The sequence below is a fragment of the Pseudorca crassidens genome, chromosome 5, assembly GCF_039906515.1.
Source record: "Pseudorca crassidens isolate mPseCra1 chromosome 5, mPseCra1.hap1, whole genome shotgun sequence".
In the NCBI taxonomy this organism is placed as follows: Eukaryota; Metazoa; Chordata; class Mammalia; order Artiodactyla; family Delphinidae; genus Pseudorca; species Pseudorca crassidens.
Window position 1 is genome coordinate 139,017,742 of NC_090300.1, and position 576,716 is coordinate 139,594,457.

Below are 576,716 nucleotides of genomic sequence, written 5' to 3' on the forward strand. Positions count from 1 at the left end.
GTAGGTGTGTTTGAAAATATCAACCCTGATAATCTGTCCTGCAGATCAACAAGTTGACTGTTATTATTATTATTTTTTAATAGCTGTTCTTTGAACTCAATTGAGGAGTATTCATTATTTTACAATTAGTTGGGAGTGTGTTTGTGTGTGTGCATCACCTCAAAACCCACATTACACAGGAAATTTGAAGTGGTCCAAGCTCCAGAGAGCTGTGAAAGTTGCTCATCCGGAGAAGCTGGAAGGATAGAGACCTCGGTCATTTAACCGCATTTGCCGCCTTCTCACATTGATACAAGCCTTAATTGTTCCCTTTATGTGGAGCTGAAACCTCCAGAACCACAAATCTTTGACTCAGAGGAGGCTTAGACTCTAGCTGCATGTTGGTACCACCTGGAATCTTCTAGAAATCCTGAGGGTCAGGTCACATGTAAATTGGAATCTTTGGAAGTGCCAGTAGGTATCGGTATTTTGTGCAGCTCCCCAAGTGATTCTGGTGCAGCCAAGATTAAGAACTGCTTTCACGGGACCTAAGGAGCAGATCTCCAGACCCTCCGGGGGCATCGAGCAGGCCTGCCTTCTGTAGACTGGCTGCACGGGTAGATGCAGAGGTGGGGATAGGGAAAGGTGTGGGGTGATTCAAGACTCCATGGCATAAAAAAGAATGGAATAATGCCTTTTGCAACAACATGGATGGACCTAGAAATAATCATATTAAGTGAAGTAAGTCAGACAGAGAAAGACAAATATGATATGATAACACTTATATTGGAATCTAAAAAAATGATGCAAATGAACTTATTTACAAAACAGAAATAGACTCACAGACATGGAAAAAAATCTTATGGTTACAAAGGGGATAGTGGCAGGGCAGGGGGCGGGGAGATAAATTAGGAGTTTGGGATTAACAGATACACACTACTATATATAAAATAAACAACCCACTGTATAGCACAGGAGAGAAGACTCAATATCTTTTGTTTTTGGCTGTGTTGGGTCTTTGTTGCTGTGCGTGGGCTTTCTCTAGTTGTGGCGAGCGGGGGCTACTCTTCCTTGCGGTGTGCAGGCTTCTCATTGTGGTGGCTTGTTGTTGTGGAGCATGGGCTCTAGGCACGCGGGCTTCAGTAGTTGTGGCTCGCGGGCTCAGTAGTTGTGGCTCGTGGGCTCTGGAGCACAGGCTCAGTAGTTGTGGTGCACGGGCTTAGTTGCTCTGCGGCATGTGGGATCTTCCCGGACCAGGGCTCGAACCCGTGTCCTCTGCATTGGCAGGCAGGCTCTCAACTACTGCGCCACCAGGGAAGTCCCGAGAATACTCAATATCTTGTAATAACCTATAAGGGAAAAGGATCTGAAAAAGAATATATTTATTTGAATCACTTTGCTATACACTTGAAATTAACACAACATTGTAAATTAACTATACTTCAATTTTAAAAAATGACTCCATGGCAAAGGTCTTACATGGTGTACCAAGTATTAATTAAGCCTGTATTAACATTTGCAATAAAACTAAGATGCCTTGGGAAGCGGTTCCAACAACTGCCTTACCCATATCAGCATCCGACCACGATGGTCTTCAGTTCTCAATCCTTAGCACAGGGCTTGGTGCTGATGGAAACCTGTGGACAGGCAGCGCTCGCAGAGGTCAAAGTCTCGGAGAGGTTCAAGGTGGATTGACAACTTCCAAGCGGGTCAGCCTCATCCCTCCTCGGTTGCTGCCTTATCCTCCTTGGTGACAGGGGCCCCACCTGTCTCCTCACTTCTCTGCTTCATAGGGTTGTGAGAGATCAGAGGATGAAAGTCATACATGGGAGAGCAATGCTTTGGACACTCAGACGTCTGTGGAATGAATGAACAGCCCAATGTGGGAATGGAATATCTGTTGGTGTTATCCTTTCTGCCCATAGGGGATCATGGGGAAATAACTGAGTCCAGGGGTGGTTCTTCCTTCTAAAGTAATTGTCAAAAGAAATCTCATAGATTTTTTGAAATTTTATTTATTTATTTTTCTCTGTGTTGGGTCTTCATTGCTGTGTGCGGCCTTTCTCTAGTTGCGGTGAGCCGGGGCTACTCTTCGTTGCGGTGTGCGGGCTGCTCATTGCGGTGGCTTCTCTTGTTGCAGAGCATGGGCTCTAGGTGCACGGGCTTCGGTAGTTGTGGTGCGCGGGCTCAGTAGTTGTGGCACACGGGCTTAGTTGCCCAGCGGCATGCGGGATCTTCCTGGAACAGGGCTCCAACCTGTGTCCCCTGCATTGGCAGGCAGATTCTTAACCACTGCACCACCAGGGACGTCCCTCAAAAGAAATCTAGCTGTAAAATTCTACTTTGCTTGTATAAATAAACCGGAACCTCATAACCCTGAGCCACTGGAAAGTTGGAAAGTTCTCTCCGTAAAAATTTGTAGGGACCAGGAGCTTTTAAAGAACTAGAATTTCTCATGTACCAGTCACTGATACAACAGTAACGTCATTAATTTGGATCCTGCAAATTTGGAATCTGCAATAATATATACTTGTCCAACTAATTCTCCTTGAAAAAATGTTCAAAATAATTTGTTCCCTTATGGAAAAACCTTGTACTTACCAGCTAAACTTTTGACTGAGTCCGAAGTTTGAAAGCCTAGGGTCAAATCTCAGATTGGCGATTTATTAGCTAAGCGATGCTGGAAGAGTAGCAGCCTCTGTGACTCTGTTCTGTAAAACCAATAATAAACCCCAGTTTGCTGTAAGCTTAAACGTGATGAAACCATATGGCAAACTGTAGAGTGCTTTATCTAGTCTTTTTTTATCATCTAAATCTAGTTGTTCATGAGTAGCTTTCTTAAACTCAAGAGATATCAGATTCCTTCATGGGGCTTCTGCCCGTAGACCTCTCTGACCTGGACTTATGGGCTCCTGCCTTGCCGGGGCTGAGCCTCAAGGTCTCGTGTGTGCAGACAGCACTGATGACCAGAACAAGCCGCATTTGGTGCAGGTCCTGGGTGCTTCATGGTACAGCCAGGAAACAACGACTTATTGATTGATCACTCATTATCCTTGTCAAGTTTGCAGCCCTCTCCTCATCTTCCATGTGAGCGACAGGCTGGTTCACGGTTGGCACTGAGAATGAGAGGCTTACATTTTAATCAGGTTCAGGTAACAGGTAAGGACTGGTTCCCCAGCAAGGGGAAAAGCACAACAAGTATTTTAGATTCAGCTATGTGTGCCGTATCCTGCTGGAGCTTGCAGGCCCTTTGGAGGCTCTCAGACGGCTCTTAATTAATGGCTGGAGCCCAGTGGGGCAATCTTGTGAGGGCCGTTGCTTTTACTAATCTGATCCAGCGAGCACTTGGGAGGGGGGCGGGGCTGGCCTTGGACTGGGGGGAATGAGTGGGGCGTTGGGAGGATCTCGCCCTAGGTGGTTGGGACAAAGCTTGAATGGCCAATCTGTTGGTCAAGCAAAGGAACAGACTTTCCCTTCTAGGCTTAGTTCCCTGGCTTGGAGATAAGGGACCTGGAATTGAATCCCGGCTCTGCCACTACGTATCCCTGAGACCGTGGGCCAATTAACTCCTCTGAGCTTCAGTGTCTCATCCGTACAGTGAATACAGAACGACAACCTCGCAGATTTTTGTGGGAATCAAATGAGATGAGAATGAGGCCATGTAACATAAGCCCGGGGTCTGGTCCTGCAAGGCTGCTGAGCAGCTGGGCATACGCCTGCAGCTAGAAGCTGTGCTGACCCTGCGGATGCGGATAGCGGAAGAGATCTGGGTGCGCACATTTCCACGGGGTGTCAAGGATTGGAGATTCTGCGGGTGGGAGCCTGCAGGTGCCAGGGACCATCTCCCTAACTCCTCTGCAGCAGGGCCGGCAGCTCCCAGGGAGCCTGGCAGAGCTGCACTTGGAGGGAGAGGTTCCTGCCTACCTGGTCTAGGCTCCCACTGGGTGCAAGGGGACCTTTCCCTTGGCCCTGGTCCTGGTAGAGCTCTGTTTTTGCTTTCACCACCTCTGACATAGCCTGTGCCTTGGTCACCGAGGTTGAGGATTCCTTCTATACGCTCCCGCGGAGGGCCACAGCCTCCTGGAGAATCAGTGGGCTGGCCCTCAGGAAGGACACAGGTATAGCTGCACCTGCCACTCCTCCTGGACCCACGCTGTCACTTTAGTAATCCGTGCTGCTCCCCCACTCCTCTCTTTGTCTGGGACACCTTGCCCCATCACCCTTCTCCTGCAGGAAGTCTTCCCTGACCACACGAGAGAGGGACAAACTTTTTCCAGGCCCAAGAGCTCCCTGGAGATGTCTCTGCCATGATCTCTGACACATTCTGTCGCTCTTGTCCTTGTCTTAGCTGTCTCGTTCAGCCAGTCTGAAAGACTCCTGAGGGCAGGCTCTGGATCTCACACAGCTTTGAGTCTCCAGGATGGGAGCCACCTGCCAATATATATTTACGGAACTGAACTAATTCCTTTCTTTCTAGCGTAAGAATTGAAGCCACAAGAGGGATGGGGACCTCCCTAAAGTCTTGTGCTCATCAGCTTCTCAGGCAGGGTCAGGCATAGCCTAGATTCTCATCGCATTCTTATTTGATTGAAGAATGCTATATTCATGACTCAATAGATCAGAATTAGTCAATCAGAAAACACTCCTTGAGTATCACAATGTGGAGGATACAGGTAGAGCAGGTAGTAATTTTTTACAAGTCTCGAACTCAGGTATGCAGAAATGCAACTTTATTTTTTTCTTATTTTTCGATAGATCATATTACATATAAGCAAAAAATATTAAAAAGCTATAACTTAATGTCTTTTTTTCTATTTTACTAGTTGCTTGTGAATCTTTTGAAGGTTGAACCAAATGTAAATATTCTTTTTTTTTTTTGACCATGCTGTGGTTTGTGGGATCTTAGTTCCCTGACCAGGGATTGAACCTGGGCCCCTGGCAGTGAAAGCACTGAGTTCTAACCACTGGACCACTAGGGAATTCCCCAAATATAGATATTCTTATTCCTCCCTTTTTACATAAAAATGTAGCATATTGGTTGCACCTTGCTTTCTTCATTACCTTTCCATATCATTATTATTTCATAGCTATAGAATATTCCATTATTGATTTAAAAGGTCTCTTGTTGATGTTAGCTGTTTCCTATTTTTCTTTATTATAAACGAAACTGCAGTGAGTGACTATATGTATATGTCAATTTGAACAGGTAGGTCAAGAGGAGAAATTCCTAGAAGTGGAATCACTGGAATAGAGGGAAAATGCTTTTGTAAGACTTATAGACATTTCCAAACTCCCCTGCGCAGGGTTGTGTCAATTCAGCCAGCCCTGGAGAGAGCACCTGTTGGCCACAACTGCACCAACAGAGCATCATCAACTCAGTCCATGCTGGAGATCCTCTTTCTACCTAGTGATAGTGCCGTGGATTGAATTGTGTTGCCCCGAGTTCATATGTTGAAATGCTACCCTCACCCACTGTGACTGCATTTGGAGACAGAACCTTTAGGAGGTAATTAAGGTTAAGTGGGGTCATAAGGTTGAGGCCCTGATCCAATAGGATTGGTGGTCTTATAAGAAGAGAAAGAGAGAGACTACTCTCTCCCCACATGAGCACAAAGAAGAGGTTATGTGAGGACGAAGTGGCCACCCACAAGTCAGGAAGACAGCCCTTATCAGAAACTGAACCCTGATGGGCTTTGATCTGGGACTTCCAGCCTCCAGAACTGTGAGTAATAAATATCTGTTTTTTAAGCCACCCAGTCTGTGATGTTTTGTCATGGCAGCCCAAGCAGACTAATGTAGGTAGAAAAATCTTAGTTACTTCAGGGTAAACTCATTCATTTTTGTGTTTTTCTTAATTGCTTTGGGATCACGGTTGGGAGTTTAGGAGTCTCTGCCTTCCCCTTGCTTCCAGGGTAGCATCTGACTGAAATCATGGCATTTTGTCACTAACTTTCTCTGCCCTCCTTGGCTTCCACTGAGAGGTCTGTGATCCCAACATTCCTGCCTCCAGGACATGGTATGTCTTTATCAGCCTGCTTCTTTTTCTTTTTCTGGGTCTCTGATGTGCAGATTGGATTAATCATAACCCTTAGTTCATGCCATACTATCATTATGGTCCACTTTTTTGTTAGTTATTTCTAATAATGATTAAAATAATTAGTCATTTTATGAGATTCCTGTGGTCCCACCAAGGTCTCTAGTTATCAGCCCATGACTCTGTTTCCTTTTAGTCCTGACTATGACCCCTTTGCACTCTCCTCTGTTGCTCTCTGAGCCTCTCTGGTGCTATCTCAGGCCCTCCCGTCTGGCTCTGCTGCCTCTTGCACTCAACTGCTTTGGAGGGTGGAGGAGCGACTCTGTGAGGTCCTAAGCTCAGCTGTGCTGTTAAGTGTCTAATACCTGGCTCTGATGTGGGGGGAGGGGTGCAGAGAGGGCCCAATCTGTAGCGTTTACTGTTTTCAGGGGTGTGAAAACCCACACCCTGACCAATTTCAAGCTGCTAATCCCAACCAGTTCACAAAATTCCTGAAAATTTAACAGTTGGCTGCTGGAATGAGTTGGTTCCAGGTTCACCACTGGGATAAGGCACAGGGGCCTTCTCTAGACACCCACAACTTTCTCCTTTTCAGTTTGCATTCCCTAGCTGGGGCAGCCCTTCTCCAATCTCTAGGGAAATGGTAATCTATCTCCTATTTGTGCTCTTTTCAACCCATTACTTGACTGGGGCTTGGCATCCTTTGGGGATTACCTTAGACAATTTTACTCTGGTCTCTGTCTTCTGTGTAACCCCTCTCATTTGTGTCTACAGGAACAAGGGAAGAGAGTTGTGGGGAGACCAAGGCAGCAAGGGGGGAGAGTGCACCCACTGCAGAAGGGATTTTGGTCTGTTTGTCTCAGTTGTCTTTTTGATTGGCATATTGTTGATATGCCAACAATACATATCTAAAAATTAGTACATGTCTAAAAATCTTATCATGCTACTCAAAGACATAGAAGACATAGTCTTTGCCTTCATGGAGCTTACACTTGGTATAAGATACGGGATGAACAAAGATATGGAATGGCAAGTGCCAAATTATGGTCCAGACCATGAGTTTTGGTGGTTGTCTGGAGGATGGAGAAATTGCTCTGAACCAGGATGCTCAAAGAGTGCTCTGTGGAGAAGTTGGGATTTGTACTGAGTCTTGAAGGATGCTGTTTCTGGAATAAGCTTAATACCTAATTGAAAGCACATAATTCAACTTTGACAGTATGTCAAGGTGTCTCATAGAAAGCCAGCAGAATTCTTCCTGCTTGGCCAAGAGATATGTACCCTGTCACCAGGAAGCAGGTTTGATGGGCGCACTCTTGAGACTTTAGCTCTCCCAAGCAATGGCCCAAATTTGAGAACAGTCACATTGAGTCAGGACCTGCAAGTATTGGAGGCATGGTCCTTATTCTCTAAGAGCTCCTAGTCTGATTAGGAACATTCTGACACGCTCAGTTGACAGGGACATGTGCAATGCCAGAGAACTATGATTTCCCTTCTTTTCCATCTGCATGGATTGCAAACTTAGGAAGGGGAGGTATGTAAGAAGACCATTATGAGGAGCTTCCCAGGTGGCCCTCCACACAGCCAGGACTCAACCTAACACCTTCCTTCCAGGTTGACCAGATGCTCAACCTGTTGTGTTCTTTATCTCAGGGTCTGAGGGTAACATCTACCTGGATGTGAAAGTGAGAAAACTTAGCAGTACCCTAGCTTGCTGCAAGGCATGAAGTACGTCCCTGATCCATAGTCCATTTCATTCACTTATTCATTTAACTGTTCATTAATTAATTCAGCAAACAAGAGCTTACTCTGTGGGGAGGTAGTATAATGTATGGACCAAGGGCATGGGCTCTGGACAAAGATAATTTGGGTTGGAACCGTGGCTTTGCCACTTACTAGCTGTGTGATTGTGAGCAAACTGCTTAAAGCCTCTAAGGCTCGGGTGCTTTTATCTGTGATGTGAAAATAATAGCATGCTTTTCATATGGTCATTTTAAAGATTAAATGAGATAATCCATGAAGGGTGCTTCATAAGCATTAGACACGGAGTTAATACTCAACACATGTTTGCTAGTTATTATAAAGATTGCTAGCAGCACTACAGTTGTGTTCTTGTACTTTAGGAGGAGTATGGATGAATATGACCCTGCCCTAGCGCCAGAGAAATTCTGTTGCCTCTTTTCTGAAGAGTGTACATTCCCCTTACCAAAAATGTGTGTGTGTGTGTGTGTGTGTATGTGTGTGTGTGCTCCTTTTAATTAAATCACCCATTGGAGGTAGTGTCCACCGGGTGAACTTGACTTAAAGGGAAAATGTGAGCCCTACTTATCCCTTCCCTATAGATCCATGTGTGGAAGGCCTCTATCTGCATCCTTCCCAATGCAGGGAATGGAGCTTCAAGTCCTACTTCAAATGGCGCTGTGACCGTGGGCTGCCGAACCCATGGCTGGATGGACTTCAGCTGCTTTTGTGCCTCAGCAGGTGCCCCCAGCCTCATTCCCAACAGTAGGGTGCCAAAAGAGGGTCCCAGATGCCCTCTAAAACATCCACCTCTTGCTGAAGGGAAAGGATGCAGACACGCGCAAAAGGACAAAGACGTAATCATGAAGCCCAGTACCAGCCAGGATCAAGCCGATTACTCAACCCCAGGCTCTGTGGCAGAGGTATGATCCATGACACGGTATGATCTGGCTTTTAAAAGCAATGGAAAAATGGAATCTGGGTAGCCATGTTCATGAATTTCATTAAATAAGCTTTGTGAAATTAGACTCCAAGGGGAAAATATGGTCAATCCTGGATTGCTCTGTTGTTATTAGATGACTTAGCATTGTGATAGTAGCTGTATCATCTTGGATGAGTCACTGAAATTTTCGTTAAAATGTTTCTTCATCTGTACTTGGGATAATAATAATATCGTAATGCCCTATGCTACCTTTGCTGACTGAAGTGAAGAGCAAGTAAATATAAATGCATGTTTTTAAATCGTAAAGTTATGCAATTTTGATTTGCTCTTACTTGGTTTACTAGGTCTCAGGTGTCCAAATGTCAACTTTTGGTTCTGATATTCAAATCCATTTATATTTTTTTATATTGACCTATAAATAGGTACAGAAAAATACACAAATCATAATTTGTGAATTAGCTTGATGAATTTTTACAAAATGAAGCACTTTTACGTAACTACCCATATCAGAGAGTGAACATTATCGGTACTCAAGACACCCCTCTTATGCCCCCTCCCAATTACTATGCCCTTCTTTCTTCCTAGAGGTAGTCACTACAAAACAGATCAGGACCCTACGGTCCTCCCCCACTCCCCCCAAGTGTCCTCAGCCTATCTTTTGTCTGTAGAAAAACTTTAGGCAAAGAATAAGTTTCATCAGAGAAGTGAGAAAATGCAGAAGCAAAGGAAAGCAGTCAAGCAGGACAAAATAATTATAGTTTAGTCATTAAGCAAAGTCAAGGACCTTTAGTTCCTCTTCAAGGGCTATTGATAATATTCTGAGCCATATCCCTTGTGCTGTTTGGTAGATACTGAAACCTTCACCAGGTGGAAAAAGTTAACTACGTAATGACCAGACTGTAGCCATCACATAAGCTGCCACAATTCTGAGAACTGGCTTCAAAGGAATGGGAACAAATTGACCCTGGAACTGAAGACTAACTGTACTGAAAACAATCAAGATGATGCTGATCAGACCACTAATGACCAATTTCAGGATGACTGTCAGAGCTGACTGTGCTCTTTCTGCATGTAGCCCCTCCCTCCACCTGTGCACCCCTGAAACTCCCCTTTAAAAGATCTTGCCCACGGATTATCAGGGGAGAGTTGTCGGTCTTTGGACATGAGTCCACTCCCCACCCCTTCGCCGGGCTGCAAAATAAAGCAAACTTTCCTTTTCACCAACTTTGCCTCTTTATTGGCTTTTGAGCAGTGAGCAGCCGGACCCCACTTTCAGTAACCACTATCCTGACCTAACCTTAGATTCATTTTGCCTAGTTTTGAACTTTACGTAGATGGAATCATACAATATGTATTTTTTTTGTTTCTTTAGCTTCTTAATTCAACCTTATGTTTGTGAGAAATAAGCAGGTGTTTATTAATTTTCACTACTGCCTAGTAAACTATTGCCTAAATAGATCACACTGTATACTAATCTAATAGATTGACTGTTGAATAGTAAACCAGTTTGAATTCTTGGAATAAACCCAACTTGATCTGATGTATTATTCTTTTTTATATAGCTGAATTCCATTTGATAGTATTTGCTCAACCTTTTTGCATCTGTGCTTGTGAGTGAAACTGGTTCGTACTTTTCCTTTTTTGTTTTACAGTGTTCTTGTCAGGTTTTGGTGTCAAGGTCATTCTGGCTTCATAAAAAGAGGTAGGAAATGTCTTTTCCTTTTTCCTCTGAAAAAGTTTGTGTACAATTGGTACTATTAATCTTAAGGAATTAATAGCACCATTGTACACAAACTTTTTACCAATGAAAGACATGGGTTTGGAGTTTTGTTTATGGGAAGGTTGTTTTTTTTTTTTTTTTCGGCACGTGGGCCTCTCACTGCTGTGTCCTCTCCCGTTGCGGAGCACAGGCTCCGGACGCACAGGCTCAGCGGCCATGGCTCACGGGCCCAGCCACTCCGCGGCATGTAGGGATCCTCCCGTACTGGGGCACGAACCCGTGTCCCCTGCATCGGCAGGCGGACTCTGAACCACTGCGCCACCAGGGAAGCCCCCTATGGGAAGGTTTTAAATCATGGATTCAATCACTTAAATTGACATGAGATCCATTTAGAGTTTTTATTACTTCTTATGTCAGTTTTGGTAGGCTATATATTTTTAGGAATTTTTTCATCCATTTAAATTTTCAAACTGGTGTAGACTTGTTCTTAATATCTTTTATCTATTTAATATCTGTCGTATACTTCTTGGAGGATAAACCCTTTTACTACAAAATGTCATTATCATTATAAAATGTTCCTCTTTAGTAAGTCTTCTTGGCTTCAAAGTTATTTTGTTTGATATTAATATGGTTACATGCACTTCCTTTTGGTTAGTGTTTGCATGGAGGTATATCTATTTCCATCCTTTTATCTTAAATCTCTCTGTACACTTATATTTAAGGTATGCCTCAAAAAAGCAGCATATTTTTCTGTCTGGTCTGTTAATCTTTGTTATTTAATTGAAATATTTAATCTTTATACTTAAGAGTTTCTGATATATGTAGTTTTCAATCTGCTTTTTAAAAATGTTTTGTTGCCTATTTGTCTCACCTTCTATGATTTTTTTTCTCATGTTTTTCATGGTATTAAAATGTGTCCACAGGTTCTTTGATATGTCATCTTTCAAGAGGTGGATCTTGAAAGTCAAGATCTTCTGAGATCTTGACTTTCAAGGTCGCATTTCCCTGAGTGTGACTTAATGGTTCAATTCTATCAAATAGAATAAGGCATAAATGACAGTGAGTGATTTAAAAAACTAGATCATGGGTGTAGCAGCCATGTTCTGAGGACACTAGAACAACCACTCACATGTAGTGAAGCACTGAGACCTCCTGCCAATAGCCTTAGGAACGAGTCATCTTGAAAGTAGGTTCTTCACTCAGTCACGCCTTCACATGACTGCAGCTCTGGCTGACATCCTGGTGGCAAGCTCATGAGATGCTCTGAGTTAGAGCCACCTAGCTACACTGCTTCCAAATTCCTGACCCACAGAAACTGTGAAGCATCAAATGTTCTGTTGTTTTAAGCTGCTAAGTTTTCTTTAAGCTACTACGTTTCTTACTTTATTTGGAATACTTATCTCATATTATTCTTTTATTCTGTTAGACATCTGTTGGTCACACATTCTTTCACGTTTCTTACTCTGGGTTTTGTACACCTGTCTCAGCTAATGGATAGTGAAACTATCAGCTAGAAATGCCTAGGGACACTCACCTGGGTCTATGTCGAGCCCCCACCCCCACCCCGCCCCGACAGACATCTTCCCTTTCAGAACCAATGTTGTAGCTGGACCAGCCCTTCTTATTATGATTGCAAAATGCCCTTAGCAACAACTCCTTGGAAACTTTGAAAAAAAAGAGACAAGGTTTATCACTCCCAGGTCTTGGAGGGTAGACAGCATGCCTGGGGCCACACAGTGAGGTGGGTGTGAGGGAAGAGAGAGAGTGAGGAAGCAGGCCTGGGGTTCTGCTTTTATTGGGGTCGAGAAGGGGGGCCTAGGGTTTGGCCGGTTCATTCTTTATTGGTGAATTGAAAACCTAAGAGTGAGAATTAAAGCGCGGGAAATAATGAACAAATAGCCCAAATAGTTATCTACGCCAACCAGAGATCTTTAAAACAAAGGAAACTTCAGCGGTGGGGTGGCCTGGCTCTTTGTCTAGTCTCTGGCTGGCGATCTGTTTATTTGAGATAGCTTCTTTGAAGTAGATGTCTCAGCAATCAAAAGCTTAAGTAGGACACTCGCATTACAATAATAATAAAAAACCCCAACTGTCAGACACTTATATTCATGGGTACTCTAGCTTACAACATGCATCTTTGACATTACAATCTACTATGAATTAGTATTTTTTATCACTCATGAATAATGCAAGGATCGTAAGACACCTTAACTTTTCTTTTTGCCTTTAGTGTTATTATCAGGACATATTTTAAATTTCTCTATATAGTTTAAACCTCACAAGACATTATTATCACAAATTTATACCCAGGTGTTTTACCATTTCCATTACTCTTCATTCCATTGTATACTTCCATATGGAATCATTTTCCTTCTACCCAAAGAATTCTGTTTGTACTTGCTCTGTGCTGCAGTCCTATTTGGTGACAAATTGTTTGTTTTTGTCAGTTTGTCTAAAACTGTCTTTACTCCATCACTTTAAAATATATTTTGACTGAGTTCTAAGATTGCATATTTTCTTTCAGCACTTGGAAGACACCGTTATTCTCTAGGTTTTGCTTTTTCTGTTTAAAAATTATCTGTCAGCTGTATGGTTGCTCTTTTTTTTTTTTTTTTTTGGTTGCTCTTTTGAAGGTAATATGTCTTTATTTCTCTCTCTGGCTAATTGTAAGAGTTTTTTGCCCTTTGTTTTTGGTTTTCAACAATTTTACTATTATGTACCTAAGGATAGTTTTCTTAGTATTTATACTGCTGGCTTTTTTTGTTTTTAATTTTTTTTAACAGTTTAAAATCTGTGGCTTGATGCCATTGGTTGTGGACATTTTTGGTTGTCATCTCTTTGAACATTGTATCTCTCTATTTTCTTTTTCTTCTCCTGGAATTTTGATTACATGTGTATCAGACCTTTCACCATGTACCATATGTTTCTTGTGCTGTGTTCTGTACATACTTTTTTTTTTTTAACTCTGGATATTACTTTTGACCTGTTTTCCAGTTCACTAATCCTCTCTTCAGCTGTCTCTCATTTACTATTAAATTCATTGATTAAGTTCTGAATTTCAGTACAAGTACTTTTCAGTTGTAGAATGTCTACTTTTTCTTTTGCTGAGGATCAACACCATAGCCATCTAACTTTCTTGCATTTATTAATCACATATATTTTGAAGTCCATATCTAATAATACCTGTGGGACTATTTCTTTAATCTGTGATTTCTCTCGGTTTTCAGTTATTTGTTCACGTCTTTTGGTGCACCAAATAATATCCAATTGAACGCTAAGCATTGTGTATAAACATTTTTTGAGGTAATTTGAGGCTCTATATGGTTTTAGTATATTGGTTCCTTAAGTCCATGCTCCCTTGGCTTGATGTTCTCAAACATACACACACACACGGAAGATTATTTTTTTAGTTCTTATCTCTGGGAGTGTTGATTTGCAACACACTAGTCCATCATTACTGGAGGCAGGGATCTTTCAAAATCTACTTTTCACCTACCACATGCATAAATCTTTTAACTTCAAGATAGGCAGCCTGGTATACTTCTGAGAACCAAGTCTTTGAAAACCGAAATTATATTTATGATGTCAGGAAAGGCATAAATTAAAACTGAAAGCTTCTGGCATTTATTAATCCTCCAGTTTTGTCCATCATCTCTTTGTCTGTGTAAGAAATACTTCAGCTGTCCCAAAGTTCAGATTTGAACTCAGCGTTGAATGTAAAGATGTTGCAAAGACCACACAAGGTAAACATGTAGGGACCACGACTGGTAAACAATGTGACCTGGTCCCCAGGCTGTACATGGCTTTGGAACCATTCTTTACACTTCAAGTTCTGGCAGCACCAGGCGAACTGGTGTTTTATAAGCTCTTATCTTTTTCCTGACTTTGTGATGGTTTCTTTTGTCAATGTGACCAACCAATTTTTAACCAGAGTTATGGCATCTTCAGAATGATATTACCTATGGAGGTTCTGACCTGCACCCTTTAAAATTCAGTTTCATTAAAGGGAGGCTGGGCCTTTTAACATGTTGGAAATAGTGTTGAATCCTCCATTAAAGACATTTCTTTACACAAACTGTAGGACTCAGTGTTAAGACAAGATGGGAAGAGCCTAATGGGCCATTCTGAAAGAACTACCTGTTAAAAGGTAAAGTACAGCATGTTTTAAGTGACAAGCCCAAGAGCTGAACATGACTCTTTGATCTTAAAAGGCTCATAAACAGGGGCAGTGCACTTGCAGACCTGTATTTATGTATTCAAATACTGGGAGAAAATCCAATCAGAGTCTCAGGACTGCAGGAGTTTGCAGTTTAGACAAAAAGAGGCTGTGGGGGAGGGCAATTACATCAAACTTTTTACAGCATGGAGCAAGCTTTCTTCCTTCCTTGTTAACCAATGAACTGGAATCTTGCTAAGAGCTTGTTTTTTAAGTGAGGTTTGAACCAATCATTACACAGACGTGAGGTATTTGTGAAGAAAGAAAGAGACAATGGAAACCAAAAGAAGGGATGTTTTGTTTCTGAATTAAATCTGTGGTCGTTACCACCTTCTTTTACTTCAGTGAAGGGTGTCCAACTATCTCCTATCCATCAGTGCTATATATATATAGATAGATAGATAGATAGATAGATAGATATAGATATAGATATAGATACAGATATAGATATAGATAGATAGATAGATAGATAGATACCCCTTCTTTGGTATTGAAATCATTAACCACATATGGATGGAGAGTTAATCTATGGACAACATGCCTACTTCCTCTGTTTCATGGAGCAACTAGAGAGGGCTCATAAATAAGTGCAGGGCCCCTGTCAGGGCTTTGAAGGTGGTGGTTGTTAGGAGACATTCAAAGGAAGTCAAATAGCTATGCAACTTACACTCATGGCTACTTTCAGTCTCAATAGCATGTTGGCGTTTTCTCTTCCCCTGACCCAGATAGTCCATCCTTGAGAAGAAGTAAATTCTACCTTGCATAGAAGAACCACAGGCACTGGAATAGGGAATCTGAGTTGTGGTTCCAACAGCAGCCATTTACTCTTTTACCTGGTTCCCATGGTGACCACAGGTATGTATTTGTCACATGAGAGTTTGGTTCTAGGGATCCAAGGAAACCTTGGGCCAGAGCAAACTCTATTGAGTGAGTTCTGATCTCATTAGCTGTCTACTTAAACTAAGTTCTATGAATAATAAAATAAATACACATATTTACCACCTAAGCAAAGAAACAGAACATAACAGCATCCCAGAATCTCCTCAGTGTCCCTCCCCTTACTCACCAAATGTAACTGAGTATCCTGAATTTGGTATTAATCACTCCCCAATTTTCTTACGACACCTATGTATGAATCTCTAAAAACTAATTATTTCGCTTTGCTTGCTTTTGAAGTTTACATAAATGGAATTATACTCTATATAGTCTTCTGTTTTTTTCCCCTATAGTTTATCTTGTTACATACAATGGTAGTTCATTCACTTTCACATATACAAATACTATCCCAGTTTAAGAATAAAACACAACTTATTTATTCATTCTTCTGTAGTGGACACTGGTGTTTCCAGGTTTTGCTATCACCATTGGTGCTGCTATTCGCATTTGTACACATCTCTTGGTGTGTATGAAGAGAATTTATGGAGTATGTTTTTACTGGTAGAAATGTTGGGACTTCGGGTAAGTAGGCATTCCGGTGTTTTGAGAGTAGCGTCAACTTGTTTTCCAAACGTGGTTAAACTAATTTATTTTCCCAACTGCGAAGTTTGGGAGCTATAGTGCTCTTCATCCACTCCGATGTGTTCCATTGTCCTCCTTTTCATTTTTTTTTGCCAAATATATTTATTATTCAAAATGGTTAAATGGTGCTTCCCTGGTGGCGCAGTGGTTGAGAGTCCGCCTGCCAATGCAGGGGACACGGTTTCGTGTCCTGGTCCGGGAAGATCCCACATGCCGAGGAGCGGCTGGGCCCGTGAGCCATGGCCACTGAGCCTGCGCGTCCGGAGCCTGTGCTCCGCAATGGGAGAGGCCACAGAAGTGAGAGGCCCGCGTACCGCAAAAAAAAAAAAAAAAAAAAAAAAAAAACCCAAAATGATTAAATGGACATTTTTATTTGTACCTTAACCGTGTGGATGCTGAAGCTTGTAGGTTTCAAGTCATTTGATTAGGTTTAAGGAACATAGATTCTGGGAATGTGTTATCTGTAGGAAGGCGATCATATTACCCAAAACCAATCCATAGAAAGCCTGCCTAATGATCAATCAGCTAATGGTCAGTTCTCTTCAAATTCACCTCTTTGAAAGTTTTGCATCTGTTTGGAAGCCCTTCATGTGAAACGAAATACAAAGCACCATTACTAAGTAAAATTAAACTAAAATATAAAAACCAATATAGCTTAACATTTGAGAAAAGGAGCTTTAGAATAAAAGCTTAAAAGGCCCACATTTATTCACAAGGGGAACAAAGGACACTCAATTAAAAAAAAAATATTATCCATAAAACACTTCAAGCTTGCTGACTGCTTGTCAAAGATTAAAAAAAGAAAGTCAGAATTGCCCTTAGACATATTCAACAGTTTAAAAACCAGGATGGAAAGTGAGGATGAGACATGGGGAAAAAATGCCAAAACCTTTGAAGCTGGATTGAATTTTAGGGTGACTTGACTCTCTCAGGCAAATGGATCGCAGGCCAAGTAGTTTGCAACAAGATGACCTAGACACTTTTGAGTTGTCACAAACCCTAGGGCCGAGTTAGGGATGAGCCCTCCGTGAGGGCACTAGGCTGTTCATCACGGTAGTTTCTGGAGCCACCCTAGTACCCCCTCCCACGTCCTCATTACTTTGTAGTCCCTGAACACCCTGAAAGACCCTTGGTAACCTGGGAGGGACTAGAGTTTGGGAGAAAAGAAATCACTTTTTCCCCTAGCCACTGCTTCTGCTGGAGGTGACCCAACAGAAACCATTTATGTATGTGTGTCAATTAGGATTGTCTGTCTGCGGTGACAGGAAATGCCACAGATGAGTGGCTTAAGTGAGAGAGAAATATTTAGTGTTCTTGGGTGTAGATGGATCCAGATGCAGGCAGCCCAGGGCTGGGATGAGGGCTCCACAAAGGCACTGGGCCAGGCTCCTTCTAATGCCGGCTGCCCTTCTTGGGCTGTGGCCCTCTCCCTCTAACCATCACCTCCCCATTCTAGGCAGCAAGGCTGGGGAAGGGATGAAGAAGATATGCATTTAAGATTTTCCAGAAGCTGCCACACCACACCTTCACTTAGATAACATTGGCCATAAATTTGTCACATGGGACACCAAACTGCAAGGGAGCCTGGGAGATGTGGTCTTTCTTCCAGGCAGTCATGTGCCCAAGGGAATCTCTTACTAAGGAAAATAGAGATTGGGATAAGCAACTAGCAGGTTTTCACTCTCTTAAATTCGTTAATGGAAGGGAGATACAGGTATTTCAGCTCTGTGAATCCTATCGTTTTTGCAGGTTTTAACATGCAGGCCATTCTGTTTGGCAATCAAAATCAAGGTGCACAGAAACTTTGTGAAATTCTCCCTCCATCCTTGGGTGCCAGCTGGTTGGCATAAGAGGAAGATGAGCTAACACTTAGGACACTGCTGTGGGGCTGCCTGCCTGTGGGCAGTAAGGCCAAAGGAAGAGGAAATCCCTCACTTATCAAAGTAGACCATGAGGACATGCAGAGGAGAGTTCAAGGGTCCCCCTTGTTTTGCAAAGAGTCAGCTCTAGATCATGGAGTACATGTCAGAAAATGGAATACAGCTTTCTTATCAAACCTATGCGTGTGGCTCTCAAGCAGCATTCCTAACAAGCAAGGTAGATCAACTTTTTTCATAGCTTCTCTTTCCACCTGGATGGATCCTTCATTGTTGGAAGAAATCTTGAAGAGCATATACAGTCCAGTCTCTCCTTCCCCTGCCCCACCATGAGACTGGGGTCCCTTGACAAACTCAATCTTCCCCACATTTCCATCTCAGAGAATGGCTACATCATTCTTCTGGTTTCTCAGGCCCAAATCCTTGAAGGTGTCCTCAGATCCTTTCTTTCTCACACACCAGATCTAACCCATCAGCATACCCTGTGGATTCTACTTTGAAAATGGATTCAGAATCCAAACGACCCTTGCTACCTCTACTGTCACATCTCTTACCTACCTGGAGAGCCTAGCTGAGCAGGTGAACAGGAGCGGAAACCCAACCCTGCCTCACTCACTGAATCATGTGCTTTGCTCCAAGGCTGTCCATTTGGACAAGGGGCACCCTTTTCTATTTGCACCAAGATGCCCTGTAGACAGGCAACTGCCTCATATGTTAGCTCATGTCACTCATCTGCTCAAAACCCTCTCACTAAGAAGAAAGTCAAAATCCCACAATAATGGCTGTGTGTGACCTGGTCCTGCTCCCTCTGTGACATCATCTCCTTTTACTTTGGTCACACTGGGCTTCTCAATCGATCTCAGATATACCACGCAAGGTCCTGCCTTGGGGCCTTCGCACTTCCTGTCCCCTTTGCTTAAAGTCCCTAAAATGGCTCACTCCCCCTTTCATCCTTCAAGACATCTAATGTTCCGTCTTTGGAGCGCACCATCTTCCTTACCCTCCATAGCTGTACCCCCATCTGCTGTGGGCTGAAAAGATGTGTTCAAGTTTTAACCCCCGGTACCGTACCTGTGAATGTGATCTTATTTGGAAATAGGATCTTCGTAGATGTGGTCAAGATAAGATGAGGTGATACTAGATTAGAGTGGATTTTAATCCAGCGACTGGAGTCCTTATAAGAAGAGGGAACTTTGCACACAGAAACACACAGGGAAGAACGTCTAATGAAAGAGGCAGAGATTCCAGCACTACATGTACAAGGCAAGGAACACCAAGGATTGGGGTAAGCATCAGGTTCTCCCTCAGAGTCTACAAATGGAGTCAACCTTGCCAACGTCTTGATCTTGGACTTCTGGCTTCCAGAATTGTGAGACTAAATATCTGTTGTTTGAAGCCATCTAGTTTGTGGTACTTTGTTACAGCAATCCCAGGGAATGATTATGCCCTCTGACATACAGTGTATTACTTGTTCATTGGTTTGGGGTCTGCCTCCCCTTTAGGAGGGAAAGGACTCTGTGCTTCACTGCCATAGGATACATTTTTGATGAAGGTAGCGATTCTGTAAGAGAGACACTGCAGCTTTTAACTACCTGCAGAAACCCTCATGTAATCAAGGAAGAAAGTGGTCTCATACAGTTATTTGTAATAACAAATAATCGTACTTTGTATGTGTGTAAGATTTTTCATCCTCAAAGCCCTTTCAAAACATTAATTAATCCTTACAACAGCATCAGTGAAATGGAAACGAGGGAGAATTTAAAGTATGCAAAATTTAATTTCTAATGTTAAAATTTGGCCCACGACTAATACTTCTCCTGCCTGGGCAGTAAACACATTCCATGCCATCTCCTCTCCCTTTGTAAAAGTGAGCTGGGAACTTAGTTCTGTAATATGTCAAGAAGGAGGCACACCTATTCCTGAGAAACCCCCAGGGGTGGGGACAGGTATTTGTGTATCAGAGAGAGGGGTGGATTCAAAGTTCCCTTAGGATGCTGGGATCTAGGATGCTGAGACCCTTCCTAAGGTAAGTCGTGGACACAAGGTTTTGAACAAATATGTGGAGAATTCTGTCAGGGCATAAGACAAAGCTCAGCCAATGGTGCCAAACTGAAAAAGAAAAGAAAAGAAAGGAAAGAAAGGAAAGAAAGGAAAGAAAGAAAGAAAGAAAGAAAGAAAGAAAGAAAGAAAGAAAGAAAGAAAGAAAAGAAAGAAGGAAAGAAAGGAAGAAAGAAAGAAGGAAAGAAAGAAAGAAGAAAAGAAGAAAGGAAGAAAGAAAGGAAGAAAGGAAAGGAAGAAAGAAAGAAAGAGAGAGAAAGAAAGAAAGAAAAGAAAGAAAGGAAGAAACAGAAAGAGAAAGAAAGGAAGGAAGGAAGAAAGAAAAAAGAAAGGAAGGAAGAAAGAAAAAGAAAGAGAAAGAAGGAAGGAAAGAAAGAGAAAGAGAGGAAGAAAGGAAAGGAAGAAAGAAAGAGAGAGAAAGAAAAGAAAGAAAGAAAGGAACAGAAAGAAAGGAAGAAAGAGAAAGAAAGAAAAGGAAAGAAAGAAGGAAGGAAAGAAAGGAAAAAAGAAAAAGAAAGAAAGAAAGAAGGAAGGAAAGAAAGAAAGAAGGAAGGAAGGAAGGAGAGGGAGGGAGGGAAGAAGGAAGGAAGGAAGGAAAAACAAAAGAAAAAGAAAAAGAAAAATTGGTGGTGACCTCTTGCAGTCATAGGCCACATTTGGATACTTTGGTGAGGATTTTATCAGCATCCTCTGGTTGCCGGGGAGTGGGGGGAACTTGGCTTTGTCCAAAGTGGGCCCAAAGTGACAGGCAACAGGGAGATGCTTCTAGAGCCCTGAACCTTTGGATTCTCTAGGCTGGAGGGGTGAAGGGGGGGTGCACAAACACTCAGAAGAAAGGGGAGCTGCCCATCCCCTACGGAGCAAAGAGAGTGCTTCATGCTGGGAGCATCTGGCCCTTGCATCCCACAGGGCTTGCCGCCTGCTGGTAGAGCTGCTCCAGCCAACGGAGGGAGAGCATCATTTTCCATTTCTTAAATGTGGCCTGTGTGTAGGGAGTTCCTTCCAAAGAGTACAGTACAGAAAGGGGGAAGTAAAGGGTGACTTTGCAGAGGAGAATCTGCCAAACACCACTCCCCACCAGCTGATCAAGGTCAATGTCAACAGTCATAAGTCATGTTGATCATACATACACTTCGTATGATATGGTAAGAATAGCATGGTACCTCTGTGATCATCTTCCCCAAACCCATAACCCCAGTCAAGTCACAAGAGAAAACAGCAGAAAATTCTGATAGAGGGGCATCCTACGATACACCTGACTAGTACTCTTCAAAAGTATCGTGACCCTCCTAAACAAGGGAAGTCTGAGAAAATGTCCCTGCCCAGAGGAGCCTAAGAAGCCCTGACAATGAAATGTAATGCTGGACCCTGGAACAGAAAAAGGACATTAGGTGAATCCTAAGAACATCTGAATAAACTATGGACTTCAGTTAATAATGAGGTATCAATATTGGCTCACTCGTTGTTGCAAATGTACCACCTTAATGTTTAAGATGTTAATAACCCGGGAAATTGTGTGCTGGTGTCAGGAGGTATGTGTAGGGGTCGGGGAGATGGGAACTCTCCTACTATCTGCTCAGTTTCTCTGTAATCCTAAAACTGTCCTAAAAATCGAATTTATTAATTAAAGATAAATAGATAAATGGAGGGCAGACTCGGGAAGGTGTGGAGGACTCCTGCAGAAGCTTCCCCTCAGAATTCATGGGGTCTGCCTGACATGCTCGGTCCTGCAGGGAAGGAGACTTTAATCTGGAACCCCTCCCCGGTCTCGAGCGCTGAGCAGGGTTGAACCATTTCCATGGAAGCCCTGTGGGCTCCAAGCCCTGCCCCCCTTTACCAGAAACCCTCCCACAATCATCTCTCCCTTCTGTTTTTCAGACTAGCAAGAAGCAGCATTATTTGAAGAGCCCGGCCACCCTTGAAGGTTTAGACAACTCTTTTGTCATCAAGGAATGTCTAGCGTCTCTCAGAGCTTCAGTACAGAAGAGTGATTAAGAGCAGGGGGTCCCGGGCTGGACTGCTGCTCCTCCAATAGCCGTGGGACCATGTGCATTACTTAACCTCATGGACCTCAGTCTCCTTATTTGCAAAATGGAGACAACAACAGGATCTCTCCCATGGGGCCAGTGTCAGAATTGAAGAAGCTAGCCTACGTGAAGCGCTTAAACCAGAGCCCGGTTTGTAGTAGGCACTTGAAAAATGTTTGTTGTAATTCTTTTCTTCAGGCCGACACTCCTCCTCTGGAACGCTTTGAGCGCTTCTTCAGAAGATTCAAAATCTCTCTGACACTAAGGTCTGGATTAAACGCCTGCTACAGACAGCCATCAAGCATCTACCTGGCAAGTTTCCGTTTTCTTCTTCCTAGTACAGGGCCCCGACCCTAGAAATCTAATTCAATAAAACCTTCCGAAACAGGTATCTGGAGGTACCTGTCAAAATGTAAAACTGTTTTGAACCAGCAGTTGCTTTTAAACGTACAAAAATTCTAGCACAAGGTGCTAAGATATATACAGAGAACGGTTGTCATAGCAAGATGTTGGGAGCAACCTAGATGTCCAGCAATAAATGAAGGGGTAAATGGATTAGTACAACCATGAAATGCTATGCAGTGCAGTCGTTAAAAAGAATGATGGAGATCTAAGCTGACCGATGTGGAAGGATGCACGCTGTATACATATTAAGTGAAAAATCTATGCAATGATATGTATCATCTGATGCCTTTTTGCTTAGGTGTAGATTAAATACATGGTGTATGTTACGGTTATAGAAAAGAGTCTGGAATGGTGAACACGGAACAGTGACTAGCAACAGCAAGGCAGGGATTGGGCAAAGTGGAAGTTATTTAAACTTGCTATTTGATATTGTTTACATGTTTAATAACGTGTGGTATCACTTCGTGTATTTAACATTTATTGAGCATGTATTATGTGCCAAGGACTTTTTAAAGTGTTTGATATGTATTAACTTATTTAAATTTCATAACTTAAAACAGTATCATCTCTATTTTACAGGTGAGAAAAACTAGGTCACTAGTTTAACTTGTTCCCTTGTGTGAGACAGAACTAGAACTCAGACCCTGAGTCCATGCTTCCAGCAGCTCCCCTAGGCTCCCTTTCGGAATGTATATAACCCAGTCCTTCCACCCATTTCCTGCCCCTGCTCATTAGCCATTAACTCCTACGTCTGGGATTTCTTTTCTTTTTTTTAAGTTTTTTTTTTTTTTTGATGAGGACCATTTTTAAAGTCTTTATTGAATTTGTTACAATATTGGTTCTGTTTTACGTTTTGGTTTTTTGTCCACAAGGCATGTGGGATCTTAGCTCCCTGACCAGAGACTGAACCCGCACCCCCTACATTGGAAGGCAAAGTCTTAACCACTGGACCGCCAGGGAAGTCCCTGTGATTCCTTTTTTTTTGGCGTTACGCGGGCCTCTCACTGCTGTGGCCTCTCCCGTTGCAGAGCACAGGCTCCAGACGCGCAGGTTCAGCAGCCATGGCTCACGGGACCAGCCGCTCCGTGGCATGTGGGATCTTCCCGGACTGGGGCACGAACCTGCATCCCCTGCGTCGGCAGGCGGACTCTCAACCACTGCGCCACCAGGGAAGCCCCGTGATTTCTTTTGATCGCACTTGCTTAGGTTCCTGACATTCTGTGTGGCCATCCTGTAGGTCACTTCGGACCATGAGGTGGCAACGGCAAGACCTGGGAAGCAGCTTTAGCCCAGTCCTCGGCTGAGAGGTACATTGGGTCACACAGAGCCTTGAGACTGAAGTACTAATACTCCTCTGCACAGGGCTGGTGGTGAGGGAAGCCCGTATAAACAACTTCCCATCACAGGCACCAAATTTACAGAAATGGAGGCGGGTAAGGGTGTCCGGCCTCAGGTTCAACATACACCCTTTCCACCTTGTGTTTGAAAATCCCACTTAATTCCTTTCTTTTGTAAGACAGGCATTTATGCCGTTTATGCATGTTTCGGTGTTCCTTCATACCCACAGCAGCAACCCCAGGAGCCTGGGCTGTGCCTAGGCCGTGGTGCTGTCGGCAGCAGGAGGCCCTGGGAGGTAGAGGCACAGACTTCAGCTTGCAGACTATAAACTGCCCGTTGAAGGCGGTTTCCCGTGTGCTGCATGGGGCTTCAGTTGGCTTCCCAGCCCTCCATCTCAGAGAAAGACAAAACCAATGTGATATGGTGTACGTACTTGCCAAACTGTTTATTTGCCATTCACTAGTTATAATACTGGATTTACACAAGAAACTGTGGTACAAAGAAAGTAAGGCCCCGTGGTTCCTGGGCAGCAGCAGTCCAGCTGCCCTGCACAGGCTGGGCCCGGTGGATGCTCCTGGCAGAGGGGGCAGCCACTGTGACTACGTGCGGTGAGTGGAATCACGCACAGTGGAGCGTCTGCTCTCCTGCGCTATCTAGAAACACCTCGGAGAGGGGCTTCTGGGGTGTCCTCTCACAATGTATCTGGTTTAAAACTCAAGATTGGCAGTTCCCTTGCAGAAAATGTTCACTAGGTTAGTACGAGGGAGAAAGAAACCACACACAAATTTCCAGGATGCTTTGGGAACAGATCCAGTAAGTGCTACACAAATAGACACGAAGTGGAACCTAGTCAAGTAGTGTGCATTTCCCATCGTTACTTTTTCAATAGATGTGTTATACTGTCATTTCAATTTGGAAGTTTATTTTTTTCCATTGATTTTTATACATCCAGAATAGCACAAATAACCAACAGGTTTTTTTTTTTTTTGCACATTCATTTCCCCAGAACAAAAAGTGAACTTCTTAAAAAAAAAATTAGAACCATGCTATTAGCTCTTTACAAAAGTGAATAAAAAGTAGCTCGTTTTTAAGTCTAAAATAAACAAAGTAGAAAGAAGCAGTTTTTTTTTTGTCTACAGTATTTAGCAAACATAAGAAATGTCCTTAGAAACACACACAAAAAATTGAAAAAAAAATTATTACAGGTATTAACAATATTTTATAATGAAGCTTAAAATCTATTTACATACATAAATACAATTAACTTTGTTGATGCAACTCTTCTGGAAGGAAAAAACAAGGCCAAATGATCAGCCTTATCCATACTGATCTGGCTAAAGGGTGGGGGAAACTCCAAACAAAGAAACAGACAAACAAAGACTGTATACTGCGGGTAAACAAAAAGGCATTTTGTTCAGATGTAAAAAATGTTTTCTGATATCATTGTTAAACTGACTTTTCATGTATAAAAGACCCCAAACATGTCATCCCCCAGAAAACAAAAAAACACCAGAACCAAAAATCACCAGGACAGAATGTCCCAAGGAAACAGGTATTTCAAGACAGAAATCCGCAGTCCTAAATTGCAGTACATTTGAGTGAAACCATTCATTTCCTTTCTAATCAGAGCATTTCTGTTTATCTGCACAGAAACCCTAGGCAGCAGAAAGGCTGTCTGTTAAGTCACTGATTGTAATTTGCCCAGGAAGGCTTCTATTGCTGCATTTGGACAGCAAGCAGATCCAAAAGGGTTGGCAATGTCTCCATTCTGCTGGAAGAAACCCATAGGCAGGAGAAAGGCTGACTCACTCTGTTCCTTTATGTAAAGGGAGGAAACGTGTTTGGTGTCGGGATGGGTGTGCGTGCTATCTCCTTACACAAAACTGGAGAATGGAGGAGGGAAGAGGTGGGATTTGGAGGAGGGACGGGGAGAGACAAAGAGGGAGATAATTGCGGGGGGCAGAGAAAGAGAAAAATAGAAGTATTTTTAGATAGTGAGAAAAACAAAAATAACTGAAATATGTCTATGTTGAAATGATAAATAAGGGCATGAACGAGCAGTAAAGATGGCTATTTAATCTTTCTTCTCCTGGACCAGTGCTCCCAGATACATCCAGTTATTACTTAATTGGCTTAAGGATCTACTTCATAAAAGGACCACCTTAATTTAACCTGAAGGCAATAGAATGGAATTCCTCAGGGGAAAAATGCATTAAGTATGAGACCTATCTCCGAAACAACTAAGGTTTGACTTTTTTTTTTTTTCTGGAAAGATTAAATACTATACATGCTGGTAAGGGTCTGTGAAACTCTGAATGGCCAAACCTGTGGGTCCACGACAAAGTGACAAGCTCTCCTCACACATGGCTTTGAGAGTGAAGATTCAATGTGAGAGATTATCTGATTTCCCTTGTAGGGCATTGGGCTGATTTTGAGTTGGAATATCTTCAGGTACCAGAACTAAACTGAAAAGTATACATTTTTTTCCTTCATTTTTTTTAACCAACATTTTGTCAGGTCAGATAAGGCAACGTGCTGAAAAGAACGTTGATCATGAAAAGAAGGCTGATCATGAAAAGAAAGTTGAATTTGGGGCCAATGGGCTAATGGTCCTTTTCAGAAATAAAAAGTTTTAAATTTACTGACATTTAAGGGTCATTTTGCTGTAAAAATGTAACATAGAATAAAACATGAAAATGTGTCATGGAGGGAGAATTATGCCTAAAATGAAAATAAATATATTCTGAGTTTCTCCAAGATCGGCTTTAGCTCTTTTCTAGATAAGAACGACCTGACTGACAACACAAACTGCTTTACTCTTACCAAAGTGCTACTGCATCTGTGTATAACAAATAATATATATATATATATAAGAAAACTCAAAAACAAGTTGTTTTAAATAAGACCAGCTGTTTTGCTGCCTGCAGCCAAAGATCTTTCTAATTTGAATCCTTAAATTTATAAAATAAAAATCGAACACTGTTCTGAAGTCCTGCTTTCAAATACTCTTCAGAGTTGACCTGAAATCGTTTCAACTAATTTAAGAGGTACATTAAATAACAACCAGATCATTTTTGAGCACACATATGTCAAAATCAGCAGTTAGTATTTATGAGTTGTACAACAACTGCATTCTGACCAAATCCTCCAATAAAAATAGTGCCATAAAATTTACAGTGACATTGGGTATGTTTGGATTGTAGCCATGGGCAGCAGTGACATGAATCTTTCCTGTCATGCTAATGCACGGGTAAAAGTGCACACACCCTACGGGGTAGGGTCTCAGCCTAGTGAGAACAACACCAAGATGGGTGGTCAGTGAGCAGCATGGGACGGGGTCCTGCACAGGTGGGACGATGCTCTCCCATATGACTCCACTGAGGCACACGGAGGGGATTTGGCTTGTTCAGGCCTGCTTCTGGGCCCACCCTATGAAAACTGAGCTGGAGACCTTCAGCTGTCAAAGGCATCCGGTCTAGTCCCTTCCACTCCCAGCCTTGGGGGACAGCCACAAGTTTCGTTCTGCATCAATGAACACGTACTCTATCAAAGAGGAATATTTTCTTGGAGCTAAAAAAACCTGAACTCTAGATTCAGATGATCTCCTCTCTTGATCTCCAGAATCAAGCAGTTAAGGAACCCCTGAATTCATCCACTCAGTTTCCATGGGGATACCGCTCCTCCACACAGCTTACTTCAGATTCATTCTGTTACAAAGCATGTCTGACATTAACAAGAGGCCATGGAGTGAGAAAACCCCTAGGCAGAAAATAGATCCTCTCCAGAGGTGCAATCATGGCATCTGCGTGAACCCTCTGGAACCAGATTTGACCTTCTCCGTTTGAAGGGAGGGAGTCAGATATGAGACCCTTTGTCGAGCTTGGCAGAAAATTCCATACTTTAGATCTTTGGAGTGACCCTCAGTATCTAAAAAGCCTACTGAAAACATTGCTGCGTTAGCTACCAACTCGTTTGATTAACATTAAAGGGAGTTTAATGTAAACAATATTTAGATAACCAAGTGATCACATTACCCATCCTTTTTTTCCAACTTTCTTCAATGTGATACAATTAACTTTGGCTACTATCAAAAACAAAAACTGTAGTACTTGATATTTTTCTTCTTAATATAAGTACATTTAAATAATAAAAAAAGTATCAACACATTAAGTAAGTGTCTAAACATCAAGATACATAAATATCTAGGGATTCCTTGTGGGAATACAGTAGTTGAAAATGACCCAAAGCTGTAGCCGTTTCTCAAAAAACAACTACAAAAAAAGTCCAAAAAAAAGTTAAATAAAACTTACAGAAAAAGGAATCATATTTCTTTCATTTGTCAAAGCAAGAAAGAAGCAAGCTCAAATTTATGTATATATAAAAATAAAAATCACCCCAAATGCAAATACGCATTTTGCAATTTATAAGGTGCTGCAAAAGAAAATTAAAAATATGAATTTGATGCCAAACAGAATGAGTTGCATCTCCCCACCCCCCCCCAAAAAAAACCCCGAAAAACCCGAATTCCATACTCTTTGGAATAAACAACTTGGTTAAAAAGTGAAGTCAAGGGTATAAAATCTTTCTTTTATTCACAGCATTGCTAAATCAGAAGCATTCACAGTTTCCCTCTGGGAATCTTTCTGTTTGCCTTACAGCGTGTCCACGGGGTGGTGAAGCGGACACCCTCAAGTTGCATCAGGTTAGAAAAATCTGAGATGGGCCAACGGCAATTGCCGGACTTGAGAAGCACAGGTGGCCCCGAGGCCCCGCCCGGAGCGACATCACCATGGCAGTTGGCAGCGGCGCGCTCCCCAGGGCCGGCGGCCGGGCCCTCGCGGGTTTCCCAAGCACACGAGGCCGGAGCCCGAAGGAGGCGCTTCCGGGACGACGCCCGGCCGCACGGAGAGCGCGTGCGCAGCCTCAGTAGGGTCGCCACACGGCCTCCTCGAGGCGCGCGGCGGGCGCCATGTTGGTTGGGGAGTTGCTGTGGCTGCCCTCGGCCTCCACCACGTCGTTCTGGTTCGGGAGGCTGGGGTTGAGCAGCGCTGAGCCGGTGGAGGCGTTGGTGCAGGGCGGCAGAATGCGCGGCGGCGAGCGCTCGCCGCCCACCATGGAGAACTGGTAGGAGCCGGCTGACGCGCCGTAGTACAGGTGGTAGGACGGCGAGCTGGCCTGGAACGGGCCGCCCTGCGCCTGCGACGAGCCAGGGTAGGGCGGCGGCAGGTACGTGTGGTAGCGTGTGGCCGAGCTCATGGCCGACATGCCGATGCCGATGCCCGACGTGACGGGTGTCGGGGAGTAGGTGAAGGCGCCGGGGTAGTGCATGCGGGGGTCGGAGATGGAGGGCAGCGCGGAAAACTGGCGCGGGTCGCCGAAGGCTGTTAGGTCGGGCGCGGCTGCAGGGAGGGAGAGAAAAATATCGTGAGACAGGGGTTCAAGGAGGCCACGCCCCTTCCCCCGCCGGCCCGCTCGCGAGAGGATTACCCAGAACGTTGCTGCCCAGACAGCTGATACGATGATGATGGTAATATACGATCTCATGCAACGTAATACGGTATATGATATAATACTTGCGTAATATAACCATATTTCTGTAACTCTGGGGTTGGCAAACCCACCTGCCAGATCCACCAGCTACCAATTTTTGTAAGCGCACAGGCTTACAATGAGTTTCACTTTTCTAAATGGTTGAAAAAGAAAAAAAAAAAATCAAAAGATGATGTCCTGACATGAAAATGATACGGCATTTAAATTTCAGTGTTCATACATGAAGTACTATTGGAAGGAGCCTGACTCATTCTTTTATGTATTATCTATGGCTGCTTTTTTTTTTTTTTTTTTTTTTGCGGTACGCGGGCCTCTCACTGTTGTGGCCTCTCCCGTTGTGGAGCACAGGCTCTGGACGTGCAGGCTCAGCGGCCATGGCTCACAGGCCTAGCCACTCCACGGCATGTGGGATCTTCCCGGACCGGGGCACGAACCCGTGTCCTCTGCATCGGCAGGTGGATTCTGAACCACTGCGCCACCAGGGAAGCCCTCTATGGCTGCTTTTAAATCACCGCCGCAGAGTTGAGTGGTCATGGCAGAGACTGGAGGGCCGGACTGTAGGGCTCAGAAAGTCTAAAATATTTAGAATCTGGCCCTTTGCAGAAAAGTTTGCCACCTCTCTATATAATCAACATATTAATATATCAATAGTAATGTACATTTAATCGGTGATATTAATATAACAATATATAACAAAACAATGTAACACTAGAACTACTAATATAATGGATGCATTAATAGATTAATATTAATAGAATATATATACGTAATACGGTATTGTCATAACAATATTAATATGTAATAACATTTTAATACGTTATAATACGTTTAAAACTGCTGTTTCGGTAGGCCCGGAATAGTTAAAAATTGGCCGTTTCCTATGGTTGAAGCTGATGCCCGCCATAGTAGTGACTGGGAGTGGGTGTCCGTGAACCGTCACATCACTCTTTCTCTCCCATATCTACCTTCAGACTAGTTCCACAGTTTTAGAAACAGTACAGCGTCGGTTTCACGTGCTTTTCTCTAAGATGCATCACCGGTTTGTTAAGAGGAGTGGCTGCAGGACCTTGACTTATCTGCTCCGTTTTTGTACATGTTGAAATTCTACCAGAAATGGCAGAGCTTTGTCTATACAACTCATTTGGTTAGGATGATGCATTTACCATTTCGCGGACTGGCTTTGGCTGTCCTTTGTGGCATCTCTTTGCATTTTCCTTAACCGCAGGCTGCCCTTGGGAACCACTCGTGGGTTTGGGTACTAGGATGGTTTCCTGTGTCCTGTAGATCAGAGTTTCCCAACAGTGGCATTACTGACATTTGGGGCCAGCTTTGTTGGGGTGATGTGGGTCTGGGATGGGTGTTTGGCAGCATCCTTGGCCTCTGCCCAGCAGATGTCAGTAATGAGCCCCACTCCCCCCATTGTGACAGCCAACAATGTCTCCCGACCTTTCAAATGCCCTGGGGGTAGGGGTGAGGGGGGCAAAAGTCCCCCGCCCCCGCTGAGAACCACCACTGTGCATGTAGGATGGTGTCCTGGGGTAGTTTCTGTTCCTCAGAATTATGCGTTAAATGACCAGACCGTAGTCTTTACGTCAGCAAACCCAAAAGACAGCAACAAAACAGCAGAGGCAAGAACTGAATGTTTTAAAATTTATCAGTTCTCAAATGAACATATGAAATAACTCCAAGCCCAAGATGGCATGTGGCCTGTGTCCTTTTGTGTTCAGGCCCACAGAGAAACCTGACTGAGCCAAAAGCTTGCTCTGAAAGGAAAGCCATCGGGTGGGTTCATCTGCTTTTGGACGGCATGGGCTGTTGATCAGCTTCCTCATATTTCAAGCCTGTTATTCCAGCAGGGAGAGCTAGTGTTCTCGTTCTCGCACGCTCTCTCTCTCTTTCTCTCTCCCCCTCCCCTTCCCTCCCTCCAAGTGAACTCCTGTAAATTTGGGGTGCCTCTGGTGAGGGGATATACTCTTCATCAGAGAGGTAATTATAGAAACAACAGAAGTCCGCAGCAAATCCCTCCACTGACGAGGAAACCAGGAGTCTGACTTTGAAATAAACACTCCTGTTAACCTTTTCAACGCGTCAGACGTGTGGGCAGGGAAAAAGTTGCAAACTGACAGTGGTTCTAGGGCAGCCCTTCCACGGACACTCTCTAGCTCGTCCTGAAGCCAGGCCGCACCTCATTCCACAGGGTTTGTCCCTGCCCTGTGGGGCCTTCTGTGAGCAAGCCCTGTGTCACTTGTTTGTGTTCACACAGAGAGCTGTGACATACTTGAGAGTTAACAGGAAGCTTTACTCCATTTTTCCAGTGAGATTTCTATAGTCCAGGGAGCAGCATTAGGCAAATACAGTCCATTTGTTGTCATCTGATGCAATACTCTGGACACAAATAAATGATTCCACCCATTATTCCTCTTGCTTCATTTGCCATGAGACAAAAAGGTGAATCCACTGGAAAATGAATGAAAGGTCACCCTGTTTCATGACTGTGTCTGGACATGCTCTGCCAGTCTGTTCCAACTGCTGTGTGGTAACCTGGTGATGACAGCAAGTTACTGGAATCCCAAGTGAGCCCGTGATTTGTCACGGACATAAGTAATGGAATGATGTTATGGTCTCAGCTGTCAGGAGAAAATAGTTCTTTCACTTGTGGGCAGAATATCTGGAAGATCTTAGATGTTGCCTGTGACTCTTCTTCTGGCCACATAGTACCAGTGTCACACTACAGAAGACCATCCGTTTGGCCAAATTGTCCTTTACACACACATTGTGATAACAAAACAACTTCGGCCCACTAGGTGGGCTCAGAGTCAAGTGACCTATTAAAATATTTGTTTTCATTTCTATGTCCGGTCTGACACCCGCTACCAAGCACGCCCCACCAGTGACGCACGGTTCACCCCCCCGGCCTTAGCTCATTTGTCCTTTTGGCTGGGCTTGTGCCCCCTTATTCGGTAGCAGTGTGGGCAGAGGTGGGGACCCCTGATATTCACAGGGAGCTTTTAAACAGTAGGAAATCTGGGGATTAGGCGGCGCAGGTATTTTAGTTGGAAATGTTGCCCCACCGATGGAGCTGAATATTTGCCATGACAGCTCAAGTCTTCATTCTGCAGCTTGTTGTGGATGAAAGCGGCCCTGCTCTGGGCCCCTCCCACTGCCCCCGAAGGATTAAACAGCCTGAGCAGATAATGGCTGCCTTAAAAGGATCTCGCATGACTCAGATTAATGCATGCTGTCTGTCGCCCAGGTTGGCAGCTAAACATTATTTTAAAAAAAAGAAAAGAAAACCTCCAGATGACAACTCTTTTCAGACAAGGTGTGGAGTCTGTCTGCAAAGGTAAGAGACAGACACAGAGCACAGGTCTCACCGGCCAGAGGAAGCCCAGGTGGCGCTAGGGGTGGGGAGAGGGGCAGAGCACAGAGCTGAGCTGGGGGGCGGGATTCAAGGAAAGCAGGCTCTCAAAGCAGCCACTTTTCTTTTAAGTATCCCAGACCCCTCCTGCCCACAGGTAGATGACAACACTTTTCAGGCCTGGGCTCCAGGCTCGATTTCTCAGAGGGAGACCTGCCAAGGTGGAGAGCAGTCTCCCATGCTATGCTCTGCCACCGGTGAAAGCTCCTCTGGCATTGTCCTGGGTCCACCGTCCAAGACAGCGCAGGGTCATGCTTGGGTGCTGAAATGGGATGCGGCTTTTATCTCCTTCATACCCTCATGCCATGAAACGCCCTTCCATTGCTCCTTGGCTAACTGAAGTCCAGGCTATTCAGAAGTGTAACTGTGAGACGGGATTGGGGAGGGCACGTGTTACTCATTCCTATAAAAAAAGAAGTCACCCTTCCATCTGCACTGGTCAGCCAGAACAGCTGGCCCCTAGGGTTCTTGGACTCGAAGGTGCCGATGATCTTGGGTGCTGACCAAGTCAAAAGACTTATGAAATAAATTCCAAGGGACAGACCCACAGCAGGGACATTTCCAAGAAAAACAGTAATTGCTTCAGATGTAGACCACAGCCAGTGGGCAGAGCAGTGCCAACAAGAAGAAGAAACAATGAAAGATGACAAGTGCCTTTGGAAGCAGACCAGTCCTGAGGGGACAGAGCGTTTGCAACAACAACAAGCTGAATGGACTTCACAACTCCTACGCTAGTCCCTTAACTCCTTAGCCCGGCAGGTGCCATGAAGTTCTTGGCAACAGTGGCTGAAAATAATGTGGGAACTGGGCAACAAAGTTGGCTTTCTTATCCCACTGCCTCGCCCAAGAGGACAGCTCTGAGCTGTGGGGCAGTGTGGCCCCCAGGACATTTGGCAACGTCTGTGATTTTTGGTTGCCGCGACTGGGGGTGCTGCTGGCATCTAGAGGCCAGAGACACTGATGAAGGCCCTGCAGTGCACAGGACTGCCCCCCCCCAGTGAACAATCATCTGGCCGCAGGTGTCAGCACTGCTGCTGCTGAGAAGCTGACAGGGATTCTGTGAAGCTCTGAGAAGAAGCTGAAGCATCTGGGGAAATCTCAACTAATCACCATCGTCCACAAAACACGACATTACACCACACGTAAAATGGCAGACGCAATGCCTTTGCCCCTTCGCCTGCCCCTAATCTGCTATAATCTGATTCCAGGAGCTGAAAAGCAAAAACAGCCACCCTTCCACAGAAGTGTGTTCTCAGGCTTCCTACTGCTGAAGTCCTCTGAAGTATTTTCACAGTCTGGTCCAGCTCCAATTTCAAAGCCCCAAACAGGGAGTCGCTCCTTTTTGCTTTCAACAAAGGAATTTTTCTCTGTAACTCTGATTTCCCTGCCCACAAGCAAAGGTGAGTGCCAAGCCCAAAGGTCTCATAGGTTAAATGACTAGGTTTAATGAGCACGTATTAACAACAATCATGCCAGCCATGACACCTGAGCTTTCCAGTCTGTTCCTCAAACCTGATATAAGCGGCTCTTAGTTGAGAGTGTCCCGTTGGGGTAGATGTGTGTCCCACTCCATGTGTGCCCCAGTGTGCTGTTCACGTGGCCTGTGAAAGCTCGCCACCGCAAGATGGATCAGTCCCATCTGAGGCCCAGAAGCTGACTACTTTGGCCTTTTCTGTCACTGACCCTTCAGCTGCCACCCGTGCCTGCCGAATTGAGCACCCCCAAACGCCCAAGGAATCCACTTTCTCCAAGCCACTTCTCCCTTCACATCTGTACGTAATCTCTGCCTCTGAGTGTCAAGGAAAATCAGCGTGTGGGCGGGGGACTTAGAGATAGACAGCCTTGTCTTTAAACCGTACTGCATCCAATCAAAAATGACTGCCACCCCGTTCGTGCATCCCTTCTGGTCTCCAGAACCTTCCACTGCAACCGGACTTCAAAGAGTGTATTTTCAAGCAGCTTACTTGAGAGTCGACTGGAAAGCTCTGCAGAGAGGGTTGTCATGCCGCTGGCCCGTCCCGGCGAGATGGGTGTTGCTGGGTGGACAGAAGGAGAGGCAATGGGTCCCAGGTATTGGTAGGACTGCTCGTAGGACCATGGTGGGGACGGCTGGATCTGCCTTGTATCTGCAGAGAATCAGGGAGGTCACTTACATGTAGAGTGGGTCAGGATTTAGAAAAATAAAATCTTTTAATAAAAAACCAGCTACCTTTGTTTAAATCTAATACATGTTTGTGGCCTGTTTACCAGTGTTTAATAAGCCTCCTTAAGTCCCAATATTTGCTTTTGTCTGATGATTTCCCCCCAAAACGATACTGAAATATAATTTATGTTTGACTCTTGAAGATTTTCCTCCGCTAACTGTTCCTTCCAAAGGTTTTCTTTAATCACACTACTGATGAGAGAGGCTGATTTATGCTTTCCAGGTAGAAGTGTTAACATTCGGACCGTTGACTGCATGTATTGACTGCCCAGCTTTACGAGTAATCGTGGTTATCATTATCAGGCGATCACCCGTCTCTCTGTACTCAGTAAGTGCAAAAGAATGCAAGGGTTTGGGTCTTCTTTTTGTACCTTTGGCAAAAATATTCTGTGGCTTTTAAATGTTTTCTGTTCAGGTGAACTCTCTCCCAAGGATAACTGAAAAGAAAGTCTGGCTAGGAAACTGGCAACAAGGCCTGATGACTAGTTCACAAACCCGGCAGTGCAGGGCTGCCTCTATCAACCCAGACTAACAGAGATGTCTTCCACTTTTTCTCAAGACCTCAAGTTTGCAACTTTTAAAGGGCAGAATGTTGAGCAAGTATTTTACAGATTGCCATTGAAAAAAGAGGCCTGGTTTGTAGTGAGGTGAATGGACCTAGAGTCTGTCATACAGAGAGAAGTAAGTCAGAAAGAGAAAGACAAATACCGTATGCTAACACATATATGTATGAAATCTAAAAAAAATGGTTCTGAAGAACCTGGGGCAGGACAGGAATAAAGACGCAGACGTAGAGAATGGACTTGAGGACACAGGGAGGGGGAATGGTAAGCTGGGACGAAGTGAGAGAGTGGCATGGACATATATACACTACCAAACGTAAAACAGATAGCTAGTGGGAAGCAGCTGCATAGCACGGGGAGATCGGCTCGGTGCTTTGTGACCACCTAGAGGGGTGGGATAGGGAGGGTGGGAAGGAGACACAAGAGGGAGGAGATATGGGGATATATGTATATGTATATGTATAGCTGATTCATTTTGTTATAAAGCAGGAACTAACACACCATTGTAAAGCAATTATACTCCAATAAAGATGTTAACCAAAAAAAAAAAAAAAAAAGAGAGAGGCCTGGGCGAGAGAAGAGACAAAGATCTGACTTCAGAAGATTTAGGTAAAAAGCATTTTGTAAATTTGACTCCAGCATTCATAGGAGTCTTAGTTTTCAAAAGCATCATACTGTTTGCAGAAGAGGAAAAAAAAACCCAACACCTTCTATTCTTAGGCAAAATGTGTAAGAAAATGTAAAAATCAACCACTGTCTCACCATAAGATAGCTTTACATTTCTGTCTTAGAATTAAATGTTAATTTTCTCTTTGTGTTCCACCTTCTTTGTAGACAAAGGTGACAGCAAACTACACTAACTCCAAAGGGTCTTCATAGCCAGGGGTTCATGATGCTGGGAGTAAATACAGAAAGAGCAGCAAAGTTCCTTAGGAAAACAACAGGTGTCAGTTTTCTGCGTGTCGTGACATAAAGAAATGAGTTATTCCTACTCGTTATACATTGTCCACACCTCCTCCCTCTGGGGCTTTGCACTTCCAGTTAAAGTGTCCCTTGTCTATTATGCCTTTGAAGCTGTCACCGTGGAGAACAGAATCAAGTAAATGGAGAGCCAGGTCTGCCTTCCTACTCTTCTCCCGAGATCTTCTACCCGGCTTCCCTCATACTGATATACTTCTTTCTTTTCTTTAAAATAACTGACATTTTAATTCTGAATTTTGAAGAACCTGGGGGAATATTTTAACTCAGAATCTTTGAAATCTACTATTAAAGAAAGGTCTTCATTTTCTTCTGAATTTTAGAGAATTGACGGGATGGCAAGGAATAAAGAGCCAGTCCATTCCAGACTCAGTGGAAAATAAGTGTTCAACTATAGTCAGAGATCCTGCATAATCTTACAGCTAACAGTGTTTCCAGCAACTGAAAGCAAATAGCAATAGCAGATTGTTTAACATTCCCATACTGCTACAAGTATTTTGCTCCAAGTGAAAATAAAATTATATACTCAGATATTTTCCGTAAGACATGCACATGTCCTGGATACACGTATTTACAAAGTGAATATATATAGTATTCAAATATGTTAATCATTTAAAAAGCAAACAGAAGAGGTTTTATAATTGCCATAAAGCCCTTTGGGTGTGAATTGCGGTACAGTAATTCATGCGTTGTTGTGTAGACAGCCCAGCACCCCTAACCCCATGTCTAAAACTACAGTAAGCATAAAGTATTATGCCATGATTCATGCTCTGTCATGTTTTACTGTAGTGAAAAAGTTGTGCTAGGCTTTTCTAAACTCATAATTAAACCATGCAAATGTTGCATAATGTTTCACAGCCTTTTAAAAATATGCTTTGGTAAAATGATCTTTATGATTAAAGTCCAGGTTCTATGATTTTTTTTTAACACAGGGTTTCAAATTCAACATCTTCTTTCTTCACACCACAACTCAGCCTTTCAGTGCTAGTTGGGGGACAGCACTAAAAACTCAATGACCCTTGATCATTTTTCATATCTGTGACCACAGTGAACTGTGTTCGGCTTCATTGGCAGAAGTGGGCCAGAAGGTGGTGATGGCGAGCTTCTCATGTCGGAGTTTGACCGTGTTTTCTTCTACTACATGGATTATTCATTAAAACGAAAACAAAACAAAACAAAAAACGAAGGGCCAGTAATATGGTTTGCTGAGTTTACTATTGAGTTACCATGCTTGCCATGATGGGGCCAACGTGAACACACGAAGGCAAGTGTGGAAGTGACAGTGCTGTGGGCCACACGAGCACTGGACTGAGAGGCAGGAGACATGGCCTCTGGCCTGTATGTGTGATGACCCTGGGTTACTTGCTTACCCTTTCTTATTCTCATTTCTGAAAGGAGATGATCTCTGAGCCCCTTTCAGTGGTGACAGTGCAGGATCCTAATTCAAATAGGTCCCAAACAGTACTTCTCTGCTTAACTCGTATATTAAACAGAGTTAGGGAAGAATCAGGTGGGTGTTTGAGGTGAAGAACGGTGCTTGCAATAGTAAATACATGTATTCTGGGAAGAGGAAGTAGGACAGGGATAAGATGGGGGTTATCAAGAAAAAAGTCATAGGCTGAGGAAGAGAACCACTGTCCGTCATTCTTCAGAGGAGGGCTGCTTGTTCTTGAAGGGAATGCCTCTGATAGGTCAATCCACCAAAAAGAACAAGTTTATTGAAACTTACTATGTGCCAGGCATGTGCTAATTTATGAGTAAGAACAATATGGTCCCTGTCCCATTGGAACTTAGTGAAGATCCCAGGACTGTATGATGCTTGGAAAGGCTTTTTCCTATTGCATTCATCATCATGCTGAGTTACTTCATTCATTCACTCTTAGGCTCATGAAGTTATTTACTTCCTCATTCATTCATCTTGCCAATGGACTTTTTGCTTTATTAGGGCCACTGTTTTGGGAACTCAGTAGTGAGTGGATTATAGTCCTTGCCTTCTGGAGTTGTGGCTAGTGGGGGCTGTATCCACGTGAACAGCTGGATTACCTCCCTAAACGGGACTTGGCAAACAGCCCTTCCCAAGTTAGAGATAAGAACCCTAGTGGTATTTATTACATGCTATGTTATACCTCTGAGAGGAACAGACAAGGGAAAGCACCTAATTTAAGTGATAAACAGATTTCGGTTTGCATTCTCCCTTCACCATAAACTAGCTGTATGACCTTGGGCAAGTCACTGATTTCCTCGGATACATAGTTTTCCTATTTCAGAGGGTAATAGGGATAAGTGAGATAAACTGTATATAAAGTGGGTGTCACCGTTTTTGGCCATATGAAATGCTCAGTGAGTCTGGCTAATTTTTATGATTATATTATTAAAAAGGAAAAGAAATCCGTGCCGAGGGACTTATCTGATATTTATTGGTAAGGCCACACACACCTGCTCCAGGATGAGACTCAGGTAACGCTGTTCTGTTCACTGAAAGAAGGCTGATGACACACAGAGTCTTCAGCACCGGAGAAGAACTGGACTCAGGAGATTAAGTGGTAAATGGGCAAGAAAACTGGAGAGTTGAGGTGAGGACGGAGAAGGTGAGGATCCAATCTCAACCAGCTCATGTTTCCGTTAAAAAAACTACTGGATTAGAAAATTTAAGTTTTAGTCTGTCTGCGTCCTGTTTTTTCCAGGGTACATAATGTTTTGATGTAGCTGCTTTACTGAGGCCGTTTTATGATGGGTTATTTTTAGCTTTTTGATCCATCAAGTAGTGGATAAAACAGCCCCCTTCCTCTGAGATCCTGAGCCCCACTCCTTTCCATTTGAGATGAGGTCAAAGAAGGGGGGGAGTTAGGAATAAGGGGGGTTGAGTCTAGTGGTGAGCTCAGAAGTATCCATAGCATACGTAAGAGTTAAGAGGGTAGAGTGCTTTTACCTCTGATGCAGCAATATCAAAATGTCTTCAGAGTAAAAAATGACTCTATCAGATAATTCAAGTCAAAATGTTCTGCTGGTTCCAAGTTCAGCTCTGAAATGTCAAGAGCTTAGAAGTTATCACTCCCATCTTTACAACATGAAAAAAAACCTAAAACTGATAATCCACGATTTTTCTCAGATCTAGTAGAGAATTGAGGTCATAGGGCAAACTGCCACCCTGAAATCTTGAGAGAGGTGAATACAGAAAATTACGCTGAGGTGTGCTTGCTGGGAACAGAAGCCACTGGAGCCATGAGCTGGTAGGAACATATAAATGGTAATTTTGACAAATTGTTGGAGGCTGAGTATAGACTAGTGTGAGAGTAAGAAACTCGTGAGGGCTGCATTCTTGTCTGTGTGTATGGGGCTGGGGTGGGGACACTTTCATGGGTTTTTCATTTAGGGACTTCTCCAGCTCTTCATGGGATCCTGTATAATAGCAGTGGGTTACAGCTGAAGGAGCTGCAAGACAGACTATTTAAGGAAGGGTTCTTAGGGCAGCCCAAAGACAGAAACAAAAACAAGGACATTAGTGGAATTTAAAGCCTCTGGCACCTTCAGCTACAGCAAACATTAAACACAGCCCAACTCCTAGTTAGATGAACATAAAATCTCACACCAAAGGCCTATTTACTTCAGTTCCTGTTACCTGATACATCATATCCAGCTTCCAAATCAGAAATAAGGCACGACAGAAGGCAAGAAAAAAATCTGAAGAGAGAAAACAAGCGTCAGGACCAGACACAGATGTGACGTAAATTTTGGAGTTATCAGGAAATTTAACTGATCAATATGTTAAGGGTTCTAGCGTGCCACAACTACTGAAGCCTGCATGCCTAGAGTCCGTGCTCCACACAAGAGAAGCCACCGCAATGAAAAGCCCGCGCACCGCAACAAAAGAGTAGCCCCTGCTCTCTGCAAGTAGAGAAAGCCTGTGCAAGGCAACGAAGACCGAACTCAGCCGGAAAAAAAAAAAAAAAATGTTAAGGGCTCTAATGGAAAAAGAAAACAGCATGGAAGAACAGATGGGTAATGTAAGCAGGGAGAGAGAGACTCTTAAGACTCAGAAGGAAATTCTGGAAATGAAAAACACTCTAACAGATATGAGAAATACCTTTGATGGGCTCATCAACAGACTGGACATGAGTGAGGAAAGAATCAATGAAATATGAAAGAATTTCAATGAAATTGAAAATATGTCAATAGAAACTTCCCAAACTATAAGGTAAAGAGAAAAAAGAAAAAAACAGAAACAAAAAGTCAGAACATCCATGAACTTCGGGACAATTTCAAAAGTGTAATATATGTGTAGTAGAAATATCAGAAGGAAAAGGAGAAAACAGAGTGGAAGAAATATTTGAAGCATTAATAGCTGAGAACTTGACAAAATTAATGACAGACACGAAACCACAGAGCCAAGAAACTCAGGGACCACCAAGCAAAATAAATATCAAATAATCTACATCTAGGCATATCATATTGAAACTGCAGAAAACCTAAAGACAGAGAAAATCTTGAAAGAAACCAGAAAGGAAAGGTGTGAGGCAGATACCTTGCCCAGACAGGAGCAATGATAAGAATTACTTCAGACTTCTCTTCGGAAACCATGCAAGCAGAAGTAGAGTGTAGTAAATAAAGTGTTGAAAGGAAAAAGCTAGCAACCTAGAATTCTATATTCAGCAAAATCATTCTTCAAAGGTGAAGGAGAAATAAAGCCATTCTCTGACAAACAAAAACTGAGCTAATTTATCCAGCAGACCTGTCCTGCAGGAAATGTTAAAAAAAAGTTCTTCAGGGAAAAGGCAAATAATATACGTCAGAAACTTGGATCTACATAAAGAAAGGAAGAGCATAATAGAAAGAATAAATGAAGGTAAAGTCTTATTTTTCCTATTCTTAATTGATCCAAAAGATAACTGTTTAAAGTCATAATAGTAACGTATTGGGTGGTTGTAAGCGATGGATAAGTGAAGTGAATGACAGTACTGACAGAAATGGGAAGGAAGAAGTGGTCTCGTGTTATCTGACAGTGACTTACATTCATTACACAGTATTTTGCAAACTCTAGGACAACCACTAAAAACATTTTTTAAAGTATAACTGATACACCAAGAACAGAGATAAAATGGAATGGAATCAAATAAAATGCTCAGTTAAAACCAGAGAAGGCAGAAAAAGAGGAGAAAAGAAGAATAGGTGCGACGAATATAAAACAGTTACAAACATGGTAGGTGTTAATCCAGCTATATCAGTAATCGTTTTAAATATGAACGGTCTAATACATGTACCAACTGAAAGAGATTGTCAGAGTGAATTAAAAACAAAACTATGTGTTGTCTACAAGGAACCTACTTTAAAGTGTCAGGTTGAAAGTAAAGGGGTAGAGAAAGACTGGGCTAACAGTAATCAAAAGAAAGCCAGAGCAGCTATATTAATTTTATACAAAACTGACTTCAGAAGAAGGAAAAATTTCAGGGAAAAAGAGGGGAATTACATGAAAAAGACTATATATGTAATATATAGTCTTTATATAACTGAATCACTTTTCTGTACAGCAGAAATTAACGCTGTAAATCAACTATACTTCAATAAAATACATTAAAAAAAAGAGTGGACTTACATGATGAAAAATGTTATGTCTAAGAAAACATAACAATCCTTAACACGTATGCACTTAACAGAGTGTCAAAAGACATGAGGCATAAACTGATAAGACGACAGGGAGAAAGAGAAAAATACACAGGTATAGCTGAAGCCTTCACAGGCCTCTTTCAGTAATTGATACATCAAGCAGGCAGAAAATGAGGGCACAGTTCATCTGAACAGTGCTACCAACCAGCTTGACCCAATGAACATCTTTGGAAAATTCCATCCAACAACAGCAGAGTACACGTTCTTTTCAAGCTCACAGGGAACATCCACCAAGATAGACCATAAAACACACCTTAAAATGAAAAGAACAGAAATCATACGAAGTATACTCTCAGGCCACATGGATTTAAACTAAAAAGCCAATGACAGAAAGACAGCTGGAACATCCCTGAATATTTGGAGCTTCAACAACACACTTCTGAATAACCCACGGGTCAAATAAGAAGTCTCAAGAGAAATTAAAATGTCTTTTGAACTGAATGAAAATCCAACACCACAATTTGTGGGATGCAGCGGAAAGCAGTGCTTAGAGGGAAATTTATAGCATCTTAGTGCATATATTAGAAAAGAGGAATGATTCAGAATCGATGAGTTTCCACCTTAGGAAACTAGAGAAAAAACGAGCAAAATAAACCTAACGCAAGCGGAAGGAAAGAAATAATAAAAATTAGAGTAGAAATCAAAGAAATCGAATACAAGAAAGCAACAGAAAGTGAACAAAACCAAAAGCTGCTCTTTGAAAAGTTTAAAATGTCCTACTTTGTCCTCATGTTCCCGCAGGGCCATAGAAGAGGATGGCCAGAGACGCCTGCTGGTTCTCTGAGCACCTACGTCTGTGGGCTTTTTAACACCCACCCTCAAAACCTGGGTCCCCTAAGGCGCACAGGTACACACATGCTGGTGACCCCCTCAGCCTGGGTCCAGAAGATTGATGGCTTCTGTTGTTGGTTAGAGTTCGAGGGCCCTTTCCTTTGGCTATTTAGCTGATATCTCTAAAGACCTGATTTTTCAGACACCTTTCAGAGCCACTTAAAAACAAAGACCAGACAAGTTACGTATGCGTCAGGGCCCCAGTGTCTGTTTTTAAGAGCCAAACCTAAGTGGTGAACATATAAACCCTCTAGGCGGCTCTGGTTTTTCCCTAGAGGGTTTTTTTCCCGCCTTTCAGCTTGGAAGGTGGCAGGGCAGTTCCCAGGGTGCCCTCCAAGTTCACCTCAGTCGTGGGCAGCTGGTGTAATGCCCTCTCGGTTGCTTGAGAACACACAACAGGATGTGACTCAGGACTCAGATGTGAGTCAGTTTCCAGGGCGATGTGTCAGGGTGAGCCCCGGCGGTGGTTTGCATCTCCCTGTCTGGGACCTCTGGAAGAAAGATCCAGGCTCCCCTGTGAACAAAAAGGGTGCCCCCCGATGCTCTGCTGCTACCTTCAGAACCATGTGATATCAGCTTTCACGGCCCCAGGGCCTGTGTCCTGTGCTGCGAAAGAGGCATTTCCCTGAAAGTCCCCCCATCTGTCAGAAGCGCTGTTTCCTCCGGCCTGTGCAGTACCAGTGTAGCACAGAACAAGAAGTAGGAACAGTGGTGCACCCAGGCAGAGACACTAACGAGCCTGGTGTTGCTATCAGTGAAACACCCTGCTAACGTGAGTCAGTTCCCACCAGCTCTGGATCCTGGAAAAAGAAGTTGTGAAAGAGCTCCGGTATCTGCCAACCGTTTGTCTCTGCTGGCCGAAGACAGCTTGGTTAGTCATGTACAGCTAGGATGCGTTCCTTGTTCCGGCAATTACTCTGAAGGGGAGCATCCAGGACCGAGCCGGGGCAGAGGCCTGCCTCGGGCTGCTGCGTGTTAAAGGCCGTTGGGGTCTTGAGGGATCCCGTCCTCATAGCTGACCGGTGGGCCTGGGAGGTGACAGGCTACCTGCGGGAGGGCAGAAGGGAGCTGTGTGGCCACGTCCCTACCCCTCACTGCCTTGGGGACCCTTCCCTTTACCCGACCGGGAGAGGTCCCTGGCTTTGTGGTCGGGGTGCTGGTTCCTAACACGAGACCCACCGCCAACTCCGGCGGCTTACCACAGCCCTTTCCCTCTCAGACCTTTGTTTCTTCATCTCTAAAAATGGGGGTAACCAGACTCACCTGCCTCGCAGGTGTGAGAGTTAATTACTGTTTGTGGAGCAGCTTTGAGAGCCGCAGATGAAAGGCGCTCTGTAAATTCAAAGAGCTATTCCTCGTTAGACGTGCCAGACAGTTCCCAGGGGAAACAGTCCAATCCAGCCATGAGGCCTCTCGCCTCGGCCAGATGAGTCTGAGCCGCGTCTGGAAAGAGGCTCTGGACTCAGGCACAGTTGTCTCCGAGGCAGGGTTTGGGGACAAGTCACTGGCTTCTAGAAAGGATGGGGGTCTGGATAACACCTCTGATTCTCTGCCAGTGCTGACTCCCTAAGACTGGGGGAGAGTGGCCTTCAGGTCACACGGGGTGCAGGGATCTTGGTTCCAAGAGAAAGGAAGGCACCTTCTGGTCTCTGCTGTGTCCTCCCTCGCAGACACGTTATTTCCCTGGCCTTTGTCAGACAGACATCCATTGCAAACATCTTCCCGTAAAGATTTTCTGCACCCTCACTTTCTGAACCTCTGTCCCCCCGCCCCCATACACACTTTCCAGGCCTGAACTGATTGTACAGATGGGCTGGGTAGGTTCCTGTAAGGCCAGGCCATCACGGGCATGTTCAAATTATTCCACGACTGCCCTGCTAATTTCTGTCCATTCCTCCATGTCTGTCTCCTCCAACAAAAAATCTCAAAACGTGGAGGAGGGTAAAAATGGCTCTCTGCTCCCAACTGCTTATTCTTCAGCACCCTCGCCCCCTCTGCTAGTTCCCGAAAGGGATGAGCCAGAGATACCTGTCGAGGGCTGGGAAATCTCAGGCAGCTTCTAGCTTGGGACTGAGCCCCCAGTGCAGCAATGAGGACCCTCACTCATAGGAACCAAATTGCTGACGCCTCAAAGTGGGACGCTACCAGCGGGAGAGGCACGGCACCCCTAGGACTGCCCATAGCTAAAGAAACTTAATTTGATGAAGGAACATCCCACCGAGGGCAGCACGTGCTCTAAAGAGGACGGTGCAGGCTTGAGAGCCTTGTTCCGTGGCCCAGGGCGAGAGACTGTCAGAGCCAAGCTACAGTCCCTACTGAGCACCGAAGGCCATGTGCCGATGGGGTGGGAGGGGAGCCTACGGGACTCCCCGGGGGGTGGGCGGGGGAGCAGCCATCTCTCCGACTAAGTAGATACAATAACAGCCGTCCCTTGGGCAGATCCTATCAAGTAACGTGGCTGAAGCTTTGCCAGGGTCCTTGAAATGCCTCAGGGTGGCAGCAGGCAAGAAAAAAAGAGTGATGTTATCACTGGGACCTCAGGGGCCATAAGATGAGTGCCCCTGCCCCGCCTCTGCCCTGTGAGTTGTCGGTATTGGAGGATGCTCTTAAGGCCGCCGCATAAGGACGTCTGACGCACAGCAGGTGCTGGTGAGGCCATCCTGCAGCCTGGCTGCCTCTGAGTGCCGCCCACCCGCTCCGGCTCTGTGCTAAACTTTTTACTTCAGCACTTCTGCGGGTTTGGAAAAAGTTAGGACCTTTTGACAAATTCTGTTGTATTATTACTATGAGATTTGTTTATTTGTTGTAAAGTTATGCAAATCCATTGCACCGTACTTTTCGAGCTCCAGGCTGTAGCCTACACACAGATTTCAGAGTGGCTCGAAGCCCGGCCAAGCAGCCTCTGTGTCTTGCGCTCTCGTGTGGCATGTGCCCCAGCGCACCCGTACTGCATGTTACACCAGCTACTCTGATTTTAAGCAGCAAACTCGGAAACATGGCGTTCTAATAAAACCAGAAGAAGAACTCTCATGAAGGGGGAAGAAGGGAGTGCAATAAATACCGTCTAGAGAACGCTGAGAGAGAACACAAGACACTGAACTCGTCCTTTGGTTTGTGTTGGCTCCAAACATTTCCGAGTTTTGGGAACCTCGTCCCTGAGCTGCCCCGCAGGGAGAAAGGGCCTGGACAAGGGCACGAGGGCAGGGTTTGGGAGTCTGAGAGATGAGGACTGAGCCCCCGCTCGCCCCTCACTCACCCTGTGCTGAGGCCAGCAGCTGAAGCCCTCGGAGACTCAGTTTCCCCACCTGTGAGGGGCTTGGGGGGGGGGGTGAAACGGCATCCGGACTCCAGCGTCGTTAATGCACCACCTGGCTCCTAGTAAGGCTCCTCTCCCCTGTCCCCTCAGAGAAAGGGTCCGTGTCCCGAGAGGGCCTGCTCCATGCCCCTCAGGCCCGAGTGCCCCATACGAGGGAGGAGGGCGGGCACAGCCCACGGAGTCGCCAGGATGAGGCCTGCCTCGGCCTCGGCCGAGGTGCAAAACGCCCTCAGCCCCTCACCTGGGGAAACATGGTTTCACCATCGACGTGTACACCATTTCCGCGGCACCTGCACAGACTGCCAAACCGAATACAAGCCCTTTTCTGCCCGCCGAGCACCAGCCTCGCTCAGCGGGAGCACCCCGGCACCCTGCCCTGCGGAAGGCGCCCGCCAGCTGCTGCTCGGAAACCGGAGAGCCGAGCCTTGGAAACCGAGGATGCGCGGCTCTTCACCTTCGGGGCTGGGATTCAGGTTGAGCAACCACTCGCTCTCTAATAAGAGCTTCCATCCACACGCCCAGCCTGAAGAACGTTCTGCCAAGAGAAGTGCAGTGACGCCCACGCTGGGGCGCCACCCCCTAACACGTGCGCGCCAGCCAAGGCAGCGGCTGCCTCTGGTTGTCCAGTCCTCCCCGCCTGTCCCCACCGGCCTGTCCCAGCTTTCCCTTCCCGACCCACAAGCTCCTGGTTTTCCTTTCCTACACATCAGGCCCGGGCTCCCGGGATTCCCAGCAGCAGGACCAGGAGGCCAGACCCCGCGGGGGCATCACCCACCCGCATCCCTCTAGCACCCTTCCTCGGGGGGCATGAACACACTGCGCCTGCCTCGAGGGGGCAGCCAGCACTGCCTGGTTCCTGGCCGTCCCTTCATCTCCAACACTGTGCACGTCCACGACGCTCCGGGAAGGTCTCTGGATGTACTGAGCAATGGATTTCTCCCTCTTAAAGGGCGCTGCCATCCCAGCTGGCCCCGACCCTTTTCTCCTCCCACTCTGCTGTGCCTGAAGTAATGACACAGTGAGACAGCCTGTTCTCTCCACATAAGGAGGGCCCTCACCCCCGACGCTGGAGACAGAAGACGCTGCAATTCGCGGACTCCCATCTTTTCGGTTGGGAGATGGCGGGACCGGCAGTCCTGAGCCCAGTGTCCTGCTTCACTCCTAGAACGTGACACCCTACAGCGCCGCCAGCTCTGGTTCACTTTTTGTAAACATCTTTTTTGGAGTAGTTTACGTCTTAAACGCAAGGCTTCTCCACACATAAAAAGACCCCAAGGAATAGCTCCGTTACGCTTCTCTGTTTTTTGAAAATCGGTAACCACTTGGATATTTGCTGTCGGAGCAGCTGGGAGGAAGAGGCGGAGCTGCCTGGCCGCTCGGTGGCGGGTTCCTGTGCCAGGATCACTGGGTGTCTCTGGCTTGCGAGCTGGGGTGGGGGGAGGGGATCACGATCGGCTTCCTCTGTGCCTCCTGCCCCTCCTGCGGTCTCCCCCCCCCCACCTCCCTGCGAAATCCGCACAAGAGGAATCGGCTCACCTAAGTCTGCAGCCATTTCGCACACCCCGAAGAACTGACCTTGACGTGAACTAATTGGGACGGCGACAGATTAACAGCACAGGTTGCTGAGGTGGAGTTTTGCGGCATCAAGGAGGCCTTTGAAGATAAGAGCCGCGTGTACTTTCATAAGCTCATCCCTGGTGCTCTGAACAAAGAACGCAAACTAATAAAGTCAGATGCGTCTGTGGGCGATCTACACTCACAGGGGAACATCGCCCCAAACTCTGATTCAGAAAGGCAAATGGAAATCTGCCGGAATTCTTTTAAACTCCAACACAGACCTCGGTTTTAAAACTGACACACACACACACACACACACACACACACGAAACTCTTGGTAATAAGCAGACTTCTGATGATCTGAAGGTCCACAGCTTCATGTACTGACTCAGAGAAAGTAAACGGCATTTCAAATACAACCTTCGTCCTTTAATAGATGAGGTCACTCTGAGAAAGATGATACTGTGAGCCCAGCAGTGGGAAACCTCCCTCCAGAGAACCGCTTTGATTTACAAGGTCAAGGAAGGCTTTCTCAGAGAAGCAGTAGGTTTTTAGTGACTTGGACTAAAATGGAGACTTTTTAAAAATTAAAAGCTGAGTTTGAGAGAGCAGACAATTAGAAACTCCTGCTCAGCAATAGGGACGACCCCGGAGAACAGGGATCCTGGCGGCCTGCAGAAGCCAGGAGTCAGCACTGATTTGCTGATGAGGATAGAGGCCCAAGGGGCTGCCGTTTGTGGCCGACACTGACATCCTGTGTGGACCGACTGAACCCTTGTGAATTTCCCAGATGGGTCTCAACAAGGGCGGTTTCTCCTTCAGGGGACGCTGGACAATGTCTGGAGGTGTTTTTGCTTGTTGCCACTGGGGTAAGGGGATGCTACTGGCATCTCGTGGGTGGAGGCCAGGGGTGGGGTGCTATTAAACATCACCCAGTGCACAGGATGGCCCCCCAACAGCAGGGGATGATCCGGCCACAAATGCCAGTGGTGCCTTAGGGAAACCCAGCCCAGGGTAGGCATGCACAACCCCAGTGTCAAACCATGATGACAAAGCCGGACGCCGTGACTACCAGAGGTGCCCCCAGACTCAGAGAAATTTAATGCAGCACGTGGCCTGGGCCGAGCACAAGTGAAACTGAGGAGTGTTAAGAGATAAGGAGTGTGGCGGGCACCTTCTGGAGCCCTTCTGGGAACCAGGGGTGGCCATCCGTCTGCCGTCATGCTGCGGCCAGGGCTCTATCCCCATGGCAGGGTTTGGGACGGCCGCTTTCTCACAGCCTCATGGCCTGGCACCCAGTCTCGGAGCTGGCATGCTGAGCCCCGGGCGAGCCGCAGGTGTAAACGACCGACAAGATCGCTCCTGAGCTGACCGCCGGCTTTGCCACCTGGGAAGGGACAGGCTAGCGCTTGCCTCTCCTGAGCTACCTGGGCATGAGTCACACGTAACCAGATAATGATGCAACTCACTGTCAACATTTCTAAGGTTTCATTCCAACATCTCGTGGAATGATAGAGCAGAAAGCAACCTCGGAGGCTATTCGAGCCAGCCCCACGTCGGAGCAAGCTGAAGTGTGGCGAGGTGAGAGGACTGCCTCTTGTTCCCCACGGCAGGTTAGTGACAGGGCAGGGACAGACCTTCTGGTTGCTCGTAGAGTGCTGCTCTTACTATATGATGATCGAAGCCATTTCCCCCTCGAACCTAGTTACCGTATGCTGACAAAACGAAGAAACTGGTCTACATTTCAAAAAAGAAAAAAAAACACGTGCGCGCACGCAGGTAAGTAATCTCCAAGTACAGTGCCGTTTGGAGGCTGGGAGGGGTACCTTTTCCTGCTAACAGACCTGGGATTCTGAGCTTCGTGGGGCTGGCGGGAAGCCCTGACCCCATTTACGTCTCCTTTCCATCCTGAAACTGAGCCCAAACAACCCCAAATCTCAAATAAAAGTTGATACCTATTGCTGTGAATTCATGAATAATGCAACTCGAAATTAGGGAGGGAGGGAGGAGACCATTCCCGTGCCCCCCAGCCCCCGGCTGTGTTTTCGGGTGGGGGTCGCAAGAGGTGGGAGCCAGGGTCACACTGCCACCCTGGTTCTGCCTTTTCTTCTAATAGCCTTCAACTGCCAAGTGGCTGCAACCAACATGCCGATTTTAAACCCTTTTATGGAAAGTACCATACCCTCTTCTGCTCACATCACTTAAAATAATGAGTTAGGCGCAGTTGTATTAGTCTGTCTTTCAAGTGGATTAAATTCACGGGCTCGTTCTCCTGCAGTCTCGCAAGCTTTGGCCTGGCTGTCTGAACGTCCAGATTAGACAGACAAGCACATGCCAGACGGCAATGAAACGCAATTACCTAGGCAAACTTTTGAAGGATTTGAGCCCTGGGGCACAGGCTGTTTACGACAGACTAAAAGCACCGTTTGTACTGAGCAAGACCAGTTGCCTCCGTCTTTTCGAGTTCTTGGTCCTGCCTCTGCCACTGGACTCCAGGCAGGATTTCTAGGGGCCTGATAACATCAGGCTTCTGTCCACACCTCAGCACCTCGGTGTCTTTACCGTGTTTTTCAACAAGAAAATGCAAGTACCAACAAAAGCCTATTATAACATCTCCCTTTGTGTTCACTGACTCTCCCCCGTTGGTTTATTTTTTGGTATTGTGTACCACCCCCAAAAAAGGCAGCGAGAAATCAACCTATAGCTAGTTGCTTGGCTCCGTATACGGCGTCTTTGGAAACGAACAACCTTTCCAATAAACAAGAACTTCCTGCCATCCTTGAAAAAAAGAGCAAACCAGCCTCAACAACACGTTCAAAGTACTTTCCCCTCTATTGGAACTGAGGGACCAAGGGAGAGGAGACAAAAGTGGAAGGAAGATTGATAAGGAGGGTAGCAAATGGCTTTTCTGCTGCTGGCCCACATTCCAGCACTTTTTTCAGTTGGAGACCAGCGGGGCCAACACAGATGGGTTGGCGTGGCCCTTCGTCCACCAGCTGAAAACTATCATGTGACCACGAGAAGGGGTCTGGGGGAAGGGGGTTAACTGGATTTCTGTCGTCCTGTTAGGCACAGAGTGAAGCCGTCAAGGTGGTGGCAGGGAAAGGTTTCAGTGTTTGGGGACCCGAGGCCCTGAGGCCGGTCAGTGGGTCAGTTTGGGCAAGAGGCTGTGAGCACGGGTGGGAAGATAAGACGGGCTAGCAAGATAAAGAGTGAACTTGGAAGGATGGATTTGAAAAGTGCTGGAACCCAGAGGAACCTAGGGACGCTTCTGGGGAAGGAGGTGACACAGGGACACCTGAACACGGCGGGGGAGAGGGCAGAACACAGGCACCGGGGAGATGGCAGGGAGGTGGGGGCATGGCCTTAGGAGGAAGCAGTGGACAAACAGCCTAGTCCAACTTTGGGGTTCAAATCTGTAATTAAACACGTGAACCCAGGTTCAGGCGTTTGAATGACAGGCCCGGGTGAGCTGTGTCAGGAGCTGAACGATGGCAAGGAAGGCAGGAGAGAGTTTGGCTTGCATGGGGCAGGGACAGCAAAAGGGAAAGGGTGGCTCTCTAGTTAACGGAAGCCGTAGAAGGTAACGAACGGGGGCAGAAGATTAAGAAGCGTAGAGACTTCCCAATTTCCTCTTTGTCGCAAAAGTGGAGAGAAAGGCCCCAGGGAGGGGTAGGTGTGCTGTCACCCCGGTAGGCCCAGCTGGGCTCCCTCCCCCAGGCTCCCAGCCAGGCTCTGGGAAGCGGAGAAAGGGCAAATGACGAAAGCAAGAAGCGAAAGTACCGAGGCTTGGTGCCTGCAAATCCTGCAAATCCTGAAAGCAGGGAACATGCTTCCTCAATGACTCCCCCTGAGCCCTTTCCCTGGAGATCCAGGCCAGGGTCGTGAGGTCTGGAGACGTCGGGGAGAGCGTTCCTGCCTGCCTGGAACTTCTAGGAGAACTTGTCATCCTTGGAAAACTGTGATTGCAGATGGGGAGGAGAGGGGCAGGTCGGTGGGGTGCTGTGTTGACCATCTGAGAGTCATCCCTCTGGTGGGTTTTGAGGTTTCGATGATCGCACCGCACAGAGGGAAACCTTAGGTGCTCGCTCCTGGGAGCCCATGATGGTTGGAGAAGCAGCAAACCTTCACCCTATCCAGTAACAATGGACAACGTATAGGGAGGGGAGAAGGCAAAGTGAGAGGTCCCGGGGCTTCCCTGGTGGCACAGTGGTTGAGAGTCTGCCTGCCGATGCAGGGGACACGGGTTCGTGCCCCGGTCCGGGAAGATCCCACATGCCACAGAGTGGCTGGGCCCGTGAGTCATGGCCGCTGAGCCTGCGCGTCTGGAGCCTGTGCTCCACAACGGGAGAGGCCACAGCAGTGAGAGGCCCACGTACCGCAAAAAAAAAAAAAAAAAAAAAAAGTGAGAGGACCCGATAGACGGGTCCAGGAGTAGAGAAGGGGGGTCCGTTTGGTCCTTGGTGGGGACGAAGATGTCCTGAAGGAGATGGGGCAGGATTGGGGAGGTGGAGGGGGTTAGGGGTAGGAGCTTTCTGGGTGGGCCACCGGCATGGACCAAAGCAGGTGGGCAGGGCTGGCCACAGGTGCTCAGAGCCCAGAAGAAAAGGCAGGTAAAAAGACAGCTGCTCACAGCGTCGGGGCCCCAGCTTCCCTTCGGCTCGTCTGCTTGCCTTTCGGTCATTTCAGAGCACGGCGGGCTCAGGGAGGAACATCTCATGACCCAGAGAAGGCAGGGCCTCGGCTGGAGGGGAAGCTAGGAAATCAGTGGCGAAGGTGCTCTTTTATTTCTGGACCAGGCCCCCTGTGGCTATCAGACATGGCAACATCTGCTTCCTCCGCCACGTTCCTCCACAGGTGACGTGCTTAGACAGGATGGGTTTTAGGAGGAGCCTGAGGGGAGGCTGGCCGTGCGATCCCGGCCTCCCTGAAGGCCAAGGTCTCAGCAGTGATGCCACCTCCCACTGCACAGGATCCAAACCCAGGTTGGAGGGGAGCCAGACATCCCCACATTTTCTGTCACTCATTGCTGTTTACATGCCTCACTCCGCTGCCCCTGAAAAGTTGTCCTTTGGTCCCTCTGGGGACATCGGCTGATACATATATAGGCACCAGTTAAAAGTGATTTATGCTAAGAAAGTGGCCGGGGCACACACTGCCCCTCGGCTAAGTCCTAGGTCTCAGATCTCCCCTGCTGTGTCTCCGAGGCTGAGGTAACGAGACAGCGGTGGGCCTTAGTGCTGACACAGTAGTTTGCAGGTTAGGAGGATGGGGCTGTCTGTTTCTTGTTGGCGAACAAGCCGAACAGAGGGACCACTGGTGCCCAAATGCCTCCCAGCTCAGGTAAGAGCCTTGCTTACTGAGAGGTGTTGGCCACCGGAGCCCCCTAGACACGACAGCTCCACAGGAGAGGAATCACGAGGTGCTCCTGCATGGGCTCCCCACTGGCAGTGCTTGCGGGAAGGGGTGGATTATATAACTCTGGGAAACTCCTTTCTGGGCCGTTCTCCTATGGACCTCCACATCATGCATTCCTATGAAAAGCAAGTCATTTCAGGATGGCTTTGACCAACTAATGAGCACTCAGAGCCGCTGGCCTTGAGGGGTGCCAACCTGGACCCAGAAGAGGTCCTGCCCAGTGGTCGCCTCGAGTCAGGGTCTCGGGAGAACTGGATTTGCAAAGGTCCGCAGACTTAGTGCTGGTGGCTGGCTCTGTCCTCTCTGTTGACGACAAGGGATGGGGGGGGGGCTGAATTGGGACAGAACAGTTTGCTGTTTCACCAGTGGATAAGGACAGAGCTAAAGGCGAAGTCCCCTTCTGCTTTTTGCTCCAGTCACTGACACGTCAGCAATGGAAGGGAAAACCAGGAAGAGGAGACCCCATCGGTGTGGGAAGAGTTCAAGTGTCAGCCCCATTTGCAGGAGCCGTACACCTAGCCCTAGGCACCCGGCTTCCCACTGCCTCGCTTAACCCGCCCGATGACTGAATTCATTCTCCAGCAGGCCCCGAGCTCCTTGTTTTGCAGTAGGAAATTCTCTTTCGTAAGAGGGCTACTGTTGGTATTGTTTATTTGTGTTTTTAAATTTCCAAAAATAAGGAAAGATTTATAAGATGGGGGGGGAGGGGAGGAGGGAGGAGAGGGCAAGGGAGGCAGCGACCCCAGCTTGTCCCAGCCCCAGCACGTCCCAGGTTCGCCACGGCTTCTCCTGGGCCCCCAGACCCCCCCCACCCCTTCCCGTTCTGAATGTGAAAAGTAAGCAGCGTGAGCTGCCTGGGCTGGAGATGCGTCTAACAAGGCCCTCATTGTCTCAGACAGGTGTGAGATTGGACTTGATTCGGGGCCAACACCTCCAGTCCCGGAGCCAGGTCTGTGAGCCGAAAACATGCACCAACCCTCCAGTAATACCACTGCAGCCAGCCACAGTCTCAACAATTTAAGACTTAACACACACAGCATAAATCAGAGGAGGATGGACCAGCCGACCGGCAGGTTCTTGGGTGGATGCCTTCAGACTGTCTGCAGATCAGACCCTGCCTGTTTGGGTTATTTGAGACTTTTTTTTTTTTTTTTTGGAATATAAAAATGAGAAACTGGGTGGAGCGGCGTGCAGAGGCATACTGGTGTTTGCCCTATCTTGTTCCAACGGCCCCTTTTTCTCCCTAAGTGCTGTTTTGCAGGGACGGCTCGGGAAGCTTCGCTTTGCTCTATCCAAATACTAAGAATGTGTTCAAGCTGGGCAGAACGGGCAGAGGGAAGCCGAGCCCTCCAATACGGGTGCCGTCTGTGTGACCTTCAGCAAGTCACTTAACCTCTCTGGGCTTCCCACTTATCCATCTAAATGAGGTGGCTGGCCATCCCATTCTGGCCTGTCTCTGATTCACTCATCTCCAGTGGTCAGAAGTTCAGAGTCATTGTAAGAACTGCCTAACTCAGAGGAAATCATCACCCTTGGGAGAAAATGTACGACTGCACTGAATGCTCTGTGTCTGAGTGGATCAGTTTCTTGGAGCAAGAAAAGGCCCGTCATTGGTCTCCTCTTATCTGTTCCTTAGGAGTGTGTGATCCTCAAAACCCGGAGCTCCAGGCCTCGGGGCAGTGGTCAGGATGCTCCGAGAGCCCAGCACCGCCCGTGTCTCCTGTCGACCCTGAACTAAGTTTCATTTAGGAGAGGCCGCTATGGAGTCATGGGATCTCGGCCAAAGAAGGGAGCCCGGAAGCCACCCGTCAGTGCAGCACCTCAGGGAGAAAGGCATCTGGTCTCCGCTCATGGGATTCCTGCCACCGTCCTGGGTGGCTCTGGCCCGGGCATTCGTGCCCTTGACCCTGAGTTCACCAGCAAGGGCGTGGCCACCGCAGGGATGCTGGGGTCTGGCCAGGTGCCCTGGCTCTCACTGCCCTGCACCGTTCAGGGAGTGAATGACATGGACTTGGCAGCATCCTGACCTGGGACGGGGAGGACTGTCACTCAGCCCCAGGCCCTGACACCCCGCGCCTCGCTCCCGCAGCTGCGGCTGTGGCCCTGGCCCATCTCACCCCACACCTGTTTGCTGGCCTGCTTCTGCCCCACGGCCTAGTCTGCAAGCAGGCTTTCAAGGCCTGGGCCTGGGGGTGGAATCAGCATGGGAGGCACTTACTTCAGATCACACAGGAGGGTGAAACGTGGTTCAAAGAACTCCTTTTGTAGATGGTTTGTACAAAATGCCTTAGAGGCTGACCTTCCACATCCTCTGAATGTGTCTGATTCATGCAAGTAAGGGGACAGGGCAGGGGTCACCCCTGGCTGCTGCCCACGTGGGCCCTGTGGACAGGGAGTGTCCTGTCAGCCTCCCTGCTGCCGTCTTCCCCCTCCCCACCCCGGAGTAGGGTTGGGGACGCTTGGCGGGGCTGAGAAGGACAGAGGGTGGCCTTGGGACAGGTGTTCTATCCTTGCCTTTAAAAAAAAAAAATCCCTACCGCTTCAGTATGAAATTCAACGTTGAAAGGATGGAGACACAAGCACGTGATACCCAATCGAAACATGGGGATCCACCATCTCATCGAGAAAGACAGGGAGAGGCAGAGCCGGCGTAAACGTCCTAATGCGCCCTCTGTACTCACAGCAGAGCCCACATTCTGTGCCCCCCCACGCCCCACCCCAGGCAGAGAGACAGCAAGCCAGTGGGCCAATCACTGATGCTCCCCGGGCCTCAGCGCCTCATGAGTGAAATAAAGGGCTTCTAGAAAGACATTTAAGGTCCCTTTCAACTATAAGAGTTTTCCATTTGCATTTGACCCTGTGGAGAAGTGGGTATGTGCTCTCCTGTTAATTTACCCAAGGAAACTGAACTTGAACAGAGACGACACTAAGACCACCCTGCCCTTGTCTGCCCCAGGGCTATCATCACTCCCGGAAGAAAGGGGACACGGAAGAAGGTCATGATCACAGAGCAGCTGTGTGGCTCACAGGAGAGGACGGAAGTGCACCTCCCTGGTGAGGCACCAACGCCACCAACAAGAGCACGACAATAGCGATAACCGTAAAAAGCATAACACTGACCACTTACTGAGTGTTTAAAGTGCACCGGGCTCTACGTAAATACCTGACGAAAGCATATCTCAATCTCTGTGATGAGTTCGTGAGGCCGTGAGGGTAAATACCGCACGCCAGGCATCCAGTGCTTTGTGCATATGAACTCATTTCATCCTCGCACTCTCCCGTGAGCTGGGTACCGTCATTACCGTGCCTGTTTTACAGACGGGGAACAGCGGTGCAGAGGACTGAAGTAATTCTTGCAAGGTCACCTAATTGGGAAGTGGCCAGCCGGGGATTTGAATTCCCATCATTTATATCCACATAGATCTTAGCGTTAATCCGTGGATCCAGGTTCTGCTCTCCTCATGTACTGCACTCTGGGGGTTCCCATGTTTTTTCTGATTCCCTTATGACGATAAGGTGGGAGGAACAGCTCCATCCCGACTGATGGGGTGGATGGACAGAAGAACTGGCGTTCCGCTTTGACTTCTGCAGACCACTGAGCACTCCCGTGAACGACCAGGGAGAAAGTTTGAAAAATAAGAGAAATTCCTTATAGATTCTCTAAGGCGTCTCCGCCCACGGCCCTCCCCGCAAGGCGTGAAAGTATCAAATGAGGAAATCGGGAAGGGATTCTGGAATAAGAATAACAAGATTTCCTCTCCCTTCCACCTGAACTGGCCACCCGTAATTTTGCACTCATTCCATTTTAAAGTCATGCCTTGTAATTTGTGGAAAATCATATTAAACAGAGCCACGTCTGGGCAATGGCTTCTCCCATTTAGCAATACGTGGTGGCTCAGAAAGTCCAATCACACAGCAGAAATATTACCACAAAAAGAAAGGGGGGCCTCTTAATCAGGGGGCAGAGTGGGAGGCTCTGGGACATCTCTACTGGCTCCCTGAGAATGTTAGGCGTTAATCCCTGAGAGCCGCGGAATTACAGCCTATTAGAGTTAGGGCCACCTTGTTAATGACTTTCATGATCGGTGAGGGCCTGGGACTCACGGGCCTGCCAGCACCTGAGTGAGCACAGCAGGCAGGACCCTCAGGACCATGCCACGCACCTCGTGGGTGGCTAGTGGTGGGGGTTAAATGAACCAACAATATCAGTCATTCCAGAAACGTGAGCCATAATTATTTTGTTTCTGCCTTTAGTAAACGTGAGAACTAGGCAATGTCCTCGTCATTCTGCGGTGGCCCCGGCTCCAATAACAACCCAGGTATAGACCCGATCACAGACATACGCTGCAGTTTCAAACCTGGGCGGGGGAAAGATCTGCACATTTCAAAAGCTTCTGCATTCATCCCAAAGATCCCAGCCCCGCTGGATGACCAACAGAAGCACGGCTTAAAACTCAGGCAACGATGGTTGTTCCACATAGCAGGCAATTGACAACAAAGTACGGATGAAGATTAACAGACCCTGAGAGGAACAATGCAAATAAACTACTTAATGGGTAGAAATGCCAAGTCGAGCCCTTGAGCTTGTGCTGACTTTTACAGATATTTTAATAACTTTATCGTTATATAATTTGCCATCTGACATGGACAGAGAGATGCACTAATGGAGCATGCATGAGTGGCCGCAACAGTGAGATAACCCCCAGGAGATGTAATAAGACAATCACGTTCTCTTCCTTGTATGACCTACAACTCCAAGAAGCGCAATCACTAGTCGGATTATTCCTTCCTCCCTTTTTACCCCGAGATATTCTTTTGAAACCTCCCAAGCAAGTGTATGTGTGTAGCCCTTCCCAAGATGCATAGCATAAGCTCTCTCGGTCTTGATCTGGCCTTGGGATGATCAGGTTGAGCACATAAAGCTGGAGGGCAAAGAGGACTTCTTCTGCAGCAGGAACCAGCAAGTTACGGATCTGGGAAACTTCACTGCCCCAGATGGGTGAGCTGCTGACACCCAGAGTAGTGCTGACTCACCTGGGCCCCTCAGTTCCTCACACGCCTTCCCTAGGGACGCTCTGCTCTTTCGACACCTGGGTGGTCACCCCCAGATGCCAAGGCAGAAGGACCATAGCGCATCCTCCTTCACGCTCCCAGAAGGACCCAGATCTTGTTAGCCAGACTTGATAACATCGACTTGTGGAGGCTCAGATCCAGTGACACTGGGTGGAAGGACCCGTGGTGTGCAGAAATAAGCCCTATTTCAGTCCGTGCTGGCGAGTGTTTTAATGCTCAGGTTTCCCGAGCTGTTAAGTGACCTGAGATGCACAGATCAGAGTCCCCCACTACCTCCTCCACCCTCTTGTTCACGCTTCCTCCAGGTGGGAAAGCAGGGGGTCCCATCTTAAGAAGGAGAATCAACTTTACAAAAGGGACAGTTAACTCTTGCTACTGATTGCAACTGGAGGATGTTTTGACAATCTTGAAATGCTTGGAATGTTCTTATCCCCAAACCTGACCCTTAGGTGGTGTGAAATCACGGTGGGCCCTTGAGCCTGAGTCTGGAGGAAAGCACTGTCTTTTCTGCCCAATGATTCTCTCTCCTACCCATGGCTCATTCGGGGGCTTGGTGCCGTGGTTCTGTTTTCCCTGGAAACATGCTCATTTCTTTTAAACAAGAAATGTTATATTCCATGCCATTTGGGAGAGGCTGAATTAGCTAACACTCCATCTGAAGACTTTCCATAGCTTGATACTCAACAATCAACTGGATAAGAAGTGGTACATTCCTTTTTTCCTCCCCCCTATCAATTGTCAGGAGTGCCCAAAGAAACAGAAAATAAACATGATTGGCCAATGTTTGTTTTTAGGGTGCGTTCTATACTGGGTTTTTTTTTTAATTATTATTATTTTGTTTTATTTACTGTGGCTGGTAACTGAATCTCTAGTATCAAAACATCAAATGTTCTGCCAGAAGGAGATTATGGAAGAAAAGTCTATGCTAGGAAACTGGGTTTGTCAGTGAAGACTTTATTTACAGGAGTTTTGCAATCCAGATCTTTAATCTCCATAACAATTGAGCTGTTCTAGGGCTTTGAAAGCAATTGTTCAATAATAAGAAGGCTCAGGTAGGGCTCTGTAGAGAATGGGCTTGAGGACAAGGGGAGGTTAAGCTGGGACGAAGTGAGAGAGTGGCATGGACATACATACAGTACCAAATGTAAAATAGATAGCTAGTGGGAAGCAGCCACGTAGCACAGGGAGATCAGCTCGGTGCTTTGTGACCACCTAGAGGGGTGGGATAGGGAGGGTGGGAGGGAGACGCAAGAGGGAGGAGATATGGGGATATATGTATATGCATAGCTGATTCACTTTGTTATAAAGCAGAAACTAACACACCACTGTAAAGCAATTATACTCCAATAAAGATGTTAAAAAAAAAAAAAAGGAAAGCTCACGTAGGGCTAAAGCTTTGCAAATAAAATGTGAAAATATAATACAAATACACACTGAGGTGTCTCTGAACAGTTGATAACCCCCCTGCCTCCCTACATTTTCCCCCTAAAAGTCAGGCTGCAGTGCTCCGAGGGTCAGAGGGAAGTAAGGGAAGATAGACGTAATTACAGTTCCTCAGCATTATTTAAATCATATGTGTTGAATTTTAAAGAGCCCTAAAATAACTGAATTACAGTGGGCCTGCATTTCTGTTCCATGATGTGAGGAAAAATAATGCAAATGAGGAAAACCAGCTCCGTTTGGAGAACTACAACCGACAAGAAAACACAATGGGTCGTTTTCTCACCAGAGCCTTTTTTTTTCCCCTTATCGGCGTATATTGTTTGCCCCTCTCTTGGTACAAACTTTTGGTAAACTTTGATACTACTTCACGGCCGCAGTCAAAGTTTTGTTTTTAAATATCCAAATGTGAAAGGCTATCTTCGGGTGATTTGTAAATGTGGGATTATGAGATATGCAAAGTGAATCACCAGCCTTTAGCAATGGGTTTCTGGTCAACAGCACCTCGCAATAAAGCCATTTTTAACAAGGCAGCTTGTTCAAAACAACAGTGATATGCTGAGCTCCAGGCGACCACATTCTTGAGTCCCTCCCAACTGGCTGGCTGTGGTCCCCGTGTCATCTTCTGTCCCTATGCTTACTCCCAGCTGCGATGTCGTGAGCTTTTGGGGGCCAGGGCCAGAGGCACCCAAGCCTCCTGCTTTTCACGGCTCCCATGACACAGGGGAGAATCCCTTTTCTCTATCACTGCTGGGCCCTCTGATTCCATCAGCATAGGTGTCTAGAAAATGTTAAATATCTGATCTCATGTAGAAAAAAAACATACATTCTCGTGGCTGGAAAATAAAAGTACCATGATACTGAGTTCCAGTAAATGATGGCCTGAAGTGAGAGTAGCTGGAAGATGTGCTTGATTATGCGTGGCAGAAGACACTTGAGTTCACAGTTACCTGCCCATCATATCTGTTCTGGGGGAGTGGACAAGGGAAAGTGATCTCTGGACTCACCTGATGCCCTGTATCCGTTCCACCTTGGTGTAATGGGTAGAATGGTGGCCCTGCAAAGGTATGTCCATGCTCCGACCCACGGAACTGTGAACGTGACCTGATTTGGAAAACGGGTCTTTGCGGATGTAATTAAGTGAAGGATCTCGAGATGAGATCATCTGGGTTATCTAGAGGGCGCCTAATTCCAATCACAAGTGTCTTTAGAGAAGGAGCGGGAGGTGACACAGAGAAAGAGGCCATGTGAAGATGGAGGCGAAGATTGGAGTGATGCGGCCACAAGCCAAGGGACACTAGGAGCCCCCAGAGGTTGCAAGAGACAAGAAAGGATCCTTCCCTGGGAACTTCAAAGGGAGTAGGGCACCTTGATTTTGGATCCCGGCCTCCAGAACTGGAAGAGAATAAATGTCTGTTGTTTTAGGCCACCGAGTTTGTGGCAACTTGTTACAGCAATCACAGGAAACTAATAGACATGGTGTGGTGCTGCTGATGATAAAAGCCCACAGTTACTAAGTGTTACCCATGGGCTGGCTCTCATGCCCACTGCTTCACCTTTCACAGTGGTTCTAGGATCTCCAAGTACAATTATTACTCCCATTCTGCAGATAGGGAAAGTGAGGCTTTAAGAGGTTAAGTAACTTGCCAAAAGTCCTACGGTAATACGTGGTGGAGGCCAGTTTTGGGCCAAGGTGGCCTGCCTGTTGAGCCCTCATTCTTAGCCACCAGACTCTGCTATCTTTCTTGGACGAGAGATTTTCAGCTTAACCTTCCTGCTGTTGTACCACTGATGACAGATAAGTGCTCCAACCACAGCTTTGTTAAACACTTATTCTTTTGAACAAAACCTTTGTGCATTTGTGAGTGTGCGTGTGAGTGTGCGTGTGTCTATTATCATTAGGTGTTGATAATAATAACTGAGTGTGTGCTGGCCCACAGATCACAAGAAGAAGGGAACATTTCAGAAGGTATCAAATCCATGGAAGGAATATTTTATCATTAGGATCAAACCCTAAAATGAACCCTTCATTCCTCTAGTTAGAAAAGATGTCCACAGGCATTAACAACATGCTCTGGAAAGCGTGGTCTGATCACCTTGAGTGACATCCATGAAAACACTTGGTCTGAAAACGCGGTCCCACTAAAATGTGGTTTATGATTACTAGGGTGCTGACAGCTCACGAGGTTGGCGGCTCCTTTGAAGGGCTGGTTTATTAAGTACTTAGCTGAGGGGTGCTTGTAAAGACATCACAGGCATCAGAGCAGTGCTGTTCAAGGGAGTTCTGTGTTGGTGACCGTTCCGTCCATAAATAGAGCACGGAGGAAACGTAAGGCTGGTCACCACTCTGAGCACCGCTCCGTAAGTCACTCCAGGCAGCGGATGGGAAGCAAGGGCAGCTGACACGCTGCAGCCACATCAGACTCAACAAAGGCCACAGGCGGATTAGGAAGCCAAGGCCCGAGGGCCTTTTTTAAAGGAAAAAAATGAAGACTTAGCTTTCTCCCCATCCTTCATCCCCATTTTTTAAATGCCTACGATGCAATTGATTAGCAGGGGCTTTTCAAGCTTTCCTTAAACTTTGTTTATGTGGCATCAGCCCAGAAGACGGAAAACAGTAACTGAGTTCTCAGTTCCTCTAGTTCTAGTAACTTGTAACCTCTCTGCCTGCTGGTGAGGAAGAAGGGGGATGCGGCTGCAGCGCCCACCAACCCGCTTACACCCCACGCGAAAGCTCTTCATTTTGAGTTCATTCCACTGTTTTTCCTCTCTTCCCTGCCCCCCTTCCTTCTTACATTTATTTATTTTTATTTATTCATGGGAACACCCGATTCAGGCTTGTTTTCCGTGTAAGATTCTGGTGTTGTAGACCTTGAAAGGCTCTCAAACTCTACTATACCTAGATAAGAGTTATTTTTAGATCACTCCCTTTTCATGTTCACAGCATGTCTTGTAAGCTGATTTCTAGCACCCTGAATATTTTGCTTTGTGTAACCATGACCATTTGCAGATTTTACGCAGAAGAACGTCCGGTGTTTGACTGAGGGTAGCCTCTACCTCCAAGGTATTCCAACAGCTCCCGCCCCTGCCCTCCCACCCACTTTGTTTTTGAGCTTCCAGAATTGCTAGAAGAGAGAGGAAGGAGAGAGAGAGACAGAGAAAGAGGAAAGGGGAGGGAAGAGACGTTGTGCATTTTGATATTTTACCCCTGAGGCTGGAAAGGGCATTTATCTCTCCTCCTACAGAAAAGTGAAAAGGTTCTTTTTTTGTTTTTTGTTTTCTTTCGTCAATCCAGCTGATAAAGATTGACATAAGTAACCTGGTACAGCTGAGATTCAGTATCTCAAAAAGCTACACAGACAACAGGCACCAGAAAATGGTGTATCCAAAGTAACTTTAACTTGTAGGGTAACTCACTAGCAAAACAAAATCATTCGGAATACTAAAATTCAGGAGGTGATTTAAGAGGTCAAGGCCCCTCTGGACATACAGAAGTCTTAGAGCAAGGCACCCACACTCCTGCAGGCTGATCAGATGTTGCCGGAGTCTGGAGGTTAAGAAGGCCTCGGTCCCAATGGACCCCACAAGCGAGACTCTTTCATGCAAGAAGGCCAGGCAGTTACCCCAATAAAGTAAACAGAGTGGCTGGGAAGCTCTCTCGCTGCCCCCGCATCCTTCCTTCACTCATGCTTAGAGAGTCATTATTCTGCGTTCAGTTTTCTTTTCTCCCCATCTTTAAAAACAAATGTACACATCTCCAAAGGAGGGAATTTATTCAGATGCCCACCACAGAGTCCAGCCCTAAAGTTATTATTATCAACACCTAGTGATAATAGAACACAGTCTTTACAGGCCTGCCGGGTGAGTGGCCAGCCTAGCACTGCTCCTGTCTCCCCTTTGGTGATTGGGATTTTACTTGACACTGGTCAGCCCTGTGTCTAATTGATCCTTGATCCAAGAGTGAGAGCCGGGGAGAAACTGCCACCCACCGGGACTGGCTTTGGAGCCAGAAAGGTCTGCGTCTGAGTCCAAGTCCTTCACTTCCAACCTTGGAGATCTGGGCAGTTGTTAACCTCTGAGGTTCAGTTTCTCTGTCTGTGAACCACACCACAGGATTGTAGGTATAACACAATGTACACAAAAGGTCTGACTTGTTTCAAAATATGTCATAACTGTTCCAATTAAAGAGTTAAACCTCGTGTCTCGATGTTGATGGCAACACACACAAGAACAAAACTCGGCCTCTTAGTTTCTCTGGTTTTGACGGTTTTCTGCACCAGTAGATTTTACCCCGTCTCCATTTTCCCAGAAAGGAGGGACTTATGTAGCTTAAATGTGGTTCATCATTTTTGGTAAATCAGGAGTCAGAGTCTTAAAATGACGTGCTCGGGTTGCCTGAAGCCATCTCTAGGGGGTAGGTGTGGCCGCATCGGCAGCAGTGCCCTGTGGGTCTAGATTCTGCCCTGGTCCATCTTGGAAAGGGACATGTGTCAGTTTTCTTTCCCGTGACTGTAAAAGAATTCTAAAACTCGGCTGTAGAAGTTCATGATGATGTCCTGACTTACTTAAACGCGTAGCCACGACAAAATGGCTTTCTGTTCAATTTTAAAGACCTGGTAAAGTAGGAAGTTGAAATTAACCTCAGCCCTTTTATAGCTGAAACCTCAACAAATAAACAGTGGTTTGGTGGCATGGCAACCTGGCCCCCTTTCCCATCTGCACCCTGCTTCAGATCATTTGAGATGGCTATTTTGGGTGATTCTCAAGCACATCTCCTTCTAGATACATAGAGGCATTATTCTATATCTGTGATTTCGTACTGAAGGAGTTAAAGGGCCAGGCATGACCCTCTGATGAAATCCTAGCAAGACAGGGTGTAGCAGCCTATCAACTCGTGATCTCTCCGAGCCCGTAACTGTCGACAACTCCGCCGGGCTGAATACATCCACACATTGGTACGGCACTGCTGTAAAACTGCTCTGACTACTTTGGGGAGGTTTTGCTTCCAACTACTGCTGCCATTTCAAAGCGAGCCATAAACACATGCTGAATTTTTATATAAAGCATCTTCTTAAATATAATACAGAAGCTCTAGCGCTAAGCTGGGAAAATAACCATTTTCCTGTCCATCAAGAACAAAATGAAGGTTCTGGCTGAAAGAGACTTTACTGTTATCCTTGTTAACTTTCTAACTTCAGGGAGAAAAAACTCCCAAGGGTCTACTCAAAACAGGACGAAGGTAAAAAAGCATTTCCTTATGGAAAAAAGAAAGAAAGAATAAGGAAAAGTAGATTTACATGAAAATCTCCCAGATACTTATTTTTTAAAAGTTGTTCCTACAATTTTACAAGTGACACCCTGAACGGCAAATCATGTTTTGGAAGGAAAGAACGTCAGCGATGTAGTTAACACATTCTCTCGAGTAGCAGCTAAGCCTCCAAGGCACTCTAAAAGCAAGTTATTATTACTTAGATGTTGCAGAAGTACAAAGTTTTTAAAAGGAACAAGAAACGGGGTTAAACCTGATACTCTGCTAAGCGTACAGTATTCCAAAGAGCTGAGGAATGCCCGTCCGTGGCAGTGCCTCCGCCTGAGAGATGCTGGCTGCTGAGGACAAGAATTCAACACCCCACCCTGCCGTTTTCTTCTTGGTAAAGAGAGTGTATCTGACCAGGAGGGAAATCAGATCTGATTCACTCTTCACCAAAACTGAAACCAAGCCGAATTCACGGTGACGATTTCCACTTGCCCCCATGTGGTTACATTTTCCATTGCCTTTCAAAATGCTTACTATTTTTAGTTCCAATAGCAGTAGAAAAAGGCAAATCCCTTTATCAACCTAGTAGTAGAAATGGTCAGTTATGTCATGAGAGAATAAGAGAACAGAAGTCTCCTCTTAGATGTTACAGATGGAATCCTGAAGATGACATAAATGAATGTAAATGGCCCTAAACACAAGATCCAGCCATCCCCTGGAGAATTTTATTCTATTTAGAAGAAAAGTGGCATTTTCCCCTCAAGCCCATCTCTCTCACTTAATGTGCCGTTTCATCTAATTTCTCATACACACTTGCATTTTGGAATTAAAAAAAAATCTATATGCATATTTTGAATAAGTATGCAATGATTGAGCACCAGGACACCAATGGTTTCATGGGACCTCTTCTTAAATACACCTAAGATGAAACTGTAGATGAGAGGCAGCCCCCCAAAATCAAGCTGAGGTTTCTGTGGTCCACAAAAGGGCGACTCTACAGAGAGGCCACTTAACAGCTGTCTGCATAGTATCTTATGGGAGGAGTTCTCTGGGAATTTCCCCCGCAAATAAAAATAACTTCCCCCAGAATCATGACTGTGAGAGTGAATGGCATGGACCATCGGGCTCTGAGAAAGAGGGTGGGTGTGCCTTTAAGAGCCCCACATGTGCTAATCCCAAAAGAAACCCACGGGCTGGAAACCCTAAAGGACTTAGGATGCTTGCACATCTCACAATACAACTCAAACAGAGAAAACACCCGGGAAAGCTAATTTCTGCTGTCCCAGAAGGGCAAGGAGCATTCCCCTTGCTGGCCACCTGCCCTTTCCCCCAGATGTGTTGCTTATCTCTTCCTTCGAGTTAAACAAGCCTGACCCTTTGAGAAAGGAATCTTACTGTGACCCTACCATACACAGCTGTGTCCTGCACAGCACCGAGAAAACGACTGCCTTTCGGAAATTTGACATGGTATCACAGAGCAAATAATCATTGACGTCAGTGCTTTCTACAGTGTAAATGAACTCTGTGTATTATCTAATTTGGCACAGTGGGTTTTATGCAATTACTGTATTTTACAGTGTTTTTGCAATTGCCAGCTAACCCCACGGTGGGAGGGGGGATAACCCGCCTTCTTTATTGATTGCAGGCTTACGAATTGCAATGAATACCCTTGATGGGGTGGCGTCCAGACACTCCTCCTATTTCTTTATATTTGCCAAAGAACGTATAGTAAATACAAACCCCTCAAGTAATCAGTAAGAACTTGAAACATCCTGACCTTCACCTGGCCTGATGTATGTGTGTGTGTGTGTGTGTGTGTGTGTGTGTGTGTGTGTGTGTGTGTGTGTGTGTGTGTGTGTGTCTTCAAGCTGAGGAGGTAAGAAAATAACCTAGCCAAAGCTAAGCTTAAAAAATTCGAGATCTGATCTACACAGCGATACATATCTGTCCATATCCTCTCTATACCCTCTGTAGCAGTGCCTTTCAATCTGGGGATCTTGTTACCACGCAGATCAGACTCAGTGGGTCTGGGGCGGGCCGAAGACTCTGCTGTTAACAAGCTGCCAGGCTGCTGGTCCGGGGACCAGCCGTTTCTGAGTGCGGACGAGGAGCCACAACCGGCCCGGGTGGGTTCCGCCCAAGGGTGAGGCGGGAAGCGGGCTCTGTCCGTCCGGGTACTTACCCTGCATCTGACTCTGAGGCTGAGGGTTAAAGGCAGTGGAGTGGTTCAAGGAGGCCCGAGGGTTGGGTGTAGGGGCCGGATGGTGTGGGCTGACCCTCATGGCCGTGCGCCGCAGCTGCTCCAGTTCACTGAGCCGCTCGGAAAAGGACAAGCTCCCGGGCTTGGTCTGATCATCTAGTTTCTGACGATGTCCTATTGCGGGGAGGGGGTGGGGAGGGGAGAGGGAGGCAAGAGATCAGAAGAGGTACCGTGGATTTGCTAAAACTCGGGCTTTTCTCGTCTTTCCCCTCCCTCTCCCCTCACCCCCAGCGTGGATCTGCTGGAGATCTGCACAGTTAGCTGCTCCCGGGGTCGGGGGGGGGGGGGATTCGGGGCCGCTGTCCCCACGGCAGACTGGGGCCCCTTCTGTCACACTGGCCGCTGGGCGCTCTGCCCAAACTGGGCCCCGGCACCCAGCTCAACCCTCTGTGCCCATCTCCCCTGGGCGGGATGCGGTGGGCACGTGGGGCTTGGTGGCGGTGGCGGCATGGAGAGAAGGGGCATTCGCTGTTGGCACTTGGCCAGGAAAGGAGGCCTGCCAGTGGCATCGGAACAGCTGCCCCAGCTGCACACCCAACCCCGGGCAGGTTTCAGAGGCAGCAATGTGGGCCCTGGAGCTTAGAGGCGCGCCCCTTCTAACAGGAAGCGAGGTGTGGCTGCAAGCCCACAGCCCTGGGAGGTCAGATTTCCTGTTAAGTGCAGGGCACGGGTGGCCCCTCTCCTCTGCTAGCAAGCTTTGCATGAGCATCCTTTCTTCCCTGAAGCCGACTTCCCCAGCTTCGGCCTTGTCCAGTCCAAGACTCCCAGCAGGCCGGGCCCACTGGAGCCCAAAGGGAGCCGCCAGCAGGTTGGCCGGGCTTCCCCAGGGGGCTCAGGGATCCGGGGTGGGGAGTCGGGCCCCTCAGCATCTGTAGACACAGCAAGTATCCTCGCCTCGCTCCTGGTCTAAATTGCTATCACGGTGATAGCAGCGGGCAGAGGCCATTCACTCAAGAAGGGCCAGGGGGGTTGGGCCTTAATCCTTCATCAAAATGTCTTTACACCAGAGACTCAGGCTTGTCGAGCAGAGCTGAGGCTCCCAGGTACTGATGTAGCCACGGGGGGCGGGGGGGGTGGTGGTGGCGGTGGATTCATTCCTCTTTCAGAGAGGCTGCCCTCCTCCTTACGTTGAACCAGGATGGTTCGAAGAGTCACTGACCAACTTCACAAAACCCTCGCCGGACTGTCAACTGGCCTCAAACCAAGATTGGAGAAGCAGCCTCCTTGCTGCCACGCTCAAGTGCCCTTTCGCACACCCGACCCAGTCCTCAGTGAGGAAGAAGATCCCTTGATTCCATGCCCCCCAGCCCGGCGTGGGAGTCGGGGTGGGAGACGTATATTTTAGCCCAGCTCCTGCTGCTACGATTATAAAATTAAAATTTATAACTTGTATTATGGTTCCAAATCTCCGTGGTTTGCCGTTTCTTCCTGCTGCCAGGCCCCATGGCACAGTTGACACTGTCTCAAATTCCAGACCAGAAAAAGGACGCACTATATTGCAGTGATTTTATCATGAACAAGACCTGTTTTGGCTCCGAGATGAGGAAAAATACTTAAGCATAATATTTGTGTAGTTCAAATGCAACGCTCCCTCTTTTCATGTGTCACCAAGGCAAATCTGGACTCTGATTCAGCCGCACAGCCCACAGTACTCGGTCTGAACACAAGGCAGCCTGAGTCACATGGGCCCAGCACACATGTGAGAGGCCTCTTACCCGCTGAGTATTTTAAGCACCGGCCTTGTGGGCGAAAGGCCATGGGGCCAGGTCCCGGAACAACCCCTGTCGTCCCTTTCCCTCAGAAGTACGAAAACATCTTTTTCTAGAACATTCTATTTCGGTCCACCATGGACTCATCTGTGGTCCCTGGATGGAGCTTCCCTTGACTCCTCCTTCCTCTTATCTCTGTGATACATTCTCGGCTTCCCGATGGTCAGACTGAAAAATCTGAAGTTTTCTCGTAGAAGAGCAAACAATGCCAACTCAAAAGCCATCCCAGGCGTAGTAATTCAGCCCTTTAAATGCCTACCATGACCTGGTGTTAGGGGTCAAGCAGGGAAGAAGGCAGGACAAATGATTCTGGAAAGTTCTACCTCCTCAGAAAGAATGCCGGTTGGCAAAGCTTTGGAGTCTCCGGCCAGCCTTTGAAGAGAGGCCTTCCATTGTGTCTGCCTCAGTCACCAATCTTGAGTGCCATCACACACCACCAAGAAACCAAACGGGAATAAGTCATTGCAGGTGACAGCCACTACTGCGGCCAGGAGCGACGTGAGATTACTTTTTCTTTATGAGACCCCTCTCATTGCCCTATGCTTAAAAAACAAAATAAAAGAAAGCTTTCAACACGTGAGCAACTTCTGCACCAGCTGACACCTGCCAAAGCCGTAGTCATTTACAGAGATTAACTGATGACTGTCTGCTCTACTAGGAACGTTCGGGCATAGCTCTCAGAGAAAACAATTCTTCACTCTAAGCTATTTCTTAAGCCCTGAGAGTTGCAGGGCTGAGTTTAATGCTGGAGGAGGGGATGAGAGTTCATCTCACACCCTCCCCGTGCTGTGATCCACAGAGTAAGTAAGAGCGTTACTGCCCTCCCAAGGAACCCTGGGCCCCTTCCTCACTACTAGTGCTAGAGAGCTATAACACCAAGGCACGGGGGAAATAAAAAGCATTATCATATTAAAGGTGTGGTTCTGATGTGTTTATAAGCTAGATCAAAGGAAGACCTAATTCCTCTTTTCTGAAACCATCAGATTTCGTGTGCCAAAGAGCAATGTTTTGCGTGAAACGTAGAAGCTTCTGATATAAACTTTCAAGCTGGGGGAAATGAGTGCGTTATGTCTCCAGTTTCCTGTATCTGTGTGCAATTAGCCCCCTGAATTTTAAATACAGGAGTATGGAAAATGTCCACGATCAAATTCACTTTTCTTCTTTCTTACTGACTACTGGGCCTCAGAGGGCAATAGGGAATTCAACCCCGGTGGTAGAATTACGCAATGAAGCCTCAAACACGTGCATGCTGGCAGCCTGGCTTTTTGAACACGTTGGAAGTCAGCTGTGTATGTCTACGTGGTGGTCCTGAAAATAGTGGCTACCTCAAGATTTCATACTGGGACATCTTACTGAATCTTTAGCAGAGTTGAAAGAGACCCTAAACTACGTTTCTCTATTACTATTTTCACATTTTCCAAAAAGTACTTGATTAGAATTTTATATATATGCAAAACTATACGAAGCCAAAAGAACAAAAAAAGAATAAAAACAAACTAATCCCATCTGCTCAATTTTACGTCTTCATTCCAAAGACATATGTCCTGCCGTCTTCTGGAATGGGTGCCCAACGGGTATCCCTAAATGTTAGGATATTTGTGATGGATAATGAGACCAGCTTTCAGTTTTCTGCTATAAGAACTATAGGCTGAGTAGGTATATGCATATTTCACTGACAAACAAAGTGCTTTTTCAAAGAAACATTGTTGATCTGTGGCTGTAGGTAACTGCAATACAACACAGATCATCCTTGAATTACAATTGGGTAATGTCCCAATAAATCCATCCTCAACTGAAAATATCATAGGCTGAAAATACATTTAAAATACTTAACCCACCGAACAAATTAGCTTAGCCTAGCCTACCTTAAACGTTCTCAGCACATTTACATTAGCCTACAGTTGGGCAAAATCATCTAACACAAAGCCCATTTTGTAATCAAGTGTTGACCGTCTCAAGTCATTTATTGAATACTGTACTGAAAGTGAAAAACAGAATTGTCGTCTGAGCACAGAATGGTTAAGTGTATCAGTGTTGATCCTTGAGATGGCATGGCTGATCACACAAGCATCACACCACACATCAACGGCCCGGGAAAAGAGCAAAGTTCACAATTTGAAGTGTGGTTTCCACCGAATATGTGTCGCTTTCACACCATCGTAAAGTCGAAAAATTGTAAGTAGAACCATCCTAAGTCAGGGACTATCTGTATATGATTTTCTATGAAAGAAAACAGATGAGGCTAAGTTGTTACCTTTTCTTGGCAAGTTCTGGGTAGAGAGAATCATTTCCTGACAATCAAAGTGCTTGTCCATGTTTCTGATATGAGTTTAGTAGTTTTCTTGAAAGATTCTCCGCAGAAATATTAGAAAAGGCATATACTCAAAGCAGTGTCATGATGAGCAGTTGAAAAAAATTGATGCAAAATGATGAGACCAAAAGGATATCTGTCTATATGTGTGTGTATATAGATCTCTATCTCCTTCCTTCCATCCATCTGTCTCACTGTGATTCTTCCAAAAGGATATAGGTTTTTCAAAAGATGTTTGCCAATCAATCTGATACTAACGACATATATCCGGGTATAAGAACATTGACATTTCCTTCTTTAATTTGCTATTCTTTATGACTAGGGAAAAGAAACCAAAACGTGTAGAGAACAGCTCATTTTTCCTGGTTTAACACTCTACCCAGGGTTAGAGTGCTCTGGGGTCATCAAAGTCATTAGGACTTTAAAGCACTGGTACTGAACATGGATGTGATCCTTCCTCAAAGTACCTTGCAGGCGGTGAAATAAAGCTTCCTAGGACTTCCCTGGTGGCGCAGTGGTTAAGAATCTGCCTGCCAATGGAGGGGACACGGGTTCGAGCCCTGATCCGGGAAGATCCCACATGCTGTGGAGCAACTAAGCCCGTGTGACGCAACTACTGAGCCTGTGCTCTACAGCCCGCGAGCCACAGCTACTGAGCCCACGTGCCACAAGTAGTTAAGCCCACGCGACTTGAGCCCATGCGCCGCAGCAAGAGAAGCCACCGCAGTGAGAAGCCTGTGCACCGCTATGAAGAGTAGCCCCCACTCGCCGCAACTAGAGAAAGCCTGCACGCAGCAACGAAGACCCAACACAGCCAAAAATAAATTTAAAATAAATAAATTTATTTTAAAAAAAACCCTTCCTAACTGCAAACCTATCCATCTGCTGGCTAATTAAATGTTGGGAAATACGGTCTCATATTATATATTGTGTATAGATGATATCTACATAGATTTATACATATAATTGTATACATAGATTATATATAGATTGTATATACCTTATATACACAATATATAATGTGATATAAAATATATACTGATATATGTAACTATATTAGAATACATATTATAATACATGTTTATATATCATCCAACTTTACATGTACACAGGTAGCCTAACTTTCCCCCCCTCTATCTCCTCCCATATCGTTAAGCTTAGAAAACAGCGCAAGGCTGGAGTCCTTCTGAACTGAAGAAGGGCTGGAGAAATTAGCCTCGTTTTTTTTTTTTCTTTTTTTTTTTTTTGCGGTACCCGAGCCTCTCACTGTTGTGGCCTCTCCCATTGCAGAGCACAGGCTCCGGACGCGCAGGCTCAGCGGCCATGGCTCACGGGCCCAGCCGCTCTGCGGCATGTGGGATCTTCCCGGACTGGGGCACGAACCCGCGTCCCCTGCAACGGCAGGCGGACTCTCAACCACTGCGCCACCAGGGAAGCCCTAGCCTCGTTTTTTAACCCATACGTGGGAGTGAAGGTCAGAGAAGTTATGTCATTTTCCCAATCTCACACAGTCAACTCGAGAGAGAGGGCAGGTCTGAAAACACACCCACTCCCTCAACCTTCCCCCCCCACCTCATGCTCCGTGCACCTAGAAATACCCATTTCCACGACTCCCATGTAACAGAGAGGAGAGGCGCACAATGTCCCATGGTTGTCCATCACAGGGACCCCGGGCACTTGCATGATTTGCACACTCTGCCTTTACAGTCCCACTTCTGCTCCCGGCTCGTCCTTAGAACAGAAGAGAGCCAGAGTCGTGGGGTGACCCCTGGCAGAGAGCTGGGTCTCACACGTCTGCAAGGGCATCCGAATCACCCGGACGTCCTGGCAGGGCTGGGATGGGGCCAGTGAGTTCAGAATAAGGTCCCAGTGATGCTGAGGCTGCTGGTCCAGGCACCACCCTGGGAGCATGGGTGTGAGCGCCAGCGATTCGTCCCTGTGGTGCACATACTTCCAACATGCTTCTCATCTGCCGGGTTTGGAAATTAAAACACCAAATATACCAGAACTGTGTTTAGACTAAGTGCCCATGGACGCTGAGTGATGGCCTTGTTTTGGTGATAACTATTTTGTGGCCTTTAAAAAAAGTTTTTAAATTCTTCAGTGTGCTGTACAGAGTGGCTGAAAATGCCAAAACTCTGCCCGCAGAGAGGTGGGTTGTGACCGTCTCTCTCCCACCATCCCTGAGATGACTCCCTGAGTCGCTGTTGCAATAATCAGGTGGGGCTGCAAGGGGAAGCCAGCATTCTCAGGCAGGAAGCAACTTCTGCCCTGCCGTCTAAGGAAAGACTTTGGGGAACAGCAGAAAAGGGTTACTTGGACGCTATGAGTCCATTCCAGAAATGCAGCGGCTGAGACCTCTGAGCCCCCGCAAGGCTGGGGGTGCTAATGCGGATGCTGTAATCCTTCTCTCCCTGAGAGATACAGCATGGCACCAGGGAAATGGGGCTGCCAGTCTGGATGTTAATAACTCTCCATCGTAAATCTGCTTTTCCACCCAACTTTCCTGCGGACAAGAGCAAGTCTCTTCAGCCTCCTTATCTGCAAGCCTGGAATTAAAGGACTAAGACGGATTACTGTGCGGGCCTCTAAAAGCATTCGCGGCAATTACATCTGCAGCGATTCGACTCAACTGGTTCCTGTCAGACGACTCTAAGCGGGGGCTTTCTTGAACAACTTCATGTGACATTAGGACTTTCAGAGTTCTCTTTCTTTTTTTTAGGCAAATACCTGACCTTTGGGAGCCATGAGACTGGTCTTCAGAGCTCTGTCTTGAACCCGGGATTCTCCCTGGCCTGCCCGACCCTTGGGTGTGCTGGTGGCTGGCAGCTTTGTACAAGGTATCCTGAGAATTCACTCTCCCTCTGCCCCCTGCTCTTTCATCCGTGGCCCTTTGAACAGTTACTAGTGACCTTGGACATCAGTTTTCCCAGATCCTTCCCTCTCAAGCTTCCCCTGAGCCTTTCCTGGTACCCACTGAGCATCCCATTCTGTTTTTGCCCCTTCCCCATAATGGCCCAAAGGCTGTATCCAGAGGGAGTGGGCCATTAAACTCAGCTTCAAGCCTGCTAGCAGGTTGTCAGGGGCTGCAGCTGGGAAGAAAACCACTCTGCTGAATCTTAATCCAGGGTCTCATTTTCCTGCATGTCTTATTGGTTAGAAAATAATGATACTCTTTGGTTCCCTGCCCACCCCTTCCCATCAGCGGCCAGAGGAATGTAAGGCTGAGATTAATGCTTATCAACCTACCCGTGCAATTGTCCACCCGTCCTCACCCATGCGCCCTGTGCAGGGCTTCTGTTCCCCTCGCTCATGCTCCTTCTAAACCACACCAAGCCAGTGGGGAAAATCCACTAGGACGCACCACTTCCTAGGCCATACATTTCTACTGACTGAGGGATTCCGCAGCTGTGATGCCTTACCCCAGAAGAATCACCAGCAGGGATGGCGATGCCTTTGGCTGAGAAGAGCTTTGGTTCTCTTGCAGGTGGCAACAGGGAAGTGAGTGACCCCTGAGTCTACCTGTGCACGGGGCTTCCCTATCCTCGGTCTTCCCAAACCGTGGTCCTGCACTGCCCCCTCACATGGCATGAAGCGCATGTTTTAGGGGTCAGGCTGGCGTTTTGCTAAGCGTGCTTTCTAGACTAGAAGGCAGACAGTTTGAATTCCCCACTTTGCTCCAGGCACACCGGCCATCTTGCTGCTGCTCCCATATGCCTGCCTCAGGGCCTTTGCGCTTGCTGTTTCCTCGGCCCAGAACACTTATTCTCCAGATACCTGTGGACCAGATCTCTCCTATTTTTTTCCAGTCTTCGCTTAAATTTCATCTTCTCCCTGAGAAATTCCTGAACACCCTAGTTTAAGTTGCAAACCCTCTCCAACCTGGCCAACCCCTGACCCTTTACCTTGGGTTTTCTCCATACCATTTATTAATGTTACTTACAGTCTGTCTAGGCCCACTGGGCTGCAAGCTCCATGAAGGTGGGATGTTGTCTCTTTTCTCCACAGCTGTATCCCCAGTGCATAGGAGAGTACCCCGCACACCGTAGGCTCACTAAATGTTCACTGAATGACCGACCGACTGGCTGAACACTGGTGCCAACCAATTGTCCTCCATTAGATTGTAGGAAAGTAGAACTTATTTGGGGCAAAGGAAATGTGAACTAAAGTTTCCAGCTGAAATGGAACTGTAGAGGGCTCAGGAAAACTACTTGGGGAGGAAAAATATCATAACTGAACATAGAGAGTTTCACGGAGAATTGACTCATGAGACGTTAAACCGTCCATAAAACTTGTCTTCTCTATTTTTTTCCCCTTTATTACACAAAAAGATAAAAAAGAATGGATACAATAGTGTTAGTATTTATAGTAATGCTATATTTACAATAAATTGCAACGTATTTTTCATAGAACGCATATGATCTTGTGGGTTAATTTACTGTTTAGAGTTTCAAAATTAAAAGTAGTGATTATAATAATAAACGTATCAGCAAGAACTTAAAATAAAAAAAGAATGGATAAAAGGCCTTTCGTGCAGAGCTGAGTGTAGCACCCCTGTATAAGCAAGGCACTGCTACAGCTTCCTTGTGTTTCTGGAGAGAGTATCCCCATACACACACACACACACACACATATGCGCGTGCGCGCGCACGTCCCTCTAGACGTGGGCTAAGCGTCCCATGTCCCTCTAGACGTGGGCTAAGACGTAACTGCTAGAGCAAAGCACGAAAGGAATGGTGTAGAAAGCCAACGTGGAGAGCAAAGCGGCGGGCTGGGGCTAGAGCGAGAACAACAACTAACCCAGACTTCAGGCCAACACAGGGCCCGCCCCCTCCATCCCTCCCCGAACCTTGCCCTCAAAATTCATGGGACAAAAACAGAAACAAAACTGAATTTCCTGAAGTTCCAGGCTCACAGTAACAGGCAGTGGAGTTTTTAGCTCATATGCATGAGCTCTTGGAGACCTGGGCCTCCCTAAAAGCAGAGGAGTCAGGATCTGTGGTCATCGGTCGCCACGGGTTACCTCCTGTTTCTGTCTGGTGACTAAGGAGGTCACGGTAGCTTAGAGCGGAGAACCCTCCTGGTTTCTTTTGCTCCTGACCAGAGGCAGCCCTCTGGGGGGCGGCGGAGGCAACCTCCGTGGAAGGGTGCAGACAACTCACAAGTTCCGGATTCATTCTCCTCTACAAGCTTGTGATTCCAGGGACTGTCAGCCCGTCCTCGGTGGAGAGACTGTCTCAAGAAAACCCTGGTAGAGGGTAACAGAAAGTAACCCAGAGTGGTAACTGTTGGTCATGTGATCCACTTATCCGAATGGTCCCTGCTCCCCAAGGACAGGCTCTGTGAATGGGAGGTGACTTCGGAAGGGTACGTTCTGGTGGTGAGGCAGGGGTCAAAGTGAGAGGAAGTACTCCCCGAGGCTTTGACCTGGCTTTGGAGTCCAGGTCCCCAGCAGTGCTAGCTCTGGGAGGACAGGCGAGGCCCGGGGGAAGAGTCCACAGGCTGCGCCTCCTGCATCAGGCTGCCTGGGCGTTCCTGGTCTCCCCACCAGGCGTTCTGACACCCCTGCGGGTCTCCACTCCCCTCCTGTACCCGCACACACCACGCATAAAAGCCAGGGGCCCCGAGCCTGTTCAGAGAGGGCTGCGGTAAACCGAGGGCCCTCTGGAGGTTGGGTGGTGCCCCAGTCAATGCTGGGTGAATGAACGAGTGACGAATGAATGCGTAAGTGAATGAACACCCCCTCTGAGCTAGGCTTACTCTGGGATGCACATCTAGCAGTGGGCAGCATGCCATTTCTCTTTGTTTTTAACAAAGGGTAAGGAAAGTTCCCTCCCATTCCTAAAAGCCCTCCTGTTGGTCCCTGGGGGAGCAGTATCTGATTCCCATCTCCTCTCATGTCACAAATGCCCACTGAATTCTGGGCTGGCCTCATGGCAGCAGGAGACCAAGGGGCCAGCCGAAGTCCTAACCCAAGTCCTTTAATAGATGGCTAAGCAGGCTTTGGCTGGTACAAGAGGACAGTGGCCCTCTGGCCGCTCACAGCTCTTGAGCACTTGCTAGTAAGAAAGCCAAGAGTGACTAGTGGTTGTTTTTAACAGGCCATTATCCCTACCTCACACCATCCAGAGAAGAAGCGGGCAGATTGTTTTAGGGATGATAGTCTCACTCAGGCTAACTTTTATCCACTGTCCACAGCTGAGTAGGAGCATTTGTGGGGCAGGGGTCCTCCCCCCTCAGTTACTTGAAGGGGCAGTGGCTCTTTGTCTGGGACTCCTGAAGAGTCACAGCACGGTGATGAAAATGTTGGTCCCAACGCTTGCCACGTAACGTTGGGAGGGAAAGTTCCATTTATTCCAAGACACAAGTGCCCCCTATTCACCCTGATGAGCGCATCTGAGTCTGGAGTGAAGGACAAAAAGGCTGTCAGAACTTCCCTCCAAAACACTGGCACCATTCTGCCATCCCAATCCTTTCCAGATTGGAAAGCAACAGGCCTTCCTCCTTCTGTCTTTACCTTGGGACTCTGCCTCTGGAAGGCTGGCACGGTAGGCCCAGCCTCCCTGCTCTGCTATGAATGCAACAGGACCAGTGTTTTGAACTTTCTCTCCTTTTCACACCGTCAACAGTCCCTCTTCTGTACGAACACTCTGCTGTGTGAAAGTATAACCTCCACTGGGTGAGGGCGCCCTTGTAAACTGCAGGTCATCATGCTTTGTCTTTTCCCAGCCCGAGGGCCACCCCCACTCCCTTCCCTGTCTCTTCCCCACCCCACCCCCACTTTTATTTTTTTTTTAAACCACTTCTGCTTCCTTCATTTTCTTTGCAGCTGCGGCCCGAAGATATAGGAAAGCTACTGTATAGGATTTTGAAAGCAGGGCCTCTGAGAGCTTTCCAAGCTCCGTACAAGCCGGTTATTCTCTGGCTTGTTTTCTTTGGCTTCAGGTTAGTAACACAGAATGAGTCAAACAGTATTAACTTTCAATAGGGAAGTGGTGTGGTCAACCCAAGCTGTTTGCGGCTAGATTGTGAAGATAGGTAAGTGAGGCAGGTAGTGAAGAACTGCTCATAGCCTGCGAGGAGGCAAAGGGGAGAGGCAGCCTCACTCAGAAACATCCAGCAATGAGGTCAACAGGACTCAACCCATCTTTCTTAAGTTGGCTGAGGAATAACACTGAGGTCTCCGGCTGGCCAGCTTCCGGAATTTGGCCAGGTTGGGGCTCTGTAGCTTGCACAACTGAGCACTTTGTGGGTAAAAGGATGACTTTTTTCCCCCGTCCTTTCTTTCCCTTCCTTCCTTCCTTCCTCTCCTCCCTCCCTTCCTTCCCTCTTTCTTTCAAATGGTGCCAAAGTCATGGGAAATCTAGTTAGGATAATTTGCTCTCCTTATGGCATGTCACTCCGGGTGGACCTTTATCCATTTCTTTCCCCTGTTTGGGGTGTGAGTAACTGCGCCTTCCCCCGTCCCTCCACCTGGCCCTTGCCCATCTTCTTAGCCCTAGATCTGGTTCCCCAGGTGGATGGGCTGGCTGCAAAGCCAGGGCTCTCCTCCAGGTTGGGTGATGCACTTGGCGGGGGTGGGGTGGTGGTGGAGGTGATGCAGTCACTCCTACAGACATCGAACCTTACTTTTAGAAGCTGATAAGGATCTTAAAACCATCAAATCCTCTCTCTCTCTTGTTCTGCGGAGGAGGAAACGGAGGCTGCTGAGCTTTGCAGAACCAGCCGGGGCCAGGATCTAGGGCTCCCAGCAGTCTTTCCATGCGGCTGCCTCTCCCTTGCCCAGGGCTCAGGATTCCTCTTACAGCTCAACAGAGTGGCTCCGAGAACAGCTCAGCACTCGAGACTCAAATTTCAGCAGTTTCCAGTTCTTTCTCCCTGCACTTGGCTACTTATTTATTTTGAGACTGGCTGAATCACCCACGGAATAGAACGAGTTTCTCCTCCCAACCTGCTCTGAGCAGCACGTCCGCGAATGAACAGGACAGAAAGCCGGCCTCCGGAGCCTTGCAAGTTTCCCACCTTGGAGCAGCTGCAGGTTTTGACTCCTCCTGGGAAACTGGCACGAAGGCTCAAGGGTGTAATATTTCACCTCCTTGCAATCTAATCCAGAAATCTCAGGCGAGCAGCATATATAAAAAGCCACGGGTGGAAAAAAAAAGAAAGAAAGAAGGACTCAGCAAGCTGCCCTGCAATCTCTGCAATTCTCCCTAAGCCTTTCATGGAAAGAAAATGAAATAATACAGCTGGAGAGGAAAAACTGTATTTGGTTTTGGAAAAGAAATAGATCTTAAAATAAAACTCAGTTCTCTTAACTGTCAAGGTTGCCTTTTGTCTGTTTCCAAAATGCCTGAAGGGTGTATAACGGTAGGAAAGAAAATATTAAGATATGTTAATGGCAAAAAGTAAACTTTCTAAAAGTATGGATTCACAGTGGGGCTGATTAAAATGTCTCTGTTTTTCTCTATGGTTTTCTTCTCATCAATCCTGGAAGAAAGTATGAGATGAAATGTACCTTCAAGAAACAAATAATTATTTTATTTAAGATCCTTGAGATTTTTGTACAATATAATATACATATCAAGAGTAAAATTTCCTGATTGTTTTTCTGTTCACCTAATTTCATATCTCTATATTTCTATTATTTGATAGACTATTTACAAAGCACCTTGATATCTATTATCTCAATTCATCCAAAGCAATCCTATGCATTAAAGCTCATATAATTATCCCCACCTTATAGATGACTCAGTGGAAGCTTCTAGATGCTAAGAATCCTAGCAGATCACCCAGCAGCGTGTTCAGTTAAGAAACAACTACCTTTTGATAAAATCTTTGCTTGGGAAAAGAGACAAAGAAGCAGGACCATATGGTGAACTTGGTTTTGCTTCAGTGAGGAGAATATTGGTGAAGTTGGCTCCGGAATTCAGTATTTGGGGTTAATCATAGGTAGCGTGGAAGGAAAAAAGAGAAAAAAGCCCTCCCTGTATTGTATCCTGAGAGTTCCATCTGCAATGATTAAAAAAAAAAAAAAATTAGGGAGTATGGGATCAACATGTACACACTGCTATATTTAAAGTGGATCACCAGCAAGGACCTACTGTACAGTACAGGGAACTCTGCTCAATGTTATGCAGCAGCCCGGATGGGACGGGAGTCTGGGGGAGAATGGCTACATGTATATGTATGGCTGAGTCGCTTTGCTGTGCACCTGGAACATCACAACATTGTTCATCGGCTATCCTCCAGCATAAAATAAAAAGTTTAAGAAAAAAATAACTTGGCAATGGCAAGTATGTGGCCTCCCACTTGGGCAGCATTCCAATTGCTTCTGCAGTGAGGACTATGGGATGTGGGAAGGGGGCCCACATGTGTCCAGGGCATGTGCTTTAATAATAACAGCTAATACTTAAGAGGTACCTCTGTGCCAGACACTAAGTATCATCACATGTGTTACTTAACTCAGTTAGCACAAGAATCCCCCAAGATGGGGACATCTTCCTGGTGTTACACCTGAGGAGACTGAGCTTGGGGAAGCTAATCTGATCACAGTGGAGATGTGACCTTGAATCAGGCAGTCAGCTCTCTAGCTGGGCTTCTAACCACCGCTCCAGCCTGCCCCTCAGGCTGTCTCATTTAATCCTCACATCCCCCAGCAAGGTAGGTGTCCCAAGCCCATTCTACAGATGGGGAAATTACACAGTTAGTAAGTAGCAGGGCTCAGACGTGAGGCCAGGTTGGTCCAGCTCCAAACTCCTCTTTCACTCCCTCAAGCTCAGAACTCTCTGCTTCATTTCTGAAACTTGGGGCTATGCCCTGTTAGCAACGCCAGAAATGAACAAAAAGATGTGACTGTGGACGTTTCTCCTTAGCTCTTTAACATGAGTGAACTGGAAATATCATACATCCACTTCAGAGGTAGGGAAAAACAAGGTGATACGAGGAACAAATCCAAAGAGGGCCATAAACGTATATAGTTCTTAAGAGCTTAGTTATTTCAAATATTTACTTTTTATCTCAAATGACCAGAAGGCTGACTTCTAAGCCATGGTGAACAAAAACAAAAACAGAAACAAACAAATGGGATCTCAAATGCTCAACATTTCAGTGTATGAAAGTACCCTGAAAGATTCAATAACAGGCTGAGTTTTAGTCAATACTTGCTTTAATGAACCCTGAGTATATGTAAATCATGGAGGTACCAAAGTAATGTATTGCCACTAACTTACTTTATAGGGGTCTAGGGAGTTGGCAGATTAATTCAACTGTGTTCCTTAAAAAAAGGCAAACAGAAAAGAACTTTGCTTTGGGTACTGAAGTGTCTTTTACCTTAGCTTTCATCTACAAATGTATAGCCAGAATATTTCGCTTGGCTATTGGGAATTTTCCCAGTGACGATGCATAACTTACTTGCAGAAGGAACTCACTGCAAATATACCACGTGTAACTCAGAATATGAAAAAGGCATTTCACATCCACTGTCAGTGTTTGTGGTGTGTCTGATAATACAGCTGTAATGTTCAGTAATAGATTATACCTAATTTACCCCTTCTTTATGGTCAGCTTTTCATAGCAAAAAAGCAAACCTCTAAAACAAATTGTTTATAAAGGAAAAGAACATGGAAAAAATGGGAGAACACAGAAATGGCAAGCTAGCTCAAATGAACTTAAACACAGATCTAGGGCAAGGGGGTAGTTTTACTTAACTTACTTAAACTTAACCTGCGTTTTTTTTTTTTTTCTTTTTGGTCGTGGTGGAGTTCTATCAGACCTACTGGATCCAATTCTTACTAATGCCTTTCTTAGCTACATGCCTTACAGGAAAAAAATACAAGCCTTTGCAAAAGCTCAAGTAGAGTTTTTTTTGAAAAATAAAAACTAGAACGTGGTTAGAGTATAAAAAATATTCTAAGTCCATCCCAAAGCCGACAAGCAGACGCATTATAATGTGCTGTGCCAACAGCAATCCATCTGCAAACTGTGGGTCCACCCCCCGCCAGGAGAGTTTCGCACACAGAGATGGGGCCCATCTGGCTGCGCAGCGCCCAGGGTTCCAACACGCTTAGGCGCTTCCCAAAGTGCAACTAGATGGCAGCACGGACCTCAGCGGAGCTGTTCCCCAACCATCCCAGGTCAGAGGCCACTCCATCAGGTCACAAGGTGCGCAGGCCACGAACGAGGCGGTGCGCAGGCCACGAACGAGGCGGTGCGCAGGCCACGAACGAGGCCCTGCGCATGCCCAGAAGGGTTTCCGATGGTGAAAGGTGGAAGCGCCGTCATTGAAATGTGAGTGTCTTTGGGGAAAGAGAAGAAAAGGCCTAGCAAACACATACCAAAAAAGAAAAATCCGAAAATCCCAAGGCGAATCTAGAAAGACACATTGGTTTAGGAAACTCAGAGTGGCCGAGTGTTTCCTATGCCCGCAAAGCTGGGCTGCGGCTAACGGGTCCAGGCACCACCGCCCCCGAGGTGAGTTGCATGCATCTGACGCGAGAATTCAGACACCAAGAGACTCTGGCACATTTCATGTCAGTTTTCTAGATCAGTGTGGAAGAGCCTCTCCCAAGCTGTGTCATGCATGTATCTGAAAGGACCCAGACGTTAGACCTCAAATACTTTCGATGTTACTCAGGCAGGATTCTTCCCCCTGAGTTTGTGAAAACAAAGTTCAACTTTTGGGGGCAAAGCCATTTGCCCGTGAGGGACTTAGGAACGGTGCCCGGAGTGTTTCAAGGGTCCATAAAAATGCCAGAAAAGAAATTTTACCTTGTCTAAATACAAAAGGAAAACTGAAAAAAAAAAAATCAAAATTTATAAATGTTTAATTGTGTCTAAAAAAATGAAACATTATGGCAACTTCATGAATTTTTAAACTTAGGAATCACAACTGTTTTTTGTTTAGCGTTTTCTCATTTCCAAAGGATTCTAAGACTCAAGGTAAATAAGTGTTCCATCTCCTGAACACCGACTGTGTGCCAGACATTGGTTCAAAATGTTCTACCAAGACTGTCGCGTTCAGGCTCCCTGCCCTGGGAGGCGCGTTCAGGCTCCCTGCCCTGGGTGGCGCGTACAGCCCCTGTCCTTGTTCTGCGAAGGCTCAGCCAGGCCAGCATGCACCCCAGGTATGGTCACCCACATAGTAAGCAAGTGCCGAAGTGGGGATCTCAACCCGATGGCAATCACTGTGTTGACGGCAGCGAGATCAGGGCTGCAGGAAATTGAATGAGTTACTCATAGCCAGATAATTTCAACACCAAATGATAACAGCCGTTCAAAAACGTAGAGCAAAAAAATATCTAACGTAGGAGCTGAGTGTATATGGATATGTCTGACGTATGAAGGATACACCCCTGGGGACGGCGGCCCACGGGGGTCAGCCTCTGAGGGGCACTGTTTGTGGGGCAACCCGTGGCTTCTGTTTTTCTGATGATATTTTGTTACTCCTTCAGTGCAGACTAATTTAGATATTATCTCGTCCCATTGCCTGGTTGGACAGAAGAGGGAAGTGAGGACAAAGTACTTAAGAACTGCCTGAGTTCACACCCACTGGCCTGGTGGCGCCAGTCTGAAACGCAGGTCCCCCCAGTTCAGGATCTAGAAAACTTTATACATTTTTAAAAAAAAATAAATTTATTTATCTTTGGCTGTGTTGGGTCTTCGTTAACGTGCGTGGTTTTCTCTAGTTGCAGTGAGTGGGGGCTACTCTTTGTTGCGGTGCGCGGGCTTCTCATTGCGGTGGCTTCTCTTGTTGCGGAGAATGGGCTCTAGGCCCGCGGGCTCAGTAATTGTGGCTCGTGGGCTCTAGAGCGTAGGCTCAGTAGTTGTGGTGCACGGGCTTACTTGCTCCGCGGCATGTGGGATCTTCCTGGACCAGGGCTCAAACCCATGTCCCCTGCATTGGCAGGCAGATTCTTAATCACTGTGCCACCAGGGAAGCCTTATACATGTTTTAAGATTAAGAGATGGAAGCCTAAATGCAGACAAGATTTTTTTTTCTTTTAGCACTTCGTATACTAAATTCTAACAAGGACTGTGATATGTTAGCTTAGATCTTGACTTCACTGGTGTGGCATTTAAAATACTGATATGGGTTTGCAATGGTCTGGATGGAAGGAGATATTCAACGTCATGGTTTAAGATTCATTCCATGTTTCTTCTCTCCCCCATGCCCGCTATGTTAGACTGAGAAGGTACCTAGATCATTTCATTGGGTTCTCACTGGTACCTGGAAGGAACTATTTCCTTCCTTTCTGTAGCAATACAAATGCCACCTAAACATCTTGGTGACTTCTGTATAAGACAGCGCTAGTTACCAAGAGGTCACAGGTCTGCCCAGGTCTCGGGCGAGCTACTGAAGGGGATTATGACTGCTTCCAGAGGCAGAACCCTACTCCCTCCAGGGTCCTTTTACACCCCCCTCACCCAAGGGACCCTTTCAGACCTCAGCCTGGATAAGTCCACTAAAAGCTCTATGAAGTCCACTAAAAGCTCAAGGGTCATGGAAGTCTTTATGTATATAAAATTCTTCTTTGATATAAAATTCTAGTTTGATGTTACTAAGCATAAAAACCAGAAAGACATTCTAAACTTCCTTGGAAATATTTAGGCAGGATAATCAGCGCTTTAAAAACTGCTTTTGCCAAGTCATCAGATAGTTGGGGAGTTCAGCACAGTGGGGATTATAGCACCAGTGGAAGTCACCCCAGAATGTCTATCTTAGCAATGAATTGCCTTTCACAGTGGGAGGAGGAATATAAGTAGAACATTCTACCTCTTTGACCCTCTGTCTCCTACTTTATATTTGGGTGAGAGGGAAGAAGGAATTATTTCCTTTTCTTTCGGGGATCGCAATTTCATCTAGAAAGAATGAAAATCCAAATCCGACATTGGAAGGATCCAAGGAAAGGGGGATTACGTAGATCATCGTTCATTACTTAGAGGACATGCTTGAAGCAATTCCCAGCGAACCAAGTAATCGGGGATTGACAATTACGATCCTGAGGTTACAGATCCAGAAAACCGCCTGGCATTCCACTAACAAGTCAGGAGCAAAGAATGACACGAACTTGCATCCTCCTAACAGGCTCCACAACAGTGTACGTGGGCCCTCTAGGAAGCTCTTTGCTGAAGGGGGAAACGGACTCGGACGGTTCACCTGGGGGTCATCTTTGTCACATGACTCATCTTTCCTGCCTGCCCGCACTGGAGGGAGAGGTTTATGTTGGGCGGCATCCCTGCTTCAGGCCCCCACTGATGCCAGGTCCCCAAGCAGACCCTGGTGAAAGATGTGGAACCAGAAGTTGGCACATGTGACAGCATGGCCGTACATTTCACTGCAGCACCGCCCCAGGGAAAACACTGATTCCATCCCATCGGTACAAAAATGACGACTGCCGAGGCTATGAGGCTCTGCTTTCTCCAAGAAAACTGTATTTGAACCAGAATTTTATTGATAAACTCTCCTAAAAATACAATTTCTGCACAGAAATTTCAACACAGTAAAGCTCAAGTAGCAGTTGGTGTAGTTCTTAAAACAGACTTTGGCGTCTGTGGCCTGCAGTGTCTGGACTGCTTCGTTTCAGTTCTGGCTGACTAACTGTGTGACCCTGGGCAAGGGAATGGATTTCTCTTTGTGTCAATTTCCTTACCTGATCTTGCAAAAATTATGTCAATGAAGGTATGCGCAGCACTTTGAACAGTGTTGGGCAAACAATTAGCGCTGTCTGAGTGTTAGATATTATTATTATTTTTAGGTATTTTTATTATTAAGAGAAAATAACATTTTAAAAGAGAACTGTATGTCAGTCAATCACCAGAGCAAATCCATAAACATTTCTGCTCATCCCACACTTTTCTGGACAAACTTGATTTCAAACATTTTTAGGTCCATTAGCACCATAAGTTTATGGGTGCCTGTCATGCATTCCTCTTTTTCACTTGAAACATGACTGTCATAAACAAAGATCCTGTTTCTTCTCTCTCTATATATATTATAGGTTTGCAATTTACATTCAATATCATAGAAGAAAGTTATAGTTGTGTGATGTACTCTCAACAAAGTCCTTAACAAAGCAATTGAGTGATGGGGAATTAAGCGTATTTTAAATCGACCTATTTTAACTGTAACTCCCCATAAAAATAGTATTATAGTTAGTTGGCAAAAAGGCTAATGTCCCAGAAAGTAGCATATTCCGAAGTTTTAAAGTAACGGCTCCACCTGGCTATCCGTTATTCTGCATCTCAAGGGCTCAGACACAACCGTTACCGTGAAGGGCTCCCTTAACCTGAGGGTAGAAGTTGTCCCAGAAATGGCCAATATTTGTTTTAAGAACCTTTTCAATTTTTAATTAGTTACTCAGTGTTCCAGATGTAACGGATACCTGGCCAGCCAGATGATGGCTTGTGCCATCAGAATGTCCAATCCACGATCCACACTACTGGGACATCTCCCCCACTCCCCGGCCCCCCATCACTGGGTCAGTCATTGGGGTCCCAACTACTCTTCAACCCCTCATCAGCCAAATATCCTCCTCTATAGCACCGAATTAATTCACGCATTCAAATTATTTAGTGAAATATCTACAGAGAATATGCTTCGGTATCTCAATATTGTCATATTACAGACACATGGGCTAAATTACAGGCACATGGGTTGAGAGCTAGAGTTTTCCATTAGATCCCCTGAAATAGTAAAAAAAAAAACAGAAATCAAAAACATAAAAACAATCTCAAATATCCTTTTCTTGAAAACTCCTTTCACTCTATCTTTCATGCTTAAAGAGAAGACTATCTTTTAATAGGTTGACAAGCTTCTAAATGTTCTACCTACAAACTGAAAACAGACCCCACATTGCTGCTTGCAAGAAGTATCCCAGCAGGAGATAGCTTCTGACGGTGTTCTTTCTCCGTAATAAATTTAATTTTTCAACAATTCATAATTTCTCTATTAATCTGAGATGTAAAAATAATCCTGTGGAATGTGGGAAAAACAAGTCTTGACTCACTAAGAGGCAGGTCAGCTACTGTCAAAGGGCAAGTAACCATCCGAAATGAAAAATATTTTCAATTCTCTTTGGAAGACTCTTTTTGCTACAACTTCACCACTGAAAACCAGGAAGATGGCTGGGAAACATCAAGTTATCCCATCGGCCCAGCCAGCAGACTAGCTGTGGCATGTTTCTTAATTCTTTGTCCTGTTCTTATTGACCTGACTGGCAGGTTGAATGAGATAAGCTTTCCTTCTGGTTTTGCACAAATGGTTTACGTTGAAGGCGCCGTGCCTGCAATCCAGCGCCAACAATTGCCCTTTCTAGACAATCTTAGAGCCGGGACACATGTGAGAAGTCCTATAAGCCGACACCTCGTTTAGAAAATGAGGATACCGAGGTTGGGTCAGAGAGCCTAGAATAGATGAGGTGTCGACGGTGTGGTATGGACGGGGAGGTGAATGCATGAACGGACAGACAGACGGATGGATATGAGCACAGGATGAGGCATCAGGAGCTCCTCATTTCTAATCCTGGCTTCATCACCAACTATTTCTCCCAACCTAAGCAGATCATGTCATTTCTCTGGGCCTGCTTTCCCTTATCGAGGAGGCCGTTAGCCCTGAAGCCTCTTTCAGGTCCCTTTTAGCTCTCAAAGTCATTGATTTCATGAAACAAAAGAACTTTTCAAAACTATTCAACTTGGTGATGCTGGGACCATTTTGCCAGAATCACCCAGAATTCATAGCACCATAATAATGATAGAAGGGACTTGGGAGGTGTTATTCATCCATAGATTTGACACCGCCTGGGCGTACTAATTTCTGTGCAATGACCTCTCTTAAAATTGCATTAGAAAGAATAAGTCACAATAGTAAAGACATAGTAACAACCAAAGTATCTATCAACAGACAATGAATAAAGAAAACGTGACACACACACACACACACGCGTGCACATGCACACACACACACATACAGGAATATCATTCAGGCATAAAAAAGAAATCCTGACATTTACCATTTGCAACAACATGGATGGCCCTTGAGGGCATTATGTTAAGTGAAATAAGCCAAGCAGAGAAGGCAAATACCGTATGATCTCACTTACATGTGGAATCTAAACCAAAACAAACTCACAGAAACAGAGAGGAGATTGGTGGTTGCCAGGGGGTGGGGGTGGGGAAATGGGTCAAAGGGTACAAACTTCCAGTTATAAGATGAAAAAGTTCTGGGGACCTAATGTTCAGCATGGACTCTAGTCAACACATTTTTGACCAGAGACGTGTATTATGGCCACAGGAGTTAGTTTCTGCAAAAATCCCCCGGTCAATAATGTGTTAACAACAAAACTGCCAAGAAGGTAGATCTTAAAAGTTCTCAACACACACAAACAAACTGTCACCATACGATGTGATGGATGTGTTAACTAATCTTACTGAGGTAATCATTTCGCAATATATGCATATATCAAATAATCATGTTGTAAACCTTAAACTTATACAGTGTTATAAGTCAATGATATCTCAGTAAAGCCAGGGGAAAATTCTGTTAACTTTCTCTTAAAAACACAGAACAAAACTGGCTGTGAGCAGAGTTTCATCAAAAGAAGTAGTTCCCACCTTGAATCAAGACATTCAAGTAACCGTAAGAAAACAGCATGCCTTTAGGCCTGCCTTGCTTCAGAGAGTGAATAGAAAAGTGAGCATTACCTAAGTCACCCTGGGAGACTGTGTGCATCTGACTTTTGTGTAGAATTCCCTTGTGAAATGGAGACTACCCACCTAGGCCTCTAACACCTCTTTATAGCAGACGTATACGTATTCATTTAACTTAATTTGGTTTTTAAGTTAAATTTTCCCTAGACCCCAAATGCCATTTGGCAGGAAAGACTCTGTAAAAATGGGTGTCTTCTTGGAGCAAATCCCTTCTGCCTGCTCAAAGAGCCCTTCCCAATAATGACTGTTTTCTTAAGTCAACTGTATATACAGGCGGGCCATTACAATCACATGTTTTTCCCTTCTGACTGCCAGTTCTCAAAAATCCAAGCGGCCATCATTTGTTTTCCAAAGCTCAGCCACCATTAGTTCTTTGAATGTTACAGGAAATACTGCCTGTGGGGCAAAAACTGCCCTTCATTATGCCTGAGAGAAGAGGGGCAGCGGAAGGTATAGGGAGGGGTCTCCTGGTTTAAGCTTCCTCCTCCAGGCAGGTCTACCTTTGAACTGTCCCAGAGGTGGCTATTGCTCCTATTTTTATTTTTTTTAATGTTTTTATTGAGGTGTAGTTGATGTACAATATTATATAAGGTTCAGGTGTGTAACATAGTGATCCACAACTTTTAAAGGTTAGATTCCACTTATAGTTACTATAAAATATTGGTTATATCCCTATGGTACCATATATCTTTGTATCTTATTTATTTTATACATAGTAGTTTGTACCTCTTAATCTCCTACCTCTATCTTGCCCCTCCCCACTTCCCTGCTTCTGTTTTTAAAGATAGGGAACCTACAGCCTCCTGAGTGAGCCTTTCTGGAAGTTTAATGACCCTCAAGGTCAATTGCCTTACACCTCACAACTGCCGGCTCCCCAACCCCATGCCTGCTGTAATCTGAGCCTGCTTCCTCTTCGGTCCTCTGCAAGCACCAAGGTACCTGTGTGGTGTGTCTGTTATGTCTAATGCAGGGTCACTAGGAGTCTTCAATTTGCCATTCCTACTTTGGAAACCTCCCAAGTTGGGTTTGGTTGGAACTGTGTGTTTCTGAGCCTGTGGTTTGCTTTTCACACAGAAATTGGAATCAGGGGATGCTACCAAGTCCCAGAGTTTCCTGAGCCCGGATATGGCCAGAACATCTCCAGGCGCTTAAAGAGAAAAATCTGCCAGGGGGAAATGAGGTCAGAAATAACGCGAGTCATGGAGCAGGCAAATGGCACGAAGGAGATGGTGAACGGACACCATGTCCTGGGGGGCAGGGGGGTGTCCCTGGTGGATGTGGTGGTTCTCTGCTGGGTTCTGCCCACTCTGGGGTATGGGGAAGGTTGAGGCAGCACCCAGGATGTTTCTAGCGGGTGATCAAGATGCCATGAGACTGTGGCCAGGACTGTAGGAAAGACTGCCATGAGCTGCAGTGCTCACAGGATGACCTGCAGAGAGCCACGCCCCAGGGGCGACCTTAGAGCCCCCAGAGGCACCAGGCAGGTCCTCTGGAGGAATAGTCCTGGGGTAGGGGGTGCAGAGCAGCAGTCAGAGATGCAGGCAGGGAGGCTCTGCTGACATTTCCTGAGTTCATTCTCTGTGCCGGGCATATACAGCATTGTCTCATTCAAGCTGATAGAGAAGCTCCCATTATTATCCCCATTTTACAGATGAGGAAACTGAGGTTCAGAGAGGCTCCGTAACTTCCTGAAGGCTTAAGAGCCTCAACCGGAACTCCACTTGTTTGCCCCAGAACCCAAATTCTTAACTACTTCATTTTACGACCTGTCATCCCTGTATCTCAACTTGCTGGCATGGTAGGAAGCCCTGTTTCTGACACCCTCAACCCCACCCTTTATAAAAATTAATAGAGAATATTAATTTTCCACCGGGGGCATGACATGGTTAGGAGGCATGCAGATGCTGGGCGGGGGCTCCAGTCAGCTCCACAGATCTGGAACTGGAACCCAGCCTCCATCCCAGGGAAGGGTGTGGTTCTGGAAAAGTGTTACTGTGTGTTTACTCAAAGATAGTCATTAAGTCACCGTGAAGACATTTTTCTGCAGACTAAACAACCCCACTCCTTTTATAAAAAAGCTTTCCTCACAGGAACTATTTTTTTTGTACCCTCTTTCTATATTTACTGGTTTTCTCTCAGGTACTCTTCTCCCCTCCCATTCTCTATTTTAAACAATCCTGTAATAAGATTTTGATCTGTGGCACAGAAAGGAAAGGGTCATTTTCATAGATTTCATCTCCAGCCTCCAAGTGAATAAAAGGCCAGCATGGATGGTGATCAGCCCCTTGTGGTCCACTCTGACCCTCTGGCCTCTTTTGACCACCTCTGCCCCTGGCCAATCTTCCTTGAACTTTACCACGTATTCGGTCCTTAGGCCCATGCAGTCCTGAAATGATTCTGACATGCACTTGAGTCAGCCTGATTTCCTTTTGCCCTCCAAGAAGATGCTTCAAAACAAGAGCCCAGCGCTCAGAGACAACTTTGAGGAGCGAGAGTGTCAAAAGGAAAATTCTCCCTCCCTGCAGGGGTCTGACATTTCCCTGTGGCAGAAGTTTTAGCCACATCTGAGTGATGCTGATGGAACACAAGGGTTCTGGTGCCTGAGCGTACCAGCTGGGAGGGAAGGTGCCAGCCCCGGGGGGCGGCCCACTTACTTCGAGGTTCTCGGGGTCCGTCCACTGTGATTTTGATGGCTCTGTGGTAGGTGGCGACTTGTGGTGGGTTTGTGAAGACGGTGATGGTCAGAGTGAAGCTCTTTCCTGTTGGAACACAAAAGGGAGCAACGAAGAATGAGGCAATGGCCTGAATATATCTGCTGGGTAATTCAAAATTAATTTATGATTTCCAGCCCTCACGCTGGAAAGGTGGCAGGACTTCAGCACGCATTACTGGTTTTTCCAATACTCCTTTGAGTTTGGCTTTGCTTAAATTTTGGAAGGTACATCTACGTTGTCTAGATGTGACACTTCCCTTGGTCACGTGGCTTTTGTTTAGTCATGAATAACACAGGATCAAGAGAGATTCAGATGTGCTTTCTTTCATGTCGGGACCCCAGGGACATAGGAGCAGATTGGCAGCCGTCCACTCCTTGCCCCCAGGTCCTCCCTTTTAATAAGCTCAGAGCAAAAGAAACCATTTCTGTCTTTGCCCTCTAAACTTGTTTGTACCTCCAAGGATTAGGAAAGAGAATTCCTAAGTTTGAGGCTAGGCTAAATTGGAATGATTCTCTCTGTGTTAAAAATACTATTTGCTGGTTGATTCTAAATATTGTTTTGAAAGGCCAGATGTTATTATAGGCACTCATGGGGTTGGCCAGACAAAATTTATATTCAATAAATGGATTTAAGGACATGTAGCTGACAGATTGAGATTCAATGACAACTGTTAGCATAAATACGCAGATGGATTTCCATCTAAGCATTTTATACATGCTTAAGAAATGCAAGCATGTCTTCATTGCATAGGTCGAATGCAATGCTTTTAATAATTTTTAAAAATTGTTTTGAAATATATAATTTATAATAAAAGTATTAATATATAAATACGTTAGTTACTTAAAAGCATTTCTTCTTTGCTAAGCAGTTCAGAGAATGCCCTCTGGTTTTGAATTCTGGCTAGCTGACCTTTGACAAGTCACTAGCCCTCCCTGTGCCTCAGTGTCCTTACATGGAAGATGGGTACATATAACTTCTCCTACCTTATCGAATTTGGGGAGAGGTTAAATGAATTAATATGAGTAAAATCATTAAAATAGCATCTGGCACATGGTATTCAAAGGTGTGTGTGTGTGTATGTGTGTGTGTGTGTGTGTATGGGGGAGGAGAGAGAGAGAGAGAGAGAGAGAGAGAGAGAGAGAGGCACAGCTCTTCCTGCAAAAGAGTTAGAAGACTTAGGTTCCTGTACCAATATTTGACCTCTCCAGATCTCAGCTTCCTGGTTTGCAAAATGAAGGCGTTCCTGGGATACATACAGTGTCACCTTTAACTCTGATTTTATCTTCTTTTTTCTTTTTAAGATTTTTTTTTTTTGACGTGGACCATTTTTAAAGTCTTTACTGAATTTGTTACAATAGTGCTTCTGTTTTATGTTTTGGTTTTTTGGCCCCAAGGCATGTGGGATCTTAGCTCCCTGACCAGGGATGGAACCTGCACCCCCTGCATTGGAAGGCGAAGTCTTAACCACGGGACCGCCAGGGAAGTCCCTGGTTTTATCTTCTAGATGAAATCCCAGTGCCCATCTCCGTGTGTAGGCGTGTGCCTGTGCCAGGGGTGTTTCCCCGGCTGCCTGCAACTTCAGCATTTCAGAGATTCCATGAAAACACTATATTTCCGTCCTAGGGCTGCTGTAACAAATTACCACAAACTGGGTGGCTTAAAACAACTGAAATTTACTGTCTCCTAGTTCCGGCGTCCAGCGCTAGGAGACCATAAGCTGAGGTGTTGACGCAATTGCGGCGTCGACAGGGCCGTACTCCCTCTGGGGAAGAATCCATCCCGGCCTTGTCTGGCTTCTGGCGGTTCCCAGCAATCCCTGGCATTCTTTGGCTTGTGGCAGCATCGCTTCACTCCCAGCCTCCTTCCTCATGTGGCCTCCCTCCCTCTCTGTCCTCTGTCTCCAAACCTCCCTCTCCTTACAGGGACACCAGTCACTGGATTTAGGGCTTACCCTACTCTAGTATGACTTTATCTTAACTTGATTACATCTGCAAAGCCCCTATTTCTAAATAAGGTCACATTCTGAGGTCACCCACGGACATGACTTTTCAGGGAATGCTATTCAACTCAGTCCAGACACCAAATGTCATAGAGTTCCAGTCTTGGCACTACAAGTGACAACTACTCTCTCTGTACCTGTGGGTTTTACCCCCAAAACAGTCCCACTCCTGTGGCGGCCCTCCTACAACCATCCTATTCTTGTTTTCTTAATTTTTAAAAACTTTTTATTAGAGTATAGTTGATTTACAATGTTGTGTTAGTTTCAGGTGTACAGAAAAGTGATCCGTTACATATATATATACTTTTTCATATATATTCTTTTTCAGTTCTTATCCATGATAGGTTATTACAGGATATTGAATATAGTTCCCTGTGCTATACAGTAGGTCCTTGTTGTTTATCTATTTTATATATAGTAGTATGTATCTGTGAATCCCAAACTCTTAATTTGTCCCTCCCTGTCCCTTTCCCCTTTGGTAACCATAAGTTTACAACCATCCTACTCTTGATTTCCTAAATGGCAACAGAGAATCACTGTCTTCCTAATGTTGGCCTTTTCAGGTCTGTGTAAAACTTACAAGTTCTCAAGCACTTTCCCATATACTATTTTATTTGGTTCTCACAACACGCTCATGAAATAAACAAGAAAGATTTTATTGTCCTTGGTTAACAGGTAGCAAAGCTAAGGCTCAGAAAGGGTGAGTGGTTTGTCCAAAGTCACACAGCTTGGATACATGGAAAACCCAGATTTCCAGCTTTGTGCTTCACATTATTGTCATGAGGTCCTAAATCTCTACCTTCAAACTCAGTGGTACCAGCACCAGTAATCCAGACTCGTGGTACCTTTTCCATGCTCTTCCCCTTGCCCCCAAAAGCGAAAACAGTCCTGGTGACACTAATGTACCCAAACTGTACTCAACAGCTAATTGAAAGCCTGGGTTATAGTTCAAAAGCAGTTTCTAACTGAGCTGAATTTGGGCTCCTGGCGCTTACCCTGGTTAACCACAGACTGGCCTACTGAATCGGGAAGGAAATTCAACCAAAGTGAATATTTGTGAAATCGTTGCTTGTAATTATAATTCTACTATTTTATGCCCATCATTTTACGTGCAGTCAAGAAGTGTCTGTCCAGTAAAAGCTACTAGGTGGGGCATTTGGGCCACAGTAACTGTGGCTCACGAAGGTGGGGTATTCCGGTTCGCGTCCTGCACAACGGACTATTGTTTACAGCCTTGAGCACCAGGACATCTGCTTATGACCTCATAGACAGAGGCAATAAGAGATGTCATTTTGCTCATAGGTGTGTGTGACATTTTTCCACTTCAGGAGAACTCTGTCATCTGCTTCCTTGTATTCTTCCGAGCAGACCTGGCACCAGACTTGACACCTGGGGACAGCCACCCAGTGGGCACACTGAACCCTCGGAACTATGCCCTCTGTCCTCTTCTCTCCGCCCTGGCCACGCCCCACCACGCCCCGGCTTGCCCCTGCCGAGATGCAGCCCTTCTTAGCCAGCACCTGCAGCAGTGGTAGCTGCACTTAGAGCATGCGTGTTATTAACCAGATTCCGTCATCAAAATGACCTCTGGGCCTGGTATTTTAAGTGTGTGGGTGTGGAGAGCAAAAGCCTCTCAAGTGTTTTTCTCAGCAAGCTGTGGCCAGGCTAGTAAGAAGGTAGGGGAGAGCAAAGGAGGACGGATCGTCTAAATAACCAGCGAAATCGGCTTTTTGGGACTAACTCCAGGGTTGGGAGATGGGGCTGCCGTAGAGAGAGCTGATGTTCCCATTTGTAGCCTGAGCGGGTCCTTGCCTGGAGAGGCCGGAAGGCTCCTTGCCGCCCTGGATTTGGCCCATGGGGTGAGCAGAGGTGCCCCTGGCTGTGCTGCTGAAAGACTGCAGCCCTGGGCTCCCCAGGGGGCAAGCTGCAGGGTCACAGGTGCTCTGCGTGGGGATTCACAGCGGAGGGAGCTAAGGAAAGGGGGTCCCTGAGACCTTCCTTCTCCTGCTCACGGAAACCTCACCCAAACAGCACCATGAGTTCTGGCAGGTGGTGTGCAGGAGGAATGCTGTTTAGAAGCACAAACAGCAGGACTGAATAAGAAGGCGGGAAGAAACAGTGAAGGAGAGAAGGGCTGTCTTGACTTAAGCCTGGAAGCAGCAAAAGACAAGAACTTGATTATACAACCCTGTGGAGGTGCCAAGGCATGGGGTGCTTGCTAGTTAACAGTGAGGACCGCCTGGGCTCAAACCTCAGCTCTGCACCTTGCTAGCTGTGTGACCTTGGGCAAGTTACTTAACCTCTCTGGGGGCCTCATCATCTGTAAAATAGGGGTGATAACAGTCCTTCCATCTCATACTGCTGTTATGTAAATTAACTGAAATAATGCATCAGCAAATATCAGTTTAATTATCACTAAAGATGTGACAAACATGATTCCACAAAGACCAGAGCTGCGGGCAATCCTGTGAGGTGCAGCTGGTGGTGAATCGACGTTGAGGTCTGACGGTGGGAGGTGAGGTGAGCCTCAGCGTGCAGTAGGTGGAACCGATTGAGCCCCTCCAGGCCGATCCTCTCTTCTTTAGGAACTTCAGCAAACGCAGGCAGCAGAATGGGGCCTAAAGACCCATCGGGGAAAACTGCACGTTCCCCTGGAACTTCCACTTCAACGTCAGTCCTACTCCCACAAGCTGGCGACCTTTGTAAGGCACAATTGCAACTGGCTGGTCCACTTTACAAACAAGCCGGGTCAAACGCTCCCCTCAGAGCCTGTGTGGTCCCCCTCGATGCCAGTGTGTTCATCCAAATGCCAGTGCAAAATCCTGAGTGCTTTATTTAGTTGGGAGGAAGGTCACGGGGCGAGCCTTCCTGGGTATTTGCTGCCATAACAGACTCTCCAGGGTGAGGCAGTGACAGAGCCCCAGGTCTGTGCTTTCTTAGGTCCCACATTTACAGGCCCCGGGGCTGCTGGACTCTGGCAGCTGGCTGTGGTCTCATAAAGCCACGGCGGGATGCTGCAGTTCCGCAAGGGCCCAGGGCACCACGCCACTTCCTCACCACATCTGGGAAGTGGCGAAACCTCAGGATTGCTGCAAATGGGCACCTGTTCCCCAAGGGCGAGGGTGGGGAGAGGAGCAGAAGGTGAAAAGGCGATTCAAGATCATCTCACGCCCTTAGAAGCTCGTGCCCTGTCACGTCGCGGCCACGTCTTCCTATGGCGATGGGTGTCTCCCTCCGTCCTCTTGTGATCGCCCCTCCCTAAGTTTGGTTCACGGGTAGCCAAGCCACTTGCGGTGGCTCCTCAGCCATTGGGTTCTGGTTCAGTCACTCTCCTTGGTGAAGGTTTGGACCCATGAGTCATCTTCTCCTTTTTGGGCCAGTTTCGACGGGGTGTGAAACTTGCCCTTTTTCACGCAAGGGCAGGCTGTACACACGGAGGACCGTGTGCTGAGGGGGTCGCAGAGCTTAGGAAACGAAATCACGACAGTTTCCACTCATTTGTGCATCTCTGCGGGGAAACCGGTCATGCTCACACACTTTAAACACCCAAGAGAGGGAGAAAGGGAAAGTCAGAAAAAAAAAATAAAAATGCAGCTTTTGAAAACCAAGAAAGCCAGGGAAGGCTCAAGTTTTGCTCTTTGCAAATTCTGGAAATCCCAAAAGATTCTGCGATGTTGCAGGAAGATTTCTCCTCTTACCATGTAGTTTGTGCCAGGTCTAATTTTAATCACAGATAACTAAGTATTATAATGAACAAACCCTCAGATTCCAGGAGAAACCTGAATCAGGGGTATTTTTCACAAAGTACCTTTAATTTATGTTTCTCGCTTTTCCGCTGGAACAACCTAACGGCCAAAGTGCACGTTTTTCTGCTCATCCATTTCCTTACCCAAACACTTCCCACTATTTTTGACAGTGGGGCTGTATAATTATTTATTGGGGGATTTCTGAATAGAGGACAGATTCTTTAAGTTGTGCAGAATCTCCCGGTTTCTCTGCATTGAATTGAGGCGGCGATGTCGGTGGGTGTCCACTTGGGTGTAAAGCGCCGGTGTTTACGATGTCCTTACCGATGGCACCCGCAGCCACGCAGGCGAAATGTACGGGGGAGGCCCCAGCTATTGGTACAAGGATAACCCCGCGAAGTTGCCTGAGAGTCAGGGGCTGAAAATACAGAACTAAGCTTTCCGTAAAAAACAGCATGCGTTGAGTATGATGCAACACTTGAAACATAGCAGTTTTACTTAGAGAAAACCAAAAACATGCCAAGTGTTTTCTCTGGAGCTGGTCTACAAAAATGAGTTGTGCGAGGACAGCAATGGTGTTTGATTAATCTTTGCATTTTCTGTTCTGAGGCAGTAAGAAAAAAATGTGTGATAAATGGATCAATGGATTATTCTGTAAACTTCGTTTGACAGCTGGTTCTTTATGAGGTCTGACTTCACTTGGAAGGCTCAGTTCTCCCTTTTGGTGGCATGGGTGTGAGCCCAGCTTTACTAAAGGGTTGGATGGGCAAGGCTTTCTCTTCATGAGGCGCACTACCGAACCCCAAAGAAGCATGATGCTCTCACGCTATTTCTGCACTTCCTTTCCCCAGATGTCATGGCCCCTTTCCGATCTTCCTTTTTTCTTTCGGTGTCCCAGTGCCTGAGCGTCTCGGATGAGGAACCAAGTTTTAATCCTTTTAGCCCAAACACCTCCAAGACCCTGAATTCACAGCCTCTTTAGGTCAAGGCCACGCCTGCTGCCCTGTACTTCCATCCTGGAGAACCCTTTGGTTGGCACACCCCAATTCCACAGTTTCCACCCAACGGGCCAAATGCCACACAGGACAGGTGACCAAAGTGACCTCCTGGGGCTGGCCTCGTCCTAGCCCTGACCTGCTGGTGCCCATAGCCCAGTGCCTCAAACACACAGCCCAAGGCCACATGCCACCACGGCAGAGAGGCCCGGTGGGGGATGGGGGGGTAGGGGGGCATTTTGGAGGGAAGGTAGCGTCAGGGTCCTCAGTGCCTGCCTGCCAGGCTGTTCGCACCCATAGCTCTACTGCAGGAAGCTGGGAGGGCAGGTGGGGATGGAGGCCAAGTAGGAAGAAGAAGGAAGGTCTAGGCAAGGCTGCAGGGTGTGGTAGGCGGGGCCTGGAGGGAGCTGATTTCTAGACATGGTGACATTTAGAAATGGTGGGTTTGCAAACTGGATATACAGTGACCCCTCCGTGTCCACGGGTTTGGCATCCATGAATTCAACTAACCTTGGATCCCGTCTCTCAGGTCCCAAGCACCTCCAAAAAGCCCTGTCTGCTCTTCAGTCTGCAATCCCAGCATCTTCGTACCATTTGTATCTGGTGATGTCAATTCCCTGCTTAAAACCTGCTGGGGGGCCAGACCAAATTCCCAATGTGGATGTCAAGGCCCTTACCAGCTCTCTTGGCCAGCTCGGTGTTCCTCCCCAACCCTGTTTTCTGTGCTTGGACACTCGTCCTGATGCCTTCAGCTGGTAGCCCCCTCGTCACCCTGAAACATCTCCACTGAGATGACAAGCTGTCCAGAGAGACCCCTAAGCTTGCAGTGGGCTATGCACCCAGCTGTGCCTTTTGCTCCCGTCACTCCTTTCACTATGGTGCGGGCCCCTCACCGGCCCCGGCATGCTGTGGCTTCTCTTTAGCTGGCCTTTGTATCTCCAGTGCTAGCCCCGTGCCTTGCAAGCAGCAGGTACACAGTGCACATCTGATGAATGAAAGAAAGACCCCCAGGAAATGACCTCTGTGGGTGGGGGACAGTTCTGATAAAGTAGCCATGGGCACTATGCTTCCCTGATCGAACAGGGTCCAAAGCCTGTGAGCAACTCACTAATGAAAACGGAGAACACAAGGTCCATCACCAGGCTGCTGCCCGGCAAACGCCTGGGATGATTATATTATTATTATTCCTTCATTTATTTATGAATATTTATGAAATTCCTGCTGTGTCTCAGGCACTCTAATTTTACAAAGTTCCTCGGAGGATAAAGGAATATAAATTCCTTGCCAACAAGGAGTGGACAATGGAAATAGCATTGTTCCTGACTTTCTGACTCAGGGACACACGGGCTACCTCCTGCCCACTCTCTTCCCTCCTGCCTCAGTGACTCTCCCACAGAAGGAAGAACGATGCGGCGGTGAGTCATAGCTCTTTCTTCCTGTTTTGTTACACACACCTTCTCATTTTAATCACCCTAATAACCTTTTGAGGTACATATGAAGAGCACTGTCATACCTATTGTACAGATGCGGAGACTGAGGCCGGCACATCTAAGTGAGTCCGGCAAGCACACCACCTTCTCATACTTTGTCACACTACCTTCCAAAGACCCGCAGAATCGTCACAAATAGATGCGTGTGTTTCTATGTTGTTATCATGAATCAGAGGACTATTAAATGGGACACAATGGCCTTAGTGGACTCCATAGCCCATGGATTTGGGCAGAATGCAAGATACCTCTCCAAGCAACAGCCAGATGGATCGATTCTCTGTTGACATGTGGCCAGAAAAGAAAACCATGTGTGGATGTTGGCTTGCGGTTTCTGAAAATGCTGAGATACAACCTTCAAAGGCTTCCAGGTGAACAGCCAGGATGCCCTGAAGGGTGGTCCAAGGCGAGCTGCCGCGGCACCACTATAACACTCCCCTCAACCTGGGTGGAGTCAGCAACTATGGTGCAGGAAGAATGTGATGCTGCTGGGTGCCAGCCTGCGGAGCCCGGCAACAGGACAAAGGCATTATTCTGCTTCATTGTGAAAATGCCGTGTTTATTGTAAAAATACGATTGGGAATTAAAGGGGCATGTATGAATCATAAATATTTGCATGCTGTTAATGTTTGGGCAAAAAAGAGTTGGAAGGACTAAGTTGGGAGAGCTTCTTTTCCCATGAAAAACAGTGCCTCAGATTACAGTACATATTTAATTTCATCTCTTCCATTGCTGATCTGAAATCGCAGTGCCCGCTGCGCATAAATAACCCTTCCGTGTCCTGAGAGCTGGCTCTATGGGGCCGAGGGATCAGGATAAGGGTTGATGTTCCCTCTCAGAAAAGTCATTCATTTAGACAAACAAAAAAGCAGGTCCCGGTTGTATTGTTTGTTAGGAGCTCACAGAGCTGCCGTCAGCTTCCCTGCAGAGTCAGTCACAGCAACTGATCTTACCACGAAAAGTAGTAACCCCTAAAGTCTGTGTTACTTCAGGTAATCCTCACTGTACCCCGCCCCCTTTGGACAAAGGCTGAATCGGGCTCAGACAGGTCAAGTGACTTGCCCACAGACACACAACTCTGAGCCAGTGTTCTCAATCAGTGTTTCTTCCCCCCACCTCTCCCCCAGGAAGCGACATTTGGCAAAGTCTGCAGACACTTCTTGTTGTCACCACCCATGAATGACATGGAAGGAATGCTCCTGGCTACTGGGTAGAGGCCAGGGATGCCACTAACCATCCCAAAATGCAGAGGATGGCTCCCACGACAAAGAATAAACAGCCCTAAACGTTGATGGTGCCCAGGGTGAGACACTGTCCTCCCAGGAAGAATTCAGTAATATCCATGTGCTAACCACTACGCTCTACTGCCTAGAGTAAGGCAGAGTCCTGGGGTAGTCACTCATCTGGAGATATTTAATGAGTCCCCACTCTGTATCAGGCACTGGTCTAGTGACTGGTGATACCACACAGTGCTGTTCTAGTTAAAGGCGGGATCTCTTGTGTTTTGAAAATTCTTGGAAGGCCACCTCCTGGGGAGTCCCACGTCCATCTTCATCCTTTCCCTGGCACTGGGGTCCCAGCAACGCAGTGCACCAGTGCGCGCCTGCCTGCCACAGCTGTTCCCAAGCTCCTTCCCCAGTGACCTTCACTTCCCAGAACGTGGGCAGCGTGTGGGCTCCGTATAGCCCAGCTCAGACGCCGCCTGGGAATTCCCAGGAGGATAGCTAACTCTTACAGGTCTCAAATGATTTGACACACAATTGATCTCCACGCCGAACCTGGGAGCTGGTTGCTTTACTGAGGAAAACTTACAGGAAATAGAAGGGGCAGGAAAGTTCGGAGTAAGGGCCCCTGCAGAGTAAATGCAAACAAACAACTAGAGACCGCAGTCACAGCAAAATGTATTCAAGAAATTCCACCTGTAGCAGACACCACTGTGATTCAATGAGAACACCTAGAGGACTCTTTTTTGCAGACTTTTTTCAAGTCATCTTCCCCTGAGTCTTCTTGTATTATAGAAAATAGGTGATAGCAGAACCAACACGTAAGGGCAGGTGGGAGAAAGCTCCAGAAGAAACCAGCCCTCTGTCTGTCCGTGGTCCCTGCACACCTAACACGTGGGCAGCAAACCAGGGCTTCCTAGGGATGGACAGCAAATCAGCCTCTGTCCCGTCCCTACTCCTTCCATGCATTGCCCTTGGGTGTGCAAACTGACTCCTTTTCGGAGTCTGTAAGGTATTGGTCAGTGATGCATACCAGGACCTTGCTTTTAGCCCTTTTTAGTTCAAGGGGACACTGTCCACTCACATCAATTCATGTTCCTGGATTAGTGGATCTGTGGCCCCTGACTGAAGCCTGATGGGGAGGAGGATGGCAACGAGAAGCCAGCGTGCACTTTCACTGTTTCTGATGGTCCCTGTGGACCTGCACCTGTGTGGTATTCCTGAGGGAGCAGCTGTAAGTGGGGGGAGTCCTCGAGGGAGAGCTTTCCCTGCCGGGTGGCCCCCTCCACCTGCAGCCTCTACTTCTGGCTGCCACACATCCTCCAACCCAGGAGATGCCAAGATGGTGCGATCCTATGCACACAGAACTCTAGTATATTTTCATATTTAGAAAAAGACTAATGTGCAGTGATGCTCTCTCGTTTTTTTTTTTTTTTTTTTTATTCTGTGTGAACTGAAGTTTTTCATAAGTTTGGTAAAGAGGAAGAAAGCGTTAGGGAAGAGAGGAGACATTTTATGACTTCTCACGATCATTCGTGTGAGGCCAGCCCAGGGTTTCTCAGTCTCAGCGTGATTGACGCTTTGCAGGGGTAGGGCTGTCCTACGTGCTGCGGGAGTCACTCTACCCACTAGAGGCTAGGAGCACGCCTCACCCCAGGGGTGACAACCAAAACTGTCTTCAGATATTGCCAAATGTTGGGACCCGCCGAGGGAGACCAAATTGATAGGCAGATTGATAGATAAGATCTACCAACTATGACCTGCCCTGAGGTTTCAAGCAGGACGGGGAAGGCAGAACATCTGGACAGACCCAACTGCCATAGGTACTGGAAACACACCATGTAAAGAGGCCAAAGCTGTACTAGGATATGAGTTTAGACTGTTTCTCATTAATTACAGATAGATGGATAGATAGATAGATAGTGACTACTCCATACAATGGTTTCAAATAGAATGAAGGAAAAACATCTCTACAAACCCAAAACCAATGCCTAGAGCAAACTGGAGTGTCTCCACCTACAAACAGGCCCATCCCTCCTTGCCTTCTCTGCTGAGATCTGATAAGCACACAGTTCACCAACTGTGCTCAAATGCCTGTATTCCTGTGTATAGCCTTTGTTTGAGCCAAGGAGAGTTTCCTTTGTTTGCATAAGGTGACTCAGTTAAGGCCACACACCGCCCACGAGGGTGCTGGCCAGACCTCCCGTTCACCAGACCCAGAAGCATCCTTGGATCCGGAAGCTGCGGGGAGGGTGCAGCTCTGCAGACCGGGCTGCCCCTACCTCCTTAATGACGCTCTTAAATCCCAAGGTAAAAGCAGGGATTCATCTAAGTTGAGAAACAGACAGGAAATTTACTTACATCTTTGAGAAAAACACAGTTTAAGTGGCTCCTACATGAATGTTTCTTCACCAAGGAAACCAGGGGAAACGCATTTTGAATCCAGTGGCAGGATGGCCACCGGGCCTCTCGAAGGAGGTTGTGGGGATCACCTTCTGATTTATGGGTCCTTCAACTACCTGAAACCCTCGTTGGAGGAAGTTCAGTGACATAAAATGGAGTTCCTAAGTGGGATACGCTGCTCGATATAGCCTAATAGAGACTGGAATGGGCTGGAATCCCAAATCGGCACCAGCAACAGGAATGCCATGGCAAGCTCGGTTCTTAACATGGACCGAAATACATCTCTGTTGAAAGTGGGACTCACATCAGGACCAATGACAGAGGGTGGGCTTTGCCTGAAGTCCACTAACGCATGCTTATAAACATAAAATCTTGAATGCCCCAAGAGTGAACTGATAAAACTGGCACCTTTGAAAGTATTCACAGGCAGCTCATTAAGTCCACACTGCTCACGTATTAATTCCTGTTAATTGCTTTACTGGGGCTTCAGATGAGAAGACCTTGTTAGTATGGATTTAGTCCTCAAAGATAATTTGGTCCAGGAAGTCTTCTCAGTGGTAGTATGGACAAACACACACACACACACACACACACACACACTTCTGGCTGAAAGTCCACGAAATCCTTCAAAACCACATAACCTCTCCATTTTGACAGTACATGGTTATTCATCAACATCCCCTTTCTCATCTGAACATGTTTTATAATCACCAACAGAAAGAAAACAATCATCAGACAATATACCATCTCTCCTTTCAACAAGTCATTTTTCTTTACAAATAATAAAGAAAAAGAAACAGAATATGTTCTTCCATAACCAGTCTTCTCCATCCTCTCTTGCCCCTCGCCAACCAGCACAAAAGAAAATACAAAACTGATTCATTAGAACCAGAGCAGCAGTGCAGCCGTTGGCCGGATCACTGTTTATGTCTATAATGCTCGCTGCTAAAACAGGAAGCTCTAAAAATCACTCAACCATTATTTCTCTCGGAGGCACTTTCAGATTGATAGTCTTCTGTCCCCACCAAAAAGGGCTGCCTCAATCCAAAGCAAGCCGGCTGGCAAGGAAGGGGTTTGGGGGAGGGGTGGTGGAGAGAAGTCCAGCTTCTGCCCATCAGTTCTTAAATACTGTTCGTATAAATAACATCAATTTTAAAAAGCTGCCCAACACCATCAGCAATGCCTGGCACTTCGTTAAATCAGCAAGAAAACCATGAAGAGATCAATTGCAAAGCTGCGTGTTCCAGGCACAAGCAGTTTTCCAGAAAGCTCTCCTCTTTGCCATGACACCAAGCGGGACAGGGACTGCTGGGTGGTGGTTTGGGGGAGGCGTGGAAAGCAACTTGCTTTGAGAAAGTGTTTTTACTCTTTTACGGGCAAGTTGAAACAGAATGAGAAAGCTGATCTCTAGAGATGAATTTACATCAGATCATGGGCACTAGCTTTCACCCTGCCATCGAAAGGCATTATTTGCTAGGGCTGCCAGAGACCGCGGGTATCAGAGACTGGGTCTTTTCCCATCCATATTTGCCCACACCGAAGTCTGAAAACAGATTTCAGTACATATATAATTTTAAAATGTAGATCAATAGCAACCCAAAGGAGGGGGAAAATGGGAGAGTTGATTTTAACACAACTCTCCTCTTTTCTTTGTATTCTCTCCAGGAGACCTGACTGCCAGCTCATTATCTTGAATGTTATCCATGAAACAACACTGAGATTGTCAGATGAATTTTCCTCCCCCTATGACTTGGATCCTGTGATAATACTGTGAGTCATTCAGACCATTTCTCAGTAGTGACCACTCCATACAGACACGTCTCTGCTTAGAATACCGGTACACCCTATCCTTTTCTACATGTACCTTTCTTTCAACCATAGTCTATCACTCATCTGAGAGGCAGCCTCCCCACACTGTTCCCCGAATAACATAAAATACCTTAAGAATGAAAATGCCTTACGTAACAAACATTACACAAATATGCAATAACCCCGATTGTGACAGCGTAAATATTATGTCTGGGAAGACATCCACAGCAAGAACATAAGGAAGGAATTTCATTTTATAAAAGAGTTGGGAAGGGTACTTGTTTGAAAGTGGGCAAGATTAAAGTTGCCAGGGAGATCAGCATAAATACAAATGTCCACCAAGAAATTAACCCCAGTCCTAACGGATGGGGGAGCACGTGCCCTCTCTGGGCTGGTTGTGGAATTCGAGGTGCAGGTCTGCAGCTGGGGGGCCAGGCAGTCACTAGAGAGGAGGCTGCCCCTTTGATGACAAGACAAGCCCTTCTCCTTTGCAAGGGACCATATGCATGCACACCTGATGGCCTCTCAAAGGTCTGGACCAGGGGTTTGACTGGGATCTGTTTTCCTAATTATACACACCAGGTCCTGGCTATAATAAAAGCAGGTGTAACCAAAACAGCACAGGGTGCAAGAAGAATGTCTAACTCATTTGTTCGTGTATTTCCTCATTTTCCAGTTATCTACAATGTGCAGCACGGCGCTAGGCGGGCCCTCCATAGTCAAGGCAAAGATCCAGATTCAGAGATTCTTGGCTTGGCGGGTCCATGGATCCCCAGAAGGTCCATAAACAAGCTTCAGCGGCCCTGAAAACTGAAATTGTACAAGAAACTGTGTGTGTAAGTGCACGTGTGCATTTTTTTCCCCCTGGGGAGAAGACTTCCAAGGATTTTCAAAATTATTCATGACGTTCCCAAAGATTAAAAATCATAGTCTTAGGAAAATCAGAAGGACATTTGCAGTGCATTCTCTTCCCCCATTTACTATGCGGTAGATAATACGGTCTGGTAGATTTCCTCTTTGGTTCTAAAATGAATTAACTAAGGCCATAATCCCTGATTGATCGATTCCTTTACAGCTGATTAAGTACTCCAATAGCGACGGGAGCTCGCACAGATTTCACTGCTAAAGTTTCTTCAACGTCTCTCGGCTGCAGCCATGATACACTTTCTTGTAACTGAAAATACCCGTAGCACCTGCCCCAATGACAGATGTCAGCTGATGTCAGCTGCTGCTAACAATCTCACCTCTTGATCCTGAACTGTGATTTTCTGGAGGTAAGGGATAGTCCCAGGACGTGTGTTTAAGTGTGAATTATTTTGAACAAGAACCAGTGTGCTCCGCGTCAGCTCCCCTCTTCTGGGAGCTGCTATCTCTTCTTCCATTGTAAAGGAACGGTTGATCTATATGGAGACACTGAATCAAAGGGAGAAAATTCCCAGGGGGAGATAGCCCTGAAGGAGAGATTTAAATTGTCAGGGCTAGAAAGGAGGGAAGGAAAGGAAAGGAAGGAGGAAGGTTCAGACTGCTGAAGGCTTCACCAATACTTTTTAGGGGCCAGTGTTGTCAGCAAGGCCGTAAAAGCCGGATGGGCAGGTTTTCCCACTTGCAGGCTGAACCCGAGGTTAGGAGCTGTGGTCCTGGACATCAGCCAGCACCCAGACAGATTGGTTTTGTCGAACAGAGAAAAACCCTTCCATGTTCAACCTCTGGCAATTTCTACGAGGTTTTACAATCCCCAGGGACTGGCAGCTGAGACAAGAAAAGGGAGTTTCTTTTTCTACTCTTTATTTGGAACTGAGCAACAGGCCCCTTTGAGAATCCATCAGACCAGTGGCTTTTGACAGAATGGGAAATTGGCACTGAAATGTTCGGTGAGCCAACAGCCAGGACCTTCTCGGCCCCTGGGTGGTGTGTTGATGCCAATGTCATATTTTCAGACACATTTTCAAAACCAGAAAACAAACTAGTGGATAGTCTTAAGATCACTTAATAAAACGTTATGAAACTTTTAAAGGACAAGATTCAGTGAGGCAGATTAAGACTAATTGTTAAAATGAGTGAGAGTCATCTGCTGTCTTCGTAATGGGAAGGAAATTGCAAAAAAAAAAAAAAAAAAAACCAAAACAAAACAAAACAAAAAACCTGGCAGGCTTTGATATTGACACTTAGACTTGAAAGCGTGAAATCAAGTTGTATTCTACCACTATGGGGAGAAATTATGAGAGAGTCAGACTGGGCCTTTTGATGGCTCGTTTTTTCTTGTAGTCCTAACCAGAAAAAAGAGAATCATTCAAGACTGACAATATACACAGCAACTGTAATCGGGCAAAACATTCATTTCGGGGTTCCTCTGTTTTGGATCGCTTATTATCATGCGTGGGAAGCAGAGACTGCTCAAAACAGATATTGTCCATATATGGAGTGTTTCAATTAATTTTCTCATTCCAGGTTATCAGAAGACAGCCCAGCCTTGGGTGCAGTTATTTCACTCTGCAAACTCAAGGGCATCCTGGCACGAATCAGGCAGCCAAAGGCAAACACTCCACACCTTGGGGAAACAGTTCCTTGTTACCCAAGTAAACACGAGCTTCTCTTAGTCACCCACTTGAAACAGACATGGCCAGTGAGGGGCGAGAAACGCCAGAAAAGAAAGCAGGCTGCTTTCAAAATTTCACTCTTTATCATCACCGACCTCCTGGGCCTTGCCAAAAAGCCACTACCGCACTTCTTATGGGAAAATGGCATGGGTCATTAAAGAGCTTCCAAAACTTCCATAACCAAAACCTGACCCGTAGACCCACATAGATGCATATGATGATAATATAACTTCCTCTGGAAATGCAACTAAATGATACTCAGCTGTGGCTTCCTAAGAACAGAAATCCACAGGAATTGACCTGAGATGGTTACGAGGCTGGAAGGCACGGACCAGGCAGTAGGGCCTTTGTTTTTTATTGGCTTCTACTCATCTGAAGCCTTCAAGACGTTTTCTAAACACACATCTCTGAATCATAATGGGAATTCCATTTACTGAAAGGTGGGGACTTTTAATATAACAAGTGAACCCATAGAATGACTTGTGCCTTTATACCTTATAGCACCATTCATGCTTTCAATAAGTGGGTGTAATTTTCTTGGTATTACCCTATTATTAACATAGTGCTATGAACAAATATTTTCAATCACGTTATAAGTTTTTTACAATTTTCTCTACCTTTGATTCTATTTCGAAAATTCCCCGGACAGCTAGGATAGCACAAAAACAATAGCGCAAAGAAGCAGCATGCCTTTGCCCCCATTCCTCTTTGACTAATCAAATTCCCCCAAAACACAGACTTTCTTATATTTTTAAATGCCTTTATACAGACTAATGATTACTCTTATGTTCAAATGTCCACTGGTTGTACTTTTACTTTTTTTAATACAAGAGTCAGCTACTGTTATCTAGGTTACCACGTCTTTTCTATTATACTCAAAATAACTTTTATTCCTAAGCTTATTCAATACTATATTACAAAAATGAGATTTTCAAAACAAACTATATTACCTCCTTCAGTTAAACTACTACTACTTATTGCTATTTGTAAAATAGGACTAAGGTTCTTACAATACAAAGAAAACACAATATTTGAAAATAACTGGAAACCAGAGGAGATTACAATATGCCAAGATTCCTCTTTCTGCTCTAATACTTTGATAACGGGCACAGAAAAAGAAAACTACACATAGAACTTCACTGATGCAATCATTCCTCTGGAGAATCCAGTCTTTAATATTATTAGTACCTAAAATACTAATAAGGCATCCAAATTACATACAGGAAGGTCAGTCACATTGCCATCAAATTCACCAAGCCAGAATGTTACTATTTCTTCATATTTTACCATAAAAAATGCTTCCTTGAAACACATTTCAATCATCATCCACTATACAGCCCTTAAAATTATTAGAAGTGATCATTTGAAACTCTGTCACTTGTCAAAGGTAACACATGGACCCTAAGTTAAAGGTTTCCAGTAAAGAGATATCTGAAAATTATCAAAGAGAACCCCAGTTGTATGATCTTAGTTTCCATGACGGTAAGTTTTATATTTTTACATTTTAGAAAAGATCTGAGAGGTTTCCTTGAAATTCACAATTCATGTTTTGCCTGCTCCAAATCAGTCTTAAACCAATTCCATAATAGAAAGCAATAGCGTAAAGCCAGACTCTGTTAAAAACATTAAATTTTAAATAAAAAGCTGATGTAGCAATAATAACGGGAAGAAATGACTGTGTTTCTAGGGAATCCCATCACAGAAACTTCTAGATGTTTTGAAATCTGGGTTTGTTGCTATGTAAATACTGGGTATTTCAAGTTCAGTTCTGACAGATACATACCTCTTCCACTCCGACCGACAAACCTGAGGTCATTGAATCTCGCGACTTGGTTTTTCATGGCCGCTGTTGCATTTCTCAGTTCGGCTGAGTAGTTTTCATCATTGCCTGCCATCACAGTGACCAGAGTGCCATCTGGAACGTCCCCCAGTGCCACCACCTAGACACCAGACATCAGGCATGTTAGAAACTTTGATGTCATTTGCATAATTATTCTAAAATTGAATGTATATTAAGTGATGCTTTTTAGTTTGCGAAGGAATAACAGTCATAAATTAAGCAAAACAACAGAAAAGTTCTTAATGGGAAGATTTACTTTAAATTCCACTATGCAAAATTATAAATGTTTAAAGAATAAAACATTCACCTAGTGAAGCCACATAAGGTCACAGAGCAGAGTTGGAATAACACTCACTATAGCAAGGACTTTGAAAAGCTATGCCTTCTCACGAATACAATCATCTCTTAATTCTTCATATTTGAGAAACAGAATGTCTTGCTTTTTATAAGTTTATAACCTAACCCATCTTTCATTTGTCTAGACCTCCACCGACAGGCCGAATAGGGCGGGTTTTGCCTTTCAGGTGTTTAAACTTACTTCTGCTAAAATTAAATTTGATTGCTACCACTGAATTGCTGACGATTCTTGAATGACTTAAACTCTCCCTTCACAATTAGTGCATCCTTGTTGCCCCTACTCGCTTCTACTATCTTGATTCTCACTAGCAGTGAATTCTGGTACGCAAGAGAAAAAAATCAGAAACGTGCCCTTCGCTTAACACTAACTACAAAATCAACAGACCTCAGAGAAGAGGGCTGCTCACTTTGATGCGCTCCTCTGAATTCAGGAGCGGAACTATGTCGCATTTTTATATCTGTGAGTCCCAGAGATGTGTTAACTTGGGACCTTATAGATGACTGAGGTTTTCTCCAAACCCAGTTGATCTTGAAGAAGAATTCCTTCAATGTAACTGAATGGGAATGGATTTCCATCAGGACTACTAAAGTAAATCAGTAAATACATATTTTTTGACACTTAGGTTAAAAAAAAAAAAAAAGCAGCAATTTCAAGGTAAAATGCTTTAAAGAGCATGGCCTGAAGATGCTTCATGCAGTAGTATCCATTTCTTGATCATCATTTGACCTTTCTAGAAACTATTTTCTTGATCAAAACATTTATTCTTAGCTATAGTTCCATTGTTTCTGTTTTTTAAGGTAGTTGTAGAATTTCAAATCGAGATGCCCCAAGTTCTACTTATTCCTATCACTTGTGATACCCCTTATGGTACTTTCTCAGTCACTAGTGAAATGTGGGCTCATCATTCCAATTATATAATCGTTTTGGGGGTTTTAGTTTTGAGCTGTGATAAGAAAGCATTCTACAGTGATTAGTCCTCCTTCTGTTTTCCACCTCCCCATTTTTACCTAATATTTGCTACATAATTTGGGGGGGTAACACCTATACTTCAGTCCTCTTTTTCTGTCTGTAAATAAGGCTGCCATAGGCTCCCTTGTATGATACAAAAGCCACGTTTCTCTAAATTCCCATCTTCATTGCCTGCTTAGTCATCACCCTTTCTCTGTGTCATCCAGATGACCATCTAGTGTTTTTATTCCCGAGGAGGCTGTGGCTCTTGGATTCTAAGGAGTACGATGGGGAAAATGAACCAACTCACTATAAGGGGTGGACGTACTTCCAACCCCAGGAGTACACCAGGAGAATCAATTCTCACAGCAATAGGTAGGCATGTTCTTCATCTATTTTATCCAACTTGCACTCTTATCTTTCTTTCCATCCAAATGGCCATGTTTTCTATAAAGGAAATTTAAAAACACAGCTATTTCTTCCCCAAGCACCCTCTAATTAGGTATTTAGAGCCCATTATTAGTACGTTTGTTGCTGTTTAGTTAAGAGCAGTAATATGACAATTCCCTTTTGTTTCAAAAACATTACTGAAATAAATCTCCTTGATCAGTTACTTAGTTACTGTTACCGGTTTTTCTATTCCCATAAAATATACTTACTTTATTCTGCTTTTCTCAGTCTCTTAAAAATCCCCCCTCCTTTTTTTCCCCACTGTTTTCACTTCCCTCTGTAAAATTAGCTCACAATGTTGAAATGTCCTCCTTGAAAACATATTTTTACTCCCTTTTCCCCATCTCCCTGTGATGATCTGGCATCTCTATTTTAATTCCACATTCAGTAAGCATACAGGGACCGGATCAACCACATGGTTTTCCAACTGAATAAGTCATTGTTGGTTAAATAGGTTAAAATAAATAAATCTTGTTTTATAACTACCAAATGTTTTCTAAATCACCTTCATCCTACTGGCCCCTCTCACAGGCTCCATGACTGTGCCTCACTCATCTTTCCAAACGATCCTCGTCAGTAATACGGCAAATTCATGAGGCCAACACGAAATAGAAACAAATAGTAAAATAATCATGGTGGCTAAACAAGAAAATGCTGTTGATGTTGGAATTTAAGACTAAACAAATCAGGAGTTTAACTCCTTCTTTTCCCTTTTTTTAAACTGTAGCAGGAGTCAAAGGTATTTCGGGGCTCAAAGATCATTTACTTGGCCTTTTATCGATTTTTCATGGTGGGGGAAGGGAAAGAATATTAAATCCAGGAATATTACATTAATAAAGTATATCATCTAATTATTAGCAAGCATTCTTAGACTAGGAAAAAAGAATTTAAATTTAAAACTAACGTGTCTATTAATTTGATACAGATTTGATCTTTGATAGGCAATATGCAGAGATTTTTGAAAAAAAATCTAACTTCAAACAGAGAAAAAGAAGCAACTGGAATGAAAAGCTATAAACAATAGGTAAGGAAACACAAACATTTACATTTTAACACAGACCAAACAGACAAGAAGGGACTTGCTGGCCAAAGGATATCTCATTTTTTTTTTTTACTTCTCTGTTTTTAAAGTATCAGGAAGTTGGGCAAAATATCAAGCGTTGTCTATGTTACAGAACCTTCCCACACTGCTCTTGGTCGGCCTGTCCACAGTTCAAACTGGCATTTTAAACTAACTCTAATTAGGTTGAAATTACAGTCACAATTCATTTATTTCAAATCCCTTAATTTTCCAGTGTTATAAAGAAAGCTGTGGGGTGGAACTTAACATTCAGCTGAGATGATATTTAATGCATAGCTAGGGGACCACGATCTTGCTGACACAAACGTTACTTATTTCTTTCCTATGAAAAGAATATTACTATCAGTGCTCAAGGCCTCTGAACTGGCTGAAGGCGTGTTTATGCCTTTGGACTCTGGTGTACCAGGGCCTAAATGAACTTTAATATTATAGTCTTACAAAATATATCCTAAGTCATCCAAACAGCCTTTTTGGCTGCTTCTGTAAATAACGGGTAACAGTAGCAAATTTAAGATTTTCTCGGTAGCAAAATAATGGATCTCTTCTAGGCTGAAAAATAAAGGTGTTTCTTGGGAGAAGGTGGGGGGCACTCTGGGGTCCAGGATAAGCAATTAGGATGACTGTAATCTATTTTAAGGAAAATTCATAACTTGAAATCTCCCTTTAGTTTCAAAGATTAAAGCTGGGGATTTACACGTATTCAGAAGACTCTTAAAGAATCACTTCAATGCTCTTTTCATCAATATCATCAGACTTTATCACTGTTTTTCATTTTCTCCTCCTTAATACAGGGAATGTAATAATTCTTTACTGATTAACTTCTTAAAGAGATTGTCTGAGGCTTATATAAGATCAAAATTTTAAAGTAATAATTTCTATAGAAACTGCTTGGGAGGTAGGTGGTGGCAGATGAGTACAGACTGGATTCAGGGACACACAGTGAATGAATCAAGCCGGATACAGTCACTTTTTTCAAGTTTAGCTTGCTTTATCCCTAATCTGCGCCTGTTGCCTCCCTGGAAATTTTGCCTGCCTCCTTCCGTTATGCAAAGAGCAGGTCTCCTTCCGAAAAAGGTCCCTCTTTATGGGGACGGGAGTGGTGACAGATTATTCATCGAGTGGTCTGATTCCTGTCCTTGCCTTTGCCCCAAATGTTCTCAAGACCCACTTGAACTTTTCTCAAGAGATCTATACCTTGATCTTTAACCTAGAAACTATCACTCAGTAAAACAGATTTTTTTTTAAAGTGAATTGTCAAAAGTCATTTTAAAACGGAAACTTCTATGGTTATTAAGATTTCCGCTAAAAGGAATTCCCTGATGGCTCATGAAAACAATTTATATGATTTTTTTTTTCATTCTTTTAGAAGAAAATAAATACTTTCATGTGGTGGCTTGAGAAACGACATCGCTTTAACTTCTGAAGATTCTCGCTTAATCACTTAGTGCTTGGGGTGTGGGTCCCTAGTAGAGGAGGAGAGATACAGAAGAGACTTGATTTATCCCAAAGGAAGCCACAGATCCCTAAGAACCCACACCCTTGGCGTGTCCAGAGCACCTGGTCTTAAAGGACCCTTTAGTTGATTATCAGCTTGTCTCCTCCCCTCTGTACTTATCTGAAAGTGACCCCAGGGCCCATCCCTGTCAGGTCCTCTGGAACTGAGGGAGAGCTGAGGAGGTCTGCCTGCTGAGTCTGTTTATGTAAAGGGATTAGAGTGATTTCAAATTGAAATGGGCTCCTAACCCAAACCTACAGAGCTGGAGGAAGGAACAGGAAAGCATCGAGTGGCTGCTCAAACTTATCCTCATTTTCATCCCCCTCAAAAACTCCTGCTTTCAGAAAACGGAGGCAATTCTACAGACACAGACAATTGCACTTTTGTTTTGTTGTTGTTTGTTTTAGAAATCATAATCTAAGTTTGGAAGGTATGTAAAGCTTAAAAATAAAGAACTCTGACAGTACTTTTTTAAAAAAGTGAACATTATTCATTGTAACTAACTCAAGATCCAGCGCAGGCTTGGAACCATAAAAAGCTTATATTAAATTAATCGCCCCTTAAGGGGACAATTATTTAAGCAGATTTTTTTTTTTTTAAGAAAAAAGAGTAGCTGATCTTTACAGCTTCCCCCCCCCCCACCTGCTTTCCTTAGTCCCTGCAATGAACCGGAAATGACTGCACTGATTGTATTTAAAAGCCTGTCCCTTCTTCAACTCACCCAAGGCAGAAGAACTGAATCCCCACCGCCGAAATGCAATGTCTACTGTTTGCTGCCAGGGTGGCGGTGGTTGTCCAAAAACGCCCGGGGTTGTTTATGTATCCCCTTTGAAGGCCAAGGTTTTTATAGGGAGCTCAAAGCTAGGGCAAGATCAAGGGTGAAAAGTGAACGGGGACCTCTCAAGCTGCTCGGCTGAAGTCACCCGGTCCACACCGCCCCTCCTCAAACAGCAAAGCAGGCGGATTAGACGGCCGTCTCACGCCAGACAGCCTTGCCTCCTTCCGCTGCCCCGGGCTTAAGCTAGGTGAACCGGCGATAACGTTCAGTAGGGTACCAGGCAAAGAAAGAGCATTCGCTACTTGCGGCTTCTGGCAGGAGCAGCCTAGAAGCTCGAAAAAATTCTTCAGAAAACTTTTGCAAACTTAACTACTCCCGCCGTGGACTTTGAACCTGCTAATTCCTACAGGGCTGTTAAAGAGGGGGTGGAAGTGGAAAGCCTTGACAGTTTTCCTTGTCAGTTTATTTACATTGACCCGAAGGTATAAAAGTATCTCTATTTTATTTCCTGACGTCTCCCTCAGAATGATTTGGGTGTCAAGCCAGAGGCGGGGAGAGAAGCAGAGGAGCCGACAGACAGGCTTGTCCCTGCTGGGTTATAACTTTTCCTACTTTAGATCAAAGCTAAGGACCCCTGCCGGGGAGAGGTCCGGCCGGCCCTCAGTGGACGTCTTTGGGGGCATCCTGAGTTTTTCGGCCATCCTTGGAGGCCGCCGCGGCCGGCTAAGGCGGGCCCCTCGAGGGTCGCCACGGCAACGCAGCATCCCCTGTCTCCCGAGCGCAGGAGGATGGACCACAGGCCTCAGCGCCGGCCCCTTTCTAGAACCCGGCCCCGCCTGCCTGGCCGCTGCCCTCCTCGATCTCCCTGGCCTCGACCGGCCTCTGCCTGTCCTCCCTCCACCCGCTCCGGCCCGAGTACCTTGAAAGCGATGGGCAGGGTCTTGTTGCAACGCCAGTGCGTGGGCAGCACAGAGCACAGGAAGTTGGGGCTGTCGGTGCGCACCAGCTCGCCCGGGTGGTCGGCCAGCACCTCCACCATGCTGCGGTCGCCGCTCCTCAGCTTGCCGGCCAGGGCGGCGCCGGCGTCCGGGGCGCCCAGCGGCAGCGCCTCGCTCATCTTGCCCGGGCTCAGCGCGGTGGAAGGCGGCGTGAAGCGGCGGCTCGTGCTGGCATCTACGGGGATACGCATCACAACAAGCCGATTGAGTTAGGACCCTGCAAACAGCTCCTACCAGACGGCGACAGGGGCGCGGATCTTCAGCAAGCAGCTCCCGGGAGACCAACATACAAGTTCAGGGAGCTTTATTGCTGTGGGGTGGCTGGGGAAGGGGGCAGACTAAGTTACTAAGAGTCCAGGAGGGGGAAAATTCTAGTTTTGCCGATCGGCCTCAGACCCACGCAGGACTCTTTAGCAACCGACCGCTCAGTGCTTTAAAAAGTGGGCGACCAGAATCCAAAGTCAAGTGCCAAGGGAGACTATCTTCTTCTGAGTCTTGCTTTGAGAGTTTTAAGTTCAGTCTTTGGCTGTTACCAAAGTTCCCAGAGGCAAAATTCCCATACACTTCCTAAAATATTTACGCGGAGAGCAAAAGGACCAGCAAATACATAATTTGGAAGTTCCAGTAGTCAATTGCCTGTCAGATTTTTCCCAGGTGAGTTTTGTCTAAAGTCCAACACAACAGAAAATACACGAGGAGTGTCTTCCAAATACGGCGCCACTTTTTATCATGCAACACTGGCTTCGGTCCTCAAAAGCAAGAGCTGAGACTTCCAAAGGTCCTGCTTCTAATGTATGTGCACATATATATATATAAATATATACATATGCTCTACTTCATAACATATTTACAATACAATCTGTAGAGAATTTAAACACAACAGAAATCCATTAATGTTCGCTGCAGGTTTTTTTTTTTTTTTTCTTTTTAAGTAGCCTTGAAACTCAGCTTCAGTAGTTGGAGAAGGGCTGGGCGAGAAGTACTTGTCATGTTCTCAATAAATTCTGGCAAAATGCTCAGTTCGGAAAATTCAGCTTTTCAAAGAAAAGCTAATCTTAAAAAAAAAAAAAAAAAGTCCAAGTCAATGACACCTAGAGTTCAGCTCTCCACATCTGAGAACTCGGGTTTGGGGATGTTGGTCAAGTTTGCGGCTGGTCCTGTGGTTTGGTGGGAGGTGAACAGCAGCCGAGTCACACGCACGCAGGCACGCACTCTTCGGAAGCCAGCCGCTGTCTGCATCGACTGCGGTGAGTCAGCCCCGACTTGGGCAGTAGCGAGATGATCTTCCTCCAACGTCGCCCCAGCGTCGGCCGGTTAACTACTCAGACGCGCCAATACCCACGATCACAGCGTAACCGCAGCAGGTGGAGCGGGCCTTGTGAGGAGGCTCCGCAGCGCAGATCGAAACACACGGGGCGGCTCGAGTTACACAAGCACGCACACACTGCCACGCACACGCAACTTCACCACTCGCCTCGAAGCACAGCGCACTTTCTCCAGCAGTTGCCAAAGGAAACAACCGGGTGAAAGTTCACACCCAGGAAAGAAGTTGAACCATCCAGCCAAGAAACCAGTTCATTCAAAAGTAAGAAAGAAAGAAGAAAAATAAAAATCGAAGCTCCGACGCGGGTCAAGGAGAAACGGCAAAGACTGACTTTCTTCTCGTGTCCCCAGGAGCCCCGGGAAGAGGTGCCTGCCGGCGCAGGGCCGGGCAGCGTGGTGCCCTGGCTGGGTCAGGCCGCGGGGCGCCCGTCCTGCCTGCGCCCGCTGGCTCTATGAATGAGAGTGCCTGGAAATGAACGTGCTTTTACTGTAAGCCCGGCCCGAGGAATTCCATTCCCTCAGCTCGTTTGCATAGGGGCGGCCGCTGGCCAATCACAGGCCTTTCCGGTATCAGCCAGGGCGCGGCTCGCGGCCGCGGGCTCCTGGAATTGGCCCGCGCGCCCCCGCTGCCGCCGCGCGCTACTGTACGCAGCCGGGGTGGAGAGTCCACCGCCGCTGCTGCCACCCGGCGTTCCCCGCGCATCCGCATCCACGCACACACACGAACACACGCACACGCTCCCACGCTCGCCCCCAGGCCCCGCCCCGGTGCGGACCGCGGCCCTACGGCTTTGCGCACACGGGGGGTTGTGTGGCCGCCTGCTTTGGGGCTGCAGTGAACGGCCTCGCCAGGGGCGGCCGCGGTCCAGGGACCGAGGAGGTGGAGAAGAGGAGGCCTGCCGGCCTGGGGAGGACTCGGGCAGCTTTCTGAGCCCCGAGCAGCCCGGGACCGGAGACCTGCCGGAGGGAGGCGCCCCGCGAGCCATCGAGATGAATCGGCCGCCGCGAGGCTCCGGAGACAGGGGCCGGATCGGCCAGGCGACCCCAGGCCCTGCACGGCCGCCCGCGGCCGAGACTCTGCTTTCCCGGCGTGGATGGGATTCGGCCGCGAGGGGGCCGGAGGGCCGAGGGCCCGGCCGGGGAGCCGTTCAGCGCGCCCACACGGCCCCGTTGGCAGCTGCGGCGAAGTGGCGCTGATTCACTTAACGAGGCCAGACGGTTGTCGGTCTCCACAACATGGTTTTTGTGTTTTTAGTTTTCTCTCTTGGTTTGTTTTCTTTAATTGGTGTTTTATCGCCGCGGCTGGGCTGCGGATTAATTACGCAGCGCGCCTTACTCAGGTTGATTGAGTTTAGCGGCGAGCAAAGGAGTTTCGTAGTTAGAAAAGACCCCAAAGAACAAGCGACTGGAAAGAAAGTTGAAAGCATCCGCTCGGCTCGCTCCCCATCCTCGGAGCGTCGGCTCCCTCGCTAGGCCCAGGTCGCCCGCGCCCCCCACCCACCTCCGGCTCCCCGGAAACGGGCCCGGCTCCGCTCCCTGCCCGCGCGCGCGAGCCGCCGCGGGTGTTAAACCCACCCCGGCTTTGCGCGCTGGCGGGAACTTCCCCCGCTCCAGTCCCCGCGGCGCCGCGGGCATTTTCGCGGAGCTTAGAGGGGCCACGCCCCCGCCCGGCCGCGGGGCTCCCCCCCTCCGCGCGGAGCCCACCCGCTCCCTCCCTCAGGGAAGGCGCTCACCCACTCCCCCCCGTCGACTACCCGGGCGGGAGTCTCTGGCCCTCCCCCCGTGGGTCCCCTCCCTGCCGCCGGTTCGGACTCTCCTCGGGCTCTGGCGCTGTGGCCTGCCGGAGGCAGGGGCCGTGGCGAGCCAGTCGCGGAGGCCTTTCCGGGCGCCCAGGCAGCTTCCCTCGCCCCACGCCCAAAGAGGCCGGGAGGTGCTGCGAGCCGCGGGCTCAGGGAGGACGCTAGGGGGCAGCAGCCGCCCTCGCTCGCCGCCCCGGGCGCCCAGTGGCCTTGCAGCGCGCCGGGGAACGCCCCCGACGGCGCGGGGCTCTGCCGGCCTTCTCGCGGCCTTTGGGTCTCCTGTACGAACTTCAGTTAGGGAAGAAACGACAGGAAATGACCGCCCAAGCCAGCCTGCACGGCATTCTCGCCCACACATCACCCGCTATACCGGCAGCGCAGCTGGCGGCCAGGGAACCCTCGGACGGGGGTCCTGGCTGTCCCGGCCGGCGCGCGTTAGGGTCTCTTCTCGAAACCCGTTTGCCCGAACCCCGCCGTCGGCCGGTCCCAGGCCGTCGGTGCTGCAGGCGTCCCGGGCGCCCTCCATCCTGCCCGGCTTCTCCCCACGTGGGCCGGTCCCCTCGCGCCCCTCGCTCCGGAAAACCCGGGACGTCTGGGAGCTCCCAGGACCCAGCTGCATTTTGTTTTCATGGGTCTGGGGTCTCAGAAAACGCCTTTGTATTTTTCTTTAAAAGTAATTTTGAAGAAGCCGCATTTCAGGTGTAAAGACCCCAAACGTCCTCTCTCCACCTGGGCCGAGGGATTCCAAATACTGCGCAGTCCCAAACCTCCCTGTCTGCCGCCCCTCCTGCCCGGGGCCACAGTCGCTCTGCGTCCGGGCTCGACGCTGCCCGCTCTAGAGGCGAGTTCGGGCGGAGTGAAATCTTTTTGCTTCAGCTCAAGTGCATTTCCCTAAGAGCCGATCAAGCGCTCCTGGGGGCCGCCTCCAAGTGCATCCCCGTAGACCCCCACGGACGGGGGCTGTGACTCTGGAGATGTAGCGGTCTGGGGTATGCCGCCGCTCGGAAAGGTCAGAGAAGGCTCCTCTGGGGCTGCGACCGTTTGCCTGAAACCCTAAACCCTGCGAGGGGCTGCGGGGCGCACCCCGCGCTGCGGTCTCCCGGGCGGGGATTAAGTTCCCTTAGTAAGGTACAGCGGTAGATGCATCAGGTTTAGCCTTTCAAGGGCAGCGCGCTGCTCCGCTCAGAGTCTCAACCAGTAAATCCCGAGTTCGAACGCAGACACGGATGATAATAGCAAGGAAAGCTTTTGCTGATTTATTCTGAATCGGGCCACCGGGCGTTTGGGGCTCCCCAGACTTTGCGCAGGTTATAACTGCGTTGCGCGGTGCACGCTTGAAAACCAGAAACAAACAACACTGCCCCTCCTTATCGAGGGACTAAAATGAATGCAAAGCAGGCAGCATGGGGCTCAACTAAAGGGTACCCGGAACCCTTTAGTCTGAAGGGCTTTTTACATAGTTTATGAAGTTGAGTAACCATGTACGAAATGAAGAATTCATTTCCACCAGGAGCGCTCATTTAAGGGGCGATATAGAATTTCCCTTCCCCTGCCTCTCTTAAGAGAAAAGGAAAGGAAACATTACAGTATACACTCCTGGTGTTCCCCTGGAATAATACTAAAACCTACTTTTGTCATAATACAATACAAAAAATATAACGAAGTAGTATGTTGGGCGAATGCTATGTGACAGATTCTTCCAAATTTGCTGCATGGGGGAAATTTCAAAAAGGCTCATCAACTGATTGAATGAAATGTAAGTTTTCACAGTGAATTTAAAAAGCAGTATTTGGTTAGTTGGAAGAAAAAAAAAAACAATTTCACCAGAAAACAACAGCTTATTGACATTTTTTTCTACAACTTTAGGTAAATATATAACTATGGGGAGGTCTCAGAAAATATCTAAATATTTCACATTTTTTGCTCTTTCAAAACCCTCTCAAAAATAAATAAGACTCAACCATTCTCTTAAAATCCCCCTCTGTAATATGATATTTCTAAAATTACTTTTCTAAAAATGTAATATTTCTAAAAGAATTACTTCTGCTTTCAGTGACTATTTTAATGAAAATAAAAATACAGAGAACGTATTTTGCTAGTGGTTCTGGACCAAACTGCTTCAGTTTGTACTAATGTCACAGGGAGGGAGAACAATTTTGTTGAAGACTAACATACATGTTAATGTATGTACAATACACACTGTCCAGTTTTCAACATTGGAATTTAATTAAACATCCCCTTCCCCCAGTGGATTTGAGATTATCTCACTTTTGAAGTCTAATAACTTTGCGGACAAGATCCCTTAGTTCTTCCATTATGTCCTTCCTCTATGTGATGACTTCCATGGGATCCTGCAATTGATATGTGACTATTTCACTAACTTTGTAAATCAATTTACAACTCACAAGTAGCAAACTGAGAAAAAAAAAATTTAAATCTTTAAAAACATTATGGATGCTTAGTAAACATTTTACTCTCACAAAAATTTTGCATTAGCACTGCTATAGCAAAAGTAATAAACTAGGTAATAACACACAGAAGCCAAGCTCTATTTTTTTTTTGTAGAGTCATATAGAGTCGTTTAATAATAAACAACAGAATGCACCTGTGGTAAATACTGTAGAACCGAGGGTATCTTTGAAGGTTTCATTGGAACATTTTATATGTTTGACATTTACCATATAGAAAACAGCTTTTAAGTATTTTTGAATCAGCAAAAAAAGTTTTGATTATTTGGTTAATTTATATCGTGAGTTATTTATAGCGATACATGGATAAAATGTCATATATGCATATATGAGTGTGCATATTTTGTTAAAAATATAATTTGGAATCTAACATACCATGAACGTCTCTAGATGGATTCATTCCATGTACACATTCTGAAAAAGTAGAAAGTGGGAAAATAAAAATAATTGTATGAATATACTGACAGCAAACACCACATTTACCAAAGTGGATTAATTTAATTGTAATTGGAATCAGTGCCAGTGTAAAAACTAAATCCCCCCTCTCATTTTTTTTGGTAGCTTGTTGCCTCTCACACTCTATTAGCACTGGAGATTTTTATTGCATATTGTCTAGCTTTGGCTCAAAAATAACTTAAAACAGTAAATCATTATATAAAAAATGAACTGTTACCTAGGCATATGATTTCTACGTACCTTTGACCAATGTTTTTCATTGCTAGGTAATACTGAATCTTTATCTTTCATAGCATCACCTCTTTCAAGCTCTATATGTGATGCAAATGTGATTATTTAATGAACATTAAAAATCCATTTGGAGAATGTAGGGATGGATCACAATTCATAGTGAAATTAAAACCAAACCCTAACTTAATACAAGAACATTTAAAAATCTGTAACATGCTAGAAGCTAAATGCAAGAAGTAAAAATATGAATAGTTTTCAAAGTGATAAAAATAAACAATTTGGAATACACCTTCTAAAAGAAACAAACTAGTAGATAAATGTTATGATCATTTACTTCCAATGATAGGACATTTTAGAAATATTCCCTCTTTGCTTGATTTCCTTTCCCTTTGCTAGGAGGGCAGATTATTTATATGGAAAGCTTTCATTCTTAAAGTAACAGATGATATCAACCATTTTTGAAAATATTTGTCATATGATAATTTCCATATATGAATCACTATATACCGCTGCATGTCCAGTTACAGGTAAAGTCACAGGTAGATCCATTAAGCAAAGCCATATGAAGCTATTTCTCTTTCCCTTGAATATCTATGTATAATGTTCTGAATGTGAAATTATTCCATCAGCCTTGTATATTGATAATGGTCAGCACTGAATGATTAATGTGGAGGAAATAGCCTTTTTCAAAGCCTTAGGATTTGAGCATTTCAAATACTGCAGACCTAAAGCTTTCAACTCCACTGCACAATATTAGTATAACATAGCTTAAATAAAACCTTTAAAACTAAGAAAGGAGGTAATTATTTCAGATTTCTGGATGCTGTTTGAATAGGCAGGAGAACAAGATTTTCAGCTCCTTAGTCTTATATTTTTGCCAAAGCAAAAAGGGCAACTAAAATGATAAGGGGTTCTGAAGGACTGCCCTATGATAAAAAATTAAAGGAATTCAGTATGTGTAGTCTTAAAGGAGCATCCTTAAAACACACACATACACACACACATACACACACAAGATTGTGGTTTACAAGTACATAAAGTGACTCCATAAAGATTTTTAAAAAACAGAGCAGGGAAAGAATTATTTGCACTAATAATGAATGATGAGGCAAAAAATAACAAATGTACCCGGAAGTTAGTAAGTTTAGTTTTAATAGGCATGGGGGTCGGGGGAAATCCACAACAGTAAGATTGACCAGGCAGCTGAGTTTATACTAAAGAGACCCAACAAAACTAACCACTCTGGAAATTCTCTCTTGAGACCGCGAGGAGCCTTTCCATGTCTGAGCCTGAGAAATATGAGAAGCAGAGTGGAAAGGCAAGTGTTTTGTCTACACACCTAATATTTCAGTGATTCTGAGAGAAGAGCCAAGATTTTTTTTCTAAACCTAAAAGCAAAGGCAGAAGTAGTGGATTTTGAAAGGTGTGCATGCGGTCTGTTGAAAGCTTTCTTAGTTTGCCCTGTGTCAGTAGCTTTGAGGACACGCCATTAAGCTGGGGGGTGTTGGAGGGAAGAGAGAAGGGATGGGTGTCTGTACATGAAGTCATACCTGTAAAGATTTGTAATGATTTGCCCAAGGAGTTGTTAAAGGTGCTAGAACCTGAACTGTAAGAGAGGGAAGGTCTTGGATGTTCATGACGGTGAGAGCTGACTCCGGCGAGCACATCCTTCCACTCTCTCCATTGAATGCTGCTGTATGCCAGGCCATGGCCAAAATGCTTTCGCATACCTCGTCCAGTTGATTCCTTGCAACAATGCCATTACCACCCCATTTTACAGACCAGGAACCTTACACTTGGAGAGTTTAGGAAACCTGCCCAAAGTTGCTTCACGCTTGATCTCTGTGTACACACACACACACACACACACACACATCCCCACATATGGGTCCACGCACATCCCCACATATGGGTCCACACACATGATGAGCTGTTTCTTTTAGACCACAACTATGTATTTTTATCGGTGTCCTTTGTAGCCTTCTGAAAAATTAACTCTGATCTCATCTTTCACTTTTATCCCCTGGTCTCAAGGTCTCCATCAGAAAATAGCCCTGAAATTCTTTACCCTGCAAAATCTCAAATATTTAGGAGTCATATCTGAGGTTATTTCTGGCCATCTACAAAGTTTGAGGAGCAGGTCAGGGTCCCTTTGGCCAATAAGTGAGAGCGATGGAGTGTCAGACTGCTGATGGACACGTGTGTAGGGTGCAGGGAGCTGATGGGAGGAGGCACAGGGCTTGGCACCACCTGGTGGGCTCTGGGAAGACTTCTCTCCTGGTTAGAGGTGATATTTGATTTGACCCTTGGAGGTCGTGTAGATTTTCACCAGGTGCTTGGCAGGGTGGGAGGAAAGGCTTAGGGTGGGGAGTGGGGAGAGAAGCCTTTCCAGGCAGAAGGATGAGCCTGAGAAAGGCATGGATGAAGTTATGACACAAACCCACAGTACAGCTGGAGCATAGGCTGGGGATCAGTTTGGGGAGTGGCAGCTCGTAAATGACACGACGCCGGCAGACGTGAACGCAGGTCAGAGGCAGCTTACACAGCCTAAAGAAATCTGAACTTCAACATGAGGGCAGTGGGCTCTATCAGAGCCTTGAAATCTGGGAAATAACATAACGAATACATATTTTAGGAAAATAAATCTGTCGGAGGTGGATAGGTGAATTAGAGAGGGCAGAGAAGGAGTAGGAAAGCTACAGCCTTGCCAGGCAAGGACTCATGAGCATTAAGGTGGAAACAATGGAGACAGAAAAGGGGGGACTGAGGTGAGGGACGGAGAGGGGTCTTCCCCCATTTCCGGCCCAGGTGCCATTAGTAGCAGTCAAGACCAGAGAGGATGGGTTTGGGGGTAGACATCAGGAATCAGCTTGGAATGGACAGAACAAAATTATAGATGCTGGTGGAAAAAACAGGAGGAATGGGTGTTGTGTAAGCTGCTAAGTTTGTAATCATTTGCTAGTTTGGCAGCAACAGAAAACTAGCACACCGAGCATGCCTTCCCCTCCTCTTATTGTTTTAGGGAGACGCTGCCTGTGTGCTTATAAATCTCTGTTTCTGGGGTTCAGTGGCAGGAAGCCACACACCCAAGTCACTGTTCTCCAAAAGTCCTGTCAGTGATAAAGCTGATAGTTTGGTCTCCATCTGCTCGACTTCGCCTGTCTCACAGGTGCTTCTGGATCATTGGGGAGAAAGGGTGTCTTTTATTGGCCCTCCTCAAGCCAACTCTGTACCTGTGTCATTCTCTTCTGATTCACCCTCACCTCACGCAAACACATAACCACTAGAGTTTGGATACCTTACCAGTGAGGCTCCCTCCTCTTCAAATACTAGACAGTACTGGATAAGCAAGGTGTATCCCAAGCCCCCGGGAATCTGGTTAAGTGCAGATTCTGATTCAGCAGGTTTGGGGAGGGGCCTGAGTTGCTGCATTCCCAGCAAGCTCCCTTTGATGCCACTGCTGCTGGTTCAAGGACCCCACTCAGAGTTGGCAAGGCCAACTGCTCAGTACCCAGCAAACATTGTGCCTAGCACACACTGGACTGCAGTCTCTGAAAGGTTTCTGTGGCTTCCCTGGTGGCACAGTGGTTAAGAATCCACCTGCCAATGCAGGGGACACAGGTTCGAGCCCTGGTCCAGGAAGATCCCACATGCCGCAGAGCAACTATGCCCGTGTGTCACAACTACTGAGCCCTCGTGCCACAACTACTGAAGCCCACACACCTAGAGCCCGTGCTCTGCAACAAGAGAAGACATCGCAGTGAGAAGCCCGTGCACCACAAGGAAGAGCAGCCCCCGCTCGCTGCAACTAGAGAAAGGCTGCACACAGCAACGAAGACCCAACTCAGCCAAAAATAAATAAATAAAATAAATTTATTCAAAAAATTTTTAAAATTGAAAAAAAATGTTTTTGTAAACAACATTGCAAATTGACATGAACTCTATCTCTGATTGGACTTTTAAAACTAATGGGATGGACTGAATGTTTGCATCCCTCCCCCAGCCAAACTCATACGTTGAAGCCCTAAACCCTAATGTGATAGTATTAGGAGGTGAGGCCTTTAGGAGGTCATTGGGTTTAAATGAGGTCATGTGGGTGGGGTTTTCATGGGATTAGTGCCCTTGTAAGAAGAGACTGGAGCCGTTCTCTCTCTCTCTCTCTCTCTCTCTCTCTCTCTCTCTCTCTCTCTCATCATGTGAGCACATAGGAAGAAGGCAGCCAACTACAAGCCGGGAAGAGGGCTCTCATGAGACCCCAACCATGCTGGCATCCTGATCACAGACTTCCAGTTAACAGAACTATGAGAAATAAATTTCTGTTGCGTAAGCCACCCAGTCTATGGTATTTTGTTATAGCAGCCCTGAGTTGACCAAGACAACCATGATAATAGAAGCTCCCTTTTATCAGTGCGTCAGACCTCACACTAATGACTTTACATGCCTTATTCCATTTAACCCGCTAGCAGCAAAGAGTCCATAATTTTTCCCTTCACTTTACAGATGAAGAAACTGAGCTTCAGTAATTGGCCCAATCTGAACCCATTCAATTTGCCCCTGGAGTGCCAGTTGTAGTCAGCACGCTAAACCAACCTTGCAAGATTCATATCATTATGCTATTATCAAATTTCTTTACTAGTTCTTGACAAGTTGCCTTTAAACCGTGTGGGCATTCTTTCTTATTTTGAGCAGCTTTGTCCACTAGAAATGTAATATGAGCCATATATGTAATTAAAATTTTTCTAATAACTGCATTAAAAAAGTAAAGAGAAATAGGTGAAATTAATTTTAATAATATATTTTATTTAACTTAGTATAGCCAAAACATTTTCATTCCAACATGTAATCAATATAAAATTGTTAATAAGATATTTTACATTCTTTTTCTTTTTTTTTAGTAAGTTTTCAAATTCCTGCATGTATTTTACATTCACAGTGCATCTCAGTTCGGTCTAGCCATGTTTCAGGTCCCCAAATGTCACCCGTGGCTAGTGGCTACTCTACTAGGCAGTGCAGTTCAAGGGCAACCACTCAAAACGCAATTTCCTCTGAAGAGCAGTTTTGTTGCTATTCTGCTTGTGCTCAAGTGAGCCTTGTTTTTAACCTGCTATTAGCAAAGGCCATTAAGTAATTCATCTTCCTTGACTCATTTTCCCTCTGAGCTGTCCTGAAGCGAAGTTCAGGATTTTATTACAGCATCACTTGATTGGCTTGTAGTCATAAGGAAACACACACACGGTGAAAACAACTAAGTTGCAAAGGCCTACTGACCACTGTCGTTGCCACTAAAGCATTTTCACAGCCACGGATAAGCTACAAGGCCACCTCACGCAGTGTTCATTTCCATTTAATGTTTACCAGCTGCCGATGCCTCAGCCCATACAATATGCTTTGGTTTCTTTGACTCTGAAAGAATACTACCAAAGTATCTCTTGACCCTTTCTTTTCCAATACACTTGTTTTTCTGTGAAATTCATATAGGCAACACGGGTTAGAACAAGAAGTTTTACTAGCTCATGACTTCAAAACGATTGCAAAGTGATTCAGTGATATTCTCAAATAGCAATTTCTATAAACAGGTTTATTTAGAAATATAGCATATAGATTTTTCAAACAAAAAAAAAAACACTCAATATGTCAATTTGCTAGCAATCTTCCAGGTTAAAAAATGAGTTCGGATCAAAGGTGAGGTAGCTCCTGGCCTCAGTTATGGAGTGGGTCCACCTGTCTTTCTTTCAGTCCTCAGAAGAAACAACCAATAAACATGGAGTCAGGTCTGTAACAGAAACCACAGGCCCTACCTCACTACATTTGTTCCTCTGGGGCTGCTGGAACCTTCAAAGGTCTGAGCATCTCTCTCTTTCTCTCTCTCTTTTTATTTTGACTTTTATTTTAATTTTATTTTTTTATTAATTTTGATTAGAGTATAGTTCCTTTACAATGTTGTGTTAGTTTCTACTGTATGGCAAAGTGAATCAGCTCTACATATACCTATATCCCCTCTTTTCTGGATTTCCTTCCCATTTAGGTCACCACAGAGCACTGAGTAGAGTTCCCTGTGCTATACAGTAGGTTCTCATTAGTTATCTATTCTGTACATAGTATCAGTAGTGTATATATGTTGTAGAGATGTGGATGGACCTAGAGACTGTCATACACAATGAAGTAAGTCAGGAAGAGAAAAACAAATATCGTATATTAACGCATATATGTGGAATCCAGCAAAATAGTACGGATGATCTTATTTGCAAAGCAGAAATAGAGACATAGACGTAGAGAACAAATGTATGGACGCCAAGGGGGGAGGGGGGTGGGAGGAATTGGGAGATTGGGTCCAAGCATCTCTTAAGAGCAAGCATACCTGGTTTCCACCCCTTAGTGTTTTGGGTTGGGTACAGAGGTCAAGGGGCTGATGCGCGGACCCTAGAAGGGGTCTGGATCTTCCCCACATTGTCTTTGGCCCCATTTAAATGACAGGCTGAGAAACCACTTGCTGTGCATGAAACTGTTCTCTTTTTGAGTGCTTTCCCCTATGCAAGCACTATGGAAAGTACCCAAGTGTCAAGGAGTGTCTCAAAGTCTACTACACTTGAGGAACAGGGAGGTGAATTTACATATTTTTCTATGGCTTTGAGTTCCTTAATTGGGGAATGTTACAGCAGTCAAGTTTTCTGGTGAATGATAGAAGTAGCATCTATTAAAAAAGTTACTTTTAGAGTCTGCTTTACTTTAGACATTTTAATTAGTATATTTAAAACAATTTCTGCTGCTATGAATTAGAAACAAAACACAAGTTTTCTAAGTTGAGGAAAAAAATAAATGAATGAATGTCTGAATGAATAAACAGGAGTCTTGGTCCACATTTCCCATGGGTCCTTCCACAGGGAGCTCTCCCCAAATCAAGCGCTTTTGTTTTATTCCTTGCGTTTATAGTTTATCTTTACTCTCTCACTGGGGCAATTATGACCTGGGATGGTCTAACTATTTTCCTTCTGCAACATTTATGTTTAAAAATAATCAGGTGAGTCAGTTACTGCTAGACATAGGGAGGAGGGTTGGGGGTTAATTGTGGGTCTGTTTGATTAGTCACTTACTTTGTACCGGTCTCATTTTCCTCACCTACAAAATGGGAGCCTTGGGCAAGAAGGCTTTCCAGCTCCGTGAACTTTATATATAAACGTCACTTGGAACTGTGAGAAATTGACCTGGTCTGGTGCTGACTGAAGTCAGCACATGGCTGGGGTGAACTTGGATTTTGAGTGAGGAGGGGAAAGGAAAGAAAAAGGGGAACATAGAATCAACTCAAGATAATATATTCTAAGGGTGTTACCCATTTACATAGGGTTCCTCTAACTGCACATATGTAATTTCTATTCATTCAAGCAGGCCTGAGGATCTGTGATTTAAACAACCACACAAATAATTTTGAGATTCTACATCTTCTAGAAAATAACAGAAATATAGTGCTGTTCTGTACTTATAATTTACAGAGGATTGAGATTAGAGAGAAACACATATCTATTCATAAATATTACTTATAATTTATTACTACAGTTATTTTAAAATATTAAAATTATCCTTTTCACTACTTCTGTTTTCTCCATGTCAACCCAACTAGCGAGGTTTCACTATATACTGTATTATATAATAACTAAAACATAATATGGGTATACAACATAGTTTAATTCCTTTACAATAAAAAGTTTAAGGCTCTTTGCCATTATTATTACAGCTGTTAGTACATCAAACTGGAGTTCCCCCCACCACTGAAATAAAAAAATTTCTATCTATGATCCCATACAGACGGTAGAGAAATTTCCCCAAATATAGCAGAGCTTTCTAGAGCTTGAGATAAATCTTGGGTGCTGACTTCCCAGTCTGTCCTAGACATGGGAAGTCTACCTAAGAATCAAGTATAAGAAGTATATTTATCTGTGAAGGACTTGCTGAGATATCTATATTGATCAATTAAATAATAAATTTCCAACTGTTGGTCTCAGAGGGTTTTTACAGGCATTCAGACAAGATGAATCCTTTTGTATTAATCCTTTTGTATTAATCCTTCTATCTTCAGGTTTGGAAAACAGAATTTTATATGGAATAATGGGCTAAGACTATCATTATCCTGCTTTCTGTGAGGTCATGGAATTATACTCCATAAAAGCTTTAAAATTTCATGTTGTAGTATGAAATTAAAAAGAGCTTAAAAAAATCAGCAACAATGGAAGCAATCATTCTATGTAATTGAAGAATTACATTTTCTAAGTTTCATAAAAATCCTAAGATCTGCATTGTAATTACAAATTTTCAGATTACAGTAATAATATCAGAAAATTAAATATTATATATTTGATGTTCCAATAACAATCACATTTTCATGGATAAGGTTCCAGACACTGAAGTGGAATATTAACAATTTTGTTAACAACTAACAAGTATATATTGTACGACACAGGAAATATAGTCAATATTTTATAATAACTATTGAGTTGGCCAAAAAGTGAGTTCAGGTTTTTCCTGAACTGGTTCTCAAACTGCTAGACATAGGGAGGAGGGTTGGGGGTTAATTGTAGGTCTGTCTGATTAGTCACTTACTTTGTGCGGGTCTCAGTTTCCTCACCTACATCTTATGGAAAAACCCGAGCGCACTTTTTGGCCAACCCAATATAAATGAAATATAACTTTAACAATTGTGAATAACTGTATTGTACACCTGGGACTTATATAATATTGTACAGCAACTATATGTCAATAAAAAATGTCTGTTTTAATTAGAACATTTTTTTGGAGATTTCTTATGAAACATTATTGCCTATTTCTCAATCAAGCAATGGTCAAGTCAGATTTAAACTTTCGGATAGGATTGTCTTGGACTTGCTTAGAAAAACGCTATAATTTAAACCTACTCAAAAAATGAAACAACTTTTGCTGCCTTTTTTGAATGAATAATGGTGCTAATTCTAGAGAGTTCACCTCTTCTTAAAAGGTAGAAGGGAAGAGTGAAATAATTTTTAACAAAATTAAAAGCAGCTGAAAAATAGATATTATCTGTTAGCTAATTGCCAATTTATACTTATATGTACAATGAAAGCAATATACAGAGATGATCCAAAACTTATTAAAAATGGTTAAACACATAAGCTCAAAGATTTTTGTCATATATTTTTGCAAAGCTGGTAGTTTTTTTAATAGCAAGAGCAAAGCAATAGATGACTGACTGGCCAAATATGATGACAAATAAGCCCTCAAATGAACTCCAGTTCTTTTCTAGTTGAACTACTGATCTGGAAATTCACCGATGTTTAGCAACTACAAGCGACTCCCATAATTCTTGTTTCTCTTGTCACCTTAAAAATTCCATTGTCCATGAAGATACCCATCCCAGGAGAATTTCACAAGCATTATTGGGAAATACAGTACTCTAGGGTAAGTTTTGAAAAGGGGCATGAAGTAAGTATTTATATAAATGTGGATTTGAATAATTTTTAAAAAGCATTCAATTACAAGAAGTTCTGTAATTGTCACGTTCTCCATTTAAGGGGACATCTCACTTTTTCTTCAGAGAAAAATATCCCGGATCAAGCCTATTCACTTCTGAATTAGGAAATATTTATTTAGCTAAGAACTCTCTTTTGCCGAAGACACCAGATAGTGAAATGGACTTCTAAGGACGAAAGAAGAAAACTTTACTCAGTGTGCCATTGGGGGATCCCCTCTGTGTCTGTAAACACCACGCTGAGTTGTCAAACTGAGCCGACTCCAGGTTTAGCAGAATGAGGGAGAGTGTCCAGAAATTTCCCTGTGACCTCAGCCTAAGAGACCTGGGCAGGGGCTTCCCTGGTGGCGCAGTGGTTGAGAGTCCGCCTGCCGATGCAGGGGACACGGGTTCGTGCCCCGGGCCGGGAAGATCCCACATGCCAGGGAGCGGCTAGGCCCGTGAGCCATGGCCGCTGAGCCTGCATGTCCGGAGCCTGTGCTACGCAATGGGAGAGGCCACAACAATGAGAGGCCCACATACCATAAAAAAAAAAAAAAAGAGAGACCTGGGCAGACAGGCCCCTTCTCTTGATCCACACACTGCTTTGGAGATCATTATTTAACACCGGCACACTGAACAATGACATGAAGTCAGGGGCAAGATGGAGATTTCCTTCCTCCTCACTAACCAAGCTCACAGGAGAATTCATTTCTTTTCTTTTTGCCTCCGGCATCTATAGGCTAGCAATTTTCATTCTGTTACTGAAATGATTTTCCACCCATCCTTCCCAATTAGAGTGGAAATGGGTTAAGACTTCAGGTTAACCCCTTGCTTACCAGGAATGAGAAGGAAACTTACATGGAAGCTTTATTTTCACTTTTGTATATGATTTATTTTTCTGATTATGATAAATGACAGTTTGATTTATCATAGTCTCTCCCAAAGACACTCCTTTAGCGAAAATGTGATAATGCCTTAAGGTAAAGCACGAAAAAAAAAAAAACAACCCAGCACAAAAAACAAAAACAAAAGAAAAAGATCCCAAAACAAAAAACAAAACTTCTTTTATGAGAATGTTACGGCTACTGCTCTTTGTCAACTTTATAAGTGTTCTAGAATTCTTATGAGTAAAATTAGATACAAATTCAGATATACCCTAAGAAGTTATGGCATTCAATGCACACTGCCTCCCCATATTATAGAGAATGGATACAGTAGAAGTGGAATTTTTTTCTTTTCTGTTTGGTTTTTCCTAAGCTTGAAATATCTGGAGCTGAAAAAGAAAAGTGTGGATAAATATCTAGAAAATGCTGGATCACCTGAAACTTATCAAGTAGCTCTCCCCTCCTTGAATCTAAGAATAAAAACTTCTAGAGAAAAATATCTTCCCTTTACTGATCTTTCAGATTTTGGTGTGTTGCAATCCAAAGTGCACAGACCTCAGATAACTCCTTGGTAGCGACCTGTGAAACAAGAATCTTCTCTCTTCTGAAGGTCTGTTTGTTTCACTTTGAACAGAAGGGAAAGGAGCATTTCTGACTTGTGTTATAAATCGGCATTCCCCCCAAAAGCAAAACTCCTCTCTGGGACACATTTTTGGATCTTTAAAAGTAAATATAAATTTTTTTCTATTTTTTAAAAGAAAACTAATATATAATTGTTTATATTGACTTAGTATGTCAAGGAAATAATTGATCATATCAGGGGCAGCCTGGACAGCATTACAGCAGCTCGATGCACGACGGCATTGGATTTTGGCTATGCTAGGTTTTAACAGGTTTGGGGCGTTCATTTACCTGAAGACAAGAGACTAGGTCACTTGACCTCTGGGGGTCCATCAAGTGTTTCTTGTCTCTGAGAATAGAGAAAGCTGTAGAATTGATTTATCCAAAGTGAAAGTTTTATTTATGCTAAGAGGGTTATGATGACTGAGAGAATTTTAGTGGACAAATAAGAATGATCGCTAGGGCTTCCCTGGTGGCGCAGTGGTTGAGAGTCTGCGTGCCGATGCAGGGGACGCGGGTGCGTGCTCCGGTCTGGAAAGATCCCACGTGCCGCGGAGCGGTGGGCCTGTGAGCCATGGCCGCTGAGCCTGCGCATCCGGAGCCTGTGCTCCGCAACAGGAGAGGCCACAACAGTGAGAGGCCTGCGTACCGCAAAAAAAAAAAAAAAAAGAATGATAGCTAACATTCATTCAGAGGCTGAGCTTCTTTGAGCCCCAGGCATTGTGGCAAGGGCTGTCCATGCATTATCTCATTTAATCCTCTCCATAATCCTATTAAGTTTGGAACTCTTATCCCCTTAAGTTTAAAGAGGTTAAAGAGCTTGCCCTTGGCCATGTACAGATGGAGAAGTGAAAGCAAGAACTTGACCAGCTGCACGGAGAAATCAATCTTTGTGTTGAGTGTATTTTTAATAACAATGTTGTCCTTCATATTTCTCATTTAAGAAGTTTCATAGACAATGACTTTCCAGAGGGACTGCCTTTGCTTCTGACAGGGAGCCCATCCCCAGCTCATGGGGATGTGTAAAGCAGGTCCACTCTAGGAATGTGACACAAGGAAGTGAGCTGCTTCAGAATCACTGAGCCCAGATTGATGGATAAATATTTCAAAGGTTTTTCCAGAATGGTACTTAAGTATTAGAGCCCATCTCAATTTGGGTTTGAGCCCAGGGCCTTATGATTTAAATATAAAATGCATTAAAGTCCTTTATTTAGAGAGCCATGTGCCATTTTTAGGGAGCAGCCCTGGTTCTCCCTCTGACTTTATTGGGAGTACAAAGCAAACAGGTGTCTCAATGTTGTCATTGGTATTCATTATTTTTTAGGACTTGATGGTGTATTCATAGCCAGGAGGGTCATGAACCACCTACAGTGGAAGGCTTGACCCTAAGGACAGTGCTTCCCTAGCGTACAGCCTTGTGGGTTGGGGGCTCTTGACAGAGAGAGAAAACCATAAGAGGAGAACCACTCTCAGTATCACCTGTGGGGGGCTCTGGAACTCAGATGTATGTCCCTGATTTAGAAAACAGTGAGACACTGCCATGTGAAAAGTTTCTGAACAGTGACTTCAAAATCATAGATTTTGACCATTCATTGGTTTCAAATTAAACAATAATGATTATTATTATTATTATACAAATACAAGAAAGGGAAGAAAAAGAAATAGAAGGAAATAAATGGAAAACAGAGTGCCTCACATGCAGTAAGAACAAGTATTGCTTCCTGAAACCCTTTTTTTGATTGATAGAGCCATCTCCTGAGTCATGCATGCAACTCACTTCCTACTGTCGCTTGCAATTCAGAAAAGTTTGAAAGCCTCTGGCCTAAAATGTCTTTTTCTTCTTGGTACTTATTTTATTAAGGGGACTCTGTGTATAAGCCTTTGTGACACTCTTCAGGTCCCCTAACCTTGCTGTGCCTCTGTTTCCTCACTGGCCAAGTCTAGAGCCGCTGCTACTGTCATCAGGTTTATCAAGAAGATCACATTCAACCAACGCTGCTGAAGCACTTGGAAAAGCCAGACACGATCATCAAAGTTCAAGGATTATTATAAAACAAATCAGGGTGAAACTGGTTCGAAGGCCACCCTTCTGTGGAATGGCATCTGATCATTTTGAGAGATGAAAAGAACCTGAGCAAAGACTGAGAAGAACCAAAGACTTTGTGCGATCCATTCATCTTATAGAGAGAAAGAGAGGCTCTGAAAATGAGTGGTTTCTCCCAGGTCCCGAAACAGTGGCCGATCTGGGACTCCTGGGCCCGTGAATTAATGTCCTGTTCCCAAACCTGCTACTGTTGTCGACAGCCGTGTTGTGACTCCTTTTAAGAAAGAGATAGTCTTGTGAAATTTTTTTACAGAAAATTTACAACTCATGAAAAACTAAATTGATTTCTTCCCTTTCAAAGTGGTTTCCTGATTGCAATCACATCAATTAAAGTCCAGCCCCGAAGAAACTGCAGGGACTGCGTAATAAATCTCCAAGAACAGATACCAAGAATCCTTTGGAAATCTCGAGAAATAATGCAATAAGATGCAAAGAGTGAATATGACTCATCTCCTATTTGAAATGTCAATCGGAAAGGGATTTTTAAAATTGTATTAGAAAGGAAGAAGGGAGAATGTCTCTTTTCTCTCTTTGATCATTTAAATTGAAAGTAATGAACCAAAAACTGTCAGCCAAAATTGCCCATTTGTCTCTCCAGCGGGGGGGAAAAAGTGCTATAAAACAAAGACTTGGATGATATACCAAGGTCGTTGCTCAATGCTGTGTTGTAACACTATTTAACTGTCACTGAAGTCCAGGATGGCAAACATTGCATCAACTCCTCTGCAAGGTGTTTCCTGGGCTTTGCAGACAGTGTAGTTCAGGGCCGGTGCAATCTCTATTCTTGTGGAGGCCAGATAAAGCCTTCTGCTCTGGGCCACTATCTTCAGTGCTGAAGCTGTAGATAACACAGTTTCACACCCGCTGCCCAAGTCCTGCTTTCCCAATTTGTAAGTCTTTATTGCTAAAGTCTTCTGTGTGTGTTTTATCAGACACATTTTATCATCCCTCTCCAAATGCCCTTTGTCAAAGTCAGCCTTTGAACTTCTTTTGCATATACACTGAATGTGACCAATGATTCAGGATATGTAAAAGACTTATAATTCTAAAGAAAGAGGAAGGAGTCATTGATCTTCCTGATATAATAGATCTTTTTGGGGCCAGTGTGTGTGTGTGTGTGTGTGTGTGCGCGCGCGCGCGCGCGCGCGTGTGCACGAGTATGTACGGATGCCGAGGAGACAGGAGGTATAATCTTGTTATTTATCTTTAAGATATTACGCAACTGATTACTCTAAGCAAATAGTTTATGCCTTTTGTTTTCCTGCACAAATTAAACCTGAATCCTGGGGCAGCGTAAAAAATGCTAACAGCCAGCCTCTCTTGGCTGGCACTAAAGGCTACTGAGGGTGGGGCTGACTTTGGGGTCTTGTTCACAGGACCCCCTGCGTGGACTGCACACCAGGCCAACTCCATGTTCTTTTTTTTGTGCAGTTTGTGGTCAGACAGCCAGGGTCTTAATTAGACTCCTGCTTTCCTCTCATTTGATATGGGCGCTCTCTGGAACTGAGCGCCCACCCTCACAAGAGGAATTGATGCTCGCTCGTGTTATTTATAGCTCCTTTATTCGACAAGCAGATGGAATCCATTTGGATCACATCAGATAGGTTTATAACTTCATCCCTCGCTTCTCATTTTTTGCAGGTCTCACATCAAACCCAACGCTGCGTCTGTGAAAATCAACTAGAAAAGGAGAGATGGGGACAGATGAAGGTGGCACTGTTGCCTTCTGGGGCACAGAGGCAAATTCTCAATTCAGCTCACGCACTGCCCCCAACACAGAGAATGTTGAGCTCTATGGGGACCACGTTATACTTCTTAAAAAAAAAAAAGAAAAATAGATGATCTTCTGTCTCATGTCCTGCCCGTCCCCAGAGGGACATGCAGAGGGTGGTGAGCTGCTGAAATGGTTCAGGAGGGTTCCCCGTGGCTTTCTGGCTCCAGCCCAGCCATCCTTCACTAGAGCTAAAATGAGCTTCTCTCATGGTTGGAAAGTACAGAGGAGCAGATACATCTCTGCAAGATACAAACCTACTCTCTGGGGTTCTGAGTCCTCTCTCCAAATTTCCTCGCTTCACATCACATCTTTCTCTTTTTCTTCCTCCTCCTTTTTGAAACTCTTCCCTGCCAGGTTGTGCTTGGGCCACCCTGCAGTGTTTTATGGTGTGAAGGACACCCGCAGGCCAGCATGGACAGTGAAACAAGCCAACGGATTCAGTTTCTTTTTTTTAAAATAATTTTTAAAAAGTCTTTATTGAATTTTCTTCAATATTGCTTCTGTTTTATGTTTTGTTTTTTTTGCGAGGCATGTGGGATCTTAGCTCCCCGACCAGGGATCGAATCTGTACCCCCTGCATTGGAAGGCGAAGTCTTAACCACTGGACCGCCAGGGAAGTCCGCGGATTCAGTTTTAAGCAAATCAAGATTTACATCAACTGACCCTGAAATCAGCTTCCGCCAACCAGCTGTATTCCTGGCTTAGCTGTCTCTTCCCCAGGGGCTCACAGACTTCTCTCCCCCTCGGTCTGCCGTCTTGGAAAACCAAAGCTGCCGTGTGGGTGTGCTTGAGTCATACCGCGTGCCTCCCCGGTGTCTGGCAAGTGAGCAAAGGGCTCTGCTTCTCTTGCACCCTCACCTCCCCAACTAGCTGGAGGCTCGAGACCCTCCCAGATCCTAGTTTTCTCCCTTTTGTAATTTCCTGATCGAATCATCAGTGATCATTTTCACAACATATTTATTTTTTCTGGTGGGGAATTCATTTAGGCTTCTGGGAACTAAGAACAAATGAACTGCCTTTCTGAAGTCAAGCACCGCATAACGAAAGTGACACGCAGAGACAGAAGTCTCTCTTGCATATCATCCTCTCCATCGCTAGCCCTAGACGCGACAGTAAACTCCCCCTCTCCCACTGGAACCCAGCACCGGATAGAGCTCCCTGCATATTGGACAGAGTCTAGACGCTGCCCTCTGAGTGGGCTCCATCCTCACCCAGCCAATACCGGGCACTACAGGTGGGCTTGTGTGTGAATCACACAGCAGTCAGGACTCCTGCCATGCATGTTGCACGTCGGTTCAATATTGCGTAATACTTCAATACAAGACCTGTGAGGAGGGTACAGAAAGCCTTTGTTGGAGTTTCCTGGGGGAAGTAGGAGCTATCAGATTTGGGGGGAAAGGGATGCTTCCTGATTCTGGATCATAAAACTGCTCCTGTGGTGGTACAGGACCCAGGTGATAAAGAGTAGGTGCTCCGTAAATGTTTGCTGAAAAAAGTTGGTAAAAATCATCTTCAGAAATGCACTCATGGGGATAACGTAGGGAATGAAGTTGAAATTAACAACGGCAGCAACCAGGGTCTATGAAATGAGAAGCCGAATACCAGATGTCTTGCAGACAGCAGCCCTGGGAGGGGATCTTATTCTTGATCAGATATTGAGGCACAGAGAGATGGGGGAATCTGACAAGGTTATGTACCTAGCGGTCACCTTTGAAGCCAAGCTCCCATAGAGGAAGAGCTGTGGTCTGCTTGGCGCTGAGTTTGTGGTGGGGAGAAAGGACAGCAGCCCTTCCAGCCAGCCTTGTTGTAATCTCACAGCCAGAGACCGATGTCAATCCGATCCTGTGTCTCCTCTACCCAGACTCTGTGAGGGCTTTCCAGGGTACAGAGAATGCCAGGTCCTGGGCCACCTCTCTGACGTCACAGAGACCCTGTATCCCTCAGCTTGCTCTGTCTCAGCCTCCATTCTGTTCCTCAAATACACCAAGCTCTTCCCGGATCTTTTCATGTGCCTGGACCAATTGTTCCCCCCACCTTGCCCCCAGTTTTTCCCAACGCTGCCCAAATGTCATCTATTAGAGTAACAGCTAGAGATACCCCACTTCCTCCCCCTGTATGGTCACTGTATCATATGACAACACTGATTTATTTTTGACATTGCATTGGTCTTATTTAACTTCTGTGTTCACTTATTTGTTGCCTGCCTCCATCTTCCAAGTGATGGATGGAGTGGATGTGAGAGAGAGACTTTATCTTGTTCATTGCTGGAGAGCACCCAGGATAAAAAAAAAAAGTGTTTGGAACTGAGTTGATTCTCATTGAATACTTTTTATGAATAAATGAGGGAATGAATGAATGATAAGGAACTGTAGCAGCCGCCTCCTCTCCAGCCTTTCCTGCCCTGAGGCAGCCCAAGTCTCAGAGCAAGAGGGTAACTGCTTGCAGGTGTTGAGTGGTGAAAAAATATCCCCTTTTATGACTTGCCCTTTTAATCTCTGGGTCTCAGTCTCGGAGCCCGGGGAAACACTTCTCTGTTTCTGACCTTTGGTGCCTTGAGGGTTTTGGAGGTTGACATGGCCACCACCCTGCAGAACCACTTAAGATGGCATCTGAGTTTGAGACACAGTGATAACCACAGCTGGCCAGCAGTTGGAGGAGGCTTCTTCCTAACAGGAGCTGCGGACGCTTTGGTTATGCAAATGTATGGTTTTTCTCACTCCGATGCTATACGTTTCTGGTTAAATCAAAACCAAAGAAACACAGCAAGGGAGACTCATCTGTCTAGGCCCCAGCCTGGGCCCTCATCTTACAGCTACAGACCATTGTTTCCCCTGCTTCCCCTGTCTTTGGGGTGCAGGCTAAGTTGAGGTGGGAAGGGATTCTCTCTACGTTTGGGGAATCCGCGTCTGATGCCTATCTGAAGCGCCAGGTCAGTCTTAGCATTGTTCCCAGAAAAATAGGACATGGATGGATGAGTGTGATTGGATCTGAGCTAAACATTCCTTGGTGACACAAACTGGGGCATGGGAGAAGCTCCGACCTCCCACCCAGGGAGCTCTACTGGCCCAGGCCAGGCTGGAGACAGGCCTAGAACTGCAGGAGTCGGGGGAGTGGTGGGTTTTGCAGGAGCTTGTCTCTGGGATGAGTAGGGCTCCGGGAGAGAAAGAAGTCTGTAGGGCTGTGCACAGGGCCTCCCATCTACCAATGAATGGAGATGAGCAGATGGGGGTGTATTTTCTGCTGCCTTGTCTGAAGACATAGGGGCACATGCTGGAAAACCCAGAGATGGGTAGCGTCATGGGGCAGCCTCTAGCAGCCTCAGCGAACGCCTACTTCTGCTCCACACCTCCTACGCCTAGTCATTTTTTCTCTCTCTCTCTCTCTCTCTCTCTCTCTCTTCTTTTTTTTGGCCCCCTCAGCTTTGTATGATTTTCATTTAGGATTCAGGGACTCTTTTGAACACGGGGAGGGGGCTGTTACATTATATTCTTTAATAATTCATATGGCAGCTTTGTAGGGATACTCTTAACTGCTTCTTAAAAGTAATTAATTGATTTTCTGACAGATCAGTTAACAATGTATGCCACTGACACACAATTGCGCTGAGGCTCTAGATTGGGCCAGAGAACTGCATGCATTAAATTCAGCCCAGAGTTTAGCTTTGGAGACTCTAAAAATATGCCTCTATAAAAGGAAAGCCTTTTTTACATGGAGTGTTGTCTAAAAATCTAAACCATATGTCCTTTCCGGGCCTGTCAATGGGGTAAAATATAGGTTCAAGTGTGTGTAGCTGTTCAGACGTTGAACATTCAAGAGGCATGAAATAACCTACTGTCACTCAATATGGTCAACACTCTGGATGACACTCGCCTGGGTTCTGCGGAGGGACTTCTCTCTCTCTCTGTCGGTGTCTGGCAGGAGGAACGCCATCAAAACATGGTTTGCTCAGGACTCTTGGAAGAAGGCAGACGAGCCCTGTACTGGGTGGGAGTGGTCGCCTGTCTCGTGGCAGGCTGGCTCTTTTTGTAGCTGAGTTTGCAGGATCCCTTTACTGCTGCCCGTGATGGAGGAATTCTCTATAGAGAGGATTCCCGTCCACAATGCAGACTTTATTAATGGGGACATTAAGACACTGACTAATTAAGTGGCTTGCCCTGGGTCATACAGTGAGTCAGTGAAGCCCTGGAAACAGGGACTTCTGACATCTTGGCCTCTGTAGGCCAAGATTCGTGTGACAGACTTCTGCAGGAGGGATAGTGGACTATTAAAGGGTTATACCTGCCAGGAAGTCACCGTGTATATTTAAACACCAATGGTGCCCGTGATGTAAAACTCCTTAGAGTAAACTTTGAGGGAACGAGTATTTCTTCCCCATTCCCGATGCTGGCTGCCACATGGGGGGCCGCCCTGGCAGGTATGGCTCCTGGCTTCTCTCTTCCTCTCACTTGCTGGGTTGGTGGGTCTGGGAGAAGGAAGTGATGGATCTGGGAACTTGGTCCCCTCCCTTTCTCCTCGGGTCTGGTAGCTGCAGGAGCCACGCGTTCTGGTCTGTGTCTTCATGTGGTGTGTTTTGCAGGCCCAGCACTGGTTCAAGGTGCCTGAGACAGAGAGTGAGCCTATTGAATTTTGAGTGCAGTGTTGGGGAGGCCATTGGCACCGCATGGCTAAGCTTCGTTCTGCAGTCTGGCTCTGAGCGGCAGTACCGCTGGCCTTTGGACCTACATCTGTCCCACTCCTTTTTGTCTCATAATTGATTCAGAATTCAGGAAGACTGCCATTTATTGGGCATGCTTCAATCTTTAGCATCCACAGAGCATAGAACATCCGAGCATAAAGCCAGAACACGTGGTAATAGGAGAACAAGCCCACTTGAACTTGATATACAGAGAGCTGAGTCTGACTTCCTGGCTCTGTTACTTCCCTTGGGCTGGTTAATGTATCTGTTTCCTCAATTACAGAATGGGGACAATTCTTCCTTTATAACTCTGTTATGAGGATCTGATGAAATATCCTATAAGAAAAATCTTAGACTATGCTTAGCCTATCTGTTGCCCATTAATGGGACTTGAACTATTTTCTATTGCAGAATGCCAGAAGAGGGACATACAAAAGTATTTGAAAACCTTAAAACATTTCCATAGCATGCCATTTTTCTTTTTACTAATTTGAGAACATCTTAAGTTCTGACTGAGTCTTATGAGGAAGAGAATTTAATGGAAGAATGAGAGGCCACGTGGCAAAAAAAGGAGTGGACCTTTCAAGAGGAGGGAGACGAGTAACAAACACTTCACAGGTAAAGTCCAGCTCATCACTGATCTGGTCCTGCTGAGAACAGACTTATCAGTCCTTTGGTAATTATTCAAGTTACCATTCTTTCCTCCTTGCTGAGTCCAAACCCAAGTGGGCGTAAAGACTCATGCTCATAGCACCTGTTTTGATTGCATAGAAGGGTTGCCGTGGTGAGCCGCAAAGGAGGAAAGCATTTGAAAATCAGCAAAGAAGAATGATATGCAAATACAAAATGTTCTTATGGATATTCCTGTGACACTCTGTTTAGATGGCATCTATCACCATGTTTGTTGCTTCTTGGCAAAGTGCAAGGTGTTGTCAGACCAGAGAAATAAGGGCAAGGGATCCAGAATGTTTAGATGACTCATTTCAGAATTTTCTTCAAATTTTAACATTTGGTAAATTCCATTCTTTCTAAGTCAATGTTATTTTGCTGATGCGGAGAATAAACGGTAACATTATAAATACATGAAAAAAATTAACCTCAGGGGTCCAAAGTGTTGAATATCAAGAACCTCTTCAAGTTCTTAATCTTGGAAAGTGAAAAGTTTTACCTTGGGATGGAAGTTGTCTTCTTTATTCTTTAAGTATGGTAATAGGAGATCCAAGCAGATTCAATAATGCATATTCCGAAAGTCATTCAGGTTTAAGAATAGAAGAGTTTTTTTGTAGAGAGAGTGGGGAAAGGGACATCAATTATTTACCGTGGCCCTAGAGACGGAGGAAAGTCTCAAGATTTTGCTGAAGTCACTGATTGATTTTCTGACACAACAAGTGAAATGAAACTCCAGTGGCCCATTGGTATAACATGTCAGACACACCATCCCCTGTTCAATGCAGAGCTGCATTTCAGGTGCTAGAAATTTGTGTCTCAGGGTATGGGAAAGGGTGGTGATTTCTGCTGCCTTAAAATTAGTACAACCTGTAAAGTTCTTGAAGCAATCAACAAAATATGAATTCCATAATCAATTAATGTCATGCAAGCACTCTTCACTCATGTACCAAAGACTTAGTCTGGACATTCTTGAGGAGTAATATCTGCTGAAGACGTGGGCTCAGCCCTTATCCAACTCACAGTCTAGAAGGAGTGGCTGTTTGATGGCCAAATACAGACAGTTTGATGTAGAGTATAATGAATGTGACGATGGAGGAATAAACCCAGTGTCATGGAAGCTTAGGAAAGGGGAGCAATGAGATCCATCTGGAAGGGCTGGGGACCCTTTGAGGAAGAGACGGAGGGAGGATTGAGCCTGGAGAGAGTATAGAGTTTGGGAAGAGAATTTAAGGTAGCTTGCAAGACATGAGCAAGGGAAGAAGGAAGCACAGGGGAAGTGATGGATGCAGGACACAGCTGCAGTGCATGCTGGCCTGGGGAAGAGAAGGCCCAGGAAGGACCTGAGGCTGTGGGGAGGCCAACCTCAGTAAGGGGCTGTGTTTACTGGGCACCTACCGTGGGCTGCCAGGCCCCAAGTCAGTCCTGTATGCATATTATCTAGTTTAATGCTCACAACAACCCCTTGAGACAGTCACCATCCATAAAACAGCAGGTTTATAGAGAGCCAGTAATACCCAAGGCAACTGAGACCATAAGTGCAGAGATAGGACCTGGACTCAAGACTGTGGATGTCCAAGTCCCTGCTCGGAATGCATGCTGCTCCCTGTATAACATGAGGTCCCTGACTCTATCACTAAGATGTTTGGAGATTAAAGTTCTGACTCCAATTCCAAAGTATGTATGGGGGGCGGTGGTTTCCCTACACATCCAAGGAATTCTCCCTCTTTTTTAAATAGAAGTGTAGTTGATTTACAATATTGTGTTAGTTTCAGGTGTATAGCAAAGTGATTCAGTTATACATACATATATATCTATTTCTTTTTCAGATTCTTTTCCCTTATAGGTTACTACAAAATATTGAGTATAGTTCCCTGTGCTATACAGTAAGTCTCAAGGAATTCTCTGACACAAGCTGGGTGTCCTACAAGTCAACTTAATTCTGACACTACCTACCTGGAGACAGCGTCAGATCCCACTGGTTAAATCTCAGCCCTCTAAAACTGCCCCTACCCCTTCCATACCGCAGATGTCAAATGCAAGTCCAGGTTGTCACCTGTGCTTCTGACTATGAATTGGAGGTTCCAAAGACGCTCCTTCTTGGGTTTGATTAATTTGCTGGAGTGGCTCATAGAACTCAGAGAAACATCTTACCTACCAGATCACTAGTTTATTATAAAAGGACATAACTCAGGAACAGCCAGACGGAAGAGATGCAAAGGGCAAGGGACAGGGAAGGGGCCCAGAGCTTCCGTGCCCCTTTTTCAACACGCAGCTCTCCTCACCTCTCTGTGTGTTACCAGCCCAGAAGTTCTCCCAACCCTGGACTTTTGGGGTTTTATGGAGCCTTCATTACATAGGTTGACTGATTGAATCATTAGCCTTTGGGACTTGAGCTCAACCTCTAGCCCTTCCCCCTTCCCCAGAGGTTGGGGTGGGAGGGTAGGGTGGGACTGACAGTTCCAAGCCTCTAATCACATGGTTGATTCTCCTGGCAACCAGTCCCAAAGTCACCTTATTAATATAACAAGAGACACCTTTATATCATTCTCATCATAGGAAATTCCAATAGATTTAGGAGCTCTGTGTCAAAAAACAGGGACGAAGACCAAATATATTATTTCTTATTATAAATCACAGTATCACAGGAGACTTGTTTCCCAAGAGCAGGTGTGCCCTACGGAAGCATTGTAGTCTTAGGACTATGCTTCAGGGAGAGTGTCAGGGATCAATGAGAAGGACAAGTCTGAGTGGGATTGGAAGCCCATAGACCAATTAGGAGATGTGACAGGGGTCTTGGCAAGGGGACTGTGGCAGCCACAGAAAGAGAAGGTGGATGGAGAAGAGGGAGTGGAAAAGAAGAGTCAGAACTTGGAACTGAACGTTGGTGTGAGGCTAGGGCACAGGTAGAGATGTCCAGGATTTTAGTCTGGATGACTGGGAGACGGAAAAAACCCACATAACAAATCACGAAATGGCTTTTTGTTGGACTCAAAGAAATAGAATTCTTTAGCTCTCTACCTTCTAATTCTGAATGCATGAGTATTTGATTCTTAGGTAGTAAAAGATGTTGGACAGAGTCGTAATGCTATATCAAACCTAGGATGCCTCTGTAGCGGTTGAGAAATGTAATGAGATGATGGCAGCCCTTGATATTTCTTCTTGGAAGAAATATCTCAGAGAAGATAGACAGATGGAAATGTGTACAGACTCAGAGAAAATGACAGAAAGTGCTGAAATGAATGTGGAGCTTGGCAGTTACAAAAGGCGAGTCGATTCTCACCACTGGAACTTAGAATCAATGTGTAAGATGTCTCAATGGGACCCCAGACACATAAACAGAAAATTAAGAGATGGTTATAAAGTCCTTGGTTTTGCCCAAGTTGTAAGGCTGTGGTAAGATCAGCTTTATCTGAGAATCGCTGTGCAATAATCTGAGTTTTTCCCCTGTGGGTGCTCATGAGGTGGGAAATACAGTGGATGGTGACACCTCTCACCTTGAAAATGTCTTGGGAACATTTCTCAACCTAGGTCTATGATAATTGTCCTCTGGCCTGTGAATTGAAAAAGTCTGGCCGATCACCAGCATTGCCAGATTAACATTTCACTTGGTGAAGTGCTTATCCCCAGCTGTAACGGGTACATGGAAAGATCTACGTTTATCAGATTACTTTTTTTAATTTTGTTTTTTTTTATATACTGTGCTCTCTTATGGATGCCCTGATTTTGTCCTTTGTTGGGGAGAAATATTCATGGCTTTATAATCATGAGGGCTGTACTCTCAATCTTTCACAAATCTAATAAATTACATAAAGTAAAATACATAAGATAGATGTAAAATTATAATATAGTGTATTTTGAGATATAGCATAATATTTAATACATGCTAGATGCTGTTGCAATATATCAATTCCTTACAAACTAATGTATCAATTCCTTTCACATCAGTGCTATGAGGTAGGTATTATTATGATCATCCATATTTTATAGATGAAGAAACGGAGGAACAGAGCTGTTGATTAACTTGCCTAAGGTCACACAGCTAGCAGAGCTGGGATTTGAACTTAGACACTTTGGCTCCAGAGCACATGCTCAACCAGTTTCCTAAACTGCCCCCTCTTGATACCAAAGCTTAATTCTTGGTGTGGATTTGCAAGTACAGTTTTTGAAAAGTGATGACCAAGGAGAAAAGAGATATCAGAGAGATGGAAGCTCCGATCTAGTAGCCAATGAGAATCAGATGACTAAACTCATTTATGACTGTATTTAACGACTGCACCCTTTTGCCGGAGACCAGATAAGGGACCTTCCCAGTTCTTTCGACTTGTTGACCTATTGACCTACTATATTATTTTACCAGTTTTGCGTGGAAGCCCCACTGTACAAGGTTTCACCAGCACCATGGCCTGTCCTTTGCTTCAGTGGGTCTGGTGGGCTGCCTTCACTCCTCTGGGGCTTGGTAACCACCCCGTATCTGCATGTGCCCAGCAGAGCTTGACTCTTCTGGGGAAAAAATGATTGACCAAATTAGCGTGGAGATAAAAATACTTCCTTCTTTGATTGGATGGTCTCCTTATAGAACTGAAACAAAATTAGATCCAGGAAGTGGCAGGTATTTTGGAAACTAATACTTGATAATTGAATATTATTAGATTCAGGTTTTTGCCCTAAACAAGCTTTGTAGATTTTTAGGAAAGACTATTTCAGGTGAACATTTTTAGATGTGAATCAAATAGTAAAGAGAATGTGCACATCCTATTTTGTATTTAGTGCTCTATTTTTGAAACATCCTTGAGAACTAGATTTAAGAATTCATTCATCCAACACATCTTTTTGAGCTCGTGCTCCTGTCCAGGCACTGTTTTAGGAACATGGATGAAAGCAGTGAACCAAACAACAAAACCCTCTTCCTTCGGAAAGCCGACCTTCTAGGTTCAGATGGAGAAAACTGAATGGATTCAAATTCCATGTTTGGCACATGGACAAAGCAAATGACCACTGTCAAGGCTAAAAATGCTCTTCATCTTTACATCCTTACAATCACACTATTGACCAATTTGTGGGGGGTATTCCCAGCTATTTTCTTCCAAGGATATATTTTAGCTTCTTAGCACGTTTTATGGCCTCACCCCCAACACCTTCCATAACTGTCTGTTACTCTTCCAGAAAACTGTCTGTTTTCTGATTTCACAACCAAAGCCTTCCCCAAGACCCCAGGCTTCCCACCTCCCAAAGCTACTTATGGCCAAGTCATCATGGATGGTGACTGTCCCAGTTTCTGGCCAAAAAGATGCAGCAAGAATAAAAGCGGGCTTCCCTGGTGGTGCAGTGGTTGAGAGTCCGCCTGCCGATGCAAGGGACACGGGTTCGTGCCCCAGTCCGGGAAGATCCCACATGCCGTGGAGCAGCTGGGCCCGTGAACCATGGCCGCTGAGCCTGAGCGTCCAGAGCCTGTGCTCCGCAACGGGAGAGGCCACGGCAGTGAGAGGCCTGCGCACCGCAAAAAAAAAACAAAAAACAAAAATAAAAACAATAAAACCACTTGAGGCTCCTGGTACCACCTACAAGGGGATAACTCTCAACCGGAAACACACCAAGAAATCTTCCAATTTCAAACCAAATGGAAAATCAGTAGAAAATCTACACAAGCATTCCCTCCTTTTTTCCTATTATTAATGCTACACATAATTGCATTCCTGGGGACACAGGAAAACATCTTTTGGTGTGATTCTCTGGAGAAGATCTTAACTCTTTGCAGACTGAAGGCATTATCCTGTTCTTCATCTAAAAACTAGAATTAAAAACCTGGGTTCTGGGCTTCTCTGGTGGCGCAGCAGTTGAGAATCTGCCTGCTAATGCAGGGGACACGGGTTCGAGCCCTGGTCTAGGAGGATCCCACATGCCGTGGAGCAACGAGGCCCGTGAGCCACAACTACTGCGCCTGCGCGTCTGGAGCCTGTGCTCCGCAACAAGAGAGGCCGCGATAGTGAGAGGCCCCCGCACGGCGATGGAGAGTGGCCCCCGCTCGCCGCAATTAGAGAAAGCCCTCGCACAGAAACGAAGACCCAACACAGCAAAAATAAAAAATAAATTAATAAAACAAAGGACTAGTCTTTAAAAGAAAACAAACCTGGGTTCTGAGTCTGCTGCCCTAATCCCTTGGTGATACTGGGGTGGGTTGGAGCAGTTATAGATGTGTCCACATGGACAAATTCCACACACATTAAAGAAGCCCTTTTGCATAACTACCAGGAGCTACTTAAACATTCTTTTCCCTTTTGTGTTGTAGTAAACTATACGTAAAGATTTACCATTTCAACGATTTTTAAGTGTACGATTCTATGAGACTAATTACGTTTACATTGTTGTATAACCATCCATCTTTGGACATTTTTCATCTTCCCAAACTGAAACTCTGTACCCATTAGATACTAATTTCCCATTCCTCCATCCTCCCAGTCCCTGGCAACCACAATTCTGTGCTCTGTGTCTATGAATTTGACTACCTAGGCACCTCATATAAGTGGAATCATAGAATATTTGTCCTTTTGTGATGGACAAATTATGCTATTTCCCTTAGCATAATGTCTTTAAAGTTCATCCATGTTGTAGCCTGTGTCAGAATTTCTTTCCCTGTTAAGGTTGAATAATAGCCTATTGTATGTGTTACACTGCATTTCGTTTACCTATTCAGTGGTCGATAGACACTTGGGTTGCGTCCAAATTTTACTAATGCTGCTCTGAATGTGCGTGTACAAATATCAATATTCTTATTCACTCTCTTGACAAACAGATCTTTAAAAAATGTGACAGACTCAACTATGAACACACTCTTTTGAAAACCTGTGACAGAATAAGGTTAACTTAACTTTTCTTGAACACTTTGTACCCTTTAGATAGATTCATTCATTTGTTGGACAGACGAATGTCCACTGGGTACTAAGCACTATGTGAGATCTTGGGAATTCCGGTAGGTACTAGGAGTGGTTCCGGCTTTTTAAAGCAGACAGATCTATAAGTGGGGGTTAGGCCGGTGCTCTGCGTGACTTCAGCAAGGTGTGTGCTGGCTAGAAAGGAGAGTGCAGTTGTGCTTCACCTTTCCTGGATAGTCGGGGAGGCTCTGAGTGGTGGTGATACCAGATCTAAAGGAGGAGCCCTGGAGATGTGTGGTCCCTGGACCAGGTACTTGACATATATTGTTTGGAGCAATTCTCTCAATAGTTTTATGAGGTAGGTGCTTTATTGCCCTACATTACAGATAAAGAATCAAGGCTTGGAGAGATTAAGTAATTTGTCCAAGGTCACACACCTAGCATTTTACAGCTCTTAACTACTCTGTTATACGGGTGTTCCAAACAGGAAGTGACAAGGTAACGTGGGGGGCGGGATGAAGGGCATTCCAGGATGTGAGCTGGATGCACGGACTAAGGAAGGAGCATGGAGGAATTAGAGATCCTCAAAGCATCCTTTCCAAGTGGCTTAACAAGCAGTTGCCTACTGGAGCCCTCAGTGTTTCGGCTTGGAGGGGAGCCCCTGGTTTCCACATCTCTCCCTCATTGTCCTTCTGGGTAGGATGGCACCTGTGGCATCTGCCTGATTTGGGTTCCTGCTGCTTGGAAACTCCTGGTAGAAACAGATGGAAAATATCAAAATCATTTTGACTGAATAAATATGTATCTACCATTGATGGACGGCTTATTCTAAGCCAGGCACTATTCTAAGTACTTCTCACGTATTAACATTTTAAGTCTTGGCCACCATCCTTAGATGTAGGTTCCAAGATCGTTCTCTTTTATAGAAGAAAATAAATCCCAGGGAAGGTAAGCAACTTGTTTATGGTAACACAGCTGGGAATGGGCAGGGCCATGATTTGAAGTATATGGAGGATGGTCATTACCAATGTCCTCCTTTTGCGTTAGACTCTCAAGGTCAACTTTCTCTCCTTAGCATAATGCAGTGAGGTTCTTGGTCCACCCTCTCTGAGAATGCTGTTAGGACAGGTGGCTGTACAGCTCAGGGTGCCCAGAAAGATACAGAGCACCGGGGGGCTGTTGATTCCCTTTCATCGTGTGCAGCAGCAAAGATGAACTATATTTAACTGGAACTCTTTAAGAGGCAGGTCACCGTCTGTTAGCTTTGTGGTTTCCATTTCTTTCCAGTTCACAACTGGACTCATGAAGAAACTGTGAGGTGATGAGCTGGGTCCTGCTCGCCTTGAACAGCAGTTGTGTTCATTTTTAAGTCATGATGTCATGAAAACCTGAGGCACATTTCTCAAGAGTCAGAACTTGATCTCGAATGAAATTCTAATTATAGTTGTTACTAAAAACCACCCCAACCCTCACAAACTAGTTGTTAACTTTATAAAACCTAGATGTCTCATGGGAATTCAAAGTACTCACGAGTGAAACTGAACTTGTGGCCAACCCCACACCTACCTCGCTTCCCATAGTCTCCGTTTCTATAAGCAGCAATTCTGTCACCCATCACTCAAGGGAGAAATCTCACCTCTTTCTTTCCCAACACTGCAGTCCTGTCAATTTTACCCCCCATCGTCGTTGCTTCATGTTCATTACCTCCTTCCTCCATGTTCTTTTGGAGGTAGGTACAAACCTACCTCCATGTTTCTTTTGCCCATGTTCTCTTTAGAGTTGACTTAGGATATTCCCTGCATCTGGTCTTGACCTCTTTGCCATCCCCCATGTCGCTGCTAAACCATGTCTCTTATATTCAAATACGAACACATGTCCTCGCTGGAAAAACTTCTGTAGTCACCTGTCACCCGAGGCCCTGCTCCCTGGGCCTCTATCCTCATCTCCTGTCTTCCTCCTCTTGAATCTCCTGCTCTGGTTGTATTGACTTTGTATTGTATTTGTGTTTTCCTAGCACGTCAGGCCATGTCACAAGTCAGGGCCTTTACTCACACAGTGACCACCACTCCCCACCCACGGTGTGTTTTGCCCATTCCACAGTGGTGACTCGCTTCTCTTCATGACAGCTTAGTCATCAGCCCCTCTGCAGAACCTGGCCCTTGGCTAGGCTGCAATTAGGTTCATCCCCTCATTTCCTGTCCACAAACAATTCAGTTCAACTAAATTTCAGTAAACCATTGGTGACCACTGGCAGTGCTAGGCTCTGTGTTATACGTTGGAGGTACAGAGACTCTTGAGACAGAGTTCCTGTCCTTAAGGGACACCAGGCTATGATATCTACAAGGTGTCGTGGTGGCCCAGGGTGGGTGGTGACTAATTCTCTCCAGGGGTCCAGGATTCCTGGAGCTATGATGTCAAGGTTGGGCTTGTGGAAGGATGAATGTGAAATCGGTGGGGGTAGTCGTGATGGTAGGAAATGATGCGGAGACATTCTGGTTAGAAAGAGTGACAAATGAGCAGGTGTGATGGTGCAAAAGAAGAAGGTGTCTGAGGGCTCCTGTGTGGTTTAGCATTGCTGAGTGAGTCTCCCGGGGCCTGAGACTCAAGAGGAGGGCAAAAGCCATTTGGAGGAGTACCTTGTTTACTCTGCTAGAGTTAAAATTTCATCCCTTTCCCTGGAATGTCTGTTTCCCCCTCCATCCACCTTTCCGACCAAGATCCATATAAGTGCAATGAAATCCATCAATCCTTCCTAAACTATCTCATCCTTCTAGAATGATTCTTTGAATTCCCATAGCACAGGCAGTTTGGGTCATATATCTGAAAGCTTAATTATGCAGGTCTTTTATCATTCTCTAACTGAATCCTGTGAGTTTTTCTGCTTCCTCAATGCTGTGGGTTGAATACACTGAAGTTCCCACTCCCAGTATACCTGTGACTGTGACCTTATTTGGAAATAGGATCATTGCAGTTATAATGAAGTTAAGAAGAGGGTCGTTAGGGTGGGTCCTAATCCAATATGACTAGGGTCCTTGTAAGAAGAGGAAATTCCATAGGAAGACACAGACACACTAAACGCTACATGATGTCAGAGGCAGAGATTGGAGTGATGTAGCCGGAAGCCAAGGAACGTTAAGGATTGCCGGCAACCAGCAGAAGCTAGGAAGAGGCGTGGAAGGGTTATCCCCTGCAGGTTTCAGAGGGAGTGTGGCCCGGCAGACACCTTGATTTTGGACTTCAGGCCTCTAGAACCACGAGACAATACACTTCTGTTGTTTTAAGCCTTGCCCTTTGTGGTACTTTGTTAAGGCAGTCGCAGGAAACTAATATATCCAACTAAATTGTAAGTTCCTTAGAGGCTGAAAATAGATGAGGTATTTTAGCAGCATTACAGCACAGCTCAGAAGGTGTTCAAGAAACACTGACTGAAGGTAGAATAAGTGCTTGGAGTGCAGGCAGGGTTTACAATAGTCGGAAGGGCATAGAGTCATCTGTGTTCACTGTAGCAGGCTTTCCTGCGCATCTCATTTAGCCATGGAAAAGCTGGGCTTCTCTCCGTTAAACTTACCCTCTTCCATGGTGATGAAAAACAAAAATAAGGGTAGAACATGCACACAATTTTTAACAGAAATGATCTCTGTTAGAGGGTGAAACTTTGAGCAATTTTGATCCACTTTTTGCTTGGCTGTATTTTCTAGTCTTCTAAACATCGAACAAGTATTACTTTCATAATAAAAGGCATACGTAGTTTTTAAAAAAAGGTAAATGTCTCCTGTGCCCAATATGAAGAGACAGTACCTATTTATTCTTTATTGATTAAATCCGTCAGCATTTGCTTTGGATCCACAGCAAACACAAACAACTTGGGTTTTTCTAAAGTTCTTTGGGGCTTCTCATAAAGCAGGCTTTTTAAGCAATGTTTTGAACAGATCAGGTTAAGGTATGCGAAACAGTCGTTCCAAGTGGGATTTTTTTATAATGCAATAAGAACTGAAGATTTAATAGGGGATTTCTTCCCTGAGCATAGGAAGAACCAGGTAGTTGTTTATCATTCTTTGTATGGAACATTTTGCTTTTACTCTTGGACAGACAGTTGAAACAGATGTTCCCTGAAGACATCAGCACCTTCCATAGAAAATCAAAACCACTCAGCAGAAAAACACAAGGATAGTGAGAGAGGCAGGTACTGTCCATAAAGGGTGGCTCCGTAGTGCTGGTTTGTTTTTTCTCCCCTGCATCTCTTTCCCCAGATGTCCTGGGCTTTGCCTTTGGCTAAAGTGTTATCAAAGGATGAGCTGTTGGAACCAGTTGCCTGCACAGTGAGTTGCTCAGCCAGAAGTGGACAAAAAGGGTGAATTCAAGCATTTCAGAAAGTTTGACTCCTATTTTATAAGAGCAGGCAGAAAATTCATGAAGAAAACGAGCTCATTAAAGAATGGAGTTTACAGGATGCCGACCCAGGGAAAGAACTCAGTCTTGGGAAGCACCAGTAAAGAATGAATGACAGCAGCCCGGGCTTCAGCTTTCTTTTCCTGTGCCACACTCCTTGTAACACAGAATGCACAGACACCAAGCCACGTGTGTGGTTTCTTCTGTGCACAATTGTAGGGTAGCCTAACACTCAATTGTTAATCAGTTTTCCATTTGCTGACTGCTACCTATGAGGCAATTACTTTTCCAGAGATGATGCTTTGTTTGGGATAGAAGGCGATGGGTGGCATGCAGAAGCCCTGTTCCAAAGGTGGTCCCTCTTCTCTTCTGTACCTTGGGTGGATGGGGCAACTCCTTTCTCTTGAGGCTTTTCCTTTGACTATAGATGGCTTTCTTGTATATATGGACTCTGAATTCAGCTAAGTTTCCCTTCAACTGAGTTGGTAATTTGCACGAGCGCCATATAAGAGCATTGTAGCATCATATACTGGCTATGTCGGAGCATATTAAGGGTGCCGTTAGAATAGATTAGACATCATGCCTGCTGGTGGTAGATACTTGACACATGTTGTCTTAAAAGAGTCTGTTTTGGGGACACAATCAAACTGCCTGTTGCACTGATGATATGCAGGGGTTTGAATCCATCCAGTTAACTGATTGTCTAGCTTGCTAGCTCTGAGGATGTCTCTTCTAGAAAAGTGATTCTCAACTTTTCCCATACATTAATGATTATCTGAAGAGTTTTTAAAAGTCATGATGCCAAGTCTACTGTTCATACCAAATGAAATCAGAATCCCTGGGAGTGGTACTCAGTCATTGGAATTTTTGAAATATACCTCAGGTGATTCCATTAAGTAGCCAAATCTGAGGACTATTTACTACTATAGACAAGAGCTAGACTATCCAAAAGTGGCTACTAGTCTTGTGGTAATTTGAATTTAATATCATTTAAAATGAATTCCTCAGTTGCAATAGCCAATTTTCAAGTGCCCAGTAGCCACATGTTGTTGGTGGCTACCATAAGGGACAGAGCAGATTATAGAACTTGCCCATCATGGCCGAAATTTCCATTGTACAGCATTACTCTAGAGTCTAGAGGTTTAGATTTATGTCTAGTTCTTCAAACGGAATGAATACCAAATGACTACACTGTCAATAAGAATTTTAAATAAAATATTCTTGAGCATTGTCATCATTCCCCTGTTGTGATATCCATCTCTGAAATGGTCAAGTAACAATTAGAAGGCTAATTAAAATAATTGAAGATTTTTTTCTGGCCAAAGCTACATCCTTCTTGGAAGGAGGGAATCTGATGTACAGGCCAAAACAGTAGTGTGCTTTCTTGAACCATGACTGTGGTTGGTGCCCATGGTGGTTGCAAAACTCTTTAGAAGGGACAGTCCCACCAGAATGCACTGATGGGTTCTGGGGCTCAGACAGGCCCCTACAACCTTGAAAGTTTCTTTCCCTAGATCTCTTTGGGATTTCACTTTGTGAATAAAATCCTCTTTAGAGCTGTTCTCATTCTGCCCCAAAGTCTTGAATCTGTGAGGAAGCATCTAGGCATGTCCCCTTGGTGACAACCCTGTGGATCAGCCTGAAGCAACTTGCCACCAAAAAATAGAAGGTTAGAAGCAGGTTTCCTCTCAAACTTAGTACTGCAACTTATGAAATGCATTAAGCACATGAAAAGATGCTCAACATCACTAATCATTAGAGAAATGCAAATCAAAACTACAATGAGGTATCACCTCGCACCAGTCAGCATGGCCATCATCAAAAAATCTACAAACAATAAATGCTGGAGAGGGGGTGGAGAAAAGGGAACGCTCCTGCACTGTTGGTGGAATGTAAACTGGTACAGCCACTATGGAGAACAGTAGGGAGGTTCCTTAAAAAGCTAAAAATAGAGCTACCGTGAGATCCAGCAATCCCACTCTTGGACATATATTTGGAGAAAACTATAATTTGAAAAGATACATGAACGCCAAATGTTCATTGCAGCACTATTTACAATAGCCAAGACATGGAAGCAACCTAAATGTCCATTGACAGAGGAATGGATAAAGGAGATGTGGTACATATATACAATGGAATATTACTCAGCCATAAAAAGAACAAAATAATGCCATTTGCAGTAACATGGATGGACCTAGAGATTTTCATACTGAATGAAGTAAGTCAGACAGAGAAAGACAAATATCATATGATATCACTTACAGGTGGAATCTAAAAAAGGTACAACTGAACTTATTTACAAAACAGAAATAGAGTTACAGATGTAGAAAACAAACCTATGGTTATCAGGGAGTAAGGGGGGGATAAATTGGGAGATGGGGATTGACATATACACACCACTATATATAAAATAGATAACTAATAAGGACCTCCTGTATAGCACAGGGAACTCTACTCAATACTCTGTAATGACCTATATGGGAAAAGAATCTAAAAAAGAGTGGCTGTATGTATATGTATAACAGATTCACTTTATTGTACAGCATAAACTAAGTCAATACTGTAAATCAACTATACTGCTATAAAGTTAAAAAAAAAGAAAAAAATGCAGTCCTTATTTGGAAAAATCAGATATTCAAGTTAGGACTTTCAACAAACTCCTGAATTCCTCAGAATATATTTACTTAAGGGTTTGCTATAAAACACTCCTACAGCAACACTATTGAATGACTCATCTTAGGGGGCAAAAAAAGTGGAATCTGGTGGTCAACTTGGAAATAGCATCACTTTGATAATTTGACTCCATTTAAATGAATAGAAATAGATTTATCCCCAGAAATTTTTGTGGGGTGGGGGATGAGAGACGACAGAGAAAGAGGGCATCCAGGGAAGATGCTGATCTCTTTGTCCTTTGTCTAAGGCAGATTCTCAATTTTTTGACATTTTATGGAGCTTACCGAGGTGCCTAGATCAGTCCTTCGGTGGAAAGACATTTTGGCTGAACAATATGACCACCAAGGGAGAGACTGGTGTTGGTTTTGATAAAATACGGATGAGGACAATTTTTAAGAAACTCAATACACGATGCATCTAAGAAAAACAAGTGACATGGACAGAAACACTGGTTCCTCAAAAGATAAAACTAAGAACCACCTTGAGGCCCCTCAGGAGGGTCCAACTTTAATAATTTGTACTTAAGTTACTCTTTTGCTGCCCTTTTCTGTGCCCTTCACCAAACACACACGCACGCACACACACAAGCACGTGTGTAGCAGACTCCTCACACTGTGTTCTTTAGAGCTCTGAATGCTGCTACCTATGTATTCTTTGAATGGTCTTGGAAAATTTCTAATATTTGAGTATTTACATATACACCATAGCAGATACAAAGGAGTATAAGACATAATTCTTTGTTCCTTAAGGATAAAAGATGCCCCATATCTAGAGGCAGTTACTCAATTCTAAGGTCATACCCATTTCTTTCCTGATTTTTAGAAAGAAGATGACAGTTTTTCTCCCAGGAACTGGTTGGCTCCACCAGGTAATTCATATTTACTAACCTACGAGCTCACCATGAAGTCTCAGTGGCAGCGAACAAAGCTGGCTGGGAACTGGTAAGAGACGCTTCATCTCTGTCATCCACTTATCTTTTGGGTTGGGATCAGGTGGGTTTTGTTGTCTAGTATGAGGATCATCTAATTTATCTCTGAGTTTTTCTACGTGATTCTTGGAGCCCAGAATCCTGATGCATGTATGCAAGGGGTTTTGAAGTGGTTTGTGGTAGTTGCTCTTACACACTTATGCCTAGAGGTGACTCACTCTTTTAAAATTCCTCCAATAATATTATTATTTTTCTAAATGTCTGGAAGGTAGAGTTTTTGGTTGCTAGGGATTATTTACATTTGAAAACTGGTTAATCAACATAGCTTTTTTTTCAAATAGTCTGAAACCAAGTTAGAGTCTGATTCTTTTTTTCTGACAAGATGAACTAGTGGAGGGATGGCCAAATAAAGTTCAGCTGGAGTCCCAACTCTGATTCATTGGTACTGGCTGAGGGATTCAGAGACCATGACTCAGGCACAGGAGGAAGGAGTGCTGTGATCAATTACTGACGTCTGCAATAGGCAAGGGGGAAAGATATGGCCATATACGTGCCAGATATTTCCAATCTCTGGACTAAGGAATTAAACATTTGGAGAGGATAGTGGAAGATAAGGCAGTAGAGGAAGGTTGGTTTCATGATGAAATTTGTACCTCTTTCCTTAGGCAGTGAAGAGTCATGGAAGAGTCTTGAGCATGATAGAAATATGATCAGATTTAAACTTTCAGGGAACTTGGCCATATGTGTAAGATGAATTGAAGTGGGACGGGGTAACCAATGGACAAGGAGTCCAAATATGAAGAGACAAGGAAAGGGCAGATGTAAGAAACATTAGAACTTCCCAGGAGCCAATGAAACCATGAGATTTCCCATTTCGGATGATTGATTCATAGAGGGTTTTGTTATTCTTTTTATCTATTTCCAAATAGATTTCTTTGTATACCATAGACATGGCAAAAATGGTTAATGAATAATATACGCGTGAAGGAATGAATGAGTGAGTGACTGAAAGTTAGGAGGAGGGGCTGGTTTTGAGGAAAAGAGGACAATTTTTATTGTAGACATTCCGAGTTTTGGGTGTTGGTAGAGCCTTTATGAAAGAGATGTCCCCAGGTCAGATGTAGTTCCCCAGGTCTCTTCAACCCTGATACCACTGAAAGACTGTAGGTTCCTTTCTCTGAACAACTATTTTCAACACATCACTTTCCCTATAGCTGGCCAAGATGCTCCTTTAGGAAACCATGCTGGAGGTCTTTACCCACCTAAAACAATTACCATTTATTGAGGACTCAATTTAATAGTATGTGTGATACAAGGTGTCATTAAAACTTTAAAACTCCCTAATATTGGGGAGAGTTTATTTCTCCTTTCTGCAGAAGCAGGGACCAAGCCATGGAGAGGTTAAACCACCTGCCGAAGCCCACAGGGATGGTTACTAACTCAAGGAGCAGAGCCAGGATGACCCAAATCTCTCTCCCTCCAAATTTTACCCATGTTACATTTTCCCACACTGCCTCTCACTACCAGGTGATATATTCTAGAAAATGCTCATCCCAGGTTGCTGATTTCATGTTAATTGATCAGGTACAGTGGACCCTGCATCACCCCCTGCATTTTCTATCCTTTCCTACTTACTCGCCAGTTTGCCTCATCCCTGCTTCTCTGACCAATAAGCTATTCTTTCCTGTTCTCCAGACACATCTGTGTCCTCATTGCATCTGCATCCTCATTTATGTTCTCACTTTCTGCTCCTGTTTCTCTCATGGGTACATATGCATCTATGGGCATAGAGATCACACATCTTTGGAGCATCTAAGATAATTTGTGCAGGAAAATGTGGGACAAATATGGGTGCATTGTGGTATGTTGGTTCAAGCAAAGCTACAGGCTCTAACCAGGGATTGGAAAGGGATATGCATAAGACATTAACTGTTTATCTTAGAAAATTATTGGTTGGGACCATCATGATGGTGAAGTTGTTTAGAACTAAACACCTCTTCTCCAACCTATAGGCCACTTGCCTTCTACAGATCTCTCAGTGCATGGGTGTCATGAGATGTACGCTTGTTACATGCTACAAATAGCCCTGCAGGTAGGAGTCTGTGTTTCCAAATACCCACGTAACTAGGTCAGAGTACATCCAGAGCTAGGCTGTGATGCTCTGGTGCGTTTACATGTAGCTTTTCATTGAATATAACACTTTAAGTCACTAATAATACACCTGACATGTGACATTTTAGGAGTCATGGGATGTTATTCATCTTTTACCAAGTTTTGATGTGATTTTTTAAAATGACTTCTGACAAGTTGGAGTTATTAAGATTTATTACCAGAAAAGGAAACAAATTCTTCGTTTTACTATGTTCAATGTATAAGGTAAGAGTAGAAAATTGTCAAGTCTAATATTTCTTTTTAAATTAAAAGTTCCTATGTATTGCCTTAGTCTTTGGTTTGACTGGGCATGCAAGACACTGCCAAAGGGTGCTTACCCAAGAGGATGAGGATCTCTCAGTTCAACTTGGCTTTGACCTTCATGTTATGCCCAAGTTGCTACACATATGTTCATCTGGCTTGTTTTGTCCTGCCAGATGTTGGAAACTTTGGCCTTGGAGGCACTGAAGAGTTAAGAGGACTCCAAGATGTGAACGCACAGGCTGACTCACACGCTTTAGGGGTCATGGAAGGCACGTCACAGAAGCAGAAATGGAGGATGCAGGGCCATCTTTGTGGCCGCTGCCTCTGCAGGTCTAGCAGTGACAGTGGAGGGTGCGATGGACTCAGGGAAAGAGGATGAAGGCAGGGGTGGGAGTTGGGCTGGAGAATGGGCACATGACCCAAAGGTTCCACGGAGGTCTCACGAGTCAAAGACTTTCAGCCGCCCACCAGGAAACAGAAGTCATTGCCTTTCATTTCCCCCCTTTCCTTTCTTTTTTTTCCTGATTTTCCTTTATTCATTTTTTTCTCTCTCTCTCACTGCCTTCTTTTTCACACTTTTGATTGTCTTCATTCAACATTGGATGATTTAAAATATAATCTCCTTATAGGTAATGAGTTCTTAAACCAATGACATTTTTAAAAGAGTGAAATTAATAAAAAGGATTAGAGAGGAAACCAAAATATACTTCTATAATTAAAATAACATGTTCCTCATATGTTCACTGATTCTAGTTGATTGCTCTTGAGGAACATGAAGAGAACCAAGAAATGGATCCCACAGCTGTGGGCTCTCCTTCTACACCATGATTTCCCTTTACAGAGTCAAATCATTGGTGGTTTCTAATTTGGATGGCGTTGGACTGAAACCTGGGCTTAGATCCTGACTCCAATAGTCAACATTATATGACCTTGGGTTAAGTACATGTTTTCTTAGTTTCTCCTTTGCTACTCAGATAATACCTTCCCAAACATATGCGTTATGGAGGTTTAGGAAAGATAAATGAAACAATGGGTAAATGTGACTTTGAACATTTTCAACAGCACTCTGGATCCAGGGAGTTTGTATTGGTGCTAATAATATGATAGATACACTCATGATGAGAATAATAGAACTAGCCCCTCAGTGAACAAGTTTGAGATGTTTTAGTAAACTGGTTAAAGCAGGGTTTCTCCACCTTGGAACTATTGACATTTTGGGCAGTTAATTCTTTGTTGTGGAGAGCTGTCCTAGGTATTGTTGGATGTAGAGCAGCATCCCGGCCTCTGTCTACCAGATGCCATTAGCACCCCCTACCTATGGTACAATGACCAAAAATGTCTCCAGATGTTGCCAAATGTTCCCTTTTGAGCAAAATCGTGCCCAGTTGAGAACCACTGTGATGCAACATGCCCAGTACAGCTGTAGCCTCCCTCCCTCATACTAATGTTTTGAATAAAACTTAGAAAGCTAACATAATAGATACCCCCCAAAACAGCAAAGTGGGCTAATGAGGTTGGTCTACACAAAAGTATGTTTGCCGATGTTTATACAGAACACATAGCTCTACTTAGCTCCACCCAGTGATAGACGGAATTCAGAGTTTACTTTCAGTCTTTACTTAGAAGAGACCAATATGAGGGGGCAAAAAGCCAGACTTCACTCTCCAGAAGCCCCCCTTCCAGATCAGAATTGTCTATGGGAGTACTGACTATGAACTGATTTACAACACAAACGCTATTTGTTCACATCCATCAAATAAAATCTGAGAGTTAGAGACATAAGCCAACGTGTTCATTTCCCCCTTAGATTCACTTGTGATAGCCATTGAAAATTCAGCCTCTCTGCTTTTTTTTTTTTTTTAACAAAAGCACCCTGTCATTTCCAGAAAATGTTTTAAATTAGTATAAAACTTGGCTAAATTTAGCTTTTATAGAAGAACGAATAAAACATAATTAACGGTTTAAAGAAGAAAACAAAAACCACATGAAGGCATGAGACTTGCTGGCGAGAAATCTAACAGTAGTGTTTGGTAGCTAACCCATCTCCTGTGTAACAGATGTTCACGAATTTAAATGGAAACAGGATGGGTATCCGTGTAGAAGGCGTTGGTGATAAAAAAAAAAGCTGGTAACTGCGTACACGTAGGAGTCCAGTACAAGTGTGGTATTTCATCTCTAATTGCCCAGAGATGGGTTCTCAAAAACGCTGGAGTGGACAGAGGAAAAAAATCTCAGCGTGGCCAAAAATCTCGGTAGATAGCTGCTCAGCAGGGCTCTGACAAGCAGGCTGCCCCTTAGTACTGTCTGCTTGCTAATAATTGTCAGCCCAGGTGGAAGAGCAAGCACTCTATTTTAAGGCTCTGGAAGAATTTGTCTCTGATTTTAGCAGAACATATACTATCTCCAGTAATTTTTATGTAAATGCTTGCAAGTTGAGAAGAACTTTTTTTCTCCCTATCCAGACTACTATTTATGACTGTTCACTGGGAAAAGGGGTTAATTTGATTTAAAAGCTAAAACTGACTCTCTGTTTGGCTTCAAAAAAAGTATTAAAAAATCCTCCATAGTACAGAGAGAGACAAAGGATTCTATTGTACCCCTGACCTAGGCGTGCCGTGTCTTTTTCCTCTGTACACAGACACAGGGCTTGGCCCAAAGCACGAACGATTATGCACAGATGGGTCCAATCTTTGTCACCTAATAAAGACTCATTAAATCAAAGGTCAGGTTATTATTTATTCTGCTGGACTGACATGCAACATTCCCTCTTTCATGCAGTCTTTTCTTAATACTCAAACAATTATCATTATTATTACTGTTGTTGGTACTGTAATATTTTTAAAACGCAGATGGACCTGGGAGAGTGCCATTGTGACATTGTGGCCATGAGCCAAAAAAACTACAATCCTCTATTGTTGAGAACTGGAATGCCTTGGGTGACTCACAGAGGCTCTGGGGTAATATGCCTGCAATGATCCCCCAAAGTTAATCGACTAGTTCTGCTTACATTCCTCAGTCTCTGCATTTTATCTCCTTTGAGATAAAATAAATAAAATGAATAATAAATTAATTATAAATACATTAATAACACATGAAATAGATTCATATTAAACGACATAACCAAGAAGCACCTTGTAAGATTACTTCATTGACAATCAGTTTTGGGGTTTTTTTGGCAGTACGCAGGCCTCTCACTGTTGTGGCCTCTCCCATTGCCGAGCACAGGATCCGGACGTGCAGGCTCAGAGGCCATGGCTCATGTGCCCAGCCGCTCCACGGCATGTGGGATCCTCCCAGACCGGGGCACGAACCCGTGTCCCCTGCATCGGCAGGTGGACTCTCAACCACTGCGTCACCAGGGAAGCCCAACAATCAGTTTTTATTTGAGGTCCCTCTAAACATTCCAGGAACGGTTTTCTTCAGTTGGAAAAAAATCTAAAACATTGGATCCTAAAACATTTTGAGGCTCAGTGTGGGGTTCTGGGGTTCACCTTTTATGTCATACCTCATTCCATGAAGTGATACGGTTTTATAGTGAAAAAGAAAAAAGAAAAAATAACTCTGTCGCCTGAGTATGGGGATGGGAAGGGAGCATCCCCTTCCATGTCAGTGAGCCCACTTGCCACCCGTATATTGGGAGTTTTTAAATAGAAAATACCAGGTAAAGTTAACCTTCCTTCCTCTAAAAGTGCTTTCTCTTTGACTCAGGGATTTAGTAGTAATGCAAAAGGTCTCTGAGCTCCAAAGAAATGAGAAGTTAAGTTTACTATTTCTTTTTTAATATAATTCTTCCCCAAGATGCCAAACCTTAGTATGCAAGTCTTTGAGGGCTTTTATTGTGCAGGCAATCCTGCATTTCAGAACCTGAAGAGTGTTAGTTTATGGCTTCTAAAGTTTACACTTTGATTGATAGGAACAATTAATAAACCACGAGTTATATGATTAAAGTGAAAAGACCCAATGTGACCAAGAAGAGATTGAGATATTAAATGCCTAAATATATCATTCATGATTTTTTCAAGTAGTCTCATGCCAATTTCATTTCCAGGAGAACTAAAGTAGTCATATTTTTCTTTTTTCACTGAGGAGTAATCTCTTTCAAAACCAAAAGCAAGTGAATTCTCTCAGAATTTCATATTTAACTAAAGCATTCCAGTCTCTAATTTAGGACTAAATTAGTTCTCACTAGATTGAGAAATTGGAATGAGTTTCTTCTCCCTTAAGCTTAGATACATTCTCTTAGTCTGACATATTGGTCAAGGTCTGTGCAGACAAGTTCTGTTTGTTTCCTAGTTCCTCTCCATTTTCGTACTGCTCTGCATTTGTTCTTTTCTTTCTTGGAACTTAATGCTTTTCTATCTGTGGGGATCCTTCTGGCCACATTTGTCAAAGTGCTGAACACAAATTGTTTAAATATAAAGATGGATTCAACCAATGGTGCTGGAACAACACCCACATGTCAAAAAAAAAAAAAAAAAAAAAAGAAAAGGGATCTAGACACAGACCTTACACCCTTCACAAAAATGAACTCAAAATAAATCACACACCTAAACGTAAAACACAAAACTCTAACACTCCTAGAAGATAATGGAGTAGAAAAGCCAGATAAGCTTGGGTTCAGTGACAACTTCTTTTAGATACAACACCAAAGGCATGATCCATGAAAGAAATAATTGATAAGCTGGACTTCGGACTTCATTAAAATTAAAAGCTTGTGCTCTGTGAAAGACAATGTTGTGAATGAGAAGACAAGCCACAAACTGGGAGAAAATATTTGCAAAAGACACAGCTGATAAAGGACTATTATCTGAAATATACAAAGAACTCTTAAAACTCAACAATAAGAAAACCAGTAACCCAATTAAAAAATGGGCCAAAGATCTTAACAGATACCACACCAAAGAAGATATGTAGATGGCAAATAAGCGTATGAAAAGATGCTCCACATCATATATCATCAGGGAAATGTAAATTGAAACAACAGTGAGATATCACTATACCCCTATTAGAACAGCCAAAATACAGAACACTGATAACACCAAATGCTGACAAGGATGTGGAACAATAGGAACTCTCATTCATTGCTGGTGGGATTGCAAAATGGTCCAGCCAACTTTGGAAGAAAATTTAGCAGTTTTTTTAAAAAACTAAGCATACTCTTACCATGTAATCCAGCAATCTCACTCCTTGGTATTTACCCAAAGGAGTTGAAAACATATGTCTACACAAAAACATGCACAGGGATTTTTATAGCAGCTTTATACATAAGTGTCAAAACATGAAAGCAATCAAGATGTCCTTCAGTAGGTGAATGGATAAATAAACTGTGGTGCACCAGACGATGGAGTATTATTCAGTACTAAAAAGAAGTGAGCTATCAAGCTACAAAAAGACATGAAAGAATCTTAAATGTATATTACTAAGTGAAAGAAGCCAATCTGAAAAGGCTACATACTGTATGATTCCAACTGTATGTCATTCTGGAAAGGCAAAACTATAGAGAGAGTTAAAAAGATCAGTGGTTGCCAGGGGTTGAGGGCAGAAAAGAGGGAGTGAGTAGGGAGAACACAAGGGATTTTTAGGTCAGTAAAAATATTTTATATGATACCATAATGGATACATGCCATTGTACATTTGTCCAAATCCATAGGATGTACAACACCAAGGTGAACCTTAATGTAAACTATGGACTTTGGGTGATAATGTTGTGTCAGTGTAGTCTCGTCAGTTGTAATAAATGTACCTCACCATTGGTGGGGGAAGTTGGTAATGGGGGAGGCTACGCGTGTGTGGGAGCAGAGTATATCTGGGAACTCTCTGTACCTTCCCCCTCAATTTTGCTGTGAACCTAAAACTGCTCTAAAAAATAAAGTCTTAATTAAAGAAGGTGATTATAAACCAATAATAATAAAAGAGTTGGAAACTTTGTCTCTCATTAAAATCTATAAAACAAATGCCATTATCTTTTTCTCAATATTTTTAAAATTAATTTTTATTGGAGTATAGTTGATTTACTATGTTGTGTTCATTTCTGCTGTACAACAAAGTGAATCAACTATACATATAGCCACTCTTTTTTAGATTCTATTCCCATATAGGTCATTACAGAGTATTGAGTAGAGTTCCCTGTGCTATACAGGAGGTTCTTATTTGTTATCTATTTTATATATAGTAGTGTGTATATGTCAATCCCAATCTCCCACTTTATCAATACTTTTTGTATTTGATATTGTCATTTGTAATAAACTTTTATTATGTCTTTGCCTATGTCTTTTCTATGTCTATTATATAGAGTAACAAAAAGGAATAATCTTCCTATGATAACTTTTAGTCAAATAGGTTGCTGAGAATTTTCTGATGATGAAGTTTAATCTTGGTTTTGTTACTTATCTAGAAAAGTGTTGGGACCAAAGGGACTTATGTATTTTACCGGCAAAAAGAATTCTAAAGAAAACTTATATTTATCACTGTTTTTCTAGACTCAGTTCATATAGAGGCAAATTTCATATTTTAAATGTTTTCTTCACAAAAGTTTTATAGATGAAATTGATAAGCAAATCGGATGATTAATCAATGGTCATACTGTGCCAGCGTTTGCTACTTTAAAAAACAAGTAAATGGTTAATGTAAGTGATAGGTGCTTTCTGTATTAGAGACTTCTAATGTATTTTTCATTACAAAGTTTATCCCAGGCAACAAAAAAATTCAAAAAACATAATTGAATTCTTTGCTAGGCTCAATAGATACCCTTTCTTATTCTAACAGCTGCTTCTGTGGGCAACAACAGAAGATGGACAAACGTTATTATTTCACAGCAGAAATGGCCACATCTGTTGGATTGCTAATTGCCAATAGCACCAGTTTGCTTTTATATTGTCCATCGATGGATTTATCTACTGCTAAAATAGACCGTTTTTTAAAAAAAAATTATTGGATTATATTATAGTTGATTTACAATGTCGTGTTAGTTTCAGGTGTAGAGCAATTCAGTTATACAGCTAAAACAGACTTTGAATTCTTCCTTTGGAGAACATAACAACCATGTGTGATATATAGCAAAGATACATATTCATGGAGAGAATTTGCCCTGGCAAGCCAAAGTACCCCTGCCATGTCAGAATGGGAGGAGAAACAGGGGTGCCCTAGTCCCAGTCTTGAGCACCTTAAGCAAACAGCACTTGGAGCCAGCCTTCCAGGCTCCAGCCTCCCAGAAAGTTACCAAAGAGCATAAGCACCAAGAATCATCTCCCAAGACAGGGGTTACTAGAAACTGCCTGAAACTTCCTACCCAGGGAGTCTAGACATATCTGCAAAAACAAGAGCCTGTGGAAGCAGGGTTGCTCACTAGCTTCTGCTTGGCTGGTTTGGAAAACTCTGGAACATTTCCAGTTCTGAGATCTTTGCATCACTTTGTTTCCAGGTTTTGTTTTGTTCCTTCCTCTCAGACAAGGTCTTTCAGGTTAGCCTAACAATTGTGCAATCTATAACCAGCTATGCCTCTCCCATTCATACTTGCTTTTGTTTTTCATTTAAAAGAGGAATCAACAGCCAACCACCCATTTATTGATCTGCAACAAAGAGACTGAGATGTTTCACCCTCATAACTTTTCTGGATTCTTTTCTGTGTCAAAAAAAAAAAAAGTGTTAGCTTCTTCTGGTCCACTGTCAACCCCTACTGCTTTTGCTTTGCAAGTCTATCCAATGGGTGGCACGAGTTGAGAAATAATGCCAGAAAGTGGTTCCTGAGAATCTCATGGAATGGAAACTTTCCAATGGGAAAGAGAAACATTAATGACTTATGAGACAAATTAATAATGGCAGTGCCCACATAAACCACAGCCCAGAATTCTTGGGCCATAAGTAAAGTGTTGCTTGTGGCACGTCAAGTGGTAACTACTCACTGGTTCTTTAGTGTCCCAGTTACATGGTTTCTGTTAGTCATGAAAATCTGGAATTTCTCAAGCCAAGTTCTAAACACACAGAAAATAATAAATGGCACATAAAAGGAATAATTATCTTCATGATTTTTAAACTCAGTGCTTTGATAGCACCCTGCCCATGTTCCTATATAGAGAAGTGCAGGAGAATATACTCACATATGTACACATCCTCTAACACAAACATAGATGAAAAAGAACAGTTTGGGTCCAATTTAGTCCTAAATCCTAAATCAGAGTTGAGGAAAGAGATGAGTCAACTACAATTTAGTTTTGTTTTAGGAGCAAGAGGCTTGTGAGCACTTCAGAAGTCTCACCATTAGTCAATTACACTTAGCCTTGAACTTTTCCCCTTTTCAAATGAAGTAAGATGATGCTTCACCTACAACTTTCATAAGGAAGTGTAAGAACTTTCTGGTTCTTTAAAGAGTGATAATCAGTAGGTGTCTCTTCCACTGGGCTTAGAAACCTTTGATCTGTGCTTCTGGCTCCTCCAAAATATATTTGCCTTCTTCAACTCAAAATCAAAGAAATGCAAACCTAGCTTTCCTTCTTGATGAGAGCAATGACTCAGCACTATTCAGACAGCAGTACAGAGAAGTGGAGATGTCTGATCCTGCCCTGGAGGGATGGCTGTGGCTACCAGTGCACTGGAGATGCCAAGAAATGGCCCTTCCTCAGGTCTCTTTTCTAAATATCTTGGCTGAGGGTTATTCTGTCCCCTTCTCTAAGGTTAATCATTTAATCAACATATGAACAACCAAAGCATCCTTCTGACAAGTCTTCATCCAGAATTGTGCCAATTCCTATGTTCACTCTGGTGTCCAGGAGTCAATCTGGCTCCTTTTACCCTCTGTGCCTCCAGCGGGTCTCAGACAAGAGTGACAAGTTGCTAAGGATGCACTATTCTGCCTCTGAGGGAAGCAGATCTGTTTACCTGACCTTGGTCTAAATAAATATATATAGAGAGAAAGATCACTGAACTGGGAGTTAAGATCCACTTTCTCCTCCTGACTCTGCCACTAACTAGGTGAGACATGGGGAAATTTCCTCTTTGGGACTCAGTCTCTGCATCTTTAAAAGCAAGGCTATCCAATGATACCCATGAACCTGAACTGTGCACCATCTACGTTAACCCCTTCTCTTTCAGAGCAGTCTTAAGCAATACATTGTTTTGTACCCCCATGTGTTTTAGAATAAGAGAAATAGGTAAACTGAACACAATGGCACTCTTTGAGGGAGAAAGCTGAGGTTGACTGTGGAAGGTGCCTATCATGGAAAAAGAGGGAGCTGGTGATTTCCTGCTGATGTTGATCGTATTCTCAGACACCAATACCAAGTTTCCCTTCCCCTCATCCTGGAATTTCAGCCTCTCTGTTCCTGCAGCAACTCCCGGGACTTCTCCTAAATATTCTATGTGAATAGCTATCTACTCTTCTATATGGGTTCAGATTCATGCCTAGTTCAACATATCCTGAGCAAGATATCTGACTTTACTATACAGAAGAGTCTGAAAATGAGACACAAAGACCTACCCAAACATAAGTCCAAAGAAACATGCTTTACTTTGTGATTTTTACCATAATCTACCAATTGGTCTTTCAAAACTCTCATCTTTTCATGTATGACATGTTAAGACTCTTACTAAAAAGCTCTCTTAAATGTCAGCCAATATACTCTGCAGGAAATATTTTACCTCTATTCATCCACATTCTTTCTGAAGGTCATTTTACTAAAGCTAGACATCTGAAAGATGAAGGTATAAAATCTAATTTCTTAATAGTATGGAAGGCTAATAATAGTTTTATTGTTTGATGTTTAACTATAGATGATGATTTGATGATTTCTTTTTCTTTCTTCTCTCTTTTTTTTTGAAGTTCAGTGGATTATTTAACGAGAGACATATGCAGCAAGTTAAAGCTTGCAAGCTTACTTCATCTTGGTAATGCAGAAAACTCCTTAAACTGTGGATTTTCTTTCAGAGGGCACTCTGAATCATGCAAAATAGGATCTGATTTCTCAAGGAAAATTAGTAAACAATGAAGAAAAATGTACCTTCAAATTTTATGAGCTCATCACCCACTTGTCCCTGTAACCCAATCCAGGGTTGAATTAATGAGATTCAAATACCAGAGATGTTATGGTAGTGGGAAGTTTAAAATCATTCCCTTGAGGCACCCCACCTATATTGGGGTGGACTTCTGTGTTTCTGAGGATGGGAGTGGACCCAAGTTGCAGTGGTTCGATCATTAAGCTAGGTGATCTTCTATAGGTTATTTATATTGCAGTTTTCCAAGATTTATAAGACTGTATCATCTTTGGACTTGCCCTAATGCAATCAAGCAAAAATTTCATGTTCAACTACTTATACATTGATGGCTGTGTCTGGTAAGATTGTCTACCAGTGTCACTGTGCAGAATTTTCACGGTCTATTGGCCCACTGTGTGGATTTCATAGTCACTTGACAATCATTCACCAGATGCCTCAAGGAGCTTCCTTCGCTCTGCTCCAAGTCAGGTAAGTATCCATTATTACTCTAAGAGCTATTCTTGATGGTGCTTAATTGATATTTCCATTAGTCTGATGAATACAAATGGCAATAAATGCCGGAATTGGCCACAAATTGAGTACAAGGCACCCTTTGCATCCACATGGGAGGGTGAGCAGGGTTTTAAGGCAGAGTGGTGAGGACAATTAGCAGGGTTAATGGACCCTTTCCAGCGATGAGATGACACCAGCTGCCCTTCTGTTGCTTGCATTCAGTGCACACTTAAGTCTGTTTTTTTCTGTGTAGCAAATCACACTCTTTTGGACCCAGGAGGGTCCATTCATTGATAGTATAACTCTGTTACTGCGGTAAAACAGTGGGACAGCAAGTGGGCTGGAAGCCTCGGGTCAGGTTGGAGGATGGTTTCCTTCCTCCCTCTAATGGATGGTCACATCAAGCATGGACCCTGAAGTTCCTCAAAGCTGTCATGACTGCCCCCTGTCCTGAGTTCAGAGCTCCAAGTAAGTCTGGTCAGCTTTTAACCCTCTTTCCTCAGCCTGTGTCAGCACATTGTACTTCTCCAAGTAATTGGGAAGCACAAATGGAAAAGGTCCACAGGGGCCCATCAATCATGTCATCAGGATCAGTTTCTGCAGAAAACAACCAGGACTGTTCAAATGAAAATAGACTAATTTCACTCTGACTCTTCTACTGTTCTTAGTTTTATGACCAGGTTTCCACACTGGGTGGAAAAATACAAACAACTGCCCAGGAACTAAACACAGAAAAGAATCTGTTTTGAGGACAATTTCCCCCCTTAACTTCTCTGCTGTGTTGACAAGATGGACCCCATGGAGGCTCCAACAGGAACCCCACAATGGACCTTAGGCCCAGTGCAGCACACAGCATGTAAAACACGGATGTTTAAAGCGTAAGAATCATCTTGAATATCTTCCTGGCAGAGTACTCACATGAATCTCCAGTCTGCCAGTTGTTACACCAAAGAGGGATAAGGGGATCAACTAATCAAGATCCATTTTACTTAATAAGGAAGAGAGGAATGATTATAGAAAGCCAGTGGGGTTATGGGGAGAGAACATGGAACCAGGTCCCAGTGTCGGTCCAAGTATTAGACCACATGATCTTCCATATGTTATTCATGTTGATGTTTTCCCACCCCTTTAAGCAGGCTCAGAGATTTATAAGATTGTGCCTTTGGGCTTGCTCTAATGAACTGAAGTAAAAATCGCATATTGATTTACTTGTACATCAACAACTGGGTCTAGTAAATCTTCTAACCCTCCAAGTCCATTGTATACAATGCGTTCAAGCCAAATACAATATTTTCACTTCTAGTCACTTGATAAGGATGTTGGTGGTAGATTTGCCTAAATAGTGCATTTACTTACATAATACCTTTTCTCTTTTCCCCCAATACGTTCTTTCTTTTTTTCCTTTTGTAGTCAAGGAGGAAGAGGGAAGGAGATTAAGGAAATTATTTCATGTGCTTACTACACCCTCCCAACAATTTTCTTATTCTTTGAGAGTCTCAGCCTTACTGAATAAAGAGAGTTTCCTTGAATTACATAGTGATCAGGGAAAAATTGTGTAGAAGAAAATCATATAACACTTCTCCTTTTCTTGAGCAGTTCTTCTGAAAGTTTAGGTGGGGAGAGTATTCTTCTGGATTGGTGAGTATTTGGGTGCGCAAGCATGCCAGCACATGAATTTGTCATTAAGTATTATGTTACTTTGGGTGTTTAGCCTAATATGAATGCTAGTTTCTTCAAGCATGAAGTTCATTTGGCTAACTTGATCCTCCCAGTTCAAATGACCAATATGGAGGGAAAGGGTTAGAAGGTCCATGCTGCACTGGGAATGTTAGAATTGGGAAGAATTTGGTCTGCATTTACATGACTAGAGAATATACTAACCATCATAATCATGTTGTGGCTGTAAGAGAATTATTTTATTTTCAGTAATATCAGTGGCTAAGTGAGCATTTTGAGATTAAATCTATAACTCTAATATCTTCTCTGGCTAAGGTTCATCAATCAGCTAAAAGCTAATTATATTAGCAACGTAATAGGTTCAGGGTTAACACTTCCACTCTCAAATGAATTGTTTGTTTAACAGGTGACTTCTGACTTATTTGGGAACTGTTATAACATCAAAGCCTGGCTTATGAGGCTTGGCAAATGACGCATTGTATTTGAGTGTAATCTTTTGTTTCCAGTTACTTTTAAATTACCTCTTTTGATACCTAAGATTAATAATGAGTACAGTATAAAGCATTTCATTGAGAACAGGCATGCCAATATAGATATTATAAAGACACGTAATTTGCCAGAAAATATTGGTTGAGTATCAGCTATGTGCCAGCCATACAGTGCTGAACATTTATTGATCACTCATGGACATTAGTTGTAATATATATATAATCTGTAGTTTCAGGTGGACTGAAATATCCTAAATACATAAAATACAGGAAAACATATTCTAGAGTTTTTTCTTTTTCAAGGGGAAAACAATTCCATGATCATACAGACGGAAGCAAGTCCATTTCTCTGTGATTAGAAATAAGCTCGAGCTTGCCTAGTGGGCAGGTAACCCAACTTCCCTTGACGTTGCTACCTACCTCCTTTGAGTGCACTTTCCTTTCCCCACTTCTTTGCCAGAAACCTCGCAAAAGTGCTCCCACCTTTCACCTCCACATTTTCACCATCTCCTCACTGCCCAGCCCAGCAACATACTTTTTGCTCCACTGCTCTCCTGAAATTGCTTTCTCAAATGTCACCAGGGTCAACAGTTTCAATTCTTCCCCTCTAGATTTCTCTGCAACACCCTTGACAACACCTTCCTTGAAATGTCCTCTGCCCTTGTCCTTGGCACTGTAGCAGCCGGGAGTTTTCTCCACCCCTTTGACAGTTCCTTCCATCTTCTTTGCTCTCGCCCCCCCATGGAAGCCTTCTTTAAGGCTTTCTTTTCCCTCTCTGCACACCCTTTCTTGTAGAACTTGGGTACTTCCTGAGCTTCAACTACTGTATGTATATATGAAAGTGACGATTGAAAATCTTTCTCCAGATTTGCCTTCTTCAACTCCAGTCCTATGTCTCCATCTGTTAGCTGGATAGCTCGTCTCTTGAGGAGCTTTGGTACTCAACATATCCCAAAGAAACTCATTGACTTCTTCTCTCTAATGATCTCCTCTGCCAGATGTTCTGGTTTGGACGTGGCACTCTGTTCTCCCAGTCGCCCATGTAATCATAGACGTGGGTCCTCCCACTCCGTTGGTTGTCCAGTCCTGTCAGTCCTCCTCTCACTGTGTCTAGTGATATGTCTCACCCCTTGGGTTGTCCCACCATCACCTCCACCCAGGGCCTCTGAACTGGTCTCCCCAACTCCAGTCCTTTCCCACCCTACAATGTGCTCCTGTCTTATGAAATCTCTAGGCTAATCTTTCCAAAGAAATTATACCACTGTGACATTTCTCTCTACAAAAATACTTTATTGAGTTCTGACTACTAAACTCATGTTTTTAGCCTTTTCTCTGCTCTTCCTCAAACAGGTGACCCTGTCCTTCAAACCCAGTGGACATGGCGATGGTCCAAATCACACATGACATTCCTCTCTCTCTGCTCCTTTGTCTGTGCTCTTCCAGCTGCTTGGAATACCCTCCTTCACACAGCCCTGCCCTTGTCATCCTTCCAGTCCCAGTTCTGTTGTCACATTTTCCACAAAGCTTGTGGTGATGTTCTGAAAATTAGAATGAAGCTTTTTACTTTTCCATAGCTTAGCGTGATGAATGTGCTACAGATACCAACGTTGTCGGGGATGTCATATCATACAGCAACACATGATTGACAAATCAACATAGGAAATGGCTGCTGAGAGCAGAGGTTTATTTACCAAAGGATCCAGCTCTACGAGCTGAGTGTACGAGAGTCTCTCTGGCCAGGGTCATCTGGTGACAGGCAGACATGGGTGGCAGTCAGAAAAGAGTTTGGGTGGTGACATCCCAGCTGTCTACAGACTCTCCCAGTCATCTCAAAGGGACCAGTGAGCCCCACAGGGCTCTACAGAGTGGGCATCACATGACTCCCGAGCTCCAGAGGAGAGACAAGCTCTTCCACCTTCAGGTTCACCCATATGCACTGCACTTGGTCCTCCCTCAGTCTGTAATCAATTACTTATTCCCACCTTGACCAAGCTAATGCATCTTCTAGAGACCGGCTTAGGGAGTACCTCCTCTGTGGTCTCCCTTGGACTCATGGTCTCTCCTCGGACCACACATGGTCAATCATATATGAGTACCTCAATTGGCCTGATTTCTATACTCCCTATTTTACATGTGTCATCTCTCCAAATAGAATACAAAATTTCTGAATGGGAGACTGAATTCTATTCATTATGACAACACTTAACATATTCTTTTGGTCATAATTGGGATTTAATAAATGTTAGTTGAGAAAAACATTGTAGAATAAAGTTTCAGATTCTCTGGACCACCATCACTCCCAGATATTTTGACATGTGTCTCATAGAAATATGTATCTGTCAACCTACCACTCAGATTGATGAGTTTTTATAGGCTTCTAGTAGGGAAGCTTTTAGAATAAAGACACACCCACATGTACCCTCTCAATTGAATGGTTGAATAATCTCAAACTTTTTAATGTAAATACAAGTAAATATGCTGAAACTTCACTTATTTCCTGAAAATGGAAATCCTTTGCATTATAAGTCACTCTGTCTTATTTTTTCAAGTTTTTCCCCTGATGTGTTTATAAAGGTGTCCTTTAGGAGACGGGAATCCACCCTTAACTCCCTGGTGGTATGAACTCTTTGGCAGAAGCCCTCTATATTGTGGTAAGTGATACATGACTCCTTAATTTTCTCCACAGAAGTTTTTATCTTCCTACCTGCATTCCCCTCAGGGGCCTGTCCACTGTCTGAAGGGACCAACAATTGTACTGCACAGAAACATGCTCACGTTCAAGCCTTTCCCAGAAGCCTTTCCTCCAGGGTCCTTATAAAATTTCTTGCAGAGAAGGTGGCCCTAGGCTCCCGTTTGGAAACTAATTGTCAGGCTGTGGGAGGTTATGGGATCGAACGTCCAACATCTCAGAGCCGGGTCTCTGTGGGCAGTTCATCTCCTCTGCTAACGGACACCCAAGGCCTCAACTCTGACACGAAGTCACTCTCCTCACACGAGATCTCATTTAATGCTCCTTCTCATATCCTGCTTGTCACCAGCCTCATCGCTCCCACCAGATGTTCATTGGAAAGGATCCTTTTTTGTTTTACTTTCAAAATGAAGGTCCGTATTTCATCTTTAGATTTAGAATGATTATCGATTTTAAAAATTCATTTTTCCTATAAATTAAAAAGGGGGTTATAAGCAAAACCAGGACAACAAGACCTTTTCGACAATGGCCTCAGACACAGCTGATGTGGTCTCATGTTCCCTCGCGAGGCCAGGCCAGAGCCTCGTGCAAGAGAATCAAGCCTTCTAAGCTCCACCTCAATCGAGAGAGACTTTCATTTCGTTCATCTGAACTCACCCACGAAAATAGTTTTAAAAGACTGCTCTCTAGAAAGGAATGGGCTTTCTATGGGAGCCCATTAGGAATGGGAGAATTTCTCAGAGGAAGTCCCAAGGGGTCTGCCTAGGTTACCCGATGCCCAGACTCTCTGGGCTATGAGCCCATGTGGGGGACTGAGGTGGCCTTGTGGGCAGAGTGAGTAGCATCCTAATTTGGGAATGACCCCTTGCCAAGGATGGTGCTACTCGGACCGCTGGAACCGTGCAGAGCAGACCACAGACCACTTCCAGTCCATCTCAGCCGTGCAGAACCGAGGGAATGTGCAGCATTTCTTGCCTGGAGATGTTTATTTATTTAGACATTACTTCTCTGCCCCATTCCCCCCAAACAACGCAACAGGACTTATCTGGAGATTTGGAAGATGGGAAAGAACAGGTGTTTGCGAGGTTTCAGTTCAGTCTGGCCTAAAAATGGAGGCATGAGCTATACAACACACCAAAATCCTTTCTGTTCAACAACCAACAGCAGGAGAGCAATTAGTTTGAATATTTCCATTAGCCTACTTTTGGGGTTCACTGGGGGGCTTTATTAATGGCAGGATTTAAAAACAGTAACCTCCATCTTCTTGAATACATTCCCTCCAGCTGTAGAACTGTAAAGTGAATTTCCATAAAGCAAATTCTGTGTGTTTTTTTAAATCTTATTTTTCCATACTAAAAACAGAGATGCAACCTTCACCTCGATGAGCCTGGGTTGAAAGCTTTGGCCAGGGACTGATGAAGGGGACGTTTTGAAAATGTCCCCAGCCAGTAGAATGAGGAAAGAGGACTTTGCTCGCCAGGCTGGCCTCCCCAGTGGTGCTCATCTGTTAAAGGCAAAGGCACGAGGGCAGCCCCAAGCGTGGAGACAACCCCAGGGGATACGACAACCGCACCAATGAGAAAAAAGGTCAGTAAGGCCTGTCTTGAGATTTGTACTCTGTCACAGCCCTACAGGGAATGGGGAGGGGACACCTCAGTGTTGTCACCCAGCTCTGTTTAGCCAACCGATAGCTGATATTTATTGGTCATATCCCTTCTGGCAAGTATTGAGCTAGGCCCTGTGGGCACAAAGATGAATAATACATGAGGCCCTCCTACAAGGAGCTTATAGTTCTTCCAGGCAAACCAAATCAGGGTCCTTATGAACAAACTGGACACCAGTGAAAGATGCTGGTATCAGCGTCTTGTGCTCAGAGTTACAGAATCACTGCTCGACGGCCACCGTAGGATTGTAGAATGTTGCAAGACTAAAGGATCTTAAAGATCTTGTAGCAAATTGAGGTAAAATGAAATGATTGTTTAGCTGCTTATAAACTGCCCAGAGGTAAACAAACATTATTATCTGGTCTAAGCCTCTCAGTATATGAAGGAGATGGATTGACACAAAGTTAAGTGATTGTCCAGGGTTTTAGGGCCACCTCATTACACCTGTAGTTTAATAATCACAGCTCATATTTTATTTTTTCTTAAGTATTCAAAACTAATATGTTAAATACTATACCATGAGTAACAGAAATTACACATAGATAGATGCATAGAAATTATGGGAAGATTATACTCAAGTGCAATTTTGTTCTGCAAAATTCAAGCACTTGTAAGTGTGAGCTTAAGTAATGATGAATTATGCTTATAATTATGCAATGATTTAGTTGCATTTTATAGAGTATCTGTGGTAGGCAGAATCCTAAGACAGCCCCCCAAGGTTTCGTACCCTAATCCCAACAGGAGTCCCTCTTTGTGCTAACTTCCAGCATGATTTAGGGGAAGCAGTAACATCCTGTCGAATCCTAGAAAGTATGATTAAAGTTCTGTTTATAAATCCTTTATGGACATTTAGTCAATGATTACAGTACTACATGTCGCCCCGTTCTGTAATAGCTCATTATGAAGTTCACTAGAAAAGACATTAGAAACAATTTCTAATTTCCAGAAAGACAAATACCCTATGATATCGCTTTTATGTGGAATAAAAAAAGAATGGCACAAATGAACTTATTTACAAAACAGAAATAGAGTCACAAATGTAGAAAACAAACTCATGGTTACCAGGAGGGAAGGGGGGAGGGAAGCATAAATTGGGAGATTGGGATTGACATATACACACTTAAGAGATAAGTAATAGGGACCTACTGTATAGCACAGGGAACTCTTCTCAATACTCTGTAAGGACCTATATGGGAAAAGAATCTGAAAAAGAGTGGATATATGTATATGTGTAACTGATTCACTTTGCTGTACAGCAGAAACTAACAGAACATTATAAATAAACTATACTCCAATAAAAATTAAATAAATAAATAAAAGAAAAAGTTAAAAAAGAAAAAAAGAAGCAATTTGTCAACAACCTCTGGAAATCAAGTGACCAGGTATTTACATTTTACAGGGTTGCCAGCTCTTAGGTGGGGATGCTTCATCAACTCATCTTCCCAAAGGGACTTCACACAGGTGGCTCAGATGTTTTGAATGAATTCTCCAAGCCAGCTAGGAGCATGACAGTAATCTCACCAAAGTGGCCTTGTCACTTAAACCTGAGAAGCTATGTGGAATCACTTTTGTGTCTTTCTAATGAACTGTAATTCTTTTGAACAGGAGAATTTCTGTTACAAAAAGTGTGGAACTGGCCTGTCATCATGCTGGGTGCCTGAGATTCCAATCTAGGGTCCCCTTGGTGCTTCCTATTCCTATAGAATAATTGTGTGGCATGGATTAGAGGTCAATGTATCTGAAGGAATGAATGTATTATAAATTTATAATTGCTTTATGACTTCTCAGCTTTTATATTTATATTTATCTGATTTAATTACCTCGTTCTCATTACTCTGAAAGGTTAAAAAATAATGTCTTCATTTTACAGAAAAAGGGACTGAGGTTTGAGAGGTTTAACTTGTCCCAGGGCAGTGGCAGGCCTTTAATCTCATGTCCATCAGAGTTCCTACTTACTGAACATCTTAGGTGCTGGTATTAGCAGTTAGTTCTTGTACGTTCCTTCATTTCATTTGTTCCTAATTAGTTATAGCCTCACATCATGAGGTAGGTCTTTTTATCCCCATCTGTCAGATGAGAGGCTCAATGGAGTTATGTAACTTGACTGAATCCCACAGGCTGTGACTGATCTCACAGGGCTTCAGTGCAAGGTCTCTCTACTCTAGAGCTTTGACCTTCCTGCTATAACCCAGCTGCTCTTCCAATGAAAGTAAAAGGCTATTGCTTTTTCATTTTTAAGTCTGAAAAGCACCAAGCACTGACTTGAGGCAATGTTAAAGCTCATTCAGGGAGTCTCTGTTTTTGGCAGTTTAAAAAAAGAACGTGCTTTGCAGCATTGTTATACTGTCCAATAAATGTAATTTAATCCAACAAGCTTTGATGAGTGCCTGTTTTCTACAAGTTCCATGTGGTACGCAATGTCTATTCACCCTTCTTCCCTTGAAAAAGTCCCGTTTTTTTTTTTTTTTTTGAGGACAGCAATGTGTTTACATGCCATTTCCCATCTTTTCTTGCAGCTAGGCAGTCATGTGAACACATTCTGACATTCTACATGGGGTGTCCAGGAAAGTGCTTTAAAGGGCCTTTCCATCCTCCCCCACTTCCCTCTGACTAGAGTGTGGATGGGATGTCTGGAGCTCTGGTTGCCATTCTGGATCATGAAGCATCCTTGAGAATGGAAGCCAAGTGTTAAGGATGATGGAGAAGAAAGATATAAGAAGTCTAGATCCCTGATGTGATGGGGCTGCCAGGTCAGCCTTGGACTACTTACATCTGGAATCATGTGAAAGACATACACTTTTATCTTATTTAAGCCACTCCTTTCTTCTGGTCTGTAAATGCAATTTCTAAATGATGGAGTATAAGAAAACTGAATAAAAATACATTTATTGGTCTCTAGGAAAGACAAATCCACAACTCACTAGTGTATGTTTTGAATATGATTTAAGCTAACAAAAGCATAAAATCAGTGGCGGAGCATCCCAGAGATAGAGGAAATTAATTCTGCTAAGAGGAGGGTGTCCAGAAAGGCTCTTGCCCCTTGGATGGAGGGAGGTAAGAAGTAGAAGAGCAAATACATTGAGCAAAAGCCTAGAGTTGGAGAAGTCAAGTTGAAGAAATGGCAAATTTGTTGTAACAAATGGCATTGATGTTTCAGATATGATTTTATTGATGTTTTCAGCAAAGTGTTGACCATCAGTTGTGAACCATGCTCTTATGGACCCAAATGTAAACCAAATAGCAAGTTCTTGTGTGTCATTTGGGATGTTGCCTATTGGCTCATTCAAATCCCTTTCTTCAAACGTATCACTTAAGTGGCAATATTTTAAGTTATAGAAAGGGTAGTTCTCCTTTATACATTTGGCTATAATTGAGTTAAAAAATGTGTTTTTAAAAATATAAGTTTCAGTTCACATTTTTAGGGCTGAGTTAAATAACTGCCTTTGAGGTGGGAGGAGAAAACAAGAGGAGAAATGCCATTTATATGGGATCCCTTCTGGGATGATGTTATGGGCTAGGACTAGATGTTTGTGTACCCCTCCAACCCTGTCCCCCAACCACCCCCCCACCCCTGCCAAATTCATATGTTGAAGTCCTAAGCCCCAGTGTGTAGGAGTATTAGGAGGTGGGGCCTTTGTAATCAGGTTTAGATGAGCTCATGAGGGTGGGGGACCTCATGATAGGATTACTGACCTTGTAAGAATAGACCAGAGAGTTTGCTCTTTCTCACTTTCCCCCACATGAGGACACAGCAAAAAGGTGGCTGTCTGTAAACCAGGAAGAGAGTTTTCACAGGAACCTGATCATGCTAGCACACTGATTTTGAACTTCTCAGCCTCCAGAACTGTAAGAAATAAATGCCTGCTGTTTAAGCCCTGCGGTCTATGATTTTGTTATAGCAGCCTGAACTGACTAATACAGATGCGTTTTACATCTTACTACCTGTGGAGGGGTGCTTTGCTGACAGTTTCATTGCAGGAGTGATCATGCTGGAGGTGATCCTGAAAGGCAGAAGACAAAACTAGCAGAATGCAGAAGATGAAGAAACAAGGTCCAGTTCCAGTGGTTAATGAAACTGGGGGAGCTTTATGCAATGATGGTTAGTCCCAGCTCTCTCACTTGGGTGTTCACTAAATGTACATGTGATCCTATCCTTTCCTCAGCCTCCCTCACAATTAGACTGGGGCCAACTGGCTGAAATATGGCCAATGTGATGTAGGTAGAAATGATCTAACCCATTCCAGGGGGAACCCAGCAATGTCCTGGGTGATGGTCCAGCCCTCCCTCTCCCCATTGTGCTGACATCGGATCTTGTATTCCAGGTGGCATATACAAGGTGGAAGCAGCCTGGAGTACTGAGTCACTGGCTGGAGGAGATCCTTGCAGACAAGTTACCCTCAGAACATTAGTCTTTGCAAAAGAGAGAAATAAGCCTTGGTTGAATGAAGACCTTGGACCTTGGGAACTATTTAAAATGTCAGCTAGAGTTAACTACTCTGACATTATCCCTTGGTGGGAAAATCAGTATCAGTCCTTCATAAAATGAGCGAGAGTTGGTGCGCCTCTGGATAGGAGCACGGAATTCGGATTTGGCATAATACAGCCTTGGTTTGATTCCTGAGTTAGTTTGGGCAAGTTTCCTACCCTCTTTAAGCCCAAGATTCTTACCTACAAAATGGGAATAATAGTTGTACCTACTTCTTAGGGCAATATTTTGCAAAACGTAGTCTCACAGACCACCCATCAAGACTCTGCTAAACCCAAATATTTGCAGAGTTGGGGGGAGACCTGGAAGTCTTGTTTTTGATAAGCTCCCCCAGCTGATTCCTACACTTTGTAGTTTGAGAATGACTGTTCTCAGGGGTTGTGAGGATTAGATGAGATCATATGAACAAATGCACAGCACATATCTGGCACATGGTGAGGCCTCCATAAATGGGAGCAATTGCTTTCATCATTAGAGAACACAATGGTATAAGACTCTAAATTACTCAGGAAAGTGGGCAAGTACATCAAGTGTAAAGAGGGAGAAGGCTTTGTGTTTTCTCAGGCTTATCACTCTGGCCTCAAAGGAAGTGGGGGGGGGGGTAGGCATACTGAATGTAACCCGATTTGACTTAAATGGAGGGTTGAGTCAAATTGCTGTGATGTGGTGCATATTCAGAAACAAAGTAACAACTTGAAAACAGATGAAGGAGAAGGTCAGTCTCCTATCAGCAAAATCCCTAAAGACTCCCAGGCTTTACCAAGGTGAATTTTTAAGTTTGATGGAAACGCGTTAATGAGCATATACAAATGTGGTCGAATGGTGCCCACCATGCCTGAAGCTCTGTTGGGAAAGTATTGACAGCTATATTGCTTATTCCTGTAGTGGTTAGGAAATGAAATGCCTTTCTCTCATCAAGTAATTGCATTAAGGAGCTACTGGGAACATTTGGTTGCTTTGCTGGAATAAGCAAGAAGTCAACTGCACTTCAACCAGGTTAACTGTCAAGAGGAGTTTGGCTCAAATTTCTTTTAGTTCAATTACCGTATTTTTCCCCCTCTTGCATATGGAAACAACAATAGAAAAACAAAACCAACTAATAGTCAAAACACAGCAGCACATTTGTAATAAATCCTTGCATGTTTGTAAAATGAAATTCAGCGAAAGAGGTGTTTTTGTTTTTTCCTTTTTTTGGAGGGGAGTTGAAGGGTGGTTTTTGACACAGTATTAAGCCCTGAAATGAGTAGCTACAGAGCTGGGGTGAGAAGGGTCTCCAATGGCTTAAGACGGGCAGCTCTGAGCTGCCCTTAACTGCAGGGTGAGCCATTATACATTTTGCTACAACTCAAGCAGAGAGAGATTTTTCTAGTTAGGATGATTTCCATTGACAGTATTTTCCTGAACATACAAAGTCCAAAATGTTTCTCATTTGAAAAATCAACTGAGGGAAAAACACGAACATACAGAATAGAAAAGTAAGTGGACAAAAAGTGGTCAGTTTTTGGTTAACTTGATATTATGCAATTTCAAGCTCTTGAGTTTTCAAAAGGCCCCTTTTATGTCTACACTTTCATAAACATATGGCCACTAAGTGAAAACACATTTACCTGGACATTTTGTTCACACAATGTCAAATTCTTGGCCAGTCCTTCTTGTCACCCACTTGCCAACAATGAGTGTTGTTTTTACGACACACACCAGGCACAACTTTGGGAGTTTATGTTTCTCCCGCCAGGATGGGTGACCACCTCACTCATGAGCTGTGGTTCCAAGGCCCCTGGACACTGAGGAAGGTGCGTCTGAGTTGGTAGAACTTTTGGCCTTACTGCCCCCAATTTCTCCTTATTCTCTCCCATCTTCTTCTTTAGCTTTGAATTTGCCCACCAGGCTTGCTGTGAAGAATGAACAATTTTCACGTGGAAGGACAGCAGGTTACAGAGCACAGGTGGGCCACCAGGACAAGCCCCCATACTGTTCTTGTTTGAAAAGATGGTGTCCTGGAAGAGGATGCCAGGGAGAGCTGACACCAGAAAGAAACTGGCGTCGTGCACCTGAGCTTTGGGACACTGTGCTCATCCAGGTTGCCTCCTCAGAACCTCACAGCATCCAGGTGCCAAATAGGGAGAAAAACATAGACTTGGCCAACATGGGTGTTACGAGTGTTTGCTCATGTCTGCTGACTGCTTTGAAGATGCAAAGCATTATGGGGCACTAAGCACGAAAATGATCAATTATAAATCCTCACGCAGTTCCCTGGAAAATTAGGGATAAATAGGCAGGAAATATAAATGTTTGTGACAGGAAGCCAGGAGCCAGGGTGGCTTGTGAAATAGGAGCTTAGCACACACTGTCCTTACCTGGAGCCAGCCAGGAGCTCACTTGTCTTTGGAAAGTCAAGGCCTCCTTGAGCTAAAGTAGTAATATTGGGGGCTTGGGGAAGATGAGAGGGAGCTCCCTTAAAGACCTGTCTTCTTAAGCACCCATGGCATCCTGAGCTGACTGTGCTTGTGTGCCTCTTACTCCCTGAGAGGAAGCATCTCTCAAGCATGGCGCTGCCCCATGGGTGCCATGAAAGGAATACCCTATTTAGAGTTTGGCCTGGGCTTTCTCCGCAACCCTGTTCTGGAATAGGATGATGGATAGAAGACTTTTGGGTCATTCAGATATTTACACATTCTGGAATAATCACTCTATTCACGTCTCCCAGAATGAGGTGTGCCTCCTCTGGTCATGTGATGGTGTTTACAAACTTGAGCTTTCTCAACTCAGAAATCTGTAACCTTTTCTGGTCATCTAAGGTCATCAGGCTGATGGTGTGTCTGGCTAATGGCACATGGAGTGCAGACAGTTGACTATCTGGCTTCATCTGGGGGTTGCTGGGCAGGGTGTCTGTGCCAATGTTCTGCCCTCTTGCCTGTCATGGTGCCAATGGGAATCCATTCTGCCATCGGTTTGTCTGCTGGAGTCTTGAATCAAACTCACCCTTGCAAAGAATGGTGGTGAAATGAAAACTCAATTTACCTTCTTTGAAAGACAGAGAAGACTTTGGGGGCACTCATAGGAATTACACTGTATTTACTTCATTTTAGATAAGGGATTTTCTAACAAGCTGACATGTGGCTGTGATAGAAGTGACCTAATGTGGTGCCTTCTTATCGAGGGAACAGATAACATCGGTATTCACCTCTGAAAACTGCCAACAACCAGCTGCTTGGCTGTGGACAACCTCCATCACCTTTCCAAGACTCGGTATCGACATCTGTAAGATGAAGTGTAGCTAGACCAGTGGTTTTAAGTTCCTTTCTTGCTCTGAAGATTTAATGTCCTCTGAGCTAGGTCTAAAATGCTGTCACCCGGGGAAGGGAAGACAGAGTATTTTGACTTGCATGGGGAGAAACTATTTGGCTATGTGACCCTGGAAAAGTTACTTAACCTCTCTGTGCTTCAGTTTCCTCAACCTCAAAGTGGGGGTAAGACTGTAACTAACTCATAAGATCCTGAGGAATATGTTAATATTTGTATAGCACTTGGAACAGTGCATAGCGTATAATAAATGCTGTGTGGATTTTTATTAATAAATATAAGGAAACTAAACTATGGATTCCTTAGGCAGCCAGAGGGGGATGAAGAGGGCTGAAGGCTCATGAGCCAGTGACAAATGTGATAAAAATAAGACCAGAGAGAGAAGATAAAAAGACCCTCCTTTCCTCCTCCTCCTTCTTCTCTTACAATATCTCTAATGTTTATTTCTCCCAGTTTTATTGAGATATAATTGACATATAACATTGTATAAGTTTAAAGCATACAGCATAATGATTTGATATATGTATACATTCTGAAATGAAATGATTTGATATATGTATATACTCTGAAATGATTATGACAATAACTTTAGTTAACAACCATCACCTCACATAGTTATACATTATTTTCCTTGTGATAAGAACTTTTAAGATCTACTCTGTGAGTGAGTTTTGAATATACAAAACAGTACTGTTAGCTACAGTCATCAGGTTGAACATTGCACCCCAGAATTTATTTATCCTATAACTGGAAGTTCTACCATCTTCACCCAATTCCCCTTCTGAGTGTACAAAAGAAGACAAGTATTTAGGAAAGTTAAGGAGTTGAAGTGTCCAGGTTTGAATGAGTGGTGGGGGTGAGGGCTCATTGCTTCAGGGATCTGAAAGCCCAAGAGAAAGCAAGCTTGGCTTAGAGCTGGAAGCAGAAGAAGAGAAACCTCAAAAGCAGTGAGTGGCTCAAGGCATCGGCTACACGGATAAGCCAAGGCTTCCTGGGAAAGGCTGTTCTCAGCTAGAAGCCCATCTGTTCTGAGCAGAACCGTAGTGACTGTACAGGGGACACTGGTGCAGGGTGGGCAACCTGCTAACATGTACGAGGGGACTAACCAGAACTAGAGGTGAGGACAAGGTGTGTGCAGAGCTGGGCCGGCAGGTGAGGTTAAGCACAGGGGGATCAGTGAGAAAGTTGGCAGGAGAGGGTCAGCATGCACAAGGAGGTTGGCAAGCCTGAGGAAATAGAGCAAAACAGTCCAGGAAACAGGCCCCAAACCCTGGGCAAAGACATGGAAAGGCAGGTCCCAGCAGATCCAGGATATCAGGTATGAGAGAGAAGCTTGGGGCAAAACCTGGCATCTACAGGGGCAGAGCTGTTCAGTGTGCGGGTGATTAAACCAAGTATTCACCAAATCGACTCCCTGTTCTTTCTAGGTCCATGACCAGAGAAATAACCAAGCCTCTCTGGTGGTTAGGCACTGACTTAGACTGGGAAGCGGGATGTGGGCAGAAGTGGTGGGCATCATTCCAGTGGCCCCACAGACTCCCCTGCACAATCCTCCATACTCTCCCTCCTGCCGACTGGGTGCAGACCAGTACAGCAACCATGGAAGATGGCAGAGCTGCAAGATGGGGAAACTTGGGTCACTCAATCTGATCAGGAACACCCGTTTTGAACTTTATTTTGATAACCTAGATTTTTGAGTTCCTTTGTTGTATCAATTGGTGGTCCCCAAACTACTAAACTGAATCTCCCATGGATAGAGTCAATGTAAGGTTAAGGTTGAAGACATCCTAAGACCCTCTCAGACTTGAGAAGCAATGGAGGGCCCTTTTGACCTTAGCCATGATCCTTCAAGGTAGCTGAGTTGTATGAGAGAGTTTACTTTTCATTGACTGTGTATAATTTTTAACCCGAAGAGTCCCTTATGTTGTTGACCATGACCAGATGAATAGGTGAGTCTCTGGACACATTGGAGAAGGTGGGAGAAGTGGCACTGAGTGAAGTATGGACAAATGAGTATCATAAATGTCTTTGGGTGAGGGAGGACGAGAAGGGGAGGGAAAGTTTGGGAGCTGTCCTGCAAAGTTACTCTATGATTCAGGAATCACATCTTTTCTGAATTAGCAGATAACTGTGAAGAAAAAACTCTATGTCACTCTTGTGGCTTAAGAGACCTTAGCAGCCATAAGAAAGATTTTAACCAAACCTAATGAGCTTTAGAAAACAAGGATAGATAGCCCATGTCCATGGATTGGAAGAATTAATAGTGTTAAAGTGTCTGCGCTACGCAAAGCAATCTACAGATTTAGTGCAATCCCTATCTATCAAGATACCCATGACATTTTTCAGAGGACTAGAACAAATAATCTTAAAATTTGTATGGAACCACAAAAAACCTGAATCGCCAAAGCAATCTTGAGAAAAAAGAAGAAAGCTGGAGGTATCATGCTCCCTAACATCAGACTGTACTACAAAACTACAATAATCAAAACAGCATAGTATTGGCACAAAAACAGACATATAACATAGATCAATGGGACAGAATAGAGAGTCCAGAAATAAACCCATGCACTTATGGCCAATTAATCTACAACAAAGGAGACAAAAACATACAATGGAGAAAACACAATCTCTTCAATAAGTGGTGCTGGGAAAACTGGACAGCTACATGTAAAAAAATAAAATTAGAACATTTTCTCACACTATATACAAAAATAAACTCAAAATGGATTAAAGCCCTAAATGTAAGAATGGAAACCAGAAAACTCCTAGAAGAGAAGACAGGCAGAACGCTCTTTTACATAAACCATAGCAGTAGTTTTTTGGATTTGTTTCCTAAGGCAAAGGAAAAAAACCCCAAAATAAACAAATGGGACCTAATTAAAAGCTTTTGCACTGCAAAGGAAACCACTGACAAAATGAAAAGACAACCTAGTGAATGAGAGAAAATATTTGCAAATGATATGACCTTTAAGGGGCGAATATCCAAAATATATAAACAGCTCAGACAATGCAATATCAAAAAAACAAACAACCTGATTAAAAAATGGGCAGAAGACCCGAATAGACATTTTCGCAAAGAAGACATACAGACGGCCAACAGGCACATGAAAAGATGTTCAACATTGCTAAGCATCATAGAAATGCACATCAAAATCACAATGAGATTTAACCTCACACATGTCAGAATGGCTATCATCAAAAAGATCACAGATGTTGGCAAGGATGTGGACAAAAAGGAACCCTTGTGCACTGTTGGTGGGAATGTAAGTTGGTGCAGTCACTGTGGAAAACAGTAAGGAGGTTCCTCAAGAAACTAAAAATAGAATTACTATATGATCCAGCAATTCCACTCTTGGGTATATATCTGAAGAAAACGAAAAGACTAATTCAAAAAGATACATGCACTCCCATATTCATAGGAGCATTATTTACAATAGCCAAGATATGGAAGCAACCTAAGTGCCCATCAACAGATGCATGAATAAAGAAGATACTATATATATATATATATATATATATATATATATATATATACACACACACACACACACACATATATACATATACTGGAATATTACTCAGCCATAAAAAAGAATAAAATTTTGCCATTTGCAGCAACATGGATGGACCTGGAGGGTATTATGCTTAACAAAATAAGTCAGAGAAAGACAAATGCTGTATGTTATCACTTATATGTGGAATCTAAAAATCAGAAATGGATGAATGTAACAAAACAAAAACAGACTAACAGATACAGAGAACAAACTAGTGGTTACCAGTAGGGAGAGGGAGGGAGTGAGGGTCATAGGGGTAGAAGATTAAGAGGTACAAACTAACGTGTGTAAAATAAATAAGCTACAAGGATATATTGCACAGCACAGGGAATATAGCCAATATTTTATAATAACAATAAATGGAATATAATCGATAAAATATTGAATCAGTATGTTGTAAACCTGAAACTAATACAATATTGTAAATCAACTATACTTGAATAAAATTTTTTTAATAAAGTAAAAAAAAGAAACAAGTGTATTCATATGTTTCCTCCATATTTTGACTGACCACTTGAGAGAGTGATAATTGATGATGTATGAAGAAAAAATTGGGTGACATTTCTGCAATACATTTTGAAATTTAGCTATCCTGAAACTCTGGCTGTGGAACTTTCCTTGACAACTGTACTTGCAGGAGAGAGGTAAGTTATTTCAAGGCAAGCAGTGGCCACTCTCATGTTTTACGGATCATGGTGTGACCCTATGTCAGCCTGTTATTTCGGTTTCTACAGTGAGCAGTGATTTTTGTCACGATGCACAGATGATATTCTTTCCCAAGTAAACCTTCCATGAGAGATGGGGGGAGGGGTGGACAGGCATAGTTGGTCTTTTCTCAGCAACTTATCTTTCTGAATCTGTGTCCTCTTCTAAGTATGCCTCTTTCTGTGTTTCAAAGTTCTTGCCCAGCTTAATGGAAGTTCTATTTATGTGTTTTATTAATTTACAGATTTTTGATGTCTAAGTTCATTGCACTTTCTGGCGCCACTAAACATTTTTAAACATTTAGAGAGAAGAGGCTGTGTTTTGCCAAAGGCAAAGGGCTTAGCACCCTTTTTGACTTAAGAGCTTGCGTGGGACTCAAAACACGATGTTCTGTTTGCCCAAAAGAAATTTCTTTCTCTGCTTTTAATGCTCCGGTTCACTCTTCTTTTTGGATGGGATTTGAGAGGAATATCATCAGACAGCCAGTAAATGGACAGCTTACAGAAATTTGCACGAATGAGGTAGTTTTTCCCCCTCTGTTCCTTTAACTATGAAGACTTGAGATCTCTCTATTGCTCTATTATTGCTGTTTTGTGTTAGTTTCTTTACTGCTCTTCTCTGGCACTTGAAGGCTATGCCTGAGTTCAAACAATTAAGCCAAAAGATCTTGACCAAATGGCCCAAATCTAGATTTAAGCACCACGTAACTTTCCATGTCCTCAGCCCCAGACATACACATTCCCACCACAACCATTTTCCAGAGTATGACTAAGGGATGGAGAGCACAGTGTTTCTTCTGAGAAGCAAATGAAATTTGCCCACACTTGTCCCTTTCCCTACAACCTTGGCCGTGAATATAAGCTTTGGATAAGTTTGAATATAAGTTCTTGTGTTTTGCCAGTCAAAACCTCCCTGCCTCTTGTCCCCCGGAGAGGCCACAGCAAACAGAGGAAAGAAATAAAATGGTCCTATTGATACCAGCACTTGGCTCTCAGTAGTTTTGAAAAGCTCCCAAGGCGATTCTAGTATGGAGTCAAGGTTGAGAGTTCGGGTGACAGAGCATTTGATGTCCACAGGTCAGGCTGTGGTCCCCTTGAGGGCAGGGCCATGTCTCATGGAGTTGGTGTCCCAGGAACATGACCCAGGGCAGCATGGCAGGGGCACTCACTAAGCACCTACATGGAAGACACACTCACATCCCCGCACTACGGGGTGTCCATGGCTTTCCAGGACAGCAGTGCCCTTTCAAAGTCCCAGCAGGGAGGAGGCATTGGGGTAAGACCCCGGGACCTGCCGGGTGAGGGTGAAAAAGCCCCGAACGGAGTGTGGTCTCTCGCTCCAGCTTGGCTATAGATTGGCCAAGTATCAGTACCTCACTGGGTCTCAATGTTCTCAAACACGTGAGTCGGCCACACTCAGATGTCTCAAAGGCCCTTTGCACCATTAAAAATCCATCATTCCATTTGCTAAAATGCCAGGCCCATCAAGAAAGGGAGAGGGGGAAGGAAAGGTCGGGAATGGAGCAACTTGGACCATGAGGGATGACTTTTGATTTTTTTTCCCATATGATGTGCTGTCCAAGCTCCAGGCCACCCCCGAGGAGTATTAGAGGCAGGCAGCGCAAGGCCGGGCAGGAGGTGGATTTGGACAGCGGATCAATGGGACATTGTATCTGGCACAGCTGTTTCTGTCATGATGATAGAACAGGGAGACCCTGAGCACACAGCTGACTCGGAGAGCAGATGCCTCAGGTGGGGAGGCTTTTGAGGGACGTGCTCGGCCACGAGGAGCGCCGAGCCTGGCGCAGTGAGCGGTGCCCTCTGTCTCAGAATATTCTAGGAGCCTGCTTTCCTCCCGTTCAAATAAGTAAAGCTCAGTTGTGTAGGTCGAAGGCTGGGGCTGCCATTCATTCGTTCATTCCCTCCAAATCCTGTCCATGTGCTCACACTGCTGATGTGAGAGGGTCCGTGCACTTGGACTCGTGCTGACATGGGGGCCACAGAGAAGAACCAGCTGACTGGGTCAGGGAACCCAGGTGCCACCATGAACCCCATCGGAGCCGTGAAGAACCAGGTAGGGAGGCTGTGGGCCTCATGGCGTTCAAGGGCATTTTAGTGCCAACCCTGGACTGCAGACACTCCTCTAGATGTGGGTGCATGTCCCCCATAGCAAGGGCTGGAGAAACACACAGCTGACGTGGCCGGAGGTGAGACCAGCCCGGAGGTGGTGGCATCGCAGAGGTCAGCAAAGAGGAAGGAAAAGGAGCGCGATGGAAAGAGAGGTGGAAGAGGAAAGTGCTTTCAGGTCAGGCCTCTGCCACAAACCAGCTCTGCCATCAGGTGAGATCTGTCCCTCCCCCGGCCTCAGGCCCCTCATCTACGAACGGAATGCAAAATGTCCCAAATGTCTTCTGGCTTCTCCTGAGGGCATGATGGATGTGTACAACAGAGCCACACACAGAATGCTCTCAGTGCACGCACACACACACACACTCACATGCACACACAGATACACTCCCTCTCATATGCTTGTGGGTGTACACGCACATTCACATACATAACCTGACACACCCACACTCACATACAGGCTCACAGACACACACACTTCCATGCACAAGCAACCCGCACACGCCTATACTCAAGCACACACACAGAAACACACTCCCTGGCATGTACTTCAACCCATGCGCACACTCTCATGCACACAAACACGCCAGTCTGAGTACAGATTCCACACTTGATCTCCAAATTTTCAGAAAGTGGTAACAGACCAGTCAGGAAACTACAATAAAAATCATCTGGAGTGTTTTTATCAGCTTCGGATGCTCTTGCTGCCTCTGGTTTAGCCTCCTTCTCCACTGCAGAGGACCAGATACTTCAGTTTTTACATAGGCATCACTTTCAGGGCAACAAGGCATTAGGAGAAAAGAGCAAAAGCAAAGACATTTATAAGAGAAAAAAAGGAAGTCGTTCCACCCCCATCCATGTGGGGAGGAGGGATTTTTGGAGTGCTCTTTGAGAATATTTGTATAAAGAACTGTATGTTCTTGTTTACTTTATGTGGAGCCCCATTTCCTCCTTAGAATTCCTGGTGGTAAGACTCATCAGTTACGGGGCTCTTCAGATGAAAATCTGAGACACAGAAAATGCACACACACACACGAGGCCAGGGGCGTCCTCGGGTCTGGGTCTCCTCTCTGAGACCCAGGGCGTTTCTGGATGAAATGTCTACCTTGCTCTCACCACTGCCTGGTCTGACCCTGGAGCTGCAGAGAGAAGCTGAGGAACATCTCTGGGGGGTCACACCTGGAGATACCTGTGTATCCTGTGGGTAGCAGTTCAGGAAAGCCATGCAGAAATGGAGCACACCAGGGGAGGGACTGGCCAATCACATCCCAGGGCGCCTTGCTGGAACTGTCCCCTCTGTGGCAATTCCGATGTCCCCAGAAGAAAGGTGAGTTCTGTGGTCTCAGGTTCAGTTACAAAGCGCTCTCCTATTTCTTAGTCAGTGTCCTGGGCATAGTTATGCAAATTGATAGAGGCCCATTTTACAGATAAGGAACCTGAGGCTTAGAGAGGTTAACTTGCCCAAAACGACATGGCAAGAAAACAGGAGAGCTTAAACTCAGATTTGCATCTGCTAAGCCCAAATCTACTCCATTACTATCGATTAATGGATAATAAATAATGATGAAAAGAAAGAATAATTTTAATAATAAGGTAACATTTTAAAAGTTTACCAGGCACCTGGCACCATTTTAAGTGCATTACGTGGATCATCTTACTTAATCCTTAAAACCCTATGAGGTGGGCACTTTTAGAATCCCCAGTGAGCAGATGAGGAAATCGAGCCCCAAGGGGTCAAGAAACTTGCCCGAAGCCACCTGTCAATGAATGGAGAAGTGGACGCCTTGGTCTAAAAACCGCTCTGCTGTCCAGAGGAAGCCCGGGGGTCACCACTGCTCCCACTGGGGTTTCAAGGGTTTCCCACTCCTGCCAGCCTAGTTTCAATGTACATCATCACATGCGTTTCCTTCTGTCCTGTGTGTACATAGAGGGCTTCACCCACCAATCAGTGGCAACCTACGTTCTCCCCAAGGATCTGATAATTGATCGAATTATGGGTTTGCTGCAGATGTAAATTAATGTCATTTGGTCTTCTATTTATTTTTGCTTTCCCCACTGAAATGTCTATTATGGTTACATACGCCACACAAGAATTGTGGTAATGTTGTTTCTAAATTAATTTCCACCTAAGAGTTTTCGATTTTCACTTTTTGTTGTGATAGAGGCTATCAACAAGGAAACTACAATTACGGCAAATGGTTCTTGTCACTGAAGCACGTGGAGGACGTGAGGAAGGGATGGGGCAGGAGTCTGAGAGTAAGGGCACATTTAAAAAATATATTCAGACAGCCATCTAATTTCTTCAGTAACTGGAAAAAAATCTTAGTGGTGTAATGAAAGCAAATTCACAAATTCATAAATTCGCAATTTTTTAAAATTGTGTTTTGTTTTTGCATGGAGCTTTGGGTTGGATGGAAGGAATGGTTGGTGGACCCCTCTTAGCAGGCCACTGTGAGTATACTAACCCATCAGTCTTTCTCATAAGTGTGTTGGCATCAGTGAGGGAGGCTGGCTCCCCTCAAAAGCCCCTGAACACGGGGGCCCCGTGATGTTGCAAATCCACCCTTTTGTAGGTATGCACGAGGCATGCAAGCGTCATTTCTGGTGTCAGCTTGAACGGGTCTAATTTAGTGTTTTAGACAAAAGGATTCTCCAGCCCCGCTGTGGTGAGAAGTGAGTGATACACAGTCATGTTAATAAAATGACAAGGCGTGATGTCCGTGTAACATCAGGTGACTAATTGATACTAGTACTGGGGTCCTCTGAGACCCCCAGCAGTGTCCTAAGTATTTGATTGAAGGACTGCAATTTGGAGATGGCCAGAAGCAGGCTGCCCTCTCCTAGGGCTGCGGGCATTTGCTTGTAAAGCAGCTTCCATCAAAGAGGGTTGCAGACTCACTGTGTCAGGCCTGTTCCAGAGAAACAGCCTCTTCTCCATTTCATAACAGAATCAGTTTGGAGGCCTCCTAAATGCAGCTCCTAAGTCTGGGCAAGCAAGAGAATCAGTGGATGGCTCCCCTGCCCCCAAGCCCTCTCTCCCCACAGCCTGGATGTCTGGGGAAAACACTGATTGGCCTTTCTGGGCTGCTGAATTCCCCACGCCGGCCCTACACCCTGGACACAGCTCTCTACAACCTTCTGGGATCCAGAACATCCTTGGGAGGCAGGCGGCAAAGTTGCTTGGGTCTAGGACTGCGTCCTGGTCTGGCTGTGGTGTTTGAGCAAGAGAATTGGTTCTAGGCTCTCGGCAGGGCTCTGGGTCTCTTGTTGCTTTGGCCTGGAGACTCTTCTGAGCAATGCAACCCTCCACAGGGACCCTTAGGTACCAGGCAGAATGGGACAATCAGAAGGGATGCTGGGACACTGTAGAAATTGCAGTCCTAGTTAAAAGGACCCTTTGGCCTTACCCTCTGAAGAGTCTGAATCTGGGACAGGACCCTCCGAAGGCAATGACTTGTGGAGCCATTGGTGGAGAGGCTCCCACTGGAAGGAAGTGGCTCTGCCGCCACTGGCGAGATTTCCGCTCCACATTCTCACAGAGGCAAAATCCATCTCGATCTCACCTGTCCTTCAGGTGGCCTCCCTGGGACTCCATTTTCCATTCCAGGCTAAGACTTTCTGGAATGTTCCTTCATGCTTAGTCCAGCTGCCAGTAATGGTATGGGGATGCCTATGAGTAAAGCCATGTGACTTGCTCCCAGGCATCCCCCTTAGCAAACCCCAGGTGGTCTTTTGGGGAGAAGGTTTCTGGAGCATTCTAACACTGCTGCAGGATGTCCATGAAGCAGGTACCACAGTGAGAGGGTGGCCTGGCTTGGGGAAAACTTTAGTAACTCACCCGAGGGTGAGAAACTGCCCTTTGCGATTTGAAAAAGTAACGCTGATAGAGAACTTCGTCAGTTCTGAATCTGTCCCCTCCTTAGTGAGGGCTAAATTTGGGTATATTAGGAAGAAGCCATTTTGGAGTTTACATCCAGCTAAAACATTCAGCAACCACGCAGGCAATGCTGCAATAGGTCTTAGAGTGGCAAAATCAAGAACGAAAAGTTCTCTTTCCCTATTTAGAAACGATTGGGCAGAGAGGTCTAGGTCAGACCTTTCATATCACAGTCTCCTTCTGTCTGAAGACGAGGTTCAGTTTTCCTTTATCTCTTGTGCCCTTTGAAGTACGAGCCTCTGTCTGCTTAATGCCCTAAGCCAGAGAGACTACGATGAATTCCTTTTACATTAAACAAATCCGAGTCTGGAAAGGCAGTAATATTTCTAAATAAGTAAACCCAGCCATGACTTTGGCCTTTTCAAAGCTCGAGATGGTTATCCAGGACTGCTGCTAACAGAGCAGAAATCTAACGTGCATCTAGCAAGGAGCTGACGGAGGTGACTGGAGACCCTCTGACGGGTCGTCCGGCTGTAAACCCACCTCCTCTTTGAATCCATCCTATTCACAAGACAGACTGTCTCCTTCGGGGTCTAAAAAAAAAGGAGAGAGGGAGTTGGGAGAAAGTGTGGGCAAAAAAGGAAGAAAAGATGAAATAGCAAAAGGAAATGAAAAGAACTTTACTGCTCAGTTTCTTCTCCTGCCTGACCCAATTATCAGATTTTGCATTTAAGTTTAAGACAGGAGATCAAACAGCCAGAGACACTTTGTACTTCTGCCAGGAGACCATATGATATCTTTCAGTGACTCTCCTGCATGCCAGGAGTACGGAACCGTGCCTCTCTGCCGGGCCTGCATATGGTGCGATGTGCAAAAAATAGCAAAATTCATAAGTGACTGCACTCATGGATGTTGTCCAGGATTTACGGCACTTTATCAGTTCAAGAAAAAAAAAAGGCAAAGCACGATCTAATTATAACTTTCCACAAATAAGTCAAAAGTAGAATGAGAACCGAAAGAAAGACAAAAGGAGTGGGTCACGCTGACTCTGCAAAATCGATCATCTTCAGGCTTGTTTTCATGTGATACAGAACTTTTTACAAGGTATGGGTCATATATGTTCTGGGTATTTGGACATTGCTGGCAATGGCCACGTGCATTCTCCATGAAGGCCTGGATGGCAGACGTTAACTTCTTCGAGCCCTTATGGTTTGCCTCCTGAGAGAATTAGTCAAAGAGCATCCTTTGTTGTGTATTGAGATGGTTTATTTGGGCTGTGCGTGGCATTTAAGTGGTTTTCATGCCTTTGGACGAGGGTTTGTCTTTGTGCAGGTAAATGAATAGATGTTTTGGAAAGGCCACTTTTCACTTCTGAGAATCGTGATAAGTACTGGGAAATCATGATTCTACGCCAGGGCTGGGGGTTGGCGAGGAAATGGGGCAGAAGGATGTTCTAATCTTCACAATAACAATTTGGAAGCGCTATGGATGACCTCTACTCCATGGATGGTGGTGGAATTAGCAGCACTTACTTCTCCAAATTAATATCCAGCTAATATTCTTTAGAGATTTTTCAAATTCAGCCCTTTCTCAGGCGAAGACAATGGGTGAGCATGGAAATCACTGTTTGGTTCTGATGCTGGATGGCTGGGTGTTTAAAGACTGACCTCAGGGTCACCTCCTCTGTAGTGGCCTCCTCACTGACTGGAGGTCCCATTAGGTTTTGCTGTAGCTATTCATTTATGGGTCTTAGTTTTTACATCTGTGAACTCAACGAATCCTCACAATGACCCTCTGAGGTCGGCACCATTATCGAGCCCATTTTACAGACTATCCTAGACCCCATAGTGCACTGATGGAAAACATGGGCTCATGGAGCAAGAAGGGAACGATTGGTCAATCTGAGTGAAGAGCATCAGAAGCTCTTTGTATTACTCTTGCAACTTTCCTGTACGTTCAACTCATTTCAAAATAAAAAGTCAAAAAAAGTCTCAGGAGTTAGGTAATTCTGGATTTCAGCACTGGCTCCACCACTTACCAGCTGTTTGTAAACTAAGGTACATAAATTAGCCCACTCGATCTTCATAATCCTATAAGGTGAGGTAGGTATTATATATTTATCCCAACCGTACACATGAGGAAACTGAGGTTCCTAGAGGCTGAAGAAAATGTCAAAAAAGCTGGCGCTCATGTATACTACACTGGTTATCCACAGTTTGAATTGACTTATTAACATAGTGTTAAGCTCCCTAAAGCACTGGAAAAAAAAGAAATACAATGTTGGGTCAATTCCTTTCACCAAAGAAAATTTTATGGAACACGTAACAGGCTCCAATCAAGACTCTGACCTTAAGAGATGGGGCGTGTAACTTGAAATTCTTTAACTTCTCAATTAATTTCTGGATAATAGATCAATAAGGAGAATCCAGGAAAGGCTAAACATTTGGAATTTTGTTAATGTTATCCATTCTTTGTATTCATGACAGTTTGAAGAACGATAATTCTTTTACCGTATCTTAAGAAAATACTTTAACATCTTGATGGCTTTAATTGCCTTCTAGGCACATTTAAAATTTTTGTTATACTTCCTTCCTTCCACTCACCACTGATCCATCCATCCATCCATCCACCCATCCATCTACCAATTTATCCATCCATCTATCCATCCACCAACCTATCCATCCAAAAACTTATCCATCTATCAACCCATCCATCCACCAACTTATCAATCCATCCATCTACTTATCCAACCATCCTTCCATCATCCATTATGTATGGTGTATGTACCATGAACAAGGTCTTTGTTAAAGGGAAGGTGCATATCTTGCCTTCACTGAGTTAAAGAAGGAGATGCATGCATAACCAGACATAGAGAGGGAGGAAAACTCCAGCAGCTCAGAGGAGGGAGAAATGATTCTTCTATGAGGCCCATGCATTGCAACAATCAAACCTCAAGCACCACATATTGCACAGAACAAGCATAACAACATGTTGTGTGGTTCACCAGCCCCTTATAAAGGATTTCTGTGGCCTGCCTGGATGGAACAGTACATTGCACTGATGTCTCTACTGGAGGAACACTTTCTGGGACAATTTTAATGGCCCTTTGTAGAGCTGTAACTGATCACTTAGAGACCACAATCTTCTAAATACAGTTCAAAAGAATTTCTCCTAAACACAATAACAGGCCAGCATTTAAGTTGATGTGGCATTCTCATATCCACTACCCAGATCTTTACTTAGTTTATTCCATTTATACGGCACTTGGATAAGTTCAGTTTTCACTAGAAATACTGTAAATTTCATTGCCCACGGCTCCATCTTCCAGGAGACTAATGAAATATTGAACTAGAGAGCCCAACAGTGACCTCTGGGGCCTTTAATTAATACTTTTCATCTAGGGAAATGTCCATTTGGTTTCTGCCTCTATATCAATATTTAATGGCAAAATATCTTCCAATTCCATGGTTATTAAACAAATAGACGTTTTCACTAGGCTCTGTGCTAAAGAACCTCTGGAAGTGAAAATTGATTATATCCATTTATCCACTCACTTATTATCTACCTAAAGAAATGTATAATATGCATGGCCCTAAAAAGCAAACCCATGAAAATAACCAAAAGCAAACCCATGTTCCCCCAAAGTGTGGGCAAATGTAATTTTTGTTTTGTGATTGGGCAAGTGAGTCATATGTTACCATCACCAAAGATGTTTGTTATTATTTGATAGAATTCCATTGTGAATCCGATCATAAAATAAATGATCACCCTTGATGATCTTTTATGTAAATAAGGTGTTTATACATTAGGTTTGGTATTTACTATAGACTATCCTATAGTGGATAGTGAGACATGACTTTCTACTTAAAGGCAAAAGTGGTTTGGGATTTTGCAGGATCAACTCTGCAGGATGGTAATGAGAATGCTCCTTTCAGTTGGTGGTGTGTGGCCTTAGCTAACAGTCATCATTTACTAGGCCTGTTCTCTTAGATGTCCTGTGTCATCCAGTTGCATGTATAGGACATACAGGTCAAAACCCCTGCTGCTCCCTTTGACCTCTTCTTCCTCAACATATTGCCCTGGGGGGTATTGCGGACCTATGACCTTTACATTGGTGACTCTCAAATCCATGTCTCCAGCCCAGAACTCTTTCCCTGAACTTCTAGACCTAACTTTCCGGAGGACCTTGAGAGCTCTACTTGTATATTTCATGGGAACCTCAAAGCCAATATATCTAAAACCGAGCCCACCACTTGGATGGCTTCTGTAGCTCATTGAATGGTACCATGTTTTCAGGCTCTTTCTCCGCAGATCTGTCTCCAAGAGAGTATCTAGTTTTCTGTTCTGCATTCTATTACACAGAAACAAAGGATGCAGATGTGGGGATCTTTAATCCTGCCCCTTCACTCTTTACAAGATATTCCCACCCTGGTCCCTGAGACAATATATTGCAATGATTAGTGCATCTGATTGTCTCCTTTGCTGTACAGTAATCATGCCAAGGATATATTATTGTCTGTGGATGGAGGTTAATGAGGGAAGGTCAAATTCCTGCAGTTTACAGACTTCTGGACCTGGATTGGACAAGTACATCATCTCTCCAGGACCTGAATTGACTACGTCATAGATTGTTTTTTTTTGGGGGGTGGGGATCCAGTATGGTCATGTGTGGGAAATTTTTGTGTGTGAATTTTATGGTATTACACAGATATAACAAGCCATTTTTTAACAAGCCATTTATTTCCTCTTACTGTTAATCTTTTAAATTTTGCATTTATTAATGTAAAAAATGCTTTATATTATAGATTCAATCCACTGTTCCATGTGTTCACTATTATAATCTTCTTATAAATCCCAAGCACTGTTTAATTTACAGAGAGAACAATGGTGGTTTCCTTTAATGTCATGGAGATCTCAGCTTGGAGTTCCTTCACAGTAATCCTTCTCCAAATGTCATCACCTCCCAGGGCAAACGGCTCATCTGACACTGTTAGCTTCTAACGAGGATTTTAATCTCCTTCTAAGGAGGGCAAAACTGAGTGGTTTCATTCTTCCATATACTCATATAGGCCACTTTGCATTTATTATCTCAGTATTTCCAACGAATGTGGAATTTTGGCCCAGATTACCCTAAGAATTGCTTCAAATCTCCTCTTTGCCTCCATACGTAGATAAAGTTTTAGACCATCCCACCTCTTCTTTTGATTCATTGCTTTTCAAAACTTTTCTTCTCTGTTTTTGTAAAAGCTAACTGACTGTATTTCTTATCCATACGTCTGATGATTTTCAGCCATCTTAATGATCACGTGATCAAGATTGCTCAAAACCTGGCCCTTCGGAGGGCAGAATGAGAAGGAATCGCCTCCACACGGGCTGACGGCGGCTGTTGATGACGCAGAGGCCATGCTCGCGGAAGCCTTGCCCGCACCCTGCCAGGGAACTCTTCTGAAACTAGGGCAAGCTTTGCATGAAACCCGATTTTCAAACCGAAACCATGAAAAAAAATGGTGGTTCGGTGTGGTTTTTACTCAAAACCAGGTGATGCTTTGTGGTTCAGCCACGTTTTGACTTGAAGCCAGAGAGAGCTCACTGTGTTTGGCTGGATTTTATTTTATGTTTCATGTTCCATTTGGTTTTGTTTCCCCAACCTGAAATCTGGGGTTCAGATGAGGGGTGCTGAATAAAGAAAATGAAGGTGGCATGAAATCTGGGGCAGATAAAGACAGCACTGGGTTTATAAAGGCCATACCACTCTCCTGGGTTACTGTCTGCTCCTGCTTTGTTTCAACATTCCTTCTGGAAAGAATCTTCTGCACACTAAATAGTTCCCTGAGATTTTCTTTAAAGGAGCAGAATTATTAACACCATACAAAAATAGCAAAGCCTATCTTGCTTTTGCTTTTTTTCCAATAAGTACACTAATAAATCTCTTTCTTCAGGTCAGCCATTGAAATATTTGGAGAAAACATTTTAAGCAACAGACTGTGACATTATGCATGCATGTCATGCTTTAAGCTTCTACTCTGTTGGATACTTGAACTTGTTAAATTTTCACCATGTATCAGAATATTTTACAGATGAGGAAACTGGGCTCAGAGTGATTGGATAACCTGCCCATATACAAAAAGGGAAGGCAAACAATTGTAACACTAGGTAGACCCAGCCAACAAATGGTAGAAGAAAATGTTGCTCTCAGGTCTTTCTCTAGCTCTTTCCATTATACAATGTTGCCTAGAAATCAGACCATAGTTCTGTCCTCCAAGAGCTTTTACCTTGGAGAAGGAGACAAAATATATACTTAAAACCATAGTATGTAGAGGAAAGTGATAAGTGTCCTAAGAATTGTCCAGATGGCAAGTTGTGTAAGTTCAGAGGAGAGGGGAAATCACTTCCATACACAACATTATATGTCAATTGTATCTCAATAAAGATGGAAAAACTCTGTGGAAACAGTGACATTGGGACACTGAAGAGTAGTTGGGTGTGGAAATTTTGGGAAGGAAGGGAAAAATAGTCATGGCGAGGAAATAGGGTGGGTAAAATCATAGAAATGAGAGGTTTGGTGGTTTAAGGGCAGGTTATAAAGGACAGTTGAGGAAAGTAACTTTGGATGGAAAGGTTGGGACTCGATCTTAGAGGGTCTTGGTTTTAGGAGTTGTATTCTACCTGTGGAGGAAAGCCATTTCACATTTTTGAGTTGAGAATTAATAAATTCAGGGCAAAAGGCAGGCAAAAGCCTATGATTTAACTCTGAAAGTTGCTTGGGTCTCACTGGAAATTCAGATGAGGATAAAAAATAATTCAGTAATTGGTCTTAAAAAAATCACTGAAGAAAAATGAATCATCCATATACCGTTTGAGCTCAACAATGAGTTATGCTTGAAATTACAGAATAATATCAAGCTCTTGCTTGAATTTTGAAGTTAGAATTTATTAGCACATATCTTGAAGGAATACACTGTCAACTGCTTATCTTTCCAAATTAAAACAATTCCCCAAACATATGAGGTCTGTTTTTCATTATTATCCCCACATCTACCCCACCAGAGAAAAAAGAAATTAAATTTGGATTCTCCCTAATGAGAGATACGAAACACTAAGGAATAAGATTTGGTCAAGCAGTATTGAGTTTTGGAGGGCCACAAATCATTGTGATATCAAAGATTTTATTCACCCTCTAAGAACGAATTTTTGTGCCCTTGGGTTTGATATTGTCCCCATTGGGAACCCATGATAGAGACCCAAGCTTTCTTTGACAGGCTGTTTTCCTAAACACAAAGGAAACACTAATGTCTGGTGAAGTCTTTATTACAGAAGGGAGGACAGATACAGTCTCCAAGCCCAATAGGTTGACAATTGATAGAGATGCCACCTGAGAGGTTAGATGCAAAGATTAGATGGAGAACGCAGAGAACTATTACGGAGGACAATCTTATTAGAGTATCAAGGTCAGTAACATGTTGGTTGAGTCTATTTCCCTCTAGCTACCAGTCCTTTCTATAAAATAACTTTTTTTTTACCATGCATTCCAGCAGTAGCAAAGTCAAGAAAATGCTATAAGTACCACAAAACACAACGTGAAGGTGCTCATTAATGTAATATACTTCTGAAGCCTTGACATTACCCCAGCTCTCCAACCTGCCTCACTTATAAGGCAATGTTCCTTTAAGCAGTGGCTGTGACAATATTCATTTTAAACAACTAGATGGATATTCCTTGGAGAAATCACAACTTAAATAATAAAAAACACCCCAATATTCATTGCAGCACTATTTACAATAGCCAAGACACGGACGCAACCTAAATGTCCATCAACAGATGAATGGCTAAAGAAGATGCGCTATGTATATACACAATGGAATATTACCCAGCCATTAAAAAGAATGAGATAAAGCCATTTGCAGCAACATGGATGGATCTAGAGATGATCCTACTAAGTGAAGTAAGCCAGACAAAGACAAATATCACATGATATCGCTTATATGAGGAATCTAAAAAAAAATGATAGAAATTAACTTACATGCAAAACAGAAATAGATCCACACACATAGAAAACAAACTTACGGTTACCAAAGGGGAAAGGGTGGGGAGGGATAAATTAGGAGTTTGGGATTAACATATATACACTACTATATATAAAACAGATACCCAGCAAGGACCTATTGTATAGCACAGGAAACTCTATTCAATGTTTTGTAATAATCTATAAGGGAAAAGAATCTGAAAAAAATAGGTATATATATATATATATATATATATATATATATATAACTGAATCACTTTGCTGTACACCTGAAACTAACACAACATTGTAAATCAACTATACTTCAATGAAAAATAAATTAAAAAAATACTTCCACAAAACCCCAAATTAAACATAAATAAATAAATACAACCAAACTGATCATTTAAAGTTTGAGAGTGTTTGAACATATAGTTGTTTGCTTTCTTTTAATTGAATGTGGCTATTGTTTGAAATGGCCAGTGTCTTCACCAAGTAAACACTGAAGTGTTTTATGCCCAGTGAACAATCTATCCAAAAGTTCTACCACAATGACTTACTTTCCATGGATGAGTATGAAGGTACTGCTTCTAGGTTAGTTTTATAATGAACTCGGAATTCGGTGGTCCTCACGGGGGAAATGAATGGGAATACTATTTCACAAAGAACAAAAGAAATGAATGTGTCTTCCCTTTTTACCACCCTCAAGTGTATGACAAAAAGCCTGGTTTTATTGTGTTTTTATTTGTACTTTCACAGGAAGAAAAACTATTGCCAAACTTGAGGATTCTAATTTTTACTAGAATAACAAGATGTCATTGGGAGAGCATTACTTTATTGGAAAGTTTTTATTTTTTATTTTTTAACTTGTCTACCACAGCTTCACATATTTCATAGCTGTGTGTTTCCTGGCTAAAAAGCACCAAACCTTTCAACATTTGCTGCTCCTTGTGTGAACCAGATCAGGGCTAGGAAATTCCAATATTTAAGAAGAGCTGTAGAGGGTAATTAAGGGATTGTCTGATGTTTCGGCCAGTTCTGCTGATAAAGTGTGGGTTGCTTTATTATTTAAAGCTCTGCATGCTTCTAAGTCTCCTTTTTCTGATACTGAAGCATGTCTTTCTAAGCTACCTGGATTCAGAAAAGGAGTTTTTAGGTGGCCATGGGGTGTCCCTGGCCAGAGTGCTCAGACAAAATTAACACCTTTATTCATACCGGGCCAGGTAAGCTCTTTGTTTCTTTTAGGAGACAGATGTTCTCCCTTGAGTTGGAAAGAGTAAAGCTCCACTGTGATGTCCACTCTCTTCAGTAGGCTGTGAGCACTGAAGTTTCCAGCCATGCATGGCTAACTGGGAGCCGTGAGGGCTCAAGGATGCTGTATATATTCTCATGCCCAAGTTCTAGGATATCTAACCTGTGATCCACACAGCCCACGGAATGATAGAAAGATTCTTTCCGGGTCTGGTTTTGCCCTTAAACATATGCTGCAGACTTTATATACTGTAAACCGTCTTCATTTTTTTCCTATAAGTCAATGTCTTTATGGCCAATGCATTTTTTTTTTTTTTTGCATAGGTAGGCAACTCAGAGGCAAGCACTCTCTATAATCACCATCAAACAATATTAAGAAAAACCTTTCCATGGGTGCTTTACCAGATGCTCTGCAAAGCGAATTATATAGGCGTGTACATGATTTAGAGGGGCTTATGGCGTCATTCAGGCAGAGCTTGACAATCAAATGCTAACATGAAAACCACAGGGCCGATAGGTAGCCAGTCTGCCCGGGGATGGCCATATTCATCGTCTTATTGCCACCTTCCTTTCTGAGTGGTTGTTGTCAGTTACTGTACCTGTCGTTCAACATTTTGATTATCTTCCCTGAAAACATATTTATTACCTGGTAAGTCTATGTCATATCTATTTTGAAGCCTCCTCTGTTTTTTAAGTGCCTGTGGTAGTACTTGGATAATGTTTATAGTAATATAAAAATATCAGCTTGGAAAAATCGGGCTAAGTTTTCACTAACAACCTTTTCTCTCCTTGGTCCAAAAGCAACATAATACAGAGAAGAAGGTAGGAGTAAGAGTCCGATGTGCTGGCTCTGGTTGGTGGGGTGAGGTGTGGAACTCACCAGACTCTCGAACCAGGGAGCCTGGCTCCAGCACAGCCCTGCCCTCCGCTGGTGCATGGCCTGGGGCAAGCTGCTTGCTGTAAATAGTTGGATCTACCCTGCAGGTAGGATTAAATGAGCCACTATACATAGAGGGCTCCAAAGAGCCCCTGCCTTGACCATAAGTGCCACCCAAAGTTTGCCGTTACTACTTGGATCCTGGCTTTGTCACCAAGGAGCAGGGCTTGGACCCGTCTGTGTCTGTGTCTCTCCCTATGAACAATGGACTAAGTTCTCTGAAACCATTTTGCCTTGTTGTTTTCTTTCTAAATAAGGCATCTTGCAAACACCTAGGGGTAAGTCACAGAAAAGAGGGGGATCATATCACTTATCATCAAAATAGAATACTTTTCAGCTTGAATGGAGATGCGATTACTAATTAAGAACTACACTGGGCAATGCCGAAAGTCAAGCCAGTGTGGTCACACCACATACAGCAGGCAGGTCGTGAGCCCTACATACACTGGGGCTGGGGAATTCTGCTTTAAAGATATGAAGGGTGTGTTTCCTGGTTCAGGTTGTAAGGGTGGCATTTAAATAGCACACAATTGAACCAACGATTTCCAAAACATCCTGTACTGTTTGTCCTCCCACGTTTTTCAACGTCCCTCTTCATTTATTCCCAGCTCACAGGCAGAATAAGGATCAAGATCACTGCAAAAGAACAGGCTTGGATTAAAAATCAGTCGTGCTGATTTTTATTTCTGCTGAGTTTTCTAAAGCTACCTCCACCATCCCGAGAGAAAGTTTTCCTCATTACTGATGGAAAGTTAAGTCTTCTCATAAGGAGGATTTCCCTTCCAGAAATTCAAAACGAGAAAAAGTACCAGACAATGTGATTTTGTGCCAGCGAACAGCCCTTTCCAAAGATTTGAACGGAATAATTTGTTTTCCACGGTTTATAGGTAGCAGATAAAACCTACATGGAAAAAAGGGACAAGGAGAAATGGAAAATAAGACACAGAATCTGGAATTATAAGCTTAAAAAGCAATTTGTTTTATTTCAGCTGTGCCCAGAAATAACTTGAGGTTAACAAGTGAGTATTTCTACTGGAAGCATCGGCTACAATTAGGTCACCAACTTAGAGAAGACGTAGGCAGAAATTTAAACACCAAGTCTATCATTATAAAGGTACTTTATCAGCAGAACTGTCAGCTATGGATTGTTGACTTAAAATGATTAAGAGGCTAAAATATCAAAGAGGAAGATGAAGTTTGTGGAAAGGTCCCTGTTAAGATCAACAGCAGCTGAGGGTCTAAATATGAGAGAGTTGCTTTACTAACTTTCCTTAGGGAGTGAGTTTTGAACTTCTTGATTTCTACATCAGTCTGATGTGAAAAAACATAAATACTTGCTTCCTCTTGAAGGCTCTGTTCTGACCAGGCAAACCCAGGGCCACATGTTTAATTCTGGTGATGATAAAATGACAAACCTGTTGTCGTTTAGGAAAACTGAGACAGGGTAATACTCTTCCGATTTCCCACGGAAAATCAGCTGTGAGAAGTCTGTAACAGTACTATTCAAACGTCCTATTTAAAAAATAAGCAAAAACCAATAAAAACATGGAACCTTTGGACCTGGTACCAAGAATAGATTCTGCATGGATTGTCTTAGCTCACCCAAGAATGGATTTTTTTTTTCCTGGAAGTTTATTTGAGAGTCTAAAAAAGATTTAATTGTTAATTTTATACCTATCATTGCATAGTTTAGTAATGACTAGACTTTACAACTATCTGAATCCACATGAGCAATGGAATTCAGAAGAATATTATTTCCTTTTATATTGAGAACCGATTTTTCATGGTAGATTTTACTTGATCGTTCATTTGATCCATTTAGTTTGATCATTTAGATGTTCCAAACTACTAAATGCTGACCTATTTTTTTTAAGTTTCTGTTCATGATACAGGTTTAAGTTTCACAATGGCTGTGTCTATTTCCTTAGAACCGAAAATGTCCTGAGACCTGTTTTCTCGGTCTTTGTAGGTCTTTGCCATCAGTGCCATGGGAGCCCCCATTTCAAATTTCTCTTCTTTACGTGGGGCTGTTGCTTGAACAAAAGCCTGAAAGGATGGCTTTTAGAATAGCTGCTAGACACGCAGCTGTAGAGCGAGGCTGCAGTGTGCCACGCCAGCAGTCAGCTGGGCACATTCATTAGTACGTGTGGAGGCTGAGGGCTGCATGCAGACAGAAGGGGCTTCCTTTTGTCCGGCATTCACTGAGTGCCTGGCTCTACTTTCTCTGTCACAGGAACATCAGTGTTTATCTCCTTGAATCACTGCAACTATGCATTGCTGTTCCCCCTCCCATCAAAGATTTAAAGTCTCTTTCGCCACATCTGAGGTATAGAGAACCCTTTTAGGGACAGATTTTTAAATCCAGTCTACCATGGAACTACCACTGATACCAGACATTAAGTAAAATGAAGGTTTACTTTTGATGAAGGTGTAGCTCTTACGAGGGTCCCAGGGTTAGCTCAAGACTCAGTTATGAAGTCAGAAGATGCTAGTGTGTGTGTGTGCGTGTCTGTGTGTGAGTGTGTGTGTGTGTGTGAGAGAGAGAGAGAGAGAGTGCTACCATCCCCTAGACTCTCAGCCTCGTCAGTTTTTTCTTCTTTTATAATTGAAAACATCTAGCTTCATGAAAAAATTGTGATATTATCTCCATTTTTTAAAAAGGGAAATAAACTCAGAGAAGTTAAACCATCCCCCAAAGTCTCACAACCAGGTGGTAGTAGAACCAAGATTTGAAGCCAGGTTGGCATGTTCCAAAGTCTACTCCATTATGCTGTTAACCACATGAATCTTCAGAAACATTCCAAGCCCCTAGTTCTATGTCCTCTGCAGCTCTTCCCTGCACTCAGCAGGCTGCGAAGGGAGAAGGCACTAAATGTACATGTTGTCAACCAGCGAGCGCACAAAGTTGAATTTTTGGAAGATTAAGGTCTTACAGGACACCCCAAATTATGCCCCAAGCATCTGTCTTGTCTTTCAATATGACTTCTAGGAAGGTTAAGCGTTAGAAGCTCTAGGGGTGATGTGAATCACAGGAAGTGCTAAGCTAAAATACTGACTGACTCATTCTTTCCATACACAATGGCCTTTATTTCTCTAAAGCTCTTAATAGACTTTTATAAACTGGGGTAAAATAAAAACTAGTTAAATTTAATATTATGGCTGCTACTAATAAATATTAAACTAAATTTACTACTACGACTACTACTAAATCGCTTTCACTTTTTGATAAGTTATCAACATGTTGGATTCTTTGCTCATCAAAACATCTGATAGCATGCCCCGTGCCTTCTGGGTATAAAGTAAACGTTAATTACAATAAATGCAATGGTGCACAGTCTCTTTACTGCATCGTCTCACACACACAATCTCTCTTGCATTCTGGACCTGTTACAACACATTTGGTTCTTGGATAGCAGGGGATGGGCTCTAGAAACATTGTGGACATGGAGTCAGTAGAGCTCAGCTGTGCTTGGCGGTGGGGGTGAAGGGGGAGGGCATTCAATTCAAGTCTGAAATTTTAGCCCTGGTGACTGAGGGCTACTTGTCAGAAATAGGGAAGGTGGAAAGTCTGAGAAGATGAAGCCCAGGTTAGAATAAAAGAAATGTGTGTCCCAATGGTTTTGTGATTCCAGCAATGCTTAGGAGACTTAGAGTGAAGGTAGAGAAAGCACGTGTGGGGTGCCTACAAGGGGAGTGACTTGACACAGTCACTCTGTGTGGCTAAAGAATGAAGGTGAGGGGCTCAGAGCCCTGCTGAAAGGAGGAGGGAATTCATCTGAGTGTTGCGTTGGAAGCCCTTCGTTCCCCCATGGTCCAGTCACAGTGCCTTGCAATAAGGTTGATGGGAGTAGGCAACTATATGTGCTGGTGAGACCTCCAGGGAACGATGGAGCTGAGGGGTGAGCCCACCGTGGCGGGACAGGAATTATCAAGGTGCCGACTGGCTTGAGGAAAAGGTTGGCCAGAGACCTCTGGGGTCACCATGAAGGAGTGAGGATGGTTGGCTGGAAAGAGTGGAGACTGTGGATGGAAGAACATTCCAGAATATGAACTCTTGGAAATAGTACCATTTTTGCTCTGAAGGCTAATAGCCTATGGTGAGCATTAAAACATTCCAAGGCCATGAGTTACCCAACACCCATCCTGATTCCCTGCTCCAAAATTTGGAGGGGGGTCCTTGGGACATGTTACTGGGATTCCTCCCATGTTCCTTAGTGGGCATATCTTCCTTTCTCACATGTGGACAGAGATTATTATGTATGGGGCAAACATGTATCTTATTCAATCATATTTTATTATCTTTTACTATTTTATTACTGTCATTTTATTGGAATCAACATTTCCTTCTCCAGTGATGGGGCATCAGATGTAACAAAGAGTTTTAGGGAAATGTGTCCACTGGTCTTTCAGGATGTAACTCTTTGACCAGACTCTGCAGACTGGCTGCTGCCCACCGTTCCACTTTCTAGGTTTCACCGCATTAACATCCAATACTCTTTCCATCAAACCAGGCCAGTCATGTGTCACAGGCTGACACTGTTTGTTTTCTCAAACATGAAAGTTGAAAGGTCAGGATTCAACATTACGCACCAAGGTTCCAGTCCAGGAGTTGTTCCTGGCCTCCAAAATCGAGGCCAGGAACAACTAACTCCCCAAGATGGGGCAGGCGGTGATGTGTGGAATACAGCCAGTGAGCCATGGTCCCTGGAGTGTCCTCAAAGATGCATGTCTACCTAGAACCTCAGAATGCGATTTGATTTGGAAATAAGATCTTTGTAGATGTGATCGGTTCAACTTAAGATGAGGTCACACCAGATTAGGGTGGGCTCTAAATCTAATGACATATGTCCTTGTGAGAAGAAGAGACACACAGATGCACAGAAAGAACATGTCTGAAGACAGAGGCAGAGACTGGGTGATGCAGATACAATTTAAGGAATGCCAGGGATTACTGGGAGGCATCGGAAGTCAGGAAGTATCTTCCCTAGAACCTTGGGAGGGAGCATCACCCTGCTGACACCTTGATTTTGAACTTCTAGCCTCTAAAATTGTGAACTAATACATTTCTGTTGTTTTAAACCAGCCCATTTGTGGTCATCTGTTACAGCAGCCTAGGACACTGACACATCCCCTAACCCTGCTGACTTAACTTGTCACTGCCCACCTGGGAAGCTCCTCCCTGGAGCCAGTGTCCCTGTAACTAACATAACTGAAAGTCTCGGGACATCTCGTCCCAGAAGGCTTCATGCCCAGGTAAGTGTATTTCTTCAGACCGCCCTTGTCATGACATCGCTCTGACTTACATCTTTGTTCCTTTGAACTTCAATCAATGGCTGAACCAGGAAAGTTGTTTTGACTACGCCGATGGTTTCTAAACTCCCCACTATGTGGTTTCCAGGTCAGACCGTTGGACTTTGTTCTGTGAATCATTGCCAAAAGATTCAATTAAATCTCACTTCACCTGCCTTGTGGCCAGGGTTTCGGTGACTTAGTGAGAACAGGGGTACTTAGGGAGTTACTGAGGAAAGCCAGACGTGAGAGGGGGAGCCCAGTGTTGACACGAGGCAGAGAGAGCGGAGATTAGGGGGCTCGGGGCGGTGGGTGACGAATGAAGTCACCAGGAGCTCAGCTTCTTGGCTGGGAAGGCAGCTGTTGATTCCTGACATACTATTTTAGGACCCGAAAGAGAAAGTGAGGGGGCTTTGTGAAATCACTTAAAAGAGACTGCATGTCAAGGGGAGATGAGACATGTGTTACCACCACCATTCTTTCCCCGCAGGAATGAGAAAGAATCACAAATGTGAGTCTGCTCGTGATCTTTATGGTGGGAGGCTTCCTTTGAAGCCTGACATCACTAAAAAAAACCCTCATAAAACCAAAAAGAAAAAATAAAAGTCTCACCAAGGAATATCGGGATGAGAAACAGTTACAGCTCTGCAGGAGCAGGAATTCGGTGGAACCAGAAGTTACTCAGGAAGAGAAAAGAGAAAGACAAGATTTCTCAATGGGCCTGGAGGATGTTGCCTTCGTGGGGAGGCTCGCTCCATTGGGGAAGAGTCCTAACTGATGCCAGGAGAGCCAGGTGAAGGAAGAGCCCGCACACCCCGAGTGCACGAGTGGTCCTGGGCAAGTCACGGAGACTTGGAATCTTGGGCTTTTATTTCTAGTTTGCTTGTGAAGCAAGGAAGGTCTGGACCCTACTAATCGTGGAGGACTTGCAGAAGGTGATTGCTTCTGGAAACTCCCCACGTATAAGCAGAGATCTCTGGGATGGGAGAGCCAGATGTGTAATAGTGTGGTACCTGTGTGCTTACGCCTCACATCAAAGAGAATCAGGTGTGGGTCCTTGCCACAGTGGGAAAAATGGGCAGATGTGATAGGTCATAAAGGTAGATCAGAAGGATGGGTTTAAGTTGAAAGCCTTCAGGATGGGGAGCCTCATTGCCCTGCTGTGGCTGTATCATGAACCAGGCTGATGTACACACACACATGTGGAACGCCTCCTTTACTAGGTACAATGCTGGGAGACGAAATGAATTTTTGCTGACATTTTTTCATCAAACTAGACAAAAGCTCAGCACCTCTTTCACAGGAAACATCAGCTCTGGGTTTCATTTGTGATCACAGTGCCACAGGCAACCCACATATTTGTCCTGAGAGCTGGATAGTTCAAGGGAATGCTGGGTCATTCTGACCATCCAGGAGTTTGGAGAACTATGGATGCCGTAGACTGAATGGATGTGTCCCCTGAAAGCTTGTGTTAAATCCTGATATCCCAGGGGATGGTATTTGGAGGTGGGGCCTCTGAGAGGTGAGTAGGTCATAAGGGTGGAGCCCTCATGGGTGGGATTCGGTTTCTCATAAAAGAGACCCCAGAGAGCCCCTGCCATATGAGGACATAACAGAGAAGATGGCCATCTATGAACCAGGAAGCCAGCCCTCACCGGACACCAAATCTGCTAGAAACTTATTCTTGGACTTCCCAGCTTCCAGGACTGTGAGAAATAAATGTCTACTGCTTATAAGCTACCCAGTCTATGGTATTTTTGATAGCACAGCCTGAGAAGACTAAGACCAGAAGATGACTAAGACTAAGACGTCGAAAGCCAGAAGCAACCTTTGTGGACTCCAGGGCTGGTGAAGCCCAGCGGCCTGGCCCCTTGCCTCCACCTTGCCTACCTCTCTTGCTAACCATCTTGACCAATGGGAGGTTTTCTGAACACACCAGGTCCCTTCCTGACCACCCGCATCCTTGAACATTCCGCTCCCTCCAGATGAGAGACCCCTTTCCCCCTCTTCCCTTGGGTCAGTTCTTCCAGATCAAAAGTATTCACGTCTGCCATCGCCTCCTCTAACTGGTTGGGTGTCCTGCCCTGTGCTTCCCGGCTGGCCCTGTGGGTCTGTTTCCTTGTCTGTCATCCCCAGAGGGGTCCTGGATGACATGGACATCCAGTTGACCAGCCACCCTGCTAAGCACGTCACAGTAACCCACGGAAGCAGGGATTACCGCCATTGCTATTTTACAGATGAGCAAATAGAGCACAAAGAAGTCAGAGGACTTGCCTGTCACACAACTAACGAGTGGTGGATGGTGTCCATATGCCCGATCTGGGTTGAATAGTGTCTCCAAAATTCATGCCCACCCCAGAGGCTCAGAGCACGACCTTCTTTGGATATAGGGTCTTTGCAGAAGCAACTAGTTAAAGTGAGGTCATGTTGGATTAGAGTGGGCTCTAAATCCATTGACTGATGTCCTTGTAAGATGAGAAAACAGAATCACACGGAGGGAAGAAAGACTGCCACGATGATGGAGACAGACATGAGACACCAATGGCTGGCAACCAGCAGAAGCTAAAGCAGGCCAGGAAGGATTCTCTCTGGAAGCTTTCAGAGGTAGGGTGGCCCTGCCGTAATTTCAGACTTCTACCATCTGGAACTATGAGAGAAAAAAATTTCTGTTGTTTACAGCCATCTGTGCTATGGTCGTTTGTTATGGCAGACACAGAAAAATAATAAACTACCTCTCAGAAAGAGCAGGGAAAAGTTTCTCTGGGGGCTGTGGCATCCCCGTGCTTTCCCTGGACAGGGGAGAGGGCCAGCGGGCCTGCTTCCCTTGCAAGCTCTGCCCGGTGGCAGGATTCCCAGACCACACACACACTGAGAAGGCCTGCCTGTCCTTTCATGAGTTGGCATTTTGGGAGGGACACAGGCCTGGAACACAAGGCAGGAGCCTGGGGCACATTCCTGGCAGCTGGACTTTGGGAAGATAGGAGGCAGCCACCTGGTGCCTCAATTTTCATTTTTTAAAAATGGAGCCCTTATGTGAACACGAGTCAGGCACTGGGAGTGCAATAGACAGTGTAACTGACCACGTCTCTGTCCCCATGAAATTAACACGCCAGGGGAGACAGGCTATGACTCAATCAGTAAACAAGTGATGATTACAGACAATGACAAGGGATAGGAAGGAAAATTCCCCTCTCGAAAGATGGTGAGGTTTCACAAAACTAAGCGTTATAAATAAAAACAAAAAAAACCACATGGTGATGCTCTGTGCCCTTGTTAACGATTGCACAAGTGTCTGCATGGCGGACCAGGCAGGACCCTGCAAGCTCTGACTCAGATGGTCCTCGGGCTGGCCCCACTAGACTTATGCCAGAGGCCAGCCTAATGTGCGGTCAGAGTGTGGTCCATCCAAGTCTAGTTTCTCCATGCGAGGCCAGCAATAAAAGGGGTGACTGGGTATTCAGCCTGCCCAGACCTCGCAGGAGGGAGCGTGTGTCCCCTGGGCCGGTTCCCCAGGCTGCAAGGCTGGCAGTTCCCCGAAAGGGCCACGCTTCTTCCTGCCAGGAAGAGCATCTGCAGGGCCTTTGGGGATACCTGCGAGAGGTGCCGGGCACCGGACTTGTCTCTTGTCTGCAGATACCATCCCCCCGGGGGTGCGTCTCGGGTGGCCGCTTTGAGAAAGACACATGGAGCCAACTGCAGGAAGAACAAAACTTTCAGGAAGAACAAAAGAGAACAAATCTAATGAACACGATAATGAACATGAACAAGGATGATTTTAGATGCAAGCACAGTGACTTAGCTACAGAAAAGGATAAGAGAAAATACAGGGTGCTGTTAGGGACGGGATAATAGAAACCATTATTGTAAAACAGAACTATTTTGGAGAGAGGAGCAAACAAAACTGCTCCTGGGGCTCCTGCGTCCTCAGTGACTTTTCACCTGTTATGCATTCTGAGGTCAAACACCATTACTACGAGCCAGTGCGGGGTTGGGACACACACACACACACACACACACACACACACACACACACACAAGCGATTGAGGAATGTAGAGGGAAAAGCCTGGAATAAATGCACTGGTCTCATTTCTTCCACATCACTCACTGAAATTCCCCACTCACTAATTTTCCTAAAAGCTGATTTTCTCATATACTTTGAAGTCAGGCAAGTGGGTTTGGGGAAAGTCAGATTGTCTCTGAGGTGTCTGTTAACATGCTAAGGTATCTCAGGAGCCCCTTCAGCAACAGGAGAAAGCTCCCCTTTGTGAATGAAGAAGGAGAAAATGAAGGCGGTGATTCTAACTGAATAAATATGGAGCTTGTTTTGACGATCATTGGATCACTTCATGGTTCCCCAGAGCAACCAGGAGGAACAGGATTTTCTTGACCATTGACATTCAAAGTTTTCTTTAAAAAAATAGCCAAGATTTTATAATAATTTAAATGAAGTATAATCTATAAAATATTGAATCACAATGTTGTACACCTGAAACTAGTATTGTAAATCAACTATACTTCAATTAAAAAAATTCAAAAAACCCAAGATGTAAACTGTCTAAATGAAACGATCCATTATCTTTTCCCCCTGGTGAGGGAGTAATGAAGGGTTTCCTGTTTTAAACTCATGCACATATACATGGACATTATTATGCTTGTAGAGAAATTGCTCAATAGTGGTAGGCTGACCTAAAAAAAAATCGGTATCGGCGTTTTGTATCTATATGAGATGGTGATTGTTAACTAATCTTATGGTGATAATCATTTCCCAAGATACGTAAATCATTATGCTGAACATCTCAGACTTACATAGTGCTGTGTGTCAATTATATCTCAATAAAGTGGGGAGAAAAAAGGAGTGGAAGTAAAAACAAAAAAAAATTGGCGTTCACCTCCAGCCTCAATATTGACAGGGAACCTCTGTTCTTATCCACCCTCGAGGACCTCAGCCAAATTCTGGGACGGTTAGTTTGGTTTCCTGGATGGAATTGCGACACCGTTGGGGCAGAGAGACTTGTAGCTGCAGACAAGCCCGTGAACAGGGTGTCAGGAAGTCCGGGAAAGCATGAGTCAGCTCAGCACTGGTACCCCTGGCACTGGGCTCCAGAGGGAACTTGACCAGTAGCCGAAGTCAACAAAGGGCGTCGAGCAAGCCGTGCAGTTGGGGGGAGGCCATGGGGGGCCTGCCAGCATGTCCCCACAAACCCTACACACCAAGCTCCACCCTTCCCAGCAGCGGTAGACCAACCCCTGCAGCTCTGACCACAGAGGGTGGACTTTACGACCTGGGAACTAATTTCTCGTTGGTTTTGGTAAACTAAAAATGATGGAATGAGTAATGCATTAAAATCATCTTTTTCCTAATTGAAAAAAAAAGTATTACAATTTTGTTGGAGATGACATCTTTGGAATCAAGACTGTAAATTTCTGGGAGATAATTTGAGATTTAAATGTCTAAATGTTCTAATTTACTCATTGTCCTGTACTGACACGGGACATGGTTTATAGCAAAGGCTACAGGAACTAGGAACTAACGGTCTCTTAGTTCTTTCTGTCTTTTCTCTGCCTCTTGGCACGTATGCGTAGGTATGGGTTTGTGTAGGTATGTCTTTGTATGCTTAGTTACTTCTATCCATCACTCCTCCTTTCTAGAATATCCTTGCCCCACCTTCAGTGTACACTTGCTTTTTAGAATTTTGAACACTGAGAATTATTTGAAGCTCCTGATCAGCTTTTTTAACACGTTGAACCTGATATGTCTGCAGCCTGCCCCTCGTTATGGAGAATAATAAAAGTTCAGACTCGGTAGGACAGTGGAGTCATGGGACTCTCCCTTCACGGGGGAGGAATCCCCCCCAAAGTACCACACATTCAGGGTTTGACCTGACTTAACCAGGCTCCATCTCTGCTTCTGTCCTGCAGCCCAGCTGGCGAGCTCAGATGTGATAACTCTGCTGAAGAGGGGAGGGAGTTAAATTGTGGGCAAAGTGAGGAAAGCCCGGGATCCAGTGAAGGAAAGGAAATGGAGAGACGAGAGATGGTAGGAGAGGTTTTGCCCATGGGGCTATGGTCACAAGCTGGGGGCCTTCTATGGAAGGGAGAGGGCTGGAGACGTAGCCTTCCCACGTCCTGCCCCGCCTGTCTCTGGCCCTTGTTCTTCCTTCTCAGACCCTGAAGATGAGTCTATTAAGTCAGCCCATCACACACATCTAGAGGTTTCTGGGTGCTGCAGGGAACTCGAAGACGGAAACTTTGGCCTAAGAGCAGACTTCTCGGAACAATATTGACGCAATAACAGTTAGCTTGAAAAAGAATAGCAAACTCCTCCTCTCTCTCTCTCCTCCCCAACTTGACTTCATAACCCATCTCTCCTCTGTTAAAACTGTAAGTGGAAAAAAAGCTAGTTTCGCAAAGATCATTGTTACAGAGAGTGTGGCTGTAAATTATCTAGAAACATCGGCATTTCTGCTTTATAACTTTCACCTGAGCTTATCGCTTTTCTTTGCACCATGAGGCCAGGAGAAGCAAAAACAGAAAAAAAAAACCCCAACCCAACAAAAAATAATATTTTAGCTCTTGAGCAAAAGGACATAGATACTATCAAAACATTTTGCAAAATTACAGAAACATTGCTACATTTTCCATAGGGTTAACTTTTGAGATGAAAAACTAATTTGGAACTTATGATTTCTTCGAAAAAAATTCCCTTAACCAAACCAAAGACATTTACTGGGAGAAGAAAATGACTAACTTGTAGTTTCCACAATGAGAAACACATTCCCATGGCTTCTGGCCACTTTCTGTCATTACGTGATGGGCTTAAATTGCATTCATTTATAATGAGTGAAAAATATGAATGAAATCTTTAAATTAGTCAAAATAACGTCATGCTTTAAACATCCTCCCCTGCGAAGATAGAGAGGCTATTGGATGGTAATTGACCTCACGATCGTCTCTGAGGATCGATCCCAAACCTGATGGCCCATATTTAACTTCAAACCAAGTATTGCAACTTCACAATTAAAAAAAAACAAAAAGAAAGAAAAAAAAAAAGCAGGCTTCTTATTGCTGCAGTGAGATAGGGCAGCCTAATGGCTTTGAGCGTGTCTCTTCCTGCCATGTATCTGGCCTTGAGTCCACAGAGCCTCCCGCCAACATCAAAGGAAGCTGTAGGAGATGGTGTGTGGAACCCCAGATAGCCCCGGGAAGTGGAGGAACCCACCCTCTGTCAAGAGGAGTTGCTAAAATTAGATGGTGAGGTAGTCTCAGCGCTGGAAGAGATCTTACCGATCATCTGTTTCCATCATTGATAGAACCCGTCAGACCTTCCAGACCTTCAAAGAGAAGGGCTTATGCGATCGGCAGGAATGCCTTTCTGTTTGGAGATTCTTCCCTCCGTCTATCTTAAGCTCTTCATGCTGATATTAAAGTCAATTTCCTCTTACTTCGGGGCTCAGTGCACATGGGGGGCAGCTAGGCCCTGTATTTTCCTCTGGGCTTTCTAAAAATTTTTTTTTTTTTTTAAATAATCTAAGACCATCATTTGGCCCTTCCTATTCATCTGGGATGCTGTCCTGTGGTCTTCATTTTGGTATTCTGGGTGCATTTGGGATGCACATGAAATCCTGCAAGGAGGGCTGGAAGGGTCAGGGCCAGCCTCATACTGGGGCCGAGCGAGCGAGTGGTCACCTGCTCAGCAGCATCTTTATCTCCCCCTTATCTCCCTTTACAGCTGCCTTGCCTGGCTCTGGTGACAGTATCTGAACGTCTGCCACTTGAGATTTACGCACTGGAGTAAGCGTTGCCCCTCCTTCTATGTTTCTCTTTGAAACTTTGCGTCCATCAGGAAAAGGTTAAGTCCCTTAAAATTAATATCTTTGCTGCCCTGATTTCCTCTCTCGAAAATATTTAGGGAAGCAAGACAGGCTGGGAGAGGGGATGGGTAGGAGAAGAAAGGGGCTTAGGAAAAGGGGACCTGAGTAGGGACCACAGAGATCAGCCTCGCTTCCCTGAGAACGTTCCTTGTGGCTTCCTCGGCAGGACCACACAATGTCCAGAGACCACTGTGTGACTCGCAGAGATAACGGCGGCAGTTCCTGGCAACATTTGCTCCATCCCTCCCCCTCCATCATCTGTCTTCCTCCCCAGGGAATCTTTCTTTCGCTTTGGGCACCAGGAACCTCAACTTTGCAGAGCGGGGAAGGAGCCAGACCCTTGTGAATCCAATCCGCATCCCATCTTGTCAATTTCTTTCTTCTCGAGACCCAAACAAACCACAAACCCTCTTATCCCACTAAATATCCACCCATGAAGCACAATCAAGGAATCTATGTTCCAAAGCAAAACCTTCTCTTTGAAGGAGCCAGCCCTTACCGCTCTGCCCTACAAATGGGCAATTTAATAGACCTGACCCGAGGCAGGCATATGCGAGCAAGTAGGTTTATTATGAGGTTGAATTTGTGACTTGCAGTGGCTGTCAAGCATTGGGGGCCTTGAAATCAGGCCTGTGGGTGAGCAGGGTACAAACAGCTGGGCAGAGCAGCCCTTAATCCCCTGCCAGCTGGACCCAGAGACAGGCCTTGGAGGCTGGAGTGCTCGGGCTGCTCTTGGCTCGGGTTCCAGAAACAATTCTGGTGGCAATGTGGGGCTGTGACTCCAGGCCTGCACCAGAATAACACACTGTCAGCATATGTTAACAGGCTGCCTTTTCTCCAAAGATCACAAAATGCATTCCATTTAGTGTCTGTTTTGCAAGTGTTACTATCTGTGTTTTATGGGCAACAAAACCAAGATACAGCAAGGCCTTTGAGCTCTGCCATGTGAGTGTGAGTGGTGAGGGGCTGACCTTGGGAGACCTGTGCTTCCTGAGTCTCGGGCTGTTGCAAAACAGCTTCCTCCAACCTTTCCAAACTCCTTCCAGAATGGTCATGCTGGCTGGCAGATCTCAGGGGCTGGTGGGAGTTAAAAGGAACACATGTGTTCCAAACTCCCTGGAAGAGAGAGTGGTATTAAAAACACACACACAAGCTAGTGTTCACCATGTGGGGACACAGATGAAAGCAGTCGGCTGCTTCAGTACTGGGCTTTGTGACCACACGTGGTGAGGCCTTCACCCCACAGGAAGCACGTGGAAATGAGCAGAAGACTTGACTCCTTCTTCTCTCCTGGGTATTCTCTCCTATGAAGCATAAGACCATGCAGATTCTGGTCTTTCTCCTTTTAACAATATGACCATCTGTAAGACTAAACTTTCTCAGGAACTCACCACTGACACCAGTCAACAGAAAGAGGAACTTGCTAGTCTATTACTAAGTGAAATTTTTCAGCTGGCCCTGTTCTATTTCAGCCTCATCTGCCCACGTGGAGCTTCATCTCCATTGGGGGAAATGAGATAAGCTTCTCCCCAAAGATGTTGGAGCCACACTTACAATATTTGACTCTTACACAAATGAAATCCAATTGAAGACCAATGATCTCCAGGGTTAGGACTTAAACTGTAGGACACTGAGACATCTCAAAACACTAGGCTGGAAGATGTCTAAGGGATCTTTACTCAGTGTTGAGCCATAATGAATTCCAAAAAAGGAAACTCACATCTACTGACTTTTTCAAATCTACAGGGAAGATGATCCCAGAATTTTCATTGGAAGCTAGTGTTTAACAACCAACCAACAAGCATTTACCATATACCCACTGTGTGTAAGGTTCTGTGGGGCACAAAGAGAGTTATTTTGTGAATGTTCCCATGGTCGAGTGGTTCTTGCTCTTTGCACTTGTATCATTAGCAATAACTACTCTCAATATTTTAGAAATTCTTTGTTATCTCTCTCAACTGTGTCTCACATCCTTGTCTTCTAGAGTGACCTCCTAACTTGAGGTCTGTTCTGGGGGAGCTGGGGTTTGGGGTCACTCTAGATGCTAGCCTGGCACATACAGGGAACAGTTAGTTACCAGTGGCTGGGCCACTTCTTCCAGTGTCAGGGTGAGCTGGGGAGAAGGCAGCAGAAAGCAAAAGGCAGCCCCTAGTGTGTCTGAGCTCTTGATCGTTTCTTCCAAATCTATTCCTCCCATAGTTTTCCCTGCTTCTATAGCAACTGTAGTTTCCAGATGGCTTATGCTAAGGAACATTTGATTCTTCCATGCCTCTTTTCTTTAGCTCGTGTTGTCCATCCAAACTGTCATTAAATAATGTTTTGAACCTTTAAAATGGCCACTTTATTGTTCCCACAAGTTACCCTCATTTCTTGCCTCCATTTGCAATATTCTCCTATTTGGCTTTCTTAAGTTTTTTTTTTTCTTTTAATCTTTATTTGAGACATAATTCACATAAAATTCACCTAATTAAAGTGTAAAATTCAAATTTTTGGGGTACATTACATTACTAATTTTTTTGAGTTGTAAAATATATATAACATAAAATTTCCCATTTTAACCATTTTTAAGTAAACAATCAGTGGTATGAATTATGTTCATGATGGTTGCTGTGTAACTATTATCACTATCTATTACCAACACTGTTTAAACACCCCTAAACAAACACTGTAAACTAGGAATAGAAGGGAACTTCTTCAACATGATAAAGACCATATATGAAAAACTTATAGCTAATATTATATTCAACAATGAAAAGCTGAAAGCTTTTCCCCTACAATCAGGAAAAAGATAAGGAAGCCCACTTTTGCTATTTCTGTGTAACACAGTACTGGAAATTCTAGCCAGAGCAATTAGGCAAGAAAAAAATTATCTCTGTTCATAGATGACATGATCTTATATGTAGAAAACCCAAAAGAATTCACAGAAAAACCTGTTAAATCTAATAAATGGTTTCAACAAAGCTGTAGATATAAGGTTAACACAACAAATTAGTTGTATTTTTATACACTAGCAATGAACACTCCAAAAAGGAAATTAAAAATCAGTTCCACTTACAATAGCATCAAAAAGAACAAAATACTAGGAATAAATTTAACCAAGAAGGCAAAGACTTATACACTGAAAACTACAAAACATTACTCAAAGAAATTAGGAGATCTAGGTAAATGGAAGGATATTCAACGTTCATGGGCTGAAAGACTTAATAATGTTAAGATGACACACAATTCACGATTTCAATATTTCCCAAAGCAATACAGAAATTCAACGCAATCCCTATCAAAATCCCAATAGTGTTTTTTGCAGAAATAGAAAACCTATTCTAAAATCCTAATTGGCTCTTCACTTGTGGTTTCTTCTGCCTGACATGCTCTGCCATCATCTGCATGGCTCCCTGTCTCACCTCCGTCAGGTAAGGATGAGGCTGTCACCACCTCAATCACATGTCACCTGTCATCTTCTTATCATGGCCCTCCCTCACCACCCTTGCACTCCCAATCATCTCTTATTTACCTTACTTTTCTTCATTGCTCTTAATATCATCTGCCCACACTGTATATTTTACTTATTTATTTTTTGACTTCCCTTTTTGAATATAAATTTGATGAGGTCAGGGATTTTTGTCTATTGGTTCACTGCTATACTCCCAGCACCCAGAACGTGTCAGGCACATAGTAGACACTATAAAGATAGATATTTATTGAGTGCAGGCATGAATGTAAAATACACAAGAACAATAAATAGATTCGAGGCTATTGTTTTTGTAATGAAACAAGACCAACAAGTGACTACCAACTGGATTTTTGCCTCACATCCTCCTTAACAAAATTTAGCATTAAAGAGAAAGAAACACGTTGGTGAAAGAACAATACAGCTTCATTAAACACCCAAAGAAGTGGTGAGTGCAAATATTTCCTCCTTTTTAAAAGTCATGTTCACTTTGGGCCGTTTTCAGATCATCAATTCTCTCTCCAATGTACTGCTCCCCGAATCCCAATATATTTGAAATCACTTCCCGGTCTGAAAAAGTCATCAGAGTATCTTAATCCATCTTAATCTTCCATGGCAAAGGAACTGAGTGTGTAGAGCTTCAGTTATGACTATATGTGGGATGCCAAGAACTTGTCTTTGGCTGGGTGAGAGCAAATCTCAATACCAAGGGAGCAAGCAGACAGCTGGTAGGAAAATAACAGGAATGTATGCAAGGAAGTAAAAGAGATGAACAGTAACGGGAGACTCCCATGAGTGGGAAACTTAGTACGTGTAGACGCAACTACATGCCAAACAAATTTACAATTTCACATACTTAACTTATGATTTTCACTGTGATGATGATGAGTGAACAAGAAGGAGGAGAGCTGCCTGTTAAAAGGGATGACTCATCTATGTCCTATTTTAAATCGATCTTGAGAGCGTTCTCCTGAATCACATCACTGACCTCATGAATCTGTGAAATCTCCAGAGAACAGCACAAAACTGCACTTTCAGTGGGAGGGTCAATGCATCGCGACGGCCCCTCTTCAAGGCTCAATTCCTGCATGTCCATTCTCACAGGGCGGCTACTGTCCTTAAGAAGGAGGAGTCTGCTGCCTCTTTTGGTAAAGGTGTGTACCTTCCAACTTTGTACTTATCTGTGTAGTCAACATATTTTCAAAATAATCCACTTAGACTCATGAATCCCACCCGTATAAGATTTCTTTAAAGTGGAAAAGCTTTTCACTACCATTTGCTGTTGAGAAAATGAAGCTACGAGGTAGCCATGGTAGCTGCCTTCAGGAAATGGTAGAGTCAAAGAAGGAAGAACTTGAAAATTCAGAACTGTGTTCATCCCTCTCTGCCAGCCATTGGCTACTTGTTCAAACTTGAGCCAAGGGACTGATGGGATATGAGTCACACCCATGATGATGGCACTCCACAGATGGCTCAGCATCTTTGGTTGCATCAGAATTTTGTTGTATTAAATAATTCTAAAAAGTCAAGAGGCCCAGAAGCTATAACTAGGACATCCCTTTTATATGAATAACGAAGACCTCACTTGGATTGCAATAGCAGCTCCTGTGACAGCATGTGAGTTGCAGACCTTAGCATCGTGGCAAATCTCAAAGGATCCTGGGTAAAATCTGCTCTCTTCTTGTGCTGTCTAAAGAACAGCCCGGCGATGACAGGGCACAGCTAAGGGCGTGTCACCAGTCAAGTCCCATAAAGCTCAGACTAGAACCCAGAAGTTTTGACCCTATTCTTATCACCCTGTCCAGTGTAAAATTAACCATTTAATTTTCCCGAATGGACCAGGGATCCTTTGCAGTGGGGTCTTACCTGATCCCACCCACCTCCAATTTATCCTATTGCTTCTGTGCCTTGGGATTTCACCATGTGTTGGGGTCATGTCCAGGGGAAAGGGAAACATTCAACTTTCAGGTTCACGAAGGAGGCAGCTCCAAGTCCAGCCCTGGCTTGTTGCTTCCCTACTGGAGGGGTGACCGTCTCATGATCCCAGGCCCAGCTCGCCCTCAGCCCTGGACAAAAGCCCAGGCCTCCAAGAGCACAACTTGGACGTGATGCCTGTGTTTCAAACTCGCATCACTTTCCCATCACCAAGGGACTTTGATTTTAGCTCTTTCTAAGATGAGATTGGGAGATTCTTATTTCTAATTTAAATTTCTGGTGCCTCAGTGTTTTAAGACGACCTCATTCCTGCTTTTAACATCTGCAGCAAAAACCTTGAAACCTGCTATCACTGCCTCACAGTTGAAAAAGAAGTCCTGGGCAGATGTTATTGATCTATACAGAGGTAGGAAGCATGTTCTTTATTAGGGTAGGACTTCTTACTTTTACCAGTATGCTCATCCCATTTGACAGAGCAATGGGGAAATAGGAGAGACAGAGATGAGAGAAAGGAGAAGAGAGAGACACAAAGAGGCAGGGGGAGAGAGACAGAGGAAGAGAGAGACAGAGACAGAAAGAGAGACAGAGAGACAGAGAGAGAGAGACTGTATCTTACTTTTTAAAGACCAGGCTGTCTACAGTCTATAAACACCATTTGGATTCCGTGTGACTCATTTTACATCCCAGAGAATAGTCTCTTCTGCCCTCCAAAACACCACATTTTAAATTCTAGCCTTGAGTCAGATTGGAATCAGATTAGATTCACGCCCCCATCCCTCCAGACCCCACCAATTATTTAATTAATAAATGCTACGAAACTCCACAGTACTCAGTCTCTACTTTTAAGCCTAGGGACTCCCCCTTTTCCAAGCATACTGTACTGCTTAACAGACAGTCTCCACAATTCCATCCTTATCCCTGGCACCTAATCTCCATCCCCAGAAGGGACACTAAATGTTCTTGCTGCCCCTAAGCTTCCTTCTTGAAGCTCAGCCTCCAGTGAGTGGGACTCTAAACGCTCCTTCAGAGCTTGCCCGCAGGGCACCTTTCTCCCCACTGAGGACGCTGCCTAAGGAGGAAGAACCTGGCATGTGGCTGCAGCTGGAACCTCTGCCTGACCTCATATCTTTGAAGCTCCCTTTGAATTTCATGCCAATACCCAGAGCGTGGGGTGTCACTATTTTGTGATTTTCCTGCTGCCCCGGCAGGATTGCTACACGGCCTTGACACGTTTAAAGTTACTCCCTGCTCAACTGGGACTCGTGGCAGCCGGTGCCCCCCACCCCCAGCTGGAATGCCTGGGATTGTACTTTACCGCATCGGCATCTTCACAGCTGGGAAGCGTCTCCCCAGGGTCTCCGACAATGTGTAAGTTTCTCGCATCATCCTTGGCAGGCTGATCCCAGTCGTAAGTCATCCTCCAAGACAAGACTGACAAGTCTGATCAATTATTGCCACAAGTTCTTTAAGTGTTGAGGAGCTAATGTGTCACTTTGTAGCCAGGGGTCGGGTGCATTGTATCTGAGAGACGGGATCCACGGAGGGAGATGAAAACACGCACACACTGAAGATTGGAGATTTACAAATTCAGTGTCCTCGATATTTTTACAGAAAATCTGCTTTGCCTGCATAAAAGCCTCACGTAGGCAAACTGAACTCAATATCTTTCTCAGAAAGCACCACGAGAAGGATATTCCATAACAAAATAAAGCCATGTTACTGTGTCTTTCAAGCCTTCCAAAGCCCTCCATATGTAACACCCTCTCTCCAGCCAACACAGATGAACATTTTCCCTGTGGCTCAGAGGCTGAGAGCCTGAGAAATAGAGTCAGTCAGATCTGAACTTTAGTCCCTGTCCTGCAGGGTGACTTTGGGCAAGTTAGGTAACCTCTCTGAAACTCATGAAGATAACGGTAATACCAATGTCAATGGTGTCACATATGAAGGGCTCAGCCCAGCATGGGGCACATACATGTTCAGTATGTGTTAGTGACATTGTGATGGTTAACATTTCCTTTCTCCGGGTAGGAACAAGGTGCATGCAGAGGGAGTTGTGTCAGCCAGTCCTTTGATGCCAGGACTCAGCTTGGTGCTTTAGATAGGCTGCCGGCAAGACCTGAATCAATGCTTGGACACAGCCCATTCCCTTCCTCTGCCAGGCTGAAGGCACTGGAATAACAGGGGAGAAAATGAGAGGTCTTACGAGGAGTCCTGTGTAGGACACCACCCTTCCTGGTTCACCAGGACAGTCCTTGTTTACTGCCACATCCCTTCCTACTCCCGGAAGTGCCCCAGTTAGGAGGACAAATGATGAGGTCACCCTATCTATGAGCTACCTCAAGTAGCTTCCAGAGCTGTGCTGTCCAATATCGTAGCCAACAGCAAATGTGGCTAATAAAAAAAAATGTCAACTATCACATGAATAATTTTTATAATAGAATACATGTTGAAATGATAATAATTAGCTAAGTAAAAATATAAGTAGAATTAATTTTGCATTTCTCTTTCTACTTATTTGATTGTGGCTACTAGAAAATTTAATATGTGGGCTTGTGTTATATTCTAATGGACAGTGCTATTCCAGAGTTTGAGCTCTGTGGACCATACACACGTTACTGCTCTTGGACATATGCTGTACCTGCCATCAAATGTTCTCTCGGGCTTTGGGGACAAATATCCTTGCCACAGAACTGTGCCATAATGCCCTTGGCTGGCTGCATCTCCACTCCTAAAACCTTGCCTCTGAGCCTGACTTCTCGCCTTTGCACCTTGGCTACATGTCATCACATGGATGTTTGAAAGGGGCCCAAATTCAACAAATCCAAAACATACCCTATCATGTCCTGCATTCCACCCTTGGTCTTGCTTCTCACCTGGGATAACTACTCTTCCGGTAACCAGACTCCAGACTTCCACAGCACCTCTCACTGGCCCTGACTCCTTCCCTCCAGAGACTAAATCAATTGCCAATCTCCTGGGTCACGTCTTTGTCACATCTCTTCACTATTCTTGCTACTACTCTTCGTGTTCAGGCATCTGTATTCTTTAATAATAAATATTACCATTTATAAAAATATAATAATATTGTTTCAACATTCTGCAAATGAATCCTCTAGCTTCTCTCAGAACCACTGTCCTAAACATTTTCCAAGCAACATTGGCAAGGTCTTTCTACAATCCAGAACTATTTCATATCTCAACTTAAAAAACGTTCTTGGCCTTTTATTGTGTCCCAGCTCTTTCATCCCAAAGCCCTTGAGAACCCATTTTATGGATCCTGCTTAATTCCCTGTTATTTTCCCTGCCCCTCCCACCTACCCTATCCCCCCCACCCCTCACCAGACCACACTATTTTACATGAAGATGAACCACGCCCTTTCACCTCTAAGCCTTTAATTGGCGCTGCTTCCTGCTGCCAATGTCATCTTTACTGCCTCATCTGCCTTGGGGAGTTCTGTGTAACTCAAGGATGCGGTTAAAACACACATTCTTCAAAAGCTTCCCCAGCCCCTCCCCCAGGGAGAACTGATGTATCCTCCTACTTTCATCATGGTGTCATGATAGCACATTCAAGTTGGTTCCATGTTAGCATCATGTACTTGAGTTTTTCCTCTTCCCAGCTAGAGGTAGACTTCTTTAATATTTAGGTCATTCATCTTCTGACCCTCCCTTCCCCATGACAAGTAGCCCCGATTTCCAACAGTCGTTTGAAAGGTGCTCAATCCATGAGGGTGAGTTGAATCAGTGACGAATGTGAGCTTAGCATGTTCTTTGGAGGGATCGCCTGCCAGGCTTGTCTCAGCTCTGGTCTGGGAGAATTCCTTGAGGACAGATAAGGAGGGGCCAGACCAAGGTGGCATTTAAGGAGAAAAAGGGAAAAATTAGGTTGTGCACATCTCTCTAAGCAGATTTTCTACTTATGCTATGTCAAAATATTTGTTGAATGTGCACTTCAAGAATATTTACTATCAAGATCCAACTTCAGGAGTATTGAGCCCAGGATGTGCTTCAAACACTGTTTATTCCACGACTTACACCTTCTTTTCCTTCATTACAGGTATGACAGTTGCCTAGAGGTGGATTCAGTCCTTCTAACCACACTGATGATGGAATGGTCATTAGAGGCCATGAAAAAGGTAGGCTTCTGGAGAAAGATGAAATTACACTTATATTAGAATTCAAACAGGACCTTGCATGAAAAGAGCCACAGATCCAAAGGGAAAAGAAATGAAGGAAAAAATCAAACCCAAACTTGAGGCCATCCGTTGTAATAGAGAAGCTTATGCTTGGCTTTCAGGAGTGCTGGTCGTGTGTGTGTTGTATTACAGGCAATTATCGGTGGTCTCCTTGCTGGCCCTAAAGAATTTTGAACAGCATCAAAGGGAAATATGATCTATCAGAAGGGAAATCCTACTGCATCTTTTAACTCTGGGCCAACTCTGCTGGGTTGATGATGCATTTTATTTTTGATGATGTATTTTATTTCCATGATGCACTTTATTCTTGAAGTCTCACAAATAGCTGTTGGTGAAAGTTGATGTGAGGATAAATTTCTCTCCCGGGACACGTGTTTTGAAAAAGCCAAACTGGGCCTGTGACATTGCTGAGTGATTCTGAAGACTGAAATTAATCCAGCTCCATGGCTTCTCTGCCATACGGCAGTCAATCCACAAGGGAGGAAGCAACAGTTTTGCATAAATCAACTGTGTGTTGCTCACCACCATGAACTTGGGGTGCAAGATCATGAAGTTTGGTTTGATTCTTCAAAGAAAATGACACCCTGGTCAATACAATTTTAGTATTACTTACACTTCATTATATTATTATATTTCTGGAGAACGATACATTTACCTGCAAGCATACGAGATACTGAATGAGCACCACTGAAAAATAAGGGAGACCAGGGTGGTTCAAACCCTCCATTGGGCCAGGCCAGCTGGAGGGCAATAGACGTTCTCCCACTTAATGCAGGGCCACCTGGGCTGATAGAGTTGGCTTTGTTCAACTCTGTTTCCAGCCCGAATCGACAACAGAAACACACTGCACTTCTGACTTAGATGGAATGAAGCTTATTGAGGAAGAAAATGGAAGCTAAATGCTTTAAGAATGGCTCTTTCTAGGTTCTTATTTTCCAGTTGGATTAAAATTTTGACACTAACTAAATGTGAACTGTGGCCAAATAGGCTAAAATTTCTGTGCTTCAGTTTCCTTTCGTGCAGAAAATGAGCATATGAGCACGTGCTGCTCTCAAACCCAAAAGTTCTATCAGTGGACGCTGAAGAACTATCAGTGATTTGTGTTAGACAAACTACACCCCCGTATAAATATTCTAGATGAAAATCTCCCCTGAGTGTTCACCAGAGTTTCAAAAATTGATGATGTCGAGAATGAGATCTTACGTTAGAATAGTTCAGGGAAAGCATTTCAGTCTGTGATAGTCTGACTATTGCCTGGTGATTTGAAGTTGGAGTCTCTTTCAACTCTGGCTTTAGGGCATATGAAAACCATATTGCATGTTCTGGTTTCAAGTATTTTTTCCCCTACATTTAGACCAATAGCAAGGGATTATTGATCCATAAACTTCAGGAAAATAATTCTTAAAAATACCCAATACAATAGATTTGGGGATACTGATAACCATTGTTGGAAATTTAATCTGTTTTTTAATGTCCTTTTCATCATCTTTTCCACCTTAATGTTTAAATAAGCAGAGGCCCAAAGCACCAACAACTCCTGTACTTAGTATATTCCCACTATACTTGTCACATAAAGGCACAGTCTTTGTTTATGAGAATGTCTTTATCTGATTGTATCTTGGATTTCTTGCCATTCCTAGTCTCTGGAATACTTCCTGGTAGAGAAGGATGGTCAACAGAAGTTTGTTAAAGGAATCAATAGATGAATGTAAAAGATGGCAGCCACACCACACATGCACACACACATGCACACTCACACAGAGTCCTACACAAGAAACAATTGATCCTGGCAATTCCGCTGAAGATCCTTCTCCCCCAGCTCCAAGGCACTGGGAAGGTCACTACTGATTCATGAGTTGTCACTTGGGAGAGAGTCAATGTTTGGACTAGACATTGCTTCTCACTGGTCAAGAATATGTTCATGTGTTGGGTTAAGGTAGATCCCTCAGTGGGTTGAAATGGAAAAGAGCTCAAACAATTTAGTATCGGTCAAAGGAAGCAAAGGAAGATAGGTGATAAATCTACATTAACCAAAAATGCCAGATGAAGTTTTAGTGACCTTAACAGTCATTGCCTGAGGAAAAAAATGTCTACTGATTGTCAAACGGTATCTATCACATTCAAGTTTCATCATTTTAATAGTGAATGAAAGCAGAGGAGCGCTTATTACCACAAAACAAAGAGAATGCTTGCTAACATCCTTGCCATTTTGTTTCAAAGTATAGTAAAATTTGGGGCACTCTCTCTACCCCAACTAGCTTCTTTCCTTGGCTTTTATGTGGGCAGGGTTGTTGTAATTTCCCTGTTCAAATAAAGTCTGTAGAAAGCCACAAAAGGAGATCTGGACCCTACAGCTTAACGGATTCTGGAAAGCAGCTGGCTTGTAACATGAGTCATTCCAGCCAAGGCTTTCTCTTTTGTATGTTTTTCTCTGACCTAAAGAGTGGGTTATTGGATGTCTTCTGGCAGGTGCTATGGGATTAAGGAGGTAGCTGCTCAGGAACAAACTTTGAATTAGGGTTCTTTTTAAAAGAGTTTACTAAAGTAAATATGATCGTTAGCTTAATCTCCCGTATCTAATGTATCTAACATGAGGCTCACATTTGATAGCGAGGTTTAAAAATATTGGTTGGCATGTGCATCTATTATTTGTGTATAGATCTCCGTGCTTTTCTCCAAGAGTTGTATTTTAATGTAAATGATGAAATTTCCAGTACATTCCTATTTATCAGGATCCAAGCATTCCAAAAGCTCAAATACACGCATGACTTTGCCTTTCCTGCCATTAGGAGAGAAAACCTAGTGGAATATTAATGAACTGACAATGGGGGGGGATTTTTTTAAAAGTCACTTTTGAGGGCTATTACAAGGTCTGTTGGGATTCAGAACAATCATGCACACCTATAATTCTGGGCAATGCTATGTTAATAGATTTTCCTATGGTAACTCTCAGGTACTTCTGAAGATGCCTTGGGCTTCTGAATCATGGAAGAAAGATTAACTTAGATGTCAACTCTGTCAATATACCTAGGACTCCAATTTTATATCCACATATTTTATATCTATATATACAAGATGTAGGCTAGGATCTATTTGTGTATGGCATCACCACCATCACATCACTCAAGTTACCAAAGTGAAGAGCTTATGAGGAGAATTTGGGAAGAAAATAACACACAGTGGTTGGTAAGGAGAGATACAAGAATGGGCAAAATACAGTAGCTTTTTTTGTCTAGAAAGTATGAAGCATCAGATATCAGACCTGAAGATCTAGATTCAAACTTCAGCTCGTGCTCACACAAACTAAGCATGATCTTGAACACAACGTTTACCTTGAAGAGACTATTTACACATCCATACACTGAGATGAGTAATTTTGCCAGCTCTCTGTCACGGGACAGTGAGGAATAAACGGGGTCTTTCTAGTGAAAACCCTTTGTGTGCTCTTAAGTAGAATATAAACTGGTGCTGGACACATTTTTTGGTAAAGTACCAGACAACAAATATTTTAGGCTTTGTGGACAAGGTCTGTACCCAGACGACCCAACTGTGAAACTGTAGCAAGGGAGCAGTTACAGACAGTGTGTCAATAAATGGGCGTGGCTTTGCCAATAAAAATCTATTCACAAAATCAAGTGGCGGCCAGATTTGGTCCACGGGCTGTAGTTCGCTGATCCCTGATATAAACGATAGTTCCGGTCGTGACTGCGCAATGCAAATGTCCACAGTATAGCACATTTGCAAATAGATTACCCCAGTCCTAATATACACATCGCCATCATTTCTCTTCATTAAAGATGTCCCGCCCTTTTCCTGTCCACCTGTGTTTGTAAGTAAATGAAATTGAATGGAGGTCTACAGGTGTAGTTGAATTTTCACCTTGGTGTTGTAGGGCAGAGAGCCGGGCTCAGGTGAAGCATTTGAGAGCTGCTACTTGCATGATATGAAGTCTTATCCAGATACGACTAACTCATAGACACTTTTAACATACGTATAAATCTGGCTTCTAATTGAATATCAACTGTTCTGTCCATTATATACTTAATCATGGATCCACAAACAGTAAGGAATGCTACCAAAATAAAAGAGCAACTCTGAGAAGCTGAAATGAGGGGGTAAGGGTATCAGAGGTGAGTTTATTAAAGGCCCTCAACCCCAAACTGGAGATGGGCTATAATCAAAAAAGAATAAAACAAAGTGAAGCTCTTGTCCAGTAATGGTAAGGGTCACGCACTCCGGGTTGGAATGTTCATTGGTGTAGCCTTTCCAGGGGGTAACGTATCAGCATCAAAACTCTTAAAAACTGCTTGTAGCCTCTGAACCAACTTCCATTTCTAGGAATTTATCTTAAGGAATAATCAGAAATGCATCCAAAGATTATGTTCAGAGATGTTTAATGTCACATCCATCATTATAGTGAAACATTGGAAACAATAGAAATTACCAAAGATTTAAGACTGGTTGAATAAATTGTGTGTCATGAAAATCCATGCAATAATTAAAAAAACATTTTAGAATAATTTTTAATGGCACGGAAATGCTCACAATATTTTTGAAGAGATAAAAGGTAGTAGTTTATAATGAGGGTCCCACTGTATAGCACAGAGAGCTCTACCCAATATTCTGTAATAACCTATATGGGAAAAGAGTCTGAAAAAGAATGGATATATGAATTGATACATGTATAACTAAATCATTTTGCTACACACCTGAAACTAACACAATATTGTAAATCAAGTATACTCCAATATAAAAGAAAAATTAAATTTAGAAAGGTAGTTTATAAAGTAATGCTTCAAACGTGATGTCAACTAAAAATATACTTTAAAGGACACCAAAATGTTAACAAGGGGCAGGAATAATTATTAGGCTTATAGATGATGCAAACTTCTTCTTTATACTTTTCTGATTTTTCAAAATTTCTCCAATTAACTTTTATTGTTTTTTTTTTTTTTTGCCGTACGCGGGCCTCTCACTGTTGTGGCCTCTCCCATTGCGGAGCACAGGCTCCGGATGCGCAGGCTCAGCGGCCATGGCTCACGGGCCCAGCCGCTCCGCGGCATGTGGGATCTTCCCGGACCGGGGCACGAGCCCATGTCCCCTGCATCGGCAGGCGGACTCTCAACCACTGCGCCACCAGGGAAGCCCTCCAATTAACTTTTAAAAAAATTTTTATTGGAGTATAGTTGACTGGAGTATATTGTGTTAGTTTCAGGTGTACAGTGAAGTGAATCAGTTACACATATACATATATCCACTCTTTTTTAGAATCAACTTTTGAAAGAAAAAAGTAAACTTTATTTAAAAATCAATATTGTGATTAACCAGAGTCAGCGGAATTTTAATTAACTGGATTTTTTAAAAAAAGAAATGGACAGTCTCCCCAGGTATTTAAGAGTACAGTTTTCATACTGAGAATCACACAGAATCAGTCTAATATTTCAGTCTCCTGCAGCTACTGAATTATAGTGCGGTAAGTCCTGCTCAGATGATCCATATAGACTGGATTAGGAATCAGACAACTTTCCTTCTGGTCCAAGATCAAGTCTAGCCTTGAGCACATTTCATAACTCATTGTCTCAGTTTCTACAGCTATAAACAGGAGCTAATCATCTTTGCTCAGTTTACCTCCAGAGAGCTGCTGGGAAGGTCAAGCATGGTAGGTATGTAAACGTGAAAAACAGACATAGGATTAAAGAATATCATGGTCCTCTACCTCAATCAGTAGTTACATAATACTATATGCAGTATTTAGACAGGAAATTGAGCTTAAAGATTTTAGAGTGGTGGTGAGGAACATGGTAGAAACAAAAGAAGTTTTCTGGTGAAGTCTGAGTCAACCATACAATCCAATTTGCCAGACTCTTCCTGAACTTTCTACTTAACGCAGGTTTTCCTCTGCCGAGGAAAACGGGAAACCAGAACTTCCTTCTAGGAACCCAAGTCATACTGTCCTCAAACCCATCTGCAAAAGTAAAAATGTTCAACTCAACCACTTGGTCACATTCCAGCCTAGGTAATTATGACCCGCCTAAAATTTCACCACAGAGAATATGCAGACAATTGGGAGGGCGGGACGGGAGATTCTGAAAGCTGACAGCCTTGGCCGTGGTGAGGAAGGGGCAGATGGTGGTCAGTCTAGCTCGCCAGTATCCAAAACAGCTCTGGGGGAGTCGGGTCTCGGGTACATCCTTTCACGTTTGCACCTCCAGTTTCCTGACCGACTTCCAGCCCTGCAACCCTGGAGCAGATGCACTGCTTCTGTGGACCCGTCCCAGCACCTGAGATGCTGCATTATCGTGGATACTGCGTGTGTGTGTGTGTGTGTGTGTGTGTGTGTGTCTCCCCAGCTACACGGGGATGCCTCTGGTCGGAGCTGGGCTGATGCACCCGGGATTTTCTGCGAGCTTCCCGCCAGGTCCGGGTGGCAGAGCTGACACTGCACAATCTACGCAGCTATCCTGTGGGCACTGTGAGGACGAGCGAGTATCCAAGTTGTCACAGCTTTGGGGAGGAAGGAGAGAAAACAGCTAATGGGGGAGAGTGGGTCAGAGCAGAGACTCTTAGGCCAACTGCCCGAGACTGTCCATCAGTTCTGCCTTCTCCCAGTGGGGAGACCCCGGCATCCTGAATCCCATGCATTTCAGCTTCCTCACCTGTAAAATGGGACCATAATTCTACCTGACTCGAGGGGCTGCTGTGGGTACTAAAGGAGTTAATACATATAAAGCGCTTAGGAGAGGTACCATGTGAGGGTGTGCTATTATTATTATTACTGTTGTTGTCAGAGGAAAGTCGACAGAAGATATTTAGGTGTTTTTTGGTTTTTGTTCTGTTTTGCTTTAGCACGAGAGGCTCTTGGGCATATGTATGAGTGGAGAGGGAGGGCGGGACTGATGGGCAGTTTCCACGTGCAGGTGGGGACGGGGCTCATGGGAGGAGGTGCAGGGAGCCAGGCATGGAGGGTGCAAGTCTGCAGGTGAGGATGCAGGTCTGGCTGCCCAAGGAGAGGGCAGGTGGGCCAAGCGGGAAAAGAGCAGCTGGCAGAGATGTGGCAGGGAACGAAGGGGCTGCCGCAAGGTCAAGTGAAATGAGCGTGGAACCCACGACTGCCGGACTAGGCTTCTGAGCTGAGAGTGGTGAAGGCGGTGATGGTGTCGGCCCTTGGCTGGAGTGTGGACACTCATGGGAATGGAGGGAGGCCAAGGGAGAAGCAAGAACATAACTCAGTGACCCACAAGGTGGTCTGGGCAGAAGGGACGGATGCATAGACTGCAGCCAAAGCAGCAATGGCGGGGCTGGAAGTCTCTAGAAGCTGACCGGTGGCTCCCGGGAAGTGGCTGCGTGAGTTCCTGGGGAGGAGAATACTGGGAGACACAGGCATGGGAGGATGACGAAGAACAGGGTCCCAAGAGCACGTGGAATGAGGCGATGGGCTCGGGTTCTGCAGGTACCGATGACAAGCAGACTCATCTTCTCCAGTCCTAGTCTGCGCCCCACGGCCCATGGTTAAAGTTCAGGAAGCACAGAAAACAATGATCTGAATCACTTATCCAACACCTGTCTCCTCCCTGACTTCCGTGAGAGGTAGAACATGAATCTCAAAAACCAAACCTCAATCAAGGACCCTCAACCTGACCTTGACCTTCCCCAGTGGCCTTCCCTTTCATCCTCTACTCCATTCTGAGCAGCTGTCCTTGTGAGGTCAGGGTCTCATTTTCCTTCTGCGGTGGATTCTCAAACCCGCTGACTGATGGGCTCCAACCTGCTCGTACACACAGGCGTCCGAGTGGATTTTCCCTTCGGGGAGTTGCTGTGGGGGGGGAGGGGGGGCACGGTTACAGAGGGAGGCTCCACGTGTGGCCAGCCTAGTTGCTGCCTCTCAAACCATTTGAAAGACTTCCCTCCTGGCCTCTCTTAGAGGCTGCCTGTGAGTTCCACAGGACATGAAAGTCATTAACGGTACTTCACAGTTCTTACATAAAATACATATTATTGTCCATTCTCAGATCCCCATGAATTGTGATTCTTTTTAGAAGTCAATCAGCTTTTGAAGGAAGGTTTTCTTCCCCACCTCTCTGAAGGTGTTCACCAGAGATTTATTTCCAAATGAGAAGATCAGAAAACAGAACTCCTTACATATGATCTGTTCAGGTAATCCCAATGTGTGCATGTCCTGGGGTACTAGTAAAAGGAGGGTTTGTTGTTATATCAGTTGGGGAACAGAGTTAAACACAAATAGGAACTTTTCATTCCTGCAGAACTTCTGAGAGCCTCTAACGTACCAGTGGGCCTTGTGACTCTTCCAGAGGGGGCTTTGTGGGCAACAGAAACATATCTGCATCGCTAAGACCAATGTTCTGGGGACCCTTCTTTGGAAAAAGTCACTTTGGTGATGCCCTCTCACCCTCTGGATGAGGCATGCACCCAGGAAGGTAAGGTGACTTGGTTAGACCTACAAAGCTAGTGAGTTACAGAACCAAGATTAATGCAAAACCACTGTGAAGTGTGCTTCCCTTTGCCATAAAGATTTCATCCTTGGGAGGAATGTGCACCTTTTCAAAGGGACCACTTTGAATGAGAAAATATCCCTGCATATATGCAGGCTTGTCCCAGGCTGCCTTTGTATTTGGGCTACAAGCAATCTCTTGATTGGGCACAGAGAAGGCAGTAGGACGTTAGAGACGTGGCTTCCTTTAGGTAGTCTGGGAAGTCTGCCCCAGGGTGGGTAACAGGACACTCGGAAGACCACAGAGAGGGGAGCACAGCCAGAGAGACTTGTACAGTAGAATAAAGAGGAGGGAAATAAACTACACCTATTGTATAATTTGTTTCTGTTCTAGAAAGGGGGTGACTGCCACCCCTTCCTCCTACAGCACATGGTATCTTTATCTTAGGATCTTCAGTGACTTCTGCAGTTGACGTATGATGGGGACCATCCCATAAACCTAATTCCCACGTATAACCTTATTTTAATAGAAAACTTGACTCGGGCTCCAAACAACTTACACATCAGTGCTCTTTATGAGAGAAGCTGTTTACAAGAAGCAGGGGACGTCCTGCAACCCTCACTCCAGATCGGCCCCTTCACCTTGTAGCCATACCCCATGCACAAGTGAGGCGGGGGGCTTTGGAAGATGATGCCACATTGGGTTGCCGACGGAGAGCGATGGGAATATAGTTAACTATACCCAAAGCCTGTCCTCAGCAAACTCGCCAAATAGAAATTGTTTCCAGTCCACCCAGTATCCCAGCTTTGTCTCCTTCCCACTGAATGGCTCTTTGCAGGCTTCCAAAGCTGTGATTAGGTGATCAGGCTACTGTCATCAAACAAAACAACACATCACAACAGTTAACCTAATATACATACAATGGTTTCTGTAATTGCTATTGGGCTGTGTGGTATGGAGTTAAACAGCTAGTGTGTTGGAGTCATAAAGTCCCAAGCTGAACTCTCTGCTGTGTCATTAAATAGCTCTTGGCCTTGGGTGATCTCTTCACCTCTCTGAACCTCGGTTTTGTCATCCCTAAAATGGGGACAACACCTACCCGGGTTCTTGTGAGGTCAATGGGAGACGATGCAAGTAAAACACTCCTCTTGTCCCCTAGATGCACATTTGCTTCCTCCTTCCTGAATCATCATCAGGCACACCTGGTAGACAGGTGACTTTTGTCCAGTTAAGCCCTGCCGTGAGTTGTCTCGTACTTGTTACGAGCACCAGTGTTTGATGTTCATACCTGGGTCACCACCGCCTCCACTGTCATCTGTGTATCTCACTACAGGTCAGAGGGGCAAGTTCTTTCTACCAAGGGGACATGGACAGTCTCAGTAAATCAGCCCTAATCCTTCCAGGCCCACGAACCAAGGGTCAGTGTGGTCATTTCCAAATCTCATCTCTGGGGCCAGGAGGATCCAGGAATAAAGGGGCCAAGACACGAGCCCTTGGGGGCCTCCCAATGCTTGCCCACGTGCCCAGGCATCCAGGCCTCTTTCTTGTTCTCCCACTGAGGGCTCTAAGTGAGCAGCCAGAGGGGCTCTTACATCAGAATCTCTGGGGCTTAAGCCATGTGGATGTTCTCTGTGTGTGTCTGGGGAGCTGAGGCCGGATCCCTATGGCCTTGGGATGGAACAGGAGGCAGTGAAGCTCAGAAAAGGCTGAGTGACAGCGAGAAAGCAAAGGATGGGAGGGGACGAGGGATTTAAGTGGAAGAGAGGTAGCGGGGGGTGGAAGGAGTGGGTGGAGGGGACCTCCCCCACAACCAAGCTGGACTCACCTGCCACCTAGGAGGCATGAAGGGAGTGGGGCCCGTGCCAGCCTTCCTTTCCCTGTACCCAGATCTTCCCTACTGCTTAGGATGAGAAATGCCTTCGGTAGGGCCAAGCCCTTCATTCCACAGTGAAATCAGGGACTTCTGGGTGTGCTGACACCCCAGCACAAGTGGACGTCTTCTTTAAATGATTCTCAGAACCTGTCTGGTTCGTTAGGAATGAAGAACACAAAGCTGGATGTAATGGAGGAGTCCTGAGCGTATAAAGGGGTCTGGAGGAAGAGAAGCAGAATCTAAAAATCTCCAATTTGCAGATGGTTGGAGCATCACCCTTAGGTGAGGAATCACGCTCATTTTTATCCACTTCTGAACCAGAAAGTCCGAGCTGGAAACTGTGAGAAGGAACCAGGCTCAACTGTGGAAAAGTGCAAGAATACTGAACTGGAAATGAGAACTTCTGAGGTCAGGTTGTCATGCTGCCCTGTGTGACTTTGGACAAGTTACTTGACCTCTCTGAGCCAGGAAGCACTGATCTATGAAAGGGGCAGGGAACAAGCGGGTCCTGAAGTATGTCTTGCTGTGACTTGTTCTGGGTCTATATTTAGGGAGCTACTCAAACCCCGGGGAGCCTGTGTCCTCAACCTTTCTCCTTGTTCTGCATCTCCAATTCACTTTTATCATAACCAGCTTTCAGGAAGGGATCTGTGAGCCCTTCATTCTGGATACCAATGACCAGCAACCCTTCCAGAGAGAATTAAATTCTTCAAATAAAGAATGGAAGTTGAGTAGTGGAATTGTCCATGAGTAATTTGATTATTAGGGTCATCTGATACTGTTCAAGTTACTAGTCAATTTGGGGGCTAGATAAAGGTACTCTAGACATATGCAGGTCCCTGGGTGTGTGGCTTGGTGAGCGGATGATCCCTTTGTTTGAAGAAGGCACCTCTCCTTCTGGGCAGTCACACCCCACACAGTGATTCTTGATCAGCCAGTGGAGCCCAGGCTGGATTTCAGCCTTCACTGTCCCCTCAGCTGGTTGCCTTGTGCAGTGCCCAACCTGTTCAACTACCCATAGTGAACCCACATGAGACCAGGAGCCTGCCAGGGATAGGGGCTTACCTTCCTCTTTCTGGGGCCCTAGGACTTAGCCCAGGGCTGGCTCTCCAAGGACCCTTAGCTAACTTTTCTTATTTGAATAAAGGCAGCTTAAAAGCATAGATATATGAATAGGTATAACTGAATTACTTTGCTGTGCACCTGAAACTAACACAACATTGTAAATCATCTGTAGTCAATGTAAAATAATAATTTAAAAAAATAGATAAACTACAGGGACCTACTGTATAGCACAGGGAACTATATTCAATATCTTGTGATAACCTATAATGGAAAAGAATCTGGAAAAGAATATATGTATATTATATATGTCTAACTGAACCACTTTGCTGTACACCTGAAACATTGTAAGGCAACTCTACTTCAATTAAAAAATAAATTAAAAAAAAGCAGCTTGATTTGATTTTGGATTTGGAGGAGAGCAGGGAATCATTTCACCTGCACCCCCTCGGCTCAAAAGTTTCCATAGCTCCCTACTGCCTTGGGGATGAAGTCCTACCACCTGGTTTAGACTGGCCTGGACTAACTTACACTGGTTCCACCAACCCGACTTGACCTCCCTGCACTACACTCCGTTTAGTAAAAGTGATAGTCTCATCGTACTCAACTGTGTGGCAGCACTTCCTGCCTTGCACATGCTGTTCCCCTTTCCTGGATAACTCTTCCCTGTTCTCCTCTTAATATTTAAATTCTGACTTGGCCTGAGGCCTCTGTAATGGCTCCAGCCACACTGTGACCTGCCAGTTCTTTGAACTGCCATTGCACGACTGCAGGTATCGCTCAATCTCATACAGTTTTAGGACGCCACCCACCCAGCTATTCCACGCGCACGTGTCTTTTGTACCCAACGATTATGTAATTGCTGGGGGCAGAAGCTACATAGGCCTCTTTTGTGTTTACAAGAGGCCTGGTATACTACTGTCCATGTGCAGAGCAAGTCAGCCACAAATTGATATAAAGTACTAACGCTTAGGAAATAAAAATGATTTAGCATGTGTTTTTAAAAGTCCTTTGGAAAACTAAGTTCTTTGGGAAAATATTGAGATTACCTACACTTGGGTAAAACGTTCCGGAATCAAAGTAAGTAAATGAGGTGAAGTTCCTTGAGATCCCAGGTCATATGGGATCATATAGCAGAGTCCTTGCCCTAGAAAGATGAGTAAGATGCTATTCTCAGCCACCATCCGGGGAACGGGATTGACAGTTCGCCAAGCCAGCCTCTTGCCTGGTTAATCATAAACCGAAACCTACGGAAGCCAAGACCATCGCCAGAACAAAGGGACAGTTAATGTTGCCCTTTGCACATGGACTCACTGGGAAACCCATTTACTGCTTGGCTGGCACACAGCACCAACTTTCTCCCGCACCCAGAGTATTCTAGCAGAGGGCAGCTTATCAGCAAGATGTCATTTTCATGGCAAAGCAGGGCACTGTAAGCAGATAACGGGCCATTTGCACAGTCTCAGGCATACAAAATGCCTAGGGTTTCCCAATTTTAGATTTTTCAGACATGGAAAACATCAAAACAAGTCATGCCCTTCCCCCCAAATGATTCAATACTGTATATATAGCAAAGAAAGAACTGAAAGAGTATTATTCCCTAAATCCTTAAAATTTATAAGTGGTTTTGAAATAGAAATAGTGTGATTTCTATTTCAAGCTCTCTGTAGAAAGTTTTTGTCATTTTCTCCTAGACCTTATTCTCCAGACAGCCTGGAAACACACAGAATGGTCTCTGGTGCATGTGTCATCACAAAGTCATCTATTTACCAGCACACATGGATCCTGGGCTGCAGTGGTGGCCGGTAGAAAGCACGGTGATTTAGTGGTTGGGTTTGGTTTGCCTTCATTTATTTATTTATTTTTTTAATTTTTTTTTTACATCTTTATTGGAGTATAATTGCTTTACATTGGTGTGTTAGTTTCTGCTTTATAACAAAGTGAATCAGCTATACATATACATATGTTCCCATATCTCTTCTCTCTTGAGTCTCCCTCCCTCCCACCCTCCCTATCCCACCCCTCTAGGTGGTCACAAAGCACCAAGCTGGTCTCCCTGTGCTATGTGGCTGTTTCCCACTAGCTATCTACCTTACGTTTTGTAGTGTATATATGTCCATGCCACTCTCTCATTTGTCACAGCTCACCCTTTCCCCTCCCCATATCCTCAAGTCCATTCTCTAGTAGGTTTGTGTCTCTATTCCTGTCTTACCCCTAGGTTCTTCATGACATTTTTTTTTCTTAAATTCCATATATGTGTGTTAGCATACGGTATTTGTCTTTCTCTTTCTGACTTACTTCACTCTGTATGACAGACTCTAGGTCTATCTACCTCATTACAAATAGTTCAGTTTCCTTTCTTTTTATGGCTGAGGAATATTCCATTGTATATATGTGCCACATCTTCTTTATCCATTAATCCGATGCTGGACACTTAGGTTGTTTCCATCGCCGGTGGTTTGCCCTCGTTTAGAAAGTGGCTGCTAAACAAAGGTTGACTGTATCCTGATTTCTGAGGGATGATCCTGAGGGGCTTTGTCAGGTTCTTGGCAGAGGTCAGAACTGGGAGAAGAAAGTTAAAGGCAATGAGACCTGGATGGGTTCGGTTATGCAAAAGAATATCCAAGTCCCCCAGAAAAATGCAGGTGCTTGGTCCTGGAGGCTTTCTTAGTCTCACTGTCATCTTTTTCTTTTGGCTGTGTTGGGTCTTTGTTGCTGTGCGTGGGCTTTTCTCTAGTTTCGGCGAGCTCTTCTTTGCAGTACGCAGGCTTCTCATCGCGGTGGCTTCTCTTGTTGTGGAGCACGGGCTCTAGGTGTGTGGGATTCAGTAGCTGTGGCACGCAGGCTCAGTAGTTGTGGCTTGCGGGCTCTAGAGCGCAGGCTCAGTAGTTGTGGCGCATGGGCTTAGTTGTTCCGCGACATGTGGGATCTTCCCGGACCAGGGCTCGAGCCCGTGTCCCCTGCATTGGCAGGCGGATTCTTAACCACTGCGCCACCAGGGAAGTCCAGTCTCACTGTCATCTTGCGGATGGGGGAGAGGAAGCTGCCAATGTCACCTGCACAGACCTCTTCTTCTTACCCCATGTTCCATCTCTGTTTTAGAATTAAGCCAGGACTGATTCTCTGGGGGCTAGGCTGAGGTATAGGTAGAAATCTTGGTTTTAAAAAGTAAGTGACAGAAATATAATTAATCTACAACTTTTACTTTTTTTTTTTGCGGTACGCGGGCCTCTCACTGTTATGGCCTCTCCCGTTGCGGAGCACAGGCTCTGGACGCGCAGGCTCAGCGGCCATGGCTCACGGGCCCAGCCGCTCCGCGGCATGTGGGATCCTGCCAGACCAGGGCACGAACCCGTGTCCCCTGCATCGGCAGGCGGACTCTCAACCACTGCGCCACCAGGGAAGCCCCAGAGGGGACCACTTTGAGGATGACATGAGTTACCATTTGCAAACATTAGAACAATGCCTGGCATGTAAGTGTTTGTGAACTAAGTAGCTAACTAAATAAATGAGATGGTCCTAACCTTCTAGGCAGTGATATTTTTTTCTCTATTAGGGAAATTTTGTTTGTTTGCTATTTGTGAGATAAGCAGCAATCACAGGAACTCGAAACATAGCCACTATATGGGGCACTATAGACATTCTGTGTATTTGTGAATATATGCACGATAGAAATACGCCAACCCAAACACTACTGCCCTCCCCACTTCAAACTCTGAAGCAACTGAGAAATAGACCCTAAAATCAAATGGAAACATAAGGTGTCAACATTTTGCTTGTAGAGATGGGTTGGAGGATGGGGCTTAGTTCTGAGTCCAGGAGTCCAACTGGGGTTTCCTGCAGTCTCCACCGAGTGTGGACCATGGGAAAGCACCCCTAGGGACCCACGAAGCCAGCCACAAGGGCCTGAATTCCTAACCTCTGCTGAGCCCTGAGATCTGATGTAGTTGGGTAAGGAGCAGGAAATCTGGAAGGCCGGCCCGCCTGGGGCATCATCCCAGGAGATGGGAGCCGAAGGATATGTACCCATTCCAGGCAGGCTGGTCCCAATGGCTCCCATCGGATGTGTCTCTCCTCCCACAGTGGGAGGGGGACGGAGGGAAAAGGAAGGTCAGAGCTATTATCTCCATGTTTCAAGAGGGCGGGAGTTGCCATGTACGAAGATGGCAAGAGCTCCAGGAGCAGGTGAAAAATTCCCTAACACGGACTCAGTGAGAAATGCATATTTTTATTTTTTGACACCATCAACCTACGTATAAAAAGCAGTTTGCTGAGGGATCATCATTGTCTAATCTGGATTGGGCACAGGTTCGTGGGCAGCTGAGATGGCATGTGGGTAATAGCAACTTTCCAGAGGGAGCTGCTCGGTGGTCCTGTGGTTTGCAGACAGCACTGAAGACAGGAGTGTGGCTTGTCTTTGAACAGGATAAGCAGAGTGGAAGCGTCTATACGGGGTGGGTACAATCAAAAGGGGGCAAGAGTTAGGGTCGGGGGGACAAAGAGATTCCTCCTTGGCCTTGCTTTTGATGGAGCCCGTGGTCCTCTCAGACCCACTGGGATGGCCTGAAATGCATCTGATGTTGAAGAAGAGCCTGCAGCTCTTTCCCAGCCCTAAACCAGCGGGTCCTGGGGAGAATTTCACAACCAGCTCTCCAGGACAAAATGTCTGTTGGGGCATTTGCAGATTTCAGCGATTACCCATCGGTACCCTTCCCACACTGCAGCAGCCATCCACGATAGAGTGTTTTCACTGTTTAGAGACAACTGGTGTAAATGACCTGATCATTGTAAACTGTGGTAAGATAATCTGGCAGTGATGGGTTTCGAGTATTTATAACATGTGTTGTAAAATAATTTGTTGAACTCCAACTTTATATAATTTCATTTTGAATGATGGCTGTATTTAACTACCAGCATGCAAAATTCCTGAAAATTTGCAAACGACTCTTGTGAGATGAGTCAGGCATGACATGTTGGAAACCCATCTTTCCTTGCTGTGGGAAGAAGAGGCCACAAAGTATTCCCTTCTCCTTCTGTGATTCTCTCTCCCTCCCAGTTTGGCGACAGAGTGGGCTGAAGCAGCCCTTTACAAGGCAAGCAGGGAGGGCTGCAAGTGACCGGCTCCCCTTCCCACAGAGAGGCCGAGGGGCCTGTGGGCCAGACAGGCCTTCCCTGGCCTTTGTGCCCCAGCTGAGCAGCCCTGCTTTCTCTCCTGGGTGCTCCCATACATGTGCAAATGTATCTGGGTATAAATGGGACAGAAGCCTGAGGGTGGGGAAAAGGTAGGGGAGTGGTGCTCAGGAATCAGCCCAGCATTGCATAGTCTACAGAGTGACTGCTGGGGACCGCAGGTGTGTACGACTGAGGATGATGGAGAGAGAAATACGGGGGGCATCTGTGGATGCTGGAAGCTCCTGTATGTCAGACTGTTTCTTTTGTACATATAGATAATATATAGATAAAATCTAAAATCTAAATATATTAACTGCACGGCTATATATTAGATGTTGATATGTATTATATTATTATTTTAATATGTTAAGATATATTATTATAATGATCAGAAAAATATAGTATGTTAATATATTTATAATCTATACTTTAAACTATTTCTATTATATTATTACAATTAATATAGTTATATTATATTTTATGTAGTAATATAGTAATATAATTATATATTAAATTAAACATTTAATTATATTATATTAAATTATTGCATATTATATCATATATTTATATTAAATGTATATGTTTTACATATTGTATTAAATATAAATATATGCTAATATATTAAATATGAATAGATATAAATATATATATTTAGCTTGGCACATGGTTGCACAGCAAAAGACTACATTTCCCAGCTTCTCTTACAGCCAGGTGACCCCTAGGTGTTTGTTTAGACAATGGATTGTGAGCAGGCGTGTTATGGCAAATTTCAGAGCCTGGTCTTAAAGGGAAAGAATAGATCTTTTCCTTCCATATTCTCCCTTTCTGCTGGTTGGGATGTGGATGTGATGTTGGGGGGTAGAGCAGCTATTTTGAGCCATGAGTTAAGAACCAGGTTTTAGAGGGGAAGAGACCTGGTTCCTTGTGATTATGAAGATCCCATACCAACCTACCCAAACTTCTACAATGGAGAGAAGCACACTTCTATTTTGTTGAAGCCCAAATAATTTGGAGTGTCTCTGTTACAGCAGGCAAACCAATACCCTGATAGAGCACAATGTATTTATCAGCCTGCTATTAATAATTAGAGCATGTCTTGCATAATAGCTGATCTCTTAGCATTCCCCAAAAGACTTTACAGAATTTCAATTTCTGCACCTTATTCTTTTAACTTTTTAAATAGTGAGGATGAGTTATACAGTAAAGTTCCTATCCAGTGCAAGTAATTTAAGGCTAAAGGTACTACATCGTGACATTAGTGCATCAGGCTGGCTACTTTTTGTTTTCTTTTTAACCAGGTGTGGCTGTAAGTTGAAGCTGACTTTTTAGACCCTATATAAGAGGTTGTAGGCTGATAATATTTCCTTTTTTAACCTAGATACCTTGCAACTTTACATTATATTTTGGTGATGCTGAAATTCTGAGCATCCAGCTAGAATTCCTTTTTCATAACAGCATTCATAGGATGGAGCATATTCTCTGGAATAACCACAATGCCTGGAACATCAGCAACGGATTTGAATTTTAGGGATAGCCAGAAGCCATTTAAGGTGGAGACTAGTGATAAATAAGGTAGCTAACAAAGACTGCTGATGCTTGTCCGGGTCAAAAATGAGGTGGATGTAAAAGTCAGGAGATTGTTTTACTTGTTTAACCAATAAGCTGCCCTAAAAGTCATTTTAAAACAGCAGCTCCCAAAAGGCTTAAAATAATAATGCAGCTGTTGGAATGATGGCGGATTTTCCCTAGGGGACTACTTTGAAGGACACTGCAGTTATAGATGTGTAAATTCCAGACTGTGTAGTTAAAATCAGGTCTATTATTTTCTATCCACAATCTTTGTATTCATTTGTTTATGATAATTTTTAAATGAGAAGGAAGTCCACTTAGGACCTTTCACTGGGGTCTGCAAAGTATATAAAAAAAATAATCACGCATCAATTTGGGCAATGGCTGGCAAAACAAAGTTCCTTCTTAAGTGCATTCAGAGCTCTCCATTGGCCTTTCACCACCAGAGCAGCAGCATACCCCTCACCCCCAGCACCCCCGGTGCCCTAGGCCAGTCTCAGGAGACAGCCAATGCTCCCCATTACACTGTGTACGTCACCAATCCTACCCGGCTCGTGTCAGCCCATCTCATCCCCTCCTCTGTCCCTAAGAATCAGCCATCCTTTGCCTTGAGTTTTCACTCCTTTATCTCATTATACAGTTGACTTTTTCCTTGTTAGAGTCTGTATCTAGATTAGCCAAAAATGTGGGTCTCTTTATTTACTTGCATCAAACCAAAGAACTCCAACCAGGAGAACATGACAATAGAACATGAGGCTATACATGAGATAAAAGAACAAAAGGTCATAGAAATGGGAACAGGAGTTCCTTAATTAGAGGTGTGAGGAGTGATTTCCCCTGGAGAATTGCTCAACAGAAGAGTTAGCAAATCTGCAGAAGTTTCTGGGGGAGGAACGGAAAAATGACAGGGTTCTCTGGAAATCCTTAAAAATAGGTGTGTTCTTATTCACCGAGCATAGTTATTCATCGTGTACACAGAAACATTAATGAATGTGTGTGGTCTGTCTCTAGCCTGCTTTTTTGGGCAAAGAAAAATAACAGAAGCAAATTTGAAACTTCAGGACAAGAGCGTTAGTCAGGGTAGCCAGCGGTCCCAGCAATTATCCCGACCCCTGGAAGCACGGTGGTCTGCTGTATCTTCAAGCAGCCCCAGTAGGAGCCATTTTCTGTGACTGGTGACGTTCTTTTGTGTGTGTTTGTGGCGGGGTAGGAGGGGGGTTGTTCTTTTTACACTCAGAGAAGTCTGCGTTCCTGACTTGAGAACAGTGAGTTTTACAACTTGTGCGAACCTATTTTCAGGTTAATTCTCAATTACACACTTTGCCTTGGAGGGTCAAGTCCTTTGGTTTCCAGCGAATCCTGTGGTTGTACCTGTGGTTACCCACCGACCTCTCATCTGCTTTGCTTATCTGATAACAGGCGAATGGGGAAAGAGCTTTTAATATCCCCCAAAAGGGGAAGATTGGTAATTAGTTATTCACCGCAGGGAATCAGGCCAGGTCAGCTTTACTCCAAGAAAGAAAACAATGTGGATATTGAACTTGGGAGTTCCTTTTACACGAGATTTTGGTCTTACAGGTCCCATCTGGATTGCTTTTTCTTTGTCTTTCTTTTTTAAAGCCAGGTCAAAGCATTACATACTGCAGGGGAGAGAGAAACTTCAGTCTCTCCTAAACTGTCAGTTTCGTGACAGCTTGTAAATTTCAGGCCTGTCAGGGATCTGCCCGCCTATCCGCCAGGGGAGTAGTCCCTTCATCCCTCCTCAGGGAGCAGCGAGGGGATCCTCTAGAAAAAACAATGGGTGAAGTAACTGAAAGAGCAGGGCAGAGGCAACAGCCAGAAACGGCGAGGACGCGAGAGGCCGAGACAGGAAAGGCGGCGGTGGCGCGGGCCCTGGTGCTCCGCGCGCTGCAGCGACGGAACTTCTGCAAAAGCTGCCCGCCCGCGCGTTATCAGAGGCGCGCAGGCCTGTGGTTTTCTCGCTCTCGCAACCCTGCTTTAACTGCCGGTTTATTTTTCGACAAACAGGATGCCTCCATCTGAGGCTGTCAGCATCCCAGTCTTTGAGAGAAAAGAGGTAGTGCAGCCCCACCCTAGAGGCAAGGCCACGGGGCTCTGTTTCAAGAGGCTTCCCAGAGAAGCGACAACACTGCAGGTGCAGCCGCTGGGAAAACATTAACAAGGGCGAGGAGGCAGGAGGGAGTGAAACTTGCCGTCCCCCTCCATGTCCCCACCCCCTTTTCTGCAACTGATTCCACTGTCCCATCTCTGCAAGAGTCCTGAGGCAGAGAGGCTCAAATCATGGGAAAGGCTGGAGATACAGGACAGTGCCTTCTCCAACTTTAATGTGCACGGAAATCACCTGCAGCTCTTGCGAACATGCAGACTCTGATTCCGCGGGTCTGGGACGCTGCCTGAGATTCTGCACTTCTACACGGTTCCCAGCGATGCTGCTGTTGCTGACCCAAAGCCACACTTTGAATGGCAAAGGCATTGGGGGATTCCTGTCCAATCCTTCTCCAGAAATGTCTTGCCGCCAGTCTCTGTACAGGCTACAAGCCACATACAGAGGCTTCCACATTAGAACGAATCCTGATGCAGGACGTGCAAGTATTTCAGCCCAGCTGTACTTATTTATTCCCGTGGTTCGGACTGAACACCAGCCACCTTGCTAATAGAGAAGCAACTTCCTTTGTGCTCCAGAGGGAAGGGAAATTTGAAAAAGCCAAGAGATTTCCTAAATCCTAATTGGCAACACCTTCAGGGATTCAGGAGAGTCTAGATTAGGTTCTGAGCCAAGAGATGGTTGGGGGATGGCTGGGACGGAAAAACACATCCCCCCAAACCCAACCTAGTCAGGGCCTTTCCTACTGAGGAAAACATTTGCATCTCACAGCTGGAATTCAATGAATGTCCACAGTTCTCAGAAGCTGTCTAGTTTTGTGTAGTGGTACGGAATTTGGAGCCCATATTTGAGTATTCCAGACCCAACTGGATCTCAGACTACCTTTAGGATCTTGTGGCATGCACTTTAAAGTATATGTTTTTGAGTCACGTTTCATTAGCACTAAGTACTACCTGAGAGGCTAGACTAGGAAATCCATAGTATACGAATAAGATTGCAAGAGAGTACTTGCAATCTAGTATGTGTAGATCCTGCCCGAGGCGGTGCTGTCAAAATTTTTGGCTAAATTTTGCTATACCCTGAAATTTCACGAAGATTCCATCTTGACTTTATCAAAACCAGTCATGGGCTTCCTGTTACCGAGTGTTTCTCAGAGTACAACTAAAATTACAGGGTGGTTAAAATGCAGACTCTTGGGCCCTTGGGCCTTGTGTCTCTCAGGGCCTCCAGGATGGGATCCAGGAATGTGCATTTTAAAAGACACGCCAGAGGATTCTGACTTACTGCCTGGTCTGCAAGTTCAAGTCCAGCGTTCTTGCTGCAGCATTCAGAGATCTGCCTTCAGTTTCACTGTTCACCAGTGAGCTGAAGTGGCCTCTGCGTTGCCCATGAGCACGCCCTGACCCAGTCTGACTGGCTGCCTCTTTCGTTTCATCTCCTGCATCTTCCCAGCCCCGTATAAAATGACTTCTTTCTCTCCGAGCCCTGCTCAGATCACGGTTCCTCATTTAGCAATCAGTTATTTTCCTGCCCTGTGACGGCTCTTGTATTAGGGCTGTGCTATTCAATTCTCATTTTGTTCACTGCCTATTTCTGACGCTTTGCTTGGCCTCTCTAACTAGACAGTCAGCTTCTGGAGAGACATTTAATGCCGTATGATCTTTGTATTCCAGAATATTTTTTAACACGGTATCACACACACATCAACTGTTCAGTAAATTTACCGATGGGTCATTACTGACACGTTTTACAGTGTGTGATGAACCTGGTACACTAGGTTCTAGGATCAGAGGAAGCTGGGAAGGGAAATGGGGGTGGTGGTGAGAGAGCTGATAATCTGGTTATAAGGTCACAAAAGACACAGAGAAAGTGAGAAAAAGGGAGTGTGGACCCTCACTCATCTGTCTGCTCTATGAATTGGGGAAGGAATTTCTTTTTGTTAAATATAGTTTTCATTCTACATGAAATTTAGATTATTAAATAAAGGAACCGAAGGGAGGGTGTTTGCTTTTCACTCCTATTCCCCAGTGGTAGATTTCTTGGGTGGCCCACTGTCTCTTGCTCTGGCTGGCCTCCCTCTTTCCTTTTTGCCCAGCTAGTGGTCAGCTCAATTGCCCAACTCCAAGCTCAGACTGGAAGAAATTTCAGGGTATGACATAGAGCTAGGCAGATTAGATGAATGGTAGTACTTTAATGATTTACTGGAAAGCTATAAACACACCTCTTTCTTTGTTTGTTTGTTTTGTTTTGTTTTTTTGGCCATGCCGAATGGCTTGGGAGATCTCAGTTCCCTGACCAGGGATGGAACCTGGGCCATGGCAGTGAAAGCACCGAATCCGAACCACTAGACAACCAGGGAACTCCCAACGTACCTCTGCTTTAATCCCGACATGGCTGGGGTTGTTGATCATGCAACCTTGTTCTTTCTTAACGTTTCTAAGCTTCACTATTCTGGTTTTCCTTATCTAAACCCTGAGTCTCCGTGTTTTCATCTTCAAAGTCAGCCTAACAATATTAGCTCACAAGGCATCGCGTGGGTCAGTGCAATAACTTTCGGGGACTGCTGAGAGATCCTGGCTCCCGGCAGCTGCTAGTAACCCAGAGTTCCCTGCCCCTTAGCCCAGGTGTATTTCCTGGATGGATGTCTCCTCATGTTCTAGGCTCTTCTTTGCTTCCCACACTTTACTATCATCTCAGCCTCAGTCCCCCTGCTCTTCCTGTCCTACCCTGCTGCTGTGCTCCAGTCCTTAGGTTCTCTCTTAAGGGAATCTTTCAGCCTCTCTAGGAACACCTTCCTTCTTGGGCTTCAGGCATAGCCCTGTCGGCCATCTGGTCACCCTCAGCCTGGTGGTGCCCCCAGCTCTGCTCCGAGGACCCCTTCACCTTGCCTTCTCTTTCCAGCCTCTGATCTGGGGTCTCTCAATGCTTCCTCCAGCCTTGACTTTTCATACTCGGTTCTCTTCTGTCTTCTTCCTTTTCCTCTGATGCTCAAAGGTCTTACGATAGTCTTCAGACCATCTGTTTAAGGTGATAGCTCCCTCCTCCACATAAGACAGAGATTAGGATCCCCTTTTATAATATTAAGGTGCCTACAATAGATACTAGATCATGAAAGGCCTTGGAGATCCTTGTGACAGCTACCATCGTAATTTCTAAGACCTTTCAGGTTCCCCCTTTACCCTTTGACAGGTACTTGCTCTGAAGACATGCACAATTGTTTTCCCAATTTTGGGAGGCAATGAGGGTTGCACTTTATAGAAAGTAAAACACCAAGAGGGAAAAAAGGGCCGAAATACGTCTCTACAAGCATCATTCTGGTGGTTGGATTTCCCAACCTTGTCACTATTCAATTTGGGGAACTGATAATTCTTTGCTGGTGGGGGGAGTGTCCTGTGCCTTGTAGGATGTTCAGTAGCTTCTCTGGTCTCTACCCCCTAGATGCCAATACACCTCTCCTACTCTCCACCAGCTGTGACCACTAGAAATGTCTCTATACATTACCAAATGTGCCCTGGGGGCAAAACTACACCTCTCCCACCTCTTACCCTCTCCAGTTAAGAACCACTGATCTGGGCTTCCCTGGTGGCGCAGTGGTTGAGAGTCTGCCTGCCGATGCAGGGGACATGGGGTCGTGCCCCGGTCTGGGAAGATCCCACATGCAGCGGAGTGGCTGGGCCTGTGAGCCGTGGCCACTGGACCTGCGCGTCCGGAGCCTGTGCTCCTCAATGGGAGAGGCCACAACAGTGAGAGGCCCGTGTACTGCAAAATAAATAAATAAATAAATCAAAGAACCACTGATCTGAGATATCTGAAGGTGATAGGCATGGAGAAAAAAGTGGGCAAAGTAATGAGAAAGGACTGCTCTGGCAAGAATTTCCCTGTATATGATCTAAATAAAAGAAAGGAGTCTGAACAAACAGACCCATGAGGAAGAAACCAGGAGGCCAAATCTTAAGGAAAAGCATGACAATTACAAAGATAAGAAGGCATTTATTTGGACAAAAGATCCACTAAGGAACATTCTTCAATGGAGCAAAGAATGAGGTCCAACCTTCACGAAATTCCTCTCATATGTGGACATGGCTATGGACAAAGGTGAGTGTTTCCACGTGACCGAAGTCCAGGCTTGGCTAAAGGGGATTTAAGTGCAGAGGGACTTTTGGAGAATGGTCAGGGGTGATTTGGAGCACCAGACCCTACAGTTATTCAACAGGTGCCAAAGGTCTTGGAATGGAAGGGGAAAACACACAATACAACGTCACATGCCCAACAATTCCCTGAAGAAAATTCTCCCCTAAATTGAGGGATATAGAGAAGGAGTGCCAGGCACAATGGGCTTGAGGTCCAGCAGGACAGGACATGTGCACACTCAGCTCCCCAACTTCACCAAGATAGGTAAGACCTAGAACTCCATGTCAAATCTACTGTAAGTTATTCACCAAACCCTTTCTGGTTTTCCACTAACTTCGTCTTTTGAACAGAGAAAAACATGGTTAAGTTCTCCCATTAAAAAAAGGTCTCTTTGAGCAGATAACAGAGGAATACAGAACATCCTTTCTGGCCTTTGTTTGGTATCATAGAGGTAACCTAATGGGAAATGGACTGGGCCTCATTGTCAGTCCTGTGATTATGACTCTCTTGGTCATAGACATTTATCTTTCCACCTAGGTATTCTATTTAATGCACAAACCAATCAACTCAGGAACAGAAAGAATCCCCTTGACTCTGTAGTGTTTCTCATGCTTCTTCTTGCACTTGTCTAACCTTCCACAAGGAACACGCACAGGATTTCTAGCTCCTCACCCTTTGGACAGAAGTGGAACCAGCCCCTGCCACCTGCTCTTCTTTGCTCCAATATCTCCACACACTCTTTCCTATTCTTAGCTGATCACAAGTCTTAAGGGGAACCAAGTCGTTGGAGGTCCAATTACTTGCTCCCTGTTGTGGCTGTGTGGGTGGAGACACTACTGTGGACTCTTCTGCTCATACCCACTGGGGTTTCTACACCTCAGCAGTAAGTACAAGGCTGATGGATCTTCATCCTTCTATCTATTCACCTGTCTATCCACCTATTCATCCATCCATTCATCCATCCATCCATCCATCCATCCATCCATCCATCCATTCATCCATCCATCCATCCATCCATCCATCCATCCATCCATCCATCCATCCATCTATCCATCCATTCATCCATCCATCCATCCATCTATCCATCAATACATCCATCCATCCATACATTCATTTATCTATCTATCTATCCATCCATCCATCCATTTATCCATCTATCCATCCATTCATCCATCCATCCATCCATCCATTTATCCATCTATCCATCCATCCATCCATCCGTCCAACCATCCATTTATCCATCTATGCATCCATCCATCCATTCATTTATCCGTCTATCTATCCATCAATTCATTCATTTATCCATCTATTTATCCATCCATCCATCCATCTATTCATTTATCCATCTATCTATCCATCCATCCATCCATCCATCAGTCCATTCATTTATCCATCTATCTATCCATCCATTCATCCATCCAACATTTGTTGAGTGCCCCCACACTTCCATGTGTTGTGAATAAAGAGAAAAATGAGAAGAGCTTATCTCTCAAAGAATTCAGAGTCTCTGGGAGAATACATTTATAAACAGAAAACTTTGCATTATATTTTGGTAAGTGCTACAGTAGATATATGGACTGAACAAATGAGTCATAACTAGAACATGGCCTTTTGCATGAGCTCCCAGTGGGTATCCTAGAAGACTTGGTCATCAGCGCATCACTGTGGTAACCCCACTGCTTCAGGGAGCAGACATACATCGTGTCCATCCACGTCTGTGTGGAGATGTGGGGAGGCCTGTTCTTGTACCCCAGCACTCCATGTGGACACATGTCCCAGCACTTGTGACATGCACAATGACTTCCCTCCATTTATCAACAGCCCAGTTAGGTGGTTCCTGTGACCCTGTTACCAGAAATTATGAGAGTGGTGGAAATTGTGCAAAGGAGCATGGAGAAATATACTCCCAGAGGAGATTTGAAAATAGCATGTAGAAAAGTGAAACTGAATGTGCTTTGGGATTTTTGAAACTTTTGACCAAATCTTCAGTGATCCTTGGATCGATCATTAGCTGGTCTTTTTGATTACCTCTTTTCTAGATTTCAAGAACCTCTTCAAAGACATGCTAACAATCCCTTTACGAAAAGGGAAGGAAAACAAGTTATTCAAAACCAGGCACTGGAAGGATTCAGACTGACAGTACCAGGCATTTCAAATGCAGTTTTAGAATAGTTAAGGGCTCTTTCATCATCAAATCATAGTCCTACTTCCCATGACATCTGTAATTAGAGACTCAGATCACTCATTTTGAATTTATTTCAGAGGACATGAGTGTCCAGGCTACACCCTCTCTAGAAGACCATCTCTTGGGAATATGCATAGTTTAGTGGTTAAGTGCTGAGGAGCCAAATCCAGACTGGAGTGTAATTCAGCCCTGCCACTTCCCAGCTGTGTGACCTTGGACAAATCTCTGGGCCACTCTGGGCCTTAGCCACTCGTGTGTAAAATGAGGAGGCTAATTGTCCCCACTGTCTATGTGACAATGATGACATGAGTTCTATTTGTAAGACACTTGCAACAGGGCCCAGCCCATGGAAAATGCTTCATAATAGTGCTTGTTCAATAAAACTTGACATTCCAACAGTGCTTTCTCATCACTTCCTATCAGCTGACTTCTGTCTTCTGAATTTTTTTTTTTTTTTTTTTTGCGGTACGCGGGCCTCTCACTGTTGTGGCCTCTCCTGTTGCGGAGCACAGGCTCCGGATGTGCAGGCTTAGCAGCCATAGCTCACGGGCCCAGCCACTCTGCGGCATGTGGGATCTTCCCAGACCGGGGCACGAACCCATGTCCCCTGTATCGGCAGGCGGACTCTCAACCACTGCGCCACCAGGGAAGCCCTGTCTTCTGAATTTAATCATAGTGTACATTAACCAAAGCAACCTGGATGCATTGTTCTAGGAGTACCTAATTTTCTCTCCCTTGCCCTAGTTTTTCAGTAGAAAAATTATTAAAGATTGAGTTAACAGGCTTGGCTTCCTCTAGAAAGTAATCCCAGTGTTCAGTTCTTTCTGGTTTGCCCTCAGCAGACTGGAATCATGGACGCTTTTAGTTTCTGCTCTTAGTTATGGGGTATATGACTGACTGCCCTGCTCTCAGGCTCCCTGCTCATGGACTGTTAGTTTCTGTGGACGGCTTGAACCAGCACGAGGGGGCTGAGGTGGGACCAAGGTTCAAACTAGGTGTAGGAGTAAAAACATGTAGCAGAGGGTCAACTCGTTACATCTTTTTATTTCCTTGGCCCATAAATAAATGGGAATTGACCATAGTGCACTGGTTCCTAAGGGTTCCCTGGAGCAGTGTTTCTCAAACAGGGTGATTGTAGCCCTTGGGAGACATTGGGCCATGTGTGCAGACAGTTTTGGTTGTCACATCTTGGAGAGGCGGTGCTACTGGCATCTAGTAGGTGCAGGTCTGGGTCACGGCTACGCATCCTGCGATATACAGGCCCCCTCAACGAAGAATGAGCCCATCCCCCATGTCAACATTGGTGAGCTTAATTCAAGGCAAATTCTCAGCCTGCATGATGTCAGATGCCTTCCTTAAAACACCAGAGCTGACAGATCTCAGGCACCTGCTTCCTAGTTTTACAGGGACTAGAAGATCAGGGTGCAAGGGCGCACACAACCCCAGTGGAGACCGCGAATCAGCCCGAGGCTCCTTCTGTCACACTCCACGCCTCGCCCCGTACGTCAGTCATTCACTGCCAGCAGCACGGAGGCATTAGATGCCCACGTGCGGTCACATGAACGACAGGATCAGGGTTCACTTTTGGGATTTGGGTTGCCATAGTGTGTAAAGAGGGAAACAGGAAAATCAAGCAGAACGGTGTCTAATGATAAAAAGCAAGTCAGGTGGAAAGGAAAAGCGCTTTACAATCGGTAGAATCAACTCGAAGTGTCCCGTGTGTCAGGCAGCCCTCTGGTGCTCCTAACTCAGTCCTCACGACAGTGTCTAAGGTGGCATCATCGACATTGTCACTCTGTACAGATGAGAAAAGCGAGGCCCAGAGTGGGGAGGCTGTCTGCCCATAGGATGGGAGTTGGGTAAAGCAGAGAGAATACACGCTTCCCATGGGCTCAGCCTCCTACAAGCTGTATGGCCTGGGTGGCTTTTAGTCTATTTTACTTATTTTATTTTTAAACATTTTAATCTATTTTTTTATTCAAAATTGTAATATTTTTATTTTATTTTATGTTTTAGTTATTGTTTTACTTAATTTTTATTTTATATTATAGTTGACTTACAATATTGTGTTAATTTCAGGTGTACAGCAAAGTGATTCAGTTACACGTACATATCCTTTCTTTTTCAGGTTCTTTTCACATATAGGTTATTACAGAATATTTTATATTCCTTTTTTTAATCAACTGGGGATTAAGAGCTGTATTTATCTCACAACGGTTTTTGATTAAAAGGGATGATGGAGGGGATGTGCCTGATACATTGTAAGCACTTGGAGAATGTTAGTTGTACTTGTCATTATTGATAAGCAACAATGTAACTTAATTATCTAATGTGAAGACCAGAATCTTTCCCAGCAAGAGTGTGAAGGAGGCAGGATGCAACTGGGGGAGGGGCCTCCCTCCCTATCTCCCTTGGTGTGGACTTTTCCAGAACCCATGGCCGGGCCCGGGCCGCAAGGGTTGTCCAGGCTCACGTGAGGCCGCGGGGTCAAGGTCCCTCTCTGTTTTTTTACTCTTTCAGGCTGTGTGATCTTTACAGAAAAGCAGACTAGCGAGAGGAGGCTGTTCAAAAACAACTCCAACTACTTCTGTGTAAATGACCTGCTGGATTCTAAACTGACTTGTCCCTGTTGGGGGTGAGATGTGTCCCACAAAATGGTGGGAGGCCACTGTGGGCAGGTCAGCTTGGACCTGAGGCCAGGACTCCCCAGAAGGAACCAAAGCCTGAGTAAAGGTCAAGTGGAACTCGGAGCAAAGATGGAAGAGGGAAGGAGGGAAGTGGGGCTGGGACAGACCAGGCCTTGGGGTGTATGCAGAGGGTGCTAGATAAGTACGGCAAGGGTGTTTTCTGAGTCACAAGAATTCCCCAACTATAGCATTCAGTTTATACCACGGAGTTTTTGTTTCCCTGCGTACTTTGCACAGGGAAAGCGAGTCTCACACAAGGTCGCCTTTCTAAAGGAGCTTTCTTAGTTTATTATTAGTTTTACCTCGAAGAATAATTAGCAGGAGCGCCTTTTAATTTGTTCCCATTGAGACGTTTGCATAACAATTAGAGGCTGGTGGGTCTCCCTGTTTCTAGGCGAGCAGGGGACTCTTGCGGGGCTGGCTGGGACCTGGCTTTGTTGCAGGGTTGGGGGGGGGGCATGTGATTAATTATTCCGTCCTTTGCCACGTGGAGCTCGAGGAGAAAGGGAAGGAACTTTCTGAGACTCTGTGGTCACTCGCTGGAGAATAACCAGATGAGAAATGCCTTTTGTACAAATAAGGTTGGAGAGAAAAAAAGAAAACCTCAAACCCACCTACTTGAGAAAAGGATTTGTAATGATGTCAGAGGGCTGGTGACGTGGACTTTTGAAATTGCAGATGTTTCTGCAGAAGGATGGAGAGATGATTCCCAAAGGCCCATCAGTGAGTGGGTCTCTGGCTTTGCAATTGAGGACTTTGTGATGTGAAGGGTTCTGTTGACAGGAGGGCGTGAGGCCACTTTTACTATCAACTGCTTCCAGGTGGAATTTTTATCCCAGCCATGGGAATAACGGGATGTGGGTGTTTGCTGGGGACCTTGCTGAAAACCCTGGCCGGGGTCAAGGTCCTGACAGGCTCCCAGGGGCTCCCCGGCATCCTGGAGGATGGACTCCCGTATGAGGCCCCTGATTTTGGTGGGGGAGGGGTCATTCCATGGGTTCTTCTGTATGTGGGTCCCAGGACATGGACAAGGATGGGGCCAGAGAGGCATCTCGGGCACAAAATGTCTCTCCAAGTCATGTGAGAGCAGGGTGAGCCTTACAGGACCCTGAGAGTGAGCGCCTCCTAAAGGTTTTTGGGGGAAGTGCCTCGCTGAATCAGTCTTACCCCAGATGGACTGCCAGACTGATAAACTGGCAACTAGCTGGTAGGAAGATAGGCTTAGCCATGGTCTCCCTCCACCCTCACCCCCAGCCAGCATTTCGCCATCATCTTGGGAACAGGTGATTCCGATGTACACTTCTTTGAGCACTGCTGGCTTAGAGAAGCATCCCTTGTGGACAACCCTGGAACCACCAGGATGTCTCCCTTGGGGGGCTGCTCTGATGGGGAGGGGCTATGAGGATGAAACTAGTGGTCGGGGAGCCAATGACACCGACGTTGGGGACGTAAAGCCACCGAATGCATCTAGAATCATGCGAGCAGTCCAGGACGGTGAACTTGACAGTGGACAGTGGCCTCAGCTTGAGGCCACCTGAGGTTCAGCCCCCCCAATAGTGTCACTTGCTGTCCAGGGCCCTTGGCCAGTCTCTAACTCCACAAAGCTCAGCTCTCTTTTGTGTCAAACTGACAGAATGGTAACATCCACCCTCCTCCCTGCAGGCAGACCCTGAGCTCTGCAGAACAAACCCCTCATTTTACCAGCAGCTTAACCTCAGGCAGGTTACCTAACCTCTTCATGCCATGCTCCCCTGAATAAAATAGGATTAGTAATGAGGGTACCTACTCACAGGTTTGTGTGAAGGATTTAACGAGTTAACACAAGGAAAAGCTTGGTGCAGTGCCAGTGCTGGCACATAGCATATGCTCAATAAACACTACCGGTTGCTATGGTCCTCTTTAATATTTGTAAGCTCAGCGTCTGCCAAGGAGCGCTAAGACCATTTGTGCACTGCTGCATGGTGAGAGGAAGAGACCCAGGTCTTCATCCTGCTACATGCTGGTTCCTGGCACAGCTACAGGGCCATGTTCTGGGCTTAGCACAGGTTCCTTTCCTGCCCCACCTCCATTCTGTACACCGTCAGTGGCATTTTCCAGAGTTACCTTTACTTACTGACTTCTTCTCTGTGTCCATTGCTTCGTATATATTATCTCAAACCCTTTTGACAACCATACAAAGTAGGGATCATTGCACCCACTTCACAGGTGAGAAACCCAGGCTCTGCAAGATTGGGGAAACAAGTGAAGTTCACACAGGCGGCCCAGTGCTGGCGAGGGGGTAGAAACGAACCCCCCGGCCCCAAAGCGCTGGGCTCCCTTCTCCCTTTCTCCCCAACCCACTCGGTGGTCAAGCCTGTCCTTCTTGTGGCCTCCCTGGCAATGACAGCTCATAGAGCAGGGCTGGGGCTCAAGAACACACGGTCCCTTCTGGAGTGGAGTTGATACTTCAACACTTATGGGGGGACGGGGGAGGGATGGAGTGGGAGGTTAAGGTTATATAAAAGCTATTATATATGGAAGGGATAAACAACAAGGTCCTACTGTATAGCACAGGGAACTATATTTAGTATCCTATGATAAACCATAATGGAAAAGAATTTAAAAAAAGAATGTATGTGTGTATATATATATATATAAAACTGAATCACTTTGCTGTACAGCAGAAATTAACACAACATTGTAAATCAATTATACTTCAATAAAAAACCAAACCAAACAAAAAAACAAAACAAAACACATTGATTGGAGCTTCAGCTGAAGGACTCAAGGCTGCTGGTACAAGCTGAGTCCCAGCGAGCAAAACACGAAAAGTACAGGTATCTGGGGACGTCCTGACTCAAACTGAGGTATTCATGGGGGGGGGGGAGGAAAAAACATCACAACTTGCCTTTTTAGTTTTTATCTTATTTTAATTTCTAGTTTGGGGATGTGTTGTATACTGCGCATACTATAATTATATGAGTACAGTAGTGCAGGCATGTAATTTCTAGATACATAAATGTGCATAGGTTTGGGGACGTGCTAAATCAGTTTTACTTATGTTTGGCGTGATCAGAAGAGTTTGGAAATGACCGTCTTGCTGCTCAGCAGTTCCTGGTCCACTTGGAAGCCGCTTCGCTGAGCTGAGTACATCAGGGGAAGAGATGCCAATGGAATCTCTAAGGCATGAGAATTGAACACCGGCTCGTGTGTGTGTGTGACAGAGACAGAGACAGAGAGACAGAGAGAGAGCTTTATCTCTCTTGAGGGAGGCCACTTCCGAGTGTAAGAGCTTTGAATCCAGAGTGCTGTGAAGATAGATATCCCTAATGGGAATTGTAGCTGGGTTCAAATTTGGTCTGAAGACAGCAACTGCACACGTCCCAGGGGTTCCCTTGAGAGCTGGTCTCCGCACCCTCTGTGTGAACGCGCTTGCGTCCTCTTCTGCTGGTCGTTCAGATTTCACGAGAGATTCTCATCAAAACCAACCTGCTTAACTGGACACTTGCCTAAGGGGGACGGTGGGCACATGGTGGGTGCTTTGCTAAGGCAGTGCTGGGTTTCCGGGTAAGAGAGGACACCCAAACCACAGGGCAGGAAAGAGCGTCCAGCCTGCACCAGTGAGGCTGTTCCGTTCCTGACACATACCTACAGCAGTTCTTCTGGGCTGTGGGCTCTGCATAAATTGTCTACCTGATGTCTCCACACAGAGAAAGGGACTTGGCCTGTCAAGAGCTGTGACTAAGGCAAAGGAATGGAGCGTGATTAGGAGAGATGTCCCCAAGTGGAATCAGTCTGCCAAGTCCAGTGTCTGCAAAACTCTAGGGTCAGGAGGAGAGCTGACCCATTTTCTGGTTCTGACTCAGGTACTGACCAGTGGTGGGACCTTGGACAAGGAAATGTCTGTGGTGCCCTAAGGCAGAGAGATGTCTAAGATGATTCCAGCCACATATATATAACTATAACTATATATATATATATATATATTACTATATATATATATATATAGTTATATACAGTTATATAGTTTCAGATGCCAACTGAGACTATATAGAGTTATATAGAGAGAACACACACACATAACTTAGAAAGTATCACACGGGACAATGTCTCATAGTTTACATGTCTTGTAGTTCATTTGTTATTTAAACAGATTCATCCACCTCTAGGATACAATTATTTCTTTGTTTTGAACACAATCTAGAGGGAAGCATGTAGGAGGTGTTGCTTTTTTTTTTTTTTAACATGAAGTAATGATGTGGGATGATTGGCAGTTGAACAGAATTTCCCTTGTTGGCATTTGTACTTCTTTATACGACCCCACCCGCTTCGCAGTCCTAATATTTGTTTGAGGTTGTTCAGTGATTGTTCCTCTCCTCTCGGACTTTGAGAGTCATAGCCATTCTGATCTTTATGAATGGCAGAGTCGATAATAATAAAACAGCAGTGTGAGTTTCTGTTCATACCCATCAATGCCTAGATCATTTCGTTTTTGCCCAATGGTTCCGTGTTGCTCAGGCTGGATTGCAAAGGGCAGAGACAAGAGAGCAAACTCATAAAAGATGCGGCTATTCTTTCCCTTCCTCCTAATTCCTCCAGACCCTTGCATGTATATATATTTATATGCAGTTTCAGGGTTTACAAACTGTACACTTTCAAAGCGGGTTAATGTCAAGTTCAGCTGTGACTGTTAGCAAGGTGGATAGGGCTGCACAGATGCAGCCTGCAGATGGTGTGGAATGAGGGGCCTCATGTACGTAGTTCAAAGTGCAAACAGAAGCTGCGTAATAAAGCAGCAAACTGTGGTTGGCATTGAAACTGCTCCTGGAAACATGGTGCCCTAACTCATGTATTTTAGTCTACATTCTCTTTTGCACGTTTTGAAGTTGTAATAAGAAATAAACATCAAAGCCTATAGATGTCAGGATATTTTGTGTGTAGAAAATGGAAATTATTCCTCCCCTGAGCAATAAGAGATTTTCTGATGACCTCCCTTAAAGATTTTCTGCTTAGCCTCCCTTAAAAAACTCACCCACAACAGCCTATGACCACCAAACAGCGTGCAGTGTGCTCAGGGTTCTGACTTTATTTTTACTGAATTATAGTTGATTTACAATGTTGTGTTAGTTTCAGGTGTACAGCAAAGTGATTCCATTTTGTATGTATATCTATATAGGTATTCTTTTCCAGATTATTTTTCATTATAGGTTATTACAAGATATTGAATATAGTTCCCTGTGCTATGCAGTAGGTCCTTGTTGTTTATCTATTTTATATACAGCAGTGTGTATCTGTTAATCCCAGGGTTCTGACTTTTGTTTTCTTTTTTTAACATATCCCTATTCAGCAACCTGACTACTGCAATATTCTCTAGATCGGTCTTCAGGATCTACTACTAATGAAAAAAATCTGAATTCCTACACATTTTCAGAAAAACTGAAGTGCTCCTCAGGACCAATATAGCTCTCAAGGAGAAGAAGAGACAGAGGCTTGCTTTGAGGTCCCAGGATATATTGGATTTATTGCTCATATCTTATAATTTTGTTCCCTATCAGAGATCAGGAAAGGTTTATTTTAGGAGTCCTAGCCTTCACAGAGGACATCCGAAAGACCAGGAGTAAAAGCCAGATGGTTGGCAGGGAAGGTAAGCAGGAGTTTTGCAAAATGTTGGAGTAACTTATTTCTCCCAATGGACATGGTTTCAAGACTTAAGTTGAGTCGTTAACTTTGCATCAGTTTAGCACAGGCTGCAAGTTTACACAAAAAAGCGTCAGACTTGAAATCAGCAGAGCCATTGAACAAGCCCAACTAGCCGACTGCGATTTCCATTTTGGGTGACATTTTACCTTGGGGGCCCCTAAAATGTCTGGGGGAGCCCACTGTTTAAAAAGAAGTCCATCTGAAAATAGCCACAGAAGGACCACGGGCTGGTAGGGCAGTGCTGTCCACGAAAGCAATGATCCTCAAGGAATACTAAGCTTGCACCAAAGCAAAACGAAAGTTTTACACTGTTTCTTATTTCAGGGAAAAACTAAATAAAGGCTTTTTTTTTTTTTTTTTTTTTAAGGCATTGACTTGTAGGGAGGTAGATTTGTATCCAGACTCAGGAAGTAGACAGGCCAGTAACTATGAAGCAGAAATAATCTGTAACTTGCGGAAATACAAGTTATGAATGTGTTCTATCTCCCACATAGAGCGATATTATCTGGTTGTCGTATTTCAGTCAAAGGTAAAAACATCTTTAGGTAAATTTAAAGAGGGCGACTTAAAAGAAAATTTCCCTCAAGAAATTCTGTAGAAAGAATTCTCTTAAAAAAATATGTAGGGCTTCCCTGGTGGCTCAGTGGTTGAGAGTCGGCCTGCCGATGCAGGGGACACGGGTTCATGCTCCGGTCCGGGAAGATCCCACATGCCGCGGAGCGGCTGGGCCCGTGAGCCATGGCTGCTGAGCCTGCGCGTCCGGAGCCTGTGCTCCACAACGGGAGAGGCCACGACGGTGAGAGGCCCGCGTACCGCAAAAAAAAAAAAAAAAAAAAAAAAGATGTAGAGTGTGGGCTGTGGGGTTTTGAGAATTCAAAAGAGTGAGGAAGAGATAAAAGGAAACTAGTTATAGTTAGTATTGATGTATCCTAACAGATACATCAATCCCGGGGCCAGGTGTAGTGGTTCACATACAAGCCACACTCCTGTCCATACAAGGCTGGCTGTTTTTCTTTCCTAACACTGTGGGAGTCAAGTGTGCTTCTGGGTTTTGACCCTGAAAATAGGTGTAACCCTGGCTCCCCTTTAACCAGCTCCCTGCTCGCCCCCTCCCATCTCCTGCCTGTTTTGCTTTCAGTAAGTCAAGAATAAAAGGGGCCGGGGGAGGGATAAATTAGGAGCTTGGGATGAACAGATTCACACTACTATATATAAAACAGATAAACAGCAAGGACCTACTGTATAGCACAGGGAACTATATTCAATACCTTGTAATAAACTATAATGGAAAAGAATCTGAAAAAGGATATATATATTCTCTATATATCATATATATATATAATATATATATATAGTATGTATGCATATAACTGAGTCACTTTGTTGTATACCTGAAACTAACACAACATTGTAAATCAATTACACTTCCAAAAAAAAAAGACCTTTGCTTGAAGGTGACTTCATTTTCTTCCATAAAGCAAAAAAAAAATAAATAAAAGAAGAAGAAAAAAGAAAGAAAGAAAAAAAGGATAAATATCACCCTCTCCCCCACCCCCAGCATCCACCTGCAACTTCTAAGAAGGACTGAAGGAGGAACTTCGAGTTTCTCTGCATGTATTTGCAAAGCACTGTCCACATGGAAAACATAGGAGGTGAGATGTCACCTGGAAAAAGCAGGCTATCTGCCTGGAAGCAGTCTGACAAGCCACAAGTCCACTGTCCTAGGCTTCTTCCCGCTAGAGACCCTGTGTCATTGTTCTGGCCTATGAGATACATAAGGGGGAGTTGGCAGAGAGGGGCTTCCTTCCCTGAGTAAAAAGATGGAGCTTCACAAAGAGAAGGCTTTGAAGCCCCTCATCTCCTTCCCGCCTGGACAGGTCTGAGATGCAGGCATCTCACGGTGGAACCGGAACACAGGAGCATCCCGCCGTATCAGCCCTGGACCACTTACTCCCTATCCATGCCTGGCTGCTCGAGCCACCGTAGCCAAGTTTCCCGTAATGTGCAGCCAAACAGAGTTCTCACTGGTAAATCCTAGCAAGAGCTTTACGCCCTTTATGTCACTGTTAGAAAATGCAGCACTTCAGTCGGCTTTTGGATGCGTGGTTTACTTTTCCACCTGAGTTCCTTCTTTCCCTTCTCTGGCATTGTTCCGTGTTACCAGGAGCGTAAAGGGGAGAAGGATGGGGGAGAGAGATTAGGGAGCGAGAGATTCAGGAAGCTAAGAGAGGATGAGGGGATGTCTCTCCGACGAAAAGGGAAGTCTGTGTGATCCAGGGGAGTGTCCATCTTACTTGTCCAGTAGGTCAAAGGTTACGCGAGGCTTTAAACTCCGTTTCATGTTCAAGAATCACCCATAGTTCTCTGAACGCACGCCCTGATTATGTTCACAGCCTGCAAAGCTCTTAAAAGAAATGCTCCCTTTCTACCGCTCTAGGGCATCATCTTATGGGGGCGGAGGTGAACGCAGGCCGAGAAAGACACATCACTTGAGGCTTATTTTACTCAGCAAAGAGGCTGAGGCCGGGCATTGGCGGCCCCAAGGAGAAGGGACAGGGGAGCTCAAGGAACAAGAGTTTCAGAAAAAAGTGTTTTGCAAATTTTAAGGTCTGTTTCAGGCACCAGAGCAGCTTCTGGAGAGTTCTCTGAAGAGTGGGGGTTGGAAAAAACAATTTGTTTTTGAGAGAATATGGGAAAATGCTTGCCACATGTGAAATGGTAGGATAGCTGTTTCCCACCAGAAAATAAAATAATTAACAAAAAATAGTCGCTTCATGTTGTTAAACTAAGAAAATGTGTGATGCATTTTATGGTACCTCTTTCTGACACGTTTAAAGATTTCCAACAGGAACTCTGTCATTCGGAGGCAAGCTTGTCTAGAACATTATTAGCCCCTTTTGCAGAACTAAAACGAGACACAGAGATGTCTAATGACTCATCTAGGTCACTAGGAAGTTACCTGAGAAACTGAAAATTCGCTTGAGTTTCCTGTGCAGCCTCCACTCCTGCCCCCAACATGACAAGCACCCGAGGTGCCTTCACTGCTGGGCTTTGACAAATGCATGATCAGAAATGTCACCAGAAGCATGGAGCCCGGAACCTGCAGAGGGTCACCGGGTGAAGTGGCTTTTTCATTAAGAAGGGCCTTCAGTAGAGTAAAGCGATACCAGGACCTCAAGGAGGAGAAACTTCTGTCAAGATTCCAATACAACACGCCCCAGTTAGCCTCAATATTGAAAAGCTAAGCCCGTGGAGTTACGTAAAGAGGCCTTGCTCTTCCTCTGTCCTCTTTTTGGTTACTAACAAGTAGAACAAGGGTAACATGGTGTTGAAGAGGTGGACCTCCCACACCCCACTGTGGTCCTGCTGCCCCACCTCTGCCCTGGGTGGACCCTCACCTAGACCCCCCTTCCCTCCCTTCTTGACTCCGACCTTCCACACCATCTCCTCCCCAACCCCTGGGACTCTGTCTCCAGGGAGCCTCCCCCGGGGTCCCCCCACGGCCTCATGACTTCTCCTTTCTGAGAGTAGACAGCTCTGACTGAGCGTCATCTTAGGAAACTGAACATCAGTAGCCACGGCTGACATTAGCTGCCCGTTATAGTCATGACTGTGCTGAGCACTTCACACTGGGTGCTTAGTTCAGTCCACGCAGGTACGTTAACGATAGGTCCTACTACTATCCTCGCTTTATACACGAGGAAACCAAAGCTCAAGAGAGAAGCTGCTCTTTGGGAAAAGCCAGAAAAATGGAAAAGATAGCAAAGGGCATCACTGTCCTGAGTCTGTGCCTGCCCCTCATTCAGCCCCTGCGCCTTCTCTTTCTGGTCCTGGCAGCTTTTACAAACTCCTGGGCTCTGTCCTCTAGACCGACACCCGCAAGCGTTTCCCTATTAGATTCTGCACGTGCAGTGGCCCTGGAGCCTCCCTCTGCCCCAGCATCACTTTCTTTCTCAGTAAAGGGGCAGATCTTTTCAGAGTACACATTTCAGATCTATTTCAAGAGAAGAGAGAAATCTCCTGGCTATGAATTTGCTTCCAAAGCTCTTCAAGTCTTCTTGCTGGTTAGATCCTGGCTCAGCTGCTCCTTCTGAAGTTGCTTCTGTCCCTGGTGGCTCACTGTGCCGGCCCTTAGAGTGTGGGCAGGTGCGGGGCCTCCTGTGGCCTGTCCCCCACCCCCAAGGGGGGAGTGTGTCCTGGGAAGGTTTGGAATTACAGGGACGATCCCTGGGGAAGAGGCAGAGCTAAGGAGGTGGTGTCTTTTGGGGGACTGAGTTTTGCTCTTTTAAAGCTTAAACATTTCAAAATCACCTTGTCATTTTCAAAGGTTTCTTAGCATGCAAAGGAACTAAATGGCAAAGGCTATGATTGTGAGTTTAGCTAGATTTTAACACCTTTTTTTCCCCCTCAGTTTCAAAATGTGTGGGCAGTTTCAGAATGCAAAGCTGCATCTCTCATGGGGGAGCTGGGGTCTGATTCTTCCACATCCAGGAGGGCACTTAGGAAAAGTACAGGTTCCTGGTGGGTCAGAGGGAATCAGATTTGCTAACACACACTGGTAGGGACTGAACTGTGTCCTCCCCAAGTTCATACTTGAAGTCCTAACTCCTAGTACTTCAGAAGGTGACTGTATTTGGAGATTGGGCTTTTACAGAGAAAATTAAGATTAAACGAGGTCCTTCGGTTGTGCTCTAATGCAATATGACTAGTGTCCTTGTAAGAAGAGGAAATTATGACATAGGTAAATACAAAGGAAGACCGTCTGAGGACATGGAGAAGATGGCCTTCTACAAGCCAAAGAAAGAAGCCTCAGAAGAAACCAACCTCCTGACACCTTGAAACCTTCCAAAAAACAAAGCTACACCAGGATTCACCATGAGATTTCTGACTTCCAGGATCATGAGACAGCCCACCTCTGTGGTTGAAGCCGCTCCGTCCGCGGTAGTTTGTTACGGCAGCCCTAGCAAACTAATACAGTTTTCACACAGTGTCTGATACCCAGTTAAATCGATGGCTTTCTGTGATCTTAAAACTTCAGCAGAGCCAGAAGTGCCTTCATAAATATTTCTCTGAAAAAAAGTGGCAAACCGAGGCTCACAGAGAAGCACGCTTCACACGTGCAGCCTTGGATCCTGCAATTCCTTTTGAGAGATGCCTCGAGAAGACAGCGGAGAGTCAGCCCCGCCGAGATTTTTACCTGTGGTTCTAGGAACTCGGAGGCATATTAGCATTCAGGCTTTGCATAGACCACTAAGCCACTTCTAAGAACAAGGCTACCTGAGGCATTTTGCAAAAAACATACGTGCCGATGCTCTTCCTCTCTAAGCCTACCGCAGCTCTGAGGGCCCACACGTGGTACCCCTCCAGGAGACCCAAGTTTGGGTCCTGCAGAGACTTCACGCCATGAACCACGTGGAATCACGCAAGGGAATTTCAACCACACCTCGTCTTCTTGCCTGAGCACATTCAGTGAGAAGCCGGTGCAGTGGGACAGAAAGAGAGCGGCCTTCTCTGTGGTAGACCACACTTGTTTTGCATGCCAGGCTCTCAGACTCTCGCTTGCCTTGTCACACAGAAGGGAACAATAGTTTGCTGGGCGCCACGCTTCTTTTTCCCCTCCATTTCCACATGGGTATCTTGCTAAAAATGAGTTACGGGTTTCCTCCTGTGAGAATTGCATGCACTGATAAAAGACCATCCCAGGAACAAAACAAAATGTTTTCCCCGCTTGCTCGGAGCTGCAGCTGGGGAGGGCACAGACACTTTAAATTACAGGCAGTGAGAAATGACCACAGTGCTGGGAGCCGCTGATGGCCGGGCTGGGGAAACAGGGGTACCAACTCGGGGGAGAACACTCTGTTAGAGAGGAGGGCGATTCTTCTAGCATCACACTCTGAGGCACTACCCACATAGCACCAAATGCCATGACATTCTGCCACCTTTCCAGCTCAGATGAGTGGTGTGGACAGCTAACGCAGACAATGTAAACCCTTGGCTTGACAAATCACCTAGATAAAGTGAGCTGTGAAAATGGCCAAGATTTCACTTTGATTCGTTGAAATTCAATCTCAATATTATATTCTTGAGTTAGAGATTATGAGAGGCCCCGAGTTCCTTGGAGAGGAAGGAGTGAAAAGACCTTTTCCCACGAGCCCTTCTCGGTCTTGCTTGGGGTCCTGGGGTCCGCTCCATTTTGCCCCCTTGAAAGCTAACTGCCACTGGTTCCTAACCTGGGGCGGGCTGGTGACTGTCCTGGGGACACAGAGGCTGTGGGGCTGCGTTAGAAGCTGAGCTCCCTGTCTTTCCCGGCATCTGAGCAGGTCACCGGGTCCCCTCATTATCTCTGTTGTCTGACCAGTAAGGACAGAAGGCAGGCCAGCACTGCACACAGAAATCCAATCTATTACCCAGTGGAATGTTGAAAACTTTCCTGAACCTGCCTTCCTGAGTTGATAGAATAGGAAACAATCATCGTTTGGAGGGGGTATTGAAAGCAGAGTCGAAGCAGGAAGATCTTTTTTTTTTGTCTGTTATTCTACAAATATTGCTTCCTTGCTTGTTAGCGGCCTAGAGGAAATGCAGCGAGAGCCGTCCACAGCTTCTCACCAGCGGCCGGCGTTTCGGCCCATCGCCGCGAGGATGTGTGACTCATACGCATCGCATGATTCAACTTCACTAAAATGTCCTCAGCTGCCAGTAAAGAAGCACTCGAAAACCCTTTAATTTGAAGCTTTGAATCGGTTAATGACTTGCTTTCTTCTCCGTCTGAAATCCTACTGTCCCCCAGCACACGCACACACACACACACAGATCTTTGTCAAGTGTTTAAATTTCAGAGACCCGAAAACATAGAGGCTCTGTGACATCCACAATAGCGTTTGTTGTGACAAAGTGGCTGGCAGCCCTCTGCATTCTTCGGCTCACTTGGCTTGATGAATAAATAATGAGTCACAGATACTATTTGGGTGCGCGCGAGAGTTTGTAGCCAGAAAATTAATTATTTCCCCATCCCATCCATCCCACTCCATCCCAGCTCTGCCAAACCATGAAGCCACACTCCACAGGCACTGGTCAGAGTGCTTGCCCCGGCACACGGCAATGCCTCCGTGACATTTCTCTGTTATTATTTGTGTTGGTTTAGGCGCGGCCCTATATTCCCAGCAAAGATACACAGAACGCACATGCACACACACGTACTCATACACTCAGAGCTCAACCCCAGCTCTGTGTATTTCAAGAAGCTGGTTGCAAAAATGCAGACAGGTATCCCACAGTAGCTGCTCCTATTAGGAAACGGGTAATCTAATGACTTCAGCTGCCACAAACGCTTGACTTAGGCAACTTTTTCATTGCTCTTGGCGAGAGAAACCTCTGTACCCTTTGCTTTCTTTCTCTCTCAGAAGAAGCCGGCTGCCTCTTTGCACTGAGGCTGCAAGGACTAACCCAGCATGGCCCCATCCTAGGGTTTTCGACCTACACGAGTCTGCCCAGCTCCTGTTCTCTCTGCCTTTTGGAGACAACTGACTTGCTACTTGGTCCCTGCTGTTCCCGCCCGGGCTGTGAGCCTACCTCCGCCTCTGCCCTACGCTGGCACCGGCCCTCCTGGCTGGCCGTGCACGAGCCCACTGAAGCCCGGGACAGCCTGGCATGTGGGGCATACTGCACGCCCAGCGCAGAACAACTCAGCCACAGTCATCCCAGGTAAGGGGCGACCGAAGAAAACCCAGAGAGCTTCCTGCAAACGTTCTAACCTCTAGGATTTTAATCCGGAGCAGCCCAACTCACTTGCACTTGACAAAGTTCTCACCCACCGACTGAACCCTTCAACAGCTCAACTAAGTATTTATGAGAACATTTCTGAAGAGGGGCCATCTGATGAAGAAGTAATCCAATAGTCTTGAAATCATATGCCCGAGTCTGAATTCCTCCTATCCCAGACAGACAGGGCACCGGCAGGGGCTCTCTCTGCACCAAGTTACAACAGGCTGCCACTTCATTACCAGCAACGCTGAGCAAAAGTAGATATGAAAAGCCCAGAGCGTACTCACCTCTCATGAAGCACTGTGGGTATGAAGGAAATGACTCAAATATGCTGTCTGAAGCCATCGCTTCCTCCTGAAAAGGTACCTTCTTCTGAAGGCGGGGGATTCAATGATTTCTTTTACCTTAAGAACGAAAACCCAAGAAAGGTCACTGTTTTAACCTCACCCCCAACCATGGTTTCCTACGGCTCCTTTTCTCCCCCCCCTCGACGCCTCTGGGGCTCCCTGAGCCTTATGAAAAAGAATGTACCTTTGCGAAGACAAATATTCAAATTGGTAACGATTTAAAAAAAAAAAAAAAAAGCGGCGTCTTGGCTGTGGGTTGATGATGTTCAGAACTCTGCGAAACCCTGTGGTTTGCAGTCAGTGTGATTCGTCCTGCTTACTGACCACTATGCCGGGCTCAGACTTCTGACACTGCCAGGCTACCCAACTTGTGGTTCTGTGGTTGTTTATGAGGCCCAAAGAAGTTTTCACACAACCCAAATTACAAATTTAACTGTTCCCCTTTCCACAGCCCATCTTAATTGGTTCTTGCCAATCATGTGACTTCAGTGATGTCAATTCTTTTTTTTTTTTTTACTTTCTGAGCAATGCCCTTCCTTCCCTCCACCTGCCCTCCCCCCCGGGTGGTGCAAGAAAATAGCCGAGTAGACTTTGCGAGAGAGAGAGAGAGAGAGAGAGAGAGAGAGAGAGAGAGAGAGAGAGAGAGAGAGAGAGAGGACTGTAGAAGAAAGTGACTCAGTCTCTTATTTTATCAATGGTCTTTGCTGATTTAGTACAACTTGAGTCCTGTTGTTGTTATTTGTGGTTTTGGGAACTCCTGATTATTTTGATAAAGATTTCATTGCTGCTTATTCAATAGTAATTCAACCCTAGCATCGGGCTGCTGCTCAGACAGGATGTGGACCTCATCATTTAAGATGCTGGGCACTGGCTCAGGAGAATTCAGCCCTTGGTAAAGACGATCACGGCATAAGTGAAACTAGGAAAGGAAAAAAAAAAAAAAAACTAGAAGGAAATGTTTTGATGAGAGCCTGACCCCTAAGGGGGTCTAGCAACTTACTGGTATTTTAAAGCCTGCAAAAAGGAAAGCATTTTAATTTTGTGATCAAAAGACCCTTTTAATAAAACCAAAAGTTTGTGGTTTTCTTCCTGCTAACTGGACGTCTTTTCAATAAAGAGATAAAATTATAGTACTCTCTTACACACACATACACACACTTGTAACTTAGGAAGCTAAAGGAAAACAAAGAAAAGAGAGATTCTGTATTTTGGGTCCAAGCAGTGGCTATCTGGCAACTGTTTACTTTTTGTTCTCACCCATGAAAGATCGCTGTATTGCCTTTTCAACTCAAATCAGTAGGCTAATTCACACTCTAGGTAAAACTCAGCCCAGGACTACCGTAACTGTACTTTGAGAGCATTTAGAAGACCTCACAAAAGATAGAGGAACCAGAGGCGGTGATCCTCCAGAGCAAGAGGCTGATGAAAGAATATTATACAGCTCATCCTCTACCTTAGGAAGAAGACATGCCGGCTTGGAAGTGCTAAAAATAGGCTAATTTTGCACGTGGGCCAACCATCCTGGGCGCACACATATTTATTTATTTTTCCTGCCCATTGGTTTTACCTACTAACAAATCAAATATTGATCTGAAGTTCCAAAATAAGCATCCCCTTTCCCGATAATGACTATTTCTTTTGCTCTGTTCCATATACGTCATCCACGGCATTCTGCATATAGTTTCAATGCACACGGTCAAGAGAAACTATGAGACGAGAGGTTTTAAAATGCCAACCCTGGGTTCCAAGCTGGTCTGTGATAGCCGGCAAAGGCACTCTGTAAAGTCTGTACTATCAGGACAGCTCCTGAGGGTTTCCCTTCATCTTTTCAATTGCGTCCCCACGCACCAGGAATAACACATTTCAAAGGCCATGGCACAGGGTTTTTAGAAGGAATAGACATGATTTTTACTAACTCCTGTTTTGACATGAGCAGGAATTGAAACTCGAGAGACTGCTTTCTCCCAGACTCGTGTGACGTTAGCTTGGCAAAGGTTGACACCTCATTAATATTTCAAAGAGTAATAATGTGTGTATTTCTTTTATGAAGTTTATGAAGATCTCAATGTCACGCGTGTTGCGTAGAACTCTCAAGGAAAATCCTCTGTGAAGATAATTAACAGTATGTCTCTGGGCTCCCTGATAAAGTCGCGGCTGGTTAAACCCCATATCAGGTTCTTTTCTCTCTGCCACACTGAATACTGGCTGGCAGGATCCTAGGAGCTCCACACTGTAACATGCAGCTGTCACTTCAGAGTCGGCTGAGAATTAATAACAACTTAGAAATTCGAGTGGTGATGCAGCTCAATCCTTTGGCTATCTCATTTTAGGAACTCCCCAGATGATTCTAGCCTTACGTGTCCAGATGCTTGAGGGGAGGGTTTGGATGTGTCAGTTAAATGCCCAAATTCTTGGCTTTCCTCTGTGGGCCTCGTTGGAGCCAAACACGTATCTTTCCCATGGGGTCTTCGTAGGACAGGTCAAGTTTAAAGATCACAGTAAGGCTGGGATTTGCTGTGGCCTCGAGGTTTGCTGTAATCATCTGGGCTGGGGTTTCCATGGGGCACCAGGGGGCAGAGTCTGAAGGCCTGCACGCCGGCCCTGAGCTGCCTTTCTCCGGGTTATCTGACGTGACAACCAACAACAGAACTTGACGGCTCGCTGAGGCCACAGTTGGGGTTTTTCTGGGCATCCTCCAAGTCATGACGATAATAAGGACTCACCCAGCTGGTGGTGAACTTGGCCTTCTCTCTTCCTTAGGAGCCCAAGACGAAAGGACGCGTGTATCATCAGTGAACTGCCTAGGGGGATACTCGACTGTATCTCAGCTAGAACCGTTCGGGATTCTTTAAGTTTGTGCCCTGACCCCACACCCTCTGTCCTACTTCCTTCAAGTGACTCAGACTCTGGGCTGCTGGCTTGGGAATTTTACCCAAGCGGCTACAGCAACTGTGGCTTTGCAGAGTAATTGAATGGCAGTTTGCATCCCCGCTCAGTTTGTCTACAGCTTCTATTAGGGGGGCAAATATGCTCAGGTGTCATTTTTAACGGTTCTATAAAAATACTGGCCAAGGTGGGAAGATGCACATTTGTGTAACCTCATAATTAACGTATAGGCTTCTGTGTGTGGTCCAATCCAATCCAAACATTCTGTTAGGCTTTTTCATTCCATGATTACCGTACACTGTCTCTGAACGTGTTTATGGTTAAGAACATTCTCTGGCCATAAAATGGAGGCAAAGAAGATCCCCGCCCCCCCCAAACTGTATATAGTCTAAAATCCCAGGAGGACAAGGCTTGTCAATAATCTCTCCGCGGCCCACGTTTCCATTATTTTCTAAATCTTTGTGTTCCAACAGAGGTGCTATCCAGAACCTTCCATGCCATGCTGATAATAACCTCAGTGATAATTTTTAAACTGGGACATAGACGTCAGAGCTTCATGGAAGGCATATAATCTGTTCTTGGCAAATCCTAGATTTTTAAACAACTGGAGAGCTCTGCAGGCCCAAACATTAAAGGTTTTCTCTCCTGGACCCTCGTGGTGGCGTCCCCGGTGGGGCACATCTGTCTTATGCACAAGCCCCTCTGGATAAAAGTACAATTCAAATGTAAGACTTTGTTTTATAGTCAGGCAAGAGTTTCAGTATTTATTTCTTAACCTTCCCTAGATGAAGATGTATGGCTCAATGGGGAAATAGGAAAATCGGATTTTTTAAAAAAATGCATTGAAACCAACCCGTCAACTGAAAGCCGTCTAATGGTATAAAAAGCTGTTTAATGACCAATGTTTCAAATATAAGACTTTAAACTACTTCGCTGCTCCAAGAGTGGCCTGTGGACCCGCATTACTAACGTTACACAGGAATTTGTTAGGAGTCAGAACCTTGGGCTCCCCCGCAGGCCCACTGAACCAGAATCCAGTAGCTTTATAAGATTTCCCGGGGCATTCCTACACACATGAAACTCTGAGAAAGGTAGCTCAGAGAGAAGCCTTGAAATGTAGGAATTTGGTAAAGAAAGAATATGATAATTTTCTACATTCTTTGAGATTGCTTTTTTCCTTGGAACTTTCTGAAAGGTCTACTTTTCTACCTTGCTACCTTGGCATAATTTTGTAAGCCCTGGATATTTCTAGACAGCAGACACCGCCAAGAGGCATGGTTCATGTCCTTCAAGACTGAGGTTCCTTGGATTGTCACTCTTGGCTCAAGTGTTGGGTTCGGGTCACGTGTGCAGGCTGAGGCTTGACAGACACACAGCGTAGGAGGCTCCCGTGCCCTCTCACTGCCAGGCCGACAGCCCCATGCACGTAAACGGAAGGCTTTTTTTTCCTCCAGGGGCATGAGACTCTCGGTTTTCACCTAGCTTGCACTTTGGAAGCACATTCACCCTGAGAGTTCCTCCAGCACATCACAACATTGCAGGTGGTCTTAGGAGTCCCGTGGTGGACTGTCTTCCTGGCCACCGGTTGCCTGCCTCTGCTCTCCAGCCACGGCCTTGCCGCTGTCACACCCGCGCTCTGGTCCAGAAGAAAGGACCCAGCCTTACACTGCACCCGCTTGTAACCGCCAAACCATCCAGAGTCTAGAGGTCCCATTTCCATAGGCACCCAGGAGTTTGGCTACTTCTTTCAGATGCATCTGGATCCTCTCAGGCCTGCCTTGGGCCAGGAATCTTGCTTAGAATAGTTTCTCCTTACAGCATTTTGGCTCTTCTGCTTCTGGTGCCATTTGAAACCAGGAGGGTAAAGCTGAGAAACTCCAACAAACCCTCCTTGAATGTTAGAATGTTCAGTATTTGAGGTTTGGTCAGAAGATGGAAAACATTTCTGGTTGGTACTGAACTTTCCAGTTCCTCCAACCTTGAGGTTAATTTTAGCATGAGATCCAGGCAGGGAAAGCTAAGGGAAATGAGGAAACTAAAATTATTCTGAGTGAGAGAAGCCAGAATTCATATTGCTTAAATGGCGGAGTCAACAATACAGTTTGTGTGGCAAAGAGTGAGCCGTATCCCCAGTCTGAGCAAAGCACCTGGCCTCAGGAACTTTTTTTTTTTGTGCGGTACGCGGGCCTCTCACTGCTGTGGCCTCTTCTGTTGCGGAGCACAGGCTCCGGACGCGCAGGCCCAGCGGCTCACAGGCCCAACCGCTCCGCGGCATGTGGGATCCTCCCGGACCGGGGCACAAACCCACGTCCCCTGTATCGGCAGGCGGACCCTCAACCACTGTGCCACCAGGAAAGCCCCTCAGGAACTTTTGAATTTTACTGTAATTGCTGCTTATTTTCCTGGTGGTAGGCAAATTAACAAGCTTCCATATGACTCTTTAGAAACTGAAGCATAACACTACCTTTTTCACTGGGGTGCTGTGAGGATCAGTAATTTTTGGACTATGCAAAGCGGGTTTGAATGGAATAAGAGAGATCTGTGGTTGATGTTTCAATATGGAAAAATGCAATATGTGAATTTTAATACGTGCATTTGCCAGGTGTCCTAAAGACATGGCATTAGCCCCCTAAATTAGAGGTCTGGGTAAGAATGAGTTGAAAATCTCCTCTGCGGAAAGAAATCCTTAGTGCTCATCACTTAATTATTGCATTAAATGTTCTTTTGGAAGAATATCACTCAGCCTTACAGATGCAGGCTGCAAATTCTTACAGAACCTCAAAATGTCAAAATGAAAAAAACATCAACTCTATTGAGAAAACAGAATATCACGCTTAACATTTGTGGTGTGTATTTTAATTTCCTTCTCCTTAAATTCCCTTCCCCTCCTGTGGCCAGTTCAGACACTGGCTGGATTTCTGGAAGGAGGGCAGGAAGAAAAGTCTTGTTCATGTTCTGGTTCTGATTTCATCTTCTTCTCAAGTTTTTAGTTTACTCAAAGCAGAAAGAAGAAACCGAAGTATCACTTTATGACGCTCTGCTACATACAACTATCAGACCATGACTCCCTCAGCCTCTGGGACTGCCTGTGAATGGCCAGTCATAGAACATTACCACTGGGACCCGGGGTCTTAAGAGATACGTATACATGTAGAGATTTTATTGAAGATATTGCTTCCCACATAGGACTTATATCTGAGATAATATTCCTTGCGGGATAAGGAAATTTCCAGGACTGGAAAGCGTTAGTGGAACTAAAAGATTACTGAGAAGTAAAACAGAGGAGCGTTCATTTGGGTTTCCATCATCAGAGGGCAATCAACGATCTTTGCTTGCAGGCCACATCAGAGCTTTAATGGCCTTCAGTTGTTACAGAGGTATTATCCTTAGTTTGTTTCCCTGTGCTTTTTCCGATTTTACCAATGCTTGTTTATAATTCTCAAATTTATATCGAAAATGGAGACTCAAGACATTAGCTTTTGCCCGCATGGTCTTCATGGTGTGAACTGAGACTCCAGAACTTACTGAAACTCAAAGTAGTTGTCCAACAGACATTAAGGGGTTTCAGAAAATCAATCTAATGAATGTTGAAAGGTCTGGAATTATACCCAAGTCATCTGGGGCTCTTAAAAAATTTTTGAGCTCTTTGAGAATATTGTTTCTTATATCTACATTACTGTCATTGTCAATGAAAAGACTTTCAGGAGCATGCACTTTACCAAATTTTGTGGGTGACCTTTAACCTTTTCCTGCTGTGCCTTTGTCTTTTTTTTTTAATTCGCTTATATTTATTTATTTATTTTACAGTAGGTCCTTGTTGTTCATCTATTTTATTTTATCTTTTAATATTTCGTTTTGTTTATTTATTTATTTTTGGCTGCGTCGGGTCTTAGTTGCGATGCGCATGTTCTCTAGTTGTGGCACGTGGGCTTTGTTGTCCCTCGGCATGTGGGACCTTAGTTCCCTGACCATGGGTTGAACCCACATCCCCGGTATGGGAAGGTAAATTCTTAACTACTGGACCACCAGGGAAGTCCCTGGTTATCTATTTTAAATATAGCAGTGTGTACATGTCAATCCCAACCTCCCAATCTATCCCTTCCCCCTACCCATCCCCCCCCTGTAACCATTAGTCTTATCTTTGTTAAACAGGAACCCATCATTGCCCTTCTGACTGTTCCTTTTAAAATCACAACATTTCCATGATGTGATGGGCCTCCTTTCTCTTGACCCCTTATCTTGGCTATGGCCATAGCCAAGTATGTATGTATCACCCAAAAACTCAGGTCTCCCCATCTATGTGAGTTTTTTCCATCTATATGAATTTACATCCGGATCCTCCCTCTGACCCCCTCAGACTCCTAATTTTTATGCTTCTCTACATCCAGTGAGCAGTGCACCTCCCAAGGATGTTCTATATTGTGGCAGTGTTGTTTGCCTTTAACTCTTATCACAACATGAATTCACTTGTCTTCGTCTTTGGCAGAATTATCCAATTGCCCCTTTATCCCTTCATTCTTTGCCTCTTCCAATCTTTTCCCTGGGCTTTACCAATTATCAGGAACACCTCGCTTTCCCCGCAACCCTTGTTGTTTCACTGAGTATTTCCGAACCTCCAGCAAGGCAGACTTGGTCCTGCTCAGAAGAAGGTTTACAATCTTATGAACCATTTACATAAGAAACAAAATGAATAGCAAATACCAAAATGACAGGTATGGCCAGGGCTGGGACTGGGGAGAAGTGAGTGAGGCTCCCAGGATGCAATATTTAACCCTAAACTTGCAGAATCCTAGAAGTGAGTGCTTCCTTAAATTTTGCACCCTAGGTGCCTCACTTGTCTCACCCTAGTCCAGACCCTCGGTCTGGCTCACAAAACTGAGCATAGACCACTGGCTGGGCAGAGGGTGGTGTCTGAGTCAGGAAGAAACCGTGTGGCTGAAAAGCCTGTAGCCTTGGAATAGTGGAGTCCTGAGCTGGACCTTGGCAGATATGGGTTTCATTTTGTTTCACCAGACACGTACATTTTTCATAGATAAAAGGACAGATGCAGCAGAGCTCTAAGCCAAAGGCAGATCAGAAATAAACTCAGCCTGCTTGGGAGATAGTGAGAAGCCTAGCCTGGTAGTGAAGGGGACCAGAGAAGAACGTATCTAGAAAGAAAAAGCCTGGGCCAGGTAAAGGGGATGACAAAGGCCAGGATAAGGAGTTTGCTTTTATTCTGTACATAATGGGGAGCTGTCAAAAGCTTTGGACCAGGAAAGTGATGGACTGAAATTGGAGCTTTTGGCAAATTGATCTGGCAGTGGTACCTCTGGTTATTTGGTTCATCTGTTGACTTTTGAGAGTAGGGTCTTGACTATTTTTAGTCATTAATGTATCTTCAGCATCTATCATTATGCTTGGTATGTGGAAACTTTTTGAATGAATGGATGGATGGATGGATGGACAGATGGACGGACAGGTGGATTGATGGATATGAGGCTATATTAAGACAAGAGGCTGGGGAATCATGCCCTTTGCCCTATAACTTGGTCCCCTCCCACTCTGACCCTGAGCTCAGCCTTATGACTTTGGCCAATGGGACAATAACAAGTTGATGGAAGCAGAGGCTCGGGAAAGTTCTTGCATACTTGAACACCTGGGCTGGTGCACTGGAAAGAGAAACACATGGAAGAGTGCAATTGTCCCAGCTGAGGCCATCCTATATCAGCCAGTAGTCAGCTGATTATCAGATACTTAACAAGCTCCACCTAACCCAGAAGAACTGACCAGCCAAACCCAGCCATGACCAGCACAACTGCCCAGCCTCCCTATAGGCACATGAGCTGTAACACATGGTGGTTGTTAGAAGCCATAGTTTTGGGGTGGTTTGCAACGTTGCATCATTATGGAAGAAGTTTTTGTTGTAGAAGAGGTAGAGATGCAGAAAGAGCAGTGCTGAGCTGCTGGCTGAGATAATCAGGCAGAATCAGTAAATTTTCAAGGTGAAAGAAAATAGAAAGCTGAGGATGGGGAATCCATGTAAGAAGGGAGTGGGAGGAGACAGGAGCCAGAGGAAGAGGGTAAGAGAAGGAGGACAGAGAAAAAGAAGCTTGGTACAAGCCAAGGGAGGAAGAACTTTCAAGAGATGGATGGTATGCAGAGTTAGATGTGGAAAAGAGAGAGACCAGACAAACAAAAACGTTGGGAAAGTCAACAGATTTGACAAGTAGGACCCACTTGAGATCTTTTCCTTTGTGATGCCTCCTCAGACTACACAGAAGGGTGACATCCAATTTTGCTAGTATGCAAACAAGCAGCTCCTCGTTTGCTTGAATGGAAAGTTAATATGAAATTATATTATTACACGTTTCTGTGTGTCCCAATATATCTAAGTTGGTTATATGGCTTTTTCTGTTTCAATTCAGTTCAAAAGAAATGTTTATAGAGCATCTACCGGGAGAGAAAGTGCATCCAAAGAAAGATTTTGAGTAGTGTTTGCTGCTGCATCCCACAAAATGGCTAGACTTTGAGGGTATGTTTGAGATGAGCTGTCATGGGGCAAATGAGGGGACCCTTCAAAGAGATGGACCCTCCACTTTGGTGGTCACCCATGTGACCAAGATATAATGGATATTCCATGTCAGAGTGAGGGGTGAGCCATGTACCACGTGTAAACTTCCAAAGAGGTGTTCAAGATCCACCTGGACAACTGATCCCCAGTGAGGATATAAAGAGTCAAGAGTGGTCATTAAAGAGGAAGGTTTTAGGAGAGGGTTTTGAGGTGTGACTACCCCACTCCTTTCCCCACACCCAAGTGGCCAAGGCCTAGGAGAGAGTTTGTCACTTGAGATAACAAATCTAGTGAGGGGGTTTGAGTTGGACCATACAGGGATCATGTGTCCCTCAGTCTGGGCCTTGAGTCACCCCTGGGAGAGCGAGTGACCTCTTGCAAGGTAGGTTGGGGGCTGCATTAAGAATTTCCAGCAATCTGCTCCAAGATGCCTCAGATATGGAATCTGAGGATGTTGGCACTATTTTAAAAGGGATTCTGCCCAGGGTTGGGCTGCCCAGGTAAAAAGATTTCAACCCCAAAGAGGTTATGGTGTGAATCCCTGGGAGAAGGAATTGAGATAGATTGGGGGCCAAGAGCCTAAAGAGAAGGGCATAGCGGAAGGAGCCTGATGAGAGAGCCCAACGTAGAACCCACAAAAGTGCACCCAGAGAAACCATCCACATCAAACATCTATGAGGCCAAGAGAGCCAAGCCACTTACAGCAGTGGCTGATAAGTAAGTGCCTCCTGATCACTCTCCCTCACTCCCTTCGCCTTCCCAAGCACTGCCCTGTGAGGAGCCTCAGCTACCAAAAGCTGGAGGTGGACAGACAAATGCTAGGCTGTAAGAAGAAAGGAGTTGGACCACACTCCATTAACCACCGAAGCAGTCAGCCCAATGGGCTTCACCTGCGGCCATGGGCGTCTAAGCAAGTTTGCAGTTTTGGTTATTTGGGACTCTGTATACAATGTAGAGGGTCCCTATGACTTTTGTTATCTACATGAGGATCAGGAAAAGGGTCACTCACACTGAACAGATTTAAAAGGACAGTGAAAGACAAAACTCAAGTGGCTTTTCACAAGGTGGAAACAATGCAAAGTGTCCATCAGTGGATGAATGGATAAACAAACTGTGGTTTATCCAGACAATGGAATATCCAGACAACGGAATATGTCATAAAAAGAAATGACCTTTGATATGTATTACAATATGGATGGACCTTGAAAACATCATGCTAACTGAAATAAACCAGAAATGAAAAGATATATATTGTATGATTTCACTTATGTGAAGTACCCAGGGTAGTCAAATTCAGAGACAACAAATAGAGTAGTCGTTACCAGGGACTGAGAGGAAGGGGAATTGGGGAGTCATTTTTGAATGGGTATAGAGTTTCAGTTTGGGAAAATGAAAAATCTGGAGATGGATAGTGGTTATGGTTGCACAACATTATGAGAATAATTGTAAATGCCACTGAATTATACACTTATGGTTAAAATGATAAATGTGAAAACAAAATGAAATGACGACCTACAGACTGGGAGAAAATATTTGCAAACGATGCAGCTGACAAGGGCTTAATTTCCAAAACAGACAAAGAGCTCATACAACTCAATGACAAGAAAAACAAACAACCCAAGTAAAAAATGGGCAGAAAAACTAAATAGACATTTCTCCAAAGAAGATATACACGTGGCCAACAGGCACATGAAAAGATCCTCAACATCGCTAATTATTAGAGAGAAATGCAAATCCAAACTACAGTGAGGTACCACCTCACACGGGTCAGAATGGCCATCATCAGAAAGTCTACAAATAATAAACACTGGAGCGGTTGCAGAGAAAGGGAACCCTTCTATGCTGTTGGTCAGAATGTAAATTGGTGCAGCCACTATGGAAACAATATGAAGTTTCCTTAAAAAACTGAAAATAGAGTTACCATATGATCCTGCCAACCCACTCTTGGGCATATATACAGAAAGACAAAAACTCTAATTTGAAAAGATACAGGCACCCAAATGTTCATAGCAGCACTATTTACAATAGCCAAGACATGGAAGCAACCTAAGTGTCCATTGACAGATGAATGGATAAAGAAGAAGTGATGTATATATATAAAATGGCAGCAACAGGGATGGACGTAGACAATATCATACTAAGTGAAGTAAGTTAGACAGAAAAAGGCAAATATTACATGATATCACTTATATGTGGAATCTAAAAAATAGCAGAAATGAACTTATTTGCAAAACAGAAACAGACTCCCAGACATAGAAAACAAACTTATGGCTACCAAAGGGGAAGGTGGGGAGAGGAATAAATTAGGAGTATGGGATTTAAAGGTGCATACTACTATATATAAAATAGATAAACAATGAGGGTTTACTGTATAGCATAGGAAACTATATTCAATATCTTGTAATAAACTATAGTGGAAAAGAATCAAAAAAGTGATTCGATTTTATATGTATATATAACCAAATAACTTTGCTGTATACCTGAAACTAACACATAACTGGAAATTAACTGTATTTCAATAAAAAGAATAATGAATATGTATATTTTACCACAATAAAGAAAAGTCAAGTGGTTTTTATGATTGGACCCAATGAATTCTTTGTGTCCAAAATAACTGATTGTATCCACGGTGGGACCTTTGTATATTGAGTCGCAAAGCTCCGGGGTAAGTAGGAGTGGGATTTATTTATTAATTATTGTTTATTCCCCTTAGCAAAGCTGGCTTCGTCAGTTTAAAGTAGATACAGCCCGATCTGGACAGGCATACCTCATTTTATTGTGCTTCTATTTATTGCACTTAGCTGATATTTCAGTTTTTAAAAATTGAAGGTTTGAGGCAACTCTGCATCAAGCAAGTCTAACAGTATAATTTTTCCAACAGCATTTAATCACTTTGTGTCTCTGTGTCACATTTTGGTAATTCTTGCCATCTTTCAAACCTTTTCATTGTTATTATACTTGTGATGGTGATCTGTGATAAGTGATCTCTCACGTGACAGCTACAAAAATTTATGACTCTCTGAAGGCTCAGATGATGGTTAGTATTTTTTAGCAATAAAGTAGTTTTTAGTGTGTGTACATTGTTTTTTAGACGTAACACTATTGCACACTCAAGAGACTACAGCATACTGTAAACATAACTTTTGTATATGCACTGGGACACCAAAAAATTCATGCGACTCACTCTATTGCAATATTTGATTTATTGTGATGGTCTGCAGCTGAGCCCTCAGTATCTCTGAGGTCTGCTTGTATAGATAATGCCTTTAGGTAATTGGGTCAGTGGAGTATATCTTATGGCTTGAGACTCCCGAGAAGTTTCCTTTACCTCCATGTGTGACATAATTAAAATAGTACTTATTACTTGATAGGCATTTACTAAATCTTTATTATTTCTATGATAATTGGAAGAAATCAGAAGACCACCCAGAAAAATGATTCTTCAGAAAGTTTCTGACTTTGGCTGCACCTTACATGGTAGTCTATACTTTTTCCTTGCTTATAGAAGAATCTGGATTTCTATCTTAAGTTGAGAAAAGTGAAATTTACGATTTTTTTCCAGGATAAGTTATATTGTAATACATTTTGTTTCAAAAATTAGATAGACCCACACACTCAGATAAGCATGTGTGTGTGTGTGCTTGCACACACACACACACACACACACACACTTGAATCCAGGGTACTGATTTCACTTTATGATCTGTCCTTACTTGGCCACCAATGTGCGAGCAAACTCAAACATTATCTTTCGATGTTCCCTGTTCCTGTAACTAGTAGACCACACAGAGGGCAGACCTAGAGGAGATAACTGATTCAATGATGAGTCAATGATTTATCTTTTTGTGCAGCATCTTAACCTGCAGACGTTATATTGTTTGATGCCTGAACTATAAATACGTTGCTACTTGTGCTTAATCCTACACAATACCTATCTTCTCCTTGGATCTCCTCAAGGATTCACCAACAGCCTCTTGGGCTTCTAGCTCCCAGGTCAATAAGATGAACCTATGAAAACATGCCGATTAAATTGTTTTATCCTTTGGGATTGGCGTGCCCCCCAGTACTCCCTTTTCAGATATGCCAGTGGAAATTGACAGTAAAAGATGGAGGAATGACTCCATGTTGACAATTATGCTCCCTGTGCCATGCTGTCCCTGGACTACCTGGGACCTGGTTATTACAGTGATGAGAAGGAAGTGATGGGTTCTTCTAGATTCAGAACGCTTCACCTATTGAAATAGGTACCTTTTAACTCCAAGATTTCCATCATTATTCATATCCCTCACCCCGTGAGTAAATAAAATTTAGCTCATTCTCTCTTTTAGGATGGACTGAAAACATCTGGAACAACTAGGTGGTTTCACTGTACTTCAAGCCCTAACCTTATTGGAGAAACATATTTTTGGCTTATCACTTACTTTCAAGTTCAAGTTCATCTCTACGCTTCTGTGATGCAATCTGATAGGGTTGCCAGATTTAGCAAAACAAAACAAAAAAAGATGCATTGTTATCTTTGAATTAAAGAGGAAATAATGCATAAGTATTTAATATGTCCCAACTATTGCATGAGACATACTTCTAGTAAAGAACTATTCACTGTTTAACCGACATTCAAATTTAACTGGGTGTCCTGTATTTTACCTGGCAGTCCTCACTGATGGTCAAGATGTGAGATATGGATCTATATACGTATCATCTAAGAAGCAGGAAGCTTTTGGGAGTAAATTTAAGCATACAGGAGAAGATAATAGAATATGCCAGTGGACTTCAAGCTCAGCAGGCTAGGGTGGATTTTTGTTTTCCCCTTTCTTGCAGCCCTTTCAAGGCCCAGGAGGAGTGTTTAAAACCAAGCTCACCTTGCCAGTGGTTTGTCCAACAGTAAAGAAACAATGGCCAAAGGGATCATTTACCTTGTTATTTTCCATGCTGGACTCGCCTGCTTTCTTGTCCAGGAGGACTCATTGTGGCATTGCTCTTCTCTGTTCCTTTTCCAAAGGAGAACCCAGGCGTACTAATTGCTATGTGGCAGCCCCACTAAATGGAGGTGGACGACAGCTGGGGGCAAGGCACATTCTACAAGGAGAGGTTTGGGTCTCCATTGTAGTCAGCCTCATAATCTTGCACCCTTCCATCTGCACTAACTTTTGTTTTTGGTCTTAAGCAATAGAGCTGAAAACATAAACACCTCTGTGCGCTTGCCCTTATCATTTTCCTTTTATGTTCGTTTAGGAAATACACCTGAGAGACCAAAGGTACACAATGAACCCAGCAATTACCAACCACCATAAGCGGGCTGCAAATGCTCAAAAAACAAAAGCCATCTTTAGGAGGATGGGGCTGCTGCAGGCTCCTGACCTTCCTTGTGGCGCTGGGGGCCCCTTGCAGTGGCCAGGCTCCGGATCTGAGTCTAGGACTCCCTCCCACTTCTGTCCTGGGACAGCTGACTTCAGTGTTGCCAAATATGGGGAATTTAGGAAGATATTCTCCTGATTTATTTTGAGTAAACAACTGGTGAAGATCATGCACAGTGCTGGGAAAACTTTAATAAAGGGGAAGAAGCAGGACATTACTAGTCATCTATGAAACACTTAATTGTGAAATTGTTAAAAGGAAAAATGGATCTCTTTTTTTTCCCCCAAGGTATGACTTTGACAGAAAAATCCCAAAAGGACATTAGGAAGTGGACGGGGAGAGGTGAGGGGTGCAGACGGGAGATTGAAAACATCACCTCCATTTCACAACTCAGGGACTGAAATTTCTATTCATTCAACAAGCCTTTAATCAGCACATTCTGTGTGCCAGGCACCGCTGTAGTGAGCAAAATAGACAAAAGTGCCTGTCCCATTGAAGTTCTGGGGCAAGGCAGTCTAGAATAGAGGTTATGGATGTGAACTTTGGGGCTACACTGCCTGAGTTTGCCTCCCAGCTCAGCCACTTACTAGCTCTGCGTCCTTGGGCAAGTAACCTAACTAACCTGTGACCTGGCTTTCTCATCTGAAAAATGGGGATAATATCATTACTCCCTTCATATGGCTGTTATGAGATGACAGTAATAATATTTCTTACCTCATAGGATATTGTGAGGACTACATGGGTTAATGCCTATGGAGCACTTAGAAGAACCCTTGGCACACGCTAAGTATGGGGTACTTATCAGCCCTTACTTGGCGGTATCGTTGAGTCGCTATTCAATGCTAATTAATGTGCTATCTGTGGGACGTGCTGCAAAAATGATGGAGAAAGGGAGAAGCTATTACCTCTCAAACCTATTAGCGGAAGGCTGGGCAGATGGGCTTTTATGCTCATGCGCCCTCCTACGATAGTAAATGGTTTAAGGAATTGTTTTTATTTGCCACATTCTTGGTTGGTCCCGAGAAGTCAGAAGCATTTCTTTGATTTATTTATTTATTTATTATTTTAATTGAAGTATAGTTAATTTCCAATGTTGTGTTGGTTTCAGGTGCACAGCAAAGTGATTCAGTTATATATGTGTGTGTATATATATACATATATATACTTTTTCAGATTCTCTTCCATTATAGGTTATTATAAGATATTAAGTATAGTTCCCTGTGCTATACAATAAAAATAATTTATTCCTTTAAGACATTCTTTAAAAATTATCAGAATGGCATCAGCGATATGAGCCATCTTTCAGAGCATGTAGAAAGCACATTTACCACCACCAAACTAGAAATCAGAGTCAGCCTATTGGATGGTTAGACCAGGTTCTTGTCAAGAGTGTCCTCTGGGTTCCTTGGTGCCTCACCATCACACGTCCCATCCTTCACAACTCCGTCTGCCCTGAGCCTGGCAGCGTCTTGGTTGGGGCTGCTTTTCAGCAGACAAAGGGCAGAGCCACAGCCAATGTGTAGCTGGCAAGCAATGTGGGCAAGAACTCAGTCTCTGTGGTCGTAAACCACTGAGATTTGGGTAGTTTGGGGCCATAATCTAGTCCATCCTGACTGATATATTGGCTCCAACCAATACTCACCTAACTCATGGTTTTCTCTCTTTCTCTGAAGTCAACTATGGCTTTTTTGTTAGTTGATTGATTATTATAGAAAGAGTATAAGTTTCACGTACTAAAAAGTAAGGGTTGCATCCAGAACCACTCTTGTCTCCTTACTAAATTATTATGGGTCCACCACTCATGCATTGATCTAAGTGCACCATTCTTTCACTTATTCACTTAACAGACCTTTTGATAACACCCAGTCTATGTTACTTTCTGGGCTAAATGCTGGGAGAAGCAGAGAGACAGTTCAGAAATGCATAAGGCAGGGCTCCTGTCCTCAGGTGCTTATCAAAAGAGTGGAAACAATTTATTTTAAGACATGTACAATTCTAGACATTTATTATATGCTGTGTAAAGTAACGCTATATTTGGCTTTTACCACCTACCCTCCACTTCAAGCCCTAGGCCCTAGTTACAATATTTTATGAGCTGGTATTGGCTTAGTGGTGCCCTAACTAGTAACCTTTATAAGTGTTACAACCTAAATCACATCCCTCCCTCCTTAGCTTTCCAAGATAAACACTGTCTTTAATTAAAATAATCTCTTCCCAAGTGTCCCCTCTATCTCCTCAATGCTGTTATTTACCTCTTATTGGCTATTCACACCTCAGTAACTTTTCTCTTCTGGGCAGATATCTAGGGTAACCAAAACCTCTCCAGGTTTCACCACCCCGTTATTTTTTTGGAGAAGAAGATAATTTTTTTCTTTCCAAAAAACATTCAGGTGATAAACACTGCAAACATATTTCTGATTGACATTAGTGTCGGGCTAGAACTTTCCAGGTCATGGGTTCAGTCTTCTATTTCTTTTCCCTTGTCATCCACTTGCACTTGGAATGTTATACACACTGGGGTCCAGGAATAGGGGAGTAAAATTCCTTAAACTGTCACTTTTTCCAGGATCCTGGGTATATCACGTATGTTATTAACTGCCAAACGACTCTGCTTTTAATAAGTTCTAAAATCTTTTCATAGGTCTAAACTCTAAAACAAAGAAACCTAACATTTCATGTAAAGATCGACAATTGGAGTTTTGCATCTCAACCAAAGTAAGGAGCTAAACTAAAAAGATATAAAGTAATAATAATAACAAGAAATAATTTTTTTCTCTTGTGACCATATTTTCACTTGGAAAGTTTTCTTTGTATGAATAGAAAAGGAAAGAAATGATTCTATTTATTTTAATTGTCAAATTAATAACCTTTGATAACTTAAAAAATCTCCCTTTATAAAAAAAAAAATGAAGAAATAATAGGAAAACACTTGATATATCTTTGACACATCATGACATGTGACATGTGACATCTAGATTTCATCAACAATGGAATTCATTGAGTTTACTAATTAGACTAGCAACTGTCATTGGTTGACCCCCCTTGCTAAGTGCTTTACACTCATTTAATTCTTACAACCCCATATTTATCCCCATTTTACAGATGGGAAAACTGAGGTATAAAGAGACTAAGTAATTTCCAAGACCACACAGATAGAAAGTGGAGGAGCCAGGGTTTCAAACCTAGGTAGTCTGACTCCAAATGCTGCACACGTCCTCACTACATAATGGTGCTTGGAGTATTCCATGCCTTCAACCTTACTCTTTGTTTTTATTCTTAATCCAAGAATCAGCTAAGATTAGGAAAGAGAAGATTTGCTTCAACAGGAATTCAAATTTTGCATGCTTTGTAGATTGGCACTGAGATCTTTTGCTTGAGGTTAGTAGAAATATTTTCACTCAAGTTCAGAGGGTTTGTAGGAGGTAGTTTCCAAATTTTATTGTCTTTCTTGTCTCCACAATATGAGTTATTTATAAGATGTTCAATTATACTACAAAGAGGTCATATGTTCCCTTTGGAGATTTAAATAACATTTTTTTCAGAAATAACATAAGTTGACCATGCCTAGGCCTGCAAGTGTCCTTGTTTTTGTAAAACATAGGATGCATTTAGGTCATTTTAGATCTTGTTCAACAAGGGAAGGGGATGATTTAGGAGTTAACTAGATTGTCTGTGAGGTCATTCAAAATGACCATGAAATCTTTCCTTCCTCCAAGTACCATGGGCATTTTTTAACCACTCATGCAATTAATATTGTGTACCACCCTAGCTACCAATGCCCACACCTTATCTTCCCTGACAGACTGTAATACTTGGAGTGCAAAGGGCCTGTCTCAATCATTGCTATGGTACCTTTAGGATTTAGAAAGTGGTAGGGGCCCATCACTTTTTGTTGACCAGTGTGTCCATTATCTATTGCTAAAATCATGCTGAATTAAAAATATCCTCCAATCCTGAGTGCATTTAACAATGAACATTTATCAACGTTCTTGGGTCTGTGAGTCAGTGGGGCTCACTCATGCATTTTCTGTCGGCTGCAGGTTGGGTGGTCAGCTCTACTCATCTTGGCTGGGCTCTCTTACTGGTTGGGAGTTGGCTGGGATAGCCAGACTGTCTTCTACATGGTCTCCTGTCCTCTAGGACACCAGCCTAGGCAGGTTCCCATGGAGGTAGAAGGGACAGAAAGCAAGCAGAAACACATATTGCCTCTAGAGGTCTAAGCTGGGAAATGACAAGCAGTCAATTCTACTATATTCTATTGGCCAAAGCAAGTGACCAGGCCAGGCACCATTCAAGGGGTAGGGAAGTAGGCTGCATCTCTTGATGGGAAGAGCTGCAGAGTCACATTATAAAGGATGGGTCCACAGGATGGGTGAAGCATTGTGGCCATCTTAGAAATCAATCTGCCACAACTAGAATAAATAAATAAAAATGAATGGTGTCATGAAATGGGAAGAAGGGCAAGGGTGGAGCAGCTGATTCAAAGTCCCTGTCCTTTCCATAGATGCTGGATCACGAACATGTCATATCTCATCATGTTATGTCATGTCCTTAATCACAGTTCCTCACCTCCTCAAAGGTTGTTAGGGGAATCCAATGGAACAACACACGCCAAATTGCTTCGTAAATTATAAATCTCAATGCATGTGTGAATCATCATTGCTGTTATTTTATTTGAGGCTGAGAAGCCTTCCGACAATTCAAGTTATTAACAAATTCTGAAGAGCACCCACAAAGAATGTGTAAACCTCTTTAAGCAACATTTTTTCACTTTCTTCCAGGCCTGGATCTGATGCCTCCTGAGAATCGGGGATGGTCCTATGTAGTGTACAAGGTGTCAACAGGAGCCCACCTGAAATGCAGAAAATTTCTACATCTGCTGCTGTAACCCTCACCTTCCAAAGTATAGACATGTGTTCCTGCCCTGGGTGGCTCCCACACTGAAGGAGGGCGGCATACAGAACATCCGACTTCTCTATTTGTTTCTGCTTGAAGGATTAACAAGCTCTTAAAAAAAATAAAGTCACAACTTCTCCTCTTCCAGATTTTGTGTCACAGACTGTCCCTCTTTATTGCTGCCTAGGATGATTTTTATGGACTTTGTTGATGTGAGAAATAGTCTCTGGTGATATTGAAAACAGTTGTCCCTCGGTATCCGCAGAGGATTGGTTCCAGGAGCCCCCATGGATACCAAAATCCACGGATGCTCAAGTCTCTTATGAAATGGTCCAGTTCAATGAATAGAGTCCGCCCTCTCTATGGGCGATTACAAAATCCAAGGATACAGATACAGAGCTCTGGGCCGATTGTATCTGAATGGATGGATTTCCCCCTCTTGTGTCATCCCTTGTGATTAAAATAGAGATGCATTTTGCATAAATGACTTTTAGGGAGTCTCTTACATACCCCAGGGGTCTGTCCCTGTTTATGAGCCAAGTGTGAATGCAAATATTTGACACATCGCAAGAAATGACATTTAGAGGAAAGAAGACCAACACTGATTTCATATGTGTAGGGAACGGCCCCCATTGTACTTTCCCAACTAAGTTGCCTCTTAGTCTGCAACTGAGGCCTCTTGAGAGGCTCCATGGGCATTTATGGTGCCCAAGAGCACGTGGGACCCCAAAGTAAAAGACCTCACCAGCCTGAGAGAGAGGTTGGAGAGAATTTGTCACTCTTCTGGATTCTCCAAAAGATTTATCACTGCCTGTATAAATCCTAAATCTCAAATTAGCTTAAATGGCATTACACCTTGTATGTAAAACAATGGGACATGCAAACCCACGTTTTTTTTTTGTTTTCCCCTCTTCTTGGCATTGACATAACTCACACACTATATGAAGTTCAACCTGCCATTCATTTATAACCAGACCCAAAGGCAAAGGCTGTACCATTTCTGCACATACAATCATTAATTCCTTTGAAATGGAGCTGCTTCACTTGCTGGGACTGCCTTAAGCTAGAAGGGGGAAAAACAAGGCTGGCTTTTGCCTTCCTAATGTACAAGCCACTTACCTTTTCCTAGCTCCCCGTCTCTCTCCTGTCTTGGCAGAGGGGCTAGAGTTTAGAAGGTGGCCTTGGAGGAGTGGGTCATTCTCTTGACTTCCTTGGAGCGCCATTGTGCTGTCAGGGTGAACTGTCTGCTGAGAGGGTGGTAGGGTCTCTGGGGGGGGGATCCCAGAGCTGAACTATCTGGCCAACAGCAGCAGCGAAGTAGTGGAGGAAAGACAGCAATGTCCTTTTTTCATTAAATGTATTTATAAACATACTGAACGTGAAACATTTTTCCTTTCTTCACAGTGATGGATGATTATATGTCTATGAAATGTTTTCATTTATTTGGCGCCAGGGTAATCAAAATCAGTTGAAACTGTCCCACTGAAGGGAAAGAAAACAAGTAGGCGTGGGACAGCCTGTGTTCCTTCCCTCTTGCTCTGCAAGGGTAGTAGCTGGCAGAAGGGCTGGCTTTGCAAGGAGCACACTCTCCAACTGGTAATTACTCCCAGTTGTGCTCAGGGCTGCCATCCACAGAGGCTGCAGCTCTGCAGGACGTTCAAAGCCATCGTGTCCTCTCTGGGAGCAGTGTGGGAGCATTGGGGCCAGCCTGTGCGTGACTCTGTTTAGGCTGAGAAAGAGCTGGTCCCAGGAAACCTTTGTGAATGAAACTCTCGTGCTTTCATGTCTGCCCTGGCCCATGTTCTGGGTCAGCCATCCTGATCCCCAACATCCTGTTTAAACTTGGTTTTCCACTACACACAGACAAAACGATTTCTACTTTAGGCTCGCAATGGTCGCGCAAAGACAGGCAAGGGAGATTAGGTAGGGAAGCCGGGTGGAGTTGACCTGCCAGTGAGAAAAATACAGGAAGCAGATGCCCAATTCCTGCTTTTGATGGGGTTCCTTGGACGGCTAAGGAGCTCCCATCTTTGTTTTACAAAACCAAGTTTGTTTGTAAAGGCCACTTTTCTGGTGAGCTTATCCAGCCTAAACCACGGAAGGGTTTTGCTCACTTCTGGTTAACTCTGTGCTTTATGGTTTGTGATACAGACCAGTTGAGAAGCACGAGGGTTAAGCTCTTCAGTGGGTAAAGAGCAAATGATTTCCCTGATTTCGAATCATCACCTTTCAAGGAAATAATTTGAATACTAGAGCAAGGAAGGGACTTTCACTTCTTGAATAGAGGTCAGAATTTTTTTAAGTGAATTAAGAGAATCTCTTTATAGTTGTTTTCTTATTAAAACAGGCAGAGTCCTGAGTGATGGTTTCAAAGCAGGCTCAGAAAGGGATGACACTCATTTCCTGGCTCCAAATTAACAAGATGCAGAAGGGCTTGGAGAGGGTCCTTTCAGAACTTACCTATATCTAGTTAAAAAAAATTATAATCGCAGATACAGTGTAGAAACCACTGTCCTATATAAACATGTTGCATTTATTTTGTAGTCGTTAGCTATAGAAAATTAGTGACATATCCTAGGGTTCTTAAAATTCTGACATTGGAATTCCCAAATTCTTCACCTTAGGGAAGATAATTACTTGATATACTTCACCTACAAGGGAGCAAAGATTTTACCTTTGTGCTGTGCCAGGGCATGAAGTTGGCATTTGTAAGTATGAGATCTGAATAAAAATTATAAAATTAAAAATTTCTGAGCAAAGGACATCTTTTCCATAAGGAGGAAGGGACAAAAGTGACCATTGAATAACCAATAGAACTTCCTGTTGTTTTCATAAATTCCCATGTTTAGCTGTGAACTTTGGAGGTGTCCAGTTTCTAAAAGTAAATCTCAAATAACACAGTGCATTACTGAAGATATTTAAAATTGCTTCTGGAATGCTGGGGCAGTTTGAAAAGACAAATATAGGCATGGCAGAAGGTTTTGAATGTCTCATGTTATCTTTCCATAATTAAAAATTAACCACTATGATTAAAAAATATATTGGTAATACTAATAAAAGAAGCTGTGAGAAGGAGACTCTTTGACCCAAAAAGAGATGGTTTGAAAAATGCTGGGGGTGGCTACCCTGACTTCAAATGTTTAGCTCTTCAATTACTTGATGTGAAATCTGTTACTTCACTAAGAGAGGAACTGATTAATTCAGAAACTGGTAGCAACAAACTTCCTCCCAGTGAGTTAAGATGACATCATCCCAAAGGTCCAATGGTAAGCTAAATACAATTTTGAAATAGCCAGTCCCATTGGCTGAGATGAAGAGGCCACAGACAACTACTATCACCCATTCTTCATCATCCAGCCCCGTGGCCTAAGCCTTCAGGAAGCATCAGGGTGAGCAAAACCAGGGACATCCAGCCAAGTCTTAAACAAATCCCTGAGACGCCTTTATCTCTGGATGAATAGATCATGTTAAGGGTTTCTGTAGCAGAAATGGACCCCATAGACAGCATAACTTTGGTGTCTTTTTAGGTAATATTTTTCCTTCCTAGACAGAGCCCACTGATTTATTTTAGAATGAGCATTTTCATTTTTATAGATGTCTTTTCCATTTTACTTAGAATCTTATCTGAAGTGTGAACAAATCCTCAAATGTTTGGTATGAACTGAGAGGAAAGAGCCCCTTAATCAGAGTTCAGTTAACTGGTTTTGTTTGCCAGCAGATTACATATTTCAGAAAGACAACGAGCTGCCACTCCTGCTTGGTTAGTTCCCAGTGGGTTCCAATCCCTTCATTTCTGCCTGTAGCTTCTTCCAGGTTCAGCCAAATATACATCCTTCTCCCCGTTTGCCATCAATCATTCTTACTGTAGAATATTCAGTTTATTTAAATATACACAAGGCCTCATACACACAGTCACTTCTATTCAGAACAGGCTATATAATTTGTGAGACCCAATGCAAAGTGAAAATGTTGGTCCCTTGTTATAAAGAATTTCAAGATGGCAACAAACTTATTAAGAATTTCAAGATGGCAGCAACAGAATTTCAAGAGCATTAAACCAAGAGCGAAGCCTTTCTGAGATGAATCCTTGTAAGACCACATCGGTTGCATGTCCCTGTTGCCAGCCCCAACTGCATTAGTAATTACACTCACACATGTCTCCTTACAAGTAGCCAGCAGAGAACATGCATGGAGCAATTGAACGTTTACTTTGTGCTAAAATTTCCTTTCCGCCCAACACCAATTGCCCATAATGCAGTCATAGTATGTTTGTAATGAAAACTGATTTCTTACATTAGATTTCTAGCACTTTTACATGTATTTTCTCCTTTGATCTTAAGAAGTTCTTATTATTCCCAATTTGCCAATATGCAAACAGACAAAGTCACTTCCCCAAGGCCACACTCAATAATTTTCCCTGATTATAAGTGTACTGTATAGAACGTTTGAAAACTATGGGGAGAAAGAGAACATTCATTACTCATAAAGTACCATCAATTAGAGAAAACCACTATTAAAGCTTTGGTATGTATGCTTCCATTTTTCTATAATTTCTAAAGTAAGAATTTTTATAGGTCCTTGTATATTTTCCAGTGTAAATGGAGATCATATCATCTATACTGCTTAATAACATTTTTGACTCAGTAATATGTCCCAGGCCTCACCCACTTTATTAAACACTCTTATGAAAAATTATTTTTAATGGCTACATACTATTGCATCATGGTTGGTAAAGAATCCACTTAGGAATAAATGAGAAATGGTAAACAGAGAAAAGATGACACAATTAGTGCTAATTCCTTTTCATACTATAACTGTTTTACTCCTCGCAACTGCCTTATAAGCAAGACATTATCTCCATTTCACAGGTAAAGAAACTGAGACACCAAGGGTTTAATTAATTAGCTATAAGTCACACATTTATTAGGGCAAAGCTGGAATGAAGGCAAAGCTTATATTCAAATCATTCTGCAATGACAATGATACATAATTTATTATTCTATTCTGAAAAAAGTCGCTGAGTTAGCTCATCATTTAGAGCCTTGGAGATGTTTCAGGGGTGGCAGGTTCTCTGCTATTGGGAAAAGGCAGCCAGGGGAGTCCATGGAACTGAGAGGCTTCTGGAGATCCTGAGAAATAATGACCAAGAACAACCTCTGGGCCAAAGAACTATCACTGCAGAAGTTATCTCCTGGTTAATGGGAATTCTTTTGGTCACAGAAAGTCATATTCACACATTAGGAAAAACTAGCAAAGAAGGCTGTATACTCATGAAGAACAAATCTAGGAGTGGGGGTGGTGGAGGGTAGATTGTTTTCCACCTTAAGAAAGTAGCATTTGGGGTGCTATGCGTCTGTTGGACTGTGTGTTTACCCTCTAAGTGAGAATTCAGGACAATTTCAGAAAAAAAAATTATGTTCCTAAAAGTTCTCAGAAGAGATCACTTGAAAGAGATTTCCCTGGTGTAATGGTATTTTCTTGCCTCACTCGCCCCCAACCCCGCCTGGCTTAGTCAGCTAGTTTCTCACTGGCATCCTTAGTTCCAGGATCTTGGTCTCAGAGGGAAATGGAAAAGATTCCTAGCACATACATTAGATCAAAAAAAATTGATGATGAGTAAGAGTAGCCTACTACCCCTCTCATCTTGACTACAAAATCTCCCCCAAAAGGGAAAGCAATTAGTGGGGAAAGTTTCCTGTGTCTGCTGTAATGAAGTACCACAGACTGAGTGGCTTGAAACAAGAGAAATGTACTCTCCTCCCATTTTTGGAGGCCGGAAGTCTGAAATCAAGGTGCAGATGGGGCCATATACCCTCTGACAGTTCCAGAGGAGGATGCTTCCTGCCTCTTCCCACCTCTGGTGGCTCCAGGTGTCCCTTAGCTTGGGGCTGTACCACTCCAGTCTCTGCCTCCATCTTACATGGCCTTCTCATGTCTGTGCCTTCTCCTTGTATGTCTTCTCCTCTTTGAGTATTTTTAAGGACCCTTGTCATTGGATTTAGGGTCCACTTGGATAATCTAGGTGATCTTATCTGGAGATCCTTAATTACATCTGTAAAGATGCTTTTTCCAAATATGTTTACATTCACAGGTTCTGTGAATGGGGTTAGCTCATGGATGTATGTATATTTTGGGGGGCCACCATTGACCCTCTCCAGTGTCAGAGCTTAGATGTTGATGTGTCCCTGAGAAAGAGCTACTGAGCCCTCCTGGTTTAGACCTTGTGTAGGGCCTTCTTCCCTGGACAAAGCTCTGGGATGGAAGGAAGAGCTCAGAGCCAAAGAGCTGTTTAGGTTACCTAGGCAGACAGGTCTCTCTGGCTGTCTCTGAGCTCCTGAGTTCTAGATTCAGCAAAATGATGTCTGTGGGTCTCAGAGGGGCTTGGAGACAGTTGAGAAAGAGGAAGCTATGTCGAAAGAGACCACCCACCTGTGTGGCAAAGGAGTTGTACGGCCAGGTGGGATGATGGCCACCTCAGTAGATTCAAATCTAGAGATAGAAGATTACCAAAGACCCAGGTCCCACTTTCCCACCTGAGTGGGCATGGCATAGCCCGGAGCTTTGACTCTGGGCAAGAAGGTGCTACTGAGTTGGAGGAGATGAGCATTCTGACCCAGTGATTCTGAACGGAGAGTCAGAATAGAAATTGAAGATGTACTTTTCTTAATGTATTTGTCAGGGTTCTTCAGAAAAATAACCATTAGAGGAGAAAGATTTATTTTAAGGAATTAGTTTATTCAATTGTGAACCTGGCATGTCTGGAATCTATAAGGCAGGTCAGCAGGCTGGAAATTCAGCTGAGAGTTGAGGTCACTGTCTTGAGTCCGAATTCCACAGGGTAACAGGCTGGAAACTCTAGCAGGGTTTCTATGTTGTAGTCTTGAGAATTACTTCCGCTTTGGAGACCCTCAGTTTTTGCTCCCAAGACCTTCAACTGGTTGAATGGAGCTCACGCACATTATGGAGGATAGCCTGCTTTACTTGAAGACTACTGATTTAAATGTTAATTACATCTAAAAGATACCTCCCCAACCACAGCTAGCCTGGTGTTTGACTAAACAACTGGACACTGTAGCCTTAGCCAAGTTGACGCATAAAATTAACTGTCACATTTATACACTGGAGCATGTGGACTTGAAATTCCGACTTGTTCTTCAAATACTCCTGAGCACCTAGTAAGTGTCAGGCATTGTGCTAAGTGCTAGAGATATTGCAGTGGACAGAACAGCTGTGACCTCTGATGCCACAGAGTTTACCATCGACCCATCAATGTAGACCAAACCAAGGCGGCAGTTACAGCACCTGAAGGTGTGTAGAGGTGTCGAGAACACCCCGAGGGGTCTTGATTGACATCTGTGATGCCTGGAAAAGTTTCCTCCAGGCTTGGAGGAAAATAAGTGTGAACCAGGGGAAGTGAGGAAGGTAAAGAAAGGAGGAGTATCACAGGTAGAGATGAAACTTAGAGTAAAAGAAAAGCAAGAGGTGTTTGAGAAACTGAAATAAATTCATTATGGGGAAAGAATGTGAGACTCGTAGTGCTGGTGAGATGAAGCTAGAGGGGTGAGCTTGGGGGCTGATTACCCTTCACCTCTTCTGAGGTGTTGTAGAAGTCACAGTTTAGCTTAAGAGCACTGGGGAGCCCCTGAAGTGTGTTGAGCTGGGAGGTGGCATGATCAGACTTCCCTTCTGAGAAGAGAGCACTGGCTCGTGGTGGGGGTCAGGCCTTGGTGGTTGAAGGATCCCAGCGAGATATGATAATGGCCAAAGTTAGGGTATGACGGGGGTGGACAGCACAAAGTATTTGTAAGAGGACAAGTCAACCAAGATGGTATTTGTTCCATTTACAGATCGCTGTTGGAGCTCATCAGGCAGAAATAAACTCTCAAATTTCTTATTTCATGTGGGGATGGAATTTGAAAGCCTTACCAGTAGCTTATCATTTCTGATTATCTTTCTACCAGCCTTTCCTCTCCTCTCCCCATCCTTAATTCTTGTGTTTAGAATTAGATACTGATCTTTCTTTTTCAAATGTTTGATGTCTAATTCAGAGTAAAGTTTCTTTTTATTTAAAGCATGTCTTGTAAATTAACTTATCACAAAAGGGAAGAGAAGTAGATGATCATGTCAATGTGAAATGTGCCACATGCTTAAATCTTTGCAGGACTGTGCACACCCTCAGCAGAACCCCTTCCCTACTCCCACCCCTCCTCAGGTGCTGAAATCTTCCCAGCTTACCTCTCTTTGGCAGCCCCTTGCCTCTCATTGAGAAGATGAAAATTGGAGTGAATTGTAATTGAATGTTATTAACCTTTGCATATTAAAGTGAACATGAGATCAGATTGTCGGTTTTCCCAAACTCTATATCATTTTGTATTAGATTACTTTCCTCATGCCAGGATGTAGAGCTCACATGAACCCAAAGTGGAAGGAATCTTCAAATTTTGCCAAGTCTATAATACGGAGGGAAAAAAAATCTAGGTGAGGTACATCTGAACGTGAATGAACCCCCAGCTCTGCCTTGGCAGCAGGATGAAATGAACTCAGCTCGTACTTGGCCTTTGGGTTGCTGATGTCCTGAACCACATCTCCTGAGCAGTCCGAATTCTACCAAACCAGAAACACGTTTTGCCAGATGCTTTCCCCACTCACTTCCAACGTGTGCACTTGTGTGCAATGGAATCCATATGTTTCTTATCCATTTACACTTAAATCATCAAGATGTTACTCAATGATGCTTCTGTGATTTCCAGATCTTTTCAGTTCTTTTTTTAATTTGAAAAAGCAAAATCATATTTTGCAAAGTGTAGACTTGAAACCACAAATTTGTACAATGAAGAAATATGTGAATTTGCTGTTTTCTTTCTTTCCTCTTCCAAGTTTCAAAGGGGGCACTGCCAACTTGCAAACACATGAATTCCAGAAACATCCACACCAACTGCATGGATGAGTCTCCATCTTCTATTACTGCCATATTCCCTCACCATGGGCAATGTGTGTGTGTATGTGGCAGGGGGTAGGGCAGGGAGGTAGATGAAGAGAGAATGATTTATAGAGAAATTGATAAGAAGGAGGAAAAGGAAGGAAGATACAAAGGAAGGGTGGAAGGGAAGACTTTAAAATTTTGGAACATATGGGAAATCGATATATTCAGAGGTAAAGGAAGAGAATATACATGTAACAGGAACAGGTTAAGGTGGTCAACTACTTAATCATCCACTTGTTAAAAAGATATTTGTATAGTGCCTTCTATGTACCGAACTGTGGCAAAATAAAGATGGGCGCAAATTCTTTGGCACGTCCCCATCAAGAGGTGGGCATATTGCTTCTCCATTTGACTATGAGGTAGCCTGTGGTTACTTTGATGAATGGAGCTTTGTGAAAGTGATGCTATGTCAGTTCTGGACCTAGCCTTTACGAGGACTGACACCTTCTGCCTTGGCCTCTGGAACCTAGCCACCATGCTGCAGCCATGTGTGAACCAGTTGACAACCCCAGCCATGCTCCCTGGTGACAGCCAGCATCAGCTGCCAGCCTTGTGAGTGTGCTGTCTTGGACTCCCAGCCCATTTAAGCCTTCAGATACAAAGATTGCATCAGCATTTCATCAGCTCCTTCTTTGGAGCCAAAAAGTTGTTTTTCTATAAAACTTTTGTTAACATTAGCCATCAGAAGTATTTGCTTATGCTGTGGTGTCTTTAAGATGAATCTTTAAAAATTTCATGCCATCACTGGCATGCACAAATGATGTATATTTTTCCAGGTTATGAAACTTTTCCTTTTAATGACTTGATGTCCAAGTAACAATCATTGCCTTCCTAGAAGCCTTTCTCAATTGCACCATGGTGACTCTATTCAAGATATCATTGCCAGTTTCTATGGGTATGACCCTTGTATTCAATATCTAGCTACTATCTGTTGACCTATCTATCTATCTACTCATGCATCTCAAATCTCAAATTTTAAATATATCTCATATATGTAATATGCACATACATATATTGACACTTTATATTTTAATTTCATTGTTCCTTGAATGGATTAATCAATTCAGTTATTTTAGTTTTTGATTCATTTTTCTGGAAACTAGCTTTGTTTTGTCCTCCAGATTCATTTTCTTGGATTTTGATGTAAGTCTGGAGGGAATATATAAGTAACTTCTGAAATACTGACATCCCTTACCTACGTTGCTTCCTATAATCGTCCTTTTTTTCAACTGTTTTTGAAAGATAATGATAGCTGTCATTTTTGAATATTAGTTCCAGGAACTATGCTAATGAGGTAACATGTTCTCTCACTTAATTCTCGTAACAACCCCTAGAGGTTGGTATTGTTTTTCTCATTTTACTGTTCAGGAAGCAGAGACTTAGAGAAATTTAGAAACTTGCTCAGGGTCACACAGCTGATGATAACATCAGTGTTTGAATCCATATTTATCTGATTCCAAATCAATGAGATCATAATATCCTGCCTTCCTGTCTTCCTATATACACTGACTCATTCAAAGGGATTAATTTTGTCATCTATCTAGTCATTTCAAAAATTCCTCAGACAGCTTCTGTATTGAATAGTTTAGTTAAACCATACAAGGTAAAAGGCCAGTAAAAATAAATAGGACATTCTTCACATTCATAAGGAGATTTCTGGGCAAGAATTTGAGTCTTGTTTAATTTTATCAGTGAAATGGGACTGTAAATTTTTTTGACTTCCTTAATGTATCAATCAGTATAAGCTGGGTTATGCTGCAGTAACAAACAATCCCACAATATCAGTGGTTTAAAACAAGGTTAATTTCTTGCCCATGCTCTTCATCCCCTGAGGCTGGGGTGGGAGCTCTCTTCCTTGTTGTCATCATTTTCACTCTGGGACACAGTACTAACTGGAACATTTATGGTGACTGTGGCAGAAGAAAATGGGAGCTCTATAGGGTCTCACTGGGGCAAGGAACTCCTCCAGCCAGAAAGTGACACACTTACGTATATTCACAATGTATTGGCCAGAGCTAGTCATAGCCCACCACAAGGGAGCTAAAGTAGGCAATTGTCCAGAAGGTGAAATTGCTGAGAAGAGGGAAGAATGAGAATATTTGGAAACCAGCACTAATGACTACTACATTTATGGTAATATAAGAATTCATAGTCTAAGATATGGAAGGACTTTAAAACCAGAGAACATTTTATGCCTGACATGTGTCAGTGCTTCATCAGTGTCATGGAATTCTATTGAGAAATTTGGTAATTTCAAGATTTTCTTCAAATCCCTTCTTCCAGGCTACCCTAAAGGGGAAAGAAAAAGTATTTAATGGAAAGGTTACTATGAATCCTTTATTTTTTGGTTTTTCTATCTTTAGGAAAAGGCTTCAGCTAGTAGCTCTGAAGGACCAGCTTGAGACAAACCAGTATTGCAGTCAAGAACCAGGAAAAACTGGATTAAGTTGGCCTGTGCACATGCACACACATGCACAGAGTCTGAGTAAAGAGTTACTAAAATGAACTATATTTGAGGGTCTAATATCTTGCAGAGAAAGGTCACTAATTGAAGAGAACCTGGCATTCATTACATGGCTGAAGGACAGCTTGTTACTGGGAATCCATCAGTAGAAAATATCCAAACTAGAGCAGGGAGAAAACTATAACTACAAGTGTTTTGTGATCAGTTAAAATGAACATAAATAAATGAAAATAAACACAAAACAGTTGATAATGTTCAGGGACTGGAAGACTCAATATCGCAAAATAACAATTTTCCCCAAATTAAACATTTTGTTTGATATAATCTGAGGAAAATAACAGCAAATTTGTATTTATGTGTGTGGAAATTGACAAGTTGATATTAAAATGTATGTAGAAATGCAAAAGGTCAAAATTAGCCAAGTTTTATGTTCAAGAACAACAAAGTTGGTGGATTCATATGACCAGATTTCAAGATGTATTAGAAAGCTGAAGTTACTGAGACGATATATATTAGTGCAAAGAAAGGTATACAGTCTTACTTAGTATAATCTTTTTTGGAAAAATAGGTGAATAGCAAAAAAAGAAAAAAAAAACACACAAACCAAAGCATTCAGTGGAATAACGTGTCAGAATGTGGTAAGCTGTAAAATAAGAAAAAATACTTGTGATACTTTCACATTTTTATTCTGATTTGCCTCTTTGTTGGGTATAAATACAGAAACTAGAAAAGATAAATTTGGGGGCTTTAAAGGAAAACTTTTGTTTGAACAGTGAAATCAATTTATGGAAATGTTTTTCATTGTGTATTTTTGTACTTTGTTAAATAATAACAATAATGACAACAATAACTAATAATAATAATTCTTTACAATTCTATAACACATTAGTGCTCAAAGCACGTGGTCTAGGTTTAATTTTTCCCCTCTTTATTTAAAAAAAATGAGACAGGGAGCACAATGGTTAAGAATCCACCTGCCAATTCAGGAGACACGGGTTCGATCCCTAGTCCGAGACGATCCCACATGCTGCAGAGGAACTAAGCCCGTGCGCCACAACTACTGAGCCTGTGCTCTAGGGCCCATGAGCTACAGCTACTGAGCCCACACACCACAACTACTGAAGCCCACGCACCTGGAGCCCGTGCTCTGCAACAAGGGAGGCCACTGCAGCGAGGAGCCTGTGCACTGCAGTGAAGAGTAGCCCCCACTGGCCGCAACTAGAGAGGGTCCACGTGCAGCAACGAAGACCCAACGCCGCCAAAAATAAATTAATTAATTAATTAAAAAATGAGGCAATCCAATGTTGATTCATCCTTGCAGTAATTCTGTAAAGTAGGACTGGAAAGACTGACTCTACTTCCTATGAGAGTTGAGAAAACTGTGGTGCAGGGGGCATTAACCTACTTGTCTATTATCTCACATCTAGTAAAGTACAGACCAAAGGCCAGGATACAAGCATTGTGACATTGATTGATGCTGGCGTTTCCCACTAAGTTCATCTTTTCTTCCTCTCTGCCTTGATTTGGGTTTAGAACGCTTAGGATTATCAGTTTCAGTTCAGGCCTGGTAGAGATAGATAAAGAGGATAGTTGTGTAATAGGACAAAGTTGAGCTGAGATGGCTGGATAGCTGGATTGAGGTAAGATTGGGCTCCAATTTCTAGAATCAAACCATAATCTAAGAACTTGAAAAAGCACAGTCACTCTACCATAGTTGTTATTGATTTAAAAAAAGTAATATGAAGAAAGTATAAAACCAAGTACTGAAAATGCAGTCTCAAGACAACACATCTGTTTCTTAAAATTTCCACTGTTGTATAAAACCAAAATTGATCATCTTCTAACATCTCCCTGCTTCCCTTCTAGTCCCATTCCTCTGGGAAATTACTTGCAGAGCTGCACTGTGAACATTTTGTGTTTCCTGTGAAGCAGGAGAAGGATTGTGTGAATGCAATTTCAACTCTGCATTAAAAGCCAAGAGAATCATCAAAGACCCCTCAGACTTCAACTGCCTGACCCTGGTGGCTACTCTCAAAGGGCCTTGAGAGCATAGACCTGAACTCCCAATTTCCTAGCTCTCCCTCTCAGTGCTCTCTGCCTACACTTTAGTGGGGTAGGAAATGGCATGACAGTAAATTACATATCTCCTTTGCATCCATTGACTTGATGATAACAGGATGAATGGGTTGGGATACTCTGGATTCATTGCTGAGACACTCTGGGTTCATTCTCCATGGGTGCAAAAAATATTTCGACCAGTTGGACCTCCTTCTCCTCCCTCCCTCCCTCCACTATGGATCCTTCTTCTCTCTAATCTCTGGTTCTCATTGTCACTCATTGGCTCCAGAGATTAGAACTGACCCTTTATCCCATCTCTGATACATCCTTCCATTTTCCCACTAGTCCCCATCTCAGGGATGGGATCCTTCCCTAGGGCCCAGAAGGGTCTTTCCTTCCTCCATGTCCTTGAGAATTCCTGTCCTCTCTCCACCTCTTTGATGAGCCTTGGGAGTGAGGGCTGCATGAACAACCACGTAGGCCATTGCTAGGTTCTTACTCTGAGACCTCCCATTGGAATCCATGCTGCCTGCATTGTGATGGCAAGGAACAGAAAGAAAGTAATTGTGGTTCAGAGATACAGTCATTTTATTATCTTCCATAATGTTTGGAGGTAGATGATTTTATCTTTGGTGTAGCAGATGGTTTGTGTCCTCAAAGACTAAGGCTTTTTCTCTCCTCCCTTCTCTGGGATCTTTGGCCAGCTGGTTTTTTGTCTACAGACTTGTCACCTGATGGTGATAAGATGGCTGACATGGTTCCAGATGACACATTGTCATTCCAGTTAGTCAAGCAGGATGGAAGGGAATGACACAAAAGGCATTCTCCTCAAGAAGTTATGTTTTGATTCAGAGCATGAAGGACCTCCAGTATATTTCCCTTTGTATCTCAAGGTGGAGAACAAAGGCATATTCCCATCTCTCGTTAATCACTGGTAAAGGGTATTAGGATTCCCACAACTGGTTCAGGCCAATAAGGATTCATGCTAAATTCAGAAAGGGCCTCATTTCCTGGGGATGAAGTCACCTCTGTTCAACATTTTGAAACAAAATTGGGAGGAAACAACTACTGGGTAAACACGGGACCGTGAGGACACAGTCTGAAGTTGGGCTTTGCATCTAGGCATCTGGTGCTACAGGGTGGGTTCAACTATCCATCTTCTCCTTTGCCTTGACCACTGTCCATGGTAAGTACAAAAAGAAAACCATGCAATGCATGCATCGTGCATGAAAGAATGAACACATGAATGAGTAAATGAATGAATGAGTGAGTGATTGTGTGCATGCCTTTCTCCTTATTCATGACAGATTTACCAGAACTTTCTTCTTTATCCTGGTATTTGTCTCTGCAAAGAGGCTACTTTGAGTTCTGTTGTTCCAACTAGTCTTGTATTTTATCATTCCACCTTCTCTATTTATAATTCTAAACTCTTTGATTTCCAGGAAGCTTGTCTCTATCACGTTCCTTTTTCTTAAGCAGTCTTCCCCTCATCAAATCCTTTCCCTTTCTTCACTGCTCTCCTCCCTTGGCAGTGTTCTCCTAGCTGGCTTCCCCGACTCTAGTTTAATGTTTCTCATTTTTTAAAGTCAAGTGTATTGAGGTATATTTTAAATATATTAAAATTCACCATTTTTAGCTGCACAATTTAATGTTTTGCCAAACAACTATGCAATCCCCCACTACAAACTATAGAACATTCTCATCAGACTCAAAAGTCACCTTTTGCCCCATCTTGCTCCTTTGCAGTCAGTCCTCTCCTGATACCCCAGCCCTTAGAAACCACTAGTCTGATCTCTGTTCCCATAAATTCAGCAAACAGACTTTTGATCATAGCTTATTTCACCTCATCTAATGTTTGTGAGATGCATCCACTTGTTGCATGTATCAGTAGTTTTGGGGTATATTTTACTGTTGAGTATGGGTGTACCTTGTATGGATGTACCACAATTTGTCCATTCACTAGCTGATAGACATTTGTGTTGTTTCCAGTTCTTAGCTGATATAAATAATGTTGCTATGAATATTCATGAACAAGTCTTAGTGTTGACAAATATTTTCATAAGTGATGTTGGATCATTGGTAAGTTTATTTTTGCTTTTTTAAGAAAATGCCAAGCTGTTTGCAAACTGGACATTTCATTTTACATTTCTACCATAAAACATGAGGATTCCAGTTTCTTCTTGCTGACACTTAGATTTGTCTTTCTTTTTTATTATAAGCATCCTAGTGGATGTGACATGATATTTTATTGTGGTTTTGTTTTGCATTTCTCTAATGATGTTGAGCATCTTTTCATGTACATGTTAATCATTTGTATACCCGCTTTGGTGAATAAAAGAATTTTATTAGAAGACTACTGCTCACCAGAGGGAGTGTTTGGTGAGGACAACATAAGAAATGTCAAGGTCTGCCCAGTGGAGAAAGGCCAGTTTGAGATGAGACCTCAGGCAGCCAGTGGTTCTTCCAGAAGGAGGGGTAGAATGGTCTTTCCATCATCAGAGCACAGGGGATTCTGATGCTGGCAGAAACGTCGCAAAGAACTTCAGTGCTCTGAGCGGTCTGGTATTTGATGTGAATGAGATACAGAACTTCTTCGCTATTCTTGTGTTATCTAGCATCTTCCTCTGTATTTCCCCACTCACCCTTATACACACAAACTCTCTCTTTCTCTCTCTATCTCTTCCCTGCCTAGAAAATGCTATTTATTTCTAAAAATTCAGACTAAAGGTTTTTTTGTTTTCTGGAAAGCTTCTGTAGCCCAACCAAGCAGAATTAATGGTTCCTTCTTCTGGGTTCCTATAGGAACGTGGGCACGTTTCTTATAAGCACTTAGTACATTGAATGTAATTAGGTGTTTGTGTGTCTGTCTCCCTCACCAGACAGACGGTCAGTTTCATTAGGGGTGGGACTCCATCATGTACTTTTTCATCTTCAGAGCTTGCCCACAGCCTGGCACTGAGGACTCAGCACACACTTGTTGAGTCAATAAAGGCAATCCCTTTCAGTTTGCAATACTTTTCACATAGAGATGCTATGGCAAAAAAAGAGAAATAAATGCTTAGCACCTGAACTTGTTTCTTTGCTGATTATTACCTAATTTCAGTGGAAGTGTGGGGTGAACCAGGTCATAGTAGCCCATTTCATCCGGTCTTTTGGACCAGGGAAATAATTTCCCAACCATCTGCAGCTTGTTCTACTGTTTCCATATGAACCTTCTTGACCCTTACACATCTACATGTTATGATTGCTGCCCTTCAAATTTTATTTTGAAGAAATGTGTTTTTTTTTTGAGAACTTTACACACTCATCCAAAATGCTTTAATTTAGAAATTCCATATTCTAGAAAACTCTTCCCCATAGTTACAATAAAAATAATTCTGAATAATGTCATCAGACTTTTCTTTCTTACAGTCTCACTTAACTGCTTCCTTTGGGTCTTTGTTACCCATTGCAATGCCTACCATGGTTCTTCTTTAGGTTCAACTAAACCTTCAGACTCGCAAGTTATCACAGGATATGCTTGACATCCATTTACTCAGAAGATGGGGGACAGGAGTCACAGTTTGCCAACCAATAGCCAACATTCATAGGAGTTCTTGCAACAGTTGTCTACACAGCAGGGAGATGAAACCACTTTGGGCACGTATGGAATCTGACCTGGCTTCAAAGCCTCATACCTGCAAAGTGCACCAACATATCTTGTAAAACTGCAGAGGTATAGCTCCCAGGGTCCCCTTAAGAGTCATATCTAATTGTAAGAGTTACCATGCTCAGGGAAGCCCCCAAACAGGACACCCTAATTGGGTTCATTGATAGTTTCTCCCAGTCCAGATGTGAGCTACGTCAGGGTCATTTTCACCATAACGAATGCTGCCTAGGAACATAGTTGACGTTTTAATTTTATCACGTGTCAGGAGAACAGAGCTAAACAAAGGTTGGATTCTTACACAGAAGGCAAGACAGTTTGGTCGAGTAACCCTTTGCCCACAACCGTATAACATAAAAGCCAAATTCCTTAGTACAGCATTCAAGGGCATCCACTGCCACAGGGGAGGGGAACTGTTCCAGGTTCATTCATGTTCCCTCCGAGTCTTAAGCATCAGTCACATCTAACGTCTCACAGTGTTCTGGAAACATTGCATTTTCATACGGTCTAAACTTCTCCCCTGAAAGGTTTCCCCTCTTATAAGCGCTGCTCCCATATCCATTTTCACCCTTTCTCTTTTCCAATTCATTTTCCCTTGTGAAGGTGTAGACCCAATGTGACCCCTTCTATTAAATGTGTCCCTGACATGACTCCCCAGGAAGATTTAGTCTTCTCATCTCTGGCCTCACAGCGTTTTATTCACGCCATTATTTAAAATGAAAAAAGATAGAAAGAAAGAGTCAGAATTTCAGTGAATTCCACTTGCATCTTCAGCCAGACTGGCAGACTCTAGCACACAGAGCAGTTGTGGGTGTCCTAGAAATATTGTGGAGAATTTAATGAAATCACATTAATTCCAATAATGGGTATAGAAATTTTCTGAACCATTGTAAAGGTGAAAAAGCCCAAGTTCACAGTGTTTTGTAAAGGTTTATGATGATTGCAAGCAATTCTTGAGTGCTCAATTTACGGCCACATTTAAATTTCCTCAGTGAATCCTCACCAAAGCCCTATGTAATAAGCATTATTATTGTTCCCATTTAATTGATGAGGAAACTGAGCTTTAGAGCTATTGAGTGGTGTGCTTGTGATCACGCAGCTATCCAGAGGTGAGCTGGATGAGCTGGATTAAAACCCAGGCAGGCTGGCTCAGAGGCTGACTCACACCTCTGTGTCATACAAGCTCTCTTGCACCTTGAAGGATGCCGACAGGAGAGCCCAGGGTCATGAGGATCTTTTATTCCAATTTTCTGGAAAGGTCAGTGAGTTTGAGCTGTTCACTCTACTCCCAGTCTTCCCAGGGTCTATGAAAAACAATTTCAAGGTCATCTTTCAATTTCACCTCGTATGGCCCACTGGAACAATGGATAAGTTGAGTAAAATAATCCATTGACTGCCTTATTTGGTAATTCTGTAGAAATTATTTCTATAATATTGGTAAAATTCACTGTAACATTTTGACTTTTGACCTCAAAAATCATTTTGGCAATTTGGGCGTCATGATGGGAATTTGATACTCTTAAGCCCCATATTGATAAACGATTTCACACACAAAAAGCAAGAAAGGATTGAAGTTCCCAGTGTCAGGGATGTATTTCTTTCTAGTGTTAATATTTGTGTTATTAGTGTTTTACCATTACAAATTATTATTTTAAGATAAGTATCCTCCATATACATATCTATCTGTGTTCCATTTGTATGGTCTAAGAGGAACAGCACCCATCACTTAAAGAGTATGTCCAACAGTTTCCAATCAAGGACAGAGATGTGTGATGTTTTATCCTTCACCTTTGATATTTTAAATCACATATTATATTTTATTGACATTTATGTCCACCAGGTACATTAAAATAAAAATATTTTAAATGATCTCTTGGACTATTTTGTCCACTTCACACAGGGGCATGAATTCCATTCCTGGGGCATTAACAAGGATACCCAAGCAGTATGGTAGAGGCCATCCTATTACTGAAACTCTTCCAGAAGATTCTATTTTCTTCTGAAACAGATGTGGTTTAATTTTATTGAATGGTATTTAGAGTTAGATACTTAGGAAGCAGGAAATGGAATAGTCTGTATCCATTTATTTGCTCATTCATTCAAGCATTTGTAAAGCCCCTTCCATCCAGCTTCTGCCATGAACAGACTGTGACAGTACTTCTTTCATTGTGTCAGTCTTACACTCCCATGCTATTTTCTCACTGGCCTCAAACCCAGTTCTAGATCTAAGGAAATCCATTTTCTGACACCTTGGGATAGTAATATCTTGGGTGCGGAGTTGGTAAGAAGATCATCAGTCAAATTGAAGATAAGACTGAACTATTTTCTTCTCACGACACCTACAAACCTGACAATACCTGACTCCAGTCTAAAAATATCAACTCCAGGATTATAAAGACTCAAGGCCTCTTTTTTTTAAAAAAAAATTTATTTATGTATTTGGCTGTGTCGGGTCTTAGTTGCGGCACGCAGGATCTTCGTTGCTCTGCGCAGGCTCCTCTTTGTGGCGCAGAGGCTCTTCTTTGTGGTGTGCGGGCTTCTCTCTAGTGACTCACAGCCTCAGTAGTTGTGGTGCACGGGGGATAACCAACAAGGACCTACTGTATAGCACAGGGAACTCTGCTCAATATTATGTAACAACTTACACAGGAAAAGAATTGGAAACAAAAATAGATATATGTATATGTATAACTGATCACTTTGCTGTACACCTGAAACTATTACAACGTTGTTAATCAACTATACTCCAATATAAAATAAAAAGTTAAAAAAAAAAGATTCAATGCCTCTGGTGGGACTGCCCATTGCCACAGAGCTCTTAGGCCTAGGAAGAAAGGGAACAGGGGTTGGCTACTTCTGGAGGGAAGCAGCAAATGGAGAGTCTTTGTAATTCTTAGAAGACTGAATTTTTTGAGTATGGATTGGACCCTTGGGGAGTTGTTTAGGCTACATTTGTCTTTCCATAGCCTCTCTCTGTCTGTTTCTCTACTATCTATCTATCTATCTATCTACCTACTATCTATCTACCTATCTATCTATCTATCTATCTAACTATCTATCTGTCTATCTATAATCATCATCATCCACCTTGTTTGAAGTAATTCCTAAAATGGATGTAGCTGAGGCAGACTTAACCTTCTGGTGTGTTTTAACTCTGGACTCCTCCGAGTGACTTTTGATCTTTGAAGACAACGGTCTATGCTGGCACCAATAGTGACCATTTCACCATGAAGAGAGGAAAAGAGAGGGGAGTTACATGCATTTTGTCTTTATGACATTCAATTTCATTATTCTTAGCTAATAACAATGCCCATTGAGGTCCTGTTGATTTAAATTGGTTTTTTTACAGATAATTTGTATTTTGGGCTTAGTTGCAGGTTAAACTATAATATATAAAGGTTTAAAGAAAAATCAGATGACCACTGTTTTTTTTTTTCATCAGGCACATTGCTCTGGTTGCAAATAAACCTTCTTATGTATAGGAATATAATAATTTGACTCTATAAAGAAAAAAAATGTAGCCATTTGTTTGGGTTAAGTTAAATTAAAAGGTGTACTCATTACATTTTTTCTAGTTTTCTTATTGTATTATTATAAAGTAAATGGTCGTGTGTCACAAACAACACCTAATTAGTCTAGCCTCCTTTTCCAGGGCTGTCAAAGAGCGTAATTCCAGGGATTAAATTATTCATCCCTATAGGACACACATGAGGAAAATATTTATTGGGGCTCTTTAATCCCTACATCTTAAAGCATAAGAGCAATGATGATGTAGATTAACTCCTTTTCCCCAAATTCAGCATGTGTCTAAAAGAGCATCACACATATGTATAGTATGCAGAGCATAAAAAGAGTTAAAATATAGTTTCCCCAAGTGGTCAATGGTTTATGTAAGAGTTTATACAAAATATGTTTATTGACTGGTATGTACTTCAATATGTGTTGGGTGGAGTTCTACATAGACTCTCAGAGTTGAAGTGGAGCTAAGTGTTCGCCCAGCCCTCTAGCTTTACTAAACAAGAAAAAGATGCTTGTGTTGTCTCGGTTCAAGTGTAATGAGGTCACCTCCTATCACAGAGATTTCACCTCAGTTATGACTCATAGATACTTCCAGTTAAGTCCAACGCCCAAACCGTCCTCACCAATTCTGTTAAGCCACAGCTCCCCATTTTGCTTTACACTCCCTCAAAGTTTTATTCTCACCATTCCCACTCTTAATTTCCTAAAATCTGTCCACACTTTGGTTCCTCCATTTTCCTTCAATCCATCAGGATCTACCAGACTTGGCTTCTCTCCTTCTCTAGTCCAGGCTCCTTGGTTTACAGGGCATGTTAGTTTTCACTGGTAATTCCCTGTTCTCTCTGTCTTCTTGTCATCCAGACCCAGCAAAATGCCAACTGTCAAATCCCTCCATCATTGACCTTCTCTGTTCTCAAGCCTGGAAGACAGTGTACAGATGGAGAAAATCACTAAGATTCTTCAACCAGTCACACCAGGAAGCGTGCGTGGCTATTCCAAACCTCCACCTCCTTTCTCCATGCCTTTGCCTCACTAGCTTCCTGTATCACAGCAGATGGCCTGGCCTCTGAGGACAACCAGCCCCTCAACTTCTTGTCTTGAAGGCCCAGAGGAATGTATCACATGCACAGACTCACCTTTAACTCCTGCCCCTCGTTTCAGCTCTCTGCAGCCAATCTTACCAGTGGTCCTCTTGTTTGTTCTCTCTCCCACTTCCTCTAGACCTTGACCCCTCAACCATCTTCCCTCTTGGCTGTATCCTTACAGCTCTCTCTGTTCCAGGTCCTTCTCCTTAGCACAGAAGCATGCTTAAGTTGTTCCCCTGTGTAAGAGCAAACAAACATAGCAATGATTAATATTTTTTTTTCATTAAACTCTTTTCTGGACATTCTCAACACCATTGATTTTCACCCCCCTCCTCGCTCCAGACACACTCCCAGGGCTGTGCCCTGGATCTTGTTATAACCTGGAATTCTTCCTTCTATGAAAATGTACACCCAGTTATTTCTCCTCCTGCCCACAATATTGTATTATTTTTTCGCTCATACTGCTATATGACTACTATATTTGTTCTTTTATATCTGGGCGGATCTGTTGGCTCTTCACCCCTTACTAGTCTCACTTCAAGCACTAAGTAGCCTAGATCTCATGACCCATAACTTCAATCTGTCTCCTGTCTTCATCTTCCATTCGCAGATGTTCTTATCCTTTCAACACACTTGCTTGGTAAGCCCCTCCCTGGAGCCACACAACCATCTAGCTTTTCTGCACCTGGACTACTGATGAAACTTGGATACCATGTAGATTGGGGTCCTACACATCCATAGCCTCCAATTTGAGTTGGGATCAACTCTATCCAATTCTCTTTCTACAAATCTCATGATAGCTCTCTCCTTCACTTCCCTAATGGAATGGAGACTGCCACTTCTCTCCAGTCTTTACAGACCCTGGGACTATCTCCCTTCTCCCTCTTAGAGGATGCCATCTTTCTTAATTCTCTGAGAAATGGAGACCACAAGATGTAATACCTTCATGTTATGCCCCAAGCAGAAGATAGGGGGATCTTTTTTCAGGGCCCTGAAACTTCCATGGAGAAGCTGATGTCCCCTTCTCGCAGTTAATGTCCTCACATGGTCTTCAACTCCTATCCCCTATCTGTTTCCTCCAGGGTCTTTCCTTATCAATTACCTCCTCACTATCTTTAATTTCCAGTGACTTTTGTTCTACTTTCTCTTTCCTCTAAACATATACTTATCTTTAAATATTCCCCCATGTATAAACAGACAAAAAATTTAAATAAGAACAAAGCACAAAATTCATCCTTAACCTTATATCTTTCTATAGTGTCCACCTTCTTTTTCACTCACATAACAGGCAAATTTTGGAAATAGTGGCCTCCTCTGTCTCGTCTTGTAGACCTTCTAGGGACCTTGTTTCTGTCCCACCACTCCACCAAATTCATCCTTAAATCACTAGGATCTTCCTGTCATCATGCATGACTGTTTCACATCATTCAGCCTCTGCAGGAACTTTATGGGGGGAAATTCTCTCCAGCTCAGATTGCTGTGATAGTCGCCTCCTAGGTCTTTTTCTTTCTCTGACCATTTCTTCTCATACCCCTCTGCAGGTCCCTCGTCCTCTGCTTTCCCTTAAGCACTGGCATATCCCAATCCATATCCCTTACCAGCATCCTTCAAAACCTACCTCTCCATTCTTCTCCTTGGTGAAGTGTTTCTTAACTGAAGCCCATAACACTATGGAAACTTAACATCTTGTTGCATAATCTAGTGATCTGTGTGTTCCTGGTAGTGGCTTTTTACATAGAAGACAATAAATACTTGTTTAATTGAACTGAGTCTAGTTGTTATCCTTCCTCTCTGTTGTCTGTTTATATTTTGTACCAGCTGCCCTTACAGAAGGTCTATCCTGTCCTTGTTCTTTTTCTTGACTCTCATTTCAGACCTTAGCATATTTTTCAAACCTCTTCAAAGCACAAGGCTTCCTGACACTATTTCTTACTCTCATTTATATTCATCTTCATTTTTTTTTACAAGTGTTTTCACATCTGACTTTACAAAGAATTTCCTGTTTGGCCACCTCTTTAACTACTTCCCCATTTTCTTCCCAGTCAGGATTATGTTATTAACAAGAGATCCCCATTCCTTTGGAAGCAACCTGCTATTTCATCAAGTCTTAGAATCCCACTGGTCTTTGCTCTCAACTTTTAGAACTCTGCCTTCTCAAAACCAGGTCATGAATCTGACAATACCCAGCTCACCTATCGTTGGCTGTCTCTGGAGTAACCTGCTTTTTTTTTTTTCCAGGGCCCCTGCCACTTCCTGGTTGGTTAGAATAGATCCAGAGAAGCAGTTCTGCATCACTTCCTCTTTAAGCAAGTCAATTTCTAGCAGATGTCCCTACAGCTCCTCCCATCCAGCCCCCTTCCTCTGCCACCACCAGCTCCTCTTGCTGCATCTGTGTCTGCTGTTTGATCCATGCCTGGAAAACATCATCACTTCCGCCATCTGGATGGGTGGTCTCAGCATAGTCCCACTCTGCTTCTTTCCTTTAATCTTCAACCAAACACTCTCTTCTCTGATAGCATCATCCTAGTCACATGTTTCACCTCAGGTGTTCGTGACTCTGTCTGGTTGAACATTGAACCTGTTTCTCTTGAACAGACATTTCCTAGACTGTGGTGTCTTCAGCCAGTCAAGATTCTGCTTCTTTACACCCTGGTGATGGCAAGAAATGATGCTTATCTTGCCTTGTTAAAACCCAGTTTACCTTTTTGTTAACTATATTTTATGCCTACCAATTTGTATGTGGACAAAAGCACTAATTCTAGGCTTCTTGCGAGTGATTCTTGACTGAAAATTACCTTCTCAGTAGTGTCATTATGTAGTATTATTTTCTCTGTTTCCACATAAATTTTCCCAGTATTTATTTGATGTTACCCTTTTTGCAGAACAAAGCCTTATTTTTCTTCTTTATTTTTTTAGTTTTGACTTTTAAATTTTTAACTTTCTATTCCATTTTTTTACAGAACAGAGTTGTTTGTTATTACTATTACTATTATTATTATTTGAACTTTTTTTGGCTTATCTTCATGAGATACAATTTCTAGCCAAGAATTCATATTTCAGTATAATAATTCTGAAAACCAAATTCTGTTCTGACAACAATTGTAATAGTAGTAGTACTAGCAGTAGAAGTAGTAATAGCAGCAGTTACCATTCATTCAACGAGTATTTGTTAAGCACCTACTGTATGCCAAGCAGCACGCTATAAATTGAGGAGAAAATTGTGAGACATTCTCAAACTGTCCCTGGTCCCATGGACCCTGCTGTCTAGTGAGGAATACAAATGTTAATCAGATATTCACACAAACAAAAACAAAAATCAGCCCAGCAATACAAGCATGGCAGAGATTGCTGGTCACCCACAACCATCCTGCTTCTCTCTTGGCTTTCAGTGGTAGCACGCCTCAGTTAGCTGGGCTCATGGCTGTCCAGGCAGAGACAGAGAGACCACATCCTCTTTCTAATAAAGAAAGAGAGAGTCTTCTATTTACTAAGCACTTATGTAACACTCCCTGAGTGCCAGCTACTCTTCTAGTCCCTGACACATACGGGCTCATTTTGTTCTCTCATGAACCCTTTTTGGGTACAGACTATTATTATCCTACTTTTGCAGTTGAATATTTAGAGGTCATGTACCTCTTAAGAGAAGAAGCTGGGATACAAATCCAGTCAGTCTATCTTCAGAGTCAATGTTCTTAACCATGGCACCAGGCTTTCTGTATAAAGATCTCCCATGTTGTACGTGTGTGTACATATGATCTATATGTGTAAATGCTAACCTGAAAGAGTGTATCTGTGTCTATGTCTGTGTGTCTCTGTGTATGTCTATGTGTCCATGTGTATGTCTGTGTGTGTTTGTGTGTGAACAGAAGTCCGTGATTTCACTTAGATCAACACAAGTCTTTTGATTTAATACTACAAATCTAATCCTGCCTCCTTACCCTAGAGGATCAACTCAGTGGACATCTACAGTTATTGACTATGGACACCATTTGATCAAATGTATAGATTGGGAAATGGATTATACTCCATTTAAATTTATTATAAAATATTGGCTATATTCCCTGAGCTATACATTACATCCTTGTATCATATTTATTTTATACCTAGTAGTTTGTATCTCTTAATTTCTCTTAGAAAACTAACTTCAGCCACGGGTTATTCAGATTATCATGATTATTCAGATTATACATGATCTCAGTATCCAAAGGACCTTCGATAACTCATCTTACAACTTCAGCTGCTCCTGCAAATAGGACCCTCATGCTATTTTAGATACATGAGGTCACTAAAAATCTAAATACAAACCTAACTGTGATAATTTTAGAAAGACACTTTTCTTACTGCTGTTAAGTGAAACACACAGTTCTGCTGAGCATAAACATGGGAGAGAAAAAGTTCTTTTCTAACACCTGATGCCTCATTTGTTGGTCATCTGTTCTGAGCTGGACTTGAGTGCAGCCTTCAGTGGAGTCAGTGTTGGAAGATAAGTGAGAGCACATGGCGAGTGCATGATAAGGCCTCGGCAGCCTTAAGTAAATGTGAACAACAGTGCTCTTCTAAGGGGTGTTCTGAGAAAAAAGCATTGTTATCATCAGCATCTTCTTAACACACATCACACTTCTTAACAACCTTCCTTGGAGTTTTCAACATGTTTGTTCTTTGAACCCTGAATTATCTGCCAGGGAAGAAATTCTTCCCAAGACCAACCAGTGGTTGTTAGTGTGGCTTGTGGCTCTCAAAGCAGTTTTCTGCTGTTGTCAGCACAGCAGGAAGGAGCCTGTCCCTAGATAGCCACTGCCTGGGGCCAGCCCAGCCCTGCCCAGTGGGCCGGGAGAGGGCCATCAGCCAAAGCTTTTGGAAAAACCTATAGCAAGCCTTTCAGAGGTGTGCTAGGTCTAGTTGGAGAAATTAAGAGGTACAGACTACTAGGTGTAAAATAAATAAGATACAAGGACGTAATACAGCCGGTATTTTATAATAACTCTAAATGGAGGATTATTTAGTATTAATATCACATGGGGTAGGCCCAAGATGAATATAATATTATAAACCAACTATACTTCAATAAAAAATAAATATTAAGTCAAATATCATATGATCTCATTTACACGTGGAATCTAAAAAATGATATAAATGAATGTATTTGTAAAACAGAAATAGATTCACAGACATAGAAAACAAACTTATGGTTACCAAAGGGGATAGCAGAAGTGGGGGGAGGGATAATTTAAGGGTTTGTGATGAACAGATACACTACTCTATATAAAATAGATAAACAACAAGGACTTACTGTATAGCACAGGGAACTCTATTCAATATCTTGTAATAACCTACAATGGAAAAGTATCTGAAAAAATACATATATATATATATATAAAACAGTCACTTTGCTGTACACCTGAAACTAACACAACCTTGTAAATTAACTATACTTCAATTTTTAAAAGTGGTTAAAATTAATTAATTAATTTTTAAAAAGCTAAAAAAATTAAGAAGAGTAGGATACGCAGTTTGCCTCTTCTCCATTTTCTGACTATCCCTTTTAAAGTGTCAGTGTAAAAATGGCTCCTCCACTATCCAGAAGGGGCCTAAAAGTTCAATGGGAAATTCTAATTCTAGTCTATTGGTTTCCTAATTTGGACCAGATGAAGTATTCCACCAAGTAGCTTTAGCTCTGCAAAGACAGGTCCCATCACAATTTCTCCCTGACTCTCCAAGCTGCCAACATGCCCAGTGCAGTCAGTATTTACAAAAAGAAAATAAATGTTAAAGTGAATGGAAGATGCTAAATTCTACTGCTTCTTGTCATCCACTGATGAACCTTTGAGAGTAATCTTACAGCGTTTCCCGTAGATGTCCTGGAGACATTTATAGAGCTATTTTGAGGGACTAAATATAAATATTGAGAATGCAGAGAGATAAAAGCTCTGAGATAAATCTTCCATTTTGATAATCAGGAAAAGGTGTGGAGAAGTGTTGGGACCTTTGTTTTCAGTCTCTGGACCGTTTTCTTACTTCGTGTGTTCCTTGACTCATTAGTTCATTCATAGGCTTTGGAGTTAGGTCAGGGCGAACCCATCCTAGTAGTCACTTGACTGGTGCTGTCTGGCAAGTCTCTGGTATCCCTCAACTTCAGTGTCCTGTAAAATGTGAAATTCATTCATTTAGTCAAGAGATGTTTGGGGCCCCTTCCTAGGTTCCACACATAGCACAGAGTAGAGAGACATTGTTCCTACTCTCCTGGAGCAGTTGAATGTCAAAATAGCAAATTAGAATATAGATTTGAAGAAATGTGGAATGCTGCCCACAGACAAAAGATGGAAAATATGAAAGGGCAATTAAAATAAGAAGGACTAGTTGAAATTTCAAGGAGAGACTTGAGAGATAAGAAATGTTGAAGATATCAAGGCTGATGGTTTTTCAGACATTATGAAAGACAGACCTAGATTCAGAGAGCATAATACATCTCAGGTGGAATTAAAAAAGGAAATTTGTATCAAGACACATAATAGTGTCATTGTAGAATTTCAAACATGGAATTTTGACAGAAACATTTCAAAGCTGCCATAGAGAAAAGGCAGATATATAAAGGAGCAATAATCATATCAACAGCAGAATTCTCAACAATAATGGATGTCCAAAGACAGTGAAATAAATGCAAAGAGAAAATAACTTTACCTAGTTAAACTATAGTCTCACTTCTAAAGAATCCTCAAAAGAAGAGCTTTTAAAAGATATACAGTTGACCATTGAACAATGCTGGGGTTATGGTCACTGACCCCTGGGCTGTCAAAAATCCACATATAATTTTTGACTCCCCCAAAACTTAACCACTAATAGCCCACTGTTGAGCAGAAGCCTTACTGATAACATAAACAGTTGATTCAAATATATATTGTATGTTATATATACTGTGTACTTACAATAAGGTAAACTAAAGAAAAGAAAATATTATTAAAAAAACATAAGGAAGAGAAAATACATTTATGGGACTGCACTGTACTTATTGATACCATAAGTTTACGTTGCCTGTTTACAAAATAGTCTTTCTCTCAATTCCTACATCAATATTGTCTTATATTATACAAAACACTGTGGATGTTATATTATTACTAACACTAGACATCAAAAATGAAAAGATAATGTGAAAAAGAAATTTATATTTACTTGCAGGTATAATGATTCATGTATTGAAAACAAAGAAGCAGCAATATAATTGCCTTATTATAGCCTAGTGTAATCTATACAATTGCTTCATGATAGCCCAGCCTATACACTTATGAATAAATCATTATAAACTTTTTTGACATTCAGTATTACCATCATGTTCATAATACAGTGCTACAAACATTGTTACATCTTTTAAAAAAAACACTTACTTGTGATGATAGGCTGAAATGCATCTTCTCCCAGTATGAGAGGGGCATACTGTACAATAATGTAATATTTTGAAAACAAAGTTATAAAATAGTAATAAATTTAACACATTATTAATTTTATATTAAATATCACTCACCTTATGCCTATATAAAGATAGACTAGTACTACAAATTTTTTTTAACTTTTTATTCTATATTGGAGTATAGTTGATTAACAATGTTGTGATAGTTTCAGGTGTACAGCAAGGTGATTCAGTTATACACATACATGTATCTATTCTTTTTCAAATTCTTTTGCCATTTAGGTTGTTATATAATATTGAGCAGAGTTCCCTGTTCCAGACAGTAGGTCCTTGTTGGTTATCAATTTTAAATATAGCAGTGTGTACATGTCAATCCCACGCTCTCTAACTATCCCTCCCCCCACTTCCCCCCTGGTAACCATAAGGTCAGTTCTCTAAGTCTGTGAGTCTGTTTCTGTTTTGCAAATAAGTCCATTTGTATCATTTCTTTTTAGGTTCCACATAAAAGCAATATCTTATATTTCAGTACTACATATATTTTATGCATTCCTGATATACTTAATTTTTCTTAATTTTTTGATATTTCTAGTTACATGGTTCATCTGTGAGTTTTTTCAAATTGCTGCAAATCTCTAAAATTTTTTTCAATATATTTACTGAAAAAAATCTCTGTATAAGTAGACCAGTGCAATTCAAACCCATGTTATTCAAGGGTGGACTGTACTTCAGAGAAAAAGAACATAAATACAGAAGCAATATCTCAGATCTCAGATATGCTCAGGAATGTGAGCAAAGAAAAACTGGGAACCATGGGGGCAAAACCAAACATGCTTTGATTGTATAAACCAACAGTAGTAATAATGATGAATTATAGCATAGAGAACATCGTGGAATTAAAACCCAGTACAGGGAAACTATAATATATAAGATAGGAAGTAGGGTGATGAGAATTAGAGCAATATTGGTTTTCTCTTAATTATTCAGGAGGAGGGGGAATATTGATTAATATTAAATAAAAATAGTACAATTTAAAAGTCTAATTAGTTTGGAATTAAAAAAGAAAAAGAATAAAAATTGAATATAAAACTTCCAATCAAGTAACAGAAAAAAAGGGGACTGAACTCAGCCGAGTACTGTAATATGAAGAGTTCTTTAGAAAGGAATTCATGATGAAATGGAGATTGAATTGGATGAGTTGAGAAAGTGGGGTCAGGGAGATTATTAATGAGGTGAAGTGTAAGTTTTCTTTTTAGAATTGTGAATTGTGTTGAAACCATTTAGGGGAATAATAAGTGAGTCTGGACCCCATCATGCCAGGACCTGAATGACATGATGTGGAGTTTAGACCTTATTGGGAAGGTGATTGGGAAGTTTGTGATCAGATGTGTAGTTGAGTAGGAACAATGTGAAAGTTAGATTTAGTGGGAAAGTACTAGCGGTGGTATATCATCAGTTAGGAATACTTTCAGCTGCAACTCAGGGTAAATTTAAAAGGAGCTGATAAAGAGTGGTCGTGTTTGTCACGTAACCCAAGCTGTGGAGGGCATCCGTGGCTGGCTGTGGTCAGATGTTCAGTTATATCCGCAAAAGACCCCAGCTCTTTCTGTTGTTTTGCTCTGCCATGCTCAGCACACATTAGTGGCTTTACACTTCACGGCCACAAGATGACTGCTAGCTTCATGTTTCATAACCTCAAATGAGAGCAAGAGTCAAGGGTGTCATCAAGGCAAAGAAAAACTTTTGTTTGTGTTGCTCTCACCTTTAATCAGTGTTTTAATCTGCCCTAACAAAGAGCCACAAACTGGTGGCTTAAAATAACAGAAGAGTGCTCTCTTACAGTTCTGGAGGCCAGAAGTCTGAAGACAAGGTTTTGGTAAAACCAGGCTCCCTCTGAAGGCTCTAGGATCCTTTTTTACCACTTCCTAACTTCTGGGGTTGACAGCAATCCTTGGCAGTCCTTGGCTTGTAGCTATATCCCTCCAATCTCTGCCTGTGTCATCACTTGGACTTCTTCCCTTTGTGTCTCTTCTCTGTGTCTGTATGTCCAAATCTCCAACTCCTGTCTCTCTATAAAGACACTTGTCATTGCATTTTGGGTCCTCTCATCTAGTATGACCTCATCTTAACTTGATTATCTGCAAAGTCTGTATCTCAAAATAAGGTCACAGGCACAGGTACTGAGGTTAGGACTTGAACATAACTTGTTGAAGGATACAATTCAATTCACTACAATCAGGGATCAAAACATTTTCTCAGAAGTGCCCAGCAGCCATCCCTTCACATCCTGTGGCCAGTTCTGAGTCACAGACACAATCTTCAGCCAGGGGCTTACACTTCTTCTATGGATATCAAGAGCTTTCTGGTTGACATCTAGCAAAAATCAGAATTAAAATAACAAGGGAGAAGAGAAGTGGCTGCTTCATCTTTAGATGCTTACTAAATGAGCCCCAGGGTCTGTTATGCAGGGAGACAAATTGGGAAGCTACTGTATATATATATTGATGAGTTAAGGGACTGAACTAAAAAAGAGGGTATGATATATGAGCAACACATGCAGAGATGGACTCAATACATCCTGGAAACTACAATTATGAGCACAAGAGAATCCATGCACGAGGATAAGAGCAACCTAGACTCTGGGAAACAAGAGACTCTGTGAAACCTGACATTGAATGAGTGAGCAGATGGTGATTTGGAAAAGGTGAGTAATAACCAAGCTACAGAGAGATGTGGACAACAAGAAAGCTGTTAAAGCCACAGTTTTCTTTCTTTGTTTATTTGTAATCCCCATCTCCAACCCCCCACACCCGCTCCTCCACTCATCAACCCAAAGTGGAAAGTGTATTTCCTGCTTCAACGAATCCCTGGCAAGAACAGCTCTCCGGGAAGATACCCAGCACATGCCATGGAGACAGGAAAGCTTCTGGATGACACGGTTGCTTTTTTTGGAAGATGAACATCAAGAGTGCCCTGGTGGTGCAGTGGTTAAGAATCCGCCTGCCAATGCAGGGGATGCGGGTTTGAGCCCTGGTCCAGAAAGATCCCACATGTTGCGGAGCAACTAAGCCTGTGTGCCACAGCTACTGAGCCCACGTGCCACAACTACTGAAGGCCGTGCGCCTAGAGCCCGTGCTCTGCAACAAGAGAAGCCACTGCAATGAGAAGCCTGTGCACTGCAACAAAGAGTAGACCCTGATTGCCACAACTAGAGAAAGCCCACACACAGCAATGAAGACCCAACACAGCCATAAATAAATAAATAAATTTTTAAAAAATGGTGCCCGAGAAATGATGGTGTGAACTGCTCCAATGTCATCTTGCCTGTATTTGAATATAGTGTTTTAACCATTCCTAAGGCCCCACCTCCATCTACCTGAGTGTCTGGGGTGGAGATGTACACACTGGACTTTTCTATTATTCACTGACTTGGTTGGCCTCCAGCTGGAAGGAGTTAAGGATGGTGCTCGAAGCTGAGATCATCCCTTGGATTCTGGTAACCTGGTTGGAGATTCCACACCCTTGGAATCCAGCACATTCATTTCCAGAAAATCAAGGTTGGTAAATTAGTACCTAATCTATTTCATTCTCAAATCCCCATCATGACAGTTTATATGAAGTTCAAGGAAAAACGTCCCAAGTCTCTTCATTTAAAACATACTGCATATTTTATATTAGCACTGAGAAACGGTCTACTTTTCTCCATTTCCTTTACAGTTTTTAGACCTCTGATTCTCACCCTATATTTTTAACCCACACTAAACTTCCTGCAAAGTTTTTCTTGAGACTTGACCTGTAGGAAGAAATACATGGTAACCCTACTCATTTTGCTGGCCTTGTTTATATCAAGAATTATCTAGTTGATCCAGAGCCCTTAGTACACTTATCTCCTCATTTAGTAGGAGATAAAAGAGCACAGGGCCAATTATCCCCATTTTTCACATACAAAGACTGGGTTTTTGACAAAGGAGTCTGAAGACTTGACTGGGTTGCCCAACCATGGTGTCCAGTCTGGGGGAAAAATTAGTCATCTTTCCACCCTTTAAGATGAAGAGGCAGCCTTTAGCTTTCCTGTGGGTGGACACAAGCATTGAGGAAGAGAATTCAAAATGCTAACTGATTTAAAATGCACATACATTGAACTGAAATAAGTTATCTGAAAGCACAGAATGCCTATTTGTTACATAGAACATGATCTACTATAAAATTTAACTTCCTGCCTCCCAATCTTGACCTAAGTGTAGATTTTTGTATTAATATTTAGATGTGGTACCTTCACACACTTGAGTTTAAACACAATCATGTGACACTGTGGTTTTCTGACTTGAGCCAGAAATGATTTTTTCCTTCTGGCTGAGCTGCGCTGAATCTTCCCTTACCTTCTCTGATCAGTGGCGATTTGTGTGGGAGGAAGGGTGTGAGTTCAGCCTCTTACCTTCATTCACTGAGAAAATGTTGAATCTGTGTTTAAAAATGTTGTGTACTCGACTGCATAAGGAAATAAAAGTGAACTGAAATCTGAAGAACCAAGTTAATAATTCATTTTATCATCTAGGAAGACTGATTCTTGCATTTGCTACTGCTCTCCTTGGGGTCCCTGGTGGAGCATGTTGCCCCTCTGAACCTGTCTCCCAGTTATTATGGTAGGTTCAAGATTATTATGATAGAGAATCTCTAGGTTTCTTTTCAGCTACAGAGATTGGGCTGAATTACATCCCTCAAAACTCATATGCTGAAGCCCTAATCCCTAGAACCTCAGAATGTGATCCTTGAAGATAGTGCCTTTACAGAGGTAATCAAGGTAAAATGAGATCATGAGGGTGGGTCCTAACCCAATATGACTCATGTCCTTATAAAAAGAGGTTATTTGGACACAGAGAAATGTAAGGAGGGAAGATCATGTGAGGATATAGGGAGAAAACGGTCACCTGCAAGCCAAGAAAATTGGCCTTAGAAGGAACCAACTCTGTTGACACCTCGATCTCAGACATCTGGCCTTCAGAACTGTGACACAATACATTTCTGTTGTTTCAGCCGCCCAGTCTGTGGTACTTTGTTCTGGCAGCCTTAGCAAACCAATACAGAGTTCCATGATTCCACTCTGTTTAATTACATCATTACAAATTTAATACTAATGAATAACACTTTTGTCAATGCTTACATATCCTGATCTTATTGAATCCTGGCAATAGTGTGAGACAAGGGTAATTTTTCCTAGTTTCAGAGAGGTTAGACACTCTACTCCAATTTAAAGACAAAGAAAGATGGGCTCAGGTGGGACTAGACCAGTCACTCAATGTTGTGGGACAGATCTAGGTCACGAAGACATGGCATGCTTCCAAGGTACATGTTCGAGCTTCTACTTCACTCTCCCTTGTGAAGGATCATAAGAGATAACATTATAATTTTAATCAACAAATCCATGTTTTAAGAAAATAGGGATCATATATTTATACAATGGAATACTACTCAGCCATAAGAAAGAATGAAATAATGCCATTTGCAGCAACATGATGGACCTAGAAATTATCATACTAAGTGAAGTAAGTCAGAAAGAGAAAGACAAATATCATATCACTTATATGTGGAATCTAAAAGAAAATGATACAAAAGAACTTATTTACAAAACAGAAATAGACCCAGAGACATAGAGAACAAACTTACGATTACCAAAGGGGAAAGGGTAGGGGGAGGTATAAGTTAAGAGTTTAGGATTAACATACACATACTACCATATATAAAATAGATAATCAACAAGGACCTACTGTATAGCACAGAGAGCTATACTCAGTATTTTGTAATAAGTTATAAAGGAAAAGAAACTGAAAAAAGAATATATATATATGTAATTGAATCAGTTTACTGTGCACCTGAAACTAACACAACATTGTAAATCAAACTATACTTTAATTAAAAAAAATAGGGGTCACAAAAGTTAAGGTAGCTGTCCTGGGAACTTACATAAACTCTCTAAACAAAGTTAGGGCTGACTATCTGGGCACCGTCCAAGGACAGAAAAAATATGATAAGAATGCTTGCCTTATCAGTACATCTCATTTACTCGCTTCTTTAGCCAAATTTGGCTGAAAAGATGACCATTGTTGCCAAAAACTGCAAGATGAAGAAGGCACAGGTTTCTCAGGAAAAAAAATTCTGAGTAAAATACCCCTAATTGCTTCCAGCTCCAGGGAGCACCCTTTAATGCATGAAGACAGGCATTTACTGCCCTCATGACAGGGAGAGAGTGGCACGCATGGTGCTGGAGGGGCTGCCAACTGGTAGAACCTTCTGGAAGGCAATTTGGTAGTATGTCTCAAAGACCTCCATAGTCTTTGACTGCATAATTCTACTTCTATGAGTTTATCTTGCTGAAACAGTCCTGTCAAAGATGGGAGAAACATGTGGATAAGAATGTTCTCAGCAGCTCAGGTAACCACGTCAGGGGACAGTAGAGGAATGTGGAGACAGGAAAGGAGAGCTGGTCTTGGGGTAACTTGGCAGCCTCAGAGCTACCATTGAGGGCCGCAGACCTGAGACTGATTATCATGAAATCATGGTGAAAATTGGTGTGATAAAGTGTATATCTAATAACATGCAAAGGTGTCCATGACATAGCTAAAAAAAAAAAAATTATACAAGTGATGTATATAGTCTGACCTTATATATATGTATGTGTGTCTATATATACACACACATGTGTACACACACAATTGAGGAGGGGTGGGACTTGAATGATGTACACCAAATGCTGACTACAGTTATCTTTGAGCCATGGAATCACGGGAGATATGATTTTTCCTTTTGTTTTTCTTACAAGTAATTTCTGAAATTTCTACAACATACGTTTATTAATTTAGTCATAAAAAGCATTTTAATAAAGATTTAATAGATGAAGGTCTATACTATTCTCTTGGTCATTATTTTTATTCTAATGTGTCATCCACCTCTCCTGAGTTATTTGATTGTTAATCCTAGCGCCAATATTTGCTAAGAACACCAAGCACTTTCTTATTCAACATGAGCTTTCAATCTTTCTTTGATGCAGTTTGCCTTCACCCAAGTTCAAATGAAATTAAAGTTGTTTGTCTTATGTTCTTGGAAGCTTGGATTATTGTATCACTCACATTCTACCATGTCTAGAGAGAACTAATGATTGGTAGTATGACTGAAATGTGATTTCACCTCTCATGCACTCTTGGTTGACAGCATTGGTACTGTGCATCTTGTCTGTACTAATCAGGGTTCTCCAGAGAAACAGAACTTTTATTATAAAGAATTGAATAATGTGATTATGGAGGCTGAGAAGTCCCAAGATCTGTAGCTGGCAAGCTGGAGACCCAGGAGAGCAGATGGTGTATTTTGAGTCTGAAAGCTGGCAGCCTTGAGATCTGAGAAGATCTGATTTTTCAGGCTAAGTCTGAAGGCAGGATAAGACCAATGACCCAGCTCAGCCCTCAGGCAAGAGGGGTTCCCTCTTATTCAGCTTTTTTATTCTATCCACGTATTCGATTGTCTTAATCCGTTCAAGCTGCTATAACAGAATACCTGGACCGGGTGACTTAAACAACAAACATTTCTCTCTCACAGTTCGGAAGGCTGAGAAGACAAGATCAGCTCTAGAAGCTCTGATGAGGACCTGCTTCCTGCTTCAGAGACAGTCGTCATCTCGCTGTGTCCTTATGTGGTGAAAGGGACAAATGAGTTCTCTAGGATCTCTTTGATAAGGACACTAATTCCATCATGGGGGCTCCATCCTCATGACCTAATCGCCTCCTAAAGGCTCCACTTTCTAAAAGCATCACATTGAGGGTCATGATTTCAGCATATGAATTTGGTGGTGGGGGGTACACAAACATTCAGTTTATGGCAGACTCAATGATGGCCACCCACATAAGGGAGGGCAATCTGCTTTCCTCAGTCAACCAATTCAAACGCTCCTTTCACACAGAAACACCCTCACAGACACAGTCAGAATAGTGCTTGGCCAAACATCTGGGCAACTCATGGCCAGGTCAAGTTGAGACATAAAATTAGCCATCACATTGTCCAACAGAAAAATGTGTCTCAGTGGGTATAAGCCACTGAGCCCATACCTCCTGAAATGCTGTTCCCATGTGATCTGTTGAGTCTGGCAGACCCCCTGGGCTGACTTTCTCTCCTGGGGTCACCCCACAGTGTGGGGGCACAAGAGACCTGGACAATACCATGACTTAGTTATTAGAATATACTTGTATATATTTGATTTGAATTAAACTGTATACAGCAGATGTATTCTATCAGAGCAAAATTATTCAAATTACAAAATATATGGTTTAAATTCTTCCCTGACACTTAGGAAGTACATTATCAGTCTTTCTGTGGTTTGGTGAGGTGGGCACACAAAAGCAAGCTGTTGTCACCATCAGGTTGGCCACACCATATAAGCGTTCTGCTCAGATTCATGTTCTCAAAAGCAGAAGGGTGGAGTCATTCACCTGTTCTCCCTCAGGTGCTGCACTCTGGCAATTTTGGAGCCAAAAGTAAATGCCAAAGCACAGCGTTGGTTGTTTGTCCCTGAATGCATGGTTTTACCCAGACTCAAGAATGGTGTTGGCTCTCTCAAGACAGAATCAGGACCAGGGATGACACTGCACTCCGGGGCTGGGAGAAGTGAGCATGCTTTGGAACAGGACTTCGGAGATTCTGGTAGACAAGATGGATTCAGTGTCCAAGGGGTCCAAGGGTCTTGTCAACTCGGAAAATGGGCAGCTCTGGTTTCCCAATCTAGGGGTAGATTGCAGACATGGCGGATCAAGTGGGGCTCAGGACTGGAGTGTATGGCTGTGGTCACCAGGGACACCTGTTCGTGGACAGTGGGGTCCAAGGTGGAGGACCGGGGCAAGACAGGCAGTGCAGAAGGCAGGGGAAGTAGGGGAAGGGCAGGAATTGAAGCCCAAATCTAGCTCAGAGGTTCTCAACTGTGGACCCTTTTGCAGTGTCTGGAGACATTTAGGGGCATAATAATGGAGAGAGGGGGATAATGGCATCTAGTGGAAAGAGATCGGGGTGCTGCTAACACCCTACATGCCCATTGGCTCCCAAAGTCAGCAATGTATATGTTTTTATGTACACACACACACACACACACACACACACACACACGCATGTGCCCACACAGATGAAGGGTGTGGAGCCTTATAGACTGGGACAGCAAAGATTGGGGGAAGAGAGCTTAGAGCAGGGAGGAGAGTTCAGAGTGGGGAGGAGAGTTTAGAGGAGGGACTTGGGGCAGCACAGCAGCCTGGAAGCCACCACCGAGGGCTGCAGGCTTGGTCTGATTTGCAGGAAAGGCACTGATTGACAGGAGCCCACTGATGACAACAAGGTTGTAATCAAATTCTGGGTCCGGGGGTGCTTCTTACCAAGATCCACCAAACTTGATGGAGGGAGAAGAACAAGAGGATGTTCCTCCCACCTCAGGCAGGAATGACTCAGGATCCAGGAGCACACTGAAATACGGGGTGTCATCTGGGGACTCATTTATGAGAGATAATGGCAAGGGTAATGAGGCAGGGGCACCAACCCCTGAAAGCCAGAGAGGCGACATGTGAAAACTCCCCACGAGGCCCATTTTAGGGGCTTTCTCTTTACCTCCAGCCCCCCTCTCCATGCATAGGCTCTCCTGGAGGGAACAAACTCTGGCCATAAGAGCATGTGCTCTCCAGCTAGCCTGCCTTGATGTTAGCATCCTGCCTCTACCCCTTGCTGGCTGAGTGACTTTCAGCAATCTACTTAACCTCTCTGTGCCTCAGTTTCCTCATCTTTAAAGTGGGCACAATAAAAATAATGCTTATCTCCCAGAAATAACGAGAGTTAAATGAGATATTATTTGTACAGCTGAGGGCTCTCTGTGACAACTGTTTCCCTTTGCTTCTCAAAATAGACAATCATTGATTTTCCGTCTTCCAAAATTCAACCTCTCACAAAATTGAAACCAAGGAGGTGAGCAAGAGAAATTGAGAGAGACAGAGAGACAGAGAAAGAAAATTATTGGATTCTGCTGTTCTTTTCTCACCACTCCCAGGTTCCAGGGCTGTGAGATTTAGGGTCAGTCACATCTTCTTTGCAGGGACTAACATGAAGAGGGGACTCTGATCAGGCTGTTTCACGGGCAAAGCAGTCTTGGCGTGACCTGGAGCATGTATTTCCCCCCATGGATATAAAAGAGCCCACTGAAATTATTTTTTTATTTTATTTTATTGAATGTATTTGACATATAACATCATGTAAACTTAAGGTATACCACATGTTAATTTGATACATTTATATGTTGTAATATGATTGTCATTGTAGTGATATTTAGCACCTCTATCACCTTTTATCATTATAGTACAATATTGTTGTCTATATTCATTATATTGTGCATCAGATCTCTGTCTTATTTACTACTCATTGCAAATGTATACCCTTAAACAATGTTTTGCTCCCAAGACATTCCAAAAAGCGCAGGCCAGAGCAGAGATTTACAATAGAGGGTGTGTAAACTGCCTCAGTGCAGTAGAAAGTACCATGTCTGGTACAGAGTGACTTATCAAAACTCCCACAGAGCAAATCTCTGTACCCCCAGTACGGGAATGCTGTTGAATCCTATATCCAGAATATGAAAAAATGAATAGAAAATGAAACAAGCTGAGATTTATTTTTAAAAGGTCTGCTAAAGGATAAACATGCACAAGGGAAGGTTTTTATTAACGTGCATAGAGGTATTTACACATTTCATCAACTGTCTCACTAATGCATGCCAGAATAAGAAAAGTTTTGTGTTTCCTTGCTGGATTTTTTTTTTTTCTCCATGAGCTTTTCTGCTGTGATTCTGCTTCTTGTAAAGGGACAAGACAGACTTGGTTGACCAAGTTGGACACTGGACCCTTGACTGCATGTGATGACTTTTTTACTGCTGGTTCTGGCTTGATGAAACCGATTCCCTAGAAAGTGAACATGGAATAGGGAATGGTATAGAGTTAAAGAGGTGATTTAAGAGAGCTGCAATTTCTGCTTCCCACTGAGCTTCATAGCACTCAGGACACTCGTAAATACGGGGGGCTTTGTTGACAAGTGGCAGCTCAGGGGTCACAAATGACCCCTGGTGCATCTCTCATCCCTGTGGCCTCGGGAAGGAAGTTTTCAATGAGAAAGTTTTTAGGTTGAAACCAATATACACAAGTCACGGGGCTGGTTTTTCCTTTATGATTTACACTGCAACATTCTGTAGGAGCTGGAGTCGACCTTTGCCCCACACGTGGCCTCGTTTTAAGGGGAGTTGAGAGCCACTGAATTTATGTCCTTGTTGGAACCTCCACCACCAGTTAGCGTCAGAGTCAAGCCTTGATCATAGAACTTCTGGTTCTTACTTCTGGGCTCCTTCCCCCGCGCTGGGTGGGTCCCTTCCTGCAGAGACATCTGCTCTGAAGCATTCAAGCCTCAAGAGTGACGTGACAAGTTTCAGCATCAATTACACTCTGGAAACTGGCATCCATTGTCATCCTTCACTTGGTACTAGCCAGTCTTCATTCCCTACTTTGCATTAATTCAAACCTCGTGTAATGTTTCCAAACGCCTGCCTCAATCCACACTAACCTTCAACATCACTAACCCCAAATGGGAGATTTCACTTACAAGTTTGCTCTTGGGGAAAAGGACAAAAATTAATTCTCAAGTTCCTCTTCTCCGGTCCATGTTTACAGCTAGACATGCAGGCAGAGCCCACCCAGCTCACTTTCTTTGTGACCCTCTTTCCTAATCCCAGCTTGCTTGTCAATGGTCTAGAAGATTAATTGCAAGAAAAACACCATTGTGGTTTTTCCAAACCCTCAAAGTTTTAGAGATTAGTCAATTATTTCTACTTTCGACACTCACAAGTGTGAACACGGCCTAAATCTTACCTTCAGTGAGCTTACAGATAAGAAAGATGAAAAACTATTGACACATATGAAAAGGCATGAGCATCAGTAAGATGGTACTATTAAAGCAACAGTGATTTGTGAAAGTAGTGTGTGCACTTATTTCCAGAAAGCATCAGGTGTTAATTCATAGAAAATGTTGAATTTCAGACCTTGGGGAAGAGTCCATCCTGTATTTTTGATTGACTTCACTCTAAAAGAACAACTGTTTCTTGAATATATTCTGTGCTGTCTCCTCTCTCCCAATCAGCTGTCTATCACCAATTCAGTGGTGATATGGCATGTGGCTAGATTCCTCCATACCATCCATCATATATGTATTTTCTTTCTCAATTTCCTTTTTTTCTATTCTGGCCGCACTGCGAGGCATGTGGGATCTTAGTTCCCCGACCAGGGATCAAACCTCTGACCCCTGCTGTGGAAGCTCGGCGTCCTAACCACCGGACCGCCAAGGAATTCCCTCAATTTCCTTTCTTAACACTTATCTAAATCTTTATTATGAGGAAAGAAATGTGTGAATGTACTTAACGCCACTTAACTAGACCCTTAAAACATGGTTAAAATGGTAAATTTTACGTTATGTGTATTTGACCACAATAAAAAAGAAATACGTGATTTTAGAAAGAAAAAAATGATTTTTTTTAAAAACAGAATTCTAGCTGCAGGTAAAGAGTAAACTTAAGATGAAAGGTAGGTGAACCAGAAACGCAGGGGATCTGAGCTTCTAAGCCCTCAGTAGGTGTTTTACCTCCTAAACCAACCCTGGAGTGGTGCGGGGGTCTTAAAATTTTTTATCTATGTCCCAGGGTTATATAAGTGACTTTCTACTGATGTATCTCATTAAACTGGGGAGGTATTCAGCTGGAAAGTGAGGACTGGTGCCAAGGAATTCAATTGGTCTATTGCTACTTGTTGCTATTTATGTGTGAGAATGACACAGATTTATCCTGCCATCCACAATTTTAAACAAAAACAAATAACTTTCATGAAAAAACCTCATTTTCTGTCTGGTTTCCCCTTGGGAGCAAAGCCTTGCTTTTCTTAAGTGGGATGAATTTTGCACTTCATTAAATGCCCCGATCTTTTCATCACGTTAGCCTTTAAGGCAATAACATAATCTTAGATCATCTAGATTAATGATTGCAATAAAACCGTGGGTATAAATCTTAAGAGGGCTGTGAAAATAAACAGCTGCAGATGATAAAGTCTGATTTCTAAAATTTCAGAAAGATTTATCGCTATTGATGGTGATCCTATGGGTATTTTTTTTTCTTTTTCTTTTCTTGTCTAATTAAACCAAACAATCTTTCCTAGATACTTATCAAACTTCCAGTTGAGGAGTTGAACAGGTCTTCAGGGGTAATGTACCCCCTGGACAAAATGTTCAACCCAAATCCTTCCGGTGTGATTTAAATTCAGTCTTGACACTTTCATGGGAACCCTGAGAGTACAAGTAAGGAGCGCTGTCTACACACGAAACGGCATTCTCCAAGATTCGCTATAGCACGAGATTGGTGCCCTGAATTTAGGACAGGATGATGAAGACTATTCCAAATGCTAGAAGATACTCAGGTCATCTCCCTGACCCTTACTGATCCACAAAGGAAAAATGTCTCCTCGGCCTGCACACCAGCAGGAGTGAGGGACTCAGACCTCTAGACTTCCAAGGAAAACAGGGTAGTGAACCAAAACGATGTCGCTTCTATATTCATGTTGGCCAAGGAGTTCCAAATTTTTCTTAAATCTGGCTCAAGACATCAGTTAGGGTTCCTTAACAAGGTGGGAAAAAGAGACTTGGAAGAAGTTGGAGCTTTGTTGATTCTTCTGCATGGGGCAGCAGCTCATGGTTCTATCAGGAGGTCCATTCAGATTGTTCTGGAATATTCTATGGCTCCACAGGTACAAGACACAAAATGTATGACTATTCCATCCTCTCTTTTGAGATAAAGTTTGAAGTTGCTTATGTGAAAGAACCTAGAAACATCGTATGGCTTAGAGATACTAGTGTCTTCACCCTCGTGCTAGCAAACACTTAGAGGTCCAAGTGAGAAAATCCACATCAGTGTCTGATTTTTTCAGTTTTAATCCCTTTGCGTCACAGGCTCAGCATGTCCGGTTTCCCTAGACATGGGGTCACTGAGACAGGAAGCGCTGCTGGAGAGGGCGTCAGGCCCCCCTCCTCACTCGTAGACAGCAACCCTCCAAACTCGGTGCACACCCCACCCCTTCTGCCCAGGACCACATAGAAATCATCTTCAGTTTTTCGATGACTTACACTAGTTTCGATCTCTTTTCAATGCTGTTTCAACCTTGTACTGCAGTGTGTTTATTCTGCATTAGAGTTGCTGGGTATTTGCCTTCATAGCATCCTTGGGGGAAAGCTCTCTGAGGTCAGAAGTCACCCTCATGTCCCTCCTAGTACCTGGTCTAACTGCCTTCCACTCCCAACTTCCCCCTTCAAAGTTGCACATCTGAAAGAGGTGCAATTGGGATTGTGAGAGATTGGGAAGTAAGGTCAGTCCTTAGTGAAGTCTCCTGAAGAGGTGGAAACGGGGCAGCCTGGGGGTGATGCTCCATGGAAAGAATGAAACCCCCTTCAGCCTCCAGCTTAGACACATCCCTCTCCAGTCCCCACATCCCACCTTCACTGTCGTTTTCCAGGTTTGTCCTCTTGTGAATGACTCAGAGTCCTTTCCTCACCCTGATTCCTGAATACACCACAAGGTTCTGAAGCCCAGAAGACCGAGCTTCTAAACTGTGTGTGCGCGTGTGTCTGTGGGTGGAGGTTGGCGCAGAGTGGCTTGAAGCCAGGAATCTGTAAACATTTTTACCCTCATCATAATAATATGAATATTATAAATAGCATGTGCTTACTAAATATTTATAGCATTGGATGATTTCTCTATCACACAGATGGGTGGCTCTGGGGACTAATTAGTTGTGGATCAAAAGCCCATGACAGGGACTCACATGCCCCCTGCACTCCCATGAGGGCTTAGAGTGAACTAGGGGATGGAAAAAAGGACCTGTTTCCTTAGCGGTAGCAGTGAAAGCTCTGAAAGAAGGGGTGTTGGGACGTGTGTGGTTGTGTCCCTGTGAGTGTGTTGTTGTGAGCAGGGACTAGTCCGTGCAGACCAGTAAGGTGAAGAGGAAGACCTTGGATTTGAACTTTGGTTGGCTGGCTCCTTGCACCAGCTCTGAGACTTTGGGCAATTTCTTTAACTTATCTCAAGGCTACAGTTTTCTCATCTGTCCTTCATAGAGTTCTTGGAAGGACTAAATATCCCAACACGCATAAAACAGTTAGCATGGAGCCTGGTGTACAGTAAACACTCAATAAACATCAGCTATTACTATTATTAGGGCTGACCCCAGCTACAGATGAGAGGCTTCTAAGCCTCCAATAAATCCTCATGAGAGGGGCCCACGAGCAGCCGAGGCTGTGCTGGCTTGAATTTTTGGAACTGTCTTAATATATTTGAAATTTATACTGAAATCCAATGTGCTGAGGTCTCCTGATAAAAACAGAAAAAAAAAAAAAAGTGGAAGCATATGGTGGACTGGGTCTTAAAGAAAAATGACTTCCGTGATAGAAACACGCTGTTGGAGAAATATGTCTTTTCAGCCCCGTCAGTCACAAACCTTTTCCAAATGTTGACATTACGCATGATATTAATATACTCTAAAGGATCCGTGGAAAGTGGAAAAGCACAAATGTGCCATGCAAAGCCCGAGCCGTGCTAATGCCCTTCATGGAGTAGAAGTAACAGTTCACAGCTAGCTTTGAGTATTAGGGTTTGCAGTGGCTGGTGTCAGGATGCTTACAACAATTGGTCACCACCCAAGGGTGTGGCCAAATCTGGATTTTTCTAAATTAAAGAAAACATATTCTCTCTCGTCCAAGGATGTATTAAGGTTTTATTTTATTTTACTTCATTATCAAGGACTTTTTCCCTTTGGGATCCCTTCTTGGTTTGGGAGGTAAATTCCTATTTAGAAGAAAGCTTCATTTTTTACCTCCGCAAGCTTGGAGGAGTTACTCAGGCAGAGAATAACCTTTGAAGTTAAGAGAAACTGTGCTATCAAGCCAGGATACGAAACAAAACCAGAAAGGCACCCCTAATGCATTATGGAATACAATGCAGAATCTGCCCGAAGGTGATGCTAATTTCTGCTCTTGTCAATGAAAAACAGGTGTCAGGATGACTTGCTCTGTATTCATCCGAATCCTCAGGACTCCGGAGGTACCACATGGTGATACGGGAAAGCTAGTGGGCCTGGTGGGCAAGCGGGTAGCCCCGTGATGGGGCAAGGGCTGGCTCCTTTATTTTCTTTGGCATGGCTTATGGAAAAGTCAGAGAAAATGAATTTCAAATGATGGGTCAAAACTCAAGATCTGAAACACATTTCTTCCATCCTGTAGGTCTCCTGCATCCATGGAAATGATTCTGATAACTTTAATTTCATTGTCAGTTGCAGGTATATTGTTCATAGAGTTCTATTCAAAAAAATCTCTTCATTTCAGTCATTTATCAGGCAATGAATCTTTCTCAATCCTGTAAAATCGTGGAAAAAAGTTCAAATTGGCTGTAAATGATTACACTAATTTCCTGTTTTCTTTCCATCTCTTTTCTCCTTTGCCTTTTAAAATTGTCCCTTTCGCCTGCAGCATATTTTGCATCAAAAATGTGGAGGGGGACAGAAGATCTACATTAAGGCAGCAGCTGGGATGGAGCATCGCTCAGGCAACTTTTTCCCTCACTCGGTAATTTTGTCCACGTTGTAAAAATATTTCAAATGCTCAACAAATGTTGGCGTGCTAAACGGAAATGTGGAAATAACAAAATACCGTTTGGTGGGAAATTTTAAGAAATTAGACAGACGCATGAATGCGCTTATGGACAAAAGAGAGGCGACTGTTTTCTAAAGACTCTGAACTTTCCGAAAAGGGAGGAGACAGATGCTAGAAGCAGAAGGAAGAACATTGCCTGCAGGACTGCTTCCGGCTTCTCCTTTTGGTTAACTTGGTTCTGGAAGGCAGCTTCTGAGGGGTCTCACATGCACTGTGTTCTGGAGCAAAACCAAATCATAAGAAAGAGAGGAATATCTCTCCTCTCCCAACCCACCACTGACTTGAGCCAAGGGGGGACATCGTCTTCCCTGCATCTCTGGCACAGGGATACCTGCAGAGAATGGCAGGCTCTGACCCTGACCTTGGGGACCCCCAGAGCTGCAGGACTGCTGTGTCCTCTCCCTCTCCTAGCCCCGTGTCACCCTGTCCCACACCCCATCCCTGTTGATCGGGCCTTTCTTATTCCTCCTGGGTTCAGCTCTGTCTTGTTCTCAAACACAGCAGGTCCAGTGTGTACAAAAGACTGGGGATCCAGCTGCACAAATGACCCCCACCTGTGAGAAGGCTCAGAGCAGGGTCCATTGCCAGTACACCATGGAGCCCATGGGAGGGTGGCGTGGCCCTGTTTCTTCCCATCCTGAGGGTCTACAGGGAGGAAAGCTTGCTTCCAGAGTTGGGGATGCAATGTTGTTTCCTCGGGTTGAGGTTAGATGGAAAAATGGAGGTCTGTGTCTAATTTAAAGGGTAGTGAAGAATTTAAACTTGCCCAAAGAGAGAGCTGGTCTTTGCCCTTGCTTTCTGGGCAAGGGCTGGTCTCTGCCCTTGCTTTCGCTAAGCCCCTGGAATGTCAATCCTGATAGGAGTGTCTTTGTTGGCCTCCGGGCCGTGGACCACCCGGATAATAGCAGCATGATTTAGGGTGGGGACTGTGAGCCACAACAGCATGCTCTAGGGGTGGGGCTCTGGATCCTTGGTGTCTGCTCTGCCCCTCAACTCTGTCTGCATAATGGAGCCCCAGGAAAGACTCTGGACCCCAAGGCTCAAGTGAGCTTCCTGGTGGGCAATGCTCTGTGCATACATCACACATCACTCCCAGGAGGATAATTGTCCTGCGTGCACGGACAGGACACCTGCTAGCTCTGGGTCTGGTGCCCTCCTGGAGTTCACCCCATGCTCCTGCTTCTTTGGCTAATTTTAACCTGTGTCCTTTTCCTTTAACAAATGCAACTGGAGGGTAACAGCTTCCAAAGAGCTCTGTGTGTCCTTCTAGTGAATTCTTGAAACTAAGGGTGCTTTCAGAACACCCTGAACTTGCAATTGATGTCAGAAGTGAAGGCGGTGATCTTCCAGACATTGTCCCTCTAACTTCGCAGTTGGTGAGGGTTCTCACCTGGGGTCTTTTTATTTATATTTTCCTAATTAAAAGAAAAATTCTGTAATGGAAAATTTTAAATATACGTAATGACAATTTTTCAACTCCATCACTCCTTTTACATTTACCATTTGGAAATTGCCAGTCTAGTGTAAGCAAGAGCCTTCTCTCTCTCACCTGGGGTCTTCTTCCTGAAGTGAGGACCTGAGGGTTTGCAAGGTGAGCCTTCTAGAACCTTCTCGCTTCTCCACTTCCTAAGAGCTACTTATTCTTATTCCTACCTCTTGGCCGCACTTAATCCACTTAACAGTATTTTCATTTGAGTCACTTATATCCAAACTAGCAATTACTTCTTATGTTCAGCTGATATAATTTTTTAAACGATTCCTTTAAGGCTTACATATCCAGGTAAAAGGAAAACTTCTACTTCCATTTCCGAATCTGCAGACTTGATACGATGTACACATTCTCTGGGAATGGTGAAAGTTAGACAAAACGCACATAATAGGCTCTTGAGAAACGGGAGTTCCCACCTGTATGAGTTTCCTGGGGCTGCCTTAACGAAGTGTCACAAACCGTGTGGCTGAAAACAACAGAAATTCATTTTCTCACCGTTCTGGAGGCTGGAAGTTTGAAATTAAAGGGTTGGCAGGGCCGTGCTCCCTCTGAAACGTGTAGGGAGAGCCTTCCTTGCCTCTTCCAGATTCTGGTGGTTTGCTGGCACTCCTTGGCGTTGCCTGGCTTGTAGCTGCATCACCCCAATCCTCCATCTTCACGTGGGTTTCTCCCTGTGTCTGTCTCTTCACACGGGCTTCTTTCTCTAAGTCGTATTTTATTAGAGGGCCATCCTCCTCCATTATGACCTCATCTTAGCTAATTACATCTTCAAGGACCCTATCTCCAAATAAGGTCACATTCCAGGTACGGGGTGTTAGGACACGAAAATACCTTTTCTAAAGGGATACAGTCGAATCCCTGACACCCTCCATTTCCCCTTTCTGAAAACTAAAGCTAAACATGTGAGCTCCTACAGCCTCAGTTCCTTCATCTGTGAAATGGGAAGTGTTACGTCACTACCTCCCCGTCTAGGAAGGAATCAAAGAGATGAAAGCAGGCACGTGCCCAGCACGCACCTCCATGGGTGGACCTGATAGCTTAGACGCTCGAGAAATGATACCTCATTATCCCTATGAGCAGTGACTCCAAGTAGGATGTTTTCTCATGGATTTACATTCATTAAAATCTGAGATGTGCAACGGCTCTTGCCTCACCTGCTTTTTCTCATCCCGCTGCCACTGGGTGCCTGGGGAGCTGGGAAGAGTACAAACCAAGGGGGCATTGTTTCCCGAGGAACCACATTCATCGACTCCGTTTGGACAGCCAGCACGCTGAGGCAGTCCCCGGCTACACCTTGCCTTCTTCCGTGTCTTGACTTCAAGCTTATCTGAGAGCCTTTTGTTCAGGCTCATAATTAGTCAGTGACTCAGTAGCCCACAAACATTACCCGGGAGCCAGACAAGACCAGCAAGCTCTGAGGACCACCTGTTCCAAGTCATTTCCTGTGTGGGTGGTAAATTCACAGGCCTGAAAATGTGAGTTACGGTAAAAATGGCTTCAGCCCTGGCACCCTGAGTTGTTGAAACTAGATGCAATCTCGCTTGACTATGTTCTGGCCAGACATACATCGTTATTGCCTTTTGCAAATATATTAAAAACTCTTACCCCGTTATAAACAAATGTTCTCCAGGGGTAGGCAACACACCCTGGCTATAAGGGAGAAAACACACCAGTGTTTCATCTACTGGGTCAGCTCTGCAAGGACAGAAGACACTTGGGAGGGGTGTTGATTGAGGTGTTGTGTTTGTTCCAGTGGGGATCGTTACCGATGGGGGTTCAAGAACATTCACAGTCAACGTTAAGCTACACCTCACACTAAACTGGAGTTTTGGAAACATTAAAATCAAATCTTCTGTTCACAGTACTCTTAAATTGGCCAATGAAGTGGAAAAAAAAACAAACAGCTCAGTTATTTATGTCATGTAGACAAAACACTGGGTTGGTTGACTGATTATTTCCACTGTATAATGAGCCATCATTGCCATTTTGACTCTGAATTTAACTGCCACATTTTTCCATGAATGTAACTGTTCCCTCATGAAGAAGGTTCATTTTTCAACTTATTGCCCCTCATCTTCTGGCTTCCTGATCTTGCTGTAGATTGTCAAGTTCTTGGGTCATGACGAAACTTTAAAAGTCATTTCTTTTTATTTTTTCTGATTAGAAAAACAATACAGGCTCAATATCACACATTTTAACCACAGGCCCACAACCCAGGAAAAAGTAGTATCAAATTTATTTAACCAATCTTTTTTGTTGAGCATTTGGATGGTTTTAATATGTAGTTATTATTAAACAATTAACATTCTATTAGTCTTTGATACAAATAATAACTGATCATCTTAGTGCAGGATTAGTCTTAACATTAACATATATTTTAATAATGCTGTTATTTCATCTTATTTTTCAAACTTTCATTGCTTTGCCCTTCAGTGAAGAGGGCGGTTTTCGCTAGGGGTGCAAATTTATTCATCATAAAAATAAAATCAGAACAGAGTACACAGGAATCACAATAGGATGTAGGACAAGGTGTAGACTAGAGGCGAGGTTCTAGCCCCAATCACAACTGCTCAAGCTTTGAAAATAAAACAACTCATTTCTAAGCACTAAATTGATGCTCTCCCATTAAACCAACTCTTACATTGTCCCCGGAAACTGGCCACCAAGACTAGTGAGCTACCAGTGAAGGTCGAGTGAACTGCTCTGTGTCGTATGCTTATTATGTGTGTGAGGTTGCACTGAAAGCCCAGGTCTTTCAGCTCCACACAATTTTTTTTTTTTTTTTAGGTATATGCCTGTTCCAAGTATTGCTTATACTGAAAAATTGTTCTTTATCTGAAATTCAAAGTTACCTTAAGGTCCTGTATTTTTATCTGGGACACTTATAGAGAGAACTGGTGGTTTCACAAGCAGCATTTGTGTCTACTGGTTGGTCTGTGCCTGTGAACTGTTAAATGTTTTGACCATCACACCCCAGCAAACAACAAACCACCTTGTCATTCGAGAAGGCTCCTTATTTAGGACCAAGAGAGACAGTCTAGAAAAAAGTCCTCTTAAGTTCATGGGGCAGGAAGGCAGTGTGATATCACAGAAAGAACAGGGACTTAGGAACCTGATGACTTGAGTCAAGTCTTAGCTGTGTGACCTGGTGTTAATTACTTAACCTCTCTGAGCCTCGATTTCTTGATCAAAATAGGACTAATAGTGCCTATTTCCCATGGTTTTAGTGATTGTGAATGAGATAATGTACATTATTTCATAGTAGACCCTCAACTAAAATGGGGATTCTTTAGCTACAACTTATAATTTAGTCATAACAACTGAAAACACTGAGTACTCCAGCCCCCAATCCTTACTTCCCATATACCCCAGTGACAATTATTAAAGCCAGTGTCACACACATTTTGCAAGGTAGAGGTAGATAGAGATGGGGTAAAAGGACAGTGTGCCCAGGAAAACCTGAAGTTCCCAGAGTGAAGGGGGCAGATCTCAAGTACAAACTATCCTCTTTGCTTGTAAAAGTGACTTTATTGGCTTCACTCAACAGTTAGCCTTGCATTTTGACGGGGATCATTAATTCACACACTCATGCATTTATTTATTTAAAAAATCCCTGGGGCAGACAGCATCCCAGGCTCTGGGGCGTAGGAAACATGCACTGGACCTGTTCCTGTCCTCACGCAGCTCGCAGTCCAGAGGGCTAGACGGGCATTAAGCAAATGATCGTGCAGAGAAGTATTGTAGCACAAGTTCTGATTAGCATTGTAAGAGCAAAGTACAGGCTGGTTTGGGAGGGTAAAACGGGCAAAGGTGGTTGAGAATAGCGCTTGGTCATCTCCACACTCTCTCCTCCCGCTCCCAACCAGGTAAATGCACGGTCCATGCAACACTGAAAAGACATTATTGGGTAGGATGAATCTGGGAATCTAAAAAGCAGGATAGGGCTTCCCTGATGGCGCAGTGGTTGAGAGTCCACCTGCCGATGAAGGGGATGCGGGTTCGTGCCCCGGTCCGGGAAGATCCCACATGCCGTGGAGCAGCTGGGTCCGTGAGCCATGGCCGCTGGGCCTGCGTGTCCGGAGCCTGTGCTCCACGACGGGAGAGGCCTCAGCGGTGAGAGGCCCACGTACCGAAAAATAAAATAAAATAAAAGAACTGAATGTTATTAAAAAGAAGAATTGTGAAAAAGCTTGCTAATGACACTGATTCTCGGGACCCAAGGCAGACTTAACTCTATCCAAATCCCCAGTCCAGAGGCCTGGTAAGCCATCATAGAAATCATTAGGCAAGTTTGAAGAAACACAACATCCATCCGGATCTGTGGTCTCAAGCTGGGTTGCACATTGGAATCACCGGGGAGCTTAGAAAAATGGGGATGCCTGGATCCCACCCTAGAGATTATGATTTACATGGTTTGGGATGTGTCCTGAGTGTCAGGCCTGTTAACCTCTCCCCAGGTGATTACAAGGGCAGTCAAGGTTGAAGCCCATCCAGCTAGAGCAAGTTCTGTTGTCGTGCAGATGAAATGAAAGGGCTGGGTGAGGCTAATCTCACACATGTAAAAACCATGTCCAAAGCCGCTCACTGATTAGGGACAATACAGGGCTGGATTCTGAGTCCCAGCCTTCTGACTCCACCTCTCCCCCTCTTCACTGCATTATCTGATGCCCATACGCCTGAATGTAAAAGTTGTCTTTTACATATACACAAAAGGTTTTAATTACATTAGTTAAAAAAAACGTATCAATAATTGAACATTTGGGATTTCATAAACCATTTGACTATTCAGAAATCAAAATTTTCTGTATGGCCTCCATCACCACCACCAATAACACGAAGGTAGTTAAAAGACCCGTTTTAACTTGCAAAAATACTTGCAACATAGATGATAAAGTGTTATGTGCAGCATGTTTTGAAATAAATAAGAAGATGAATAATCCAATAGAACAAGGATAAAAACCTGTGAATAGAAAATTACACAAAAGGAAATTTAAGTGACCAATAAAAACATAAAAGTGTCTTTGACCTCCTTAATCATTAAAGTCATATAAACTAAAATATTTGTGAATTATTGATATCCACTTATCAAATTATGAATGATTAAAAGATTGATAATATCGGTTATTGGTAAGGATGTGACGACTGGTGATAAGGTAAACTGACATAAGCTTTCTGCAGAGCAGTTTGGCAAAAGCCTTAAAATATGGGCATGCTCTTTGACCAGGTAATTCTATTTTAAACAAATTTTCCTAAAAGAGAAGTGTATTAAGATGTATGTGTAAGGATCTTTTCCATCATAGGGTTTCTTGTGATATCAAATATTTGGCAATAATCCAAACATCCATCAATAGAGAATTGGTGAGGTAAATCTTAATAGATCCACACAAAGGAATAATGGGCAACTGGTAAAAATTTTATTGCAGAATTACATTTATTGACATAGAAATATGTTTCATGTATATAAAGTGAATAGTTACCAAACTATGCATCACAGGTGCTCATTTTTTCACATGCATGAGTGAGTGTGTATGCGTTGACAACAAAAACCTAGGTTTGAGGTTCAATCCTGGTTTTGCCTAGGGTCTCACTCTTCCAGGGGTTGAGGCGTTTTCCAGGATGCAGGAATTTCCATGTTAAACCTGGGACGACCCTGAGCAAAGTAGAATGATTAATCATCCAGTCTTGCCACTAACTAGCTGTGTGATTTTGGACATGGCTTTTCATCTTTGTGGCACAGATTTGAAACAGCAGTGGCTGGGAAATTTGTAATGTTTCCCCGGTCCGACATATTAACAATATTTCTCTTTAGGTGTTGAGAATAAGGTATTTTAAAGTTTCTTCCATATTTCTTTAGAGTACCTATCCATCATATTCATAATATAAAAAGCAATAAAGTCATTTCTATTAAAAATAATCCCATGGTTCAACGACATCTATTCCTAGTACCAAGGCAATGGCACTTAATTGTAAAGAAGTGTTTCCATAGACTGTCGATCACAGACATTTGCTACAGAACAAGAGCTGAGGCCTAGAAATTCAAGAACAGGGAGAGGATCACAGACAATATCTCCCTGCACGACCACAAGATCTTAGACTAGACGTGCTAAATGAATAAACAGAAATTTACTCCTTGTTTTACAGAAATAGCAGCACCCCCCCGTATGGATTCAGTGGGTATTAGATTAGAATCTAGGATGATTTATTTATTTTGTCCCCCAAATAAGAAGACTGCAGCTTATAAACAATTTTCAAAGTGAGTACATTTTGTTTGAAAACATTCACCTTGAAAGTTTCAATATTAATAATTTTTACATTGCTTTGATAAGACTAAACAGTGATGCCTTTCAAAGAATCTTCTGTTGATAGTATTAGTTTACTAAGAAAGGAGTCCTACTAACAAGTGAAACAGTCAGTCTAGAGGGCCTTTAGGAGGAAGTTTCCCAGAAAAGGCTTTGATTTAGGTCAAGCCTAAAATTTGCTGGGTTTGGTTAGTGATGGCGCTGGGCAAGAAGAAGTTGTCACATGTCCCAAGGTATGAACCATAGCTTGGAAGGTGGGTAGAAATAAAACATACTCTTCTTAGAAATATCAGAATTGTACATTTTGGCATGCATGAAATGGAAGGCTCATTCTGCAGCCTTTAACACATCTCAAGTCCTGACTTCCTCTAGAGCAAGCATCCCTGCCAATTTCTCACCTGTCTGGTAGCAGCTGCAGAAGTTGGTGGAGTCTGAAAAAAGCAAAAGAATCTAGAGGCTGTGCCCTGCAAAGACCTGGCTGCCATCTTTCCAACAGAATCCCCTGCCACACCCCTAAACCCTCACCTGAATACTGGATGCATTTATGTTACAACTTTTGAAATTTCCTTCCTAACTTTGTACTCTTTGTGCTCTGTTCTCCATTTCAGGAGAAAGCAGAAACAGTCCTGAAATCACTGACAGTTCTGCCTCTGAAAACCCCTTAACTTCCTTCTGTATCTGGAAATTACACCTGGGTTCCAAAATATCCTTCGTTGCTTTTGATGAGAAAGTCTGATAAGAGTGTACGGTTTGATTCACTGGCCAGGATTCCTGACAAGTTTTCACATGAATATTCCTATTGCAGTTTGACAAGTCATTTGGTGTGAAGGATGATATTTAGCGATCCTATTAAGCAGTGAATGTCTCCTTATCTATTTCCCCCAATTTATTTTAATTAAGTAGAAAAAGGTTTGCACAATTTCCCTCTCCAGATTTACAATCCTCTCCACCACTGGCAGGGTGCCTGGTAGGCTGCAGCTTTAGATCCCAGACGGGGTTGCTGGAAATACAACAGTCTGTGGCTGATGTGCAGCTCCAAAGCCTTCCTGTCTGAAATACACTTTTAACCCAGAAAGATGAAAACACAAATTGCATTTCTGAATATGGACAACGAAAGGCACTGTGTGTATTTTCTCTGGATGCTTTGGAAAACTACACGCTAATCCAAATGTCACTCCCTTAAACATTGCTATGGAATTATCATGGTTTAGGAATAGAGCATTGAATAGAATGCTTATTGAAAACTTTGAACTCATTCTACTGTGTTACCACGTTAATCTGTCAAACTTTAACTATGTCCAAAAAATTACAAAAAAGAACCCTCTAGTCCTTTCACAACCAAATCTTTTGAATAGCAAAATCAATTAAATCTGACTTCAGTCACGGTCTTTGGTCTGCTGCTAACTGGCTGCAGTGGATAATGGATTTCAAGGGTTAATTTTTACTTTTCACTTTATTTTTATTTTCAGTACGTGGGTCTCTCACTGTTGTGGTCTCTCCCGTTGAGGAGCACAGGCTCCAGATGCGCAGGCTTAGAATGCGCAGGCTCAGCATGCGCAGGCTCAGCGGCCATGGCTCATGGGCCTAGCCACTCCGTGGCATGTGGGATCTTCCCGGACCGGGGCACAAACCCGTGTCCCCTGCATCGGCAGGTGGACTCTCAACCACTGCGCCACCAGGGAAGCCCTCAAGGGTTAATTTTTTAACAGTTCCAACAATTTATGTGTTTATGAGTGACTTGTTTTCTTTCTTTTGCTTCATTTTCATTCTTTTCTTATCTTTCTTCCTTCCTTTCTTTTTTTTAATATCAGTTGATTAGTCTGCTTAGGCTGCCATAACAAAAGACCACAGACTGGGTGGCTGAAACAATAGAAATTTATTTCTCAAAGTTCTGGAGGCTGGAAAGTTCAAGGTCAAGGTGCCAGCAGATCTAGTTCCTGGAGACTCTCTTCTTGGCTTGCAGAGCTACCTTCTCACTATGTCCTCACATGGAAGAGAGAGGAAAAGAGTGAGACAGAGACAGAGAGACAGAGAGAGAAGAGAGTACACTCTGGTGTCTCTTGTAAGAACACTAACCCTATAGGACCAGGACCCCACCCTTATGACCTCACAGCTTTAATTACCTCCTTATAGGCCCCATCCCCAAATTATAGTCACAATGGGGGTTAGGGCTTCAACATATAATTTTTGGGGAGGACACAATTCAGTCCAGAGTAGTAACTAATTAAGTAAATGAAAAGAGACAATTTGTTTTGGGAAAGCAGGTAGAGTCTGAACGTTTCTTGCTTTTCAGATGAAAAGGTTTGGTACAAAACCTTCATATAACAGTTGTAAAGTATTGCTGATGAGAAAGACCATCACAGAATGAGTAAAGACTCAGAAACATCTAGACTTCCTTCTCTGCTCTATCCCTTTCTGGTTGGGTGACCATGAGCACAGGTTATAAGATTTTTTTATATAAATATATTAATTTAATTTATTTATTTTTGGCTGCATTGGGTCTTCATTGCTGCGCGCGGGCTTTCTCTGGTTGTGGCAAGCAGGGGCTACTCTTCGTTGCGGTGCGCAGGCTTCTCATTGTGGTGGCTTCTCTTGTTGCAGAGCACAGGCTCTAGGCATGTGTTCTTCAGTAGTTGTGGCATGTAGGTTTCCATAGTTGTGGCTCATGGGCTCTTGAGTGAAGACTCGGTAGTTGTGGTGCACTGGCTTAGCTGCTCCATGGCATGTGGGATCTTCTCGGACCAGGGCTCGAACCTGTGTCCCCTGCATTGGCAGGTGGATTCTTAACCACTACACCACCAGGAAGTCCCTATAAGATTTTATAACCTGTTTCTTTGTGGGAATAATGGTATTTATCTCAGATAACTGTTGACTAGTTTAACTGGGAATTTGCACGTACAATGCTTGGTGAGGAGGCTGGTGCAGAGTCAGTCCTCACTTTCAGCCACTATTACTATCATCACCATCATCATCATCATCATCAACAACATCAACATCATCATTAACATTTCCAGACTAGTTAACAGAAGGGTAAAAGCATTTTGACTTGCAAATAGTCATCACAACCCCCAAACTGACATATGTAGTAAATTAGCCCAGAAGCACAAATTTAAATACGTTTTTGCTCAAAGCCAACCTTAAAGAATCCTATTGATTGGTTGTATCACACGTTCCACATTTCACTCTTCAGAGAAAAGCTGTCTAGACTCCTAACCTCAACTCTGACCCTTATGAAGATCATTGTTCACTGAACAGAAGATACCTTTAATAGTTTGCTTTCTTTTCCATCTTAATGGTGACTCTGCAGTGGTTTGCAGGAACCTTACCACAGATCCAACGTCAGAAGAGTCTCCAAGATGAACCAACACTTATTATAGAAGGACAGACAGAAAACTGTCACCTGAATGAAATTTCAGTTCAATACAGTAAGTTTTTCTCAAAATGTTCAACATTTGTAATGCTTAAAAACACTTTCTCCAAAACCACTTCCAACCCACAAGTCATAATATTTTCATGATTAAACTTAGAGAGAGGAAAAAATATAACCAGAACTGTGTCACATTCCCACAACCAAACTTCTGGTCTTTTTCCCCGTTGGGTGAGGAAGGGTGGATGGTGGGTGGTGCAAAGGATGGAGAGAGAGGTCCTTTGTCTGGAGTTGTTAATTGCTGAGTGGTTTTATCAAAGAGCAATTTCTTTCACACACACTATGTCTCACCTTGAGCTCTTATCCACTGGGGACATAGTTGATCAATGATGTAATTCTCCAGTTATTTAAGGATAGTGATTCTTTTATTCTCACAAAGGGTTTGCAGAAATTTAAAAGAAGCCTGCAGTCATTTATTTTAATCTCTCAAGATTGTTTATTATTTCTACAAGTCAGGACAGCCCCATCTTTTGAAAGCATATTCCAAGGGAAACGTTGATAAAATGGTTGCATTGTTGGATGGGTGGGGCTTTTGCAAAATAGACTCATTGTTGACGGTCTTTTAAGGCCACACTTTATGTTTTATCTCATGGTCTTTCTGAAATCCATGGATGGTCATTTGGTGTAAATAACAATAATATTAATTTACCCTTAGAAACTTTTCTACCTTTGAAAAGACAGTAAAGGTCTATAGTTCTAAACTTCAGTAATAGATTATTGAAAATGTTCATTTCTCATGTGACTTCCTTCCCATGCATTGCCATAAAGCATTTTGGCTTTTATACCAAGTATAAAATGAGAAGGAATAATATGGTTTCCTTGATATTATAAGTTTCTCCCTCCCAATATAATTAGTCACTTTTCTGTGTGTAATGGAAATTGCAAAATGATTTTTTCCCCCTTGGGTTATAAAAATATCCTGAGTTTGTCAACTTTTGGTTTTCATGCTCTTTGATCTACTTTAAATATGAAAGGTGCAGGACCCCCAAACTGGGTGGGTGGCCTCTACCCTGTAGTGTGAGGAAAAAAACTGTGAATTTTCCACCTTATTTTTTTGTACCCATGAGTTTCTTATTTAGAGGAAAATTTAATACACAGTGGGTACCTTTACAGTTAACTCACCCAAATGTTACTTGTTTAAGAGGTATTTGGTGCTCAATATACCCCGTGTTTTTATTTTTTTTAAATAAGGCTTGTTTAAGCTCTTTTCCTAGAAAAAAAGATATTGCCTTTTGCCAAGGGCACATTATCTTAAATATCCAGCGTTTCAGTCTATTCTCTGCAACTTAAAATTTCCACGTCTTAAATTGTTTCAGTTCTCCAAACTACAGATTGGTAGGGTTAAGAAGCACCTTCCTTTCTTAGTGGCTGAGTCTTCTTCCTTTGGAAGTTTACAGGTCTCCCTCATTTGATGGAAAAACCTATCATTAAGCACTAATGGAAGAATGGCAAGGTCTTCAAAGTCTTCCTCTGTTTAGATAAGCACCTTCCAATTTCCAAATCTGCTCTAAGCCACTCTAATGTTTACCATATTTAAAACCATGTTTAAAACATGTAAAAACATGTAAAAAACCATGTTTAAAACATAAAAATGCCTTATAAGGCAAATCGCCTGTGAGCCAACATTTAAAAAATGCTGTTATGATGATAAAACATCAGTGGAAAAGGAATCAATGATTAAGAAGTCCTAAAGGGAGAGCAGCTCACCTGTTATTACAGATGTGAATAAATTACATGAGTTAATTTTCCCAAATAGACGATCAACCCTTGCATCTATAGGGGAGACCGCTAATTAAAGCATGGCCCCAGAATCAGTATCCAGCCCATTTCTGAAGATGACTATGAAGGTGGTTTTGGAAGGAAGTGTTTTTAAAAACCTGGCTGTGGTTCCTTAGGTCTAAATTATTTTGCTACATTTGCTGTGCCAAGAAGAGAGTTTCATCCTTTCCCACTGGAGCATAACTCCAGTGGGATGTTTGGTCAAGAGAAAGTCAGTCATGTAAGATACTGTGAAATGATGCCTTCCATTCTTGTCCCTAAATTCTACCCATTCCAAGTGTCTCTACACTTAGTACAGACTGACCAGCACTCAGGTGGGCCTCCTGGTCCTTGGATGTTCTTCTGGGCCTCACACTAGGAAAGTCTGCAGCAGGTAAGGACTGGTGTGAAAAGCTTCCTTGATCAACACTGGATGGCCCTGGGAGGTTACTTGAGAAAACATGTTTGCAGAGGTATATTAGGTCCCTTTGTATCCAGTTCTTTTTAAAAAACGATTCTTCAAAAGTTCTTATGGGATGGTACAAACCTCAGATTGCTAATGTCTGCTCTTGGACTTCATGAAATATTCTTGCTCCCTCTAGAAACATTCTCCACCACTGCAGAAAGCTGTTGAATACTTGTTAGGTTCATTAGTGACCTAACTTGGTGACTTTTAGGCAAACCCCCAAAGATGAGAGAAGATGAAGAAGAAAACTAGGAAATGTCACTTGTAGACCCAGTCAAAGCATTCATTTCTTGTCTTCGAAGTTATCAACTCTTGAATTAAGAGTTTAGAAATTCTATTTGGACATTAAAAATTCTATTTACACATGCTTGCAACAGTGAGTATATGAATGATTTCCAAATAGCCCACTCTGTAGTTCATACTTAGTGGGATAATGCAGTAGTTGCTGCAGGCAATGTCAAGAAAAATTTGATTTCCCTATAACAAACTTCTGATTAAATACTCAGTGGATTGTGTTTATCAACCATGACCTTCAGCTGACCTGTTGTTCCAAACTAGTCAGGAAGCAAGAAAGATTGGTCTTCGGAGAAACAAGGTCTATTGTCTGTAACTCTGAACTAGAGGGTCAAGAAATCTGTCATGAATTTACTCATGATTTTTAGTCAGTTTCTTGTCTTATCTGTAAAAAAAAGGGAAAGGAAATAGAAAAACATATATCTTTTAAGGATCTGATAGAAAAGATGCTGGGTCTAGGAAAAATGTTATTACTGGATCGACCCCTCAAGGACATTGTGCTTAGTGAAAAAAGTAAACCTCAAAAAGTTACATGCTCCTTGATTCCATTTATGTAACATTCTTGAAAGGAGAAAGTTATAGAGATCGAGAATAGATTGGTGGTTGCCAGGGGACAAGGATGGTGGGTATACCTGTAAAAGCATAGCATGAAAGAGTTTCTTTGTGGTGATAAAACAGTTCTGTATCTTGGTTGTGTTGGTAGTTACATGAGTCTATACACTAGATAATGTTGCATAGAGTTACACGCACACATACACACACACACACGAATGAATGCTAAAAAGTGGTAGAAAACTGATTAAGGTTTGCAGGCCTTTTAATAGTATTGTACCAACGTCAACTTCTGGGTCTTGATATTTTACTTTGGTTGTATGAGATGTCATCATTGGGGAGAGCTGGAGGAGGGTACACTTAGACTCCATGTATTATTTTTCTAACTTCCTGAGAATCTTATACTCATTTCAAAATAAAACATGTTTAAAAATGGCATTACATACCTGTCACAAAGTGCCTTCTTGACCAATCCTATCTTCTCTGTGTGTATGATTACAATGAAAATAAAAGTAGAAATCATTATAACAAAAGAAAGTGGTGAAGGAATGACAGTTGTTACATGGAGTGGGATGCGTCACAGCAAAACCATCAGAGTTCTTCTTTTGTAACTTAACTTTGCATAAACGTGAATACAATAGCTCTTTGTTGAACAACACTTTGAACTTACAAGGCAAAGTTCTTAGGGACAACCTTTTGAAATCTAAGCCTTTTGTAAGTTGAGATGCTGTGGAACATTTGTTCTATGGGTTGCTTCACAAAAACAAAGACATCTGTAGTAAAGTAAGTTTGGGAATACTGAGATTAAACATTTTTTTCCTGGATCTCTTTTCATAATAATTTAGAAAGCCATACTTCTGAAAAAATAGACTTCAGACTTCTACTTCCTGAAATAGTAGACTAGGTGATCCAGATGATTTGGACCAACTCTTTGCTGAAGACAAGGAGAAAGTTAGATAAAACTCACACACACACACACACACACACCATCTAATTGAAGTAATTGAAGTCTTTGGAGAGTTGTCAATGCAATGAAGAAATACAAGGTCAAGATCCAGGAGGAGACAGAAATACATAGAGGTGGTCCCATTTGGGGTCATTTTTACTCTAAAGGTGAATGGGATTCTGGAAACAGGAGCTAAGAACTTGAAAATACGTACTGAGCTTTTGCCAACCTCACATGGTGAGTGGGAGAAAAACAGGAGTTCAAGGGGGGCAGGGCTTGGAAAACCTCTCATGCTTTGGGTTGAGACCCGTAAGTCCTATATCATAAGAGTGAGGGTGAGTGGGATACAGTGCAGCCCTGTGGGAATGGAAGGCTCTCTTAGGATCATCTCAATCCTTGAAATTGATACTGATCAATAGCATGCTGGTGCTTCTGGCCACAAACAAAAGTAAATCATTTCTCTAGGAAGTTACAGTCTTAAATAAATTATATAATTTGTGATATACACCAGGTAGCTCATCAAAAATATCAAGACATAGGAGGGAATAACAGATAAAAACAGATCCCTAAGGACTTCAGATTAGAGTTACCAACAATAGAATTTAACATAACAAAGTGTAAATAAATCATCAAAGAGATACAAGAAAAGATGAAGAAGTTTGATGAATAAATGGGAACTGTCAGGATAATCAAAGGGAAATTTTAGAATTGAAAAGTGTAATAACTAAAATTAGAAACAGTAGAAGGAATTAAGCCTATTAAAGGATAAAAGAGAATCAGTGAATTGAAAGATAGATTCAAAGTAAATATCCAGAAAAGTCATATGAGAAAAAAGAATAAGAAATATGAAGAAAGGGTAAGAGACAAAAGGAATACAATAAGATTTATCATGCATGTAATAAGTTCCTTTCAGAAGAATAAAAGAAAGAGAATGGTGTGGACATAGAGGCAGTGACTGACAAATTTCCAAACTAGAGGAGATTCAAGAAGCAGAATAAATTCAGAGAAAATCACATCAGAGAAAAATGGCTGAAAATCAAACACAATGAGAAATCTTAAAAGTTACCAGAGGAAGAAAGACATATTGATTTCAAAGGAAAAACAGTGGATTGACAGCTGTCATTTGAAAAAGAAAATAAATTAAAATAATGAAATAAAATAATGAATTTTAAAAGTAAAATAAAATAAATTTTGAAAATATAAAATAAAAATATAACAAGCAAAATAAAATAATAAAAAAACATAAAATTAAAAATATAAAGTAAAATAAAATATAGAATAAAATAAATTAAAATAATAAAACTAAATTATAAAATTTATAAATCAAATAAAAATTAAATAACATAAATACAATAAAATATAAAATAAAAATAATAAAATAAATAATGAAATAACATGTAAAATAAAATATAGAGTAAAATAAAATAAATAATAGAAGTCAAAATGTAACAGAAGAAAATTTTCAAAATGCTGAAAGTTAATTTCCAACCTAGACTTCTATATTAGGTGAAAAAACGTCTTCAAGAATAAAGACAAAATAAAGACATTTTCAGAAAAGCAAACAACAGAGAGGATTTGTCACTGGCAAGCTTGCACTTACTAGAGCAATATTACAGGGCAGGAAAATATAAAATTCATTCTTCAGGAGGAAGGAAAATGATCCCAGATGGGGACCTGGGGAGGCAGGAAGGATGAAGAACAAGAAGAGACGTTTATGTCTGTAAATTGAAATGAATGTTGACTGTACAAATCTATAATAATAATATTTGAATAAATATGAAATATGTATGCAATTAAATGACAGCAATAGCAAATGAGTTGAAAGGGCGGGGAAAGCAGTCCCTGCATTGTCTGAATGAGGTGAAAAGGACTCGATTTGTGAGTCAAGCAGGTCTGCAGGGATCTCTAAGTCAGCTGTGAAAAAGCAGTTAACTCCCGACGCTCAGAGGGGAAAACCGGATTTGTAATGAGGTGGATGGACCTAGAGTCTGTCATACAGAGTGAAGTAAGTCAGAAAGAGAAAGACAAATACCATATGCTAACACATATATATGGAATTTAAGAAAAAATAAATGTCATGAAGAACCTAGGGGTAAGACAGGAATAAAGACACAGACCTACTAGAGAATGGACTTGAGGATATGGGGAGGGGGAAGGGTAAGCTGTGACAAAGTGAGAGAGTGGCATGGACATATATACACTACCAAACGTAAAATAGATAGCTAGTGGGAAGCAGTCGCATAGCACAGGGAGACCAGATCTGTGCTTTGTGACCACCTAGAGGGGTGGGATAGGGAGGGTGGGAGGGAGATGCAGGTGGGAGGGAGATGCAAGAGGGAGGAGATATGGGGATATATGTATATGTATAACTGATTCACTTTGTTATAAAGCAGAAACTAACACACCATTGTAAAGCAATTATACTCCAATAAAGATGTAAAAAAAAAAAAAAAACAAACTGTAAATACTCCGTAAAACCAAAATAATGCGAGGACAGAGGAAAAGGAATATAGAAGCAGGTAGAGCAAGTAGGAAGCAAATAATAGGGTTCAAATTTTGTCTCAAATGTATTAGTATTTACAAGACCACAGTTATTGTAAACTGTGCTCTCAGTGACTGACAATAAAACTAATTTTGGAGTCGTACCACATGTCAAACCACTTAACATGCAGCAGCTCATTTAATCCTCATGGCATCCATATGTAGTAAGTATTATTACTTATTAAGTTAGTACTGTTGTTTATACCCACTTTTAAAATAAGAAAATTTAGGCACAGAGGGGTTGAATAACTGGCCCAAGATTGCCCAGCAGGAAGGGGGCAGAGCTGGGGATGGAAAGCATGCCTTTAACTCCAAGCCTGTGCTTTTGACGACCAAGTTGTGCTGTATGACCTTGCTCCTCACATGCTAGCGTTGAGAAAGTTCTAGACTTGTTGGGCATGAAAGAAAATAAGTTGTTTGAGACATCAAGAATTTCCCCTGAATTAGGTAGTGAAGCCACCAAAATATTAAAACATAAAGTTAAAAACAAACATAATGGGGGGCTTCCCTGGTGGCACAGTGGTTGGTCTGCTGATGCAGGGGACACGGGTTCGTGCCCCGGTCCGGGAAGACCCCACATGCCGCAGAGCGGCTGGGCCCGTGAGCCATGACCACTGATCCTGCGTGTCCAGAGCCTGTGCTCCACAGTGGGAGAGGCCACAACAGTGAGAGGCCTGTGTATTGCAAAAAAAACAAAACACGTATTGAAAGCAGTTTGGTTGCCATTTATATTAAGAGCCTTAAGCAATTTCATTCTTTGATGCATGATTTGCACTTCAAGGAAACCATCCCATTGACAAAGTAAGCACAGGAAAAAATGGATGGAAAGAGATGTGCATGGGAGCCTTACTTGTGAGAGAGAAAAGGCGAAACAGTGTGAATATGTCATTAATATGTTTAATTGATGAGTTAATAAGTGACTATTAAAAGAGTATTGATAAATAAAAACATTTATATTAGGGTTAGGGTTATACGTATATATGCTTTTATTTATCAATTTTATTTTTATTATAGGTATAAATTTATTTTTATTATATACATAAAAATTGTATGCATATACACATTATTTATATGTATACAATAAAAACCTATTATAGTAAATAAGGGGGAATGGGAACAAGATAGTGTATGCTAGAATCATCACAAGTGTATACATACAACTCCTCTTTCCCATTCTTCTTGACAAAAATCCCCACGGGGTGGGGGGGAAACTATGCAAAAGCTAATAAAGCTAATATAGTCTTGAAGCAAATATGCTAAAATATTAGCAATATGTATATTTGGGTTGTAGGAATAGATATGTATTTGTTTCTCTTTTTGTATTTTCTGTTTCTCCTTGGTACACACATTAGAGTTAATATGTAAATTCATTAGCACAAAATATGGTTGTTTGAAATGGCGAATCTCATCTGATGAGGGGTCACTTGTGCTCTCCCTGAGTGCATTTAGAAAAGGATTCATTAACCAACAAGGGCAGGGTTCTTGATGGGACGTAGCCTTGTGTGCATCCACGGAAAAATCAACAGTGAATACCAAGTGGTTTGGGCGTATTCATCCTGCCCCCTTTGCCCTTGGTGTGGAAGGAACGGAACGTAAGACCACCTGGCTTCTGGCTGACGATGCCCGACAGCCGCCAGAGCCAGCTGCTCTAAGGAAAGACAGTGCCTCTGCCTGCCTCACCGATGGCACGAGAGGAGAGGAAAGAGGACACTGGAGAAGAGCACATAAGAAAACAAGCTGTGTGAGGCCACTGCTCTCTTTGCAACTTTGACACTTTTGTAAGTTTGTCAATCTATCCATTGATGATCATTAATTCAGTAAATAATATTGAGTGTCTGTTACATGGAAGTACTACACTAGGGACCCAGAGGTGCTAAAATAGTTTGTGGTAGGGATCTAGTTTTTGTCCCAAAGACCAATCAATCATGGAAAAGGAGACTTCTCTCTCTCTCTTTTTTTTTTTTTTTTTTTTTTGCGGTACGCAGGCCTCTCACTGTTGTGGCCTCTCCCGTTGTGGAGCACAGGCTCCGGATGCGCAGGCTCAATGGCCACGGCTCACGGGCCCAGCTGCTCCACGGCATGTGGGATCTTCCCAGACCGGGGCATGAACCCGTGTCCCCTGCATCGGCAGGCGGACTCGCAACCACTGCGCCACCAGGGAAGCCCCTCTCTCTCTCTTTTTTAACCAAAGTCAACTTCCGTTTCCTTGTCTACAGAGTACATGATATTTTTCAGGTGTTTGGTTATCCTGAGAATCAAAGAGTCCATTGGGTATTTACTACGTCTCTTTAAAGGTAGTTTCTCGAAGGGTAGTTTATCCAGGAAGGTGTAAAGGGATGGTTGTCTTTCTTTATCTCAGAGGTTCTTTTCTTGAGCTTTATGGACCCTGAGGGATCCATAGTGAGGATCCTTATGAGACTGGTTACAGCAAAACTACATCTTTATTTTTTCTAGCCTCTAACTCAAACGTAGCATTTTCTTCAATCACAAATATAGATAATAAATGGCAGTAGTATTAGAAGGACATGTGATTTTCTCATCAATAGAAATCACAGATATTTTTAAACCATGTTACAGTTGTTGCAGATGTATCACAATATTGTATATGTTCATCACCACCTTGAAATTATAGTCGTTCAGCTTGGCAATAGGTCTTGTTCTTTAATGAGTTAGTGAAGAAGCATAACTGTTTCTACTTATAATTTAAAAAAAAAACTCTTTTAATAACTATTTTGAGATTATTTAGGATTCTCCAGAGAAACGGAATCAATAGTAAATATGTATCTATATATTATAGAAAGATTTATTATAAAAAATTTGGTATAAGGAATTAGCTCATGCAATTATGGAGGTTGACAAGTCCTGAGATGTATAGTCAGCAAGCTGGAGGCCCAGGTGAAGTCCATTTTCCCTTTGGAGGTCAGAATCAGTCTCCCCAGCCAGCACAGTAACCCCCTTCTTTCCCTGTTCATTCAGAAGCACGAGGAACCCAAAGGGGCTGAGTGGCTGTGAGCCCAGTGGCTGTCTTAACTCCCAATTCAATGGAATCATTGTGGTGACTCCTGGTGGAAGCGCTGTGCCCTTTGGAACTGAGACCTTTGGGCTGACGGAGCTTAAGGTCATGGGAACAGGAAGCAGAAGTGTTGCTAGTGGGTCACTAAGGGTAATAGTGGGTGGTGCCACTCCCCTTTCCACCCTTGATTCCTGGACCTGGGAGTCTTGGCTCTGGGAGAAATAGCACCATATATTGAATGCTGATTTAGAATATACACAGCCTTCTGGAGAACTATGCCTCAGCCTTACAAGGTATTGATACCTAGTTGGCACTATAACTGAGTCTTCACAAGGCCAGTCCACCATTCTATCAAGCCAGTTGTTTTAGGATGGTGGGAAATACAGTTAGAATTCCAGTGACTTCCACGAGCATGGGCCCATTACTGTACTTCATTTGCTGTCGGATGAGAGCCTGGGTCAGAAGCAATGCTGTGTGGAGTACCATGGCAGTGGACAAGGCATTCTATACGTCCACGAATGGTAGTTTGGGCAGAAGTATTATGTGTAGGGTAGGCAAGTCCCTATTCAGCGTGCCTATCCAGTAAGAAGGAAATGCTAGCCCTCTGAAGGCAGGATCTAATGTCATCAGTGTGCCACCAGGGGGCTGGTGATCATCCCTGGCAATGGTGTCATGTTGGGGGGCTCTGTGCTGGCCTGTGCACTGGCAGATTGGGCACTCGGAGTGGCCAGAGCCATGTTGGCCTTTGTGAGTGGAAGTCCATGTTGCTGAGCCTGTGAATTACCTCCAACCCTGCCATCATGGCCACTCCCTTCATGAGCCCATTGGGTGATGATGGGAATGATTGGGAAAGATGCTGACTGGTACCCAAGGAAAAAGTCATCCTATTCTCTTGACTATCAAACTGCCTCTCTGCTGAGATATCCTTTTGGTGAGAATTCACATGAGACACAAATATGTTCACTTTTTTTGCCCATTCTGAGGGGTCTATCCACATACCTTTTCCCCAAATTTCCTTGTCATCAATTTTCCCAATACTGTTCTTTCCAAGTCCTTGACTTTCCTGCTAAACAATTGAGCACAGCTCATGAGGCAGTATATAATCACACACCTGACCCTTTCCCTTCCAAGCAAAGTGCAACCAAGGGCATGGCTCAGAGCTCTACCCATTGGAAGGACTGCCCTTCACCCTTGTCCTTCAGGGATGTCCCCAAGGGCTGCAGCATTGCAGCTGTCCACTTGCTAGTGGTGCCTGCATATTTGCAGAACTATCTGTAAGCCAGGCCCAAGTCTTTTCTTCCTCTGTCAACTGATTGCAGGGAATTCCTGCTGAGCCATAGGTATGGGCTAGGAGAGAGAAGGCAGTGTAGCAGGAGTGGGGACCACGGGCATTTGAGCCATTTCTTTGTGTAACTTACTTATGCCTTCAGGGCGTGCTTGGGACAGATCACATATGTATCACTTCCTTCCATTTGACGACAGAGTGCTGCTGTACACCCCAAAGTAATGGTTTATGGTCACGTGGTAACTTGGTGGCCCATGGTTAAATATTCAGTCTCTGTTAAGGCACAGTAATAGGCCAAGAGCTGTTTCTCAAATGGAGAGCAGTTACCTGCACAGGATGGCAGGATTTTGCTCCAAAATCCTAAGGGCCTGCACTGTGATTCACCCACAGGGACCTGCTGAAGGTTCCACACAGCATCCCACTCTGCCATCCCATCAGGCCCCTTTACATCTGCTGACTCATAGGGTCCAAGTGGCATGGGACCCTGGTCCTGCTGCAGAGCCTTCTTGTGTTCTGGGCCCTCCACTCAAAAGCAGCACATTTTCAGGTCACTCAGTAACAAGCTGGAGCAGCACATCCATGTCAGAAATAGGGTGTCTCCAAAATCTAAAGAGGCCCGCTAGGCACTGTGCCTCCTTTTGGTTGTAGGCGGGGCCACTGACAAGCAAATGTCTTACCAGTAATTCTAGCGTAGTTACTGCTTCTTGCTCACTAGGTCCAATCAGCATAATGTCATCAACACAATGACCAGTATAATAAATATCTTATGGAAGAGAAAAGCAATCCAGATCCCTGCAGATCACAGTGTTGTCATCATTCTCCAGCCCTGTGATGACACAGGGCTGGAGAGTTGATATACCCCCAAGGTGAGAGAGTGGAAGTGTATTGCTGGCCTTACCAGCTAAAAGCAAACTGTTTCTGCTGGTCTTTTCTAATATATTTCAAGAAAAAAGCATTTGCCAGATCAATAGCTGCACACCAGGTACCAGGTTATGTGCTAGTTTGCTCAAGCAATGAAACCATAGCTGGCATTGCAGCTGCATTAGAGTCACCACCTGGTGAAGCTTACAATAATCCATCGTCATTGTCCAAGCTCCATCTGCCTTTGGCAGAGGCCAAGTAAGCAAGTTGAATGGGAATGCTATGAGAATCACCATTCCTGTGTCTTTCAGGTGCTTGATGGTGACATTAATGTCTGCAATCCCTCTAGGAATCCAGTATTGGTTATCCTGAGACTCAAAGAGCCCACTGGCTATTTATGATGTCCTTCTAAATGTAGCTTCTCAAGGGTTGTTTATCCAGGAAGAAGTCAAAGAAAACGTCTCTCTGCATCTCAGGAGTTCTTCTATGATGAGCATTTTTGTGACCTGGGCTAGAATACATCTTTACTTTACTAACCTCTAACTCAAATGCAGTGTTTTCTTCAAACATGAATATAGACAACTCATGGCAGTAATATTAGAAATACTTATGACTTTATCACCAATAGAAATTACAGATATTTTCAAATCACATTACAGTTGTTACAAATGTACCAAAATATTGTGTATGCTCATCACTACCCTGAAATTCAAGTCATTCATCTCAGCAGTAGACCTTGCTTTTTAATGAGTTAATAAAGAAGCATAAAATCACTATTTACAATTATTTAAACAAATATTTTAATGATTACATTTCAATATATAATAATTGCATTTGACAGAGTAAAGTCTTAGTACAATACTGGATGTCTAGCATCCCTGATCACCTTCATAGCTTATTTTGGTGTGGGGAAACATCTGTATTTTCTGTCTGTCTGGGCAATCTGTAACAATCTTCCATGACACTGATAACATTAATTTATTTTTTGGTTTTCCTCTCACTCAGCTATTTCCCAAGTTATTTTGGACCTGAGGCACATGATTTCTATAAAAATGTATATCTTCTTATTTCTACTCCCCCAATTGTTCCTTTGAATCTATTTCTATCGAAAGAGTTATACCCTCTGTTTTTGCATTCCAATCATGAGCCTTACTATAACCTCAGTTTTAGGAATGGCAGAACGAGGAAGAGCTTTCCATCACAGGTAATCACAGAAGATATTTCTTCATTGTTCTTGATTCAACTAGTACTTTTCACAGCCCATACTGGATGTCAGGAATAATACCAGGTTATTTAGCGCTTCAAGGATGGACGCAACATGGTTGCAACGGTAAAGAATCTTAATCGATCAGGAGAGACAGGCATGCAAAATGCTCTGGGGACACATAACATGGAGCAGGGGACTCTGGTGCAGGAGAAGATGGCTTTGTGGGTGAAGGCACATATAAACTTGGTCTGTAAGAATGAGTATGGTTTGCAAAGTAGAGAAGGGACAAAGGAGAAGACCTGACTACAAAAGAATGGGGTTGCTGGTGGAGCCATTACAGTCAGAGGAAGCCAAAAACGTAAAGGGAACATGTGTTTTAGGGAGCAAAATTGGTGTCAGTGGGCCTGGAACAAAAGTTATCTGGGTGGGAAAAGGGGAGAAGGTGTACTGGAGAGGTATCATGCTATGGAGACTGGACTTAGGATTTCTCAATAGGTAATTGAAAGCTGTTAATAACTTTTTTTTAATTATTTTTTTTAATGGAGTATAGTTGGTTTACAATGTTTTGTTACTTTCTGCTGTACAGCAAAGTGAGTCTGTTATACATATACCTATATCCACTCTTTTTTAGATTCTTTTCCCATATAGGTCATTACAGAGTATTTGAATAGAGTTCCCTATGCTATACAGTAGGAGGTAGTTATTATTATCTATTTTATACAGTGTTAATAACTTTTAAGTAGGGGAATAACATGATGAGATGCAAGTGTTAGAAAGCTGATTCAGGAGATGACACATTGAAGGAAGACAATGGCATCAAAAAGAGCCTGTGAGCCACCTGAATTTGAAGCAAAAGAGAAAAGAGTCAAAGGTGCCTTTCAAATATCTTGCTTAGGTGAGAGGTTTGGTGGCGACATGCTCAATTGAGGAAAGGTCAAGTTAGGGGCAGAAAGTAAAGCCCTGGAGCTCATGAGAGATATTGAGTCTGGGAAAATGAATGTATGAGTCATACACATGGAAGTGATAGTTAAAGCTCTGGGAACAAACGAGCCTTCCTAGGAGAGTGTCTAGACTTGAGATGTGAAGAGCTTTGAGGACAAGACCCCGGGGAGCACTAACATGAAAGAGTGAAGCCGAGAAAGATGAGTCAGGGAAGCAAAGCAAAAGAGAGGGGTTAGAGGATCCTGGAGAATCAAAAAGCACCATATGAGGCAAACTCAGGGCTGTGGGTGGGAGGAGAGCATTTCAGTAAGGATTTCAAAAGTAGCTACCAAGGCTGAGGTCGCAGATGAATATCCTGGAGGTAGAGTGACATTATTACCTAAGGATGACATCCAGGGGGCTGTATTAGTCTGCTAAGGTTCATAACAGAGTACCACAGACTGGGGGGGCTGAAACAACAGCAGTTTATCTTCTCATCATTCTGGAGGCTGAAGTCCAAGATCAAGGTGCCATCAGGTCTGGCACCTGAGGCCTCTCTCCTTGGCGTACAGATGGCCACCTTCTGATTGTGGCCTCACATGCCCTTTTCTCTGTGTGTGGACACTCTTGGTGCCTCTTCCTCTTCTTATAAAGACATCAGTCCTATTGGAAGAGGTCCTCATCCTTATGACTTCATTTAACCTTAATTGCCTCTGTAAATGCCTTAGCTCTTAATACAGTCGCACTGTAGGTAAAGGCTTCAGGAGATAAATTTGGGTTGGGCACAATTCAGGGTGTAACAGGAACTGTGGTGGGAAATGGTGACATGGAATGGAACTGAAAAGATCCGGCATTTCAGAGTTATGGAGTGAATCAGTTTCTCAGAGAAGAGACTTAAAAGGAATGATGCACTGCTTGAGAGAAGTTCATGGATGAGAAGACATGTCTCTGACTTTGGAGGCTTACAGACCTCTGCAAAGATGGCATCTGTGAGTTCTCCGCAATGGACTCGCAGAGTGAGGAAAGAGTGACCCTCCAGTAGGAAAGTTTGTTACTGGGCTGTTTTCTAGTAGTACTGACTGTTGGTGCTGCTTGAGGATGTGGCATAGTCAATCCAGAGAGGGGACATGCGCCCAAGCTACCATGTGTACGGATCCACTTGGCTGTGCCTGGACCAGCCTGCAGGCTTATCCTCGTACCACTGAGCTCTCAACCACCTAAGAAACTGTCTTTTCCAGATGCCTTTCCCATCAGGAGCTACTTTTTTGGTCACTACCACTGCTGCCTGAGCAATTTGGGGGTTGGTGCTGGACAGTAGAGAAAGGTCATTTCATGACATGGTCGGATACCTGGGGACATGCATGAGGATCGGGTACGTTCTCCCTTCCTAGCCTAGATGTCCTGTGAAAATCCAACCTTCTGCTCCTGTTCTCACCACTTTCTGAGCCACCCCCAGCCTGCAGTCACCTTTACTGCCCACCAGCCAGAGTTCCCTTTGGAATGAAAATTATATTGCATTACTCTCCTGCTGAAAATCCTCCAGCAGATTTCTATTGCATTTAGAATAAAACCGAGAGTCATTGCCAAGACCTATTCTTGCCATAACCTACAGGAGTGATTTTGCACACACACACACACACACACACACACACACACACCCCTCCCCATGAGAGGACATTTGGCAGTGTCTGAAAACTTTGGGGTAGTTACAACTTATGGAGGTGCTAACAGCATCTGGTGGGTAAAGCCCAAGGATGTGTTAAACGTCCTACTATGCGTAGCACTCTGACCTCCCTCTCTCTGCCATGACAAACAACTCTCCAGGCCCAAAGGTCAAGGATGCTGAGGCTGAGAGGCCCTACAGGCGCCCATGTTCTGGCCCTGTCTACCCTGCCCACCTCTCTGGTATTCCTCTTGGGTCACTCTTCTCCTTCACAGTCATGATTTTTCCAGACACATCATGGCCCCCTTAGAACATTTGCATTTACTGCTCCTTCTGATGTGTCCCCGAACTGTTTGCAGGGCTTGCCCTTTCCTAAGGCTTTCTCTAATTCCGTGGACTAAAAATGCCCCCCTCTCCCCTCTTTCTTCATAGCACTTCTGTTCATGGGCAATTAGAGTACTGCTGTTGCAGGAAGCGGGACCCCTTCCAGGGCCCGAGAGTGGGCTCTTGTCTAACACTCAGAAATGCATTGTCCGAGGAGACACATGTGCTGACAAAGCAAGAGACTTTATTGGGAAGGGGTGCTAGGGAGGAGAGCAGCAGGGTGAGGGAACCCAGGAGAACTGCTCTGCCACGAGGCTCGCGGTCTCGGGGTTTATGGTGATGGGGTTAGTTTTCGGATTGTCTCAGGCCAATCACATTGCTTGGCCCATAGTTGGTCTGACTCAGGGTCCTTCCTGGTGGCATGCGCATCTCTCAGCCAAGATGGATTCCAGCCCAAAGGATCCTGAAATGTTGGTCGTCTCCTCTCTCCTCCTTTTAGCCCCTCCCAAATTCTTCCGGGTTAGTTTTACGCCACATACTATGGGCTGGCGTGTCCCCCTTCCTTTCACCACCTCCTGAATTCTCCTCGTTAGTTTTCAGTGGCAGCACCGAGTTTTTTATCGGGACCTCCTGTTGTGAGACAACTTAGGCCAGCCGTTATCATCATGCCTGGCCAAGGAGGGCGGTTTTGGTCAACAGTTCCCTAACACCACTGGCCTCTTTTCATGTGCCTTCCTTGCTAGAAGGTGACCTCTGTGACAGCGTGGGCTTCGTCTCATTCACTGCCGTGTATCCCATCCCCAAAATAAGGCCCTGCATGCAGTGGACACACAATACACTCAATCCCCTCACTCTCTTGATACTCATCCAATGAAAACTCTTCCATTAGATTTTGAAGCTGTCTGGCTCCACAAGTGCCCAGCACCCACCCAACATAATAAAGGGAGGTCAATGGATCCAGAGGGTTAAAAGTCATGGAGGCAAATGACAGGCTTCTCAGATGCGCTTGCTTTGGGGAAACGACCTTCATTTCATTTTCCTTTTATTCTGGACTCTCAGCTTTTACAGTAATGGGCTGGACAGCAGGACAAGCAACCTCAACACTAAATTCAAGTGCAGTTTCCAACACTGTCTGCATTGCATTGTGCAAACTACATATCTGCTTATGAGTATGTGCACATGAATGGGCTTGTCATATGGAGCCAAGGTTCTCTTCTAACGGGTCAACCCGAGTGTTGGTCAAATTGCTTCTATTAGAACATGAATGCAACTCAGACCAAAGCAAGTCCCTGCAGATTGAGCGTTGGAGAAGGAGAGCCAGCCGGAAACTATGATAACTTTGTGTTCTCAAACAGGGAAGGCTGCGGCTTCCATTTAATTCATTGACAGTGGAAACACTTTATAGCATCGTATGAAATATTCTTCTATAAGATAATTTCAGAACCCACTCATCTTCAAGACTCCTGATTTCCTGTCAACAGCAGTTTTTGCTTTTCTTTCTTCTTCTTCTTTTTTTTTCTTTCTTTTTTTGATGAGAGCTCTCCCTAGGGAAAAAGTAAAAACAGCTTTTCCTGGAAGAGTTCCTGCTGCCCTCATTTACCTTTTGCATAACAAAAGCCCAGAGTATAATTCTGAATGGCTGTTTTGTGTCGTTGAACCAGGTGTCCTGCTTGCAGAGACTGAACATTAGAAGTCAAAGAAATGCCAATTTGCTCTGTTTCAAAACACTTTGTTTCAGTTGCTGCCAAAGCCTTGGGGCAAAATGCTATAATCTATTTTCAGTTCCAGCTTTTCAATTGGCTAGGCCTCTTTTTTTTTTTTTTAAACTTATTAACATGCCCAAGTGACAGTATCACTTATTAACCTTATTAATCTGGGAAGACTTTTATTAACTACGAAAGATATTCCTTATTTGAAATAGTACTAGTTATTTCTTGGCAAGAGAACATCAAAGTCCCGAAAGATGAACACTGATTTATAAATAAATAACAAACATGCTGGTTAAAATACATCAGCGATATATCTGTTTATAGATTAAATAATTAGATAATAGTAAGTCAAATTGAGAAAGGTATGGCCATGCAATTTGAAGAAGGGTACTGACATATCTGGTAAAGGCATATTTTCAACTTAAAGGGTTAGAGAGACATTCTGTCACAGATGGAGTTATGTCACATCTGGTGGATCCGGTCCCTTTTTCTCCTGGCAGCACTACAGGGGCAAAGAAGGATGTTAAAGAAAAGATAGCATATGGATGGCTAGCTGCCAGAGACACAAAAGATGAACCCCTAAATGAACGCACAAGACTCATTCATTCAAATATTTTCTGAGCATTTACTATGAGCTGGGTATCATTTTAGATGGTAAGTTTGCAAAATAAACATATATATTTGTGTTAACAGAATATTAAATGCCTGGTACTCTGAGCTGGGATTTTCCCATAATTCTTAATCGATATCTGGACGATCTTATATATCATAGACCTGTGGTTTTTCTCTCCAAAGGAGGACGCTAAAGACCTGAGAAGTTTATGCAATGGAAAGAAATCTCTTCAAAGATGTGGAATCAAATTCTGACACGATGAACTGAGATAGGCAAGTTATTTTAGGTCCTTGAATCTCAGGATTCCACTTTATAAAATAACCTGATCTCATCAAGTCGGTATCATGGGCAACATGAGATAATGTCCACACATTGCTGGTGAGAATATATAATATAAATATACACTGCTATGGAAAACAATTTGGAAGTCCCTCAAAAAGTTAAAATTACCACATGATTCAGCAATTCCATGCTTATGTATATATCAAAAGAATTAAAAACAGGTATTCAAACAAATACATGTAAATGCATGTTCGTAGCAGTGCTATTTACAATAGCCAAAAGGTGGAAACAGCCCAAATGTCCACCAGTAGATGAGTGGATAAACGAATTGTGATATCTACAGACAACGGAATATTATCCAGCCAAAAAAAAGAAATGAAGTACAGATACATGCTACAGATACAATGTGGATCTACCTCAAAAACATTATGTTACATGAAAGAAGCCAGACACAGAAGGTAACACATTGTACGATTTCATGTATATGAATACCCAGAATAATTAAATCCACAGAGAAAGAAAGCAGGTAAGTGGCTGCCAAAGCCTGTGAAGAGGGGCAACGGGAGGGATGCTCAATGGGCACAGAGTTCCCTTTTGGGTGATGAAAACATTCTGAAACTAAAGAGAAGTGATGGTCACACACATTGTGAATGTACTAAAAGCCACTGGAATGTTCACTTTAAAGTGGTAAATTTTAGGTTTGTTAACTTCACCTCAGTTAAAAAACAAAAGCAAAACCAAAACATGAGATAGTTGTTTATGAAAATACTCCATCCATTTTTTTAGTGACTTACCCAGGGTCACTGAGGATTGGAATTCATATGGGTAAAAGGCTATGTAGGAAGGTTGACAGGAGTCTGAAACTTTTAGTGACTCTTTCTTAAGGGAGAAAGAAACTTTCCTTTGACGGGATGCACCCCTAAACTTCTTCTTGTCTCATTGGCCAGAATCAGGTCACATGCCCTTTCCAATCATGCAAGAGGAGGGGGTTATCCTCAGACCAATCAGGTCCCCTTGGAGCTAGGGATGGGTCAGCTTCCCCTAAGACCGTGGCTGTGTGTGTGTGTGTGTATGTGTTTGTGTGTGTGTGTGTGTGTATGTAAATACTGGAGGAGAACCAGAGTTCTCTAGGATAAGATAGAGACACAAGGACATCACTTAGGTAATCCCCAGCAACCCTCCGTTAGAAGAGCTGGCTTCATGGTCAGTATGGTAAAGCCCATACCGCTGACTAAACATATGTTGTAGGAAATGCTGAGCTTCTCCACAGAGATTCAGAAATACTTTACAAAACTAAAGGACAATCAAGAAGGAGATTAAAAAAACTGCCTCAAAATATTGTCCACTACGTCTATAAAATACAGTGACTGCTTTAAGAAACCCTCACTTTTGGAGACAATTCTGCAAGAGACCCTAGAGTGAGAGGTGATTAGGGAGACAGTGGTGGAGAGGTGGATGGGGCCTCTGGAGAGAAGGACCTAGATGGAACCTTGGCTCAAAGTCCTAGTAAGTCTGGATTTATCCTCCATGACATGAAGCCTCCTTGAGCTTCATTTTTAATCTGTTAAACAAGGAAAGCAAGAGCTTCCACACAGATAACTTGAAAGAATTATACTCGAGGGTGGAAAAATGCTTCATAAGTGATGGTAGATAGAGAGAGCATTGACTGAATTCCCTAGACAGTCATGCCACAAGGACATGACTTACACCCGGCTTCTCACTTTATGATAAATATTGTTGTGTCATAATATATTGAAGGGTTTGAAACAGTTCATGCATAGTGGATGAATGAATGAATGAAGCATTAAAATGCCTGACTGCCTTCACACCCAATATAATTGGAAGCAGAAGATCCGATCATTCAGTGAGCTCCTCAAAATCCCCCCAGTGGGGCTTCCCTGGTGGTGCAGTGGTTAAGAATCTGCCTGCCAATGCAGGGGACATGGATCTGAGCCCTGGTCTGGGAAGATCCCACATGCCGCGGAGCAACTAAGCCTGTGCACCACAACTACTGAGTCTGCACTCTACAGCCTGTGAGCCACAACTACTGAGCCCACATGCCACAACTACTGAAGCCCGTGCACCTAGAGCTCATGCTCCACAACAAGTGAAGCCACTGCAGTGAGAAGCCCGTGCACCACAACGAAGACCAGCCCCCACTCACTGCAACTAGATAAAGCCTGCGCGCAGCAACAAAGACCCAATGCAGCCAAAAGTAAATAAATAAAATAAATAAATTAAAAAAAAATCCCCCCAGTGGTGCAACCGTCATTGGTTTCCCATGAGCACACTTCCCTCCTTGGAAATCTCCAACTCATACACCATAGACCTGGCTTACACCATTCTTTATGGTGTTCATTTCTAGGCTCCTTACTGTCAGGACTGGATACATAATTTGGGGGACCCAGTGCAAAATCAAGGCTCCTTATTTAAAAATTATTAATAAACTCAAGATGGTGACAGGAGAACATTAAACCAAGGAGGGGCTTTCTAAGCACAAGACCTTGTTTGACTCTCCATGTCACATGGTCATGAACTCAGCCCTACTTATTACCTACAAGTAAGAGATGCAAATGCTTTAGCACAGTATACAAGGCTTCCATCCTTGGTTCCCCAGGGTCCCAATTAGCATTTGTCTCATGGCACCTAAATCACATTTTTTTACACCTTGATCTCTCCCCTCAAGAAGGTGAGCTCCTTGAGTTCAGGGAATGTGTCTTATCTCCTTCTGTGCTTTTAGCTCTCCACCCAGTGTCTGGCATCCGGGTGGTTCCTAAGTGAACATGGGAATGGCTGGATCACACCAATACTGAACCATTCATTCTCTGATGTGACTCTGGCTCGAACCTCTGAATCTTATCCTGTGTCTGTTCAGGTTTTGGCTTTGACTCTGACCTTGCCCCTGGTGGATGTGACACTCTGTCTTTTCTTGGACTCCTAATACATACTTCCTCTCTCTTTCCTTTGATTTTGAGCCTCAGGGATGGTGCTGGTACTCAGATCCCAACTCTGGTCATTCATATTTTTGAAGCAGCGTGACCTAGGGTGAAGTTCCTCTAAAGCATATCCCAAGACAAGGATTTGGGCCAAGTATTTTATTTGCATGGTGAGGGAGTGGGAAAGTGGAGGGTGCAAAGTTAAGAAGAGCTACCTTAATTAGTAGGTTCCATTATGTGCAAACTGGGCTCAGGCTGTAGGGGACCTTCTGAAAAGTTCTGTTGAACCCAACTCTAAGTGATCCTATCAGGGGTCTTTATTCACAACTGTTGCCTCTCCATCTGACTGATGGTCACTCTGGGAACTTTCTGGTGCTTTAGCCTGTTTTGTATGTGAGTGTGTGGGCCCATGGTCAGAGGATGCTCTTAGCCAGGAGATGCAGGAAGCCATCAGCAGGGCTGCAGGTAGCCTCTGGGATAGGGGTGTGTGTGTGTGTGTGTGTGTGTGTGTGTGTGTATGGGATGAATATGTGGACCACCGATGACATCTGCTGCATAGAGGAATGGTAATAAACCATCCCTGGCAGAAATGTTCTGAAGTGATCATGAACTCCAGCTAGTGCATCCATGGCAGAAACTACAGCAGATAGTTTCTTAAGGCTGTTGTTACAAAGTCCCACACAGTGAGTAATACATCAGTTCTGGAGGTCAGAAGTTCTGGAGGTCAGAAGTCCATAGTCAAGGTGTCAGCAGGGCCATGCTCCCTCTAAAGGCTCCAGGGAAAGATCTGTTCCTGGCCTCTCAGCTTGGTCCTTGGCTTATAGATGACCATCTTCTCCTTGTACATTTTTACATGGCCTTTCCTCCATGTGTGTCTGTCTGTGTCCAATTTCCCCTTTTTATAAGGACACCAATCATATTGGATTAGGACCCACCCTAATGATCCCATTTTACCCTGATTACCTCTGCAAAGACCCTCTCTCCAAATTATGGTTATTCTCTAGTATGCGGGTATTAGGACTTCAACATATTTTTTTAGAGGACATAATTCAATCTAAAGCATAGCCAAATGAAAAGAAACCACCACCTGAGTCCCACTTAGTCTCCCTAAGTTGGCAAACACCTAACAAGGAATTGTACCCCCTGTTGACCTAGGTGCTTAGAGCAGTTCCCCAAACAACAGCCACTGGAATTTTTCACTTCACTCCCTCACATTAAAGAGAAAAGTGGGCCAAACTCAGCAGGAAGACGGACTATCACCAAAGTTACATGCAAAAATGAATGGAAGATGAAAGCCAGCATAGCTTACAAAAACCGTGGGGTAATTTTGTCCAAGGGGAAGATTCACTGGAAGCCCTTTTGGGTTAAGACTGACTATTGTGGGAGGTATGTGGTAAACTAAGGGAAAATCCACAGGAGAATCTTTCTAAAAACTGAAATAATTAAAGACTTCAAAAACAGGACCTAGAGAAAAAGCCGAAAGGAATTTGATAATTTTGCCTGCAGGAAAGCAGACTGAGGTGCGGCTTCCCAGCTTCCCTGCATTTGAAAGGTGTCCAAAGGCACTCCTATTCCTGCTGAGAAGACAGTGATGGGAAAAAGGCTTAGACTGGATGGGGAGATTTGGGTGGGATAAACTGAAGAATGTTCCAGAATTAGCCTACATGTGTCAACACTCCAGGATTGGTTCACTGAGAGAAGAGACTTTACTTTTGCATGAACTTAATGATTTATGCAGATTCCTTTTACATACCTCATCTCATTTGAGTCTCCCCATGCTCCTTTGTGGGGGACAGAGTAGGTAACACTGTATAAGCTGTAAAGTTGTATACAATGTATAAGCTGTGTGCATGATTTACACTAGTAGCCTATAAAATGCTTCCTTTTTTGCCAGTCCAGGGTGTCTCAACCTCAGTACTGTTGACTTTTGGGGCCTGATCATTCTCTCTTGTGAGGAGCTGTCCTGTGCACAGTAGGATGTTTAGCAGCATCTCTGGTCTTTACCCAATGGATGTAAATAAGACCCCTCGTCCCATCTTGACACCCCAAAATGTCTCCAATTATTGTCAAATGTCTCCCCCGTTGAGAACCACTGAGTAGTCTAAGTTCCCCCAACTTCAGTTTAAGCCTTTTCACTATTTTTTTTTATCCTCTGGGGAGATGAGAAGTATTGTTGTTCATTTTTTAAATATTTAAGAAAGATGAAGAAACATAGCCAGTGACTCTCAGGACCACCCAGACCACTGGGGAATGGCGCCTGCATTCTCCTCCCAATGGGAAGGGGGCTGTCATGTGTTGCACCCAAAGGGTACAGAGGTCATGGGACCTGTAATCTGCCCAGCATCGTCAAGGAGGAAAAGTTTCACAAAAGAGGGAGGATAGAGACTAAATTGTTAAAGGATGAATAGGGGTTTATCTACTAGATGTTGTCACTTATCATATTATATACAACTTTTTATTCAAGGTCAGGGGTTGTCACATGGGCCATGGGCCAAATCAGGCCTGCTGTCTGTTTTTATTAATAAAGTTTTATTGGAACACAGTCATGATTATTCATTTTAGTAATGTCTATGGCTGCTTACACGATACAACAGCAGATCTGAATGGTTGCATCAGAGTCCACATGGATCACAAAGTTGAAAATACTTACTAACTTGCCCATAGAAAAAACTTGCCGAGCCCCATCTAGGACCTGGGACCATGAAGCACAGGGGCCCTTACTGAATGTCTGTTCTGCCACTTCACTTCTCATTGCTTTAGGTAAGATCATCTACTGTGTACCAAGCACTCTGGTTTATAGATGCTCCATTGCTTCTTTGCAATGACCTTGAAAAATATATATTGTACTCACCCGTCCAACAAATAGAAGTTCAGATAAAATAATGAACTTGACAAAATTATATAATGAGTAAGCAGGTGGATGCGGTGTTCAAATTCCCGTTTTCTCGATTCAATGTCATTCAAACTCTGTGAGCATCAGTGTCTTCACCTATTAAAAACAAATAAAGTCAAAAAAAAAAAAAACAAATAAAGGTACCTACCTACCTGTCTTCAGTGGATAAACTTTCTTCCAAAATAAAAGTGATATAACTCTTCTAATAACAAAATGCCATGTCGGTAACAAGGATCCCAGCAGTATAATGAAGTATTAGGTGACTTCTGTGCTCTGTCTTCTAGTAGCACTGGCTTTGGGACCAGCAGTATCACATACATAAATCGTCACAGCTTTATCCTTTTACACCATTCATGGCTCACTTCAGTAAATGCTTCCTTCCCGATCACACAGCTCGGTTGGCAACTCCAGGGAAACAAATAAAATTCGAGCGTGGAGTTAAAAGAGGCTTGAGAGCAGCAACTTGAATAAATCTGCTCTGTAAAGGGTTTAGAGATCCTGGAGGCCACATTAAAGACATTCCCTAAATCAATTCAGGATGGGGCTGCCTGGGTGGTGAGGGAAATTGACATGCCCCAAAGACCTGATGTTGCCTTCTCTCCACCCCACCAAATAAGGTTAAGGTTAAGGTTAGGGTTAGGGTTCGGGTTAGGGTTAGTGGATAGGAAAGTTGGCGGCAATTGTGCAGGTGAGCCTCAAACACAATGGACCAGTGGATCATGTGTCCCCCTTGCCTTGCTTCCCCTCTTCACTGGATGCTTCACTGGGTGCACACACATTACTAGGCATGTGTATAAAACAAAATGATTATTGTGAATGATGGAGTGACGTGTCACCAACCAGGACCCAACACATTACACAAAGCATTTTATTTTTTTTATTTTATTATTATTTTTTAAGAAGTTAAACTCCTTTTATTCATAGACAACATGATCATGTGTATTAAAAAAATAAGAAATTTTCAAAAAAGATACTAGAACTAATAGCAAAGTCAAAGAATAAAATGAAGAGTTATGTTTCTAGAAATTGACAAGATAACCTTAAATTTATGTAGAAGTGCAAAAGATGTAGAAGAGCCAAAACAATTTTGAAGAAGAAAACAAATTTGGAGGACATAAACAATCTGATTTCAAGAGTTACTCTAAAGCTACAGTAATTAAGACAAAAGATATGCACTAAAGTAAATATTAAAGGACATTCAATATTTGAATAATGAACCTAGATAGAATCATGGCAGTTCAGGAAGGAATGAGAATTATGGAAAGGATAATATGTGGCTAAATTTAAATGGCCATTAACACACAAAGCATTTTAAATTCATCGTCTCATTGGGTCCTTACAACGGCCCTCTGTGGTAGGCACTGGTTTTAGCCCCATTTTACAGATGAGGAACATGAGGCTTGGGAGCTTAAGCAACCTCCCTCGAGCCGTATAAATACAAAGATTGAAAAGCAGATCTTTCTGTTTCCTAATCACAATTTCCCAGCTCCCTCCTCAATGAAAAATGGGATTCCCTGTTGAGGGCATTTCCTGCCCAGGGATCAGAGAGGCATTCCATCTTCCCTGAGCCAAAGTGGTTCTGCCCACATCTGACTGCCAGGTCTCTGGCCTTGCCAAGCTTGCTCAGATGGGCTACGGGTGTGTGGAGCGCCTCCGATAGTGTAGACCCTCCCAGAATGGGCATATGTAACCAATCAGTGTAGTAAAAAAAGAAGGAAATGATTAAGCCCCCTCCACCCCCATGTATACGACTTGTGGAAGGTATCTGAGCAGTAGAAGAAAGAGGTGTGAAAGGCCCTAGAGCCTTAGGCCAGAGGCAGCAGCCTGAGTCCATGTGGGGGGACTCACCTTCCCCACCAAAGCCGTGGCCTGCATCATCCTTGGCCGCGTGGGATCCGTCCTGCGCCTGTACGGGCAAACGTTGGGCGGGGATTGTCCCCTACTCCCCAGCCACAGCTGCCTTTCTGCTCTGAGGTTCCTCCAGTTGTCAGAAGCCCACAAGAGGCCAGCACTAACATCTCTGTTCTCAGTGGGGGTCCCCCCAGGACAAGTATGGAAAGGTGAGTCCTCCAGAATCACCCTCCAGGGGGCTCTGAATGGAACCCCCCAGGCTCATTGCCTTTTGTTGTAGGGTTGAATCGTGTCCCTCAAAAAGATATGTTGAAGTCTTAACCCCCAGGGCCTGTGAATGTGATCTTATTTGGAAACAGGGCTGCCGCCCAGCCCCAATCCATATGTTGAGCTAACCTCCAATGTGACTATATCTAGATAATACAGCAGGTAATTAATGTTAAATGAGATTGTAAGTGTAGGACTCTAATCCAATAGGACTGCAGCCTTATACAAAAAGGAAGAGAGAACTTGTTCTCTTTCTCTCTTGTGCTCTCTCTCTCTCTCTGTCATGTGAAGACACAGTGAGAAGGTGGCCATCTGCAAACCAGGAAGAAAGCTCTCACCAGATATCAAACCAGCTGGCACCTTGATCTTGGACTTCTCAGCCTCCAGAACTGTGAGAAAATTAATTTCTGTTGCTTAAGTGACTCAGTCTATGGTATTTTACTACAGCAGCTCAACCAGACTAAGACAAGGGTCTTTACAGTTCTAATCTAGTTCAAATCGTTAATCATTAGCGTGGGTCCCAATACAAGAGGAGAAGAGATGAAGAGACAGACACACACAGAGGAAAGACAAAGTGAAGGCACACAGGGAAAATGGCCATGTGATGGCGGAGGCGGAGATGGCAGTGAGGCTCCCTTGGGAGGAGAATTGGGGGTAATGACAGGAAGATAAAGGGGCTGTCCAAGTGGGCAGGTAGTTCACGCATGGTCTTCAATGCACATTGTGTTGTTTTCCTCTTGCTGCTGTAACTAATGATCACAAACCATGTATTGAAATAACACAAATGTATCATCTTGCAGTTCTGGAGCTCCGAAGTTCAAAATGGGTCTTACAGTTATAAAATTAAGGTATCAGCAGATTTGCATTTCTTCTGGAGGCTCCAGGGGAGAATCAGCGTCCTTCCGTTTTCCAGCTTCTAAAGGCTGCCTGCATTCCTTGGTTTATAGCCCCACTTCATTCTCACTTCTGCTTCTGCTGTCACATCTCTTAGACTTAGACTCTGCTGCATTGTTTTTATAAGAACCCTTGTGATTACATAAGGCCCACCCAGATAATCCCCTATCTCAAGATCCTTAATTTAATCATAACTGCAATGTCCCTTTTGCCATGGAAAGTAGCATGTTTGCAGGTTCCAGGGATTAGTTGTCTACCTTGTGTAAGAAAGCACTTGCCAAGTGAAATGCCACCCTCTGCTGCCCTCCAGGAGCACACAATCTGAAAGTCTACTCTTGGACTACAACCTCTGGCCTATCTACCTCTCTCGCCCCCATGGTTTTCACTTCATCCCCGCTGTCCCTGGATTTATGGAGTAGATTATCTATCAAATCATTAAGAGTTGAATTTGGCTTTAGTCTTTACCTTTACTGAAAACAAGATTTTTGTACAACCTCAACTTAATATTTTCACCTGCAACATGTGACTTAAAACCTTCTTATGAAGGTTGGTAAGATTAGATGAACTAGTTTAGCACAGAAACTGTACGAGCTAAGAGTTCAATAGATATCATTTCTTTCCCCTTACTTCCTCCCTGAGGTCTTCTCCTTTGACAGTCTTCCACTCTGAGATGTCTCCGTTTCTGAGGCTTTATCTCATCTCCATCACCGATGCTTTCCTGCCAGTGCACATTCCTGGCCTCTGTTTTCTTGACTTTACCACTTCTCAGGGCAAACTCATCTGTCCTGGTAACATCAACAAACACTCCTCTCGAAATGATGACTCCCAAACTCTGATCTCCAACTCTTCCCAAGAGCTCTGGACCTTTGCTCCAACTCCCTGATCAGCATCTTCTTGAGTATACCATTCGCCCAGTCAACTGAACAGCTTTCAAACAGAACCATTTTATATTCTCGTCCCACTCTCACCTGGGTTCTGACTCTCACCAGCCACACTCCTGCCCACCCAGTCCTGCATCCTAGAAATCTCACAGGCACATTGGACTCTTCTCTCTTTGCACCTTTCACATGGAAGGAGCCTGGAAACCCAGGGAAACCTCCCCTGGGAATACATTTCCAGGCCCACGATCCTGGTTTGACAACATCCTCCTACCTTTGGCCTCTCGCCTCTCTTGGCACCAGTCTCTCTGCTGTTAGAGTTTATTTTTTGCTAAAGACAGATCATCTCATAATATCTCTCTTTTCAAAAGCCTCTGCTGACACTTCAGTTCCTAAAGTTTGAATGCTTTATAGTGGGTGTGTAATCAGTGCTTCGGGAATAATTGAAGAGATGTGTCTCTGGTAGGGCACAGTGTTTATCTGAGGGAACGCTGATGAGCTTCATTGGCTTTTCCCATGGTGGGAAGAGAGGCAGGGTGGTGCAGGTGAGGCTTTGGGGCCCCTGCGCCTACACACAATACATGGGAGTCTGGTCTACCTCCAGCTCTAAGCTGGAACCTACAAGATTGCAGGTCAGGAGGAGATGATCTTAGGGACCCAGAAACAGCAAGGCCCAGTGTTCATGCCTCAAGAGAACTTCTAGACCCTTCATGCTAATAGGAGGGTTTCCAGAACAAAGCGCTCAGAACCACAAAGGAGATCTTTCTGTTGATCTCAGGCAGATCTGCAAATTCCCTGATGAGCTGCAGATCGTAGTCTTCTTGCTGGTTCTACTGCTCCAATTAGGCTTTTGGAATGATCCCTGAGGGCTGTTTTCTCAGGCTATCAGAAGGGCCTGCCTGCCGTCCTGAGGTCTATAGGATGTGGCTCTGATAAGGGTACCGGTTATTCTCCCTGAGCTCCCCTCATAGCCATTCTCCCCAATCCTCTGCCCTGCTACCTGCTCCTGGGAATGACCTCTGTGGGGCATGACTGTGTTCCCTGGGTTGCCTTGCCCTCTGGCAGGAGACTGCAGTAAGAGGGGAGAGAGAAGTCAAAGCACTTCTTTCTTTTCCCCTCTTCCCACCTTGCTATAGTTTCACGGGGGACCAGGTTGTATGGCTACAGCTCCTGTTGGATGGTCCCTCTTCTGCATCCAATCTCAGCTCTACTCTTTCTCCTTGCTTCCTCAGACTTAGAGGCTGCTACTACCTGGGTGCCTCACTATTCCTTATGAGTTTCCCAAGCTTATACATCTGTAAATTGTTTCTTTCATTAAATTCTCCATAATACTCACAATTTAATGGCAGACCACCTTTTTCCTGCTAGGAGTCTAATGGCTATGGTAAGCACCAAGAAATATTAGCAAACATTTTTATCATTCTTGTGGCACCCTTGGCCCATGCTCTGGAAGATGCAATGAGGACCTTGAGCCCGTATTTACCTGTGAGAACTAGAGGATTAGCCTTTTTGGTATGTGCACCGCCTCCGTGGAAAACATACCTCCAAAGGAGCCCGAGAATTCTGAGAACATCTTGCTTTATGTCACGCCTTTTATTTTTCAAAAAGTGTGTCTATATCTGCTGAAGGAATGTTTGCAACTTCTTTTGAGGCAAATCATAGAGCTAGTAGCACCCTTCCCGTTTCTCATACTTTTGCCCAAGGACATCTCAATGGCAAATGTACAACTTGCACCCGTGTGTGTGGCTTTTCAGCCAGCTCTCTTTTCCGCTGAACTGGGAGGACTCCATTATGGATTTTCTTTTCTTCCTCCTACAGCTTTACTTTGGCAGTTTCCTGAAGCAGAAAATCCAACAAAAACTCACTGATTACAATGGAATGTACCAGCTCATGCTGTAAAAGGTCACAGCACTTCATGGCATCCTGTGACACAACACAACATCAGCTTAGTCAGAAGCATGTTCCATCTGACTAACGATGGGACCTGAATTGAGCATTGTGCAGTATAGCTGGAGCAGGTGGCCCTATCACTCTACAGTACCCCGTGTCGAATGAGCAATGCCCAGTGATGCCAAGAAACCCCATGAGTGAGTACAGAAAAATCTCAGTGTCAGCGCGATGCAAGTGATCTCTGCACAGTACATACTTAGTGCCCTATAACAAAACCATGCCCAAAGCCAAATGGAACTTCAACAGCAAAGTGGAAGCTGTTAAAGCCAAACTGGGGAAGCACAGAGCGCCAGCCTTAACTTCCTTGAAGTTTGTTTGTGCAGCTTTGGAAATCACAGAGAGATGGGTGAACTGTTGGCCGATGGTGGAAAAAAAACACTCGGTTAAAGAAAGGACAAATGGAGAGAATTGTGATAAGAGGCAACGGTGAGGTTCCTACTTATGAGTATTCTATACTCTAGGTAGTAATAAGTGACTTGTTGCCAAAATCCAACAGTGGTATAGATGTAAATCCTGTATTAGTGTCTTTTGGAAAATGTCATTTCATGCATAACTAAAAGTAAAAAGAACAAGTGGTTGCCTCAGAGTGGGTGGGGATTGACTTGAGAATGGGCATGAGAGAACCTAGTGGGTGCTGGTCTTGTTCTGTAGCTTGATAAGGGTTGCATTATATACCTGTGCGCTTTTGTCGAAACTTTTAGAAAGGTACACATAAGATTTATGCATTTCACTGCATGCAACTTTTTCCTAAATAAATATATATAAGCAAATATTGAGCTCTCGCTACTGATATGCATAAGGAGATATTTACAGATGAAGTATACTGATGTCTGCGACTTGCTTTTAAATGCATCAGAAATAAAATGGACTTCTATTGGTTGTAGAATCTAGGCAGTGGGTATGGGTATCTTCTGTACAATTCTTCCAGTTTTTTGGTATGTTTGAAAGTTTCAGTTACTACTAAATGTAAAATAGATAACTGACAAGGACCCACTGTATAGCACAGGGATCTATAGTCAATATTTTTTAATAACTTGTAAGGGAAAAGAGTTTATTTATATATATCTATCTATATACATAGATATATAGATAGATAGATCTGAATCACTTTGCTGTATACCTGAAACTAACACAACATTGTAAATCAACTATACTTTAATAAAAGAATAAAATAAAACAAATTTTTGAAAAGTGTTGGAAAAAAATGAAAAGAAACTGAAAAGAAAAATCCCAGGGTTTTTCACTGAGTTGAGGATTATATTTTAACACAAGTGGCATCACGCTGTCAAATTATTTAAATATTACTTTTAGAAATGAAGTATGCCCCATAGGATAAGACACAGGTAATCCAAAGTAAAGTCAAATTCCCCCAAACTAAACAGAAAACTGGTCCCTAGGGAGATGAACAGGGATTTATGTGGAAGACCCTTGAGGATCGCAATATTGCAAGGAATGCACGATTTTGAAGAGCCTATTTCTAAGAAAGCACTTTGGGGCTAAAGGTTGATTCAGTCCCTTCCCCCGGCAGACCGACTCCATTCCCTTACCGCCAAACCACTAGCTTCAGAGAGGTCACAGATGGTCTAGAGGTATGAACCATTCATGAGCTATGGGCAAATGCTGGATCCTGCAAGGTAGAATGGAGACAATTATAGACTCATACTTTCAGCTACTTCAGAACATGATTAAAAATCCAAGCCTTTCAGATCTTCAATTTTTATAGAATGTCTACAGTTTGACTCTTTAACAGTTTGACATCTTGACTCTCTTTTTGGAGTGACTGTCAACAGGGTGAGTCTGTTTGTCAACATCTGGCTTTACTAACAGACTAATAACGTTGTAGAGAGTACCTTGTGGAGTGTAGGTGCTTAATGAATGTGTTACAATGACTTTGGAATCCTCCAGCTGCTCCTGTGCCTGACTGCACAACCTTTAGACAAATGCTTAAACTCTGTGAACCTCAGTTTCCCTATCTGTTCAAAACAATATCGATAATAACACTGACCTCTAGGGTCATCGTGAGAATCATATACATTTAAAAAGATGTGAGGTCTCTGGCAGGTGGTTGAATGAGACCCAAAAGAAACAAAACAAGATGAATAAGGAAGTTTTCATCTGCTGGCCCAGTCTGTTGGACTGGCTTACAAGTGGAAAGGCGAAAATGATCACAACCCCTGTTGGGATGGAAAGTTGCTCTTGTTGGGCTCTCAGAAGACAGTGGAGGAGGCCACTGCAGTGGGAGGATCAGAAAACTGGCTACAGTGTCCAGAAATTTCTTGGGAATAATCCTGCTGGGGAGAGAGGTGTGAGGGGTATATACCCCAGTTCTGCGGGGTATGGAGGTGAACAAAAATGTGAGTTAACAATAATCACCATGAGACAGATGGAACAGCGGGACACTGGAGGCTCCAGGAGGCAATGCTCTTTCCAGTTAAGCTATTATTTGTACTACACCAGCTCTGATTATTAAAGAATATTATTTTATATTTCCATCATTATTAATTACTCCTCATATTTGTAATTCTGGCTAAAGGATGAAATAGAAGAGATGAGGGTTAGGGATGTACGTCACTCCTGGGTCAAGGAAGAGCGTTTACAGAAAAACAACAGTAACGCTAACACGTGCATTTGAAGAAGTGTATGGAAACCAGTCAATCAGGCTGGAATTCCAGTGGAAATTGCACAGTCTCCAAGAATAGTGCTTTCCATGTTGAGTATGGAGAGTTGCTTCTAATAACGGGACCCATTTGGACCTGTTTTATTAACTTGTTCCATTCACAAAGATGAAACCTTTTAATGGCAGTAATAAGACAGTGCTGCAAGCTGAAGCAACTTCCTTAAGAGTGGAAAATAAGCATTTTACTGCAGCTGTGGCCTATGCTAAACAGCATGTAATGTACAGGAAAATCCCCCTGTAACATCCTCCTCGGACTGCATGAAGGAAAATGCTACTAGTGGGGGATTTTGCTAAGAAAGAAACCGGAAAGCAAAGTCTTAATAAAGCCTCTGTTTATTAGCTATCAAACTGATAATCTGAGTGGTTCAAATTAATTGATAAAATGACAGTTGTTGGTTAATGAGAAATTTATTGAAAGCAATTTCCCACTAAGATTTTTCATGTTAACTGAAGTTGCATGGTAGAAATATTTTAGACTGTAAGTTGTGTTTGATAAACCAAGAAGGGAATGTTGCTTTATCTTCTCCCAAGTATAAAAGCCCTTTGATGTTGTACTTGAAGATACATGAGGCTCAGATAGTTTATTCTAATATTCCTCTAAGTCGTGGGTTGCGTTTTTTTTATTTGTTTGTTTAATAGTGCACGGGCATTTTTGCCCTTGGTCAGAGACTGGAGAGATGGCGAAATTTTATTGGGCTTCCAAACCTTGTAAAAGAGAACACTTTTCTCACTCTGACTGTGTGTTCCATCTGGGAGGCCAACTTCCAATATTCAGTGGAAATTTTGTCTTGCTCTTCAGTCTTTTAGATCTACGGAAGATTTCTATATATTTTTTATTGAAGTGTTAAAAGGAAATACTTGTCATGTAAGCCTGAAGGAAAATTCAGACTTTTTTGACCCTTAAAGAAACGTAGATAAAAGAGTGTAAGAATATTCAAACATGGATAAAGAAACACTTTCCAGTACAATTTAGAACTGAAAATTTACCTTTTCTTAATGTACCTCATGACTTTGAACCACAAATCTCAAAAAAAAAAGTTGTTTTTTGTATTTAGAAATGGGCAAGTGGTTATCCACACTTGAAGAAACTAGGTTTATCAGAAAACTCTACAGAAATAGATTTTTCCTATTAGGTTTATTTAGGTTATTGCATGAATCAGGCTTTGCAAGGTTATCTTGTAATAATACATGATCCCCCAAATATGAGAAGCTTCTAAAAATGAAAGTTTATTTATTCACGTGCCTTCCATTCTAGTATCTGAATTAAAGGAGCACTTTTTGCTGATAGCCCTGGCTAAGAATTGCAGTCATGCAGACTTGGACCACACCTGCCTCTGCGACTGCAGGCTAATTCCTTTTTCTTTTCTTTTTTGCTGCAAATATAACTTTATTTTTTTACTTTATTATTTAAGCATCATTTCCAAACTTCTTTGTACATGTCATTTTTTAATGATGTGTACTATTCTTTTTTTCAGCTTTATTGAGATATAACTGACAAGTAAACATTGTATATATTTAAGGCGTTCAACTTGATGATTTGATAAATATCTGTGAAATGATCACCACAATTCACCTGATTCTTGGAGTAAGACAGCGATCTTAAGGCCACCCAAGGGCTCTAAGGATCCTAGAAGGAAGGGAAGTGTGTACATCTCAGGTGCAGCCTTCAGTGTTAGAATGGACACACGGCAGGAGGGTGTAAATATGTGTGTAGACTTTGGCAGGGATTAGCCTCCTCACTCAGTCTTTTCAAACTCCAATCATGTGTGACAGCCACATGTGGCACCCCTAAATCTGATGTATTATAGTGGATAAACTAGCAGTGAGTCAGGAAACTGACAGATCATCCCAGCCAGGACGAAGGTGTTGTCAGTTTCCATTCACACAACCATGTAAATAACCAGGAAGCTCGAAGAATGATATGCTTTTTTGTTGGGAGGTATAACAGCAATAGCTCATATTAAATGCACATTTAATGAACATCCCCAACATGCCAAGTGCTTTGCCCGCATTATCTCCTTTGATCCTCACATCAGCCCGATGAGGTGGCTATTATCATGCTTATTTTTTACAGATGAGGAAACCACGGTTTAGGAAGATTAACTTGAAAAAGACCGCACACTTAGCAAGTGGCAGAGCCTTGATTCAATCCAAGGCAATCTGATTTCAGAATTTACACTTATAACATTGTAGAGGCTAACCGTAACTGAGGTTCATAACCTTGAACCTGGAATATTACAAGTTAGAAGTGGCTTTTGAATCATAAAAAATTAAATTATGTTCCATGAGGTTTTTGCGTTAAATGTATTTTGTTATAGCCTAATTCAGTGGTCAACACACCTTTTCTAAAGGACCAAATAATAGATATTTTAGACCTGGTGGGCTACAAACAGCCTCTGTTGCATATTTTGGTTTTTTCGCTTTTTTTTTTTTTTTTTGGCTGTGTTGGGTCTTCATTGCTGCACGCAGGCTTCCTCTGGTTGCGGCAAGCAGGGGCTACTCTTCATTGTGGTGTGCGGGCTTATTGTGGTGGCTTCCCTTGTTGCAGAGCATGGGCTCTAGGTGTGTGGTCTTCAGTACTTGCAGCCCGCAGTCTCAGTAGTTGCAGCGCGTGGGATCAGTAGTTGTGGCGCACGGGCTTAGTTGCTCCGCGGCATGTGAGATCTTCCCGGACCAAGGATCGAACCCGTGTCCCCTGCATTGGCAAGCGGATTCTTAGCCACTGTGCCACCAGGGAAGTCCCTGTTATATTTATAACCCTTTAGAAATGTAAAAAAACACTGTTAGCTCAAAACAAGACTTGGCCAGATTTGGCCCATAGGCCATATTTTGCCAGCCCCTGGCAACGCATCAAGGCTTGATATTCTGAGTATGAGATACTGAGAGTTAGTCTTTCTGCCAAATAATGTGATTAGCCAGAATATCCCATTTACAGCTGCCTGGAAGCAGTGAGAAGTTTCTTAAACTGGAAGGTGAGTTTGGACACATACTGTCTATTCTCTATGAACTTGTTTTCTTGAGTAACCTCAGTGTGGAGTCAGGTTTACATGAGGATTCCAAATGCCACCTTAGAACCTGGAAATGCCCTTTTCAGTCCCTGTTCTGCTCCTGAAAATGGCACGCGGTGATACTTGGTAGATGTGCGCGCTGTTGTTCTTGACAATTTCATCAAAAACACCAGTGTGTTTTATTGAGATTAAAAGCCTCCTCTTTCTCAAAAGATATCAAAAAGCACCACAGGGCTTCCCTGGTGGCGCAGTGGTTGAGAGTCCGCCTGCCGATGCAGGGGACGCGGGGTCATGCCCCTGTCTGGGAAGATCCCACATGCCGCGGAGCGGCGGGGCCCGTGAGCCATGGCCGCTGAGCCTGCGCGTCCGGAGCGTGTGCTCCGCAACGGGAGAGGCCACAACAGTGAGAGGCCCGCGTACCGAAAAAAAAAAAAAAAAGCACCACAAAAAAATATTGGACCCCAAATAATTTACAGACCAATAACATGGCCACAAATGGTGCCTTGGATCTTTGGCATCATACTGTTGGAAATCCTATTGGGAAGGATGAATGTCAGTATTACTTATAACAGGCAGCACGTGTATAGAACTTACTGGGTACAGTAAGTTCTCTGTCAATATGTTAAATGTTTTCTCATCACTTTAATCCCCCTTCCTCCATGGGGGTCATATGCAGACAGGCTGTGGCATTTTCAACACCAGGCCTGGGACCTCAGGGAAAGTTCTATCTCTGGGCATTGGTCTCATTCATTTATTCTACAAATATTAATACAGAGCAATCATGTCTTCTCATCTATGTAATAAAAGGGTCAGGCTGCGTGACCTCTCAGGTATCTTCCAACAATAATATTTGCATTATTTAATGGCTCCCGTGGCATTTGCTCACTGAGGGAAGTCTTTCCTTGCTGAAGAAGGTCTTTACTCACTAAAGGAAGTCTTCCCTTAAAGAAAGCTCTAAAAAATCTCTCTTGACTGTTTGCAACAGAAAATGCTTTTTCATTAACGACAGGATAAAACTGTCCTTAAAATTGGATCAGCATTCATAACAACCCAGTATAATAATAACCGTGTAACCTCACTTCACAAGAGATTCAGCCCTTCAGGAGGAAAAACGACTAAACTTAACTCATTCTTCTTCTAGGGCCAAGATAAAAATCTCAAGGTATCCTTTAGATGCTGTAATCTGCTTTGAACTTTGGCTCAGCTATTTCCATGAATATCCTCCATTTCCACTGGGGTAGATACTATATAAGACAGAACATTACAAATCACTTTGTTTAAAGTTACCGAAGAAAGAGTGGGGGGAAGAAAAAGCAGCTTGGAGTCTGCTGTTAATTAAAACCAGACGATGATGTACAGCGATTTGTCTGGGGCACTTCTGACTGGGCTGGTTCCTTGACAGCTGTACATTCTTTCCTGCCTGTATTGTTTGAACTGTGTCCAATGGTACAATCGTTAAATCTTTGATAGCTGTTGTTTAAATACAAGAAAGGGGGAGCTTTTTGTTCTAAGCAAGAGACGGAGATGAGTCTTGTATTACATTTAAAAAGTTAGGTTTTATTAGAACATTTTTGCTGGGTTTTCATAGAATGCCTCTGGTCATTTTTGATTGTCTGTTGACGCTTTTTCAATACACACAAATGTCAAAAGTCTTACTTCCTCCCTTCTTTCCTAAGGGATTCTTGCTGTGGGTAGGAGGGAAAAATATGGAGCACCTGGTCTGACTAGGGATAGGTTAATTTCAAAGTTGAAAGCTCCCTAGGCTGGACTACATTTAAATGTTTGCTAATAGTGAGAGAGACTACCAAAAAGAAATTCAAGTGGCTTCAGGAAAATTGCTCAGAAACACAAAACTTCTGTTTCATCCTCAAGTTTGACACTTGATAGCTAACCAAAGATTGTTAAGCTGTGTACCTCCAAATACCCCAGCAACTTTAAAAGGAATCATTCACACTTTCTAAAAGACAAATTGACATTAAAGAATGTATATAAAAAAGTATTTGTACATTTATCCATACCTTAAAGTTTGGGTGTTAAGTATAAGCATAATACCCTTTCTAAATAGCCATTGTGATATATCTATCTATCTAGATGTATAGATTAGATAGATGATAGATAGATAGATAGGTAGGTAGATAGATAGACTTAGTGTTTCAATTTATATTTCAGGTCAAATTTTATTTTTAAAGTTCTTTTTCAAGATAGCCTCACCTACTATCAGGAGGGTGTTTGGGGGTTCAGATGAACATTCTTGCCAGCAATGGTAGCTGTGGAGTTCTGCCACAATGTTGTAACTCCCTTTCTTTCAAGGTCATCCTACAAGTGTGACCTCATTTCCTCTGAAGATTAGACAGATTGTCTTTTTACTGGGACTCTAGATTCCGGGGGCAAAATTTTTCAAAGACAGGTGTGAAAATTATCCTTGCTTATTCCGAACTAGGTCATTATTCCAGGATGCTATCGCTTATCTCAACCTGGTAAAGGTCAAATGAAGTTCTGGTTCACAGAAAGGTGTCTTATGCTGAGTTTTCAGCCTCAGTGGGGTTTCTTTTATTTCATTTGGTTTGGAAGAACCCAACATTGCTGATGTATTCATCTGTGTTGGGTGAAACTTTGACCAAACAACCATGGAACAGCTGGCCCATAGGAAGGTAAGTAAGGTGGTAACTTTATTAGGCTTACTCCTGGAGTCCAAACACAATACCAACAGGCAGACAGTAAAGAAAGTGAACCTTACTGGTAATAAAGGCAACTACCTCAGTGCCATTTGCTTTTGTCAAATATGAGAAATATTTGACTTTGCTCTGACTATGGATATTTTTTAGTTTAATCAATCTCAATTAAAATTCGTTGAGACTATCCATTTAGAGTCAGATAAATACATACATTTGTCCAGGTCTAATCCATTTAAACTAGAGCCCAGTGTTTGCTTATTTGCCTTAGAAATTGTGGCTCAGGAAATATAAGCACCCATGAAGATCTCATTTCTGTTAGCCAGGCTGTGTAAGCATGAGACAGCTAGCAGAGTAGCAAGCTAAGTTTGTTGTCTACACTCAACTCTCACCTCCCTCCACACTCCTACAGGCTCACAGACCTCACCTCCACTAGAGTGTCTGAAAATATCAGGTATTAGATTTAGAGCTAGATCATGAGGATCAACTGTAGACTGGGATCTGAGGGGAAAACATCTGCAGGACTTATGAGAAAGGTTTTACTTCCTAATTACAAAGCACTACCCAGGAGGACATGTTCCTCTTTTATGGTCAGATGTTGCTGTAGTGATCGCCGGAATAGCTGTATCCATTTTGTGACCAGAGGATGGCACACAGGAAAGGAGAAAGAGCCCAAGTGTGTGATAACATCAATGAGCCACCAAACTGACCCTGGACTTACCTACCTCTGGATGTCTTTTTTTTTTTTTTTTTGGTTATTTGTTTATTTATTGATGTATACTTGATATACAATATTATATGTTACAGATGTACAATATAATGATTTGGATTCACACTTTTAAAGGTTATACTCCATTTATAGTCACTATAAAATACTGGCTATATTCCTGTGTTGTACAATATATCCTTATAGCTTATTTTATTTTATTTTTTTAAATTAATTTTTATTGGAGTATAGTTGCTTTACAATGTTATGTTAGTTTCTACCGTACAGCAAAGTGAATCAACTATATGTATACATATACCCCTCTTTCTTGGATTTCCTTCCCATTTAGGTCACCACAGAACATGGAGTAGAGCTCCCTGAAGGTCGTTTAATGTGTCTCAGCATGCACCTGAAGCTGTCTTAACTGAGAGAATCTTGAATTAAAAAATTTGATTCCTTTCACCCTCCTCTTGTGCTTACAGATCCATAGCAATGGTCTCAATGTTCACTAAATACAACAGCTCTAAGGAACTAAGAGCAACAGGATCTGGCTGCAAGATATGGAAGGCTCAAAGGCAGGGACCAAGTCAGGAATCAGTACTGAGGACACTAAGCAAGATATAGAAGAAAGAAATGAGCACCCTCTAGTTTCACGGTAGGTAATATTTAATCCAAAGCTGGGCTCTAAAAGTGTAAGAAGGCCAGGAAAAAGAAAGAGATTCCTGCACTGAATGGGAGGCTGGGCTCCAGAACTCTGTTTCCTTCAACTTATAACATTGCCTGATGTTTAGAAACACGGCAAAACATTAAGGAAATGCCACCCCAAAAGTAATCCATTAATGAATTAAAAATATCCTCATGCTCTCTGCCTTTCAAGGAAGGTAGATCTACAGCTTGAGTTTATGGATAATGGACTTGAAAGAGAGGGAGGGTGAGCAGGTCAGCTCTCCTTGAATGAGGGTCTGTCCATGGCAATTAGACTTCTGAGCTCATGTAAATGAACAGGTATGTAGTACAGAGGCAGACTCGGGTTCAAATCCCAGCCTGACCTTCAACAGTTTTGTGAATAGGGTTACTCAACCCTCTCAGCTTCAGTTACTTCATTTTAAAAATGGAAAAAAAAAATAGTATTTGTCTTATGGGAGCTTTTTGGTGATAATTCAATAAAATAATCCAGATAAAGCTATTTGTCATGCCAGGAGCATAATAAATGCAAAAAAATTTAGTGACTATGATTATTTTTATTATCTCTTACAACTGTATAATATGATGCTCTGGAGAGACTGAAATAGTTTCTAAATGGCTCCATATGTTCAACAGAAATAATAATGCTAGCAGGAGGAAAATACCTGTCAGTACTACATTTCTTACACTAATCATTGCTTTTCTAGAATTATATTTTTAAAAAATATTTCAGGGAGTAATTTTGAGACAGACACCTGGATAGCATGTGAAAATGTTTAGTTCTCTCACATAGGATTTGCCAAATTGCTGATCTCTGCATAAAACATGAAGATTTTGCATTATGAATATAGAATAAGAGTTTTAAAAAGATGAAAAAAAAAAGATGGACAGATTAAGTATTTCCATGTTTGAACTGCTTCTGGATTATATCTGATTTTATATCATCACTATTTTAATGGGCTACTTTGTGGCCAAATAGTTTTAACATGTGTTCAAACCTAAATAATCACTCATTAATCTTATGTGATAACCAGGTTTTAATATTTATTAGACTGCTATTGTTAACAATAGACTTTATGCTATTTACAGTATCTGAATTCTTTTTTTCCAGAATAAAGTTACCTACACACCAAACTGCTTGTCTCAAAACCATAGCAATTAGATACAATCTTAGGCAAAACCTTATGAGATGTATGTTTTTACTAAAAACCAGTCCTGGATGTTTATTTGAAATCAATTGGCAGAGCTAGGTAAAGGAATTTTGTGATTCATTCTTCAAAAATAAATAGATTTCATAAATTTTGTTGGCTTGAATACAAATATGCACTGATTGTTGTTGAAAGCTTCTGACATAATTACTAAACCTGGTAAAGAGAGGTCAAGAGATCCATAGTTGGTTACTTCATATGATAATGAAGACAATGATAAGCATTTCAAGGGTAAACTATGACTTCAATTTGGTTGAGTGGTTTATTTTCTTTTTGAACATTATACCACTTCCCTGCCGCCCCTAGAGAGAATGCTGATTATTTTTCAAGGATGTAGGTGTAAGAGGTGGAATTAAATACTCTTTTTACTTTACACTGAGGCTTGTAAACCATTACCCCAATACCCTCGAAATATCATGGCTTCACTGAGGCTAAGTTCTCCTCACATTATCCTTTTCTGCTTCTTCTTGTTCTTAGTTGCCTGCCATTTTATAAGCCAACCCTACACATCCATTGAAGAAGCTGATACCTAAAAAAAAGTTTCTTCTTTATTCAAAATTCACTCATCAACCATTCTCTTCAGTGACTTTGGAGTCCAAGCAGACCCTTCTGCTTTCCTTTCTCTCTACTTCTTAACTTCCACATCTACAATGGCCTTCATCTGCACTCCTTTTCAGGCACTCTCTCTCAAGGTTAAGTCCTAGAATCTCTCCATCCTTGAATTCTTGAACACAAATATTCTACTCTTTGAGAAAAATATTCAGTTCATTTGGTTTTATCACTACTTCTACTCTCTCTGCTTTCTAGACTTATCATGCCCTTTGATACCTCACTTTCTTTCAGAATCAGCCTCTCCTGATCTCTTTCCCTCCCTTGGCTCCTACCATTAACATCACTAGGACTGTCAGTTCTCTCACCCTCTAGCTTTCCATACATTCACTCAACAAAACTACAGCATTGAATCAATCCTTCCAGCTGCCTTCTTGGCTCCTGAACCAAGGTGGTGGAGGTGGAGGACTTTTAAAGAACATGTATGATTTCATGTCTCAATTAGATCCTCAATCATCAATCAATTCTTCTACTTATTGTTGGGCAAGACATTTTCCAATACTTTTCCAATGTCCATGAAAAACCTTCATCACTCTTCTCAAGAACCATTTCTCATACAGACTCCTATAGCTTCGTAGACAAACTTGACACTTTAATAGAAAATTGAAGTGAATAAGCAGTTTATTCCACGACCTTGCTGCAAATGTATCTGTGTGTACCAACTCTGCTATTTATGATTCCCATTTCAAGCCATGAGGCTTGTTCCTATTGAAGTCCACAAGCTATGACTTTATTGGCACCTCTTTCTTTTCCCCTCAAGTCCTTTTCATTCATCATCCTTACTCTCTCCCATATCTTTGAACTTATCTCAGTTGGATCCCATACTTCAGACTACTAATGGGTTCAAGATTTTCTCAATGTAAGCATTTCTTCCTGGATTGGGCTTTCATCTAGCCACCAACTTGTTCTATCTATTCCCATCTTGTCTATGTGGCTTCAGAACAGCATATATTTCCAGTATGCCCTTTCCTCCTTTACCATTCCTTCCTTGGTCCTATCATCATACTCTATTTTAATAGTTCTCTCAGTGAGTAACCAGTAATCTTTTTACTGAAAACTCTACTAAAAAGTTCAGTCCTTAATTTCCAGACTTCTTGAAGCTTTGCTGATTAAGGAGTAGTGAAGAAGAGATTGGAGAGGTCCACCCAAAGCCGATGGAGGGCTCTGTGAGGAGAACTGAGGAATCTTTCACTGAAATTCTGAAGAGGTTCTGCAAGTTCACATTCATGAAGCTCTTTACTCCCTTTGCTTCCATGATTTTGTACTCTCTTGATTCTCTTTCTATACTTCCTATCTCTTTCTTAGACACAGTTTCTTCTGCTTACCAATGAAATGGTGTGGCCCAGAAGTTGTTCCTGGGAGGGCTCATCCACTCTCATGTTTTCAAGTGTCTGATATAAGATATTGATTCCCCTGTGGACAACTTTAGTATTGGCCTCTATTGCAGTGGATTTCATATTTACTTATACTGTTGGCACTGGGAGGGTGGAATGTTCCAAAATTGGGAAACAGGATGAACTTGGTGTACACATGTGTGCAGAAAAGAGGTAATATAACAGACCTGGGACTTAGAAAGGTCTTCTTGCAAGGTTGGCCCTTGGCTGACATCTGGAAACTTGGATTTCAGTAGTGTTCTCACCATTCTCTAACAAATAAGGTTAGTTTACTGTGCCTAAACAGTTTGTACACACAATGTGATTTATGCTTTCTTTTTGGGAGTCTGGAATTTTGGTATGTGTTGGGAAAAGAGTACCTACATGACCAACCCCCAGTAGGAATCCTGTGTGCTGAGTCTCTAACGTGCTTCCTTGGTAGACGACAGTTCACGTGTATTGTCCCAGTTTAATGCTAGAGGAACTATGCCTGTTTTGTGTGACTCCAATGGGAGAGGACTCTTAGAAGCCTGTGCCTGGTTTCCTCTGGACTTTACTTCATGTGCCTTTTCCCTTTGCTGATTTTCCTTGGTATCCTTTCACTATAATACATTGTAACCTTGGTATCCTTTCACTATAATACATTGTATCCTTTCACTATAATACATTGTAACCATGAGAATGACTATATTCTGAGTCCTATGGGTCTTTCTGGTGAATCCATTGCCTCTGGGGATTGTCTTGGGGACTCCTGATACACATGTATTCTTATTTCATGGAATTCATCTCATACATTTGGAGACAGAAGTCAGAATGAACAAAAGAGTTGGATTGAATGCTAAAAGCAAAAAGAAATAAGAGGGGTATAGGAAAGATGGGCTTAAGAGAAAGATCACCAGGCTCCATGGTGATGAAACCCTAGGCAGGTTTCATTCAACTGCTTTAACTATTTTTTGATATTTTTATTCCCATTCTTTACCGGTAACCCCAAGAATTTAAGCACTTTTTAAAAAATTGAAGTACAGTTGATTTAACAATTTACAGTGTTAGCTTCAGGTGTACGGCAAAGTGACCCGGTTATACGTACATACATATATATATACATATGTACATATGTACATATGTATATATATATTTTTCAGATTCTTTTCCCTTATACGTTATTACAAAATTGAGTATAGTACCTTTCAGGTGTGCTATACAGTAGGCCCTTGATGGTTATCTATTTTATATATAGTAGAGTGTATATGTTAATCTCAAACTCCTAATTTATCCCTCCCCGTCTAAGTACTTTTAAATACATTCCTGAATATTGATCTAAGTCTCTGTCTTTCTACAATGTTTTTTCTGTATTTATAGCCATAACAATCCACAAAATACAAATTAACCGTCTATAAGATTTCTTGAGGTTACATTATTCCATCACTCAATAAATATTCATTGAGCCTAGATGTTTCATTGTGCCCCAGGTACTATGGTAGTCATTGGTGATTCAAAGATGACTAAGGCAAATCTCTCTCTTATCCTCAGGGAACTCACTTAAGGGAAGAAAGATGCCAAAGGAACAACAGGCAAAAGAACTTTGTTCAGATCACAGTTTTGCATATAAGTCTCAGGAGCTTTCTGGCCACCCAAAGCCTCAAATGCTCTGCCACAGCCATGCTCCCAACAGGTGAACACAGAAAACTGTTAGGTGAGTCAGCATATGGAAAAGGGCTGGGGATTCCTGAAATAGCACTGAGTCATTAATCACTGATATCCTGGCTCAGTCCATGAAGCAACTGGAAGTGAATAAGCAAAGAAAGTGAACTAATGGTTAGAGGATGGAAATACCCCAGGAGACGTTTGTTGAGTCAGTATAAGAATGTGGAAAACTTCGTCATAGATTCAAATGGAATGAAATTAAAAGAGAAGAGAGTTTTCCAAAAGCTTGATCTCCATTCAGAACTTTCTGGCAAGCCTCATTCTTCTGGATTCTTTGGGGAACTGGAGAAAGGAGGGAAAGAGAGGAATAAAATGTTCTGACAACAGTGGATTCTAGATTTACATGGTATGACAATACATAGTACATAGACATTGTTTGATACATGATTTGGGGTTGAATTATAAAAGATATATTATCCTATAAAGGAAAAGAGAGATGACACGTAAGAATACAACCCTGAGAAACTGCTGGGAGGAAAAATGGGCTTTGGAAGTTGTAAATTAATAAACATAACATATACTTTTTAAAACTATACGTGGGAATACATATGCACAACGTCTTTCAAAATATTGGGTCTTGGCACAGTTGACTTGAAAGATCAAAGTGACACCAGATATTGATAAGTCTTGTTTAGTGGAACCTCCCATAAAAGTTGGAACTTTCCAAATTTTGAATAAGTGAGTTTCTGAAGAATATAACCACATTTTTCATTGATTTCCACTGCAAAATCTGGGATGTATTTTTTTAGAAAACAAAGTTCTTGCATATATGTAAAAACCATATTTAGGAACACAGTCAATTTTTAAAAACACAACTTAGGGGGAAAAAAACACGTCATTTCTAACAATACATGATTTTCCAAAATATTAACAATAATAGTACATACTAAGTCATAAAAATGTTGAATTGGCTTAAATTTGTTTATACTTTTCAGTTAAAGATATCAGTTTCGAATACTGACCAAGTCCTTTCAGGAAACTCAAATCATCTTCATATTCAGCATAGAAGTTTTTCTTTTTTTCTACTTTCTTCACTTGTGAACCTATTTCTACATATCTCGCTTTACCATCTGTCCATGTTTCAGCATCCCCAAAGCAGAGATAGGACTGAACACCAACAGGACCACAAACCTAATAACCACTAATGATGCACCTCCCCATTCGGGCATTGTGTTAAGCTGGATGGTCTTATTCTATTTAATTTTCTCAACATAATGCCCAGTGGGTGTTCTCACCTTCATGTTATGGGTGAGGGAAGTAAAGCTGAAACGTCCATTCTCTCCCCACAAGTGGAGAAGGCTCCTTTGCTCTAGACACCAGCTTGTTTCTAGGATGGTCCGGCCACCAGGGGACAGAGCTATACACTGGGCCCATCCCAGTGGTTTCCGCCAGGCCAGCCTAGGGTGGATTGCTGCTGGGCCATTGCCTAGAATTATTCAGTCTCAGTGTTTGCAAGGCCATTGAAGGACCTCAGCCAGCCACACAGAACGCATGACCTCCCGGGATTCTACCCCTCCTCAGAAAGTAGAAGTAGCTCAGTAACCTGGCCAGGAATTTAGTACAAGCCAGGACCGGGTGATGATAACTTATCCATAGATTTACCTGTGGAAGCTTTTTGGCTGGGTCATCATGCAGGTTTGGCAACTCCTGGACTCACCTCTGCCTCCAAGAAAGGCATTTGGAGAAAAAGTCTGATGGGTTTGGGTTTTATCTCTGGGTTTCACTGATTCTTCAGTTTGCCTTGTGGATGCCAATCAATAGGGACTGAATACAGTGCTCATAGCTGTGTAGAGAAGCTTTGTGCATGCAAAGCACACCCTGTTAAAGCAAATAACAATAATGTCAAGTGAAATACTCTCTTTCAGGAAGTTATTGGCTCTTCACAGATATCTGTTGCTGAATTCTTGTTAAGTAAGACATTTTCTCAAGTCTCATCATCTTTCTGAGACCACACGTAATTCAGGAAGCTATAGGTTTAATAATTAATAGGATCTGACCAGCCAGTTTCTTTCCTTATGTTTTCAATCAATCAGTCATCCACGATGAGCAGCTATGATATCCTTGACCTTTCTTGGAGTGAGAGCATTATTTTTTTTCTTTACTTCATTGACATATTCTTTTCCTTTCTCAGTGAATAAAGCTCATTTGCTCAAGGCAGACACCTGAGGGGATCTTAACTGTCCACTCTTCATTTTGTCCCCTCCGATCTGTTACCTGGTCCTGCCCGCTGTGCCTTCCAAGCCTCTCACCTGGTCATCAACTTCTCCCCACTCCATTGGTCTGGCCCTGGTCCAGGCAGCTCATGTTGTTAGAAGAAATCCTCAACAGTTCACCCTCAATGATGCTTCCAGGCACTCTTCCCAAAAGGAAAACATGACTGCATTTTCCCTTGCTTAGAATTCTTCAGGGTTTCTCTGGCCAAAGGGTAAGCTCACGTTTTTGCCCATCAGAGAGAGCTCTGCATTCACTACCCTCATCCCTTCAGGTCAGCTTCTATTTATTGAGCACCTACTGTGTGTCAGGCAATGATCTAGATGCTGGAGATACAGCGGCAGACAATGTTCACGCCCTTATGGGACTTCATTCTACTGAGGAGAGACAGATAATAAAATAAATCGTGTGTGTGTGTGTGTATGTGAGAGACACACACACACACACACACACACACACACACACACCTCGATATGTATGTTTGGAAGGTGACTTGTGGAAAAGTTATAGTGGATGACTTTGAGAAAAACAAAGCAGAGCAGGATTCTAGGGAATGATGGGGAAGGGATTATTATTTTTTTTTACATCTTTATTGGAGTATAATTGCTTCAATGGTGTGTTAGTTTCTGCTTTATAACAAAGTGAATCAGTTATACATATACATATGTTCCCATATCTCTTCCCTCTTGCGTCTCCCTCCCTCCCACCCTCCCTATCCCACCCCTCCAGGTGGTCACAAAGCACCGAGCTGATCTCCCTGTGCTATGCGGCTGCTTCCCACTAGCTATCTACCTTACGTTTGGTAGTGTGTATATGTCCATGACTCTCTCTCGCTTTGTCACAGGGGAAGAGATTATTTAAATAGGGGATTAAGAAAAGCCTCGTTGAGACACTGAGATTTTGATAAAGATGTGAGCTAGTCCCCTCCTCTCTGTGCAGCATCATTCCCACCACCCCTCTGCCTCTCATTTTGTTCCACAACACTGAACCCATGGTCGTCCCCAGATGCACCAGTTCCTCTGGTCCCTAAGCCTTTGTGTGTACTGTTGCCTCCCTAGGACACGTCTGCTCTCCTGCAAAGGCAGACCCAGTTGTCTTTGTCTCTGCCCCCTCTGCCCCACAACTAGACTTCTCCAGTCAGGCTAACTATGACCTCCAACTTCACCCTGGAACAAACCTACCAGAGCGACTGGAATTTCACACCATAATTCCCTTTCCCTGTCTAAACACATAGATACAGATATAAACATGTGCTTACATGATATACAACATCTTTTACTTATTGAGTCTTACCACATACGTACTCTGTATTCTACATTCCTTTTCATAACAACCTAATGGGGTGATATTATCTCTATTTTACAAGTGAGAGAAGTCATTTGCCCAGTCCCTTTCCACTGGTGGAGCGGGACTCAAACTGAGAACTCTCTGACCCCTATGACCTTACTCTCTCACACCCTCCCACAGCTTCCTCCCAAGACTAAGCTACCTTAGGGCACATTCTGTCACTTTGGATTTTTATATCCATGTACCTAGCACAGTACCCAACAGAGTAAGTGCTCAGTAACTATTTCTCCAATAAACACATTTTAATACTATGCATTCATTCATTTATCATTCACAATGTGCAAAGTTTCCATGTCCAGACCCTGAGTATCTCTCCATAGGCCTAACCTTTCAATAATAACAATAGCAACATTTTCACAGCACCTATCATGGGACAAATACTCTTCTAAGTACTAATACCAGTTTCTTTAATACTCACAACAACCGGATGAAGTGGGAGGTCACCCATTTTACAGATGGAGAAGCTGAGACTCCAGTCAATTAGATCACTTTCCGAAGCTCACACAGCTAGTAAATGATGGGGTTGAGATTTGAACCCGGATATCCATGACCTGGCTCTGGAACCTCTACTTCCTTTCTTTTTTTTTTTTATTGAAGTATAGTTGATTTACAATGTTGTGTTAGTTTCAGGTGTGAAGCAAAATCATAATACAGATACTGGATGGATATATATATATATATATATATACACTTTTTAAGATTCTTTTCCATTATAGTTTATTACAAGGTATTGAATATAGTTCCCTGTGCTATATAGTAGGTCCTTATTGTTTATCTATTTTATATATAGTAGTGTGTATCTGTTAATCCCAAACTCCTAATTTATCCCTCTCCCGCCTTTCCCCTTCGGTAACCATAAGTTTGTTTTCTGTTTGTGAGTCTGTTTCTGTTTTGTGAATAAGCTCATTTGTATCATATTTTAGATTCCACATATAAGTGATATCATATGATATTTGTCTTTCTCCGTCTGACTTACTTCACTTAGTACAATAATCTTTCCTTTTTATGGCTGAGTAGTATGTATATATATATATATATCTCTCACATCTTCTTTACCCATTCATCTGTGGATAGACGTTTATGTTGATTTGTGTTGTTTCCATGTCTTGGCTATTGTAAATAGTGCTGCTATTTACAGCATGTAAATGCATGTATTTACAGCATGTAGGTGCATGTATCTTTTTGGATTAGAGTTTTCTCCAGATATATGCCCAGCAGTGGGATTGCTGGGTCATACAGCAATTCTATGTTTAGTATTTTAAGGAACCTCCATACTGTTTGCCATAGTGGCTGCACCAATTTACATTCCCACCAACAGTGAGGAAGGCTCCTTTTGCTCCACACCTTCTCCAGCATTTTTTTGTAGACTTTTTTTTTTTTTTTTTTGCGGTACACGGGCCTCTCACTGCCTTGGCCTCTCCCATTGCGGAGCACAGGCTCCGGACGTGCAGGCTCAGCGGCCATGGCTCACGGGCCCAGCCACTCCGCGGCATGTGGCATCTTCCCGGACTGGGGCACGAACCTGTGTCCCCTGCATCGGCAGGCGGACTCTCAACCACTGCGCCACCAGGGAAGCCCCTTGTAGACTTTTTAATGATGGCTTTTCTGCCTGGTGGGAGGTGGTACCTCATCGTAGTGTTGATTTGCGTTTCTCTAATAATTGCTGATGTTGAGCGCCTTTTCATGTACCTGTTGGTCATCTATATGTCTTCTTTGGAGAAATGTTGAAGCCTCTACTTTCCATCGCTGCATCGCACTGCCTGCCTTGGCTTTCCAGATTCAGGTCGCAGACCCACTGAGGGATGTGCAGTGATGTGTATTGTCAGTTTTCTACATCTGAAACAAGGAATCATCACTAACATCTACTTGGTATTGACATAGTTGAGAAAGTAACCTTTTAAACCCGTTTTTTTCCAGTGCTAAGCAATATCCAGGGGAAATTTGACAGCACCTTGGAGAAGGGGTAATCAAAACATGAAAGGAAAAGTATCCAAAAAGAAAGTGGGTAACTCCGTGATGGAGGAAAAACAACAAGAAGGAATTTTGTTATTGTTTGTTTTTTTTAAAGCAAGGAAGTATTGGTAAAACTGCTGTTGAAAGAGGATTGAAGCTGGCACAAAGGCAGCAATATTCCAGATCACAAATGAAATCTGTCTTTTAATCAAATATCTAAAAACCCATAAACCTACCCTGGAGCCAAGAAGGAATATATTAAATTATATCAGAATCCTTAGACCTAGGGAATGTGTTACTTTCAGCAAGTGGCTACTTTTGAGTTGAAACGAAACATCTGAAAAACTTAAAAGGAAAATGTGATTAGGAAATCAATCTGTGCTTTGTACACTGCCTACCTCTCTCCCCAATCTCCTCCAAAAGAAAAGGAGTAATTTTTCCACTACCCCACGAAGGGGACATCATCTTTGGTGACTTCTTTTCCGTAGAATACTGTTCATCTTATAAACCTGAACCTCTGACCACAGGGCTGATTCCAGCGTTAAACAAGCACCACTACTTTACTGAGGATGGTGAGAAACCCTCAGTGAAGAGGTAATTCTGCTCAAAGGTCATTATTTTTTTCTTTTTTGTCTTTATCAGCACTTGAAAGAAAACCAGATATTTTCTTTTCATGAAAGTTGATGACTTCAGGTGGGGAATAAGCAGCTGTGGCAGATGGACTTCTCAAACGCAGTAAAATATCCTGTCTTCGTATAAATGTTTATGGTAGCAGGAGAACTGAAGAAGAAAAACACAAGCAAAAAGTTACATGACTCACAGGCTGAATTGCTTCTAAATAAAGCATTTCTCAGAGTTTCCCATGAGGTGTTTTGAGTGAACAAGCAGCAGGGTCCCTGCTAGTGTAGGGAAGGACATTTTTAAAAGACAGAAAGGTGCATCCAACAGTAAGTCAAGAAAATCATTCTGTTGTTTTTGATGTTTAAGAAAAATATATGTCTAAAATGAAGCTATGTGATCACATATGTCCTGTCCTAGTCCAAATGCGGGTGGTGGTGTCACTAGCCGTTCTTGGCTGGACCACTCTGTAGGTGATGAGCAGAGGCTGAGCGGGACGTCTCCTGCTGACTCACAGACTTTCCTCTAACAGAGCATCGTGAAGCGATGATAATTAAGTTTAATTTTAGACCTTGTGTGCCGAACCTGGGAATGTTTTCAAATTCAGAGCAGGCTCCTTTGACTTTGGCAATTGAGATTTGAAAGGAAGGTCAGAAGTCCTAGACTACCTATACACTCTTCAGTTCTTTACTTCCAGAAAATTGCAAATTTGGAACTAATTAGGGAATAATCTTCTATTGAAACTATCCTGCAAATAGCAGGCACTTCTGGCCTTGACTCAGATTCAAACACAGAAGCATCACCACCTTCCTTCACAGTCAAGACTTTCTAACTAATTACTCGGTGCCTTTTCCAGTTGTGTGAAAAATCTTTTTTTTTTTTTTTCCCCAGTCAAGTCTAATGGGCTTGAGCTTGTTAGAAAACATGTTGGAATAATCTTCAGATTCTCATTGGGGCTTGCTAGTGATGGTCTCATACGACCTGATAACAAATTGGCAATATTATATTAGTTGACTCAACCATTTCTAGGTACCTGGTATGAGTAGCAATATAGAAATGAGACAGTTGTTCCAGTGAATAGAATAATTACTATCTAGAATGAGTTCAACCTTCCAAACGCTCAGAGGACCCTAGGGTTGAATGAGCTGGCTTGTTCTGGGTTGCCAAATTAAAAAAATAAAAATACAAGACACTCAATTACATTTGAATTTCAGGTCAACACGGATGACATTTTAGCATCTCTATATCCCATGCAACATTTCATTATTCATAGTTTACCTGGACATCAAAAAAAATGTACCTGCTGTTTATCTGAAATTTAAATTTTAGCTGAATAACCTATATTTTATCTGGTAACCCTTCGAGACGCACGAGCTTTTCTGAGGTACTACTTTATCAAAAACCCATTCTGAATATTGTCCTGCAAGAGGTGGGGAATCTAGAGGAAATACATCAAAACAAAATTTAATTTAAGCAAGAAAATAGCCACGCTGGAGAGGCCTTTCCCAGCCATTAATACATACTGTAAAGCTACCCCCAGAAAACCAGCGGGGGGAAAAGTAAAAGCAACATGACAATTTAATGAATCCTGTGACCTAATACTTCCACCAGACAGAATGCAAACTCCCTGCCAGTCACCCTGAGGTTCTAGTTCCAGTATCCTCATTTTTCTTTCCTATGTTTCACTGCCTCCTGTAGGGGAAAATAAAGGAAGAGATAAAAGCAAAAGAGAAAAAAAAAAAAAAGTCCAGCATTTTAATGTACATTTGTTTTGGCATTAGCTGAGTTCTGGAGACAAAAACAATCTCCTGCCTTTAATTCAGTCCATGTGTAACAGAGTTGTATGTTGGGAGATGTGGCTTTCAATAAAAACAATTAACAAGCGTTTTTGATCACGGGAAGTTCAGAAGAGTCCCTGCTCCTTAGAATATAATAAACATCGACTTAGCAGTTAGAGAGTCCACATTGTGTAGAGTCATTTTGAAGCATCCACTTTGATTGGCGGCAGAGGGAGATGGGCCCTGAGAGCTCACGCCGCCACCATCCATCTATCCATGGGCCTCTCTGTTCAGAGCTGAGCTGTCCTTCCTTCCTGCCCGGGGAGGCTAGCTCTGCTGCCGTTTCTGGGCAAGTGGCCACGGCAGGGATGTTTGCTTTAGATAGCCTGCAGCTGGCTGAGTGGGCGTTTCATTCAGACAACACAGGCGCCTCCCACTGTCTCTACTGTTTCAGGCTAGTGAAGCCTCTGGGGCCTTTTGATTTATAAGGAGCTTTACATGCCCGGAGTTACAGTTTTAGGAAGCAAAGTCGTGATGAATGAGGGTCTGGCTGTTGATCTCAGGGATCCACACACACCACAAGGTTTGCAAACCCCTCTTCCCTTGGGATGGTCTGAAGAAGATGCCCGGCAGGCAACGTGGAGGGCATGGGTGCCCGCACGTAGAAACCTGGTCATCACTAGGGCAGTGATGCCACGGTGCTTGTTCATCCCACAGCCGCCCATCTCAGGGCTGACCCTAATAGTGAGAACTCAACATGGGAGGCCTCCTGGCTGTTTAATATCTGTTTAAACAGATATTCTTACATCTGTATCATTTTCAATTTGAGACCATAGAGGGCTGTGAAGGGAACTGTGTTAACTTTTCTAGGCAAAGCCTGAAGTTGATACTATTTTTTTTTTTTTTTAGATGATTGTTCTCATAGGTGCTGAGAATGCACACGCTGTCAGGAGGAGGGTGGGGAATTTTACATGGAGAAGTCCGAGAAGTCTTATTTTCTTATCCCAGACGACAAATGACCGCTTAATTGAGAAAAATTCTAGCTACAGCAGTTCACTGGGGGAATGTGAAAACAAAGTGAACCAGAAAAGAAATAGAAACCCAGACTTTTCAGTTCCTGTTTATCCTATTTTTAATCTCGACATCTCAGTTGCTCTCTTTCTTGTTTCCCTGGCCTTGCTGGAATACTTACACACACCTGGCTTTCCATGTGCCTTGGGGACACAGAGGGGGTGAGGCCCAACGCGGAGAGGGCTCTGCTGCCTGCCCGTGGGCTCAGAACCAGTGTCCACGCTGGTGTGTGTAAGAGGAGGGGCTATCAGGAAACTGGGCCACATCTAATTCGAAGCTGTTGGCAAAGTATGAACGATCTTCCCTCCCTGCATTCCTTATCTACCTTGGCTAAGAGACTGGCAATTCCAGACCAGTGGGAAGAAGGAAAGGTGGGGAAGGGTAATCGTGAGACTGTGGACAAATGTTCAGACTGACTGGTGGCTGAGGAGATAGGAATGTCTATGTTCATTGAGCCCCATGCGTATTCTCTCTCTCCCTCTCTCTCTCTCTCTCTCTCCCTCTTCCTAGCCTCCAGAGATACAGAGGCAAAGGAGACCAAGGGATTCCTGGCCCTTAGAAAACTTGCAAGGAAAAAAACCTTCCACAAAGGATGCCTGTGACATAGTGGACGTTGGTACCCCATACCGCCACGCACTTACACGTGTGAACTTATTTTTTCTTTCCCCTACGAGTGAAATAATTCATACCACTATGTGGTTCCACAACTGAAACAGAGAAAAGTGAATAAAGCATTACCTCCCGCCCCCACAAAACATCTTCTGAAATAAAGAGTCAAATGCGTAAACTGGGATTTCAAAGCCTGAGGGGAGAGCACCGTGGGCCCCCGCTCTCGTCTCCCAGAGCGGCCTGGAGCCCTGGTCTGCAGTAAGGTGTCTGTGAGTCTGTCTTTCCAGCCGACTGTAGCCTCTGAGGAAAGGGCTGTACCTGTGTGCTGGCTTCTGCCCAGCACTGCCCAACACTGCAGCTGGGCACAGGACAGGGGACCTGCGGGGACACTCTGTCAAGGGTCGTGCGTACCCAGGCCCCCTCCCACAGTTTATCTCCCATTCAGCATATCTCACAGCCTGGAAACCCAGAGTCACTGATCAAGGGTCACTTCCGGCCTCCAGCCTGCTTAGCTATTAACATCTGCAGTCGGCAGCCCTCCCCAGGACCCCCGAGGGCGGCACCAGTGTAGCTTCCCTCTTCCCCTGATGGCTTGCATTTGGCTAATTGACCCGGCATATTACCATGTGAGAAGAACTGTCCCTAGTTTCCATCTCAGAGGAAGAATGAGAAGTTCCTGAGACCCCTGTGGAACCAGGTCTACATCTACTTCTACCATGGACCCCTCTCTCCCAACCTGGAGAGCTGGAATCTTCTGGAACCCTCTGGAACGTTGCACAGGCTGTTGAGCTGCTAGCACAGAGCTCAGTAATACATTTACTCAGTTCAAGCAGTCTTCAGCTGTAAGGGCGCTCATTAGCAACTGTTGCACTGCATAGGCGTAAATGATTTGAATAGAAATGGATACATTTAATAAAAATGATCCGCTTTGCAGAATTACTTCAGGGTTTTGGTTTTTTTCTTTGTCGGTTCTTGTTTATTTTCTTCAGTCCCAAATCATCTTGAAATAGATTGCTGGTGTATAATTAATTTTAAATGTCATAACATTTTGAGCCAGGCTAATTTTGATGACAGTAAAGAACATTTTGAAGTAGTTTCATGATTTTTCACAGCACGACTGATTTTATAAGGGAAAAAAAAATATTCCCATATAGTAAAGCTTTAAAAGCGCTAGCAGTTGTGGTTGTTTCCTCCAACATAAGCACCCACAACAGGAAACAAGCCCACGGTGGACCGAAAATGTGGTTTCTGGAACTCTCTAAAACCTTGGCTAAGTTTTGGGGGCTCCCAAAGGACAGGATTACTTCATGTCAAAGCAAAAACTCTCCTGACTCTGTAAACAGCCTACGGTTCCGGGAAATATGGAAAATGTAGATGAGAAATGAAGTTGTGTTGTATTTGGAAAAGCTGTCGAGATCATGAAGTTTTCGTCCTGGGGGATCCACCTCTGCTGCTTTGGGGCCTTTGGGGCCCTTCTCTTCCTTGTGTTCACTCCATCTGTTACCGGGCCAAGCTCACACTGCTCTCTGCACAGCAGGCCAATCGATCACGAGACGAGGTGTTGGGGAGAGAAAAAGCGACTTTATTCAGAAAGCCAGCAGACCAAGAAGATGGTGGACTCGTGTCCCAAAGAACCCTCTTGCCCGGGTTTGAACGCTAGTTTCTTTTATAGAGCAAAGAGAGGAGGTGAGGAGGTAAAGGAAAAACGGTGATAAGTTGTTGCAGCTATTTCCTGGTTCTGGTCAGACACTGGAGGGGATGTGTTAATTTCTTCTTTCTTCAGCCATTCACAGGTGGTCAGGATGTTTCCTGGGAGCTAAACAAAGATATTTTAGCGTAAAGCTCAGGCGTGGGAGGCAGGGCTCCTGGAGACAGGCCATTATGTATACTTTAAGCTATAGGCAACATCCCATTAGTGATTCAATTGTAGTAAAAGCAATAGAATACAAAGGTTAAAGAAAAAGAAACAGATCCAATATGGAGTCAGATTTGTTCTTCCCTGTCACACATCTCTCTTTACCTTTTTTTCCCCAAGAACACCCATCCCCAAATAGAAACCACTAATGATGATATCACAAGCAACAAAACACCAATGATGATACGACAGGCCCCGTTCAATCCTATTGCTTCTTTCGAGTGCAAACCCCACTGTGCATTTTCACAGGAATAGCTGTGTGTGGCATATACAAAACTCCCAAAGTAAAAGACAAAAGTCACCGAGTCCCTCATTTCCTACTAGTTTTGTGGTAAAAACCAAATTGATACTCTCTCTTCTCCTCCCCACCACAGGACTGATTCTCGTTTCATGCAGCAGTATAGATAAGTGTCAACACTTTGCTCTCACTGAGAACACTTTATGGTTCAGTGGCTATCTAATGAATTTAAAATATTATTCTGATTCTATCCAGAAAAAAAGCATTTAGCATAATACAGTATTCCATCAGAATAAGCGCTGAGCTTTTCTTTTGTTCCATCATAAAATTCATGTCAGGAAGGTGGAGGGTTGATCCTCCCACAAAGAAAAGCATGTGATAAAGGCTGTATCCCAGAATTTTAAACTCCATCTAACACATCATCCAGACAAAGAAGATTAGGGCTCTTGGCAGACTCATCGACAGTTTGCCTCTATTAGAAGTGAGAGAGCTCAAAGAGAAGAAACTACAGTGTATTCCGTCCATTCCTTTGGCAACACGGATCTTCCCTTGTTTTAAACCAAACAAACATTGACAACGAAAACCAGCTGCTTTTACAATGAATAAACCCATTACCTCAACTCTTTGTACATTACTGAGGTATTTTTACTTGTCAGATTTTCTGTTTTGTGGATGCTTGGATTTTCTCAGTATGCTGTCAATGCAGACAAAGCAGAGCTGGTTTTAGCAGCAGTACCAGATGTGGATGAGAACACGGGCCTTCCTGGCCCTCGGAGTCCAAGGTTTGGTGGTAAGTTACCGCTGCTGTCAAAAATAGTAACAGCGGGGTCTGGCATCTTGACACGACACTGCCTGGTGCTGGCTAAGCTCTCTGCACAGTAGCCAACAGAGAGGAGGCTGCACTCGTGCACGGGGAAAAGAGGGCACCCTGGAGTTTTGACTCAGACTGTGCGTCGGGAGTCAGCCCTGTTGTAGTTTCTACTGCAGCAAAGAAACCTCGTGCAGATTGATCCAAGGAACCACCTGACTCTGGGGTCCCTATGTTTGGCCCACTGCAGTCAGTAACATTAATTGTGCCAGGGGAACAAATGAACACTAAAAATCTAAAACAGGAGTAGGAAGGATTTTCCAAAAGTACCAGCACCAGGGCTTCTTCCTTTTCCCACATCCCCTCTTTTCTAGCTTATTGGGAATCATCCATGCTCAGCGTCACAGCGGCTGGTGTTGGGAGCGCCACATGCTCCTAGAACCAATCAGAGGACCCCGTGACCCACAGGTCAGACAACTAGGGTCTGCTGAGGCAGACAAGGGTGCTGTTTGACTGGCAAAGAAGAGAGAACAGTATCCATGTAAAAATGAACAAGTGGGGTCTACCAGAGGGGTCAAGCTGTCACAAACCAGCACCGTGATGCAGGTTCGGAGCCAGGATCTCTGAAATGATTTGCAGTAGAAGTGAAAGTTGTAGTTTAAAATAACGTGTTTGTACACCTAGTGCCTTCCGACAGCTAGCCTCCAGCCTTGGCCCCATCTCGTTTGCACAGAGTCTAGGCCATGGACTGAGGATGCCTTCAGACTATCTCTGTGTCGGTCTTGGTACAACCGCTTGTTAACTAAGTGACCCCGAGCAAGTTTCTTCAGTTCTTTGGCCTTCACTTTTCTCACTTATGGAATGGGGACAACGAAATAGTATCTGCCTCGGAGTTTATTGTGAATATTCAATGAGACGATGCATGGAATACATTTATCACAATGTCAAGCACATATTCAACATTCAGTAGATGCTGGGTATGGTTATTAGACAGCAATCACAATAAGCCTCCTTTTCAATGACTGCCCAATGCCCATAAGCACGTTACAGAGTCTAATATGGCTGAGAGACTCTTCATACTGGGGTCCCTGCCTCTCACCAACCTTATCTCTCAGCACTCTCCCCTCTGAATTCAACACTCCAGAGATGTTGAAAATCAGTCAGGTCCTCAAAAATCTTGTTTTCTCTCTAATTCTCAGGCCTTGGGACATGTGCTCCCTTTCCTTGGAATATTCTGTCAGTACCTTTTAGTCATCCACATGCTAGTCACTTCACATTAACTTGGGTCTCCCTTCCCCAAGCTTCCCAGAGTATACACTCTATTACCTTCACTTGTTCAGTGCTGGTCTTTCTCTGTGACTGACAGCCCCATGACATCAGGGGCCATGATGAACATCTCACTATCCCTAAACCCTAGTAAAGGTCTCATCCCATAATAGGTGTTCTGTCAATATTGAGTGAATGAGTGAATGAAGTTATAAAACCACCTGGGGGTCTGAAAATTATGAATACCCTCTTTCTAGGTGGCTCAGTTCAGAAGTGAATAGACCTCTGAATAGGATAAGAATAGCTAGTGAACATTCAGTGCAGAAGTGAATAGGATATAACCTGTTCCTCTCTAAAGGCATGGCTTTTGCTGAAGAAATGACCAGTTGTCTCCCAGTATGTGGTCTAATCTTTTTCCATAGCAATAGAAGTCTTGATTTTTAATTGGGCCCATGGTCACTTAAAAAAACACAAACTTTCCTAACATCCTTTGCAGTTAGATGTGATCCAGTTTTGGATAAGTTCTGACCAATACAATGTAAGCTAAATGTTGCACCTTTTCATTCCATTCTTTACAAAACCCAGGTTATAAGTGTGTAGTCAAAGTCATCAGACCGCCACCTGCTGTGTGCTTTATAGCAGACTCTGGCATCCTACCTTGAATGACAGTTGGAAGGCATTCTCTGTTGTGTTCTTTTTTTTCTCTCTTTCTCTACTCTGATACTTGGAATAAAGGTGCAATGGCTGGAGCTTTGGCTGCAATACTGAACTTTGAGGAACAAGGCTGTACTTTAGCACCGGCAAAGCACAGAGCTGGAAGGAGTTTGGGTGCCTGAGTATTTTAGGGAGCCATCCATCAGGTAACCACCATACCAGCCCTGGACTGCTTACTCTCTGAAGTTTTCATTTGGTTAAGCTATAATTTTGCTCTGTTACTTACTGTTGGGATTCAAAGAAAACTCTTGATTATCAAGAATTGCATTATAAAAATAATTATTTCAGTTGGAGGAAAAGAACTTAAAGCTATTTTTATTGAAGAACCTTTATAATAAAATTTTAATAGCAATAATGCTTTTTACTGGTGCTAACTAAAGTTTTTTTTTAAATCCTAAACATAACTAAACAAGTTATAAATATCATGAAAGATCAGACCAAAGTCAGTGGATTTCTAGATTCAAAACACATAGTAGAGGGCTTCCCTGGTGGCGCAGTGGTTGAGCGTCCGCCTGCTGATGCAGGGGACACGGGTTCGTGCCCCGGTCCGGGAAGATCCCACATGCCGCGGAGCAGCTGGGCCCGTGAGCCATGGCCGCTGAGCCTGCGCGTCTGGAGCCTGTGCTCCGCAACGGGAGAGGTCACGACAGTGAGAGACCCGCGTACCACAAACAAACAAACAAACACACAGTAGAACCTTACACAACTGCCACAGGTGAACAAAAGAATATAATGTCAACTGAGCAGCCGGTCACTCCAGAAAGCAGCTCTGCTTTCCAAAGCAGAGAACACTATGCCATTTTTTCTTATGTTCATGGTACTATTTCTCAATTACAAGCCCATGATAACTGGGAACAATATTCAAAGTATTTATCAATCTGTACAGTCTAGACACTGACCCATCAGAACAGATGCTGGTTGTAGAACAACTAGTATACCCATCCTGGTGCAGGCTGAGGTACTACCAGCCCGATGACACCAATAGCAGCCTGTGGATGGAAATCACGTTTCCTAGAGAATTGACCACATTCTGTGTATTCTGTGGTATAACCCGTGCGAGAAATGCCTAGAGGGTGCACAGAATGCCCTTGTCTATAGACGTAGCTTTTTTAAATTTGTGAGTTGCCTGATGGATTAGTTTAGAAGAAAACAAACCCATGGATCCTTTTAGAGAGATTTTTTTTTTTTTTTTTTCCGGCACGCAGGCCCCTCACTGTTGTGGCCTCTCCCGTTGCGGAGCACAGGCTCCGGACGCGCAGGCTCAGCGGCCATGGCTCACGGGCCCAGCCGCTCCACGGCATGTGGGATCTTCCTGGACCGGGGCACGAACCCGCGTCCCCTGCATCAGCAGGCGGACTCTCAACCACTGCGCCACCAGGGAAGCCCTAGAGAGATTTTTGAATGGTGATTAACTAGCTCTTTAACATATACTTTCCTTAACCATTGGTTGCCTGTGTTGGAATGAGTGCTTACGCTCAAGCATGTGTACACACACACACACACACAGTAGTGTGATCGCAATCACTAATGCATTGAATTGGACCTGTGACAGCAATGCTGCTTCCTTTCATTCCAGGAACAAGAAACGTCAGCGCCTCCAACATCCTGGACCTGCTTCTGGCATTTGTTTCGCAGCTCCCAGTGTCTAAAGACTACTATTTTTGATGTGCAGCTGTTGAGTTGAAACATCTGATAGTTTCTCTTCTCCAGGCGGGTTTGGTGCAAGATACCAGTAAACGACCATTTGTTTCAGTTCTTATAAGCGTCAAGAGACTAATATTAGAGAATGGTTCCTCCTACACATGCTCCTTCTCTTCTGGCTTTCAGCCTAGAGGATCTCAGACCCCGAGGAACTGTGCAGAGTCATGATCAGGCAGGCCTGGGCTTTAATCCTCAACGCCTGGGGAGATCCATCTGGTTTACACGGCTGACCGATGGGAGAACGGGAACATCCTGGGTCAGCCCCGCATCCTGGAGTCCACACTGAGTCCTTGCTAGAGCTGAACGCATCTCCGTTTGCCTTATTCCCTGTGGATTTGGACACTCACTGGCTATGATTCTCTGAAACAGTCATCTGTGTACTTGGAGGCCCTGTGAAATCCCCTTTCAGCTGAGGGGGAAGAGGGTGGTCAAAATATTGAACAACTGGTAAGATTTAACAACTGCTGAGGCCAGAGCATTATCCAGCTGGATTGGCCACTGAACACAAAGCTTGAGCCGCCTCCTGGCGACTCCTTGTCATAGACTCCAGGGGCTCAGGGAAGCAGCTCTTTGCCCGTTGGCGTGGGACACATCTCCACAGCTTAACAAAAGGCAGGTCCGTTGTAGCAGTTTTCTACGGAGAATCCCCAGCCTCGAGTCTGACGATCATCCTGTTTACCTGTCCTCGTGGTGTTTATCAACCTTGCTCACACGATGATCCATAACTGGATATTCACAAGGTCAAAACGACATCCCTATTTGCCAATAGCCAGACGGTCTTTGCCTATATCTGGAGAATGATTTAAGATCATGTACAAAAAATGCAATCAAATTGTTAAAGTGTGCAAACGAGAGATTATAGTAACACGAATGCCAGTTTATTTCTGACTTAGAGTGTATTGAATTTCACTGGAATCAGTAGTGCAGTGTCCTATGTTAAAAAGACCCTGATATAATTGTAGGTTGCTCCAGCAGAAGTGTGATACTTCGTGCTGCTCACCGGTCAGTCTACGTCTGCTCTCTGGGCTCTCGTTCTGGCCACCACGCTCGGAGGAAGTGACGCAAAAGTATTCATATCCATGCACAGGTGAGGGGTCCTAGAAACACGTCATGTGGGTAAAGATTGAGGGGTGTTTCATTATGGGTGTCATGAATGATGCCTTCCATTCTGCATGAGGCTTTAGAGGAAATAAACTTATTCTGTGTTGCCTCAAAAGGGTGAAATAGAGGCAGTGAGTAGAAGTTAAAGGAGGTGGAACTGAGGTCAACCTAAGGAAGAAGTAATGGAAAGAAAATGAACTAAACAGTAATGTAAGTTCAAGGTCATCACAGTTCAGTTCAAGAAACATCTGTGAGGCACTTACCATGCCCTGGTTACTATGTACAATGTTGTAAACATAAAGAAGAGTACAGGAACTTCAGTCTACAATGAGATACAGATATGGAAAGAATTAATAAGAAAACATCAGAATATGTGCCACAAGAAATACTTTTATGAGATTCCAAGGAGTAAGGAAGTAATGAATTCTTCTGAGGGGATTAAGAAAGTGTCTATAAAAGAATAAAAGACAGATCTAACATTTGAAGAATTAATTTCTGTTTGAATAAGACAGACAGACCGACAGACAAGGGATGGAAAGTATTCCAGGGTGAGGGGACAGTACATGCAAAGCCTAGGGAGGCACTTTAAGTTGTGTCTAGAAAACTCCAAAACAGTTTTGGAATTGATTATTTCATTAGAGAGCACTGACTTAGGATATTCTACATACGTACGGTGAGCGAGGATTTTAATTCTTCGTTCATTGGGAAGCATCGCTTACATTTCTACATTTGTTTGGTTTTCCTTGGTCTGCTCTTCCAGTCACTGTAAGGAAATTAATTAGCAAACTGTTTTCTGAATGTATGGAAAGGGAAACATTCAAATATGAGAAAAATTTAAGTTGGTTTTGGTTTCAATTTTTTTTTTTTTTTCTTTTCAAGTTGGCCTTTTTTACTGTACATAGGAATAAGCTTCTGTTTTGATGGCTTTGGAGCCTGTGCTGCAATTTAAAGAAATATATACAGTAGCCTGAACCTTGGTTCTTGGAGGGTAGATTGGAACTCTGCAAATGGCTAAAGGTTTGGTGAAAAACACGGATGATGAGGCAAGGGTAGTACCAGTCTTTTAGTTAAAAAAAAAAAAAATGATAATCTGAAGGGTCCCACACTCAATCAGATATATAAACATTTTCAAAATTGCTTCAAATAAGTTTTCTTTAAATTTTTTTCTTATGAAAATTACATTTATTAGTTTTTGATTCTTTTCAAGTAGCTTTGGTATTCACTTTACAGTAAACAACAAAAATAATAAAAACCAAAATAGTTCCAGGAGAGGTCTCCTGATACATAAGTATGGAAAGATTTCTTTTGGAGACTGATACACTGATATTAAAATTATTTTATGTGTCTTTAAGCATAATATCTTATGTCATAAAACTTGATACTTCTCACAAACTAAATTCTATGAAGTTCTTTTTTTTCCCCCAAGGTCTTTCTGCACGTTTATTTCTGCTTGAGGACTTCTGGTCAGTGTAATTCATTGTGTTTGCTTGTTGTTGCAATCAGCAACAATTTTCTTTCTTTATGCCTGCCTCCTTTTTTAAAAAATAATTTTTATCAGAGTATGGTTGATTTACAATGTTGTGTTAGTTTCTGCTGTACAGCAATAATTTTTAAATTATATTTATTTTATATCCAAACCTTGAGTTTCCTGGTCCTCTATTCATCAAGCTAGAATCATAGAATGAGGATGGACGGCCCCCAGGAACTGAGAATTATGGAGAAGTGGGCTGGCCATGGCAGCTGTGCCAAGAGGCAAACCTCTACTTCTATCAGGCCTCAGGGACTTAAGGATGTTCTGGCTGCTGGTCTACCAGCGTTTCTTCTGCCTACCGCAAACCCACCCATCGCCACCACGGGAGCTGGGGAGGTCAGCTTTGTGTCCCCTTAGATGTTTGTCATCCCTGGATTTGAAAGGCACTCCCACAGTCTTGTGCAAAGTAAAAACTGCTAAATATTCCCCAGTCATAAGCTGATGACTTACAAAGAGCAAGTAAGTATCCTTAAAGGATCACTACTTTATGCCCAGTTTAACAGAAATGTCTGTTGGGTTCACTGCCAGGTGCCACGTAATCACTTCACCAAGAATTTCTCTACAAAAATGACGTCCCCAGTTGGAATAGTAGTATGTATACAGAGGAATCTATTTGTGTTTCGGTTCAGTTTGAAACAATTTTGAGAAATGAGCTGAATGGATAGAATTTAAGCAATTTGTGCACCTCTGGAAAGATATGGCAGACGTTAGCTCTTGAATTGGTGGAAATAGAAATGATAAACTTTCATCTCACGAGCACACTTATTTAGGATTTTGGTGTTATGCTGACTTTTTAACATACACTAGAGCAGAAGTTACTTATCGTGAACAACACTATCTTATTCAAACTTTTGGTTTGAGAAGTTGTTGGCCTTCCTTCTGTCTCCTGGTTCAGATGTTTCATAGAACAAGCTTCCCAGAAGGGATGCATTGAGTGTGCAGAAGTGCTGGCCCCTGGGACAGGGGCTTTGCATAGTTTGCCTCCTTTAATCCTGACACACCTTTGAAACAATTGTTCTTTGCAGATGAGGAAAGGAGGCCCAGAGCAGCTAAGCTACAGGGTCCTGCAGTCCTAAGTTGTTTCTCTGGGTGTGTCTCTCATTGCCTCAGCAATGCTCAGTCCTTGGTTCTCAGTACCCTCTGAACTTACCTTTACAGTGGACTCATCTCGTATTTTAATTACCTCTTCCTCTTGGATAGCAGGGATGGGTCATGTTCACTGCAGCGTCCCCAGGACACAGCATAGAGCTGGAACCTCAGTGGGGCTTGTATTTGTTGAAGGAACTGAAGCCAGATGAGAAAACAGAGCAGAAAGTGCCTTTGGAGGCCAAAGAGGGATTAGCCTGGACTGGAATGAATAGAAAAGGATTCCCAGAAATGGAAATTGCAACTCACCTGCAAGGATGGGTAGAATTTCAAGCCAGGATGATAGTATGAAAAGGGTAGGGTTGAGGTGGGGGGCAAATGATGTTGCCTCTTTGTCAAGAAAAATGCACAAAATTGAATGAGACAATTCTTTCATTCTAATGTGTCTCACTTTTCTTCTACCTTTCTAAAATCATACATGGCAATTTGGAAAAATTGCGCTTTTCTTCCTCCCAAAGTAAAAATCTGATTTCATTCATCATAATAAATACAAATTTATTTAGAGTGCATTCATGGGTTTTGGTCACTTAATTGGAGATATATAGTATGCATTTCAATTTAGCCAGATAATTTTCAATTGTCTCAGGTACTGATTTGAAAATTATATTTTCTATTTCTAATCTGAGCTTACTTAAATTCCCTGTTGTTCAAATGATACAAGCTTAACTTTTCTTGTAATTAAGAAACATTTTACTTTTTGGAGACTGCTAAATGTTCTAAGATACTAAATTTGTTGCTCTTGACACTAGAGTTGGTAGCAAAATTCTAGAGAAGGAGGTTAAATAAAAATGTATTATTTTTTGTTTGTGTTTTAATCTTTCAATGAGCTAGGGCAGGATCTAAGAAAAACTGCTTCTCAGTATTCTAAACACCTAGAGACCAGTTTCCTTAGAACATGAACGTGTAGTCAGATGAAGCCTTCCAAGCATTCAAGTTTTCATAGTTCTGAGCTGAGCTCTTCTTACTGCTGAAGAAAAGGTGGATAGAAAGAAGCGAATGTTACAAGCTGTTTCTCTCAAGGCGATTAACCTGTCCCCACCTCCTTCCCCATACATAGAGCCTTTTGATGCAAACCTGCCAGGAGCGGTGCACTAAAACATAAATATTTCCCAGTTCAAAGAGGCAGTCTTACACTTCCCCTTAAAGTGATATTGAAAAAGTTATTTGCTTTCTTGTCTCTTTAGACTAGCAAAGCAAAGCTGGAGCCCCCATGGGTTCACTTTTTCAACAGCAACCTCTTTCCAAAGATGAGCTTGCCAGGGAAAGAGATGGACTTTCTCAAAGCCACTAACGGAAGGTGATCCTTGGATGAGATTAGGTGACTCCACCAACTGGAGAGAAGCAAGATATTGCCCTTCTTAAGTGAGCACATTGAAGAGGGTTATCAGTGAACCCAAAGAGTCTAATGGAAAAATCTGATAAGGTATCAGGAAGCAGCACAGATCTGCAAGATGGCAGTGGCCCCCCCAGCAGAGGGGGTGTTTAAGGACATCATCGTTCTCAGGGGCAGGTACATATGCTGGGAAGGGGTGCACCAGGGCACAAGCCTCCTCACCGAGACCAATGACAGCACCTGAGAGAGAGAGATCGAGTGCACTGATTTCAGATTCACTGAAATCTGGGACTCAAACTCTCCCACATACCAGAGGAGGGTGCGAGGTGCTAAAAGAAATGACAAAGCTTGGGGAGTGGATGCACACTGACTCAGGGAGAAGAAATGTGGTTGAGAACAACACAGGGTGGATTGGAATGTTCAAGCCCTAATCTTGGAGGCATGTGCCTTTGCAACACCTCAACACATTTTGATTATCCATGACATTGATGTTTGTGGACACATTTTGATTCTGCAGTAACGAGTAATGTCAATTGTTCATTCAAGAAGTATTTAATGAATATCTATGAGTTTAGGATATTGTGCTGGGACTTGTGAAGCCTGAAGATATTCAAGAACAGTCTGTCTCAAAGTTATTTAAAGGGTTTTTTCATTATTTTCAAAGAAGGTGTGTGTGTGTGTGTGTGTATACATATACATACATGTATGTATATACACACACACACACACATATATATATACTCTTTCTAAGTTATAAAAATGTTGGTAATAAGGTTTTCTAAAAATTGGCTAGAATTCTAGATTTTGCATGAGGTTGTGTGGCATCAGTTGGTGAAAGAGAAGTCTTGGTCCTTTGCTGTTTTAGAAGACACTGGATAACTTTCTAAACAGCAGAGAAAAACTCTTCTATGGTTGGAGGAGAGCTGCGAAGAAATAACTGAATCCATAAAGTAGCACAATAAAGGGTTCTGAGTCCCAGCTCCACCCCTGTATAACTGTGGGCTGATTTCTTAACTACCGAAGACTCGGTCTGTGAGGATGAGCGCATCTCCTTCAAAGCGTTAGGTGAGGATTACATTTTGTAACAGCTGGCCTGTGGCACACAGTCTGTAAATGTCCGTTCTTTCCCCAAGATATTTTCCCTTTGGTTGTACTTCAGTATCCTGGATTTGCACAGAACGAGGTTTCGTACACTGAAGATCTGACTGCCAATTGCAAAGGCCCATGAAGGGGCAGGTCGACTTCCTTGGCAATGTGGCACCCAACATATCCTAAAACCTGCTCTCTTCAAAACACATTATAATGCTGGATAAAATATTAAATGCTCTTTAAGTACACGGCTTGGGGAATTGATCAGAGGCCAAAAAAGCAAAGCATGGGCACAAAGCCAGAGAGGCGACCACTAAAGTCGTCGGTAGCCCAAGTGGCCTGGCTATTCCGGGAGGCTAGGGCTTTGGATCTAACTTAGTGGTGAGCTGATGAGTTAGGTGAACCCATGTAAAACTAGGGTCTTTGAAATTAGGGTCTTTGTGTTGGCACATACCTAAGGGAAAATCTACAAAGAAAATCAGGCAATAATAAACACTAAGTTTCAGATAGTATTTACCTGATAATTAGAAGGAAAGCAAAGAGAGTTTCGATATATTTTTATGTTCTACTTCTGGAGCTCTGAGGTGAGTACATGAATGCTTATTTTATACCTTGAAAGTAAGTTATGTGTACACATACTCTTTGGTATGTTTGAAACATTTCTTACTATAAAAGATTTAAATATTGTCTTAAAATCCACCTTGAAAATTGCAGATAGTAATAAATTTTGAGTAAAAATTTCAAAAGTTTTCTTCATCAGGTTGTATTCATTTCTGCAAAAGTTGGGAAGATGAGAATCAAGAGGGAGAAGGAGACAACATTGCAATTAGAAAATACAGCACTCCCTAGCTGCACTTGAAATCGATAATTAGATAATAGATGAATGACAGAGGAGAAATTTTACCATTTGATGATGTAATCTGTCAGAGTATTTCAGGAGACAGTTTGGTCATGTGGTCTTTTGTGTTTCCCTCTTTGCCATGCCCTATAGGAAGCTCAAAGCCCAGTCTGTGCTCAGCTGCTCTGGCTTTCCCTGCAGCAGGGGCCCAGCATCGCTTTCCTTTCCTGAGGGCTCCTCAAGGCATCCCAAAGCTGAGCCAGATTTGAGGCTGGTAGGTTTGAGTAACAAGAAGGAGTCTTGCAGTCAGGTCGAGGCTAAACCAGGAAGGGGTATCAAAGCAAAGGGGGCTAAAGAGTTCCCTGTACTTCCTCTGCCAAAGCACTTTCCAGGCTGCCCTGTCGTGAGCTTTCTCTCCCCCAAGACTGTATGCTCCTTGAAGGCAGGGTCCCTGTCACTGTGGTACTTCACCGTGTAGCCAGCGGTACAGGCACAACGGAGGGTGCCCAAGGTAAGACTTCTAAGAATGGGTATCAAGTGAACGAATAAATGATTCATCATGAGCCCGGAAATCCTGGTTTTCCTTGTAGATTTCCTCTTATATATGTGCCCAAACGAGATGTACCAAAACCTTTGTAAATGGTTCTCTGATGAGTGAATTAATCTGAGCTTTGCGTCTTTGGTTCTGCATTAAACTTGTGAGGCTCATGTGTTTTCTTAGCTCTGTTCCTATCCCATTGCTCAGTGTAGAGGACACGTACTCACAAGCATGGGCATGCTCGTGAAGATGTGTGCATCCATGCACATCCCCACACACCACACACACACACACACACACCCCCCACACAACACACGCCATATACTACACACACCACACAGAGAACACATATGACACAACACATGCTACATACTTGTACATAACACACGAACACACCATACACCACACATTCACACCCACCACACGAGTCATTTACAAGCAAATATTCCACAATGCGTTCATGCCACCATCTGAGAATTCTGAAGAGAGTATCAAGCGAAATATTTTAAATTATTTTTCACATGCTACCAGATCACAAGAGTATGGGTTCATAAAAAATAAGACACTGAAACTGAATTAGCAACAGAGAATGGAGGTAATCTGCCTTTTAGCAAATGGGAAAGCAACATGAATGCCAGGCGGGACTCAGGTGCCGTGCGTGGGTGTTTGGGGGATCCCACTAGATGGCCGTTCCCACCTTCCAGGAAGGTAGCGGGGGACTGAGTAGGTTCAGAGAGCGTTTCTGAAAAGTCCTTTTGTTTACTCGAATTGTGTTGCCTCCCCGGCCCGGTGCTCCCCTGGCCGTGTGCCCTGTTTCTGGTGAGAACTCTGACCTAAGTTCCTTTATTTCAGGACTTACCAGAACTGCCTGCTGCCGTGGCTGTATCTGTGGGCCTCAGGAGTTGGGGAAGAGGCCTGAGGCCCCTGAGGTCAGGATCTACAGGAAGCGGCACTGCAGTGACCTTCAGTGACAGCAAGCCTGTGACTTGGCCTCAGCAGAGGGGAATGGGTCATTCTCACTCACGGAGCTTGTCAGGGGACCTCTCGTGGAGTCCCCATCATCAGGGGAATTTATCTAATTGCTGGGACACCAGAGATTAGGAGATGTGCCCATTGGTTTTGTAGGGTGGATTAACCTTCTAGATGCGACAGGAATCTGATAGATGCATATTTATCTGCAAAATGACATCTCCCTTTCTGGTTGGTTCTCTAAGTTGCTCAGGATTTGACCCGTGGGTAAAAGCCATACAATCTGCATGGGAGTCCAGGAGCAAGGTAGTCAGTGAGCAGGGTGTTCACTTAGATTCTTCGGGTGTCCAGGAGAGCCCTCTCTACTAGCTTCAGAAAGATGGGGAGTGGGGCAAGGCAGACCCACAGTCAGAGCCAAGAAAGATCTGACGTTCTCATAAACAGCCCTCCCCTTCTCGCCTACCTGCCTAAATCAGAGCTCCTCTGATCCTCCTTCAAGACTTTTCCTAGCCTCTATTTACATACTTGAGTCAGGTGGCTGGAAAGGGGAGAAAAGAAAAGTAGAGTCTGCCTTGGTCCATCCCTCCCTAGGATAAACCTTGATCTTGGGATCGTAGACTCTTGAGGCTGCAGGGGACGGACTGGAGCAAATTGTTGAGGAGTTGGGAGAAGGATGGGAGGTGGGAGGGATGGGAGGGTCACATGGAGGGACTTCCCCAGAAGTCTGGCTCCTGCTTTCCCAGCGCTTTCAAATGTGCTGTGCTCCACTGAGATCAAATGCTCAGCATCTGGGCATTCTTCCAACTTGTCCTTAATTGTACTCTTGACAGCATGGCTATATTATTAGTTTCTAAGTAAGTGTTGTGAATGCCAAGAAAATCAGACTCCGTAAAATGAAGGCTAGATTTTAAAACCAAATATTATCCATACCTTTCATGTTTATGTGTTTCCCAGTAGACAGCACATTTTTTATAACCATTATGGCATTTCTCTTCATCACCATTGTATGAGTTATGCAGAGACTGATGCCCACTCTGCGTATGAAAAAACTGAAACTCAGAAAGTTTAAGTCATTTGCCTTAGGTCATACAGCTAGTCAGGGGCGGAATCAGGACGAGGAATCAGGGCTTCCTTTCACGTCAGTAATTTGGTTTCGGCAGGTCTCTGTCCCATCTGCTGTTGACAAAGACTTAACCCTGGCTCTGCTACAAGGGTACAGATAATTCACTCACTGACAATTTCCACCCACCCCCCAAATTTTCCTCTCCCTTTCTCAATAAAGTTGGTCATGATTTGGATAGTTAGACATCCCTGAAAGTTGAAAATATGAGAAATTCTGGATTGTAACATCAAGAAAAAGTGTCTTCTGAACTATAAGGAAATGCTGTGGAAAGGAATTGATTTTGTCACAGTCTCTTGGATAGATAATCCAATTCTCTGCTTTCTCTGGGGTCAATCCATCAGTTAGAGAATCCATCAGTTATCAAATTCTGGAAAGGTAGACACATTGTCCAAATTTAGATAGGGAAAAACTCTACTCAGAAGTTGGCATGAAACTGTGACCCAGGAGCCATAAATCTTGCCCCCTCTTGCCAATGCAAAGCAGGCTGTGTCCTTTTGAGAGCTAAATGCTTCTAAGAATTGGGTGACAATATATAAGAGAAATTCTGGCACTGAAGACCAGGTGTGACCTTCACAAAAGAAATATCTAATTTACAAGCCCAAGAAGTCGCATTCTTCCTTCTTTATTGCTCTCTGTAAAAATGAGAGTTTGCCTGATTGGAGTAGCTCATTGTCATCTAGGAGAGCAATAAATGTAGGCACATCTGGATGGGCTATGACTATAGAAGTTTGCACATCGAAAATCATTTGGTTAGTGCCAGGAATCAAGTATTCTTTCAATGTGGTCCATCTTGTGTGATAGTTCCAAAGAAATAAAGAAATATACAATTTTGGTACCCCATTTCATGCAGTGGGGATAATGTCCTCTCATACACTGTTGTTTGGTGTGAAAACAACACAGTGTTTTAGGAAGCAAAATTTAGCAATTTCTCTAAAATATGAAATATTCCTAACTTTTGACCCAGCAATGCCTCTTCTAGGAATTTATCATAAAGAGATACTTCCAGGTGAGCACAGAGAGGTCCACTCAGTGATGCTTTATCTTACCATCACTTATAAAAGTAAGCAACTAACAACTTGCTTGTCAGTCAATGGTCAATGGGTTGGATAAATGGTGGTCTAGTTATGCCATAGAATACTATTCAGTTAATAGATAAAAAGAGATAGACCTCCATGTACCACTGTGAAGCTCTCTCTACAACACAAAGCAGAAAAAGCAAATTACTGGATAGTTTGTATATCGGGTTTCTTTTTTTTGCAAAAAGTAAACTTAAAAGGGCATATATACATAATATATGTTTAAAAGATCATATGTGCATAAATAATGGACTAGAAAGAGATATACTACGTTTGAATGGTTTTCACCTATTGGGAGAGACAATAAGGAGAGGATTTCTTTCTTATTCTCTTCAATTTTTCCTCCCTCCCTCCTTTCCTTCTTTCCTTCCTCCCTTGCTTCCTCCCTCCCTTCCTTCCTTCCTTCCTTCCTTCCTTCCTTCCTTGCTTCTTTTTTTATACAGTCCAGTATTTTTAAGTTTCTTTTCATTGAGCAAGTACATCTTTCAGAACTTAAAATGTCAATAAAAATTTTAAGGAAGGAATAGCCAACCTGTCTGGGGAGCTTGTTTTATCCTAGGCAGAATGCTAAATACCACACATGCATAATCTCGTGGGCTACTCACCATGGCTCTATGGGGTAGGCGATGGTGTCATCTCATCTTACAAATGAGGAAGGTGAGACTCAAAAAGACTAAATAACTCATCCAAGTTTACATAGCTGGTAAGTGCAGAACAGAGACCCAACTTGGGGCTCCAGGCAAGGAGATCCATGCTCTTCCCCCCTCACTATGACTCCCCCCACAGTGGGTGGTCTGTGTCTGGAGGTCTACAGGGAACTGTAAAAGGATCTGAATGGGGGACGAGGAGATTCGATTTTCCCAGAGAGAGGAGGGCTGGAGCCCCTTTTTTTTTTTTTTTTTCATGCAGCCCCAGAGGGGCAAGAAGAGGCTTTAATTAGGGGAGGGAGAATCCAGCAGAAAAAGATGGTGCTGATTCCCTGAACCAGCTTGTGATGCAGTGATGGGAGAATTGAAGGGCACGGACCTGGCCTTCTCTGGGCTTCCTCTTCGGGGAAAAAACAATCCTTTAGTGGAAATATAATAGCTTCCCCACCCCAGCTCCTAAAGAAAGCCAAGGGCAGCTTGATCTCAGAAGTGTTGTTTTCTTGGGTGAACTGGGTCAAAGGTGTGGATGGGAGAGAGGCTGCCCAATGGGCACTGGCATCTCTTCTTCTGGGAACAGGGTTTTGGCTCTTCTGCAAGTGGCCACGGAGATCTGGTTACAGCCGGGCTGAGCTGGAGTAAAGGCCACGCTTGGGGTCAAGCAAAGCCTGAGAAGTGTTTGGGAACTAAGTCACCCTCAGTCCTCAGCCAAGTAGGACAGGTCTTAGGGTCCCCTTCCTTCACCTCTCAGAGGCCAGGACAGCACCCTCCTGCCAACTTCCGGGGAACACTGAAGACCAAGGAAGCTTGAGAAAGTGAACATGCGGAGATTCAAAAGTTCTAGTAAAACCACTTCAGGGGCCTGTTCCTTGACAAGGTGCATAACACTGCTAATATGAACTTTATTTTCTATCCTGAATTTCTTCATCCTGGAAGAAATGTCTACCTGACTACACCTGGACAAGTCTTCATCTTTGATGATTCAACACAAGTATGGCTTCCTCCAGGCAGATTTGTCCATGTCTAGGATGGGCAGGAGCACTTCTGCTGCCCTAAAAATCCTGGGAGTCACATCCCGCCTGCCACAGCACTCCCCATTCCATGGACACTGTTCCTTTTCACATATCACTCCTCCACTCAGCTGTGAACCCTGGTAAGGCATCAGGGTCCCCTCCACAGCACAGAGCTGACACAGTCAATAGCTCTAGCCTGCCTGCACTGAAAGGTAAGACAGCTCCTCTCTGCCCAACAGAGACTGGGGTGTGAACCACCATGCTGGGCCTTGGTGTAGGGTTTGTGTCCCCCTGAAGAGGGGAAATCCTTCCAAAGGGAACCTAGGGAGAGTGGAGGGAGGAGCAGCCTGTGAGTGAGGTTGAAGGTAAAGGACCCACAAGGGATGACAAGCACCTGTCACAAAGGACACCCCTCCTGGCTGATGAATCGAACCAAAGACAGACATTTAAGAAGACACATTCAAACAAGGAGAGTCCTCTAGAAAGATAAATGGCAGAGAATGACTCTCTCAGCTCCTGCTTGCTCCCTTCCTAGCTGATTGGGCACTTTTGTGCAGTACACTAACTGCACAACCAGACATGGTGGCCTTAAAATAATATTCAAATACCATGTGCTGAGCTGCTGCTGGAGCCAGATTCTAGATTAGCTGCTTTGTATATGTGATTTTATTAGATCTCCACATCAGTTTTATGATACCATCTTCACTTTAAAGAGAAGATAATCTGAGGTTTAAAGAGGACATTTTCTCAAGGTCATCCAGCTAATAAGAAGTTGGTGTCCGATTCCACTGTGCTGGCTCTCAAAGACTGTTTCTAACCAACACGTTACTAGGAGTCAGGAAAACAAAAGCCAAAGGAGGGAATTCCCTGGTGGTTCAGTGTTTAGAACTCAGCTCTTTCACTGCCAAGGAACCAGGTTCTATCCCTAAGATCCTGCAAGCCCTGTGGCAGGGCCAAAGAAAAAAAAAAAGCCAAGGGACATCACTATCCACCCTGCACAAGAAGCTAGTGGATGAGGGGAAACACATCCAGGGAAAAGAAAGTCATCATCTTCAGAAAATGGGAGACTTCAGATGAAGGGGAGATGTCACCTGGGCAATTTTACAAAACAAGCTGATGGCAAAAGCCAACAGGTGTCTGTTTTAGGAGAAGCAGCGTCCGCCTGTGTGGGGGACATGGAGGGTGGAGAAAGGGTGATGCAGCACCACCTGTTCTCCTAACGTGCCACGGCAAAGGCTTCCAGACAGCTGGCAAAGATTATAAGACAGAAGGATGGGCAAGCTCTGGCCTCAGCGAGCCAGGCTGTGGGGCAGATAAAGAAGAAACAACAAAGAATTCTTACTGGGTGTGAAACACTTACAGCAGCATCAGTAGAAATGCTCAAAACACTAAGTTTGCAAACAAAACAGGAAAGGAACGGGTTGGCAGATGATGCCCCTAGGACATGATGGAGTAGAAGTAGCAGAATAAAAAAGAATGGAAATTTTAAATCCATTTGTTGAAACAAAGCTACCCCTAAGTATATACATAAACAGTAGTTGTAAGAATTACAGACCTGTTGTTTGAGGAATGTTGGGAGAAGCTTGTTTAGTGGTAGGAAGAAAATTATAAATATGTTTGGAGTATACATAATATTTCATTTTTAAAACAAGTCTGCTAAGAGGACATTAAATAATCTGTATGAGAGTAATTAGTATGTAAACCTAGGTTTAAATCTAAGGTATAGCTAGATCAATCTGCAGTTGAGCTTGAACAACATGGGTTTGAATTTTGTGGTCCACCATTTGTGAATATTTTTCAGTAGTAAATACTACAATACTACACCATCCATGGTTGGTTGAATCCAGGGATTCAGAGGAACCATGGGTACGGAGGGCCAACCATAAGTTGTATATGGATTAATCCCCCCCACTGTTCAAGGCTCAATGGTATTTCAGAAATAATTATTAAGCACACTCCTAAAGTACAAGGCCCAGTGGTAGAACCTGGGGCCACCAAGAAGAACTGGACATCAATCATACCTTCAAGGGCCTACACCATAGTTAGAAGTAGATGATGCTGTGCCAGTGGCAAGCAGTAGGGTGCAACCCAGCTTTGGCAATAAGAGGGTGCATCTTCCATAGAGAATTTAAAAACAATAATAAAACAAAGAGCCAGTCATTCTAAACAAAGTCAATGATAAAATACTCCTCCTTCCAAGAAAGTCTTTTGTTGGTCTAAGTTGGGCTTTGACAGAGTATAACCTGTGGGCTAAATCCAGCTGGCTGTCTGGTTTTGTAAATAAAGTTTTATTGGAACACAGCCACGCTCATTCATTTATGTGTTATCTATGGCTTCTTTCTTTCATGCTAAAAAGACAGAGTTAAGTAGTTGTGACAGAGACCAGATGGCTTCAAAGAATAAAATATTTGCTCTCTGGTTCTTACAGAAAAATTTTGCCAATCCCTGGTTTAAGTTATAAACAACTGTTGCAGTTACTGTTGAGTTTTGATAATATATATGTCAACTTCATTTAGCACATTATAATTGCTTGTCCTTTAATAAATATTGTATTCTATAGGGAAGTTAATTCTACAACTCCTAGGAATATAGTCTCACCTGAGGACTCAGCTCCATGAATTTGTTTTGAGAGTTAGTTTGTCACTGATTGGGCTCTGTTCTTCTCTCCAACCCTTATAATATTCTCACCTCTAAAGAGTAGATTCAGAATGAATGATGATAGCACTCTGGTGTGAAATAGAAAAAAATAGAACTTGAGTTACTGCAATTATTTTGTTCTGTGTGTTCATTTATAAATGTTACACATATTTAAAACTTAAAATGATGAAGCAGAGTGCAAACTGTAAGGCATAATAATTTTACTCAGTAAGTGCAAATTTTAGTTCCTACAGGTACTATTTTATAGAATTTAAATAGTATCTTTAAAATTGAAATTAATTTACTTACAAATACTATTTGGTTTAAAACTACAGAATGAATTAAGAAGATCACAGATTATTATGTGATTATTACTGTAAGTAATTTTGTCAAAAAAAGAGAGAGTATCCAAAGGTATGTGACCCTTGAATAGTGACCATGTCATGAAGAAAGTCCAAGAGTCATGAGAAATATGTCATGATAGAGAGTCAGGGAGGTTTCAGATGAGGACAATCCTTCCAAATGGAGGAAATCAGTGTTTGCCCTGTTTGTAGAAAGTGCTTCTGGGTAGCCCTCATTATGCTTATGAGGATGTACGTGTGTACATAGGTTTGTGCACCAGCAAACATAAGCATGCACAATGAACGACTCACTGCTCTTTGTTGGTGGGTTATTCAACTCCAAGCCCATACGTGAGACTCAAGACCATCCTCAGGATTTCACTGGTAGAAATGGAGATGAAAGTCAGAAAGAAAGTCACAAGGACTGCCTTCCTTCCTTCCACAAGCATGTAGTGAACTCACACCATGTGCTAAGCATTGAGCTAGGTTTGGGAAATATTGCCCCTGCTCTATTGGGACTTACAGTGGGTTGGGTGTATCTGGGTGCATGTGTGCATCTCAAGGAAGCCAAGGGGTTCACGGAGCCTTGCGTGCTTCCTTCCCAGAGCAGCTTCAACACTAATGATTGCTGGAAAAATCAGACTATTGGATAAATTGGAAAAAGATGACGAGTGTGGTCTCCAGCTACCTGTTGGTCATCCTCATTACTGTTGGTGGCTTCTCAGCCCACAGGTCCAATCCTTTGTGCACACCCATGGCTTGTGAGTCACTGAGGAGACATAGCAGTGACCCTGACCATAACAAGGATAACCATTTATTTGCCCCTTGAAACGTGACCAACTGGCCCATTAATTTTGCAGCATTAATTCTGAAAGGAAATTAGATTCCAACCAGAGTCATTAATCTTTTAAAAATAGAGCCACAAGAAGAGAGCACTGATAATCAGAATGCAATTTTCTGAGTTAGGAAGTGGTCAAGACATCAGTGTCGGGGCTCCTATATACATGTAAGGTTTCCAAGGTAGTTTCTTGAAAGACTTAACCAGGTCAAGCCAATGGTTTTAAGTCTAGAAAAAGACCACTTCAAAGGGCCAGTGCCTCCTAAGATTCAGCCAAGACCCTTCTCTAGCAGCGATGACGGGAGTGACATGTATTGAATCAATAACATCAAGTCATCGGTTATTCTCCCAGCCAAGTATATTTCTTACCAAGACAGGTCTATTTAGGACATGGGTTTCTACAGTATTGCTGCTCAAAGTGGTTCAGTTATGGTTAGAGAATGATCCATTTATTTACATTTATAATATTTTTTTCTTTAAACTTGTTAATCCTTCTGTAGTCTGTCAGCTCTTTAAATAAATGATGATGTTTCTCATTAAAGGAAACTAAGTCTTTCTCAATAATTTAATCTAAAATCAAAACCTCCCTTAACTAGTTTATATCCTTTTAACTTAATTATTTATTGCTTCTGTAGGCTAAAACTGAAATATTACTTATCCAGATTTGTTTTTTTTTTCAATTCATCTCTCTTATTTTTATTCATTCAATTCCAGGCCTTTTAAAAAATACATTCCTAGTGTCTAAAACTTCTAAGGAAAATTTGTTGCTGAGAGTAAATATTTTTCTATGTCACCCACCTTTTATAAGAATAATAACATGAGTCAACAGAAAACCAAGTACTGTGAGCATTTACCGTATCACTTGTAGGCCCAACTTAATATTTTTTGATTGATAATTAAGGCCTTCAGTAGGTCTTGTTATACCAACTCTTGTTAATTATTCAAGAGTTGTAAGTATTTGTACCATCTGCCATAGTGGAAAGAAGAAAGACAGGCTAAAGAGGACTTAAAATTAATGCACGATTTTCGGGTCACAATAAGAAGGAATGGAGTGATTGGCCAGAACCCAATGCTGATGAATCAAAGTTTGGTTTGGTTTCACGATTACTCCCATTGACGTGAGGGATTATGCATTTAGCCTTAATAATCAAATGAGAATCAAGAGGCCACTCACATACGAAGTGGCCTCTATAGAGCTTTATTAAAAATATCTTCTCAACTGCTTGACTCTATTTTTTTAATACAAAGCAAGAATTTCTTCTAAAATACCTCCTTTTTTTCCTTTTGCAAATCAATTTCTATTAACATTATTTTCCATCACCAACTATCTAACATCTATGTCGTCTCTTTATAATCCCAAATCCGTTATACATTAATCTCCCCAGATGGCTTAGGTTGTGTAAGAGATTGTGTGTCTCCAAACACAGATTGGAATCTTCTGAAAACTCATTAGGAATGATTCTGAGGAAGAGGTACATCTTCAACATTTCTCTGTGTTGTGGTGGGAATAACACATCTGTCCACTCTGCTCTAGATAAGAAACCTTGATAACTTTGTCTATGGTTGTGACAGCATTTCTGCTGATATCTTCATGTGCCCATTGATAGAATATATATTGGTAGGCAAGAAGGAAGTAAATCAATGCTGTTTATTTTCCATAGGAAATCTTCCACCTGCCCAGTCATCTCGATGTGTTTTGACTTTTCTTCTATGATGAGTGTTATTAGTACACATAGAAACTGTCATCTATGAATGCCAGTTATACAAATAATGTCAAAACAGCAAATTTAAAGCATAGAAAAGGCGTCTTTCTATTTACTGGAAACACTGAAATAGAATAAATACTAAATATTGGCAAATTACTATCCCATGAGTCTCCTGGGTTGAGACGTTCAATTTATTTTGTGGATGAGAAATATCTTGATGAATGTGTCACTTAACTCCTATGTCAATGGCAAATTAATTTTGTTATAGAAGAAAAAGTGACTTTTATTTTTAATTCAAAACATCAGAAATGTCAGCAGCCTAAGTGGCTGCTGGTTTAACCACATCTTCTCTAAATTGGCAACACAAGGCAATGGCCTAAATTTAAGCACTGCAATTGTGGCTTTGGTTTCAGAACCATTGCACAGTTGTTAGTTACCATCCTTGAGCAGAGGAAAAAACTGTTCACGGTAGGAAAGGAATTTGCAAACTGCCATAGCAGGTTAATTTAGACTTAGACCTCAGTTATGAGAGTCACACATGCCTTTTGGAATTATTTGGCCAAGCTTGTCTTGGGTAGATCAACCAGAAAAGACTGCTCTGGTTTTTTTAAATTAAAAAGACAGAGAAATGAGAAAGACATTTAAAAACTTAACGCCGAGCAATGTTTTCAAGTGGAAAATACCTTAGCTGGAAACCTGAATTTTGAAACCTGACTTTTGGGTTTCAATATCTTTCAACCTACCTATGGTGATCCCCTACAGTGATTGTTGCACAGAGGTTTGGAATCAAGATTTGTGTTTTGTGTCACACCATAATTATGCCATCATGACATGTTACCTCTTTTTGTCTCATTTTTTTCCAGCCATAAAATGGGCTCCATGTTTCCAAGGTGATGTGTGATCAAGGGGGCAATGACTGTTGTTTCCATTCATTCATTCTAACAACCCAGAAATTCCACTCCAAGTCTCTATCCTAGAGTAATTCTTGCACATGTGCATGAGAAGACACAAACAAGAATATTCTTGGCCAAAAATTGTAAACATATAAAAAATGCCTAAATTTATCACACCAGGAGAATGGATTTTAAGCGGGACACATGTATGTATATACATTTGTGTGTTTGAGGACATTCACAAAACACACATTCACAAAAATGTGAACACAATTCAGGAGCAAAATGTATGTATCAACATGGATATATCTCCAAACACAAAGTACTGAAGACAATGACAATTTGAAGAAGGATACATAGGTGTAGTATCATTTATTTGGAGATTATATGCAAGTTCATACTTTGCTGTGTTTTAGAAAAGCATATAGTAAGCTATAATTAAATGCATGGGAATGAGAAACACCAAACCCAGAGCGTGGTACTTTCCATGAGGCTGGGAGGAGAATTATATCAAGAGACATAATGACAAGGCAATGTTTAATTTCTATTACTTTATTGGATAGTAAGCACAAGAGTCATTATTGTACTATTTTTATTAGTTAATTTTATTGACTAATCAATAAGATATATTTCAGTATACCACTTTTATTCCTTTTTGTACATATGAAATATTCTTTCAAAAGTCTAGGAAGAAAGAGGTAAATGGGGTGAGGAACTGAAGACAAATTCTTTCTAGATACTTAGTAGAGAAAGCAGCCTGTTGTAAAGGTGAGCAGCAGAGTTTAATCATTACCAAGGTTACCTGTATAGTCTTGAGGGCAAATGTAAAGAAACCAGTGGGAAAAGAGAGATTTACTGTTCTATTAAGAGTGATGATTTATGTGGTAGGATGACTGAGCAGGCTGGAGAGAATGGTATTAAGGAGGCAGATGGAAAGGTTGACTTATAATGAAGAATGAGCAACATTTCCTCTGAGGCTGGAATGGAGTGAAAGATGGAATCAGAGAGTGAAATTCTTTGACATTCAGAGGAAATTAACTAAGGAAGCTCATGCTGGTTGCTGTTGATTTCATCCAATAAAAAAGTGGTCCTGGCCCTAAGTCTCAGGCTGTTTCCATTTCTTTATGCCCTCTCCCATCACCATCTCAGAAAAATCTATGTACCTATTGGTCCTCTCCACAACCTTCCCACGACCACCACTAAATTCTTTGAAGGGAGGTGCAGCGCCTGCTGTCTTTACTCTGGTATCTTCAGCATCTGCATACTCATTCAGAACATATAAGAGATGGTCAAGAAACCTTTGCTAACTGAGTAAAAAGCAAGAGGTAGTATTAAGATTGGGTTTCAAAAGAGAAAAGGCAATCTACAGCTTCTTTGGAAAACTTACATAAGCTCTACAGCCCAAAGGAATGAAAGATTTATAGATTGGAACCCAGATTGCACCGTGCAAGGGTCAGGCCTGCAAATGCCTGTGACTTTCTTCAGTGACACACTGAAGTCTAAAATCAAAAACTGAAAAGGGACTTTGGAAGTAAGCTGGCTGGGATTGTGGTTGGCTGGGCAGGCTCAAGAGTAGGTCAAAGGAGCCTTGAGGCTCTGGGTTGAGCGTGAGAGCAAAGTTGAAATGTCTGACCACAGAACGTCAGCTGGACGGGGCTTAGGAGTAGCAAGTGAGAAAAACAAAGTGAAGCAGAAGTGGGGAAGATCCTGGAGGCCCCATCTGGGTTTTTTGTGTGTCTTTTGTTTGTTTGTTTTTGCGGTACGCGGGCCTCTCACTGTTGTGGCCTCTCCCGTTGCGGAGCACAGGCTCCGGACGCGCAGGCTCAGCGGCCATGGCTCACGGGCCCAGCCGCTCCGCGGCATGTGGGATCTTCCCGCACCGGGGCACGACCCCGCGTCCCCTGCATCGGCAGGCGGACTCTCAACCATTGCGCCACCAGGGAAGCCCCTGGAGGCCCCATCTGGGACAAAGAGCGTGAACGTCAGAGGTGGCAGCTGAACTGGTATGTGACCGTGAATAAAGCTGGATATCAGTGCAGTCATCCGGGTTATGGAAAAGAAAACTGTGCTTCAGTCACTAAAGTCGCCACGGAAGAGGGTGATTGATGATCGGAGAGAGGATCTGTAGAGCTGGCCAGATGGCAGGGACATGAGAGGGAAGGTGGAGTGAGGCTCAAAGACCAGTGGGAAGCAAAGAAAAGGCAGATTACTCTTTCCCTTGTCCACCAATGATCTTAACTTTCTAGACATATGATCAGGTTAATAAAAGCACAAAGAACTAGCACTAAGAATAAAGTCACTGCATACAGTTGAGAACTATACAATGAGAGCCACGACTCAATGGACACTCTGATATCTTTACCACTCAATATGGCCTTCACCGCGCCGTTTTCTATCCACATGCAATCTAACTGTGCTGACTTTTACACACATTTCATATGACCATCTAAACTTCCATTTTAGAATAAATGCACCCAATCTGATATAAGAATGAACCAAGACAGTAAAAACAAAAAGATAAAAATGGGCATGCTTATTGTTTCTATAAATATTATCATAACAATAACTATTTGTCAATAAATAACTGGGAGAAAACAGCTTTAGTTTATCATTTTGTAACACAAAAAGCAAATTAACTGAACTTCCAGGTTTGTTTACCAGAGGCAGCAAACATTAAATAGCCGTGGAGCCCTTAAAAAGCATTGACTCAGATTCTTAAAGTGAGACAAGTGGTTTCCATATTAAAAATATATAAAACAACACCCAAATCCAAACACTATGAGACGAAGGGACTGTGAAAACTACTCTGCAAAATCATGTTCAGATCTGCCAGTGGGATGTGGCCCTTCCAGCTTCCTGGCTAAAATGGAGCTCATCAAAATACAGTCAATAGACGGTGAAAATGATACTCGCAGCCTATCTTCAACAGCCCTTAAATATAACCTGATGTTATAAACAATCTAACTAAGGATGATCAGGAAAAAAATATTGAAGCCTATGATTCATAGTGGGGGCAGGTGGGGCAGGAAAGTTTTGAACGAGAAATTAATCTAAATATGTGCGCATTTACTTTGGTCCATGTAAGATGATACCAGTCATTTAGGGAGTCCAGAAGATGGTCACGTACAGTCAAATTGTTTGGTACCTGGAGGAAAGTTAAGCAATTCTTTCCTCCCCATGCAATTCTTTTCCTTTTGCAAAACTAAAGGATATAAACTCTTAAAATGGAGCTACCCACACTCTTTCTAAAATGCTAAGTATCCTCCACTGCTAAATAAGAAGAAATATTCAGGGAGAAATTGGGTCTTTAAAATGCTGCTTCACTTATCCACAGAGCATGCATCTTCCAGCAATCTGACAGCCATGGCTAGCCTAAAACTGGGCAATCATTTCTCAGAGAGCCGTGTTTACCTAATTAAGAGCTTCTCTGTAGTCCCCAGTTACTTAATTGTGTCATTAGCAGCAGTTTTGACATGAAGAGCAACTTGTGTCTGTTGCACCAGCCTGGCCTCCGATAGGGAAGCCCAGCAGAGCATCTCCCAAGGGGGCTGGCAGCAGCCCGCTGCAGTATGGACAGCGCAAAATAGAATAATTGGTCCCCAGAGGGGCTGTCTCTTCAGCTGCCAATAGGGATTGCTTTTTTCCTTGTGATTTAAAAGCCAAGCCTCCACGACTTCTCTGCTGACTATTAACTTGTGGCTGCGGTGTGCAGTGGCTCCTGGGAGGGGTTAGGTCCCAGCGATTGTCACCGCTGTCCTCTTCGCAGTCCTGCCATTTATGACAGCGTGAAATCGACAGTCCTGATCAAGGGAATCACGTGGTCAAGCTTCCTGGTAGTCAGACTGATAAAATGTGCGGTGTACCACAGAGGTGTCCAACTGGGTGGGATCGTAGGGGGTAAACTTCAGACTCCGGGTCAAAAGGACGCTTTGCCCTTCTGTAACATAACATAGCAAAGGGCCCAAATTGACCATGACCATCAGGGAAGTCAGGTGGGAGCCTCCTGCAGCTCCTTCCTTTCTCCAGCAGAAAGAACAAAAGAAAAAGAGTGGTTACCAGTGGGGACAGGGCTGGGGGGAGGGGCAACATGGGGTAGGGGTTTAAGAGGCACAACTATTATGTATAAAATAAGCTACAAGGATACATTGTACAACACAGGGAATATAGCCATTTTTTAAAAATAATAACTATAAAATGCAGTATGACCTTTACAAACCGTGAGTCACTATATTGTACATCTGTAACTTAGGTAATATTGCATATCAACTATACTTCAATTAAAACATTAAAATGAGTGAATGTGAGATTTTCCTAGGAAAAAAACATTCAATATCAACTACTCTTAGAAAGTTTTTTTGTTGTTGTTTTTAAGGGTTTTTTCCTTATTGAGCTATAATTCACATATAATAAATTCACCCTTTCAAAGTGTACAATTCGGTGGTTTTAGTATATTCAGAAAGTTGTGTAACCATACCACTGCCTAATTCTAGAACCTTTTTATTACCCCTAAAAGAAACTCCTTACCAGTTAGTAGTTACTCCCAATTCCTTTCTGCCCTGAGTCCCTAGCAACCACTAATCCATTTTCCGACTCTATGGATTTTTCTGGAGAGATTTTTGATTAAAGAGGTTTTAGATATCTAATATGGGTTCAAGTTGGCAAGTATTAAAAGTGGGACATCTAAATTGGAGGGAAAATGAATTCTCTGGAACCTGTAACTAAGACTTCAAAAAAACGATCACAGAACAGCACAAAGATGGTCATGAATACCTCAGCCTACACTGTGTTCTCCCTATTCTTTGGATATTAGAGTAAAATTTGTCATAGAAATTTAAACTACATTTGTTAGTTGGAAGACTTTTTCTTTAGGCTAGCACAGTGATGATTCATTGAGGAAATAGATATTTTCATTTGCACTTTCAGTCTCTATTTTAGAGCCTTTTAATTCAAGACTGTATATCTCTGGCTATAAAAAAGAAAAAAAATACTGTTTTTTGGAAGGTGTCTTGAAAAGAAGAATATAAAAAAATCTTTTAATAAAATTTTATTTTTTTAAAAAGCATAAAGGATTCAGATTTACTTAGCCTAGGCAGCTAATTGAAAATTAGCTATTATATATCTATAGATAATGCAGCCCTCTGTTATATATTCTAGGACACAAATTTCTTTAATATAGTGTCACTGGAATAATTTTAGGATGCATCATTCTACCCCTTTTTTATCAAAATTGAATTATAACTATTGGTCCAATTTTGCCTTGGGGTTCCCCAGTAGAGCCTTGGGCTCTTAATTCTAGAACAGCTGCTTGGAGCACCTTACTTTAATGGTTCCTTGAGAGGGACATGTTTGCTACTAATTAAAGCTGCTTCACTTCATCTCAAGTCTTAACATCGTTCAGGATCTCAGCCTTGGTTCTCCCAGAAAACAGAGTGTGAGACAAGGGTTTGTGTGTAGCTTATTTTGGGGAAAGTCACAAGGAACAGGAGTGGGAGACTGGACAGAGGGAAACGGAAGGAGCAAATGTCCATCCAAAGGTACATTATTGAGCTAAACCGAGAAAGCAAGAGACACCAGCACAGCTGAGGCAAGATGCTGTCAGGCTATAGCTGTGTGCAGATGGTTGCTGCAATAAATGGCTGGAGTAACATGTAGTTGTAAGAAGTGTGCGGGAAAGGGTAGCCCAATTTTACACACATGATGGATGCTTAAGGGGTTGCAAAGGATCTCTGCACATGGAGGATCTGTGTCTATGTGGAATTTCAAATAAGAAATCTTTTTCAGTCAGTGCAGCTTTACAAACTCTCGTATTGTTCTGGCCACAAAGATAGTAGATGTCATAAGATCGGTGTAGGGATCACGGCCAGGAAAGGAGCCTCCTGTGGTTGAGACACAAAGATGGGGAACTGCAGACCAGAAGTAGCAGCTGAGATCAAGAAGCAGGAACCCCAGGGTAGAGCAGGCAAGATCCGGGTGGGACCCCAAGAGGGAATATTCTTCTCTTGGCCATATCAGATAAGGAGAGGGTCAGCCCCCCTGTGAGGATGAACTGAAACCCACCCTTGGAGGGGTATGTAGATCTCACTCCAGAGTTCAAGTTCAGTTATCCTCAACACAACACTTTGCTTCATGAAGGCTGGCATTAAAATAACACCTGAGCTGAGTGGGCCATTCCTGATTAAGAGAACTAATATTCTTCTGTTTTTCAAACACTGCTAGCGTAGGCATAATCGGATGAGCTTTCTGGAGGAGGGCAATCTGACGGTGGAAACCAAAAACCAAAACCTTAAAAATGTATGTGTCTAGTTTTACGAATTGATCCGAAGAAGACAAGCAAATATACTTACAAATATGTATGTGTGTGTGTATATATATATATATATATATATATATATATATATATATATATGGATGGTTATTAAAACATAGTTAATAACATTGAAGACAACATAGTTAATAATGGGGGAAGGGCTTCCCTGGTGGTGCAGTGGTTTGGAGCACGCCTGCCGTTGCAGGGGACACGGGTTCGTGCCCCGGTCCGGGAAGATCCCACATGCCGTGGAGCGGCTGGACCCGTAAGCCAGGGCTGCTGAGCCTGCGTGTCTGGAGCCTGTGCTCCGCAACGGGAGAGGCCACAACGGTGAAAGGCCCGCATACCACAAAAAAATAAATAAAAAAAAATAACTGGGGAAGAGTTAATAACATTTTGGTATAGTCATAAAATGAAATACCAGGAAGTTATCAAAAGCTATGGTGTAAATGTATACATATTAACATAGAAAGAAGACCTCAATATTGTTAAATAACAAAACAAGTTAACAAACCACATGATTCCATTTACTTAAAATTGTATATGCCTGGAGATGTACCTAGACACTTACCAAACGTTTAGCTGTGCTCATCACTAAGTAGCACTGTTTCAGGAGATTTTTTTCTTCTATAGAGTACATGTATCATCTGGGATATTATAAGTCACACTATTATTTTTGCAATCTGAAAAAACAGTAAAGATATTTTCATTTTGAGGAAAATAGATTCCAGTTCTCAGTTTGGGCAAAAACATGTGGGCAGCTCCAACCTCACCAAATTTAGTCTGGGTGTGCTACATGCTACAACAGCATGCGATAATTGGCTGACTCAGGGTGTATTTCCACTCTACTGATACACAAGATTTTAGCTGTTTTACCTTAGGGTGAACTGAGGAAGCTTTGCCGAGAATCTAGATTCATGTGAGGAAAAACTAATTTACCAAAAATCTAAGGACTCTTTGTATCTTTCTGTATGTTGTCAGAGGGCTCACCCGGTGTGCCCAATATTCCAATCACCCAGCCCCAGAAACTTATTCTTCGTTTGCTCAGAGTACAAGTGAGTCATTCACATTGAAAGACTAGCGTTTGGGACACAGAAAATAAGATCAGTATCAAGGGACTGTTCCCCTGTGATTCTCTAAACATCCTTCTTCCTTCTCAATCCTCTCCCAGTATTTGCTAGGTTCATCTGAGGTTTGTTCCTTACCCTGTCATACTTCAGTGTCATACTTCAATTTATTAATTCAATTTATTAATGACTGCATTGGTTTAAAATACTGTATGCAATATATCCAACGGCATATGGTGAGAATATGCAAACTATAGATCATATGCTGATAAAGTTTATTTTGTCTGTCTATTAATTAGATTAATACACTAATTAATTGGTGCTAACTAATTAATAAGTTTCACTGCGGTAACACTAATGATCATCTTACTGATGGCTTAGGAGCACGTATACCTTCTGATTCATCAAAAGACAATAATTTGCTCCTCAAATAATTGCATTGCATTTTAATGCTCTACTAACTGGAAATTCATACGTGATAGTTACAGAAAGTCTTGATAAAAGAAACATCCCTTTCCTTCTTGACGTCAGCTAAAGAATTCACTGCATGTTGTCACATATTTGTCTACAGGTGGCTTTGTAAGTGTTCTCTTTTCAGGTCCATATCTTTTTCCTCCCCAGTTAGGCAAAAATCACTCACTGTATTCTGAGTTCTGGAAGAACTTGGACTGTGCCTCGGAATCCCCAATGCTTAGCTCATGTCCTGCCCCCTGGAACCCTCCACTCATACCCAGGACTGAAACCTGGGTATGTTCACCCCTGGACGAGGCTGGACACCCAAGAGCAGAGAACTGATGCTTGCAGGTGACAGGAGTTTTGGAGAGGAACATGAATGGCTTCTTAACATAGCACTTTGCCAGAGGGGGGCTTGGTAAGAGAATCAGGTGCAGATACCCTTTTCTGGTTTGCATTTGACAGTGGAGTTGCTTCCCCTAGACTAGCAACTCCAAGCTTGGACGGACCAGGGTAGAAACTCACAGCTGGGTGTCTGCAGGGGATTCTGTCTCTGGCACAGCCCCTGGGGCTTAAATTTTGTTTGCCTTTGTTGCCTTTATTGTCTCTAGAACACAGAGGTTTTAACAAACAGCTTTAGGCTATTTTGATCTTAGTGATTTTTCTTTTAAACCTAGAAACTTTTTTTTCATAAAGCATTTAATTTTGTCTTTGCATCTTGTATCCAAATTAACTCCTTTTCCTTTGATTTTTAAAAATTAATTAATTAATTTACTTATTTATTTTGGGCTGTGTTGGGTCTTCATTTCTGTGCCAGGGCTTTCTCTAGTTGTGGCGAGTTGGGGTCAATCTTCATCACGGTGCGCGGGCCTCTCACTATCACGGCCTCTCTTGTTGCGGAGCACAGGCTCCAGACGCGCAGGCTCAGTTTTCCTTTGATTTTTAAGAGTATTTAAAATTATAAATTCATAACCCTTACCTCCAGAGATTCTGATTGTTAGGTGAGTCTGGGTTGGGCCGCAGACTTTCTTACTCATTACCAAGCAGCCCCAGTGATTCTCAGAGACGGCCGAGTTTCACAACCACTGACTGTGTCGTTCAGTCTCAAAGAATGGGGAAACCTAGTCTTGGACTTATGACATTTTCTGGCACCAGCAATCCTCCGCATCTGTTATTTGTAATTCCAATATTTATTAAGAACATAAATATGTATCAGTTACTGTTTCGCCCTGGGAACAGAGACAATATGATGGGCTGAGAAAAAATCAGGTAGAAAGTCAAACTCTGAAGGATCATGCCTTGAATCAATCAGTGTCATTTTGTTTACCAAAAAGAACCAGGTTCTCTTGACATTTCTAAATGGTCCTTTGGGAAAAGCAAATTGAGCATTTTAAATAGGATATAACTTATTTGCATCTTTTCAGAAGAATGGCTTACACATGTTTTAAACAATGGAACCATATTTTTCTTTCAGACAAGAATGTCACTTAGAAATCTATACATATTCCAACGGCGCTTTGGACCGCACCTGATTAAACTGACCTTCCAGTCAACAAGGCAGGACTTAGAAGGACTTTTAAATAGAGTTTTTAAATTCTAATCAGTTACAAAAAAAAAAACCCATTAAAATAAAAACCCTCACTTTGGCAGCTACAGATCCAAAATTGTAGCTTAATATCACACCATGGAAGAATAGACAAGCCCTCTCTAAGCTACTGCTTCTATTTCTGGTAACTCTGCTGAATTCACACAGCTCCGAGGAGCTCCATTCATGTTGCCTCAATGTCAATAGTGCCTCCAATGGTTGGATGAACTGGTTTTCAAGAGTCCTTTCAGTCCTTTCCCTGGGGATTCTGTGGTTATACTTGGAGGTTTGACCAATGTTGTTGTCTCTTGTGGTGAGCAGAACAATGGCCCCTCAAATATTTCCACATCCTAATCTCTCGAATCTATATATACGTAAACATGTTATCTTAAAACATGGCAAAAAAGGACTTTGTAGCTAGGATTAAGTTAAAGACCAAGAGATGGGGACAGGATCATGGATTATCCAGGCAGGTCCAACGCAATCCCATGAGCCATTAAAAGCAGAACAATCTTCCTGGTTGTGATAGGCAGGAGAGGTGACTAAAGAACAATGGCCAGAGATGCAACCCTGCTGGTTCTAAAGATGGAGGAAGGGGGCCCAAGCCAAGGAGAGAGACTCTACAGACTAGAGGCCTAGAGACTAGACTAGAAAAGGCAAAGAAACAGATTCTCCCATTGAAGCTCCTGAAAGCAATGCAGCCTTGCTGATGTCCTAATTTTACTCCAGGAGGCCCTGCATTGGACTTCTGATCTCCAGGACTGTAAGACAACATGTTCGAACTGTTTTAACCCACTAAGTTTGTGGTAATTTGTTACAGTAGCAATAGAAAATTTTAGCAATTCTTCAGTGAGTTTCTCTTTAAGTGTAAAACAACAAAACAAGACAAAACAAACAAACAGAAAATCCCATATCCTTTTTGACAAAGTGGACCTGATTTAAATGTATGTAGTCATCCCCTCAAAAAAGACATTTGCTGTTTCTTCAGAACTTTCTGGATGTTAGATTCTGTGTTACACTTAGCAACACAGAGGTGAAAAGAACAGGAAGGCTTCTCCTGAGAAGTCAACTGTCTACTTGGGAGAAACAAATTCTTCCTTCTTCTCCTCCTTCCCCATTCACTGAGCAAAGTGCACACACCTGGAGGTTTCTAGACATTAATTTAATTGATTCTCCAACAAGTCTTATAAGTAGTAATATTGTCATTATCCCTGCCTTACCAATGGGAAAACTGAAACACAGATAGATGAAGAGCTTGCCAAGGTCACGTGGTAAAAACGGTGGGGTCAGAATACAATCCCACGCAGCCTGGCTCCAGAACTCATGGCATTGAGTATTACAACACACTGCCTCATGTATAAATAATATACAAATTCTAGCAATGCCAAGGTGATAAGAAAAACAATAGAGATGAGAGAGAGGGCATGTTATGCCTGAGTGCTATGGGATATCAAAGTGATAGTCTCTTGAAGGAGATGGAAAATGCTTGTTGAAATGGTAACATTCTACCTTAATATGAGTTCATAATAGTACCTAACATTTGTTCTTTGTCCATGTATCAGTTAACTATTGCTGCATGACATTCTGAAACTTAATGCCTTAAAATAATAGTATTACTTGTTCATACTCATCAGTCTATGGGTCATCCAGATGGTTCTCCTGGAATGGGCTGGACTCAGTCATGAATCTGTGGTCCAGTGAAATTTAGGTGGACAACTCTGCTGATCTAGGCTGGGCTTCCTCAGATGTTGGGAGTCAGCTGGCTATAGGCTGGGCTGCCTCAGTCTCCCTCATGGACTCTGTGCTCCAGGGTGCTAATCCAAACTTGTTCACATGGAGGTGGCAGGGTTCCTTGAGAGGCAGCAGATCGGCATGGCACAGCTTCTGCTATCTTCAACAGGATAGAGCAAGACAGGGCATTCAAGGGGATCCAAGAGGAAAGGTTTCAAGAGAACATAGATGCTACCTCTTGATGGGAAAACCTGCAAGGCACAATGCAAACGGATATGGACATAGGAGGGTAGAAAATTGGGAACATTTTTGTTATCAATCAAACACAGCACACATTGGTTTCTTTAACCCTCATAGAAAATCTCTGATGTGGGTAATATCATTGCACTCATTTGACAGCTGAGTAAACTTCAGAGCCAGCTCTGGCACTAGAGGCTCCCTGATGCCAGAGTGTGAAGGTAGACAAGGGGGAAGAGTATGTGCACCCAAAGCTCACAGGGAAGGCAGAGCAGGGGTGCAAGTATTCTCTGGCTCTCAGTTTAGCAGGAATACAGATGATGCTATGGAGGGTCAGGAGGCTGGGGAGGAGACCAGGAGGCAGAATGAGGTACCAGCCAGGAGGAGCTAAGGGTGGAGAGAACCATGAAAAGTTAAGCGTCTACTGCAATCCAGGAGAGAAATGATAAGTGACTGAACCAAGGCCATGGCTGGGGACTTTGATCAGAGGAGAGAATTGAGAAACAGTTAGGAGGTAGACTGGACAGGATGTGGCCACAGCTGGAGGTAGGGGCTGATGGAGAGGGAGGATTTGAATAGCATGAATTGATGGGCACCATTCCCAGAACAGGGAATTGAGAAGACAACTCGTTTGATGGGTTTGGGAAGATGAGAGGTTGTAGGCAAGTGGGGATAATTCATTCACCATTTACCCAATAAATATTTTGGTGGCATTATATGCAGGTACTGTTCTAGGCACTTGAGATACATCAGACACAAGACAGACAAAAATCTGTGCCTCCTGGAGCTTTTATTTTAGTGAAGAGAGACTAATAATATTCACCAAAAACGTAACGAAGAAGCAATTTTTATAGTGTGAAAAGAGGTTGCAATTGCTATGCGTATTTGTTACCTCTGGCCCCTGTAATAAAATTACCACAAAATGGATGACATAAAACAGAAACGTATTTTCATGCAGTTCTGAAGACCAGAAGTCTAAAATCAGTATCATTGGGCCAAAATCAATGTGTCAGCCTGGCTCCCTCTGGAGTCTCTGGGGGAGAATTCATTCCTTGTCTCTTCTAGTTTCTGGCGGCTGCCAGCATTCCTTGGCTTGTGGCTGCATCCCTCCCATCTCTGCCTCCAAGTTTACACTGCCTTCTCCTCTTCTGTCTGCATGAAATCTCCCTTTGCTTTCCTTCTCACAAAGATACTTATGATTACATTAAGGGCCCACCTAGATAATCCAGGATAATCTCTTCATCTCAAACTCCTTAATTTAATCACACCTGCTAAGTCTTTGCCATATAAAGAGACATTCACAGATTCTAGTAATTAGGTGCAGATATCTTTTTTTTTTTTTTCAGGGGAAGGCATTATTCAGCCCACTAAACTGTGACTCAAGGGAAATGCAAAGCAGGATGTGTGGGGGCAGGAGTGCTGGGAATTGGGAAGGTCATCTTGAGCAAGAAGACAAGATGGTCCAGAAAGGGCCTACTGTGGAAATGACAACCAAGGATGTCTGGGGGGAAAGCATCCTAGGCAGATGTGAGTGTTAAGGCAATGATGGGGGCAGGGTGCAGCAATGTGGCACAGGTGGAGGAAGTGAGGGCAGAGGAGGACCAGTGAGGGTACTGGAGTGACCTGACGAAGCCTTAAGGTGACCATGGAACCTCCAGATCCTGGGCTGGATGGAGGAAAGGCTTTAAGCATTTAAAGGGGAGGTGAGGTCATAATCTGAGATGAGGTCAACTCGGAGAAATCTGTAGAAATGAAAAGAACAGAAGTCAGGGGACACAACCATATGGCAAACCAATGTTTCAGGGTCAGTTGACTTTAACCTCATCTGTCTAACAAAACCTGGATTTCGAAAGCAAAGTACTGGTCTCTTTTTTTGGATAGTCTTCAAGCTAGGCTAGGCTCTGATCTTGGTTCATGGAAAGCTGCAGAGGTTCACAGAAGGACTAAATACCCTCTCCTTCTTGAGCCACTTTCCTGATCACCAGTGAGTCACATGTTTCTTCAGCAGTTTTGCATCCTGAACTCCAGGATGTCTCATACTCTGGGCCAGCATCCTCTACTTGCTGGGTGCAAGAGTTCATTAGCCATGTTACTTTTGACTGCTAGGATTGATAATGATTCTATCACAAGAAATCAGGACAGCCAATGGTGTTTTCTTAATGGGCCACTTCTCCAAGAAAATATGCACAAAAAGAGGAAAACGCCTGGTCGAAATTCACCTATTGTCATAATCTACTTCTATGACAGTGTGAGAAGGCTAGGTATAATTTGGCTTACCACTATTACCAAGGAATCAGAATTACAATTCAGGTGACAAGAAGCCTTACTTGTCTGTCACAATTAAAATAGTTTATGAACTGTTTTATATTTCTTCTTAAAAGATATATTTTTGTTTGCATTGATTTTTTTTAAGTTTTTAAATTTTTATTGGAGTCTAGTTGATTTACAATGTTGTTGCACTGATTTTTTTCTTATGTCAGGTCTTTACATATATATTTCTACTTTGTGATGATATATATATAATTTGTGAATTTGGGGGAATAAAAATTTTATGTTAGAGTGAGATTTTATTCCACTGTTGTTTGTGTCAAATTCTTCCTTAGTATTCATGAACAAACGTAGAGAATGATGTTTGACTTATTCCAGTATTCATGCCCTCCCATTAGCTCTGGACACCTTTTAGATTATTTAATATAAATGTGATAACCATCCCAGACTTCTAATATTGCCCCAAACCCTACATCTTACTACTGCTGCCAAATTCACAGTGGATTGGAGCTATCTTTCGACTGATTAGTCCTAATATTAAGTCATGTACCATAGGCAAATCAAACATATTTAACTAATTTTGATACAGCTATAAGACACCATAACCAACAAGAAGACACCTACTCTCTACTAAATTGAGGCCTCAGCTATGTTATGAAGACCTGCAGCCATCCTTATGAAGTGGCTGAACCTGTTGTGTAATTACACTCAAAAACATCAGCTCAGCATCAATCATGCCCACCCGAAAAAGTCACTGTATTGGGTTGACAGTTTTCAGCATTGAATGGAGACTGAAACTAACCTTGATCAATCACTCAAATCTTTCAGCTACATGAATCTATGGTTTATAGCTGATTTCTTTCCACATGAGTATTCAGCCTCATAGGGGCCACTTTTATGATTGAGATGGCCACTTGAAAACTCTTGCCATTAAAAAATTTCAGACCAAGTTAACTTTTCCCATATTTTATGAGGTGGATTTCCCCACTGTGTACATGTACAGGAGTGTATGTCAAGGTTGTGGTCTGTCTGCACCTTCACATCTCAACTTTTCTAGAAGTACCACTATGGTCCACTTCTAAATAAGTGGGGTAGGTACACATTCTAAGATGCAAATCAGACTTCCATCAAATCGTGGCCCCTGCTTTACCTGCTTGTGGGTCATCCTAAGCATTGGTTCCCAAATTTGCTCTTCATTAGAATCATCTGAGAGCCTTTATAGACATCAAAGATCATCCCTTGCCCCAGGCTAGCTGACCGACTCTTGGGGATTGGAGGAGAGTGTAGAATTTGACTCCCCAGGTGATTTTGAAGCATGAGAGAGTTAACTATTGACATAAAGCATATGGACCCCCTTTTCAATCAATACCATGTCCAAGGCTTAAACCATAATTTGACTATGATCCATGACTTTCCAAAAGTTTACTTTAGCTTTCTTAAATTTAAGAAAGGCTATCTAAAAATAATGATGAGTTGGTTATGATGGAAGTCACCACTTACAACCACTGAGCTGGGTGTTGTGTACTTTCTTATTTAATCCCCATGGCAGCCCAATGAGGTAGTTTTATTCATTAGCTTCACTCTACGGATCAAGCACCTGGGGTTCAGCAAAGAAAATTCCTCAAGGCCAAACGGTCGGTAAGTGCCAGAGCTAAGATGTAAGTGCATATGTGTCAAATTCCAAAGTCATAGGTCAATAGGAATGCAGTAAAGGGGTTGCAGGCTGTGGGGCTGTGTGGGGTCGGGGATGCTAGCCCAATCCTGGCTTCTCAGAGGAAGGGAATCTAAGCTGTAACTTGGAGGAAAAGATGAAGCCAGACTGGGGAGGCCAGAGAGGGGTGCTGAGGGAGGGAGAGGGCTGCTGGAAAGGAAGTCAAGTAGGAGGGAAGGAGTGTTCCAGGCGAGGGTAGGGAGTGAGGTGTGGTCACCAAGTGCAGCTCTGGAGGCGAAAGAGAATATGCTAATGATCCAGGTGCTACATAACCTGAGATGTCCCCAACTGGTTCAGGTAGAAATGGCAAGTATCAAAATGAACATATGAGGAAAAAATCTATGGAAAAGAGAGGCCTTTGAGTTTATACAGTCTGAATTCATACGTGTTCAATAATAGAACTGGCGTATGAGAATTCAGCAGTGATGTGAGCAAAGCTTATTACAGACACTGGATGACAAAGAAGGCTCTATTCTTAAGACCAGCAGTGTGCTTATCTTCTAAGATAATTGCCACCATCCATTCTAGAAGGGGATTTGACATTATCTACTGTAGTCCTTTCATTTAGTTAAAGAATCTAAGCCTCAGAGAGGGTCTGTGGCTTTCCTAGCAGCTGTCTAAATGGCCCTGAGCTGGCCCTGGGATATAGGGTGGTTGGTTCCAGACAGGATTCTTTTTTATTCAGCCCTACTTGGAGGTAAGTCATCAGAGAGGATGGAAATTATTTTACATAATTTAAATAATAAAAAATAATGAAGAAAAGGCACGGCTGACTGCTTCTTGTGGGACCCACTACCTCTCTGACTTAAGCAGCTCTCTATCAGTGTCCTTCATCTGGGCATCCAAAGCAGCTATTGCATAAACACAAGTTCAGGGACATGCTTATATAAGCATCTTTGTGGAGAGAAGTTCTGTCACAATCCCATGTGTATTTCCATAGCTTTCAAAGGGTCTCTGCTTCCCAAAGAAGTTTTACAATGGCAAAGTGCTTTTATTAAAAATCCAAAAGTCAGAGAATTTTTTCCAAAGCTTACATATTCAGTACTGTTGGATAATTTTATTTAATAGTATGTTTGAAACAGGTTTTTCCAATGTAAAGCTAGCCTATGTCTATAAACATAAGACAGTCTGAGGATAGTATGCTCAATCATCGTTATCATCAGTAATGATGGCTAATGCTTAATTAACACAATATGCTGCACAGAATTCTAAGACCCGCAATATTACTGTACTTAATCTCAACACTACACTGTAAGGGCGGCGTTGTTATCATCCCCATGTTACAGGGAAGAAAACTCAACAACAAAAAGATTGAGTTAGTTGCCCTATGTTAGTGGTTCTCAAAGTGTGGTCATTAGACCAGTAGCATCAACATCATCTGGGAATTTACTAGAAATGCAAACCCTTGGGCCCCACCCTGGACCTGTGAATCAGAAGCCCCTTGTTTTACTAAGACCCTCAGGTGATTCATGCTTTTAGTCATCCAGTCTGAGAACCACAGCCCTAGGGCATCCACCTAAAAACTGAAGCCAGGATTTAAATATAGGTCCTTTTGCCCCAAATCACAGCTGGTAAATGACAGAGCTGAGACTCAAGCCAGGGCACCAACTGCTGGTTTACCTTCTCTGGTTTAAGCAGTCTAACTATGGACACAGTCTAACTAGGTTATTTAAGCCCTAACTGCCATTGGGACTTAATTTTATGACTCTCCTTTATGGAATAAACTTTGGGACAGCAACCTCTGCCCAGCTGTCCCCACTGGTTTGTCCTACACCATGGCATTCTCAGTGAGGGGATCCAAACACTGGGGATTACCGAATTTGAGCCATCTGACCTTGGATAATTTTTACAAGCCTTGAGGACAGGCATTTAGGCAGGCTCTTACTCCAAACATGTCTGGTTAAAAAATAATAATAATCAGTAGGTCAGATTGTCTTTATAAGAATTAACTTTTTTTTTTTAAGATTTTTTTTTGATGTGGACATTCTTTTAGTCTTTATTGAATTTGTTACAATATTGCTCCTGTTTTCTACTTTGGTTTTTTGGCCACGAGGCATGTGGGATCTTAGCTCCCCGACCAGGAATCGAACCCGCACCTCCTGCTTTGGAAGGTGAGTCTTAACCACTGGACCACCAGGGAAGTCCCTAAAAATTAACTTTTTATCTTTTAAGACAAATCTGTAGGAGCATTTCACAAGGCAGTTAGAACCTCATTTTAAATAAATGCTCTCCTGGTACAACTGAGCCACAGTGTTGAAAGGTGAAGCCGATGTTTGGTGTTAAGTGACAGCTCTAGATTCTCAAGTTCACCACAATAGCTGGAAAGACCTTGTCCACACTGAAAATGTAAAGTATACTGCATACACCCACAAAAGACACTCTCCATGTTGCCTTCAACCTTGGTTTAACCTCTTTGACCTCTTCCCTCCAAACTCATTTTGAGGTGTTGAAAATACACATTACAGCTGCAAGTCCACATTTTGGGAATAAGGACGGTTTTAGAAATAATGACTTGAAATCAGAGTAGATTATGTCCCTTTTTCAGTTTACAAGTTGCATAATTTCACTGGCTTCTTGCATCTTGGGAAGGAAGACTCTTCCAACATATTCCAAACATCTCACAAATCAGTTTACAAAAAGCTTACTATTCTGATTGCGTATAAGACAAAATGTGACACCAAGTGCAGGGCATTCTTGAAACAGCAGATGCCTGGGAGGGAGCTCTGTGCCACAGAGTCTGAATTACCTCATACCTCGAGATTAGCAGGCCCTCCAGATCAGGGAGTGGTACCTAAACTTTTTTTTCTTTTTATTAATAAGTCCCTTTAACTCTAGTTCCAGCTTTCGTTCCTCCCTGGCTTTCATAAGGAGTGTCACCAGCGCAGTGACACAATGTTCTGTTTGTTTGCACTAGCAAACACAGGAAGTGTAATGGGGAAAAGGACTGCTAATAAAAATGAGTTCAGACACTTGATATAGATGTGACAAATGCCAAGCTGACTTCCATGTAGGAGATTCTGGTCTCATTTTATGTGAAAATAAGGTAATAAAACAAGACAAAAGGAGTGATAGGACTCTAATTTCAGCTTTTTAAACAATATAAATACACTGATATCTTATAATAAATATCCCCTACGGTGGGGTCATTTTTTATGTGTTTAAATTTGTGTATGTGTGTGTGTATCCATCTATTTATCTATTATCTATCAGTCTATCTTTTATCTATAAAGTGATAAGTCTTTCTACACATTAATATAGAACTTGGATTTCTCCACAATCTGAGAATACCAAAAAAGGCCTAGTCAGTGCCTACACAGTTATGATAAATAGTATGGTATGATGTGTCCTTAATAGAATTAAAACAGGTATTATTTGATGTTAAATTATTAACCCCAAATTGGAATATCTTAAAAGACATATATCAAGTGGTAGGAATTAAAATATGCCTAAAGAAAAAATAAAATTATATACAGAATAGTTATGTGGTAGAAACTTTACCAGTTTATTTTCTTCTCTCTCTCTCTCTCTCTATATATATACATTTATATACATATATATAATATAATAATTTGATATGATAGATAATATAGATATAGCACATGTGTATATATAATACATATATTTCATAGATACATATAGAGAAATAGAACTGATATTGTATATATAAGAAATATGTCTTCATATATATATATATATATATATATAGAGAGAGAGAGAGAGAGAGAGAGAGAGAGAGAGAGAACAATTCCTTCTCACCCGGAAGGAGTAATGCCATTCTTCATTTAACTACCATACTCATAAGATGATGGAGTTAATAGTCAGAAATGGGTCTAAAAGATCAACAGGATCAAAGGGGAGGAAATATGTACCCTCATGAGAATGCTCAAGAGCTTCTAACATTTAACCAGTCATTTTTCTTGGCAGTCCCATTTTAGGTGAAAATGAAGGAGCGAGGAGAAAAGAAGATGCCAGGATGGAGAATAATAACAGGGCAGAGGCAACAGAAACAAAATGATACATTCTTAAAAGCCATCTGTTTCTGTCACAGTGGCTATTCTCATCCTTCTCCCTTTACCCCACTGATACCCTGATGCCCTGTTTCGTTTTCATTTTTCCAGTTGTGACATGTTCGGTTGGTCTTTGATACCAGGTGGAGAAAGGAGTGCAGCCCAGGCCAGTACAAACTTACTCATAGGACTGTCTCCACTTTCCCATCACCCCCACCAGCCTGCCTTCTAATGGCTCCAGTAATCTGGATTTAAATCACATGCTAAATCCCATGTCCTACTTGATCTTAATGACTAATCTGCTCTTCTGCCAAGAAGAGATGACACTCCTTGTCATCCCTCCAGTTCCTGTGGTCAAAATTAATTAATTCAGGCTTCTCTGGTGGCGCAGCGGTTGAGAGTCCGCCTGCCGAGGCAGGGGACACGGGTTCATGCCCCGGTCCGGGAAGATCCCACATGCCGCGGAGCGGCTGGGCCCGTGAGCCATGGCCGCTGAGCCTGCGCGTCCGGAGCCTGTGCTCTGCAATGGGAGAGGCCACAACGGTGAGGCCCGCGTACCGGAAAAATAATAATAATAATTAATTAATTCAACCAATACTTATTAAGCATTACTATGAAGTAGGCAGTGGGCGAGCAACGAAACTCCCCCTGCCTCCTCAGTTCTCTATAAAAATACAGAGAGATCAACTATTCTCCTTTGAACTTAGAATATGTATTCTCCAAGGAGCTGAGCCGAAAAAACTGTTTAATGCATTTAAAAATATGCACTTTAAAATTGTTTAATCCATTAAAGTACCTAGCAAGCTTACCGGTTGATAGTAATTTATTTTACCAACCTCTATTTAATGAAAAGATTTTATTCTTGGGAAAGAAAATTAATTTATTTTTTATTCTGTCTTCAGACTGGTCTGAAACTATCAGAATTATAGCTTTTGGGTTCGATCACAAAAAGGAAGTTGATTATAGTGAACTCAAATAGCCAAATCAGATTTTTCTGCCAAATAAGTGCAATGGAAACAAGACCTCATCTAAATGTGGAAATCATGATCTCATGCCAGAATTTTAGGGAAATGAAGTTTATGTCTAATGACCATTAATATTAGTAATTATTTACTGCTTCTTTGTTAAAAGTGTACCTGAAAGAACTACTCTAAGATATCTGCCTTTATAGCGTTTTTAAAAAAATTAAAAATAGGTTAAAAAATAGGTTTAAAAAAATTAAAAATAGGTATTGTGTCAAGGTTGTGTTATTTCAGGTAATTATGTTTTCTTCTCCAAGCATGTCTTTATCATTCTTTCATATCATATATGTTTTGCACTTTTTAAAATTGAAGTATAGTTAATTTATAATGTTGTGTTAGTTTCAAGTGTACAGCAAAGTGATTCAGTTATACATATATATATTATTTTTCAGATTCTTTTCCATTATAGTTTATTATATCATATTTTATAATGCAAAGATATACATCAGCTTTAACCGTATTTTTCTACATTCCCTACTGTGTTAAGGAAAAAGTTGTATAAGCTCACAAAATATGAACATGCTCTACTGCTTGTACTTTTTGTTGTTGTTGTTTGGATGGCTTTGCTTTGTTTTTATTGTTGCCCAGTTGAGTAAATTTAAAACTGTCATAATATTTTGTAGAAAACTATTCCTAGATGAATGAAATCTTTCTGAAATCCCCCAAATCTCACATTGGCCAACTTAGACCTACTGGCATGAATAGTACTCAGCTTCCTGCTTCTGACCCACAATTTTATATGTGAAAGTCATTGTCAAAGCTTGCAAGACAAGTCATGTTGAACATTTCCAGATACCAAACCTCCCCTCTGTGATTTCAAACAGTGATTTCAAACAGTCAACAGCTGCTCAGCCTGTTCTTCCCATCACTGTTCATGACTGCATCAGAAAAAATCCACCTTTAAAAAAATTGTGAAAACTCAGAACAGCAAAGCAACCAGTGGCAACTAAGTGACACTGTGCTGTTATCGACCTCAGCTCATTTTCTTGCGCTCTTGTCCAATGGGACTAAACTCTCTTTACAGCAAGGGATGGTTTCAGCTGACCTGCTATGAATGTCCCAAGTGAGTCACTGCCGTTAACTCCATCAGTGCCATTTGCTGTCCACTTGGACACTTCTGAACAGCTGCTGGGCTCCAGTGCCAACTTCTAACTGGAAATATGGTTGGTCTGACTCAGTTTCAGAAGGGGAAAAGAAGGAGGGGGAGGGAGGGAGAGGAGGAGAGAATAAACTCACATGTCTCCTCTCAAAGAAGACTGACAACTCTGTTTTTTTCCATTGATTATGGTGGAAACACATTTTGAAGAAGTGAGAGTACTAAACCCAGTTTGTCACATTCTCTCTGCATTGTTTCCTATTATTTTATTCATGAAGTTGGGTTGGGGTTTTATATTGAAAGTATGTGTTGATGTGGAAATTTGCAGCCCATACGATGTCACCCCATTTCCACTTTTTTTAGACCCATTCATCTTATTTTCCAAATACAAAAGTGAATATTTCCTTTACTCTGAAAATATTTTTCATAGAATTGAAAATCCATTTTGGTTCAATCAACTTTTTTGGAGCATTTGCTAGAACAGGCTTCTGGACTAGACATTAACAAGGATTCTGAGAAATATCAGACATGATCCTTGGATTCAAGAATTTGTAATAAAATGAAGAGAAAAGGTCTGTTTAAATAGATGGTCCAGGAACAATATGAGAGAGTGTGCATAAAAGTGCCAGATGCCTGGTACAGCTACCAGGGTCTGCAAGAACTCAGAGAAGGGCTCTGGGCTGGTGGTTTTAAATCTGGAATGCTGGTAACTGATACTAACAAGTGAAATTAAATTGACTCTATAAACATGGGCTATGTGTCATAGTTGGGCATGAAGCCTAAGTGTTTAAGTTAAAGGCTGAAATATGCTCACATGACCTCAGCATTTCATTTCAGGGGAAGTCTGTGATTTATATGTGCATTGTTGTGTGTACAAGCACATATATACATTTTTCAAAAACTTTTATATTACCAGAGATACCAAGGAGGTGGCTGTGTACTTGTTCTCTTGGGAATATTTATCTACCATCTTGTTGGCAGTGAACAAACAGCTATCCAGGTTTCTGGGGCTTATGAAGAGTTAGAAAATAGATTAATAGGGTAAGAAGAGTTCTTTCATTTTGAAAGCTCCCCCCATCCAACTATTTTCACTTCTTGAAAGGAGATTTCAGACTACAGACAGGTTAATTCTTACTTTCTTTTATGATGATGAGGTAACTATGGACTTAGAGAATTTTCAACACAATTTCAGTGCTTACAAATATTTTCCCTGAGTGGTAAACATAGAAATCTTATTCCATGATCATTGGTACTTTGAGTTAATTTACCTCTCACTATGTTACTCACTCCAATTCATTGAGATTTGGGTTAAGAGAGCTTGTTCTCCAAATGCCAGGACAATGTTTATTTACTAAAAAAGTGAGTATACATAATTAATCTCAAAGTCATTGATATAACCACAAATTCAATATGGAAAAAAATAAACCTGAAGTTTTAATCCTGAGGAGGTTTGCAAATATTAGAAAATAATAAATCTAAAAGAATGCTTTAATTTGGGACCCTAAAACCAACTAGCAGTTTTTCCTGTAGTTTCCCAATTCATATCTAAGGCTGCTAGAATAATTAATGAACTATTACCAGTTTTTCCTAGGTGCAAAAAGAGAAATCCTGTTTATAATTTAAAAAATCACACTTATCTAGAATTACGTATAATCAAGTCTGTCTTAGACCTTGTCTATGGGCTTGATGGGAACCAAAGAGCTTTTCTTCAAATGGGGAGCCAAGCCAAAAGGGCAGCGGGTCTGAAGGGAACTAAGAGTTATGTGGTGAATAAGTACAATGAATGGGACTACAAGTCAACATATGAGTAATCTTGCTTTAATACTGTGGTACACTGGTAAACCCAGAAAGAGGCAGAGAAATAAGAAAGAGAAATAAGGAAGATGAGTTCTATGGAAAAATGGATGAAGACTTAATAATTTATTATATATGTGTGAGGGGATGTTAGAAAATTCCAAAGGGAAGAAAACAATTGAGCTGGGTTCTTAGAATGCCTTTGCTACATGGTTTTGGGCAGAGAGTAAGAACAATATTCATCCAATAAATATTTATTGAAGTGCCTATTATAAACCAGGCATTCTTCTGAATAGTAGAGATACTATAGTGAACCAAACCAAGTCTTTGATATCAAGATCCTTACATTCCAATGTGGAAGACATGTAATAATATATATGTATGTATATATATATATATATATATATATGTGTGTGTGTGTGTGTGTGTGTGTGTACACACACAGATCTGTATTACACCGCCAAGTAGACATTATAATGTTTATAATATATTATAATAAGTATCTCATATAATTATAAAATATAATGTCAAATGGCTAAAGAGAAAAATAATGCAGGGTAAGGTGATGTTAACTGCAAGTACGTGGCAGTGTGAAAATGCAGGTGACTTTCATGCATCAGCAAGATTTGATTGTCCTTAGAGCACAGTGTACTTGGTTGGAGTAGGGGTAGGAAAGGGGTGAGAAAATTACTACAGAGGAGGTAAAATGTTCAGATTTCAAGTCTCATATGGTCTTATAAGTCCTGCTAAGAAATTTTGGTTTTCTCTGTAGGCAAATCAGGAGCCATGGAAGAATTCTTAAGCAGCGAAGTGACATGATGTGATCTGTTTTTATATAGATCATGGCAGTATAGAAAGAGGATATGGGGTGAATAACTCCAGAGATAGTTGTCTCAGTTAGGGAGCTAGTTGCTGTGTACTACCAGTTTAGTTGAGAGGATTAAATGCAGGCTACAGTGTATCTTGTAGTCTGAGCTCTAGAGAGAAGGAATTCTAGACAAGATGACCACTGTGAATAGTTAACCCAGTTGTGGTCAGCTTGCCTAGTGGACCAGAATTGAGAGGTTTCTCCCAGCTCCATATTCTGCCTGTCTGGAATTTTTGCTTCTGGTAATAGCAGAGTAGTTTCTGTTGTTCAAACGGTACCACAGTTAACAACTATGCATCCTGGATAAAGCTTTAAAATATCAATTACTGAAGACATTGGAAAGACACAAAAAGAAGGCAGAGACTGGGAGACAGTGGATATTTGGAAGAAGGAAATAGCACTGATAAGTCTTCTGCTTCTTGCAGTTGTTTTGTTGTTTGTTTGTGCCAGATACAAGGTCCCAGTCTGCCAATTAAAACTTGGATAAAAAAGTAATAGTTTTAGAGGCTTGAAGAGCCTGAATACACATTTTGGGGAGACCAAACAAGATAGGAGACAGCCAGAGAATTATATACAAGATTTTGTGTATAAATTCTGTCTACATCTCTGAATGATCCTTGAAATATGCATGTACAGGGCAGACTCCAAGCAGTTCAGCTGAGGCTAAAGGAAGTAAACATAGATTTCAGCTGCTGCCCAACACAGGGATGACAGAATTGAAATTCAGTTCTAACCAAATTAACTTCCACTTATAGCAAAAGAATCAATAATCTTTGGAGGAATATAACAGAATCCAGTGTCTCTGAAACATATTTTTCACAATGTCCAGTATTACTAGACATACAAGGCAAACTTACTAAGCATACAAAGAAACAAGAAAACATAACAGAAACCCAAGATAAAAGGCTTAATAGAATTTGGCCTCAAAATGACCCAGACATTGGGATTAGCAGACAAGGATTTTAGAGTAAATATCATAACTATGATCCAAAATATGAAGAAAATGTATGTGGAATAAATGAAAAAGTGCTAAATAGAAACTGTAAATAATAACAAAGTAGAACTGAAAACTCCAATACCTGAGAAAAAAATTAACTGGATGGGTTTAGCAACTAGGAGATGACACAAGAAAAAGCCAATGATGTTGAAGATAGATCGATACAGTTATAAAGTCTGAAGAACAGGAGGAAAAAAGATTGGCCTGTGGGACAATATCAGAAGTCCAAATATACATGTAATTTGAGTCCTAGAAAGAATAGGGCATAAGAAATATTTGAAGTAGTAATACCTGAAAATTTCCCAAATTTGGTGAGACAATTCCAGATTCAAGAAGATCAGCAAACTCAATCAAGATCCCCCCAAAATCATAGCAAGGCCCATAAAGGTTAATTTAAAGAAAACCAAAGATTACAAAAAGTTCTTAAAGCAGCCAGGGAAAAATGACACATTGTATGTAGTGAAACAACATTATAAATGACTGCTAACTTCTCATCAGAAACTATGGAAGCCAGAAGGCAATGGATCAATTTGTTGAAATGATTGGAAAAAAAAAAACTTTCAAGTTAGAATTCTATATCTAATGAAAAGAATCTTCAAGAATGAAAGCAAACTAAAGCCATTTTTAATTAAATAAAAATTAAGAGAATTTATTGCCAGCAATCTGTACTACAAGATATGCTTTAAGGAGCTCTTCAGACTGAGGGAATTGATACTAGGTATAAATTTCCTCTTTTGAAAAGAATGAAGAACACTAGAAATAGTAAATATGTGGTTAAATAAAAAAGGTATTTAAAACAAACAATTACAACTTTGTATTATGAGATTTATAAAGCATGTAGGTAATATTTATGACAACTATGGCAAAAAGTATAAGATACATGGACCTACATAAGTGCTAAGTTTGTGTATTTTACATGAAGTGGTATGATATTAATTCTAAGTGGACTGTTAAAATTTAAGAATGTGCACAGCAGTCCTTAGAGCAACAACTGAAAATTAATGCAAAGCGGTGTAACTACAAAGCCAATACAGACAGTCCCTGACTTATGATGTTTCAAGTTATGATTTTGCAACTTTAGAGTGTTGTGAAAGCAATATGCATTCAGTAGAAACCATTCTTTAAATTTTGAATGTTTATCTTTTCCCAGGCTAACAATGTGTGGTAGGATACTCCCTTGTGATTCTGGGCATCAGCAGCAAGCCACAGCTCCCAGTCAGCCATGTAATCACATGGGTAAGCAACCAATACACTTTCAACCATTCTGTACCCATACAGCCATTCTGTTTTTCACTTTCCGTACAGTATTCATTAAATTATATGATATATTCAACACTTGATTGTAAAATAGGATTTGTGTTAGATGATTTTGCCCAACTGTAGGACATTTAATGTAGGCTAGGCTAAGCTATGATGTTTGGTAGGTTAAGTGTACTAAATGCACTTTCGACATAATATTTTCAACATATGATGAGTTTATCAGGACATAACCCCATTGTAATTCAAGGAAGATCTGTAGATAAATTAAAATCACTTCTAAAAAATATATAGTTAGCCCAAAACAAAGCAGGCATAAGGCTTTAATTTCCTTCTCTAGATACACTCCCTGGCAATTTCATTCACTTCCATTGATTGAACTGTCACTGATAAGATGACTTAAAAAATTACAAAAGCTAAACATGTATCACCAGTCAACATCTTTCTCCTAAGATCCAGACAATATGTCTAACACAGAAGTAAAAATGAGAAGTCCATCAGCTAGATACAGCCTATTTTTTTTTAAATTCAGGATATTTGGAAACTGGAATTTTTTTATATTACAATCCAAATTTCAAGATCTTCCTGGAAAAAAAAGTGAAAATTTAGAATACAGATCCTGAATTCCTACAACAGCATCATCATAGTAAGCTGCATAGTGGCTGTGTTCTTTAAACTGGACATTTACCATTCTCTACATATTGCATGACTGTTGAATGAAAAAAACAGGTGAATGAATTATATCATTAAATCTGCTGATATGAATACTATAAAGCTTATAATGTAATCTGTGAGGCATTAGCTTTTTTGTCAACCCAGTCACATCAACCTGAACTGAGTTTGCAGTCAACACTTTTCCCAAGGAAGTTCAGTTGAAGTAGGTCTCTCCATTTTGTATCTTTGTGGTTGATTTTCTGAACCTCAGTGCTGACTTTCCTTGTTATCCCTGGTAGATTTCATCATTGGTTTTAGCCTATCATCATGGCCAGTTGAGATATTCCAGAATCCCAATTCTGTCATCTACCAGAGTAACTTTCCTTCTCAATTCTGTCCTTTAGAAATCTAACATTATGCCTTCTGCATTTTCCAATTTAAGTGGAACCAATCTTTGGTGACAGCTAAGCTGATGTGTAATTAGTGTCATTTAAAAATGATTCAACCTAGGAACAACTTCTCACAGATGACATTCTATTTTCACCTGAAGCTATATCAAGGTCTAGAGGCATGACTTTATGATTAATATTTTAATTAATGTTTGCTTGTTGACCCTAGTAAGCTTTTCTTTTGACACATTTTTCAATGTCAGGAACACAAAGAATTTTAACTGATAGTGGCAGAAAGAGAAAAACAGGTGGAACACGAGGGGGCAGTTGAGGTGTGGGTTGGACTCTGGTTAATGCTCAGAATTAGGCAGCCTCTGTGGAACTGTCTGATCCAAAGTTTCGTTGCTTTTTGCCCCTGGGAATGTGAGAACTGGGAATGGTTTGCAAATATTTTCATAACCCTCCCATCTTCATCATTATAAAGAGGAGGATTCTTTCAGCTCCCTCTTCTTTTTACTGGCACACATTGAAAGAAAAATGCAAGACAATATACATCTGGGAAACAAAGGTTGCCACATACATATGCAGATTGTTAAACAATATTTGGGAAAATGAATAATTTTGATTTATGTGTGTAAATGTCTTGAATTTATGCCCTTTTATGATGAGTAACACACTGATTCTCTGCTATGCCTTAGGTTCCGAAACGAGGAAGAAGATACTTCATAATTTAGCAAAAACTGAAGATTTCTCAAGCTAATAATAGACCTATCATTTTGAATCAAAGATTATCTCCTGCAATAGATAGAAGAGTGAAGAGCCAGCCATCCTTTACCTTCAGTTGGTCCAAGAGGCTCTGTGGGTTAGTGTATCACATCCTTGAAGGAGGGGTGGTGTCCTGGCTTATATAAGAGAAACAAAAAGAAACTGGTTTAGAGGTTTTAGAAATTATGTCTTAGATGTCTAGGAAAATCACCCCAAACAATCAAAACATTATACAACCTTTTTATTGAGATATAAAATCTATCACAGAAACCAGCCACTAAAACTCAAAGCATGCACCAATCCTTGTGGAGATCTTTTAGGAAGAATATGATCAAGTATGAGATATAACAATAAAACAGCATGGTGTACTCTTCTCATCTTCAAAACACTTTACAAACTTTATCTAGTAAATGATCACAACCCATCACTGAGATGGCAGGTGGTGCTATTCATCCCACTCTACAGATGATAACCCCAGGGAAGGTGAGTGGGCCACCCCAGGACACACAGTGGGTATCAGAGATGACACAATCTTAGAAGTCCAGATATTCTCACTGTGACCAGAGACTGTCATGCTTTCAGAAAGCCCTGGTGTCCCAGGTTCCAGTCTGAAGGCCAGCAGACTAGAGATTCAGGAGAGTTGATAATTAAATGAAGTCTGAAGGTGGTCTCAAGAATTTCTGCTTGCTCAGAGAGGCTGGTCTTTTTATCCTATTTAAACCTTCAACTGATTGTACAAGGCCCACCCACATTTTAGAGAGTGATCTCTTTTTTCTTCACCGATTTAAATGCTAATCTCATCCAAAAACACACTTCAAGTTAAAATATAAAATTAACTATCACAGTTACTATTATAAAATGGATAAACAATTCCAAGAGAATAATTACAATTTTTTGAATAAGTTGGTATCACTCACAACCAATTACTTCTTCAGAGTAAGAGTATAAATCAAGTAATGCCTTTTAATACAGAGAAAGATGGATTATGACCAAAATTATTGTTTTACTACTATGGGTTATGATAAAGAATAGGAATTATGATACAAAACTTGAGATAGTTGTGTCAATCTGTGGAAGCTTCTGGGGAAGCTATGAGCCTGCTTGATGCCTTTGTGCAAATGCATTTTTTGACAAATGCTGGCAAGTGGAGAGCAGGCTGAATTTCATCCTTCAACGATAGTACATGAGGTCTGGTTTTGTGTGACCTGTGTATTCCACCATACCATATATGAACTGTACCCTTAGACTGTGTTGTAGTCTAAATCTGGTTATGTTCTAGTGAGGATGCTATTTAATGATGTGCCACTTATGTCAGAAAAAAGTTGATTACACTTATCAACAGGCCAAATATAATAAACTAGCATAAGTGAAATGGAATTTGCCTTCTTAAAGTTAGGCAGGAATTTGCCCTATTTTTAAATATGTCCTGGACAGATAAGCCAACTTTCTTAGGAACCTATTGTAGGGTCTTCAACCAAAACACCAAAAAATTATTCCTTGTGTCAAAGCAAAATCACTTACATGGAATTTAAGTAAAGTCATCATTTTATTCTGTTATGAATGAAAGGAAACATTATGCATTTTCTTCTATTATTATAACACAATGAGTTTTAAGAACACGAAGGCTAACAGAAATTTGGGGTTGAGACTTAGAAGTAGACTGTTTTCTTCACTGGACATAAACAAAATGATTTTACATCCCAACAAGCAGATCAGAAAGCCAGACAATTTGAAGCTCACCTAAAAATTTTTCTCACAGATTTTCATTTCCCTGGCGTCTTTTAGCCTCTTGCCTTTCACAATAAAAATTAGAAAACAACCTATTTTCCCTTTCACAACCACTGGTAAGGTGTGGGCGTGACAAAAGAGAAGAGCCCTGCCAGCCAGTGCCAAACCAGTCCTAGGGATCATATGGTAAACCCTCACTTCTACCCACCAAAACCACCAATAAAAATAATGACAACAGTACCTCCCACTTGGGTACTGCTTTGATTTTCAATAGGATTAATTCACACTCCCTTACTTAAAACTCTTGCATGTTTATTGCCAATAAAATAAAAAAAGCAAAACAAAACACATACACACATAGTGTGAGGTAGTCATCACATAAGGGGATTGTAGCTAAAGGAAAAGGGAGATTTAGTAATTTGCACATGGTCACATCACAAGTAAGTGACAGATTTGGTTTGGAAACAAGATCCTCTTCCATATCCAACAATCTTTCCAGGTTCTGGAACATCCATAAGATGGGTGGGATGACTCTGCATCTCCGTCCCCTTCCTGCTTATACATCCTCCTCCATCAAGCCTGCAATTTAGTCCATTTTCCCCTGCCCATCCCCAGATGGAATGGCTTTGCAGAGGAGAAGCACATTGATCGGTTTCTCTTTCTCCAAACCATCCTGAAAGGCTGTGCCACATAAACTGAGGCGAGCAGCAAAGTAATCCACTCGCTTTCCCACTCATCATGGTTGGACCTTATCTTCCCTTTTACCCACAGAGGTAGGATTCACAAGAAATATGTAATCCACTTTGGTCCCTAATTTTGTCTCATATACCCATATCTATATATTTCTGTGGCATCTCATGTTTATTTCATTCAAAGGTAATCTTTTTTCCTCTTTTCTGTTTCTGTTTTTGTTTTGTTTTGTTCTGTTTTTCTGATGTTTCCACAACTTACCTATATAATTTCAGGTTGTTTTTTCAGAATTCCAAGACCTTCCATGGAAAACTGAAGATGTACTCACATTTAACATATAATAATATTACTCAGTTGTTAAAATTGTTGGACCAGTTCTTTTTCACTTTCTACCTCCCCTTTACCCCATTGAAATTCATCTTTTTTGTCTCTGAGCACTTCTAAACAGCTAAAGATCCTTCAGTTCAAAAACTTAATCACTTTGACCAAACATTCCACTAAAGCAGAAGAGATATCAAGTGGGTTGATGTATTTTAAAAGGCCAAAGAAGATCAGTTTAATATTTTTTTCTCTTTTAAACATACTCAGTATGGCCACAGTTTTCTCAAAGAGTCCACAATTTTAATTTAAAAACATGTTTCCTTTTTGGGACAAAAACCACACTAAAATACCGAAACCATTCTCCTGGCTCATCCTCTTTGCACAATATCCTACTTGATACTGTGATGTATTGAAGACCTAACTAAATACCCCCAGTTCATACTGAGTACACACCCTCCAAGCTCCCCAAACCAGTTAGGCATTATGGAGGGAGTTTTGCAATACGAATATTTTCCCAGTTGCTCTCTCTTGGCCACACCCCAGAAACAAATGAAAATGTTCTAGAGTTTTCAGAGTCGTCAAACACAGCTCTGCTTCCAGCCTCTCCTGAGTCAGGCACACATTTGGCCTGAAGCTGTTTTGTTGTTTTGTACAAATGGAAGCCACTCAACTGCTTTTACACCTTATTTTAATGTCTAATTATTTCAAAGTGATCTCTGTTTTTATTGACAATAATTACCCATCAAGTTCAAAGGCTCCCCCAATTATGAAACATCTTCTAAGGACTAGCTGATTAGTCCAGCTTGTTATTAAATTAGAAGTATATTCTTGACCTGTTTTTAGTGAAGATTTTATTATTGCTTTCCTAAGAAGCTTAATCATCCTCTTGAAATCACATTAATATTTTTCTAATCTCTATTATCTCTATTAAGAGGCTATGGGCTCACTCACTATTAGGTAAGCATTTAATGTCTCCTCTAATATGGTTCTAGATCATCTTTTCAATCCCGTGTTTAACTCCTTGATTTTCCAGCCTCCCCCTTCCACTCCCCAGCCCCCAACTCAAACCCTCTGGTCTAACCAAATAGGTTTATACTTTGATGTCTGGAAATGATATGTACCTGTATCAGTCTCCTTGCCTTTACTCTAGTAGCAATAATGGTTTTCATTGAAAACTTCTTTTCTCTATATTCTTCCTATCCCAGGTCTCCCAGGTCACCATGCCATGCTCACTCTGTACTCAGATCTCAAAAAGCACTGTGGCTTCTCCCACTCACATAGCACTTAGCACATGGCAGTTGCCACTAAGTCCCTTAAATCTTAGTATTTATCTCTAGATTCTGACTCCACTGCTAGATTACAAACTTCAAGAAAGTGGGATTTGCTCTTATACATCACTGTGGCCTCACAATCTAACAAAATAGGAGGACTGGATCTGGAGCCTAAAGAACTGGCAGGTGGTAAGTAGTTAACGCTGTCCTTTATCAGCTCTGTGCTCTTGCATTATTCAACTTGTCTTCCTTTTGGTCTCAGTTTCTCGTTCATAAATTGGAGAAAATTCTTGTCTATTTACCTGGCAGTAAGCCCTGGGGTCATCCTTGACTCCCCACTACCTCTCCCTCCAAAGTCCAATTCTGCCAGCTTCCCCTCTACAGTACATCTTGGATAAAACCACTTCCCTCCACCTCCAATATGCCCACCTTGGCCCAAGTCCCATCATATGTCCCCTGGATGCTGCAATGGTCACCCTGCTTCCATCCACACTCGCCTGATGCTTCCTGCAATCTCTTTCCATGTGATCTTTTAAAGCTTATGCCAGAGAGTGTCCCTGCTCTGCCCAGAAACAGAAGTTGAGTCACAAATGTAGAAAACACACTTGTGGTTACTGGGGGGAAAAAGGGGAAGGGATAAATTGGGAGACTGGGAGTGACACATACACACTACTAGATATAAAATAGATAACTAATAAGGACCTACTGTATAGCACAGGGAACTCTACTCAATACTCTGTAATGGCCTATATGGGAAAAGAATCTAAAAAAGAGTGGATATATATGTATGTATAACTGACTCACTTTGCTGTACAGCAGATACTAACACAACATTGAAAATCAACTATACTCCAATAAAGAATTTTTAAAAATAAATATTTAGCTTTAAAAACAGTAAATAAATATGCCTTAATTTCGGATTAAAAAAAAGAAAGAAAGAAAAAGAACTTGCCAGTGCCCTAGGATCTCACTTGGAATGAAAGGCAAAGTCCTTACCAAGGCGCCTCGCAGCCCATCTCCTCTGCTTTGCTCTGACCTCCGCTCCAGCCATTGCTTCCTTCTCGCTCCTAGGACATGCCAAGCATGCTCCCGCCTCAGAGCTCAGAGCTCACTCTCCCTCTGCCTGGCGTGGCCCTGCTCACATAGCTGCATGGCTCTCTTCCTCACTTCCTTCAGTTCTCTCTGTGTCTTCAGGCCATTTTGTCAGAGAGGACTTACCAGTGGCCCTATCTTAAAAAGCACCCTCACGCATACACTCTTTCTTTAGTCCCTTACCTTGCTTTACTTCTCTTCAGAGCTTGTATCACCGATGACACGTATTTATGTGTTTATGTATGTAGCTTCTGTCTTTCCTCTACTAGAACGTTAACCTCTTGGGAGCAGATGCCTTGTTTTGTTTACTACTATATCCCCAGCACCTTGAGGGGTACCTGGAACATAGTGGGTAGGTGCTCAATAAATATCCATTAAATAAATGAACAGATGAATAGGTACAGGTGTGTCTACTTGAGACCCTAAAGTTTGAGTCCACGGTTCTCCATCTTGGCTGCCCATTAAAATCCAGTGGGGAATTTTAAAGAATGTTGATGTCCAGATCACAACCTAGGCTATTTAAATCAGAATTTCTTGGAGTGGAGCCCAGGTACCGGTACCTTTTAAACACTCCCTAAATGTTTCCAATGTATAAACAAGATTGAAAACCACTGTTCCGTAGCATATAAAATAGTGTTTGTGTTCTAATGGTCTTTGTGTTCCTGGCTAGCTCCTCACTAGCTAAGTATTTTGTACAATTTCAATTACTTAATAAATACTTTTTGAGTGGTGACTTAAGAAATGTCACTTTTAGTGCCTAGAGTAGTTTGTGCTCTGGGAAAATCTCAATACTATTTTGCTTGGTTGGATTTATATCTGTATCTTGCTTAGAAAAAGATGGCTGGAGAGTGGAACCATAAGAATGGAGCAGCGACTCCCTGCCAGGTACTCTGCCAGTTACCAAACATACAAATCCCATTTAATACTCACGTAACCAGGGTAATATTTTTGGTATGGTAAACCAATGTATTTTTTTTTTATTCTTGGCAAATTACTTTGCCCAGTGGCTCCCCCCAGATTGAATCAGAGGCAATTTATTGCTTTAGGTAAAGGTAGGTGGAGTAAACTAGATTCGTTCAGCTCAGATAAGACAACAATCTTGAAAGCTGGGTTTGTAGGGAGAAAAAAGAATTCGATAAATACCCAAATTTCCCTTTAATAGAAAAAAAAAACTTGCCGGAATGACCAGTAGGTCCTGGAACTTTTTGGTCTCAGGACCCCTTGCACTATGACAAATGAGTGTAACCCCCCACAAAGAGTTTTTGTTTGTTAAGGTCAGCTCTATTAATAGTTATCATATTTGTAAATTAAAATTAAGATGTTTTTCAAATGTTTATTAATTCATTTAAAAATAATAATATTAAACCCATTACATGTTATTAAAGTAAATATTTTATGAAAATAATTATATTGTCTGAAACAAAAAAGTGACTTTTAAAAAACATTTTTGCAGGGCTTCCCTGGTGGCGCAGTGGTTGAGAGTCCACCTGCCAATGCAGGGGACACGGGTTCGTGCCCCTGTCCGGGAAGATCCCACATGCCGCGGAGTGGCTGGACCCGTGAGCCATGGCCGCTGAGCCTGCGCGTCCGGAGCCTGTGCTCCGCAACGGGGGAGGCCACAATAGTGAGAGGCCCGCATACCGCCAAAAAATAAAATAAAAAATTTTTGCAAATCTCGTTAATGTCTAGTTTAATGAGACAGTTGTATTTTCATATCTACTTCGGTTTCAATCCATTGTTTTGGTTGAAGGATATAAAGAAAATCCAACTTTACACACATATGTAGCTCAAAAAAGCAAGCGTGTATTATCATAACCATCCCAGGTTATTGTGGAATTTTTCTTTGATACTACACCAGAACCCAACAAGTGGCAGTTTCTTAAAGTTTAGTTGCAGCATGGGATCTGAGACCATATCAGTAAATCTTCGTTCTCTGTTATGTTAAAATCCATTGATTAATCTTGCACTCTCAATAGATCTTTACTCATGAATGCTTTTGCAACATCATGCATTGGTCTTTTGGAAAATATGAATTCACTAAGTTATGCAGATCTTCCAAATGTTGACATATTTCATTACTCAATATTTTAAAAATCACATTTGTTAATATCAGTACCCACTGCATCAGAAATGTCTTTAAGTATTGGGAAGCCAGTTCACAGTGGTGGATATAAGATTTCTAAAATTCTAATTTTCACTTGAAAGCTCAGATTTTATCATTGGCAACAAATGCTCTCACGTGTTCATGAAGTGAGAGGCTCACTTTGTTCATTTTCGAGAAAATGTTGTCCCAATGCCCAGGTCTGAATAGCTACACAATCATTCTTTCAAGTAAAAGTGATGTTCCAAGGAAAAAGAGACCAGTTCAAAATGTTCACAGTGTGATGCTTCTCCCTGGGAAAACCACTGTGGTCCAGTAAGTAGCAGCAGTGCTTTCTGCATACTTCCTGTCTGTTCCATAAAATATTAAAAACATGTGTACTCAAGGGTTGAGATTTAATAGCGTTAATACTTTTTATTGCTTCATCAAGGATATTCTTTAGTTAAATTGACATTTTTTTTAGTGTGAGTCGGTGACGGTGAAAAACACGATGAATACTAACAGTGTTCGGTGCCATTGACTTGATTTTTGCTAAAATGCTAGCAATCTTACCCAGGGCGGTTTTTGCAACATTAGTGAAAATGTCAATACATTTTTTTAAGTAGATCTTTACTGGAGTATAATTACTTCACAATACCGTGTTAGTTTCTGTTGCACAACAAAGCGAATCAGCCATATGCATACACATGTCCCCATATCCCCTGCCTCTTGAGCCTCCCTCCCACCCTTCCTATCCCACCCCTCTAGGTCATCGCAAAGCACCAAGCTGATCTCCCTGTGCTATGCTCCTGCTTCCCACCAGCCAACTATTTTACATTCAGTAGTATATATGTCAGTGCTACTCTCACTTCACCCCAGTCTTGCCTTCCCACCCCATGTCATCAAGCCCACTTTCTATGTCTATCTCTTTATTCCTGCCCTGAAACTAGGTTCATCAGTACCATTTTTTTTTTTTTTAGATTCCATATACATGTGTTAGAACACGGTATTTGTTTTTCTCTTTCTAACTTCACTCTGTATGACAGACTCTAGGTCCATCCACCTCACTACAAATCACTCAATTTCATTTCTTTTTATAGCTGAGTAATATTCCACTGTATGTATGTGCCACATCTTCTTTATCCATTCATCTGTCGATGGACGTTTAGGTTGGTTCCATGTCCTGACTATTGTAAATAGTGCTGCAATGAACATTGTGGTACATGTCTCTTTTTGAATTATGGTTTTCTCAGGGTATATGCCCAGTAGTGGGATTGCTGGGTCTTATGGTAGTTCTATTTTTAGTTTTTTAAGGAACTTCCATACTGTTTTCCATAGTGGTTGTATCAAATTACATTCCCACCAACAGTGCAGGAGGGTTCCCTTTTCACCACACCCTTTCCAGCATTTATTGTTTCTAGATTTTTTGATAATGGCCATTCTGACCAAAGTGAGGTGATACCTCATTGTAGTTTTGATTTGCATTTCTCTAATAATTAGTGATGTTGAGCATCTTTTCATGTGCCTCTTGGCAATCTGTATGTCTTTTTTTTTTTTTTTTTTTTTGCTGTACGCGGGCCTTTCACTGTTGTGGCCTCTCCCTCTGTGGAGCACAGGCTCCGGGAGCACAAGCTCAGCAGCCATGGCTCACAAGCCCAGCCGCTCCAGGACACATGGGATCCTCCGGGACCGGGGCACGAACCCGTGTCCCCTGCATCGGCAGGCGGACTCTCAACCACTGCGCCACCAGGGAAGCCCTTCTGCCCATTTTTTAATTGGATTGTTTGTGTTTTTGATATTGAGCTCCATGTGCTGTTTTGTATATTTTGGAGATTAATCTTTTGTCTGTTGTTTCACATGCAAATATTTTCTCCCATTCTGGGGGTTGTCTTTTTGTCTTGTTGATGGTTTCCTTTGCTGTGCAAAAGCTTTTAAGTTTCATTAAGTCCCATTTGTTTATTTTTATTTCTGTTACCCTAGGAAGTGAGTCAAAAAAGATCTTGCTGTGGTTTATGTCAGAGTGTTTTTCCTTTGTTTTCCTCTAAGGGTTTCATAGTGTCTGGTCTTACATTTAAGTCTTTAATCCATTTGGAGTTTATTTTTGTGTATGGTGTTAGGTAGTGCTCTAATTTCATTCTTTTACATGTAGCTGTCCAGTTTTCCCAGCACCACTTATTGAAGAGGCTGTCTTTTCTCCATTGTATGTTCTTGCCTCCTTTGTCATAAATTAGGTGCCCATATGTGTGTGGGTTTATCTCTGGGCATTCTATCTTGTACCATTGATCTATATTTCTGTTTTTGTGCCAGTACCATACTTCAATACATTTTTAAAAGGCAAATAATGTCTTAATATTTATTACAATAGTTTTATGTTTCATGGACCCACAGAAAGGGTCTCAGACCCCTCAGGAGTCCACATACCACACTTTGCCCTAGAGTAATCAGAAAGATGTGTTGTAAAGGAAGCTTCATTCCTGATAGCTTCCAGGAAGGAAGGAAGACCTCTGGTCCCTCTGTGTGGAACTAAGAGGAGAGAGGAAATAAATGGCAGGTGAGCCCATCTCCTTCAATTTCTTAGGATGGAGATATGGCAAGGACATGGTGTTTGAAACAAACAGAAAGATCTGAGGTTATTTCTCTAAGGAAGAAGCCTTGTTTCTGCTTCCCAGGGCATAACTCAGAAAAATATCAGTCTCCCAAGAAAGCCTGATATTCAGCATAGCATGGGGCCAACATGGTGCTGCCCAAATGTGATTAAAAATGGTTCATGCATAACATCATATTTAATGGTGAAAGACTGAGTGCTTTTTATCTAAGACTAGAAAGAAGGATGTTCCCAGCAAAGATGTCTGCACTCACCACTCTGCTCTTATTCAACAGAGTACTAGAAGTTCTTGCCATTGCAATAAGGCAAGAACATTTTTAAAAGGCATGCAGATTGGAAAGGAAGAAATAAAACTGTCCCTATTTGCAAATGACGTGACTGTCTACATAGAAAAGCTCAAGGAATCTATAAAAGAAGAAAGAAAAACAAACCTCTTAAACATAAGGAGTGAATTAAGAAAGGCTGTAGGATACATAATTGACATACAGAAATTAATTACATATTCTATATTCTAAAAAAGGACTTGTGGAAACAGAGATTAAAAACACAGTGCCATTTACAATTGTGTCCAAGAAAATGCAATACTCAGGTATAAACTTGACAAATCATGCATAGGGTCTGCATGATGAAAATTACAAACTGATGATAAAAGAAATCAAACAATACCTAAATTAATGGAGATACATAATGTGTCCATGGATTAGAAGATGCAATGTGTATTAAAGATGTCAATTCTTCTCAAACTGATCTTAGATTTAATGTTATTTCTATCAAAATCCAGCAAGCTTTTTGTAGATGTAGACAAGCTTATTCTAAAACTTATATGAAAAGTCATAGGCCCTACAATAGCTAAAAGGACCTTAACAGAGAAAAATAGTGGGAAGAATGAGTGCTTGATGGTAAGGCTTACTATATAGCTCCAGTAATCAAGACGGTGTGGTATCAAGACAGTGAGAACAGGCATATACATCTATGTACCAGAATAGAAAAACCCAGAAATAAACCCACACATATTTGTGCAATTCTTTTCCATAGAAAGTGAATTCCAGCTGTAATGAAATATGCACACAGGAACTAATAACAGTAAACTACATCAAGTATAATTCTGACCATGAATGAATTTTAAAAATTGAGATGTAATTCACACATGAAAAATTCACCTTTTTAAAGTATACAGTTCAGTGGTGTTTAGTATATTCATGAAGTTGTGAGACTGCCACTACTATCTAATTCTAAAACATTTCCATCACCCCCAAAAGAAAGCCCATATCCATTATCCATTAGTACTCACTCCCCATTTCCCTTCTCTGTTGAGCGCTGTCAACCACTAATTTACTTTCCTTCTACAGACTTACCTACTTCGAGCATTTCATATAAATAGAAACATATGATAAGTGTATTTCTGTGTCAGGCTTCTTTCATGGGCCAGAGAGAGCCCAGGGGGCAGCCCAAGGACCTAAAGTGGGTCCAGCACCCACCATGTCCACACTGATACCTGGATGATGTCCAACAAGGATCCTGATCAGCCCCAGGAGAAATCCTAAATTGAACTCAAAGCCTCAAAAGACTGACCACTTACTCAGAGGTGACTGACTTAATCTGAAAGGGAATATTTTAAACCAGAAGAGACTAAGATACTCATACTGACCAGTGTGAGTTTTCTTCTTCCCCTTTCATGGGGGAATAGGGAAGCTCCAAAACAGAATGAGATCAGTTATGGAAAATAAGGAACACTCTCTTTTTTGAAAATCTGAGTCATAGCATTTAAGCTCCAGTCTTCTCTGCTCTTAGCAATTCCAGTTTCAAGATGAAGACACTGAGGCTCAGAAGTGCTCCATGATTGCCCAATGTCATGAGCAAATTCACGTCTGTTTGCCTCCAAATCCTGGACTCTTTCTGAGCAAAAGTTAGTCTCTTGCTAGTGAGATTTATATGACAGGTAGATGTTTTTCCTCTCACTAGGAAGGCTCATATACTAGACCATCTCACCCAAAACAATGTCTACAATGTCTGAGGAATTATAAAATGAAACAAAATGAAATCAAACTTTCTAATTTCCAGAAAACCTTTAAATACAATCTCCTGTTTCCTACTCAAAACTGAAAACACGTTTAAAAACATTTTTTAAAGTAATTACAGAATTCCTTCTATAACTTTTATACATAGTATTTTCAAAGCTACAACCAGAAATCAATGGGCATATTATATATATGCTGCTTAATAGCCCACTAACATTAAATGAGCATCTATTAGCTGCCGGGCCCTGGGCTGAGCACTTTCCCTGTATCATCTCATTCACCTTCACAACCACCCCTTGATGGTGGCTGAGTAATGGAGCTCAAAACATACCACGAGTCAGTGACAGCCTGACCCTAACCTCTTCTCTTGGCCTCCAAGTCCATTCTTTTAACTGATACACCATTCTGTCAACAGAATATTGAATCCTACAAAGTTTTGGTCGTACAGTTTTTAGGGCTGAAAGGAGGGCCATAACATATGGGAAATGTGAAGGGGTCAACGCAGGAGGCTAATTTCATTGGCCAGGCATTTTAGTCTATTTGTTTTATTTCAAATGGAAAAGAGCAAAACTGGAATAAAATTTATTCTTGAATGCATATGTATGATCATTCAAAATGTGTATTATAATTTGTTATTAAATCCCTAAGAAAAGAAGTAAATGAGAGAGGAGAGAGAGAGAGAGAAACCATGTGTGTACGTAGTAAACATGCATGTTAATGCAGAGGTTTCCTCAAAATAGTGACATTTTATTTTGAAAAGATAATTTTTGTAATTAATTAAAACTTCAATATATGTATTGTTAAAGAAATTTTAAGCCATATTTGTGGGGATATTTGAACTCATACTACAACTAAGCATAAGTGACATAGGGTATTATGGGTTGAATTGTTGAATTGTATCCCCACCAAAAGATATGTTGCAGTCCTAATGCCTGGTATATGTGAATGTGACCTTATTTGGAAATAAGGTCTTCACAGATGTAATGAAGTTAAGACGAGGTCATTAAGGTGGGCCCTGATCCAAACATGACTTGTGTCCTTATAAGAAGAGGAAAACTTGGACACAGACATACAGGGAAAACTCCGTGTGAGGACAGAGGCAGAGATTGGAGTGATGCAGCTGCAAGATAAGGAACACCTGGGAGTGTCATCAAACCAGAAGCTGAAAGAGGCAAGGAAGAGGCAAGACTACCCAGAGTCTCAGAGGGTGCTCGGCCCTGCTGACACCTTGGTTTTGGACTTCTGGTGTCTAGAAGTGTGAGAGAATAAAGTTATGTTGTTTTGAGCCACCCGGTTTGTGGTATTTTGTTATGACAACCTCAGGAAACTAATTCAATGGGTTTAGGCAGAAAAGGGAGGGCGCAGTTTGAAGAAAAGGATGATCCTGTACTGTTGGAAAGGGGAAGAGAAATAGTAGTGACATGGGAAAGAGGTGACGTGTTCTGGAAAAAAAAGGAAGTCTTGATGCACCTACTTTCTTGTTCTGATTTTCTTAGAATTCAAAATACGCAGAAAAACGTTCATGTAAATTGGGTGTCACAGACATCATCAAGGAAAACCACCCATAAATCTTGCTGTACAGATGCATAAGCCTTAATCAAAATGGACGGCATAATTCACAAAATGGAACCAACCACGTACCATAATTACTAAAAAGAGTACCACATAATGCACACACATGCTTGTGTGTGTGTGTGTGTGTGTGTGTGTGTTTGTGTGTGTGTGTGTGTGTAATTCAGTGTACTTGCCAGCACTGAGCCTCGTTTAGAAAGAACATGTTTTAGGGACTTTCTTATTGGATTTTTTCCCACTCTGAGTCTCAAACACTGATGATACCACCCTTGATTCAGGTGTTGATCAAACAGCCCTCAGAGTTCTTTAACTCCGAAATTGGTGACAATCACAGAAGAATTGGATAATTATTACTGGATACACCACAAGAGGAAATGGGTATTATTTATCATACGGATTTATATAAAATGATCTAGAGCGGGCATGGGTAGGATTCTGGGATGAGTCACCATTTTGTCCCCAGCAAGGGGTGGGAGAGACATCTTCCCAGGATGACCCACAGAACCATCTTGGCGGAGGGCTGGTCTGGGGGCTCTGCTGTTCACTGCACTTTGTCCTTAGGCTGGAAAGTCAATCTGAGCTCCTCTCAACGATCCTTGAAACTTGCCTTGCCTTTGCTTCCACCCAAGCTCAAAGACTCTCCTGTCCTTCTAATCCCAGGAATGACCAGATCCCTCTAACTGGAGCAAACTTGGCCCATACACCCTGAGAGGCTGGAGTTCTGCTGTGCCAGCTGTGTCAATGTGAGGGTCATTTTTGCATTCACATTTTGGGGAGACATTCTCCTTAACTGGTGGTATAAACTATAACCAGATGTTGACTTCATTCTCTTCTCCTGTGGTTTGGTGCCCACCCTTTGGAAGGAACCTGATGTCAAGCTCTAGTCATGACATTTAATAGCTGTTTGACACAGGATACGTTCCTTAACCCCAGAATAAGTCTCTTCACCTGTCAAATGGACATGTTAATATCTGTGAACTTTAGTAAGCATGGAATGAGGCCATTTTTAAAAGTTGGTTTCTTTTATTATAAGAATGAGAGACTTATTCGTCCTAGCATTTTTAGAGGGAGGGAGTGGTAGGGCTACACGCAGAGAGCTGAGGGAATATCTCAAATTGGAAGTTAGATCCCAGGACCCTCTTAGAATGAGTACGATGAGGTTTGCTCAGGTCCCCTTTCAGATGACACAGGTTCGCGTTGTTAAGATGGGATCATCACACTTGTCCTCCCCTGCCTGTGGTCCTCCTTTCCTCTCTCCCTCTCACCACACATGGCTCTGGCTGAGCGCATCCATCCCCAAGGTGAACAGACCATTTTAATGGTGAAGGCTCTCAGCTGAGCTCCAGGCCAGTGTATCCAACTCCTCCACTTGGAGCACAGATGTCTCAAAATTAAGTGTCCAGAATGGCTTTATTACTTCTTGCTTGCCCCCCACACCCATTTCTCCTTCGTCTTCCACACTTCAGAAAATGGTGCCTTGGGCCACCCAGCCAATCCAGCCAGAGCCATCATCCCACACTCAGACACCAGCAAGTGACTTGATGCCAAGTCAAGACTCCATCACAAATCTGCCACTTCCCCTCCCCCTCCCCAAGACTCTTGTCTCCCACCACTTGTCTCTTTATTCTTCACTCCTGCCCTCCCATCCATGCTGCACCCTACAGCCAGAAGGACGGCTTCTCAAACTGTGAATGAGATCATTTCATTTTCCCACTTACTGCCCTCCCATGGTTTCCTAGTGTACTTATGGCAAAACCTAAACTTCCTGCAGCTTCCGAGGCTCTGAGTGGCCCCCTCCCTGCCTGCTTCTCCACCTCACCTCAGGCCACTTTCTGCACATTCGTTTTGAGCTGTGTTTCATGCTTGGTGCATCCTACCTCAGGGCCTTTGCACTTGCAGTGCCCTCTGCCTGGGCGGCTCTCCCACCTGATATTCTGGTGGCAAGCTCCTTCAAATCCCATAGGTCTCAGCGGAAACGGCACCTCCACGCAGACCGCTCTAAAAGCAGGTCATTTATCTGCAGTGTTCCCCCATTTCAGCCCTACTATTGTTTCCTTCAGAAAGCACAGTGAGTGATTATTTTCATCTGTTTTCTTTTGTATTACAGTATAACATACACTGAAGTGCACTGATTTTAAATGTGCAGCTTGATGAATTTTTAAACGTCTATATACCTGTGTCATCACCACCCATATCAAGAAATAGAACATGACTACAACCCCAGATTTGCCTGCGTCTTTCTCAAGTCAATCTCTGCAGTATCTTCCTTCCCTGTTTCCAGAGATAAGCACCGTTCTGACTTCTCTCAACCACCGATTCTTTTTGCCTGTCCTTGAACTTCATGGAATCATAATCACACGCATGTACTCTGTTGTGTGTGACTTCTTTCATTTATCAGAACGTTGTAAGATTTCACCCACAGTTGTGTCTAAAATAATGTGTTCCCTTTTCTTCTGACTGTGTAATATTCCATTGTGTGATTATAACACAGCTCATGTATTCATTCTACTTTTGGTGGACATTTGGGCTGTTTCTGGTTTATGGCTCTTATAAATGAAACTGTATATGCCTTTTGGTGTCCGTCAGAATTCCTCTCTGTGGTTGAGTGAATACCTAAATATGGAATTGCTGGGTCACAAGGTGGGCATATGTTTTGCTTTCACAGATTATATCAGTAGCGTTACTTTGTTTTTGATTTTGATTTTTGTCTTCCTTAGTAGAATTAAGCTCTGTGTCAGCTGGGACCTGACCTGTCCATCTTTCCTATTTTTAAACTCTTAACATCCAGTGCAGTACCTAGCACATTTTTAAGCACTCAGCTAATATTTGTTGAACTGACAAGTACTGGGTTCTGTTCTTTCAGTTTCTGATTTCTCATTTTACTTATAAGTTTTGCTTCCATGGCCAGCTTACCATGTCTCTTCATGGTATCTTTTAAGCATCAGACCTCATTAGTGCCATATTCCCTTTGTGATACTAAAAAGTCCAGGGACAATCTGAGGAAGCAGTCCACCCTTCCCAGTCAGCCCCAGCGTGGTGTGAGAAGACTCTCACTGGTCCCCTGGGCTTGTGACAACCCTGGGCCAACAGAGTGTGATTGACGGTTAGAGTCATGTGGTCAGCCCATGCCCACCTCTGTGGAGGACCTTGTAGGACTGAGCCTGTAGCAGGAATTGTGACATTTCTCCTGACCGGCACATGTATGTAGTTGGCCCAGTACCTGACATAAAGTTGATGCTCAGCAAACAAACGACTATTATCATAACTTTGACTATTGATACCATAGTTCATAATTGACTTTCCTCATGTTACGCCATCAAACATTCCTTAAAGAGGCAACCACAGTTTGGGAACTTCGATCTCAATTTCTATACACCCAATGTTGTGTGGAATGTGTGGATTATAAAATATAAAATTCATAATAAAAGGACACGGCCACTTTATGCAGGAAACAATAATGCATCATTCAAAAGGTATATTCGTTCTAATTTCATTTAGGAAAGGGGTAGAGGCATTTATATTAAAAGTAATCATTTTGTATCTGAATACTCATCTGTAATGGAAAGACTCTGGGGGTAGGCCCCATAATCCCTGCCTCATGGTATTCACACCCTCCTCTCGAGTGTGGACAGGACCTGCCACTTGCGGCTAACCAATAGACTATGCTAAAGATGACAGGGTATATGGTGTTGGGATTGTGTATGTGGTTACATGACTACACTACATAAATCTGTATCATCCGTCTTGCTAGAGTCTCTCCATCCCTTGCTGGCTTTGAAGAAGTAAATAATCATGTTAGGGAACCGCACACAACAAGGAAATAGGGGCAGTCTCTAGGAGATGAAGAGAGTCTCTAGCCCACAAGGGCCTCCAACTGACACCCTCAGTGAAATAAACTCCTGAGTTATACAACCACAAGGAACTGAACTCTGACTATAACTATGTGAGTGTGGCATTCAATCCTTCCCCAGTCAAACTTCAGATGAGACCACAGCCCCAGTCAACACTTTCATGGCAGCCTTTGAGACCTTGAAGCATATGACCTAGGAAAAATGTGCTCAGGCTCCTGACCCACAGAAACTGTCATGATAAATGTGTGTCGTTTTAAGCCATTAAGTTTGTTGTAATATTGATCCACAGCAATAGATTGCTAATATAGCACCCATTTTGTCATTTGTTTAACCAGCATCTATTAAGAGCATACTGCCAAATGTGATCTTGGGCGTGGATAGAGGATATTATTTAGTTATTGTTCAACCCAAATATGACCAGCTTGAAAGCCATCCCCCATTCTATATTCAGTTGTTTCAGAAACACCAAAACAATAACACAAAGACTATCTGAGACTGCACAGCTCTGGTATCATTTATCTTATTTAGTGTTTTTTCCATAAACAATTTCCCCTTAGGTAAGATTAAATGTTCATGGCAAAACAAGCTTATTTGGTATAGTTGTTGCTCTTAACTGAGTTATATTTTAATAAAATTAGTAATGTCTCAAACTTTCTGAAAGAAGTTTGAAAAATGTCACATCTCAGAAAGAAAGCCTGGCTAAACACATACAACTACAGTAAATTATTGTCCATCAAGTCTGGGGTTAATGTCAATCTTCCACATAGCTGGGTTGGAAAGATAAGAAATATCACCATCTTTTTATGATATGCACTATTCTAGATGTGAATAATAAATTAATATTTCTGGTTATATGCACTGTATACAGTGGTTATATTATTCTGTATTTCTGTGGTTAAATAATTGGAGCTGTCTTGGTTTTTAGCAACCGTGAATTTTGTGGTTAAATTATGTTGTCTAGTTTTGTTTTAACAGCTATGTGTGTGTATATATGTGTATGTGTATTTGTAGGTGATTTTCACACAAGTTATAGGTCATCATAACTAAGCCACAGAAATCTATGAAGCTATACTATGTATGGGAGTCATATGTCACTCCCACTTCTGGTTTAAATTTTGTCCTATAAATCATAACCATTAGTGGAAACTTGAAGTTGTTCCCAAGGCTTATAAACAGAGAGTAAATCTTTGTTATTAATTTTTAGAGATACAATTGTCTTAAGGGCAATTGTAGAATGGAAATCTTCTCCTTTATAGAAAATGTAAAATATGAAATCTTCTGTTTAAAAATGTAATTCTGATGTTTTTGTTCATTAATAAGAACAAATTTCTCTAGGAAACTGACAAGTGAAATTCCATTATCTTGAACTTTATTATTCTTCCAAATCCCAAACTTTTTATCAGATTTTAAATTACTATTTATGTTGTCCTTATGTTCTTTTGTGGTACGTTTCTGAGTTTTTATTTACATAAAAGTATGGTTTCCCTTAAAAACAAATAAAACCATAAAAAAGCTTGCTTTGTATGAGAGAAAGCAGGTTTATAAAACTAGTATGTTGGTGAACAAGTAATGAGATCACAAGGACTTTACAACCAAAGGTTGCTATTTTGACATTGAGTCTACTCTAACCAAAGTATTGTTTAATTTTTAATCATAGATATTTGTCAGTCAAATAGATACTCTACTGTACTACAATTGTAATATAAGATAACATGTTAGTTCAAAATCTACCCATGCCTGTTTCTGTATTTTTATTTTTCTTCATAGTGTTTATTAGTGTGTTGTTCAAAAGACAACAAAAGTATTTTCCCAAGATTATTTAATGTTGATGAGGATTCGATCACATACTCTGCAGGTGAAAGCGTAAACTGAAATCAATCTCTTCAATAAACAATTTAACAATAATTATTAAGAGCTGAAAACAGTTGATCCTCTGACTCAGTGGTTTCTCATCCAGGAATTTATAATATGGGATTAATCAGAGATATGTATAAAGACATATGTACAAAATTATCTGTCACAGAGTACTTTATTTTATTATAAAAATAGAAGTTGAATAATATTCCATTGTGTATATGTACCACATCATTTCTATCCATTCATCTGTTGATTGGCATTTGGGTTGTTTCCATATCTTGGCTATTGTGAATAATAAAATGGTAGATCTATTTTTAATTTTTTGAGGAACCTTCATATTATTTTCCACAGTGGTTAGACAAATTTACATTCCCATCAACAGCAGGTTCCCTTTTCACCACATCCTCACCAGCACCTGTTGTCTCTTGTCTTCTTGATGATAGCCATTCTAACAGGTGTGAGGTGATATCTCGTTGTGGTTTTGATTTGCATTTCCCAGACGATTAGTGGTGTTGAGCATCTTTTTTTGTTGCCCATTTTAATGTCCTTTTTGGAGAAATGTCTATTTAGTTCTTCCAGCATGAGAAAGGAAGATTTGTGACAACATGGATGAAACTTGAGCACATTATGCTGAGGGAGATAAGTCAGAGAAAAAGACAAGCACTGTATGATATCACATATATGTGGAATCTGAAAAAGTTAAACCTGTAAAAAATGGAGTAAAATGGTGGTTACCAGGGGATGGAGGGTGGAATAAGGATAATGGTATTTAAGGATACAAACTTGTAATGGGTAGCAAATAAGCCATAGAGATCTAACGCACAGTATAATAAATATAGACAATAATATTGTACTATAACTATGTAATGTGATAAATATCACTATATCTACAATCATATTATAGTATATAAATGTATCAAAGTAATACACTGTACCCCTTAAACTTTTACAATGCTACGAGTCAAATTTATTCAATTTTTTTAAGTTGCCAATTAAAAAATATAGAACTTGACAACATAGGGATATGTCTATTATAGAAAATAAATCGATTGTGGAATCTCCATATGATAGAATATTATGCAATTATTAAAGCAAGATTTTTAAAAATTATATAATGGCATAAAATATTTTAATGTTAAAAGGTAGAGCAGAATCCAAAACTATACTATTAAAATAGGTACCTATGGAAGAAATGTGGACGGGAAATACAGTAGCATGTTAATATTGTTTCTGATTGGAAAGATCATGGGTAATTAAAAATGATGGATATCTAATTTTATCTCCTATCAGTTTTGTGCCACAGCTCTTCAGTAAACCTTAATATCACCTTAGCCCAGGTATAGGTTTACTGTGAAGAATTAGGATATGGACAGTGTCTATACCCAGGATAAATTAATGAGGGCAGAACAGCCTTCTCTGAGCTACACTGTTCTCAGAGACCATTGTGTTGGTGGTAGAATAATCTCGAAAGCAGATTGTAGTTTTGGAGTTGAAGAAGCAGCTTATAATAAGAGGTCACATGTAACAACCAAGAAAATATAGGCCCCTTGCGGGGTTTAGAAATACTGGGGAAAGATATAGAACTCCTTTCCATCTAGTGGTATGGGAATGCTAATGAACCTTATTTGTATAATAAAGGAAAGAGTTACCTCTGTAGTTTGGAAAGCTTGGAGAGAGTTGGATCACTTAGTGGTAGACACATGCCCAAGAGTGGACAGTTAGAGCTGTCCGTTTGTATTTCTAGTTCTTTTCTTTCAGGACACACAGCAGGATTGCAACCTTTGACGCTGGGCATGATCATGAGACTAGCTTTGGCTAATGGTATATGAGAAATAACTTGTTCTGGTCACAAGCATATTTTCTTCCTGCTATCAAGATGAAAAATCTCGTTCCAGACAGTAGAGACTTGCTCAGCCTGGAGCCTTGAGTAGGGACACCAAGGAGAAGAGCTTCTTACTCACCCAAGGTGAATATAGATCCTAAGTATGAATGAACCATTGTCGTTTAAGCCACTGGGATTTGTTTTTTGTTGTTGTTGTTACTGCAGCATAACCTGGCACATCCTGACTGATCCGTTAATGTTTTGAGGTCAATGCATTAAAGAGAAATTGTATAGAAACTGAAATGTGGTAAATCAGATATTTTACTCACACTCTTTTAGAAGTTCTTTAGAATTTGTTTAAAATTGATTTAAAAGCTAAGACATGTTTTATATTTTGAATCATTATGGTCTAATAAAAATGGGATTAATAAAATTTTATAGTGTCTCAGCAAATGCAAATTAACTTTTACAAATTTTTCAAAGTTCTTAATTAACAGAAAGTTTTAAAATAATGTACCTATCAAATGATGATACCATTTTTATTGAAAGGAGAATTTGTTTTTCTTTTCATTAATATGTTAAAAGAATCTGCTAGTCAGAGGTCCTTGGGGAAATTACTGATTGTGGGGCTGAACAAGCAAAGTACAAGGTGTGCCTAGAGTACCAAAAAGTAAGGAGGTATTTACATACATAAATACACACATGCATGAAAGATAGGGGTATATCAAAGGGACAAGGAGCAAATCTGAAAGAGCTACCAAAGGCTACATCTGATATGATTTGAGCCACAAAATAAATAACATATTTTTGGACTATAACCCAGAGATATCCATGAGACCATATTGATGTAAATAAATGACTCAAGAAAGAAAGAAGAAAGAAAGACCAAACCTCTCTTTCAGAAAAATTTCAAGTAATATACACACATGCCACCCCTTCCAGGACGTAGGGTTCCATTGACTTCCCCTCCCTCGAACCTATAGGGTGGGTTAGGCTTACGAACTCACTTCCAAAGAATAGAGGCTAGAAAAGGGAAATATTACCTTTACAGTGGAGAACCCTAAGAAACACTACTTCAACCAAGTGATGAAGGTTAAAGTCACCCATGATGTCATGTGGATATCACGTACCTCCTAATTGAATGGGATGAGAAGGACATATCACCTCTGTCCCATTCCCTCCAAAATTCTAGAAGCCCATGAAGAAGACAACAGACAAACCCAGGCTGGGGGTCATTCTACAAGATTCTTGGCTAAGACTCCTTAAGATTCTCAAGTAGTGAAAAATAAGAAAATACTGGGAAACTGTTACAGACCAGAGGAGACTGGGGAGACATGACAACTGAATGCAGTGGGTCCCCTGGATTGAATCTTGGAACAGAAAGAAGACATTATTGAAAGAACTGGTGAGATCCAAATAAGATCTGGAGTTTAGTTGACAGTAATAAAGCAATGTTGGTTTCTTTGTTGTGACAAAAATACCACAGTAACATAAAATGTTAATGACTGGGAAGACTGGGTGAAGAGTATACAGGAACTCTCTGAGTTATTGTTCCAACTTTTAAAAATCTAAAATTATTCCATATATAAAGTTTATATAAGAAGGAATCTGTTAAATGGACTCATTCAATTTCCGTGTGTATGTACCATCACATTCACCAGGTATTGCTCGTTTCATTTCTTTGTGTAACCAACTGGCCACCAAAATGGCAGCATTTGAGCTTTGCTCCCTGCCTCTTGTTCAGTGAAAGTAGTTGAAGGTGAAGAAACCAAAGTGGTGTACTTAATACAGGATGATTGAACATAAAAGCTTGAATGCAAATTACAGAATCAATTGGAAAGCTATATTATAATGACTTTAAAGAGACCTGTAATCAGTACACTGGTGTCTGTTGAACTTAACTGTATGTGAATACAAAACAACTGAGTCAAAAGTAGTATGATTTCTGTGGCCTGTACAGGATACTCTCTAGTTTCCGCATTTAACTGTACAAGTATACCTGACTGATAAGTAGATTGTATTCAGTGGGAAAATGAATTTAGAATATTGGGTAAAACAGGGAATGGAGGATATAACAAAGCACTCAAAAGCAACTTGGAAATGAAGAAAACCTCCAGCCTTGCAAATTTCAATTGCAAATTAAAATTTCCTCTCTTCCATCTGATTTTGCAAAGCATCAAAATTAACACCTATTTTTTAAAGATACCTACCTAATTCCTTAATGCTTTCTGTCATATTTACATATTATTCTATTTCTCTATACCCTATACAGTCCTTGGTACCGGAAAGTTTAAAATCATAACAAGTAATTGCTTTAAAATTTAAAAATAATTTAAATGTTAATTGTTTTATGACTATAAGCTCTAGTGCCCAAATGAATAAATGAAATTATTTTCCTGTCCTCCACATATGAAAGCTTTCTGTATTCCACACTCAAAATTTCAAATGTAACATTACAATAAAATTATTGAATTTGACTTGTAATACAGGCAGGGAAAAACAAATACAAGTTGTATATCTTTATCATTAATGACATTTACCTCTCATTTCAGACCCATCTCATTGTTCAAAGTTCCTTTCTAATGGTACCTCCTTCATCATGACTTGTCTGATTTTTTCCCCGTCACCATACAAGAAAAAGAAAATCTCCTTTCTAGCTTATTCAAACTTAACTTTTATTTATTTTGTGGCATGCACTATTTACCATGATCATATTGTTGTATGTACATGATTCCATTTCCAGACTAGACATTTCTTGATGTTCAAGTCCATTTTCTATTGGCCTGACCAGCTTAGTTTAGGCTGTGAGAACATCAAAGTTTCTTTGATATGATAGAGAACTATTTATTTTTCTAGAATAATCTACCAGTTTGAAATCATAGTTAATTCATGCTAATTATCAAGATTGGGGGAAAAGTATTTTATATTGTCATACTAAGCTTCATAATTGTACAATTCGTATTCTAAATATGAATATAATTAAAATTCCTACTTCCTAAAACTACCATGAATAGCAGTGAAGACCCTGGAAGCAGAAGACCAAGGAACAGATTGATTGCTAAACAGTTCTTTCCTGGATATGATTGGGAATTTAGGGATGTGAGGGAGAACGGTGAAGAGAGGGGAGCAGAAAGGGAAAGAAGGGGAACATGGTGACGAATATCCCCAAATACCTGAAGGACTTTTATGAACAAGGATCTCATATTTAAAGTATTTAGACTGTGATATGCAATACCCTTCAACCTTTTGTAAAGTAATGTCTGTTGTGTACAAGGACGTTATATACAGCTTCTGTTTGTATAGGTGTTTGAGAAGTGTGTTCGTGTGAGAAAGAAAGCACCTGGATATGTGTCTGAAAGAGGAGCGTGAGTATATGTGTCTGTATGTATGTGTGTGTGAGTGTATGTGTCCAAGAGAGAAAGACGGAGATGAGGAGAGATGAGGATGTGTTTCTATTCGTGTGTGTGCATATATGTGTGTGAGTGTGTGTATGAGAGAGTGAATATTTGTTAGAAAGGGAAACATGGTGAGTGTGTGTGTCCATCTGTGTGTGTGTGTGTGTGTGTGTGTGTGAATGTATGTGAGAAAGAGAGAATATGCATCTGAGAGACGTGTGTATGTGTGTGACAGAGCACACACTAGGGGATCATAAGGGCTAAGTCTTCTGTCTGGGTCCCAGGAGCCCAGAGGAACGACATGTGTGGAGTGACAGGGGGACAGAACCCAGAACTATTTCAGCAGAAACAGGAGATGAGAAGCAGACAGAGCAGAGCTTGCGCCTTGACCACCTGTTCATGCACCCACATCGCAAACTCATCCTCTCCCCTCTCAGACCCCAAGAGTTTGAAAAACTTGGGAATGAGTCCATTCTCCTTTCCACAAGTCACAGAAAGGGCATTTGAGCTATAGACTCCGGATCTTCAGTCACTTGGGGACTCCAGCTGTCATCAGAGTTGATCACAAAGATGAATCTAGACACTTAGCTTTCAGCCCAACAAAATGCTCATCTGTGCCTGGAGAGGATCCTATAGAACAAGCAAAGGTGGTGTTTGAATGTGGGGACAGGATTCACATACGCATACAATTTGGGGGTTGTCAGCTGTGCAGGCCAAGCAATTCTGCACGCGAGACCCCAGGGACTAACTAATAGAAATGGGTCAGCTAGTGACCATGTCTCCCATCCTGCTGGCTAATACCATTATCTTGCAAAGTTCTTCAGTTGCTTGCAACACCTGGTAAAATGGTGGGCCACTACTCAGGTTGTTCAAGCTCCGCCAGACAAGGAAACAATCAAGTACCTGCAGTGTAGGCTCCATGAGAGAACCTGGACCCTAACTGACGTGCATTCCATTCTGGAGTGTTTCTGTTACCGTTAGGAGCACTGATTCTCCTTAAACAGCCAGTGGTGGTGAGAGGTTCCCATTAAAATAGAGTGGTTGAGAGGTTGAGCTTTGGTGTAAGAGAGACCCATCTGCCACCACCTTTTAGCTTTGAAACCTTGTGATGTTAATCTTGCAAAGCTTCCAGATCTTCTTCTATAACATGGAATTAACAGCACTACCTCCTTAAGGTTGTTATAGGGAACTCATGGGGTAATATACTTAATGTGCTTCAGACAATGTTTTAAGACAACTGTAACAATATTTGTTATAATTCTTAGCATCAGCTACAAGTAAAAGCATTCTGGGAGATATTGTAATCAATTCCCAGCAGACACCTGTCCCCCAGGCAAGAAAGAAACACCACTGTGTAGCCAGAACTTATTGCCATTCACTTGTGATTTGTTTGTTTTTCCTTGATAAGTCTTGATTGAGTTAATGGAGAGGACCAGCGGGAGTGTTCAGATATGTCACTCAAAGGCCAAAACCACATCAGTGTCTTCCCTCCCTTGTTCTTAGATTCACCCTTACCTCATCCAAACCAATCAGTGATAAAAACAGTTTGGGTTTGGTTGATGAAACGGTGACTTTGGGGTTGCAATTCACTTTACTGCAGCTGATTTGCCCTTGCTTTTTAGCACTGATAAGGAGATATAAATATAATCAGATACTAGGTTGGGAGAGAGGGAAAGACAATGGAACCCAAGTTTAAAACAAAACTAGATGCCCTGTGCTGATACTGGGGCTCAGGGCCAGTGTCTGGCAGCTTGACAGTAAGGGCTTAAAAAAAAAAAGGAAAGAAAAACAAAGCCTGAACCATTTACCACACAGTAATTGGACACAAGGAAACTTACCACTGGCACCTGGCCTTTGAGGTAATTATCCTTCTCCCAAGAGCATAATAGCCTCATTGTTCGACTAGTGAGTAGAGCAGGCGTGCAATCAGAAAGGGAGAGAGTCAGACCCAGAGCATGAAAAGAAGGTAAGTGTGGCCTTTGATGTGCTTCCAGGCCTGGGTTGGGGACCTGGGCTGTGAGGAATAAGCATGTCAGCGATCTTTGTCTTCTCACCTGTGAAGGCACTTCTAATGTTGCAAATCCTCGCCTTTATCTGCACAGAGCCCATTAAATCAACTGGGCACAACTGTCATCGGCTGGGGCTCGAAACCAAAGCACACACTTGGGTTTGACTTTGTTGACACACCTCACTAGCAAGAGAAAGATCGGATAACTTCGGGCCGAGAGAATGCAGGTAGATTCAGCAGTGGTGTGATGTTTCTTAGCCTGGCTCATTAGATGTTTCCCAGACAAGTTCTCCTGGCACAAGTGAAACAATCCTGAAGTTCGAGAACACTTTTGGATGTAGAGGATGCCAAGGACCCCGTGCTCAAGGGCCTGAGTTCCAACAAGAAGTGACATTCATTCACTCATTCATCCTACAAACATTACAGTGAGCCCCCAGGCACGGGACCTGAACGTTTTATTAACCAATATCAACTATTATCAGATGTCAGTTGCTGTGGTCCCTGTTCTCCAGGTGTCTATAATTTTAGGTGTCTGATTCATCAATACAAATATGTCAACCATTTCTAGAACATGCTTTACTTTAAAATTTCTAGCTATACAACTGATTATGATTCTGTACTTGTTAGTTTAAGCTCACAAACCTTTAATAAGAAACTTTCCATAAAAAATTATAGGAACAATCGAATTATAAGGAATGAGCCATTAACCTTTAGACACTGGCCACCTCCTTGATATCCTCTTCACCCACATTACTGCCCTATGCTACCCAGAAATTTATTAAATGGAATCTTCCTCAACCCGCAAGACCCAGCTGGTCCCTTGAGCCTTGTAAAATCTGCTGCCTTCCTGTTTCTTCAGATTCTGTAACCATGGAGATTGACTTTTGCCTTGCTGCCACTGGCCAAAACCTGTTATAACAACACTATGGCTAATATATTTAATTGATAAAATACGGTATGCCCTTCCCCATACTTCTAAACTCTATAATTTCTTAATTTTATAAAGTAAACATGTATTATTTTAATAACTGAAAAAATAAATGATGTTATTTTTCATACTCATTTGTAGTGTCAAGTTGAATAGAAACTGATAGAAGGAAAATATAATGAAAAAAATCCTACAGTTCTGTTTCTAATGTATATTTGTAGGAACGTGGTATCAAGCCACAAAATTCTGTATCCACTCTCTGTTTCTGTGAGCCTCAGTTTCCTTATTTGAAAATGGCAACAGTAAGGTCCTACCTCTCAATCCCCTTGTGGAGATTAAATATCATAAACGCATCTATTGCAGGGGTCTGTCACGATATCAGTTTCCAGCCTCCTGCTTCTTCTCCCTTTACTTTAGACTTTAAATAAATGGCCATGAACACAAGAGAAAACACAGTACCAAGCTTGAAGGTAATGTTATCTGAATCCAATTTGAAAAATTGGATCACGTGGAAGACAGCTTCTGAGTCAGCCTCCAGTGATCTCTGCCTTCTGGTATTCACATCCTTCTGTAATTCTCTCCCCCTGAATGTAGGCTGGACCTAGGGACTCGTTTCGAATGAATGGAACACAGCCTTAGTGATGGATGTTCCCTCCAAGATTGTTATAAAAATGCTGTGGCTTCCATCTTGTGCTCCCTCTTTTGCTCCTTCTGATGGAAGCCAGCTGCCCCCTTATGATCTGCTAGATGGAGAAGTAACTGAGGGTGGCCTGTACCAATACGTGAGTGAGCTTGTAAGTGCATCTTTCCCTCGCTGAGCCTTCAAATCACTGCATCCCCAGAGGGTACCTTGATTACAGCCTTACGGGAGACTCTGAGCCAAAGGCACCCACCAAAGCTGCTCCCAGATTCCTGACTTACAGAAACTCTGAGACAATAAACATTGTTGTTTTAAGATACTCCATTTTGGTGTAATTTTTATGTAGCAATAAATAACTAATGCAAACTGATAGATTTTCTTTTTTAAAAAATTGTATTTTTTTAATGGAAGTGTAGTTAATTTACAATGTTCTGTTAGTTTCAAGTGTATAGCAAAGTGATTCAGTTAATTTTTCAGATTCTTTTTCATTGTAGGTTATTACAAGATACCGAATATAGTTCCCTTCCTCTAAGTAGGTCCTTGTTTACCTATTTTATATATAGTAGTGTGTATCTGTTAATCCCAAACTCAACATATATTTATTAATGACATAGTTTACTTTTTTTTATTTCACACTAGGTCTTTGAAATCTGATGTATATTTCACACTATTTCACACTAACAGCCCAACTCAGTTCTGACAAATTATATTCAAGTGGTCCACAGACTCATGTGTGTAGTGGTTGGTTAGCTACTGAGCAGTGCTATAGACCAATATATTTTCCTGCACTCCTTCTCTGCTATTTTTAATTGAACCCTTCCAGGTGGCCACGACTAACATTTACACTCCTTTTTGTTAAACACACACACACACACACACACACACACACACTTTCCAAAAAAGTTTGTTATCCTCTTCCTAATTTCCTGTTACTCCTATATTCTATAGAGACCTAGCTAGGCACTACATGCTGATAGGGGAGATGATGCTTTTTTCCCCCCAAATACCCCACACTTGTCCTCCAATCACCTCCTAATAAAACCCATGTCCCTGTGAAAGCTGTCTCAGAAACTCCCCCTTCCCTCAAGGTGATGTTTTGTGTGTGGTGACCAAGTAGGGAGGCCACATCCTCAGGCTGTGATGGCTTCTAGGAGATGCCATGCAAGTTAAAAAGGGCTGTGGTGCTGAATGACCAAAACTTTAAGCCCAGCGTCAAGAGAGGCATGGAAAATGACAGCAAACTAGGACAGCTGGCGAATTGCTTTGCCAACCAAAACGTGTGCCAAAGCCCACTGATATTTTTAAACTCAAATCTCTCCCATGCCTGCAACTGGAAGGACAAAAAGGAACAATGTGCTTGTGAAAGAGCTACTGTCTGGATTATCAAATATTTTATTCTTATTCAAACAATACTACTAATTGTAAGCAGTTATGAAAAAGGTGGTCAAACTATAACAAATTCCAATCACTCGTTTGGGTTTTTATTGAATTAAAAGTAATAAAAATACACATCTAGCTCCTTTCATTGTCACATTTAAATCACACAGTAACAATATCCATGTGTTGATGTCACAAGAGGCAGAATTGCCATTTATTTATTCATCACATAATCCAGGTAAGTAAAAAGAAATTTTTTAGTTCAGTCTTTTGGTTAACTATTTTCAAGTACCCACACAGTAATATATAGAACCCCAAATCATGCTGATTTGGTTGTTGCCGTCATTTTGGACTCTAAGAATGAGTGTTTTCTTGCTATGCTCTCTTGGTAACATCCACCCAGGGAGGTTCTGAGAGCACATCCTCCCCCAATTTTCTCATAACTTGTGGGGTTTTTTTTTCTTTTTTTAATCTCCATGTCTGAGCAGAGAACAGAATTGGGATGTAAGACAAAAATTATCTGCAGGAAAATATTTCCCATAACTATTCCTACAATGCCATTACATTTAATTGACCAGCAGAAAGAAAATAAGAATTGTTTTTTTGTCTTCACCAAAGAGAGAAAAACAAGGCGCAAATAATGTCTCTACTTCCTGGCCTACCTTGGAAAACAGAGCTAGACTGAAAAAGTCAAGACTCCTCTACAGAATGGAGCCCAAGTCCAATGAAAGAAAGAATGAAAGCATCAACCACTGGGTGCGTAAAGAGAGGGAAAGAAAGCAGCCCTGGGGATGAGTTAAATGGAATAAATCATCAGCAATTATTAACCCATCAGCCAAGGTGTGCCTCCTTTATGATCAGTCTCCTGATACTGTTTGGGTATTGAAATAGTCCCCAGAAGGGAACAGGGGACAAGTTGACTTGTCCATGGACTGTCTGCTTGCAGAACCCTGGACCTTGAGAACTTGGCTGTGGCTAATGGATGTTCACAACTGGTGTCTCAGCAGGGTGTGGAGCGAGATGGGATCCCCACCTTCCACTATGTTGCCCATGGATCAGGTATGTTCTCAATAAAAGCTTGTGGAATGAGTGAATAAATGTGATAAGTGCAGAAGATTTTTCAGTCTAACTGCAGAAGGGATTTCTTCTCAGGAAGCATAAAAAAATCTATAGGAAATAAATTAAATTATAAAAATCTGTAGGAAGGTAAACACAGTAGCCTCCAGTTTTTAAAGCCTTGGTTGATCTCTGCATAACTCCTTGTGAGCCAATTCCCAGAATAACCTTAGGCACTTGGTCAAATGATGGGACAAGTCTTGCCATTTCTCTTCCATGATGTCTTTCTTCACCCCAAACTCAAGTTCCTTCTGGGATGCCTGTTTTCTTAACATCCCCACCCCATGTTGCTTAGTTAACCTACACAAGTCAAAAATGTGAACAGCCTCCAAAATCATGTGTGCATGTGTATATGTGTTTATGTATGTGTGTGTGTGTAAGGTTCTACATGTCTGTGTGGCTATTCACAGGAACTTTGTTATGGGGAAAGCACTAGAAGAAAATTCTGGAAACTTACAATTTTACCAGCTGGAAAGATATCTAGGAACCCCAGTTTTAACATATTTCCAGTTTTTGACATAATACAATACATGCAATATATGAATAAAATTTAACATTCAAATCATTTTAAAATCTTTCTACATATTATTAAGAAGGGTAATTTCATCAGATATATTTCTTAAATCAATATGCAGTAAGTCTGAAGTGAGGTCAACCCATTTAACAACTGACACATAGAAATACAAAGGATGAGGTGGGAAGGGCAAGGGACTTAGTATTTGTTATATTTCTATTAATATTCTTCAGCTATGTGTAGTTATCCCAGGTCATACGTCTCAACTTTTCCAGGAGTGAAACTGGGGGTGGAGATGTGGAAAGAAAATACAGACTTGATTCTCAAGTCTCTGAGATAATTACTTCCTGTCCCTTCATGACAAATTCATCATTCTTTTCTAAATCTACAAAGAAAAGCAAGGATATGCAATGTGGTGGAAATAAGGTGAATAGTACAGTTTCTTACAGGAAAAACATTTGTGTGTCATTTTATCAGAAAACATAGGTATTGAGTCAAGGAATTTTTTAAAAGTATATATTTGGCATCCTCATTGCTAAATATTAGATATTATATTACAGTCTAATAACCTATAATAAAAACTTAAAATAAGCATTGGATAATGTATTCATTACATTTAAATAATAATGTACCATATCAAAGAGACGATCTTGGGGGAATGAGTCTCAAAACATCTGTATATACGCTCACATACTTGGGTACATGTGTATATGATATCAATAATATATTCTATACATAGGTATTTTTTAATATTAAAAGTGTACTGGATGTATCTATGTCTACAGTTACATCTACATCTTTATCTACATCCACATCCCCCTGTTCTCTCGTCTGGGGTCCTATGGCATCCTCTGTGTACCATTATGTTCACTTTCACAAAAAAGTTTTGTTGTACCACAACTCCCTTTTTAAAATATTTGTCTTGTTCCAGTGCTGGCCCGGTTGAACATTGAACTCCGACAGCAGCTCACGGAGGCTCATCAAGAACAGATTGCATTGGAAAATCAATTGGAACAACTTTGTCCAGTCACTGTGTTGTGACCCCCAAGTAAGAAGTAACAGTTGGTGACCTTTTCTGCCAAGGTCTTTCCTCTGAATGTTTCAACCCTTCTTCTTGTCATAGATGTCTGAGACTGTGTCAAAAGCTGTGAGCAGCGGAATATAATCCATATCACCTTTCCTCTTGTGCTTCACATGTACGTCTTACTGTGGTGGACAAAATACAACTGATTATCACACTTGAAATTGTAATCATCAGTGGAATTTATCTCTCATTCTTAAGTACTTCACCAAGGTGTTAGATGTTGGTCCTTACCCAAAACCAATCTTCCAGCAAATAAAAAACAATTTAGAGCATTATTATTTTCAAAGTCATAGAAGGCAGGAACTGTGATTTCTTTTTTTCACTGTTGAGTCCCCAGTACCTGGAATCTAAGTGTGGATCAAGTGTTTATAAAAGAAACAAGGGGTGATTCTAGATTTATCAATGATCAAAAATTTATTTCATATAGGATCCAGGATTTTGAAGGATGGCCTCAGAGTATAAAAGTTTTAAACTGTTTGTATTAAGAATAATATACTATAGCTCTTCCTGATTTTTTCTTAATTCCCAAGGAAAACATTTTCCTTTCCACTAGCAAGTCCTTATTTCATTCGTAATCGACTGTAATAGCCTTTCTCCAGTTATCTATTGCTATACGGCAAAGTATCCCATAGTTTGGTAGCTTAAACCAATGATTTTATTTTCTCTGTTGTTTGGGGGAGTCAAGAATTTGGGGAGGTCTTGACTGGATAACCCACCTCTGCTCTATGTGGCTTCAGCTGTGGGGTGACTGGGGCTAGAGAAACCACTTCCAGGATGTCCTCTGCACTCACACATCTGGTTTCTTGGTGCAGCTCTCTCTCTCTCTCTCTCTCTCCCTCTGTAACATCTCATTTTCCAGAGCCTCTCTTAGGTTGTGACTTTGGTTCCTCCCAGTATACATGACAGCCTCAGTCTTTATATACTGGTACTTCTATATGATGCTTCAGGGTTCTAAGAGCAAGTTTTCTGAGAGACAAGGAAGAAGCTCTAAGACCTTTGTATCCTAACCTCTCATGAGAAGTACATCATGTCACTTACCCCATACTCTCTTGGCCAAACAAATCACAGAGTTCACCCAGATTTGAGGGTTGGGAGCATAACACTCTCCACAGGAGATGGATTAGAGAATTTCTGGCTACCTTTAATCTGCCACAGGACTCACAAAGAAGACATGAGAATAAGCACTCTCTTTAAAAACAAGAGAGTATGTTTCACGAATCAGGGTCGGGCACATAGCAAATGCTCCATATATTTTTGTGGATCAATTGAATAGATGAATTAATGAAAGAAGTACTAATAAGGTTTTTAGTGCTGCACTATGCCTGTTATTAATAGTCTTTATTTTAAATAGGTAAATAGATTTAATCATGCCAATATAAATATTATATCCTGTATACTTAATGCAATTCCCCTCTGGGTGAAAAAATGCAACAATGTGAATGTATTCAAATGTGGTCAAAACTTTCCATACTAAATACATGGAGTTTGTGTTCAAAATGTGAATAGTGGTTACATTTTGTGGAATCTCTTTTTGTTTAAGTATCCATCCGATAGTACAGTTGTAAATTTGAAACAGGGGGATATCATTAATTTGAAGACCAAACCAACCAAAATCTGGTTACAACCAAAATCAGAATAAAATTAAAGGATGGACGAATAGTTGTCTCAATCAAACTAATCTCCAAATATTCGATTAAATCCCCAACGCTTTTTACAAAACACCTTTTCCCCTAGATTCTTATTTTCATTTATCACAGAAAATGTCATGCATTTATGATTCATTTTCACTTTACTTAGCGAAATGCTGTTTCATAGCAATTTACTTGATATTCATAAAACTTATGAGTCAATTACATTTTTGTTAAAAACAGGAAGTTGACTTTTGCCAAGAATAAATGAACTTGAACACAAAGTTTTAAATGTCACCTAAAGGATGGAATCCTCCGTTCTCAGGCCCATTCTGATGTTGGCAAGACCCTTCTCCTGCCCAGACTATGAAACAATAAAGATGTCCTTTAGCAATGTAAGCTTTGGGTTCTAGAAAACCTGAGTCTGTTACTAAATTTCACTTAACAACAGGATCTTTTTTTTTATCTTTAACAAATATCCTGGGACGTGTTTAAGTACCAGAGACAAACTGCTACATTACAGATTTTAAACTTGGAATGATGAGCTGATAAATATTTCAAAATATAACAGGAACAGATTCTATGAAATGAATACAAATTAGATATTACGTTGGCCGACTTCCAACAGAGACACAAAAAGTTGAGAAAGCTAAGTGAAGTCAAGTAATAAAAGATGTAATAAAGCTTTTGTGATACAAGGTTGAACATTTTGAAGCTTATCAATTTAAAACGTAAGACAAAAACCTAATTTTAACATGTTAATTATAGTGCTCTTTTGTTACCCAATTTTTTTGAAATGAATAACAGCAAATAGCAACTTATAGGTGTTTGTGTGACTAGATCTAGAACCTGAAGTTCTAGCAGATCGAAGGATCCATGAGTGATTTGTATTAACCAAGTGCCTCCTGGATGCCAGAAGATACTTTTCCAAAGTAGATTCTTACACCTTCCCCTGCAACATTCAAATGGATTTCTTTAATCCAATCCATTAAGGCAACCACATTTTCATTCTCTCATTTTACTTAATGCAAAGTCAATTTCAAGGAAATTCAACTGTATAACCAATTATTAGCTCTACTGCAGACTAGGTCTAAACTACAAATATATATACGTACATGCTTTAAATAATCTCATTCTAGAACCATTATTTACCTAAAGTATAGTGCTTGAATAATGGACAGTTTAAATTTGGCTTTGGAAAATATTTTGGGCCAGAAAAGAGTATGTTTGAAAAATATGCACATGGCTGTAAACTTAATTATGAATTCTTCCCATGGTTACTCTAGATATGGGTTAGAGAAAGAAATGCAAACCCACAGAGGAGCGGTCTACCTCTTGTGCGTGTGCTGTTTCTAATCCAGATAAGCTCCTCCAGGTAAATGTTGGCAATTGAAATCCAGTTCATTATTTAGTTGCTGATACTTTTATCCAGTGTTAATGTATGTCCACTACGTGCCAAAAAAACAGTGTTACGTGCTTTTGGCAGAGACCCTTGTTACTCATGGAATATCACAACTCTTCCCTGTTTCCCAGGAGTCACCACCTTCACTTGAAGGTCAGGCAAAAGGGAAGTGAGGGCTTGTGCTCTGGAGCACTGAAAATTATGTGTTCTTCCTTCATCCCTAATTTCTCTGCCAGAGACACTCAGAAGCTGTATTACTTTTCTATTGTTGCTGTAACAAATGATCACAAACTAGTGTCTGAAACAATTCAAACACTATCTTACAGTTCAAAACTTATCTTACAGGGCTTCCCTGGTAGCGCAGTGGTTGAGAGTCCGCCTGCCGATGCAGAGGACACAGGTTCGTGCCCCGGTCCAGGAGACACGGGTTCGTGCCCCAGTCCGGGAAGATCCCACGTGCCGTGGAGCGGCTGGGCCCGTGAGCCATGGCTGCTGAGCCTGCGTGTCCGGAGACCACAAGGGTGAGAGGCCCGCGTACTGAAAAAAGAAAAAAAAAACACCTTATCTTACAGTTCTGGAAGTCAGAAGTCCAACATGAGTCTCCCTGACCTAAAATCAAGGCGTTAGCAGGGCTGAGTTCCTTCTGGAGGTCCCAGGGAAGAATCTGTTTCCTTGAGTTTTCCAGCTTCTAGAGGACACCTGCATTCCTTGGCTCATGGCCCCTTCCTCCATCTTGAAAGCCAGCCATGGTGGCTCAAGGGCTTTTCACAATGCATCTCTCTGACTCATGTCCTGTAGTCACATCTCTCTTTGACGGAGTTGGGAAACGTTCTCTATTTTTAAGGATTCTGTGATTAGATTGGGCCCATCCAGATAAACCAGGATAATTCCCTTCTCAATGTCAGTAAATTTAATTACATCTACCAAGTCTATTTTGTCATGTAAAGTAACATGCACAGGATCTGGGAATTAGGGCATGGACATTTTGAGGAGCCCTAATTCTGCCACCACAAAGCCATATGTGGAGCTGCTGGTACACAAGTTGAAGGAAGCCTGGATCCCTGAGTTACAAGATGGAGAAAAGACATTAATTACCCATGTAGAACTTTGAATGACAATAAGTGAACTTTTTTTGGTAAAGCCAGTGGGATTTGGGTGCTTTTCTGTGTGGCTACTAGCATTAATCTTCCTAACTAACATGGTGATGGTTAGGAATTTGTGAATTTGTTCAGGTTTTTTTTTTCTTTTTCTTTTTTTTTTCTTCCAGCTATACAGACTGGGTTTTCCATTCCAACTAATATATTTCATATGCATCTTCAGTAAAATTATCCAAAGATAATTTGGATCTTCAACATTTAATAGAGAGCCTAAAACAATGAATGTTGAATGGAACTGAATAAAAAATAAACAAAAACAATGAAAAACCATGCCAACTGAGATACTTTGATCTATTTTGAGCAATTCTTTATGGGAAGAGAATTATCTTGGTCAAAGACTATTGTTCTATTCTGAGTTAGGATAAGGCCAGGATTTCTCTGGGAATAATCCTTCCTGCCCAACTCACTTCCAAGCTGGTCCATGCATGGAAGGAGCTACAGGAGACCAAGGATCTGGTCCAAGTCTCTGGCCAAGGTTTTGGGACTTAAGATATATGGACCACTGAAAAGCATGCTGAGAGAAGTTCACTTATCAGGAAATAGCATAGATTTTTGGAAACAGGTAATTCTGGGAACCAATTTAAGCTCAACCAATTCTTAGGTGTGCGGTTTGGGCAAGTAACTCTATGAGCTTCTGTTTATTCAGCTATGAAACAAGATACCTAACCTATCTTGGGATGTTGATGTGAAGATTCCATGGGACACAGCTGATCTAGTACAGATTTAGGTGCCTAGTAGGGCTTTGTTCTTATCATTCTGAATTGATAAGAGGATCTTGAGTGATAAGGTTAATTTTATGTGTCAACTTGGCTGGGCCACAGGGTGCCCAGATATTTGGTCAAACATTATTCTAGGTGTTTCTGTGAAGGTGTTTTGGATGAGATTAACATTTAAATCAGTAGATTTTTAGTAAGCAGCTTGCCCTCCTTCATGTGAGTGGGTGAACCTCATCCAATCAGTTGAAGGACTGAAGAGAGAAAAAGGCCATTTCCCCTGCACAGGAGGGAATTCTCCAGCAGACTGCCTTCAGAGTTCATCTGCACTCTTGGTTCTTTCTGGTGCTACAGAAAATTGCCTTTGGACTTGATCTGAAACTTTGGCTCTCCTGGATCTCCAGTCTGCTGGTCTACCCTGATTTTGGACTCTCCAGCCTCCGTAATAGTGTGAGCCAATTCCTTATAATAAATCCCTTTGTATGTATACACACATTGTATTGGTTCTGTTTCTCTGGAAAACCCTGACTAATAGGCTGAGAGTAAATAAAAAATGAGCTTATTTTAACATTCTATCCAGGTAAATTGGTAAAGTTTATTCTAGATCTGAAAGATAATTTTATAATAATTTAATTATTGTGGGAGGTAATTGTATGCAGGAGCACACCTTCAATCGATCTTCATTCAGTTACCCTAGTAAAACCTAGAAGAATCTCAAGATCCATGAAATAACCGTGTAGAAGCTTTATTTTTTGTTTTAGTGACTTGTATTAAAGATAAATTTTTTTTAAATTGCAGTAATTTAATAAGGTGATACAAGTACTTAAATAGCACATAATAAATATAATAAAAATTATTTGTAGAGCTGAAGACCTATGAACTTTCAATGTATGGAACCAAGTATTTTAAAAATGAATAATTGGGGCTTCCCTGGTGGCGCAGTGGCTGGGAGTCCGCCTGCCGATGCAAGGGGCATGGGTTCGTGCCGTGGTCCGGGAAGGTCCCACGTGCCGCGGAGCGGCTGGGCCCGTGAGCCATGGCCGCTGAGCTTGTGCGTCCGGAGCCTGTACTCCGCAGCAGGAGAGGCCACAGCGGTGAGAGGCCCGCGTACGGCAAAAAAAATTAAAAGTATAATTGGTGAACACCAAATTGGGTTTAATTTATCTTCTAATTTACAGTTTTACTCTTCATATTCTCAGGTCATGCTAGGTAAAAGCTGGAAATATTTACCACCTCATTTGGAAAGAAACAAACCATCTAAAAAGAAGCCAGCAGAATACTTTTGCATGCAACATGAAGATTTGCAGAGGCTATAAATATTAATTTCAAGCCCAGATCACTCAAAATGCTCTCAAAGTGATATTGCAAATAATTTCAAGTTATGTCATAGTACAAATGGCCCAATAACTAAGAATAACTCACCATTCACCAAATGCAGTGGACAGGCTGAGAGTAATAACATCAGACAGAAAAAAACGATTAAACTATGTGAACTTATATTTGTCCAAAGCATTCAAATGGTCTGCTCTGCTTGTTAATGACCATGAGAATATGCTCTTTAAAAAAAAAAATATATATATATATACACACTTTCAATTTTAAAATAGTTTTAGAACTTTTATAGAAAATTTGCAACGATAGTACATAGAGTTTTTGTATACCCCTCACCCATTTGCTCCAGTGGTTAACATGTTACATAGCTGTGACACATGTGTTCCAAATAAGAACCCAACATTAACACATTACTATGAACTGAATTCTACATTTTATTTGGATTTCGTTAGTTTTCCCCTTAAGCCCTATTTCTGTCCCAGTTTCCCACCCCACGTTACATTTGTTCATCATCTCTCCTTCAGCTCCTCTACACTGTCACTTTCTCAGTCATTCCTTGTTGTTCATGACCTTGATGGTTTTGAGGAGTATGTGGTGTATATAAATCTCCTTTTACTTGGTCCATCTAATGTTTCTCTCATGGTTAGACTGAGGTTATGGGTCTTGGGGAAGAATATCACAGATGAAGTGCCCTTCTCCTCATGCCATATGTGGGGGACCTGCTATCAATATGACCTATCACTGATGATGTCATCTTTGACCACCTGGCCAAGGTGAGGTTTGCCAGGTTTCTCAACTGAAAAGTCACTTCTCCCCACCTTTCCATAATCTCCTCTTTGAAAGCACTAAACCCAGCTCACATGCAAAAGAGCAGGTGTAGGTACCAAACGTAAGGTAGATAGCTAGTGGGAAGCAGCCGCATAGCACAGGGAGATCAGCTCGGTGCTTTGTGACCGCCTGGAGGGGTGGGATAGGGAGGGTGGGAGGGAGGGAGACACAAGAGGGAAGAGATATGGGAACATATGTATATATATAACTGCTTCATTTTGTTGTAAAGCAGAAACTAACACACCATTGTAAAGCAATTATACTCCAATAAAGATGTTAAAAAAAAAAAAAAGAGTGCACAAGGGTTCCCTTTTCTCCAAAAAACAAAACAAAAGAGGAGGGGTAGGAATAAGCTGCACCTCATGGAGGGGGTGGGTATCTATGTATATTATTTGTAATTAATTAAGGAAGATTTATCTTCCTCTCCCCATTTATTTTTTTTAAATTTACTTATTCAATTATTTATATCAGTATAAATATTTATCTTAAACTCTGCATTATAATCTAATACTATGTCATTTATTTTTTTGGTCAAATCACTCCAGCTTTGGCTCTTGGTAGTTCATTCAGGTTGGTGCTATGTCTCTCTGACATGGGCTCATCCCTTTGTTTTTCTACAGCTTCCTTACTTTCTGTCAGTACAAGGTGCTCCAGGCTTGTCTTTTCCCTTTCACAGCCCTAGAATCTATCATTTCCTTTCATCTGTTTTTTTTTTTTTTTTCTGCTCTGTCTTTCTGTGTTGTTTTTTTTTTAACATTTTTATTGGAGTATAATTGCTTTACAATGGTGTGTTAGTTTCTGCTTTATAACAAAGTGAATCAGTTATACATATACATATGTCCCCATATATCTTCCCTCTTGCATCTCCCTCCCTCCCACCCTCCCTATCCCACCCCTCTAGGTGGTCACAAAGCACCGAGCTGATCTCCCTGTGCTATGTGGCTGCTTCCCACCAGCTATCTATTTTACCTTTGGGAGTGTATATATGTCCATGCCACTCTCTCACTCTGTCCCAGCTTACCCTTCCCCCTCCCCATATCCTCAAGTCCATTCTCTAGTAGGTCTGCATCTTTATTCCCGTCATGCCCCTGGGTTCTTCTGACCATTTTTTGTTGTTGTTGTTAGAGTCCGTATATATGTGTTAGCATATGGTATTTGGTTTTCTCTTTCTGACTTACTTCACTCTGTATGACAGTCTCTAGGTCCATCCAGCTCACTACAAATAACTCAGTTTCATTCCTTTTGATGGCTGAGTAATATTCCATTGTATCTATGTGCCACATCTTCTTTGTCCATTCATCTGTTGGTGGGCACTTAGGTTGGTTCCATGTCCTGGCTATTGTAAATAGAGCTGCAATGAATATTTTGGTACATGACTCTTTTTGAATTATAGTTTTCTCAGGGTATATGCCCAGTAGTGGGATTGCTGGGCATATGATAGTTCTATTTTTAGTTTTTTAAGGAAGCTGCATACTGTTCTCCATAGTGGCTGTATCAATTTACATTCCCACCAACAGTGCAAGAAGGTTTCCTTTTCTCCACACCCTCTCTAGCATTTATTGTTTGTAGATATTTTGATGATGGCCATTCTGACCGGTGTTAGATGTTATCTCATTGTAGTTTTTATTTGTATGCTTTCATCTGTTTTTAAGGAATTTTTTAGAAAATTATTGCCTTTGGGGCTTCCCTGGTGGCGCAGTGGTTGGGGGTCCGCCTGCCGATGCAGGGGACGCGGGTTCGTGCCCCAGTCCGGGAAGATCCCACATGCCGTGGAGCGGCTGGGCCCATGAGCCATGGCCGCTGAGCCTGCGCGTCCAGAGCCTGTGCTCCACAACGGGAGAGGCCACAACAGTGAGAGGCCTGCGTACAGCAAAAAAAAAAAAAAAAAATTATTGCCTTTAACCTAAAAATGGATTAATTCATATGTCTCAAAATACTGCCTATATTCATAGATTTTAAGTTAGAGATCAATAAAGGGGCAATTTTGAGTGGCAATTTTTTTTTTTTTTTGAAGGGGCATTAGCTCCAACTAGATAGCATTAGAAGTGTTAGTATTTCGGACCTGGTCAAATGGCTGATTTTTGTAACCCTGGATCCTTTAGTAACAAAATTCCAGCCAAAGCATCCACATTTATTTGTGGGTCAAGCTCAATATTCTGCTGCCAGATTGAAGAAGAGGTCTCAACCTGGAGCACTATCACCAGAGAGAAATGTACCTTGGGCCTTGAATAAAAAGTGTTTTATATGCCAAGTCAAAACATTTGGACTAAATGCTTTAAGGACATGGTGAATCAACAAATGTTTGCAAAATGTTGGAAATATGAGATGTATCTATTTGCTATCTATCTATATCTATATATAAATATATATTTTAAAGACAATCATTTATGGGTTCACAATTCTGTATGTTGGCAATTTGGACAGGGCTCAGCTGATAGGTTCTTCTTCTGGTCTCCACATGGCTGGTCTCAGTCAACTGGCAGAGCTTGGTGGAGTCTGGTAGCCCAACAGTACCTCATTCACATGCCTGGAGGTTGGTCTTGGCTGTCAGCTAGTCTCCTCTCTCCCTGTGGTCCCTCATTCTCAAGGAGGCTAGCCTGGACTTCTTGCCCCCAATATATAATTTACCTGCAAGTTTGTGTACCGTTCAGTGATGGCAACTTTGGTCTCTGGACTCTGACCACCAGTCATGTAGAGGCTTGTCCTTTTGGGTAAGTAGCTTAATTGCTTTAAATCTTTGTTATAATGATAAAAGTAGGATTCAAAATTACTTAAAACAGTGCCTGACAAATGGAAAGTCTCAAAAACTATCAGCTACTTCAATTATTGTTATCATTGTTGTGGTTTTAAAAATGATTATTATCATTAAATCTAAGACATTTGTTGTTCTTCCTCCCATGTAGTTAGGTGTGACCATGTGACTGACTTCTAGCCAAAAGAATGTGGGCAGAAGTGATACAAGCTATTTGTAGGCCTGAACCTTAAAAACTTCTCTATGATCCTTCACAACTCTCTCCTCCTTGGTCTACCAGCTGGATACTGAAATCCTGACAAGGACCAGGAGATCCTAAAGGATGGTGAGCCACAAGATGGCAGGGGCCTGGGTCCCTGTGTGACCATATGGAAGGCCACTAACTGAGCATCCACATCTGCTGTGTGAACAAGAAATACATTTTTATTATGTTAAATCACTGAGATGTTGGGGATTGTTACTAGAGAGATAAGCGATACTTACCCTAATACAGACATTAAAGGGGAAACCCAAAGGAAACTTCCTTGGTCAATTTTTTTTTTTTTTCTGAAGGAACAGAAACTCACTTACCAAAGATGCAGGCAATATAATTGGAAGTATACAGAAGTATCTCAAGAATCCCAGGAAAGAGTTATAGACAAGGTTTGTAAAAGACAGAAACATGAACTATAATGCTAACCATGCAAGTTACTCCTTCCATCTCTCCAGTGGTGCTTGGAATCTCATTTCTGGTTCTTTCTGATGCTGTTCATTCATTTTTTTCTGTCTACAGACTGGCTTTCTCTGCTTCTCCCTGCACCTAGACAAGAGCTGCCTCCTTCAGTAGCCCAGAGACCCTATCAGAGAAGGTGATTGGTTCAGGTTGGACCAAATTTACACCCTGATCCAATCAGCTGTGGCTAAATGGTGGGGCCACTTCACAAACACTGGTCTTTTTTCATAGAATGGAGGGAACACCCAAAGGTATCCATAGGAACTTTAGTGAGATTAGACAGAACTCTCCTTTAGCTCACTGCAATAGTTGTTGGTGGGTCTAACACTTCACATTTTATTTTGTTCTTAGTCCCTTATTTTTACAACTTGCACCTCAAATTTTTAAAAATGTGCATTTAATGGAAGGCTCCTCTCTTTGGTTATCTATTATAATTAAGACTATACATGACTTTTCTATCCCTTGGAATTTCATCTCAACTATGAAGACGTAGTAATTCTAAGCTGACGAGGCAAAATTTATTTCTATATCCCTTCTCATCAAATTTTAGTTGTGTGCTGTTGAACTGACTCAGGAACAAGGCAGACAGTTTGGTTGAAATGTTCGCAATTTCCTGCTGACCTTGACTCTTAGACAAGAACATTTTGTAAGACACCAATCTCATTACTTTTAGGTAATACAAATCATGTAGAGTGTTTGCAACACAGTGATGTTGTCTTAATGCTGAACTATGCTATGTTTTAAGCCTCAGCATGCAGACATCCCCTGGGCTTACTCTCGAGCTCCCCATTTGAATTACTTTATACTTTAGCTCTCAGTCGGAATCTCCTCCAACTCCCTGGCTGAACTGCTTTGCCACATTTGAGGCCAATCAGCAGGAGCTGTTTATCTCTCAGAAGAGTATGAGCTGTTGTTTCTCATCGCATTTAGCAATCCCTTTCAGTGACATCAACTAAGCGTCATTTTCATTAAGTAATTTTCATTGCATTTCTGGTGCCAGACAACCAAGGATGATATCAAGGATGAGAAGGCTGCAATGAAACTGTTAATATAAAATTTAACAGCATATCCTTAGCTTGTCACAAATAGGGATGACAGAGGCAACACCAGAGAAAGGAAAAAAAAAAACACAAATTGATGAGGGAGGGAGATTCCAGGGGTATTTCTCCCAATATATAGAAAGAGACAAAGAGGGGGGAGTTGACATTGAGTGAAGAAACATACAAAGGTGGCATCTCTTAAAAATGACTGAGGGTAAGAACCTAGGGGTAAGACAGGAATAAAGACACAGACCTACTAGAGAATGGACCTGAGGATATGGGGAGGGGGAACGGTAAGCTGTGACAAAGTGAGAGAGTGGCATGGACATATATACACTCCCAAAGGTAAAATAGATAGCTGGTGGGAAGCAGCCACATAGCACAGGGAGATCAGCTCGGTGCTTTGTGACCACCTGGAGGGGTGGGATAGGGAGGGTGGGAGGGAGGGAGACGCAAGAGGGAAGAGATATGGGAACATATGTATATGTATAACTGATTCACTTTGTTATAAAGCAGAAAAGAACACACCATTGTAAAGCAATTATACTCCAATAAAGATGTAAAAAAAAAAAAAAATGACTGAGGGTTTCTGCTTTCCCTTAGATTGAAGTCACAAGTATGAGAGGGAGATGTGAAATCAAACCAGGAAACCAAGACACAGCCCAAGAGGGTAGGGCTTTCAGAAGGTCTAAAGTTACTGGCCATCAACAGGCACATGAAAAGAGGCTCAACATCACTAATTATTTGAGAAATGCAAATCAAAACTACAATGTGGTACCACTTCACAATGGTTAGAATGGCCATCACTAAAAAATCTACAAATAACAATGCTGGAGAGGGTGTGAAGAAAAGGGAAGCCTCCTACACTGCTGGTAGGAATGTAAGTTGGTGCAGCCACTATGGAGAACAGTATGGAGGTTCCTCAAAAAACTAAAAATGCATTGCCATATGATCCAGTAATCCCACTCCTAGGCATATATCCAGACAAAACTCTAATTCAAAAAGATACATGCAGCCCTATGTTCATAGCAGCGCTATTTATAATAGCCAAGACGTGGAAACAACGTAAAGGTCCATCAATAGCTGAACAGATAAAGAAGATGTGGTACATATACAATGGAATATTACTCAGCCATAAAAAAGAATGAAATAATGCCATTTGTGGCAACATGGATGGAGCTTGAGACTATCATACTAATTGAAGTAAGTCAGACAGAGGAAGACAAATACCGTATGATATCACTTATATGTGGAATCTAAAATATGACGCAAATGAACTTATCTACAAAATAGAAACAGACTCACAGACATAGAGAGCAGATTTGTGGTTGCCAAGGGAGAGTGGGGTGGGGGAGGGATGGAGTGAGAGCTTGGAGTTAGCAAATGCGAATTATTATATAGAGAATGGATAAATACCAAGGTCCCATTGTATGGCACAGGGAACTATGTTCAATATCCTGTGATAAACCATAAATGGAAAAAAACATTAAAAAAATGTGTATATATATATGTATAACTGAAGGACTTTTCTGTATAGCAGAAATTAACACAACATTATAAATCAACTATACCTCAATAACAATAATAATAATGATAATAATAATAATAATAAAGTTACTGGCCATGACAGAGAGCCATAGACACTGGTTGCATGCCCCCAAAACCAGTGAGAAAGCTTCATCCAGAGAGCTCCACCACTTCAGCAACCAGGGGCAGATGGAAGGCAGCCAAAAGACTGGGAATCTAGTGGTTGAGGAAATCTCAGCTACCGTATTTCCATTTACGGATTGTCCGTGGTGTGTCACTTGCTGTTTTCAGCTTCTTTTCTGGTAATTTGTGGTACAGAGTGCCAGAGAGAGGGAGGCCCAGGTCATGCCCTCTACATCCTTCAGATTGTCCTAGGGGTGTGGGGAGGGGCAAGCTTGCTGGCAAACTAATCACAGTGCCCATTTATTAGCACTTACCATGGGCGGGCGCTTAACCTGGAGGTGCACGTCCTCGCTGGAGCCCCAGGATGAAGATATTACCGTTGCTCCTTTACAGATGAGGAAACAGAGCCCAAAGAGACTGTGGGACTAGGCAAAGCTGGGTATGAACCCTGTTCTCTATGACTTCAGAGCTTCCTTGTAACCACAGAAATCTATGGCTCTCAAATTGTGTGGGAGAGTTAAGGAAGGTTCACTCAACTCATCATATGAAAGGCTCCAGCATAGTTTAAGAGTCGACGGCTGCTGACCTGTTTGCTCCCTTTGCTTTAGCTTTGCTGTTTTGTGGAGGAGCTGCCTTTGGATGGGATGTTGGGCCGGAGGGATTATTTCAGGGCCGAGTGGACCTCCAGTTCTGCCTCTTCCAACCTGTCTCAGAGAAGTCAAGCCCCCCCCACCCTCGGGGTGGTGGGCAGTGTGAGAAGTATCACACCTGCTTGTGGGAGGAGAAGAAAATCAGAGCGGGTCCAGCTCATCTGTGCACCCTTTCTAGGAGCCGGGATGTGTGGGTTCATCCCAGGAGTGAGAGTGGTTCAGTAAGAGTGTGGCAGCAGAGGTAAGGCTGGGTCTTGAGTTTTAGACCGAGGGCTCTGTTCCGAGGCCCTGTGCCTAGGATGCGGTTAGGGGCAAACCCTCACTGTACAGTATTGGGGCAGGGGTGACGTGCCGAAGAGCAGCGCCATTGCAGCGCCTTTGAGCACCATTTTTCAAACTGTACGGGTTCTTGCTGCTCAGGCCCAACATCTTGAAATTCAACAGAACCAACAATATTGGCAACCATCTGCTGCTAACTCCCTAGGAGGATATTTTGTTATCTTATCAACCCAGATGACTCAGAGACGTGTACGTCAAAGAGGGGTGAGATGTAGAGGAGATGGAATCTGGGGGCTTTCCCAGTCTGAGATGATGATTCTATGATGACACGACACATGTTCATGCAGCCCACTGCTAGGTTTTGTGAAGTGAGCCCCATCTTCCAAATGCACCTTGGCTGTCACTGCCCTGGGACTAGGGGTGCCCTTTTCCCTCTGCCTGGGTCCCCCTCACCCTGGGATTATCCCTGTGGTCCTTAACCTCTCTCTCTGTGCAATGCTCTTGGCCTCTGGTCATTTAATGACATAAGATGCTACGGAAGATATCCCTCTGTGCCTTTGGCCGGCTGGACCACTCCTGCTCTCTGCTTCCTTCAGTTACTGAGTATGTGGAACATGTGTTGTTACAGAAAACCCATTCCTGCTTTCTTTGGAGTTCATGGGCCTTAGGAAACAAATTCTAGCAGGGCTAAGAGCCTGCAAGGGTAACTAACAGATGACTCTAGGCAAACCAAGTAAAAAATCTTATTAGAAAATTGTCTTTGGGGGACATCAGTTGCGCCATGCAGCAGAGACCCACCTGGAAATCCAACCAGCACCTGCAGACCGCTCAGGGTACAGCACCAAGTGTGAGGGCCACACTGCACACCGTCACTGCCAGGGAGGCCTGTCCACTGGGAACGGGCGGCGTGGCCTGTGTGTCTCCCAGCAGGGGTGAGACCCTATGCCGTGAGAACTGCTGAGACTCACGTGAACCGGCCCCTGCAGACCCTCCTACCCTTGCCCAGCAGTCACGACCCCAGTGAGCCTCCTGAAGCAGAGGAGGGTTGTGCCCTGAAGTGAAAACATGGAGCCCCTGGCCTTGGGCAGGAACACACATTGGTGCAAGCTCACTGTGTTACAAGCGGGAATTTGCTCAGATATAAACCAACCTATGTCACCATCACCCCATGTAGTGGGTAAAGGCAGGGCAGTAAGCAGAAGAGGCACCGAGATGTAAGTTTAATGCCTGGGGTAAACAGGGCTACCAAGTAACCCTTGGTTCCTGTGTCATGTACTGTTGTTCCAGTGGGGGTCTTGGGAAAGGCCACATGGTAAGGCAACAGCACCCTGCAGGTGTGGAGACAAGGTGGATGGTCCCAGGTGAGGGCCCGGTGGCAGTGGGGTCGAGGAGAGGCAGGTCTGCAGTGCTAGTGGAATCCAGGGGAATTTGAGAAAGGTCACTGTGTCTTGACCATGCTGGGGAGCCCAGTTACGGGCTTTGTGAGCTGTGGACATCAGTGATTAGTGTCAGTGGGGCATCTTGTAACCAGGCAGGATAAGGACATCTCCAAGGAGTCAAGAGGATCCAGAGAAAAGGAGAAGGACCTGTATCCAGGTGTGATACACATCCTTCTCCTTCTCACCCTGCTGCTGCCACGAGGACACGTAGGCTATCCCATAAGCTAGAGCCTATAGACTGTATCCAACACCACCTTAGAGAGGAAAGCTTGGCTGGCCAGAGGGGATCAGGGGAGGTGTTAGAAGAAAAACCTTGAAAGAATTAGCATTTGCCCAAAAGCGATGGGATTAATCCAAAGTAATACTATTACTCATACTCATAGTAAGACTAATAAGACTTAGTAATAAGACTTAGTAAACTAAGACTTATACTACATTTTAAATGAAAGACACAGAGGTCCATCTCATCAAGCATTGTTATGTTCTTCTTGAATTATGCTGTCTAGTACAGCAGCCGATAGCTGCATGTGGCAATTAGATTTAAATTAACTCAAAATAAAAGTTAAAGATTCAGTTCCTCAGTCCCACCAGTCACATTTCAAGGGCTCAGTAGCCACACGTGGCTAACAGCTACCCTATTGGACAGAGCAGATACAGACCACTTCCAGCATCACAGGATGTTCTACTAGGCAACGCTGGTCTGAAACCTAAGCCCCAGGATACTAGGTCTCTTCTCTGTCGTATTCCCAACTGTGTTCGTAGGCATCTAGAGAGACCCCAGCACATAAGTGAACAGGGTCAAGGTTTTCCCTAAAGTACAGCGCTCCAAAATATGGTCCTAATCAACCTCTCCAGACCTTGCTTCTCGTTATTCATTCATTCACTAAACATATACTTACTGAGGGTCTTTGATGTGCCTGGTGCTCTGCTAGACGCTGAGAACAAAAACTAAGACGTAATCCCTCTTCTTATAGAGCTCACTTTCCACCAGGGAAGACAACAAAGAAAACAAACAAATAGATGCACCCTATAGTTACAGCTGGTGAGAAATACTGTGAAGGAAACACACAGGGCGGAAACGGCAGAAGCAGCTGCTTCAGGTACTGTAGACAGAGAAGGTGTCTCAAGGAGGTGGCATTCTGGCTATGGCCAGAAGCTGGCTGAATCTGTTTCCCCAGAATGTGCCTTATCAGGGATACATAAGAGCGGCCGTAAGCAGTTGTCAGATATGTACATGAGAAGGAGACAGGTATTCAAAGGGGCAGGGGCAGGCCATTCCTGGTAAACTGAGTCTGAATCCCTTAATGGGGGCCTGAGCTTGGTCAGTGCAAAGAGCAGAAAGAAGACCACTGAGACTGGACCAGACTCTGCACATGGGAGAGAGATGTGAGTAGGGATGTTAAGAACTATATGGACCTCTTTCGGGAGGTTGCGTGCTGTGACCTCATTTGTGTTTAAATGAGGTCACTCTAGCTGCCCTGCAGAGACTGTGCTGGGGTGGGAGGAAGAACCAAAGCTGCAGGGAATTCAGTAAATAGCCTCTGACAGCCTCCAGCAAGAAGAGGTGATGGTGCTGCTTGGACCACCTGGGACCCGGGGTACGGAGATGTGTTAGTCAGATTGGACTTAACTTTCCCAAGGCTGTTCAGACTGTCCTCCCTGCTCTGTTTCCCATCCTCACCCCCAGTCGCCCTTCTCACCTTGGGATGCTCTTTCCTTTTTATTTTTGCTTTTGAAATTCCACCTTTCCTTTAAGACCTCAGATATATCCTCCCCCTTGGTGAATTTATCCTTTATTGCTTGGAAACCTTACGGCACTGATTATCAGTACTGTCCGCATACGTGGGGCTCAGCAAACTGAATCCCATTCTGAGTTCACTCTTCTGTCCTCTTCAAGAACTCCCGGACAGTGTGAATGCCTCTTATACATCTTCCTGTCCCCTGCTTCAGGGGTAGCCCCTGGTCCAGCATCTTAGGTATGAGTACTCAAGAATATCAGTTGAAGGAACAGATGATGAACTGTAGCCGTCTTTGCTGATATGTCTTTCCTTTTGATTAGCATCTGATTCTTTTTTCTGCATAAGCCCACTTCTTTGACTGCCATTTCCTAACCAACTCTGTGGAGAGAATACAGAACTGTTCTTTTAAACGTAGTGTCTGTCCCTGGTGGGCTGCATTTGACGACAACAATGGTCTGAAACCTCCAAAGGCTTGGTAAGAGCTGTGGGGGAGCAAGAGATGTGTTCAATTAACTCCTGTTACTCAGAGTAAATGGAGGTGCTTAAGCCAACAGTCATATATTCTCAATTGCTCTTGTGACGAGGCTGTGAATGCCTTAAACTCACCTTATTCATCTCAGCACAGGCAGTACCGCATGTGCCTGACACACAATAGGCTCTCTGGACACCTAGGTCAAAGGCACAAATAATTATACAAACACTGAGCCTTCTGATGGGCTCACTTGGAAGGGACAAGCCCCATGGTGGCTGCTTGTCTGTAGTTACGGAGCCCACTGAGAGGCAGGCCACACCATCCTTGTGAAGGGTGCACTATATTTTTACTGCCCGCTCTGGTCCAATTTAGATGTTCAACGAGGGCAGCAAGCATGTGGAAACGTAAGGATAAATATGATCGGCCATTTCCCATCTTCCCTGTCACCTGCCACCACTTAGAGTCACATCATTTTCTCTCTACCACCTTCACTGATCCTGTCCCACACCCTTCATTGTGTTTGTCAGGGATCCTGATGAAGGGGGTCCTTCCCTCGCCCATGTAATCAGGCAAGGGAAGGAAGCCATGGGTTCTTCTCTTCCTTCTTTCTTTTCTATTAAAGGATTATTTTAATGCATTTCATTTGCAAATATTAGTATCATGTCTATTTTTACACTAGCTTGGAGTGCCTGAGTTTGTGGTATCTTCCAGCCCATTAGTCACTGTCTTAATTCAGAAGTAAAAATGAGAGGGTCTGTACGGTGGGAAGCTGGAAAGGAGGCTCCACAAGCGAGATGCATTGGCCCAGGTCTTCCATGAGTATTCTGTTTAAACTTGTACCATCCCCAACAGAACTGCTTCTCTGCTCTTCTTTTCCTCATGGTGATAGGAGGGAAGGGGGGTTCCTCCTATTTTCTGCAACCGTTTACTTAGGCAGGCATCAATAGTTCAGGACACCAGCTCCCTTTCTGAAAGCCCAGGTGAGGGCAAAGGGCCTAGTCCAGGCCAGCAGGTCACTTGCTCTTTCCTGCAAGACTCCGCGGAGATCACTCCAGGCTCCTAACTGGCCAGACCACAGATGCACTTGGAGAGGAGAACACAGTAAGCGTTGACTCTCCAGTTGAGATCTGCTCTTTGTGCTCTTTCTTTGGCTACTTCCCAGATCTCCTTGACCCATGAGAATGCCAGAGTCCATGTCTGGGGTGGAGACCCCACTGTCCCTTCAAGCAGCAGCGTGACACCCAGAGAGTTTTTTGATCCCAACTTCAGACCCAGGCTCCTCACATCAGACCAGGTAAGGGGATTTCACATTCATTCTTTGATTTTAGAAATATTTATATGAGACTCAGATGAAGGTGTGACCATGCCTTAAGAGAGGCTGACTTACTACCTGACTTAGACTTTATAAGTAGGGTCTGGAAGGAGGTGGGATGTGCCCTCATCTCTAGGATGTGCATAAGTTTCACAGCTGCAGAGACCTATATAAGCAGGTCTTTAAACCCTCTTCTTTCCAAAACACTCAAGGAGCTTTTTCTCTGGGATTGTTCTTTGTTCTAGAGTTGAGTCTGACTTCTCCACGCAGACCTCAAAAATCCTGCCCCCAGCCTTAGAGAAGTTGCTATGTTCAGTATTTCTCTGAGACATTAGTTGGAATTTCTAATTAAATTGTGAGAAAAGATTTCATTTCCCAGGATAAAGACACAGGGACATAGGTCCCAACCTTCCCATCTGCCTTCCCTGCTGGCCCCATCCCCTAACTTGAGTCAAGACACTTAACCACCCCTGCCTGGGGAGGGCCATCTCTATTCTTTAAAAATCTCCAGAGAAGATTCCAGAACTTTCTTTGCTATCCCACTCCCCTGTGCAGCAGTTCTCACTGGCAGAACAACCTTCTTATACCCCCAAATACTCATACCACTTCTGAGGGTGCTTCCTAGCATCTCCCCCAAACAATCAATGATGGGTCATTCGCCATGCTTCTCGTAACAGTAATACTTTTATTAACTCAAAGACGTTTTACAGTTGTGTTTATAGTTTTAGGCATCATGACCTCTCTCCTGCAGTTATTTAAGTTGCTTGACTAATACTTTCCTGCCTCCAGATCTTGTCTACTTCAATTTATACTGAAAACTACTTCCAGTTTAGTCTTCCCCTGGCATAGTCCCCATCAAGCCACCCTCAGCCCATCCCCAAGCCATCACCAAAGGCATATTAGAGCGTCCCATGCCTGGTAAACTGAGTACAAAAGTGTCATGTGAGGCCTCTGGCACTCCAACCGGGCCCCAGACATTCTCTAAACAATCTCATTGCACAGATCTTCTCTGAGACCTTGACCATTTCTCCTTTTAAGTTATTCTCTATCCAGCAGGCTACCCACCATCCGCATTTCTACCAAGCAAAATCCTACCCACTCACTGAGTGCCACCGGGGTGTATGAATGAGTTATACGGGGTCCCTGACCTACTCACCCATAGCAAGTCTAGGTAAGACAGACAACACACAGACATTTCAACACATACAACGTGGTAGGCCCAGTGCTTTGGGGGCTGCTCTGGGGATAGAGCATGGGAACCCATAACCTTCTTTGTGGGGATGAAACTTAAGCCATGTCTTGATGGGCAGGAAGGAGTTAGTCCCATGAAGAAGTTGATGGCAGGGTATTCCAGGTAGAGGGAACCACAGAAGTGAAGGAAACTAAAGTGGTTTATCAGAGTATTTGGTACATGGTGGAGAAGGGCAAGGCTAGCCACTATTGAGAACTTACCACGTAACAGCCCTGTACTGCACTCTCTGCCTGGCCTTTCTTATTTCACTTGCCTATTAGCCTATAAGGTGGGTGTTGTTATATCATCAAAGCCATTCAACAGATGAAGACACTGAGACACAATGAAATGGGGGAATATAGCTGTGCTCACATAGATAGTAAGTTAAGCTCAGAGTCCAGGTCTGAACCCAGAATCCAGCTCTCCACGGTTGTCCTGCTTCTTTTGACACTGAAGTCATAAAAAAGGCCAGGACACCTTCAAAGCTCTTTGCTTAGTGGTTTCCATGTCTGGTTTTGCACTGATTTCTCATGCAAACCCAGATGTGCCACATTGGCTTTCTGGGTCTTATTTCTTCCTCTATCACAGTGGTTCTCAACCAGGGAGTGACTGTGCTCCCCAGGAGACAACTGATAACATCTGAAGATATTTTGGGTCGTCCCGGCGGCAGGGAGGGGACCAGCATCCCATGAATAGAGGTCAGTGGCGCTGTGCAACATCCTACAGTGCACAGGGCGTCCCCGCAACCCGGGAGGACCCTGCTCTCCAGAACGGGCATCCTGATGCAGCCTACCTCACATACCATTCTGAGCCATTACTTCCGGGAGCTAATGTAGGTTAATCTCCCAAGGCGGAAACCATTGGTTTCAACGGCAGAGTCCCCGAGGGGACCCAAACCTCTTGGGTGGATCTTCTTCACGTTTGCTTCAATGAAAGCCTCCAGTTCCTCCATGAACCCCACGTTTTCTCCAAGTAAAATCCTGCAGGGCTCCACAGCTGCCTGGCTTGCTGGCTGCCATCCATCGGCTCCCGTTCTGCTGGGTTGTTTTCTCCAGAAGGTTGGACCTCCTTCCCCTGACTGCTCTGCATCTCGCCTGTTCTTGGCATTGCCTCTGACAGCAGGACTTATTGAGAGACCAGGCCCCAGAGGAAAGTGATCAACACGGCCCCTCCACGCTCCCTGGCTTGACCTGGACCCGGAGAAGGACAGTCAGACATTTCTTCTCTGCAGAGCATCGGCCTTTCTTCCCCCAGTTTATCTGTATTTACTTGGAAAATGATTTCCTCTGCTTTACTCAGTTTTCCTTTGAGCCCAGTTGCCTGCTCAGTTCTCTGTCCTTTCTGTTTATTTCTACTTCTCATTTTTCCCATTGATCAGACGCCCTGGAAATATAGCAGGAACAGTGTGTGCCCTGTAATATTCAGTTACACTTAATATTTCTCAGCGAAACGTTGACTTGGAAACGCCAAGCAGTCAGAATCCATGCCTGCTCTGCTTACACTGGACGTGGGCTTCAGCACAGGCTCCGATTCATGTCGGATCTATTCCCTCCTTAAAGGGGAACAGTGCCCATGCTAACACAGGAAGGTGCCCCAGCCAGCAGGCCGCCAAGCATCCCCACAGAAAGCAGTTTCCTCACATAAGTGAGTGGCTATAACACACTTGGTGCTCGGCGGAATAAAGACATCACGTCCCATCAAACTGTCAGATGAATATACTGTGGAATCACAAACGCTCCTTAAACAGAAAGTTCCTCTAAACCAGCCTTTGCCACCAGTGCTATTACTAGTTTTCTTGGATGCCACCTTCTGATGATGTGTGTCACACTGAGAACTCATGAAGCTCTTTGGTGCCGTAGTGCTGAGAGACCTCTCGGGCGAGCTGGGGAAAGCAGCATACTCTCTCTCCAGAACTGCACTGCCAACATCACAGATTAGTCTGGGAATCAGCAGCATGTACGGGTGAAATCCAATGCCCGGGGCAGAGAGCTTAAGGGGGCCCAGTCCTCTTGGGTGGATCTTTTCCATCTTGGCTTCAATAATAGTATCCACCTCCTCCACGAATCCTACGTTTTCTTCAGAATAAAATCCTGCAGGGTGACCCCATCCATGGATGGCCATGCTTTCAAACTCAAGAACCAGTCTCTGCTTTCCTGGTTTAGGAAACACTATTAGGAAATACTGCAAGTGAAGTATTATTTGATTATGTTAACAGAAAACAACAATAAAAACTCTCACTCAGACCCATCAACATTTTGCATCCCGAAGTGTCTCTTTGGGTACAAGATATACTTTCTTGTGTGGTTTAAAGAGACCAGGAAAATAAATAAAGACATTGAGAAGCAAGAAACAAATTGAAAACCAAGGTTTTCTAGGAAGCCTGTCCTCCTCTCTCACCTAAGAGAATGCAGTTAACCAGCATTAAGGCACTGGGCAACCTCCAGGGGCAGCTCAGAACTAAGGTCTCAGTTATGGCAGGACATGACCAGATGTTCCCTGGAAGCTCTGGGAACAGCCCCCAGGGCTACATCCCCCGCAGAATGGAAAGACCTTTACCTTGGTCCTACTCCCGCTGAGTCAGAGAATATGTAGTTACAAGTATCTGCATCACTGTCCTTAGCCTATAGCCTTCTAAGGGGGTAGGGTCTGGACGAGCTACCAGAGCTTTGCCATGAAAAGTGGGGAGCGGCTGCTGCAGAGCTCACCAAGTCATTTCTAGTAAGAAATAAGAGGAGGGGCAGTGTGAGGGGACTGGTCTGTAAGGAGAGCTATCCAGGAGGTGGGGAGAGCAGAGGGCTGGGAAGCTGTAGAGGGAGAGAACAGTGGGGAAGTGACTGTTACAAGGAGGGAATTGTGTGCAGCGTGGACGTTTAGGAAGCCTTCCTGGACAGCATGGTTATCATTCTCTCTTTCTCAAAAGACAGAGTACATAACTGCATCACTGCTCAGCTCTCCTGCAGTTGGGTGTGTGTTCCCACTGGTACTCAAGTAACCCCATCCGTCTCCTCATTGAGACTTTCAGGGATCTTTTGGACGCCTACACTGGTTGAGATGATCCTTACCCTGTAAGGATCCAGATTTATTCAGATTCCATAGATTGTTCTTTTTCTCATGAATATATTCCATGCTTTCATCCAAAAGACAGAGTTCTCATCAACAATCAGGGGTGAGAAAGTGAAAGACGAGAAGATGGGAGAATGGGAAACTTTCCTTCGGAAAATGTTTGAAACTGTCATGAAGACCTTTTAATAAATTAAAAAGAATAGGGGTTTCCCTGGTGGCGCAGTGGTTGAGAGTCTGCCTGCCAATGCAGGGGACATGGGTTCGAGCCCTGGTCTGGGAAGATCCCACATGCCGCAGAGCAGCTAGGCCCGTGAGCCACAACTACTGAGCCTGCATGTCTGGAGCCTGTGCCCCGCAACAAGAGAGGCCGCGACAGTGAGAGGCCCGCACACCGCGATGAAGAGTGGCCCCCGCTCGCCGCAACTGGAGAAAGCCCTTGCACAGAAACGAAGACCCAACACAGGAAACATAAATAAATAAATTTAAAAGTCGTCTTCTTAATAAATAAATAAACAAATAAAAAAGAATCACTTTCAGACTAAATTATTCAGGGGAATATGAAAATTATTAATCAGAAAACAATCAGAATAATCCAATTAAACTGTGGTTTTTTCTGAGTCAGAAATGAATTTCAGCTACTGCCCCAAGGGCTAGCAGGTTATCATGGGATTAAGATTGAAGTAACAGGCACCTCGGAAAAGGCTTTCTCAGGAAAGGTGGAGAGTTTATTTCTGGTTAAAGCTTCTCTTTACCTAAGCCTCTAGAGCCTTCTATGTCATCTGTTGTGATTAGGACTAGAAATGAGAAAGAAAAGAGTTGGTCAGAGAGTCAAAAAGCTGAACACTTTTGAACTATATTCTTATCTGCAGCTAACGTCTTTTATATTCTGGGCTGCTCAGAGAATGTAGGTACAATACACCCATTTTATCCAGGGGTCCCAATTCCATTCCACCTACATTGTGGTAGAGAAGTAACACAGCGTGCACATTTGGATTTCTTTTCATTTTCTTTTCATTCATTTCTTTTCATTTCATTTTCCTTTCCCTCTGAACAAGGCAGGGAACTCACGGCTAAAGCAGGAGGGAGAGAAGGGTGAGTAATGCAGAGCATGGGCAGGGAGACACCAATTTATACCAAGAGGATTTCTAGACCCGGGTCAGAGCATGGGCACTTCTTTTCCCAGCTTATCAGCCTCTCTATTTCACCATGGCAAGCGTTTTTCCATGCAGATAAGCCCATAACAGAGGGGATAACCCATTCCAGCCTCTGGACCCCTCACCTCAAAGGCAGCGTTTCTGAGCATCTCAGAGGCAGAAGAGCTGGGCCCTTTCCTTTTAATCTCATCCATCTTTCGGGCTCTCCATCCCTTGATTTCAAAGCCTTTCTCAAACAAATGTGAAGTTGAAAGGATAGACTTCAATTATTTCATTTTGTGAAGGTTAAAAAGGTTCTTGTAAATGACTGATGCAAATCCTGGAAACCCGGTTAAAACAACTGGATACCAGATGGGGAAGGAAAGTGGTTTACTGTAAAGTGCTGCAGAGAGTAGGAGCTCATTTACAAGAAGCAATTACACAAACAGCCCTGAGAATCCAAGATCCCATGAAAGGATGGCTGGGGTGGAAGCACACAAGAAGCTGTGCTTGTGTGAGTTCTACCCTCACACAAAAAATGCTAACAGTGCGATCGGTCACCTTCCCTGTTCCCTGGCACCTTTTACCTTCCTTGTGATACTAAGTCTAGGCTGACCTGCCAATAAGCAAAGAGCTACCGCCCCACATAGAGACTTCCACTTTCTCCATTACTCAGCTACCTGGGGGAGTCTCCCAATAAGAGAAATTGAACAATATAAGGAAGTATTCAGCTGTCATCATCGATGTTTAAGTCTGGGGAGCTTGGTTTGTATATCAAGTCAAAGAAACGGGAGAAAATTCCTTTACAATCCGGATGCCTTTTTACCCCCAATCTCTCTTTAGATTGAAAGTGAGCATAATACACTTTATTACTTACGTTCATATATAGGTATATTCTTGCATGTTGATTGATATAGTAAACAGGTTATAAATGTGCAAATGTGGGTTATAAAGTTATAGGTGAGAACGGGACATTGTGTTGAAGTTTCTTGCTCTGCACTCCTGGCCAGTCTGAGCTGACCTGTCTGCCTTCCTCTACACAGAGCCTCCTGTGCCCAATTCCGTTGCCCTGAGACTGAGTCTCTGCCTCCACGTGTCACACCTTTCCCAAGATCAATTCTCTGTCTGATCCCACTTTGGCCAGACTGGCCAGGCCTTCCCACATGGTCATCAACTTGACTGTAATCTGTGCTGGGGAGAGACCAGGAGCCCATCCAGCCCTCAGTCCTTTTGCAAATGAGAACATACATTTTCATGGAGGCCTTCTGTAAACCCATATACATCTCAGGTATTACTCTCCATCAGAACCTTCCTCTGGAGTTAATACAGCCAGGCAAGAATGTAGGTGGTACCTGGCCAAGGCAGTGAGAGAAATGCTTTTGTGCAAGTGGACATATCCAGGGCCCTGTAATCTCAGTATCCATCCTCACAGTTATGCAGCATGTGTGCCTGTGAACTGTGAACCTTCATCCTGGATTAGAAACCAGTCCGCCATGCTGGTACTTGTAGCCCACGAACTCCTACAGATGGAGCTTGACAGAGGGGGCTTCCAGAGTCCCCAAGACACAGTGAAATGGACCTGGCATGTCAGAGCCAGATGGAATATGCCTGATAAAATCATCTGATTTCCAAATGTCCATCAGTTAATGAATGGATAACAAAATGTAGTTGCGTACGTTTGTTAGAGCTACTATAGCAAAATTCCACAAACTGAGTGGCTTAAACAGAAATTGATTTTCTTCCAGTTCTGGAGGCCAAAAGTCCAAGATGAAGGTGTTGGTAGGTTTAGTTTCTTTGCAGTCCTCTCTCCTTGACTTGCAGACAGCCGCCTTCTCCCTGTGTCCTCCACGTGGTCTCTCCTTTGTACGTGTACATGTCTGTGTCCAAATTTCCTCCTCTTATAAGGACACAAGTCATATGGAATTACAGCCCAAAATAAAGATCTCCTTTTAACTTCGTTACCTCTTTAAAGACCTTATCTCCAAATACAATGACATTCAAAGGTACTGGGAGTTAGAACTTCAACATAGAATTTGGGGGAAACAACAAGTCCATAGCGGTGTACATCTATTTCATGGCATATTATTTGACAATGAAAAGGAATGGAGTACCGATGTATGCTACAACATGGATAAACCTTGGAAATATTAAGCCAAATGAAATAAGCCAGGCAAAAAGACCACATATTGTATGATACCATTTATGTGACATGTCCAGAATAAGCAAATCTATAGACACAGAAAATAAATGAAAGGGTTCCAGGGGCTTGGGGGAGGGGAGAATGGGGTGTGAGTACTGACTGGTATGGGTTGCTTTCTGGAACAAAAATATTCTAGAATTAGATGTGATGGTAGCCCAACTTTGAATACATACTAAAAACTGCTGAATTGGATCCTTTAAAAGAGTGAACTTATGCAGTGTGAAATACATCTTAAACCAAAAAATATGTGATGGGGCTTCCCTGGTGGTGCAGTGGTTGAGAGTCCGCCTGCCAATGCAGGGGACACGGGTTCGTGCCCCGGTCCGGGAAGATCCCACATGCCGCGGAGCGGCTGGGCCCATGAGCCATGGCTGCTGAGCCTGCGCGTCCAGAGCCTGCGCTCAGCAGCGGGAGACCACAGCAGTGAGAGGCCTGCGTACCGCAAAAAACAACAACAACAACAACAAAAATGTGATGTTTCTGCTTCACAGGGTTAGTGGTCCCTATACCCATTTGGGGGCTATCACGGTGGAACACTGTGTCTACGTTTCACAAAAAAACTTCTTAAGCATTTTTATAACAGATTTAGCACTCAAATTAAAGCAGTTTTACATGAATATCTTTTTCCTGAGGGTGAACCACTTGGGTATTGCAAAGCCGGATTCAAATTCCTGCTCTGCTTTCATTGGGGTTTGGGGAGGTTGGAGAGACACCAGGGACTGTCATCCGAAGACAGTCACAGTTTACTTATGCTCTTGAGCTTCATCAGAACTGAGACCTACAGTCTAACTCCAAGTAGGTCACTGTATGATCCTTGATCACTGTATGATCACTGTATGATCCTTCTCAAACCTCCCAGTCCGCTTCCATCCTCTCTGAACTCCAGTCTTTTAAGACCTCTGGACTCATGAAAGTCATTGCTGCTTCCTTACTTTGCCCCCACCCCGCCCTCCACAGTTCACTCCATCCACAAGGGTAGCCGTTACTTAGGATCTGCCTCTCCTCCCTGCTATGTGCACGTCTCCCAGGCCTGTAAAGTTGCTCACCTCCTTAGACTGAGATCCATCCATTCCTTCACCCCACCAGTGTTTACTGAGCACTTACTACATGCCAAGCACTGTTCCAGAAGCAGGGAGTACAGTGCTGAACAAGATAGTCAAGGTAAAGTGTGGACAGTACAAATAAACAAACACCAGTAGAGCCCCAAGTCAGAATTTCCACAACTCAGTCCTCAGTGGGCTCAACCTGCCAGCTCCCCCTCCTCTACTCTCTCCCCCGCTGCATTCTTCTTTCTCAGTGCATGTCTGCCATCTCTTCTTTGAGGCCACACACAGTGCTGTGTGTGTGGCCCCTTTCTATTTCATAATATTATCCTCTGTCCTTTGCACACAATAAGTACTGAAGAAGTGTTTATTGTATAAATCTAAAAACATGGCACACACTCCGTGTTTTGGGAAGTCTGCTTGTATTGTTTTATATCTCAAGTGGTTCTCAGCATGGTGCCTCTTTGTAATGTGATAGTGTATCAAGTGTTTGATTGGGCCACTCCACGCTCAGAGCCTCCACATAAACCCCATGCGTTCTCTGCTGTGAATAAAAGGTCTCCCTAAAGCCACAAAGAAATTAAAGACCATAATTCCACTACACATTAGTATGTATTTTGTGGTATGTTAATATATTGAAATATTTGGATGAGTGTGTTGGTTTTCATTTATGTATGTGTGTACACTTTATACACACACACACTCATACCTGGGTGAAGTGATCATGACTCTTGGGATGAACCTACCCCATAATATCCACCAAGCATGATTGCATTATCTGTGGATGTGTTTGTTTCATTCTTGGTCCCTGGGTGTGGTTGCTGTGTCTTGCTCATCTCCATGTGGCTCGTGCCTAAGGTGCTTAGATCATGGCAGGTGCTCGGGGGATGCCTGCAAGTTTGTCTAATGAATAAGTGACATCACCAGCACCTCTTAAAGTTTATGTTTTAGGTGTATGGGAATTCTGCTTTTGTGGGACCCAATGTCTGTAATTTTTTATTTATAAATCTTAAAATATATGAGGGATGAAAATAAATTGCTTAAGAAATGGAAAAACTTAAACCACAAAGAGTCTGCCTACAATGAGACACCTAAGTTCACAACCTTGAACTTAAGGTTAAGGGTTCTCAAACTTAACACTATGGACATTGTGAGCTGGATTATTCTGTGTTGGTAGAGCTGTCCTGTGACTTGTCAGTGATGCCAGTAACACCCCACTCCCAGTTATGACAGTGAAAAATGTCCCCAGACATTACCACAGCTTTCCTGAGAAAACTGTCCTCAGTTTTAGAATTATATGGGAGAGGCTTCTTGGATATTTTTTCCTCTACCTATATAAATTTGGTTTCTCACTGAAAGAGTTCTAGTTTTAAATATCTTTGCAAACCTCATACTCAATCAATGAACAAAAACAGTAAGAATATAAACATCTAAATCGGCTACTTTCTGTGTTCTAGTTACACTACTCACACATCCTCATGGTCAACCTTTACGCATTACCCAGACACAAGACCACTTAAAATTCATTTTCAGATCAGAAGAATACCTACCACCATCACACTGCCCTCTTTATACAATTCATCTCTCTCAAACTCTCTCTCTCTCTCCTTCTCTCTCTGTCTCACAATCACACACATGCACACACACAGACACACACACACACACACACAAATACTCACAACTTCCTATCTAAAGGTGAATAATTAGATTGTTTCCTTTTCCCCGCTGTGGTAAGACTTCTAGGGATCCATCTTCATTCTGCTTTCCTGTCCTTCCAGCCACATGGCACTTCTCCTTTCCTGACATTTCCAAGTTGCTGGACCAATGTGGACTAGTCCTACTCAATGGATTACAAGACAAGTGCTGTGTCCCTCTAACCATCCATTGTAGCAGCTATGGAAGAGGCCTTGTGTTGACATGGTCAGGCCTCAGGATGGAAGCAATCTGGGTTGTCAGGTTGCTGCATGGGGGACAGTTGCCTTGAGGAGTTTCCCAAAGCCATGGTGGATTTTGCCTGACTGAGAAATAAACCTTGGTGGTATCAAGCCACTGAGACTGTGGGATTGTTTGTTACACAGCCTAACCAGGCTTATGGTGCACTAGTAACTGACTGGTACACCCACAAAGGAACAAGGTCAAAAGCTGCATGTGAGCTCTCTGGAACATTTTCTGGACACTTCTGACAGAAGAGCAGATCACAGACTACAGTAGGGTCTGCCCAACTGAGAAAGAAAAGAGAACAGACTGATTATATTTCATATTCAATTGTACTTCAATTATATGAGCAATCAGTTACATTAAAAAATCACAATTACAAATAGTTTTGATAATCAAAATGGATGGCGCAGAGCATTCAAATGTGCTCCTGTTTCTTTAAGTATTAGAGGGAAACCTGATGGATTCAGGGAGCTACTTGGAGTGGCTTCTCATCCCAAAGATATATTTGTATCTATATTTTGGGCCTCCAGCCATTCACATTTGATATAAACAACCCAAGAATAGCTTCTGATACTGATAAATGGTGTGACCTTGGGCTGACAATTTATTTAGATATCAGTGAGGCCAGGCTGTCCTGTGTCTTTTTAAGCCACTCTCTGCATTGATTCCGGTCAATAGCCTGTTTTAAGAAAAGCTTAGGCCAGATTAAAAAAAAAGAAAATCTGCCTTCCCTTGAGTAAACATGGTAACCTGACAGCTCCAGTGGGTAAATAATGCACTTTTTAAAAGCCTTTCCAAGTAAGTCTTTATCCAGCAAGCTGCTTTTATAAGCGACCACTCTTCCTAATATCCACTTATTCAAAACTCCTTAAAAAATATCATGGGTCGAAAATGATAGACATCCTACTAGATCTTCGTTTGCTGGATTTTTTTTTTTTTTAAGAAAAAATTTATTTTTTCCCTTTGGTTAGGAAAAGAGCCTTTCTTGAAATATGATCCTCTCAGATAAATAATGGCAATAAAAGTAAATGGAAAGTGGGAAAGAACATGGTTTCTTAGTGCAGTGTGCAGCACTTTCTAATTGGAAAATGCTAAAAGGGAGTTTTCCTTGGAGGCCTACCATTTGACTTGAGACCAAACAAAACAGTGATTTGCTTATGAACATTGAGGTCTCTGTTTTCCTTGTTAAAGGAGAAGCTAAGAATGGAAGAAAAGAACAAAGTTATAAAACTGTATTATAGTCATGATTTGGTTTGATATTTCATACATTAGGGTGGAATGGAGCAATTCCAGAACATATGGAGCAGAAAAGAGCTTTGGGGTCATCTGGTCAACCCCAAGAGGCAACAAAGATTGTCACCATGAAGAGTGTTGATGAAGAGCTCCATACATTTTTTATTCTTGCTATCATAGTGCTTCTGCTCATATGGAAGTATTCCATTTTTGCACATAAAAGAAATCTACCTATTTAGCTGAGTTCTTCTGGAATTTGGTGAGGCATTTATTCATTTGTCTCAGAACAGGCCTTTGGTTTGCTGGTGGCTGAAAGCCAGAACTTTTTTTAGTTCAGGACCTCTTGCCTCCTCTGGTCCTGTTACCTAATTGACTGTCAAAAATGGATAATGTCAGTCTTTTTCAAAGTCTCCTCATTTCCTTAACTAAAAATAGTAGATCTGTAATGTTTACATAATTAGTATTAAAATATTGTAGAGTAGAAAAAAACAAGTGGTGTGACTGGCCTATGATTTGACAATATATTCAGTGCTTCTGCCTTCATATTTCTCTCCTTTTTTCCCACCCTCACTCTCATTTGCTTGCCACTTGTGTTATTTTAATTTATATTTTTATTCATTCACAATATACATACAGATAAGTGTATACATCATAAATATAGCTGGAGTTTTTCTAACAGAACCTACTCATGTATCCAGCAATCAGCTCAAGAAAAGAACATAACCATCACCCCAAAGCCCCCCTGGGTAGCCACCATCCTGACTCCTCACACCATAGATGGATTTTGCCTGTGTTTATTTGATAGGAATGGAATCTTTTAGCATATAGCTTTTGCTTCCAGCTTCTTTCACTCAAGATTATGTCGGTGAGATTCATATGTTGCAGTATGTTTCTTCTTTCCACTTTAAAACTTATTCTCCCCATTTCCCACCCACCTCCAGTTAGGGGTACATTGTCGTACATCTCTCTAGCTGCTATTTCCCCTCTTCTCTTCCAACTTTCGTGTTAGATTCACTTCCATCTTCTGATTTCTTCCCTCTGTCCAGTCAGACATGTTGCTCTGACTAGAGCAACAAAGGCCCAGCACGCAGCCCTTGGGATGTGCAGGTTGAGCCCTTTCTCCCAGGGTCCACCCAATGGGTATAGCTCGTGTTGACCACACATGCAGGTGAAGTACGGTACCATCAATGGTCCAGTCTAAAGTGCTTTCACTAGAGAGGTGGCAGGCACCTGTGCTGGTATATTTTTTGTATCTACTTAGCCAGGCCACAGTACCCAAATATTTGGTCAAACATTATTCTAGATGGACACCTGCTTCCTAGTACAATCTAGCCCAAAAAATATTCATCTGAGTCAGCAGTCTCCTGACCAAGTGGAACATCCTACAGATCCTGGGAAAGAGATTGAAGGAAATTAATAAATGGCACCTTCCTGCACTTGGCCATCAACAATAACAAAACATCAAAAGAGCAGAATTCAGTAGTCAATATGGATTGTCTCATTCCTGGCAACTAAAGGTCTTTCTAACAGGAGAGATTCGCCCAGCTTAGTGTTCACCATTGGTTTGGGCGTCAGCCCAGGAGGTCTTTCTAAATATGTTAAGCATTTAACACTTGATACAGGAGGCCCTGACTATGAACTTGCTAGAAGAGGGCTCTATACTCTCAAGGGTATAGGATCAGTAGGAATTTGCATAAGAACTTTTGTCTGTTATATTCTCTAAGGCACAGCACGATACTAATACAACACTAATGTGGTAGTATGTAATTTACTGGATTTTTTAAAAGCAAATTCTTCTAAGTAGAGCGCAAGTTATAGTAATTTAAGATACTTGTAGCATAGGACATGTGATATGTATGGGGAAAAAGTGTAAGTTAGAGAAGATGTAAACCTGATGTTTTATTGACATGGGATTTCACTGTGTTTTAGAGTATAATATTAATTCCCAACAACCAGGGTAGAAAGAAATGAGTGACTCTTTTTATAGTGAACAAAGTTCATAAGAAAACTATGTGAATATTCTCTGGAGACCCTAAAGACAGAAAGAAATCAAATAAACATAAATCAGCTTAAAAATCCATGAATGTTTCTGTAGACTATCAGAAAATCAGCACTTGGGAAACTGACACATTCAAATTATTATTACTGCTTTGTATTAGAGCAGTTATCTAATTGTGTCACCCATGAGAAGAAAGTGGTATATTTTTCAGTTTGGTACTTTCAGCACTGCTGGAGATTAGCTGAGTAAATAAATATGTAAGCAAATTATTTTTATCTCCTTCTGTCATAGCTAAGTAGCTGGTCAATCGTCTTTAATAGATTTTATTTCTACAAGCCACACATAAGAAAGGAAGGTCAACAGATGAAAAGGATCCAGCACTTTAGCTTGGATTTCAAGACATTGATGGTAATATTCCAGATGTCATTAAGCTTTGGATATCTTATAAATGCAGTACCGTTATGAGGCTCAGAACTCTTAGTTCTGAATCGCAATTGCATTGTACATGGTCAACTGAAAAAATTTAAAACATCATGCCTTATTTCCAGCATAGATCTAAGCATGTTCCAAAACTGGGCAACTGGTTTGTGCTCCAATAAAAATTACAATAATTGTTGGTGAAACAAAACATAGCTAGGAAGATAGGATAAGGTTGAAGAGATGGAATAATTATCTATATTTTGAATTATACGTGGACTCAGTTGATGCATAGATTAAGGAGCAAGAAGGAGGTGCACAAAGGGCCTTATCAGATACACACGTGTTGTACTAAAGGTAAGGAAGGAATCTGGGTCTACAGCAGTTGTAGCTGAGTAGGGTTGGCTGTGCAGTCAATCATCTAGTTGACTTCTGCTTTTTATCATGCAACACTATGGCTTGACCTAAACTATCCTTACATCTTTTGAAGTGGATCTGATGAAACTTGCTTATTGGTAAATTGGCACAGGCTGGCCTGCTCCTGTTGTATCACCATCTCTGAGAACTCAAAAGGAAAGCCATCGGATTTTGTCTTGCAGGGTTGTGAGTATATTTCCCCACATTGGCCAAGATTGGTTCCCCATATTGACCACTGTGGTGAACCATTGGTAGCAATGTCATTTGTAGCACTGAGTGATCCATCCTTCAGACTGCTATAGCACTCCCTTGACAGCAGCCTAATTTCTTACAAGTCCACCCCAAATGCATCAAGCAAGTTAATGCTGTGGCCAAGACCTGACTCAGACTCCAAAGGAAGCCAGATCTGGGTTCAGCTTCTGCTTCTGCCGCCTAGCACCTCTGTCTTCCTACTCAAGCTACCTTACTCTAAGTCTGGTTTTCTCATCTGAAAAAGGGGCACCATACTAGCTAGTATTTATTGATTGCCTATAATGTGCCAGACTCTGTTCCCACTGAAGGCAATGCCATTTAATTGTCATAATAAAAACCTTACAAGGCAGGTCCCATTATCATGCCATTTTATAGATGAGGAAACAAAGGCCCAGCACCCACATGGAAACTGACAGAGAGGTGTTGGTACCCAAAGCCTGCATAGACAAGTGTCTCATACTGCCTCTCTAACTTCTGAACTGCTATGCTTCTCATCAGGGAACTACTCTGACTCACTTCAGCATCCGTGTTGAAGTATTGTTCCCAGGAGGAAATAAATCAGTACAAATGGCACCCAGCAAAGGAATTCACACGTGCACTCCTTCATCCACTCAAAAAATATTGATTGATGGCCCTTATGTGTCGGGCACTGTTCTAGGACTCGGGCATACAAGATGATCAAAGGCCCTGCCTTCTTGGAGCTTGTAATGTACAAAGGAAACAAGTCTCAGCCAAAGCAATATATCTTCAATGAAACATCACTATTGCCACGAAGAAAGATAAAGCAGGGGACAGAGAGCAACAATGTTAGTAGGCAGTGGTTCAGCATGGGCAGAGGGAGGTGGGGAGGATGCTTCAGATAGAGGGATGGGTTCTGTGAAGAAGTGACCTTTGAGCCAAGCCCTGCTTGATGGGTAGAGAAGCCGTGCAAAGATCTGGTGAATATTATCATTGCTTTTATAATAAAATTAATTATGTGCTAATTTCTTAGCCTAACCAAAGAGAATTCTTGTCACCAGTGCCAACCAAAGGCATAATCTTTTACCCTTTCCTCAAAACTCTAACAACAAAAGAATAAAATTGAAAGTGTGATGGAAAAAGAAAAAGAGAGAGACCAGAGAGAGTTTGGTTCACACAAACTCTGAAGGTATCCTGAATGAAAAGAGACCATTTCCATCTCCCAGGCTGTTGATAATTCACAAAGTCTCTCCAAGGCAAAACCACAGTTGGTCACAGTTTTATTGGTTTCACTTAATTCTCTGACCCTGACTCCTTGTGTAGCTAAAAGCATATCACAATCGCAGTAAATTCTGCCTCTCTTCATTCCATTAAAGGGAACCAAACACCATCTTCCCCTCCAATCTTGATTTTACAATACTTTTCACTGAAGATTGGAGTTAATGCTTTTCTAAGAGGTTTATCACAAAAGGGAGCTTAATTGGGGCTCATTTTCTCCATCTACACATTTGTTCAAAAGCTTTACTTTTAGAGAGTGTGTCCGTCATGAATGATTCATGTTCTATGGGTACAGATTATGACTTTGGAGAACCAAATCATGCAGGAAGGGAAAAGCTACCCTGGCTTCCTGGAGATACAACCATTTCACTCTGTGTGGTGGACTAAATAGTGTCCCCCCACAAAAGAGAAGTCCATGGGCTGACATCCATACCTGTGAATGTGATTTTGTTTGGAAATAGGGTCTTTGTGGGTGTAATTTTGGATCTCAAGATGAGATCATCCTGGATTAGGATGGGCCCTAAATCCAATGACAAGTGTCCTTCAAAGAGAAAGGGGGGAGATTTGAGAGACAGGGACACAAGGGGAAGACCATGTGAAGGCAGAGGCAGAGACGGAGACCAGCAACCTCAAGCCAGGGAATGCCAAGGGTGCCAGCAGGCTCCAGAAGCTAAGAGAGAGACATGGAACAGATTCTCCCTCGGAGTCTCCAGAGGAAGCCAACACTGTTGACACCTTGATTTCAGATTTCTGGCCTCCATAATTGTGAGGGGATCAATTTCTGTTGTTTTAGCCCAATACTTTGGTGGGGTTTTGTTAAGGCAGCCCTAGAATTTCATACATTTGGTTTGAACCTTTGATATTGAATAGAAGACTCATTCTTAAGAGTCATTTAGTTCCTCAGAACAAAGGAGGATGTGACCCAAAGCAATGTCCCCTAGGGGATCTGAATCGCCCCTGGCTGAGAGCACTGGCAGTCCAAGTTAATATCTCTGGGCTAAGACAGCTTGATTCAGTTATGATCACAATAGAAATATATTTGCTGACAGCAAAACTAGAGCATTTAGAAATCCATTAGCTATGAGCTAGTTTACCTCTATAAGCCTATGTTTATTTTTATTTTTTTAAATTGAGTGACCAACTGTCCTCTGATTGACCATTGTTTTCCATGTGTTCTCAATGTGCTACATTCAAGTATTTTACAGATGAAGCTCACCAGCTGGTGACCCAGTCCCTTTCCTTATGGTGACTTAGAAGATTTCTGTCTTCATCTCTTTTGTTTTGACTTATAGCTTAACTCTCAGAGAGTCATCTTACTTCTAATTCCTTGAGGATATCTAATTATTCTGGAGAGGGGGAAACACTGGGGGAAGGCAAGAGGTGGGCCTTAAAATGGAGCCAGAGCGCCATCACAGAGTTCCTGAGTTGGTCTTTACCCCAAAGGCCACGAGGCTCCAAGGAAATGTGCTCATCAGGGCTGACATGACCAGGCTTATGTGGCCATAAGAATATGGGATTGAAGCTGATAACGACCTGTCAGGGAGGAAGAGGTGATTGTGGGGACCTATGAGAACCGACCCAGGACAGGACCAAGGCAGTAGCAGCAGGAACAAAGAAGAGAGAAGAGAGAGAAATAGTAATGATAAAAAGTTATACTCAAGACACAGATGCCAACTGGATGCAGAGAATAAAGGGGGGGAGATGTCAAGGGCTCCTCACTAAATTCGATTTTCAAGATCACTGAAAGTGGAATAGAGCCAAATTCTTTTGATGCTTTCAAGAGCTTTCCTCTAAACATTTTGGGTGTGTTTAAGGACAATAAAGGAAGTTAAGCAATTCAGGAATTTGGAGGCTCCAGCGATCAAATACTTTAGGGTAGCAGCTAAGAAGGAGTACATTCTGGAAGTTTTATGTTCCATTACACTTACTTTTCCCCCAGGTGTGAAACTTTCTTAGAAATGATTTAAACAAATATCAATGTTCTTTCCTAAGGCAAAAGTTTAAAACAAAAGGGCTACAGAAGAAATGTAGCCCTTCACTAACTACATTACAGGTGAGCCTCCTTGGAGCTCAAAATGAGCAAAGCCACAGGAGACACAGTGCAGTTTGCTGTGGTTGAGGATAATGGGCAGAGGTGGGGGGCAGGGGCGGGAAAGAAGATGAGCATCTGTAAAGCACGCTGGTGAAATGCTGAATAAGGGACCTCACTTTAAGGTGCTTACACTGCAATATGTGCAACAGGAAAGGAGAGTGCCTGTTATGGGAAGAGTCTGCTTCTTCCCTAGGAGAGTTTAGAAGAAAGAGAAGCACAGGGCTTACCTTCTATATGAAACTTGATGCCAATAGCTCTGGAGTCTTAGAAAGTAAAAGCCAGAAAACTTTTGAACTTCTCTGTATTTAACATGCATCCATGCCTTGAATGTGGGTTTTAAGGCAGCTGCTTCCTGATTTGGGGGACTGTGGGCATGGGAGAGGGAAAAGTCCCTTCAAAGTACCACAAAGAAATTTGGAGTTATGCAAAAGTAAAGAAAGGCCCTGCTCCATAGAGATGGTGGGAGATTTAGTTCCAAGGAACTGAAAAAGAGGTCTTTAGGGAGATAACTTAGGGGGAGGGGGAGGGGAAGCCCATGGACGGCAGGACCTGGCCCCTTACTGGGTGCAGCACTCCTACCCTGGAGGGCTGAGCTGGATTCAGTGGCCGATGTGTTCTCTTTGCCCTTCGGTATGAAAATATGTTGTATAACTTGTCAATGCTTATGAATATAGGTGTTTTACGTAGAGATATAGATTTCAGACACCTTTTGAGAACTCTGGCAACGCCAGGCTCTCATTCCCACAAGTCAACAATTGCAGGGGGGGAGGCGAGAAGCAGGTAACCTCTCCAACTGGCCTTGGTCTCACCTCCCCACTACCTCTCTGTGCTCACATCCAGCCTGCTCCACTCATGTTCACAGGCCTGGTCTGGTTTGTAATTGACCTTGGGACCCATGGGTTGCAGAAAAGTTGATTGGCTGTTGACAGACCAAAGAGACAGTCTCTGGATGTAGGCAGAACTGGAGGTGACCTCCAGGTTCACAGGTGCAATGCTCTTGCGGGGGGAGCATTCATCCCTCCACACAATGAGCTCCAATATGGAATCCAGTATGGATCAGGCACTCTGAGTATTGTAGCTTTGGAAGCTTCTGGAAACAGTATCCTAGAAATAGCAGTACCAACTCATAACAGGCACCTGCAGTGAAAGCAGAGCGAGCCTCTCAAAGTGGTGTCATGGAGTTGCATGCAGCTACATGGCAGCCAGATGGAGAGAAGAGCACGGAAGATAGCGCACATAAAGACCACAGAAAATACTTTGTGAATTGGGAATAGGGGTGGGAGTTTGAAAGCCATCATGTCGGTGGGATGCTTAAGTTATAAAATTTAGATAATAAAATAAAAGTGATGCCAGGATATACCAGATGAATGTTAAAAGCTTTCTAAACTGTATATATCTTTAACCTAGAAATTCTACCTATAGAACTTTTATCTTTAAAAAAGTCATGGATGTGTACAAAGATTTCATTAAAATGATTGTTATTTTATATAATTTTACTGACAAAGAATTGCCAATGGGTTTTAAAACCTGTAACTGTTGGACATTAGTTGAATAAATCGTGTCATCCATACAATAAATGCCATGTAGACATTGAAATTCTTTCCATGAAGTTATTTAGGATATTTACAAGCATGTTACAAAAATAATATTCAAGGTATAATGCCATTTTTATTAAAAGTGTAAATATACATGGGGAAAATGTTTATACCTTATATTAGTTTACTGTGGCTGCTATAACAAATTACTAAAGACACTGTGGCTTTTAGGAGAACAGACATTTATTGGCTCACAGTCTGAGAGACCAGAAGTTCCGCAGTTTCACTGGGTTAAAACCAAGGAGTAGACAGGGCTGAGCTCCCACTAAAGAGAGAGAGAAACAGAGAGAGAACTTGTGGTGGCTGCTGACATTCTTTGGCTTGTGGCCGCATAATTCCAATCTCTGCCTCTGTCTTTATATTGCTTTCTCATGTTCTGTGTGTTTAATCCCCCCCATCCTCTTTCTTATAAGGACCCTTGTGATTGCCCTTAGGGCCCACCCAGGCAATTCAGAGTAGTCCCTCCATGTCAAATTCATTACCTTAAGGGCCTGGCCCCTTACCTGGTGCAGCACTCCTACCCTGTAGGAGTCCTGCAAAGTCCTGCAAAGTCCCTTTTTCCTTCTAAGGTAACATTAAAGGTTCCAGGGGTTAGGACCTGACATCTTTGTCAAGGTCATTGTTTCATCTGCTGTCCTCCCAAATATTAAAAGATATTTTCTTTCCTTGTGTTGTTTCCATTCTTTCTTAGAGTGAACATCTGATAACTTCATTAAGAGAATTTATTTCTATTAGATTCAAATAAACCAAGTATTTATGAATTCTCACTTTGTATCTGACCTTGTGAGTAGAGTATTTCTGCCTGGGAGCCAAAAAAGAAACAAAACAATAGTACCAACATAAAATCTGTCTGCCCCTTAGAGTATTAAAAAAATTGTTCAATATCCAAGACTTAAGATATATTAAAAAATACAAACATACGATATTTTTATTTTATCAAATACGACTTTGGATAGTATAGAAAAATATTACAAGTTAGAAAAATTCAAGAAAGGGAGAGGAGAAGATAGACTTAAGTAGTTACCATGAGCTCCTTGGGAAGCATGATTCAACATGGGCTTTAAATATGAATAGAGATTAGGATTTAATGAAATAACATAAATAAAGGCAGTGTTCATCATGATTTAGAAGAATTTCCAGCAGATGTTTCTAACTGCACAAAAAGCAAGGGGATGTGTGTAATGTGAAAGAAAAAATAACTATGTCACAGGTAAGTGTGGGCCCAGATTCTGAACGAACTTTAATGTTAGGAAAAAGATTTGTTCCCAACAATAAGACATACCATTAAAAACAGGAACAAAAATAAGCATCATTTTCAATTCTGAAAGGTAAATAGTGAAGAAAGCAACTCAGTGATTCATTTCAGGTGGGGAATCTGGTTACATCTCCAAAGAAGGAAAGAAGGCTCTAGGACAGAGAAAGGTACCAGAGAAAGTCCTCTCCTGCTTCTATACTTGTATGCTAGTTTCTGAATTATAGTGGGAGATACACACATGCTTTAAATAGGTATCTTGTCCTCAAGAAGCTTATAGCCCAGTAAGAAGGATATGAATAAAGAGTACTGATACAAAATGTTATGCAGTCAATGTTCAGGAAAGGCACAAATCAATGCCTCCAGAATTAGAGGTGGAAGACTTTGCCCTTGAGGGGCAGGGATTGCAGAGCAGAGGAAGCTAAGTGGAAAAGGCAGAATGTGAATGATAGGGTTTTTTTTTTAATTGGAAGGAATAATATATCCAAAAAAACTTCAAAACACTAATTCAAAAAGATGCATGCACCGCAGTGTTCATAGCAGCATTATTTACAATAGCCAAGGTATGGAAGCAGCCTAAGTGTCCATCAACAGATAAATGGATAAAGAAGATGTGATATATATACAATGGAATATTACTCAGCCATGAAAAAGAATGAGCTTATAATTTGCAGCAACATGGATGGACTTGTAAGGCATTATGCTAAGTGAAATAAATCAGACAGAGAAAGACGAATACTCTATGATATAATTTATATGTGGAATCTAAAAAATACAACAAACTAGTGAATATAACAAAAAAGCAGCAGACTCATAGATGTAGGAAACAAACTAGTGGTTGTCAGTGGGGAGAGGGAAGGGGGGAGGGGAAATATAAGTGTAGGGGAGTAAGAGGTACAAACTATTAGTTATAACATAAACTATAGTGATATATTGTACAACATGGGGAATATAGTCAATATTTTTTAATAATTATAAATGGAATATAACCTTTAAAAATTGTGAATCACTATCTTGTACTCCTATAACATGTACTATTGTATAGCAACTGTACCCAATTTAAAAAAAAATATGAGGATGGAGATAAGGGATTTAGTTTTTCATGTATATATATTTTCAGTTATCTATGCTAAGGTTGTTATAAAGAAAAATACATCAATATGCTTGGGAAAATTTCAGCTTTACAGATATCATCTTACTTTACATAAATTCAAACTTGCCTAACAACAGAGTGAAGGAGAAGGAATATAACTACTATTAATTTAAGAAATTGGATAGTACATGATTTTTTCTAAGACCTTTTGAACATAACTATTATTTCCTCTAAAGTGTATAGCCCATAGTATTTAATAAATTGTTTTGTAAAAAAAAAAGGAAGAAATAAAGGTAGAAAAATGATAATGGTGATATCCAAATTTATCTAGTCAAATGCCAGACACTGGGATAAGATTTTTTTTAATCAGTTGGGAAGAAAAATATTTTTCTCCACCTTCTTAGGATCTTTCTCTAGGGGTATGTGAGTTAAACTAAGAAAAGTTGGATTAACAAGAGAAAGAGCACACAATTTTTATTAATATTTATGTTTATGAGAGTTCACAGAATAGAAGTGAAACTCAAGTAAGTGGTTAGACCTGGTACCCTTTCAACAAAGAAAAGAGGGTTTGGGCTTCAAGGAATGATAAATTGGGGGGAAGTAACTAGGAAATATATGGGGAAACCAATGGAAGATATGGGCTATTTAAGTAAGGTCTGTTTATGCAAACTCATCTTAGTCTTGACTCCCTGTTTTCAGTGATAAGAGTTGTTCTTTTCTTCCTAGCAGAGTTGGGGCAGGGGGGCACCTTTCTCAAAGGGAAATTTATGCCCTACTTTTGGACAGATAAAGGGAGGGCAAAAAACTCTTTTTCTATCATTGATTCTCAATTGCCTTTAACTCAAAATAATACTTAGACCAAAGTGTCAAAACTTTGGTTGGCATATTTTGTTTTCTTTCACGACAAATATATGTAATCCTGATACTACTATGATGTAGGCACAATTGTTGCCTCTTTTTATAGGTGGAAAAATTGAGGAACAGGGAGGTTATTCTAAGAGACGTGCCTGAGGGAAAGGCACGTATTCATTTTGCTGGAGCGTAGAGTAAGTGGTGTAGGTAATACCCAGGTTTCAATACAAGAGACTGAAAAATTTCTAAATGTACTGCCTTCATTTGCTTCATTTCTCAGACGAACGAGGTGTCTTCACCACTCTTTAACTGGTTCCTTTCCTCCTCTCCAATGGAAAACCATTCAAGGAACATTTTAATAAATAAAGTGAATAGAGCAGGTGAGGAACAGCAAGAAATAAGAGAAAAACTCAATGAGAAGGAATTAGAGAAAGTCCATTCTGATGCTTTTGCATACTGCAATTGTAAGAAAGAAAAAAATGCATAAATTTGTATGAAAATAGAGCAGCGATATAATAATAGCTCAGGCTACAGTTCCTTTTGCTGTGCAAATTTTGACAAACACGATTCAACAGCCTAAGAGGTAAGGGGGAAAATGTGTTTGCTTAAAGAAAATGTGCACACACAAACACACACACACAACACATACACACACTCAGATGCACACATATAGTCCCCTAACTGCTGAACTTCATAGACCTGAAAAGTCTTAAGGAAGAAAGCATAGAGCAGCAGAAAGCTCGTTAGATGAGAAACCTGACTGATGCTCTGGTGCTGGCCAGAAGCAGCCGACCAGGGCAGCTCATAAAGAGCCCAAGTTCAGGGACCTAGTCCCCTCAGTTGCTCCATTTGGTTTTGCACAGCTCATGACCAAAGGTGACGCTCAGAAACACTGGTCCTGTCACCAGCACCTCCTGTCTGTCTTGATTGAGGCTTGGTGATAAATTGTGACACCAGAGAAGCCTAAATCTGTCACTGCTTGGGGGGAAAAAATCAAACTGTGTGATGCTTTCACCCGACTAGTTCAAGATGTTTATTATTTGAGTACCTAGAAGCCACCGGGTTGACTCTGGGAACATCTAACATTTTAGATGTCATAGTTCTTGCCTTGAGGAGCATTGTGCTAGTAGTTTTCTATTGCACTGTAACAAATTTCCACAAACTTAGCTGTTTTAAACAATACCCATTTATTGGCTCACAGTTCTGTAAGTCAGAAGTCTATGACTGGGTTCTCTGCTCTGGGTCTTATGAGGCTAGATCAAGGTGTTGGGTGGCTATGCTCTCATCTGGAGACCCTGGGGGGAAAGTCTATTTCCACACTCATTCAGGTTGCTGGCAGAAGTCACTTCTTTGAGTTTGTAGGACTGAGGTTCCCATTTCCTTTCTGGCTATGTACATCTAGAGACCGCCCACATTCCCTCCATTTCCAAAGCTGACAATGAAGAATCTCCCTCACATTGAATCCCTCTCATTCTTGGTTCTCTCTCACCAGAAAGAGCCCTGTCTCTCTTAAAGGTTCACCTGATTAGGCCAGGCCCACCAAGAATAATTTCCCTTTCTTAAAGCCAACTGATTTTGGATCTTCATTGCACCTGCAAAATCCCTTCACTAGAGGACTTAGATTAGTGCTTGACTGTACACAAGCAGGCAGAAATCTCCAGGGTAATCTTAGAATTCTGCCTACAAGTATCTGAAAAATATTTATTGAATATTGAATGAATGAGAAAACAAATGAAAAATTTCTGGCATTTCAGTGGAATTATCCATAAGTGAAAGACAGCGCAGCTTTTTAATAATCTCATCTCACGTCCACTTAGTGTTTCATTGTTTACAAAGAGCCTACCCTCACATTAAGTGTTCGTTTGCTATTAACAGCAACTCTACAGGGCATGCTCATGGGACAAAGTTTATCATTCCTCTTCCCCAACTCTGTGTGCTTCTGACTTCGGGTCCAGTGCTCCTTTCACTATGAGAATTTACAGTTTCCTTAGGACTGATCGCAGACAAAGTTTTTAGTGACATTGAAACAATGTGATGGAGAGAGAGAGGAGAACATGGGACCCCATAGGAGACCCATGAGCCAGGGCAGGTTAGGGATGGCACCCTTGTCTGCAGAAGCCAACTCTCTAGGTATAAGCGGAAATGTGTGCCCAGGACCTACCTCTGTGATCTAGCATGGGGCAAGAGACCTCAGCAGGGTATTCAAAACCAGATTAATCATATTGTCAGTGTAGGGCCAGTGGGCAGTTTTCACCAGTGAGGTTATTCCTTATGTGATGACACCTTGATTAGCTGTTGAATATGGCTGTTATGTCTGTAATCCCAGGCTGAGGAGTAGCATTACTGAAGCAAGAAGTAGAAAGTCATCTGCCGTTTTTCCATTACTTAGAGCCAACCAAGAAAAGTGCTGGGTGAGAAGAAGGATGGAAAAGCTGAGGCTTCCAAGGACCAGGTCTGAGGATCGATAGGGGAGGTTGGGACTGTGTGACAGAATCTTGATACCCCTTAGTATCACCAAGGGTGGGGCTGAGGCTGTTGAGTCTGCTTCAATCAGATTCTTCACCAAACGGGGCCAGCAGAGATTGGAGGTGGGGCGTCTGTGGTTCCAGGGGTGGGAAACAAGGCAGAAGCGGAGAGGAGAGATAGGAATGGATGCAAAATTGATGGGGACTCTCCTAGTGGGTTTCACTGCCCCAAGTACCCAGGGTTTCTGGACATTCCATTGACTCCTGAAAGACAAGACCAGTGTATCTCCATTTTCATAGGAGAGAAAGAAGGGAAATAGACTGCACGATGGAAAGACCACCAGCCAGCCGTCCATTCACCTGGGTTCTAGTCTGCATGCTCTTGGCTCGGCCACTTAACACGATGGGTCTCCTTTTCCTCACTGTTTAAAGCCTGTGGTTGAGATCTTTGATTTACGTAATCCCTTCTTGCTATAAATTCTATGTCTTATGACGAGTTTTGGTTATCTGGACTAGATTAAAAATCCTCACCCTGGGATTAATAAGAGTACATGGCAGCCGTCTCATTTTCCTTCCTTTTTTTAATAGTTGCTCCCCAATCAGCACTATAAAGTATTCAAATCTTAAAAAATAATTCACTGAATGTGTCTCTTTTTTAGCACCAGCTGGAACAAACATCCATATATCAGTGGTTAATTCCCAGCATGTGGAGCAACAGCTACGTGCCCACGGAAGTAAGCTACAAAGTCTTATTTTAATAGGAGGCTGTTTGCCCAAACACACTTGATTTGAAATCTGGCACCAAACTTGCAGTCTGCCTCCTTCAAAAACCTTCCACAATCACCCTGCATGATAAACAAGAACCTCCAAAAAAAGTTCAAGAAATAGTCAACATGGGAAGACAAAAAGTGACGGTGGAATTTTATGAACTGTGCTCTGTTGGAGGCGTCCAATGGCTCACAGTTTACTGCAAATTCTTTGGAAAACGAATCTTTGCCATGAGCTGTGTCTCCGTCATTTGGGAAGAGCCGATTCTACAGCCGATTCTACAAGCCATAATTTCCTGGGATGTAAATTTAATGAATGGCATTTTTTTCAGTTTAATAAAAATCTTGGAGTCATCTTTGACTCTTTTCTTCAACTGACTGCGCTCTTCCTGGCTCTCCCTTCCAGAAATATCCAGAACCCAACCACCTCTCACCACCCTCTACCACTTCCGTATTCGGAGCCAACAGTGTCTCTCTGGAGTGACCCCAATTAGCCTCCTAACAGATCTCACAGTTTTCAACTTTTCTCCCCACGGTCTGTTCTTAACACATCAGCTAGCGTGTTTATCACTGAAGTCAGCTCGTGTCGCTCTTCTGCCCAGACCCTTCAGTGGTTCTCCATTTCACAGAAAATAACAGCCAAATTTCAGAGTGCCAAGAGGCTCCCCGGTTCCTCTGCAATCTCCTCTCTTCCTCCTGCCCCCCTTCACCCACTCAGCACCGTCACATTGGCCTCTGTGTTAATCCTGTGGCTTCCAGTCAACCTCCTTGAGGTATGAATGTTTCCTCTACCCGGAATATTCATCTCTCAGACATCTTGTCCAATTACCTCTCCCCCCTTCAGGCTTTGCTCCAATTTCCTCTCAGTGAGGCTTAACTTAATCTTCCTTTGTAATATTGCAACTTGCCCCCAGCAATCCTGACCCTCCTTACCCTGCTCTGCTTTCTTTCATAGCATTAAGCACCTTTGATAGAATGTATTTATTTATAATCAATGTTGTTTAATTTCCATCTCCTTCTGCTAGAGTGTCAGCTCCATGAGGGCAGGAATCATTATTGTGTTTTCTGATATATCCTGAACACCTAGAACAGTGCTGGGCAAATAAGAGTTTTCAAATGAAATTTAATGTTCGTGTGGGTTAAACATCAAATTAAACAATACATTTTAACTGAATATAATCAGCTGAAATGTGTTCATTTAGATAATGTTTTCTATGATCCTTCTTGTAAATTGTCTTTAGCAATTATCTGGGAATATACCCAGTCAAGAAAAGAGGATTCTAGCTGATCTCTAGAATATAGTCGCACTGATTACACCAAAGAACCATAATAACTACCTCCCACATTAAAAAAAATAAAAACAGTAGCTTCTTACCATCAAGTGAGTACTTTATAGAACACTACAATCCCTTATCTCCTCCTTATAAACTTTAATTTATATATAAAACTATTTTGGATAAAGCCTATACACAACTATAATTTAAAGCTACTCCATTGTATTTTTCCCAATTCCAGGAGAGACAGAAGGCAGACCTAAATTAGAATGAGCTGAGGATATGGTAGGGTGGGCAGGGTGTCTTTCCTCACTGAGACCCCACGAAATGCAAGCTGGGGAAATGAAGGCTGACTTGACCAGTTTATTTTCCCTTCATGCCTTGCTGGGCTTCCTGTTAGCTGAACCCAATGGGGACCAGAGTCAAGAGGGGTCACTGAGGCAGTCCTCAGTGGAGAAGGATGGAGGGCAAGGGGAGTTAACCAACACACTGAAAAAGAGGCTTGGTCCACAGTAAAGAGATTAGAGTATCAACTCTGCCAGTGCATTTCAGAATTCAGAATATATTTTACATCATAATATAGCAAGCATATGCCTAAACACATAAGTGTTTTTTAATAACATGCTTCTTGAAACCAGGACTTACACTTAACCACCTGCAATAAAACAAAAAAAACTCATTCATTCTCTTCTGTTCCCTGTTTCGGTGCCGGTTGCAACCCATGAAATCGATTTCATAAGCCATAGTTTGAAAACCTCTGTCCAAAGCCAATCCCTCCATTTAAAAATTATAGCTTCTAGGACCTTGCAAGGTGAAGGGCCTTGTCCAAATGTATAATATATGTGTTTAGAGTGATGTGGGCGTATACACTTGTTAGAAAAAAAAAAAAAACTCAGCTCATTTCACCTATCCAAATGTTCTCTTCCAAACCACATGCAATCAGCTTGTTTTGAAAGAAGGTTTTTAGTGAAGCAGGTGTCAGGTGACACCTCAAGCTAATGACCAGTAAAATAAACAGTCTTCCTTGAGCTGTGAAAGGGGCAGAGCTTGGGGAACCAGAGGAGTGAGGTCATGATACTTGTTGCAGGGGGAGCTACTTGGGATCCAGTACCCACATCTTTAGGAGGGATGGCTGTTAGCAGGCTCACATCCTCTACCTGCAGGTAAAGCAAGGTGTCCCTGCTGTCTTGAGGAGGACACTTACTGGACAGTAGGAGGGTGGCCAATGACAGCTTCTCGTGCACTGGCGTAGAGGGCTGTGAGGCCAGCAGAGGTCACAGCCTGGCATGTAGGCTAGGTACATATCGCTGACAGTTGTACAGGAAGTCTTCCTGTTCTGAAATATTTCATCCCAGAGAAGCTCGCTTTGGTGACTTTGAAAAGTAGCAGAACTTGTTCCCTCCTTGGCAGGCGTTTGTGCATTTCACTCATTTCAAGTCAGGACTAATAGTCCTAATGATTTTGAAGGGCCCTAAATGATTCCTTTATGCTTGACCAGGATAGGCCAGGGTTCCACTTACAACCCACAACATACACACACGTTCCCCAGAAAAATAAATACTGGCGTAACCATGTTGGTGCCATGCCACTTAAAATGGCCATTTTCTTAAGTACTCATTTTAAAAGCAACTTTGTTATTTCAGCATCTGCCTTTGAAAGCTGGCTTTCTGTATCTCTGGTGGTATGTTTTCATCACAGGGGGAAAAATAAAACACTAATTCTTTCAACAGTTTGAGAGCTGACTTGTGTTTAAGAAAAGAATTAAGTCTGGAGAAAATGTATCACTCCCTGCTTTCTTGGTTCTGTATCAGAGTTTCCACAAAGCATCCTGCCCAAACTCCTGGACAGTCATCAAATGAAGAGCTCTGCCTTGCTCCATCTCCCCCACAATGATGTCTTTTGCCCGTGATCCCAGAGTTTATGAGGGTTTCTGAGCCTGCTAGGTGCTGTGTGTGTGTAGGAAACGTGTGTGTGTGTGTGTGTGTGTACATGTACTCATGTGGGTACGTGCCTATAGTCTATGGAAGATGGGGAGTGGGCAAGATGAATCAAATACAGTCAGTCCTTTAAGGGATTTATCATTCCAATGCTGAATTGTGACAGAACAGATGAAAAGTGAAATCACTATCCAAGGAAGTTATGATTGAATGAATCCAGAGGGCGGGCATTGTGCAAGACAGTCCCACGTGTTCCCATTCCAAACATCAAGCCCTTCTACCTTCTGTTGACTTTTATTCATCAATGTCAGGTTGACATGATAAATGCTTACAACTCTGCTTCCTGACCACCAGAGCAATGGCCAAGGTTGTTAACAATAGCTGCTGTTTGTGCAGGGCTGGCCTCTCCCAGGGCTGACAACACCCAAGGCACACACACCCCTTCCTTGACCCGAAGGGTGCTTTCACCACCCTACGTCACCCAATTGTAATTAGAGATTTTTCCCATGTCATTCTTGTGATAACTGATGTAGTCACTTTAAAAAAAAATCAGCAATTTTTAAATTTTGAGATAGTTTTAGATTTATAGAAAAATGGAAATGCTAAAATAGAGTTTCTGTTACACCTTACCCTGTTTCCCCCGTTGTTAACATCCTACATTACTACGTATATTTGTCACAACTAGTGAACCAGTATTGAAACATTGTTATAAATTAAAGTTGATATTTTATTCACACTTCCCTAGTGTTTCCCTAATGTCCTTTTTCTGTCTCAGGATACCATCCAGGATATCACAATACATGGAGTCATCATGTCTCTTCAGGTTCCTCCTGGTCTTGACAGTTTCTCAGGCTCTCCTTGTCTTGATAACTTTGACAATTTGGGGGAGTATTGGTCAAGTAGTTTGTAGGCTCTCCCTCCATTTGGCTTTGTCTTATCTTCTTTCCTCATTTTTAGACTGGGTGTCGTATTGCCCTTTGGGGATGTAAGCATAAACGTTGTATTGAAAGATATGTGTGTTCTATGAAGTTTGGGTATTGAAAACCAATAGAGGCTCTGCTGGGGACATGTTAATACATGGGTTATATCCATGTGAAGAGTGACTCACAGTGAACTACAGTGGATGCAGTTCCTTAAACTCGTATGAAACATAGGCTTCAGCTGCCTTAGGTACATCTGAGAATTTCCTTATTTCAGCACACAAATAGCTCAGGCATACACATCATTCAGTGTGGGCTATCTGCTATAACAAACAAGCCAAATTCTTAGTGACTTAAAATCAAACTCTAGTTCTCATTTATGCCATAGATAAAGGCAAGACTTCTGAGTGGCACTGGGCTTTTTCCAGTAGTGACTTGCACTGAGGCTTCTTTTTTCCTGAATGTGCCCTCCCCTAGGGCTTTGAAGCTCTTATCCGCATTAGTTAGTGGTCAAGAGAAGAGAGAGATCTTGGTGAATTAGGTGGCAGGTTTTAAGGGCCAGACTTAAAAGTGCTATGCGTTAATTCTGCCCACATTTCATTGGCTAGAATTCAATCACATGACACCACCCAATAGCAAAGGAGACTGGGAAATGTGGTCTTGCTATTATAACAGGAGGATAAAGAATTGGGAATTTGGGAACACACAGTAGCCTCTGCCATCCTTTGAATTTATGCCATATAAATTTCCTGTAGATAAAAGGGGATACAATGCCTGGAAAGATGCAAGCTGTTGTTTTCTTACAGATATCCCTGTTTAGATTGTGCCAAAGATGTTGGGGGTCATGGTGTCTTACGCATCAGGACTTCCGTTATAACACTGATATTTTCTTAAATGCTGAAATCTATCCTTTAAAGAAATATAGAGGGAGAAGAATGAAGACATACAAACTGGAGTTAATTATCGCACCAAACAAATGTGTTTTGCACTAAATATATATAAAATTATTAAACCAGATGATTGGAAGAAATACCTGTCATTATCTACATTTATGGAAACAGGGGCCAAGCAGAGGCTCATGAAAGGAAGCTGTACTTCAAAGCATATCTCAATCCAAAGTTAAATTCCAATGTATACCTTTCTAGAAAAAGAATGAACTGAGTCTTTCTTTCCCAAAGAGGCCAATTCTCTCTTTCATTTTTTAATGACCTTCCTCAATCTGAGCTATAGTATGTCTGGATGTTAATTGTCCAGTAGTCTAGACAGTGATGATATTATGACCAAGTTATGCACAGATAATCACTGTGTCACTGTTTCCAATGCTGCCTACACACATTGCTTCACTGAACACACTTGGCATGTGTGATTATTCTCTTGATATTTATTTTCACCATTTAAGTAGAGAAGGCCGCTTACTTAATCAAACCATCTGGTGAACCAAGCTTTTTTTTTTTTTTTAATAATTCAAGTGAAATATGAGATTCTTGAAGCTAAAAGGAAAAATAATATTAATGTGCCTCATATCTTTCTGGAAATGCTGGGGCAATCCACGCTATACTTTTCTTGCTTCACTCACCAGGGATAGATCTTACACAGGTCCTTCAAATACTTTTACTACAAATCATTCCCTCCTAGATAGGTTGGCTTACCCAAAGCCATTCTTATAAAAAAAAGACCCAGGAATTTCTGGAGATATCTTTTATTTACCCAGAATTGGGCTTTGTAATCTAGTTTCATGTGCCTACATGGCCCGCCTGGCCCAATGCACAGGTGACAGGAAAATGGACCATGGCTTGACTCTTGGGTGCATTCAAAATAAAACAATGTGTTTTTAAAAACCACCATCTTAATGAAGAATAAGGGTCGTAGGCTCCCCTGGTGGCGCAGTGGTTGAGAGTCCGCCTGCCGATGCAGGGGGCACGGGTTCGTGCCCCGGTCCGGGAGGATCCCACATGCCATGGAGTGGCTGGGTCCGTGAGCCATGGCCGCTGAGCCTGCGCATCCGGAGCCTGTGTTCCGCAACGGGAGAGGCCACAACAGTGAGAGGCCCACATACCGCAAAAAAAAAAAAAAAAAGAATAAGGGTCGTGATGTCATGACATCACTTAAACCCACCTGAAGGAGGAAGATTTTGAAATCAATGCAGAAATGAAAAACAATATGGTTTGGAAAGTGGGAGGATGTTCCAGACACAGCAGATAACAATGTTTATTTTTGGCATGGAAAGGGAAAATGATCTAAGGGACCTGGAAGAAGTTTGTTTGGCCAAGGAAAAGGCATAGCCTGGGAGTAACAAGCAGACACACAGGCTTGGCAGGGGGATGGTGTTGATACGGCAAGACTTGGGGGCAGTATAAAGGCTCCACTGTTTTACATGCTTGTTTCCACCAGTGTAATCACCTCCGGAGTCAGTGTATTACCTAAAGAAGATCCCATTACATGAACATATAGGGCTGGAAGGGGTAAAATGGAACCTTCCCCCACTCCTGTGGTATCAGCCTGCTTGCTCTCTCATGTAAAATGGAAACAAGACATTTAAGGTAAATTTAAAATTCATCTGTGCAGGTACTGAGCTTAGGCGTCTGGCAGGACAGGTGGGGTGGACCTTATGGGAGGGCGATAAAATGGGGTGCAACGGACAGCCAGGGATAAGGGACAGTCAGGAATAAGTTTCTGTAGCCTACTGGAAGGGATAGGGGCAGCTCACTGACAAGTTTGCTTTACTTCGTAATTCTGAGTGAAGCTAGCTTTTTCCAAATGTACTGGGTCACGTTGTGTACTGCCCCCCCAAAAAGGATATGTCCACTCAGAACCTGCAGATGTGACCTTACGTGGAAAAAGGGACTTTGCAGATGTAATTAAGTTAGGGATATCAAGATAAGAGCATCCTGGATTCAGTATGAAACAAGTCCTATGATAGGTGGCTTTATAAGAGAAAGGCAGAGGGAGATTCAAGATCCAGAGACACAGGGCCATGTGAAGAGGGAGGTGAATTGAAGTCATGCACCTACAAGCCAAAGAACAGCACACACACACACACACACACGCGCATGCACATACACCACATTTTGTTCATCCATTCATCTGCTGATGAACACTTGGTTGCTTCCACCTTTTGGCTATTGTGAAGAGGCAGGAACAGAGTCTTCTTCAGGGTCTCTGCAAGAAACCAACCTTGCTGGCACCTTGATTTCAGACTTCTGGCCTCCAGAACTGTGAGAAAATAACTTTCTGTTGTTTCAAGCCACAAGTTTGTAGCAATTTGTTACAGCCGCCCTGGGAAACTAATACACCAAACAAGAAACACTGAATAATGCTTATTTCCCTGCCCTAACCCATTCCATCCTCAGACTACTTGAATTTTGGCAAAATACATATAACATGAAGTTTACACCTTAACCATTTTGAGTGTACAATTCAGCAGCATTAAGTACATGCCCAAGGTTGCACAGCCGTCACCACCATCCATCTCCAGAATTTTTCATCTTCCCAAACAGAAACTCTTTACTCTTCCTGGTAACCAATATTCTACTTTCTCTTAGGATGAATACTTCTACTCTAGGTACTGCATATAATTGGGATCATACAATATTCATCCTCTTGTGTCTGGCTTCTTTCACTTAGCATAATTTCCTCAAGGTCCATTCTTGTCACAGCACGTATCAATACTTTATTCCCTTCTAATATGGGCTTCCCTGGTGGCGCAGTGATTGGGAGTCCACCTGCCGATGCAGGGGACGCGGGTTTTGTGGCCCGGTCCGGGAAGATTCCATCATGTCGCGGAGCGGCTGGGCCCGTGAGCCATGGCCGCTAAGCCTGCGTGTCCGGAGCCGGTGCTCCGCAACGGGAGGGGCCGCGGCGGTGAAAGGCCCGCGTACCGCAAAAAAAATAAATAAATAAAACTGAATAATAATCCATTATATATGCTATATACATTTTATATATGCATTTCATATATATATGCACACACACACATATATACCACATTTTATTTATCCGTTCATCTGCTGATGGACACTTGGGTTGCTTCCACCTTTTGGCTATTGTGAATAATGCTGCTGTGAAGATGGATAAACACGTATCTCCTCATCCTCAAATTCTTTTACTTCCCCTTTGTCACCTCTCTTGAACTCCTTCATCTCTCACTTTCTTCTAACTGGACTCATCCCTAGACCAGGCTCCTTCTTCCTCAGTAATGCCCTTTGCAGTGAAAGCAGTGAAGACGTAGGGTTTCTATAAAGATATTTAAGTGAGATTTAGGGGTGGAACCCAATGGCTGTTGGAGCTTGGGGGTAGGGGTAGGAAGCAGCAACTGAGGGATATCTTGATGTTGTATTTGCATAGCAAGCACAATGTTTTGACTTATAAGCTACAGATCAATAAAAATAGTTAGATGCCAGCAATAAAAATAGTTAAGTCTGATAAAAAAGGCTACTATTTACATTTTATACAAGATCAAGAAAGCATCAGTCATCCATGTCAAGGATTATTAATACTGCCTTTCTTTGAGGTGACTTGAGAGATGTTATGGAGGCTTAAACTGGGTGTCTCCCCACCATCCTCGATACTTAACCGAAGTTAATGGTAACCGTAAAATTTACCATCCAATAAAGTGGAGTGAAAGGTGAGATATGAGCAGTTACCCCCAAAGACAACTGGCCCCAACTGGGGTTCATCCAGGCAAAGGGCTGTGTGGGCACCCTGCTGAAACTCACCTCCTCCAGCCCACACCCTCTGCCCTCAGGACCCACAGTACCCTCGTTATTCCCATACAGGTGTCACAGATAGAGCATAACGTCTTCAAACATATCTTCTGTGATATAGAATCCCAAGCTACCTAATAACATGAGATATACACTATGCCCAAGCCAAAGACGTATGATGTGAAATTTACTCTGCTTCCTCATTCTTCCTGCTTGCTTTATTTCTTCCCTGAAAATGAGAGATAGCTAATGACAGCCAAAGTAACTCCAAAACATAAAAATGATTATTCGCCATACCACTTGCAAAGAGTCAAAATTTTGTGTTATTAGCCTATTGTATGTCCTCCTACTTGTGAAGTTTTTATTTTGGGGGAAACTAGTGTTTTCATGGCCTGGAGAACAATCTCACACAAATAGCACAAGTATTCTGTGCTAGGAATAGCAAAAGCTTACCTCTGATGGGGGAAAATTCTAGCTTCTATTTATTTATACTGCTTTTTTTCCCTCAACAGTTGCTGCTCTCTATAATTTCAATATTTGCAAAAATAGCAGTTATGTAAACATTAATGCATAAAAAACTATCATTTCGATGTAGCCTGCAAATCCTGGAAGCTAAACATTAAGGAATCATGAGATTTTTTCCCTCTAAACAAGAGAAGGGAGTTCTCTATTTTTTATCCCTAAAACGTACCCTTCACAGCTTTTCAAGTTCCAATTGTTAAGCAAGCCTGAATTACCATTAGTATTGCAGTTTAGTAAATGTTCGTTTTCCCTCTCTGCCTCCGATCAGACGAATCTGTCTTTGCCCATAGCAGATTTGTATATTTTGTTTCTGTATTTGCTGATTTTCCAGTGTTAAGCATGGACTCTTCCTTTCTCTGTCAACATGAATGTTCCTTTTCTAACCATAATATAATAAATATATGCATCCAAGTTAGGCTAGCTTTGAAAAACATAGTATCAAATAAATTCAATGATCCCTTTGGCTTTCATAAATTCACAGGCACGTGCCAACAGTGGGAGGAAAAAACCTTATATTCTGAGTAAAAATTCATTCCCAGGAGAGCTCACAAATTTGTGATAAGACTGATGTATTCTAGAAGGTGTTGGACCAACAGAAAAAAAAAAGAGGGGGGGAGTGGTAGAGAAATTTACAAAAGCCAAAGCACAGGTGAGCTGTTTATCTGTGGGTATTAGGACCCCCAGGCTGGAGCAGAGATCTCTCACTATGTCTGCCCATCGGTTGGCCTTACATCACCACAGGCTTGCCTCCTCGAAATCCGTGGGCTTACCTAGAGCTACATCCTTCAGAGGATGGGATCCTCTGAAAACTCCAGAAGCCCTCAGTCCCCACTACCGATAGTCACAATGAACTTAAGGAATCTTTACTTTTTATATGATGGACACTTGAACCCATATGGCTGAGTCCATGGTGTCCAGCAGCTATAACAATTATAGTAACCATTCATTCCATCTGCCTTCATTGAGTTTCTACCATGTGTAAGACACTATGCTAAAATCCTTTGCCTAAAAAGAGTGGATAGTCTAATAGGTCTAGCGATAGAGGGGATAGTGAAACCACATGTAGAGGAAGTCAGGAAGGGCTAGTTTTCCCTGGAGAAGTGGAGAGAGCTTCATAGAAGAGGTGCCCTTTAAGTTGAGCCTTAAAAGATGAGCAAGAAGGCAGCTGATATAGAAGGCAAGTGGGGTAGAGGAATGAAGAAGAAAAACCAGGAAGTTTAATGCTTAGACTCCTAGAAGAAGAGTAAATAAGCTTCTTTGACTATAGCTAAGGATGCAATGAGTAGAAGGAAAGACAATGTATTTCAAGAGAGGTAGACTGGAGCCAGATAGTAACTTGCTAATTATTTCTTAAATAAATGAATGTATGAATAAATATTTTTTTTTTAAAAAAAGATACTTTCCTCCTGGAAGTATTTAGAAAGCAATGGTTAATGACATTAAAAGAGATAGCTCGTTGGTTTTGGGGGGTGTTATGGACTGAATGTATATGTCCCTCCCCAAATTCCTACTTGAAACTCTGATGGTATCTGGAGATGGGGCCTTGGGAGGAAATTGGAGTTTGATGAGGTCATGAGGATGGGACCCTCATGATAGGATTAGTGCCCTTATGAGGAGAGACACCAGAGTGTTTACATTTGATTCCTCCCCTCCTCCCCACCGAAATGTGAGGACACAAAATGAAGGCAGCTGTCTACAAGCCAGGAAAAGGAACCTCATCAAGAATTGAATTGGCTGGTACTTCCAGCCTCTAGAATTGTGAGATATAAATTTCTGTTGTTTAAGTCACCCGGTCTATGATATTTCATTATGACAACCCAAGCTGAAAAAGACAGGCTATATTTTAAAATAATATTTTGAAATCGATGTCAGTTTTACACTGAGGATTTGGGAAGCAGAGTTGCTAAACAGCTAAAATATCTCAAATTCGGGATATTTGGGAGAATATACATTTAATATATGGGAGAACAAATTTGTTAAAAGAGAACATCAGTGTTTGTTGAATTATAAAGTAGGTGCCTGAGAAATGTGTCTAAGTAAATGAAAATATATAAGGAAACAGTGGCCCATGTTTTTAGACCACAGATTATTTTCCAGTAGACGGTAAAGGGGAAGTGATGAGACTCCAGCAAGTATTGGCATGAACCAGATAAAAATGACATTTTAGAAGACAAAGCTGATCTCATAAGAGCAGTTTCATGTTCACAGACTTAGAAAACAAACTTCTGGTTACCAGGGGGAAGAGTATGGGGGGGAAATAGTTAGTGAGTTTGGGATTGACATGTACACACTGCTGTATTTAAAATAGATAACCAACAAGGACCTATTCTGCAATGGCCTATATGGGAGAATCTAAAAGAGAGTGGAAATATGTATATGTATAACTGAATCACTTTGCTGTACACCTGAAACCGACATGACATTGTTAATCAACTATACTCCAATATAAAATAAAAAGTTTAAAAAGAAAAGGCAGTTTCGTGTTGTAGAGGAAAAACTCACTCCTCCTGTGTCTCCCTTACTCATACTGTGACCACACCTCACTTCACTTTTGACATCATATGTATGGGTTTTATACACATCAAGCTGGGACACGAGCTGGGTGCCCTACAATTCAACTCAGTCCTGATGCTGTCTACCTAGAGATAGGATCAGGTTCCACAGGCTAAGGACTCAGTGCTACAAGACTGACTCCAACCTCCCTGCACACTTCAGATGCCAATCTCAAGCCCAGGTGGTCACCTGTCCTTCTGCCCTACTGACTACAAATCAGAAATTCCCACAATCCCCTTCTCAGGCTAAATCAATTTGCTAGAGAAGCTCACAAAACTCAGGAAACCAGTTTCCTTATTAGATTACTGGTTTATTACAAAGGATATTAAAGGATAAGAATAAACACCCAGATGAAGAGGTACATAGGGTGAAGTCCAGAAGGATCCTAAACAGAAAAATTTTTGTTCCAGTGGAGTTTGGGGAGCACCACCCTCCTGGCACATGGGTGTTCACGAAGCTGGAAACTCTCTGAATTCTGTAGTTCAGGATTTTTATGGAAGTTTCTTTCCATAGGCCTGATTGGCTAACTCAATGGCCATTGGTGATTGAACTCAGTTTCCAGCTCCTCTCCCCTCCCCAGAGTTTGGGTGTGGGGAGGAGATTGGGCTGAAAGTTCCAATCTTCTAATTACAAGGTTGGGTCCCCCAGCATCCAGCCCCCATCAGGAGGTTACCCAATGGCTTTCCAAAAGTCACTTCATTAACATACACTCAAGTGTGGTTGAAAGTTGCTTTTCATGAACAACGAAAGATGTTCCTTTCACCCTTATTGTTTTAATCACATAGGAAATTCCAAAGGTTTTAGGAGCTCTGTGCCAGGAAAAGGGATGAAGACCAAATATATATTTCTTACTATACATCACAATATCACACATACATTTTAAGCTAATTCTAAAAGATGATGTTGCTGTAATTAGTGTCTTAACGAATGAGTTTTATGTCATTTATCACATTTCATAGTGTTTGAAAAATAAGCTGTTAACTGAGCACAAATTAGTCTTGAGAGTAGCTTTTTAGAAATTAATTTTTTTTTTAAGACTGTGATAAACCAGATGATTAGTAATAAAACTGATAATTGTGAAATTTGCAGAATTTGATCTTTGGCTATAATTCATAGAATAATTCCTCATAAAAGAAAATTAAATGTTAGTAAAGTGTTTAATTTTAAAGATTATTGTCTGACAATTGATTTTTTAAGAAGGAAAAAAACTGAATTTATATTAAAAGCAAACAATTGTATTATAATATCAGTGGAAAAAAATTGTTGTTTTAAATGACCACAGGATCATTAAGTTACATCCTTTGTGGAAGATGGGTCCCAAGCCAGAGTTTTAAACTCTATTAACTGTCTTCCTCTTAATACAGGATATTTTGGGAATGTGTTTTAGTTTTCCCTACAAAAAAATTATTCCACTCTGTAAATGAAACTTACTTTCTTTAATATATGGGAGAGTAAAGCCCTAAGCCAATCAGATTTAACTCTGTCCTTAAAAATTGTCAAATACACACATACCCACTTGCACACATACACGCACATACACACACTAGCGGAAAGAAATAGCATGCATTGATAGTTGTTTCTCTGGACAGTAAAGAAAAAAAATTCTCCAAAACCCTCCAAGGTTCTGACCAACAATAACAGTAATTTGTAGACTTTTCTTTAAGAATTTGCTTTATTTTAATTTTTATTATTTTAAAATTTATTTAGCTTTTAAGTAGGTAATATATGCCTGTGGAAAAAATATAAAAAACACAAGAGAACACCCTAAAAGTTGAGTCTCCCTCTACACCTCCTCAAGTCACCCGATTCCCTGCTTCAGAGTTAACTATTGTGAGTGGTTTTTAAGAATCATCCCAGATATATTCTATAACAACTTAACAGCAATTATTGTGCTGTCCAGTAGAAATATTGATAGAATGTGACCCCCAAGTGCAATTGAAAATTTTCTAGCAGCTAGGTTTAAAAAGTAAAAAGAAACTGGTGAAATTTATTAATATATTATTTTTATTTGGCCCAATATAGGCAACATGTTATTTCAACATATAAACAGTATAGAAGTATGAATGAGATATTTTATATTCTTTTTTTTTCTCCCAAGACTTTGAAATCCAGTGTATGTGTACACTCACAACACATCTCAATTCGGACCACCCACACTTCACTTTAAAAGTGGGTACTATCTTGAACAGCACAGTTCTATCAAGTTCCATAATGTCTAAGAATCTTTTTTTTTAAGGAATTAAGAAGAATTTTTTTTAATGCTCACATACAATATACATCGTTCTTCATTTTCTTACTCTTTTAGACATAGGTACAGAGTTACATACATATAAGTAAACACATTACATAAAAACTAGAAAATACACAGAAGAAAAATTTTAAATCATCTATAATGCTGTTTTAGTGTTTTAGTATAGGTACAAGGATAATTCTGACGCTTCTGGAACAAGTGTAGAATATAAACAAAATTTAGTCAAAGCCTTATAGGTCTTAGAAGGCTGCCCAAAATGTCAATCAGTTAAAATTTTGTATTGTGAGGTGAGGGGATTCACTAACCAATAGTAAATATATATTTTTTGTTTGAAATGTGAAGTCTCTCTTTCTATCTCTCTCTCCTTTCCTACCAGTCAAATGGAGAGCCAATGTGGAACATTGTTAACAACTGGATTTTTTTTTTTTTTTTTAGCTTCAGTTTTATTGTTTGTTCTGTAGCTGGGGAGGGGACCACGCAGTACACTTCATTGTATACCATGCATTGCCTTTGAAAACCAGGGTAAAAGGGCTTCTTCTTTGCCTGAAGCCAATTTCTGCCTTCATACAGCTGTGTTTGGATATGCAGATGTGGCACAGAAATTTGGAAAATTACCACGTGAAATTATTGTTTATCTTTTCTTCTCAGGGGAACAAAGTTTTAAAGAAGCTTTTCACTGAAGAATAAAAATCTCAGTGTCTAGCTAACTATGAAGTATGCATTTTAAAATCATGATATTCGGTGCCATGGAAAGAACACCAGGCCAGGAGTCAGAAACAGTCCTCCAGCTTGTAGTGTGACCTGGAAGCGTTCATTTGTAAAGCTAAAAGCTTGTTATCTGAAGACTTATAAAGTAATGAATAACAAATAACCAATATAGAATGAAGGGGGGACATCACTATAGACCCTACAGATTAAAGGATGAAAGTATTATGAACAACTTTATGTTAGTAAATTTGAAAACCTAAATGAAATAGACAAGTTCTTTAAAAAATGACAACTTACTGAAATGGGCATGTGAAGAAATAGTTCCGTAACTCTTAAAGAATCTGAACCCATAATTTAAAATCTTTTCAAAGAGAAACCTCTTGGCCAGGATTGGTTCACTGGCACATCCTACCAAGCTTTTAATAAAGAGAATAACACCAATTTCACACCACCTCTTCCAGAGAATAGTACAGGAGGAAGCACTCCCCAATATGTTTTGAGGCCAGCACAACCTAGATAATAAGACCTAGAAAGGACGTTTTGAGAATGGAAAATTACAGGCTGCTCTCAGTCACAAGAATCACAAGATGCCTATGATGAACATAAGGTGCAAATATCCTAAACAAATTTTCAGCAAAATAAATCGAGCTCCCAAAACAAATCAACCAAAAAACCAGGATAATTTGTCATGACAAAGTTTGTTGTAGTCCAGGAATGCAAGATTTTTTTAACATTACAAAGTTGGTCAATGTAATTTGTAACAGTAACAGAAAAGTGAGGGGGTGGATATTATCTCAGTGCATAACATGGGACTTTTAAAGCTACAGTAATTAGGAGTACATGGAATTGGGGGCCAGAATAGATGAAAAGGCCAGTGGAGCAGAGTGGAGAGCCTAGAAACAAATCCATGTTTACAGGAACACTTGATTTATGGGAAAGGTGGCCCTTTAGAGGAGTGGAGAAGGGACAGCTTTTCAGTAAATGGTCCTGAGAGAATTGGCTAGTCGTATGGAAAAAAAATGCATCTTGATCTCTACCTCACACCGTACATGAAAGTCAGTTCAAGTGGGTTGTAGATCTCGGTGTGAAAGGCTGAAGGCAGAAACCTTTAGAAAATAATGGAGGAGAATATCCTTACGGCCATGCCATAGGGCAGGTTGTAAAACGTCATCAAAAATCACTGTAGAGGTATGGTACTGGCACAAAAACAGAAATATACATCAATGGAACAGGATAGAAAGCCCAGAGATAAACCCACGCACATATGGTCACCTTATCTTTGATAAAGGAGGCAAGAATATACAACAGATAAAAGACAGCCCCTTCAATAAGTGGTGCTGGGAAAACTGGACAGCTACATGTAAAAGAATGAAATTAGAACACTCCCTAACACCATACACAAAAATAAACTCAAGATGGATTAAAGACCTAAAAGTAAGGCCAGACCCTATAAAACTCTTAGAGGAAAACATAGGCAGAACGCTGTACAACACATATCACAGCAAGATCCTTTTTGACCCACCTCCTAGAGAAATGGAAATAAAAACAAAAATAAACAAATGGGACCTAATGAAACTTAAAAGCTCTTGCACAGTAAGGGAAACCATAAACAAGACAAAAAGACAACCCTCAGAATGGCAGGAAATATTTGCAAATGAAGCAACTGACAAAGGATTAATCTCCAAAATTTACAAGCAGCTCATGCAGCTCAACATCAAAAAATCAAACAACCTAATCCAAAAATGGGCAAAAGACCTGAATAAACATTGCCCCAAAGAAGATATACAGATTGCCAACAAACACATGAAAGGATGCTTAACATCACTAATTGTTAGAGAAATGCCAATCAAAACTACAATGAGGTAGTTTGACCTCACACTGGTCAGAATGGCCATCATCAAAAAATCTGACCTCACACCGGTCAGAATGGCCATCATCAAAAAATCTATGAACAATAAATGCTGGAGAGGGTGTGGAGAAAAGGGAACCCTCCTGACTGTTGGTGGGAATGTAAACTGATACAGCCACTATGGAGAACAGTATGGAGGTTCCTTAAAAAACTAAAAATAGAACTACCATATGCCCAGCAATCCCATCATGTACCCTGAGAAAACCATAATTCAAAAAGAGACATGTACCACAATGTTCATTGAAGCTCTATTTACAATAGCCAGGACATGGAAGCAACCTAAGTGTCCATCAACAGATGAATGGATAAAGAAGATGTGGCACATATATACAGTGGAATATTACTCAGCCATAAAAAAAGAAACTGAATTATTTGTAGTGAGGTGGATGGACCTAGAGTCTGTCATACAGAGTGAAGTAAGTCAGAAAGAGAAAAACAAATACCATATGCTAACACATATATATGGAATCTAAAAAAAAAAATTGGTTCTGAAGAACCTAGGGGCAGGACAGTAATAAAGACGAAGACGTAGAGAATAGACTTGAGGATACGGAGAGGGGGAAGGGTAAGCTGGGACGAAGTGAGAGAGTGGCATGGACAACTATGCCATGCTAACACACCATTGTAGACCAATTATACTCCAATAAAGATGTTAAAAAAATAATCACTGTAGAGAAGACTGATAGAGTGGTACACTAAAATAAGTAGTACACTAAAATAAGAACTTCTGACCAAGAAACAGCATTGAGAGGTGAAGAGGCAACCATGTGAGGGGTTGGGGCCATGAGATACACAACTGACAAAGGCCTGTGTCCCTGATGCGTAGAGAATTCCCACAGAACAACAAGAAAAAGATAACCTAATTGAGAATGGGCAAGAGACTTGACCAAGCCCTTCACCAAAGATGCTTTCCAAGTGGCCAGTGAAAATACAAGCAGGCGCTCAGCCTCATTCGTGGCGGTGTGCAAATTAGAATACAACGAAATAGGACCTCACAACTCACTCTTCCAGGACGGCTCCGGAGCAGTGCTGGTGGGCAGTCAGCTTGGAGAACCGTTTAACAAGACTTATGAAATCATGGGAGGGCGTCTGCCTCGACACATTCACTTGTGTGCCGGGATACACGTACAGAAACCATTTAACAACATTCTTTGTGACCAGAAAACTAGAAACAGCCAAAATATTTACCATCAGTAGCGCCTAGAAGTTATAAAATATGAATGCGGTGGAGTGCTGCGTGACAGTGGAAACGAGCCAGCCAGAGCCCCACGGTCACACACACAATGTTGGTGCAGAAATCCAGACGCCAAATAGCACAGCGGGGGTTCCCACTTGTAAACTTCGAAGCAGGGGTGCAACAGCGCAGAGCAGCCGAAAGCTCTTCTGCCGAGACTGGAGCTGGAGCTTAAGGACACACTGAAGTTCAAGAACTTTCACCAGCTCACCTTCACCTCTGCTAAGGGCCCCGGGGCAGAAGGGACTAGGTGTGCGTGCAATGGACGTTCTTACCTTCTGTCTCGGTCATCCTACGTTTTCGCCTCTAAGCAGCACATCGAGAGGGTCCGACTGAGGCAGCAGGCCTTCCGGGGTCAGATCAGGGAGGGGGGCCCAGGCCCTCTGGAGCACCCTTTCCTTGTTCCCATGGCCGGGATTACCCCCCCCCCCTTTTTTTTGTTTTCTCCAGGTTTGTGGGTCTGTGTTGTCATTTGGGCGCTTTGCCCTGCGATGAGCATCTTGTCACACTCTGTGACACTGCCTCTCTCCGGGGTGGCCCGCCCTGTGGACGGGTTTCTTGCCCTGCATGCTACCCACTCATCATGCACCGCCAGGGCCCCGTCAGGAACTTACTGGGACGGATCTGCTTGTAACTCCTGGACCCACTGGAGACTATGGGGCATCTGCTGCCGTCGAGGGGAGCTGGGGGCAGAGGAGGCACCCGGGGCTGTGAAGGCACAAGGGCTCTGCGCGTCCCACCCACCCCCCAGCCCCCACCCCCGTCGCGTGAAGGTCTGTGGGCCCCAGGAGGAGAATGGTCCGCACACGAAGGCTTCCGACCAGGAGGGTCATTTTCCATTTGTCCTGACGTTGGTGAGGATTTGGCCTCAGCGCGGAGCATGGACGAGAAGGATAGGCGAGTCCCCAGCAGCGCGGCCAGGAGAACAGCAAGGGCAGGCTGCCGGGCCTGTGTGTCCCACCCCGGGGGTGGCAGGGGCAGAGCCGCCGGGACAGGAGTGCGCCCAGTGCGCCCAGAGGGCCGGCGAGGGGGTGGGCCGGAGGCGCCAGCCAGGGGCCCTGGCGCCCAGTGAATTTCAGGCGCTGTCGATGGGGTGGGTGCGTAGTGGAGCGCTGGCCTCACGTTCCCGGGAAAGGGCCGCGCTTGGCCTGCCTTCGGAAGAAGACGTGGCCTGGCGCCCAGCCCGTCCCCGCCGCTGCCTCTGCCCTGGACGCCGCCCTCCCTCCCTGTCTTCTGTGCCCGCCTCCTGCATGCACACATCCAGACTCAGGACTGGCCACAGCGGGCAGTCTCACTGTCGTCCGCATCTCTTACCTCGTTCCTGGAGAGAACGTTGATCAAGCAGGTTTAGAGTCCACCCTCCCTTGTCCCGTGTGGTCACAGCTCCTGGCCCGGCCGCCTGCCGTGACCCGAGAGCCCAGGGACGGTGCCCGGGGCGCAGCGGCCCAGAACTCCGGCTCAGTCTCACTTTTGCAGCCGGTGGGGACGGGTCTGTCTGGGCCCGTTCGTCCGCTGGGGTCACCCTGCTGGCCTCGGGCCACCTACTCCTCGGCTTTCTCCTCCGAGCCCTGGGGTCTGTCCTCAGCAGCCTTCCCGTCTCAGGACCCACCTGTAGCCAGCGTCGGGGCCGGGGTGCTCCGCCCTGCATGCATCTTGCATTTTACGGTGTTACGTCTTGGTTTACGTGCTTTGTACCACGCGGGTACCTTGTACGAGGAAAGTTCACCGCAATTTGGACACCCGTAAAAGACGCATGGCTCGATTTCAGCACACATGACTTCAGCTCCGGTTTGAAAAGCAGCAAACGTTGGCCAGAAAGGGTAGCGGCTCCTCATGCAGCGTTGCCTCGTCTGGTTCCGCCGAGGTTGGAGCCGTCGAGGACGTTCGCTCCCGCGTGGACGCGAGAGGCTTCTTGCCCAGGAAGCAACTGTGGCGCATCCTGCAGGGTCACCAGGCTCGAGTGTGGCTTCGTCCAGGCCACTGGCACGGTCATCGAGGGTGTTGGGCCGTTGGGAAGACCTCAGGCCGTGAGCTTTGCTCTCACGGTGACAGGACAGGCGGCGAGTTCAGCTCCTGCGCCTGCGCCCCCCGCCCCCCAGAATCACTCTGCCCTCTGCCGACGCGTTCCACGCAGCCTTGATTCTGTGTTCGAGGTATCATAGCAACACCCGCTTCAGCCTGAAGATGTCTGCTCTTCGGGAACCTCGCGCAAACCCGGAGGAGGTACAACTGCACTGTCACCTCTGCTGCGCCAGCGTCCGGGGGCTGCCAGTTGAAGCAGGATAGCGGCGGGATTGGCGTTTGGGGGCTGCAGTGACACCCCCCCCCCCAGTGGGGAGGGGACACCTGGGGAGGGGGGAGTGCCGGGAGCCTCATCTTGTCCTGGGCCCGTTCCCTTCCCCCGTCACCTGCTGTGCCATCTGGGGTGGCAGCTCTTGGGGGCTGCCAGTGTCTATACAGCCTGAGTGATGGTTTCTACTTCAATAGTGTTAGGAGGGCGAAGAAAATATATAAATGTCACCGGAGCTGTGCCACCCGGAAAGGTGATGGGTGGATGCCCCACTGTGCTCCTGGATGCGGTGGGGGTGGGGGCATGGCTCACCGTTTTTTCTTTTTAACTTTTTCCCATTACCTGATTTTCCCTCAATAATAGTCACCTGAACAAGAAATACAGCTTCCCGTGCTTTTCTAAAGTTTGGCTGGGAGAGGGAAAGGTAAGCTGGGACAAAGTGAGAGAGTGGCACGGACATACACACACTACCAAATGTAAAATAGATAGCTAGTGGGAAGCAGCCGCATAGCCCAGGAAGATCAGCTCGGTGCTTTGTGACCACCTAGAGGGGTGCGGTAGGGAGGGTGGGAGGGAGACGCAAGAGGGAGGAGATATGGGGATATATGAATATGTATAGCTGATTCACTTTGTGATACAGCAGAAACTGACACACCATTGTAAAGAAATTATACTCCAATAAAGGTGTTAAAAATAAAATAAAATAAAATTTGGCTTAAAAGAATTATATGAAATTCAAATTTCAGGGTTTATAAATAAAGTTGCGTTGGAATACAGCTACACTCATTGGTTTCCTATTGACTGTGGTTGCTGTCATGTGATAAGGGTCAAGTTGGATACTTGTGACAGAGACCACAGGGCCCACAGAACCTGAAATATTTATCATCTAACCCTATAGGGAAAATGTTTGCCACCCCTTGATTTAGAGCATTTGAAAACAAGTAGAAGTTTGCAGAAAGACTAGGTACAGTTTATTAAAGCATTTAGAATATGCCAGGCAATGCAGCAAGTGATTTGGTTGATTTTTGAAAAATACAGCAACCTCATAAAGTAGGTAGTAGTATCAGGCCCAATTTTTGAGATAAGGAAACTCATGCTTACCCAGGACATGGCCCTCAGGCTTGCCACACCACAGAAAAGTGGTAGAAGCAGGATTTGATTCCAGGGTTCTCTGATACAGAGCCTGTGCCTTTAACCTCTGCTCCAGAGCACTAACCTTCCCCCATACCTCACTTAAAAGACAGGGATCCTTTCTGCAAAGCAGAAAGGTTCAATCTGCCTTAGGAATTACCAACAGAGTGATTTATGACTTCAGGACTATGAACGGTAACTCAAATTGACCTATTCAGCTTGAATCCACCCATCTACAGAATGTGTAACACAAAAGAGAAAAGTTAAAGAAAGTTATATATTTAAAGTAGCAAACAATATCTCACCACACTGCAGACACAGAATGGTTCCACAAAGCACCCACCAATGGGTCTCCATCCATTCATGACCAAATTGTCACCAGTACAGAGTAAAATTAAAAATAATGAAGACAACAAACTGAGCTTGACATGGAACTAAATTATTCGGCTTAAAGCTAATCCTTTATTGTGAGATTATATCCTCTCAAATTTTTAGTGTAAAATATATCCTCTGTTATGAATAATCATGCTATACCATAAGTTTTTTTTTACTTAATGTACTTACTTGACAAAAAAAAAATGTAGACAACTCTATTTTGGTCCTTTATTTTTTTAATGTCTTGGTCTGTGGAAATCTTAGTCTGGGAATCTCTGGTTTACATGTCCTTTGACCCAGTAATTCAACTTCTAGGAAATGATCTTCCAGAAATAATGTATGCCATAAGAAAAAAAAATGTAAGCAAAAACATACAGTGCAGCATTATTTGTAGAAAGCAAAATCTCAAAATAAAATTATGGAATACTTAAATTATCATAGGACAGTACAGTCATATGATGAAATAGAATGTGACCATCAAAAATCCCTTGTGTAATTTATCTAATGACGTGGAAAATGCTCATATATAATGTTAAGAGGAAAAGAAAGAAATAACACACATATATAATATGATCGCAACTTCATGAAAATTAAATGTACAATCATAATATATGAAAACAAAGCCTAAATGTATTTACAGTTAGGTATTTTTTTAGATCAAGAATATTTTCTTCAACTATCTTCTTTTCTAATTAGCCTGACCTTTTTTCATAAATACCCATAATTGCATGTGAAATCTGTTTTTTGGCCCTTTGCCTTTCACTTTCTCTTCCATCGTTCTCATCCTTGTGTCCTTAACTTCTGTATTCTAGAACTCACTGCTATTCTTGGCAATGTCAATTCTGCAGTGAACAGTGAGTAATTAAGCTTTTGATCCTACTTGATGTTTTCTTTCTTTCCAATACTTCCTGTTCCATCTAGGTATCTATTTAGGTCACTATCATCTCAGCACAGCTTTTAGCTGCTGCCTTGGAGAGACCATATATTTTTGCATCCCAATTGCTAAATTATTTTCTTCTGGTTACCTTGGTAAACAGTGTTTAGAAGGCTTCCTCGGAATACGTTCCTCAGAATGACACATCTTTCCTCTGGACCTAGAGTAATTATTGTAGGTTGTGTTTTATCCAGTTTATTCCAAACTGAAGAGAGATCTCAGCAGACCCAGTGTTTGCTGATGGGAATAGGTGGCCCTCGCCCCGTGCTTCTCTCACCGTCCACATGATCAGCCCCTTCTCCGATCCACGGCCGGAGGACTGGGTGACATTGGACCCTGTTCCCAGTGCGCGGCTGTGTTCCCTTATTCGGAACTGAAGTGAGATCTACCCCTATTGGGGTCTCTGCCACCAAGAACCAATGATGAGAGCAGATTTCCTGGGCTGAAGGCCACCAGGCCTCTTAGGGTGCCCACTTAAACTTTTTCATCCATCTTCACTGTAACAAGTTGAGTTGCATCCTCCAGAAACCCCTATGTTGACATCCTAACCCCCAGTAGCTTAAAATGTGGCCTTCTTTGGAAATGTGACCTTCTTTGGAAATAGGGTCATTGCAGATATAATTAGTTAAAATAAGATAAGGTCCTTAGGGAGGCCTAAATCCATTATGGCTGGTATCATTATAAAAAGGGGAAATTTAGAAACACACACACACACACACACGGAGAACACCATGTGAAGATGAAAGCAGAGATCAGTGTGATGATCTTCTACAAGCCAAGGACTCCAAGACTGCCAGCAACCTTCAGACTAGGGGAGAGGGATGGAACAGACTCCCCCTTACAGCCTCAGAAGGAATCAACCCTGCTGATACCTTGATCTAGGACTTCTGGTCTCCAGAACCACAAGACAATAAATTTCTGTTGTTTAAGCCACCCATTGTGTGGTGCTACGTTCCAGCAGCCCTAGCAAGCTACGCACTTACCTAAGCCCCTCTACCCTCTGTGATCAGGCCTTGGTCAACTGAGGCCAGATCACAGCTGAGGCCTTTCCCCAGCTCCATTCCCACCAACTAACAATTCCTTACATACACTGTACTGCTTCTCTACTCCCACAGGCTCTCCTCTGCCTGGAATCCACCCGCAATCCTCACCCCGACCCTTTACACCCTTGCCGTGCTTGTCCCTTCCTGACTTGAAGATTCAGCCCAAAAGTCCAGGACCACCTCCTCCAGAAAGCCTTAGCTGGGTTAGATGCCTTTTCTAAGATGACCAACCGCCTTCATTTGTCTGAGGCTGAAGAGGTTTCTGTACTTTCAGTGCTAAAAACAAGAAGGTCTTGGGCAAACCAGGACAAGTTGGTGACCGTACCTTTCTCAGGGTTCCCATAATTCCCTGCACAAAACTTTCTACATTTTTTTCTTCCTAAACTTATATTAGGATGATCTGATCTGATCAGACCCACACTAGATCACATGCTCCTTCTGAGCAGTGTTTTCTGACACCCGTATCCCCAGCACTTCAACATAGCAGGTGCTCTGTTAAGGTTTCTAAATGAATGAAAGATTAAAAACTTGCCAAATCGCCTCAGGGTTACCCTGGCACAAATGCAGTTATCCATTCATTTACTCAACATGCATCCATGAACCGCTATGCTCCAGGAACCATTCTCCACTTGTAGCTTTTACATCCTCCTTGACTAAGGAACCAAAGACCTCAAAGTAACATGACTCTAGAAATGTCCTATGAAATACCTACTTTGTTTAATAGATATGCCAAAAGTAAACCATGACTGCTTAGTACACTAACAAAGTCATTTTCCAACAGTCAAAATCCAAAATTGATAAGTTCCTTGGAAGACTGAACTTCATCTAATTGTTGTTTAATTGTTACAAGTTTTGTTAATTAAGTCTAACCTTCACACCAGAAGTTGCTCTAAATCCCCCTTTTTAATTGATAGCATACAAATAGAAAAATGATTAATAAGAATACTTTCCTGAGAAATGATTATGTAGCATTGTGGAATACCTCTGTTTTAAGTCAATAGTGAACATCTTTACAATGTAACTGTAGTCCTCCAAAGGCATTGTGAATATCTATTAGCATTTTACTGAATGAAAAGACTTTTTTCTGTTATAAAAAATTCTGCAAGGAATATCATTTTAAGAATATGTTTTTGTACATCCTGATTGATTCCTTTAGAATAAGTTCTTAAGAGTGGGATTTTTCAGGTCAAAATACATTTTGGAATTCCTTGGATTTAATTATTCCATATATTTTTCTAGCCTTTGAAGACAATAAAAATATTTACTGACAATAATGGTCTTCTTGTATGAACTTGTATGGATACTTTTCATTCTTCTTTAAGTTTCACAGTTCACAGTTTCATTTAATTTGAAAGGTAATTTCATCGCAGGTCAAGAATCTTTTTGATGACAAGATGTTTATTTTTACCTAAAAGAGGATTACAGTGAAGATGTTCCATCTTAAGTTAAGTACAAAAGTTCTCTCTCTATTTACATTGTTTAGCAGAAAAATAGTTTGAAAATGTAGGGTGGAGACAAGTTGAATGAGCTAAAAGTACCAACGGTATTTTAGCTGTCTCACTGAAGAGACATTCCAAAATCTTGCAGCACAAGAAATACTTTGAAAGTCGGCCTTAAACTTAATCCCATAGGAGGGAGACTTGGCAAGCAAGTCAGCATCTTTCTTGTAACCCTAACAAGTTCACAGATTCCAGTAAGCTTCCATGCATTTTGCAATCCAGATTCTACCCCATGAATCTTTCTTTCTTTAGAGTTTATGAAATTTTCTAATTTTCCTAAAACATCATACAAATCCTCTAACTGGTATATATCTTTCAATCATAAAAGTGCCATTTCGATTTATAGTCTCCGAAATCAATAAAGTCTCCCCTCCCCAAGTAAAAGGGAGAAGGATCTGGAATCACTTAATGAAATGTACCTAATAATAATATGACAACAACATGCCACGTTATCATAGCTCAAACTAAGCTGACACAGCCTGGTCAGGACTTGGCTATCTTTGAAACAAAATCACATTCTTCAGGAAGTGGTGTTGGTAACTCAATAAGCAGCAGCTGTTCCTGGATCTTTGAAAAAAATGTTTCATCATTTGAACGGTGTTCTGTATCCAGCTCTATGCCCCATTATAACTGAGGGCCAACATGGAAAACTCTAGTTTTTATAATGATTGGAAAACCTCTGGGCTAATAAATACACGAAAAAGTTTTTTTGCTCTTAATCTGAGGAGCCTATCTCAATTTCGATATACTTTGTTCAAATCAATTTCTCTGTAATGTTAATTTGCACTTATTACCCAGAAATTCCATGCACATAAAATGATTGCTCCATTCCCTCCAATCTTAATAATGAGTGATCCATTCCTGCACCATTTTAAAAGCTTTCTAAAGACCCTTTTAAAATGAAAGGTGATATCACTGAATGTAATGTTTATTTACAAGATATTATGATCCAAGGCTTCCAGAATGCTCAGTATAAATGCACTGCATTTAATAGAAATTTGATCCCATCAATTTTACATGATCCCAACAAGGAGAGTGTAGAATTCTAATAATGCTAATGAGAATTTGATATTGACAGAAGATTCATTTATAAATAAAAATGGCCAGAAAGATGATTAAATCAGACGATGGTTTGTCGATACCCATCTAACATTAGGTCTCACTATCAAGATGAACAACCACACTTTCAGTAACAACAGTAAATAGCAATTATGATTCCTATGCTGTACTTATGTAGCACTTTCATCGGTGGACCTATAAAGAGATGTATTAAAATATCTTCAGACTCTTTGACAGCCTGGGCTTGAAGTAGCTACTTCCAGGAGAAATCTAAATCAACATCACATCATTGTGCTGAAATGGCTTTAGTCGTGTTTGCTCAAATGTCCGAAGATCTCATGCTGTGTCCACACAGATGACCTGGCCACGAGACTGTGTGGCACAGACCGGATCATGCTTCTAGTCTGATTCTCTCTTATGCCCTATTTCTCCCAAGGTATCTATAGAGCTGAGAGGTTTAGATCAATCCAAACATTTGTTGAAATGCATATGCTTTATCCCTTAATTAAAATCGCTGGAGTTTTCTACCCATCTCTAAGGAAAAAGGCAGAACAGCAAACTCATTCTAAAAAAGTCTAGCTTTGGAAGTAGAAATACAAATGGAGTGACAATTTATACATGATTGTATGTTCTCAATTTTGACAGGATATGCCTGTCACAGATAATATTGTAAAACTTTTACTTTGTATCAGCCTGCCATTATTATACCTCTTCCACTGGCATCTGATAGAATGACTAGCAGCCCCCCTCACCCCCCAGCACCAAGGGTTTAACTACTTAGTAATAGATGAGGAAACTCACCCATAAGTCTGTCCAGGTCTGATTTTCGCCATTCTCCCATAAGAGAGACAGAATTTTGAACAAGCTGATAGGACAGCTAATAATATTCCGGCAGGAAAACAAACGAAGAAATGTGTGATGAATGAAAATGAAACAAATTGGCCAAAGGGGACTCAGAGAACACACAAGTGTGGAGAGGGCCCTGATGTAGAAAAGGGTGAAATTCAATCCATCCCGAGGAGGCAGAGCTAGAGCCAGGACAAGGACACGAGCTGGGGGACATTTCTGTTCCCAGCGACAAAACAAAAGTCATGACTGTCCAACGGACTCACCTGGGTGGGAATGAGAAAGGAGAGAAGGGATGGGGGTAATGACTATGTAATTCATGAATTCCATCAGTGGTTCTTAAGTACTTATTCTGCCTTGGGCACTATGCAAGATGCTGGAGATCCAATGTTGAGAAAAGGTAGACATGGTATGTGCCCTGCGAGGCAGATAGGGCTCTGGTCATCACACTCATAAATGGAACCACATCTGTACTTTGAAAAAGTCACGGGCTGTCAAATGGAGAGTGGATTGGATGGGACCAGAGAGTATCCAAGGAGATCGGAAGAGTGCTTCCCTAATAGGATGTCAGATTACTACTAGGCCTATAATTTTAATGTCTTGAGACTTCTGTATCTGGCATCCATGAACTTTCCTTTATTTGCTTATGTAATTTAGTCAATATTCAATGTGCGAAATGGCATTTTGAAAGTAGACATTCTGTTTGTTATTGTTATTATCAATTCCAACTTTTCAGTGCCTCTCATATCACTGTTTTTGTTGTCAACGATATTTCCTTTCTACTTCAGGAATATTGTTCTATATTCTTAGCTATGTGAGGATAATATAATTGAACTTTGTGACAAGTTAGTCTATCAATTATCAAAATAATCGTCAGAGAAGATAATATTTATTTATTTATACTAATTGTTGTTTTTAATATTCTCGCTGCAAGCCAGATTTCACAAAATCACAAAATAAAGGTAACCTGAAAAAAAAAAGCTGTTTGGAAAGCCTGCAAAACTTATGAAGAACTTAAATTTTCTCAGCTCCATATTTACATCATTTCTTGAATACATTAATTAAGCCAGGCCACAGTAGCTTTCCCATAATGTCATCTTAAAAATAAATGTGAGGGCTTCCCTGGTGGCGCAGTGGTTGAGGGTCCGCCTGCCGATGCAGGCGACGCGGGTTCGTGCCCTGATCCGGGAGGATCCCACATGCCGCGGAGCGTCTGGGCCCGTGAGCCATGGCCGCTGAGCCTGTGCGTCCGGAGCCTGTGCTCCGCAACGGGGGAGGCCACAGCAGTGAGAGGCCCGCATACCGCAAAAAAAAAAAAAAAAATGTGTTTAGAAAGCCTTTCAGGAAGAGTTTCGAGAAGTAAAACAGGAGTTTCTATAATTCAAAGATATTTTCTATAAGTGTCCAGATAACAACGTCAGTAATTTTCTGGGGCTAGCTGTTAAACCCTGTGAGTGAATTTTATTACTCCCTGTTAATGACTGGTCTTTTTTCTTCTACAGAAGATATATATGTAAAGCTATTAGTATTTCTTCTTTTCTTTTCTACAGTGATTTATTTTGTGGTTTAACTCAGTCACTTACAACAAGCAAAACAATCTAAAGTGGGCTTTTTGTTTTATATGTACACATGTGTCTATATGTACATTAAGCCTTTGTTGGGGTGGAAGGCAGGGAGAAATAGGAGGAAACTTTAAAGTAAAGGAACAGGATGAATCCCACTATAGCATCAGGAGAAAGGGATGGAAACTTCTTCAGGAAGAGTATGGTAGAACCATGTAGTTCTGTTTTTGTATGAGCTTCCCCACGGTATGAGTCTAATTTGACATTTGACATTTTGACAATCAAAAACAAAAAAAAGATTAGCCAACAAAAACAAAAACATACACATATACTACTGGGATTACTCTGTGAGGGGTTAGAGCTGTCAGTTGTGCAAGTCTGATCTAGTACTTAAAAAAAAAGCAGACATGCAGTGCTTGGGCAAGTCTCCCACCTTCCAGCCACACTGTGGGAACTTAGATATAAACAAAAGCTGGGAGCCTCTGTAGTTGCAGGGGGACCTGTGAAAAGATGATGCCCTCTTCCTTGGAGATAATGCTCATTGTGCAGGTACATTCATTCATCCTTCACTCATTCTTCAAATCTCTCTTGAGTACTTCCGATGTGCCAGGCACTGCGTCAGTAACTCTGCCATATTTCTATGGGGTGAATGAAGTGAATTACATTGACCCCATTTCACAGCTGTGGAAAGGGTGCAATGAAAGGCGGAAGGACTTGATTTGCGAAGAAGCAACAAAGGCAAAACTAAAGTCAGCTTCCTGGATTTCTTGTCCAGTTTTGGTTTGGTTTGGTTTGGCTTAGAGTAGTGGTTCCCCAGCAGGGGAACAGCGGTTGCCAGTGCGGGGCACAGTGGGCAATGTCTGTGTACATTTGCGATTGTCATAAGGAGGGGAAGGGAGGACCACTGCATCTGGTGGATAGAAGCCAGGGATACTGCTCAGCATCTTACAGAGCACCGGACACCCCGTAGCAAGGAATGATTGGGATCAAAATGTCAACAGTGCTGCAGTTTAGAAACCCTGGTTCAGAAGGAGCATTTGGAAATTTTAGCTGATAATCCAGAATTTATTTACCCTATCTGGGTAACAGGAAAAATTAAGAAAAACAAAAGGTGAATTTCTTCCAAGCTGAAGTTGATACAACTGTTTGATTCTCATAAATGAGTCTAAATCCAAGTTCCCTTTTTTAAGAAGAAGTGCTTATTTTGCAGACAGAATTTTTTTTAAAATTCCACAGTGTGGCTACCCACTGTCACCACAAGCAGTACCATTCTTATCTGTCAGTGATGGCCTCTTGGTATGCAGTTACAAAATGTACAGACAACTTTTCTCACTGTTATGTTAGTACATTCAATCCACTTGTGGTTTTCCAAATGAAACTCTGCTGCTGTGAAAGTCACCCATTTAATGAAGTGTATTTACTGTCTATTAGTAAGAGTCTGTAGCTCAAGAAGACTGCATTGGGAGCGAAATCAACATCCTCACATTCAAGTAACCCCTCTTCTTTACTCAGTGAGATGTTTGTGTAAGAAGCCAACTGGAAATTCCTAGTGGTAGGGCCACTACCTTGATGATATTAAAAGATATGGGGAACATTCACTGTGTTTGCCTTGCATCTTTCATTCTTAAATGCTTGTATTCTAACCTCTTGTGGGAGGTAAGCTGGGGCAAGACTTGACATCACTATTTGCTGAACCTGTCACAGGGCAAGGCACTCAAGTATAAAGATCAAATGTCTTACTTCTACAGGTTTCCTGGCTGGGACAATATTGACTTTGTTGTTTACTTCACTGTCAAGGTCACAGTAACATCATTAGGTCATGATTATAAGCAGTTCCCCAGTATGAATGTTTCGAAGTGCTATTGTCACATAATTTTGAAAATAAATTGTAGACATGATTTGCACCTCAAATCTCCATCATCATTTAAGTAAATGCTCAACTGAGGCACTTTACATGCCTGCTAAAAAGTCATGTCCAAGAACAATTTTCTTATTAATAATCATGATATAAAGAAAAATGTAAACAAGAATATCATAATTTCTTTCAAGCATGCCGTATAGTTTTCTCTAAATGACAGAATGAAAAACCTTAGTCTTCAAGAATCTCATGAATTCATCTCACTCTTTGCACCAACACACTGGTCTTTGTCTTCTCCAGTGTCTAATTGGATCTAACAATTGTGTTTATTTGGGACAAAAAGTGAGTATGTTTGAGTTTCTAAGTTTGTTCTCCTGCAGGGGCATGGACATATGTATCTTTCCTTCTCAAAGATGGCAGTTGCGTACAATGTACACAAATATTTTTAAGTGTTTCACAGCACAGTGACGTTATTTTATGGAACTAACCGTGGTGTGTAGGGGTGAGCGAGACTCTGTAAAAAGTATGTGTGATGAAGCAACAGAGGAGAAAAGTAGAGCAGAAGCCACTTTGTTGACATTAAAATAGTTTCTATTTCAGGGCCATCAGTCAACTTCATCATGTCTAGAGGGAGTTCAACATCAAACAAACCAAACGGAGCCTGGACCACATCCTGAGAGCTTGGCGTGGATTCCTGGGCTCATCCCATACAGGGGGTAAGCGGGGAGCGCTGGCATCCACTGGAGACAGCTAAAACTTTGAGGAAGTTCAGATATGGCTCCAGGTCCTTTATAACTAAGAGTTGATTTAGACTCTAAAAGAAGATGATGGGAATACCCTGAGAAAACCATAATTCAAAAAGAGTCATGTACCTCAATGTTCATTGCAGCTCTATTTACAATAGCCAGGACATGGAAGCAACCTAAGCGTCCATCAACAGACAAATGGATAAAGAAGATGTGGCACATATATACAATGGAATATTACTCAGCCATAAAAAAATAAACTGAATTATTTGTAGTGAGGTGGATGGACCTAGAGTCTGTCATACAGAGTGAAGTAAGTCAGAAAGAGAAAAACAAATACCATATGTTAACACATATATATGGAATTCAAAAAAAAAACCCCAAAACTGGTTCTGAAGAACCTAGGGGCAGGACAGGAATAAAGACGCAAACGTAGAGAATGGACTTGAGGACACGGGGAGGGGGAAGGTTAAGCTGGGACGAAGTGAGAGAGTGGCATGGACATATATACACTACCAAATGTAAAATAGATAGCTAGTGGGAAGCAGCCGCATAACACAGGGAGATCAGCTCGGTGCTTTGTGACAGCCTAGAGGGGTGGGATAGGAAGGGTGGGAGGGAGGGAGATGCAAGAGGGAGGAGATATGGGAACATATGTATATGTATAGCTGATTCACTTTGTTATACAGCAGAAACTAACACAACATTGTAAAGCAATTATACTACAATAAAGATGTTAAAAAAAAAAGATGATAGGATTACAGAAGTGATATTGATATGAAATTTAATCTCTTAAGCATTCACTAAGCACTACAAACATTGGTTGCGTACCTGCAAGCAGTTATTGAGCACCCAATCTCTTCCTGGCACCATTTTATGCACTACAGATGCAGAGAGGAAAATGTACAGCTCCTGTTGTCCTCTCACAGGAGCTCACAGTCCACTGGGGAGACTAAGGTGTAAACAAGTAACTACAAGACGTTGTGAGCCAGAGGGGAGAGCTGTACACAGAAGGGGAGCGAGCAGAAGATGAGGAACTGCAAACTCAGCCTAGAAAAGGTGATGTTTAAAGTTCTCAAGGATGACAAAGAGTGCAATACTTGGATAGAGAGGGTGCTCAGAGAGAGCAGAGATAACAGGGTATAAAGTACCTAAGTCAATTTCACAACAGTTTATGGAGGACTCTTCACTAAGAAGACTGTGCAAAGGAACAAAGGAAGGGAGGTGCTGTCTCCAGGGAACTTTCTATCTCCTACTTCAAAGTATATATGTTTGTAACTCCTTGAGATTACAAGCATGTGAAATGTACACTAATTACCCTTGCTTTCAATTCATTGCATTTTATCTTCTATTATGCTTGTAGATGTGCTTACAAATCCTGCCAAATGTGAAAGAAATCTCCCAAAAAAGATAAAGCAGTGATCCCAATAGATACATAACCAAATGATATGCAGAAGTACAAGATGAAATTCAGCTGATGATCACAGACATGGGAAAAAGTTCAATCTCATTAGTAATTAAAATATACATTAAAATGACGTAACTTTCTGTTTATTGTATTACCGTACATTTTACAAAGCATTAATATCTTAACCTGAGGAGACTCTGGTGAACTTGCATGCTCACATGTGGCACTTGGACTATGTATCTTTAGATTCTTGACCCCCAAAGAAAGAGGGGGCAGGGGAACCTCTATGCACAGAATTATTCGTCATTAAATATTTAATAAAATACAGAAGCAAACTGAATTTCCAAAATTAATGGGAAAGTTAAATCATGCTTCATTATTTAAATAGGTTATGGCATTATAATTAAAGTTAATAATTATAAAACCTCTTGCCACAGGGAAACATTTTCAATATGATTACTCTAAAAAGGGTTAGAAAATGGCATATACAGTATGATTTCAACCACATAAAATATTTATGTATCTAGAGAAGAATCAGAAGGGAATACGCAAAAATAACAGCTAATATTAAGTAAAGGGTTTTTGGTATCTTGAGTCCTCAGACTTTCTGTTAATTTTTTTTTTAGCAATGCTAGCAAAATGGTAGAATTTGAATCGTTTAATAAACTCCACAATAATGGGACAATACACAGCACTATGAAAAAACAGTCTTGGTAACTTGAAGAGCCTCACATTAACGTGAAAAATATACAAGCATATAAGATTAAAAAGCAAATTGTAATAGGGAAGAACAAATCTGACTCCATATTGGATCTGTTTCTTTTACTTTAACCTTTGTATTCTCTTGTTTTTGCTACAAGTTAAGAATGTCGCCTACAGCCTAAAAGATACAGGATAGCCCATTCTCAAGACTCTGACTTTTAAAGGTATAACACTTTTTCCTCTCATATAGACATAAAAAGTTACAGAACAGAGAATAACATTTGTCTTGTTGGAGGTTCACAGGAACATTATGATTTGAGCTAGGTGGACAAATTCAAGAACAAAGGATTCTGACACCAAGAAGTCTGCAACAACCAACCACTCCCCTCCCCTTTTAGTATAAAAGAAGCTTGAATTTAACTCAGATAAGGTGGTTCTTTGGGACACTAGTCCACCATCTTCTCAGTCTGCTGGCTTTCCAAATAAAGTCACTATTCCTTGCCTCAACAACTCGTCTCTTGATTTATTGGCCTTTTGTGTGGCAAGCAGTCCGAGCTTGGACTCAGTAACAAAATTATCATTTTGTGGGGAGGGCATATTCATTCCACATTCTGCCTTGAGTAAAGTTGCAAACTGTCATTACAGTACCTCATCCTACTTATTAGTTTGAACATGATGGCAGAACATGGTCATCTAAATTACCCATTTACTTTGTAACTGGAATTAAAAGCTCTTTTTTAGGGAACTCAAGATGTCATGAGGCAGAGTCAGGCTGTGGATTGATTCTGTAGCTTAGAACATTTCCACTGAAGCGTTTGGCCTGTGAGATGTCTAAGTAGATTAGTTGAATGTAGAAATGCATTATTTATTATTTAACACTTAGTGAAATCAATCAGTGAGCTAGGTTTAATAATGATTTCTTTTAGACACTCACCGATGAATAAGAATTAGGTAAGCATAAGCCAATCATTATTTGGAAGGTTTATCAAGTTTCAAAATCAGAACATTTTTTTTTTGAAGAGGCAATTATGATCTTCCCTTTGAACATTGGAAAAGATAAGCCTTATGTTATGTATGGAAACTCTGAGAATTAGACCTGTTTAGACAAGGAATGGGAGGGGATCCCACGATGTCAATGGAGGTCTTTTCTAATCAGGGCTCTGCTTCTGATTCCTGCAGATAAATCTAGGGGACAGATCATAGGAACACATTAGCTGACCTCAGAACTCCGGATGGTGACTGCTAATTACTTTAGAATTAAAGGAAGGTCCTTCCTATTTCAGATGTCTGGATTGCTGGAAAAGCTAAATTTACAAAATCTGATCTATATCCAGGTAAGGGAAAGCTGATCTTCTGTGTGGACAGGAAGAGTATTATCACTTCCTGGGTACCTCCTGGTCCTTCTGCAGGTGCTTCCCTGGCGCACAAGTTGCACCCTATTTCTGCAGTTACTTCACCCAGTGTAGACTGATCTAAAAGCCTTCTTTTCCAATGGGGGTGGAATGCAACCTGTGACTGGGGAACCACTAATCTTGGCTTCTGGCTTTCATAGTTTTGGTAGAAGATGCAAATGATTAACTGTCCCTCCACCCTTCCCTTCCAAAGTTGGCCTCATCATGACCTCACCATGACATCATGATGAAGTCTAACACTTCTAGTTTTGTGATTTGGGGCAAAGTACTTAACCTTTCTGGAGTTCACCCTCTTTATTGTAAGTGGCATCCATCACAGGAAAATATTGTTGTTCTTTCTCCAGTGGCTTATGTATAACCAGTGCATGATATGTGATGGGCACTCCATACCTCTCTTTCTTTCTTTCTTTTTCTTTTTTTAATTTATTATGGTAAGAACACTTATCATGAGATCTACCCTCTTAACAAACTTTTAAGTGCACGGTACAGTACTGTTGTCAACAGGCACTGTGTTGTACAGCAGCTCTCTAGAGCCTATTCATCTAGCATAACTGAAACTTTAGACCCACATTTAACAACAACTTCCCATTTCCCTGTCCCACAGTCCCTGGCAACTACCATTCTACTCTCTGCTTCTATGAGTTTGACTATTTTAGATACTGTCATATAAACAGAATCATGCAGTACCTGTCCTTCTGTGGCTGGCTTATTTCATTTAGAATGTCTCAAGTTTCCTCCAAGTTATTGCATATGGCCGGATTTCCTTCCTTTTGAAGGCTAAATAATATTCCATTGTACGTATATAACACATTTTCTTTTTCCATTTGTTTGTCAATGGACATTTATGTTGTTTCCACATCCTGGCTATTGTGAGTGGTGTTGCAATAATCATGAGAATGCAGATATCGCTTTGATATCCTGATTTCCACTCTTTTGAATTAATACCCAGAAGTGGGATTTTTGAATCATATGATAGTTCTAGTTTTATTTTTTGTGTTTATCCCCACAGACTTCCCCAACACTTGCTTCTAACTTCAAATTTCTTTACACATAGCATGGATTCCAGCACCCACCCACCCACTCCTTATTTCCAATGCCACCCAATTTCTGTTTCTTGCTGACAATTTCTAAGTACTTTGTGAATTAGCTTGTGTTTTTTGTTCTTTTGAGGTTTCTTGTGCTGTGTGTGTGTGTGTGTGTGTGTGTGTGTGTGTGTGTGTGTGTGGTTGTTCTTGCTGCTGAAGGGTGGAATTGAAATTATTATGTAACTGTCAGCAGTAACTTCAATGGGAAAGACAGCAGCTGAACTCTGAAAGGTTAACACTGAAGTTCAGAGTGGCTTAATAGACTACAGTTTATAAACAACAGATTTCCTAACAGACTAGAGCAACAAGAAAGTCAAGTTTGGGATTCCCATGCTTTCAGTGTTTATTTATTTGATTGTTTTGGTTTTATTATTATTAAATAGTAAGTTGTACACGCTCATTTTATATGTAGGGATATGAATATTTAACTTTTTGGAAGATTTATTCTTTAGTAAAATCACAAGATTTAGCACAATGTGACAACTATATCTATGTAAGCACATTGAAGGCAACGTCAGAAGGAATATTTACTTACGATTATAATCTGTGGCTTAAACTATAGTTGAGTTCCGAAGATATTAAATTTAAAATATAATTGCCTCATATGAAATAGTTTGATTGTTGTGAAATTCAGTCATTAATTCCTCACTTTCTTGTGATGCTGTCTAATAAATATGCTCTTGAAAGAGTCTCCTTCTCTGCGACACACATTTTTAATGTCTACTTCCTGATATTTTTATATGAACTAAACATTTATCTTGGCATTATTTGCAAATGAGATAGAGTTCATTCAGATATACAACTCAGTGGAAATAGAGAGCACACATTTCTGCAAAGTTAGGACAGCACAGACCTGGGAAAGCAGAATGCCAGGTCTGATTCCAGCTTCCCTGGCCCTCTCTAGCCTACTGTGTCACATTAGCTGTTGGTGACATTCCTCAGTTCCTCCTTTGAGATGCAGTGTGCAGCCTGATTGACCTCTGAGCTTCCTCTAAGTCTTTCTCACATCCCTGGTATTTCTGTGATGTGGATGCTTGCATTTGTCACTACTCTGACAATTGATGCCAAAAAAGAAAATTATACAACCTTTGACAGTGAATTTCTTACCTCTTTATCCTGTACAAAATCACTGAGTTAGGTTCAAAAATAAAGGATTCCTAAAACATCTGTGGTAGACTGGTCTTGCCTCACGGGGTGAAAATATTTGAGAGCGGTACTCTATGTGAAACAGAGGGTTTGTCTAAGAGCCCATGCAAAGTAAATTGAAAAGAACTGGCTCTCTAATCACTGGGCTTCCTCTCATTGTCATATGTTGTAAATATCAAACGGTGATGAATTTATAGGACTTTGGTTACACATTTTTCCTGTAGGCTCCAAATGCTGTGTTCTCACTCAAATCCACAAAACTGGACCATCCCTGGGACCAGGTTGCAGATATGGGTTTTGGAAGTCCTTTTTTCTGGAAGAAAATGATGGCAGGGCAGTGGAATAACTGAAGGCAGGTGAGCAAAAAAAACAACCATGAAAAAAGGCAATGTCTTTAAAAGTTGATCACTTTTACATTTTATTATATTTAAGAACCCCCTAGAACTTCTTCCAAAAGACAACATTTACCTAAAATTAGATTTGTGTGTGTGTGTGTGTATGTGTTATCAAATTGCCTTCTTCTCTTCTCAAAGAACAAATGAATGAAAACATAAGAATTTCTCTGACAGTGGGAATCAGTGCATGAGGGAATTTCCATGAAAATTTAAAACTGTAGTTGGTATATTGAAAGCCAGTTTAGTTGAGGTGATATTATGGAAGCTGCTCGTCTACTATTAGCAATTGTATTGTATGACAGAGACTTGATTCCTAGGAACTCCTGGAGGGTCACTCTCTAAAGAGTGGTTATCACAGCAGACACTGTTTCCTTACTGGATGTCTTGCATGGAGGAAGACAGCACAAGAGAGGACACATAGGTGAGAAAAGATGGTGGTGAGTTAATGTCAGTGGGCAAGAAAGAACTCATCACAGGGACAGAGGACTAGGCAATGCACAGCAGTGACATTGCCCTTGACCTCATTTATTCTCCTTTACCAAGGCCCTGGTCATAGACTGGAGTCATGGAAAAGACCAGGATCTTACACACTCCTTCTCTTTCCCTTGGGGGCAGACACCAGCTCATCAGCACACAATGTGACCTCTCCGCTTGCTGCTGCAGCCCCTGATCATCTTCCATGAGATTTTTAGTTGTCACAAAGAGGCATAGAGAACCTGCTGGGTTGTCTCACTTGGGCATCAGTCTTTTGATGCAAAGCTTTTCCCCAATGAAAAGCCAATACGTGATCATTTGCGCACTCAGAGTAGCCCCAAGCTGTGACCACCACCTCCCATTCACTGTGTGATTCCATTCCTGGTTACAACATATCTGGTATCATTTTTTATTGGAGACCTAGTGATATGACAGGCTGGATTGTGCCATTCTGGAAGGAACCGGGAGGGTAGAAGCTATTGATTAGCAAAAGGAGATCTTTCAGTAATTAAACCAACAGTGCTTTCAGTAACAGAAAGAGAGAAAAGGATTGAATTGTATGTTTGTCTCTTCAATGTTTAACATAGGCTAATTTTTTTTTAATTTACTAAACATCCACAACAAAATATAGAAATGAAACCATAAGCATTCTTAAAGGACTGAAAGACTAGATAGGACCTAAGACCAATGCAAGTGGGGAAATGTTTGACTGAATTCTTAATTATCTTAATATGCAAAACTCAAGGATGACTGAGCCTTAACAATTATTAAGTAACCACCAAATTGTTTTCCATTTACTTCAAAGGTTGATTAAACATATAGTTAAGAATGCTGAGCATTCTCTGATCCTCAAAGATGCTGAGGTTAATCCTATTATCAAGGGTTGCTGGATTTAGCAAATAAAAATATAAGTTGCTCAGTTAAACGATGAACTTCAGATAAACAATGAGTAATATTTTAGTGTAAGTATGTCCCACACTATATTTGAGATACAGCTATCCAAAAACATTATTTGCTATTTATCTAAAATACACAGATGACTAATTTGGTGGCTATAATCTTGGGCAGACACTTCTTAGGCATTATTTGCTTGTACTCTTTGAGTACATATATACGACTGGTTTACATATGAGTATATATATACATAACTGGAATAAGCCCAGCTTCATGGAAGCATTGGGACCTTTCTAAGGAGGCTTGTATGCTTAGGAATCTTTGTCATTCCTTGTCTTCCTAACTCCCAAAGTTATGCTGAATGGACACTTGGAGAGACTCTTCCCAGTTTGCTCAAGACTTGTGCTAAACTGCCTTACACAGTTGAAAGTGAAATGCGACAGACTGGTCTGGGTTTAATACATCAAGAGTCAGGCCCAAGGCTCTGGCTTAAAATAAAACTGTGAGCACAAGAAACATGGCATAACCAAGACATGGTTTAAAAGGTTGATACCTGGGAAACTTTTGAGAAGTCAACATCAACCCCAGACTCCCGATCTTAATTTTCTCAAGCCCCTCAAAAAAGATAATTTTTTAAAGTTCAACTGATATTCATATTGCATTAACATGGTAGGCATGGCTCTGTATCTCTTATTCTTTAAATCCGCATAAAACCTCATGATAGAGATCATATTATTATTTCAATGCTACCGAGGAGGAAACTGAGGAGCAGAGGGCTTAAATGCCATCCCAAGGTCACACAACTAGTAAGTGATGAAGCGAGGATTCAAACCCACGCACACTGGCCCCAGAACCCACATTCTGAACCACTAAGCAGTGGCGCCTCCCCACTTCCACCTGCTGTACAATTTTGGAAACAGATCAAGAATTCTCTATACACATGAGAAAGCATGTGATAGGTTCATTACTTCCAAGACTATTTTACAAACATAATCTCATTCGGATTTTAGGGCAACTGAATGTGGTAGAAAGGGCAAGTATTAAGTATTATTATTTCCATTTTGTAGATGAAAAGATTAAGGATAGAGAGGTGACACATCACTGGCCCAACATTAGTGAGTTAGTAAATGCTATTTCTCCTAATCCAAGCACCGTTCTCTTTCCACTCTACCTATGTTCACTATGGAAATTAAAATGGAATCTAGAAAATGTTGAGATCAATTATTTTGCTCTAATTTAAAATCTGTATGTTTGAATGCAGGCATGTCCTTAAGTCTGGGGTTACAGGAGAGAGAGGCAGGGATCTGCTTGGTAAAGCAATATCCAAGGAAAGGGAAACCAGCACTCTGACTTCTCTCAGTGATTTGAGGGTGGCTTAGAGGTTATGCCAGAATGGGAAGCTTGAGTATCATTACAGGGGAAATCCCTAATTTGGAAACTGTGATACCAAGTGCAATAATAAACAAATTACTGAGACCATGCTTCTGCCAACTGGAGGACTTGTACTCCCAGAACTCTGCTCTTTTTTAGGGTGCTAATCAGTAGTGAAAAAGGCGATTATAATTGAATGCACCAAAATTTAGAATGCTGGACACCTCATCTCCCAAAATTAGTTTTCTAAGCACCAGGTTTTATTGCTGGGAAATTACTATTGGTACTCAGTATTAAGTACCAAGATGATGACGGGTCTAGATCTAAAACAAAAATTAGAGAGCTTGTCAGTAGAAAAAAGACATTGGTATTCACAATGCATGTTCTAGAGAAACAGTAGTAATGAATGACTTTTCAGGGTGAAAGTAGAAATAGGCAGTGAAAATAGCTACCTTTGTTTAACTCCAAGTGAGTCACTGTCTGTAGAACCCTCCCGAAAGGAAATGTGGGCAGCCAGGCCAGTCTCCGCTGTGATCTTTGGAGATGTCGGCACAGGCAACACGCCTGCTAATGAGACCTCAGAAGTGTCTGATTATCTCCTCTAATTGCTCTGAATAATTGGAGAACTGCATGACCTGGCCTCTCCTTCCCAAAGACGGTCCATTCAAATATGCAAATCTAAAATTATTTGAATACTGCTCTAATTGAAGTCTGGGCTGCCCATTATTTGCTGAAGAACAAAACAATATGACTTAAAAAAACAAAAAAAACCCCACACTGACTATCAAATCCTTCATTCTAAGCTTCGCTGAACTCCCCAAATTACCCACAGGCAATCTTGACAGGGACCACTTTACAAGAGAGTTGATGACCTCTAATTAAGACACAAGGAATTTCTAGTTATGTTAATATTTGAAATTGAAATTGGTTTGACCTACGCAATTCCATAACACACCACGGAGCTAATCTCGACTCCAGGCACCTTATAGTTGGCAAAATGTCTAAAAAATATATTGCAAAGATACACGTTCCAGCTCGCTCCTCCCTGCATAGATTACATTATGGAATGGCAAGTCTAGGATGTCATACCTGATAATATGGTTTTCTGTAGAAACTTTACCCAACAAAGGATGTTGAACAGGTGTTACTAGTCCTTTATCCCATCAGGAGTTGGGGTCCGCAGTGCACACTTCCCTTCAGCCTCTCTTAACTGGAGTCACCTCTGTCTCTCTCTGCTCATGCTTTCAACGTACTCTTTCCTTTTGAAATGCATCTCATCTTCTCTCCCTTCCCTACCCTACTCTCCATCCTTCACTGTGCTCCAAAACACCTTTCCTTCACTAACCTCCCTGATAGTGACTTTGAGGTTTATATTTACATTTTTAGCCTGTTGCTGTACCCACCTTGGTAACACCCAGACCCATTTTACCATAACTTTCTGCACAAAGTTACAAAACCCTGATTCCCTTTTACTGTCTGTTGATGCCAGCTCTTCACCTATATCCTGTATTCCCCAGTCTCAGAAAAAAAAGTAAAACTATAAGCTCTTCTCAGCCATACTTTTATTCTCTCTCTCCCCTTCTTATCCCTGCCAAATTCTTAAAAGTGTAGTTGACACCCCCTGCCATCACTTCCCCTTCACCCAAAGATGCCTTGACCTTTACAATTTGTTCTTCAGCTCTAGACGAGAGATAAATTTTCTGTAGAAATTAAATGTTAAGGAACTCCTGCTTTAGAATCAGACACCGAGAGTTGGAACCCCAATTTTTCCAAAGGCTAATGATGTTGAATCTGTTTAACCTATCTACTTAATTTCTTTTCCTCATCTTAAAATATAGTTATAATAAATACCAATGTTTTATTGACATTTATTACAATAATATGACGAGTTCTTACAATGATTAAGTAACACAGTCCTGAATGCCATAGTGGTCTCATCCTGAGTGATCAGTAGTGCTGGATGCTGTGTGTTTTTATTGTTGTTATCATGCTGCGGGGCCAAACCCAGCAATTATCCTCAATTTTCATCTTCTTTAACTTCTCTGAACCACCTGTTTCAAAATGGTTTAAATTGTTTAAATGTTCTCCTTTCTTCTCTCTCATGGCTCATCTAATGCTGCTCTTATCTCTGATGGCTTCTCTTCTGTCTTCAGGGGCTCCAACTCCTCCCCCATCAGGATGTAGATGGTCTTTCAGAGTCTGTTGTCAGCTGATTCCCACCTTTCCTACACTCTTGTGATTTCCCCATGAGCAGGACTCACATCATCCCTGTTTCGTCCATGAGTCACTCCCAAATGTGGAGGCCAGTATCAGCCTTCCCACAAATTATCTGCTGAACAGATCCTGATACACCAGCATATCCCACAAACACATTAAATCTCACACATTAAAAACCAAATCTCCTTTCCCTCCCATCCCGACAAAGCCTACTGCACTCTCCCTTATTTCTGTGAAAATCATTACCTATTCCCAGGCCCCAGGCTATGAAAATGAGAGCCATCTCCAATGCCTTCTTATTTACTCTCAAAGCTAATTTCACCTCTCAGAGAGACACAGAGAACTGTTACCCTGAATCCAAGCAGATGGTTGGAATAAGAAGAAAGGAAATCTCGAAAATGCTATTTTAGAGGCTGTAATGGCTGCAAAAGAATTAAGGGAAACAGAAGTTTCATTTGGCATCTACCATGTTCCAAAGACTATACTAGGTATTTTATATATATATATACACACAAAGGAAAAAGTATTATTTCAAGAACGAAAATAATCTTTTAGAAGTAAAGTTCTGATGATAAACTGGGAATATCCTTGATTAGGAAAAATGAGGAGCAGTGTCTACAAGGATGAGAAGGACAGTCCAAGTGGTCATCCAGTGAGCTGGAGCTACTCCAAGACATGGACAGTGGAAGGGACTCATGACCAGTAGCACCAGCTTGTAATAAGATTATTGGAAATTCTGAAGTCCAGGAGACTAAGCCTTTTAAAAAGTCCCAAGGACAAAAAGGAAGGGGTGGATTTTATTGTTGTACTGCACTGAGAAATAGGTCAATGTATGTTGCAGACAATGGAAGGAAATTGAAACTACTTCAGTTCCTATTTGGCATCCAACTCTTCTGTTGAGAATCCACTTTGGCCTGAAAAGATTTTGTTCAGTGTTAAAACTGATGCCTGAACTAGTAATGGGGATAGTAGACATTTATTGGGTACTTCCTGTGTGACGTATGCATTCTCATTTTATCCTCACAACCACTCTCTAAATTAGAAAGATGGGTTTACAGATGCAGGACCTGACACTCTACAGGAAGCTCATAGCACTTAGCTAAACAGCTGAGCCAAGATTTCTATACTGCGTACTCTGAAAGTCAAGTTCACCACTATGTTATGGCACTGCTTGAGTTCGTAATCCTTATGATTCCAATTTCAGG

General features: G+C 42.6%; 1 protein-coding gene and 1 long non-coding RNA gene across 4 annotated transcripts; one reads left to right on the forward strand and one right to left on the reverse strand.

The window, feature by feature from the left end:
• Nucleotides 1–24,271: 24,271 nt before the first annotated feature.
• Nucleotides 24,272–271,288, reverse strand: RUNX1 (RUNX family transcription factor 1). Of its 3 annotated transcripts, XM_067739429.1 has the most exons (9): nucleotides 271,038–271,283; nucleotides 270,794–270,910; nucleotides 122,047–122,085; nucleotides 116,003–116,256; nucleotides 109,917–110,073; nucleotides 91,815–91,919; nucleotides 67,300–67,491; nucleotides 34,785–34,946; nucleotides 24,272–29,251 (listed from the first exon to the last, which is right to left on the reverse strand). In XM_067739429.1, exons 2-9 carry the CDS (start codon nucleotides 270,849–270,851, stop codon nucleotides 28,776–28,778), a joined length of 1,443 nt encoding a protein of 480 aa, XP_067595530.1. In that variant the 5' UTR covers nucleotides 270,852–270,910; nucleotides 271,038–271,283; the 3' UTR covers nucleotides 24,272–28,775. The 3 variants fall into 3 exon arrangements, with proteins under 3 accessions (XP_067595530.1, XP_067595532.1, XP_067595531.1); XM_067739431.1 differs by lacking the exon at nucleotides 67,300–67,491 and having other exon boundaries at nucleotides 271,038–271,288; XM_067739430.1 differs by lacking the exon at nucleotides 122,047–122,085 and having other exon boundaries at nucleotides 271,038–271,282.
• LOC137225426 (uncharacterized) lies at nucleotides 223,211–290,556 on the forward strand. Its single transcript, XR_010943836.1, has 3 exons — nucleotides 223,211–223,298; nucleotides 227,674–227,752; nucleotides 290,429–290,556. It is a non-coding gene; the product is annotated as an uncharacterized lncRNA (long non-coding RNA).
• Nucleotides 290,557–576,716: the final 286,160 nt, after the last annotated feature.

Bases quoted from the DNA above. Each gene is read 5' to 3' on its own strand.
- RUNX1 (XM_067739429.1), bottom strand. From the start codon at position 270,851: ATGGCTTCAGACAGCATATTTGAGTCATTTCCTTCATACCCACAGTGC. The intron at 34,947-67,299 runs GTAAGTACCCGG...GATTCTCTGCAG, and splicing joins GCCTCAGAGTCAGATGCAGG to ATACAAGGCAGATCCAGCCG. The intron at 29,252-34,784 runs GTAAGCTGCTTG...CCCTCCCTGCAG, and splicing joins GCTTTCCAGTCGACTCTCAA to CCGCGCCCGACCTAACAGCC.